At 42.9% G+C, this 483509-nt stretch overlaps 1 protein-coding gene across 1 annotated transcript; it reads right to left on the minus strand.

Moving 5' to 3' along the window:
- Window positions 1-119690: 119690 nt before the first annotated feature.
- DDX10 (DEAD-box helicase 10) lies at window positions 119691-453743 on the minus strand. The gene is made up of 18 exons (XM_045018285.1): window positions 453532-453743; window positions 448064-448124; window positions 447722-447852; window positions 441314-441472; window positions 440695-440815; window positions 432482-432671; window positions 429414-429540; window positions 428028-428190; window positions 426289-426373; window positions 405762-405863; window positions 403863-403950; window positions 390494-390582; window positions 357669-358113; window positions 249309-249422; window positions 241311-241472; window positions 215562-215618; window positions 145701-145828; window positions 119691-120325 (listed from the first exon to the last, which is right to left on the minus strand). Exons 1-18 carry the CDS (start codon window positions 453733-453735, stop codon window positions 120139-120141), a joined length of 2613 nt encoding a protein of 870 aa, XP_044874220.1. The 5' UTR covers window positions 453736-453743; the 3' UTR covers window positions 119691-120138.
- Between the last annotated feature and the right edge of the window lie 29766 nt (window positions 453744-483509).

A 483509-nucleotide genomic window follows, 5' to 3' on the forward strand; every position in this document is an offset into this window, starting at 1 on the left:
GGATAGATATGTCTTGTTCCTAAAATGCTTTACATTCTTTTGAAAGAGCACTCATTTTTCCTCACAATATAAATGCACAGACAGAAAGACATTTCTTATTTCTCATCTGTTTCAGTGAATCCAGCAAGCCTTCACCAGCCATTTTGTAACTGGAAACATTTCTGTGATTTCCCACTTTCCCCTTCATAGATGAATTTTAATAAATCTTTTCCCTTTGTTCAGTAATTCATCCTGATTGCTCCCCATTTTATTGCAGTTATGCCTTTGTTTTCATTTTCTTGTTCCCTCCATTCTTCTTATCTGTAGATTCTTATTTTACTTGCAGAAAGTTATAACTACTGCACGTATATTTAGAATACATGGGGGTGTATGTAGATACAGATATTAATAGATATGAGCACTGCACCATTCTTATCACTGTTCCAATATTATAACATTTATATTCCAGTATGCCATGCTACATTGTCCTACCATCACTAACTTCAAGTGGCGATTTTCACACAGTTCATTTAAACCTGAAATATAAATGTCCACTATTTCCATGTTATCGGGTGACATCTGTAGGCTCACAAATGTGATACAAAAGACTATGTGATCAAACAACCTCAAACTAATGTGATTGAAGTTCAGGTGAAAAGAAGAGAAGCAAGTAAAATATCATACAAAAGCTTTTTTTATCATATTTGCACAATGGACAGAGGCTTTAGCAAAACAGCCTAGGGAAAAAAGTTAAAAGCACATACTGCTAAGCAGAGAGAATTCATGTTCATTTTCATTGTGCGGTATTTGTCTTGATCAGATCATCTTATTGCCAAGGAAAAACAACCTACTCATCCATACTGTGCGTTTTTATAAAGCTTTAGCCTAGTAAATCACAAAATTTTAATGCTTTGTTCAGTGGAATTATTAGTGCCTGTAAAACAAGTCTGTGTCTTGTTTTTTTAAAAACTTCATTTTGCTTTTAAAAAATGATACACACTGAGGATAAAGGGGAACTGACATTCCCTGTGTGATGTTGTGCAGTCTATATGGTTTTATAAAAATGATAAGTGAATATAATGTAACTGGAATATGCTTCATGCAAAAGGTCTCTTGTAAGATATTATGACAAAGCTTATAATCTACTGAGTGTGATCATCCTATTTGTATAAATGTACCACTCTTGAAGCTGAAACTAAAAATATGAAATATAACTCTGAGGGCCTATTGTAATTATGCAAAGTGTGGGCCATTAATGGTGATTTGGAATCTTGATGACTCCCATTAACCAGGACCATTGTCTGCAGATGGGTGTGTTTTACCTGTAAGTCTTCCTGTATAACTGTGTGCTGGCAAATAGGCAATGAAGTCTTGCAGTGACATGTGATCACGTCACTTGAACTGGTGCTTTTCCAGTAAGGGGGGGGTGGAAACCCAGAGGGACAAAGGATTCCCGCCTTATGCAAAAGATATATAAAGGGGTGGAACAAAAGAAAGGAGGGAGAGGAGCCATCATGAAGAATCCCCTAGCTACCACCTAAGCTGGGACAAGAGCTGTACCAGGGGAAAGAATTGTGCCCAGACCTGGAAGGTGTCCAGTCTGAGAAAAAACTTACTAAAACATCTCTGAGGGTGAGATTATCTGTATTCAGTTTAGTTAAACATAGATTTGCGCATTTTATTTTATTTTGCTTGGTGATTTACTTTGTTCTGTCTGTTACTACTTGGAACCACTTAAATCCTACTTTCTGTATTTAATAAAATCATTTTACTTATTAATTAACTCAGAGTATGTATTAATACTTGGGGGCGCAAACAACTGTGCATATCTCGCTATCAGTGTTATAGAGGGCGAACAATTTGAGTTTATCCTGTATAAGCTTTATACAGGGTATAACGGATTTATTTGGGTTTATACCCCACTGGGAGTTGGTCATCTGAGTGTTAAAGACAGGAACACTTCTGTTAGCTGCTTTCAGGTAAACCTGCAGCTTTGGGGCAAGTAATTCAGACCCTGGGTCTGTGATGGAGCAGACAGGAGTGTCTAGCTCAGTAAGACAGGGTGCTAGAGTCCTGAGCTGGCAGGAAAAACTGGAGCAGAGGTAGTCTTGGCACATCAGTTGGCAGCTTCCAGGGAAGTTTCTGTGATCCAACCCGTCACACTCTGTTACAAATATTTAAAAAATATAGTGGTACAAACTTACATAAACCAGAATTTAGCATAATTTAAACAAAGGGAATAAATCCCTCTTCCCACTTCATTATAGATCAAATTCCCTACGCCAGATTCTGTGTTCCACTCTGGTCTTTTTACTCTGCTTCAGTGGTATGAAGGGGCTTTAGAGAAGGCAGAACCAGATCCTGGGGAACACCACCAATATCAGGGGTTTCCCAGGTGATGCAGAGCTGACAAAAGGAGTTCTATTCCACGTACCATTCAGGTTGCTTTAAAGTGTTGCTGTGCAGCAAAGGGGACTAAATTACTTACAACACATTGGATCTGCTGCAAGTACTACAGCAAGGCAAGTTAGGGAAGGGAGTTTGGTCAGAACAAAATGCACTCTAGCTATTCTTGACTGATAGAACAGCCCCTCAAGCCAAGCATAGATTAGAGCAGCCTTGAGACTGCTCTCACTCTACCCCAAGAACCAAATAGGTCCCCAGAATATGGAGAGACAAAAAAGCCACTTTTGCCCCCAAATTCCATTCCTGTACTGAGCAGAGCTCAGGAAGCATGGATAATCTAATCTCTTTAAATGAGGGAATCAGATTTTGCGAAGTACAATCTTGCATTTACCTCAAGAAGCAAATTCCCATTTACTACTCTGATTAAAATGAGGGTCCCTCTTTATTCTTAAGGAGCCAGTCGCTACATAAAACAGGTTGCAATTTCCCCCAGATTGCAAGTTGCATGTATTTTCTCTCTTAAAATATAAAAACTGGTACACAAAATGGATCAATTTTTCTCCTAAAAATGACAGATTATTGTATTAGATTTGCACCACAAATCTGCCTTATGGCATAATGCACAACAACATTTAATTTTTCATCCAACCAGCAGTTTTGGTCATGTAAAGAAAAGGAAGTGTACTATGACTTCCTCCACCTGTGTTGGCAGAACCACATCAGCTTGTGTGTCAAGGATTCATGTGGTATATGTAGGTATGAGACAGCAGAGCCTAGTGGCTAGAGCATTGGATAGGATTCAAGGTTCAATTCCAGGCTCTATCACTGGCCTGCTAGGTGATTGTGGGCAAGCCACTTCCTTCCTGTTGCCTCAGTTTCCCCATCTCTAAAATGGAGATAACAATACTGACCTCCTCTCTAAAACACTTTAAACTCTAAAGATGAAAAGTGCTATACAAGAGCTAGGTATTTTTATTATGTTTTTAATATCTGCATACTTCACCGTTAAATTTCTAAGATTTCAGGCCGGGTGAAGAGATGGCAGCCATTTTGTTCTTAGAGTTATTGCAGCTTGTCACACAGATGACAAATCTCTCATGAAGACTTGGGTAGGGGAAGGAGTTCGGTTGCTGTTTTTCTTAATCTAAAAAATAAATGTTATTTTAGACTGAGAGCATGTCTTGTTCCTAATGTACAGAAAATACAACTTCTCAGACACAAAGTCAGCCTGCTAAACCCAAACTGTAGAACACTTTATGATGGCACCCAGATAAAATCATTATTCCTGAGTAATATGCAATGCAGCTTACAGCTCGGCATATGACCTCCTCATAAATACACATAATTGACATCAGTGTTCCAAGAACCATTCTAATAGATGAATGAGACAGGAAGAATCACTGATGACATTGGTTGCACTGCATGTGTCTAGCTAGAATACTGTGCCTGTGCAAAGCCATTATTAGCACATAATCCCAATATGACTCATGAAACAATGAGCCTTCAGCTGTAACCAGAATCTTATTAATAACACATCGTTAGAAGACTGGTAGCAGCTCACCAAGGAAACAGCAGCTGGACATTGCGAGCAAGCACCATAGCAAGGAAGACAACATAAAATTGATCTTTGGGGTAAATCAAGAGGCTCCATTGACAACAATGTGAAAAACCAGCAAAACACTAGAGATTTGGTTTCCAGGAAAAGCAGATCTCACATGCGTAAAAAAAAACCTTCACCTTTTCACGCAAAGAAAAACTGTTTGACTCCAAAATGTCCATGAAATTCTCTGCAAAAAAAAAAAGCAATATTTTTCCCTGAGGCAAATCCTCTCAAAAATTTCAGCTTTACAAAGGAAAAAAGTGTTGCTTTGAGCAGATCTTGTTCAGGTGTTTACACTGCCTGGAGGTGCCCCCTACAGTGTGCATCAGGGGTAGTCTACCAGGTGTTTATAGATTCATGCATCACCCTCAAAAAGAGAAGTGACTGAAGAAGATGACAAGATTCAGAAGCAGAAAGAGAGGCATTAATCATCAGAACGGGGGGAGGTGGAGAGCACTGTTTTCAGAAATGGTTTCTTTTGTGTAAGCATTTCTTCAGTAAGAGCAGTAATAATTCCATTCTCCATTCTTACCACTGAAGCTGTTTATTCTCCACTATGATGCGTTGGATATGCCAGGAATACTACAGCAAAGCAAATTTATATAAACCATACTGGTTTTCATCTTCTAAGTATCGCTCCTCCCCCAAGGTATGGATTAAGCTTTCTCCTGTCTCTGTCTGGAACCTGCTAACACCAATATTTGGAGCGCCTTCTTCACTCTCCTCGCATGTGTTGGGACCAGAGCTCTTTTCTGGCACCTGATGCCTCCACCCAACGCAATGACTCAGTGTGGCATATACACAGTGGTGCTGTCTCTTGGCAAAATCTATACAACTACTGGCTGCCAAGAAGCATGTAGTCCAGTACGCAGGGGACAATAAATAAAACAAACCCTAGCCAAGGAATACAAACCAAAAATAATAGCAAATAATACAAAGGGGACTTTACTGGGAACAAGAAAATAGGATCTGGGGAAGGAAAGGATTCTGGTTAACTAATACTGTAATGAACATTAATACATAAACCAATTCCCCACCTCCTGACATTAACAACTCCTCCAAACCCCAGCTCCTTCCCTGGCATGCGCCCGAGGCAGATGGTATGCTGAGGCTGAATGTTTTGGGACGGAGCGTTGCAGCACTGTGGCATTGGCCAGATTAAACAAATGTCCCTTACTTTATCCTCCCCTCCCCCACCCCGGGTGGGGGGTTCTCTCCTGACTCCAACCAGGGGTGCTGCTCTCAGGTCTGGAACCTAGCTGGGTCTCAGCTAGATCTTAGTAGCTGGATCCAGGTTAGATCTTTCTGTGTCAGTGCTGGATGCTGGTCTCTGCAGTGCTGGAACTGACTGAGCCATGCAACTAGAAGAACTCCCTGTGGGAGGAGTGGGAGTTTAGCAAGAATTCCATGAGCTCCAAACTGAAACTCAGCTGCCTGTCCTTTTTGTAAAGTCAGGCTGCCCTCTCGCTGAGGGTTGTGCAGAAAGGGGTTTCTAGTTCCTTCTGTCCCACCCCTGACTCCAAGCATGCTGAGAAATGATGTCAGAGGGCTCAGGTAGCCATCTTAGTTGTTGTCCTTTTGGGGCCCCCTGGAGTCTCGGTCTGTGGCTCCAGGAGCAGGCAAACTCCAAGTGTGGGTAACATAAGTGCATTACAAACACTTACTATTAAGGACCTCATCCTGCTTCCACTGAAGTGAATGAAAGTTTTGTAATGGACTTCAGTGGGAGCAGGATTAAGCCCCTAATCGTCATAACACCCCTCTGAGGTAGATATTACTGTTCCCATTTAACAGAACGGAAAACTGAAGGAGACAGGGTAAGGACCAGATCCTCAGCTTGTGTAAAATGGTGTAGTTCTATTGAAGCCAACAGCACAATAGCAATTGATACCAACCGAGGATCTGGCACTAAGCCTCTTGCCAAGGGCAACAGATGTCAGAACTGGATTAGAACTCAAAGGTCCCTAATTAAGAACACAAGACTACATCCTTCTCTTCAGGACATGTGAAAACAAGCAATGCAAGTTACTCCTGGAGCAGAGTGTGCTGGAATCCAAAAATTACTATTTTCATGGCTGGAACACTTCTAGCACTTCCATTTCTCTGACTTATCACTGGGCTCATACTATTCAGTCTTGCTTTGAAATCACTGGGTGATTGATAGGTTTGAATGAGCAACTTGCAACTAGTTGGCAGGAGCCGTAGCATCTTCACAGACCTCCCTACTTGCAGCCTGCACATCAAATTCTTGAATGCGATTCTGAATTGCTTTCCAAAGTAACTTTCTAAGTTACAGTAGCTTTTTACATACGCAGCCAGATTTCACCTCCATAGCCCTCAAAATATTTTAAGAATAAAGCTTAGCATGTGGCCTAATCACATGTAGTCTGTTTTCTTGTTCCTAAAAATACATGCATTCATGACCAAATATACAGTATCAGCTGCATATGCTTGCTCACCATCAAATTTCAAATCAACCAGTTGCCTTTTGAAATATATGGGAGAGATCTTTAAATTGATGACAGCCCAGCTGTAATATTGCAAACATTTCATGCATAAAACAAAACTGGTAAAGCTTTTGTTTCCACCAGCACAGATTCTATTTTTTCATTTGGCTTTGGGTTTTTTGGCCATCAGTGAAAACCATGTGCGTACTCTACAATCACAATATGCTAATGCCATTATATAAACAGATGGAAACCCTCACACTGAATCATGTACTCACCTCCAACTCAAAAATCACACAGAAACTGAAAGGATCCAGACAAAGGCAAGAATTGGAGGCATGGAAAGACTTCAGGACTGCCATATGAGGAGAAAGTAAAAATATTAGGACATCTGGTGAATACTTATGTTGAAAGCACCTGCAGCAGAATGGCACCTGCAAAGACACACAGGTAACCATTTAGGCTTTATAACATAGGTCAAAACTAACACCTTAAACACCTGGAAACTAATAGGAAGCAAATGCAGATCCTGAAGCACTGGTGTCATGTTCCTGGTGAGATATGCTACCTGCTAATTGGGCTGCTGCATTCTGTGCCATCTTTAGTTTACAGGTGTACCTCATGTAAGATGACAGACTTGAATTACACTAGAAATGTTTACAGTCAAAATAAATGGCTGTAAATTCTAGATGGGATAAAAGTCTGCCTGCACACTTCTCCTATATGATCATCCAACAGCAAGGGATGGTCCAGCAATACCCCCAGATTGTGAACTCTAGTAAAAGATGGCAGGCCCACACCCCTCAATTAAAGACTCAGATATAATCCATGCCACATCTTTCTGCCGATTCTCCAAACCTAACTCCAGCTACCTCTCATCCATGTCCTAATATTTACCAAACACTGGGTAAAGCTTAGGTGAGACAGAGAAAGAGAGCTGTGTTGTCATCAGCATGCTAAAAATACTGTAACCCAGGCCTGCTCACTAACCTTTCCAATGTACTGGTTGAACAGAGGAAACAAAATGGAACCTAAAAACCCCCACAAGAGAAATCATTCAGTGCAGAAGAGCAATTGCCCCAATCTACCCTCTGGGTTCCCTCTGAAAGAAAAGAACAAAGCCACTGAAGGATGACCCCCATCTACTTCTGCTAGCATTCACAGGTGAATTAACTGCATATTATAATTAGCAGTATTGAAGGCAGCAAATTGAAGAAAGGGCACCTCACCTTCATCTGTTGCCAGAAAGAGACTAAAGTTACCAGTTTAGACTTTGTCCTCCTCTCCCCAGGTCTGTGTGGAGGTTGAAAAAGGTCAAGATGGTCTGAGGCAGCCAGATATTCAGAGTTGCCTCAGCTCAGTCTTCACAATGAACTCATCCAAAAATGGAAGACTAGACACTGGACAACAACAGGACAGACCGTCAGCAGCAATGTTTGTCTGAGCCATAATCAGAAACCAGAAGCTAGCAACTTGTCATTCTTAATGGAGGCATTAACAATCTGGACCAACAATAGACCCAGTCCTGCCCTACTGGCCTTCAACAGCCAAAAAACACACAAATACGAAGCAGAGCTGTGGCACAAAGAATTTGCAACACTACTATCACCTCGGTGAGTGGCATCAGCCTGCACTCATGGAGAGGACTTAGCATTTCTTCCCTCAAGATATATCCCTGCATCCAGAGAAGGAAACAGTTCAATCTGAATCTGCTCAATCAGATCCACAAAGGACCATGAAATTTCCTCACAATAGGAAGAACTTGTATCAGCCGCTGAATGAAGACAGCTTGGATTGACCACATAAAACAAATCTGAGTGAGACCCAGCAGCACTATGTAGAGGCAGAAAAACTGTTCTTTGCCTCCTGAGCAACAGCACCATAAGATTTAAAACAAAACAACAAAAAATCCTTTATGATACAATCTGATTTGGCTTGAGACTTCAGGCACTACAGCTCTACCCATTTTCCCTCCTGCTTCACTTGTTTCAAGTCAAGGTGGCCTGTGAGGATGAAGACTGAGAAAAGGATACCTAGGTGCCACTTCATCATTAGTTGAAGACAAAAGACTATATTAATACTGTTCTACCAAGCCATCCATTGATTGGTCTCTTGAAGGTCCTTTCATGGATTGAGAACTGGTTAAAGGACAGGGAACAAAGGGTAGGAATTAATGGTAAATTCTCAGAATGGAGAGGGGTAACTAGTGGTGTTCCCCAAGGGTCAGTCCTAGGACCAATCCTATTCAATTTATTCATAAATGATCTGGAGAAAGGGGTAAACAGTGAGGTGGCAAAGTTTGCAGATGATACTAAACTACTCAAGATAGTTAAGACCAAAGCAGATTGTGAAGAACTTCAAAAAGATCTCACAAAACTAAGTGATTGGGCAACAAAATGGCAAATGAAATTTAATGTGGATAAATGTAAAGTAATGCACATTGGAAAAAATAACCCCAACTATACATACAACATGATGGGGGCTAATTTAGCTACAACGAGTCAGGAAAAAGATCTTGGAGTTATCGTGGATAGTTCTCTGAAGATGTCCACGCAGTGTGCAGAGGCGGTCAAAAAAGCAAACAGGATGTTAGGAATCATTAAAAAGGGGATAGAGAATAAGACTGAGAATATATTATTGCCCTTATATAAATCCATGGTACGCCCACATCTCGAATACTGTGTACAGATGTGGTCTCCTCACCTCAAAAAAGATATTCTAGCACTAGAAAAGGTTCAGAAAAGAGCAACTAAGATGATTAGGGGTTTAGAGAGGGTCCCATATGAGGAAAGATTAAAGAGGCTAGGACTCTTCAGTTTGGAAAAGAGAAGACTAAGGGGGGACATGATAGAGGTATATAAAATCATGAGTGATGTTGAGAAAGTGGATAAGGAAAAGTTATTTACTTATTCCCATAATACAAGAACTAGGGGTCACCAAATGAAATTAATAGGCAGCAGATTTAAAACAAATAAAAGGAAGTTCTTCTTCACGCAGCGCACAGTCAACTTGTGGAACTCCTTACCTGAGGAGGTTGTGAAGGCTAGGACTATAACAATGTTTAAAAGGGGACTGGATAAATTCATGGTGGCTAAGTCCATAAATGGCTATTAGCCAGGATGGGTAAAAATGGTGTCCCTAGCCTCTGTTCGTCAGAGGATGGAGATGGATGGCAGGAGAGAGATCACTCGATCATTGCCTGTTAGGTTCACTCCCTCAGGGGCACCTGGCATTGGCCACTGTCGGTAGACAGATACTGGGCTAGATAGACCTTTGGTCTGACCCGGTACGGCCTTTCTTATGTTCTTTCTTATGTTCTTATGAAGGAACAATGTTCCCCCACAGAACCCTCTGAAACTTCTGAGATATCACCGAGAAATGATGGCAACCATCAGAACAATTCCTATTTCCCTAGGTAATGGGAATGGAGACCAAAATATAAATTACAGTGCAGTTTGAATAAAATAAAAATGGACCAAACTCCCTTGAGCTAACCTCAGATAGAAAGGTTTGCCAAAGTACTGTTTAAAAACAAGGCTATTTTCAAGTTATTTCTGACAGATCTGAAACCAAGAGGAACTGGCAATCTGATATGGCAGCTTTTGATTCCAAGTCCAGATCTGCAGCATGATTTTCAGTTGCCTTTGTGCTCCCAGACATTTGAAGGGAAGCTGACCTTTGAATGAGATTAGTAGCCCTCAGTGTTGCATTACCTTTAATTTTGAAATCAGTTTTTGCACCAATCTAAAACCCATGCTTCTTCATGAGCACCTCCTGCTATTGCATTTCCATACCCACTTCTGAAATCTGTTTTGAAGTGAAGTTGTTAAAATGTTAAATCAAAAGTTTCCTGGAAGTTCTACAGCCCAACTGCTTCATCATGTCATCAAGTTGTCTGATCAGCAGAGATGGCCAAACTGCAATTCACAGATCAAAATCCAGTAAAAAGGTGTGGCCTATGGAGAACACAGATTCCACGCAGTCATCCAAAGGCTACATCTCCCTTTAAAACACACAGGCTGAAATATGGTCCATAAATTAGCTATGGCTCTTGGGCTCCTGACAAGCTGCCAGTGCCGCTATTGGTCAGGTGAAGCATGGGAATTGATGTGAATCTTGGACATCCAGTGACAACCTAGATTCTAAGCTAATGCATATTTGGGACAAGCCATTATACAGCTTAGCTGAAAAGAAAAATATTAGGCCCTCACTGAAAACCAGATACCACAACTGAGTTGAACATAACACACACGATGTTCCCACACAGTTGCTGTGAAGTTCAGTTATACTGTGAAGCTAGTTATAAACATTTGAACAGGACTTTGTGAAAGTGAAGGTTTAAGTTTGTTGGCTGGCTGGTTTCTAAGGCAGATGACACACGACAGATTCTAGCAGCATAGCTACAGTAAGTATGCTGGCATAACCTTGTAGAGTAGATGCAGCCTGCACTGAGAGAAGTGTTTCTGTCTGTGTTGGAACACCACCTAAGCAAGCGATGGTAACTGGGTCGACAGAAGCTACTTTGCCCAGAGGTGTGGATTTTTTTTTTTACACTTCTGAGCTATGTAGTTATGTCGACCTAAATTTTGAGCATAGACCTGGCCTAAGATGGAAGTTGGTATCTTTTATGCATCTCTACCTCTCTGGAAATTATCTTAGTCCATTGATTCAAATGGTGATAGTCACTTCAGTTATTTCAGTAATTACTTTGAAGTTAGCTTCCAACATTTGCAGCCATTTGCTGCTGTCCTTTGCTTCTGGCCTCATTAATGCTTTTCCCAGTTCTTTTTGTTCTCCAGTGCCAATTTGTCACCACACAGTTATGTCATGATTTGTCTGCTCCAGAATCTACTTTTACTCCTATCGTGTTTGTTATTATTTCACATAATAAAAAATCCTCTCTGTTTTTCCACCTTGCATCCAATGAGGTTGTTATGGATAACAGATTCTACAATGCAGACAGAATTTCATTTAACTGCTTTTTTTCCTATTCTGCCATGCAGAGACGTAACTGTCTTTTAAGTCTCTCGTTATTCTTCCTGTCTATGGATGGGAAAGATTCTGTTTGATCCTGAGATTGCTGTAGTGACTAATTTATTATCTGCCCATTTGGGTGCAAATTATCCTCATAATAATTTTTGGCACTTATCAGTTGGTGGTAATGTTAATTGTTCTCTTGTTGTGCCGATATATTTGAAAGCATGGTATCCACAAGAAATGATGGAAAATACGTCATCTGTAGCAATAAAAATGCAGTTTGGGATATGGAAGTGGTTCAAGCCTATAACAGCAGCATGGCCTAGCAATCAGAGCCTGGAACTAAGAGTCAGAAGGTCTGAGTTATATTCCTAGCTCTGATATGACTGAGTGGACAAGTTACTTAACCTTTTTGTGCCTTGATTACCCCCATGTGTTAAGCAAGAACAATACAGCCTATTCATCTTTATATAGCTCTTTGAGGTCTATGGCTGAAAAGCATTATATAAATGATAAGTATTATTATTATTCTAAAGCATTCACTAGCATTTCAGCATTTAGCATCAAGTGATGTTTTGTTCCAGAGCTATGTGACCTGGCAAACTACATGGCTGCAGATCCACGGACAAATGCTGATCCTCAGATACTCGAGGAAGCAAGAATGGCTATCCATAAGTTACAGAATGGACGTGCCGCTGGACCTGATGGTACTCCATCCTCACTGCTCAAAGGTGCCTTGGAACCAGTAATCACTGGCCTCCATCGACTGTTCTTAAAAGTATGGGCATCAGGCTAAGAACCAGCAGAATGGAAAGATGGCATTATAGCTTCCCTGTGCAAGGCAAAGGATCTCGCACTGACTTTGGCCATGATAGGCCAACCTCATCATCTGTTCTTACATTCTGTTTTGGAGGATGCAGCGATTCCTTTAAAGACATCATCAGGTAGTCAATGATGGACACCTTCCTTACCCTCCGATTCCTGGCTGAGCCCCACCAATAATTTAATCACCTGTTTCATGTGGCATTTATCAACATCAAAGCAGCGTTTGATTTGGTTGACAGGTCAGTGCTTTGGCTCGCACTGAAAGTAGGATCTTAAGAATCACCCTGCAGATATTGATCTTTGTCAATTTCCTTCATGCATTTTTTCCCTTTGAATCAGGACATCTATATATATGACTATAAGAACCTTCAGAAATGGGTTAAAAATAAACTGGAATCATTTAGAGATATTATGTTAACAAATCTTAACAAAATCTCACGTTACTGGCACCTTTCAAAAATTTTAAACATTCTTTCCATTATTTGATCATTGAGATTACAGTATGGGAATTGATTCATTGTACAAAAATAATTATAAATCCCATTAAAGCAAATGGAAATAGACTAAAAATGCTGGAAGCAGTTACTGCTGTTCCCAGTTGAAAGAATGTAATTTGATTAAAATGGCTAGATCACCAAAGCGCTTGGCCTGTCCAGATAAGGAATTACATTTTTACTTTTTGGCAGCACAACCACAACTTTTAATGAAAGATGCGATTGCAGGATAGTGCTGATTGGAGGGAGGCAATACATGGTGTCTGATTACAGCAAAGAGTACATAAAAACAATACAGAAATTATGAAATGTTGGGCCAGATACTTGGCCCTGGTTAAGTCACCTTTGTACCTCTCCAGTAGCTCAAAAAGGACATCAGGCAGCTGAGGATGCCCCCATGCTGGGCAGTCTTCTGCGGACATGAGATTTTTACACCACCCATTCCCCTTCTTGGCACAAGGCGGTAGAGAAGGGTGCATGTTGAGAATGGAGCTGGCGTCCTCTCCCATGCAAAGCCACACACGAGTAGCTGCATTCTGGCTCTTTAATAGCAATAGCCAGGCTGTTCACAAGCCACAGCTTGATGCTTGGCAGAACTTGCTTACCAGGCCTGAATCTTTGGGGGTACAGATGTCTGGAGCTCAATCTATTCCGACAGTCCTGAGTCCCTGTGGCTGCTCTAACTTGTGCCGGGAGCCAATTTGGCCTCTGGCTGACCCCAGGATTGGGGGTGGAGTATAGAGCACTTAGGGTCACCTTTGCCTCCCTCTCTCCTCATCTGTGAGCTCAGCACAGCCAAAGATGTGGCCAGAATCTCCAAATAGCATTTACATTTGTAAACAACTAGCGAGAGCGTGGAATCAAAATACTTACTGCCATCTGGTACAAAAAGCATTCCACCAGTTTGGTGGCACTTGTGATGGCACCGTCTTTTTGTAGCAGATGCCCATCCTTTGGCCAAAGGCATCTGCTGCCTTGGGGCAATTTCAGACCACAGAGTCCTCTATGATTATTGCATAGCATCAGTGGCTCATCCTGCTTTTATTAGCTGTGGGCCGCACTCACTCCTCAGTGCAGATTTAGCACAGTCATCCATCCCTGAGTCACTTCCAGGTTGGAATCCTTCAGTATTCTCTACCAGGCGAATACATTGGCTGAAGACAACTCAAAATCTTTGTTATTATCATTGTTACTGAAGTATCGCCTGAAAGCCCCAGTCTGGATCCTGGTCTATTGTACTGAGTGCTGTACAAACACAAGGCATGGCCCCCTGCCCTGATGAGTTTGCTGCTGCAGAATGTCTAAGTGCAGTGGATCTATGTAGGTACATAACAGAAGTGCAATTCAGACTCCTGATGTTGATCTACAAAGACCTGGACATAATTTGGCTCCTTCACTTGTGGTGCCAGCCATAATCCGGAGCTGGAAGAGGAATGTTTGAAAAAGGACAAATCAAAAGCACTAGCCAAACTTTTCTGAATCTCAAAATAAGTTTGCATTGAGTCCTGTGCACAGACTTGCAGCGGTGGGTGGATGAGGGGTTAGTTTTTCTTTCATTCTGGCTAGTGCGTACCCATAATTCACAATGCCAAACAACACAGAGTGCTATGTACTTTCCTTCAGACTCCCTGATGTTAGTTTTTCACTAAATAGACATGGGCACTTCTTGCAGCAACGGACTATCCAGATGTGTGGCTGAAAGCTGCATGCTTGTGCCAGAGAGAAAAAGAGGATTAATATATTATAAAACCCCTCACTTTGATCAGAAAAAATATGAGAATGATCAAAGTAAAATAGGGAAGAATTAAATGGAGAGGCCACAGAAATGTTAATTGCACCATCGACTAACACTTCCAACTGCAATTTACATATTCATAATGCAAGAGTCTAACATCTTAAAAGTAACCCCTATAACCCTGCCAAGGACCTACTGTCAATCATGCCCCACATCCAAGGACATAAAAGGCAGCAATGTAACGCAGCTTAGAAAAACCCTCAGCTGTGTTCCATCCAGTATTCACTTGCAGACATGTGTAGCACTGTTCATTGTCATGAATATGCTCTGTTATGGGTTTTTTTGATTGAGGGAAGACATGGTTTAGGAAATAACACACCACTATTATATTGGATAATTACAAGCATTCTGCACTACACCAGGTGGCAGATAGGAGACAATTTAGCTAAGTCTTGTTTTACTGTTTGCTTCTCTCAGGGAAAACTGGCAGAAAATCCATCAGTGCAGTGGTGCAAGGCAGCCACAACTTCCATTACACTCAGACAACAAAGCAGGCTAGTGCAGCAACAGTAGCTGGAGAGAAGGTGGTACGAGGACATTCAGCACATCCCTGCTGTAATCTCCATTGGTGGAGCTCCTCTGGAACTCCTGGCAGACACTAAAGTTGTCATCTCCCCCACAGAACCCCATGGGGAAGCAGTAGCAACACTACCTACCCTCCCCACTTCCACCCCATCACACACAGGGGTGAATCTGGCCTTGCTAGTAAAGTGAGGTGCAGCAATTTGCACCATCTTGGGCCAGTTCCACTAGTGCAAAAATCCAGTAGAATCCAATGGAGACCTGTTATATTCCTACTGATTTTTAAAACTAAGCTATAGAATTCCATCCCGGGGATCTGATTCTCCATTCACTTCAGTAGGGTGGTTTCAAAATGCTACAGAAGGGATATCACTCTCTAGTACAGTCTGGAGTTTTTTAGAATTATGTCCATAGAACCCAGTTACAGTTCTATACAGTCCAACTGCTTTTGCCCTATTAAATCCCATAACACTTTCTTTCATAAAGGAGAAGGGTGAGAATCTGGCCCAGTGGCCTTGACTGAGGTAGGGAGGAGGTAGAGAAAAAAAGAATACCCATTGTTCAAAGCACCAACAAAGCACGAGGACATTCAGCACATCCCTGCTGTAATTTAAGTAATTAAAACAAGTGATTAAGCAAAGAACCAGTCCCTCTTCCACTGTGCCTGGAGCCTTTATAAAACTAAACTTTATTAGTTCATCTCATACACAGTGCAAAACTCTAAATTAGCGCTACTCTGGGCTGGTGGCTGACGGCGGAGTAAATTTGCATAGGCACAGTGACATATTCAAATATGCTATTAGATGACAAAGATAATATCACAAAAGTATTATTAACTTATGGGATCATATTAAAGACATTTGCTAATTTTGTGGAAGGGCATGAACGTGTTAACGTCAGTGCTTTCTATAAAAAATTCATTCTGCAGTATTGTAGCTTTGCCTCTAAAGCCTATTATAGATATAGCCCTTTGGGCAGAGGTTGGAAAACTGCCATTTAACTGCCAGTGCTATAAATTAAAGGGACTGCTTCAATCAGGTGTCATCCATTGGAGTTTACAGACCCAGCGGAATGGGTAGGAAATGCTGACATATGTGACAAGATGCCCAATGACTTTGCCTACACCCTGAGCCTAATTAATTCCGCTGAACTCTTAAGTGTATTTTCATTTGCATTAAATTTAAATTAAGCTGAGCTATGAATGCTGAGCTTGGCAAAGCCTGGAAAAGAAAAGCATGCTGGAAAAAGAGTGAGTCTTTTATCTGAGCTATTGCTTAGTATGTTAAGGGGGAAATGTAAACCTAATAGCTTACAGGTATTACAATTGTAATACAATTCTCAAGTGTAAAGAATTTTGTTACAGCACAAAGCAGAGAATCACGATCACCCAGTCCAACACACAAAAGTCCAAACCTAATTGGCAGAAGAAGTAAAAGATATCAGTTCCCCATAGAAGCCAGAACAAATTCTAGAATGGCAGCATTGACTCATACAGCTGTACAGCACAAGAAATAATGGTAAGCTGAAGATATTTAGTAGCACCCATCAATTCATCCACATCAGAGAAACCAATACACATTCCTAGCCAGTTGCAGATTTAAAAAAAAAAGTTGCCTGCTACTATGCTTGTTTCTTCCTTTTAAAAAACAAAACAAATCTCTGACTGAAGCCCAGGTCTTTAAGACAAATGAAAGATCACAATCTAACCATTCTAACCAAGTTTTTGTATTTTATAGACCACCACAAATCAGAGCAAAGAGTTAATAAAAATAGTGTGCCTACTGTAGGTGTCACTTTTACCTTTCTTTCTTGGGTTAGGAATCTTTTTGCTCTAAGAACTTTTCCTACAGATAGAAATCAAGGTTTGCCAGTGGTCTGTGCTGACATTTGATGCAGGCACATGATTTCAAGGGCATTTGTTTCATTACTAAGTCATGTGATATGACAGCATCTAATTATGTAACCACAATTGTCTAACATTCAGTTACTTCCACTCTTTAATTATGTATTACTGTTGTTAGTAGTCTAGTTCTCTTGGGAAGCAGTGTTCTAGCAGAGCTGAAAGTTCCATCAAAATAGGTTAGTTTGTGCTACAAGTATGTGTCATCAGTAAGAGATGTTTGAGTTAATTTGCCATTTCTTTCCTGTAAAAATTATTTGTTTTTGAGCCTTTTAGTTGACAATTAGCTTCTTCATCATGATTTTATGTTGCTAAGTGCATAACTTCTGGGCAGGATTCAAATACAAGGTTTAAGAGCTTCCTTCCATTCACCATTCAAGTTCATCCAGCCTATTTTTAATTAATGGGAAATAGCCAGTCATCACAAAATATAAAAAAATCTGAACCATTCTGATGTACAGTGACAAATGATAAGGAAAGACCTGACACTCTACTTGCCTGGCAGAATGCTGAATATATTTTCTACAGGCTTTCTGGGAAATAAGATGCAAAAATCGAAGTTGAGCACACACAGACACAGGAGTAAAAGCTATAATACATTTTAAATAAACCACAATAAAAAACAGACCTCAATAATTCATTAAACATATGTAAGTGCAAGGTCCAGTGGGCTTCACCAGCAACTGAATGCAAGAGAGCTCCCCAGGGTGATAATATGAGGCATGGTGGGATAGTTTTCTTGTTCCTCCTAGGGAATGGGTTTTGCCTTCACTAAAAAGGAAGTTCAAGCCCATAGCTTCAGTGAGCAGGAACATGAGGCGTGATTACAAAAAAGCAAGCTCATTTCTGGCAATACCTCACAGAATGGGTGCTTTCTGGGAAAACACACAGACAGGAAAAGCACACTGAGTCTCAGAATCACAGGGGAAGCTGTAACAGCCACCTTCCCTGGCTCTGTATGTCTCTGGCTGGGCTAGAGACAGAATAGGCAGACTTACAAAAACACACTCAAGGGAGTTTTAGATAATACAGATTGACAATTAGAGCCAGGTACTCAGCTTGGCCTATCCAATGGGTAGAAGGTGTCCTAAGCCACCTTTTCACTTCCTTAAGCCTCAGGCCACCCGCGACCAGAACGGCCTCCAGCATAATTTAGTCTTCTGAAGGGCCTGAATGACCTTCCCCTGACATCTAGTGATGAACTGGGTGAAAAGACTTCAGGAGCAGACCATATTTGCATAGATATACCTACGCTGCCTAGGTGTTCAGCAGCCAGAGCTGCTTTGTCAAAGAGATCAATTTTGGCTAGTTTGGGGTTACAATTTGCTTTTGTGTTTGAATGCAGGAGTACTGAAATGTTGTTATCCTTATCGTATGACTGTGCTTAGCCTGGCCTAATTCAGGGGGTCACCCTAATCTGAACCTCACTTGCTAAGCAAGTGCCAAACCCACTGAAAGGGATAGATGTTCCTACCTCTGCTTTAAGAGCTGTGGATGCCATCTGATTTTCCCTTCTCTGATATCTAAAGACAGAGCTGACTAGACTCAACTGAGAGCCTTGTTTGTGTTCAGTGGTTACTAGAGCTAAAATCACTAATGAGCATCTCTAGGGCCTAAGCCTTAGACCTTGTAGGGAGACAGCTGCAAGTGGAAGCCAGTGCAGAGACTGCACTAGCAGTGAGGTTCCCCACTCTCCAGTGGCATCACTAAAAACTGAAATCACTAGGAACTGGGTCAAGTGGCAGAACCTCAGCACATGGCATTGCAGAAATGGCAGCAAGCAACAGCAGTGATATGGCCAGAGGCAGCAGAGAAACCAACAGCACAGTGAGCTAGTTGCAGATGTGGTGGCACCAGGTAGAGGTATTGCTCGTCCCTACCCACCTTTTCAGGGGTGGGAGGTGAATGTGCCTCTGAACTCTGGGTCTTCGCTGACCAAAGAAATGTGTGTCATGGATTAATTTACCCTCCTCACTGTGAGTGAAGTGCAGTGGAGGGAAAGGGGAGTGCATTCTTAAAGAGATTTTGTCAGACATATACACTGCAAGGTGTGAAAGAAAAGCAAAGAACACTGCTCAACGTACTGTGGAGTTGGCGTTTGCTTCTGGTTTCATGCTTTTGAAGCATTGTTGTGGTGTTTAATTAATGTTGGATTCTCTTTTAATAAAAGCTTTGTTACACACAGACTCAGAGCTTGCAAGAGGGGAAATATTGCCTCTTAGAGGCACCAGGGGTGGTGCTCAATTTTCCCAGATTACTGGGTGGGGGTTCAAGCTGGTTCTGTTTTGTATTGTTAAGAGGAGCCCCTAGATATTGAACCCAGTCCTTATTGCTGCCAACACCACCTGGCAGAAGGGTTCCACTTCTTTAAGGGCTAGTCTAAATCATGCTGGAGTCATTGGTCCCATAGAAACCACACAGATCAATCAGAATGCTGCATCCTGTGGCCTTTCTGGCATGCCCTGATATGCCATAGGGGAGGGAAGTACACCTCTACCCCGATATAATGCTGTCCTCAGGAGCCAAAAAATCTTACCACATTATATCAAACTTGCTTTGAGCCGCCGGAGCACACAGCCTCACCCCCCCGGAGCGCTGCTTTACCGCGTTATATCCTAATTTGTGTTATATCGGGGTAGAGATGTAGGTGCTATAAATCCAGCTAAGCCAGACTTATATTTGCTGAGGATTCTGGGGGATCCACATCAGCCCCTCCAAGGAGCAAAGAGAGCAGTGCAAAGAGACCTTAGTAGATCTGGGGTAATACTTAGGGTGACCAGACGTCCCGTTTTTAACAGGTCGGTCCCATATTTAAGCCGTCCTGCAGGTGTCCCGACTTTTTCTTAACAGGCAAATTGCCCCGCATTTTCTACCTCCCCCACCATTAGTACTGGTGGGTCCTGCTGCTCGCTGGATCCTTGCTCACCAGCCACCGGCCCACCAGCAGTTAGTGGGGGGAGCCAGTGGCTGACAACAGGGGTGGGTGTGCAAGGCTGGTGGCAGAGCGAAGCTGCAGCAGGTGGGGCCGGGCTGCTCCCCTTGCCGGTCTGTCAGTGCAGCCCCTGCTGTGTGCTGGCTGTCAGCCAGCAGGGCCCCGCCCCGTTTCCAGCCGGTGCTGGCTGTGAGCTTCAGTGGTTGGTGAGTGCAGACAGGTGCCCCCTCCAACCCTGCTGCTCCTCCATATCCCCCCCACCCCGACGGGGCACGTCCCACTCCCAGCGCTGTACAGAGAACCAGTCCCTGGTCAGAGTGCCCAGCTCACCAGCAGCCTGGCCGGCAGGCTCCTTCCTTCCCCCACTAGAATCATAGAATCTCAGGGTTGGAAGGGACCTCAGGAGGTCATCTAGTCCAACCCCCTGCTCAAAGCAGGACCAAACCCAACTAAATCATCCCAGCCAGGGCTTTGTCAAGCCTGACCTTAAAAACCTCTAAGGAAGGAGATTCCACCACCTCCCTAGGTAACCCATTCCAGTTCTTCACCACCCTACTAGTGAAAAAGTTTTTCCTGCCTCTGGCTGGGCCAGCACCCTGGGAAAGCCCAAGACCCTCTGGCCCGGAGCGCTGGCCAGGAGGAGCCAAGCCCTGAGTGTGCTAAAGCCTTGGAGTGGGGAGGGGGAACAGATTTCCAGCCTCTTCCCACCCAGAACCTGCAGGCTCCACAGCAGCCTCCCGGGCAGGGGTTTAACACCCTCTTCACCCCTCCCCCCCTCTGTCCTGCCCCCCAGGGAGCCCAGGTCTGCTCTATCCTCTAGGCACCCTCCGCTGCTGAGCCACCTCTCTGGCTGGGCTTCATGGCCACTAAAGCCCCTGCAGTCAGGCTCCCTGGGCCCTGGTACACAATGCGTCCTTAGAGCTTAACGCCACCCTGCCCGTGCTGTAGCCAGGGGACAGGAGGTGGCTGGGTTATGTCGGTGGTTAGCAGCAGCCTGGAGGTGTTAGCTGCCTTTCGACACTGTGTGGGCAGAAAAGGACAAGCTGCTTCCAGCCATAAGTGGGGGAAGGGGACGGAGCTCCACAAAGACATGGACCAGGTCATCCTTTCCTCCCCTCCTCCTTCCCTGTGACTGGAAGCAGCTCCCATCCGTTCCCTCCCGCACAGTGCCAAAAGGCTGCTGCTGGCCACGTTCTGGTGTAAATCCTGGCAGAATTCAGAGGGGGTGGGGGATGTGTTCTCCCCCCCCCACACACACACACACGTTGCCTTGGGAAAGCATGGTGCCAAGTATAGGGAGAGGAGGGTCCATCCTGGCATGGAGGGCAGAAAGCGCTGGGCAGGGAGGGTCGGTCGGTCAATCCTCCGTGTGAGAGAGGGATATATGTGTGTGTGTGTGTGTGTGTGTGACCTCTCTCCATGTGAGGAGGGGGTAGAGGTGTGTGTCTCACCCATCCCTGTATGAATCCTAAAGCCTTAAAGATAAGAAGATAAATCAAAAGAATCCATACTTGGTTTTTTAAGTCCCTGCTATGCCACAAATATGCAGTATTTCTTTTTAACGGGGGCTCCGTCAACTTGATGTTAATTTGAATGTTTGTACTGCATAATTGTGATTGATTTCTGTTGAGCTCACTTGAATACAACTAATTTCACCAGCTGTCCCATATTCAGCATAGGAAAATATGGTCATCCTAATAATACTGCAAAACAGCATTCACCAGCATTGGCTTGAATTCAATCACATTCATGCTCTCTTTAAAAAAAACTATTTGAAAACATTTATACACACAGTTTTTGCTTAGATGCAGAATGGCTGTTTTTCTTTCTTATGGGCAAGGGTAAATACACAGTCAAGACTATTTATTATTCCTTATTTGCTATTCACCACGCCCTTGTTTAAAATGTTTCAGTCAGCCCATTGAGGTGGCAGAAACTTTGTGGCTTAGCTGAGCAATCACACAGTTTGAATAACCAATATCTGAAATTCACCTACTACCCTATTTGGAGAAATAGATTCCTCCAAACTATTCAGTAACTATTACGAAAGATAAATACATTTGCAGAAATCAGGATACACTCAAGAATGATTTGCAAACAGAAATGAGTAAATCCATCAGGTAAATATTTGCAATAAATAATTCAACTGGCTCTAGGATTTGGCTAAACAATAGAACATGCTACTAAGCAACTATCATGAGAGGAAAAGAACTTTAAAAAGCTCTATTTTTCAAGAATAAGTGGGATTAAGATGAAGTAAAGAAGGAGATACGGGTAGTTGAAAAGCCTTTGTTACTTGCTGAAAGCTATTTAATGAACCTGTAACAATGATTTGCAATTCTATAGCATGTTTCACAAAATAGCCATTCCAAAGAATTTCAATGAGATGCTTCTCTACGCTGACCAAATATGAAAAATGATGAAGGGCTCAGTAGCATTGTATCAATCAAAAAGGAAGGGATTCAGCTGGCAGAAACAGGCTTCATTTCTGATTGAGAGAAACAACTGAGTTGGAACCTGTATTGACATTTTTACTGTGTTTAGCTAGACTGTATAACAGAAACTACATGATTGAGTAAGCCATAGGCCATCTGCCAACTTTCCTCGCTTTTCCTCTGGCCCATAAAAAGCAACCACCTTAACAAAGCTCAAAATATGGAGTAGAATTAGAAAGGTTTTTACAGCTAAGGACACAAAAACATCACCGCACTAGAGTACTCTTTTGGGACTTTCTTTTTTTCCTGAAGAAAAAGCTATAAGAAACCCAACTTCATGGTAGGAAGGATGGTCCAGTGGTTAGGTTGCCGGGCCTGGGAGTTGGGATACTTGATTTTAAGTCCCTGCTATGCCACAGATGTCCTCTGCGATCTTGAGTGAATCTCACAGTCTCACCATGCCATAGTTTCCCATCTGTAAACTGAGGGATAACTGGGGCATTGTGGGTTTAGATCAGGGGTTCTCAAACTTCATTGCACTGCGACCCCCTTCTGACAACAAAAATTACTACACGAGCCCAGGAGGGGGAACCGAAGCCTGAGCCCACCTGAGTCCTGCCGCCATGAAGAGGGAGGGGGGAAAAGTCCAAACCCCACCACCTTGTGGAGGGGGAACCAAAGTCAAAGCCCAAGGGGTTCAGCACCAGGCAGGGGCCTGTAACCTGAGTCCCGACACCCAGAGTTGAAGCCCTCAGGCTTCAGCTTTGGCCCTGGGCCCCAGCAAGTCTAAGCCAGCCCTGGCAACCCCATTAAAATGGGGCTGTGACCCACTTTGGGGTGCCGACCCACAGTTTGAGAACCGCTGGTTTAGATACATTAAAGACTATGAGATGCTCAGATACTAGAATAACGGGGGCCATCTATGTACAAGAGATAGATCTACAAATTAACAATTTTCACTATGCTGCCCACTGTGGCGACTTAGAACTTTCTGGTGACAGAAGAGAAAGCATGTAGCTCCTTCGGTTCCAAAAGCATAGGCACTACCAGTGAAGCCTCAGAAGTAGCTCCATGATTTGTTAGCTGTATAGGCCCATTGACACCCAGTTCTTATTCTGTCCATTAGAAAGCTTGTAGTATGTTTCATACTAAACTACTGGCACAATATCATTTGTACTGAAGATTCTCAGGGTTGGAATCATATACAGAATTATAATCCGACATGTCTCAAGTGTACCTCATTTTGCAGGACGTCACTCATTTTAGTCCCAAGCTTACCTACATTCCACCCAAATTAGGTGTTCCCTTTATTTTTATTGCTGAAAATTATTTACATCATAAATAAAGATTTGTGAAATTCAGGTTATAGAAAGAGTTAGTTATGCTAAAGGAATCATTTCCACAGGATTTTAAGTTGAATAATTTTGTGTGTCTTTTTGTTGAGTCTTTGTCATACATTAACTTCCACATTTGGGTCTTGCCAGGCAGAGAGGTTATAACATGACTGACAAGTTAGCACTTAAATTGGCCCACCAGCTTATGTAATGTATATCAGTGGTTCCAGTGGTGAGCTGGAGCCGGTTCCCACAGGTTCTCAAGAACCGGTTGCTAAAATTAGACCTCTGTGGAGAACGGGTTGTTAAAGGGCCAGGAGGTGAGCAAAGAACTCCAGTCCGCAGGCCGAATCATCCTGTTGCTCCCAGGATTCCCAGCTGGGGAGTCTGAGGCTCCCCGGGCCCCTCCCCTGCTTCCCCCCAGCTGCAGGGGCCCCCAGCCCCACGAGTATGTCTCCCCCCGCTCCCTCCCCCCTTAAATCAGAACTTTTTATAGGGAACCAGTTGTTAAGATTTTGGCAGCTCATCACTGAGTGGTTCTCAAACAGGGGTATGCATACCCCTGGGGTATGCAGAGGCCTTCCAGGGGGTACATCAGCTCATCTAGATATTTGTCTAGTTTTACAACAGGCTACATAAAAAGCACTAACGAAGTCAGTACAAACTAAAATTTAGGTTGGCTATTAGGAAAAACTTTTTCACTAGGAGAGTGGTGAAGCACTGGAATGGGTTACCTAGGGAGGTGGTGGAATCTCCTTCCTTAGAGATTTTTAAGGTCAGGCTTGACAAAGCCCTGGCTGGGATGATTTAGTTGGGGATTGGTCTTGCTTTGAGCAGGACTAGATGACCTCCTGAGGTCCCTTCCCACCCCAATATTCTATGATTCTATGGTACACATCTGTGAGTTCAGAGTAAGTGAAGTGTTAAACCTTCCAAGTTACACTTTTCCTTTTCTTTAATGTAAGAGCCAGCTTGCAAGGATTCACAGGCCCTGAAGATGAATAAGGTTTGGATTAAAATAAGATCATTTTCCTATGGTTGGATCTTACTGTGATTCCATACTAAGATTAGGCCAGCTGATTTGTCAGGGAGAGAAGTAGGATGAATGGCTGTATCGCAAACTGTTATGTGACTTTCCCCATGTGCCTTTTCACAATTAACATAATTAGAACTCTAAATGCACTTGCAAACAGAAGCCTCAAAATATTCACAGCTATTAGAGAGAGAAAGTGTGCATTATATATATAAAGCATTGACAAACAGTTTGCTAAATGAACCAAATTCATGTGACTCACCGCCAGTTTGAGAATACAGATTGAAGTCAAACCAACACCAAATGTTCAGATGTATAAAGAATGGAACAAAAAAAATACTGAAAATATTATAATGCCATTATATAAATAGACAGGACACCTGGAATACTCCTAGTGTTTAGCTCTGGTCAACCCATCTCAAAAGAAATATGGCAGAAAAAGAAGGGTTATGAACATTATTAAGTAAAAAAAAAATTCAATTTCCTTCCCCAAAATAATGATTTTTTTAAAAACTAGTAAATCACTAGGTGAATGTACAGAGTATATGCAGGTAGGTAAAACTTTAGTTCAATCAGCTTATAATATAAAAAAGAATATGATGCCACTTTTACAATTTCCAATACTGCTCTACTTGTACTTTTTTCACATGGTAGCATATTAGAAAAACGTTTTCACATATCCACAGGAAACGTTTATGATGTGAATTTTCTGTAGAGGTGCCATGATAGCCTGGAGAATGAGCTGCCAATGCTGGGAAGTACTGTTTGCTGTGGTAGTGCCAGGGCATGGCAGGAATGATTTGCATCACGTTGTTTCAGCATGTAGTGAGTGATGCACAGTAATAAGACATGACGCTGAATAAATTGATGAAATGAGATACAACAGAAAGTGCGGGACCACGTCCAACAGCGGAGACCTTGGAGTTGTTAATTTAAATCCTTAATTTAATCTTAATTCAATGTGATGACAATAGTGCAACAGACCTTAATCCATTGTCAGTCACTGAGCTACATTCTGGGACAGGAAGACCTCACAAGGTAAAGCACAACCATTTTAAAAGTGTTCCATGAATGACATGCTGTAGATTCTTACATTAACTTTCTTTTATTATTATTTGTATTACAGGAGTCCTAACCAAGCAGGGCCCCATTGTAGTAGGCACAGTAAAAACACAAAGGAAGAGAGAGTCCCTGCTCTGAAAAGCATAGAATCTAAATACACAAGGGCAGGGAGAAAGGAAGCATGATCGTCATCATTTTGCAGGTTCACAAAGCTATTAAGTGATTTGTACAGGGTCACACAAAGTATGGAAGAGCTGGGAATTAACTCAGACTTTCTAAACTACCAGTCGAATAACTACAAGAGACTCCTTCAACTATACATCCCCTTCATTTTTCTTCTCGGCCATCCAAACACTATCCAGACCCTGCCTACGCACTACAGTGTACCATTGCATAATTCCATAGTTACTCCCTTTTAATGAACGTTATTTTAGAGATGAACCTGAATCCAAATACTTTGCAGTCCTGCTCACTGTAATCAAACAAATAACCCCCCATGCTGATGGGAACACTGAACAACTGTGATGTGATGACTCCAGCAAGTGACTGGTAAAGGAGAATAACATCAGACAACACCAGCCAGCTGGCAGATCTAAGGCTGCCATAGTCTCAGAATTTCTCCCTCCCTTCATGACACTAATGTAAGAAACAGGCCACAGGCCACCCTATTTAAAATGGTGAATGGCTAAGACTAAGAAAATTGCAGGCTGCAATTTTGTTGCAGAAACTACAACTTTCAACATACACCACAATTTCTTTGCAATACCACTCACTCCGTAATGATGGAGGGGCAGCTGGGCCACATATGAGTGAGTGACATTGTGGCCTGGCACCTGTGGTTGGGGCAGAGGCTGAGGAGGAGGAGGATGGGCCTAAGGACTTGTATGAGTCAGGCCAACCTCCCTGGGGGGCTCACCATAGGCAGCAGGTAGCCCCCTGAAATCTGAGACACCCCACTGCCTGCATGAACAGTGCTGCTAAGCAAGCAAATCTCTGCCTCCGGCAACACCACCCAGCTTGGTGCCAGCCCCCCAGTCTCGGGTTTCTAGGGGTCTTTCAGTTGGGCTGAACTCTAGGGCACAGGAACTTGCCTCCCTCCACTCCACCATGGGGAATGGAGCAATATCCATCCCTGTTGGAGGGTAAAGGACCCTGCTGCCAATTCAACATCTAGTCAGTTACGAAAGAGTTTAGGTCCTGCCCCATACCCTCAGCCACCCATACACACCTGCACACTACCTTTTATGGTACTGTAACTGACCGCACCAAAACCACAACTTGCATAAACAGCAGCTGCTACTGCTGAACCAGAAGAAAAAAATCACAACTTTCTTACAGGTCTATCAATGCATAGTAAAATACCTGCCTGATATGAGTATGCATGGGATAACCACAATATCTGCCCACAGTGGAGATGTACCCCGCAGTCTTTCAAAAGTCATTCAACCCATCTCTAATTTAATTAATTCTGGAGGAAAGAAGGCACCCTAGGATGGTTGCTGATATAGACCAATATCCAAGTGCAAAGGGTGAGATCCAAAGCTTGGTGAGGTTAGGGAAGAGCCAGACCATCTACTGCTATTTCACAAATACTGACGGCAAAGGCGGGATCCAATGAGGCAGTCCAGGGGGACTATACTGGGTGCTATACTCTTCTATTCATTTTCAAGAGTATCGTTTATACTCCACAGCCCAGGTAATGTGCACTGCAGATGGCAGCTTGTGTGTCGGCTTGGAATCTGGTGCATTTCCACTCAACGCTAGCCAGCACACCATGAGGCTGCACAACCTTCCAGCCAATGTGGGAGCAGGTGTGATGATTTGGGACAATTTATGAAAGCTGTGTGAGCTTATGAACGCTTTGTATCTTTACCAAGCTGCAAACTCCAGTTTGGGCGTGGCGCCTTTTGCCTTCTCTGTGATCTCTTTGCCTCCATGTTGAACTGAAATTCCAAAGGCTGGTGGCAAAACAACAACAAACGAGGGTGGTTGACTTAAAATTCTCAACCACTGAAAAGTAAGAGCTCCAACCACTAGATTGGCTCCCAACCAGCTGAAGTGGTTTAACAGAGGAGAGGTTGCTTTGGTAATGAAGTCACTTGACATAGGGTTGTGCTGGCAAGTGTATCACCCGACAAAGGAGGGTAAATTCTATAAAGAGGGAAGAGCTGATCTTTCTGGGGACTTTGTTATTTTTGTCTCTAGCTCAAAAGGAGAGAAAAGCAACCCAGCATGCAGCAGCCTCGTGAGGTGGGGGAGTCTTGCTGGCTTTTCTGAGCCCAGAGGGCCCCAAGGTCTCTCAAGGGAGGGGTGACCTTGTGAGGGCATTGAAGTTATGATGATTATTGTTTTCTGTATGATTAGTGCTCTTTGTAAGTGAAAAAGCAAATGTGTTAGACCTATGCAAAATGTCTGTGTGTTATGTACTTCACAGCTGCTACGAACCACCCAAGAGAGTTCAGTTGTAAACCTGAAGCTTCACACCTTTGGGGTGGAGTTCTAGGAGAGGATAGGCTTAAGTTCAGGGGAGGCTGAAGGGCCTTCCTTGTCCACAGAGGGGCTGGGCAGCGGGTTCCAGCTCTCAAGCGGGAGTGCTAGTCTGCAGGTCTTCACTCCAAATTGGGCCTAAGGATCCCAAGGTTCGCCTGGACTTCACTCTGATGCCAGAGACTTCAAACACCTGGGGATACAGGGACACAGGGATTTGTATTCCCCTCACAGCAGTCTTGCTGTGTTGGCAGAGGGAAGAAATGGGTGTCCAATGTTTTTCTCCTCAGCTATTGCATCTTTACGGCACGGGGCAGGGTCTGTCCCACAGTTAACAGTGCCACATCAATATTTTGAACAACAAGATTTGGAAATGACTTTTAAAAATACTGAGTGTGGTGTCATGCTGCTAACCATTTCTTTTTGGTCAATCTAAGGTGTGTAGTGGAACCGGGTTTGTGCTACAATGCATGTTGCAGACTAAGGATTAAAACTGAACACTACCCAACCAAGAATTGGATCAAAATGAAGAAATTAATTTAACCAAAATCTGGGGATACAGTGGTTGGTTTCGCCCATTAGGATGTTAATGGCCAGCCACAAAGTTCATATCTGGATCCCAACTCTTCATAAATTTTGAGTTGTTTGGGTTGGAGGCTTTGCCTTAGCCCTCACTCATCTCAGTTTGCATCTTGCATTGTGCTTGATGCAACTCAGTTGACTCCGATGGACTTGAACCTGCTTTTGCCCTGTCTGAATTTCATCCTTTGTGCTTACATCTTTTAAACGTTTGTAGACTACTGCCATGTGGCCCCTATCCCTTCACTGTCACTTAGCTAAGCTAGTGTATTATCTTTTAATCTTTTCTTGTTAGTCAAACCATTTTTGTTGCTCTTTTCTGAATTTCCTCCAAGATGTCCATATCTTTCTGTTAAAGCAGTACCTCTTTTCTGATCATTTCCCCTTAGATCTATTAGCTTGGATTTTTTTCAAGTTGTATCTCATTGTTTTTTTCTGCCCATATTTTCATATCTTTAGACCTTTTTGTATTATTCAGCTGTTCTCCATGTTTTGTAATTATCTGCAACTTTCATTAACATATCTTTCCTCCCTCTTCTAGACCATTAATGGATACGTTCAATGAAACTGGAGCTAATACAAATTCCCTCAAACCCACAGGAAGCTTCTCCACAATTTAATCCATTGCATTTTAGGATAGTACTTTTGTTTATGATGCTTCAGACGGTTTTCAATCCTCTTCATATCCATGATGATTTGAATCAATTTTGAGCGCAAACATTTGCAAACAGATGATTTAGTAAAATCCAAATATACTGCGTTATTTTCTCATCTACTAATTGTTTTGTTTTTTTTAAAAAATTCTAAATCAAGTTTGTCTGGCAAGATCTGTTCTTTGTAAACCCCTCCTGATAAATGTTCACAATTCTATTTTTGTCTATAGGTTGAATTTGGCCTCAAGTGGGAGATTAATTAATTAGTATAATAGAAGAATACAATAATTTAGGAAGAATATAAGGAAAAACGTCTTGACAGTTCTGTCCTTTTCTATTCAGGTTGTTATACTGAGCCCGTCATCTGAGCACAATAATAGTGAGATCTGTTAGCTTGTGATCAAATCATGAGATCAAAAGGTCACCAACCTCATTGACTTTCATGTGAGGCAATAGCTTTGCAAATAAGCAGCAGAGTACATGCAATAAGATGTATTCTGTCATTGCAAAGATGGTTTAAAAGAAAAAAACTGCATGAGCAGGAACCACAGAAGGTGATGAAGCAAATGGAAAGAGGAAACAGAGAAAAAACTAGAGATAGACAAACTGAGTGCATCAAAGGGAGCTGCCACTGTAGCATTTTGGAATATGAGCAGACAGATATTGCATAATTGGGTAAATTCAAGATCGCTTGAAAGGTGATCACTTGAATACACTATATTATATCAATTCTACACATGTTATGCACACTTCAAAGAGCAAAACATGGTTTCAATTTTAGGATGTCTTCAGGTGTGACAGATCCATGTACAATTCCATGACCCTCAGAAAAGTTTATAGGATTTTTTTTCACAATTGTGCATTAAAATTGCAACAATATTTTAGATGTCTCTAACAGACAGCCTGAATCAGAACATTTTAACTGACCCTCCTATTTCCAAAAAGATTAGGTGGTCCTGATCAAATGAAACCCAGATCCAAATCACTCCAGAGGGTTTATTTTGGTTTTGCAAAGCTAGTTTGCAAAACGAAGCCTTTGTCCCATTTCTGATTTCTATAATAGACATCAGTATGACACAGCCCATAGCCCAAATACCTTATCCAGTTTACACCTTCTTTTAACACATAAATAGAGCCCTACCAAATTCACGGCCATGAAAAATACCTCATGGACTGCAAAATCTGGTCTCCCCCCATGAAATCTGTTTTTTTGTGTGCTTTAACCTATTTCACAGGGGAAGCCAGCATTTCTCAAATTGGGGATCCTGACCCAAAAGGGAGCTGCAGGGGGTTTGCAAGGTTATTTTAGGGGGGTTGCGATATTGCCACCCATACTTCTGCTCTGCCTTCAGAGATGGGTGGTCAGAAAGCAGCGGCTGTTGGCTGGGTGCCCAGCTCTGAAGGCAGCACTGCCAGCAGCAGTGCAGAAGTAAAGGTGGCAATACCATGCCATGCCACCCTTACTTCTGGGCTGCTGCCTTCAGAGCTGGGCAGTTAGAGAGTGGTGGCTGCTGGCCGAGGGCCCAGCTCTGAAGGCAGCAACATAGAAGTAAGGATGGCAATACCATACCCATGCCATCCTTACTTCTGCGCTGTTGCTAACAGCAGCTCTGTCTTCAGAGCTGGGCTCCCAGCCACTCCTCCACAGCCCCCCCCCCATATAATAACCTTGCAACACCCACCCACACAACTCCTTTTTGGGTCAGGACTCATACAATTACACCATGAAATTTCAGATTTAAATAGCTGAAATCATGAAATTTACTATTTTTAAAATCCTATGACCGAGAAATGGACTGTGAATTTGGTAGGGCCATACACAGAAGACTCAATATTCAAGGATGAATTGGAAGGTTGCAATACATAAGATACCAATCAACACATGCAGCATAAGCTGTCATTCTCATGTACCTTCACAACAACAAAAGTTTAAGCAATGTCAGATATTTTCCTTTTCTTAGTTAGCTGTTCCACATGAATAGGATATTTCAACTTCTCAATAAATATAACTAAGGAAAAGAACAGAACCTGGGACGACCTGAAACATCTGCTGTGTTCTAATCCACCGAGACACTCTCTCTGCATGAAAGTCAGCAGCCTAATTGAAGAAAAAAAAATCTGGTTCTATTCACTGGACAAACTTTACGTGTCTTTCACCTGCTGTCTGTGTTACTCAAGAAGCTTAATACACTAAAACTTCCTTAGTGTGCCAATCTGTGTTTCCATGTCTAGAAAAGCACTTGCATCAAACTATGCAACACTATAGTTGTTGGATCTTGTACTGGAGAGAAAATGGAAAAATATCTAAACATTAACATCTGCAAAGCACCAGAAGAATAGAAGTGGAGTGACCTCACCTTGCTTCACCTGCAATTTGCTGATATAGAGGAATGTAATATAGTAAAGATACAGATTGCTAAACACTACTCTGGTGCAGAGTTCACTCAGTATCTGGACTAGCATAATGCCATTTCCCTAGGGAAAATCTCCATTTGCATACTTCACACCTTCAGAACACAGGCACAGCTTCAATGTAATGATTCAGAGGCAATTAGAGTCCAACAGAGAAATACCAATGCATTAGTTTTGCATAGGCAGCAATACAGGCTCAGTTTAAATGCAGTTTGAGCACCTGTACATTGCATGCAAAGTGCGAGCAGCACTGAATTCCCAGTTTGATTTGGATAAGTACCCAGAAGCTCCGCTGGATCTGTGAACTATCTAGACAAGAGAATACAAAATTGAGATTCAGGTTTGCCAGCTAGATTTTTCAATACTTTCTGCTTTCAGTTGAGCCAGAAATAACATTTCCCACAAAAACATCATTATTTCAGCAGTTCCACTTCTGATTGCACACAAACACACAAAAATGAAAACCACTGGGGGAAAAATATATCCAAATAACTTCTAACCTGTAAAAAGATCCAGTTTGATTTTGGAGACAGAGGTTTGGATGCGCTCTTATTTTATCTTAACAAGTTTAATTCCCCCCTTGCTTTATTCTGCAAAACTTCAGGTCATTTTGAAAGGAAATATTGTACATAGTTTATTTTTATTTTTCATTGTTTTGATGAAGATAAGAGATTCTTGAATTCAAAAATACTATCCTCCCAGGAATTAGAGAGCAAAGAAGCCATAGTTTGAGGGGAGGATTTGGTTTTCAGTTTTCTCCAATCCGAATAGCCTTTTATTTCTTTTTAATAGTGATCTCCATTAAATAATTGCTACTCATGATAGACTCTGGTTTTGTTTCTCTCTCTCTAAAGTCCAGGGTTGTGTGCTCTCCTCAGCCTCATTGTCATTTCAGTTGGTAAGCTCTGCAGACATGGTATCTCATTAGAATCTTATTTTCAATCAACAGCATGTGCATATGTCTTTTGAACAGTTGGATATCAATCATGCAAGTTAGGCTACTATAGTTTTTTAAATGTTTTATTCCCTCCCTCCATGTGGCATAAACTTTGGACTACAGAAATAACATGTGGAGAGATTTTTGTTTTGCATTTTGGTAGGGTAGATAATAGAAAGGATGGTCCTGTGGTGAAGGCTGGGACTCTGGGTTCAATTCCCAGTTCCACTACAGACTGTCCTGTGTGACCTTAGACAAGTCATTTGGGCCTGGATCCACTGAAAATTAGGAGCCTAAATACATTTGAGGATCAGGTTCTCAGTTCTCCATCTATAAAGTTGCGGCAGTAGAACTTTGCTACCTCACATGGGTGGTTTTGGGAGGGGAAAAATACACTAAAGATTGTGAGGTGCTCAGATACTATAGTAGGGGCCATGTAGGTGTCTTTGATAGATTAATAGTTGCTAATGTGCTATAAGTTTTATTTGACATATTTGTTGGGAAAGGCTTGCTAAATGAATATATTAAAAGCAAAAAAGAGCCGGGGGTTGGGTGATCTGAAGCAGGCAGCATTCCCCTACTAATTATCTTGTTTGAAGGAAGTTCACTTTGGGCCTTATCCAGTATACACTGAAGTCAATGTGAGCCCTTCCATGGACTAGAATGGCCATTGGATGAGGCCTTTCTGAACAGTCTTCTGATTTAAAAAAATAAAAATGAACAGCCTGGGCAGCTCATTTCTCAATTAATTCCTCCTCCTTTTGTTATTTTCACACCACACAAAAGGTAAAGGTTCTTTCACAGACAAATATTACTGTGTTAATTAGCTCCTATTTGAAGAGACGTAAATTGCTCTATAAATGCCAGGTATTCTTGTTATTATTCACAGGGGCAGCTCTGTTTTTTGCCGCCCCAAGCACGGCAGTCAGGGAGCCTTCGGCGGCGTTTCTGCGGGTGATCTGCCGGTCCCGCGCCTTCAGCGTACTCACCACTGAATTGTTGTTGAAGCCGCGGGACCAGTGGGTCTCCCACAGAAACGCTGCCAAAGGCTGCCTGACTGCCACCCTCACAGCGACAGGCATGCCGCCCCCCACAGCTAACCGCCCCAGGCACACGCCTGCTGCACTGGAGCCACCCCTGATTATTCACTATGTAAAAGTCACTACATTTTCAAAGCAATAAGCAGGGTTTGGGGTTTTAGCCAGACAAGTATCACTGACTGTAATGGAAGTTGCATTGCTAAACCCCACTGCAATAGTTTGAAAAATTACCTTAAAAACAGGGCCAGATTCTGCCACATTTACTCACATTAAATAGCACTTTACTCCATGAAGCCAGTGGGACCAATTGCAGAGTAAGGTACTCATAAGTAAGTGCTGAAGAATATGGGCCAGAGCTAATTTAATGTTTCATATTTTGTTCAGCCAGTTAGAAAGAACCCAAAGGATTGATTGCTACCATGTTGATAAATGATGCTCAGTGTCTATGAGTTATCAAGATGGTACTGAAAAATTAGTCATAAAAAGGCTGTTTCTTGTGTAAGTGAAGCCGAACAACTGTGTGCCACTTGCAGAGAAGCTGGAAATGAAAATATGATGCTTAAAGAGTGGGTGAAAGCAAGAAAAATTCTTTGCAAGCAAGATAAAGGTTAACTGACTATACTCTATAAATTGCTGTCAGCTCAGTCTGAAGGGATCAAGGTTGAGTCCTCACTTCAAGAGACAACAATGCCACGGAGCTTGACTCCATTTTGTTAAAGGATTCCTCAACAATTCCCTCTCTCTAATCAAGCATCACCACAAACAGCAAGCTTTAACCTAGAGCCACCCCAGCTTGAATACAAATCTCTACAAGCAAACCCCAAATGCCACATGATCCTGCTTATCTAATTTTTCCTACAGAAGATTTCATTATAAAGTTTTCTTAACAAAAGAAGCACATGAAATACTAAGCAGGCAAAAATATAGCACAAAAAGGTCTGCTCTTCCCCTTGACACCCATTTGTAGGATTGGGACAGTTAAATGTGAACTTTGATAGATAACCATCCCAAGTATCCTATGCAGATTTTACCCTTGGAGCAGAAAAGCTTTGAAATCAATATAAGTCTTGCTGCTATACTACCCTGCTATTTTTGTTGCATATGATAAGCTGAGCAGTTTGCACATACTTAGAATGGGAGACCTCTAATGAAAAACATAGTAGCTGCAAGAAAAGTGTTCGTGATTCAATAAGTGGCACTTTTCCCTCTAAGTCAATACTGAACTGGAACAAGTATTAACATTGTGCTAGTGGAGATGCCATCTTTCAAACAAAACACAAAACTGAGGTCCTGAGCAGTTGTCATTGTTAAGGATACCCTCAGACTTTCTGAAAGATGTCCTGATCAGCTTTCAGCTTTGGTAATTATATTCTGCCTAAGTAAAAGTTTTCTTTTGTGGTATCTAACGGGTCATGTAGTATTGCTGTGTGTATTTTTAAACAGCAGTCATGCTAAACGCAACAGGTGGCTGCATTTCAGTGATGGGAAATGGTATTCCTGTGGACTCTATACATTTGAATCGGGCTTTGTTATCCTTCTGGATGAAAAGTGCTAAGCATGTAAATATGCATCAACACCACCTGATTCATAAAGTCTATAAGTAAATCTGTATTGGAATGAGAGTTCTTCTAAGGACTGAACACATAATCACAAGGAAACCCCACTCATACACGTGTTAAAAGCTCTTCATGAATTTCTTTCTAGGGCAGGCATCTCTCTACAGTCACAGAAACAAACATGAAGAAAATAGCAAATGCCAATCAGAGATGCAGCACATCCTAATCAGCAAGCCCACTCTCTATACAACAGGAGCCGCCAGGTCACACAAAACCAGATGTCACTGCTAGAGAAGTAAAAATTCATGCCTACATCTGACTCTCACAGTTAACAAGCCAGCTGCCAAATTGGATCCCAGCAGTTGGCTCGGATGCAGCATAACAAAAAAGCAGCAATGAAATGGGAGCACATCAATTCTCAAATTAAGAATCTCCATAATCTCCTATCAATTGTGTAATATCATTGTTAGTACTTCAATTGCCAATGTGCTTGGGAACTCCTGAAGCTGTGTCCAAAGGATCTTAATCTGTATATTTTATCTTGATACAATATTGAACAGTTGTAATATACAGGAGAAGATAGACAAGCCATTTAAACTCTGCCTAATGAGGTTAAGCAAATTAGTTGGATCCATATCTAAGAACATAAGAACAGCCATACTGGGTCAGACCAAAGGTCCATCTAGCCCAGTATCCTGCCTTCCAACAGTGGCCAATGCCAAGTGCCCCAGAGGGAATGAACAGAACAGGTAATCATCAAGTGATCCATCCCCTGTTGCCCATTCCCAGCTTTTGGCAAACAGAGGCTAGGGATACCATCCCTGCCCATCCTGGCTAATAGCCATTGATGGACCTATCTAGCAAAAGTGAGATTGTATCCAATAGATCTATGAATTTTTAGTGGCTTGGAGAAATGTGTATTTGGAAAGCCCAGTAAAGCAGTGCTCAGTGTCCCAGGAACTCGTTATATTTTTCTATTATAGGTAAAGCTCCATTTTATGAAATCTTGAGGGATACCCAAAACTTTCATGAAATCAGGGGCTGTACAATAGCCCATCAGAAGGCTGGGGGAATAGAAAGGCACTTCACAATAAACAATTTTGGAAACTCTGGGTTAGTAAAAAATCAGGATTAATCTATAGTAACAGGTGTTATTTTTTTACTGCAGTAGAACCCAAAATGTGTAAGGTGCCAATCAAACCCATAGGAAGAGACGTGCCCTGCCCTGAAGACTTTACAATCATCTTCTTTTCATAGAACTTTTGAATTATTAGACAGTTATGATGTCGGAATCTAGAACTGGTACAGGAGGCAGCTGCTCTCCTGATGAGTGGAACATCAGGGATGGTTCTCGGGGTACTCAGAACTGTGAGCCACCTTGTTACACACTTGCCTCCACTATGAGAGAGTCTTTCTGGTGCTTAACTGCATGTCAGCTCCCTGACACCACCAGCCTATTAGCCACCCAAGCAGTCTCCTCTGGACTATGCCAGCCCTTCCTTTGCCGTACAGAATAACAAAAGGTACAGCCCAGTTCCTGAGCCCATTTAAAGAGTCCCCCTGTAGTGTTCAGCCCTTATTCACTCAACACTTAGAAATACCAAGTCTGCTGTTCCCAAATGAACAATGTGCATAGCAGTTAGAATGATGCAACTCAGGATCAGCACCTTGCTTAATATCACGGCACTGAGATATATTTATTGTGAAAACAACAATACATTTACCATCAAAAACTAAAGATTCAGGGGATAGTGAGTACAGATATTGGAAACAAATGGTTACATATAAAACAAAATGATAACCGTTTTCTAGAGCTTAACTAAGAACATCTTGTTTAAAGAAGCTTATCTCACCCAAAATTTTCTGCAGGGTCTTCAACCAAAGCTGGCTGAGATCCAGTTTTCATGAATATAAACACACTGCCCATTTACTTCCTAGGTGCAGAATAAGGAGGTATTTTCTTTGACTTCTACTTATTTTCCCAAAGTTCATGGTCTGTCTCAGAGACAATAAAACTGCCCATGGCTTGTCATCTTCCTGTGTGCTGCTTTCCTGTTGGCATGATATCTCTTCAATAACTTCGCATGTAAATGGATATCCATTGTGTTAGCTTACAATGCTTAATTTACATCTGTCTGAGAGAAAGATGAATAAACATTTCTTGTCTGACAGAAAATCTGTTGGGTTTTTTTCATCTCTACTATGATACAGAATCTAAGAACATATTTTTAATGTGAATACATGGCTCCTCACATAGTATCTGTACATACATTTCACAGTGATATTATTGACCGTTGTGACCTTGGCTTTCATTTAAGATCTCCCATGACATTCTTTGGTGAACCAGAATGTACACACTAGAATTAGGATATTCTTGTAACCCCTATCCTAAAGGGTTCTGAGGTCACAGCATCTTTTTGCGAGCACATGACACTGGTGCTCCATGAACCTCACCAGTTGCCTATTTGTTCCATGATAGAATTCAATCTATAGAGCCTTTTATAGTCTTGAATCTGCACCCCAAAAACCTCTCCTCATATTATAGGCCACAGCTGTATTCAGTGGAGATGCTCCAGCTAGAGGACCCTTCATGTGGTAGAGAGAGCTGCTGGCAGGCAGAGCAAGGTCCCCTCAGTTTTGCAACTTTCCCCTCAGTCTGAAAGGAGTGAGATCTACTCCCTGACTGGGGCCACAGGAGAACCAATTATTTCTTATGTAAGAAGAGCAAAAATATCAAAAACATTTTAGTTCTGACCTCCATTTCTGTGGTTACTATTTTGTGCCTGAACTTTTGAACCCACAGGATTAAATTCACCCCTGTGCTAAGGGCTATGCACCTTGTAAGCCCAGTCAGGCCCTCAAAATACTCCAAGAGTGGCACAAAAGTGTTACATAGGTATTGTTCTGGCTCTCTGCAGTTGAGTGAATTGCCCCCACAATGAATAGTTGTTAGACAAGAGGTCAGTCTGGCACCCAGAGATCTGCTGGATGAGACTTCAGTCATGCCCCTTCTGCTGTCATCCAGAAGTGGTGTTTAAGCTTGAAAACTTGTCTCTCTCACTAACAGAAGTTGCTCCAATAAAAGATATCACCTCACCCACCTGGTCTTTCTAATATTCTGGGACTAACACCTACAGCAATACTGCACTAACTTCAATGGACATTGGAGCTGGCCAAAACTCCAAACTCTCATGCAGTTAAAGACAATTTAGCTAGAAAATACTCTTCTGAGTAACATGCTGTAGCACCTTATTGGTTCCCTAGTTATCGAGATGAGAAGTGGAATATGCTCTGAAACCTGAGAAATAGCCTTAAGATAGGGACTTGGGTGAGAAGGGCCAATAACTACTGACTGAATCCACATGTGGCCTTCTTTTACTGAGAGTCCATATTGACATGAATTTTTCATGCTTCATGATCATCAGGATGAATACGTGGTCTGCATGTCACAAGAAGATATTGTGGCAAAGTACCTTCTCAGTCTCCCCAGCCTCTGCTGTTTTTAGCCCTGGGGAGACAGGCTTGGATAATTGCAGTCCTCCTTAGGACTCAGGGGAAGTCTGTTCCCTGTCTTCCCACCAGCCTTATTTAAAGTAATTTTTTCCTGCCTTGTGGGAGAGCATACTGCCGCTCCTCCTGGGGAGGCTTGCTGCTCCAACAGTCCTGACACCCAGGCTCCTTCTCTCTCTCTGCTTCCCCACCTCCTTCCTCCCAGGAAGGGGTTTAAAAAGGTCTCAGGCAGCCCCAAGTTGGAATCACCTGGTCCTAATTACCTTCAGGTAGCTCCCCCTCAGCTGATTCTAATTTGCTACCTTGGTAACCCTTTCTCAGCTGAACCTGATTGACCTGTAGTTGTCTCTCGGTTGGTAAGGAGGAGGGCCTTTTAACCCTCTGGGACTGACTCCTACCCCCCCCCTTGCAACTGTCTGTCCTGAGTTTATCACAATATACATGCGTTTTTTTAGCAAATCAGATCAGAGCCCTAAAGCAACAACAATACCGTAATGGATATTGTATGGTAAGAACAGCTCTATCTGCAGTATTTTCATGGTCTTCATTTGTGCTTTTTCTTAACATGCTCCAGTGTAATTGCTAAGATTGGATATATTTCAGTTCCTTTAATATCGTGTACTATAGCTGGATAGTCATCTCCAATTATTTGGTGAATGCTGACTGGTGTATAAATTATTTAAGGTGTAAATCATACTCTTTCAGTGCACAAATTTTGGCCTCTCTCAATGTGCCAGTGCACTTGATATTCCCCTGACAAGAATTCAGGATGTTTGTATTCTGTGATACTTGACATTTTTCATCTGCTACTCCTTTAGTATTACTAGGTGATCTAGCATGTAACATTGGAGCAACCATTTCTGAATGACTTGTTGCCCAAACCAAACTAAAAGTGCTGAGAGCTCTCTGAAGCAAGCAATGAGTAAGTTGATAATGTGAAGCATGTCACTGGTGAAGAACTATACACGTTAGGTATTAAGAGTCAACCATGTGGAACCTAATGTGTGTTTTGCTTATGAAATTGCCTGTGATGTATCTGCCAACCAGGGACTACAACTCCTGTCAGCCCACTCCCCACTGTACTTCCGTTTCCTTTGGCCAGGCAAGAGCAGGGTCCTGAACCAGGAAGTGGCCAGGCTCTTTTTCAAGGAAATAGCCACATGGCAAGCAGAGAGATGCAGAGAAGCTGGCCACACGAATGAATCCCCAGGAACTGTACACAGAACCAGTTGTGAAACAGGCTGCAACGTTACAGCTGGGTTCAGATCTGTGTGCGACTTACAGGGGAGCAGCAGTGGCTGGGCAGGGAACCAGTGCAGAGGGGCCTCAACAGAGACACTCATTGAGCCTGGCCTGGAAACCAGCAAGCTCCTATTTGCTTGAATAGGGACTGGTCTGGAGAAGGCACCCCAGGTGCTAGGCCTGAAAAGCCCTGACTCTCAAGTAGGCTGACCCAGGGACCCAAAACCTTACCACAATAGCTCACTTTGAACTGTCACTACTTAAGCCTCTGTACTTAGAGTGGAACAATTGCAATCTTTCCCTTTCCTGCCAGTCCTAGTATAATACCCGTTCACTTAACCATGTGTCTGAGTGGTTATGGGGACCTACCAGGGCTGGCACCTACAAGAATGAAGGTGCTTGTTGGATGGACATTAAAAGGAGCTGTATGAGGGTTAAATACCTGCAAGCGGCATGGGGACTATTTAAAAACACAATAGAGGCTCAGACTAAATATATACCCCAAACCATAAAAAAAAAGAGAAGCATAAGAATGCTACTATGCTAACCAGCAGAGTAATGGAGCTGTTAGAGGCAAAAAGGCATCTTTTAAAATTTGCAAGTCAAAACCTAGTGAGGATAGCAGGAAGGTGCACAAACTCTGGCAGGTTAAGTGTACAAGTGTAACAAGGCAGGCCAAGAAAGAATTTGAGAAGCAGCTTGCTAAAGAACAAAAACTAACAGTAAAATGTTTTTTAAAGTACATGAGAAGCAGGAAGCCTGCTAAACAGACGGTGGGGGCATTAGATGACAAAGTGCTAAAGGAGCACTTAAGGAAGACAAGGCCATTGAAGAGACGCTAAACGAATTCTTTGCATTCGTCTTCATTGCAGAGGATATGGGGGAGAAGCCTGAAGTCTGAGCAATATAGCTTTGTGGGATACACTATGGCCTGGGGCCCCAGGCAAGTGCCATGCTTGCTACCTCTTAACGCCGGCCCTGGCTTTTATATGCAGAAAACCAGTTGTTGTGGCACAGGTGGGCCATGGAGTTTTTATAGCATGTTGGGGGAGGGAAGGGATCAGAAAAGGTTGAGAACCCCTGCCCTAGCTAACAACCTTTCAAATTAAATGGGAAAGGTCTGGTGTTTTCAGTGATGGGTTCTTGACTGAAATTTGCATCTCCCTCACCTCTCTGGATCTGAAAGGGTCTGAATTATTGACTTCCAATCTTCATCTATTTTCCCATGCTTTCCTGGGTGGGTGCATGGGGAATGGAGTGGGAGCGAATGGGGTGAGGATTAGGATAAAATATGTTGACTCTGGTGTCTTTGGAAGGTTTTAATATGAACACTGGTCCTACTAATATTTGATCTGGAATATATTTTGGGGATTTTTTTATACATGAACCTAGACTTTCAGATAAGTGCTGTGGGATATCCAGGTGGTGGAAAGCTGGTGTTATGGCCTCAGGAGGAGCCTTTGGGAAAGAGACTTGATGTATAAAAAGCCATGGGGTGATGGTGGTAGGGTAAGATAACTGGAAGATGATTGTTCATCACTCTGTTGATTTTTTAAATGCTATTTTCAAATACATTTTTAAGTACAACAACGCAAAATATCTCTATGTTTCTAGCACATAGTATACTGAGTTGCTCACAACACACGAAAAACTGTACTCATGTTCATTGCAACCCTGATATTGCCATGAAGAAAAGAAGGCCATGCAACACCACCAACATAATCAGGATTTTTGTATGCTTAGTCATAATTAAACAAACTACAAAATATCCTGTCTGTTTTAGGAAACAGCTTGGAAACCCTGAACAAAGAAGTAATCTTGACAGATAGTCTCATTGGTAGAGTGGGTGAATAGGAAACATCACATGACAAATGGAGACAGAGGTGGGAAATCAAGAACACTTAGCTGTGCAATAATTTAGAAGTGACCCTCATTTAGAAGGCTTAGAAAATGTTGCCAGAATTTACCTTCTGGGGAATCCTGGAGATGTTAAGTAGTCTGATCTTGTGGTCTGGTTTAAAATAAAATTCCTAAACAATTGAGGCTGGACCCAAAAGAAAATTCTATGTAGGCAGATAACTGTTTCTGGATCCCTAATCTGAAGGAAACAGGGACAGCTAGATAATAATTCAACAGGAATAACAATCCTCTAAAATGCAAGAGATAAGGAACATCTGCTAGCAGAGGCCTGGGTGAAAAAAGACCTTTCCATGGATGGACATAAGATATTAATATTCCCATATCTGTGTCCCACTACACAATGGAGGAACAATGAGCTAACCAAGAGCAAATGAGGCTTTGCAGATGAAAACGTCTCTGCAGCAGTACTTTATTCTGTGAAATTTAAAGCCATATTTCAAAATAAGACTTGTTTCCTAGAACACCATTTCATGATCCCATTTGCTGAGAAATATCAGAAAAACACAAGCCCAGGAGATTGTAGCAGCATAGGTCTCTGAGGACAAAGGGCATTGATTTTGAATGTTCTGCTGTTCCATTTATTGTGAGCTAATTCATTTTTCTATGTGATTTTAATTTTGCCTGGGATAATTTGTGTACCCATTCTGTTAAACTAGTCAACTCAACAGACAGATCTCAGAGAACCACTAATTTCCTTTTTAAAAAGGACTAAAGAGTACCCTCATTGCTTTGATGATGTGCATTTCTGAGTAAGTACAATATTTACTTTACTGTATGAGGAAATGATGGTTACCTTTATTTAAAGGAAGAAAACAAGCTGGACCGTATACATTACAGCGCTAACCTTTTTCCTTGTATACTCTTCCATCTTATAGTAACAACCATTGTATGAACAGCTGTATTTCAAAAGCACAGTGGCCAGTCTATTGGAAACATATGGGACATAATTTATGACCATATGACTTATGCACCTCTTACCACTGAACCCAATGGAATTACAACAGCTATAAACTACAGCAACTTACCAATGAGGTCCATGAGGCAGTTCTATTCCCTTCCATATTCACTGTATTCCTGGGTTGGGTTTCCCTTTTTGCTGGCTTACAGTCTATAGTAAAACTATTGTTGGATATATAAATACAGCAGAGAAAGACTCAAACCAAAACCTCAAATCCAAACTTTTCAGCAGTTCACACTGAAATCCAACACTGTGTCTCTGAAATACAATAAGGGCCTGATCCAAAAGACAAATTCCCATTGACTACAATGAGAGCAGAAGCAATATTCTGCTTTTTTGTTATCTTACATTAATTAAAATGCCATTTTTCATCCACAATGTTTCAGTGGGAAACTTTTGACCAACTTTATCAGGGTGTAAGAGGATTATATTTTCAGAAGTGCTGAGCACTCAAACTTCCCATTAAAGTCAATAAGAGTTCTGGTTCTAAGTCCCACTTGGAAATCAGGCCTTTAACATTTTAGGATACACTTTGTCCATTTTAGAAATTAATAAAGCAAAAAGCAATGGTCCTGGTTTCTTTTTTTCAGGAAGGACCCCACGCACAGTCCCTTGTCAACCAAGCAGTCTGTAAGCCTTAAACAGCTATCTACACTTTATAATTAATTAATGAGGTGACGGGCCAGCTGATTGACAGTTGTCTATGCTCAAGAGGCACTGAGTACATGCCTACAATATAAACAGGAACAATCCACCAGATAATTTCTATTAACTTTTAGTGAAAGTAATTTGATATAAAAAACCCCAGGAAACAAGAAGTGGGTAAAAATGCTGTAGAGGCAGCATGCTCAGCCCATAGCAGGGCAGTAGATTGTTACCCAGAGAGGTCACTGCTAGGCTGCACAGAGGAGCAGCCCCGACTATTTCTGCTAGAAGTGCAATCCAGTTTCCCTTGTCAGCACAAGGAGAGTTCAGTGCATATGATATGAGACGTCACGGGTGAATGTGCAGGTTGCACGGGAGGAGGTGAGGGACAGAAAGTGGGAAACAGACATTCAAAGCTCCTACAGACACGTGGAGAGCCCTCCCTGGAAAACAACAGCTAGGATTTTGTTTTAAAATTCAATCCACGGAAAATTAATGTACAACTATGCTTTACTCCAAAATACCACCACCTTTGCCATCTCTTGCAAATAACGCGATCATGGCCAAAGCTCTAGGCAGTCTTGTGAAAAGCTTCAGCATTTACACAATTTTTTCCGGGGGGGGGGGGGGGGAGGAAACAGGAAGGGGCAAAAAGATACACTCTGCCAGAGAATATTTCTGTGCCCTTCACCACCCTCATTGTAAGTCAAGGTTTCAAATCATCTTTTAATGATTTCAGAGCAAAAAAAAAAACCAGTGAGCTTACACAAGATCATCTGAGACAGAGCTGAGAATAGAGCCCACTCCTGGAGTATAATAGGCCCAAATCTTAGCCATTTTGCCACATACACTTTCATAAGAAATGTGTCAGTTTAAGTACTTGTGTAACCCACCCTAACACACTGTGGCCCTGTGTCAATCTATAGCCATTAGACCACATATAGAGGTTTATTGCTGTGCATGCCAAGAGACCTGGTTCTTCAGCTCAAGTAACAAATGCTCATGCTTTTATACCCAGATGCCCTGGGTTCAGTCTTCACAGATGTCCTAAAGAGCAGCTGTCTGTAACCACTAGATCATAAAACTGCCCTCTCTCAAAAAAAAACAAAACAAAAAAAAAACAACCCAGTATAACCCCTTTGCAAAGCGAGTATTGCACTCCCTGTGTGGACTGGCCCACATAGAGGTTAACAGCAGCATACTTTCCTCACCAGTCACTGACAGCCATGGGGGAGAGTGAAAAAATGGTGTACAACTATCTTTGCATGAACTGTAACAGGGTTTTTCATACGTTTTCCTATTGCAAACCACATCTTGATAGAGAGAATGACTCATGAACAACTGCCTTTCCATTTACAGTTTGTGGGAGATGACCTTGCTTCCCATTCCTGATGGCAAAACATCCCTACAACAGTACAGCAATCACTTATGTGGACAAGTAACATTAGGAATGGGGATTTTGTTTTAAATTAAATGTAGCTGCTGGAAACAAATAGGAGAAGCAGCACCATATGGCCTGCTAGCTCTCTACAGATCACCAGTAAGAGCTCCATACACGTCAGACACAGGAACCTTTTGTTGACCTTCACAACAGAGTCAACAAAGATCAACAGAGCTATGGAAAAACAGATTCATTTTCATGTAAGTAAACTGATATTTTCAGGAGTATTCATAATTTCAAGATTTCCACCATCTAACAGGGGTTTTATGATGAAAACAAAGACATTCTCTACTCTGGACAAAAATCTGGGATTTTTATGACTTTTCCTGAGGTATCCATTCCTTGCAAATGTAAAAATGGCTTCTCATGTTAAAAAAAAATCACTTTATAATCAGTGCTAAGAATTTTGAGCACAACTCTAGTCAGCAACAGACACAATGGCTCTGTCCTGTAGTGCTTAGCAGGTGACTGCAGGATAGAGTCCAATAACCGTTCCCTACTTTTGGTACTGGGTCTTCAGAACTAACAGAATACCTACTGCCTTAAAATAAAAATTAATAGAAGCAATAAAATAAATGGAATAAGAAGGCATCATTGCTAAAGTCAGAGAAGACAGTCTACAAGTTGCATAAGCAGCATGGTAGCCATTGAGACACCAGGCAAGCTGCACATTTGCATAGATCCAAGCAACCTGAACAAAGCCCTAAAAAAAGCTCAGTGCCAAATATCTACAACTGAAGAAATATTACCTGACTTGGCAAAAGCAAAAATATTCTCAGTACTTGATGCCAAAGATGGATATTGGCACATGCTACTCAGTAAGGAAACCAGCTACCTCACCACATTTTGGACACAAGCAGGTAGATCATGATGGTTGAGAATGCCATTTGGAATTAATCACGGAGCAGAAGCATCCCAAAGCTGCCAAGATACGCTAACAAGACTTGAGGGATCAATGCCATAACTAATGACATTCTGGTTTACAGACACAGAGGTGGCATGCCAGAAGCTGTAGTAGATCATGACCACAACTTCATCTGTCTGCTAGAATGGAAATAAATCTAAAAACTGAATACAGGACACTACATGAGACATTTGCTGGCTTTCCAAGGCTACAACCGGATGAGAAAGAGGTAAAAGCAATACAGCTGATGCCCACACTTAATGATATTAAATCAGTTCGGAGACTATTAGGATTGTAAAGTATCTGACAAAAAATGTCTAAGTCTCTCAGAGATGTGTGAATCCCTGAGACGACTACTGAACAAAGACACAGTATGGATAAGATCACCTCAACATGATGCAACCATCACATGTGTCAAGAAGCTGCCAATCAACTATCCCATCCTGAAATACTACGATGTGAATGAAAGGGCAACCATACAGAGCAAAAACTCTCATCCAGGTTGTCCTCATCTTATGTCTCGATTATTGCAACATCCTTTTTTCCTGGCCTTGATAAATGCACACGTGCCCTGCTCGTAGCCATTCAGAATTCGTTTCCAATAATCATTCTCCTAGTTCGTTGCTCTGACTATGTCACCCCATCTTCATATCCCTCCATTAGCTCCCCTGTCTCTATCATATCAAACATAAGCTTCTTGACTTTGCTTTCAAACTTTTTCATTGCTTATCCCCACCCTAATTATCATCTCCCATTCACTATTGGGAAGTCAACTCTCATCTCTATTTGGCCTCCATAATCTGCTTGTTAAATTTTCAAACACCATCATGCTTTGTCCCTGCTGCTTCTCATGCTTGGGAGGAGCTCGCCATAAATATCTGCAAAACCACTTCTTAGTCCTCTTTCAAATCTCTCCTCAAAACTCTCCCTTGCCATGATGCCTACAAATAACGTAACAGTTTGGATGATAATGCACTGAGATCACTGCCTAACATGCTGATTGATATTGTCTCATATTTTTCTGGTACTCCCCCCACCCATCTGTCTGTATACATCTGTTGTCTCTTATACTCTCTGGGAAAGGGACAGTCTTTTTGTTCTGCGCTTTCATAGCGCCTACCACAATGGGATCCTGGTCCATGAGTAGAGCTCTTTGGCACTATAGTAATACAAATAAATATATACACAACAATGTGAGGCCAGTGGAACAGGGCTTGGAGCATCACATCTACAAAAGAGACAGCCAGCAGCTTTCGTATCAAGATCACTATCACCAGCGGAACAAAGATATGCCCAAATTGACAAGGAACATCTCATATGTGACCACATATGAAAAGTTCATCCAGTATGTTCAAGGATGGGAAACCATTTGAGTAGACCACAAACCACCGGACAGCATTTCTAAAAAATCTTCTGCAAAGAGGCTCCCAAATGTCCTCAGTGCATACTACTGAAACTGCAACGCTACATCTTAAATATCCGCTATGTGAAAGGGACTGATATGTACATAGCTCTTACTCAGAACAGCACTGGAGCATGAAAATAAGACAACTGAACATGAATATGAGATCCTCAACCAAATAGAAATCATTAACCAAACGAGTGCCACTTTCAAGGCAGGGCTGGAAAGAATCCAAAAATAAGATACACAAAACAACGATTTACAAGTGCTCACAACCATTAGTGTCCAGCTATCAGGAGATAAGTCCCAATTGCTCCTGAAGAACTCTGGAATTATCAAGACAAGCTAGTGTACAAGATAGCATCATATATAAAGGCAGTCAAAATATAATAATCAGATCACTGAGAGCAGAAACTTTTTCAGGACTAGATCGGTGCATTGTGGAATAGAACCCTACATCTGGAAAGCCAGAGATACCTTTTACTGGCCAAACATGACCAAGGATATCAGAGATCTAGTGAGCAGTTGTGATAACACATGGGGAAATGCAGCCCCAGCAGCAAAAAGAGACAATGAAAATACACAGCATTTCCAACAAATCTTGGAGCAAAACAGGAAGTTTTCATGAAAAACCATACTGACTATCTCATTACTGTAGATTACTATTAATCTAATTTTCAGACACTACCGCTGTGACCATCATAGACAAAGCAATGAAGCATTTCAGCAGACATGGCATTGCAAACTGTGCTGTTTCAGACAATGGGCCCCATTTACTTGCAATGAGTTTGTGCTATTTACTCAAGAATGGGAATTCGCTCATATCACATCATCACCATAACACAGTCAGTCAAATGGCAAAGCGAATCAGCAATTTAAATTACACTAAGATTCTATTGAAAAAAGCTGCAAAAAAAGAAAAACAAAAACCAACCCAACAACAAAGAAAATGTATGGCAAACCATCCTTGAATAGAGAAATGTCCACAGAGGGTATGAATAGGAGCCTAGGACAATTCTTGATGTGAAGATGCACACATGCATTGGTGCATATAGACCCAGAATTACTACTACTGGCAGTGGTGGAAGGAGTAACAGCTGAAAAAGAAGACACACACATTCACAAAGACCAAAGCCTACTATGACCAACAACCTAAAGACTTCCCAGTAATACTGTTTCCTCAGGACAAATCATGTATTTAAAGAAAGCAACATATTTCAACAGATAAAAACCTCTGTTTTTATTAATATAAAGCAGAGGATGAGCAAACATTTCACCAAAACCACAAATACATATACCTACTACAAATAAGTTTAAAAAAAATGGATGTGGATGATGATCACTGAGACTTGATCAGCAGGACACAGAAGAATTACAGACTGACAAGTGACTGACAGCTATTGGAACAGATTCCTAAATCCCCACACCACCAGAAGAACTGAGTACCAGGCAGTCTCCTATCACCATAAGAAAGACTTGCACTTGCTCCAACATCAAAACTGCTCACAAAGTATACATAAGACTTTGTACAATTCTAAGGCATGAAAAACAACTATCCCAAACACAAACCCAAACACTCTTGCTCCATCCCCTTCCCCAAGGCTCTGCCCTGTCCTGCCTCTTCTTCGAGGCCCTGCCCATTCCGTCCCCACCCCACCCCCCGTCACTCACTCTCCCCCACCCTCACTCACTTTCACTGGACTGGGGCAGGGGGTTGGGGTGCGGACTCGGGGCTGGGGCCGAGGGGTTCAAAGTGTAGGAGGGGGCTCCAAGCTGAGCCTGCAGCAAGGGGTTAAGGTGCAGGAGGGGGTTCAAGCTCTGGGAGGGAGTTTGGGTGCAGAAGGGGGCACAGGGCTGGGGCAGGGGATTGGGATGTAGAAGGAGGTCAGGGGTGCAGGCGCTGGGAGGAAGTTTGGGTGCAGGAGAGAGCTCTGGGCTGCGGTAGGGGGCTGGGGTGCAGGAGGGAGTGCAGGGTCTGGGAGGGAGTTCCGGGCTGGGTTTGGGGTGCAGGAGCGGGTTTGGAGTGTGGGCTCCAGCCAGGAGGCACATACGTCGGGTGGCTCCCAGGCAGTGGCGCAGTAGGGCTAAGGCAGGTTCCCTGCCTGCCCTGACCCCGCACTGCTCCCAGCAGCAGCCACCATGTCTGGCCCCTGGGGGCGGGGCAGGGGGCTCTACGCTGTGCCCACAAACGCCACCCCCGCAACTTCCATTGACCTCAGTTCCTGGCCAATGGGAGCTGCTGAGTCAGCGCTAGGGGCGCAGGCAGCTTGCAGAGATCACCTGGCCACCCCCAGGGGCCACAGAGACGTGCCAGCCACTTCTGAGTGCAACACGGGGCTAGGGCAGGCAGTATGCTTGCCTTACAACTCTGCTGCACTGCTGGACTTTTAGTGCCTAAAATCTCTCGGTTTGGCTTCAGTAGCCTCCAGGAGATAGGGTCTGATTCCAGGAGACTCCTGGTGAAACCAGGAGGGTTGGCAACCCTAAACCTAAAGTACATACTCAGGGAAGCTAACTAGGTATGTATCCAGGGCCATACATACTTGGACACAGCTACACTGCAATTTTTAGTACACTAGCCTGATTAGAATAAGCACAGATATATCTACCCAAGCTGGGAATTGTACCTCCAGTTCCTGTGTAGATATGCCCACGGTAACCACAAACTCATACGTATTACTAGCTTTGCTACTGTAATGCAAGGAGAAAGCCTCCTAGCTTTTGAACATAAACAAACTGTGCAAATCTGTTGACTTCAAGGGGACCCACAGTCATTCATACAATAATCTACTTAATGTATAAAACCCAGGTAACAGAATCATAAATTAACACAGTTGGCTGTCTGGCTAACCACAGGACAGTGCACACATTGAAACCTGCAGGGTGCTGTCCTGTCTGAAAGTCTATTTGTTTACTTTTATCTACTGGCCTTTTTACAGGACTCCTCTTAGCACTAGACATTAGCACACCATGAGTCTATTGCACAGATATACAGTTTTACAGAGCTGAGCAGAATAGAGAAGATTGTATTTGTCCATGTAAGCGTCCAGTGTGGGGGCTCGGCCCTCTCGGGTGCGGCTGGGAGCCAGGCCGCCTCACTACAGGAGGCTAGCAAGCAGTTCGGTCCCCAGAGTCCAAGCCCTAGGTCAGGGCGGGGCAGTGAATAGTAGCACACGGGCTCAGGCCTCAGGCAGGGCTGAGCAGCACAAACAGTCTCTTAGCCCAAGCCCTAGGTCAGGGCGGGGCAACAAACAGTAATTCGCAGGCTCAGGTCCTCCGGCAGGAGCTGAGCAACCACGGGTAAGTCCAGGCTTCTATGCCTGAGTGCTGGGGTGAGGGGGAGACTGCCACCCGTGAGTGGGGTGGCAGGGGGGACACAGGCCCACCCACTCCACTGTGTCCCAGTCCGGGGCCCTAACAGCGGCAGTTAGTCTGCAGCTGTGTCGGTGGGGTCCTGACCGCAACACACCAACATTGGCTCAAAGTCTGCTGTAGCCAGACTGGGGTCGGCTACCCCCGGGCTACTTCCCATCTCCCCCTCCATGGGTACCTGCTCATCTCTGGCGTCCTCCGCCGTGTCCCATACCATGGGCTCCTCGTGGTGTTGAGTGCTGGGTAGGTCAGGCTGCTCCTCAAGATGCGGGGCGAGGGAATGCTCAGGCAGCTCCTCAGGGTACCGGGCTCGGGGAAGGCTCAGCCAGTCCTCCTCAGGGTACCGGGCTCAGGGAAGGCTCGGCCAGTCCTCCTCAGGGTACCGGGCTCGGGGAAGGCTCGGCCCCCTCCCACACCCTGAACCCCTCATCCCCAGCCCCAGCCCAGAGCTCGCATCCCCAGCCCAGAGCCCATATCCCCTCCTGCACCCCAACCCCCTGCCTCAACCAGCAGCCCCCTCCTGCACTCCGAATCCCTCTGCCCCACACCCCCAGGCTGGAGCCCCCTCCTGCACCCCAAGCCGCTCATCCCCAGCCCCACCCCAGAGCCCCCTCCCATACCCTGAACTCCTCATTTCTAGCCCCATCCCAGAGCCCACACCCCCAGTTAGAGCCCTCACCTCCCCCCACACCCCAACCCTCTGCCCCAGTCCAGTGAAAGTGAGTGAGGGTTGGGGAGAGTGAGCCACCGAGGAAAGGGGAATGTAGTGAGCAGGAGTGGAGCCCCGGGGCAGGGGCAGGGCCTCAGGGAAGGGGCAGAGCTTGGCTTTGTGCAACTAGGAAGTTGGCAATCCTAGTCTCACCATGTTATGATAAATAGCATCCCTACATGGGGCACTCTAATATTGTAGTGTATAGAAACAGAGAACTCTACTTTCTGGAAGTGCTTGATGAAAGAACAGCATATGTGATGGAAGAAATAAAGCTTGAATGTTGCACTGTTTTAGTGTAACCCATGTGCCTAATAGGGAGATATCTCTTTAAGAGACTTATGGGGCGGGGATAGGAGTGAGTTATGTCTGGGTTATTGATGCTAGGCAGATTTAGCACTCCACATCCATCTGCAGAAACTTCTGGAATTGGGTGTGGAAGTTTTGGATCTGCTCCAGTAGGGCAAGTGGGATCAGACTCCATGAGGGCAAGAAGTCAAGGCAGCTGCTTTACTGAAGGCCATGTGATCTCTGTGAACTGAGAGAAGCTGAGCTCAGGAGCAGAAAGCAGACTGTTGTCCCTTAACTCTGAAGCATCTTGCAGTAGCTTAGCGATATTGTTAACTGTCCAACAGGGAAGTATGGGCAAAGTTAATAACAGAAAGGGGAAATTGGGAGGGTAAAATAATTTATTCTGTTTAAATGTATGCTTTGAATGTTGCTTGGTTTTAGCCAAGCTGTTCTAGTTAAATTGTCTCAACTAGTCTGAGTCACCAACTTTTCTTTAAAATGTGATAATGGGGAAAGAGTCATCTATCTTTGGTGGTCTCCATTTTTTGTTTTCTTGTAGCAGTTTTTTTGGTTTTTTTTAATCTATACACTTAACTGAGTGATTGGTTAATGAGTTAGCTGACTGGCTAGCAGTGATTTCAGCAGAGGAAGAGTTGATTCCAACTGAAGATTCCTACAAGCAAGTGAAGGGAAAATGTTGTTTTAGACTCAGCAGACTGTATAGATTTGGTGATCAAAGACTCTAACTGAGACTTGGGTGAACTCAAGCTAAGCTTTTGGGAACTTGGAGTTTCTTCTCACTGTGTTTCTGTGGGGACTGACCTGTTCACATTTTAATTTGTTTTCTTTATTTATGTTTATGTATAACTGAAAATAATGTATGTGGCTTACAAAATAGCCATGTTATGTTGTAAAAATTAAATTGTTATTTGTTTCTTTAGATCTTATAAAGTTACTTACTTAAATTCATTTCTTTAATTCCTTTTGGGACTTGAATGTGGGAAGATTGACTCTGTGCAATCCCTGCTGAAAATCCTTAGAGACTGAATTCTGAGTCCCCAGCTACTTTTCTATGGGAGCTGGGCGGTTTTTAGGCACTGGAAAAGGGCAATGAAGTGAACTCTAGCAGCCTACCCAAAGGTTACATTGGCGCTCTCTCTCTCTCTCTCTCTCTCTCTCTCTCTCTCTCTGTATGCCTGAACAGGGAACATGATGTTAGAAGTCAGTTGGCTCCTGCACATATGTGAAATCAGAAACTAGTATTGGAGGGGGAAGAAACAACCACCAAAGAGAAAGCAATAATCATGGCAGCATACCAGATTCTTGTTCCAAGTTGATGGACATGAAAGGGGATGTGTTCAGCAACTGGACATTCTTTAGATCACAATGGAAAAACTACAGAATTGCTACAGGACTGGATAAAAAGGAAAACAAAATAAGAGCAACTATTAGCTGCAATAGACAAAGGCTCCAACAGCATCTGGATATGTCCACAGCAGGCCAGGATGAGCTATGTAAAATCCTAGGAAGAGCTCCCAAAGCATCGTCAACCAACAAAAAATGTCATTTATGAAAGTCATAGTATCTCTTAAACAATTGTAATCAAGTAACTGCACCAGTAACTGCACACTGCACCATAGTAACTCTAACTCAGGAACCAATCCCTGCAACAAACCTCGATGCCAACTCTGCCCACATATCTACACCAGCGACACCATCACAGGACCTAACCAGATCAGCCACACCATCACCGGTTCATTCACCTGCACATCCACCATAATATATGCCATCATATGCCAGCAATGCCCCTCTGCTATGTACATTGGCCAAACTGGACAGTCTCTACGGAAAAGGATAAATGGACACAAATCAGATATTAGGAATGGCAATATCCAAAAACCTGTAGGAGAACACTTCAACCTCCCTGGCCACACCATAGCAGATCTTAAGGTGGCCATCCTGCAGCAAAAAAACTTCAGGACCAGACTTCAAAGAGAAACTGCAGTTCATCTGCAAATTTGACACCATCAGCTCAGGATTAAACAAAGACTGTGAATGGCTTGCCAACTACAAAACCAGTTTCTCCTCCCTTGGTTTTCATACCTCAGCTGCTAGAAGAGGGCCTCATCCTCCCTGATTGAACTAACCTTGTTATCTCTAGCCTGCTTCTTGCTTGCTTATATATACACCTGCTCCTGGAGATTTCCACTACTTGCATCCGACGAAGTGGGTATTCACCCACGAAAGCTCATGCTCCAAAACGTCTGTTAGTCTATAAGGTGCCACAAGACTCTTTTCTGCTTTTACAGATCCAGACTAACACGGCTACCCCTCTGATACGTAATAAAGACTCTGGAGAAACAATAGATCGGGATATTGCCAAACTGCAAAATGGTGACTCCTGTGATTATCAAATCTTAAAAGATGAACTAATGCATGATAAATTAGTAATAGAGATGAAAGATACAGGCATTCAAATAAGAATGCTGAGAGAGCCCATGCTAACTCTTCCAAGAGCTATAGACATGTGCAAAGTTAGTGAACAAGCTCACATCCAAATACAGACCATAAGTGGAACAGGCCAGGAAATAAGTCATCAAGTTGCACAGGGAAAGCATGAAAATACAAGGAAAAATATACCAAAATGTGTGCAAAAGCAAAGTGAAAATACAAAGTAGAGGATGTAAAAAAATGCAAAGGAAGACCTCTGAGTTCCGTGAAGAAAACATGATAATGGAAAATACCCCGAAGAGGGAGTCATATATAATAATAGCGTCAAGAGAAATTATAGCAGAACTTGCAGGCAAGAAAAACATGCACCACATCCAGAAAGGAAGCACTGATTCAGAGGGTGAGATTTGCATGTACATGACATTAATGCATAGTGCAAAATGGCAAAAATAAATGATTTCCAAAACTCAGACTAGCACCAGATGCAAAGACAAGACAGCAAAACACAAACAGGAAACTGAATGCCACATAGAAAGTGGGACAAGGTGGGTGAGGTAATATCTTTTATTGGACCAACTTCTGGTTTCCCAGACCTGGAAAAGAGCTCTGTGTAAGCTCGAAAGCTTGTCTTTCTCACCAACAGAAGTTGGTCTAGTAAAAGATATTACCTCACCCACCTTGTCTCTCTAATATCCTTGGATCAACACAGCGACAAGAACACTGTATAAATAGATAGTGGGGCATCAGTCAATGTGCTAGGTTACAATGGCTTCAGCAGTAACATGCAAAGGAAGAAAACAAAATTTCAAGCCAAAATATTCAGTTGTATGAGCATCATACCACTAGGACAATGTAAATTATAAACTGAATACCAAGGGAAAGCATACAAGCCGAAATTTCTGGTAGTACAAACAATAGAAGCCGTTGCTGTCCAAGTCATGGTACACATGATGCTACTAGTATCTTAAATGTTTGGAGTACCACAGCACTAAGCAGCTGTAACAATTACGCTAGTTATTAGAATGCAGTATCATTGGAATGCCTGCCAGGAAAGTTGGCTTAAGTTTGTTTGTTTAAGTTATCATGCTTACTTGTTGAAAATACATTCAATCATGCAATTAAAACCAAGGGAGGAAATCATTCAGGCAGCAAGCAAAAAAACCCCATTATTTCTCGATTCAGCTGTGCCAGCCATTTTAATTAGAGGATTAATGCTCCATCACCCAGTTTGCAATCCTTGTACCCATGTTCAAACCCCAACCAAATTTCAATTCATTGTTCATATGGTTGCAAGACACAAACAGCAATTTTTTTTACTAAAATCCAAATAAATTACATCTACCCAGTTGACAAAGGCCCCAATCCTGCAGCATCTTATGCACCTGCTTCATTTTCCAAATGAGTGGTTTCACTACATCAGTGGGGCTACTCAGAGTGCATAAAGTTAAACGTGTGCAAGATTGCAACCTGACTTTGCAGTTCTGTCAAAAAGGCAATCACAGATTTGTCTGACTTAAAGAGATGCTATATATTTTCTTGCGTTTCATCTCTGTTTAAAGATTTTTCTCTCCATTCCTTTACTTGAAATAGAAATTAGACTTTCGCACATTCATTACCAGGCTCATTTTCTTACTTGTGCATATCTCCAATCTTCTCGTTCCTATCTAGGGATGTGTTCCAAAGTCTATTGAAGCCTTTTGATTGACTTCAATGAGCATTGGATAAGGCCTTCTCAGAAATAATTGTCAGTGGCCTCATAAGTTCATTAGCCTTAACACACTGAGATGCACATCAAACAGGCAACTGATTTATGTTGAGGTTTTCCAAGTATTCCCTTATCTGCCCTTTCCCAATTGTTAGTTTCACAAGGTTTTTATTACTTCCTAATTATGCACACTTTTTATTTTTCTTCCCAAAGACAGAGTTTTAAAGAAGAAAATGAGTACCTCAGCCACCTGTGACTCAATATTCATTTCATCCCCCTCATCAGTTACTAATGAGACTTCTTTCTCGCTGGTATTTTTTTTTCTTGCATTAACTCCTGCTTTTTTGTGTCTGTGACAATTTGGGGAATTTGTCTATGAACAACTTATGAATTCTGGTTAATTTAATGAAATTGCTACATCAATGAATGCCTCAATGTGTAGTGAGTCAATCATGGACCGACAAGATTCTTGTCACATAGCATCCATCCTGTCTGGAAGAAGCTACTGAACAAACAGAAGTCATTAACCTTAACAACTGTGCTCTAGATGAACAATAGGTATTCTAAGAAGAGTGCTAGAACTGAAAGAAAACCTAATTCGACCAAGTTTATCTGCCGGGAGTGGAGAGTGGAAAATCCTGAAACAAGAGAACAAAGGGACAGATGACAGAACCAGGGTTTAAAAAGATAACTGAAGTCTGTGGTATAGAACAGGAACAAAGATACTGTCTTAACATAATAACAGCCATACTGGGTAAGACCAATGATCCATCTAGCTCAGTATCCTGTCTCCCAACAGTGGCCAATGCCAGGTGCTTCAGAGCGCATGAACAGAACAGGCAATCATCAACTAATCACCATCCCCTGTTGTCCACTCTCAGCTTCTGGCACTTAGAGGCTAGGGATATGCAGAGCATGAGGTTGCATCCCTGACCATCTTGGGAATAGGTCCATCAATGGCTATCTTTCATGGCCTTATCTAGTTCTTTTTTTGAACCCCATTATAGTTTTGGCCTTCACATCATCCCCGGCAACAAGTTCCATAGGATGACTGTGCATTGTAAAGTACTTTCTTTTGTTTGTTTTAAACCCACTGCCTATTCATTTTGTTGGGTGACTCCTGGTCTTGTGTTATGTGATTGAGAAAATAATACTTCCTTATTCACTTTCACCACATCAGTCATGATTTTATAGACCTTTGTCATATCCTTTCTTAGTCATCTTTTTTCCAAGCTGAAAAGTCCCAGTCTTTTTAATTTCTCTTCAGACGGAAGCTGTTCCACACCCTTAATCATTGTTGTTGCCCTTCTCTGTATCTTGTCCAATTCTAATATACCTTTTTTGAGATGGGGCAACCAGAACTGCATGAAGTATTCAAGATGTGGGCATATCATGGATGTATATAGTGGCATTATGCTATTTTCTGTCTTATGATTTATCCCTTTCCTAATGGTTCCTAACACTTGTTAGTTTGGGTTTTTTTTAAACTGTGGCTGCACGTTGAGTGGATGTTTTCAGAGAACTATCCACAATGACTCTATGATCTCTTTCTTGAGCGGTAACAGCTAATTTAGACCCCATCATTTTGTTCGTATAGTTGGGATTATGTTTTCCAATGTGTATTACTTTCAGGGGCGGCTCTAGGAATTGCACCGCCCCAAGCAGGGCGGCATGCCGCGGGGGGCGCTCTGGCGGTCGCCGGTCCCGCAGCTCCGGTGGACCTCCTGCAGACGTGCCTGCGGATGCTCCACCGAAGCCGCGGGACCAGCGGACCCTCCGCAGGCATGTCTGCAGGAGGTCCACCAGAGCCGCCTGCCGCCCTCCTGCGGCGCGCCGCCCCAAGCACGCGCTTGGCGCGCTGGGGTCTGGAGCCGGCCCTGATTACTTTGCATTCTGGCTTCTGGAGGGAGAAGGGATTTTTTAACTTTGGAATTAGACAAGGTCAAAGGAAGCTGACTGGAGGCAAAAGAGCGTAGAGTCCATGTACCAGAGGAAAAACCATGAGATGAGAGATCCAGCAGAAGGGACTTGGAATGCTGAAAACACACTAACCCAAATTCTGCAGACCACTCCAGAGTGGTGAGGAAAGTGAGGCAGGGAACAGTGTATGAGTGTTTTATTGTTTTGTCTAGTTGTGTGTATTTCTTGTGCATTCTCCAGTAAAGAGTGATTGGGATTGGAACCCTTTGCAAAGCCTGTGTCTGTTTCAACTATTATGTCTCCCTGGAGAGGTAAACTAAACTAGAGTGCCCACAGTTGGAACTCTGGGAAAAGATGTGCTTAAGCTACTAAGGAGTCTGGGGAAGCCAGCACTAGTTTCAGGGCCTAAGAAGTTGGACAGCTGTGTCTCAACTCTCAGAAGGGAGTGGTGCTACACAAGGATCTGCACCTTGAGACTGTGACTTAAAATCCAGAGCCAGAGGCAGTGCCTGGACTCTGTTTAGACTCAGGAAGCTTAGTGCACACAGGTCCAGCATATGGTGACCCAAACTCAGCAGTCTGATGAGTGTCCAAAAGTGGGAGCTTGACTACGGCTGTGACCAGCCCTTATAAGTAGTCTGCATGTTCTCCTTTGGTTGACTCCCACCTTTTCTATATAGGTTTTTGGAGATCTTTGAGCAGCCCCATTTTTTCCAGAGTTCTTCTGCACCATAATGCAGAATTTCCCAGGTTTCTTCCAAACTGTTGGAGTTGAGTATTTCTTCTTAGCACATGTCACTCAGCACTCACTAATTTTATTTACTTCTCCAAACCTGAAATTCTTGCAGTGTTGTGTTCTGAGAGTTGATTTCTTGGTATGGCAAATCTGGGTAGCATGTGGCCACTGGTCTCTAGCATTCTTTTTTCTGCACTCTACTAAGCTGATGACTCAAAAATAGCTCTCCTTGTGTTCTATGCAGCTTTAGGAACTGTGGTGACTGTGCATGATGGCTACATCTTTAAGGTCTGTAATATTCAGAACTGGCACCATTCAAAAGGCTTGAGAGTTGGTTGGAGACAGAAGGTTTATCTACACTTACCATGCTGCACCGATGCAGCTGCGCTGCTGCAGCACTTCGTGACGATGCTACCTGCGCCAACAGGAGTGCTTTTCCCATAGGTGTAGTTACTCCACCTTCAAAACAGTCGATAGCAATGTTGACAGGCGAAGCCCTCCCATCGACATAGCACTGTCTACACCGGGCGTTAGGTCCATATAAATGCATTGCTCAGGGGTGTGGATTTTCCATGCCCCTGAGCAACGTAGTTATATCGAGTGTGAGGGGGCAAGGGCAGATGACTATAGGAAAGTAGTGAGAAATAGGTATGTTAGTCCCAGGCTAAACAAATCCCTGTTACCAAGGTAACTAAATGCCAGTTGCTCCAGGTTAATCAAGACACCTGGGGCCAATTAAGATCCTTCTAGAAAGCAGTGGAGACAGCTAAGTTGATTGGGACACCTGAAGCCAGTCAAGGGCTGGCTGGAACTAGTTAAAAGCCTTTCAGTTAGAGATGTGTGTCAGGAGCTGTAGGAGGAAGCCGCGCTGCTGGAGAAACTGGGCAGGACAAACCCTATCAGGCACAAGGAAGGAAGGAGGCCCTGAGGTAAAGGTGAAGTACATGTTGAGGAAGTGGCCCAGGGAATTGTACTCATCCTGTTTCAAAAAGTCAGCTAGTAATAGCTGCTACTATTAGGGTGCCTGGGCAGGAGCCCAGAGTAGAGGGCAGGGCAGGGTGGGACTGGGCTCCCCCCCCCACACTCGCCCCGATTAATCCCAGAGACTGTGAGCCAACAGAGACTTTGCGAGGGAGGGTTGCTTCTTCCCGCCTCCCTTGCTGGCTTATGATGAAAATGGCTCAGTAGGCTGTGACCCTTGCCTCTAGAGTGAGAAGGGCTACGTGGAGGGTCACAGTGAGCCTCTGAGGCTAGCGTAATCTGCCTGGAAGTGCAGGACTCACTGAGACAAGGTCGGAGCTTTGCCACACAAGGTAAGTTGCTCGTGTAGACCAACTCTGATAATGAAATGGGACTTAATATAGCTTGTCAGCAATGTCACTGTGCTAACTTGACTACTTTGTTAGTCATTTTCTTTTTGTTGTTGTTCTAATCCAGATAAAGTCACTGTATAGTTACAGTACAAGGTAAGATTGACTGACTGGATATTGAGAGAGAAGGAAGTCACTAGCAACAATTATAACAGTGGCCAAGGCACCTTTGATGGCTGCACCTGGGACCCTCCCCTGTGTCCAACCCCTTCTCACAGACTGCCATAGGCACCAACTCTGTGAGTGCTCTGGGGCTGGAGCACCCACAGGGAAAAATTAGTGGGTGCTCTGCACCCACTGGCTGCCAAGCTCTTCCCCATCTTCCTCTGAGCGCACTGCGTCCCCGCTCCTCCACCTACCTCCCAGCGCTTCCCGCTCGGCTGCTGCCAAACAGCTCCAGGAGTAGGGGAAGGCGTGGGAACATGACATGCTCAGGGGAGGAGGCGGTGAAGAAGTGGGGCCAGAGATTTGGGGAAGGAGTTGGAATATTGGCAGGAAGGGGGTGGAGTTGGGGCGGGGACTTTGGAGAAAGGGTTGGAATGGAGGCGGGGAAGGGGTGGGAAGAGGCAGGGCAGGGGCGGGGCCTCATGGACGGGGTGGAGTCAGGGCGGGGCTGGGGGCAAATGGGTGGTCGAGCACCCACGGCAAAGAGGGGAAGTCGGTGCCTATGCAGACTGCACCAATAGTAGAGGCAGGGAACCTTCCCCAGGCATCTGAACAGAAACATGTCCCCTCACTGCAGCCTGAGCAGTGACCATGATTCTCCACCACGATCCCAACAGCACTTGTAGCAGCTGATTCCCCTCTTCCACTCCAGCTGTCTAGAAAGTGGCAGTGGTGGTCTTCCCCTCCCTGCCACCTGAATTCAGCAACTCAGAGCCAGCAGCCCCAGGTGCTTACCTGAATGCTTGGGTGGATCCACAGGGGCCTTTTGTGAAGCAGACAGTCTCATCATGCTGCAGCCAAGCCACTGGCCTTCAGGATGTACGTGAAGATCTCCTTATCATCATCATCATCATCATCATGTGACCTCAGAGCTGGGAGCCATAGGCAGGGACCTATTGTGCCTAGTGGCCAACCTGGCCCTGAACATGTGCAAATTATCTAAATTGTAGGTGAATAACAAAAAGCCCAGTTAAAAACAGGCTGAAATTTGGCCCATTATTGTTTGTGTGATCACTCTACTTTTTAAACAGGTTAAAAAATTAATAGGAATCTATTTTATTGGCTAAAAGTCCAATATATCCCCTCTGTCCTTGATTCAAAAAAAAAAAGAAAAAGAAAGATAGCAGTCGCAATGGATACATGAGAATTGCTTTCCTTCCTATACCTATCTGATATGCAGATCCAGACAATGCTTTTCAGAGAATAGTGGTCCATCATTTTATAAATCGAAGCACTAGAATAACCCCAAATAACCCTCAGTCTAAGAATGAAGTGTAATTTCTTGGCAAATACAGCCCCTGTTAATTCAGTTTAATTTCTGTGAAAAATTGCAATCAGGTTTCCAAGATTCATCACCAGCTGAGATGGCACTTCAAGGTTTATAAATGATTTATTCAAAGCAGATAACCTCTCTTTTAGTTTCTTTGGATCTTTTGTCAGCATTTAACACCACTGACCACAGAATTCCCCTCAATCACAATGTGCATCATGGGACAGAAGTGTCTTGGTATGATTCCTCCCTGATACCTATTAACCTCAAGATGCAGTCAGCCCATACTGCAGTGTCAATTGGTTTTCCAGTTTAAGACCTTTATTCTTTAGTGTTTTTTGGCCTTTATGTCTTGCATTACCCTTGTATTTAAAATGCACAAATGCAAGAAGCCTGGGAAACAAGCAGGGAGAACTGGAAGTCCTGGCACAGTCAAGGAATTATGATGTGATTGGCAGGGGCGGCTCTACGAATTCCGCCGCCCCAAGCAGGGCGGCGCGCTGCGCCGCTCGCACTGCCAGGCGCCAGTCTCGTGCCTCCACGGGACCTCCCACAGACGTGCCGCTGGTCCCGCGCCTATGGTGGAGCTTCCGCAGGCATGCCTGAGGGAGGTCCACACGAGCCACGGGACCAGCGCACCCGCCGCAGTCATGCCTGCGGGAGGTCCGGTCGTCCCGCGGCTCCGTTGGACCTCCCGCAGGCATGACTGCGGAAGGTCCGCCGGACCCGCCTGCCGCCCTCCAGTTAAAATGCCGCCCCACGCGTGCACTTGGCACGCTGGGGTCTAGAGCTGGCCCTGGTGATTGGAATAACAGAGACTTGGTGGGATAATTCACATGACTGGAGTAGTGTCATGGATGGATATAAACTGTTCAGGAAAGACAGGCAGGGCAGAAAAGATGCGGGAGTTGCATTGTATGTCAGACAGCCTGCTCAGAGCTCCAGTATGAAACTGCAGAAAAACCTGAGAGTCTCTGGATTAAGTTTAGACGTGTGAGCAACAAGGGTGATGTCCTAGTGGGAGTCTGCTATAGATCACCAGACCAGGGTGTGACGAACTGGGACTGGTTTTAATGTTTCCTCTGAATACTGTGCCTGAGCTCTGGCCGACCCTCTGTCACCTAGCAACTAATGGCCAGGCCCTTCCCCCCTGCAAGGGGATGCTAAAGGTGTTGAAGACAGAGAGATCAGGTGACCTCCTGGCCCAGGAAAGAGACAAAGCCCAGAGAGTAGGGGCTGGAGGGGATTTGGTAGTTTTTTTGGAAGCTGGCTGGGAAATGGAGGGGAGCCCCGAGGAGGCTTGGGCCTCCCAGTGGGGCGGTGGCCTCCCTGGGGCCCCAGATGGACCTAACTAAGGGGGGTCTTGTTGTCTGTACTGGCAAGACCTGTTTTGGACTGTGTTCCTGTCATCTAAATAAACCTCTGTTTTACCGGCTGGCTGAGAGTCACGTCTGACTGCAAGGTGGGGGTGCAGGACCCTCTGGCTTCCCCAGGACCCCACCTGGGTGGACTCGCTGTGGGAAGCGCATGGAGGGGCACATGCTAGATGCTCCAAGGAGAGACCCAGGAGGTGAAGACGTGTGAGCTTCTTGCCCTAAAGATAGTCTGCTCCAAGGGAGAGGAGGCTCCCCAAAGTCCTGACTGGCTTTGTGAGGAGCAGTTCCAGAGCATGGCCCGGGGACTCCGTGACACAGGGGGATGAGGTGGACAAGGCTTACTTCACTCAACTAACAGAAGTTACTAGATCACAGGCCCTGGTTCTCATGAGGGACTTCAATCACCCCGATATCTGCTGGGAGAGCAATGCAGCAATGCACAGACAATCCAGGAAGTTTTTGGAAACTGCAGGGGACAATTTCCTTGTGCAAGTGCTGAAGGAACCAACTAGGGGCAGAGCTCTTCTTGACCTGCTGCTCACAAACCGGGAAGAATTAGTAGGGAAAACAAAAGTGGATGGGAACCTAGGAGGCAGTGACCATGAGATGGTCGAATTCGGGATCCTGACACAAGAAAGAAAGGAGAGCAGCAGAATACAGATCCTGGACTTCAGAAAAGCAGACTTTGACTCCCTCAGGGAATTGATGGGCAGGATCCCCTGGGAGAATAACATAAGGGGGAAAGGAGTCCAGGAGAGCTGGCTATATTTTAAAGAATCCTTATTGAGATTGCAGGAACAAACCATCCCGATGTGTAGAAAAAATAGTAAATATGGCAGGTGACCAGCTTGGCTTAACAGTGAAATCCTTGCTGATCTTAAACACAAAAAAGAAGCTTACAAGAAGTGGAAGATTGGACAAATGACCAGGGAGGAGTATAAGAATATTGCTCAGGCATGCAGGAGCGAAATCAGGAAGGCCAAATCACACTTGGAGTTGCAGCTAGCAAGGGATGTTAAGAGTAACAAGAAGGGTTTCTACAGGTGAAAAAGCTAATATACTCTATGCTTTTTTGCCTCTGTCTTCATTAACAAGGTCATCTCCCAGACTACTGCACTGGGCAGCACAGTATGGGGAAGAGGTGACCAGCCCTCTGTGGAGAAAGAAGTGGTTCAGGACTATTTAGAAAAGCTGGATGAGCACAAGTCTATGGAGCCTGATGCACTGCATCTGAGGGTGCTAAAGGCTTGGCGAATGTGATTGCAGAGCCGTTGGCCATTATCTTTGAAAACTCATGGCGATCGGGGGAGGTCCCGGATGACTGGAAAAAGGCTAATGTAGTGCCCATCTTTTAAAAAAAGGGAAGAAGGAGGATCTGGTGAACTACAGGCCAGTCAGCCTCACCTCAGTCCCTGGAAAAATCATGGAGCAGGTCCTCAAAGAATCAATTTTGAAGCACTGTGAGGAGAGGAAAGTGTTCAGGAACAGTCAGCATGGATTCACCAAGAGCAAGTCATGCCTGACTAACCTAATTGCCTTCTATGATAAGATAACTGGCTCTGTGGATGAGGGGAAAGCAGTGGATGTGTTATTCCTTGACTTTAGCAAAGCTTTTGATACGGTGTCCCACAGTATTCTTGCCAGCAAGTTAAAGTATGGGATGGATGAATGGACTATAAGGTGGATAGAAAGCTGGCTAGATTGTCAAGCTCAATGGGTAGTGATCAATGGCTCCATGTCTAGTTGGCAGCTGGTATGAAGCCAAGGGTCGGTCCTGGGGCTGGTTTTGTTCAATATCTTCATTAATGATCTGGAGGATGGCATGGATTTCACCCTCAGCAAGTTTGCAAATGACACTTAACTGGGAGGAGTGGTAGATATGCTGGAGGGTAGAGATAGGATACAGAGGAACCTAGACAAATTAGAGAATTGGGCCAAAAGAAACCTGATGAGGTTCAACAAGGACAAGTGCAGAGTCCTGCACTTAGGACGGAAGAATCCCATGCACTGGTACAGACTAGGGACCGAGTGGCTAGGCAGCAGTTCTACAGAAAAGGATGAGAAGATGGATATGAGTCAACAGTGTGCCCATGTTGCCAAGAAGGCCAACAGCATTTTGGTCTGTATAAGTAGGGGCATTGCCAGCAGATTGAGGGACGTGATCATTCCCCTCTATTCAACATTGGTAAGGCCTCATCTGGAGTACTGTGTCCAGTTTTGGACCCCACACTACAAGAAGGATGTAGAAGAATTGGAAAAAGTCCAGCAGAGGGCAACAAAAATGATTAGGGGCTGGGGCACATGATTTATGAGGAGAGGCTGAGGGAACTGGGATTATTTAGTCTGCAGAAGAGAAGAATGAGGGGGGATTTGATAGCTGCTTTCAACTACCTGAAAGGGGGTTCCAAAGAGGATGGATCTAGACTGTTCTCAGTGATACCTGATGACAGAACAAGGAGTAATGGTCTCAAGTTGCAGTGGAGGAGGTTTAGGTTGGATAGCAGGAAAAACTTTTTCACTAGGAAGCACTGGAATGGGTTACCTAGGGATTGTGGTGGAATCTCCTTCCTTAGAGGTTTTTAAGGTCAGGCTTGACAAAGCCCTGGCAGGGATTATTTAGTTGGGGATCAGTCCTGCTTTGAGCACGGGATTGGACTAGATGACCTCCTGAGGTCCCTTCCAATCCTGATACTCTATGACTCTATGACACATCCCAGGTAAGCAGATGTTAAGGAAACTCCTTGAGATTGGCTAGGCATAAGAAACTATGTGTTATATGGTATTATATTTTTTGAGCACAGAAGGCCTGTAATATGGTATGACAGACACAGGAATGCCTTTAATTCCCAGCCTGTCACATGACACAACATTAACATAAAGGTCACCTGGCGCCAGCACCAGCTGTTAGTGTTTTTGTTTATTTTGTTTTTAAATCAAATGACAACATGACCTGCCAATTCTGGATGCCTTCTCCGTAGACTATGGATTTAAGGACTTTCCCTGTTGGTCTGCTGAGAAACCTTTAGCCAGCAGGAAAATTGCCATCTTAGTCCCCTTTCCGATTTCCCTACCTCCTGGGGAAGAGCAGCCAATCTAAGCCTCTGTATCTGCTGAAGGACAGCCTTGTCCCTCCAGCTGCTCCATGCAATGTGCTCTCTCATTCCTCTTCTGAAAACCTGGGAGCACTGCTGTATGGAGAGAACACCTGCTCCTACCAATGCTGCAGCTCCTCCCCTCACTCTCAGGGCTGCCCCACCCACAGGCCAGAGAGTGGGGAGACATTGTTCCCTGAAGTACACTCTCCTAAGCCTGGGTGGGGGTAGGCGCATAAAGTGATTGCCAGCAGTGCACCTCCCCACCAGGCCAGGTACTGACTAGGCTTCTGCTGCTGCTCCCTCCCTACAGCCACAGGCATGGGAAAGAGTGGAGATCTACACTGCACTGACACGCCCAGGTTCACTGGTAAGGTGGGGAGGTCAGAATGAATATGGTTTTGGGAGGCAGAACTATGTTGCAAATTAAACTGGATGGGTGGGCGGGGTGCTCTATAAAGAAATAAATCCAGTGGCAGGAGTTTCAGTGAAATGTGCTTTTGAGGAAGGGTATTCTCTGAAGAATGGAATTGGGAGTTTTAGGGTGAAACTTTGTTTTGGATTAAGAAGGATGAAAAGTGTTTTGGAAGAGGGAAGGGATATGAAGAGAATGAGATGCTGGGATGATCTCTCTCCTCTCTGTAAGTCTACACAGCTCTTTAACAGTTTATACAAATCTACAACTTACTGGTGTTTGTTCTGAGGATTTTGGCAGGTACCAAAACATATAATCAATCAATGACCACCCTAGACAGCTGTATGTTTGTGATCATTGATAGATGATATGTGGAGTGATGACCACAAAAATAGAGATGGATGCCTTAAGTTTTTCGAAGAAAGATAATCCAGGCCCTTGTAGGAAAGTAAAGCTGCCTCCATCAGTGTGTCATCTGAGTGCAGGAGGCAATAGAAAACCAATACTTACCCACTAACACAGCCTCTCACTGGTGCAGGGATAGACAATTTACAACTCCCCGCTGCAGCTTGGGTGAATTGAGCCCACGCTACATAGGATGGTGTGTGCCATGGAAAACGAACTTTAATATAAATAAAGGCTGTGGCAAGAATTGTTAAGTACATGCCTATATGTAACATGTGGCAGGACGTGACAAGGTTTGGGAAGAAGAAGTTTGCAGTTGTAAAAGTGGTTTGGTGTCCTTCCTTCAAAAGGCAGCTCAGACATGTACTTCTGACAAATGTTAAGCAAGGTTTATTTTCACAATTTTTTTGCACTATCAAAACTTACTGCTGATAAAATAAAACTTTTTGTAGAATATAACCATCGTTTTACAGCCTGTAAGTGTAATCTGAGCTAATTCTTCAAATGCTGAGTTGACTCTACACTCTTTTTTCAAGTTCATGCAAACGATGGGGGTATTGGGACAATAAATCCACTAATGTGTTTTTTTTTCTACTCAGATGCCATGGAGGTAAATATAGAAAAGCCTATAAATAAATTTAACAAAATCAGCAGCCTTGGTCACTCTCCTCCTCATCCAGAACATCTGCTTTTTGGGTTGGCCTGTGCTGGTCCTCTGAGGCCCTCTCAGCATGCAGAGCTGGGAGGGTGCCCATAAAGTCCATGAGACGGCGCTTTCTCAGGGGCCAGTCTGAGACTACGGAATGAACTCCCACAGGAACACAGGACCATCCTAAAATTCACCATCTTCCACTTCAGGTGCAAGTTGCATTTCTTTGACCTTGCCTTCTCTAACATAAACCCAGAGCAGCAAGCACAATAAAACAAACCCCCAAGCAAAACCCTGCCACAACAAAAGACTACACAGTACACACAATTCTCCCCTCAATGGAGAGGATGTGAGCCAGACCAAACCACATGTGACAGAGGTTAGTCACTATGCTTAATAACGCAGCCCCTCATCTTCCCATTGGAATAAAATTACCAGTTTATTTATGAATGTCTTATTTCTCTTTGGGAAATTCTTACTAAGTGGCTCTTATCAGCAATAAAACATATTCTTTAAATTATTAATGATGTTTCTGTCATTTTATTGAAATAAATAAGACACTTAGGACTTTAAATGATCTGTCAGTATTCAGCGTGAGCCCAAGAGATTGTGCAAGGAGTTTGATAATCATGGGCAAATTAATCAGATTTTCTTTTCTTAATTTATAAATTGGGGTTGAGAGAACCTAATGGCTTCAGCTGAAATATGTTAATTAAGTACTTGGAGTTTTCAGATTGTGGTGGGGGAGGGTTTCCTATATTCCAGCAGAGAGAGTGCTTTCCTCATGTGGGCTGAGGATTCTTTGCAAGAGAGGCCCAATTCAACACCCACTGAAGTTAGTGGGAGTTTTTCCTTTGACCTCAGTCAGCAGTGGATCAGGCCCTAGGTTCTTATATTAGATCTAGATACTGCAGTTGGGCCTCCCTGCTGTTGTTCTCTTCTTCCAGGTAGCTTGCCAGCAGTATGCTGATGGGAAAATGTGATTTCTTTTCACTTCCCCCTCTCCTTTCTTTGTCACATCTATTTCCACTGTAAATCTCTGTTGGTAAAATGTTCAATGCAGTAACCAGGCAGGAATTTAAGCACATGACTTCAGTTGATGTTATTAAAGCTAGGAGCTACAGAAAGCTGACGATATAAAGCTTATAAGTAATCAGAGATACTTAGCAGGATAAGGTGAGAGTAGAGTAGGATCTTGATAAATTGGAGAAATGGACTGAAATCAATAACTCAAGCCTTATTAGGGCAAATATAAACTTATTTACTTTAAGAAACGTTTCCTGCCGAAAGACTAATAGTTTTAAGGTATCTTCAGAAATTTCCGGGCAAGCCCACTAAAAGTGCTCTCTCACTAGGGTGATGTCGAGAGAGAGAAAGAAACAGCTGAATAATCTGATCAGGGTTTTTATAAATTATCCTTGAAAAAAAAAATCCCTAAAAGACTTCCCTGAACATCAGGATGTCGGCCATTTGCCTCTCTGGTTTTCGTTCTTCTTTATCTAGCCCCAAAGTGCCATCAAATAGAATTACTGTTGATTTTATAAGGATCATAATCAAGAATCACAAGGAGGATTGACAGGAAACTCTAACCTGCAGTAGCACCAGCACCATTAACATGTGAGTGACAAAGCAGAGGGGGAGAGACCACTCAGGAGCAGAAAATAGAGTGCCTAATCACTGCATGGGGAGGGGAAGGGGCAAGGCTGCTGCCCCTTCTCCTTGCCCCTAGAAATCGAACAAGGTGTTTGGCTCCATGTATCTCAAAAACCCATGGAGGTCTTGTGCTGGTCCATATGTTCATATTTGCACAGCTCATGCGGAGCTGCTCCTCCACCTGTGCAACATACACACACACTTTGGAGGGGATTCGTTCAAACAGGCCCTGGTTCCACTGCACCTCCGGAGATCCAGTCTCTGATCTCATGATCCCATACTACATCTCAAATAAAACAATTATTTTTTCTTCCAAACTTAAGCAAACAGGGCGCATCTTGTACCACTGTGCGCTATTCTGCCTGTGCAAGACAGACCAGGACAATCATTTATCTCCAAGATGTGCAGGGAATAAGCTAGGGCTTGAGAGGCCCTGTAAAATGGACACCTTATAAAGCTGTAAAATATATATACTGTATGATATATTATTATTGTTGTCAGTAGCTACTGGTGTGGTGCTCTGCTCTTGTTCGATGATGATAACAGTCGGCTGCGTGTGTGTTCCCTCTGTGTGCTGTCCCAGCTCTGCACAGATAGCTGACACAGCAAACTCCAAGAGAACCCCCAAAGACTACAGACTCTAGTAAGGTACGAAGGAACCCGAGCCAGGTTTATTGTCAAATGAAGCACAGTAATAATTTCCTATAGACTCTACAGGACATACTACGAATATGTGCCCCCTGGCAATGGACACAGCTCAATCAGTGGTGGGACTTTCCACTGCCTCCTAGGCTGGCCAAAGATGCACACTCCGGGACCTACTTTTATACAGTTAAAGGACGGATTACTCATCCCTCCTGACGTATTGAGGTACAGCCCCTTGGCTCATTAGGGTGCTGTCTCCCCTTTGATCATGTTGTTCCAGACAAACAGATCTATCCATCATGCTGTCCTGTCTTTAAGATGCACCTGCCTGTTCCTTGTTATGTCTATGGAGTGTCCTGATGTCATCTTGGCACAAGTTCCTCTTCTCGCTACTTCTGTGAGTGAGGCCTGCCTCTGGCTCACAGGCCAGCTTTTGCTTAGCAATGCCTGGAAGTACTTTGGTTCAGGGTTCAGGCTTCAGGCCTCAGACTAGGCCTCTGACACAAGAGTTTATGTTTCAGGGCCTCATCTTACTACAATTATAGAATTGAATGCACATATTCAGTTCTATCAAGGATGTCCTCCAAGGAAAAATCAACAAAGTAATATGCATCAACCTCTTCAACTCAACAGTACTGCCAGCAATGTTGTACAGCAGCGAAACACGGGCACTGATGAAGATAGAGGAGCAACAACTGTCTGTCATGGAGATGGTGGTAGGAAGAAGAATTCTGGGGATTTCAATCCACAACTGAGTCCCCAATGAAGTCATCAGACAGCAGAGTGGAGTGCAGGATGTCGTTGTTGAAAGCAGGTACAGTAAAATGCAATGGGCTAGGCATATAGCTTGGCTCACTAACAATCGACGTACTACAGCTGTCCCCGAGTGGTACTCACGGGAACTGAAAGGACCACTTGACCGACCTCCAAAGAGATGGGAAGATTTTATTGTGAAAAGGCCTGGCCACAAATGGAGAAGGAAGGCCAGGATAAGAGAAAAATGGAAGATGTGTTTTGATCAGCACAATCTATATGAGGGCTGAAGGACCAATTGATCAAGATGATATTATTACAGAAAAGTGCTCACATCATTAAAAACTATATTGTGATCCATACAAATAATGGGAGGGAAGAGTTAAGGTGGTGGATGCAATCTTATCAAGTAACATTCTGAGTGCTCAAACAGCTACTTTAACATGCATAGCCTTATGATAGTGCCGTAGTGTTTTTTTAAAGAAAATAATATTCCATAGTCTTAAACTGTTTGCAACAAGACTGCCCTGTCCACTCAAGGTGCACATCCAACAAGGCAGGGACTCCTGTGGAGGGTTTCACTTTAGTCACTGTTCACTTGGCTCACTGAAGCAAGGGCTAGTGACCCTACCTAAATAATATACAGAGATTCCACAGCCAGAAGGGACCACTGTGATCATCTAGTCTGACCTCCTGTCTAACACGGGCCATAGAACCTTCCCCAAAATCATTCCTAGGGCATATCTTTCAATCTTGGTTTAAAAACTTGTCAGTGATGGCGAATCCACCACAACCTTTGCTAAGTTGTTCCAATGTTTAATTACTCTCATTGGTTAAATGTTTACACCTGCAGTGACCGGAAGAACCAGGGATCCTTGCCATCTGGCACTGGTTGCTCCGTGACTGAAACCCTGTGTCTCTCTACTGTTTCCTTGTCCTCCCCTCCCTCTCTCTCATTTGTCTGTTCCAGCCTACTCTCAGTATTATCCAAATGCTGGATTTTGAATTCTCTGGGGCAGAGACTATCTTTGGGTTAGTTGTTTGTAAAGCATAATGGGGCCCTTGTCAGGGACCGTTAGTGAAGCCACAGTAGAAACAATACCCTTTTTCACTAATCCCCTCTCTTGCCCAGTACATTTAACATGCAGCAAAATTAGCCATGCACACAGCCTGTCTACAGTTCTCCAAACCTTACAAATATTAAAACTACCTCAGTCCTTGTTTAAATGTACCATACATGTTACAGTGTGAATTTCACACATTTATAAATCACAGACAGCTTTCACCAAAGCATTTCCCAGTGAGGGCCACTACCCTGCCAAATCACATTTTGTGGCTCTAGAGCCATTTCAAGATGAGGTTGCAAGATTATTATTTTTTAAATAAAGGGGAAAGTATTTTAATGCTCCTCATTCTCAAAAAATGGCTAAACCATTTTTCCTTCCTCCCCCCGCCAAAAAAAAAGATCTTTGAGCAGAGACCAGACCTAGAAACTTTCAACAAAAACATTGTGAAAATTATGAGCTACTGAAAACAGGAGGTTAGAGTAGAAACATTTAAGTGATCTTAACCATAGGTTTGCAAGCAGTCCACCTATAATGCTTGCTTTTAATGGACTTAGAAGTAATATTACGTGTGTGTGTGTGTGTGTGTGTGTGTGTGTGTGTGTGTGCGCGCGCGCGCGCGCACATACACGTGGCTGTTTAAAAAAAATTTCTAGACAACATCATCACCTTTGGGCCATATAAAATGGAAAGATCATATATTCCAGTGGCAGTGACACTGAATTAATCACACTTTAACACAAATGACCTTGTTTCCTCAGGGGATCTGACAGTTAGGTCTTAAGAAGTTATTGAAAAGACCACAGATAAAAATTGGAAACATTAAAAACTGTGGGAGAACATTAATTTAAATTATGATAATATGACCTATTAAAGAAAGGAAGGAAAATCTCCCAATTGGCCAGGTCAAAATAAATTTTATTCCACAAGTGAAAGTTATACACCAGTTTTAAAGAAGTAGAAATAAATATGAACATTTAATTCTCTGTCTATTTAAAAGGAGATACCTAGAGGATATTCTTTGCTTTCACAGTCAACGGATGCTAGGGTAGATTTCCCTAGGCTTACCATATCCCTGCAATGAGGCTTTTGTATTAATTCCTACAATGCACATGGAAGGGCAGGTGTCTGGTGGACTGGGAATTGGAAGCAGAAGGTACTCAGCATAATATAAGCTTAAGAGGGATTCTTCAGTGATATTAATCCCTATAACAGAAGGTGAAGGAGGCAAATGGTTGTTACAAGAGTTCCGCTACTATAATAAATGCAACAAAGGGTGCAGGTCGGTAGCAGAACTCTGATGGGAGCCTGCAAATATGAGAGACAATTACATTTCAGCAGAGTTCAACTGTGGGTTTATTGTGCAAAATTTTGATCTGTGTAATAACAGTACTCTTATGACCCATATCCGTTTATATTTTCAATATCAATTCCCACTCTGTGTCAAATACTTTCCTAAAGGCCCATGTGCTTGCTGCATTGATGTTGACAAACCTGGCACATTTTGCCAGCAAGACCTTTGTTCCAGAGCATCCCATCTTTATAAAGGCATTGATCTCTTTGTAATGCTGGTGTGCATGTTTTGACGGGCAGTGTCAAGGAAATTTAACTATTATTCCCTGGCTCTAAAAATTCAGTAACTTCATAGCTGGGGGATTCTCTTTTCCTCCTCCTATACATTTTTCTGTGGCTTCACATATTTTTACTAATGTACTAGTTCCCATGCCTTAGCTTTCAGCTTCAAGAGCTTTCTTTGGCTTCCTCCCCTCCGAGCATATAGGAATTTCACAAGTAAATCACTGATAAAGGGAATACCGTGATAAGATAGAATCAATATTACCCATCACAACACTCCATCACTAGAGACACAAATACAGTAAGAGCTGCCAGAAGCGACCACTCCTGGGAGCTAGCAACAGTGGTTGCTTGTAAGACGTGGTCTCTCTTCAAAGGTATGATATTGCCACCCTTACTTCTGCGCTGCTGCTGACTGCGGCACTGCCTTCAGATCTGGGTGCCTGGCCAGTAGCTGCTGCTCTTCACTCTGCCTTTAGAGCTGGCAGTCAGATAGTGGTGGCTGCCCAGGCACCCAGTTCTGAGAGGGAGTAAGAAAATGTGGTCACAGGTCACAGATGACAAGTCATCATTCTTCATAGTTAAATTATAAGGAGGAAAGTTCTGTGGCCTCTGCAAGTAGTCACTTGTAACAGGTGGTCTCACTTCAGAGGTGGTTGCTAAAACAGCTTTTACTGTATTAATTATCCATCTCCACTCAAAAGTCTAGTTTGAGGATATTAGAATGTAACAGTTAAGGGCCAGTTAGCTTGCTTATAGCTTATAGCTATAAATATTTTGCTTATAGCTTTATATACATACATACATATAAAACAAAAGGAATTACAGCCTCTGGATACTACATTGCCCTATTTTCAATTTCTTGCAACTTTCTGAATCTTACCATATGTTATATTATTTAAGAAATAGCATGTGATTGCATAATTAAAGAGTATTGTAATACAAATACACAGGGATGATGAATTAAGGTTACATGTGAACTATATATTAAAATATGTTAAGATTATTAGAGCTGTTGAAATTTTCCAAATCTGACTTTTCAGTGAAATTTTGTGTTGAACATTTTGGATTTTCCCCTCAGTTTTTTACCAATACTACTAATACGATACAAATCAATAAATAAATGAAGTAGAGCCATGCTCTTTGGGTTGATAGGCCAAGTGGCAAATAGATAAGGACAAAAGTCAGAAGGGAAACAAGTTTTATGTCCATAGCATTAATATTACCCAGCATGTGCTATAAGCCAGCCAGCACCCACTAGACAATTAGAGGAATTTATTAATTGATACATAAAAATAGGAAGCCATTAAATAGGCCATGACTCTGGGCTGCGGAACAGGAAGAGTTAAGAAAAGAATTATGTTTGTATGATTCTCCGTGAGTATTGGTTTTGAAGAATGTTAGCAGTATCATTGTGGTATCCATCTGGCTGCTGTAGTTAAGGCTGTATTCAGCATTTCCATTATAAATCCTATTTTCAAGGGTTTATAACTTAGCCATAGTATAAATTCAATCTAGTCTGAAACTCAACATGCAAAGTCTTATCACAGGAAACAAAAGATCGTTTAAAGAAAAATCCTTTTGGTCGTTTCCAGCTAAAGGAGTGAAAAATAATAAAGTCATTTGAGGGGTTGATGCTCCTGTGCCCTCCTGTAAATTAAAAATGGTGACTATTTAAATGGAAGATTTCACAGGTCATTAGTCAAGAATGTGGAATATATCTATGGGTTATTGGCATTTAAAAACTGAGCTATTTCATTTGAAAAAGCTACTACAAGGTACGAGCCGCAACTTTTGCAAAGTTTCAGTATAAGTTTTGACATGCACATGGGCGGCAGGTTTGTATAATTTTTGGTGGTGCCCAAGTGGATCTGTCTCATCCATAGGATGAACTGGGGCAACCGCCCCAGGCCCCGTGCTTTGGGGGGCCCTGCACTTCAGGGGGTCGTGGGGTCCAAGGTGGCCTAGGGGGTTAGCGGGGTGCCTGACGCCAACAGCAGCGAGCAACCCTGGTGCCGACAGCAGTGAGCAACCCTGCTTGCCCCCACTCCACCTCTTCCCTGAAGCCCTCACCCCTGAGCAATGCCAGGAGCCGGTGAGGTGAAGCGGCGTGGGCTGGGGCCAGGTCACTCGCTGCTGCCAGAGCCAGACCCCCTGCTAACTCCCCAAGCCGCCCTGGACCCCGTGACCGCCTGAAGCACAAGTCAGAGATAGGCATCACCATGCTGTGCGACAACACGTGACAAAATTACCGGATTTAGTGACAGACATTGCGGGGTGGAGAGGGTATTATGTCATTCAATCATTCAACCCATAAAATAGCACACATTTTGCCATACTGAAAAAAATCCCAGTAACCTAGATAATAATAATAATAAATTCAACTCATAATTAATGAAAAATGTGTGTATACTGTATATGAGATTATATGAGAAAGGAAAATGAGCTTGTTTTGGGATTTTACAAGGCACTTATATCATTTAAACACATTTAGTACCTTGAGTAATGATAACACTTCTTGCAAATCACATAAATAGGGAACCCATGGTCCCCTTTCCTCACCCCATTGCAAAGGCACAGGGGTTATTGCTGGCTGCCCTAGGGCTGCAGAAAACCTTACAGGCAAAACATATGGAAAGAAGAGGATCAATGTATACAGAAGTCTGAAGGGAACTCCCATAGTGCATTAACACTTTAAAAAAATCAAAATTAAATACATTACAGAGATAAGAACCAGTAATGACAGCCTTTACTTCATGAGAAGCTCCAGAGAAAGAAGACCCAGAGGGAGTAATGGTAGGGGCAATCCTAGGGAGACCAAAGGGGTTGGTAGAGGGAGCAGACAGAGAGCAAGGGTAAAGGCAGAGTCACTGCAGGGTTGACCCAGTCTTCTTCCTCTCCCCTGTGGATAGAAACACTGATCACTATCACTATAGGAGGGAACAATAGAGTGGAATGCCCGGAGAATGTCTGACTTGAGGACAATTTCCTGAAGGGACCCTTACCCTTGCAGAGCTTTTCTGGCTCCAACATTTACATTTCTACACAGGGTGGTTTGGCCCACAGCAATAAAAATGTGCTCATCTTCCATGTGCTTTTGGACCAATGGAAAAAAAACAGGTACAATTCAAGTGACTTTTAAAATTGCCTCTGAAACTGAGTTAACAAAATAAATGAGTTTATGAACAAGCAGAAAATATACTTCACGAGTGAAAAACTATAAAGAGTTCTTTGCAAAGAAATTGTAAGTTTTCTTACAGGAAAAGCCACAAACTGTCTGGAAAGGAAGAGTAGATTGAATTACCTGCCTCAGTGAAATTAAATACCCAGAGAATTGCTGGGCCTGTGATGTTGATGACCGGGGCTTGCTCACCTGTGGCTCCCCCTCCCCATGCTGTGGAGGCACAGCCCAGGCAGGTCTGCACCTGAAAGCAGGCGGCTGCCTCAGGTGCAGCTCCCATTGGCCAACGTGGCCAATAGTCTGGGAGCCTCCCAGCCAATGGGCTGGGTGGGGGGATGGGGATGGAAAGGCAAAGGGGGAGATTGTAGGGAGCTCTGGAGCAGGGGAGGCAGTGGGGGAGGGGAGTTGTCTGGCACAAAGGGGGGGCTCTCTGGAGAGGGGTGCCAGGGGCACAGCGGCTGGTGGGGGTTTCTCAGGCGGGCAGAGGGTTGTGTGGGTCTCTATGGGGCAGGGTGGGAGTGATGGATGGAGCCAGCTGCAGCCCAGGTCTGCTCTGTGGGGGAGGGGGTGTTGCTATAGCCCTCCCCCCCTCCGCCCACGGAAAACCCTCTGTACTGTGTATTTTATGCCAGCCACAGGGCGCCCATCGCTGCTCCTTTCCCCCCGAGGTGAGAGCGCCCCATGTTGATGACCCATGGCACGGGGCCCCCCAAAGCATAGGGCCTGGGGCCCAAACATTGGTGGAGGTGGGCCCACCTTCATGAATATTGATGGAGCATGAGCACCACAGGCCCATATAACTTGCCGCCTATGGACATGCATGTAGAGGTCCAAACGTCAGCCTTGGGATGAGATGGCCCAGCACCCATTGACTTCAGTGAGAGCTATGCTGGCTCACTAAAAGGCTGCATTTGGTCCCAAGTACATTCAGTAAGGCTGTCCTCCGGGCACTATATAAGACCTTGAATGAGCCATTACTATGCCAGGCCAGCAATCCTTGTTTCCAAAAATCACTTGAGAGCATTTGTTTGCTAAACCACAAACGCTCCAAAAGTCCTTTTAATATTCCATGTTTTTAAAAAGGTGTATGAATAGGGTCCTTTGGAAGGAGCTGCAAAGGATACTGGCTGGAGTTAACACCAGAATGCCTCCAAAAGAACTGAAAATGATCTAAGGAAATGCTCCGCATAAGTTCAGCAGCTTCTCTCTCTCTCTCTCACCAACAGAAGTTGGTCCAACAAAAGATGTTACCTCCCCCACCTTCTCTCTCCAAGAGAGCTGTCACTCCCTGTTCACCCTGTGTACTGCCACCCAGCACCACAGTGTTTGTTCAGAGGATCAATCATTCAAATTTCAGCTAGTTCCTAAGTGCTGCATTCTCAGTTTCCTAAACGCTTTGTCCTGGGAGGTGCCACGGCCCTTCGATTCCCATGGACCTCAGAGGGGAGGAGCGATTGAGGTACTCAGCAGATCACTGGGTTAGGCCCTATGCTTCTGTGTACCTTCTGCATGAGGGGCATGTGCAAAGGTGGGGGGGAGCAGTAATAATTGTTGGAGGCACAGAACTCCTCTAGCCCAGGGGCCAAAGAGTGGGGGAAGGAAGAGTGAGCCCCTGCTGGGCCCAGGTGGGGGATGGAAGGGTGAGCCCCTGCTGGGCCCGGGTGGGGGATGGAAGGGTGAGCCCCTGCTGGGCCCGGGTGGGGGATGGAAGGGTGAGCCCCTGCTGGGCTGAGGGGGGAGGATGGAAGAGCGAGCTCCTGCTGGGCCAGGGGCGGGGGGGGGGGGTGGAGGTGGAAGAATGAGCCTCTGCCAGTGGCAGGGGCGGGGGAGGGAGAAAGGAAGAACAAGCTCCTGCTGGGCCGGGGTGGGGGATGGAAGGGTGAGCCCCTGCTGGGCTGAGGGGGGAGGATGGAAGAGCAAGCTCCTGCTGGGCCGGGGGGTGGGGGCAGGGGAGGTGGAAGAATGAGCTTCTGCCAGTGGCAGGGGCAGGGTGGGGGGAGAAGAACGAGCTCCTGCTGGGCCGGGGGGCAATGAAAGAGCGAGCACCTGCCAGGAGGGTTGGGGGAGGGAAGACTGGGGCTGGGATGGGGGGAGCACAGTCAAAAGGGGTCAAAGTTAAATTTCTGCACATGCCCCTGTTCTGCATACGGACTTATAGAAGATACTTAGTTAAAAATACTTTGTTAATAGTTGCAAAGTGCCTTGAAGATGTAAAATGCTGCGTGGAGAGGGAGTATTATTCAGTGGCTAAGCACAGAACTAGGATTAGGGAAACGTCTGCGACTGACTCTGTGACCTTAAGTAAGTCACTTAGCTCTATCAGTCTTTGCATCTGTAAAATGAGGATAGAAGAGGTGGAGAGGGACGGCTTAGTTCGTTCACATTGATAAAGATCCGTGGGCAGAAGGTGCTATGAGTATTATCATCACAGTTGCCGGGAAATGAGACGGGGTGACAGAAATATCTTCAAGCCTGGAGAAAAGGTTTGTTTCAGCTAAGGGGTTGTTATTGTAGACCGACCAGTTTGCCCATCCCTAGTCACAACTTTCATGTTACTTGGAGTGTTTGGGAAGGTTAATAATGTTTTAATGAGGGAGGTTTAAATTTAATTGGAAACTTCTAACTGAATGTTTCTAAATAGAGGGAACTAATTGCATCTATGAAAATTTGCTGGAACTGTCAGGCATCCATCTGGATCGGCGTATTTCCCTGAAGCTGGTGAGTTAATAAGCTTCCTAATTTCCTTGAAGGGGATTTTGTTTCATTAACTTTTCCTTGCCCTTTTCTGTTTAGTCGTCGTCAAAGGAATTTGATATGAATATACCATAGTACTGACTTCACTGTCTCTGAATATGCTGGAGTACAGAGATCTGGTTTGTAGGCTCCTGAGCCCACAAATATGAAACCTTTATATAATGAATTTTATCCTCATATTTACAGAGCTCTCCCAAGCTATTTATTTTCCTTTTAAATGAAAAATATTCTGGCTAATGAGCAAGGCCATTCAAATCTGACCTGCTAAGTGCTGAATACTGGAGCTAAGGGGAATTGCAGGCAATCTGCACCTTGAGGAAGGCATTTAGCATCTCACAGGAAGGGCAGGGTTGAGAGCCAAGGGGTTTTCAGCACCTCACAGGATGTGACCCTTGGAGCCAGATTCTGGTACATGTATTCACATTTGATAGAACCTGACACTTCAAACAGCCTCACTGAAGTCAAAACACTATTCTCTTAACTGAATTCTTCAGAACCATGTGTGGAATATAATGCTATTCAACATGCGTAAGGGTATCAGAATCTAGTCCTTAACTATGCAAAAGAATGAGAATTTGAATTTAATGTTTGCTTATTAAAAACAAAAAACACCCCACTCCCTTTAAAACACCATGAATTTGCTCTTCTTGAAACTCAAACATTTCAGTCACCATAGCTGACGCACTGTAAAATTCTTCTAATCTGACTTTCTTTTAATTCAACAAAGGAAATCAGTGTTTTTGAAAGGCCAAAAAATGTGTTTTGTGATCTTCTGCTGAGGCAATTAAAGCAAAACAAACACATTGGGTCCCCACTGTTATGCACAAAACTGGACCTCATCTCCTCGTCAGGGCTACCGTAAAATAAATCAAACAATGAATATCAAGTAAGTTAAAGCCAGTGGTTCTGTTAGATAGAACACAGACATGGTAAATATATCTATATTTGAAATGCAATGACAAAAATTCCTTCCCAAATGGTAAACAGAACATAAAAATGAAAGTTTTTGCACTTCCACTCCAATTGCAGAATCTGCCAGTGCTTAACAAAATGCATAACTATGCTCATGTGACAGGTTTCAGAGAGCTAGCCATGTTAGTCTGTATCAGCAAAAATAACAAGGAGTCCTTGTGGCACCTTAGAGACTAACACATTTATTTGGGCATAAGCTTTGGTGGGCTAAAACCCCCTTCATCAGATGCACAGAGTGAAAAATACTCATGTGAGCAGTCCCATCGATTTCAATCATGGCTACTCATGTGAGCATAGTTGGGCATGCGCTTAAGTGCCTTGCTGGATTGGTGCCATGGTACAGAAATGCTTCGGACTAATTTTGGTTGTTGGGTTTAGTGTGCAGGTGCTGGGTGGTTGTTGGTGGCCTGTGATATACAGGTTAGACTAGGTGATCTGGTGGTCCCTTCTGGCCTGAAACTCTGAGGAAACTGTGTATAAACTTGGAATTGTAAAAGACAAACAAAAATAAAGTTAAAGAAAACCATTATTAATTTTCAATCTGCCAGTATTACAAACAAGAGAGAGTAAAATATAGTTAAAGACTGCTTTTAAAACAGAAAGTGTTCTTTTAAACCATGAGACATAAATCTATTAGTATTTACTAACCACCCCCCGAGTGAGGTTTGGAAAGGAAAGCCTTACCGTGCACTAGAGGGGGGGTTAATGAACTGCCAGGTGACTCAGGATGTAAGTCTATTATGGATTTTAATGATCAAGAAGTTTGGCTCTAAAGGACTCTGCAGTAACAGTCTAACAAGTGGATCAGCATGTGCACTACCTTACATAGAGGTGACATGGCACAAATTAAAAGGGAAGGGGGTGAAATAGCTCACATAAAGAGCCTCATTAGTCCATTTTTTTTATTAACCCCTCCTCATTCCTATCCCTTCTAAAACCCCATTTCTTCCATGTTACCCACAGGAAGCCAGTTATCCTGTGTAAAAAATTATAAATTGAATGGAACCATCTAATTAGGCATGTACCAAAATGGAGTAACTGCAGATTCTTATCACTGCAACCCTTGTCCTTCCTCCCTGTATTGTTTATTGCTCTCACCCTTTGCATCATGTCTAAAATTAGATTGTGAACTCCCCAGGGCAGGGACCAGGTCAGATCTTTGTATTCACTCCGCAGAGCGACTAGTAAATTTTTGGCGCTGTATAAATAATAGGCAGGGAGCCTGAGCTGGCAATCTGTACTTAAGTAAAATTCCAATTAACTTTCGTGGGACTCTTGCCACAGTAAGGGCTGCAGAATCAGGCCCATAATATACAATGAAACCCAGGTCTGGATTCACTAGTGATCACAGAGGAAGGTGTGAATTATACCCAACCTACCCTGGGGGCATTCATTCCATTTCATACGATCAAGTAAATCTGTGGTGGCAGAGCTCTGAATTACTTTAGTGTCTGTGCCACGTCTGGACTCTTAATAATAAAACAATATTTCATTGAACATGATAGATTATTATTTCTAATGCAGCCTGAGTAGATTTGTTCTAAATGTGGACAGCCAGGATGGTTGCTGATTTACCAAAATCAGGATTTTTTGCCATCGAATAAACTTAAGTAATTAACATCAGTTGGTGAAAGAGACAAACTTTCGAGCTATCCAGACTTCATCAGAAGAAGAGCTCTGTGTAGCTTGAAACCTGTGTCTCTCATAACAGAAGTTGGGCCAATAAAAGATATTACCTCACCTACCTTGTGTTTCTGATATTCTGGGATCAACAGGGCTAGACCACCACTGCAGACAATAAGTAATTAACACTCACTAATCCTTCTGTGAATTATAGAAATTATTTACAATTGGACTTACAAGTATATGAAATCATGGTTGCAAGGAGGAATTCCAAATACCAAATAAACTTACAGAGCTGAAGATGCCTATTGAGCATTTCAGTGTAATGATTGTTCCTTATTAGGAAATTACACTTACTGGGTGAATCTTCAAGAATTTGCTTCACAGATCCTCTTCCCACCCCTTATCCAAAGGTTGGATGTTTATCCAAAGTTTATCTGGAACATACAAATATTCTGAGTTTGTCTTCCTATATCCCACTTCAAGCCGATTCTTCTCTCCTCCCACCTGAATCCTTCTCCTTTCCCCTTGACCTGATCCCAGAACCAGCTCTGATCAGTTACTTCCCCTCTGGACCCAGTTGCATCCATTTTGTTTCTCTTCATTCCCCATGATCTGTTTACCCAGTTTATATGCGATCTGACAGTTTCTCATCTGCACGTGTGATAAGTATACTCTCCACCCCATTATCCAAGTCATTGAAAATGTTGAATAATATGGCACCCAGGATAGACCCCTGTTAGATCCCACTATATATGTCCTCCCAATTTGACAGTGAACCATTGATAACTATTCTTTGAGTATGGTCTTTCAACCAGTCATACACCCACCTTACAGTAATATCATCTAGGACAGGGATTCCCAAACTTGGTTCACGGCTTGTTCAGGGTAAGCCCTCAGCAGGGCGCCACTTCCTGCAGCTCCCATTGGCCGGGAACGGCAAACCGTGGCCACTGGGAGCTGCGAGTGGCTGTTCCTGTAGATGCTCAGGTAAACCAAGTGTCTCGTGTCTCGCCAGAGATTTACCCTGAACAAGCCACGAACCAAGTTTGGGAACCCCTTCTAGGACACGTCCCTGGTTTGCTTATGAGAATGTTATGTTGCTTGTGAGACGATGATATTGTTCTGTTAATATTCTGAACTGCTATGTTGATGTTTATAGGATGTAGCTCCCCTTTTCTTTTACAAAACCATTTTGGTTGTGTTTGCCCAACAAAATGTTGTGCTAAAGGGCTAATAGCTTCAGTTACTATCCCCTCAGCAAACAGCTAGGAATATTAAGTCTGTATTTTATTGGTGGTATTGTCTAATGGCCTATTTTTCAGTGAAGTTTATTTATTCTGCCAGTAGTATCCTGAGGCCCCAGTCATTATCAGGGCACTGTACATACAGTAAATAAAAAGACAGTCCCTGCCTCCGAAGAGTGTATAATCTAATTTGAGAAGACAAACAGACAGACAATATACAAGCAGAACATTCTGCAAGTCCTGTTAATTACATTTCTTAAAAAAAATTAACTACCTCTCATTCCCCTGGTGCCATCATCCTGCAGCCTGTTCCACCATAGCTGATCAAATTTCAGATGTTGCTCTGATCCCGCAAACACTTATATATATGCTTAACCTTGCACACCCGAGTAAATAAATCCTTCATCTATGAAGTCAATGAGATTACTCAAGTGCACAAAGTTAAGTCTATGTGTAAACGTTTCAGGATCAGGCCTTAGGTCTAAATCACTCCTCATCTGGGCAGAATGCCCTGTGATGTCAATGAGAGTCTTGCCTGAGAGAGGAGGATGTGGAAGTAAGGACCAGAAGGCTCAGTCCAATCTAGGTGCAATCTAACACTGGATAATTTGTACAAAGTAGAAAATTTGCAAAAATAAACTTAGCATAATTAGGTCAAGAAGAAACTTTCTTAAAAGGTGGGATGATGATGGCTTGGAACACCCTGATAAGAGTTTCTGATAACTAGAGCTATATTTTGTTCATGGCAATGGTATTTTAAAGTTACAATTTGAAAAGGACAGAAGTCGTGGCAATGTAAAGGTACCTGGTACCCTGAATTCCCTTTGTTTCCTGCATCTAATCCCATTTCCACCGATCCCTCCTCCATGGCACTGTGCATGAGTTCAGACTGCAGTCTCGTTCTTAAATTCCACCCAGCCACCAGGCTCTCACATACATCAGTGTGTTATCTATCTCCTTGTATGAGGACAGAGAGAACCTCCACCTCTAATTAATCGGCCTGTATTTCCCTGAAATAAATTAACCAAAAAGTGACTTCTGTAGTTTTCTTAAACAAATTAAGATTATATAATCAAACTAGGCTACATAGAGAAAATGGTCAATAAAGGGTTGTAGGGGAGTAGGAGAGAGAGATTATGGACTTCATCTGATCTTGTTTATTCTTGCCTTAAACTCGTGTAGCTTCAGTGGACTTAATCCTGATTTATACCAGCATGAGAGAGATCAGAGCCATGTTGCAGTTTGACATATCTATATCCAAGCTCCAAACTTGGCATTCCCGCCTGTTAGTTCTATAATATATAGAAAGGTTACTGGGTTAAATACCACTAATATAATCAACCATAGAGAGAAATTTTAAGGGAAAAGAATCAAAGGAGTTTTCAGTGTAATTTGGAATCAACCACTAAGAATGATTGTAGTGGATTATATTCCATAGCTAGGCTGGTGTGCTAAAACCACTGCCTGTCATGTTGATCAATACTGTCTCATTGTTTCTTTGCTCACACACATATACCCCATGTCACAGTGTTCACTCACTCACTGAGTGCCTGCTCCTGGCTACTCTGGGAATTAGTTCCTTCCAGATCCAATGCCCCCGCTTCTGTCACTCACTCAAGCACCCTGCTGCCTCTCAGTCTCCAACTCAAGGTGCTCTCTCTTTATGTTAGTCTTTAAGGTGCCACAAGTACTCCTGTTTTTTTTTCTCTTTATGGCTTGTCCCTTCACCAGGTCACTATAATCCTCCCCTTCTGGGATAGCAAAATCCTACCAGACATCTGTCCCCAGCAGTCTTCTGCTTCACTGCCCGGTCTGTGCCACGTCCCCAGGGACTGGTAGGGGAACCAGGGCTCACTCTCTACTCCAGGTTTCTAGTTTCTAGTCCAGGGACCATATGTCTAACAACTGCCATCTGCTTTCTCCAAGACCCTCTTGCTCTTTCCCTGGACTCCTTCCTACGTCTTCTGGCTCCCCCGCTCCAGGTTTACTAGTCCAAACTCTCTCCTCCCATGGAGTAACTGCAGACTACTTAACTCCATAGGACTACACACACCTTCCTTCTCCCAGGCAGTGACTGTAGACTACTTTCCTGCAGCCCCTTTCTGCTGCCAACTTCCTGCCTTTATACCAGTCCTTGCCTGTTTCTTCTCAGTTGGACTCCATCTTCAATCAGCCTCTCAAGCCCTGGCTTTTCCTCGGGTGCAGCTTATCTGGATAATTAACCTAATTTAACCTGTTCTGCCTTGCGTGGGGTGGACAACCCATCACAGCCTGTCGGTCTGTGTAGAGCCATCTGTTGTCTTTTGTCTTCTTCTTAGATAGTAAGCTCCTAGGGAGAAAGGACCATCTTTTTGTTCTGTGTTTTGTACAGTGCCTAGCACGGTGGGGTCCTGGTCCATGAATGAGACTCCAAGGTGCGATAGTAACACAAATAACCATAGAAAGATTATCAGAAAAGTCCATAAGAAAAGAGTTAATACACTGTGTAACTGGCAAATTATAAGACTTAAGACTGCTAGGATAGAAAGATGAAAAGTAAGACAACAGAAGCTGAAATAAATAATAATAACAAGATATGAAAGAGAATATGACAATACTGATAATAAATTAGATTTCCACCCTGGGAATAGCATCAGTAAAGTAAGTTTTCAGTGAACTACAGCCAAGACTTCCAAGGAACGGTGAACCGCAGCCACTGGGAGTTGTGGGGGGCCGTGCCTGTGGATGGTCAATGGAAACAAAATGTCTCGCGGCCTGCCAGCGGATTGCTCTGATGGGCCACATGCCGACGTTTGCCCACCCCTGCTCTGGGAAGTGGTAGTGATGAATCAGTAAATTTTAATACTGAATCATGGATGGTCCGTGGCTGAAGCACTGGATTTAGGTTCATTTCCTAGATCTGGCACAGACTTTCTGTGTGACCTTTGATAGTCACCTAATCTTTCTGTGTCCCAGTTCCCTGTCTGAAAAATAGGGTAATATCAGCTCATATATAAACACATCTCCTCAGTAGATTTCATAGCTCTGTACAAAGGATCAGCATCATTATCCCCATTTTAAAGATAGGGAAACAGAAGCACAGAAAGGGAAAGTGACTTGTCTAAGGTCACCCAGCTGCCCAACGGTAGAGCCAGGAATAGAACCCAGTTCTCCTTTGTCCGACTCCAGTGCTCTAGCCAGTAGAGCATGCGGCATCCTTCTTCCCACTCTCTGTCTTGCCTATGTAGATTGCAAGCTCTTTGGGGCAGGAATTATTTCTTCCTATGTCTTGGCCTAGGACTCAATGAACCTCTAATTTTAGTGCAGGCCTCTAGGCACTAACCTAATGCAAATAATAATGATAGTATCGTTAATGAAGGGAGTGGGCCAGACTTAACTCAGCCAAACAAAGAATAACAATAGCACCATGAAGGAACAGAATATTTTAGAAGTGAATGGCCCTGAGTGGTAAGTGCTGCATATTCAGCCTCAGGTGCTGACTGTTGAGTAACTCTCTCTTGCAGATGCATGGAACTGCATTGACCAGAGAAGCCCAGTACAGTTAATTTGACTGATAGACCTGAGCTGCTTCCTTTCTACATCTATCATTGTAGATAACGGATTGGCATAAACAATTAAAAATGAGAACTAATTAAAGTTTTGGTGAGAAAAGGATTGATTCAATTCTATTTATTATTTTGCTATAAATTTTTCCATTCCCTTCTCATTCAATATAGATAGAAACAGTTCTCTGTAAAACCTGTGGCTAATCACAGTAATTTATGTTCTGTATCAGCTTTCAATAAATATTTAACATTTAAAATGTAGAACATTCATTTGGTCAGTGACCATAGTACGGATTAAATTTATATTGCATTATAAGCAGATACAAGTAAGTGATTCTTGATGTTACAAAGGATCATTTCTATGCTACCATTCAAAGAGTATAGCATAAACTATAGATTACCTTCAGTAATACACTCTTTCCAACAGCATCTGTGTTCCTACTCAATTTTTTAGTTTTAGTTTAGACAAATGTTTCTTTAGAAAAAATACAGGATAATTAATTTATTTGGCATGAAAATGCAATTTAATGGGGAATGCTGAATAAATATCTATTACTCTTATTCAAATACAACATTAGATGCTGTCAATTTATTTTAAGATCCAAATTAGAACCAGTGTCCTAAAATAGTTAGACAATTGTCAGGCTGTTGAACACAAATTAACTCTCTCTACAACAATCTCGGTGTTCCTAATGCACCACAATATCTTAAATATCTACTTTTGTTGTTGTTCCACCATTATTTGTTGAGAAAATTCTAAAACAACCACAACTACTAATGCTTAAGTAGGACCTATTGTATTTTCTGCTCCTTTGACTGGCCCTTTAGCAGTAGCTAACTTTATTTCCAGCAGAAGCCTCAGTGACTATCTGCAAGTAAACCAAAAGGCCTTGTTAATTTCAAACTCCATTATAAGTACAGGAAGTAAATCAGAATTTCCGCCCCTCCTCCCCCCCAAAAAGGAGGCATATTTTATTTGCTAATTCTACAATAGTTGAACAAAATGTAATGTATATATTTTAAAGCAATTGACAAAGTCCCTTTAAGAGCAACAACAGTTTCATTTTTAGATATTTTTTCACATACTGACAGAAAATAATAAAGGTTTCCCTGTTATAAAGCCTTTCAGCTGATGCTCTCATAGTGAAATAGGGGATACTTTGGAATATATAGCTTGAATCTGGCAAGGATATTTTTAATTTGCATTGGAGAAATGGCACATCCAGCAGCTCAAGGCCCTGAACATTGACTACACCACAATGTTGGCTCGGTACAGCCTCAGGGGGAAGAATGCCATCTGTTAAATCAACAACCTAACTTCCTACAGCAACAAGATGTTCTTTGGAGGTCTCCAATCCCAACTGTGCTCAGCTTGGAACTTCTGAAAGGATCCCCTCAGAAGATGCTGTGGCTACAGGCGATGTAAAAGTCCTCTGGACTTCTAAGCAGGTGACAGATGAATTAATAACTCCATTATATAATGTGCTCTTTATTATAAACACCTGTGGGGTATCAGATGGATATTCTATATTATAAACACCTGTGGGGCATCAGATGGATATTCTATAACAGTACATAATGCTGAACAAGGTTTAGAAAAGGAAGTAATGAAATGACAAATACCTGTAGCTAACTGAAACAAAAATAAAGGGTAATTTCTGAAGGTACAGTAGTTATCCAGATTAGAATCTAGCTACATCCTTCAGCTAACACCAGTGCTCTTTTAGGAACTGCAGAAGGTTCTTTGATGACTATAAGTGCTTAGGTCCCAATTCTACATTTCAGCCAGTACCACAGTGGCCATAGCACTTGTCTTGGGTATCAGAGCAGTACTGAAGCACCAACACCACATTGTGAAATACCGAGGTTTTCACTGGAGGTTTCTGTGATGTTTTGAGGAGCACTCAGACCAGTAAGGTGCCTGCCCTTTAATCTTGGCTGTGCAGCATTGGTTCAGATCCCTGACACTCATAGCCTGTCCACAAGCACAAGGTCTCACCCTGGCTTTCACCAGTCTAGTTACCCCTTGCTGGGTAACCAAGAGCCCTTCCAGTCCCGAGTCTCCACAAATCCATCCATCCAAGTTCTTAATTACTTGGACTTTTGCCCTCTGGTTCATCACCCCCAAAGGTGTGAAAACAGCCTCACTGTTATCAGTTCACTTTGGCACACACCTTCCACACAGTTTGCACAACAGAAACCTGCCCAGGGTAAAAATAAACAAAAAGTTTTATATACAAGAAAAACCACAGATTTAAAGATGAAATAATCAGGGAAAGCAAATGTACACAAGTTACACTGAAAATAAGCATTAAGGCACAACTTCAGGTATTACACTTCTATATTAGATAAAATGCCTTTTCTAATACAAATTACCTATTGCCTTTGAAGTAAAGCTCTGCCTCTGGCTTTTGAAGCCTGCTTGCCTAGGTCAGTCCCACCCCCTCGTGAGTCACACTGGGGAAGGCCAATCAAAGGAACAATCAAGGGAACAAGGTCAGGCACTCAGTCCCAACTGCCACAGCAGCTGTAACTGAAACTGAATGCTTCTACCCAGATCCTGGTGTGGTTTTGCAGAGACTGTGATTTGCAATTCCCACTTGCTGACATCTAGGCTGGAAATGGCACATCCAATGTGAAAGGTGCCTGCTGGCGAAATCTCTCAGGCAGCAGGTGGGGGAGCTACAGGAGGAGGTGGCTAGGTTGAGGAGCATCTGAATCCATGAACAATTCCTGGACAGTGTCCATGTGGAGACAGCTGCGTTAGTTGTCCCAGTACACAGGACTGCTGACACACCACTGGTGAACGAGGAGATGGCTCAGGGTGGACACTGGCAGCTGGTTACTTCTGGCAGCAGACAGTGCACCACCCCTGCCCCGAACCCTCCTGCCGTGATAATAGGTAACCATTATGCTCTTCTTGATACAGGAGAGAAGGAATCACCCCCTTCAGCAGAGTAGGAGAAGTCTCGTACCCCTAAGGCTGGGAGGTCTGGTGCCACCACTGCAGGGGGAGGGATAGCTCAGTGGTTTGAGCATTGACTTGCTAAACCCAGGGTTGTGAGTTCAATCCTTGAGGGGGCCACTTAGGGATCTGGGGCAAAAATTGGTCCTGCTAGTGAAGGCAGGGGGCTGGACTTGATGACCTTTCAAGGTCCCTTCCAGTTCTAGGAGATTGGTATATCTCCAATTATTACCTTTAATAGGAAACGTAGGGTAGTGGTGTCGAAGACTCTCATATGAGGGGGACGGCGGCGCCCATCTGTTGCCCTGACATTTCATCTCAGGAGGTATGCTGCCTGATGGGGGCTGGTATCTGAGACATTACGGTGGCATTGTCAAGGATTATCCAGCCCTCTGACTACTACCCCATGCTACTCTCCATGTGGGCACAAATGATACTGCGAGGTGTGACACTGAGTGGATCAGGAGTGACTACAGGGCTCTGGGAGTACGGGTGAAGGAGTTTGGAGCACAGGTGGTATTCTCTTTGATTCTTCCTGTCAAAGGTAGGGGTCCGGGCAGAGACAGGTGCATTGTGGAGGTGAATGCCTGGCTGCGAAGATAGTGTCACCAGGAGGGCTTTGGCTTCCTCGACCATGGGATGCTATTCCAGGAAGGACTGCTAGGCAGAGATGGCATTCACCTTTCGAGGCAGGGAAAGACCCTATTTGGACACAGACTAGGATGACCAGGTGTCCTGATTTTATAGGGACAGTCCCGATTTTTGGGTCTTTTTCTTACATAGGCTCCAATTACCCCCCACCCCCTGTCCTGATTTTTCACATTTGCTGTCTGGTCACCCTAACACAGACTGAGGAGGGCTTTAAACTAGGTTCAACGGGGACAGGTAAGCAAAGCCCACAGGTAAGTTGGGAACATGGAGACCTGGGAGATGGATCGGAAATAGGAGGGAGTGTGGGCTATAATGACAGAGAGAAAGGAGGGCCAGGGCAAAACTGGGTGGCAAGATCAAATCAGTATCTTAGATACCTATATACAAATGCAAGAAGTATGGGTAATAAGCAGGAAGAACTGGAAGTGCTAATAAATAAATACAACTATGACATTGTTGGCATCACCGAAACTTGGTGGGATAATACACATGATTGGGATGTGGGTGTGGATGGGTACAGCTTGCTCAGGAAGGATAGACAGGGGAAAAAGGGAGGAGGTGTTGCCTTATATATTAACAATATACACACTTGGACTGAGGTGGAGATGGACATAGGAGACCGAAGTGTTGAGAGTCTCTGAGTTAGGCTAAAATGGGTAAAAAACAAGGCTGATGTCATGCTAGGAGTCTACTATAGGCCACCTAACCAGGTGGAAGAGGTGGATGAGGCTTTTTTTAAACAACTAACAAAATCATCCACAGCCCAAGATTTGGTGGTGATGGGGGACTTCAACTATCCAGATATATGTTGGGAAAATAACACAGTGGGGCACAGACCATCCCATAAGTTCTTGGACTGCATTGCAGACAACTTTTTATTTCAGAAGGTTGAAAAAGCTACTGGGGGGAAGCTGTTCTAGATTTGATTTTAACAAATAGGGAGGAACTCATTGAGAATTTGAAAGTGGAAGGCAGCTTGGGTGAAAGTGATCATGAAATCATAAAGATCACAATTCTAAGGAAGGGTAGAAGGGAGTACAGCAAAATAGAGACAATGGATTTCAGGAAGGTGGATTTTGGTAAGCTCAGAGAGCTGATAGGTAAGGTCCCATGTGAATCAAGACTGAGGGGAAAAACAACTGAGGAGAGTTGGCAGTTTTTCAAAGGGACCCAAAAGCAAGCTATTCTGCTGGGTAGGAAAGATAGAAAATGTGGCAAAAGACCACCTTGGCTTAACCACGAGATCTTGCATGATCTAAAAAATAAAAAAGAGTCATATAAAAAATGGAAACCAGAACAGATTACAAAGTATGAATATAAGCAAACAACACAGGAATGCAGGGGCAAGATTAGAAAGGCAAAGGCACAAAATGAGCTCAAACTAGCTACAGGAATAAAGGGAAACAGGAAGATTTTTTATCAATACATTAGAAGCAAGAGGAAAACCAAGGACAGGGTAGGCCCACTGCTCAGTGAGGCGGGAGAAACAGTAACAAGAAACTTGGAAATGGCAGAGATGCTTAATGACTTCTTTGTTTCGGTCTTCACCGAGAAGTCTGAAGGAATGCCTAACATAGTGAATGCTAATGGGAAAGGGGTAGGTTTAGAAGAGAAAATAAAAAAAGAACAAGTTAAAAATCACTTAGAAAAGTTAGATGCCTGCAAGTCACCAGGGCCTGATGAAATGCATCCTAGAATACTCAAGGAGCTAATAGAGGAGGTATCTGAGCCTCTAGCTCAGGGGTCGGCAACCTTTCAGAAGTGGTGTGCCAAGTCTTCATTTATTCACTCTAATTTAAGGTTTCGTGTGCCAGTAATACATTTTAATGTTTTTAGAAGGTCTTTCTGTAAGTCTATAATATATAATTAAACTATTGTTGTATATAAAGTAAATAAGGTTTTTAAAATGTTTAAGAAGCTTCATTTAAAATTAAATTAAAATGCACAGCCCCCCTGGACCAGTGGCCAGGACTTGAGCAGTGTGAGTGCCCCTGAAAATCAGCTCGCGTGCCGCCTTCGGCACGTGTGCCATAGGTTGCCTACCCCTGCTCTAGCTATTATCTTTGGAAAATCATGGGAGACAGGAGAGAGTCCAGAAGACTGGAAAAGGGTAAATATAGTGCCCATCTATAAAAAGGGAAATAAAGACAACCCAGGAAACTACAGACCAGTTAGTTTAACTTCTGTCAGGGAAGATAACGGAACAAGTAACTAAGGAAATCATCTGCAAACACTTGGAAGGTGGTAAGGTGATAGGGAACAGCCAGCATGGATTTGTAAAGAACAAATCATGTCAAATCAATCTGATAGCTTTCTTTGATAGGATAACAAGTCTTGTGGATAAGGGAAAAGCGGTGGATGTGGTATACCTAGACTTTAGTAAAGCATTTGATACGGTCTCGCATGATATTCTTATCAATAAACTAGGCAAATACAACTTAGATGGGGCTACTATAAGGTGGGTGCATAGCTGGCTGGATAACCGTACTCAGAGAGTAGTTATTAATGGTTCCCAATCCTGCTGGAAAGGTATAACAAGTGGAATGGATTGCCTAGGGAGGTTGTGGAATCTCCATCTCTGGAGATATTTAAGAGTAGGTTAGATAAATGTCTATCCGGGATGGTCTAGACAGTATTGGTCCTGCCATGAGGGCAGGGGACTGGACTCGATGACCTCTCAAGGTCCTTCCAGCCCAGGGGTCGGCAACCGGTGGCTCGTGGCTCGCCAGGGTAAGCACCCTGGCGGGCCGGCCCGGTTTGTTTATCTGCCGCATCGGCAAGTTCGGCCGATCGCGGCTCCCACTGGCCGCGGTTCGCGGTCCCAGGCCAATGCGGGAGGCAGGAAGCGGCGCGAGCCGAGGGATGTTCTGGCCGCGGCTTCCTGCCTCCCGCATTGGCCTGGGACTGCGAACCGCGGCCAGTGGGAGCCGCGATCGGCCGAACTTGCCGACGCGGCAGATAAACAGGGCCGGCCCGCCAGGGTACTTACCCTGGCGAGCCGCGAGCCACTGGTTGCCGACCCCTGTTCCAGCCCTAGAATCTATGAATCTATGAATAAGAGTTTCCCAGCACACCCCTAACCGTAGGGGGATCCAGCATTTTACAGACAACTTTTAGCCTCCAGACTGGCCCTCAGTCTCTGCATGAAAACTTCAGTTTGAAGCCTCCTTTTTAAAAGGCTTTTTCCCCCACTTTCCCCTCCTCCTCCCAGCATGGCAACTCGTGGTTATCCCGAGTGGGAGAAATTCCCAGTTGTCTCAGTGTCTTTCCATTACCTTTAATTTTCCACCGCTGCCCTTTCCTGGGCTGGACACTGAAGACAGATACATGCAGCTGATTTTGTGTAAGCGAGCTTGAGAGGTACCCCTCCCTGACGGACTGCTCCCTGCTCTGCTTGAATGGAGCTGAAGTTTATGAGCACAGTTTTCTATATACATAAATTCATAAACAGGTCTTTATACATAACTCACAAACACTATCAAATTCAGAACATTACAAGCTTTCATAAAAGACCTTACTCAGTATATTTCTATAATACAATGACAGTGTACAATCAGTTGATTTAACTGTGTATTTGGGAGGGGAGTGTTAAACCTTCTGTACTCCCTTTGGGATATTTGGGCCCTGATTATCACAGTCTCCTATACAAGTACAGATCTGGCCCAATCCCGCTTTTTCTTATGATATTGTGCAAGATCACTGCTCAAGGTGGCATAACTGAAAAGGTAGTAAATAAAACAGTTTCCCAAGCCCTCCAAACATCCCTTATAAGACTGATTGTTACAGACTCACCAAACCATTAGAAAAACAAGTGTATTTACAAATCTGATAAGCAAAGCTGGTTGTCCAAACTCTCTAATCATCATCAGACTTCACAGCAATTCAGAATCCAAAATACAGAACATGTAATTGAATACATCATTAAAATGTCTTAAGTATAGATAACTAGAATTATTGAGGTCTATATCTTATGACTTTAATCCAAGAGAAAGGTAGCATAAAGCTTTATCAGCTATTAGAAATATTCTCACTCTTTCATGCTAAGAAGTTTGTCACTCTCTCCTGCTCTGTAAATTGTTTGAGATCTAATCTTGTCATCATTTAATTCACTCCAGGTGTCACGAACAACAAAATATTAAAATTCCATCAGGTGTGCCATAGAAATGCAGCTTGAAAATTAAAGTTTTATCAAATACTCTTTCTGTACGACTTATTTCACCTGTTGTGAGGTGGTGAATTTAAGGATTCTAAGGTTTAATGTTTCTAATAGCCATTTCAATTCTATGATATCCCATTAGCTGGTGTATGAAGCAAGTTTGTAAAGCCTGAAGCTTCTCCATGACCTGTAGCTCACCTGAAATCAATCACACCAGAAAAACGTGTTTATTCAGTCATTCTCTGCTTGCTGTCGTCATTCATTACAGGTGGACTTCTATAAATGTATTTTCTTTACACCAAAATCTATTTTATATAGTTCATCCATAACAATACTCATCTGAATTCTTAAACTCAATAGTTTGGCAAACAGATTTACAGCTATTGGAGATGGGCACAATGTAAGGTGAAGCTTTCTTAAAGGAACAGCCCCCAGAATCCAGTTACCAAACACCAGTGAGTAGGGAAGGTCGTGGTTTGTCACAAAACGTTTACAGTCATTCCGATAGGAGATGAAGATACACATTGGAGCTTCAAGAATCCCTACAGCAATTCCAAAAGTGGGGAAGTGAGTGATCCAGTTACACCAAATGCATCAAGGGCAGGATTCTGAAACAGCGAGATCAAATAAATTCACGGGGATGGAGACAGACATCAGCTATATCTAAAGTTTACTGAAATAAAGAAAGAAGTTAGAGAGAAGCAGCAGAAAAGACAATGTTGTGCGTGGAGAGCCTGCTGTATCAGGAGATTCAAAAGAGACAACATTCCTAAAGGGACAGCAGCAGTCCCAGGACCCGTTTTAAATCCCAAAGTAACCTATATTTCACACAAATTTGTTGTCCCCTTTACTTTTATTTATTAAAAATTATTCACATCAGAAATACAGAATAATGGAAAGAGTTTGCTACACTAAAAGGAATGACTCCCACAGCATTTTAAGTTTCCTTGCATGAATGATTTGTCTCCCTGATTTGGGACTGGGTCACACGTTTCATCTCCCCATTGGGGTCCTGGCAGATCAGAAGGTCTGACTGGGAGAAATCACAGAAATCGTAAATACATGGAATTACAAGACATGCTCCAAAAAATGCAGGATGAATGATATTCCAGTAGGCCTCAAGGTGGAAAAGTACATGACCTGCATACCTGGAAGAGAGATGGTTTTGAAGGTTGACTTTGACTGTATTGTTTGTGAGAACTGCAATTAGCTGGCTCATATTGCAGTTTTGTGTAGCTACCTATATAGGACAAGAACTTGATGCACAAGAAGAACTTCAAGTCCCAGCCCTGTGCTGCTGCTGAGGTAGAAATTCTTGGTGTAGAAATTCGGAAACACAGATAAGAGAAGTCGGCTTGCAAAAAGAGCTGAGAATCATCATTCCTGCAGTCAGTAATTTAAGCCTGAGAAGCAATCTGCTTTGGGCTTCCAGAACCATACTCATGAACTTAAAACAAATCAAAACTATAAACTACATGATATCATTGATCAGTTGTTATGGGACCATGCTTGGGATAAAACAGGTAGCCATTGGCACATGGGAAAGAAGATGCTAGCAACATCATGAAGACTTATTGGAATGAATATCCTGGAAGAAAAAGCAGCTCAATTTCATGTAAAAAATTATTAGATAACTGAACTTGCCAAGCAGAATTCTCAAGAAGAGATTTTGTTTTTTTAGAGGTGGGCAGAATGGAAAACACTTTTCACAAACATTTTTGTGAATTCTCTTCTGCCCCCGCCTCTCCGCCGCCACCCCCATTTCTTTCCAAATTTTGTTTTGGATGAAATTTTCGAAGTGGCTCTACTGATTTCACAAGTAGCCTAGCAAGGATGAGAACATATCCAAGAGATGGGAAAGACCAAGAAGCGTCTGGAAGCTGAGAAGTTGAGATCTCTCTTTGGCCTGAAATTCTCCAGGCCCAGGTGGAATCCAACAAGATCAAGGAGGCTAGAGAGAAAGCCAAAAAAGGAAGGGATAAAGAGATACAGTTAAGCCAAGCTAGCAGGATGGCAGATGAGCCTCAGAAACTACTCAAGACTTTGCAGCATTATGTTCAAAACCTCTCGGTCCAGATGGATGATATTATCAGGGCCCATAGGATACAGAGGATAACACCACCACATTGGAGAGCCAGAACTACCTACCGTAGGCCAAAAGAACTAAGGTCAGCAAGCGGAGAGACTGTTTTTTTCCTGTGTGAGGGTTCAGCTGCTTCACTCTCAGAACACCAGCTCAAGCCACCAGGCAAAACTGAAGCAGAGGTCTCGCAATTGCAGACTATAGTGAACAGAGCGGTATAGGTGTGTACAATGCTAGGGGAAAAGCAAATGCACAAGGCCAGGACAATAAAATGAATAGAGCCCTAAAGAAAGAGGAGAGAGAATTGGCAAGGATGTTTCAGGAAAGTGTGGCCAGCCAGGTGGAAGCAGCTGTGGGAAAGGCAGAGAGCCAATGGTTGGAGGAACTGACAAAGCTTTGCAGAGTACAAAGCTAATCTGAAGGCAAAACGAGAGAAATGGGAACAGAAATCAATTACAGAAAATCAGATAGAGCTGGTACCTGCCACAGACGAAAGAAAGTGAAAAACAGATCACAGCCTTTAAGAGTAATAAAAAAGATCATCTTCAGTCTGTGGATGGGAAGTTAAAACCAGATGCTATAAGAGCATGAAAGAGCAAGAGCTGCCTTTTTGTTTTGTTATTTGTATGAGGAGAACTACGTGGTGTGGATAAAGCCTATGTGGGATTTTCAAAGAAACACTTTAATCTTATCAGTATGAATGAATTTCTTCTACAAGAAACTTATGCAGAAAGATGAAGATGCAGGCAGTTCTTTGCCAGAGGCATCAAGAGCTCTGGAGAAACAATATTTATTAACTTTTGATTTTTAAAAATGCATCCATCACAACATCTCTCAGGGCAGACGCATAAAAGACTGAACACAACACACGATGAGTCCACTGATTAGTCTAAATCTAGCAACTCAGTCCCACCACTGTTTAATGCTGCTGGAATGACTCAGCAGGAAAAACCCCAGTACCTAGGAAATCAGCAAGGCCTTTTTCTCATGGAACATTGTTTGTGACAAGCATGCCACATTATTTTTATTTGTGTTATAGTAGCACCCAGGGGCCCATCCTGAGACCGGGCACCCATTGTGCTGGACACTGTGCAATATGGACCAAGCTCTTCAGGGCAAAGACTAAACAGACAAGAGACCCAAAAGGTGTATACCTCCATTTTATAGATGGGGAACTGAGAGATGTTGTGACTTGCCCAACGTCACACAGGTCATTTATGGCTGAGCTGGGAAATGAACCCAGGTTTCCTGAGTCATATTCCATATTCCTTAACCCCCACAAGTCCAAATAAATGATTTCCGTGTATTGTCTGGAATATGCTGTAGTACATGCCATACGTGTTTAGTAGAAAGTAACTGGATACTACATTCTCTAGTGGAGAAATAGTCTGTGATCTTGTAATTAGAGACTGTTTCATTGCACACTCATGGGGGACAGAATTAAGATTGCACGTTAAGATTTCCTGACTTGTCTGTGCTTAACTGTGCAACTTTAATATTCTCTACACAGATTTATATATAAAATATACACCTTACACCAATACAGCCTGTATCTGTTGGTGGAGGATGAGGCATGGGTGAATAATCAGAATGTCACAATGGTTCTCCATTTGCGTGTGTGAAGTAATTTTATGATGCTAGGTTTTCCCTTTTTAATCAAGGAAGCCAGGGTTGCTTGGCAGTTTCCTCAAGATGTCTCTGTTTTTAGTCAAGTTTGAATCACTGTTAGGCCACACCATATGACTTGCAGTTTTGGAACACTTATAAACAATATTGTACCGTCAAGGAATCCTACTGTCCTATAATTAGATTATGGAATATATCAATTAATGTGTTAACATATCATCCAGTGATGAAAGCTTCCATCCCATCAACTTGCACAGGATCAATAGGATGGTATGATGTGACGTACTGACCAATTTATTTTATTGCCAGAAGGCTCAATACAGCAATTTTAATGGCACTACTCATTAGGTAAACTTTATCAGTTCTACAAAAACACACCCTGTATAAATTCAGCTAATAGTTTCCATATTACAAGCTATCTTGGTGCAGATTTTTGTCACTGCAGAGAAACAACAATAAGGCCAACTCGTGGGAGTGCTGCTAATAGAGAATGAAGAGAAGAAATTCTTTAATTGACTGAACCCCAATGCAAGGAGCCTGGGTAACAAACAAGCGGAATTGAAATTGCTTATTTATGAGCATAAATTTGGTCTAGTTGGTATTACTGAAATCTGGTGGGATGATTCACATGTTTGGAATGTTAAAACCACTGGTTATAATCTATTTAGGAAGGATCAAGTGGGCCAAAGGGGTGGGGAACTGGCACTCTGTGAAAAGTGGCATTACCTATTTCCGAGTCACTGATAACTTAGAAGAAAATGACCTTGAATGCTTACGTATCAATGCCCAACAGATTAAAGCACAAGACGGGGTATTAGTTGGTCTTGGCTAAAGACTGGCAAATCCCATTAGGGAACAGGATGGGTGATTCCTTTCACACCTATCTATAATGTGTAGGAAAAGAAGCTCTGTGAGGATGAGGGACTGTGATGTGAGGGACATAGATTGGAGGTCCCATGCTCCCAGTGCCAAAATGTCCTTGGAATGTGTAAATATTCTAGGTAATAATTTCCTAACACAAAAAGTGGTGTCTCCAATACAGGGGAAGTCTATATAGCTAAAGAGGAATGATCACAGAACTAAAAATTAATGGTAGCTTAGGTACAAGAGATTGTGACTTGATCACATTTATATTGTGCCAACAGAATAAAGTCAGACCAGTAATATATATACTTGGTGCTTTTAAAAGGCCAGTTTCACAAAGCTGAAAACAATTATTAGCCAAATCAGCTGGGAGGAAGAATTTAATCAGAAAAATGTAATGATCATTGGGAATCATTTAAGAACATCTTATTAGGTGCCCAAAAAGCCACAATCAAGGGAAGAAGGCCGTAGTGGTTAAAAAAACTGACCCAGTGAAGGCAGCAATACATTTAAAAAAAAATGGAAGAAAGGGGAATTTGAATCAGAAGCTAGGAATTGTAGTAAATAAGTAAAGGACATAAAGGGACACAAGGAGAAATCTATGGCTAGCAGGCTTAAGGACAAGAAGGAGGAGGTTTTTTAAGTCTATTAAGAACAAAAAGATCCTAACAGTGGTATCTGTCCTTTACTTGATGGAAATGGTAAAAACATCAATAATAATGCAGAAAAGGCAGAAGCATCCAATAAATATTTTTGTTCTGTATTTGCGGGAAAAAACAAATGATGTAGTCATATCATATGATAACACTTTTCATTCCACCAGTACCTCAGGAGGAGTATTAAACAGCAGTTACTAAAGTTAAACATTTTTAAACCAGCAGGTCAGGATAACTTGCATCCAAGAGTTTTAAAAGAGTAAAATAATGGACGATACAGGACCTGATTAATAGAGAAGTAAAGGAAGATAATATAATTAATGCCAACTACATGGATTATGGAAAATAGCTCCTGTCAAACTAACTTCATTTTTTTATTTTATTTTATTTTATTTATTTTTGAGATTACAACTTTGGTTGACAAAGGTAATAATGTTGATTTAATATACTTGGACTTCTGCAAGGCATTTGACAGGGTACAGCATGATATTTTGATTAAAGAACTAGCAAGACATAAAATTAACATGGCACATATTCAATGGATTAAAACTTGGCTAAAAGATAGGTCTCAAAATGTAATTATAAACAGGGTAACATCATTGACTGGACGTGTTTCTAATGGGGTCCCTCAAGGATCAGTTCTTGGCCCTACACTATTCAACATTTTTATTTAATTACCTGGAAAAAACAAAATCATCACTGATAAAGTTTGCGGACGACACAAATATTGGGGACGTGGTAAGTAATAAAAAGGACAAGTCACTGATACAGAGCAATCTGAATTGCTTGGTAAACTGGGTTCAGGCAAACAACGGGTGTTTTAAGATGGCTAAATGTAAATGTTTTCATCTAGGAACAAAGAATGTAGGCCATACTTACAGGATGGGGGACTCTATCCTGGAAGCAGTGACTCTGAAAAATATTTGGGGGTCAAGGCGGATAAGGAGCTGAACACAAGTGCCCAGGTGACGCTGTGGCCCAAATTGCTTATGCAATCCTGGGAGGCATAAACATGGGAATCCTGAGTAGAAGTACAGAGGTTATTTTACTCTGTATTTGGCACAGGTGCAACCACTGCTAGAATAGTGTGTCCAGTTCTGGTGTCCACAGTTCAAGATAGTTGTTAATAAATTACAGGGGGTTCAGAGAAGAGCCACAAGAATGATTAAAGGATTAGAAAACCTGCCTTATAGTGATAGACACAAGGAGCTCAATCTACTTAGCTTCACAAAAAGGTGGTTAGGGGGTGATTTGATTACAGTCTTTAAGTACCTACATGGGGCACAAGTATCTAATAATGGACTCTTCAATCTAGCAGAGAAAGAGACAACATGATCCTTTGGCTAGAAGTTGAAGCTAGAGAAATTCAGATTGGAAATAAGACATAATTTTTTAACAGTGAGATAATTAACTATTGGAACAACTTACCAAGGGTTGTGGTAGATTCACTCTCACTGACAATTTTTAAATCAAAATAGTGTGTTTTTCTAAAAGTTATGCTCTAGGAATTATTTTGGGGAAGTCTATGACCCATGTTAGACAGGAGGTCAGACTAGATGATCATAATGATCTCTTCTGACCTTGGAATCTATGAATATTCAATCTATGAATCAGGTAATCATAGTTCTGGGCTTTATTCTAAGTATTACAAGTACACATGCTTTTATTCCCTCTAGGGAGGGATTCTCTCCCTAGAAATATTTAAACTCGTAATACTGAGGGAGCTGAGTATTTGATGTCAGAATAAAAGAAAGACCATCCCCCTCCTCCAGACTTCCCTCTAACTGTATATTTTCCATAATCTGGAATAGTACCAGTTTTGTGGTGCAATTGTATTAGAGGTGTATGTTACATTATTTATTATTAATTATTATTATTATTATTATATTTGTATTACCCTTGCACCAAGGCACTGCATCTGAGGTGTAGCAGACATGCTTTCAAAGTTGAAACCAACTAGACCCCAGAATTATTGGTCAAACTGATATAATTACCGTGTGAAAACATCTCACATAATACGCCTCTAAGGGGAAAATTCTGGAATAAAGTCTGATCAGCCCTGAAAATGGATAGTGAGTCAGCCCTGCTGAACTGGCAAGGGAACAAAATGCTGCAAGAAAGTCTTTGCTGTATCAGAGACTCATCAACTGGAATTAAATACTTGCTAAGCCAGAAGTAAAGCCTAGCAGACAACAGTGGCTTTCTAATGACATCAGTGGGAGCTTATTTGCATTATTGCTTGTGATAAATGGTCATTAGTAAAGAGTGTGAGTATATACCCTGAAGAGGACCAGCAGCTTGCTTGCTAGGCAGTAATGCAGAAGTTCATTCTCCCAAACCAGCAGTTTTTCTAAGAATCAGAGGGGTAATACTGAGGTACTGGGGGGAAAATATGCCACTCATCATTGATAAGGGGGACTGGAAGCGCCTGCTCCACCAGTGATGCCAGTTTTAATTGCCTATTCATCATCCATCTAAGCAACAGAGTTTCCATGCTGCTCACCTTTATGCAGGGTCAAATCCACAGCTGGTATAAATTCCCAGAGCTCCATTGATCTTAATGGACCAAACTTTCAGCAACTGAGCTTCTGGCCTAGCTATGCATGAAATTCCCAGTCCACCGAGCCACCAGCTTGTCTTCATTCAGATTCCTCCAACCGACCCATTCCTTCTGTGATGGCCTCCAGAAGATGGACAACAATATCCACTGCAGTGGGCGTCCAAGTGTGTCCTGTCTATTCTACACCTATCTGGTTTGTACAGGAAGGTCCTAGAGACAGAGTTTGCCCGTATTTATGTCTTGTGCAGAGCTAAGTACAGGTCACCAGTGTTAAATAATAAAATAATGAGCACTAACAGCTCCGGGGATAGATAATGGGCTCTTCACATATAGGGTCAGTGGTTCAAACTGCCTACGTGAAATGAGTCACTGGTCTCACTCCAGATCAGTGATTCTCAGCCTGCAGCTCAATCAGCACAAGTGCAGCCCATGTGACATCCTCAGGGCCATACAGGTAATATGTATATTGTATGGATGCGGCTCACATAAACACATAGCTGCATATGTGGCCTACAGTGGTAAATAGGTTGAGAACCACTGCTCCAGATAGTTGTGTTCACATGTCACCAGGCAAACCTGTGGGTAGTTTCAGAAGGAAAACCAAACATTGAGTGAGCATGGGAACCAAATTACACTCCAATACCTGGGTAAAAATAGTTCCTGAACAGGCCTGGAGTACTGGGTATGCCCAGAACAGGCTCACGCCTGTACTTCTTTTTGTAGTTGGAGAGGCTTTCGGGTTCCTTGGGTGTAAATTGGTCATCTTTCATTAAATTTTCTTATTTAAATATTTAACAATATGAAGTGGCATGTTAACCCTTTGATAACTTTGGATAACTAACTGTTAATTGGAATTGCACATGTATTGAGTGAACAGATATAGAAAATGCATCTAAATAATATAAGCTGAACTGATTAATAAAGGGTCACAGTTGGGGGTAAATCAGTTTAATTCTCATATGTATAATTGTGGTCAAATTGTCCCATAAACCCATAAGTAATTATTTCCCCTCTAAAGCACCAATATCTATCCATCAAGTTTAGAGACTAGATTATTTAATCCCCTGATCAAAGTATTGAAAAAGAGATCCGTGAGCTTTCTAATAATTTATGGATTTGTTTATTTTGTGCTTGATTCTCGCTAAAATCTTCCAAAGGTGTAACACACTTCAGTAGTTCAGCAAACAAACAGACTTAAGTCCTAAAGGATCAATTTACAGAGAACATCCGTTTTTCCAACAGAGCTCCTGTATCAGCTGTCTGTTATCGTCTTGCTGGTGAACATATTAAAATGGAAAAAGTTATATAAGCAGAATCAGCTTTTGCTAAAGTAGATCATTCCTTATGAGCCATGGGTAGGGTGACCAGACAGCAAATGTGAAAAATCGGGACAGAGGGTGGGGGGGGGGGGGTAATAGGAGCTCATATAAGAAAAAGACCAAAAAATCGGGCCTGTCCCTATAAAATCGGGACATCTGGTCACCCTAGCCGTGGGGGAATAGTTCCCAAGTGAGCTAAAACAAACCAACCAACCTCTCAGTCCAATACTGCACATCATTCTCTGAGGCACCAAGCTTCACCTCCCAAAAGGTTGTAAAAGTGCTTAGGCCCCATGTTATTTGATGCCTTAGAAAATGTGTGTTGGTATTACATAGTGCCCAAAGGCCCATCATCCCAAGTGCTGTCCAGAAGGAGAGTAGCACACAGCCCCTACTCCAAAGAGCTTTCATTCGTTACAAAAATGATGACATGAGGAACAAGACACACTATACAAGCACAATGGTTGAGGGTGATGCTAGGCTGTCAGTTCCAGCTTTTTATATATATTTTCCTAGCCCTTTCGGGTTCGTAAATAATCAATACTTGTCTTCAGGGGGCTGGGTTTGTGCAGTATTTCTAATCTTCTCTACTGTCTTTTTTCAATAGCACCTAAGTGTCTTAGGAGCCTAAGCCCCATTTTCCACAGTGACTTAGATGCTTAGAAGCCTAAGGAGTTGTATACATAGTGGAACTGGGGGTGTTATTTCCAGCTTGGGTACACATACCGAGTGCACTAAAAACAGTGTAGCTACAGTGATGTAAGCGGCTGGAGGGGCTACCCGCCTCATCTGAGACCCCAGGTACATATTTGGGTGGCTAGCCCTTCCCGCAGCTACACCTCGTTTTTAGCACACTAGCTTGAGCAAAGCTTGTGTCGGTATGTCCTTCTGTGCTGAAAATCACACCTCCAGTTCCAGTGTAGAGACACCCTCAGCCTCAGGGAAAGTTAATGGGAGTTAGATACTTCTGAAAATTGTACCCCTCGTGTCCCTCTCCCACCCCACATTTCACTCTCTCTCTCTCTCTTTTTTCACTCCTTGCTTTCTATCTTTATACACCAGAACTAGTCCCAATCTCAAGGCTCATAGATGACCTGGACACCCAGTCTTCAGCCAGTTTTTGGCTGGGAGACCTCCTACACTGGATATCCCACTCACATTTACGTCTTTATGCCTCCCTCTCCCCCAATCCCGGTAATCTCAATAAATTAGCCAGTTTCTTTAGACACACACACACATTCTGACTTTGATTCACTCTCATTTTCTCAGGTGAGGAACAAATTTCACCTGCCCCATTCCAGCAGGGGCAGCAGTGTCTCGAAACTATAAGGTCCCAGTGGAAGAGCAAGGCAGTGTTTAATTTGGTGTCATTCCCCTACCAAGAGGACAGCTTTATTGGCCTGTTGAAGAGCCATAGAAGCGCAGGGTATGAGCTGACTGGTGCATCTCCAAACACCCCAGTTACTCCCCTTCCCAGGCAAGCACAATACATTTTTACAGCGGTGTTGGCTGTTCATCTCCTTCTCAAAGGTTACAGGTGGCTTGCTCTGCTGCAGCCCTGCACCTGGGCAGACATACAGCTGCAGGGAGCCCTGTGCCCTCTCCTGGCAAATGCCAGAGCTGATTCAAGCCCTCAGCGGTCTGTTTGCAGTTGAGGAATTACCTACAAAAGTGTCTTGTGATCTTCAGCTGTTTCTCTCATTTCATTTTATACCAAACACTGTGAGGCATTTTCTGTGACACAGAGTACAGCCAAGTGTAAGAGGGGGGAAAATCTCCACCTATGAACACAGACTCTGTACATGTCATTTTTCATCTCTTATGAGATGAGAGATCTTGGAGTCATGTGGATAGTTCTCTGAAAACATCCACTCAATGTGCAACGACAATCAAAAAAGCTAACAGAATGCTGGGAATCATTAAGAAAGGGATGGATAATAGGACAGAAAATATCATAAATATCTATATAAATCCATGGTACACCCACATCTTGAATACTGTGGTCACCCCATCTCAAAAAAGATATATTGGAATTGGAAAAGGTTCAGAAAAGGACAACAAAAATTATTAGGGGTATGGAACGGCTTCTGTATGAGAAGAGAATAATAAGTCTGGGTCTTTTCAGCTTGAAAAAGAGACGACTAAGGGAAGATATGATTGAGGTCTATAAAATCATGACTGGTGTAGAGAAAGTCGATAAGGAAGTGTTGTTTACTACTTCTAATAAACACAAGAACTAGGGGTCACCAAATGAAATTAATAGGCAGCAGGTTAAAAACAAATAAGAAGTATTTCTTCACACAATGCACAGTCAGCCTGTGGAACTCCTTGTCAGAGGATGTTGTGAAGGCGAAGACCATAACAGGATTAAAAAAATAATTGGATAAATTCATGGAGGATAGGTCCATCAATGGCTATTAGCCAGGATGGGCAGGAATGGTGTCCCAGGAATGGTTACCAGAAGCTGCGAATGGGCGACAGGGGATGGATCACTTGATGATTACCTGTTCTGTTCATTCTCTCTGAAGCACCTGGCATCGGCCACTGTCAGAAGACAGGATGCTGGGCTAGATGGACCTTTAGTATGACCCAGTAGGGCCATTCTTATGGGAAATTATTTATTTTTCTGGCCAGCTTGGTTAGGAAGATGTTAACTCTGGACTCAAATAGAGTTCAGTTGCTCCTGAATTTGTTTAGATGAACATAAAAATGGCCATACTGGGTCAGACCAATGGTCCATCTAGTCCAGTGTCCAGCAAAATTGTAGGTGGGGGGACCCTACGTTTTATTGAATCAAGAAAAAATTGCTCATCAAGGGGTCCTGAATAAACATGTGCCCTTTCCCAGTGAAATAAAGCCAGAGAGGAGTACAGTGCAGTTAATCCAACATCAGGGGATTTTGAAGCAGGAACCATCATCAAAATCTGGTTTGAATTCTTTTCCATGCAGGTTACCTCTGGCACATGCATCACTACGCCGCACTGTAAGAACCAATTGCAATGAAGTGACTACACTGAAATTTTCCCATGTCTTACATCCACAAACTGTATAATTTCATTGGGTATAATCTTGACTTGGATGGTAGCTAGCTCCTCCCTCGCTATACGTATCAGCATGCAAAACAAATATTTGATATGAGTCAGAAATGCGATGCTGTTTCAAAAAAAGCAAATGCAATTTTAGGTTGCATTAACAGAGGCATAGCCATGCAAGTCATGGGAAGTGATAGTACTGTTCTACTTGGCACTGGTTAGGTCACAGCTGGAGTACTGTGTCCAGTTTTGGTCGCCAATGTATAGAAAGGGTGTGGAGAAACAGAAAAGGATCCAGAGGTGAGCGACAAAGATGAGCAAAGGGATGGAATGCAAGCGATATGAGCAAAGGCTGAAGAAACGGGGTACATTTAGTTCGGAAAAGAGAAAACTGAGGGGAGGGCAGGACATGATAGCAGTCTTCAAATACTTCAAAGGCTGCCATAAAAAAAAGACAGAGAAAAGTTGTTTTCTCTTGTCACAGAGGGCAGGACAAGAAACAATGGGTTCAAACTACAGCATAGCAGCTTTAGATTAAATCTCAGGAAAAAACTTCCCAACTGTAAGAACAGACAGTCTAGGGAGGTTGTGGAAGCGCCTTCACTGGAGGTTTTAAAAAAGGAGGCTGGATCGCCACCTGTTTTGGATGGTTTAAACACAACAAATCCTGTGTCTTGGCAGAGGGTTAGACAACATGATCCTTGTGGTCCCTTCCAACCCTACGATTCTCTGATAACAGAGAAGGTTATAATACAGTCCAATGGCCGGAAGTTGAAACTAGACAACTGGAAATAAAATGTACATTTTTAATGGGGAGAGGAATTAACCATTGGAACAATTTACCAAGCATACATTTTTGAATCCAGATTGGCTGTTTCTCTAAAATATATGTCCTAGGATTTATTTTGGGGAAGTTCTATGGCCTGTGTTATACAGAAGGTCAGACTAGATGATCACAGTGGTCCTCTCTCACTTTGGAATCTCTGAATCAACCTTGTCCTTACCAGCAAGATGAGTACATAGGTAAACAAGCACTCCTATGGGCTTAATATAACCATTGTTGTCCCTTCCTCCTACCATCCAAGGCCTTATCTACACTAGACTTCTATGGGAAATCTCCACGGATGTTTTACCATCATGTTGTCTAGATCTGCTCTGAGCAGGTTTAGGCAACATGGTGGTAAAAACGCAAGTTCCTTGTCTGCTATTACCAATAGACTGCCACCAACAATGGTGAAACAAAGGCAGCTTTCCCAAACAAGGCTAGTGTAGGGACAGCTCACTTGTAATGCTGTGCCTAAACATAGGGCCCTAAATTCAGTGGAGCCACTCGCATCAATAAGTGCTACCCGGGATGAGTAAAGATTGCACATTTGGGCTCATACATTGCAAAGTATTTGAATCTTGGGCTGAGGGTGGCATTTCCAAAACACACTGAGGCTTGGCCTAACTTGGCTCCAATTGGAATCAATGGAAATCTTACCAGTGACTTCAATGGATGCAGAGTTAGCTTTCAAAGATCCAACTCTGTATTTTTGATGTCCTTGAAAGTGCTTAGCACTCTTTAGGCACTACTGTGAGTAGGAAAATCAAAATGATAATATTGCAACCAGAGAGCTGCAGCCACTTCAAAGGCAGGTACTTGTTGACTCGACTATTTTCCACTGTTGGACAGGGGCAGTACTACCCATTTTTAACCCCTCTGGTGCGCATCAGTAGAAGTTAACTAGAGCAGAAGTTGCTAACAACAGAAACACGGACTTTACCTTTGGAGGAGAAGGAAGGGGCAGTGTTGTGATGTGCTGTTGCTGGGCCGCTATATTTCAATGCCTGGATTCTATTCTCAGCTGTATCACTCAGTGATCTTGGGTGAGTTTCCCTGCCTGTCAAATGGGTGCAATATTTATTCCTCATCAGGAGCATAGAAAACAAGCAATATAAGCTCCTCAGCTGCACATTTTTATTATCCACAGCTGAATCCCAGCTTGAAAAAAAAGCAGCTGGAATACCTGTTTTTAATTGAAATGAGCTGTACCAGACAGATTTTCATTAACGTTCATACATAACACTAAAATTGCTCTTTACATCTTAATTGCCCATTAAACTAATAAAGATCATGGTTTTCTTAATGATATGGTAGTTCAATAGATTTCCAGTAAAACACAGTTTTTTCCCTCCATCCAAGTACAGCTGATAAATTTCCATTTCCATGCATTGCAGTTACTGTTACACAACACATACTTCTGATCATTTAAAAATCCGTTTTGTATATGCTTGTCCAATAAGCACAGCATTTGCAGTGTTTGCTCTTTAGTGTAGGGACTGTTGTCTTCCTCTGTATTTGGAAAGTATCTATCTTACTGAGAGTAATGGAAATGTACAGATAATGTGGTTAATTCTTTCCACAGAGAGAAGCAAAGAATACACCATAAACTGTAGCATTATCAGGGAATAACTTATTTTATAGCATCCACAGGTGTGCTGTGTACTTCCCAGAAGCCTCTGCCCCAAACGACCTCATGATCCACATTTCAAATGATCTGGTGAGTAATGGTTACAATGAGTAGAACACATTGAGATGCCACAAGGAAGGACAAAAGTCACTGCAATATGTATCCCAGAGTTACTCAGTGGAAGTGCGTGCACCATCATGGTAGCTATGCAAAGTTTTAGTATTTCATATATTTATATGAAGGAAGAGAGAGATATAAAATGGGAATATTGTCACCATTGCAGGAGTAGAGAACTTTCAGTGAAGAGAGTGGGACAGTTCACTAGATCAGTCAAGGACAGGCGTTACATGTTGGGCACTCTGTAAAAAAAGCACGAAGAGAGAAATGGATGAATATGATGTCAAGGCAATGCACACAGACAGAGAGGAAGGGGTGACAACGGAAATGAATAGGGTGGAAAAACATGGAGGAGTGAAGTTGAGGCCCTTGATGGCAAGGGCAAGAATTTTAAATGGGGTATGGCAGAGGAGGAAGAAGGTGACTTGAACTGAGGCATGTTAGTTTCTCTAGTGAAAAGCTCAGAATTTGTGACTTCCAGTTGTCTTTATCTCCTGTGGAGATCCCAGTTGCCAGTAGCTAGTGTAGCCATATGTATTAGCTGCAGGCAGGATGGGTCACTGATATCACCTCCGTGCAGTGCTGGGAAGATGTGCTCACCATCTCCACTTCACTTTGAAAAACCACTTCTTGTAATGTCTTTCAGCTTGACTGGTAGAAAGAAAACTTTAGCTGCAAAGCTGACGGTTAGGCATGAAGTAATGACTGCTGACTGCTACCCACAGAGGCAGTTACTTGTGGGGGACATACTGTAATGCAGTTTCCTTGAATATTCAATGCAAAAATAGAATCTGAGTGGGATTTTTAAAGGCTATTTTAAATATTTATAACACTATGCAGATAGTTCTATTATGATCATTTGAGATCCTTATCCTAGCAGCAAGCACTCCCTATAGTGTGATGCAAAAGCCTATTGTTGAAACTAGAGTGACCAGATGTCCCAGTTTTATAGGGACATTCCTGATATTTGGGGCTTTTTCTTATATAGTTTCCAATTACCCCTCACCCCCCATCCTGATTTTTCACACTTTCTATCTGGTCACCCCAGTTGAAACACACAATCTTACAACTCAGCCTGGCTCAGCCAATCAATCATGTCAAATAAACAGAAAAGATTCCATCAGATATCTAAAGAAACCAAGTTATTTCCCTTGCACTGACAATTCTGGCAGCACTAGCTGTTATCTTTGGACCCAAACATGGGGAACCTATGGATGTGCCTCCCACAAGTCCAACCCTTCCCTCCACAGGAAGGAAACAGAACAGGTTGGGGATTGCTTTGTAGGGTGAAGTCTGGTTGCAGAGCTATTCTCTCCAGGCCCCTGTGGTAGCCAGGAAGAGCTACAGGGATCTATTCCCAAATGTCCTGGCTAACGGGATGCTGGCTGCCCTGATGAGGCTCGTTTAGCCTGGCAATTGGTAACTGGTCACTTTAGTGAATTACTTAGTTGTCTATCTACTGTCTGATGAGTTCCTGGATAAAGTCTGCAAACTACTTGTGTCTAACATACTTGCCAAACCACCCGTACAATCTGAAGTGCTGCTTGCATCCGAAGAAGTGGGTATTCACCCACGAAAGCTCATGCTGCAAAACGTCTGTTAGTCTATAAGGTGCCACAGGATTCTTTGCTGCTTCTACAGAACCAGACTAACACGGCTCCCCCTCTGATACTTGAAGTGCTGATGTCTGTGCAAGCAATGAAAAAACAACACATCTCTTGGTCCTGATGCCATTCCAGCTGAAGTTTTCAAACATGAAGAAAATGTTTTCATTGAAAAGCTTTCTGAATTCTTCTCACATATCCAGCTTCAAGCTATCATACTGCATCAATGGAAAGATGCCAACATCATTACAGTCTATAAATGCAAAGGCTCAAAAAGTGACTGTGGTAATTATTGCACCATCTCCTTTCTCTCCATGGCTGGTAAGATTCTTGGAAGGATCCTCTTGAACTGGCTCCAGGTCCAAATTATCAACGAAGTTCTGAGTCACAGTGCATCTTTCACGCTCAGTAACTGAGAAGATGAGGAGAGAGAATGAACCACACGTGACAGATATTGGTCACATCACTTAACGCATTACGTTGAGCTCTCTGATACTATGAGGGTGATATAAGGAATAGAATAAACTAGCAGTTCTCAAACTTGATTGTGCCGCAACTCCCTTCTGAAAACAAAAATTACTATGTGACCTGCAAGGGGGGGGGGGCAGAGCCCAAGCCCCCACCCCAGCCCCACTGCCCTGGGCTAAGCCCTCAAGCTTCAACTTAAGCCCCAGGCTGCAGTGAGTCTCATGCTGGTCCTGTGATCCCATTAAAATGGGGGCAGGACTCACTTTGGGATCCCAATCCATAGTTTGAGAACCACTGGAATGAACCTAACAGAAGCAGATTCCTTTTATATTTACAGTCCTTGGTGTAGTGGTTGTTTCAATTATTCTTCATCACTTTATATAGTACAATCACTAGGCAACACAGCGTGAACAGCATGATCTAATTCAGCCTCCTCTTCCTTTGCTGTTTAAAATGTATCTCTTATGTTCATGAACATGATACCACCTGGTGTTTTTATAAAGCTCAGATAAATTTTAATGAACTGAGTGTCTCTCTCGTTCTCTTTCCCCTGCCTCCAATCACATAGTTGTTGGTCTTCTCCTTAGTTTTCATGTGCATAGAACATGAGCCACACTTTGCCTCTAAGTTAGAGATGGGGCCTTTCAAAACTATGGATCTGAATACCCCTGAGCTAGCTTTGGGGCAAGGATTTACCTTGTGGTTGTTTGCATTTGTCTTTTTAATTGGCTGAACCAAATGCCCATGAATGTTAGGATGCAGCCGCTGGTTTCCAGGCTCACACTTGTTGGCTTGTTGCAAACACAAAGCCATAATTAGTTAGTGTTGTATTTTGACAATGTTGGATTCAATCATCTTTTCCTATGGACATGGGAAATGTTAGCTGCAGCATCCCCATTTCCTCTGCTAGTGAGTCATAGCCAAAGAACAATAAATATAGGTTTAAAAGAGCAAGTCCATGTCGAACCACTGTTTAGACTGTTATATTTCTGTTAATTAACATAGGCTTGGTTTGTAGAGTAACTGAATGATGCAGATACCTGCTGAACATTCAGGTGTCCCCCCCCCCCAAATTCCTAATTTTTAGCATAAATGATTTTTTTTGTCCAAAAACCTTGTACCAGAAGTTCACTATTTGCTGCTCATGTGTTTAAAAAGTTTCAGTCATCCAATCAGGGTGCAGAAACAATACCACATTAAAGTACATGACTGATAAATAAGAGAATAATCAAAGCAAACAGTTAATATAGCCAAGCTAGCCCTGCACACTAGTCAATGAATACAGAAACGATGCATTAAAAGAAAAGAAGAATTGATTTGATAGTGACCAGGGGAGCAAATTAGCCATGTGTACTATTGGAATGAACAGTAATTCAAGCAGGTCTACGTGTAACATTCTCCCTTTGCCCTACAATCTTTTCTGATTAACCTCAGGCCAAATGTGAATTTTTTTTGGACAGGAAGAATGATCCAGTGGCTAGGATGCCAGCCAGGGACTTTGGAACTCCAGGTTCACGTCCATGCTCTTGCCACAGACTACCTGTGGCAGGTCACTTAGCCTCTATGTGCCTCAGTTCCTCTTCTGTAAACTGAGACTAATATCTCCCAGTCTTCACATATGTTATAAAGAAGATGGCAGTCAATTGTTCCCCGTGTCCACTGAAGGTAAGACAAGAAGTAATGGGCTTAATCTGCAGCAGTGGAAATTTAGGTTAGATATTAGAGAAAAAAAACGTTCTAACTATAAGGGTAGTTAAGCTCTCAAATAGGCTTCCAAGGGAGGTTGTGGAATTGGATCATGGGAGGTTTTTCAGAATAGGTTAGACAGACACCTGTCAGGGATGGTCTAGGTTTCACTGGTCCTGTCTCAGCGCAGAGGCTGGACATGAAGACTTCTCAAGGTCCTATCCAGCCCAACATTTGTGATTCTATTTCAGAATAGTCAAGTGCAGTTGCAAAGGGAGGTTGCTCCTTTTACAGGGATGTACATATAAATCTAAATAAATAATATTGTTAAACCATTAGGCTACCTCCTTATATGGTAGGTTATAAGGCAGATTTTTCCACTCTAAAATAGATAAAGTACAGTAGCCACAGTGACAGCTTAGGGCTCACAAATCTTCCATTTACTTAGCAGCAACTGAGGACCTCTCTGACGCAGCGTTCACTTGAACAGCCAGCTTTGGCTTTGTTTTAATTATTTTAATTGAATCCAACATTAAATAGGTGCATACAAGACTATTTAATTTGAGGGCAGCAGTTTGCTTTCTTTGCCAGTAACTACTTGGCTGCACCACTGTTGTCAAGGTGAGACTCTCCTGAGAGCAGCCGCCTCTCCTGCACGGTTGTCATTTTGTTCTGTGCTCAGGGAGGCGTGACACGCCGCGGCATGACCCTGAGAGACAGCAGATGTTTGTATTCACCCTTGCGATTACCAAATCTAACAGTGCTTGTTAGAGTGTGACAAGCTGGGACGAGCTCACTAGCTCACTCTGACCAATGAGATGTCCAAGGTTTCCTCCAAAACACCACTTTTATAGCACATCACTGCAGGATGTTTTTAGGACTCAGGCTTCTTCCATAGCTGCACTGCATTCTGCAGCTGGCATGCAGTGATATTTAGAAATGTTACAAGTAATGGTCGTTTAATTCCCCCCAGAGATACAGGATTTCTGAAACAAAGTCTGAGCTACGTTCTCATGTTACACTTCTTTGTCTTCAAAAACCAATGCTGCCAATTATACCTCAACTTAAAAGGTAAATGCTGGATGTTCACAACATTCATGAGAGAATTTCATTAGCACACTCTTTACTTTCTTTTCTGGATCACTAAGGAAGATATTTTAAAAGATCCTGATGTCATAGGATGTAGCTAGACACGGTGCTAGTGACTGTAACCTTTCACCTGTGGCCAGTCAGCCAATTTTCACTCCATGCAGCGCTATCCATTTCCAAGTAGACGTGGATTTATTTGAGTGTGCAATATTTTGAGGGACGGTATGAAATAATTCCAATAGTACATTAACTGATTTCCCTTCATCCACTAACTTTGCAATGCTAGTCAAAAAAGCAATCAAGTTGGTCAGGCAAGGTCTGCTCCTTATGCACCCATGCAGCCTATTCCTCATGGCTCCCTTACCCCTTAGGTTAGAAGGTTTAAGGATTTTACTTCTCTCAATACTTAATTGGGAAAGAAGTTACTCCACTCCACTCTGTCTCTAGCTGCAACACAGTCAAGATTGTAAGATCCATGCTCAGACTCAAGACAACTGTAATATCTATCCACCTGTTGGCAGCCCTTGTATTATCAGGATGGGGAATCGAGCTAAAGTCCATTAGCAAAGCATTCAGTGCCATTGAGTATGTTTCCTGTAAGAAATACACCTTCTTAATGCTCTGGGAAATAATTCAGATATTAATAAGCCTCTTGTAAGAACTGTAATCTTAAAGTTCTCCTTTAAAAAAAATATTTCTGCATTAAGGTCTGGGAACATCTCTAATTAAATATTGTATTCAAGACATTAACATAAAAAAATCACCCTGTTCAGCAAGATTTGTAAGATATTTGTGTTGACTTTTAAGCTAATGTTGTAAAGCTCTTGAACTATTCTCATTGGCATCCGAACATTTTCAGCCATATGCCAATCACACAATTAATATAAGAATTTTTATAATGTGGAATAAAAACCAAGTAGCATTTCAGTACAAGCATATAAAATTGCTGGGAAAGATTAAATGATTGTGGCTATTAAAATATACCAAGTTGGCAGCACTCCTAGATTCTATAACAAAGTGCAATGTAATTGATATATAGTAGACTTATGAAAAATGAACTGAGTAGCCATTTCACCTTAGACGTATATACAGTTTTAACGTAAACAAGAAGCCCAAAATTGGTTCCAGCTCTGGCTTTACATACATTTACTTACACAGACTTTTAAAATCAAGATCAGAGGAACACACTGCATATATAAAGGAAGGGAAGCCTGAATTCGTTTTGTAACATTTGAAGGCCATGTAAAGTAATACGTTTCTTGCTGTAGAACTCAGAATATTTGATTAGGAAAATACTGCTCATTTGGCATCCTTCAGCTGAATACCAGACTGAAATCTAACCAAGGCTATTTCTGAACTTGAAAGGATTTCAAATGTTGTTCAGCAAAACTAATTCAGTTTAATTAAATGTATCTGTATTTTATAGACAAAACAAAGCTAAGATGCTGTGCAAAGCTTATGAGATGGCACCCATCCAAAAGATTCCACTCCTGGGTAAATGTGATATCAGATAGCCTAGTGTAATGTAAGTGATCATTTTAGAAGAGTAAATCTGATGAATAGCCTCTTTGCTGAAGACAGATTATAGGCAATGCAGTAGGTATGCATGGAATTCAGCAACTTTTCTATAGCCACACTCTAATTTAATCCTGGCAATATATTCAGTCACTCAGCCGGATAAGAATTTGTTTTCTGCATTAAGCTTTTTTAATTGCATGTTCTGAACATCCAGCATTTACCTTTAAAGTTTGGCAAGAGCCTTACTTTTTTAAAAAATATATTCATTTGGGCAAGTCAAAGCTTTGTGTGAAAGCAAGTTCTGTAATTTACTAGACTGAATATATTCAAACTGGCCTGACATTTTATTAGCGTTTCTACAAGAAAAACTAAAACACTCCTTCTGAGAGCAATTAATTCACCTAATTCACTGAATTGAGATGAGTCTCAAACACCAATGAGGACAGATAAATAATACAAGGAGATCTAGAGAGAGCAGAAGTGTGGGCAGAAAGATGACAGGTTTTTCTATTAAAATTTGCTGTCAATTTGAATTTTAGTTCCCTTGAAAGTGAAAAACCCTAAGGACCAGCTAGATCAAGAAATGTGCAGTCCAGTTGTGGTTCAAGGTTCAACTAAGCTCTGCCTAGCACCCCTACTGTAGCAATCATGAGAAGTAAACATCTATCATGCCAAACTTAGCGATGCAGACAAATAACCACGAGGAATTTACGTTTTTCTCTTGTGCCTTATACCAAATTTCATCACGATTTCAGGAATATGGGAAACTACAGAGTCACTTGCCCTATATTAAGATGTTGCACTGGTTTTGGTATTCAGAATTCAATGTGCTGTGCCACGGTACTTTTTTTTTTTTTTGCCTTCTGCCCTAGGCAGACACGTGTCCTTATGAGTCTGAGCCCTGTGGGAGGACACAGTATTACCAATACCCGAGTAGAGCTGTGCCATTCGGCCACTTGCCTGGGAACATACTTGCTGTTGCTCCAAAAAAGGAGCAAAGCCGCCCATTCCCCTGAGTGCATGCTGCAGCCCACAGCTGTGCAGGATGGCCTAGGCAGATTGACCACACTTTCTAAGGGCCATGGAGCTCTGTTAGGAGCAGGAATCACTTCAAGGCTAGTGCAGGGGCAGGGCAGAGAGGAAGGAGTGTTGTGGTTAAGGCACTGAGCTGAGACTTAGAAGACCCAGGTTCAATTCCTGCTTGTCAAAGTCTTCTCCTGTAACCTTCAGTGAGTCCCTTAACTGCTGTGTACCTCAGTTCCCCATCTGTAAAATGAGGATTTAAATTTCTTCAACAACACAGTGAAGACAAATTCATTAATGTTTGGGAGGTGCTCACATACTAGCGTGCCATAGGCCATATCAGCAGCTATGAAAGGTGGAGGACATCTGCCCTCCCAAGTAGCACAAGGCATGCTTTCCTCCAGGTATCGTCATTGAAGCTGGAGGTGTTTGACAACTTTCAGCATGAGGAACAGTGTTTCTTTCTGCCGTAATTGATTTTTAAATCCACATTCCACTGAACCATTTAAATGGTGTGTGTGTGTGTGTGTGTGTGTGTGTGTGTATTATATATATATATAAACAAACAAGTGAGGAACACTGAGGGCTGATGGCCTAGTGGGTTAGGTAAACTCACCTTTTCTATAGACACAGCCAAGGGAGTATGCTGTCCCAGGTGAGAAGTGAAAAATGAATGTTTTAGTTTCCTCCTAGTCTCCATTTATGCACATGCAAGCCAAAGAACCACCACAGTTTGGGTCATTTGCAATTTCCAAGAAAGGTAGAGCACTGCAAAAGTCCAGTGGCTGTTGATCAGGATGCAGCGTTTACAGGCAAGCATGCATACAGTATGCCAGAGACCAGCACTATTGGTTCCTCATCCGTCACCACAATCTTCATGTACAAATTTAGTATGGTGTTTAGCAAGGTATAACTTCAAAAACAAATGCTGGAAAATAAAGCTAAAAATACTCTACTCCTCCATGTTATGTTTCGTCATAACAGAAAGAGGCTCGGTTCTGCTCTCAGATATTCAGATGGCCATTGCCCTACAGTTTGCATCTTTGTAGTAATTTTACAAGGCAATAACATGCACTGGCTTATCTGGGATGAGTAAGTAAGCCCCAAGATACATAGTTTCAAATGATAAAGCGGTCTGGCAGAATTAGATTTTAATGTTATTTTATGCATAGATTCCAAGGCCAGGAGAGACCATCATTTAGTGATCATCTAGTCTGACTTCCTGTATAGCAAAGGCCATAGGACTTCCCCAAAATAATTTCTAACACTTATCTTTTAGAGAAGCATCCAAGCTTTATTTAAAAATGGTCAGTGATGGAGGATTCACCACAGCTCTTGATAAATTGTTCCAATGATTAACTATTCTCACCTTTAAGAATTTATGTCTCATTTTCAGTCTGAATTTGTCTAGCTTCAACATCCAGTTTTTTTTATAGGATCTACTTATCATAAATACATGTTGATTGGCATTAATTATATTACCCTCCTTTAATTCTTTATTAACCCAGACCCATATCGGGCACTCTATTATCTTGCTTGGGATTGAAGTCAGGCTGACAGCCCTGTATTACCCAGGTTATCCTGTTTACCCTTTCTAAAAATTGGCACATTAGCTCTCTTCAAGTCTTCTGGAACTTTCCCAATGCTCTAAGACTTATTGAAAATCAATATTAACAATCCAGAGAGCTCTTCAGCCAGCTCTTTTAAAATTCTTGGATGTAAGTTATCTGTACCTGCTTATTTAAAAGTATTTAACTCTAGTAACTGCTGTTTAACATCCTTCCTGAGATACTAGTGGAATGGAATCACCACGAGGAGACTAAATTATCTATGGTCTCATTTTTTTCCAAATACAGAACAAAAATATTTATTGAACACTTCTGCCTTTTCTGCATTATTACTGATAATTCTATCATTACAATTGTCCCTTGGTTGTGGGATTGTGGCTTGGTGGGCCTCTAGTAACGTGTCTTTAAATGGTTTCCAATTGTCATTCACAGTTTTCTGATTAAATTCTTCCTCTCATCTGATTTGGCTTTGTTAAACCAGTCTTTGTAAACACCAAGTACAGTATGTATATATACTGGTCTGGACTTTATTTGGTTTGCACATTATAAATGTGATCAAGTCATGATCATTTGTACCTAAACTACCATGAACGTTCAATTCTGTATTCAGTTTCTCTTTATTTGTTAAGACGAGGTCTAATGAAGAACTCCCCTGTGGTGGCTGCAACACTTTTTGAGATAGAATTTCTAAACATTATAGAAGACAGTTTTCTAAGGATGTTTTAATACTGGCAGCACAAGACCTCTAGCATGTGTCACTCAAACTGAAGTCTCCCCATGATCACACAGCTTTATTCCCTATACATTATAGACAGGTGCATAACTGTGATTTTGTGGTCTGTAGCAGAGATCAACTCATACACCAACTTGTGCTTTATACCTGTGTGGACATTCAGCCATAAACATTCAAGATCATTCTCTTCCAAGTTACCAGTGACTTGGAAACAGGCAATGCCATTTTTGACACACAGTGACCCTTTTGCTCACTTGATCCTTCCTAAATCAACTTTAACATTCGAAACATGGGACTCATCCCACCAGATTTCAGTAATACCAACTAAATGAAATTTATGTTTGCAAATGAGCAATTCCACTTCCTCTTGTTTGTTACCCAGGCTCCTAATATTGGTGTATAGGCAATTTAAGAATTTCTTCTCATGTTCTTTGATTCCTTGATTAATTTTGTTCTCAACATCTTAACTTTGTTCTGAGTGCTCATATCTTCCCTTTTTATCCTTCCCCTTTGCTATTAGTTTAACACCCTCCTGACTAATCTAGCCAGCCTGTCCCCGAGGAGATTTGTTCCTCTTCTACTGAGGTGGAAGCCATCCAAACTATACATCCCCTTTTCCCATAGAAGGTGGATCAATGTTCCACAAAATCAAAACCCTCTACTCTACACCCCATACCTAGCCAGCTGTTCACTTCTAGAATTTTCTGCCTTCTGTCCTTCCTTCTTTCGTGGACCTGGAAGGATCTCAGAGAAGACCGCTTGTACATTCTACGGGTAAACTTGGATCTACCATCTGTGAGACATCCCAGACTCCATGTCATTAATTCAGATATGAACCACCACAGGCGGACCCTGGCCCATCAACTTCAGAAGCCTACCCAATCTTAGAATAACATCTCATGTCTTAGGAAGACAGTACATTGTCCCCTTGTCTGTCTGGCCCTGGCAGAATTTTCTCTTTTTTTCTTTTTTTTGATTGTAAGTATAATGGAAATGCGAACTGGCTGGAAAGGTTTAATTGTTTTCATGGGGAAGCTAAAGAGATATACATATTATTTATTTCAAAAACATCAGGAGCTTTTAAATAAATCTGTATTACATACAGTAAAAACAAATCTGCATTTCATTTAATAAGTCATATCTACTGTTCACCATTTGAGCTTGGAAAAAGATTTATTCTTTAATAGTTTTAATCCACTTTCTTTATATTCTGAGATTACAAACCTGCCAAAAATCAAGAAAAATTCAGACTGGAGCACACTAAGCTTTTGTTATGAAGCAAGCTTACATTTTACAAAAAAGATACAACAAATACTTCAAACCTGGAGCTTTTCAATTATAAATGTGCTACTGACAAAATGTCATCAGAGGATTTAGATTGGAAAATTGTCTTGGAAATCTTTATAATCCCAAACCAACCATCCTGAATATATGCCATGGAAAAGAATAACCTACTATCTGATCTGAGGCAAGTCCATTGTTCATGAAACTCATTTATCAATGTCTGCAGATACCCATCTGCCCTAATGCCAGATTGATTTTGTGCACACTTCTGACATAAGAGCAAAGATGACCTAGAAGAAAAAAACCGGGGGAAAATAATTATCTCTGACTGTTGAGCAGATGTAGTACAAGCTCTTCATCCTCTGCCAGAGAAAGCCCTGTATCTAATGGCACAAAAGAGTCCTCGTCGCTAAGTTTAGCCTTTTTCCTTCTCAGTGGCGATTCTTCTGCTGCATTATTGCTGCTCTTGCTTCTTTTCCTTGTTCCGATCTTCTCCTCAAGCTCACTGCAGAAACAAATCAATTACTCTTTTTAACAACTGTGGTAATCAATATTATCATGCAATCAAACAATTCATTTTAAACAAGGCAAATTTATGGCCAGATAAGAGGCAAACATAAAATTACTATTCAGAAGAGGATAGCAATGGAATTAAATTAACTGAATGTCTAAATTAGAATCCCTTTCACATAGAAGTGAATGTTTTGTTGTTTATTTAGTAGTTAATTGGTTAAAATATATCAAGAAATCAATACTGGCTTTATACAATACTTGTTGCATTCTGTAGTGCTAGAAAACTTGGAAAAGTTGATTTAGTGATATGTCAGTTGACCTAGACAACAGTCACAATGTTAGAATTGTCATCCAGAGCAGAATCCAAACTTTCTCAACATTCCAGAGTGTGGCTACAGGGGTGATTTGGGCCCATCTCATTTGTGGCCCATTTGATGTTTTTAAAACATTTCCCCTAGAAGTAAATCATTGGAAACTACTACATAGGTCTTTGCCATGAGAGGAATAGAGATATTCAGCAACAGGATTTTTCAGCCACTTTAAATGTGAGTTATAATGGCATTTTCTGGGCAGGATTTTATACTAATGGGGCTCAGAAACTGTGTTCTTTATAACAACTGAGAACAATTATTTATACTCAGAGCAATCAGGAGGAAAGTGCAGCACCGTCTCCAGAGAAGTGGGGGCAACAGCAACACATTTAATATTAGGGTTGGAAATAATGATTAAAAAACCACAGAAAATATGGAGAAGATGAACTTGAAAATAAAATGGCTTTGTGCAGCTCGCATAGTTTTTCCTCCAAGGATCATCTATGTCTTCAAACAACCACAGTCTACTTCAGAGATTTGCATGCACAATATTACATTAAGTACCTCCAAAATGTAAGCACATTTCAGCTCAATACAAGAAACACAAACATCTCTCTTGTGTTTCACGTTTTCCCAAATGCTCCTGACAAAAGCACAGCTTTTATTGTGAACCATTGGGTACGATACTCCTTACTTTTTTCCTAATCCTCTCTGAGCTAATGAAAGTCAGCACATGGGGTTTCTACGTGATGCACCAAGAACAAATGCATGAGTCTAAAATAGTCTCAGGGAAGCCATTGGGTTCTAACAGGTCAATATGCCACACACCATTTCAAAATGCCAGTAAATATAGATGGCCCTATTGCTTTAAAACACTTGCTATCCAACCCATCAACATGCATACATGTAACTGGATTTGTTTCTAAATTATTGTTAAAATTAGAGTTGGTTGAAATGCTGCTGAAACTTTTATTTTTAAGAAAAATTGTTTTCATGAAATACTTTCATTTTGGTAGAAATGTTCCAGTTTTTCAATGAAATACCAAAACCAGAAAATAACTGGCTTTGGAAAATGATTTTCTGTTACAACGTTTGGCTTTTAAAACTAAAACATGATTTTTTTAAAAACTAAAATGGTTTTTTATAAAATACATTTAATGGGAAATTTTCCAAATTAAAAAAAAAATTAAAGTCTTGAAACAACAATTGGCATTTTTTGGCCAGCTCAGTTAAAATACCCAATAATATTAAATGCAAACTGTACATTAACTCGGTGGTGACAAAGCAAGAACCGCACCAGGAAACTCAAGGTAAGGATGACACACGCCTTACTTCTTTCCCCTCCCTCACACAGTTGAGCATTGCTATTGCAGCTCACGAAGTATATAATTATTGCATGCAGCGCCCCGTGCAATGTCCAGTCACTTTGAGAACTATTAAGATCCGAATGTTTGCGTTAACTGAGATTTCTTTCCTCTGCTGCTACTAATGTATGACATAAATTCCAAATATTAAAGACAAGTTCAAGAAGGAAAGTAATAAACATGTATACAGCCTTTCCAGCAAGATTTAAAGCTGCAAAACCCAAGCCTTACCTAATTTTTCTGCTTTTTATGTATCCACGTTGACTTCAAATGGTTCCCTTACAACTGTACTTCAGAAAAACTATTTCACGCTGTGCATAATTTCCTTACTAAACCCCAAGTTTAGATGCTCACCCTCCTCTCCCAACCTTTAAAAAGCCCCAGCTCCTTCTAGAAGAGTCCTGGACCCCGGGGAAATGGTCTTGCCTGTCCATCCTTCCCTTCTTCTCTGCCAAACCGGGAGTCAGCATCAGGGACTCCAGGACCCAGCTGCTTGACTCCCAAACACATGGGTAGTCACCAGTGACATCAGCAACTTCAGCAAAGGCTTTTTAAAAGCCTCAGCTCCCGTTGTACTAGGGCCACATGGAGCTATATAAACAAAGGTAGACCTGGTCCATTCCCCAAAGAGTTTATAATCTAAGATTCATGCTGGTAGATGGATATTGTTAGCTGCAACCAGGAGATAGTAGAGTTAGTGTCCCTGCGACATGGGTAACTAGGGTGTGGGACAGCAAGAGTCCTACAGAGAAACCCAAGGAACAGACAAGCTTGCGGAGAAAGCTTAGGCAGAAGAGTTTTATGCTTGCTGACATTATGTGAGCCCAACCCCAGGACTAGGGTGACCAGACGTCCCGATTTTATCGGGACTGTCCCGATATTTGCTTGTTTGTCCCGCGTACCGACCAATGTTAGGTCGGGACACTGGACAAACAAGCAAAGGCTCCGGAGCCCGAAGGGCTCGCGCCCTCCCCTGCCCCGACTCCGCCCCCTCCTTTCCCAAATCCTCGCCCCCATCCCCGCTCCCTCACTGCCCCATTGTCTCCCTCCCCAAATCCCTGCCTCTTTCCAAGCATGCCATGCCCAGGAGACTCAGGGGAGTGCGGGGCCGGGGTGAGTGTGAGTCTGGCCTGGCCCCGAGCAGGCAGGACTCGGGCGCGGTACCTGGAGGGAGAGTAGGGGGGCGGCCCGTGGGGGTAGGTGGCGGCTGTTCTCCCCACCTGGGCAGGGGACTCGGGAGCAGCCGCTGCTGCAGCTCCCACTGCTGCGGGGGGAGGAAGTGGCCAAGCACGTGGCGCTCGGCGGCTGCGGCTTTGGTGCCCGGGCCCGAACCCCCCGAGCCCGGGCCTGCTGCGGGGCAGCGCGCACACTGCGCTCAGCCCCTGGCCAGTCGCGTCTGGGCTGGCTGCCCAGCTGGTGCAATCCCGTGGCGGAGGCATCGGCAGCCCAGTCCCGTTCGTTCCCCTGCAGGACCCGAGCGGGATGCGGGGGGCTGGGGCCTGCTGCCCCCACTCCGAGGCCGCCCGCAGGATTGCACCAGCTGGGCAGCCAGCCCAGACGCGAGTGGCCAGGGGCTGGGTATGCGCAGCGTGCGCGCTGGGTCCCCGCAGCAGGCCCGGGCTCGGGGGGTTCGTGGGCGCCAGAGCCGCAGCTGCCGAGCTTGGCCAGCGGCCGCTTCCTCCCCCCGCGGCAGTGGGAGCTGCAGCAGCGGCTGCTCCCGAGTCCTGCTGCCCAGGTGGGGAGAACAGCCGCTGCCTGGCCCCGCAGGCCACCCCGTACTCTCCCTCCAGATACCGCGCCTGAGTCCTGCCTGCTCGGGGCCAGGCTGGACTCACACTCACCCCGGCCCCGTGCTCCCCTGAGTCTCCCGGGCCTCCCTCCAGCGCTTGCGGAGGGAGGAGGAATCGGGGGGTGGGGGATTTTTTTTTTCTCTGCTGCCATATTTTCCCCCTCTGCCCCCCCCCCCGCGTCCCGATATTTGACCTGGGTGATCTGGTCACCCTACCCAGGACAGGTGTAGACCTGGAGCACATATAATATTGACTGCTGTGTTCAGAGGCGGGTAGAGCTCATCCAACTTACACCTCTCTTTACTCTTCCTTTTACTTATCTGCAGCCCACCACATTTTGCCAGACTTCCTCCAGTTTTCATCTCCCTGCTCTGTCCAAACTATCCCATCCTCAGCTCCTCTACTGCCTGCCTTGCTACCATAATATTAGTGCTGTACACCTCCTCCCAACAAAATCAAGTGAACACATTTCACTCAGTTTCTAAATTATTATGAATCATGTAAAGAGGGAAAGTCTTATGCACTTACTGAGACCAGCCAGAGGAGCACATAACCTATCTGGGTTACCACACACTCTGTAACTCTTGTCTTCCTTTCTCCGGTCCCTGTTTTTCTTCACACTTCTATCTTATCTAAATTAAGATAAAAGCTCTGGGGGGCAGGACCACATCTTTTCTATGTTCTGTGAACCATCCATCACACTTGGGCCCTAGGTAAGAGCTTGTCTATACAGTCAGTGTGTGGCAAGCCAGGTGCAAATCTGCAGTGCTCTAGCCTGCTGTGTGCTAACTGGACCCTGCTACTGTGCACTAAAAGTCCCATAGTGCACTTGGATGTACGGCTGTTTGAAACCGCAGTACGTCAACGCATACTATGCAATGTTTAGTGCATGGTAGCAAGGTCCACACAGCCAGTAAGTGTGTGGTAGGCTAGAGGGCTGTACATTTACATACTGACCCGCCACACACTAAGACTCTGGGTGGAAAAACTCCAAGTTACATGTCAAAAACCAACCAACCCAACCCTATGTGTTAAAGCAACATTAAGATGCAAGATCAAGCAATCAAAAGTTAGGAAATACCAGAATTAAGGTTGTCCAGGCAATCGTAATTCAGCCCCCTTGTGTGTATGTATTACAATACAGTCTTTAATAGCTTGATTGCATACCACTTTTTCCAGCCAGTCCACAACTTACTCCCTCAGCTCCTATTCCGAGTCTCCTTGCCCAGCAAGTCCCGTCTCACCTACCCCAACTCCCAGTCTTGTTCTCCTCCCCCCGACACCAGCCTCTCCGGCTTCTCATATGTCCATCCAAGGCTCCTGGCCCCAATCTACTCCCAAGACTCCGTAGGTCTAGCTCTTGTCCCTGCAACATTTGAATCCGTCAGTTTTCTCCTCCTCACTACACGGGACAGGACACACAATATATTTTCCCCTATCTTTGTTCTCAGAAACACCTGAATTGTTTTGGCTGAAAATTTCCAATATACTTCAGCCTGAGGAACACAGGCGAACTGGCTAAAAGTTGTCCAAGTTATAAGCAGTTGAGAATGGGGTCTTATAATGGGAAACGTCAGGCAACCTGATCATGCAATGTTCCCAGCATAGTGGTCACTGCAGAAAGAAGACTCTTAGAAAACATTGTTAACCATCTGGGAAAATGAACAAGTCAAAGATTTTTGTGTACACTTAGTTGACATTTTGCCATTATTCAGTTTTAGTGCAGTTTGGCACGAACACTGTACTGTAGATCACATACGCTATTTTAAAGGTTATTTAGGGAATTAAGTGTTTCCTAGTGATGCAGCAATTCCAAGGGTTGCTTCATTAGAAACAATGTTTACTTTAAATAACTCCCAATAATCAGTGCACACGTGTGCCAACACTGCGCAAAAATATGAGGCTCGGTTGCATTTTAGACTCTTTGGATAAGGAATTTCCAAATCAGACATATGTGGATTGGCAGTAACAAAATTTGGACTCAGATTTTCAGCCCAATCTTAACTTTTTGGGAAGTGCAACAAATTGCAGGCACATTAAAATGCCTACATTATAAACCTTCCAGAAACAGGGTTTACAATTAAAATGACAGCTCAAAATATGACTACAGTGGCACAGACAAACACCACCAGAACACAGGTCCCGCTGGAAAAAGATCAGCATTACAATATGTTCTTCCTTTTTCTAACTTAGTATAAAGAGAATGACAAAGTTTCTATCTTGCTGCCTGTCTTGCCTTCGTTGTGTGGAGATTGCAGGTGTGTGATCCATACGTCTGCCTACCTGTTCTGTTCTTGTAAAAAGGACAAGAATAGACACTGCAGATGTCAACCTCTGCCTACTCATTAAAATGAAAAAAGGAGACGGGGGGTGGGAAGGGAGAGAAACACATGACACAAACACGTGTATCCATATGCTATGCGATCAAAGAACCTTACATTTCTTCTGCCTGCCCAATAGAGAATGAGAGGAGTTAAACAATATTGCAGCTTTCACGTTAGATTTTTTTTTTTCAGAATTACAACATTTAAAAAAAATGTTTAGATCTATTGTGATTTTGGGGTCTGTCAACCTTGCAGGTGTCCCTTTAAGCTGTTTGCTATTGATACTTAGTTCATAACTTCTTGGGGGCAAGGGTCTTGTCCTATTTCTCCATGCAGCCCTTAGTATACTTTGGGTGCTATACAAACACTAAACAACATACGTTGACAGTATATGTACTTATTCTAATGTCAATTGCAAAAGTTTTCCAAGGAACCTATTGTACGGTTAGCAGAGTTTATGGGAATTCATTTAAAAAAAGAGTAAGACTAAAAGCCTAATTAAATAAAAACAATCTTAGCTGCTTTGTCTATTATTTTCAGCACTTGAATAGGCTTTGAAACCTCAGCTGCATTCATAATTGACTGATAGTGCATCTAGGATGCTAGTTCAAAACAATCAGTAATTAAAACAAAGAAGAAATAATACAATGTAAGAAGCAGCTGGCTTATAATAAATACAAAAAAACCGCCACCTCAGACTGGAGATGGAGACACCATCGGAGTGGGGGTCCTGCAAGGATCAGTTCTGGATGCAGTTCTATTCAATATCTTAATCAATGATTTAGATAATGGCATAGAGAGTACATTTATAAAGTTTGCAGACGATACCAAGCTGGGAGGGGTTGCAGGGGCTTTGGAAGATCGGATTAAAATTCAAAATGATCTGGACAAACTGGAGAAATGGTCTGAAGTAAATAGAATGAAATTCAATAAGGACAAATGCAAAGTACTCCACTTAGGAAGGAGCAATCAGTTGTACACATACAAAATGGGAAATGACTGCCTAGGAAGGAGTACTACAGAAAGGGACCTGTGGGTCATAGTGGACCACAAACTAAATATGAGTCAACAGTGTAACACTGTTGCAAAAATATCAAACATCATTCTGGGATGTATTAGCAGGAGCGTTGTAAGCAAGACACGAGAAGTAATTCTTCTGCTCTACTCCGTGCTGATTAGGCCTCAACTGGAGTACTGTGTCCAGTTCTGGGCGCCACATTTCAGGAAGGATGTGGACAAATTGGAGAGAGTCCAGAGAAGAGCAATAAAAATGATTAAAGGTCTAAAAGAACATGACCTGTGAGGGAAGGTTGAAAAAAATGGGGTTTATTTAGTCTGGAAAAGAGAAGACTAAGAAGGGACATGATAACAGTTTTCAAGTATGTAAAGGTTGTTACAAGGAGGAGGGAGAAAAATTGTTTTTCTTAACCTCTGAGGACAGGACAAGAAGCAATGGGCTTAAATTGCAGCAAGGGAGGTTTAAGGTTGGTCATTAGGGAAAACTTCCTAACTGTCAGGGTGGTTAAGCACTGGAATAAATTGCCAGGGAGGTTGTGGAATCTCCATCCTTGGGGATTTTTAAGAGCAGGTTAGACAAACACCTGATTCTATGATTAGACCTAGATCTTGTTACCTAGAAAACTTAACTGTATAACACATTTTAAACGGAACTGTAAGTTTTCCAGTCTCTGTATAATCCAAAACACCAAAACAAGGCTTTTCACCAAAAGCTTTGTGAGAAGGTTATTCTTGAGTCAAACTGTTTCTTATAGTTACTGAAGAGGCATGTTGCTAAGTTAATGGAACATGTTGCAAAAAAAAAAAAAAAAAGTACGTGCATTTCAACAGCCAATATGTTCAGCTATTAACTCCAGTCATGATAGAGCAGAAGTGGGCAAACTACGGTCCGTGGACCACATCTGCTTGTCCCCGGCCCCTCCCCAGCTGTCCCCCTCCCCTGCAGCCATGCTGCCGCGCGGGCAGTGCTCTGGGCAGCAGGTTTGCGCTCTCCTGCTGAGCAGCGCGGCAGAGTGTCTGGCTCCGGCCGGGCAGCGCGGCTGCCAGAGATGCTGCTCTGAGCAGCATGGTAAGTGGGCAGGGGCCGGGGGATGGGATAAGGGGCGGAGGGTCCCGGGGGGCAGTCAGGGGACGGGGGGGATTGGATAGGCGTGAGGTCCTGGGGAGCCTGTCAAGGGGTGGGGGTGTGGATAGGAGTCAGAGCAGTCAGAGGACTGGGAGCAGGGGGGTTGGATGGGTGGGGGGGCAGTCAGGGGACGGGAAGTGGGACAGGTTGGATGGGGCCAGGCTGTTTGGGGAGGCACAGCCTTCCCTACCCAGCCCTCCATACAGTTTTGCAACCCCAATGTGGCCCTCGGGCCAAAAAGTTTGCCCACCCCTGTGATAGAGAGTAGGTGTGGTGAAAGGTAGATGAACAAGGAGGGAATCTAACATGGGAAGCAACTTGGGATGGGTCATGAAGAAGCATAGAGATGCTTCTGAGAGAAATGGATGCAGAGAACCTCAAAACAGGTATTTTTAGTGCAGGAATATTGAAAATCATGGAACGAAGTAAGGTGATCTATTCAGTAAATGGCACGACTCATAAGGAAGAACACTCAGGCCAATATCCCTTTATAACATTTGGAGAGTGGCACGTACAGCTGGATTGCAGTCTTCCTTTGTGCTATCCGGTACAGTTTAGCTCTTTACTGCTGCAGCAGCCTGAATTATCCACACAGATTCATGTAGCCTGATGGCCTAATTTACTCTGAGTGGCTATATCTGCATGGGCAGCAAGGTAGTAACAGCAGATTTCAGCGACATGCACAATAATTCCTGTGGGCCCCCATTTATACCCATGTTAACCCAAACACAACAAAACGGGTGTTTTCATTTTATATATCACTTTTGCTGCACATGCATAATCACACATCTTATAAATACATCTTTGATAAATACTAGCACAGGAGACTGGAATCCAAGAAGGTGGGATTCTAATTCTGATGGTAATTCACTGTGCAATCTTGGGCAAGTAACGTTCTGCATCTCAGTTTAACCACCTATAAAATGGAGGAAACTGCTACTTACTTTCCAAAGATGTTATGGGGGGATAGCTACAAGAAATGACTTGATTTTTTTGATTGCTAGCAATGAACTTCTTCAGGCTTCTAAGCATGTCTTGTCAACTCAAAGTCTGTATTCTTTAGATTGTAACGGCTTTGAGGAGGGACTATTTGAAATAGGGGCAGCTCTATGTTTTTTGCCGCCCCAAGCACGGCAGTCAGGCAGTCTTTGACGGTGTTTCTGCAGGTGATCTGCCGGTCCCGCGCCTTCGGCACCTGCCGCCAAATTTTCGCCGAAGCCGCGGGACCGTCGGACCTCCTGCAGGCATGTTGCTGAAGGCTGTCTGACTGCTGCCCTCACAGCGACCGGCACACTGTCCCCCCCACGGCTTGCCGCCCCAGGCACGCGCTTGCTGCGCTGGTGCCTGGAGCTGCCCCTGGTTTGAAATAAAAGCCCATGTGCAGCTTCAAGCACATTGTCATTACTTAAATAATAATGTTTATATGATGCTTTGAGAGCCTCAGATAGAAGCCTCTATTGTACGTATTTACATTTGCTATAATATTTCTTGCCCATGTAAACACAATGCAGCCAACAAGTTGCTGTGTAATTCCAGCATGTTTGACAGTTCAACTTTCCTAAAGAAACTTTCAGTTAATAATGAATGAATCTGCACATAAAAAATAATTCAGAATATTTAAGAATAATGTATCCCTTAAGTATTGGCATTTTGCTAATCAAACACTTTGTGCCACAAACTTTCTTCCATATAATAAATTTTAATTTACAAGGTGATGGCAACAATTCTAATGAAGATTAATTACTGCAGTCCCTTCCATACAGCCCAGTGCAGCTTCTTTCCAACTTACTGTCAGAATGCTACAGCATATAGCAATGATAATGAAAATATATTGTGTTGTGTTATTCTCTTTACTGGCCATTACACTGATGTAAATCAAAACTGTTCTAAAACTAGATTTACAAAAATAACTGAAGAAAAAGAGAAGATTCATCTACTTGTATTTCATTATAAATGTAATGGCACTGAAACCAAAAGGATGCGTCCGTTCTAAAGTAGAATTACTATAGTCTGGAAGAAGAAAAAAATAAAATGGAGAACACAGAACAAAACAAGCTGTTAAATGTTTCTCTCTATTATACTGGAAGTATTAAAGAGGATTTGATGGTGGAGATAACTCTGGGCAGCCCACTGTGCTCTAACCTCTACGCTGACTGTGCCCGCAATCTCTCCCTTCTTAATACCTGAACCAATTCACTTTTTGTATTTCTTAGGTTACTTGTTCTGCTTGTTGCCTTAGGTGCTGCTGTTCGTTTAGTTTATTAAGTACTTTATGTGCAATTAAATTCACTCTAAGTTTCCTAACGACCCAGCCTTTTTGTGTTTCTCCTTTTGTATTTAGTAGTTCATTCAAATAGCCTTGGTAGGGTGGTTATATCCCCAAAGTACTTGCTTTAATTTAAAAAAATAAATCTCCAAGGCCCCCAGAGGCTTCCATACTTTGCATGAACAACTTACTCAGACATTCTATATTTAATTCTTCTTTTCTTGCATTACTAAGTTTCCCCTCACTTTATGCATTATTCAAAAATTTTACAATTTTATCCACTATTGGCCTTACATGGAGGCAGGGTTTAGTGGCCATGAGAGTACTGAAATGGGAATCAGAAGATCTGGGTTCTACACCCAATAGTTTCCTTTTGTAAGTCACAACCTCCATTCCAGTTTCCCTATCTGTTAAATGGGGAGAATGAGTGTTGCAAGTATTCATTCATTCATGTTTGTAAAGAAATTCTAGTTCCTCAGAAGGAAGGTACTATACAATGAATTTTAAGTCTTACAGTATTAGCAGCATTATTTTCAAAGACCTATGAAAATAAAACTTGAAATAAGTATTTGCAATGAAAGTTGATAGGACACTACATACTGCCTGTGCTTCCAATCTATTTATATCACTGTGAATTATATTACCCTTTCTTGGGTATTGGCTGTTTTTCCTACCCCGTTTGGTATGAACTACAAATGTCAACAACTTACTGCCCAGTGTGTTTAAAATTTTTCCATAAAATGGATCCATCCTACCTCTGACATTCAAACACATTTACTCCTTATCTGCTTAGTCTGACACCAGGCTTCAAATCTTGGTCTCCTCTCCATATTTTTAAACCGTGCAGTGCCATCTGTTTCAGATGCTCCTTGTATCTCCCGTTGAGACACCAAGTCAGTTAATATTTTAATCTTACTATAAAACCATATGTCCTTCTTTCACTTACAGTTGATTCAGGTATTGTGTGGCTCTCTTGTTTAGGTACACTTTCAATTTCACATGCTTAAGGCCAGAAGGACCCATTATGATCATCTAGTCTGACCTCCTTGATAACAAAGGCCATAGAATTTCACTAAGATTCCTTCATCAAGCCCATATCTTTGGGTTGAGCTAGAGTTTATCTTTTAGAAATTCATCAATCTTGATTTAATGATTTCAACTAATGGAAAATCCACCTTGTTTCTAGCTAGAAAGAGATTGTTCCAATGATTAACTACCTTCTTGATTAAACAAAACAAATCCACCCCTTATTTCTAGTCTGAATTTATCTTGCTTCAGATTACAACCACTGGATCTTTTTGTGCCTTTGTCTGCTAAATTAGATAGCTTTCTACTAACAAAAATCTTCTCCCCGAGTAGCTATTTCTAAATCATAATTAAGTCACCTCTTAACCTTCTCTAGGGGCTTGTCTACACTACAGGACTATTTCGAATCTACTTAAAAAATGTGTCGTCATTGAATCAATCCCGCCCTCCCTGTCTTCCTTGAAAGCGCCGGCGGGAAATCTGTTCGCGCCCTTCTCTGGTCGGTTACAGCGTGGACGCCACAGCACTGCGAGCATGGAGCCCGCTGCGATCATCGCTGCACTTATGGCCGTTGTCAACTCCTCGCACATTATCGTCCACCTCTTCCACAGTCAGATGCTGAGAAACCGGGCGAGGAGGCTCCGGCAGCACGGTGAGGAGAGTGGCGCAGACCTCTCACAAAGCAGGGTACGCCGGGCAGTGGAGATCATGGTGGCAATGGGTCAAGTTCATGGTGTGGAACGGCGATTCTGGGCCCGGGAAACAAGCACAGACTGGTGGGACCGCATAGTGCTGCAGGTCTGGGATGACACAGAGTGGCTGCGAAACTTCAGGATGCGTAAGGGCACTTTCCTTGAACTGTGTGACTTGCTGTCCTACCGGCTGAGCAAGTGCAGAATGGTGGTGGAGTGTGCTTTCGGACGTCTCAAGGGGAGATGGCGGACCTTACTGACTCGCTCGGACATCAGCGAAAAGAATATCCCGTAGTTATTGCTGCTTGCTGTGTGCTCCACAATCTCTGTGAGAGCAAGGGCGAGACCTTTTTGGCCGCTTGGGAGGTTGAGGCAAATCGCCTGGCTGCTGTTTACGATCAGCCAGACACCCGTGCTGAGAGAATATCCCAGCGGGAAGCGATATGCATCAGGGAGGCTTTGAAAGCGAGTTTCCTCGCAGAGCAGGGTAACCTGTGACTGTCCACTTGATTTTAAGAGAGCCTGATCATAAACCAAGTTTTCCCCACTTCCCAAGGACGTTTTAAAACTAAGGACATGTTTTAGTAATTAATAATAAATCTTTCGTTGACTTTGCATTTCTGTTTATTCGTTGAAACATGGAAGCATTCTGTGCTGGTTAAGGTGTGCACTGATGGGTGGGTTTGCAGGAAGGGGCGAGGGGTGCTGTCCTTGGATAGGGGTTACCATGACGGCTGTGGGTTTGGGCGTTGGAAGGGGGGAGGGGTGTGGGGGAAGGGTGAGTATCTGCCCCTGGATGAGGTCTCTTTTTGGGGCTCGTGGCACCGGGGAGGATCGTGACTACGGTCCAAATGCATGTGAAGGGAAGCCTGCCTTTACATTCGGGGATGTCAGGCACCAGGACCCTGCACAAGCATACACATCAAGGAAAGACCCGGGGCAGCATACACCACACAGACTGTCCCTGGTGCCTAGTGACTGCAGTCTGTGTGTGCCCTGCAGTTGACCCTGCAGCCAAGTCTGTAGCATGGCACTGTGGGCTATGCAGTGACATTACAATTCCCCCCCCCCCCCCCACAGAACAACAGACAGTCTTCTGACACCAGAAACGTGACGGAAACAGTCAGTAACACCAAACCGCTTTTAATAATGTAATACACAGTGGGGGGTTTGAACTTGGAGTTGGGACTGGTTGATGCTGTAAAGAAAGAGCTTGTACAAATTTACAGCGCGACAGTTGTCTCTAACATTATCGGTGTGCTGCGGTGCAGGGACAGTTCTCACGGCCCCTACCGCCCCTCCGTCTTGTCACTTTGGGTGAGGGGGGGACAGGACTTCTTGGCGTTGGAGGGCGGTTGCAGATGCACTGCAGGGGGGCTCTCTCCTCCTGACTGCGGTCTTGCAGAACATCTACAAGGCGCCGGAGCGTCTCCGTTTGCTCCCTCATTAGACCAAGCAGCGTTTGAGTCGCCTGCTGGTCTTCCTGCCGCCACCTATCCTCCCGTTCCAGGTGTGTGCGATGCTGCTGACACAGGCTCTCCCTCGACTGTCTCTGCTCTGCCGCCTCCGCTCTGGAGCTGGCCATCAGTTCCTGGAACATGTCGTCCCTTGTCTTTTTCTTTCGGCGTCTAATCCGAGCCAGCCTCTGCGAGGGGGATGGCGGGGCAGTCCGGGAAGGAGCCGAAGCTGTGTGATGTGAAAAAGTAGGTGATTTCCTTGAACACATACATGTTTGCCAACAGTAAACACAGTCTAGTCAGTTTCAGTTAACAAGACCAAAGAGGGAACCAAGTCTCAGGAGATCTCAGAACTAGTCCGAGATTTCGGAATACGCTCTCATTGGCGGCGCCATTGCACTGGAGAGCGCACAAGCGAGGAAAGATAGCTGCATCCCTCTTGCACAAAGTCCTGGTAAGCCTTACAGTACATACTGCTTATCAGTTACTGGTTAGCTGTGCTCTCCTGCTAAAGGCAATGTGCAAAGCAGAAAGGATAAGCCTTTAGCAGCCCCTCCCGCCAGCGCACGGGAACGATCAATGCATGCTTGTTCTCTGTGGACTCTCGCACGTGGCTGTTAGGCGAGGGTCATTGTTATGCAACCTAATTGTAAACCATTAACAATAGTAACACTACACTAATTGCCCTACTTAGATGCAGTATTTGCAGACCGAGATCACCCTGAGGCGGGTCACTCGTGCCCAGAAAGACCGCATGTTACGGGACGCACTGCACAGACCAGGACCATATGCAGCAATGCTAGTAGAGGCGATGGTTCCACTCTATATTCGGATGTCCTGGCGTGGAAGAGTCTGCTTCCACGGAGCGCCCAACAAGCGACCTCTTCCGACGAACCTCATGCGGAGGCTTTGCGAGGAACTGAATGACACCTTCGTAGAAATGTCGCTAGAGGACTATTTTTCTATCCCCATTTGTGTGGACCTTCTCTTTATATAGTTTAATATATATTATAGTTTAATATTTAGAATGTTTTAATTTGTAAATATTTAGAATTTCTTAAAGTCCATTTGTGTGGACCTTCTCTTCATATAATTTAATATATATTATAGTTTAATATTTAGAATTTTGTAAATACTGTTTCTATTTTTTCTATAACAATGTTATAAAAAATAAATGTTTATACGTGTGTTGCACTTACCGCCTGATCCTTCCCCTGATTCCGAGTCCTGGTTAACGGGCGGGGAGGGTTGGTAGGGGATCTCTGTGAGGGTGATGAAGAGATCCTGGCTGTCAGGGAAAGCGGGAGTGGGTTCCATGTCGCCTGCGCCGTCCTCTAAAGACCCTTCCTCATCTTCCCCATCGGCGAACAGGGAGGGGGAACTGTCCCGGTACACTATTCCGTCCTCGGAGTCCACCGTCACTGGTGGGGCACTGGTGGCAGACCCACCTAGAATGGCATGCAGTGCCTCGTAGAAGCGGCATGTCTGGGGCTGGGCTCCGGAGCGTCCGTTTGCCGCTCTGACTTTTTGATACCCTTGTCTTAGGTCCTTCACTTTCACGCGGCACTGCATCGCATCCCGGCTGTATCCTTTGTCTTTCATGGCTTTAGAGACCTTCTCGAAGGTCTTCGCGTTCCGCTTGTTGGAGCGCAGCTCCGAGAGCACAGACTCCTCGCCCCACACAGCGATCAGATCCTGGACTTCCCGGTCAGTCCATGCTGGGGACCTCTTTCTAGTCTGGGATTGCCCGGACTCCTCTGCTGGAGAGCTCTGCATCGTTGCAGGTGCTGCGGAGCTCGCCCCGATGTGCAACCAGAACGTCAGATTCAAACCGCCCAGACAGGAAAATGAATTCAAATTTTCGCGGGTCATTTCCTGTGTGGCTGGCCAGAGAATCCAAGCTCGGACTGCTGTCCAGAGCGTCAACAGAGTGGTGCACTGTGGGATAGCTCCCGGAGCTGCTAAGTTCGATTAGCATCCACACCAAGCCTAATTCGAGCTAGCAAGTGCGAATTTAGCGTTACTCCACCTGCCGGGGTGGAGTACCAAATTCGAACTAAAGAGCCCTCTAGTTCGAATTAAATGGCTTCCTGGTGTGGACGGTTGAGCGGTTAGTTCGAATTAACGCTGATAAATTCGAATTAAAGTCCTAGTGTAGACCAGGCCTAGGATAGACTTAATGCACTGATAATTAGTCTCTCACTAGAAGGCATGTTTTCCAGACCTTACATCAGCGTTGTACCTCTTTTTTGAATCCCTTCCAATTTTTCAACTTCTTTTTTAAAGGAACGGACTTAGTATTTGAATATTGGCCTTACTAATGCAGCGGTAATAGCATCTCAATAAAGGGATGTTCCAAAGTAAATTCACTACAAGTAAGTCACTTACTTGGGCCCTGAGTCATGACTTCCTATGACCCCTCCCCCTTGAGCTGGTTGGGAAGTTTTCAACAAAACAGTTTTGTGCTAGAAAATGCTGATTTGTCAAAACTGGAACTTTTTGCGGGGAAATAGTCAGTTCAGTTAAACTTTCAACAGAAAGATTTTTTCAGGTCCAGGATGGCATTTCTGGGTCATTACCAGATAGAGAAAGAGACCCATCTGAGAATAGCAAGTAGCTTGTTAGTGGGGGCACCTAGGATGTGGGAGACTCAGGTTCAATGCCCCATTGTGACTTATTTGGAGCAGGGATTTGAATCCAGGTCTCCCGCATCCTATTATTGATTATACAAAGAAGAACAGTTCCAACAGGAAAGACTCCAGGTGATTCACTTTAGAATAGTTAATAGCCAGGTGGTTATGGCACTCACCTGGGATGTGTGAAACTGATTTTAAAGAGCTTTTCTGACCATAGTCATACTAAGTTCTTTCCTCCAGAATATCACAGAAACATCTCTTAGACGGAACAACATGGCTTGAAGGCAAGTTAGACCATAAGAAAAGATATTGCAGACTAATCAAGAACAGTACAAAACCTAGTGGGGTCAACAGAATCGCTCACAGCATCCTGATTTAATGTGTTAAAGGAGGAGGAAGAAATGGCAACTTCACTTGTCATTGACATAGCAAACAGAGCTATACATAACAGCAGCACTAAATGGTGACCTCTATGAGCACAGCTGTCAGCTCATGGCAGACCACAGGACTGACTACAGTAAAAATGACACAGCTAATGATTTTACAGCAAATATAATTTATTCATCCCATTTCCCCCTCTCCCAATTCCGAGATCTATTCCATTTTGACCTACCTAGGAGCTAACAAAGATGAATAGTCCTACATATTAAAGATTAACAGAATGTAACAACAAGTCCAATCACAACTTTGTTCTAGCTCACATTTTTATTGAAAAAGATTGAGGGATTAAAAATATTAGAAATTCAATTTAACTGCACAATGAATATTTAGGATATCCAGCTGCTTCTTTTCTGCCCTATTCAACCAACTGCAAATTTTTCACTTCATTAACAATTCACATTAAGATAGCCTTAAACCAAACATGATGAATGTTGCTAGATATACAAAAATTAATCGTATATTACATGCTTGAAGTAATTAATTACTAATTTGGTAGAAGTGTAGTTAGAAGGATATTTTATTCAAAAGCAAATTATCTAGTATATTGTACAACTCCCCCTCTCGCGTCCCGGTGAAAGAAATGTTGGGGAAAGAAAAGATTAATACCTTTCTTGACTTCAAAACCATGGACAGATGATCCATCTTTGAAGACAGTTGTAGGAAGAAGCCTTATGCTTTGAATATTAGCCATTTCAGCTGGATAGTTTTCCTTTAAAGCTAGCAGGAGTTGCTGCAGCCTAAGGTATTTCTATTTTATTCTAGCACTTGGGGCATAAATCTCAGAATTTCAAAAGAATAATGGCAAAATGCAGTTGCATTTTCTAATTTCAAAGTCAGGTTCTTACCATGAACAACTGCCTGGTTATATATGGTTTTAGATAAAATCATTAGACAAATGTTCCAGGCACCAGAAGTGACTCACCATGTAATTAAATCAACTTTCCCAGGTGATGTATTGAGCATTTGTGTTGCCATAATGGACCCTCCTTTGCCCTTCCCCTTTGTTACTGACACCAAGGTTTCTTCCCTGCTCTCTTTCTCTAATCACTTACCCAGGGAACCCTCTTTCCCCAGTCCTCATGACTTCCTTTACTCCTTTCCTGCCATGTTACTTCTCACAAGACAAGCATCGACTCTCCACATCCTCAAAATCCTTGATCCCACCAGCCTCTTCAGCTACCACCTGTGTCCCTCCTGCCTTTACCTCTAAGCTTATTGTACAGTCCAACTACAGATGCTTCCCTGAGTTCCTCTTTTCAAACTCCACCCTTGATTTGGCCCTTCAATCCGGCTTCTCCCTTCTCCACTTCACTGAAACTGCCCTCATCAATTCCTCTCAATGACCTCCTCAGAACCAAGTCTCAGGCCCCCAACTCCACTCTTGATGGGTTAGTTGCTTTAATACTGTCCATTCAGAGACTCCTTGAAATCTTGTTCTTCCTTGGATTGTATGGCTCTGGCTTCCCCAGGTTCTACTCCTACCTATCAGCATCTACCTATCAGCATCTCCTTAGTGGGTCATCCCTGCCCTCTTCTTCCCTCCTATTCTTTATGGAATACCACAGGGCTTCACCCACGGCTCATTTCTTTCTTTCTCTTACGCATACACTGGGTGATTTTTGCCACTCACCTGGCTTCAATTCCCATCTTTACACCACTGACTCTTAAATCTATCTGTTCACTCCTGACCTCTCTCTCTCACTCTAATCCTTAACCTTGGCTTCTCTCTCTGATCTCTCTTTCTGGATGTCTCACAACCAGCTAAAACTTAAACATGGCCAAAACTGAATTCTCTCATAGGAACATAAGAACAGCCACACTGGGTCAGACAAATGGTCCATCCAGCCCAGTATCTTGTCCTCCCTATAGTGACCAATGCCAGGTGATTCAGAAGGAATGAACAGAACAGGCAATGATCCTCTGTCATCCAGTCCCAGCTTCTCGCAGTCAAAGATTTAGGGACACCCAGAGCCTGGGGTTGTGTCCCTCACCATCTTTGCTAAGAGCCATTGATGGACCTATTCTCCACAAACTTATCTAATTCTTTTTTGAACTCTGTTATATTTTTTACCTTCACAACATTCACTAGCAACGAGTTCCACAGGTTGACTGCACGTTGTGTGGAGAAGTCTTCCCTCCCAAGCCTTTCTGACTCCCCTCTTTCTCTGTCATTGACAGCATGATCACCCCAATATCCAGACCCCATGACACGTGTGTGTGTGCAGGGGGAATCTGACTTTTTTCACAGGCTCTTGCCTCCTCTCCTTCCCCCCTCCCCCTCACCATCATGGCAGTGTCCAAATGCTGCTGCTTCTTTCTCAGGAGTGGCCCTAAGATCATCTTTAGCTATACTATTTAACCCTGTAGCATTGGTTTGTCTTTGTTAACACCTATTCAGCCTAAACAACTGAGGGAAACTTTGGAGAATATTATATTATTTATTTATATTTCCTAAAGACTCAGCATTCCTGCCTTTGCAGTTATTGCTGAGGAAGCTTGCACTCCACTTCTCTAAACGTCTGGTAAACACAAAGACAAGACGACTTTCATGATATTTCTACAGTGAAAGGAAAAAAGAATCTGGCCTTATTCATAAAATCATAAAGAAGCAAAAAAATGGATACAAACTTTTTTTAACCCCTTTGGCGAGTACTTTTAATACCATCTCACTATAAAGTCTGTGAAAAGTCTGGCTAACAAAAGGGTCTTACACTGTGCTCTGAAGCATGCCAGATTCTGATTCTGATGGAGTCCCATGACAGCAGGTTCCTGAGGCATGGTTGCTCCACTGAGAATGTCCTGCTGCTAGCCACAGAAAGTTTAAACCCCAGAACTGACAGCAAAACACAGCCCAGCAGATCATAATTCCCATGGCACAGAACTGACAACATGACAAGTTCACACAGAAAACCTTTTACTCAAGTTAGCAAAACTGAGCTAGTCAACTTTGCAATAATAAAAATAAAGCTAAAACTCCCTCAATTTTAACAGTCAGTGGGGTTTTCATGGCAAAAATAAACGTGAATATTAGGAACCGGCAATTTTTTTCAGTTCATGATGTGCTTTTGCACATTAAAGCTACAGTAACAACAGAATTTATATTGTTCAAATTCCTCTGGAAGGGACACGGTTACAGGAACTGAATAATTGTAAGAATTTAAATTTGACTTGCTAATAAACTTTCAAACATATAATTTGCATTAATCATCTTTTTATTACTTGGTAAGAATTTCAAATATGTATTAGCTTAGATAGGAAAGGAACATAAAAAGGCATGTGATGCCCAGCTACAAATCAAACTTACTTGAAATGTGACTTTTACAGACTAATCAACTTTCAAGCATGACTAGATTCCAAAAATCAGATTAAATGCATTTTTCAAAATTACTGAACTTTTGCAATGTAAAGTTATAAAAAAACAATTTTCACTACTTTAAAACAATCTATGAATAAACTGGCCCCCAACCAATTTACATTTTTAATTTATTTATGTATTTAAACTTCGGCGAGGTACACAATGAAGTTAGTTAACAATTAAAAAAATATTTTTCCAGTATGGAAAATGCTCTTTATCACGCTACATTATTTTAAAGTTCTTTGCAGTGTTGTTGTAGCCATGTTGGTTCCGGGATATGAGAGAGACAAGGTGAGTGAGGTAATATCTTTTATCCAATGATTATTGCCTCACCTACGTTGTCCCTCGCATTATTTTAAAGTCATACAGTTATAACTTCGGCAATATATTTACATTACATTTTGAGAATGAAAAATAATTGCTTGTGATAAAATTAGTTTAACACATGGTACTCTGTCGGCTGTCAACCTTAATGCATAGCACAAAGAATTCAAATGTTAAAATATATGTTGGACTTGTTAGCGCATCCATATATTGATTCTATTTTCTACATATCAGCGCCAATGGTTGCCTCTTTAGCCCAACTTCTATTTATGATTCATTGCTTTGTAAGACTTGTGACATACCACAGGTACTCCACATTTCAAGAAACATTCATTGACAAATCAATTCTGTCTATATAGGGTGAACAAAAACTGCAATATGCAAAAATAAAAAGGGCTAAACTATACCCATGTGGACAATTTATCATCTATGATCCTGTTGGTGAAAGGAACACTGCCATCTTGAATTTAGCTAATTAAAAAAAAAATTAAAAGTTTTAATCATCATGTGACCCCATCTCAATTTCTGTGGTCTTAAAATTAAGTTTCCCTGTTTTAAACTTTTTTTCCATCTTGCTGTGTAAAAAGAACCACACAAGGCCAAATGACCAAGGCCCCAATCCAGCAAAGACTCATCCATGTGCTTAATTTTAAATACAAGTGCTCATGTTGAACTTGGTGGGCCAGATCATCAGCTGTTGATTCCAATGGATCTATGCTGATTTATGCCAGCTGAGGATCCGGCTCATCGGATCTACTCTATTTGCAAGCTTATATACAACAACTCTTCACTTAAAGTCGTCCTGGTTCACGTTGTTTCGTTGCTGATCAATTAGGGAACATGCTTGTTTAAAGTTGTGCAATGCTCCCTTATAACGTCGTTTGGCAGCCGCCTGCTTTGTCCACTGCTTGCAAGATTCTCTGGAAGAGTAGCCCCTCCTTATGGGGATTAGAACCAGGGGGGCTGGCATCAGCTCCCCTAAATTCCCTATAAGGAATGTGGCTCGGCAGCTGCCCAGCAGCACTTCAGGTGGCCCTCCCCACACTGCCTTGCTGCTCCTGCCCTGCCCTCTGCCTTGGAGCTCCTCCCCGGAGCTTCCTGCTTGCTGGAGGGGGAGGGGGAGGAGGGGTGCTGATATCAGGATGTCCCCTTGCTCCTGCCCCACTCTCCACAAAGCAGAGGAGGGGGACAGGGCTCAGGGACAGAATGGAGGGAGCTTGCTGGAAGCTGTTGCTTCCTGTCTGAACTGGCTGATCTGTTTAAAAGGGCAACCTACTTGAAGTGGGGTCAGCGTACTTAAAGGGGTAATGCATGTCTCTCACTTATGCATGCACCCCCCAGCACTTTGGAAAGTCAGCACCTGTGCAGCCGTGCATCTGCTGTCAGGAGGAGGGAGTGGTGAGCTCCAGCTGGATAGCACGGGCTCATCATCTTCATGTTCAGTTTTTGCAGGGAAGTGTTTGCAGCTACTGCCCTACATCTATTGTGTTTCCTCCCTCCTGCCTCAGTCCATGCTGCCTTGTAGAGTGTGAGCGTATTAACCCTTGAGGGCTCAACCGAGTGCTAGTTCATCATTTAGCAGCAAGGCATTCCCTGGGAAATATTCCACCTTCTGACTTCACCGCCTTCACAATCATTCATTGCCATGTACAATATTAAACTGTTTGTTTAAAATTGTTTAAAACTTATACTGTATATGTATATAATGGCAAAAAATATTCCCTGAAACCTAACCCGCTCATTTACATTAATTCTTATGGGGAAATTGGATTAGTTTAACATCGTTTCACATAAAGTTGCATTTTTCAGGAACATAACTACAACGTTAAGGGAGGAGTTGCTGTATTTGCAGGACTGCGGACTAGCTGACTAGGGAGAAGCACTGTCAGGTACACAAAGTAAAGAAAACATTAAAGAGAGCTTTTTTCTCTGTTGTTTTATCTCTTTTACGGACATTTTAGTGCTCCAGAGTGAAGACTGATTTTTAAATTGACTGTGTCAAAATCCTCTAAAAATATTCTTATACAATAGATCAAGACTTTGCCAAGTCAGCCTTTACTAGCTAAAAGATAACACAAAATTTTAACTAGTGAAATACAACAGAAAATTGTTAAACACATACTAAGTATTGCTTAAACAAGAAAGCCATATATGAATCCAAGTTGAAATGTATCCTTAAGCCTATTGCCTTTCCCCTACAGTAAGTATGCAAAAAACAAAACAAAAACCAACCAACCATCAATCCATTCATCCGTGGTCATTAGGAGATCCCTGTGGTAACTAGACATTTAAGAGGATCTTAAGAAAAAGAGTTTCATCACACTTAGCTGCTTCAGCTCTAAGCAATCAACCTCTAGTAGATGCATTCGTCCACTATAGCTGGATGTCTGAGTCTCTACTAATACATTAAAGGCAGCTTGCTAATCATTTTAACAAAACTCCTCCAATATGTGCTAAGCGCTCCCAGGGGCGGCTCCAGACCCCAGCACGCCAAGCGCATGCTTGGGGCGGCATGCTGCGGGGGGTGCGCTGCCGGTCGCCGGGAGGGCGGCAGGGGGCTCCGGTGGACCTCCTGCAGGAGTGCCTGCGGAGGGTCCGTTGGTCCCGCGCAGCTTCGGTGGAGCCACGGGACCAGCGGACCCTCCGCAGGCACGCTTGCAGGAGGTCCACCGGAGTTGCGGGACTGGCGACCAGCAGAGCACCCCCCGCGGCATGACGCCGTGCTTGGGGCGGCGAAATGTCTAGAGCCGCCCCTGAGCGCTCCCACAGTCAGGTCAAGAGGAGGAGACAGACTATTATTAGTATAAAATCACTCCCCTATCCCTACCATGGGCTGACCCAAGCTATCGCCGAAGCTCAGCACATACTAGAGCAGGGGTGGGCAAACTTTTTGGCCCGAGGGCCACATCTGGGAATAGAAATTGTATGGCAGGCCATGAACGCTCACAAAAGTGAGGCTGTGATGTGGGAGGGGGTGAGGGCTCTGGTTGGGGATGTGGGAGTTCAGTGTGTGGGAGGGGGCTCCGGGCTGGGAATGCGGGCTCTGGGGTGGGGCTGGCGATGAGAGCTTTGGGGTATAGGAGGATGCTCTGGGCTAGGACCAAGGGGCTTAGAGGGCGTGAAGAGGATCAAGGGTGCGGGAAGCGGGTTGGCGTGCGGGGAGAGGCTCGGGGGTGCAGGCTCCAGGCAGCGTTTATCTCAAGTTGCTCCCGGAAGCAGCAGCATGGCCCCCCTCCGGCTCCTACACACAGGCGGCTCTGCACGCTGCCCCATCCACAGGCACCGCCCCTGCAGCTCCCATTGGCTGTGGTTCCCAGCCAATGGGAGCTGTGGGGGCAGCACTTGGGGCAGGGGCAGCGTGCAGAGCGGAGCCCCTTGGCTGCCCCTATGCGTAAGGACTGAAGATGGGCCATGCCGCTGCTTCCAGGAGCCGCGTGGAGCGGCCCCCGACCCTGCTCCCTGGCTGGAGCGCCGGAATGGGGCAAGCTCCAGATCCCGCTCCCCAGCGGAAGCTCAAGGACCAGATTAAAACAGCTGGCGGGCCATAGTTTGCCCACCCCTGTACTAGATGAATTTATTTAAATGGTTAGTTATTTGTTGTGCGTCTCCTTTTATGATTTCTGCTAATTCTCAGAAGGCTAGATTGAGTCTCCACATTCAGCCCTGAGTAGGAGGTGGCAAGGTGCTGCATCAGGCCAGAGGGTAAAACCAGGAAGAAACTGATTCAGAGTCAATGGGAAGAAGTAATTTACTGCATCTCAGAAAAGGATGCAAGCTTCCTTTCCCTCCCACTGATGCCTGGCCAGTTCTATAGGCCAGCATATTGGTGGGGAAAGTCATGCTACTGGCTTGTTTGTAGTAATCCAGAGTCAGGATCTGGGTAGCCCTAACCACTACCTCTCTTCTCTCCCTACCTTGAAGCCACATTAGGATTAGCAACAATCTAGCCTAGGTAATTTTAACTGATTGAGACCTGAAGGCAAAAGATACTTATACAACTGACAACTACAAGTTCCTGCTGAGTCAAAGGGGGCAAAATAAACATCTACCTTCCAGTCTAATGCACCAAGTGCCACTGTCATGATTTCAGGATGCATCAGAGCCTATAACAAAGGACCTCCTCTGTTTACCAAAGAGAAACAGGGTATGAAATCCTGACCCCACTGAAGTCAATGATAAAACCCACAATGAATTAAATGGGGCCAGGATTTCAGCCAGGATCTTTTGGCAATCCTACAATATGTGTACTGAAGAAATGCAGTAGGCTAACATAACACACTGTGGGTCCTCACCCCTTTCCAACCTGCACCATTATCTCTCAGAATAAAAAGTATATTTTAAAAATACTTCAGGGAACTACACCGCTAGCTCGATATAACACCACCCGATAAACACAAATTTGGATATAACGCGGTAAAGCAGTGCTCTGCGTGGGCGGGGCTGCACACTCTGGTGGATCAAAGTAAATTCAATATAACACGGTTTCACCTATAACGTGGTAAGATTTTTTGGCTCCCAAGGACAGCGTTATATCGAGGTAGAGGTGTATTTTGAATTTACTATATTTTTTAACCCAGAGTTAATTCCATAGCACATGTTTCTGGTCAGATTCAACTTCATTTGTATTGCTAACTATTCCAAATGACACTGAATCTCTCTGTTCCTCACATGCTTCATCTCAAACACATTTATTAAATATATTCCCAATATACTTTATGACTTTAATATGACTTCGTTTTCTTTTCAAATAAAATTTGTGATGTGATTGTACAGAAATTTATTTCTGCGCTTCACAATGAACTCCGGGGAATTAGTCAAACATTTTTTTGTTTGAATATTCTCCTTGAGATCCCTTTGACGCTGACTCATAATCCTAAATCTAACATGGCTAAATAAATGAGGTTGCTTAGGCTAAACGCATAAGAGCTAATTTGTGTTCAGCATCTGCTCAGCCAAAAAAACTAAAAGGGGAATTCTTGGGAGCACTCAAAAACCCTTTAAAATATGTTCCTGTTGCAACATCTAAACAAAGCAGCATTCAAAAGTAGAAACATCTCCAAATGAATGTGAGAAATGACCTTTGGCAAAACAAGAAATATATACAGCACCTCTGCTGTATTTCTTTTGATGAAAGCTGAGCTAAGGCATTTTACAGATACACTCTAATATCTTTGCATCTTTTTTTCTGGAAAGAGAAGGAAAAATGGGAAAAAATGTGCTTCAAGTTAGAAAACATACCCATCGCTGTCTTCAGTATCCAGATCAGCCTCTTGGTCAGAGCCTTTGTATTTATCAGGATCTGGAAGGGTGCTTGGATCAAATTCCTCTTCACTTCCACTGTAATCCAGAAAGGCCTCCTCTGCTTCCTGAAGGAGAATGAAGAGTTACAGACTCAAACAGACAACTCCAGATTTTCAGCTCTCCCAGTACTAAAAGTGCTCTAAGGAAACACCACCACCTTCAAATTCATGCATCAAGACTACTGCCCTTGCAGTCAGGGAGAACTGATTCTTTTCATTCTCCATCAGTGGTGTTCTCTCACTGCTAGTAAGGATCAATGTTGAACAAAGAAGATATTCAATAATAAAACCAGAGAATTTATGTTCAAATGTTGCATTTTCAAATAATTTGGTTTAAATCTACCAAATCCAGAAAAGGTTTTGGCAGCAACTTAAAAACACCCATCTGAGAGCAGATGTGTGACGAGAGTTTTAAAACTACTGAATGTATTTCTGAGAGAGTGTAAAAAGACATGGGGATGTGCACAGCTTAATCGGTTTTGTAGCATGTGTTTTACAAAACAGACTGATTTAAAACTCAGTCAGGTTTCCTTGCAGCTATAAGCCATGACATGCCAAAGAGTGAATGCAACTTAAGGATGCATTAACTTTTCAAGGGAGTTCTGATAGCCACAGTGGATGATAAGTGTTCTCCAACCTATCCTCTCCTCTCCCTGCCCACACTAAGCCCACATCCTTCCCTTGCACGTACTCAACACCTCTCAGAATCCTCTGCTGAGTCTGGGAAAGTTTGGCAGAGTCTGATGGGTTCCTTAGAAGTGCTGAATCCATCCAAGGGTCTTGTGGAATATACTTGGACCTACTGCCATCATAAATTTTACTAGTCTATCTGCTTACAGGCATGGGGTGAGAAGGCAAACTGAGGGAAGATGTGGCTCTACATGCATGCAAATCAAACCAAACAGAGCTTGTAGACACCTCTAGGTTATTTTAAGCAATATGAATCCTGGATTCATTCATTCTTATACTGAAAAGAGAACATGAAATACAAGTATAGATAAACAAAGACATTGCCATATTTTCTTTATGCACCTAAATAGCACTTGTATGAGAAGAATTCCCACAATAATATTCTTTTTAAAGTTGCCTTTGACTTTACAGTAATTTATCATAAAAATGTACATGCTTAACATTTAATGATCCTTTTATTTCTATTTTCCCCTTTTCATCCATCTCCAATAACTGTATTAGGTATGTGCACCCCTCACCAGAGCAAAAATCCCTTTGTGCTTTTCCCAGAAAAATTTTCTTGAAGATCTTTGGATGCACAAAGACAGCAAGGAAATAGCAAGGAGAGTGTGAATTAGTCACCACTGCAGGAATCTCCTTAATGTTCCCCACAATGAAGCTCCCACAGTGTACTGAAAAGGTCATGGAGAGTGAGCAAGCGGAAATGAAAAAGCAGGTTTCCTGTTAGAAGCAGCATGCTCAACATTAGTGCATTGTATTCTAGAGTAATTCAAAATACCAATAAGGGAAACTGTATGGTTGGAGTGTGGTGCATATAAACCACTAAAAGCAACGTGAGGCTCAGGCTGGGTCAACGCTAAAAAGTTAGGTTGACCCAGCTATGTCACTCAGGGATGTGAAAAATCCACACCCTGGAGTGACACAATTAAGCTACCATCAGTGTAAGAGAGTGCTATGTCGACGGAAGAATTACCTACGCCAGTAGAGGAACCCCTCCTATCGACGCAGGTAATATCTCCCCTGAAACACTATAAAGGAGCAGCTGCAGTGTTGCCACTATGCTGCTGTAGTGTTTCAAGCGTAGACAAGCCCTCAGCAGCACTGCAAACTACCTAAGGAAAAATAACCAACTGAATAGTATATATGATTGCCATGGAAATGTGATTGGGACGTGGAGGCTTACTCCAGCCTGCCCGCCCGGCGCTCCTGGGAAAGCCCCCGTATCTTGACCCCACTCCCTGGCAGGCGCGCCAGGAGGGTGGAGCAGGTCGGGGCACGGGCGCCCATTTTCCCCGGGCCCCCCAATTGGCCAGGGCCCCTGGGCATGGGCCCCGTTGGCCCAGGGGCTAATCCGCCACTCCTTTCAGTTAAACATAACAAACTCAATAGTAGTACAACAAAAAGATCGTTTGGAGGTTACCTTTTTGATGAGTTTCCATGTCTAAAAGGCATTCTAGATTAGATTACAGTGCATTTACATTTTTTAAAAACATCCCTCCCATTCTATCTGTTCTTGGATACAACTGCTGTATAACACAGGTGGTCAGTTGCGGCATGGAATAAGAGGTTTTGTAATAAACGCATATGTATAAGTGTATCACAGAACAGTATGTTCTAAAGGTTTTATTGGCACTCATTTGTGATGATCTGTATAACTCACTCTCTCTCAAGTCATGTAGATATTCTAATTTTATGCAATAAAACATTGATATCACATCTTGCTATCACGTATTGTTTCATTATTTGTGTACACACCTACAAGGGAGACCCATGCATGGTATGTAGATCTAAGTTTGTGCTTTATGTTCTCATTACAGATTCATTTTCTAGACTAGGTGTCTCAAACTCAAATGACCACATGAAGTCTAGTGCATTGGCCTGAGGGCCACATCACTGACACCCCCACCCTCACTGCCCCCAGCCCTGCCCCACTCCACCCCTTCCATGAGGCCCTGCCCCTGCCCCTTTCCACCCCCTTCCCCAAAGTCCCCACCCCAATGTTGCCCCTTCCCTGCCACCAGGGGGTGCAGGAGGGGTGCAGGGTGTGGCAGGGGCTCAGGGCAGGGAGTTGAGGTGCAGGAGGTGTGCAGGGTGCGGCAGGGGGATCAGGGCAGGGAGTTGGGGTGAGGGATTTGGCAGGGGGTCGGGTGCAAGAGGGGTGAGGGGTGCGGCAGTGGGTCAGGGTGCAGCAGGTGTCTCAGGGCAGGGAGTGCAGGAGGAGTGTGGGGTGTGGCGGGGGCTCAGAGCAGGGAGTTGGGGTGGAGGAAGGGTGTGGGGTGCGAGCTCCGGCCTGGCGCCGCTTACCTAGAGTGGCTCCAGGGTGGCAGCGGCGTGCATCAGGGCCACGGCAGGCTCCTGGCCCCGCGACGTGCTGCTCCGCTCCAGGAAGCAGCGGGAACCACGGCCCCTGGAGGAGCGGGGGTGGGCACAGGGCTCCGCTGCTGCTCCTCCAGGTACCTCCTACGAAGCTCCCATTGGCTGCGGTTCCCTGTTCCTGGCCAATGGGAGCTGCGGGGGGCGGTACCTTGAAGCGAGGCAATGCAGAAGCCCTCTGCCTCCTTCCCCCTCCCCTCCAGCCCAAAGGGACATGCTGCCAGCCGCTTAAGGGAGCGGCGCGGGGCTTGCGGCATCATGGGGGGCAATCCCGCGGGCCGCTGTAGTTTCCTACTCCTGGTCTGGAGGTAGGCAGAGGGGTTGGGGGGCGCAGGGAGCTTGGTGGGCCGCACAGAAGAGCCCTGCGGGCCGCGTGTTTGAGACCCCTGTTCTAGACTGAAACTTGCAAAGAACTACTCAAGATAATATTCAAACTGAATGACAACTAAAGAAATAAATGTCAAAAATGCCATATTTGTTTAGTCAGAATTCATAAAGTAATATTTGATATTAAGAGTATCACCTGTTGTATATGTATTAAATATTAATAAATGCTTATATTATTATACATCTTCCACAGATTAATAATAAAAAATCCTTTTTCACTCCTGCTTCATAAGTTTCAGTCATACAGACAGGAAGCAGAAACTACGTGACTGAATTTTCACATAATCCACTGTGAGTAACAAATACTGAGCAGTTGAAGCAAACAAGTCAAGCAACCCATAGAATGAACATGTGTCAAAGTAAATTCAGCTAATCTATACAAGTATTCAGCAAATACTTACAAATCAAAAGATACATTCACAGAATTAGGAGTGGTTCCTTCTAAACTAATCAGAAAATGGATTAAGTTCAGAACAGATGGATATTTTGACCAGCTCTAATTTAAAAAGAACAAAGTAACTTTCAAGGTTCCATTAGCACAAATGAGAATAAAGTTTTATCATAGAAAGAAGGAAAAGTTAGAGGTCTAGACCAGTGGTCCCCAACCTTTTTGTGGCCAGTAGCACATTCATGTTTTCAGAAGAGTGTGGCGGGCGCCAACAATTTTTCAAGGCTTATTTTGTATTTGTACATTAAATAATATGAAAAACATCATATTTAATATTACATAATATATGAATCCAGAGAGAAGCTGGAGAGAAGCCCTGAGGACAGAGAACACCGGAGCTCGCAGCACTCGGTCCCCGGCAGGCGCGGGACCACAGCTTCTCTCCCGTGCTGGGCACTAGGCGGGCACACATAAATGCCCCGGCGGGCGCATGGCGCCCATGGGCACCACGTTGCTGGTCTAGACTATTGAGGGTAATGGGACCTAACAGATCCTGCGTTGCTAAACTCATTCTGTCAAGGGGAGGAACAAATTATCATGTTTAACTCTGGCCCATGGACTGGGTCTATTAATTTAGATAAAAAAAGCAAGCTACCCTCAACCACAGAGAGCGTCCACTGATGTCAGTGAGAATTATTTGTACAAAGCCTTAAGGACAGAATATGCCCCTGGCTCTGCAAACACTTATGCATAGGAGTAGTCCCATTGAGTTAAATGGGACTGATCTTAGAGCAAACATAGTTTGCTGACTCGGGCCCTATAAATTTAGGTATGATCTTGTAAAGCATTTAAGCACATTTAAACATGTGAATAGTTCCCTTAAGTCACTAATCCGCTTTCTACCCTTTGTTCATTTGGTTATTTGCAAATACAGTTACCCAATTTGCATTGCAATTATTTACCTATATGCATAAATTAGTTGCAGGATTGAAAACTTGTTATTTGAAAATCGTACCCCTACAATGTCATCATTAAACTTCAGAATTAATGTGCCACTGAGATGAATGGTATAGGTCACATCTTCTAGAGCTGTTGAGGTAGGCTAAGACAGAATGATATCAGCTCACTTTAAGAAGGTATCTTTGTAACCATGTGGACTAGCAACTACATTATTTTTGTAATCAAAAGCCTGTGCCCTGGAGAATGCAAACATGTGATGGGGTTAGATAGATACCTCAAGCAGGCTAGTGTTCACATCCAGGTCAGGAGTTTGATAGCCCTGTTCTAGAAGATACATAGAGGCTGAAAATCTATTAAAGAAATGATGTTCATTGAATGGCACTTCATCACCATATCTGACAAATAAGCTCAAAGTCAAATGTTTACTTGAATAAGGACAACCTTTGTCCTCTGTTATATACTAGCTAAAGCATTTTTAACAAAGTGAGATAAAAAGGGAGGGCAGAAAACATACCATGAAAATGTGTGTACACATAGAAAATGTTTTATGAATTAACTTTAGTTCTTATCTGATTACATTAAATTATCTTGACTTGCAATTTGTATGTACAAACACTTAAGCCATTTACGGATTCCTGGAGGGGAAATTATTTCTGTACTGTCAATTCTATCTATAGTAATTTATATAATGCACAATGGTTCAGTTTTTCTGTTTGACTAAGGAAACTGAATACAAAAGTATTGTGTTTTGTTTAAGAATTCTTGGTCTGAGTTTGCTAACAGTTATTCTCATGAAATATTCATGTGACTATATTAAAACACTGAATACATCTTGAGATCTGTCACCTTTAGCATTCATTAATGATGTACTTGCCTCTGGTAGCAACTGATGAGGAATGCTTGTGATTTTAATACTAATACACCTCTACTTCGATATAACGCTGTCCTCAGGAGCCAAAAAATCTTACCGTGTTATAGATGAAACCACATTATATCAAACTTGCTTTGATCCGCTGGAGTGCGCAGCCGCCCCCCCTCCCCGAGCACTGCTTTACTGCGTTATATCCAAATTCATGTTATATCGGGTCACGTTATATCGGGGTAGAGCTGTATAAATATAAATTATAAATACTGGTAGTAGATTACCTGATGCAAGTGCCTAATTTTATGCAAACACCTTAAATATGCTTAAACATGCAGTTGAATGTCGTTAGCATACTGTTGGCAGAGGAGCCCATGTTGTCTCATTATCTTTCCGAGTGGTTTCATGTAAACATTGAAGAGAATTATTTCAGCATTTCCATATTTATCGCAGCATTCTTTGTGATATCTTTGTGTCAAGCCTGGTTATTGCACTGCTGATGTAACACTATTACCTACACTCCCATATACCCTTTTACCATGTAACAGAGACAAATGAATTTATGTTGACAACTATTCCTGTCATGGGCATATTTCAGAACTACAGAACATACAGAAGTTGTAAGAAGTACTATATTTCAGTTTCTACTTTTCAGAATTAAATAGGTTGCTCACTCTCCAATCTATCTCAGTAGCAAATACACCTTTATATCTACAGATTATACCTCCAGGAAGCACTTAATTTACCTTGTTAGTTCCACAATGTTTGAGTCAATAGGAGAAAGAATAAATGTGGGGTGTGTGTGTGTGAGTGTGAGAGAGAGACACAGACAGACAGACATGGGGTGTGCATGCTGCTCACTGGGACTGCGAGGGTTAACTCTTCACTGTGGGCTGAGGAAGCCACGCCCCCATGGCTGTAATGGCATGCTCAAAGTGCAACACCAGTATAAAAGGGAGCAGCTTGGCTCAGTCTGGGTGGACCACCATAGGGGAAGGCGGTGTGCCGCTGGCTCCTGCTGAAGGACCGCAGGCTCTTCCCGACGCGGAGGCCAGCCAGCTGACAGCAACCCTCAATCCTCAGGCACTGGATGCGACTGAGGGAGAAGGAACCGGGGGAACTAGGAAGCCATGAGATGTGGAGAAACGGTTAGGAAGTAACCCAGGGAGTCTTTGCAGGGAGTTGATTGGACAACTGGAGGCTAGCTCGGCGTGTTTTGGCCAGATCACTGCTGAGCTGGTGGCAGGCAACCCTACCACCAACAGGATCCGGCTCCCGCTATCCTGGCCACCGCCCACCCTGAGGTGGTAGCCCATCCTGACAGTGATTGACTCTGGCCACTAAGCCGCCCAGCCCTGAGCCTGGGGGCAGTGATTGACCCTGGCTGCTAGGCTGCCCAGCCCCGGCTGGGAATGTGCAGGCACGACTGCAGGCCTGACCCACAACAGTGTGTATATATTATATATATATAAATTTTGATATATTAAATCCCATTTGTAGAAAGCTTTCATGTACAAGCACCTCTCAGAATGAATCAATAGAATTACACAAGTGCTATATACTTGCGTTCTAGAAGAGCCTGAAGGGTCAGGGCATCTTAGTTTGAAACAATTAGTTTAGTACAGTCTACAGTGTTTCAAAGATTCTAGTGCAAAAGTTTCTCCCCGGCCCCCACCCAAGAATTTGAAAAAAGGAGAGAATTACCAGGATCATTTGGTTACTGGAGACAGGATGGTTTAAATTTTTAATTCCCTGGTGTTCTGGGTAGTGGTTGCATAGAATGAAACTGCTGAAGTTTAGTTATTATAGAGAGGTTTTTTGTGTGTGTTAGTAAGTTTTGTCGAGGGCACCTAGGGAGACTGGACAGACCTCAAAAGAAAAAAAAAATAGCACACACATTTAGGGAGGGATTGATTTCCAAAAGTGCTCACAGCACTGGCCTAACTCTGCTCCCACTGAGGTCAATGGCAAATCACCCATCGACTTCAGTGAAGGCAGAGTTAGACAGACAATGAAGACAGCTTTTGGAAAATCGCACCCATAGATTTCTCTCAGTTGTATTCGTATTTACATTTGTCAATAACTATATTTTAATCAATCCTCAGCAATGAGATGGAGTCCAAACAATTCTAACCTGAAATCATTCTGATGCTAGGTTGTCTGGAGTTATATGTTGCTCATAACAACAAAGACCCTACGCCACAAAAGAAAAGCCTCGTTTCCTGTATTTCATAAGAAATGGGTGTAAGGCAGCCAGGGATAGGTAAACGTATGGACAAGGAAGAATCTCTCCTCTCCCCCTAAATATCTAAAAGGCTATTTAAAAAACCTAAGCATTTTTTATTTATATTCTCCATATATATTCCTTAAAACGTGTCTTTCTAGTCCTCTGCCCCTCTCTCTTTTCACTTTCAGGTTCACAGCAGTCACGGCTGTCAGCCCATGTACAGAAAGTAATTCTCAAAAGTAGTCTCTGAGTTTAAACATTTCAACACACCAGTCTTCTTCAGGGAACTCAACATATGCTCACTGGGACATTCTAGACACAAAGAGTTTTCTTTGTATAACTTTGTGGAACTTCTGAATGACTTTTTTACATTATGTGACAATTACATTCTTAGAAAAAGATAAGGCAGGAGACTTTATATTTTTCTTGTTACAATACTCAAAGACATAGATATGGTTATATGCTGTAGAATGAGGGTGAAGAGGGCGAGTAATCCTTGTTTATTAACTAGGTGAATTTCTCCAGAGTCAAAACTTGCCCATCCTAAAGCAATAGATTAAAGATGATGGAACACAGAAAAAGAAAATCAGACTGGAAACAATTTGAAAATTATGAGATTCTGGGAACAGAGTCAGTTCTGGTCTTATTTTGTTCTTGGTACAACTGATAAGACATCAACACATTAAAAACAGAAGAGCATTTGGTAACTGTTGAATGCAGTGAAAAATGTCTTGCCCATAATGTTGAGATTTTCCTCAGCATTGGTTATGTCATGACACACATGTATTCTAAATATTAGGCCTGTGTGTTATACAAAGTACCTATTTAGAATGGGATATTTACAGAAAACAAGAATAGGAATTCCATTAATTTCCCACTGTGAAATGTAGTTGAAATGCTGTAGGTAGAACACGTGTAAAAATAACAGAAAACCACCAAATTAAGAACTGCTTCTTGTGCTTCTCTAGTTCTTGTGCTGGTGTTTGCTGTGATAGCAAGAAACAGTCTGCCTAGTTTTACTCAGAACCCACTCAACAGTTGCAATATGCTCTTAAGTCTCAATCCTGCAAACATGTACACATGAGTAAGCAGGGCTATTGACTTTAATGGGAGCACTCATGTAAATGAAGTTGCTTGTGTGCATGTTTGCAGAATTATTATTATTATTATTTGTATTACTGCAGCACCAAGGAGCCATAGTCATGGACCAGGACCCCATTGTGCTAGTGCTGTACACGGAACAAAGAGATGGGTCCCTGACCCAAAATGCTTATAATTTAAGCTTAAGAAAAGAGACAACAGATGGACACAGACAGACTAACGGAGAAGTACAAGGAAACAATGAGAATATTGGTCAGCCTGATAGGAGTTTTAAGGTGGATAACAAAGTAACTTTGCCGATGCTTTTGAGGAGTTCCTCACAAAGATATGGGGCAGCATGGCAGAAAGCACAAAGATGTTTGTTTGAAAATTTAACGAGTGGGCAAAGGAAGCTGACATCACTGGTGATCAGAGGTGGAAGCCAACCTCTGAGCAGCAAATGAGAGAGAATAGGTAGGGCAAGGATAGGTCATAAAGCACCTTGAAAGTGAAGACAAGAAGCTTATTTTTGATGCATTAGAGAAAAGGGAGACAAAGAGGGGTGATATGGTCAAAGTGACAGGCTAAGAAAATGATCTTTTCAGATGCATTCTGAGTGACAACAGGTGGGACAAGACTGTGTTTGTTAAGGCCAGAAAGAAGGATTTTGCAGCAATCAAGACATAAGATGAAGAGAGCCTGTACAAGAGTTTTAGATGTGTGGAAGGATAGGGAAGGCTTATCTTAGATGTTATACAGAAAGACTCTGCAAGACTTAAGATATCGTGAGGACCCAGAAGGAGGTCCAAGTTGAAGATGATGTCCAGGTCATTGACCTGAGTGACAGGCAGGATGGTGTTGCTGTTCACTGTGATCAGGAAAGGCAGGGTGTGTGTGAGTGTGCATCTTAAAGCGCTCTGTTTTAACCCCGTTGAGTTTAAGTGGATGGCTACACAGTCACAAGGAGATGTCATGAGGCAGGCTGAGATTTTAGAAGGAGGCAGGTCTGGAGTAGAGCAGAAGATCTTTGACACGTCAGCATACAAATGGCAGTTGAATTTGTGTTTGCAGATGAGATTACCCAGAGCTAAGGGGTAGAGGGAGAAGAGAAGGGGACCAAGGACTGAGCCCTGTGGAGCCCTCACAGAACACTGGAGGAGAACAAGAAGGATCCGCCAAAGGGTACCCTGAAAGAGCAATTAGAGAGGTATAAAGGGCGCCAGCAGAGGATGGAGTCATGGAAGCCAAGGGAGGACAATATTTCAAGAAGAAGAGCAGAGTTGACTGTGTTGAAGGTGGTTGACAGGACCATGAGAATGAGGATGGAGTACTGGTTATGAGCTTTGGCTGGGGAGAGGTCACTAGAGACTTTGGTGAGAGCAGTTTTCTTGAGTACAAGGGGTGGAAGCCAGATTGAAGAGGTTCTAGGATGGAATTAGAGGAGAGGAATGCCAGACAGTGATTGTAAACAGTGTGTTCAATGAGCTTAGAGAAAAAAGGGGAGAAGAGAGACAGGGTGGTAGATGGGAAAAAGGAAGGTTTTTTTAAGATGGGAGCTACTAAAGCATGCTTGTATAAGAGCCAGAGCAGAGTGAGAAGTTAAGGAGAAGAGTAAGGGAGGGGAGGGAATGAGACGGGAGTGAAGGCGGGCCTGGAATGAGATGGGGTCACTGGGGCAAGTGGAGAGGTTAGAGGAGGAGAACAGATGAAAAACTTCTGCATCTGTGATGTGGGATGAGGATCAAGTTATAGGAGAGGAAGAGGGGAGGGAAGATCACATAATATTTTGTCAATTTTCTCTTGGAAGAAATTGGCAAGATCCTGTGCTGAGAAGTGGAGGCAGAATGAGGTGAGGATTTGAGGAGAGAGTCAAAGGTGGTAAAAATGCAGGTGAGATTGCAAAGATGAGATACAATTAAGTTGGAGAAATAAAGTTGTTTAGCTAGGAAGACGGTGGAACTGAAAGAGGAGAGAATGATTCTGTAGTGGAGGACATCAGCCTGGTCATAGGATATCTGCCAGAGATTCTCCAGAGTGCAAAAGCAAGAGTTGAGGAAGTGGATGTTGGGGAGATGAGGTGGAGATGGGAGTTGACAGGATGGCCCTTGTTGTATGAGAGAGGGGCAAAAGAGTCAAGGATGGAGGAGAGTGAAACATGGACAGAATCAACCATCATATTAATGGAAGAGAGGACAGAGAAGAGAGGTCTGAGAGCAGACAAAAAGACATGAACACATTGATGGACTGGAAGTCAAGGAAAGGCTGAGACACGGGGCACTGGGACTGGAGGTGGGGAGGGGGATATGTTCTATAAATGTGGTACTTTCTTAACTGGATCAGGAAAGCTCTTATCAGCTTGTGTGGTATAAGACCAAAGTGTTTTGAAACTTAGGATGGCAAAAGAAATCAAAGCTCAGGCATTTTTGTGTCAAAAGCATAATAATTTTTTTATGTAAAGGACCTTTTCTGTTCATATCAGGATGACTGATTAAGGATGTCAAACCCTAGTTTTCCATATGTCACTATTCGATTACTGCCAAAATATTCCAAATACATTTCCAATCATGGAATAAGGAATCAGTTTTCATTATTTCAAATACAAATGGTATATAAATGTTACAGTAGAGATCCCTGACCTGGTCGGAATGTGTAATTAATGTAACTGATTTTAATTATAGAGTCTGCATTTTCTCCTTTAAATTTGCAACAAATCAGACAAAAACCATACTGTAGGTACTGTGGCCATCTCTACAAATCAGTGTCATCTATGAAATCTGAATTTTCAACCAACCATGCTGTTTCCCAGTTGCTCACTCATTTGTTTATGACAGCAACATCTGAAAAATCCTTAGACTGTATAAATAATGTATCATAGTCTTAAATAACAGGATGCAATGCACTGTGTGATTGATTACCTTTGGTACCTATCCTTCATGAAAGTAGGGAAACAAAGCTTTTCTGAACTCCTAGAAAATTACATTTTGGTAAAACCACCAAAGAGCAATTAAGTATGCTTGAGACGGTTAACACTGCATATTCAATTACTATCCCTTTAACTTTCAGTTGCTTCACAAATGAAACGTTATCCTGAATTAATTGACTGGAAAAAGTACAGGTATCCCAGGCAGACACATGATTTTTCATATCCCCCTCCCACAATCATTTTCAGAATGGGCAGACAAAAACTTCCATGGAAGCAGGAGGGGAGGTGGGTAAATATTTATTCAAATTATTTTTAAAAAATCACCAAACTGGATTTAAAAGCTGTCAAGTTCCAACCTTTTTGAAATGAGGGCACCAGTGTGGATTATGATTTTTGTATCATAAAACTCTCCATTTGGAACTACAAGACCACAAGCTGATTTCACATACGAGCAGAAATGGTAACGACTTTTGGTAGTTATTGTAAAGGGAAGAGACCGCGCCTATCTCAATGTTTGTACAGTGCCTTGCAAAATGGAACTCTGACCCTGGTTGGGCCTTTTGGTCTTGAGATAATATCAGTAACTAATAACTTTTACCCTAACATTTATTATTTAACCTTTGTATTGTAATAGTGCCTAAGAGCCAGAGTCGTGGACCAGAATTAGGTTACTTGTGTGGCCTTATATTTATTTTTTGCTTTACTTTCTGCATCTGCTAACACCTCATGTATAGTCACTTTCACTGTTCTCACTGTACTACATTGTAGTTTGTATATATATTGTACATGCAGCCAGGGACAGCAACTTTTCTAAAACAGAAAAAGGGTTTTGCAAAACCACAGAAATTACCAGAGACTCACAATAGGTACAGCGCCTAAAATTACTTAACTTATTAGATTTTATGTTGACCACATCCTTTTAAAACTTTGCAAGCACAGATTGCAAGTGTTCAAATCTTAGATCACTGAAAACAAAAGGTTGGCATGAAAGCACTTTTGACATCATATTGTTAATGTTAGTCTTTAAGGTGCCACAAGTACTCCTGTTCTTTTTGCGGATACAGACTAACACGGCTGCTACTCTGAAACCTGTCATATTGTTAATGGTCTCTTTTATTTCATTTTTTTTTCAGTTATGCCAAGACTGAGTGACTAAGCCACTGAACACTGAACCTCTTTAAAAAAAAAAATAGTAAGAGCTTCAAATGTTTGGAAATAATAAGCCAGATGCAATGAATATTTAAAGAATATTTTTTGTACCTGCCCTTAAAAAATGAATATAGTGCATTAAGGAATTTTAAATTGTGAAGAGAAAACGCCAATTTTTAAAAGCCATTAACCTTTTTGGTGAAGACTGATGCAAAATAGGCATTAAACAACTCAGCCTTCTTAATGTCATCAGTTTTTAGCTCTCCTTGCTCTCTAAGTAGAGGACCTACACTTTTCTTCCTTTTTCTCTTATTCCTAATGTATTTAAAGAACCTGTTCTTATCTCTTGCAGCTGTAACTCATTTTGTGCTTTACCTTCTCTGATTTTCTCCCTATGTACTTGTTATTCTTTTGTATTCATCCTTTGCAATTTGTCCATGTTTTCACTTTTTATAGGATTCCTTTTTGATTTTCAGCTCATTAAAAAAGCTCCTGCTGCAGCCATATTGGCCTTTTACTATTCTTCCAAACTTTCCTTCGCACCAGGATAGTTTGTAGATGTGCCTTTAATATGGTCTCCTTTAGAAACTGCCAGGTCTCTTGAAAGCCTTTACCCTTAGATTTTCTTCCCGGCAGACCTTACCTATCAGTTCTCTGTAAAGTCTGCTGTTTTGAAGTCCATTGTCCTTTGCTGCTCTCATGCCTTCCTTTCTTTAGAATCATAAAATCTATCATTTCACGATCACTTTTACCTAAATTGCCTTCCATTTTCAGATATGCAACTTTTTAGACAGAATCCAGTAAAAAATGGCTGCTTTCCTAGTTACTTCCTCCACTTTCTGAAACAAAAAGTTGCCCCCAACAAATTCTAAGAATTTATTGGTAATTTTGTGTTTTGCCATATTACTTTTCCAACAGACATTTGGGGAGTTAAGGTTCCCCATTACGACCAGGTCTTGTGTGTTCTGGATATTTCTATTATTTATTCTAGAAATACCTCACCCACCTCCTCCTCTTGATTTGGTGGTCTTTATCAGATCCATACCATGACATCACCCCTATTTTTCCCCTTTTATCTTTATTCAGAGGCTTTCAACTGGTTTTCCTCTTACCTCCTTCAGGATCTCAGATCAAGTGTATATATTCCTGATGTACAGTGCAACACCTCCTCCTTTTTTATCCTGCCTGTTCTTCCTGAACAACCTATACCCCAATACCAATAATCCAGTCATAAGATTTAACCCACCAGTCTCCATGATGTCAATTAAGTCATAATTAAGCTTATGTACTAATAGTTCCAGTTTTTCCTGTTCATTCCCTATATTTCTTAGAGGTGTAGAATCTAAGATGTTGAGCAGATTCCTCCCCTGTTAAAGTTGCCATTTTTATGTTTACCTGTGGGATTTTGTCACGTGACTCCTCTCAACTGACTTTAAAGCTCTTCCTTACTAGGCTGGCAAGTCAGTGTAAGAAGATGCTCTTCTCCATCTCTTCCCAGCAGTCATCCTTCACAGAAAAGCATTCCCTGGTCAAGAAAGCTCCCACATCAACACCATCTGGACAGCCATGCATTTATCTCCAGGATGCACATGACCCAACCTGAGTCCTTACCCGCAACTAGGAGGATGGACAAGATCGCCACCTTCACTCTCACTCACTTTAAAGGCATTAATGAATAGCTTGTACCTCTTGCCCAGGAGAAAATGGCATGGAATTTCCAACACAAGAAATGTTTTTCCTCTAACTATTGCAGACCTCATATTGACACTACTGAAAGGGTCTCAAGCAAGGAAAGAACACTTGGATAATTGTTCACTGGCAGCTGACAGTACCTGCTGTTAAATAGTAAAGGCAGCCTGATTAAGCACCCAAAATTTTTAGTTATGGGAGTTCTATTAGGATCACATGCTAGGACCTTTGGAGAGAACTACCCTTCCCTTTTGCCAAGGATTTTTTTTAAGCACATACCTCATAACCTGTCGAAAGTGAAATTCCTTTAAATCTCTCTCTCGCTATATATACAAGTTCTAATTCATTTCCTTTCAGATCCAGATCAGACATGGTGTATGAATGTAGCTTTGCTGGCTAACCATTATTTTGCTCTAAAGTGGAAGCTAGATATAACTCTCTCTTTTGGAACAAGGGGCTTATTAAAAGACCAAAAAGCTATTATCCTGCTGGAAAGAAAATCACTTAGTATTCAGGCCAGCAAGCTGACAACTTTTGGTTTATCTGAAAACCTTTATTGAATTATGTGAAAGCCAGACAACTGGAATGGAGCGTTGCTAATATTTCACTCTCTAAATATCTTTAAATTGTATGTTGAGCTACCCTTTTCTAATATCAGTCTTAATCTGAGCTACCAGAATATGTTGACAAAATTCTGATTTCACATATCTATTCCCTACTGTTGGTGCAAATTGCTAGGGAGGCAAAGAGTAAGTGCTGGAATAATACCGTTACTTAGAAATTCCATACTAATACTATCTTATATGTTTGTGTTGTGCAAACAAAAGTTTGAATTCTGTTTGAGAGAGAGAAGATATATAGCACTTCTTACAAGTGTCAGAGAACCTTAGATTTCCTGCAGAAAGTAGCCTGAGAAATGACTCACTTTTCAAAATGCTTCTTGGCCATGTCACATTTATGATCTGCTTGCAAGCTGCGTGTGTGTTGATGTGGTACTCTCTGTCAAAAACTAGGACAAAACAAATGGAAGTAAAGTGCTCTAAAAATGTGTGCTGACAAGCTGCAAATTACTTTCAAAGAATTGCTGGGAGAAGAAATTTAAACATTAAAAAGGCTATTTTGTACCTGGGGGGAAACCATGTTGTTCAAGTTAAATTATTGTTTTAATGCAGCCTGTGAACTGAAATGCATTTACCAAGAGCCCCTAAGATCCAAAGCATCCAGGTATTCACATCTTATACACTATTGTGATAATCTTTGTATAAAATATGCCTTGTGAAATGTGATTTAAAAACTAATAACTTGCTGGTTAACAATATCATGGTACGTAGCTATGTTATATGTAAAATTGTGAATTGCCTCTGTATGATGGTATTAGAACATGTTCAAGACAAGATGGCCTTGCCTAGGTAAAGGTGTCAAACAGATCTATCCTAAACAAAGCAATGTGGGTTTACCTCAATAAACAGGACCACCAAGACAGCAGGAGAGGAGATGGCAGGAAACAGAACCATTGGGATTTTAGCAAACACCAGTGGGGGGAAAATTGCACAGAGTTTCTTTCATCACCACACTCCATGTCTCCATGTCACATTCCTCACATTACCACCCTATACCGGAAACCCACTGACCGCTATACTTACTTACATGCCTCCAGCTTCCATCCCGGACACACCACACGATCCATTGTCTACAGCCAAGCTCTAAGATACAACCGTATTTGCTCCAATCCCTCAGACAGAGATAAACACCTACAAGATCTCTATCAAGCATTCTTAAAACTACAATACCCACCTGCTGAAGTGAAAAAACAGATTGACAGAGCCAGAAGAGTACCCAGATGCCACCTATTACAGGACAGGCCTAAAAAAGAAAATAACAGAACGCCACTAGCCATCACCTACAGCCCCCAACTAAAACCTCTCCAGCGCATCATCAAAGATTTACAACCTATCCTTAAAGATGATCCCTCACTCTCACAGATCTTGGGAGACAGGCCAGTCCTCGCTTATAGACAGCCTCCCAACCTGAAGCAAATACTCACCAGCAACCGCACACCATACAATATAAACACTAACCCAGGAACCTATCCTTGCAACAAAGCCCGATGCCAGCTCTGTCCACATATCCATTCAAGTGACACCATCATAGGACCTAATCACATCAGACACGCCATCAGGGGCTCGTACACCTGCACATCTACCAACGTGATATATGCCATCATGTGCCAGCAATGCCCCTCTGCCATGTACATTGGCCAAACCGGACAGTCTTTACGCAAAAGAATAAATGGACACAAATCTGACATCAGGAATCATAACATTCAAAAACCAGTGGGAGAACACTTCAACCTCTCTAACCTACTCAGTGACAGACTTGAAGGTGGCAATTTTGCAACAAAAAAACTTCAAAAACAGACTCCAAAGAGAAACTGCGGAATTCGAATTAATATGCAAATTAGATACAATTAACACCGGCCTAAACAGAGACTGGGAATGGTTGGGTCATTACACTAATTGAATCTATTTCCCTATGTTAAGTTCTCCTCACACCTTCTATGGGCCATCTTACTTATCACTTCAAAAAGTTTTTTTTTCCCTCCTACTGATGATAGCTCATCTCAATTGATTAGACTTTTCCTGTTGTTATGCATACTTCCACCTTTTCATGTTCTCTGTATGTATAAATATCTCCTGTCTGTGTGTTCCATTCTATGCATCCGAAGAAGTGAGCTGCAGCTCACGAAAGCTCATGCTAAAATAAATTTGTTAGTCTTTAAGGTGCCACAAGTACTCCTGTTCTTTTTGCGGATACAGACTAACACGGCTACTTCTCTGAAACAAAGCACTGAGAGGGATTCAGGGTTATACAGGGTAATAGGTGAGAACCCCTCACTGGTCTAGACTGCACTTCAAAGTGTGACACCCACCACTAATAGTACCAAATGCAAACTAACTCCATTATGCAAATGTAAATTATAACATTTTCCAGTCTAGAAATTTTTGGCGAGAACAAGAAACAGGTTAGCTTATATTAGAAGTCTGCAATTTTATTCTTTTAAAGATAATCACTTTGTCAAACTTGTTCTTCCTTACTTTTCTTTATCCTCCCCACTTTTCCAATTGATTCCAATCCGTTGAGTGCCTTTAACATGGTTTGCTAAAGAATGTTTATTTGGAAATGTAGCTTCCAAATGACATACCATGGGGTTTTGGAAATAATGAGAAGTGAATTGAAATAAATCTCCTGCATGCTAAACAAGGCCACTGAATATAAAAGAGACAACAGGCGCTTGGCCAACCTCATCCCTGGCATAACTTCATGGACATCAATGAATAAGGCTCACTGAGTTTAGATAGAACAAAGACAAACTGGAATGAATGAGATTTTCCAAATTAAGTGCTCCCACTAGAGATTGGCTTATTTAATTTACAGATTTTATTTTTCTTTCCTATTTAATGTGCTTAGGTGGCATGGGAAGAGGCTTTATGTTATATATGCTGTAATAAATCACAAGAGGTTTCTTCTGATTAGTCTCCGTCTACTGAAAAAAAACAAAGCAAAATAAACATTTCAATATAAACAGAAAAAGGAAAATTCTACAGATGGGCCAGATGAATTTTTCAGAGGAAAAATTACGGGTCAGTGTGTCGCTCCCATACAGAATATAGTTGAGAGCAATGAAGTTTGGATCTCTCCAAGATTGACAACATGCTGATTATTTATTAATTCTTTGTAATTGGATTATAATCTCTTCAAGGTGGGGACAGAATTTTCCTATGTGTATGTGCAAAGTCCCTGCATATTTTGTATGCTACCACAATATAAAAAATAACGACATTGTAATTTAGAAAGAAATACACATTTCAGTTCATGAATGTCTGAATAATGATAAATTGGCCTACTAAAACTCCTAATCTTCAGAAGAACCAATGAAGATATTGGAAAATATCACTTTACAATTACATTTAGGTGGATGTTAGAAAAAAGAGAAACAGAACTCATTTCAATAATACCAACTGAAACCTCAAATACCACTTGACTAAACATGAAAGAGACCTAAAGTTCATTACTTTTATGATTCTTCATAAACAAAGTATGAAATAATATTACTGGACTCCAGGATGCTTGTTAAAGGTTGGATTCGTAACACATGGAAGATAGAAGGCCTTAGCACATAAGTTGCAGGTGTTCCTGACCTTCTCAGAACAAAGGCCTATTGAGAACAACAATCTCTCTCACATACTCTACAGAGTTGTTAACTGCATTACATCTGGAACATGGTATATATTGTTCTCTCATAAACCTTAAACTTTTAATGTTAATCTCTTAGAGCTTGTATATTCTAGGAGCATTGCAAGAGATGCTATTACCAATCAGCAGTAAAAAAAGGGGTTGTAGCAGCTACTCTGGTGGCAGAAAGAGTTATCATGGGGAAATGGAAGCCTGATGTTCCTTCCTCCTCAAGAGACTGACTGGTTGAATTTTCCAGCACAACATTAATGGAAAAAGTGAACATCTAATAGAAACATTTGGAAAAAATATAAGATTTGGTTAAATATGAAAAATTGAATATTGCAGTAGTTCAATGAATAGTGCACTCCATTGGCCCCTGCATAATTAAATTGCTACTAATAATTCACTTACCTACCTATCTAATCATATTAATTCATGTTGCCCTACACAGTTTCATGTTTGCCTCTTTCTTGGTTTTAATTATTCTATTTATTAGTCCTTTTAACTCATTTCTATTGAGGCTCTATTAATAATATTAATAAGGAGCAGTGAAATAATGTATTTTGTCATGTACGATTCATTCTGAAATCATTTATCTTGGTGCACCTATCTAGATTTATAGTTAGTATAACTGAGTTCAAAAAAAGAATTAGATGAATTAATTCATGGAGGACAGGTCCACCAATGGCTATTAGCCAAGATGATCAAAGATGCAATCCCATGCCGCAGGTGTCCCTAAACCTCCAGCTGCTAGGAGCTTGGACTTTACAACAGGGGATGGATCACTCAAAATTGCCCTATTCTGTTCATTCCCTCTGAAACATCTGGCACTGGCCACTATCTGAGATAGGATACTAGGCTAGAGGGACCACTGGTTTAACCCTGTATGACCATTCTTATGTTATGTTCTTATATTGTTTTATGCAAACATGATACAGAAAAAAGATGGAGTATTCTTTTCTTCATTTCCAACATTTGATACTGAAGGCTGTAAAACTGGTGCAGTCAAAAACTCCATGTATTCATAGGCAAGAGGTCCAGTATTAAATTTACTATCCATACCACTTAAATCATGTACCCTTCTTCAATAGTGTTGCCTATTCATGTTTAACTACATCATTCTATACAAGATGTCCACCAAATTAATTGCCTGTAAAATATTTTAGCCAGTCTAAAGTTATCCAGAATGAAACTGTGAGGGCCCCATCTCACCCAATGGAGAAGGATCTGTACTGCAATCATTTAAATTCACTCATTAGATGAGACTTCATCAACTGGGTTCAACATATAAGATTCTGCTTCAATCACTAAATGAACTGACAGCTTTCCATCAGCAATCAACATTCACAAGACAAAAATTGTAACAGATTTTGTACACATGGCTAGGCTCTAGAGGAAACAATGTTTGCTTCAAACAGATGTTCCAAATTGAAAAGCAGCCTCCAATATTCACTTTCTGAGGTGAAGCTAATCCTAATTCTATGCATGTAAATACTACTAGCTTGTTAGAAGAGCAATACCTTATTGCAATGTCCCAGGACAATGTAGTCATTTCTGTATTTTAAAACAGGTACATTAACACTTGGATATTAGGTATGAAGGACCAAATTCATCCTTTGAGTAAATCCTTTTACCTCAAGTGAACTAAATCAAGGATCAATTTGTCCCAGTGTAAAACTACTGAAGAACTTAATATGGCAGCTAATGTGTTTCTGAAGGAAAAATATCATTCACTAATAAGCACAACCAGCTTACTCTGTACAGCTGCACAAGTTTTACAATAGCAGAAAGTTGCTGTTCTTAAAAATATCCAAGTTCTCTATCTTTTCATAATCCTTTTCAGCCTGACAGATTGTAGAACACTTTACCATCTGTGTATCCCCGGCACAGAAATTCAGTCACCTCTGGGGTGGAACAAACCACAAACGCTTTACAGCACAGAAGCAGAAAGGAAGTAAATGACTTATTGAAACTCCTGTGGAAATTTCAATAGACAGCTAGAGCACAGTACACAATGCATTACTGTGGCTCACTGTTAAAGAGCTCCTTCAAAACCTCCCTGAGCCAAATGCACACTGAGCTCTTCTAATAGCCCTTGGGTCTGGCTGCTCAAACTCAGCAGACAGCAGCTCCACCTCTGCCCTCCACCCCAGTAGATATTTGCTTCACAGATATTATGCATGACGCAGCAGGCAGCTATAACCATTGGAATACTTTTCTCACTGAGATCCAATCTTTTGAGTAAACAACACCAGCGTACTTTCAATCTACCCAGAAGCAAAGTAAATGGTCACTCTGCACCTGCTGAGCCAATAGCTGCATCCTTCCTTGTCACTACTGAGCTTCATGAGCCAGAAGACGAGGGATAGGCTGGGGCCCCCCCGGATCGCTGTTGGCATTTCAACATCACCAATGGTAATCTCCTGGTCAGGGAAAAAAGTTTCCGCTTGTAGCTTTCTAAAAAGTCCTGGGTTCTTAAAGCTGCGAATGTCATGTACCTTCCCTGACCAGCCCACACTGATATTGTCGAAGAGCTCCCAATGATCCACCAACACTTGCATAACTATAGAAAAAGTAGCTCTTTTTGTTGATGTCTCTCTGTAGCAAAGTGCTCTGAGGCCAAAATAGGAATATGCTTGCCATCTGTTGTTCCATTGCAGTTCAGGAACCCCATTTTTGCAAAACCATTTGCTATGTTCTGCACATTGCCAAGAGCCACAGTCCTGCATAGCAGGAGGCAATTAATGAGCCTGCACACTTGCATGACAACAGCTCCCGCAGTGGATTTTCCAAGCCTGCATTACAATGCAATCCCACCAGTCAGTGCTTGTTTCTCAGGCCTAGAAGTGGTGCTCCACCATCTACAGCTGCTCTATGAATGCCACCAACAACTTTTAGTTGGTTCTCACTATGTCCTATGGCAATTTTTCCTCTAAGAAATTGCCATGTTCCCTGCTGTTTTGATTATTCTTGAAGTTCTGCTAATACCATTGGCTCATGTATCCTGTGCTTGCAATACTTATGACAACAGCGCAGAGCTGTGCAGGCTCCATTTTTCTGTCAAAAATGGTGGATGGTGAGGAGGGCCATGCAGGTTTTTCGGATTTTGAAAAAAAGTAAATAAATTATGGGATATAGATGACATTATAGGATGGAGACAATTGTATAATGGGAAGTTGACTCCTTGCTTACGGTCACCACTGTGTGATTCATTTTGGGCCCATCATGCATTGCCAAAACTTCCCATCTGGGAATACTGTGGCAGGTTGCACACTGGAATCTACCCACAGTGCACTACACTCTGTATCTATATAACCGCTCTTGATGATTACGTGCAGCACAATCACAAGAAGCCACGTATGCATGCACACAAGTGATATACTGACTGCAGTAGCTTAATGGGAATGTAACTCACAATGACCAAAGTTTGTAGTGTAGACATAGCCGTAGTTAGACAACTCAAGAACACACATTCTTTATCTAGTGAAGATCGCATGCCTGTAGCCCCCAGATATGATCCTTTGAGATTTCTTAATGTCTTGCCTAGACCAGAGGCTTGTCTACAATTAAAACACTACAGTGGCACAGGATTTAGATGTGTAACAGATCGGATTACCTTGCTCGACCTAATTAACACTTTCTAAAACTAGTTAAAGCAAAAAACAATTGCACTTTGGCATGTATTAAACTGATCCAATTAAAGCCCAGGGGAAAGCCTAAAGTACAATTGCTTTGTCTTGACTAGAGTTTTCAAAGGTGTTGCTCTAACTTCATAGCTTTAAATCCTAGGCTACAGAACACCTAAATACTGACCAGACTCAGCCCCACTTAGCTTTTTATATTAAATAAGTATTAAACAAATCCTAAACCACAGGGTTGGAGCACCCACAGGGAAAAAAAATAGTGAGTGCTGAGCACTCACCGGACAGCCCCCACTATTAGCTCCCCCTACACTCATGGATCAGCACCTCCTGCCCACTGTGAACAGCTGCTTTACGGCATGCAGGAGGCTGGGGAGGAGGGGGAGGAGCGAGGACGCAGTGCACTCGGGGATGGAGTGGAACTGGGCAGGAAGAGGTGGGGCGAAGGTGGAGTGGGGGCGGGAAGAGGCAGGGAATGGGTGTGGCCTTGGGGAAAAGGGAGTGGGGGCAGGGCCTGGGGCAAAGCCAGGGGTCAAGCACCCCCCGGCACTTCGAAAAGTCGGTGCCTGTGTCCTAAACAGATATTTAAATTAGTATAAAAATCCGCAAATATTCATGGTCAGTTCTAAACGTACTAAAATAACATCTTTAGAATCCAACACTGTCTCAGTTCTTTCACCATAAGACTGCGAGCTCTTCAAGGATTTATCTTACTATACATGCAGGCCTGGTTAATGCTACCATAACACACACACACAACAATAATAATAATCTTGACTATGTTAAGCAAAAGTATCAACCTGGTTTTAAAAAAAAATCAATATATTGTCTTTAGGATAAGTTTGAGTTCTTTCTAAATGGATAGGGCTCTTAAGTTCACAATGCTAAACGATTTTCTCATTTATGTTTTCTTACTGAAAAATAGAAAACAAACCATCACCTTGATCACTAGCCTTGGTTGAGCTATTGAAATAACCCTAGAGAAAGAGCTTTGAGGCTGCAACTTTTTCACTGACAGCATATTTTAACAGCATGGCTTCTAAAGGGGTTGAACACTTCAAGTAGAGAGTGTCAATCTCTTGCACACTATTAAAAAAAAGTGGCTAAAAGATTAGGATGCTAATTTCACATCTTGTGGGATATTTAATTCTGTTATTCTTGTTTCCTCACACCAAATGTCTTCAATGCCGCGTACTTGTACTCATGATCAGGAATCATGCCATATTAAGAGACCTTTTCAAAAGAATCAAACACATTAAAAGTCTAAAATGTAGTTTACTTTGAAATAAGCCCTTTAAAGAAGAGTTAAAGAGAAAAAATAATAGCTTCTACGTGTCAGAGTATCATGTTTTGGGAAGTGCTGTTTAAGACAAAACTGAAGTTCTGAACATATTAGTCTTTAATTTAAAAATACCAGGGTAATTCAGAAGAATAGAGGTGTAAAGCCTAATGTGTGCTTGCCAAATTATTATCCCTGCAATAAATTCTGCCTAACTACCCTCACATTTCTTACTTAATATAGTAGTTTTCACTACATCCTAAAGATATTGCATAGCTTTACTCTCCACTACTGGACGGTAGCCATGTTTCTAGCCCAGAGGCATATGCAGCCATCAGTTTATATGTCAGTACATTCATAGGGTATGTCTACACTACAGGATTATTCCGATTTTACAGAAACCGGTTTTTGGAAACAGATTGTATAAAGTAAAGTGCACGCGGCCACACTAAGCACATTAATTCGGTGGTGTGTGTCCATGTACTAAGGCTAGCGTCGATTTCTGGAGCGTTGCACTGTGGGTAGCTATTCCGTAGCTATCCCATAGTTCCCGCAGTCTCCCCCACCCATTGGAATTCTGGGTTGAGATCACAAAGCATGATGGGGCAAAAACAGTGTCGCAAGTGATTCTGGGTAAATATCATCAGTCAATCCTCCCTCCGTGAAAGCAACGGCAGACAATCATTTCGCGCCCTTTTCCCTGGATTGCCCTGGCAGACACCATAGCACGGCAACCATGGAGCCCGTTTAGACTTTTTTCACTGTCACCCTATGTCTACTGGATGCTGCTGACAGACGCGGTACTGCAGTGCTACATAGCAGCATCCCCTTGCCTTTGCAAGTTAGCAGAGACGGTTACCAGTCATATTGTACCATCTGCTGCTGTCATGGGTGCTCCTGGCTGGCCTCGGTGAGGTCGTCCGGGGACGCATGGACAAAAATGGGAATGACTCCCCAGGTCATTCCCTTCTTTAAGTTTTGTCTAATGGAGAGTCGGTCCTGCCTAGAATATCAGGTAAGTCTACTAAAGAACCAGAGTGGCAAATGGCCGCTCCTGGTCAGAGCCCCAGACATCCCGCAGAAATGATGAGCTGCATGCCAGTCTAGGGGGTGCCCCTGCAACAACCCCACCTGTTGCTTCCCTCCTCCCACACCGCTCCTGGGCTACCGTGGCAGTTATCCCCCCATTTGTGTGATGAAGTAATAAAGAATGCATGAATAAGAAACAACACTGACTTTATTGTCTCTGCAAGTAGAGATAAAGGGTGTGGGGAAGGCAGCCTCCAGCTGCTATGATGTTCCAGGCAGGACTGAATCTCCATTAGACAAAGCTTAATGAAGGGAATGACCAGGAGTCATTCCCATTTTTGCCCAGGCACCCCCAGCCGACCTCTTCGAGGCCAGCCAGGAGCACTCACAGGATGATGATGACGGATACCAGTCATATTGCCCCGGGAATGGGAATGCTGCTGTGTAGCGCTGCAGCACCGCATCTGCCAGTAGCATCCAGTAGACATACGGTGACATTGAAAAAGGGTGAGAAATTATTTTTTTTCCCTTTTCTTTCCCCGGGGGGAGGACGGAGGGCGACGACATATACCCTGAACCGCCCGCGACAATGTTTTTGACCCTTCGGGCTTTGGGAGCTCAGCCAAGACTGCAAATGGTTTTTGGAGAATGCAGGAACTGTGGGATAGCTCCTAGTCCTCAGTCCCCCCCTCCCTTCCTCCGTGAGTGTCCATTTGATTCTTTGGCTTTCTGTTACTCTTGTCTCAGCTCCTTAAGTTTCACGCAGCACTGTGTTGAGTCCCTATTGTGGCCTCTGTCTATCATAGCCTTGGAAATTTTTTCAAATGCTTTAGCATTTCGTCTTTTGGAATGGAGTTCTGATAGAACAGATTCATCTCCCCATACAGAGATCAGCTTCAGTATCTCCCGTATGGTCCATGCTGGAGCTCTTTTTTGATTCTGGGACTGCATGGCCACCTGTGCTGATCGGCACTCCAAGCTGGGCAAACAGGAAATGAAATTCAAAAGTTCACGGGGCTTTTCCTGTCTACCTGGCCAGTGCATCCGAATTCAGATTGCTGTCCAGAGCGGTCAGAATGGTGCACTGTGGGATAGCGCCTGGAGGCCAATACCGTCGAATTGCGGCCACACTAACCCTAATCAGAAATGGCAATACCGATTTCAGTGTACTCCCCTCGTCTGGGAGGAGTACAGATATCGATATTAAGAGCCCTTTATATTGATATAAAGGGCTTCGTTGTGTGGACGGGTGCAGGGTTAATGTGATTTAACGCTGCTAAATTTGATATAAACTCGTAGTGTAGACCAGGCCATAGACTCAGATTCTAAGGCCAGAAGGGAATGCTGTGGTCATATAGTCTAACCTCTTGTCAGGGACGGCTCCAGCGTTTTTGCCGCCCAAGCGGGGGGAGAGGGAGGGTTTGAGCCGCAATCAGCAGCACTTCAGCAGCGGCTCTACCGCTGTCACTTCATTGTTCTTTGGTGGCAATTCGGCAGCAGGTCCCTCCGTCTAAGAGGGACTCAGGGACCCACCACCGAATTGCCGCCGAACAGCCAGATGTGCCGCCCCTTTCCATGAGCCGCCCCAGGCACCTGCTTGCTGTGCTCTTGTATAGCACAGGCAACAGAACTTCCCCAAAATAAATCCTAGAGCAGAGCTTTTAGAAAAACATACAATCATAATTTAAAAATATTCAGTGATGAAGAATCCATCACAACCATTGGTAAATTGTTCTAATGATTAATTACTCTCAGCTATTAAAAATTTATGCCTTGTTTCCAGTCTGAATTTATCAAGCTTTAACTTCCAGCCATTGTATCATGTCTTACCTTTCACTGCTGGACTGAAGAGCCCATTATTAAATATTTGTTCCCCATGGCGGTACTTTCAGGCTGTAATCAAGTCACCCCATAATCTTCTCTTTGTTAAGCTAAATAGATTGAGCTCCTTGAGTCCATCACTAGAAGACATGGCTTCTAATTCTTTAACCATTCTTGTGGCTCTTCTCTGAATTCCCTGCAATTTATTAACATCCTTCTTGAACTGAGAATACCAAAACTGGATACAGTATTTCACAGAGGTCGCACCAGTGCCAAATACAAAGATAAAAGAACTTCTCTACTCCTACTCGAGATTCCTGTTTCTGCATCCTAGAATTACATAAATTCTTTTGGCCACAGTGACATATCGGGAGCTCAAGTTCAACTGATTATCCATCATGACCCCCAAATCTTTTTCAGAGTCACTGCCTCCCAGGACAGTGTCCCCGATCCTGTAGGCATGGCTTACTTTCTTCATTCCCATATGTAATAAATTTAGCCATATTAAAACACATTGTTTGCTTACACCTAGTTTACCAAGTGCAGTTTACATTACATTTATGAAGTATTTTGGAATCTTTCAGGAAGAAACAATCTATACAGTAAAACTAAGTTTATAAACTCCACATCTATAGGGCAGATAAGATAAAAACAGTTCACAGGCAAACAATTCTTTCAATGCAGTTATTATACAACTGCCATATAAAAAAAATTATTCAGAAATGTTCAAGATGACAGTCAAATATCTGGAGGCTATAGCAATCTCCAACCATATACATTTGCAAAAAACTGTTTTATCCTCAATTGTCTCTATTTAAATAAGTGCTATTCTCGTAAAGCAGATCCTTTTGTATTCTTTTTTTACTGTTGCCAGTTGGCTAAATAGTTCACAAAGACTGACAAAGCAATTCTTTTTGCATAATTCAGGTTTATGATGCCAAGAAGAAATCCAGGGCTGGCTCCAGGCACCAGTGAAGGAAGCAGGTGCCTGGGCGGTCAATGGAAAGGGGTGGCACGTCTGGGTCTTCGGTGGCAATTCAGCAGCAGGTCCCTTAGTCCCTCTCGGAGGGAAGGACCCGCCGCCCAATTGCTGCCCGAAGAATGAAGCGGCGCGGTAGAGCTGCCGCCGAAGTGCCGCCAATTGTGGCTCCCCCTGCATCCCCCAGCTTGGGGTGGCAAAAAAGCTGGAGCCAGCCCTGAAGAAATCACCCATCTATATATAAAATCCTTTAGGGATAAATGGTTTTACGGTCTTTTCCTGTCTGATACTACCCAGATTTTGGGTATTAAAAGTAGTATGGCTCTTGTGATTTGATAGAAAAAATGTGTTAAAGAAACAGGATTCAAAGAGAAGGAGGGACAGATTAAAACTAGTTTCTGAGCATGTTTCCGGCAAATTGAGATTATAGAAAACAGAAAAAATGACTAAGTCAAAACATAGTGATTTTAATTTAAACTTGATAGCACCTGAACAGTCAATAATATCACAATTATAGCAATAACAGTGACAGTAGCACTCAGGCCAGAACTGCAACATTATAGGTCTAGATCAGGTGTTTCAACTCAGAATATACTACAGCATTTCACCAATTGCCTAGCACTTCTTATCTGTCATCATCACTGTGATCTGGTTCACTAAACCTACTCCCAACATCAGCTGTTTAATGACAGATTTAGCCAGTGGCTGACAGGAAAAAATTAGTTTTCCTAAGAAAAATATACTTCTACTGAAATACTTCTATTGAAGAGACCAATATTACAAAGCAGGCTTTTATCCTCTTTAAAAATGAGATGTCTTGAATAGGGAATCTGAACCAGTCTGGAAAAGTCAAATAACATCGAAGTACAAGAGGGTAGGAAAAGATGCCTCGGAAAGGACATCTGCCCCACTGTGGGTCAAGTATTTTAGACTACTTTTCTAAATGCGGTTTTAGAGACAGTCCACTACATCGATGTGGGCAGCCAAAAACCATGACACATATTGCTGAGGACATCAAAATGACAACTTCCGGGAGGTCTTCGTGCCTTGAACATCACTGATAAGAACGCTGCAGCTTGGCTTGACTGGATTGCGCACGCCAAATAAATTAAATGCAGTTCTAGGGAAGAGGGGTAAATTTAAATTTTGGATGCCAAGTAAAATTAATTAAAAACTTACTAAAAGTATTTAGTTTAGAAAACCAAGAAATGGTAGGCCAGCCTAGGAGCCGGAGCAGGGCTATGCTGCGGCTTCAGGGAGCTGCATGGAGCAGCCCCCGACCTTGCTCCCTGGTTGGCGCACTGGAGCGGGGCCATGCCACGGCTTCCAGGAGCCGCGTGGTGCGGCCCCCAACCCTGCTCCCCAGCTGGAGTGCCGAAGGAGGGCAAGCCCCAGACTGTGCTCCCCAGCAGGATCTCGCTGGCCGGCTTAAAATGGCTCATGGGTGGCCGCAGTTTGTCCAGTCACGTGGCATAACCACTTGGTGATTAATAGGAGAAACTTAAATATTGTAAATTACAATGGCATTTTAATATCCAAATAAAATCATTATAAGAGTTTTTAAATCTAATCTCCGTGCAGTATTTCAGTTAACTTGCATTCACCAATCCATGCTGAAAATTTGGGGAGGTTTTCCTTGGGTTCTAATTGACTTCAAAGCCAGAAGGGACCATCATGATCATCTAGTCTGACCTCCTGCACATTGCAGGTAACAGAACCTCACCCACTCACTCCTGTAAAAGACCCATAACCTCTGACTAAGCTGCTGAAGTCCTCAAATCAGGATTTACAGACTTCAGGTTACTTTCCTTCCAAGTCTTCTCTGTTCTTCTTAGCTGTCTACAGTAGCTTGTTTGTAGGGATGGGCAGGGTGAGTTGTGGACTGCTTGCTATTTAAGCAAAGTAGCAGAGTGTGTGTGTGAGAGAGAAATGTTTACTTCAGAGTTTTCTGCTTCCTGTTTCCATTTTTTTGGCCTTATGTAGATTCAAAGTTGGTTGCTGTCACTCCTTCATTGGCTCAGGTGACACCTTCAGCTCCTGAAAATGCAGATTGCCTAATAAATATGCACTCTTCTAATTGCCTTTGTTTTTCTTGTGGTCAGAAAGCATCAGAACTTTTAAAAGTCATCTTAACTCTTTCCTTTTAGTCACTCACTTTCTGAGATATTTCTTCAATTTTATTAGAGTTTGACAGGAAATGAAATTCTGTTTTCAAAAAAGTTCAAACAGCCCTATTTTTTTTATATAAAAGTTTTCAGTTTTCAAAACAGCCTTTTAAAGTTAAATAATTCTTAGAGACAGTCTTTTGTTTAGTTATTAAAGAAGTTGTTGATATTACATGACAATTTTTGGAAAGACAGTTCTTCTTGTATTCCTGAGTTGGATAAGCCTGTTGCTTGAGGACTGCCAGTAATTAATTAATTCCCAACTAATATAAATATTCTATATCAAATGGCTTCTTACATTAGTAAGACGTTTAGCAAGGTCATTAGACTTTATGCTGGTACACGGAACATTTTACCATTTACATAGCAATGATATTAGGAGCTTTACATTTAGCTAACATATTTGCAAGTATGCATTTCATAAAGGTATTTGCAATTTCACCAATAAATAAACAAAAGGTTTAAACCATTTGCAATGACATGTTTTTCCTAGAGATTTTGAAAGCTATTATAAAACTCACTGAAGTAGAAATTTTTTTATGAGTTTACTTAGGATATGTCTACACTGTGAAGTTGTTGACAAAACTTTTGTCTTTCATGGGTACTTAAAAAAGCCCCCCTTGCGAAAGACAAAAGTTTTGCCCAAGAAAGTGGTAGTGTGAACATAGCACCTACTGACAAAGCTAATGCTGCTCGCGGGGCTGGAAGTATTTAGTTGGTAAAAGTGCCGACAAAGTACCGACAAAGAGCGTTTGCACATGCTGATTTCTAGCGAAGATGAAAAAGTCCACTTTACACCTAGATTGATTGTTTGGATAACATGACTTTTCACAATCAGGTTTTCTCCTAAAACATGAATGTTTTATGTGGTTTGTTTCCCTGAGATAAGGATTATATTTGTATTAAACTGGTATCTTATACAAAGGAATATGTTCTGGTCTAGATAAGACATTCATAGGGATACTAAACATGGTTTTATGGCTAAGAAAGGCTCTTTTCCTGATATTTAGCTTGTCCTTGGGGACAGAAAGCAGAAACTTCCTGCAATTTCTTTAATCAGCTGTAACATTTTATAATGTAACTAAAGCTTACACAGAAATTGTTACATTTTCAAACAACCTGGCTATAAGACACTTATATCCACAGGCACTAACTCCGTGGGTGCTCTAGGGTTTGAACACCCACGGAAAAAAAAAACGCAGCCCCCCCCATCATCACTTCCCCCTCCCTCCCAGCGCCTCCCTCCTGCTGCAGCTCAGCTGTTCCACGGCATGCAGGAGGCACAGTGGGGAAGAGTGGAGGAGCCGGGGGGCGGTGCACTCTGGGGAGGGGGGTGGAATGGGGCGGGAAGAGGCAGGGATGGAGTGGAGTGGGAAGAGGTGGGGTGGGGCCTTGGGGGAAGGGGTGGCATAGGGGCGGAGATGGGGGAAAACCCCTTGGCATATTAGATAGTTGGCACCTATGCTTGTAGCTATGTCTTAATATGCAATAATGGCGTAAACAAGTTTTTAACAATCTAATATAAAAGTAAGTTATAATTTTACTATCATTTGTGCAGCAGCATTGAGGTCTCTCTGCTACACTATCAAAAATCCCATGGCAATGAACTGATCAATCCACTTTGGTGGAGTGAAAGTGGGGGATGCAAACAAAGATTATAGATTTTTGATTGTAGTGTTGTGTTGTTTTAGTTGTGCTGGTCCGAGGATAATGAGAGACACAAGGTGGGTGAGATAATATCTTTTTTGGACCAACTTCTGTTGGTAGAAGGGACCAGTTTTTGAACTTCATAGAGCTGTTCTTCAGGTCTGGAGAAGGAAACCAGAGTGTCCAACTTAAATACAAGGAGGGACAGATGTTGTAGGAGACCACTTAAAATAAGGTGGGCAATTAACACCTCTGCAGTCGTAGGACAACAGAGGGTTAGTAGGCAGCAGGGTGTATTACACGTTGTCGTAAGGGCCATAAAACCAGTACATCTGTTAAATCCATGGATTTTAGTGTCCAGCAGAGTTATAAATTTAAGTTCCCAGGCTTGTCTTTTGAAGATGCTGTGGAGGTTTCCTTAGAGGATGAGGGACTGAGCAGTCTGGTCAGACATGGAGCAATCGCTATGTGAAAAGTTTTTACCCAAGTGTTCACACCTTCTGTGAAGCTCAAAAGCTAGTCCCTTCATCTGATAGACATTAGTCTAATAAAAGATATTACCTCACTCACCTTGTCTTTTTAAAGATTATGCAGGTAGTCACGATTTTTGGTTTTAACTTTTTATCTTGAATGACCAGACTTTATAAAATGATGACTGAACCAGCTACAATTCTGTCAAATGCAGCTTGCTGGGAAAGCAATCAAGGTTACATCAATCACTTGAACAAGGAAGCTGCTGTCACTACTATGCATCAGTTTACTTAATTACATTGCAAAACCATGTTCACTAATCAGATCATTTTAATTCAATTCTGAGACAATTATTAGTACTGAGCTCTTCTGTGACATCTGCGCAGCCTAGAAGAATTTATGGTAATACCAGAAAAGCTTGGGTGTGAAAACAAACTTCTGCTCTCCAAGATGAAATATAGTATTTGTGCAAAATTAAAATGCATTCTCAGCCCTGTAGATTTTAAAGTACACTTTGATATGTTTTAAAACAAAAGTACTTTTGTAAAATTGGCATCTTAATTTCACACAGATTCAGGAATGAATGTCCCTCTTTGAAAGATGCATTTAAATGTCTCAGCAAAAATGGAGATAAACACACAAATAAAATTAAGCAGCATACATTCATTAGCCTTAAAGACAGCACCCTCAGAGGCATTCCTCAAGAGTATCAGATATCAAGTATTAGATGCATCAAGAATATAAAATCTACTCTTACCTTATCAGAGCCTTATAATTTATTCCTGAGCTTTATAACCTATTCCTAAACCTTTACTACTCATGAGGATAGTCTATACACATCTTAGTAGTACCATTTTCAGACCACAGCCACTGCCCAACAGCATGCTAGGAAAAGCAGGGAGTGTGGGCTGGTAGAGCATAGCTCAGTGACACTGTCCTCAAAGCCCCTGATTGGAGGAGATGTCTGGCTTCTCCAATTGGGTCAGACTTGCTATTGCTAAGCCAGGAGGCAGAACAGGAAGTTTTCTGAGCAACTGGGTGAATCCTTGGCTGGCTACTACATTGGACTCTGCCTTCTTGCCAGACTCCTGAGCCCTGCCTTCTTCCTAATTCCTGACACCCTGTCCTGTCCCTGCCTTACTGTCTTGTTCCAGAGCCCCGCTTCTACACCTTACCCTCTGGCTCCGAAACCTTGGCTTGATTCCTGACTCTGGCACCAACTCTTGGATCCCGTTCCTGGCACATGAATCCTGCTCCAACCACTAGACATGACCACCACTGCTCTGACCATTAGGTATAACCACATACATCCTGGTCCACGACAGTTTGCTCAGATCAACACCCCCTCCAACTAGCCCAGCCAGGCATAGACCTAGTGGAGATCCCCCTACCCTGAAAAACGCCAGCACTCCATCAGTGGGTGATCCACCTCCAGACAGACAACCAAGCCACGCAGATGTGGATTGCATGCTGATCGCCAAGAATCAGGCACTACATTTGATTAACAAGTCCATCAACTCTGTGCAGAGAAAAATGCCACATCACCCCCCGCCCCGAGCCAGGACCTGTCATCACCTTCCTGGAGCATTTCACTGGGAAATCATGAGCAGGAAGCCATAAGAGAGATAAAAGAGTTGCAGGAGGAGGTGGCTCATCTGCATAGCATCTGGGAGCAAGAGAACTTTAGCAACAGGATGCACACGGAGACATCTGGAATGGAGGATGCTAGCTAACTTCAGCAACACCAGATGAGGAAGGAGAACTGGATGAGCAAGCATTTCCAATAGGTTATTAATAGAAAGCAGAAAGCCTGCAAGGAATGGAAGGTGGGAAGCATCAGCAAGAAAAGCTACCTCTTGGATGTCAGAAGGTGTACGGAAAAATGAAAACTTACAAAAGCCAAGCAGAGTTGGACCTTGAAAAGGGAATTAAAACCAATAGTAAAAGGTTCTATAGCACTAAAAAGAAAAAGGAAACAAGGAAAGAAGTGGGACCACTAAGCACTGAGGATGGGCTGCAGGTTAAAGATAATCTAGGCACAGTCAACATCTAAATGAATACTTTACCTCAGTTTTCAGTAAGGGTAATGAGGAGGGAGTAGTGGCAGGGTGACTAATGGAAATGAGGACATGGAAGTGGAAATTACCGCATCTGAAGTGGATGGCAAACTCAAACAGATTGGATGGCCCAGATAATCTCTATTCAGGAATATTAAATGAGCCGACACATGAAATTGCAAGGCCAACGGCAAAGATTTTTAATGAATCCATACATTTTGGCGTTGTACCCTATGACTGGAGAATTGCTAATATAATACCTATTTTTAAGAAAGGGAAAAAACGTGATCTGGGAAACTACAGGCCCGTTAGTTTGATATCAACTGTATGCAAAGTCCTGGAACAAATTTTGAAAGAGAAAGTTATGGACATAGAAGGAAAGTGGTAATTGGGAGAAAATAGAATATGGTTTTACAAAGGGTAGATGGTGCCAGACCAACTTGATGTCTTTCTTTGAGAAGATACCTGGATTTTAGTAAGATATTTGATACAGTTCCACATGGGAAATTATTAGTTAAATTGGAGAAGATGGGAATTAATATGAGAACTGAAAGGTGGATAAGGAACTGGTTAAAGGAGAGACTACGAGTCATACTGAAAGGTGAACTGGCAGGCTGGAGGGAGGTTAGAGTGCAGTTCCTCAGGGATCGGTCTTGGGACCAATCTTATTTAGCACTGTCATTCATGACCTTGGCACAAAAAATGGGACTGTGCTAATAAAATTTGCGGATGACAAAGTCTGGAGGTATTTCCAATATGGAGGAGAACCAGATCATCATACAAGAAGATCTGGATGGCCTTGTAAACTGGAGTAATGGAAATGGGATGAAATGTAATAGTGCAAGGTCATACACTTAGGGACTAAAAATACAATAATTTTTGCTATAAACTGGAGACACACTGATTTAAACTAGAGTAAAATGGTGGATTCTCTGAAACCTGAAGACTTTAAACCATGATTTTGAGGACTTCAGTAACTCAGCCAGAGGTTATGGATCTATTACAGGAGGCGATGGGTGACGTTATGTGGCCTGCAATGTGCAGGAGGTCAGACTAGATGATCACGATGGCCCCTTCTGGCCTTAAAATCTAAGAGAACTGGCTGCACTGCAAGAAGACTGGTTGCTGGCCATCTTGGGCGATAGACAGTGCTCCTCCCTGCAGGCGTCCCCCTCGCCACAAGGCGAAGAACTGGCATGCTGTACTGGCAGCAGGAGATGAAGAGCAGACTCCAAGGGCTGAGGAGGAGGAGCCATTTGCCCCCATGGCTGTACCCGAGACAAGGAGATGTAACGTGCTGATGGTTAGGGACTCCCTTCTGAGGGGAATGGAGGTATCCATCTGCTGACCTGACATGGTGGCCTGCCAGGTGTGCTACCTGCCTAGCCTGTGTCTGAGAGATTATGGAAAGGCTGCCGAGGCTTATCTGTCCCCTATGGCCACTATTCCATGCTGCAAATCCATGTGGACACTGATGATACTGCCAGATCTGACCCTAAGCAGATCAGCAGTGACCATAATAAGGCTCTTGGAACTAGGGGTCCGGGGTGCAGGTTGTGTTCTTGTCCATCCTCCCAGTTGAGAGTAAGGGCCCAGCCAGGGACACACATACCCTGGAGATGTCTACAGTAAACTTCCTTGACTACGGGATTTTGTTCCAGGAAGAATGTCTGCTGGAAAGAGAGAGAGTTCATCTGACCAAGAAGGGGAAGCACATCTTTGTGCACTGACTCACCAAGGGTTTTTAAGTCAGTTCAAAGTGGGGCAGGTGACAAAAGCCCACAGGTAAGTATAAAAAAGGTGACAAACATAGGGTTAGATGTTGTGGGACACATGAAAAATTACAACAGTGTCATGGAAGAAAACAAGAGGGAAAGCAGTGGGGCATCTGCTCAACATCTTAGCTGTCCATACAGAAATGCAATAGGGAATAAAGAACTGAAAGTATTAGTACATAAGCTAAATTATGACTTAACTCGCATCACAGACTTGGTGGGATAAATCCCATTATTGGAATAGTGGTACAGAGGGGTAACAGCTTGCTACAGCTTGAAGACAGGCAGTGTAAAGAGGGAGATTATATGCACTTGCTCTGATTTCCAGAAGGGAAGTGGGAGGCAGACCAGATCACCGACAATAAGAACAACTCACATTTTCCATAGATCAGATGGTGTGGCTTTTGACCAAACATCTGCAGACAAACAGGCCATCTTGTAAACTGGATTACCGGTTCCTGGGCCCCTACTGAATTTGCTGACAAATCAACTTGGTTACCTTAGAACTCTTCCTGCCTCAATCCATCTGGATCCACCCGGCGTCTCACATATCACTTCTAAAGCTCCAAACATAAGACCTGTCTCCTCATCACTTTCAACTGCCCTCCCCCACCAATATGTATTCAAGGGCACAATGAATATGTTGTCCATGAGATCCTTGATGCCAGAATGAAACAGGATAAACTAAGGTATTTGACTGATTGGGAGAGTTATGGTACCAAAGAATGCTCCTGGCATCCCACAGAAAATGTCCATGCACCTGACCTGGTAAAAACCTTCCATGAGAACCATCCTGGAAAATCCAGCCTACTGATGCCTGGCGAGTGCTCTAAGGGAGGGGGTGTGTGATGGGAGGGATTGTGGGTTTCAAACCTGGGTCTGTGGATCCGACCTGTCCTTAAACCACAGCTACTACCTGACAGCTTGCTGGGACCAGCAGAAAGTGTGGACTTGTGGACCCTAGCTCACCAGAGGAACTGCCCATGAAGCTCCTGATTGGAAGAGATGTCCAATCTCCCCAACTGGCTCAGACGCACTATTTAAGCCAAGAGACAGCACAGGAAGTTGTTCGAGCAACTAGCTGAATCCTTGGCTGGCTGATAAATTGGACCCTGGCTTCTTGCCTGACTCCTTAGCCCTGCCTTGTTCCTGATTCTTGCTTCTCTGTCTTGTTCTCCTGCTCTCTTGCCTTCCTGCCTTATTCCAGATTCCTGCTGCTATAGGCCATCCCTAGGTACTGATTCTGGCTCCAACCTGGGCTTGGTTCTTAACTCTAACTCTGACCCTTCGCTTGACTCCTAACACTATCCCGGGCTCTGACCCCTGGCTCCAGTTCCTGGTGCCAACCACTAGGCATGACCACCATTACTCTGGCAAATGGGTCTGACCACCTATGTCCAGGTCCATGACAATAGAGTCTTGTTATATCTTTGTATGCTAGATTGAAGAGTCCTCTATCATAAAATTTGTGTTCCCCAAGTCAGTACTTCTAGACTGCGATCAAGTCACCCCTTAACCCAGGGGTCGGCAACCTCTGGCACGCAGCTCGCCAGGGTAAGCACCCTGGGGGGCCGGGCCAGTTTGTTTACCTGCCACATTGGCAGGTTCGGCCGATCGCAGCTCCCACTGGCCGTGGTTCGCCATCCCAGGCCAATGGGGGCGGCGGGAAGCCGTGGCCAGCACAGCCCTCCAAAGAACTGCACTGCAGACACTGGCAGAATACCAGATGAAAGATTATAGCCAATCATCCCCTCTCCCCTCTTTCAACTGTCCCCTTGAAACTCCCTTCTATCGTCTCATCCTCCACTGCTGATTTCTCAAGACTATCTACTTTAGTTCCTGTGACACATCTCTAGAGCTTTGTGCTGTAACCCTCCAAATGAGACCAAACTCCTCAGGGCAAGGACCTGGACTCGTGTCATAAATATGTTGATATGCAAAAATTTCTACCACAAGTCAGAGAAATTAAATTGGTTTGTAGATATGCTGCTAACAAATTCTTTTTGAAAACTGAGGGGGAGTGCACTGTATCTGTTATTTGAATGCCATTTGTATACTTAACAGATTGTTTAAATTTCATAGTCTACCCATCAGGGTAATCTGATTGCGGGTTGCGAGACATTTTGCTGACATTGGCTGTCCACAGACACGGCCCCCCGCAGCTCCCAGTGGCCGCAGTTCACCGTTCCCAGCCAATGGGAGCCGCGGGAATTGGCGGGCCACAGGGAACATTTCTCAGTTTCCTGAAGTTCCCATATATCCTACATTTTGAATTTTATATGTTTTCCCCATCTGAATAAATGTGCTTGCTTAGAAAGAGCTGTGTGGAGTACTGGTAAATCACACCCGTCACAGCCCTTGGAGAGAAAGCAATTCACCTGGCCTTTAGGCAGCCTGGCTTGCTGCAGATATCACAGTTTATGGCAGGAGAATCATACACAGTGTACGACCTCCTGCAGAACACAGGCCATACAATTTCACCAAGTGATTCCTGCATCAAGTCCATAACTTCTAGTTGAGCTGGATTACAGTCTTACAGCAAGTATCAGTCATTGGTACTTAATATTAATTTACCATCTGACTTGCTATACACAGACCCTGTTTTGCTATGTACCTTCCATTGAGTCACACAATGGTATGAAACCAGTAGTTTGAAATATTTTTATGCTAGCTGCTACTGTGAATGATGTAACTGACACATTAAAAATAAATTCTGATACATATTCTGGCTGCACTAATCTTTTAAATTCTCTTTTGTATTCATACCAAGAAAGCTTTTTAAAGTTTAATTCACTCAAAGCGACTGACAGTCAAATGCAATCAGTAATTTGCTAAAATATAAACAATTTTAATTGAAGATTGTTTTTGAGGGGAGATGCTTAATAAATTACAGTAGGAATTGTCTTTCAAATACATATCAGGAAAAATACAATACAGCACATTTTGTTGAGCACCTGGGAAACTATATTTCTCATGCATTTGTAATAATCAATTATGAGTATGTCAGTCCCATTAAAGCAGAGGCAATTAATCTAATTGGTCTTTTACCACTGTTTGAGTCAAGCAAACAAATATCTATGGCTTTGCATACATTGAGAGAATTTGTAAGCATTTTTCTGCCCCAGTGTAGCACCACCAATGCTACCAACTCTGAAACATGACCTGAAGACAGGGAACAAGCATATTAAACAGTGATTAAAAATAATTTGCACGATCAACATGGTGCACCATCAAGATGGACCATCAACAAAAAGGCTACATCTAGACTGTATAGCTCTTGTTGTGGCCTTTAGAGTATGTGTAGCTATATGCTGCAGTGAAAAAGGCTCTGGAAGATGAAGGCAGCAGGGTAAGACTTGACAGTGGGGAGCTTTCGGAACCTTTTCCCACTGCCTTCCCTGACAGAGCCTTTCTCCACTGCCCAAGTCTTTCCCTGCAGCAAGGAAGCAGCGGGACATTATACTGCTCAACACAGTTGTGTAGACAGGGAGGCATGACTTGGGTGAGTAGAGAGCCACGTAGTAGGGTATATACCCACAGGATTCAGCAGTGTCTTTACTTGCCTAAGCAGTGCCTCATGGCCTATATTGATATTTATACCCACGTTAGGGGGGCTGCAGTGTATGTACTATACATGCTGCCAAAAGGAGTGTGCAGTGTAGACATACCTATAGAGAAGGGAGTTAGCAGAAACCAACTCACCAGAAGGTGATTTCTTGCAATGCAAAAGAGTGCCTTCCACATGCTGTCTCCAATATTCCAATTTTTGTATGCTTGAATATTAAATGACAATTTCATCATGAAATAATTTTGAAGTTCATGAAATATATTTTATTTATGTGAGAGCCAAAGAGTGCAGATGGCATTTCCATTGCTGATGTCCCTCAGTAGTCTACTGAAGGCTGAATCAGTCCATCCTCCAGGTATCCTGACCATACCACTCAGTTCTGGAGATATGACCATCCTCTGCAGGCTCTAGTGAAAAGAAAATTTATGTTTTTTTCAGCATCACAACACCCCCACCCATTCCCAGGGTGGATTTTCCATCCTGGGGCCTTACATCAGGGTGTGACCTGGATTCTGACTGTGTAGTGTTCAGTATAAGTTCAGGTTCTGTGGTGAGATTGCTCAGTCATTTCCCTCTAATTTTTGTCTCTTAACTGTAGCTGTGTTTTAGCTTTACATCTGTCAATTCAGACCTTATTCAAGTTTCTTATTTTACCTGGGAAAATACCACTATTTTAAGAAAGAAAATTCCATGTGTAGTGTCAAAATGATAAACATGAGATCTGGAGAAGCAGGTAGGTGTAGTATAGTTATTTGTTTAATACCAGATTTAGCTCCTGCCTGTGACATTTAAAGGTAGTTTAAGTGGTCTTAAAATTTCACTCCAAACTTTCAGATGGTTAAAAGTACAAGGATAACAGACCAAGTGGGGCTCAGAGAAGGTGAATCTTAAGTGGGAAACACGATAAAGTTACTGACTAATGAGAAAATAAATCAGTGGTACAGTTCAGGAATTAGCACAGGAAAGTGAAAGCGTTAGACTAAGTGGTCATTTCTGAAACTCTACAGATACAGTATAGAGAATGCCCAGGAGGAAAAAGGAGGGTAAGAGAAACAAATGGTTAAAGAGGTGGTCAACAGAGAAGGGATTCAAATTAAGTATTAGTATTAATAATAAATAATAATGAAGCATTAGTTATTTTGGAGAGAAGGAGTTTGAATCAGACAGAAAATCCCAACTTCAACAGATTGGGGGAATGATCTGTGTCTAGTACCGATATGTAAACCAGATAGTGAACTGAGAGACAATTTACCTGAGAAGGAAATGATTAAGATAATTACAAAAGGAGCAAATAGTTAAAAAAAAATGGAGGAAGAATGGGAAACAAAATAATCTGAAATAATCACATACTAACACTAAAACTACCGGAAATAAGCAAAATTAGGTAAAGGATGATATTTCAAGAAACAAGACAGGATGTCTGTAATATATAAGGATATAATCTTTTCTAGAGAGGAAAAAGTAAAAAATGGGATAACATTACACTGTACATTAAAACATGTACAAAGTGAAATACAGACTGACTCTGAGGGAAAGGATAAAAGTAAATGTTTATGGTTTATGGCCAGACCCATATAAATCAGAGGGTAAATTCCATTGGTCACTTGCTAAAGAGTACAATGAAAAATTGAATAAAACCTACTCAACCATATAATACCAATATTACTACTCCAGGATTCAGGAGTCATGGGGATTTTAATTATCTAGCATGGTAAGACACACATATAAGAAAGATTTTAAAGAGTCCTGAATAATTTTTTATTAAGAGCTGCAAAAGCAGCTAGAAAAGATGTTACTATTGGTCACAGCCTAAAAGCAATGACCATGGAGAAGAATGATTTTGGTCAAATGATCACAAAAGGATGACTTTTTCAATAGTAAGAATAGAAGACAAAGATGAAGAGACAGGAAAAGAATGGAAAACACCACAAGAAACAGTCATAGAAAACAACTGAACATTGGAAAAAATATGCAAAAAGCTCCATGTGACTACAGTGATGGTACTCAAGGATCAGAAAAGACATGAACCAAAAAAAGGAGGAAGACATTATGTAAGAGTGTTTGTTTCTTGTATAATTAAGAAGTAGGGCTGTCAATTAATTGCAGTTAAAATTTACTCAAAAAGTAATCACGATTAAAAAAATTAATTAATCTCACTGTTAAATAATTCCACTGTTTTAATTCCACTGTTAAATAATAGAATATCAATTAAAATTTATTAAATATTTTGGATGTTCTTCTACATTTTCAAATGTATTGATTTCAATTACAACACAGAATACAAAGTATATAGTGCTCACTTTATATTATTTTTTATTACAAATATTTGCACTGAAAAAACGATAAAAGAAATAGTATTTTTCAATTCACCTCATACAAGTACTGTAGCGCAATATCTTTATTGTGAAAGTGCAGCTTACAAATGTAGATTTTTTATGACACAACTGCACTCAAAAACAAAACAATGTAAAACTTTACAGCTTAGAAGTCCATTCAGTCCTACTTCTTGTTCAGCCAGTCGCTCAGACAATCAAGTTTGTTTACATTTATGGGAGAAAATACTGCCCACTTATTTACAATTTCACCTGAAAGTGAGAACAGGCATTTGCATGGCACTTTTGTAGCCGGCATTTCAAGATATTTACATTGCAGATATGCTAAAGATTCATATGCCCCTTCATGCTTCGGCCACCATTCCAGAGGACATGCTTCCATGCTGTTGACGCTCATTAAAAAAAAATGCATTAATTAAAGTTGTGAGTGAACTCTTTGGGGGATAATTGTATGTCTCTTGTTCTGTTTTATCTGCATTCTGTCATATATTTCATGTTATAGCAGTCTCGGATGATGACCCCACACCTGTTGTTCATTTTAAGAACATTTTCACTTCAGATTTGGCAAAACACAAAGAAGGTACCAATGTGAGACTAAAGATAGCTACAGCACTTGATCCAAGGTTTAAGAATCTGAAGTGCCTTCCAATATCTGAGAGGGACGAGGTGTGCAGCATGCTTTCAGAAGTCTTAAAAGAGCAACACCCCAATGCAGAAACTACAGAACCCAAACCGTGGATGGATGCATGTCCTCTGAAATGGTGGTTGAAGCATGAAGGGAAATATGAATCTTTAGCACAGGGGTTCTCAAACTGGGGGTCAGTAACCCTCAGGGGGTCACGAGGTTATTACATGGGGGGACGCGAGCTGTCAGCCTCCACCCCAAACCCCACCTGCCTCCAGCATTTACAATGGTGTTAAATATATTTTAAAAGTGTTTTTAATTTATAAGAGGGGTCACACTCAGAGGCTTGCTATGTGAAAGGGGTCACCAGCACAAAAGTTTGAGAACCACTGCTTTTGTGCATCTGCATCTGCACACAAATATCTTGATACACCAGCCACAAGAGTGCCATGTTCTCACTTTCAGGTGACATTGTAAGCAAGAAGCAGGCAGCATTATCTCCTGCAAATGTAAACAAACTTGTTTATCTGAGCGATTGGCTGAACAAGAAGTCAGAGTGAGTGCACTTGTCGGCTCTAAGGCTTTACATTGTTTTATTTTTAATGCAGTTATTTTTTGTACATAATTCAACTTTCATGAAAAAGAGATTGCACTACCGTACTTGTATTAGGTGAATTGAAAAATACTATTTCTTTTGTTTTTTTACAGTGCAAATATTTGTAATAAAAAATAAATATAAAGTGAGCACTGTACAGTTTATATTCTGTGTTGTAATTTAAATCAATATATTTGAAAATGTAGAAAACATCCAAAAATATTTAAATGGTATTCTATTATTGTTTAACAGTGTGATTAATTGCCCAATTTTCAATCACGTAATTAATCGTGATTAATTTTTTAATTAATTAATCTATTAATTAATTAATCTATTAATTAATTAATCTATTAAGAAGAAAAAAATTCAAGTACAGTATTAGGAAAGGATTCATGGATTAGGCAAACAAAGCAGTCTGTTTAGGAATGCAATTGAGGCATCATCATTATAAGGTTTCCATTGGATTAAGTTCTTCAAAAATTAAGACAAAGGAACTCCTGGACCTAAGTGGGAATAGGGTGCACAGGACAAAATAGCTCAATAAAGCTTTTTTGAGCCACTATGTTTTCTACCTCAATAACTTCTCAGTGTAGTAAGTTATAGAATAGAGGTGCACAATTCTGTTGTTCAGGCACCAGTAAGATTTCTGGGGTCTCATAGAAGTATCTTGTTTAGGTAAGTGCACCTCTTCCTTCTAGCAGCCTCACCAAGGCCCCACATTTGTGTGTGTGTTTGAAAATTCACTTGAAACACATATACAACAAAGCAGGGAAGGTTGGAATTCTTGTCCTCTTGTCCCCGGCTGCTGGGAGGGAATGAGCCTCCATCCTCCCTCTTCTCACCATAGCAGTGGAAGCATCTTCCTTTTTGTGTCTTCACTACTCTCAATTTCCTCTCTTGCCCCTGAACCTGAGTGTGTGAATGCCAATCTTGCCAAGCTGCACTCATGTCCATTTTACACTACTCTTCCTGAGGAATGGAAGAGGGATCTCTGCAAGGAAGTTCAGCTGACCCAGCAGTACTTGTCTCCACTACCAATTATGTCACTCGGGGGTGTGAAAAAAGCACATCTCTGAATGACATAAGTTTTGCCAGCCTAAGTGATAGTGTGCACAGTGCTATGTTGGCAGGAAAGCTTCTCCTGCTGACATAGGCTCGTTGAGGGTGATATAATTATGTTGATGGGAGAGCTCTCTCCTGTTGGCATAGAGTGGCTATATGAAAGATCCTACAGTGGCTCAGCTGCATCGGTACAACTTGAAAATGCTTTAATAAATGTAAATAGTGCAAAAACCAGTAATATCTACACAAGTACAGTGGTACTATTTGTTTCCGGTAGTGCCCATTATGTGCTATGCACTTTCCAGACAGACGAGAGGAAACGGCCCTACTCCAGAGATCTCGCAATAAAGATAAACAGACATACACATAGACAGAGGCTAAAGCAACTGGAAAATTCTCTTTTTTTAAAAAACTCCATATATATCACAAGTTAGTCTGCATACTGGCAACACAGTATTGGCTTCAAATTGAAATAGGTCAGTTGGTTCATTATGGAAAAGTTTTTCCAAATCCTAGTTGTATATATTCATCTTTTGGCTTCTGCACTTCTCTGGTTCCTATGCAGAAAGTTGTGTTGAACTAAATTGCAGCAGCCCAATCTCCTTAAATACATGGCACATACAATAGTTGCAAACCATCTCTAAAGACTTTTTTGTTGTGCCTCGCGAGGAAGCTCCAAAGCTTCATTGTGTTAAAGTTATTGCAAATGTACTATGCCACGAAGTACTTAGTAACGCAATTTTTATTTTGCTAACATTCACGGTTCCTATCATTATGGCATTCAAGCATGGCAATTAAATACTTTTATATCATGCCCTGAACACTGTTTGACTTAGTCTCTGATGGAGTGAACAAGAGTGAGTGTTAGTTCTTAAACTCAGAATTCATTCCAACGGGCCCATATCTTCTTATGATTCTAGAAGGCGACCTCCAGTTTTAATCACAGAGCTTTCATAATCCCTTTATTGTTGTAACATTCCTCTTCCTACCATTCTTTACTTCTGGGACAACAGCTATGTAAGTAGCTTGAGCTACTGTAAGAAGTTGCATTGCTCAGGAATAAATTGCAAACAACTATTGAAGTAAAATTCTTAGATCGTTGCAGCAGGCAGAGCCCAGAGAATCTCTGAAGGCAGGAAATTAAACGAGTAGATCCATTACCTAAAGACTACTCTTAGCATTCACTAAGTTAAAGGGGTCAGAGTGAATGGTGAAACATTCTAGATACCCGGTTTGTCCTGGCAAAAAAAACTGATTATTGGTGAATAGAAGCACTCAAAGAAAAACTGTACTAAAAGTTCTTTCCGAGATGTCTAGTCAGGTGCACGTTTTCAGCTCTGCCAAGGGAGCAGAGTTAAAATGCTGAAATTGTACCACATGGATTGAAGAGGAAGGCCAACGCCTGGGATAAATAGCACTGAAACAGAAAAAACACATCCTTGATGAAAAGAAAGGGAACAGCAATCAAAGTAGATCTGCTGAAAGAAAGTTACAAACTATATGATTAACACATAATCCTTAGAAATTATCTGAAGTTTAAAAAAAAAAAGAATTGGCAGCATTCCATCTGTTCAACACTGAAAAAAACTGAAGGGATGTGAAATAACTGAGTGTTAGGTATTATGCCACCTAAGGTTTAATAAAACAGAGAATTTAACTGAAATTCTAAAGCAAATGGCAATTTAATCAAAATACAAAAAGTTTGTGGCTCACAACATTTTAGCTGACTAAAGTATCTTGGAAAGCATGCAAGATACCACAATACTGTATCTCCATGCCCTGAGCTCAGTCTGGTGCCTAAACTGTGGTAGCAAGTGAAAAGCATTAGAATCATAAAATCATAGAAGATAAGGGTTGGAAAAAGACCTCAGAAGGTCATTTAGTCGAACCCCTGCTCAAAACAGGACCAACCCCAACTAAATCATCCCAGCCAGAGCTTTATCAAGTCGGGCCTTAAAAACCTCTAAGGATGGAGATTCCACCACCTCCCTGGGTAACCCATTCCAGTGCTTCACCAGCCTCCTAGTGAAATAGTTTTGCCTAATATCCAACCTAGACCTCCCCCACTGCAACTTGAGACCATTGCTCCTTGTTCTGTCATCTGCCAGCACTGAGAACAGCTTAACTCTATCCTCTTCAGAACTCCCCTTCAGATAGTTGAAGGCTGCTATCAAATCCCCTCTCACTTTTCTCTTCTGCAGACTAAATAAGCCCAGTTCCCTCAGCCTCTCCTCATAAATCATGTGCCCCAGCCCCCTAATCATTTTTGTTGCCCTCCACTCGAACCTCTCCAATTTGTCCACATCCTTTCTGTAGTGGGGGGGGGGTCCAAAACTGGATGCAATACTCCAAATGTGGCCTCCCCAATACCAAATAGAGGGGAATAATCACTTCCCTCGATCTGCTGGCAATGCTCCTACTAATGCAGCCCAATATGCTGTTAGCCTTCTTGGCAGCAAGGGCACACTGCTGACTCATATCCAGCATTTCGTCCACTGTAATTCCCAGGTCCTTTTCTGCAGAACTGCCGCTTAGCCAGTCAGTCCCCAGCCTGTAACAGTGCATGATATTCTTCCGTCATAAGTGCAGGACTCTGCACTTGTCCTTGTTGAACCTCATCAGATTTCTTTTGGCCCAGTCCTCCAATTTGTCTCAGTCACTCTGGATCCTACCTCTCCCTCCAGCTTAGTGTCATCCGTGAACTTTCTGAGGGTGCAATCCATCCTATCATCCAGATCACTGATGTGACAACATACACAGAGTTCTTTCCTACAGTGCAGTTTGCACAGAAAACTTGTATAAAGCTTTGCTCACATGCGTACCTATATTTTGAGAAAATGCAGCACCCTCACTGGGGACTCTCACTCTGAATCTTGTGCAGCCACACTATCACCAGACAACCTAACTGAACTGGTCCTAAAACTGTTAAGCCGTTTGCTGTTTCCCCATTGGAGTAAGTTACATCTGGTCAAATGGGCATTATAATTACCAATTTTAGCAGCCCACAAAGAGGAAACGAGGCTTAGGAGAAAAAGCAATGGGAATATTTGGGTTTCAAGAATATCATAGATTGGGATTAGTGTGACCTAGACCCATCAGCAAAAAGAAGCATGAGATTTAGAACAGTTTTAGCACTATGCCCAAATCCTGGGAATTGGGACTAGCTGGCTGGTTCTGGTGATCTCTGCAGAAAAGAAGGGGGAGCCTACAATAGCCTCTTTACCCCTTTCACTTCCACTCTGTGCTGGATAACTGCCCGTGGATCCACCCAGCAGGAGATACATTAGCCCCAACCAATGCCCCGCATGCTGCCAATGCCTCCCGCTGGGTGGTGTGCCACCATGGAGCTGGAAATCACTTTCCAAACCAGTTTCCTAGGCTGGTATTTCTTCCTGTGTCTTCTAAGCTGCAAACTCTTTTGGGGAAGGGACCATAAACCCCTATGTGTTTGTGCCTATCACGTATTGACGATATCTTAATATGAAATAAATAACAAACTTCACTTTATTTGACCAAAATAAAGGTTCCATCACAGGGATTGTGAGTGAGAAATAAAGTGCATCTTTGATAGGAAAATTCACTTACCGGTGAATAATGTGATTAATCCAAGTACTCCTATGTTAAACATAACATCAATAGTGTAACAATGATTTAACAGGTCAGATTAGAAAACTAGAACACTACATCAAAAGGGGTTTACAATTTGTGCTATCAGAAGTGTTTTGCTATGTAAGCTAAAGGCACCTGGCAAGAAAGAGAGTTTCTTAAGCTTTGTGCAATTCATGTGAGTTACCTACTAACTTAAACACAGATATGATGACTCAAGTACTTATTTTAGAATATGAAATTTGATTTGCTGGGATATTACAGTGATGGGCACCTTAAAAATGTAAATAAGCATTTGACATCCATTTTATAGTACACAAACATACTACTGAGGAAAACAGGCTGGTTGAGATAGTCATTTAAAATTAAACCTAATGTTTTTATGGATTTTCAGCTCAAATACAAGCTTAATGGTAAATCAATTATGTAAACGTAAGTTGATTCTGGCTGTAATTAATGAATCAATCTTTCTTGATATATTTTGCTGACCCAACATTATACGAGGATTCACAGAATCTTGCAAAGTGTCTTATAGGAATACATAAAAGTATAACCACAGCAAGAACTACACATTCTGATAGAGATTAAACATGCTGTATTCCAGAAACTAAAACCAATTTCGTGTATAGTGCTCATTACATTTCAAAACAGACAACTGTAAAATTGTAGGATTCATCTGTACTAACATTAATTTGAAAAACTGTCTCCAATTTAGATATGTTCTAATGTGCTGTTCCAAGTAAACAGTAAGTTAAAGTACGAAAATGTGGAACACTTTATAATTCTGCTACACAACCACTTGCATAGTCGTAAGAGAAAAATCAAATAGCAAATAATTGTGTTCAAAAGAGAACATTTTTCTTTTAATGCTACATAAAAATGCCTTCCTCAATGGCATAAAGTTTACAAATCTTTCCTTTAGTGGTGAATTCTACTTTGAACTGCTATCTTACAGGTTTTCATGGCACTATTATCTATTCAGAAATATTTCTCTCAGATCAAAACTAAAACTGATGACCGTGGGGGGAAAGGTGGTAGACTGGGTAAATACATTCCATCTCTGAAGATCAGGGGTTACACATCTGCCCTTAAAACATGAATACAAATTAATTTGATGGTGTCAAATTATTCTGAGTGGCCACTGGACCACATCCCAAAAGCACCACCAAATGCAGCATAGTTCAAAAGCTCTGCTCAGTAGAGGCCCGGAACTGGAACAACAGAGATGCTGTAGAACTACAGTGCACTGCAAAGCAGTTCAAACAGCAAGCTACAGGATGTCATGAGAATAGAACACTTGAATTAATATGGATGAACTTTAGTTTGGCATTACAGTATGGGAAAATAATGAAAAATCACAAGGCAAGGTATAAAAGCAATATAGTTTCAAATCCAGATGCTAGCACAAAGAGGAAAAGAGGAGAAGATAGAGCATTGACAAAAATCATAAAGAGAAAGGGAAGAGTCTGGAACAGGACAGCATCACATGGAAGAACAGAAAATATAAAGAAGATGGCTAGATGAGATAAGATATCAAGGAAATGGAAACCCATTAATAATGGAATTAGTGTCCAGGCAGTTTCCACAAAGTAAGCAAAATTATTTCCATGGCTCAGGGAATTTGAGAGAACCATGTAATAGGAAGGTGATGGGTAGTATACAACAAATGATTGTAAGAACCATCTTGTAAAGTCATAGTTGGTATACAATTAGTATAAATACTAAATAATATAAATGAAGCAAATTATGATATTCAGCTGCTACAATATAGCAAAGAGCTTGAAACAAACACAGAATTTTCCAAAAAATAACAGCTATGGAAGTTATGCTAGCAAGACTAGAAGACCAAGCTGATAAACTCTGACTGTTAAAAGTGTTCGATGTGCACTGCTAATATATTTACAAAACAATCATTTATAAAGCTCACAGTAGTAATCCTTTCTTTCAATATAAGTGTGATGGGTTCCCCCCCCGGGGTGCCACTTGGAACTGGAACTGCCACTTAACCAGGCCTGACCCACCAGCCTTGTCTCCCTTTCACACTGTTGTGATGTAATAAGTTGACAAGCTCTCCAAGCTTGCTCTTTCACTAGCATACACACAGATAGGGACACACCCAGCTGCAGCTTCTCTCACACATGCTGAGATCAGCTCTGCATAGGAAGGCTCAGTTAAGGAACCTCCCAGGTGCTAAAGTACACACAACCCCCACCTCCCCAGTGTAAACCCAAAATGATACCATCTTGCACTGCACAGAGAACTGTACAGCACAAGCTCATAAAATTCACCCCCTCCCTCAATGTGGAGAGAGATATACAACAGCTTTCTGCCACAAGTTATAATTTCCATACACTTGTTTTAAACAAAACCAAAAACAAGTTTATTAACTACAAAAGATAGATTTTAAGTGATTATAAGTGATAGCAAACTGATCAAAACAGATTACATTAGTAAATAAACAAAACTGCAAACTGAGCTTAACACACTAGATAGGTAGGATATGAATTAGCAAATTCTCACCCTGAGTGTAAACAAGCTGGCAGATTCTTAAGGCACAAGCTGCCTTGGCTTTCCCAGGTTTTCATATATAGGCTAAAAATCCCTCTAGCTTGGGACCATCACTTCCCACAGTTGAGTCCTGGCCCTTAGATGTTTCCAGGTGTGTTGCTGTAGGGAGAGTGAGGTACCATCATGATGTCATTGTCCCCTTTTTATATCTTCTTCCCACCTGCTGGAAAGCTCTTTTGCTCTGACCTGGGTCAAACAGTTCCCATTGTACAGTGCTATCTCTGAGAGGTTTCTGTTGTACACAGTTCCTGGGGTAAATCCTTATTGCTCAAACCACTGAGCTATCCCTCCCCCCTCACTGAGCCTTTCCTCAATAAGCCCCCATGTTTCTGTGCCTGAAACATGCACTGAAACCCCAATGTTTCTGTGCCTTTCCTCAATAAGCCATTAACATTGTTTGGCCTTTTTACTGTTGTACCTGAAAGGCTGCATGTGGGTGTTTTCAACCTCACTACATGTTTCAGTAACACATACATTACCAAACTTTATAAATTTCACATACAATCCAACAGGATATTACTATCTAGCAGATCTAGACTTTTAGAATGATACCTCCCAAGGCATACTTTGTACAAAACATATCCTAATTACATGACAGTGGTGAATGCTGGGGTGTTAGGATGTCACAATCAGGATGAAGAATAGGGCCCTAAATGTCATGTTTAAAGCATTTTTAAAGCTTTAAGGAATCTTTCTTCACATATTTTCAATTGCACATAGCACACAATTGTAGAAAAACTGATGGTGACTAACTTCATCGCCTGTTAGAGTCAGGTAATATCTACATCAATATTGTTCCCCACACAGTGAAGCATGAACTTGATTTCTGAATGAAATATGTAGAGTGCGGGGATTTCTCTCCTCCCAGAAGCCAATAAAAATGTCTCCCTCTTTTGGGACTTTTCTTGAAGAAAAACGCAAGCAAATTCAGAAGACAACACTCTTCCATCAATCGGCTCCTTGATTCTGACATTTCAATGAATGATCTGGGATCAATCCTATATTAGTACATATATCAGTTATATGCATGGTACACATGGGAGCCAGTGGGACGGGGGAAAAGGTCTGACAAGGAGCCAAGGTGCCAGAGGCGGGGAACTGGGATTGGTTGTGCAAAGGGACTGAGACAAGGAGCCAAGTTGGTGGTAAAGACACCAGACAAGGAGTCCTGGGAATCACTATGGATGCAGGCAGAGAGTTAAGCCAAGGAGCTTGGGAGTAGGCGGGCTGACTGGTGGAGAAGACAGGGCACAAGGAACCAGGGAAAGCAAGAGACTAAGACTTGCAGGAGGGGTCTGAGATGAGAAAGCTGAGGAGTGGAGATAGGCGGTGAGAGGAATGGGTCTGGGATGAGGAACAAAGGTTGGACAACACATGGGACAGATTGGAGGAGACAGGACAGAAGGGGTTAAACTTGGGGACAATGGGCAGAAGAGTTTGCGCAAATTAGAGAATACTTCAGAGTCTGGAACGGAAGCTAACGTTTCCAAGTCTCCCCATTCCTCTGCTGTCAGCAAATATCTGTAAAACCCACTGGCTAAGGCCTGGTCTACACTATGAGTTTATACTGAATTTAGCAGCGTTAAACCGATTTAACCCTGCACCCATCCACACAACGAAGCCCTTTATATTGATATAAAGGGCTCTTAAAACCAATTTCTGTACTCCTCCCCAACGAGGGGAGTAGCGCTGAAATCAGTATTGTAATGTCGGATTAGGGTTAGTGTGGCCGCAATTAGACGGTATTGGCCTCTGGGCGCTATCCCACAGTACACCATTGTGACCGCTCTGGAAAGCGATCTGAACTCGGATGCACTGGCCAGGTAGACAGGAAAAGCCCCGCGAACTTTTGAATTTCATTTCCTGTTTGCCCAGCGTGGAGCGCTGATCAGCACAGGTGGCCATGCAGTCCCAAATCCAAAAAGAGCTCCAGCATAGACCGTACGGGAGATACTGGATCTGATTGCTGTATGGGGAGACAAATCTGTTCTATCACAGCTCCGTTCCAGAAGACGAAATGCCAAAGCATTTGAAAAAATCTCCAGGCTATGATAGACAGAGGCCACAGCAGGGACTCAACACAGTGCTGTGTGACAAGTGTAACGGAAAGCCAAAGAATCAAATGGACGCTCATGGAGGGAGGGAGGGGGGACTGAGGACTCCAGCTATCCCACAGTTCCTGCAGTCTCCAAAAAGCATTTGCATTCTTGGCTGAGCTCCCAATGCCTGAAGGGTCAAAAACATTTTCCCGGGTGTTTCAGGGTGTATGTTGTCAATTTACCCCCTCTCCCCCCCCCTCAAAGAAAAGGGAAAAAAATCGTTTCTCGCCTCTTTTGAATGTCACCGTATGTCTACTGGATGCTGCTGGTAGACGGGGTGCTGCAGCGCTAAACAGCAGCATCCTCTCCCCTCCCCTCCCCGGTGGCAGACGGTACGGTACAATATGACTGATAGCCGTCCTCGTCATCATCCTGTGAGTGCTCCTGGCTGGCCTCGGTGAGGTCGGCCGGGGGCGCCTGGGCAAAAATGGGAATGCCTTCTGGTCATTCCCTTCTTTAAGCTTTGTGTCCTGGAGATTCAGTCCTGGCAGATGGTGTAATAGGGCTGGTAACCGTCCTCATCATAGCAGCTGGAGGCTGAGCTCCTCTCCCCACCCCTTTCATGTCTATTGGAGATTCTGGACTATCATAGCAGCTGGAGGCTGTGCTCCTCTCCCCACCCCTTTCATGTCTATTGGAGATTCTGGACTATCATAGCAGCGGGAGGCTGTGCTCCTCTCCCCCCCACCCTTTAATGAGTAATGGAGATGTCCTGCCTGGAACATCATAGCAGCTGGAGGTTGCCTCCCCCTCATTTTATCTCACTAAAAAGTCAGTGTTTCTTATTCCTGCATTCTTTATTACTTCATCACACAAATGGGGGGATAACTGCCACGGCAGCCCAGAAGGGGTGTGGGAAGAGGAAAGCAACGGGTGGGGTTGTTGCAGGGGCACCCCCTAGAATGGCATGCAGCTCATCATTTCTGCGGGATATCTGGGGCTCTGACCTGGAGAAGCTATGCTCTCTGGTTCTCTAGTAAACTTGCCCCATATTCTAGGCAGGACTGACTCTATTTTTAGACAAAACATAAAGAAGGGAATGACCTGGGAAGTCATTCCCATTTTTGTTCATGCGCCCCCAGCCGACCTCACCGAGGCAAGCCAGGAGCACCCATGACAGCAGCAGACGGTACAATATGACTGGTAACCGTCATCGCCAATTTCCAAAGCAGCAGACGGTGCAATAGGGCTGGTAACCGTCTCTGCTACCTTGCAAAGGCAAATGAATGCTGCTGTGTAGCACTGCAGGACCGCGTCTGTCAGCAGCATCCAGTACACATACGGTGACAGTGAAAAAAGGCTAAACTGGCTCCATGGTTACCATGCTATGGCATCTGCCAGGGCAATCCAGAGAAAAAGGGCGCGAAATGATTGTCTGTCGTTGCTTTCACGGAGGAAGGATTGAGTGACGACATTTACCCAGAATCACCTGCGACACTGTTTTTGCTCCATCATGCATTGTTATCTCAACCCAGAATTCCAATGGGCAGGGGAGACTGCGGGAACTATGGGATAGCTACCCAGAGTGCAACGCTCCGGAAATCGACGCTAGTCTCGGTACATGGACGCACACCGCCGAATTAATGTGCTTAGTGTGGCCGCGTGCACTCGACTTTATACAATCTGTTTTAAAAAACCGGTTTCTGTACAATCGGAATAATCCCGTAGTGCAGACATACCCTAAGTGTTCCATCCCCCTCTAGTGGTGGTATATGTAGAGGAGAGCCGCCTACTACTGCTCTCAGTGCCTCCATTAGCTCAAGTGGCAGAGATCTGCATTGGGGATCTAAAGGTTCCAGGCCTGGGTGTCAATATGATGTCACATGATGACATATTTTTTTTCAGTTTGCTTTATTAAAAACCTAGAAAACTGCACACAAAAAACTGTGTCATTCAGGCTACAAAGTCAAGTACTCAAAAGTTAGAAAATACCAGAATTAAGGCTGTTTGTGAAAGCTTAATTCAGTCCCCTTCTGCGTATGCATTATGACACACACTTTAATTACTTGATCATAAGTTATTTTTTCCACAGGACCTCTTTTGAGTACTTGACTTTGCAACAGTAATGATGTTCCTTTTAATGACATTGTGTGTATATAATAGGATAAATCACCTACTGCAGTCCCCCTGGAACACTGGGGTGTCTTAGGCAGACTGCCGTTTATCCAGTAGGGCTAGGCTTACACACCCCAATAAAACACATATATACATACATATATGTACTGGAAGGGAAGTCCAGGGTGTTTGTCCTTTTTACCAGAGTCTGCAGAGAAGCTCATACTGGAAAAACTTTATCCCTCTGCAGTTTCTAATGCTAGCTTCCAGAGTCTGCCCCATCCCCTTTTCTCTCACCGTTCTCCACTGCTCTTGCTGTTAGTTTGCACAGGCAAGAAGGCAGTTAACCAGAGCTAATAGCAGCCTGAGTTTAGCTCCTTGTGAAGAATCAAAAATCGGGATGAAGAAACTACATCCACTATACAGGAGGGTGGATTCCTTCCCTCCCACCTCCAGGTGGGGGGAAAGAGGAAGTGAGAGAGGAGGAAATTTCATTGAAGGCCAAAAAAGAGGCAGAGGGAGATTGAACAGGGAGGAAGATGGCAAAGGGATGAGGACAGTGCCAGGAAGAAGTAGGCCTTATGGCTAGGGCTAATACCACCAAATGGAGACAGCAAGTCATTGCACTGCAACTAGACACCAGTGTAGACAGACTCATGCTGGAGCCTAAGTGCAAGTGTCCACTGAGGTGGGAGGGTCCCAAAGCTCGGGCTCCATCCTGAGCTGGAATGTCTACACCACAATTAAACTGCCCCACAGCCTGAACTCCACGAGCTTGAGTCAGCTGGCACAGGCCAGCCAGTGTCTAATTACAGTGTAGATATACCCTAATCTTCCTCCACAAGATATATGACGGGTGAGATGTACGTGGTTGTTTTGGGGACGGTCAGGAGCACATCTTTTTATATGCTAGTCACTTAACTTTTGGGGTTCTCTTATCAATAATTTTGTTTTGCTGCTTTAATATGAGGTCTTTACAAGGTTGCATCATTGTGACTGATGCGCCACCAAATGCGATATACTGGATAAAGGAGGAAGGAGTTAATGGATTTTCGTGCTGGTAGGAGAGCAGATATTTGAAAACATCTCTGAACAACAGTTTTGAGGGCCTGATTAAGATTTTTTAAAAAGACACTTTAAAATTCAACTGAATGCACACATATCTCTGTGGCAGCTGGGATCTTGATGACTACATGACCCTGGATTATTTTGAAAACCGCCACTGGAAAAGTTTCCAAATGTTGGCGGCTATGATATTATCAACCAGCATGGAGATAATAGTATTCTGATTGCTGATTGTAAAGGATCAGCTTTCATAGCTAGTAATAAGTGCGATTGCAGAGGATCTTGACAGTAGGCTACCGAGTAATGCAAGCTACATATTCCAAAAACATTAACAGAAGATGAAGAAGTTGAGCAACTAAAGGAGTCTGATTTAAAACTTGCACTGTTTCCTTAGTGGATGAAGAATGGGACAGTACCAAAAACATCTAAAAGATTACCATACCTCATCTGGCAATTATTTATTCTTACGCAGCACCTTTGAGGTGCATTCATGAGATTTGTACACAGATAAGACAGGAACCTGATGGAAGTTCTTATGATCTAAATACATTCAATACAGATGTGGGAAGCCAGGCGATGGGTTGCTGAAAGGAATACCAGAGGTGAGTTCAAGCAGCAAAATTAAGAGCCTGACAGGGGTTTTGATTGAGTCCCTCTTCGAAGAACAACTACTGTATATACATAACATTGTATTATCTGTATTACAATAGAGCACAGAGAGACAAATTAGGATTTAAGCTTCATTGTGTTGGGTCTGTACAAATGCATATTACCCATAACATGAGAATATACTGCTATTCTAATTAGACTGGGACAGTAACTCATATTCTGGTCACATAGAAAGAGTTCAAAACTTCATATAGAAGAGTTTTGTGTAAAAGCTGCTGTAGACACTAGACAATTAGATCTAGATTCGGATTTCAAACATGCTCAACATTTGGGGTGCTCAAGTCTGAGGTTTCCAGTTCAGGCCCTACTCTAATTTATAATACTGAGGAAGATTTACAAGGAGTGTGGTTCATTTAGCACAAAAAAAAAATCAGTCACAAGCAACGCTTTCACCTGCTGGTAGAAATGTATGTGGTGTTTGCTTCCTGAATGCAATAGGAAGGGAAAGTATTACAGCTTTAAAAACTTGTGCTATTAAGGTAGAGGAATTTCAAATGCAGGTGGCTGAACAATATTAATGAGTCAGTGAACCATATAACACTGATCCTCTCAAACAGCAAATCACTATGAATAATTTTCTAAAGAACCACACATTTAACACCGTCATATGCTAAGCCAGCACACTGATATTATAAAATTCAAAAGTGGATTAAAGTAAATAAAAAAAAATGTAACTGACTTGAAATCATAAGATGTCTTTTTCTATAGTATTTCAAGTTCGAGAGTGAATACAGTACAAATGTAAGTGATGAACTAATAGTACTACCTTGAGCCTGGTACTGGTCAGAGACATACACTGCCCATTTCCTTGCACCAAGTCAAAGACCATTCCTTCTCTCTCAAGTCCTGGGCCTGTCTTAAGCAGAGCACCAACCAGGCTAAATTGTGCCTAAATGGACAGTGAACAAATGCATACTAGATAGAACTTACTGAGGTTCTTGCTAGTTTCCAGAAGCAAGATTCCTCAGAAAATTCGGCAAGCAAAATGCACATCTCATTTGTACACAGCTGCAGTGACTGCACATGTAAACAGCTAATTATGGTTAAACTAGCCATATCCAACTTAAAAAAAGTTTCAGAAATGAAAGTATCACATTAGACCACTGCCTAAACTAGCACCGTACAAATCTATTAAATAAAATAAACTTTGTACTGTCATTAATAATAAAATCACTATTCAAGTTGAGGCAAAAACAGCCAAAAGGTGGAAATATAAAATAAAGGCCAACACTCCATCCTTGACTAATTTATGGCTACAGAGAGATGCTGCATACTTAGCATGAAAATCAGCCAATGTTGAGAAGTAACTCAAACTAAACATGGTGGACATCTTTGCTTCTGACTGTATGTGTTTGCATTTAATTTAATAATAAGCAGTGCACTGAGAGTTCCCTTTAGTTTCTTGCACATATATTGATACGTTATATAGTCAAGTACAGATTCGCAGACTCCAAGGCCAAAAGGGACCACTGTGATAATTTAGTGGGACCTGTATAGCATAGGTTAACCTCTGGGAGCCAACTAGCAGAACACACGGGGTTGTATAGGGTTCCCAGGGATCTCCTAGGTCATACATATGCGTAATGGTTCAGAAGGTGGCATGTAAGGCCTCTACTGAGAGCAAATAGTCCACTGGTCATCATTGCAAAATGTATGGATGGATAATATTTAAGAAGTTATGTATCTATACTGCAAATTATGCTCTTATGGTCTTGGAATTAAAGCAGGTCATCAGTAAGTGACATCTTTTCTCACTGTCTGGTCATAAGTTATTGTATATAGTCCGCTTAACAACGGAGGCCTATTTGCATACTGAACCAGGAGCTAGTTGAAAGGTTGTGACATCTGCAAGAGAGAAAACCCAAAGGAAAAAATAAAACAGTGGCGGGGGAGGAGGCCCTGTTTGTAAATGAAGACAAAAGGGTGTGACTTTTATATTATGGGAGGCAAAGGAACACACTGAGTCCTTCACCCACTAGGCAAGCTGTCAGTGTGTGTCTGTCTCATGAAAGGAGGATCACAGTCAATCCTGGCTGCAAAATGGTGCAAGGATTTTGGGTGAGCCATACTCTACTGGACTTCAGAGTAACTAGTTAATTAAGTCAGGGCTCTAGCACGTAAGTTACAAATATATTTTATATGTATTCATTTATTTCCAATACTTCTACTTGCCATGACTTGAATATCTGTGCTTTGTTAAATAAACTTTTCTTGATTTCATTATAAAGAGATCTAAGTGCTGTGTATTAACCACAACAGTGACCTGAGGTGAAACCGGTAAGTAGGAGTCTACTGTTTCTTTGGAAGCAGTAACTGTGAATAATGTGCATTTCCAGGGGACCAGGGTCTGGAGAATCCAGGAAGAAGTAGGTTAGAGCGTGCCTATTCTGTAGAGAAACAGGGAGGCCTGGGTAGGCCCAGAGGGGTGTGCTTGTGTTGCTGTAGAGGTGAGGAGCTGAACCAGCAGGCCCAAACTAGGCTTCCGTGTGCTAAGGGCAGGTGGTAGCGACCCCAGGTCACAACAGGCCGTAGAACCTCTATAACACAGGCTACAGAACTTCCCCTGCATGTGGTACACATTGTCAGATCCTGCAGAGAGGGGGAGAGAGTAACTGCTGCTGGATTGCGACTCCCTCTACTGTGCAGGTGGGCAGAAAATGAGAAGTGCCTTGACCAGAGGTGAATGAAAGATAAAAGACTTACCTTACCGGAAAGGGCGGGGCCTCGTATGGAAGGGGTAGGGCCTCAGGCAGAAGGGGTGGAGCTTCGGGCAGAAAGGGAGTGGCTGGGCTCAGCCTCCCCCAGCCACCCCTACCGCGCTGCACTGGCTGGGGCTCCAGTGGCGATTTAAAGGGCCTGGGGTTCCGGCTGCTGTTGCGGTAGCAGCGGCTCGGAGCCCCGGGCCCTTTTAAATCACCGGGCCCAGGGAAGCTGCCCCTTTTGCCCTCCTTTCTTGGTGGCCCTGAAGGTAGGGACCCTACCAGCAGGGCCGCCAATAGCGGTGGGAGGGGGGGTCGGAGGGGGAAAAAGGGCAGCAGCACTTTAATATCAGCTGCGTATGGGCCTGTACCGGCAGCCACTTCTTACAGGTACGCTGTACTGGCCCACTTTCACCTCTGGCCTTGACTCTACTCCAGCTGGCATGAAGGGGGAAGTAGGCTGCTTTGGGAAAAGGGCTGGTTCAACTTATTACCCCCAGGAGCAGAGAAAGCAGAACCCAAATGGTGACTGAGTCACTATTTGCTTCCTGTCCCTCTTGAGACTACTCAGCTACTCATTGCCACTTACTCAGGCTGGATTGAAAGGTGCCAACCCAACCCTTAATTAAAAGAACAGGAGATTTTAACCATACATTCCAAATATTAACAAAACCCACAATATTCAAAAGGAACACAGAACATGTGCATATGTTGGCACATATTTATTTTGTTTCACAGTCTCATAATTTTTGATAACCTAAAGTTTTAATTTAAAAATATTGAGGCTTTGCTTAATGCCAAAATATTATCATTCTGGAATAAATGCAAACATCTCAATTTGTTCTGTAATGTGTTGAAAGCTCCACAGCTGAGCAGTGAAGTCTAGGATGGCGCCAACATGCTACTCAATCCACCAAACCTGAAAAAATCATTTAAAAACGAACATCGAAAGAAGGATGAATATGAAACCTACATAAGACTTATGTAATTGGTGAGATGTTATGCATTCAAACCCAGTCATTTTTGTACATAATTTTATACACCATTAAACAAACAAGCCAAAAGTATCGGGATTAAAATGGTAATGGAACTGCTATGAGATTTCTGTTGCAAAGATTTAAAGAAATTTCCATCCAAATGAAGTTGTTGTTTTTTTATTTACATAAACTGAAAGAAATTTTGAAACAAGGCCTGCTTTAAGAATGTCAGATAAACCAGAGGTCCACTGAGAGGTTTTTACCATGTTGCACACTACAACTGTAGGAAAGGAGAAAGTAGTTTCTTCATGGTAATTTTTCGCTTTCCCTTGCCCATTAACAAATAGAACACTTGCTGTTTCTCCTCTACTTGCAAATACATATTGGGTCTTCATCAGAAGCTTCCCAAAAAACTGCAATCCAGGCAACTGAAACAAAGGAAAACAGCAGCTGGAGGACAAAGCAGATGCTTTTCTACCCTGGATTTGAAAGTAGAAAGTACTAAGACATTAGATGAAAATCTGCAAACCACAAGTACGTAATGTGAAACATTACAATTGTTGGAAAGCTTGAAGAACTTAATAGAACAAAGGACGTGTATCTACCTATGTCAGCTATTTGCTTATCAGCTTGCTTGGCTCCCCAAGTGTATGCAGCTGCTTTCCCATGAATATCTCCAGGGCATTTAGTACAAAGGGTCAACAGATGTATCTTGTTTCCCCCTCAGAATGATAAATGTATCCTGTGTACCCTATTATCCCCTAAAGATGCATTTACAGGTTCTATAGGTCAGCAAAATGACATAGAAGGATGTAGGCTACGTTGTTTGTTACTGGTTATAAAAGGGGCCTGTTCGGCCTTGTAAGGTGTCTCTCTCTTCTGGCACTAGCCGATGAGAGCACCCGCTCAGCTGACCGATCAATAAAGGGAGTGGTACTCGTCTTCCTGTACTCCGTGCCTCCTTGGTGCAATTAGGTAAGCTCCTGGGGGAAATGAGCCCTTTTGGCTAACACAATCTACATTCACAGAATAGACCTATCATGAAGATAACTGTGTTAAATCAGTTTCGATCTGTGATACTAATACTGCCACCTGAGATCATTCACACTAAAAATCTTTCTCTTCACTGTAAACATGTGAAGGCTTCTTATGATTCAAATCAGCACGGAGAGTGAAACAAGTTAGTTTATATCCAGTTAACATTTTTCTGGTTGTCTGGCACTAGTACAATGCTGCCAGGTTTGAGTAGAAAATGTGGTTGGAGGTAAGGTGAGTGATTTTTAAAATGATCAAGCGAGCCACACAGTCCAAGCTGAATGAAACACAAAAAGAAAATTGTATACATGCCCTATATACGACTATGCTGGCACTTAATCAATGAGTGTAATAAATATTTTAAAACTAAACACAGTAATATATTGACAAACAGTGATAAGAACTAGATTTGTAAATTCTTCCTGAGGCAGAGTAACCAAGAAATACTTTTTACTTAGATTGTAAGTTCGATGGGGCAGGGACAGTCTTTTTTTGCCCTGGCACAGTGGGGTTCTGGTTCATGACTAGGGCTTCTAGGCACTATGGTAATACAAATAAACAACCATAGATATTTTTATCTTGATAGTGCCCCACTTACTAAACAACTGATATCACAGAAAATGACAAAGCAGAGAATATAAGGAATTGCACATCAACTTGAAAACCTGAACTGCCCATAAAGGGTAACATTTGGGTGGTTGAGCCTCAGCTTTAGGCCTTGTCTACATTAAGAAAATTTGTACCAGAGTAAAATCAATTTAGGTACAGTGGTTGAAGCCCCTGACAGACCCATTGCACCAGCACAAAGAATTAAGCTACACTGGTGTAAACCCCACTTTGTACTAATGCTGCACATCTACATGTGCATGTGCATTTTAAGAACCTATAATTAGGCTTAAATCAATGTAGCACCAATTAATTGTATGTAGACAAGGGGCAACATTTGCAAAATTGCTTAAATTTCTTGAGTCTACAGCTATGTCTACATTACAAAGCCTATGCAAGTATAGCCATTTAAATCCCAATGAAAGTCAAAGTGGCTTAGGCTCTCAAGCACCTAAATCACTTCTTGAAAATTTTACTCCAGGCCTAACAGTGATGATTATTTTTCTTTTGACACCTGATTATTAATAGATATTTCTAAGTATTGCCTATAGCTAGTTATGAATACCAAGTTAGCAATGTTCTCTCACTTTGTTAACTCCACAGTCATATTGCAAAAATGCCGTAATACTAGCTGCAGCTGAGATTAGTAGAGTTATATAAACATATGCAAAGCAAAGCAACAAATCGATTTTGAGTACAGCATGTTTTGAATCTACACCACTGTGCTCTTAACAATTCTAGCAAGCCTATCACAATCTGGTTAGCCTCAGAAATACTAACAAAATAAAATTGACAGACAGTTGAGAGAATTAAGTCCTTTAAAATAGATATTCTTTCACTACAGGAAAAAATATCAGGAATATTGATTCTCATGAGTAAACTGTGGGAGCTAAATGTCACGTAATAAATTAGGAGTTAATTTTGTCATTGACTTTATAACAAAGAGCACTGACAAAAATATTATGTAACCAAATTCTAAAACCAAGATGTTTTTTTAAAAATAGAACTATAAAAATAAGGCTCTTGAATCAATACTGGAACACCTAGCTAAATGATTTACTGTTCAAAAGATTTTAATCTAATTCATTGGGAGCTGCTGTATGCTTTGAAAATCAGGTCATTTATTTAGGAATCGAAATAAGGATTTAGAAGCCTGATGTGAGGTACTCATTTTTATAGTCTAGGTTTAAAGTTCTTTGGCAATCAATCTTGTGTAATGTATATTTTGATACCTCCTAAACCAGCATTCGCAGTCTAGATTCTAAAGCGATTTATCAAGACTTCTGACTAAAAATGCTACTATAGAAATACATTGCAACTTCAATGCTGGTCAGTTTACTGGTCCCTGAACTGCCACAAAAATTATTGAAGACACCTGTCTCCTTAAGGAAAGTGTGGATTTTCCTTAAATAAAGGTACTGAGCCATGAGAATGACATTTATTTTCTGACTTTCAGAAGATACATTTTTCAAGCTTTTGAAAAACAAGACTTCTGAAAACAAGGAAACAAAGTGTGTAATTGAAATATGAAGGGGAAGTCCCCAAAGCGCCTATAAAATGTCTTTAAAAAAAAAAAGCTGGACCAAATCTTGCAGTGAAATATACTGGATTGACTGTTAATTCACAAAACAGGTACACATTACACAAGAGTGAAAGTTTATCTTTACTGATCCAGTGAGCATCCTCCTTGTTCTGGACTTTTAGGGAGCTTGAGGATAGGTCAGTCTCTATGTCTGTTCAAACCTAAACCTCTGCTGAGCCTGCAAAGGGTGCCACATTTGGGTTGGTTGATCACCAACTCATTTCACACTGAAAAATGACCATTGATTAATGACTTTTGATTAATAATGACAAGTGTTAATTTTGGACTCGTGGAAATGGTTTATATTCAATACCCTACACTGTTTAGGTGATTACATTGGAAAAAATTGTGTGTCTACCTCTGATTAAAAAAAAATCAATCCACATGACTTCTTTGTGGCAAGATCCTATCAGTTTACTATGTGCTCAGAGATTTAGGTACAGTAGCTTTAACTTGATCATACACATTTGTAGTGTCAAAGAAGTTGTGGTCTATTATTAGAAGCAATTTTAGTATCATATTAATTGGAACCACCTGGAAGAATTTACTTGTAAGTGAACCAAATTAATACTACTTCATTGCTTGCTCTTATTTTATTTTGTGTACACACACACACACACACACACACACACACCATAAACCCTGTCCCCATCCAAAGGGAGAATGCACAAGAAACTACATGAGAGCTAATTTCTTGTCACCCCCTGTGGCTGTTCCAGGGGAAAGCTGCAATCTGGCCCTCATTTACTAACCATTATTGAGTATACAAAATAAAATAAGAGCATTAAGAGTATTAATTTGGTTCATTTATGAGTAAATTCTTCTGTTGTCTCTTATGCGGATAGATTCCAAATTAAATCACAGTCATGAGTGAGACACGCGCGCACACACACACACACACGCATGCGAGAAGTACAAGGGTCTGACTCCAAAACCCTGCCAATACTCCACTATGTGCGGGGATCTCGAATTCCTCCTTCATTTACACTTTTCCTCCACACTCTCCATTCTAATACCACATATCTAGCAGCTGCAAGGGATCTTCAGAGCCTCTACCCTCACCTTACACAGGTGCTCATGAGACAGGCTTCCTGCAAAGAGGTGGGACCTCCAGGCTCAGAGAGTGTTTTTGCTCCAGCCCTGCGCCCCCAGGCATGGGTTCCAGTGGCTATGGAATTTTCAGCACATCTTAAGAATAAGATTCCACCCCAAAGGAGTCCCTGCATACGGGGACGGGGATGGGCCCTGGCAAGTAAGACCCCTCTCCCTTTCCCTGCATTTGAATTTTGCAATTTGGCATGAAGGGCTCTGAGGCACATCAGACTGATCATGTCAGATCATTTGGGGAGGAGAGGTAGAAGGAAAGGTGCAGAAGGAGAAAAGGCAGGGCTCCCTGTGTTCCTTTTGTTAAAATCCCAGCAGAATATGGCTTATAAGGCAGAGGAAGTAGCAGTACAAGGTAGAGGATTCTAGTGCACCCTGTAGTGAAGTGCCCTATCCAGATGTCTATGTCTAAATCTGCCACTTTTCCTTCTCCATTAAATATCTGTCGCCTGACCATTTGGATGCATTTTGTCCATGTTCTCCCACCAAGACCCTTGCCAACATTCAAAGAGAATGCAGCAAAATTCTGTTCTCCATTGCTCTCTGAGATAATCTTGGAAGGAGATCCAAAAGCCTAATACACTTATAGGTGTGGAACTCCTCTGTTGGCAGGGAGGAAAAAAGGTGGTGGAAAAAGCAGGTTCATATTTATTATCTTGATGCTGATGCCAATCTGTATATAACACTTTGAAATTATTCAACAAGAATTCATTCCTGTGAAAGAGTGTCTACGATGAGTGAAAGCTTGGATTTCACTCATATATTAAAAGGAGATGGCCAGACCACAATTTAGTGTTCTTCCTGGATAACATTCCACTCCCTTTGGCTTAGTCCAATGACTTGACCTTGTCACTCAGACTTACCTAAAGGGGGGAAACCCCCTGTTTGTTAGTGCACAGGGACACCAGCTTGAGCACCTGGCTTTTCAGAAGATTCTCTATTTCTTGGGCATGAATTGAAATAACTTGTTCTTGATGTGATGGACACTATCCTTTTCCAGGCTTTTCTGATTTGCTTTGAACTCCAGCACCACTCAGAGCCCATCAAAAGTGTGTCCTGTTGTATTGCAAGTTATCCACATTGATAAATACTGGTGTTTTGCAAGTTACCCAAGAAAGCCATCTTGCTCGGACTCTATGCAACATACGTACACACAAAATTAGCTTTTTGTAGGGCTGAAGTCATTTAAGAATGTGACCATAAGATAATAATGGATGAAAGATAATTGATGTAATGACCCGAAGAGGAAAGTAAATCCAAGAAATATAAAACCTCAAAGTATCAGCCTCGGTACACTTTTAGTCTTATTCGGTCTGCAGGGCACACACAGAATTGATGGCTGAGCATAAACAGAAGTTACTAACACCATCCTCAATCAAACCCTCAACACTTGTCAGACATTTTAATTAAGCAAAGAGTATGACAATCTCAATACAACGTGCCGAGAACATGAACATAGTGAGATCACTGCCTAATGCTTAGCAAGACTGCTCTCAGAATGACTGAGCATCAATAAGTTTCAGTAGCACGAGCCAAAAAATATGTACTGAATGGCAGCTGAGTTCTGTGGTTCCGTTTTAATAGCTAATACAAGCCCTGCAAATGGTCATTGTCACTATGGGGGGGTTACAAGGGTGTCTGCGGCCACCTGACTCTGAAGTCCTATTCTGGCTCAGCAACCCCCCTGCTCCCTAGTGCTGCTTGCAGCTAATGCCTAGCCTCTTTCTGGAGAATGATTATGCCTTCTTAAAGGACCAGTCTTCATTATCTGTATTATGGCAAGAAAATCGTATCTGGAGTTCTATAGAGCTATTCTCTGTACAAACACACAATAAGACAGTCCAGACCGCAAAGAACCAACAATCTAAATAATCGAGAAGTGACACGAGTTTCCTGAAATCACATACTAGGTCAGGGACTGAGGCAGGATATAAAACTATCTGGACTCCTGGTCAAGTCTTCTCTCCCTGAGACCCCATGGAAAATTCTCAAAGGTTCAGGTTTTCAAAACTATTTCATATTTCAACAATCGTTCTTAAAACCACTTTCTTGCAGCACTAGAAACCTGGCATTGTGCTAAGCCATGAGAACTAGAATGCTTAACTCACTAAACAGAGTAAGCAGCAGAAGAGAAATTTCCAAGATGGTTTCATTGCAGCTAACCCAGCTGTTCCTTGGGATCTTTAATAACCACAAATCATCAGGACCTTGATTTTAGGTCTCATCTGAAGTTTAAAAGACTTTTTTTTTTTAAAAAGGGTCAAGTGATAGACTATCAAAATTTAGTGTCTTCGTTTTTGCTTCTAGTAATGTGCAACATATATATTAATGGTAATTAACAGCAGTATATTTATGTTTATAATAAATTTACTAACATCTCAGTACTTTCCACTTTTTTGTCTTCTTTGATTACGTACACAGAGTGTACTGTCAACCAGTCAAAAGACAAAGCAGCTGCCCATTTATTTCTGGTGTAGTGAATAAAAGTATGACAGGTACTGTGATGTTATCAGTACTAAGTGCTGCTAAAACACTTTCCTCAAATTAAAACAGAGCAATTATAAATTAATCTATTAGATTTATCTAAACTAATTTTTAAGAGTGAATTTCACAACTGAATTACATGCATGCTGGTGAGAAAAAAAAAGGTGAAGACGCCAATTACTCTTCCACATAATGGACTCATAGTTGTGAAGTGTTACAAAAGCCTAGTTCGGGTCTTTCATTTGATCCTGGCAGCTAGTGCACTTAAAGCCGATTAAAGGTCACATGTACTGAATTTTTCTAAAATAGCTTTAATCCACAGGCAAGACAATAGGTGGACAATGAACATCAGTGACTGGATCCCCAGATCACAAGCGACCGCTGGGCAGACCCAAAACGCGCTGGGCTGATCCCATCACAAAACTCTTTGGCCAGAAATGGAAAGAACTCACAACAAAATGGAATGGTGTGGCGTCGACTTGCGTTTGTGGAGGGACAGACGAGGACAAGCCGGACAAAGGTGAGGTTTAAGAAATGAGGAATCTTCCTGATAAACTAGTTTCTTTTGTGTGTGTGCATTTATGCATTCATTATAGGTGGAGCTGGTAGCACTGCCTATGGTAAGGTTGCTCAACAAAATACAGCTGTTGGGTTGCCTTAGTAAAAAGTTTGAGAATCACTGGCCCACAAAGCATATTGTAAAATGTAGAGTCCATAGTATGTAAGAGCGAGAACTCCTGATCTAAGCAGCACATGTTTTTTTAAACTGCAGTTCCTTTTTCAACAGTGTATGTCTATTTTTTTTCCTAGCATTTTAAATCTGAGAATCCACACGGGGTTGCTTGAGCCTGACCTTGTGTGAACTGTGAAAAGCTTCAGATGCTGTCATTTCATCTGTGAAATTTTCTGGACTAGGGGACATTCTAAATTAATTCCTCAGGATCCAGACAGCCTGGACTTGCCATCTTTATACATTATCTGCTACTTCCTATCACTTTCCAGACCGAGAGTACAGGCTCCAAGTTGTCAGCCTATCCCACTGGAAGCATTTTCTCTTCAAAAGGTCAATGCCAAGATATTCAGTGAGAGCCACTGAAGCGACATGACTCCACTGCACAGAGCACTAACAAAAAACATCCTTTGTGTACTTAAAACCAAAACTTTAGCTTATGCAACAGAGCTATGTCAGCCTTAGAAGCTACTGCACAGATGGTGGTTGCAACAGACTTATGAAGAAGAAACGCTGTTGACAGAAAATAAAAAAATAGCAGCTCACTCAAACAGTCACACCTCAGAAGCAGCAGTGGACTTTCCAAGGCCGGAGGGGGTGAGGGGAAGAGATTCAGTCTGAGACTAGTTTCAACACAGGCTTCCCTCTACCTAAAACCTCTTAGACATATAGGCAGACTAGAATCTTTCATAGCTAACACAGGTTTCCATTCAAATACAAACTGCAGCTAGTGGGTTGCCTTGGTATAAAGTTTGGGAATCACTAGTCCACAAGACACATTGTAAAAGGTGGTGTCCATTGTACGTAAGTGCAAGAACACCTATAAAAGTTCTGGGTATTCAAATTTACTACTTTCACTAAAATGGAGAAATCCAGGATCAGAACAACTTGCAATGTTTAAAACTTAGGAATGGATTTTAAGACTCCCTATGCATCCACGCACACACAGAGCAAAGGACATGAGAAACAGGACTGGTGAAAATGCAGCATAACACTGAAGATATAAACACAATACAGATCTGAGAGAGGAATGATACCACCTTACACTTTTATCCTGTAAGGTCTTCAGAGCAGGGACTGATATTTAATCAATACTATACAGTGCCATAAGTATCTATAGCACTACATGAATAACTCAAAGTGGGTGGAAACTCTCTTTAACCGCATATCAGTTTTCCCTGAATTGATTTTAATAAAATAAGGAGAGAACACTTTGAAGAACCAGAGAAAGGGAAATATCCACATAAACGGATCCCTTTGTACTTGCAGAGGCTGCATTTTTCATCTTTTGAAATATCATGGATTTGCTTTTTATCCCTTAAGAAGGTGTAGAATTAAAAAAGCAATACAGTATTCATAAATGTTAAATACTTTGATTAGGATCAATACTTTATTTCTGTATTTACATTTTGCTAATTGTTGATTCTGTAAAGTAATTTCCCTACCAGCCTTCCACATTCACACTTAAAAATATACATATTTATATTTTAAATTGTATGCAAAAAAAGTCTACTCTCTGATTTAGAAGTCCATGATGCCGAGAGCTCTCCTTTCAAGCTGTCTTTGAAGATGGAGCGATACTTAATACTCAGCATAACCAGGCTTTTCATATTATACTGTAGAGTAATTACTTCCCACTTCAGCACTACAACATGAGTTATCATCTCAGACTTGTACTCCATGTGCCATAGCCAGCTTGGAAAAATCTGACAGAGACCATTATGGGTTTACTCAAGGGAGTCTGATCTGTGATAACTGCCAAGAACAAATCATGACTATTCAGGCATAGCATAATGAGATACAGTATGAGAAATGACATACATTATTGGGCCTGTATAGTATTCTGGAAAATCATTGTAACTGAATTTCCTCAGATTAGCACAAGTCGAACCATACACAATATTAAATATGCCAATACAAGATTGTAACTGCACATATACTATATGCTCATAAATACTTCAGAGGGTCTTCATGCAATAAATTTCTATTTAAACAGAGAAAATTCTTCCTGAATTTTGTAACATGAAGGCTAAATGAAACCTCACTGCAAATCTTACAGGTTGCCGTGCTACATGCAGAGCCATAGGCATATACAAGCATACAGTAATCAGATGAGATCACTTTACATCTTAAAAACTGCAACTGGCTTGATATACAGCATAAAGTGAATGCCTCTCCCAAAGAATGCTCTGGGCATAGAATAAAACTGCAGAGAGAGAAAACCAAAAGAGGAGAAAATAAAAACAAGTAACTTTGCATCATCAATGGGCAACAATTTCCTCCACTTAGTGCTGTACCACAGCTAGCTGTCACACCAAAACAAAGCAAGAGTATGGGGATGAAAATGACAAGCAAACAGAAAAAATCCTTTAAAATGCTACTGTATTAGAAAAACCCTGTAAAAAATAGTCAGGTAAAACAACTGTTTAATGAGAGAAAGAAGAGCAGTCTTTAAATTACAGTTCCAGAACTATAATCATTGGTCTATCAAAACAATAAAAAGCCTTACCCTCTCACTTGTCCCGCTGGCTTTTCTTCTCTCAGCCTTTTCTCTCAGCCTTTTCTCCTATGAGAAACAACAAGATGCATTATAATTTTGAAGTCATACTCCCATTTTATCTTCAAAAAGTAAAGTAATTTTAAAAGTTGAACTACCCTGTTTAACCCATTCCTACTGTGTGTGTCAGTAAAATAAAAACAATGAATACATATCTGACTGAGGCACTATTCATTCATCTTTGTCCTGCCAGGGAAGGTTAAACATAGTGCAGATTAAAACCATAATCCTCTCTACAAGACAACATGAATCTTTTAAGGCAGTTGTTCGCAGAGGTCTTCCGGGGGTACATCAACTCCTCCAGATATTTGCCTAGGTTTACAAGTTACATAAAAAGCACTAGCCAAATCAGTACAAACTAAAATTTCATATAACTTGTTTATACTGCTCTGTATACAGTACACTGAATGTAAGTACGATATTTACATTCCATGGTAAAAATGAGAAAGTAAGCAATTGTTCAGTAATAGTGTGCTGTGACAAGTTTGTTTTTTATGTCTGATTTTGTAAGCAAGTACTTTTCAAGTGAGTTGAAACTTGGGGGTACACAAGACAAATCAGACTCCTGAAAAGGGTACAGTAGCCTGGAAAAGCTGAGAGCCACTGTTTTAAGGAATGATGCAATTAAGCATTCTGATAGTATTTTTAACAGGTTATTGCATTTAAAATGCTAACATGGCATTGTCAAGTTCCATGTTTATGGTTTCTCATTGACCTCACATGAAACCTCAGTTTACAAGTAACATGATCATAGAATATCAGGGTTGGAAGGGACCTCAGGAGGTCATCTAGTCCAACCTCCTGCTCAAAGCAGGAACAATCCCCAGACAGATTTTTGCCCCAGATCCCTAAATGGCCCCCTCAAGGATTGAACCCACAACCCTGGATTTAGCAGGCCAATGCTCTAACCACTGAGCTATCCCTCCCCCCATAAAGCAAACTGCCTTCTTGCCAAGCCAATAGAAATTATAGTTTTCGCAACAGTGAGCGTTTGTATCATCTACAAACTTTCCATGATTTTTTTTCTTCCATGTGATTAATAAAAACATTAAACAACCTAGGATCAAGAACCAGTCCCTGCGGGACCCCACTGGCACACATCTATTTGTTGGTGATTCCCCATTAACAATTAAATTTTGCGACCTACTAGTTAGCCAACTTTTAATCCATTTGATGTGTGCCATGTTCATTTTATATCTTTCTAGTTTGGTACTCAAAACATCATGTGGTAACAAGTCAAACCCCTTACCAAAGTCTAAGTAAATTATATCAAGATCATTACCTTTATCAACCAAAATTTCTAATCTCATTTAAAAAAAAAATCATGTTAGTTTGACAGGATCTATTTTCCATAAACCCATACTGATTTGCATTAATTATATCACCCTCCTTTAATTCTTTATTAATTGAGTTGCGAATCAGCTGCTCTATTATCTTGCCCAGGATCCATGTCAGACTGACAGGCCTATAATTACTGGGGTCATCCTGTTTTACCTTTAATCACAGAAATCCATCATGTATTCTTTTTTGTGTCGTGCATTTTACAGAAAGAAAATGAGAACTGTTTAAGAATTTTAAGAAGTGGGACTATTTCTTGAAGTCTTAGAGGGATTTTAAATTTGTTAGTAATAATTTTCTTTTATGGAGACTGGGATAGTAGGATTCAGGGTAACTGGGGAACTCAGTTTTACCACTGGCGGGAAACAGAAGTAAAGGCAATTGTTACAGAGGTTCATTCCATTCACAGATGAGCAAGAGAATCAGGAGAAGGAGCTTTATGCAAGGTGTGTGGCAGGTGTGGGTGAGGGTCTGGGGCTTATGCAAATAGCTAATTCAGGGAGCAGTTTTCAAATGGGATACTGATGCCAGCACTGAGAATTATATCATGACAGTAGGGACCATGATTCAATACACCCTAGTAATTGGTATATACAGCGGTATTTATGATAAAGTCTTGGCTTCTTTCAAATTTTTTGCAATATGAAATACAACAGAAAATGTTTCCTCCTTCAAATATAAGCTTTCTAAAATTTTAAATTTTGCAGTCATCTGAATAACTTATCCATTAAAAAAAATCAACCAACTTAATTTATTACATGCAGAAAGGAAGAAACCACTGGACAAACCCACATAAGTGAATTCTAAAACTAATCCAGAGCAAACAGAGCAGATTTTCTACCTTTCTCCCTTCCCCATCAGTTCTGCAGCAGTATATGCTATTTCTTGCTTTTCCAGCAACCCAACTCTGTAGCTCTTTTCAATATCAGTATTTTTCACACACAGAACTTGCTACTAAGCATGTATTAAATTGTCCACCCTTTCCAGTCCAATTTCTAAACTATTTTGTTATGCATTCCTGGCTCTGGATCAGTGTCACTTTCTCAGTTCTATGATAAAACTACCTGCTCCCTTTAAAATGTTATCTTGAAAAGAAGGTGGAAGAGACTAGAGTGATATTAACAGGGAGCTGGGAAAGTGAGATGGCTGATATCCCACAGGGCAGGCCAGAAGAGATTTGAAAATGAGTAGCATAGACTTTTCAAGAGAAGAAAATTCTACTGTATATGGAAGAGACAGTGGCTCAACACTGGCCCCTGAATCAGGTTGAGATGAAAGCAGAAGCTCATATTCAAGGGAGCTACAGCAGTATACTGCAAAGAAAGGGCTGAGAAAGCACAGGGTTGAGAAAATGCATTAGAGAGAAGGACAGATGACAGCATAATATATAGGATAGTTTATAAAAACAATGGAGAGAAAAAAGGACAGTAACAATAGTAGGAGTGGAATTAGAACTGAGGGAGCAGAAGATAAAAGCAATAGCATGCAAAACTAGAGGGGAAGCTTTGTATGAAGAAAATTGCTGCCATCAGCATCTTAAGTATTGGAAATCATAGAATATCAGGGTTGGAAGGGACCTCATCCAGTCCAACACCCTGCTCAAAGCAGGACCAATCCCCAGACACATTTTTACCCCAGTTCCCTAAATGGCCCCCTCAAGGACTGAAATCACAACCCTGGGTTTAACAGGCCAATGCTCAACCCACTGAGCTATGCCTCCCCAGTAAATTGTACTTTGTGAGAAAAAGCAAGGAATCAGTTCCTCTTTGACAGATGAGGAAAATAGATGGACAAGATTATTTATTTAGGCCTCAGTTCAGGAAAGCATCCTTATTCAGGACAGTGCTTAAGCACACGCTTAACTTTAAGCAGCTGCATAAATTCCATGGAAGTCAACTAGGCTGTCCTGAGTAGCAATGTAATGCTTTTCTGAATCAGGGCCGTATCTGAGATTGAGGGCCCATTCTTCTTGGCACAGAGCAAGAAACAGTCCCTTCGGCAAAGAGCTACTCTAACTGATAAGACAATGGGTTGGGGAAAGTAAACAATACCCGTATTATACAACAGTGAAGACAGACAGAAATGAAATAACTTGTCTACGGTGACAAAGGAACTCTATGGCAGGAGCCAGCAAATGGAATCCAGATTTTCTAAATCCTAGTGTGGTGTTTTAACCCACAAGACTTCCCTTCCTTGCATTTAAATTACATTCTGCTAGAAAGGAAGAATAGAAGGATGGGAATACACGTGGACAATATATTGTAAGATAGCTGAAAAAGGCAACCAAGCAAATGGAGATGTAGTGAATGATAATCAAATTTATTCCACGTCAGTTAATTCTCATTTTATAGATAAGCCTGTATCTGTAGAGATTCATGAATCACTAAAGTCTCTGACACTTTAATTTTTACAATTTTCTACAAGCAGCAGAAGAGTCTGGATTTTCTTGGAGTTTGCATTTTCATAATACATAATAAGAATGCAAGGTTCTATCATGCTATAAATCATTACTTGGAAGAATAGCATATAATTCAGCAATGAAAATAAAATTTATTAGTAGCAGGAAAACAGAAGATTATGTTTCAAGGTACAAATACTTCATTACATATGCTCCTGGCCTACCAGCTGACTTCTTATCTGACACAGCTCTACAGTTCCCTAATATTGCAAATTTCCAACTGAAAAGGCATACACAAAGGCAGATCCTGTTATTGAGTATGGCATTCATTTTTTATTGCCAATATCTGTATATCATAACTTCATAACACAGCAGCATGAGATTGTCAGTTAAAGCTGCAGAGCATCACAATTTGAGTCAAAAACTTTCTCCCCAACAGTGGTTGTAGAAATCACGTCTCTTTGGCATCTCCATTCGTATCCAAGTGCTTGCCCCTTATAGGGTAAACTTTTCTTCCAGATGAGGGGCTTATACAAACACTAAGGGCATGCCTACACTTGCCATTTAAAGCACAAGTAGTCCCTTTTTTGCACAAAAACCATGGGAGCATCTACACTTGCCAATGACTTTTTGCAGAGAAACTCAGAAGTTTCACCGCAAACAGAAAACCACCTCCCCGAGAGGTGTACAGTTCTTACCAGTGATACTTTTGCAGTGATGTGCAAGTGAAGACACGTTCTTCCAGTTTACACAGCTTTTAGCCTCTGGAAGATATCCCACAGTGCCTAGGTGACCACTCTGGCCAGCAGCTCTGCTGCTCTGACGCCAGGTAAACAGATGTCAACCCCTCCCCCTTTAAAGCCCCACGGGGGAACTTTGAAATTCCCCTTCCTGTTTTCTTGGCAAGTGCTCACTTATCTGGTAAAGTGACAATGGCTGTTCCACAGAGCAAATGATCCCCTGCTTGGAGCAATGCTGAGCTACTAGACCCAATCAGTGTTTAGGGAGAGGAAGCTGTGCAAGGAGGCAGGATGCCCCACGATCACCCCTCCCCCCTTCTCACAAGACCTATCCTCAAAATGAAGAGAGCTGCACTGTGGGATAGCTGCCTTCAGTGCGCTGCTCTCATTGGCGATGGAAGTGCTGCAAATGTGAACATGATCTGATGCCTGTGGAAGTAAGTGAGAACACAAACCAGCGTTTTTCTTTTACTGGTTATCACCAGTGAAACTGACAGCACAAAAACTCTGCAAGTGTAGACACAGCCTAAGTTTCCAGCAAGCAGGGGTGCAAATCGACCCTGAACTAGCTTGCCTCACATTAAGTGTCTGTGTCCTGCTGACAAATACTACAAGTTCCTAGTGCACAAGTTCCTAGTGTACTCCTGTTTCAAAGTGGCATAGTTCAAGCGCACTGTGGAACTTTTAGCGTGTGGCAGCAGGGTCCACAGTGCAGGGTCCCAGCAGGCCCTGAGCCACCTTTGTTTAGAAAATCCTGAGGCGTGTTGGTTTCCTTTTCAGACTGTCATCACAGAATGAATCATAGGCTTAACTGGAAAGCAAAGCAAGACCCTGCTCTTTTCTTCCCAGCCAGCGCTTCCAGTCCCTGCATTCCTGAAGTAAGAAATTCAGCCCTAAACCAAGAGTGGCCAACATGGGGCCTATGTACTGGAGCAGCCTGCATGGAACTTAGTGGAAGGAGCATAGTTTGCAGAAGAGAAGAATTTGGAGACGGCAAGAGGAAGTCAGAGTGACAATCAGGGTCCAGACACCCCCTAAGGGAGAACAGGAGGGCCTGAACTACAAAGAGTAAGCACTTGAATCAACTGGTTGTATACAATGTTATTGTGTATAAATATATATCAAGTAAGGCCTTTTATGAAAACCTGTAATGTTCTGAACTTGATGGTCATTAGGATATACATATATAGGTTATAACTATGAATATATGCATATTATATATATGTACATATATATGCATAGAACACAGTAATAGTAATTAGGACTATGTCTACATTTAAAATGCACTTCAGTGTAGACACTACTTATGATGAGGGGTAGGGTTATCTTACTGGTATAGGTAATCTACCTCCCAGAGAGACAGTAGCTAGGTTGACAGAAGAATTCTTCTATTGACCTAGTACTGGTCTACACAAGGGGTTAGGTTGCTACAGCTACGTCTCTCAGGGTATAGATCTTCCACACCCCTAAGAGATGTAGCTATATCAAAATAAATCCCCCGCTGCAGGGATGGGAAGGGTTCTCCTGTCGCTGTAGGTAATCCACCTCCCCGAGAGGCAGGAGCTGGACTGATGACTGAATTCTTCCATTGACCTAGCGCTGTCTACACTGGGGGTTAGGTTGGCTTAATTATGTCTCTGAGGGGTGTGGTTTTTTTCACCCCCCTAAAAGACAACTATGCCAATGTAACTTTTCAGTGTATATCACCCCTAAACTACAACTACAGCCATGTGGAGAAGCAATCAGACAGGGAGGGGCATTTCCTGGGTAGTTGTGTACACATAACTAACTCCAAGCACCCAGAGAAAGACAGTGGTGGACTATGAACAGTAATGGAAAGACACTGAAAAGAAACCCCCAGTCTTGGAAAATTAAGCAAGGAGGGAGTTTCCCCTGCTCTGTGGTCTGGTCTACACAACAAAGTCAAGTCGATGTAAGCCACCTTGTGACAACATAGTTGTGCAAGTGTCTACACTTACATTAGTGAGAGACAACTTTAAGTGCGCTGTTATGCTGATATCGTAACATCAGCTCCACAAGAGGCATTGAGCCACAGTTGATGTACGCAGTTTGATGCTGCTCAAGCGTAGACAGTTTTGATCCCAACAAACAGTTCAGATGACACCCAGTATATGGTGTGCCAGTATGAATGGGAAGTGGCATATGAATTTTGCAGTGGCTGTTTTTTAAAAGGTTGAAATGCAAGCAATGCATTCTGAGGAGAGATCTGAAAGGGATAATAGAAGTTGCTAGGTGCACAAAAAGAGGAAAACTGTGCCAAGTGTCAGGGGCAGCATGGAAGAAGGCACACAAGGAAAAACGTGAGAAGGAAACACGTGGAGCAAAGGAAGCAAGAGGGGAAGCAGGAGGAAATAAGAGCCAATGTGGGCTGCAAAGTTCTGTGTAGCTCCATGAAAGCGATGAGGAGAAAGTTAAACTTGATGCAGATGGTGAGGGGGAAGGTGGTGAACAGATTTAAAGAGGAATATTTTAGCTACTGCATTTTGGATAAACTGAGTTGAAAGGCCAGAGAGGGAGAAGTGGTAATCAAGGCAGGAGGAGACCAAGGCACAGGGAAAGATTACAACTGTTAGGTCATCTTCTTATAAAGAGATGTCAAGAGGAAGAATTGATAGGATTTAGTAACAACCTGTATTAGGGGGAGAGAAGTCAACACTAACGCTGGGTGACAGGGAAGAAAGTGGAATCATTAAAATCAATGGAGAAGGCAGGGTTCACTCTGCTGGGTTGAGTTATAATTGGCAGTGGGACACAAAGACAGGTGTCAGAGGTGCAATATTGTAAGGGAGAAGTTACAGAATAATAAGTGATGGGTTTAAAAACCATTTGTAGGAGATATCGGAGTGGTAGAGAGCAACTAAATACTTGTGACAGACAGCCTCAATTTCCTCCTAGGGAAAAAAACCTGGCAAGATCCTGAGTAGAGTGGGAAGAAGTGGGAGGGCCACATTGTCAAAGATAGAGAAAAGCCGCTGGGAATCAAAGATACAAAAGTCAGGAAAGGATGAGAAACCGAACTTCTTTAGCAAAGAAGATGGATGAACTGATGGAAAAGATGAAAAAATTGCAGAAAACTGTTTGAGTTTTCTACCAAGGTGCTTAGCAACACAGGAGCAAATGAGACATCAGCTACGGTTGGAGACTAGCAGAAAAGACAAAATGGTGGGCGAGGAAGCAAAAATAATAATAAATAATAAATAAAAATAATAATGAAAAGGAGAGCAAATAATGAAGGAGAGCAAAGAGACTCTGAAATCAACAGAAGGGAGGGATGTCAGTGAGGGAAGAAAAGTATTGAAAAGTGCAGAGATGTTGATGGATTTGTGGTAGAGAGAAAACTATATTTTTAAAAAGGACAAGAATATGCAATTTTGGCAAGCATTAAACTGCACATATGAGCCAATGAATGCCTAGATGCAGTAGGACTGCAATTTCAAATGGAGTTTTATCTGATTAAAGACTGCACAACCAAGCCCTCCAAAAATCCAAAAGGAGACAGGGTACTCTCTCTGGACTCTGTCCTCTCTAATTTTATTATTTATTTTATACTTTTGTTCATGTTTTTTGAACAAAATTACAGTAATCACACTTGTTCAAAATAAAATTTAATCTCCCATCTGCTCTCTAAAATACAAACAGTATCTTAAATCTTTCTAGCCTTTGTTGCGTGTTCTGGATTCAATGCACGTCATTTGCAGGACTAAACTTGTCTCGTAACTGACACCAAAGACATTTTGAAGTTTTTCAGTTTATTTGCATTTTTATATTGTCTTTACCTTGGCCCTAGCAGCCTTAAAAAGAGGAAATTCGTCCATACTTCCCAAATACCACTGTGTATTTTTTATTTAGGCGATTGCTATACAAGTAATTCTTCCAAAACATTCCGCACAATATTGGTCTCATTTTAATCATCCCATAGTTTTTTCATATTGTACCCAAGCTGGAGGCATAGCAACAAATTGCATCTTACTGCAAGTCTTCCAAAAAAACCAGCAGCATCCATTCTTCCACAGTTAACATTGGTTCAGTACTTTACGGTGAATGATGTTTTCCAAGAGAGTTATTACTAGCAACTCTGCTCTGTACTGTTATATAACATGATTGGTTCTTTATTGGCTTGACCCCCCACTAAGAAGTCATCTAGTACAGGCTATCTTAGCCAATTCCAGTTACCATAGGCATATGGTAATTTTAACTAATATACAAAGGTAATGTTATTTTATCCTCTAAACCTTTTATTATCCTTTGAACCTCATCTTCATCCCACAATATTTATTTTTCCCCAATGATTAATCTCATGCTTCTGCAATATGAGGAAAATATGTTTAATCATTCAGTACAATTTTTGAAGAGCAGCTCTGAAATTGTAATACAGTACTCCCCTTAGTCAGTGTTATGTTTCCCTGGTGATCATGCTCTATATTTTCATTCTTAGACTATCTTCTACCGAGGTAATAAATACTTTAAATAAATCACAAATACAAATTAACACCAGCACCATTTGTTTAGATTTTGCCTTTTGTATACGTTTTCTGCTAAATATTGCACAGAGTAGAAAGACCAACCGAGTATATATTTATCACACAAGATTACCAAGAGCAAAGTATGGTCTTGGGCATAAAGATAAATCTATTCAGTTATTCACTGAGAGTTATTAGTGGAAATGAACCTACCACCACTACCACTGTAAGAAAACTGGCATAAAGTGGTTCACTGTCCTCATCACTTCAGTGGTAATATGTATATGTGCTCAAATATGCATAAATGCTTTCTATATATGTTTTGCAAATAGTGTCTAGAAAAATAAACTCATTTTTCAACACAATTCCCATCCTTTTCTTTGTATTAGCTTTGAAATAGAAAGTGGGAGGAGGTGAGGAGGGACTTAAAATTGTCCTAATGAGACACTGGATTTGTAGGATTTCAACATCAGTTGATATGGGACCTAAATGTGATACAAAAAGTGAGTTTCATGGTCAAAGTTATTATACAAAGATGACTTTTTTTAATACACATTTTATTTTTCACCTCCCTTCCAATAACTAAAGCTTTGCATTATATATGTGCTGCTAAATACATTTTTTATAAACCTTCAACTGAGTCATTTGTTTGATAAATTTCATTTCATTTTATTCACTGGCTTTTAATAGTCAATCCCTATGAATTACCCAGAGTTCCTAAACTATTTGTCTCTGCAGCACATACCTAAACCAACAGGAAGTCTGAATACCCAATATATTTTAGAAGCATTGGGATACCTACAAATAGGCTTGTAGATTTTGTAGCCAGCTGGTTAATATGGATGGTTGGTTATGGCCTGATCCCACATGAGTAAGTCAATAGGAGATTTTTTTAAATTGACTTCAGTCCACTCAGGACTAAACTCTTAGTTATTAAGGCTCACAGTCAGAAATGGACTTAACCACCTGTCTAACTTTTAAGCACATCAATAGGTCACATAGAAGTCAATGCTTGAAGATTAGGCACATTGTTAAGTATCTTCCAGAATTGGGGACTACCTGATTTAAAATCTGTTTTCTCCCCACTCCAATCAATGAAACAGTAAATACTTAGGACTTATAAAGCCCCTTTATATTTTCAAAGCTCTACAGAAACATTAAACAATTTGGTCATCATCCCTGTTAATTATGCAAAGTATCATTGCCCCAGTTTTACAGATGTGGAAATTTGGGCACAGAATGTAAGTGACCTGCCTAGGAGCACACAGCACGTCAGTGTCAAAGCCAGTATTAGTATTCAGAAATTCATGGCTTCCAGGATGGTGCTATAGCCACTATGAAATACAGGCGTATGCGGACAGGAACGACTATAAGCAGTTCTATGAAGCCCTTAACACACTCTATGGTCCACAGTCTTCTGGGAGCTTTCCCCTCCTGAACTCTGATGGCACTGTGCTCCTTACAGAGAAGATGCAGATTCTCCAGAGATGGGCTGAACATTTTGAAGCAGCTCTCAACTGCCCCTCAGTCATCAGTGATGAGGCCATTGACCAGATGCCCCAGGTTGCAGTCAATGACTCCATGGATGCTTCACCAGAAGAGGACGAAGTGAAGAAAGCCATCAACCAGCTGTCAAGTGGCAAAGCCCCAGGGTCAGACGCCATACCAGCAGAGGTGTACAAAGTCGGTGGACCCATGCTGCTACGGAAACTCACTGAGCTGTTTCAGTCCTTCAGGAAGCAGGGATCCATTCCACAGGAATTTAGAGACGCGTCCATCGTGCACCTCTATAAGAGGAAGGGCAATCGACAGGTATGCGACAACACCATGGAATCTCGCTGCTCTCTACAGCGGGGAAAATTCTTGCACGGGTTCTGTTGAACCGATTGATCACTCACCTGGAGCAGGACTTACTGCCAGAATCACAGTGCGGCTTCCGCAAGGGATGTGAGACTATTGACATGATCTTCGCTGCGCGTCAGCTACAGGAGAAATGTCAAGAGCAGAATCGTGAACTCTGCACAACTTTTGTGGACCTCACAAAACCGTTCGACTCTGTCAGTCGCCAGGGCCTGTGGAGGATCATGTCAAAATTCGGCTGTCCAGACAGATTCATACGAATGGTACGTCAATTTCATCACGGTATGATGGCTCGTGTCCTGGATGATGGTGAAACATCTGAGGCCTTCCCAGTCACCAACGGCATCAAGCAAGGGTGTGTTTTAGCACCCACTTTGTTCAGCATGATATTCTCTGCCACTCTGACTGATGCCTTTCAACACTGCACTGAAGAAGGAGTAGGCCTGAAGTACAGAACTGATGGGAAACTATTCAATCTGAGGCGACTGCGTGCCATCACCAAGGTGAAGGAAACTGTACTTCGAGACTTTCTCTTTGCCGATGATTGTGCTCTGAATGCTAGTACAGAACCAGAAATGCAAGCCAGTATGGACAAGTTTTCATCTGCATGCAACAACTTCGGTCTCACTATTAACATCAAGAAGACTGAGGTTATGCACCAGCCAGTTCCCCACGCTCCGTACTCAGAACCGTCCATCACTGTAAATGGACAGAGACTTCAGGCAGTGGACCACTTCACATACCTGGGCAGTACTCTTTCCTGAGCAGTGTCAATCGATGATGAAGTAAACTGCAGAATTGCTAAAGCCAGCTCTGCATTTGGCCGATTGCGCTCCAATGTCTGGGAACGTCGAAGGATCAGCCTACCAACGAAGCTGAAGGTCTACCGAGCAGTGGTGCTTCCAACTCTGCTGTACGCCTACGAGACGTGGACTGTCTATCGGAGTCATGCATGAAGGCTCAATCACTTCCACATTTCCTGTCTGCGAAAGCTTCTAAAAATCAGATGGCCGGACAAAGTGCCCGATACTGAAGTCCTTATCAGAGCCAGTCTGCCGTCAGTTCACACACTGCTGATGAGAGCCCAGATCAGATGGGCCAGACATGTCGTGAGAATGTCAGATGAGAGCATTCCTAAATAGCTCTTCTACGGAGAACTCACCCAGGGAAAGTGCTCCCATGGAGGACAAAAGAAGCGGTTCAAGGACACGCTGAAGACCTCTCTGAAGTCCCTCGAGATCAACACCGCCACATGGGAAATCCTCGCACTGAACCGGCCAGCATGGCGCAGCCTCATTCACACAGGCAGTAATACCCCTGAGGCAAGGCGTACTGCTGAGGCTGAAAGAAAGCATGAGCTGCGCAAGTCCAGAGCTGCCCGCACATCATCGACAGTACCATCACATGTCTGTCCGACGTGTGACAGGACGTTCCACGCCCAAATCAGACTGATCAGTCATCTTCGGACGCACAGAGCCCGGTCATCGAACAAATGAATTGTTGAGGTCTTCATCGACAACGATGGACAAACATCATAGCCACTGGACTATGCTACCTCCAGTAATTAGGTCTATGCATGGTTCTCTGTTTATCTAACCTAGACAAATACAGAACTATGCATAAACATGTAGATTTGGATTTCATATTTAATGTTCCTTATCGTTTTTCCAACAGTCCCTAAGACAACATAGTCCCCCAAAAGCCCAGCTTTGGACTTTAGGCAAAAACAGGGCAGAGTCAATTGATGTGGGAGAAGAGGAGTATTCCCTAGATTATAGTAAATTTTTAAACACAAAAACTTCACTCCGAGACAATTCAAGTTACATCAGGATACAGTCACCATTTCAGAACCTGAAAATCCTGGAAATAAGTCATGGCAAAAATCTCCTGTGTTCCTGGCCACTTTCATATCACAACACTGTCAATAACAAACTCCAAGACTCCATAATGCTTTTACTTCCCAAAGCAGCTGATATAAAAAAGCAATACATATCCCAACTTCATCAAACTTTGCAAAATCTTAACAGCGACCTCAGACACATCTGCATTAACAGATCAGCGTATCTGACTGACTGCACAATTATTCTGCTTTAACTTTGCTGAGGTTATCATTGAGGTTTTCCGCCAGACAGAGTTTGATGAAGTTAGGGTACATACTGCTTTTCAGCAGGGAAGTGAAAGCTCTATGTAGGTGCTGGAGTGTGTGATGAACAGTTCTGAAGGCAATGTTACATCCATGCTTTTCAGGTTTGGAGTTGGGGGGAGGGGGTCCTGAGGCAAACTAATCTGCGACTCAACAAATTTTCCGTGCTTATTTCCCAGCTTTACACAGGGTTGAAGTACCTTGGTGTAGGACCCTAGGATTGGGGAGGGAGGGAGAAGATAAAAAATGACTAAGGCTAAGATTTTGTCATGGATATCTTTAGTAAAAGTCACAGACAAGTCGTGGGCAATAAAGAAAAATTCACAGAAGCCCATGACCTGTCCCTGATTTTTAGTAAAAATATCCATGATAAAATGGGAAGGGACTGGGCAGCTGTGGGATGGCTGGGAGCTCTGGAGCCCCCCATGGGGGCTCAGAGCTCCAGGGTCCCCCTGGCCGAGCGGCAGAGGGGAGCTGTAGGGTTCCCCTGCCCCCTCCCCAGCAGCCAGGAGCTGCGGGAATCCCCCTGCCGCTGGCACAGTGGGGAGCTGCAGGGGTCCCCCCGCTACCCACGGCGGTGGTCGGGGAGCTGCCAGGGTCCTCCCGATGCCCATGGCAACTGAGGTACCTCACAGCTCCCTGCCCCCTGTGGAGGGAAGCGGGGGGACCCTGCAGCTCCCAGCTGCCAGGGCTGAAGTCATAGAGGTCTTTGGAAGTCACGGATTCCGTGACTTCCGTGACAAAACTCGAGCCTTATAAATGACTAAAGTGTGAAACTCCTGTTTTTCAGTGTATGCTTCTACAGTTGTAATTCTTAAATTACAAATGTGAGCTACGAATGTTTGCCCAAAGTGTGAATCAAATAAATTAGTTTTTAAAAACAAACTTTCAAAATCACATCTCCTCATAAGAGTCACTAGCAGAGTTTGAACTCTGCGTTTTCATATCCATGTCCCTAGAGATATAGGAATAATTGCTAGCCTCTACTTAGTTCAGTCACCAGAGAAATAACTAACACACCCTTTCCCAGAGGATGCGTTTGCTAAATAGCAGTAGCATACAGGTACAGTCAGAGGTCCTGGGTTCTACCCCTGGCTCTAGAAAAAGAATGTGGTTTAGTGGTTAGAGAAAACAACAAACATTAAATCTGAAAGAAAGTATAACTTTATGTAGCCTCTCTGCTAACATATGCATAAAATAAGTTGGCAGCTCATACTTGACCTGCCTCCTAGAACTGGGGTTCGTGGCCTTGTTCAGTAATAAGAATGGTGAGGCTCCTGAGAATATAAACCACAGTCAGTAAAAGTGAGTCTTAAACACTCAGGCCCTACTTTACATTTTGCTGCAGTTTTCACTTAAATTTCATTACTTTCCATTTGGAGGAGTGAAAAAAATAAGGATACTAAAATAATTTACAAGAAATTGAATAGTTCCATAATATACAACAAATAAGTACTCAAATGAAATATTTCCACCTCAAATTTTCACCATCAATAAGTAAACATAATTCAAAAGTTATTTCCAAAAAGGAACGATGGTAAAAGAAACCTTTAACAAATTGTAAGAGATGTCATTGACTCTCAGTTGGCAGCTATTTAAATATTTCTTTTTTGTCAAAACTATTCAGTACTCATTCCAGTTCTTCTCATTTTATAAAATAATTAGGTGTGTTGCACAAAACAAAAATCACCCAGCCTTCAATCATTTAGGTTATAATAAACAATGTTTTTCCTTAACAAAAAAATCAATTTATGTTTTAGTGTGTTGTGTTCATTTCTTCGCCCTCATTTCTTTATTTTAAAAATGGTTCTTCAAAATGACTCAGATGAAGTAATTTTAAAAATGCAAATACATGCCAGATTAATACCACTTACTCTCCTATGCATTATAGAAGTGAAGGCATACTGATGAGCAAGTGCTGGAGGAACCAACTAGGGACCATGTTCCTCTTGACCTGCTGCTCACAAACAGGGAAGAATTGGTAGGGGAAGTAGAAGTGGGTGGCAACCTGGGCAGCAGTGACTGTGAGATGGTTGAGTTCAGGAGCCTGACAAAAGGAAGAAAGGAGAGCAGCAGAATATGGACCCTGGACTTCAGAAAAGCAGATTTTGACTCCCTCATGGAACTGATGGGGCAGGATCCACTGGGGGGCTAATATGAGGGGGAAAGGAATCCAAGAGAGCTGGCTGTATTTTAAAGTATCCTTATTGAGGGTGCAGGAACAAACCATCCTGATGTGCAGAAACAACAAAAAATATGGCAGGCAATCAGCTTGGCTTAACAGAGAAATCTTCGGTGAGCTTAAACACAAAAAGGAAGCTTACAAGAAGTGGAAACTTGGACAGATGCTACGAAGGAGTATAAAAATATCGCTCAAGCATGCAGGGGTGTAATCAGGAAGGCCAAAGCACAATTGGAGTGGTAGCTAGCAAGGGATGTGAAGGGTAACAAGAAGGGTTTCTTCAGGTATGTTAGCAACAAAAAGGTCAGGGAAAGTGTGGAACCCTTATTGAATGGGGGAGGCAACCTAGTGACAGATGATGTGGAAAAAGCTGAAGGACTCAGTGCTTTTTTCGCCTTGGTCTTCACAGACTAGGTCAGCTCCTAGACTGCTGCACTGGACAGCACAGTATGAGGAGGAGGTGAGCAGCCCTCAGTGGTGAATGAACAGGTTAAGGCTATTTAGAAAAGCTGGACATGAAAAAGACCATGGGGACGGATCTAATGCACCTGAGGGTGCTGAGGGAGTTGGCTGATGTGATTGCAGAGCCATTGGCCATTATCTTTGAAAACTTGTAGCGATCGGGGGAGGTCGCGGACAATTGGAAAAAGGCAAATGTAGTGCCCATCTTTAAAAAGGGGAAGAAGAAGAATCTGGGGAAGTACAAACCAGTCAGCCTCACTTCAGTCCCTGAAAAATCATGGAGCAGGTCCTGAAGGAAACCATTTTGAAGCACTTGGAGGAGAAGAAAGAGATCAGGAACAGTCAACATAAATTCACCAAGGGCAAGTCATGATTGACCAACCTGATTGCCTTCTATGATGAGGTAACTGGCTCTATGGATATGGGGAAGTGGACGTGATATAGCTTGACTTCAGCAAAGCTTTTGATACAGTCTCCCACAGTATTCTTGCCAGCAAGTTAAAAAAGTATGGATTGGATGAATGGACTATAAGGTGGATAGAAAGCTGGCTAGATTGTCAGGCTCAACGGGTAGTGATCAATGGCTCCAAGCCTAGTTGGCAGCCAGTATCAAGTGGAGTGTCCCAGGATCTGTCCTGGGGCTGGTTTTCTTCAACATCTTCATTAATGATCTGGATGATGGGATGGATTGCATCCTCGGCAAGTTTGCGGATGACACTAAGGGCAGGTCTACACTAAGGGCGGGGGTCGAATTAGGGTACGCAAATTCAGCTACGTGAATAGCTAGATCAGACGCGATAGTTCGAACTCCGAAAAGTCGAACTCTCCGTGTCGAACCGGCAGATAAGTGTAGACGTACCCTAAGCTGGAGGGAAAGGTAGATATGCTGGAGAGTAGGGATAGGGTCCAAAGTGACCTAGACAAATTGGAGGATTGGGCTAAAAAAAAAATCTGATGAGGTTCAACAAGGACAAGTGCAGAGTCCTGCACTTAGGACAGAAGAATCCCATGCACTGCTACAGGCTGGGAACCGACTGGCTGAGCGGCAGTTCTGCAGAAAAGGACCTGAGGATTACTATGGACAAAAAGCTGGGTATGAGTCAACAGTGTGCCCTTGCTGCCAAGAAGGCTAACAGTAGTAGGAGCATTGCCAGCTGATTAAGGGAAGTGATTATTCCCCTCTATTCGGCACTGGTGAGGTCACATCTGGAGTCCTGTGTCCAGTTTTGGACCCCCCACTACGGAAAGGATGTGGACAAATTGGAGAGAGTCCAGTGGAGGGCAATGAAAATGATTAGGGGGCTGGGGCACACGGCTTATGAGGAGAGGTTGAGGGAACTGGGCTTATTTAGTCTGCAGAAGAGAGGAATGACGAGGGATTTGATAGCAGCCTTCAACTACCTGAAGTGCAGCTCCAAAGATGAGCTAGGCTGTTCTCAGTGATGACAGAACAAGCAATGGTCTGAAGTTGCAGCGGGGGAGGTCTAGGTTGGATATTAGGAAAAACTATTTCACTAGGAGGGTGGTGAAGCACTGGAATGGATTACCTATGGAGGTGGTGGAATCTCCATCCTTAGAGGTTTTAAGGCCTGGCTTGACAAAGCCCTGGCTGGGAGATTTAGTTGGGGTTGGTCCTGCTTTGAGCAGGGGGTTGGACTAGATGACCTCCTGAGGTCTCTTCCAACCCTAATCTTCTATGATTCTATGAAGAACTGATTGATAAAGTATTTCCATCATTGGATTCTGATAATAGAAGTACAAAAACTTCACTCTCAAAGTTTATGAATTTGTCAGTAAACCAGCTGATTGTTTTATAACTTTCCAACCAGCTCTTTCTATTCAGTCATTATGCTGTCCCCTTGAAATATTATAGCTCAGATTCCTTTAAAAGCAAACCTTGTTTCATCTACAGCATGGATGAGAGATGAATCCAGCCAGTCTTTGCAGCTACTCTCATATCTCCCACTCTTTGGAAAGCTTCTTACATGGTTTTTCATTGAGCTCAGATTACTGTTTATGGGGCTACAGGGGTCGATTTTCAAATTAAGCACCTAACCCCCACTGACTTTCAATGGGAGTTGAACACCAACATTTGGAGCTTTTGAAAACCTATCCCATAGTGTTTTGTTCAAATATAAACATTTATCATATCACAGCATTAATGTATCATCATCAGTGGTTAATTTTATATATAGTCAACTTTGTGAAAATCAATGCTCTTTAAACAATACTTTTTAAATGCTTTGAAAATGAAGTTTTATGTCAGTATTTTATAATACAATTTGAATATTGTATTGGGGGAGGGCTAGCTCAGTGTGGGGGAGGGCTAGCTCAATTGTTTGAGCATTGGCCTGCTAAACCCAGGGTTGTGAGTTCAATCGTTAAGGAGGCCATTTAGGGATCTGGGGCAAAAAATCTGTCAGGAGCAGGGCCAACTCCAGACACCAAGCTACCAAGCATGTGCTTGGGGCAGCACCTTGGGACGGGGCAGTGCTCAGGGTTTATTTTTGGTTTTTTTGGTTTGGCGGGCAGCACTGGGGGGGAGGGGACAGGACTTGGGCAGCGCGACGCGACACTCGGGGGGGCGGGGACTTGGGCAGCATGACGCTCGGGGGGCAGGGGGCTTAGGCGGCACAGCACTCGGGGGGCAGGGACTTGGGTGGCGCGGTGCTCGGGAGGGGTGGGGGGCTTAGGCGGTGTGACGCGATGCTTGGGGGGGCAGGGACTTGAGCAGCACGGTGCGGTGCTCGGGAGGGGTGGGGGGCTTAGGCGGCACAGCGCTCGGGGGGGCGGGGACTTGGGCGTCGTGACGCGACGCTCAGAGGGATGGGGACTTGGGCAGCACGGTGCGGAGCTTGGGAAGGGTGGGAGGCTTAGGCGGCATGGCGCTTGGGGGGGCGGGGACTTGGGCAGCATGGTGTAGTGCTCGGGAGGGGTGGGAGGCTTAGGCGGCACGGCGCTTGGGGAGGCGGGGACTTGGGCGGCGCAACGCGATGCTCGGGTGGGGGCAGGGACTTGGGCAGTGCGACGCTCGGGGAGGGGTTCGGCGGGGCAGCGCTCGCAGGGGCGGGGCGGCGCTCTTTTTGTTTGCTTGGGGTGGCATAAATGTTAGAGCCGGCCCTGGTCAGGGGATTGGTCCTGCTTTGAGCAGGGGGTTGGACTAGATGACCTCCTGAGGTCCCTTCCAACCCTGATATTCTATGATTCACTCCACAATTACAATAAATTCTGTACACAATAGCTTATCACAAAGGTATATTAATCACATGATGTTAAGGGGCTAATGTGTTCCAAGAGCTCAAGTGAAGAAATCCAAACTCTTCTCATTGGGGTGTGAAGTTCATTTCACAAGCAACACTCAGCATTCTTAACTGCCACGCTCTCAAATCTTCTACTTTGTTCTATGACAAATGAAGGTCCAGAAACAGTTTGCAAATGTGTGGTCTGCAATTTAAGGTTTTTAAATGCCAAAGAGGAACCTAAGTGCAGGCATTAAAGTTTTCAAATTACAGCCAGAATGAAGCACGTTATAAAGGTATTACTTTAATAATTCATGTAAAATTTTGGATGACCCCAATGACAGCTATGCAAAAAATTAGCACTTTTCTCTTAGCTAAAATGTAACATTGCACATTGGCCTCATAGGCCTGGTCTACACAAGTCACCTTGCACCGGCTATTTGTGCATGTGTCTACACTCAAATTTGTCTCTAGTTGACTTAAGCGCCCTAAATGGTGTGGAACCATTGTCAACGTATTGAGGTCAATGCACTGCATGTGCAGACTCCATGTGATCTGTGTTGACCCGAACAGTCCTCCATCAGCTGTACCACAATGCCCCACTGCCTGCCATTTTGGTCACAATTTTAAATTCTGCTGCTCACAGGCCAAAGAGACCAGAAGCCACCCCTATCTTTAAAACCCCTTGTGTGTTTTTTAAATGCTTTTCTCAGACTCCATACCTTGGCAAGCACACCTAGCAGCTCACTCATGTTGTGTGCAACTGCCCAGTCAGCCATGCGACTAGGCACTAGATGCGCTCCAGCCTGGAGTAGACAGGAGAAATTAAACCTCATGGGCCTGTGGGGAGAGGAGGCTGTACAAGCACAGCTATGGACCAGCCATAGAAATGTGGACATCTACAAGCAGACTGCACAGGGGATGCAGGCAAAGGGCTATGACAGAGATCAGCAGCAGTGCCATATGAAAGTGCAGGAACTTCACCAGGAAGGCCAACAATAGATCTGGTGCTGCCCTGCAGACCTCCTGCTGTTATAATGAGTTGCATGCCATACGTAGCACAGATTCCAGCAGCACCACCCAGGCCACAGTGAATACTTCAGAGGAGACAAAGACAGAGACCCTTGCTGTAAACAGCAAGGAGGAGGAAGGAGTAGACAGGGTGGGGGATTCCAGCCAGGCTGCGAGCCAGAACATGTTTGAGACTCCACCACAGTCTAGCCAGTCTCACCAGATGAGTGCAGATGAGCCCGACGAAGGGGAAGGGAACTCTGATTAGTGTGTGCATATATTTCTCTTTACAATGTTTAAAGATGACACCCGGCCGGTCCTCAAGTTAATAAGGCACAGTTATTGACTTTTCATTGTTTTACTCATACAAGATGAGATAGAGATACAAAGGCAAAATTGGCATCTGCTTTTCATTCCCTCGTTGGGTTAGGCTGGGGGAGGGAGGGGCAGAGCATTCAGAGCCCTTTGTTTATGCGCATAGGGATGTCCCTTGTATCCTTCCTGACAAATTGCAATTAAACTTTCATGGAGACACTCTGCAATCCTCTCACAAAGGTTTGTATGGAGGGCTGCCTTGTTTCTTCCTGTGCAATAGGGCACTTTCTCATGTCACTTTGAATGAGTTCAGCTGGCACCACTGCAGTAAACAGGCTAGCAGCATATGGACCCGGGCAGCTTTGGGATGCCAGCAGCAGCTGTGTTCTCTGTACCTTTGTGATCTTCAGGAATGAGATATCTAAAACCACCATAGTAGAAAATAGTGCCAATATTCAGTGCCATTTCCCTATATTCGTACCCATGGAATACAGACCAAAATTATATCACTTCATGCAACAGAACAGCCGTCTGTTCCTCGCCCATGGTGGGCCATACTCATTCACCATGGCTGAGGCTGGAGAGCAGTGCTGTGCAAAGGGGCTCCCAAGCATCAGCGTCAATAAGCATGTCTTATTAAAAGTGTTTATCAGAATAAGGGAAGGGAGTTGGAAATGTATCTTTCCCTTTCTGTTGTTACTGTAAATCCAAAGGCACATATGTCTGTTTTTATCAGCAGCTTCTGATGTGGCAGCCTTGAGGTGTCGCCTCCATATTAGCAGAATGCCTGACATTGATAAAGAGGAGTAAGAAGTGGACTTGCTCAGCCAGATCCAGCAAGCCAGCGCTGCATCGGACTGTGAACAAAGGGCTTGGAGGGCCAATATGACTGACAGCATAGAGAAGGAAAGAGGAAAAGAAAAAGATCCAAGAGTAAGAGTCCCAGCAGGACAAGGAGATGTACCAGACATAATGGATCTTCCCAGGCCACAAACTCAAATGCTGCAGACCCTGCTTGATCTACAGGTCCAAAAATCCCAAATTTTCCACTCTTTGCAGTCCTCTCAGAATTCCATGGTCACTGCTCCCTACACCCCCGAACACAACATGTGGCATCATAGGCTGCATCATTATCCCTACAACGCCATGCTGGGGGACAGCAAGAGAAACCACAGTTGCTGTTCATGTAGCCACAACAGATTGCATTGGTGCAAATGGACAGAAATGTTTACTCCCTTTCCAATTTTAAAGTTCCACTCTCTTAATTTATGCAAAAAAATCGTATGTAGAATTTTATTTTTTCCCATTCAAAGTTCTATTTATTCATTTATAACAAATATTGCAGAACACATAGCTGTAGTGAAAAGCACAGTACTTGTAGACATACAGCAACCATAATTTAATTCACAGGTTCAGGAAAATACCCAGTCATTTGTATACTGCTTGCTGATGGTTTGTACACTCTAACAGAGAACACTCCTGTGGCTGACCGTTAAAGTACTCCTTCAAAGTCTCCCTCACCTGCATAGCTCCAAATTATCTCTTGTAATAGCTCGTGTCTGGCTGTTCAAATTCAGCAGAAAGCTGCTCCATTTCAGCCCTCCATTCTAGCACCAGCTTTTTCTCTTTTGCCTGACAGATATTATGCAGCTATAACCATTAGGATATTTTGCTCACCAAGATCCAATCTGGTGAGTACACACCACCAGCATCCCTTTCAATTTCACAAAAGCACGCTCCATAATTTGTCTGCACCTGCTGAGCTGGTAGTTGAAGCTTTCCTTGATGCTGTCAAAGTGGCCAGAGTATAGTTTCATGAGCTGAGGAGCAACGGTTTCGCTGGGTCACCTGAATCACTACTGGCATTTCAATATCACCAATGGTAATCCGCCAGTCAGGAAAGAATGTTCCTGTTTGCAGCTTTCTGCACAGTCCTGTGTTCTTAAAGATGCGAGTGTCATGCATCTTCCTGACCAGCCCAAACTGAATTAAGTGACGCATCCCCAGTGATCCAACAACACTTGCATAACCCTGGAAAAGTTGCCGTTTCTGTTGATGTACTCTGTAGCAAAGTGGTGTCCAAATAGGTTTAGGAGTACCATAGAATCATAGAAGATTAGGGTTGGAAGAGACCTCAGGAGGTCATCTAGTCTAATCCCCTGCTCAAAGCAGGACCAACCCCAACTAAATCATCCCAGCCAGGGCTTTGTCAAGCTGGGCCTTAAAAACCTCTAAGGATGGAAATTCCACCACCTCCCTAGGTAACCCATTCCAGTGCTTCACCACCCTCCTAGTGAAATAGTTTTTCCTAATATCCAACCTAGACCTCCCACACTGCAACTTCAGACCACTGCTCCTTGTTCTGTCATCTGCCACCACTAAGAACAGCCTAGCTCCATCCACTTTGGAACCCCCTTCAGGTAGTTGAAGGTTGCAATCAAATCCCCCCTCACTCTTCTCTTTTGCAGACTAAATAAACCCAGTTCCCTCAGCCTCTCCTCACAAGTCATGGGGCCAGCCCCCTAATCATTTTCATTGCCCTCTGCTGGACTCGCTCCAATTTGTCCACATCCTTTCTGTAGGACGCAATACTCCAGATGTGGCCTGGAGGGAAATAATCACTTCTCTCTTCTGCTGGAAATGCTCCTACTAATGCAGCCCAATATGCTGCTAGCCTTTTTGGCAACAAGGGCACACTGTTGACTCATATCCAGCTTCTCATCCACTGTAATCCCCAAGTCCTTTTCTGCAAAACTGCCGCTTAGCCAGTCGGTCCCCAGCCTGTAGCAGTGCATAGGATATTTCCGTCCTAAGCGCAAGACTCTGCACTTGTCCTTGTTGAACCTCATCAGATTTCTTTAGCCCAATCCTCTAATTTGTCTAGGTCACTCTGGACCCTATCCCTATCCTCCAGCATATCTACCTCTCCCCCCAGCTTAGTGTCATCCACAAACTTGCCGAGGATGCAATCCATTCCATCATCCAGATCATTATGAAGATTTTCAACAAAACCGGCCCCAGGACAGACCCCTGGGGCACTCTGCTTGTTGCTGGATGCCAACTAGGCTTGGAGCCATTGATCACTACCCATTGAGCCCGACGATCTAGCCAGTTTTCTATCCACCTTATAGTCCATTCATCCAATCCATATGTTTTTAACTTGCTGGCAAGAATACTGTGGGAAACTGTATCAAAAGCTTTGCTAAAGTCAAGATATATCACATCCACCACTTTCCCCATATCCACAGAGCCAGTTACCTCATCATAGAAGGCAATCAGGTTGGTCAATCATGACTTGCCCTTGGTGAACTTATGTTGACTGTTCCTGATCTTCTTCCTCTCCTCCAAATGCTTCAAAATGGATTCCTTGAAGACCTGCTCCATGATTTTTCTGGGGACGGAGGTGAGGCTGACTGGTCTGTAGTTCCCCGTATTCTCCTTCGTCCCCCTTTTAAAGATGGGCACTATATTTGCCTTTTTCCAATAATCCGGGACCTCCCCCAGTCACTATGAGTTTTCAAAGATAATTGTGAATGGCCGTCTATTGCCCCATCTCAGGTCAGGAGCCCCACTGCAGAAAATCCATCCGCTATGTCCTGCATATTGCGGAGAGTCACAGCCCTGCATAGCAGGAGATGATTAAGGGCCCTATACACTTGCATGACAATGACCTGCACTATACATTTTCCAGCTCCAAACTGATTTTCCACTGACTCAGAGCAATCCAGCGTTGCAAGCTTCCAATGCAGCTCTCTGTAATGGGTCGGACTTACCCCTGCGGCGCCTCCTGCTGGTGACTCCGGGAATTAGCTCTGTTCCAGCTCTGGAGCGCCCTCTGCAGGCCGGTGATCCACTGTCCTCTGGCCCCCATGTCCCTCCCTGGACCCGGTGCCCTTTTACATGGGGTGCTGCCCCTGGCAGTAACCCTTTTCTCTCAGGGTCTCCCCTCCTCGGGGAACCCCCACCCTCTATCCCCACCTTGCCTCAGTGTATGGCTACTGCCAGTCATTGTCTAGCCCCACGTCCTGGGGCAGACTGCAGTATCAGCCTATTCATCATTGGCAAGGAGGGTTTGGACCTGCTGCTTTGGCCTACCCCTGGGCTGCCCTCTGCAGCCCCCAGTACCTGTTAGCCCAATGCTAGGCCGCAGCCTGGGGCTTTCCAGACTGGAGCTCTCCAGCTCCTCAGCCTTTCCCCAGCCCTGCTTCACCCTCAGGTACTTTGTCTCAGCTCCCTGCAGCCAGGCCCTTCTCCTTCTACAGGCAGAGGGAGACTGTCTGGGCTTCTGGCTTCCAGCCTTTTTTAGGGGCCAGCTGTGGCCTGATTGGGGTGTGGCCCAGCTGCAGCCACTTCCCCAATCAGCCCAGCTTAAAGGCTGCTTTCTCCAGCCACAGCCCCTTCCCAGGGCTGTTTTTAACCCCTTCAGCGCCAGAGCAGGGGTCCACCCTGCTACACTCTCATTCTATTGTTCCTGATCTGGGGCAAGCTCAGATCCAGGAACATGGTATTTTGCACCCGAAAGCTCTGCAGCCGCTGCTTGTTACCCCAACCCTGCGTTATGATACAAGCACTGACTGGTGGGATTGCTTCTCGAGTCCAGATCAAGTCATTTCTCTCTCACAATACATTGTGAAATTTTCCCAAAAGGCATTGTGCCACATGATGGTCCATGGCACACTGAGATACATACTCCTGATGCACTGCATTTTGCATCAACACAAGCACTCCGACACAACATAAAGAATGGCCATGCTGGGTTAGACCAAAGATCCATCTAGCCCAGCATCCTGTCTTCTGACAGTGGCCAGTGCCAGGTGCCCCAGAGAGAATGAACAGAACAGGAAATCATCAAGTGATCCATCCCCTGTTGCTCATTCCCAGCTTCTGGCAAACAGAGGCCAGGGACACTATTCCTGCCCATCCTGGCTAATAGCCATTGATGGACCTATCCTCCATGAATTTATCTTGTTCTTTTTTGAAGCACAAGCACTATGCACGTGCCCAAGCAATATACAAACTTTACTTGCCCCAATCAAAGTCTGTAGTATAGATATGGCCACAGTATTCTGAAGATACTTCAGAAGTGCTATGGATTGGTGTCTCTAAGAGCTGGGCATTTATTAAAAAGTGTATGCCAGGCAACCTCCCTCTCCTTTTAAAAAACTCCTCCTTAAAATTCATTTCCTACACTAACCCCTGCCAGTAAACATGCTGTCACTGGATTTTTGTCATTGGCCTTTTACTTTTAAAAATCATCAAAAGTTAGAATCAACCTCTGGCATCTTCTTGTGCTTTGTATTACCAATCTATTTAGACTATAAATATCTTTACAGAATATTAAAGTAGGCATTTTCCTTTTTTTTTTCCTATGTCTTATGCAATGTTGAGAACACTTCTGGAATTTAATAATTATGTTAAATTTATTTTTCAGTATATTGCACAACATTTATATATTTTCCTCAATAAGTCACTCAAACATTTAACAGCATTTGTTTCTATTTCAATGACTGGTGAAGGACTTGACTGACTTACCCTATGTTTTTCTTTAATTTTCTTCCTGTATGCTTCTTTGTCAAATTTATCCTCTTCCTGTAATCTTTCCTTTGCTTTATCTAGGTTGATGCCACCAGAATCATCTTCCTTCTCTTCGCTGTCCACATTGGATTTTTGTGCTGGTGGCCACTGCTGAACTAACTGGATATATGAGACAATAAAAATGTTTAGAGCCATTTTACTGCAGCCAATGCTAAAATGTATTTCATTACTAATCAAGTAAGTAGCCAATATACTAATTATTTTCACTAGACTAAACAAAAAAGCAAAAAAGCTGTTTGCAGAGGATTATATATTAAGAACATAAGAATGGTCATTCATGCTGGGTCAGACCAATGGTCCATGGGGCCCAGTATCCTGTCTTTCAACAGCAACCAGTGCCCGATGCTTCAGAGGGAATGAGCACATCAGTGCAATTATTGAGTGATCATTCCTGTCATCCACTCCCACCTTCTGGTAGCCAGAGGTTTAGGGACACCCAGAGCACGTGGTTGCATCCATGACCATCTTGGTTAATAGCCACTGATGAACTATCTTTTTTGACCCCAGTTATACCTTTGATCTTCACAACACCTCCTAGCAACGAGTTCCACAGGCTGACTGTATACTGTCTGAAGTAGTACTTCCTTATGTTTGTTTTAAACCTGTTACCTATTAATTTCATTGGGACACCCCTGGTTCTTGTGTTATGTGATGAGGTAAACGGTATATTTATAAACAACAAACAACAATAGGCATTTTATCATTTTATAGGATTTACATTAATTAAAAATGAATAGGTCTTCAAAATAAATTGTCCATTAGACCATGCTTTTAATGCTTTCCTTTGAAATCTATTTGTAAATCTGCTTTTTATTCTCTAAGACGACAAATATGTTATACATATTTTTAGTCATTTTGTTAGGAAAAAATTGTTTTCAGGAAAATATTTTAGATGGCTAATATGATTAAATGGAAATTACATTACACCGATTTTAAGAAACAGTATTTTTCACGTTTCTCAGGCTTCTCTTCATAAGGTCCTCACTCCCTTTGCTCTGCAAGCAATCTCAATCCCCTGAAAAGTCCACATGTATGTGTACTAAACTGACCTTCAGATTTACAATTATGTTTGAATATGCAGTAACGGCTTGAATGTAGTTCTCATCTTTGGAACAATTTATGTGGGATCTGAAAGCTAAGTCTGACTCTCCACATGCAACGTCTTCTGTTGATCTCCCTCTGTGAACGATGCAGGGAGACCAAACCCAGTGGTGTCTCCTCGTTGTGAGAAACAAGATGTTAATGTTCTTTGGCCATGACAGATCTCCTGCCATTTCTTTCACTTTAATGTGAAACTATGAGATGCTCAAATATTAATTGGGACAAAGATAGGAGACAGGCCCAGGTGAAATAAAAAACTGTTACCTACCTTTCATAACTGATGTTCTTCAAGATGTGTTGCTCATATCCATTCCATTCTAGGTGCGTGAGGGCCCACGTGCACAGTCGGAGATTTTTGCATTAGTGGTATCCATACGGTTGGTTGTGACGCCCTCTGGAGTGCCGCGCTCATGTGTTGGTATATTAGGCACCGCCAGTCCTAAACCCTGTCAGTTCCTTCTTGCGAAGAACTCCGACAGAGGGGCAGGAGGGCAGGTAATGGAATGGACACGAGCAACACATCTCAAAGAACACGGTTATAAAAGGAATGCAACGATTTTTCTTCTTCGAGTGCTTGCTCATGTCGATTCCATTCTCGGTGACTCACAAGCAGCATTCCTGGATGTAGGCTCAGAGTTCATGGTCATGCAGGTTGCAACACCGCTCTATCAAAGCCAGCATCATCTCAGGCTTGCTGGGTAAGCGCATAGCGAGATGTGAACATGTGAATGGATGACCAGGTAGCGGCCCTGCAGGTATCTTCAATTGGCACTTGAGATAGGAAGGCCACAGAAGAGACTTGCACCCTAGTCGAGTGGGCGGTTACAATCGCCAGAAGAGGCACTTTTGCCTGATCATAGCAAAAATGGATGCAGGCAGTGATCCACAATGAAATACTCTGGGTGGACACTGGACGACCTTTCATCCTGTCTGCCACCATGATGAACAGCTGCATTGACTTACGGAACGGCTTGGTCCTTTCGATGTAAAAGGCTAGCATTGTCCTGATTCCTAGAGAGTGAGATCTATGCTCCTCCTCAGACCTATGAGGCTTTGGGAAGAAGACAGGCAAGAATATGTCCTGGACCATGTGAAATTGTGAAACAACCTTGGGCAGGAAAGCTGGGTGCGGTTGCAGCTGGACCTTGTCCTTGAAAAACACCGTACAGGGCGGCTCCAAGGTAAGCACCCTAATCTCAGACGTTATTGCCACCAGGAATGACACCTTCCAGGAGAGTAGAAGAGGGGAACAGGAAGCCAATGGCTCTAACGGGGCCCCCATGAGCCGTCCCAGCACTAGATTCAGGTCTCAAGGAAGGACGGGGTCCTGGACATGAGAATAGAGTCACTCCAGACCCTTTAAGAACCAGACCGTCCTGTTGTGAGCGAAGACCGACCTGCCCTGGACTGGAAGGTGAAAGGCTGATATAGCAGCCAAGTGGACCTTAATTGATGAAAGGAACAAGCTCTGGTGCTTAAGATGTAGAAGGTAGTCAATGATCGACTGCAGTAAGACCTGTTCAGGCCTAATACCCTGGTCTGATGCCCAGCACGTTTACCGTTTCCATTTGGCCAGGTAGGTTTCCCCGGTAGAGGGCTCCTGCTGCCCAACAGGACCTGCTGGACATGGGCCGAATATTCCTGCTCTTCTGCATTTAAGCATGCAGCAGCCAAGCCATCAGGTGCAGTGCTGCTAGGTTTAGGTGCAGAAGACTGCCATGGTTCTGGGACAGCAGATCTGGCCAGAGAAGTAGCTGCAGTGGGGCTGCCACCGAGAGGCCTAGCAATGTGCCGAACCAATGCTGGCATGGCCAAGCTGGAGCTAATAAGATTACTTTCGCCTTGTCCTATTTGATCTTCATGAGGACTCTGTGGATTATTGGCACTGGCAGGAAAGCGTACATCAGAGTCCCCAACCATGGATATAAGAAGGTGCCCGACAGAGAGCCTAATCGAGCAGAATATGTGGCATTTCCTGTTTTGATGAGTGGCAAATAAGTACAACCTGGGGACTTCCTCACCTTTGGAAGATCACGCTGATCACCTCAGGATGGAGTGACCATTCGTGGTGCAACAAGAAGGTTCTGCTGAGGCAATCTGCCAATACATTCCTGGTCCCCAGGAGGTGCACAGCCACAAGATGAATGGCAGGCTGCACACAGAAGTCCCAGAGCCAGAAAGCTTCCTGGCAAAGGGCCGATGACCTGGCTCCACCTTGCTTGTTGATATAAAACATCGCAGCGGTGTTGTCCGTCAGGACTTGTACCACCTTGCCCTTCAAGTGGGACTGGAAAGCCTAGCTGGAAAAATAAACCACTCTGAGCTCCCTGACATTTATGTGGAGGGAGTGACCATCCCGCAACCAGCGGCCTTGCGTGCCAAGCTCGCCCAAGTGCGCTCCCCAGCCCAGGTCTGAGGCATCGGAAACCAGGGACAGCGATGGGGATGGGGCTGTGAAGGGAACCCCCTCCAACACTGATTCAGGGTCCAACCATCATTCCAGTGACACCCAGGTGTGGTCTGGCACCTTGACTACCAGGTCTGGATCATGCCTATTGGGGGTGTAGACCAAGATGAGCCACGCTTGCAGTGGCCGGAGATGGAGCCAGGAATGACAGCCCATGTAAGTACAAGCTGCCATGTGGCCTAAGAACCTAGGCAGGTGTGGGTGGTACTGAGCAGGTGGCCCCTTATATGGGAGATCAAGCCCAACAGAGCTTGGAAACGGGCCTCCGGAAGGAAGGCTCTGACCCATGTAGGGTCGAGAACCACCCCATAAACTCTCTCCGTTGCACTGGTATGAGGGACGATTTCTTTTTGTTTACTAATAGGCCATGGTCATGACAGGTAGAACACACCTCTGCACTTGATCCCGCGATCTGCCCTTGATGAGCCAATCATTGAGATAAAGATAGACCTGGTCCCCTTGATGTCTCAGGTAAGCAGCTACCAAAGACATGCATTTAGTGACTATCCGCACGGCCGATGAGAGACTGAAGGGCATCACTGTGAATGGGAAATGACGCTGGCCCACCATAAAAATGGAGAAACCGCCTGTGTCCTTGGAAGATGAAAATATGAAAATAAGGGTTTTTTAGGTCGACAGTGGCATACCACTCTCCCGGATCCAGGGAGGTAATGATGGAGGCCAAGGAGACCACATAGAACGTCAACTTTTTTAGATATTTGTTGAGTCGCCACAGGTACAGAATAGGTCTTAGGCCCCCTTTTACTTCCAGGATTAGAAAATAGCAGGAATAGAATCCTTTTCCCTTCATTTCCTAAGGGACCTCCTCCAGTGCCCCCAACTGCAAGAGGTTGTTTGTGAGAAGGGTCCATGAAGAGGGACAGGGAAGGGGAGGGCGTGACCAAGAATTGCAGGGTGTAGCCCAGAGATACAATTTCTAGCACCCAATGGTCCAAGGTGACCAGCGACCAGGTGTAACGGTAGGGACAAAGACCGTTGAGGAAAGAATGAGGCAGACCAAGGGAGTTGACTGGGGCATTGCTATTAAACGCACCCTCAAAACGAGCACTTCTGGCCCCGATGTTTTGCCGGGCTGAGTTGCGCAGGTGAGCGGGAGGAGGAAGGGCAGCAACAACTAAAACTCATATCTCTACCACATCTCCTTGCAGACCCTTGTCAAGGTTGCCAAGGCCTTGGCTGCAGGGGTGGCTGGAACTGCTTCCTCACCGACTGAGGTGTATGCAGACCCAGCAAATGGAGGGTGGCCCATGTGTCCTTTGGTTCATGTAGTCTTGCATCTGTCTGCTGTACAAAGAGTCCAACACCATCAAATCAGAGGTCCTGTATTGAGGACTGCATCTCCTGGGACAGGCATGCAATCTGAAGCCAAGAACTGTGCCTCATGACCACTGTTGAAGGATCACCCTGGCTGCCGAATCAGCTGTGTCCCACACCATTTGGAGGGAACACTGTGCCGCTGTAGTACCCTCCTCAACAAGGGCCCCTTGTTAGCTGGGTGTACAAGTATTCAAACCCCTTGGCTGGGACAAATACTTCTTTTCTTCCCTCTTGGAGATGGGTGAAATTGAGGATGGGGTTTGCCAGACGGCTTTGGAAAACTTTAATCATAGAATCAAAGAAGATTAGGGTTGGAAGAGACCTCAGGAGGTCATCTACTCCAACTCCCTGCTCAAAGCAGGACCAACCCCAACTAAATCATCCCAGCCAGGGCTTTATCAAGTCGGGCCTTAAAAACCTCTAAGGATGGAGATTCCACCACCTCCCTGGGTAACCCATTCCAGTGCTTCACCACGCTCCTAGTGAAATAACTCCAAAAACTGTTCTCTGTTGTGCTGCTGTTTAAACTATAATCCCCGTGCTCATTTTTAGTCTCTGTCCTCGTTGCTTTATGGTTCACTACACTGGACCACATGAAACACTTATCTGCCCACCAGCTAAATTTGAATGCTTTGTTCCTTCTCATACTTACAAGTACCAGTTTGGCCCAAAATAAATGAATCCTTTTCTCAAAGTTTCGTATCCAAGATTGTGTTTTTAAAACACACAACCAGGTCTAATTACCTCTGTGAATTATGAACTGACTTACTAAAGAACTGTAATTCATCGGCCAGAATTTAAGTCAGCTTTATGTCCAATTAGGCATATATATGAATTGGCCAGTTAAATGCACAACTGACCATTTGTGTATGCAATTACACCCAATTTACACACGCAATGGTGGTAACTGCATGCACAACTGTCTGGAAATTAAGGCTTGTATCTTTAAAGCCATGATTAATCTTTTCCAGTAGCCTTCCCCTGTGAGACTTCCTTAAGAGTTATTATAATAGCATTTCTATTTCATATTCTATACACAGTGCAGCTGCAGTCATGATCATCCTTCACATAAATTCATGAACAAGTCTTAATACATTGTCCTAATTATACAAACTGACAGACCAGCATCTATGATTCAGAATGCAAGAGAAATATTTTAAAGCACTTGCTAAAAAATTAAAGCAGAGAATTTCTATCATCTACTACACAAACTACACTACACCCCTCTAAGCGTTCACTTTTTGTTCCAAAACAGCATTAAAAATAACAGCATGTTAAATTATTTAAAAAGGCATTTAGATTTCAGCTTAATTTAAACAATTTTCGTATTTTCCCTCTGAAAACCCCTTACAAACACACACAATTTATCGCTACTAAAATGTGTATATGGATGGAATCACATGATCTTTTGGTTCACTACAGTATCTTGGAAATCCACGTGAATGCACTGAGCCTAATTTTCTACTGGTGTAACTCCACTAACCAGGCATTTTGTACATTATGTACCATAGCTATATAAAGGGCCTAGTTTAAATGTGTTTCTTGTTGAAGTATATACTTTAAAATTATTGAGGGAATTTTTCCATGTCTGAAATTAGTTATCGTTTTGAACAGACTCCTTCTATTAGTGAGGCCATCCTTAAAAGCTTTCAAATTTTGATAACTAAGTAACATTACCACAGTATCCCAATGTTCAGCATGCCTTGGGAATGTTATTTAGTTACAAAACGCAACTGAGAAATTTTTAAAGTGATCACTATATTTAGTTTACCTCCCATTAACTGATGAAATTGCTCTAATGCCAAAGCTCCCTTTTATCTCAACACAGAAAACAGAAAAACAAAGCAAACTTCTGATGTTTGGGAAATCATCTGTTAGAGAGATTTAATATTTAAGCAGCACTGAGGTTTGCTTGTTCGTGTTACACCGAAACAGAACTGGAGTGGTTAGCAATACACAGTAGTTCACATCTATATAAAAATCAATACATTTTTCCAAATGGTGTTAGGCTAGCCAATTAAATTACTAGAGTTCAATGCACAGCTACCTTCCCCCTATTTGGTATATAAACTTGGCACCTTCTTTACTCAGATGACATATGAAAGCTACAAATACTGGACATCTGAGAGAAAAATAAGGACACATCTTTTAATTCCACTGCCATACAAGGGATTGGTAGAACTTTTTTCAAGTGATAGCACTGGGATTTGACAGATCTTCCTTAAAAAACACCCGAGACTTTCCCTTCTGCAGTTGGGAAGGCCAGATTTCCAAAAGAGACCAAGAGCCTGCATTTAAACATCAGACTGTATGAAAAGTATTCAGTATACATCTGCTCCTATTGTTCTCAGTATAATTGGATTTAAATGGGAGCTCAGCTGTTTTGCAAATCTAGCTCCAATTATAAGCACAAAGTTCTTTTGAAAATCTGGGCCAAACTGAATAACTAGGGGCTTTTGGTTTTTTGAGGTTTATTAATTTCATTTTCAGGAGTTTGTTTTGTTTTTGTTTTTTTAAAGCAATTTGACTTTTATGTGGATGTCCAAAAATATGGGCTTTGGGGGCTCTCTTTGTATTATATTATATTACGCACATTACTCACAACAGTAGTATATACTGTAAAAGGAGTAATCTCTTTGTAATGTACCCTAGTGAGCTTTAACGTAGTACTGTTTCAAACAGCACTATGTTAAAACACATTAGGGAACCTTTAGTGCACACCAGCAGGGTCTCCATGGACCAATTAATGTACAACATGTTAGTGTACTTCAGAATTCACACCCCTGTTTTGAGCATTACTGCTCCATCTAGACAAGTCCTCAGAAACAAGTAACCATTTCCAATGTTTTTTCCAGTGGTTTGTTGGATAAACACAATTTTTTAAATTGAGGGTGTTTTATTAGTGTTTCCCAGTTAAAACCTAAAATCAGAAGCCCTGTGTATGACTCAGTTTGAACTATATTTGTTTTCACAGAAAATACAAATTCGGCTACCACCACTGTTTGCAGTGTATTTTGAACTCATCTTACCTCCCCATCTTCAGTAAAGACAATTTTTGTGTTGACTTTAAATTTCCTCTTCAATACTTTTTTGGCTTCTTTGGTTTTAGTTGTTTTCTTCTTCAATTTTGAATTCGAAGTATTCTGTATTTTAAAAAAGCAGATGGGAGAGAACATGGTTACTTTTTGTCAGAAAAGAATACACTAGGATTTAAACTTTAACTTCTGTTTATAGTATTAAGTAAAAAGCTATTTGTCAAAACATACACACTGCCCATATATGGCAACAGCCAAAGCACTCTAGATACAGACTGAGATATCATTGGCTAAAGCCATTGCCTTCCCTCGTCAGCATGACTAGCCAAACAATGGTTGGGCTGACTTGGAGCGCCTCAGTAGCGACTACTTCTCTCTCATGACAGGAAAGCAGCAAACAACAATGGTTGCTTCTACAGCTACCACCTTACATGGACTGCTACCATGACCTTGGTGTTACACTCAACTCCACCTACTTCTGGAGCATTCACCATGGGTCTGCTTGTGCGCACTTTGCAGGAGTTCAGGTACCTGAAGGGATGAGTAGACCCCATGGTGCTGGATGCCACCCATGGTGCAGCTCCTCCCAATCATGTGTGACAGGTGGCTATTGAGGAATGTCTTGCTCCACAACCCTTCCCTCCTGCACTCCATCCACAGTATGTAAGAAGTGGATGAACATATGTATGGGAGTGTTCAGATGAGAGAAAGAGTGTGGAGATTTACTGTTAAACAGCATTTATGTTTGCAGTTCCAACCCCTGCAGCATCTAGTTTCCATGTTAGATTCATCCCATTTAACAGAGAGCTTTCCAAGTGCAACAGAAACTATAACAGTGCACTCCGAGTGCAACAGTGAAATGATAACTAGGACGTTCAAAACAGTAAAATCCATTCACACCTCCCTACATGTTCTCCCATGACTACCATGGAATGAGCAGAGCTATCCAAAAAAAGTAACAATACAGTCAGCACAAACCCTGACCATTTATTTAATGCTATACCCATGTTTTCTGTTTGTTGTGCTTGAGATTTGTGAACTGATAGAACAACTACATTGCAAAAGTTGTTGGAAGAAAGGGAAGCCATAGATTTTGACAACAGGTAGGGAATAGCTGGGGCTTTCAGAATCTGGAGTAGTCTAAGCCCATGAAATAAGTACATTATCCCATGTTTCTGCTAAAATGATCAACAGTGAAATAGTTAATGTTGACTATTAAGATTGCCGTTTCAATTTCACAGGTAATCTGCTCCCATCCAGTGGCAAGGATTACATGGCCATAGAATCAACATAAGATGTGAGGTCCAGACCTCAGTAATTTGAGGGTGTTTTTAAATACAGAAGACATATTATTCAGGTACTAAGTGACATAGAATACACTCTTCCAGCAGATATCATCAGCTACAATTGCCAGCAGAGCAGGCATCTTATGGCAAAATGGATCACAAAGACACACTAGGAAGTATACATACATATCACTCATCATCCCTGAAAAACCAGTAACCTGAACAAAACCACTATTCAACCCAACAGGGATTTTCTGCGAACTGGTATCAATATTTGACAAGAGTGAGAAAAGGGGTCGCACAAATCTGAAGGAAACAATGGTTAGGAGAACCTGAAATTTTCAGTTATGTAATATTCTGCACTTACTGTACTACATTAAATATAAAGGGAAATGCAAAAATTCACCGGAGAAAGTAAATCTTCCTCATGGTCAGTACACTAATGCACTGAAAATAATGCACCGTAAAATAAAAAATGACAACCTTAGCAAAAGTGGGGAGAAAATGGCTTATGACACACTAATGTGCTATATTATCAGATGGTAACCACATCTATTATGACAACTAGTAACTGCAGCGGCACTTCTCTAATGAGAGAAGTATTGAAAAACTGTGCTGTCACCTACTTTTGTTGTGTTATGTAGCGATTACTAACTGGCCTTATACTCCTTTCCCTAACAGCTCAGCAAAGTGTGTCCTTCCCTCAATCTCATCACTTGCCCTGCAAATGCAGTGTGTTTGAGGCTCTGCTCAAGCATTATTCTACATAGGTGCTGAAACTAGGGATGCTGGGGGAGCTGTCATGCCTCCTGGCTTCAAGTGATTTCCATCATACACAGGGTTTACAGTTTGGTTCAACGGCTCTCAGCACCCAGACTATACAAATTGTTCTAGCAACCCTGTAATTCTATTTATCTTTATATTAAAGGGGAAGCCATAGGCTGGATCTCAAGCATCAGCCTATTTACATTCCACCACAAGACTATTTGGAGAAGCAAGAGGATTTGTCCTCACAGATTGTCAAATGTGCCTGTTACCTAGGGCATTTCTGGGCTCTCTCTTCTAGTTATCCCTCAGGGGTAGTTTGCTGTTCTGTATTCTGTCAGTAGGCAGAAATCGCCATCCTCTTCTCTTCCGGTTTGTGGCAATTATAAGCAAACACGAAAGCACTTTTGAATTTGTAATTCACACTAACAATCAAAGCCACAAAGTTAGCCAATGTATTTTTGTTAAACTAACCTGAAAAGCATTAAAGTGTTAGTTTGCTGCAGAAGATTTCCTACTTTATCCACCTTTTCTTGATGCAGCAAAGAAAACCACATAAGCAATATAACAATAAGAATTCTCTGGATGAGCTACTTAAAGATGTTTCTTCTTCAAGCTGCTAAAACAAATTTCTCTAAAACACTATTTTTACTTTAACATTTTATATAGTAATTTTACTATTTTTCTGCTTTCCATATTAAACTGTTACTTTTATTTGCCAATTATTTTTACATGTATTTTGCAATGTGATTGAACATATTTCAGAATAGATGCATCAGTTATTTGATTTTGTAAAATTAAATTTTTTAATCTGTGAGGTGTGTTTTAGCTCCTGATTGCTTAGATCAGGGGAAAAAATGTTTTCTCTAGCCCACAATCACAAGCTTCACTGCTAGAACATAGCTTCCAATGGGTCTTTTCAGCATGCATGGTGGTGCAATCCTTTTTTCATTTGCCCGACAGACTATAAGAAGTGAGGGTACATTTATATGGTATGCAGAGTCCTACAGAGGTATGGCAAGAAAAAAAAATGAAGGCTACATTTCTTATACCGTGCAGAGCTGGAAAATTTGGCATAGTTTCCATAAGTAACTCTTGCAACGTTATTGTGGTAAATGTAGTCCTAGTGAAAGATGCCAGATTAACAAACCCTAGAGACTGACATCCTATTTATCCACAAAACAGATAAGCATGAGCTTCCTCACACTACTTTTATTCGTATACCCTGCTCATCATTATGGTGTGAGGCAGACAGAACATTTCAGGGGTAGAGGGTAGCTAGCTCTCTATAGCCCAATTCAATCCTTAGTCTCTGCATGGTGCCAGTTAATACTACCTGTAATGTGGGAATTGAACTATAGCCAATTTATTTTACCCAAACCTTCAAAGACTATAATGGATAGAACATTGGACAGACTCAGAAGACCGGGGTTCTAGCCTTAACTCTGCCACTGCTGTGCTGAGTGACCATGGGCAAGTCACTTCATCTCTGTGCCTCGGTTTTCCCATTTGTAAAATGAGGATGAACCTGTCTTTCTTTGCAAAGTGCTCTGAGCTATTCTGATAAGTATTGCTATTTACTCCTGGGGGAATTCTGCACCACTGAACACGCACAAAATTCATGTCTGGTGCACAATTCCACTCCCCCCAACCCTCAGAAAATACATTCTGCATGAGAAGTGCTGTAGTTCTGCTTTTCGCTCACCAGAGCCCGCTTTGGCCCCAGATTAGCTGACTGACCAGCAGTAACAGCTAGCAGCCGACTGCATTCATTACAGCAGCTTGCCCGTGGAGACAGGTTAGGAGGCAGAGTAGGGTACACAGGGCTGCTAAGGGGTCACAGACTGGGGCTCTGAAGGGTTAGTGGGGGGAGAACAGACGGGGCCCTGGGCTCAGGAGCTAGTGGGGTGGCAGCACTGAGCCAGGGCTGAATGGGAGGGGGCTCCAGGGCCACATGTGATGGGGGGATTCAAGGAGACACAGGCAGATGTGCCTGACTGAATGGGAGAGGCTCGGGGTCAGCCAGAGTCTGCATGGGAGAGGCTCCCCAACAACATAACAATCCCTCCTCCCCTCCCCAAAAGAAACTGTTCCATATTTCTCCCACCCAGACCCAACAACCATACATGTTCAGTCCCAGCGTCCTTTCCTCTCTCTCTGCTCCTCCATTATCCCTGACTCCCCCAAGCCTTTGCACTGCTTCTGAGGGGTGCAGGAAATATGTTTCTGTATTGTAGTTTAAATGAATTACTCAAAGTTCTGTATTAATATGCCTAGTAAGAAATCAATTTGTCAAAAAAAAAAAAATCCTGATTTTGGGGGGGGGGGGCGGTGTCTGTATTGTTAGACATACTTGCTAACAAGTATTTTTTTTTTTAATTACCAAAATAATTGAAACTGGAGTGATTACATTGTGTTATTTTGACAAATAAAATATGCAGAATTTTGCAGAATTTTAAAATATTGTGTGCAGAACTTTTAATTTTTTGGTGTGGAATTCCCCCAAGAGTAATTATTGCACTTACTCTAGCTTCAAACTGATAGCCCACAAGCAAGAGGCTTATCCATTACCAGTGAGCTGAGCCATTAAGTTCATTCCCACCCCTTAGGTATGTTTATTTTTAAGTACAAGTGCATATTTATATATGCCATGATAGCATATTAAAAGCTATATTTGCAATAATATAATTGCACGTTTCTCTATGTATCTTTTTAAAAGAACAGGTAGTATTGAGTCAAACGTTCATTAAAACACATTATAGACAAGAAAGGAAATGTAACTTTAGAGAAAATAATGGTACAGCATCTCTACAATTATTGTAAATAGGGTTATGTAGTTGCTGTACTACAAACTAGAACTTCCTGCAACACTACAGGACCCAGCTACAAGTTTTGGGTTTGGGTCGGAAAATAACACAATCGTCTTGGGCTTAGGTCAGGTAGCCTCTGATGAACCTCTACTGCCTATGGAGGTCATCGCAGTGGTGGCAGTGGCTGTGCGCCCCACTCCTACTGCCACTTCGCTGCCCTGTGCACGCTGCAGAGCGTGTATGCCAAGCAGTTGCAGTGCCTCACTCTGCAGCACATATAGTACAGCAAAGGGTGGTGTCCAGCAAGAAGGGCACACAGCAAAGCACTCAAACCTCTCTGGCTCAGGTCAGGGGGGCTTGTGTTGGGCTTAAAAATTAGGCCTGGGCAAACCCTCTACTATAAACTCTGAAAACACTGCATATCAGAACGTAGCCAAGTAACGTCAGCCAATAACACAGAAAGACAAGAGAAAAAAATAAATCAAGTAGTAAAGGGATCCCATGGGTGAACTAAACCAATAAGTCTTCAAACAAGAACAGACTATGTCAGCAGTGAGTATGAGCACACGCTTTGAAATTGTTATTACATTATGAAATGAAGGAAAAACGGTAAAGAAAAAATGTGCAAAAATCTTATCTAACTGGAAGACTGCATGGTTTGTAATATTGACAAAAGAAAATGGGAAGCAACTAGCACCATCTTTTTATGAAAAAAGATACACTGTTATTCAGTAATCTAAAGATATAACATGGTCCATGGAATGAGTTAGGAACAACTATGTTCTAAGTCCAGTCACTAATATGAAAATCTTCAGGATTAAGTGCATCAAATTTGGCACCCAAAATTACAACCAGCTCCTATTTTCAGACGTGCTTAGTATACCTAAGACTGCAATTTACCTTAAAGAAGGGGGCAGGTACTCAGCACCTTTGAAAATGTAGGCCCCTAAAACCTCCCAGTCAAAGTCTTCACATGTATGAGGTGGGGATAATTGTTAAATGACCATACAGGTGTGTGGTGAGAATTAGCATCCTTAAAATACTACAGAGTTACTAAGTATTGGAAGGTAGATTCAGATTGGAATTTCTTTACCAAAATTCTATAAAATGCAGACAGTTACAGATCTAGATTATTTATCGGCAGCCTACATTTTCTCTTTTTTCTTGCACATGTACATGCCAGATGGTTTTTGCTGGATTATTAAATAGTTTCAAATTAAAATTAGCTTTTAGAAGCACAAAAAGTAGGAAATTAAGGAATCTTATTATATAATCATGAAGTTAAACTATGCTGTAGATATTCAAGGTCTTTAGTTTTCTCATGAGAAAAATCTAGTTCTTAACTTTGAGAGATCTGTTGGAAAGATATATTGGAATTGGAAAAGGTTCAGAGAGGGGCAACAAAAATGATTAGGGGTATGGAACAGCTTCCATATGAGGACAGATTAATAAGATTGGGGCTTTTCAGCTTGGAAAAGAGACAACTAAGGGGGGATATGATAGAGGTCTATAAAGTTCTGGCTGCTGTGGAGAAATTAAATACAGAAGTGTTATATATTCCTTCTTATAACACAAGAACTAGGGGTCACCAAATGAAATTAATAAACAGCAGATTTAGAACAAACAAAAGGAAGTATTTCTTCACACAACAGAGTCTACCTGTGGAAATCTTTGCCAAAAGCATGTTGTGAAGGCCAAGACTATAACAGGGTTCAAAAAAGAAACTAGATAAATTCATGGAGGATAGGTCCATCAATGGCTATTAGTCAGAATAGGCTGGGATGGTGTCCCTAGCCTCTGTTTGCCAGAAGCTGGTAATGGATGACAGGGGATGGATCACTTGATGATTACCAGTTCTGTTCATTCCCTCTGGGGCACCTGGCATTGGCCACTGTTGGAAGACAGGATACTGGGCTAGATGGACCTTTGGTCTGACCCAGTATGGCCATTCTTATGTTTTTTCTACACCAAACCACAGACAAAGGAAGAGATTTCTGAACAAAGATTTCTCTAGGCTTTTAGACATCAAATTTAATCGCCCTTAAAAATACAAATTTTACTGAGAAAATATTCTATAAGCAAGATCTCAGAATTTCCACTCATTTTAAACCATCTATTGTTACATCCCAAAGACATTCATTTAAAAAACACCACCGCAATAACTACTGATTGTGTAGAACCTCCTTGGCTACATTACTACAGATGCTCTGTATTGGCTCTGCCACAGACGTTCCCACAGCAATATGATTATCAATGGAGGATACTGTAGAAATGAGGGAACCAGTATTTTTTACTGTTTAATGGTCAAAACACAAATTCCAGTTGCTTGTTCACATTTCAATAAAATCTTAGAGCGCCATGACCAGACTCAATGAACACTTCCCAATGTATCTCCTTGGGTACATACTTATATGACCTCATTAGTTTAGTGTCAAGACCACCTACTGTCCCTTCCTGTACCTTTGCTTCAGATTTGGAGTTTTGATTGCTACAAAACTGCCAAGTGTGGGTGCTGAAAAATCAATTTTCATCTTTCGTTCCAACTCACTTAATAACAAGTCATTAGGTAAGGCAAGGTTTACAGCCTGTTAATCTGTAAAAATGAGCATAGTGTCTTCACCACAACAGCTGTCCAATGCCAGGGCTAAATTGTCATGATGGAGTAATCACTTCTATGTCATGTTAAGTATAGAATGTGTTATTGCTTTCCTACAGTCTTGGGATTTCTCCTCCATATTCCTGGGAAGAAAGGTCATGAACTCTCATTTTTCAGAAGCCACATAACATTATTATTTCATATTATTTTTACCCAGCATTCAACGGCAACTGCTGCTGAAAAACTTAAAATGGATTTGGTATTCAATTGCACACACTTGTTTTTATATTTCTCCAAGATGCTACCCAGTAGGAGTTAAGATATCCCCATGCTGAATATCACACTGCAGTTTAACTCTTCTGTCTAAGTTGTATATAGTTCTCACAACTCTTTCCCTCCTAGAAACTGCCACAGTCTCTCCAAAGAAAGTCTTCAAACCACAGGAAGAAGGACAGGGTGTCTTCATCTTTGTGCCATGTACAGCGTCCGCACATTGTTGGTACTAAACTAATCGACATTATAGTGTCCTGGCTCTCAGGAGAGACTTCCAGCAGAGGTCTTTGAGAGTCCATATCCTTCAGCTACTTGGCTGTGCCTTCTCTATGAAGCCCGGAACAGTCTAATTCCCACTCAGTCTCCATGGAACTGCGAGAGCCAAACCATTTCCCTCCTCCCTTATTCTGTGCTGGAGAAGGAAGAATATGGCTGAGTTCCCACCCCTTTTCTACGGATTCCCATAGACAAAACCAGCAGTGAGATGCAGCTTGCCTACTCCTCACATCTCTGTCTAGAACTCACAGCGAGAAGCAACGCAACCAGACTTCAAAGCCCACACCTCATTGTGAGTACAAGCAAAGGAGAGCTGGGGTAGCCAATACTCTCTGCTCCTCTCCCAACGACTCTGTGAAAGGCAGACCAGATGCCTGGTGGTGAGCGGCTTGCAGCAGCCATCATGTCTCATCTGTCTTGCCTCCACTTCTGCACTTCTCAACTTTTCTGTACTCCCCTCCCCCCACCCCCCCATTTGGTAATAGAAATCTGGTCCCAATACCAAGCTGGATCCATAGTCCTAGGGTCCTCTCCTGGCTACTCTGCCCTGTCTGACATAAGGCATGGCCTGAATTTGTTCTGTAGAGGAAGTGGAAGCAGGGTTTGGAAAATGCTCCAAACTTTAGTCCCCAGACTTTAAAAAGAAAACAAAACCAAAGGTCTTGGTTGCCGCCTTTATTTCCATTTTCAGGCTACATGCTTTTTAAAACAACTTAAAAAACAAGACTGAAATCTGTAGGTGCTAACCTAGAAACTTGCTAGGTATCAGTGCTCCGTAAGGTAGGCAGCAGTGATTAGCCTTTACCTGAACATTTGTGAAGATAAGGATCCAGCCAGATTTTGTATTCAAAAGACAAACAGTAGTGTTCATGTACCGCTCTATTTGCTACAGTACAAACTTTGAAAAGCGTCAGTCAAACATTAAGGCTGACATGATCCTGAATTTTGCAAATGATTGCCTTTCTAAGCTAGTATCATGGAAAACTCCAACAGAGATGCTGATATGGCACAATCAAGGGTATTTCAATAATTCTACACCCAGCACATATAAATCCTAAGGAACTTAACTTGCAACCAAAATAGTCAATATGTGCATTGTTTATTTTGTTTTCAAATCTATTATAAAAAGGCTAGATCTGATAGCGATCAATGTTTCACTATAAAGAAACTTATTCTTATAAGAAGAAACAATATACTTTGTGCACCTTTCTAAAATATTACAACAATCACCATCACCTAATACTGTACATGAAATTTCTGAGAGGTAACAGCTTTTCATTACTTCTGGGTCTATACTAAATATTGACAATCACTTGGTATGCAAAGAGCTAGAGATCAGCAGTTGACCAAATTATTCCCGAGATTTAGATTACCTGTTAGAACACAGAAATCCATGGGAACACCGGTATATGGGAGAACCCTGGACTGGGAGACCAATTCTGTTTTAGTAACTACTTGCTTTGATTGGGTTTTTGTTTATTTGAGGGAATATATATATAGACACACACACACACACACACACACACACACACACACACCATGAAAAATGGGGGTTGCCCTACCAACTCTAATGAGTAATCAATTAAGGTGGGCTATTATCAGTGGGAGAAAAAAAAACTTTTGTAGTCATAATCAGGATGGCCCATTTCAAACAGTTGACAAGAGGGTCTGAGTAACAATAGAGGGATAAATTAGCATGGGGAAATAGTTTTTCATTTGTGTAATGACCCATCCACTCCCAGTCTTTATTCAAGCCTAATTTAATGGTGTCCAGTTTGCAAATTAATTCCACTTCTGCAGTTTCTCATTGGAGTCTGTTTTTCAAGTTTTTTTGTTGAAGAAGAACTATGACTTTTAGGTCTGTAATTGAGTGTCCAGGGAGGTTGAAGCATTCTCTGACTGTTTTTTGAATGTTATGATTCTTGACATCTGATTTGAATCCATTTGTTCTTTTGCGTAGAGACTGTCTGGTTTGGCCAATGTACATGGCAGAGGGGCACTGTTGCCACATGATGGCATATATCACATTGGATTGGTAGATGTGCGGGTGAATGAGCCCTTGATGGTGTGACTGATGTGATTAGGTCCTAGGATGGTGTACCTTGAATAGATATGTGGACAGACTTGGCAAAGGGCTTTGTTGCAAGGATGGGTTCCTGGGTTAGTGTTTTTGTTAATAATATATGGAGATATACCTATCTCATAGAACTGGAAGGGACTCTGAAAGGTCATCGAGTCCAGCCCCCTGCCTTCACTAGGAGGACCAAGTACTGATTTTGCCCCAGATCCCTAGGTGACCCCCTCAAGGATGGGGCTCACAACCCTGGGTTTAGCAAACCAATGCTCAAACCACTAAGCTATTCCTCCCCCCCAGGGGTGTGTGGTTGCTGGTGGGAATTTTAAACACATTTCCATTAATCCTCTGGGATACAGGAATAATTTTCAAGCTCCTCTCAGTGAAAGTTGCAATCCATAGTTTCTGGAAGCAACTAAATATTTAACCTGGAATTACCTCAAATTTATGTAACCACAGTATAAATATTATAGTATTAAGTCACTTATACAAATAAACAATTCTCATGTATCAGCAAATTCAATGTATGTTATCTTACCAGAAAGTATTTATGAAAACTAGTATGACTGAAATGTCTCTAATAGGGTAAAATCAACAAGGACTAAGCAAGCATATTTTTAAATCTGTCATTAAAAGAGCTAATGTGGATGAAATCACCAGATTAATTTTTGCAGACTGTAACTTACAGTCCTGATAACATCTGTTACACTTCAAGATCTGTGTCCCTGCTGGGCACTGAAGCGAGGAACCTTAGATTCAACTGCAGTCTATCAATCATTTAAGCTAAAAAAAGAAGCTCCATGAGCTGTCAGTATTAGCAGCACTGATATCCCTTCTGATGCCCCAAGCCACTAGCAGGCAGGAGCAAGACTTCCTACAGAATTTTCTTAAGGTAGAGTTCTGAGTAGCAAACTATATTACAAATTTCCAGTAAAAAACTAAGTCAATGTGGAGACGTCATTGAAAGTGAATAACTTAGGATAACACATTACAGGGATGTTGTAATTATTTAAAAAACAAGTATTATGAACCCAGGAAATCAAACCTAAAAATAGGTTACACTAGAAGGTTAAACTTGAAATTCATACATGAAAAGGTATGGAAATACAGAGTCTGGGTCACTTAAACAACCTTAACTCTGCCCTGAAGTGATATATAATAACTGTACAATTATGATTAATACTACTGAATGCAGCTCCAGATTAGATTTAACTGATTTTTAAAGACATTAATTTCCCCATTCATAATACTGTATCACCACAGGGTAATGTATCATTAAAACATGTAATCATTAATACATGTATGGAGAAGTCAAACAGCCACACATTCTCCAAGCATGAGACTATTTCTACTACACCTCAGGCAAAAATGGTTTAGCCCAAGATTATTCCATTGTCCCTACTGCACAGCTTCCATTTTACTAAGCAAGAGAAGAGTGTCATTACGGTTCTACTCTCAATGATTTCCACCCAAAACAAGACAAAACAGAAATGAAGGCACAAATATTTCCTATGTGCTTTAACCAAATTACACAGCCAATCAAATTTTGCCATTAGAATCCAACTTTTAATCTGTCACTTTCAATAAAGGCCTCTTCCATATGGAATCGTGCAGCTGGAACAATTTGGAGAGAAAGTCCGATTTGTGCTTTGGGGGTGGGGGGAAACAGTGGGGTCATGTTACAAATCCTAAGCAATGACAATGTTGATTTCATTTCTTAACATTTTACGAGTGGACCAAGATCTTCCATCCCTGATCTTTCATTATCTTCTAAAATGCATAAGGGGCACAAGAAAACATAAGTTGAAAAGGGGTGGAAAACTGCCTTGTCTTATTAAAAAAAAGTCTTTAAAGTAGACCATTATTCTGCAATTTGTTACAGTTTCTAATTTTCCAGTCTCCAGAAGTACCAGAATTATTCTCTCTCTCTCTCTCTCTCTCTGTGGCCAGACTGAATATTTTGAAGTAACAGAGTAAAGTAAATGAAAAATATCGAGAGTGATGTAATCATCGGACTCCATGGCAGATCTTATTTATCATTTAGTAAACTGAACAAAAAGACTTTTTTTTACAAAAAGGAAACAAAGACCTCTCAGCTTTTTCTATTTTACTGTATTTTCTAGACACTTTCTTTTTGTGCATCAGTTTTATGGTTAATTTTTAAATGACAAGCTACTACACAGCATGAGAAATGCATTCTAAATAAATGCTGGAGAGAAATCTTACATCTGGTGGTGAGGGGAAGGGGAAAACAAATCACAAAAGCCAATTAACTTTGTTGTAGAGCTGGAAATATTTTGTCCTTTCCTTCCTCAAAAAGCAGCTAGAAGTGACAGAATGTGCTAGTAGAAAGACAGGGTCGATGTTTTTTAAAATCTTATATTCACTAAATTACATGTGGTCACAAAGCAGAAGCAAAGATTGCAGTCAAGAATCCCTTCCCCAACATCTCTTCTACAGATAGTAATGCATTTGCCCAAGCCCTCTCTCTTCCTTTCTTGTGTACGCTGAAAACAAAAGTAATGTCCATAGGATTATCGTTGTGATAATATTAACAGATAGGTTTGCCAACCCTCCAGGATTGCCCTGGAATCTCCAGGAATTAAACATTAATCTTTCATCAAAGATTGTGTCGTGATGAAACCTCCAGGAATACATCCAACCAAAATTGGCAACCCTACTAACAGACCAGGATTGCAGTCGGGGTTTGTTTGTTTTTTGTTTTTTTTAAAACAAACACTCATCCTTTGCAAAATCCCTGTAATAATAATTACTTATTTATTACTGGAGCAGTCTAAATCTCTCAGCAGCACAGTGGTGTGGTTTTCAGTATGTTAGATTGGTGCTTTTCGAGGAGGTGAGGGTGAGGAGGCCCATTCTTCATTGCAAGACAAACAGACGAATGGCATGCATTACCTACCATGTAGCACACCAACACTTGAATTTACACCATATTCCAGAATAAACTAGAGAGATAGAATCTCACTACGATTAAAATTGGACAGAGTAGTCTTCAGACAGAGCAAAGGTGATTGTAATATGGCTGGGCGTTGTTTGTTTTAATATGACTATGTGTATTAACTCCTATCTTAACGTATCCAATAAGGACTTTAGCAGGGTATTTGAGAAGATGACTCAGTCCATCATCTTACTTAAACATCAAAGCAACAAACATAGAAGCAACAAAAAAATATCAAGAGACCCTCAACTACTGTGAGAAGCTCTCTGGCATGAACAAGCGTCAGACCGAATGTGCATGTACTCTCTTGATCTCAACCTGGGGACAATGTGCACATTGCTACTGCCAGAGGGTCCTACCATCTGAAATATGTGAAACAGAGAGAGAGAGAGAGAATGTTTACCAATCCCAGTATATTATGATTAGACAGAATACTAGGGGATCCAGCATCCATTTGGCCTGACAAAAGCCAACATGACTGAATCGGTCTATTGCAATTTTGTTTTTGTCCAATCAATAAAGACTCAGAGATATGCTGCCTTTGGAGAAGAGCTGATGGCAGCTGCTACAACCTTCTTCCTGTGGTGATGTGATATGCTACTGAAACTCTATGGCAAAACAGTAATGCTTTCTTGTATATGGTTCCAATGTCAACTCCATACAGAAATTTTTACTGAGAACATCCTTCTGGCTCAAGCTTACAAGAGAGGGCATTTCTGAGTGATACATATTCTTTGCTTTGTATGGGTCTTATTGCCCTAGACATACAGATTTTGTTTAAATGGTATTAAAAGTTTGATACTGAGTAAATCCATACTTACAAAGTTATTAAACTTGGATAGCAACCACTTCAGTTACAATTGCAATATAGTTTACATTTTAACAGTTTTCATATGCTTACTGAAATATTTAGCTTTGGGACTGGAGTTTTCCATGCATGGTTTCTTTCCATAGTTGACTTTCTATAATGTTTAAGCAACATCCGGTCAGAAATTTGAGTAATGAGTATGTTTAATAAAAAACAACATATTGTCATATAAAGTCCTCAACACCTTCCCCTCCCCCAACAAAAAACAAAAAATAATTGAAAGTTTTCAAATGTCTCAGAGTTAAGCACAGTAAGTGGACATCTGCTATGATTATTTCCCTTAATAAAGCCCGACCCCTATAGTGATTACAAATTTCTCAGTGACAAAAGCAGCATACACCAAATTATTTATTTCACAATTTTAGGGGCTCAGAATTTTCAGAATACTGTAGAACGAAAGAATTGCAAAGCTAATTTTAAAATATTTTTCTGTTGCCAGGATACAGTGATCAAAGTACCACAAGTTAACGTGCTATTGCTCTATTAACTTCCTTTTTGTAAAAACAAAACAAAGCAAAACAACTGTCTGCAACCAAACATACTCCTGAGTGCATTCTACACCAAAAACTTAACAATTCTGTGCCAAAAAATTAAAAATTCTGCGCACCAATACTTTAAAATTCTGCAGGTTTTATTTGTCAATAAATAAATGCAGAGGCTCCAGAATGGCAGTGGGGAGCACAGGCCACCGGCTGTACGAAGGTGGGAGAACACTCTGCAGCCTCCCTGGGACACGGACTCAGTGGTGAGACTGCACCCGACCCTGACACAGCATTAAGGTCTGGACCTGCCCCAGAACACCCTGGGGCTCTGCCTCTCTATGCCAGGAGCACCAGGTGTGGGGCAGGCAGGCACAACCAGGCAGGATCCAAGTATGGAAGGACTTAGTGTGGGGGAATCCAGGTGTGGGGTGAAAGGATTCTGTGTGGGACAATCTGGGTGAATGCAAAAGTGTCGCAAAATTCCCCCAGGAGTACAGAAAGGTGTGAACTCCTTCCTCACTTAATTCATCTGAAAAGGGTACAGCTTAAACACTAACTGGGAACACTTAAATGCTCACATTAACAACAATGTGCACCCTTTCTCTCCCTTCTCCCCCATTAAAATAAAAGAAAACACGTGTAAAAACAAAATTCAGCAGGAAGAGTTCAATCGTACAAAGTTCTGAGAAAAGTATCCAGGCCTCTTCCTCACACTGTGATCTTCACAGGCGGACCAAGGCACCAGAGAGTAGCCTCAGTAAACAAATCACAATGCAGGATCAGGAATAGCTTTGTTGAATTTGGCCAGAGTCAAAAATACAAGATATAGCAGGGGTCAGCAACCTTTCAGAAGTGGTGTACCGAGTCTTCATTTATTCACTCTAATTTAAGATTGCGCGTGCCGGTAATACATTTTAATGTTTGTAGAAGCTCTCTTTCCATAAGTCTATAATATATAACTAAACTATTGTTGTATTGAAAGTAAATAAGGTTTTTTAAATGTGTAAGAAGCTTCATTTAAAATTAAATTAAAATGCAGAGCCCCCTGGACCGGTGGCCAGGACCCAGGCAGTGTGAGTGCCACTGAAAATCAGCTTGTGTGCCGCCTTCGGCACTCGTGCCATAGGTTGCCTACCCCTGAGCCAGAGCATGATTGGGGGAAAGGTGGAGAAGAGAAGTGGGCAGGGAGAAGCATAACTGGTTAGCTGCTTTAGAACCTTTAATTCCCCCCCCATCCCCCACTGAGACTTTAAGGAAAGGTATGTAGTTCAAGACAGATTGTACCAAGGCCTCCCTGAAGATATCCGACTTATCTCCCCCCGCACCCAAACATACACACACACACGACTTTCCAGCAAGTACAGAACTAGAGCATATGCATGTCAATTTTTCACCTTATTCCTCCTTCAAATGAAGTAAGATACTATATATCACCCTGCTCCTCTCTGCTTTCCTACACGCGGTGCTTTACATCCTTTGGATTTCCAATTCCACATCCCGCACCCCAACCTTGCAGGACCTATCTCATAAATTCTATAGCTTGCATTGCTAGCAACATACTCTGCATGCTCTTGGCGCTCCCACAACAAGTACACACCCTGTATTATAGAGGCATGGTAGCAGGGTAGGGAGTCGGGAATTCTAATCCTAGTTCTACCACTGAGACTCTGCTTCAGTTTTCCCCAGTCTTCAGAGGTGCAGAGGATCAGTGTTTTAAAAAATACCCTGAACTTGATAAGCAGTATATAAAAGATAATTATTATTTACCCATTAATTAATAAATTTGACCACCAAGATTGGCCAGCAGCAAGCTCCATTATTTCTTTGCTCTCAAAGTTCTCTCTATCGTGGTAATAATGATGCTCCTCTTCTACTATATCACAGCAAAGGAACAACACAGTTATCACTCAGGCAAGACACTGACAAACATTGACTCCTTTCCTTTCCCCCCTACGACTGGAGGGATAGTAACAGGCCACTTCGCCGTGAATGGTCCCTTGAAATATGTTAACTACGTATGGAAAACATTCTGTTTTACCTTGTATTTAGCTGCAACGCTGAGTACATTTCCCAGACCTGAAGAAGAGCTCTATGTACGCACAAAAGCTTCTCTCTCTCACCAACAGAAGAGTTGTTTTTCCTCACCCACCTGGTCTTGAAAAAGTCAGATATCTGTTGGCTGTTTGCTGTGGACCAATCATGTCTTTTACTTTGTACCTTATAAAATAACTATGTTTTAGGAATCTATATTAAGAACTATCCCATATATTTTAAAGGAAAGAGCAATTATTGCAACGAACCCAGTGGGTTTGCCTCATGCATGCTAAAAACTTAAGTAAATGGAAACATATGAACTTTTAATCAGTTTGCGGTATATGGAAATTTCCTATATTTTCGAATCAAAACAGTCTTTTGTTTTAACTTCTTACATTTTAATAAGCCCACAAAGTATAGCTAATGCATTCCTAACTCTGATGCCTGACAAGTTAACAATCGAAGACAAATCCTCGCACTATGATCTGAACCTCTTCTTCATGCTCTGTAAATTACCATGGCATAAAGAACGCAATCAAAATGTAAAACACCTTGTATAAATCCTAGCTGTTACAATTACCTTCAGCACCAAAAAGTCACAGTTTGAGAAAATCTTCAATTTCCACAGCACTCAAAATATCTTCCATATCTTATTAATGTTACACCCATCTCTGCTTCCTTGCTAAAATTTTCACAGTGCACATGGTAACATTTAACCACTACAGGTAAGTGATTTCATATATAAAATGTGTCTGGTTACATTTTTACTAACGTAAGACAATAGCAGCCTTGGACAACAATCATTCAGCAATATGCACTATAACATTACTTCATAAAAGCAATTAACATTAGGCATTACAAATAGGTTTAAACTTAAAGAGGGCAATTAAATGTATTTTAGTGGTTAATACAAAGACCCCAATCTCAGTGTGAGTTGTAATCTCAGCTCTCTCACTGTATCTCTCTCTAGTAGGGGAAGTTAACTTAATCCTGGTATCTCAGTTTTTCCATCTGGAAAATGTGAATATTACACTTATCTACATCAGTAAAGCACTTTGAGATCTTTGGCTGAAAGACAATATTAAAATGCAACGTGCTATTATTTCAGAGCAGATTTGATCAATGAGTCAAAAGCTTTGCTATTAGTCTTTCACATACATCATTAAATCAGAAGGATTATCTGTTTATTATATTTGTTCTATCACCATAAATATAATTTCATTTTTGATATAACATGTTGCACCCATTTTTTCTATTACCATATTCTTCTTTTCCAAATTCCAACTGCCCTATTTTCAGATGCATCAAGGACTGCATGTATTTGACAGAAAAATACAAGCTATATGGGGTATAATAGATGAGTAAATTTAGTAGTTGTTTTTTGTTAAAAATGTGTGAACTGCCAGAAATTCACTTCAAGCTTCGTTGCTAACTAGAACAATTTATACCCAGTATCTAGAACTGAAAATCCTTCTGAAGATTAAGAATCTGAAGCTCTACAAACCAGTGACAGTTGAAACATACCAGTCCATCCAGCAAAGGATATTTTGAAGCCAGGAAACCTGAGAAATCTAATCCTGGTCAAACATTACTTCTGACATTCAACCCAGATATGCTTTGCCTCTATCTTTTGGCTCACAGCAACTAAGCCATACTGTTTGCCAAAGTATAAAATGCAAGAGATTGTGTTCTCTCTTTCAGCATGAAACATTTTTCCAGACATCAATGGCAGAAAAGATCTGAGTAATCTATTCTAAATGCTACTGCAGGTCTTCAGCATTGTACTTCCATCTTTGTAATTCAGAGAATAGGATTCACCACTCAAGAGATCTCCTAATTTAAGCAGTTGTGTGTTAGATGGGTCTCAAAGTACATCTATACATCAAACACACACCTGCGGCTGGCCCAGGTCAGCTGACTCGAGCTCAGGCTGCAGGGCTGTAAAACTGCTGTATAAAACTAATGGTACCTGAGCCTGAACAGCTACACAGAAATTTTTAGCCCCACAAGCCAGAGTCAGCTGACCCGAGCCAGCCATGGCTCTTTTATTCCAGTGTAGACAGACCAGACATATCCTTAGATCAAATAACTAGACACAGATAAGGAGAGCAAAGGAGCAAATACATGCATATTTTGGAGTCTCTTCTCATATTTAAAGGCCTGATGTTCAGACTGACTTATTATGAAAACTACTTCTCTGTAAGTGCCCTCAATCTACTTTTTAACATATTACTCTTGTAACCTCCTTCGTTAAAACAAAAAAGGCTAGAAATCATGGAGAGATAGCAAACCAGATGTCCATGTGTGGTATGGATTTCTCAACATGTGTGTTCAAGTCTCCATATCTTGTTCTACAAAGTTTAAACAAATGCATTTTCTCCTTAGTTAAATAATTGTGTTCTTGTAAGCTGCAATCCTAAAAAAGAGAAATTGAGAAGCAGTCAAAATGTTTGTGCTTCCTTTCAGAATATTATTTATAAAAAAAACAAAACCTATCAATTATATGGAAGGTGGAATCTCTTGAGACAGCAAGGCTAATTTAAATCCTTCTGCTCCCAAGTGAATATATGCTATTTGTGATAATGTAGTCAGATAAGAAGTTGTAACAAACAAAATTGTCTGTAACAGCAGCAAATCTGACTTCTCACCCACAAATGATGGCATTTCAAATCATAGAAGTATTACTTTGAGACAGTGCTTAGAGTTATTTAATACATTGTCCAAAAATATAAAAAAATACAGTAGACAATTTTTCACTCCTCTTGAGAACTACAGAGGCAATATAGTTCTACCTAAGGCAAGTAGAGTTTTAAAAATCATTGCTGGCAAAAGGCTACCTTTAATTTCAGCCTCCTGAGCAGCACTCTTACATACCTGTTCTAACTTAGATAGGAAATACAGCTTACACTGCAACAAAAATTAGTTAGCTAACTTGTCTTTAAATGAAAAAAGCTGCACAAGGTAAAAGTGGTCAATATTCAGGGCACTGTAACTAGAGAAGTTCACTCCACAATGCACAAGCAAGCTCCTTTTTCAAGGGCATAGTTACAAGACATTTTCTATTCATTTAACAGTCCCCAGGGGATAAATGGGATAATATATTACCTTATTTATCTACTTTGCAATTTAGAACATCAATGGGCTTCAATATTTAGAATAGCCTGTCATAACAAGCTCAGGGAAAATTAATGAGGCAGCTGCACACCATTAATGCAAAGTGATCAATATTTTATCTAGGGAAAAATTGGAATGTACACTATCAGAACTACTTAAATCACAGAGCTAAAGATACAAATAAGTAAATACCTTCCTCTTAAGATGTTCTATATCAACCTTGAGATTTTTTTTTTAAAATCTTAAGTGTACATGCAAAATAAATGGCAAACTACAGAGTAAATCTGATCAATTACAAAGCCATCAAATTAATCATTTTAGCAGTTCCAATCATATTTCAATATATAACCTGGTGATTTTACTTCCTGATCTGATTAAACACTCACAGTAAGGTCATCAGCTCCTTACACAAGAAAATGGACTTGAAGAAATAACCAAGCATTCACAAAGAAAAATTAATAATTCATCCAGTAAATGTCATTGTAATAAATCAGAGGAAATGTTTATTTTTCTCAAATAAGGTGACCAATGCATGGAACCGGGTGGCTGCCAAAAAGCATTTTGAGAGTATACACTCTCACGGAAGTATTCACTCTCGTGTTCTCATGGAATGCTCATTTTGTGCACTTTAATGTTCATACTGCAAATGGCATATTTTATACACAGTGGCACAGATTTCCCTCAAACTCCATTCCAGAGCCCGGGTACAGAGGTAACTAAATTGTCCAGACTTGGACCTTACTGTATCCATCACAGTTAGGAACAGGCATGCTCACATTACTACTTCATGTGAACGTGACAAGGAAAAAAATCCAAAAAGCTAAATATGAATTCAGTACCAAACCAGGGAATCTTACAGTAGCCTTGTTTTACTAGGAATGATGCTTCACGAACAGACTCCCCTCCCCCCCCCCCCCAAAAGGTTAAAATTTTCTAAAAATTATTTAATTTGGAAGTGGAATACTTTTCAAAGCAGAACTCCACATTCATTGTTTGGAAAATTTGTGACCAGCAAACCTTCAATTTGCAATATGCTAAGGCTGGAATTTTGGTAGCCAGGATTGGATTTTCAAAAGCACCTGACATAATTTAAGAACACAGCTCCCAGTTGAAGATTAGTGGGATTCATGCTCCTAAATCACCTGGGGATTTATTTTCAAAAGAAAATAATTCCTACTGAATTTCACAGGGATTTGGGCACCGAATCCCATCCTAAAATAATGTGTTTACTCAAGGGAATAGAGAAGGAACAAAGGAAACAAAATCAAGCAACTATTGACTTACTTCTGTTTAGTCTATGAGGTAGGATCAGGGAAAGAACAAGTCCAAAATTACTTAGACAAGTTAGATGTCTTCAATTCACCAGGGCCTGATGAAATGCATCCTAGAATACTCAAGGAGCTGACAGAGGAGATATCTGAGCCATTAGCAATTATCTTTGAAAAGTCACAGAAGATGGAAGACATTACAGAAGACTGGAAAAGGGCAAATATAGTGCCCATCTATAAAAAGGGAAATAAGGAAAACCCAGGGAATTACAGACCAGTCACCTTAACTTCTGCACCCGGAAAGATAATGGCACAAATAATTAAGCAATCAATTTGAAAACACCTAGAAGATAATAAGGTGATAAATAATAATCAGTATGGATTTGTCAAAAACAAATCGTGTCAAACCAACCTGATAGCTTTCTTTGACAGGTAACAAGCCTTGTGGATAGAGGGGAAGTGGTAGATGTGGTATATCTTGACTTTAGTAAGGCTTTTGATACTGTCTCGCATGACCTTCTCATAAACAAACTAGGGAAATACAACCTAGATGGAGATACTATAAGGTGGGTGCATAAGTGATTGTAAAATCATTCCCAGAATTATCAGTGGTTCACAGTCATGCTGGATGAGCATAACGAGTGGGGTCCCGCAGGGATCAGTTCTGGGTCCGGTTCTGTTGAATATCTTCATCTATGATTTAGACAGTGGCATAGGCCTGGTCTACACTACGAGTTTATACCGAATTTAGCAGCGTTAAACCGAATTAACCCTGCACCCGTCCACACAACGAAGCCCTTTATATCGATATAAAGGGCTCTTAATACCGATATCTGTAATCCTCCCTGACGAGGGGAGTAGCGCTGAAATCGGTATTGCCATATCAGATTAGGGTTAGTGTGGCCGCAATTTGATGGTATTGGCCTCCGGGCGCTATCCCACAGTGCACCATTGTGACCACTCTGGACAGCAATCTGAACTCGGATGCACTGGCCAGGTAGACAGAAAAAGCCCCGTGAAATTTTGAATTTCATTTCCTGTTTGCCCAGCCTGGCGCGCCGATCAGCACAAGTGACCATGCGGTCCCAGAATCAAAAAAGAGCTCCAGCATGGACCGTACGGGAGATACTGAAGCTGATCTCTGTATGGGGAGATGAATCTGTTCTATCAGAACTCCGTTCCAAAAGACGAAATGCCAAAGCATTTGAAAAAATCTCCAAAACAGACAGAGGCCACAGCAGAGACTCAACACTGACAAGCGTAATGGAAAGCCAAAGAATCAAATGGACACTCACGGAGGGAGGGAGGGGGGACTGAGGACTCTAGCTATCCCACAGTTCCCGCACTCTCCGAAAACCATTTGCATTCTTGGCTGAGTTCCCAATGCCTGAAGGGTCAAAAACATTGTCACGGGCGGTTCAGGGTATATGTCGTCAGCCTCCTCCGTGAAAGAAAAGGGAAAAAAACATTTCTCGCCTTTTTTCAATGTCACCATATGTCTACTGGATGCTGCTGGCAGATGTGGTGCTGCAGCACTAAACAGCAGCATCCCCTCCCCTTCCCTTCCTGATGGCAGACGGTGCAATAGGACTGGTATCTGTTATCATCCCGTGAGTGCTCCTGGCTGGCCTCAGTGAGGTCGGCCGGGGGCGCCTGGGCAAAAATGGGAATGACTCCTGGTTGTTCCCTTCTTTAAGCTTTGTCTCCTGGAGATTCAGTCCTGCCTGGAATATCATAGCAGCGAAATGATTGTCTGCCGTTGCTTTCACGGAGGGAGGATTGACTGACGACATTTACCCAGAATCACCCGTGACACTGTTTTTGCCCCATCATGCATTGTGATCTCAACCCAGAATTCCAATGGGCGAGGGAGACTGCGGGAACTATGGGATAGCTACCGACAGTGCAACACTCCGGAAATCGACACTAGCCTCGGTACATGGACGCACACCATCAAATTAATGTGCTTAGTGTGGCTGCGTGCACTCGACTTTATACAAACGGTTTCCAAATACCGGTTTCTGTAAAATCAGAATAATCCCATAGTGTAGACATACCCATAGAGAGTACACTTATAAAGTTTGCGCACGATACCAAGTTGGGAGAGGTTGCAAGTGTTTTGGAAGATAGGATTAAAATTCAAAAAGATCTGGACAAACTGGAGAAATGGTATGAAGTAAATAGGATGAAATTCAATAAGGACAAATGCAAAGTACTCCACTTAGGAAGGACCAATCAGCTGCACACATACAAAATGGGAAATGACTGCCTAAGAAGGATTACTGTGGAAATGGATCTGGGGGTCATAGTGGATCACAAGCTAAATACGAGTCAACAGTGTAATGCTGTTGCAAAAAAGCAAACATCATTTTGGGATGTATTAGCAGGAGTATTATAAGCAAGACAAGAGAAGTAATTCTTCTGCTCTATTCCGCGCTGAATACTCAACTGGAGTATTACGTCAAGTTCTGGGTGCCATATTTCAGGAAAGATGTGGACAAATTGGAGAAAGTCCAGAGAAGAACAAAAATGATTAAAGGTCTAGAAAATATGACCTATGAGGGAAGATTGAAAAAAATTGGGTTTGTTTGGTCTGGAGAAGAGAAGACTGAGAGGGGACATGATAACAGTTTTCAAGTACATAAAAGGTTGTTACAAGGAGGAGAAAGAAAAATTGTTCTTCTTAACCTCTGAGAATAGGACAAGAAGCAATGGTCTTAAATTGCAGCAAGGGCAGTTTAGGCTGGACATTAGGAAAAACTTCGTAACTGTCAGAGTGTTTAAGCACTGGAATAAATTGCCTAGGGAGGTGGTGGAATCTCCATCATTGGGGATTTTTAAGAGCAGGTTGGACAAACACCTGTCAGGGATGGTCTAGATCGGGGTAGGCAACCTATGGCATGGGTGCCGAAGGCGGCACGCAAGCTGATTTTCAGTGTCACTCACACTGCCCGGGTCCTAGCCACCAGTCTGGGGGGCTCTGCATTTTAATTTAATTTAAATGAAGCTTCTTAAACATTTTTAAAACCTTATTTACTTTACATAAAACAATAGTTTAGTTATATATTATAGACTTATAGAAAGAGACCTTCTAAAAACATTACAATGTATTACTGGCACACAAAACCTTAAATTAGAGTGAATAAATGAAGACTCGGCATAGCACTTCTGAAAGGTTGCCAACCCCTGGTCTAGATAATACCTAGTCCTGCCTTGAGTGCAGGAGGACTGGACCAGGTGACCTCTTGAGGTCCCTTCCAGTTCTATGATTCTATGCTAACACAGGTAAATTTAGAAAAATTTGCCTACTCTCCAATTTCAGATTACCTGACTCAACAGAATTTATCATCATCATTATAGTCGGCCTTTGGGGCATACTGTGACTCTATAAAAGCTATAAACAATATTCTTACTGCAATAATTTCAACTGAAAGATACTGGTGTGAACTTTATTGACATGCAACTGACAACCCAGTAATCACAGAGTTATCCATGAGGTATTGAGGTAAAGCAACCAACGAAGCCACTTTATTCCAGGACATTACCATGAGATTTCATAACCGATCTTCTTTAGCTATAAGCATTTCCTCAGCAAGTTTTAACAACCTTACAGTAATTTGCTTTTTAAGCAGTCTAGATCTTCCATGCTAAGAAACAACTAGCAGGTATCCTTAGGCACATTCTTCTTGGTGTTCTGGAGCATTCTATACAAGATGTATTTTTATATGCAAGTTATGGGGTGATTTACAGTTGCAATATATGAACATTAAACAATCTACGGTGGAGGTCATGTTATAGTGCAGTATTCTTCTGACTGAGCAAGTACATGATAGGTGGTCTACAGACAGCTGAAGGATCACATAGTGGTAGTTACTCCTTTGTGTTTGAATCTGGTTCTACAAACATTTTCTTCAAGAAGAAGAACCTGGAAGACTCTAAAATCAATGGGACAAGGGATCTAGTCTACCTGTCTCCTCTAGGGGGGGTCACTGCTGCATACAAAATTGCCAGACCCCTTTTTAAAGAACCCTTTTCCATAGTTTGTTTCAGTGTTGTAGCTGTGTTGCTCTCAGGATAGTAGAGAGATAAGGTCGGTGCGACAAGATTTCAAGATACACAGAGTTCCTCTTAAAGAGCAGCTCAGTGTAACTCGAAAGTTTGTCTTTCACCAGTAGAATTTGGTCCAATAAAATAAATTACCTCACCCATCCTATTCTCCTTCCTAGAGGCATTTTATTCTCTTTTATATAGCATCTGCTTCTCTAACCAGAGCAAATGCCCATTTTGCTGGGCTGGAACATCTGTCCTTTTTTATTTGTCACAATTAAATAGGATTAGCCATTCAAGCTTGCTTTCTTTTTCTGACTGACTCCTTACTATTTTTTCCCAGGAAAGGATCACTTCCTGGTGCACTCTTACTAAGCCATCTGGGGCCTGCCTTCATAATCCAATAAGTATATCTTATGCCTTTGTTTTTATAGTGTTTCTGCTGACAAATTTTATTCCAAATTTGCTTTTTTAAATTTCCTGATGTGACATCAGTAATATAGTAATATAGATGCATCACTGTTTAGATATAGTTAATTAATGTATTAAGGTTTTCAAAGATTGTTAATGTGAATTGCAATTTAACACTGATTGTCTCATGGATCACATCCTCACAAATGGATCTCCTCCCTTCTCAGTCATAATCATATAACATTGCTACAGAAACTATAGCAATTTTCTTCCATGGAAAAAATAACTGTAGGAACTAGCAAGAATATCTAGAAGTCTCTTAAAACAATTCAGCAGCTGGAAACAAAGAGAGCCAGCATCATGCAACCAACCAGCTCTCTGTGGTTCAACAGTGGTGTATGTACTACAATTTGAGAACTCATTCCACTTTTCTGAGCAGTGCAAAAACCTGCAGCTGGTAACAACCGTATTAGAAACTAAATGTAGCATGCTGCTGTAAAAGAACTGGACCCTAAGCCATCACATTATCCAGGATGGGACCAGGAACAGCCTTAGCCATTTTGCCAGCCAGGGAAGAAAATATCCCAACCCCCACTATCTCCCCTCCAAATCAGCCAATCATCAAGGGAACAAGGGCAGAGAAAAGACAAGGACATATGACTTTTCAAGGTGCAATCCAGACCAGTGTGGGGCTGTGTCACCCCTGCTTGGCAACCTTGGGTGCCTTATGACTTGCTTCTGCAGCTCCGATCTGGGCTGCTCTCAAATAGTCTGCCACATGTGCATCGCTGCAGCCTGCCAGTCACCCTCCAGTCACACTCTGGCTTCCACCAGCCTTGGGAACCACATGCAGGGTGACCCCAACGTACTCTCAAGTCCCAGATTTCCCCCCTCATGTGTATCCCCAAAATGTGTATTCTATATTTCACCGTCCAGCCTGGACAGTTCCGATAAGAAAGGTCCATTGTCCCTGTGAGGGAACAATATACAACAACTTGCCACCGTAAATGGAGTTACCCACACAGTTCATAACTAACTGGATTAATTTCGATTAAAGGAAAAAAAATTATTTAACTACAGAGATAAATTTTAAGTGATTACAAGCAATAAGGCATTAAAGTCGGAAATGGTTACAAGAGAAATAAGGATGAAACACTTTCTAACTTGAACTAGACTTCGTTTAACATGAAGTCCTTACCACGGGTTCCCAGTATCATTTTAAGTTTCAGGTCAGGATCTGCATCCAGAATCCATAGGCTGTTTCTTTTATCATCTTAGGTGGAAAGAGAGATGGACAAGGAGAGGCAACCTGTGGTGTTTTGCCCCTCACTTATATAGTTCAGTGACCCTTTGAAATGCATTTCCCTGAGAGAAACCTCTAGATAAAAGTTCTTTGCGGCTGACAGCAAGGAGACAGAATGGCCACTTGATAGCTGATGGCCCAACAGCTTTGATGACACCTTGCCTTTTGACTTTGAAAAACAGGTTTACCCATTTCCCAGACTCGTCTAGTAAACACACTTCAGTCATAATTTCAGCTTATGTTCATAACTTCACATATAATGTCGCTACATATGTTTTACCATGAAATTATAGACCAGTCAGTTACTATTTTTCAAATGATACCTTACAAGACATATTTTGTACAAAGATTATTACAGTAGCATGTAGAGTGTGAATACAAGAGAGCATTCTGTCACAGCACAGCAGTCTGGCACCCGCTGGAAGAGGGTGCCCAGCGTGACTGCTCCACTTGCCTATCGCTAGAACCAGCCCTGGCTGGGATATTGGGAGAAGTCCTGTCTACCCCTATGGCAAACAGCATATATTTTTTTTTGCTTTGATACTACTTTAGTTAGAGCTGCTCAAATGCACCTCCCACCAACATAATCATTAGAAACCAGGGAAGTCACCAGTTAAGACAGCCTTCACTTATGTATCTTAAAACCAAGCCACAGATTTATCCAAATGAACACTCAAACTCTTCATTCACAACAAACCTCGTTTGCATTGATAACCGCACCTGAATCACATTTAATCACACCCACTTAACTCTGACCTTACCTAGGTAAAAGTATATTCTTTATGGACAGGCATAATAGTTAAGTGTTATTTCTACAAGGGAAGTGTGAGATTTATGGTAAGGTGATATATTTCAGTGTGGTATACAGGAATTTTGTAGATATAAAGCCATAAGGGACCACAATGACCGTCTATTCACACCTCCTGTGTAACACAGGCCAATACACCTGCCTTCATTCATTCCTGTTTTTACTAAATCATATCTTTTAGAAAAACAACTAATACTGACTTAAAAATTACCTGTAATGGAGAATCCCCTTCAATACTTGGTAAGTTGTTAGCACTCACTGTTACAAATTTGCAGAGAAAAGTAACTTGCAGAACTTGACAGTTCTGGGAAATAATTGCTTAAATTTAAACGTGACCTATGCCTGAGATACTATGGGAATGAATACAAGTTCAATGTTAGGAGTTTTCAGCGACTGACTTTCAAAGAGGAGAAACTAAAAAACTTTTCCAGACATTTAGTAAACTGCTATTTTTTAAAATGTTTCCTCCATCGCAGTTAGTAAATATTGGACCAAAAAAAGTAGAGAATTCATCTAACCCGTGAATAGTTAGAGAGTTGAAGAAAGAAGCTAAATATAATCAAAATGTGAAACTAAGGAACTTTTGTCCTGGTTTAAGTGCTAATTCAATAGCAATTTGACAGAATTTAAGGTATTTACTGAGAATACATAATCTACTGATGAGAAAGGGAAGTATGCATACTGGGTGCTGAGGTACAACTGAGATATAAAGTACACCTAGATGGAGACAACTGTCAAGGCTGATTTCCCCACTCTGGCACTTCGAGTGCAGAAGGTGGGGGCCCGCAAGGATTTTAAAAATTAATACTGGCCACTCCAGGCTGGTATTAAACTCCCAAGGTCACAGATTCTCTCTGACCTTGAATGGGTAGATGCTGCCGCCACCCAAATGGAAACCCCTCCCCACTTTTGAGAACCCAGGAAGGAACACTTGGGAATGCTTCCTGAGCCATTTCACCCCTCTTCCTGGGAAGGGCTGACAAAAAAACAAAGGAAATCAGCTGTTGTCACCAGCTAATTAAACAACATATGCACAAACCTCTGAGGGACACAAAAATCCAATCCTGTTCTTAAAAAAGGGTAAATGTTTTTAAACCCAAAACCAAAAGAAATACATTTGGAACTTAGGCTTTTTGCTAGATCTTAAAAGAAACAATTGCAAAAATTAAGTATCAAGATTGCTCTCTTGAGGTTCAGCTTAAAGGTTACAAGCAAAACAAAAGCATCTGGGGTTCGCACAGAGGAGTCCACAAGCCAATAAGGAATAAAAGAAATAACCCTAACCACGTCTTCCTAGACATTCCCTGATCACTTACATATTTGGGGTTTCAGATAGTAGGGTTGAGTATGATTTGATGTTTTTTCATACCTGGTTTTAAAGGTGCTTACAGCATTGCTGCTCTGTGTCTTCACTCTCCAGAGAACCACCACCACCAAAGAGAAGTTTTTTCCCCCAATTTTAAGAAGTTCTAGTCCTCCCATTGGCTCTTTTGGTCAGGTGCCCACTCTCTTTCTTTTACCTAGCCAGGAAGAATTTTTAACCCTTTACAGGTAAAGCAAGCACAGAACAGTCACCAAGAGAGACTTTATCACTAACTGGCTGGCTGGGTGTTCACAAAAGGGAGCTCCCCCTCCACCTCCCGTCATTTATCACAACAACAAACAAGGGCATGTGAATGTAGAGCTTTAAAATATAAACTGATATGGGCTACTCTGTATTCTTATCCTAACCTAGCCATGAGAGTTGTCAAGCAGCACTCTCCAATAGCCATACATCCAATAAAATATGCTCTGCAGTCGGAGGCACAGTTTCATCATCCTGGACATGGAACCTGTACTTCTGTTGTACAGTCAAAAGTCTTTTTGTTTTAAGGGATGTGCTCTTTGGACATTATTTATGATAAGGGTTCTGTGTTTCTTCCACATTAAACACAAATAGGATTACTTTTAGGTCAATTATTTCACGTTCCTCTTGGTTTGACAAGATTATATTATACAGTACTTTCATAGTATCTTATAAATAGTATTTTAAAGAGACCTACATCGTGAATAACTGAGCAGGAAAACAAATATTACACAATCCTATACATAGAACTATTGCTAACTTAGGCTAACTCAGCAAAAAAAAAATCATACAGGTAGAAGACTGAACATTAAACATTGGAATTTCTCAGTCATGACAAACATTGCCATTCTTACAATTTCAGTGTGCTAGCCAAAGACTAAACAGGATTTTAATGGCAAATATAGCCCTATTTCTGATTAATGTGGAGAATTATTGAGTAATATGTTCCAATCCAAATGATACTTCAAAATTCCTTTGGCCTGAAAACAGATAATTCACTTAAATACAGGGCTTATAAATTTCTTTTTGGATCAAAAGTTCGCTATTGCAGTTAAATGTTCCAAAATGAAACCAACTTGCCACAGATAATTTTCTATTAATGTTAATTTCATTTTTATTAGATTTGAAGTCTAATTACAACTTTTTGCAGCACTTCCTCAAGTTACTGACAGCCATTTTCTCAGAAAGCACAAAACTTTTTGACTTCCAACAGTAAGATGTATATAATTATCAAATGATCTACAAATATTCTTTACTACATACCAAAGTTTTTAACAGGTTTCCCTATCAAATGTGAAGAGTTATTCACTTGAAATTAAAGAACCATTAAGTTAATCAATTGTGTCCCTCTCCCGCCGCTTTTTTCCTCTCAGACAAACTTTCAAGCAGCATATCCAGTTCCATTTCTGACAATCTGACCTTAAAATTATATTAATCATCTCCACAACAGGCAATTAGGATGTGACACTAAGGCTAATAGCAATTTAACTTTCAAAATCTTATGGAAAATTCTTATTGAGAGAACAATATGGTATAAAATGCAGGAGCCAATTAATGTTTAACTATACTAAGGTTCTCAAAAATGTATGCAATTTCTGTTACTTAGCTGAAGAACACATCTAAGACTTTATGAATTGTGTTGGACTATCCTATCAGAACTCCCACTCCGCCTCCCCACCCCCCTCTCTCTCTCTCTCTTTACACACACACACACACACACACACACACACTTGAAGCAAAGCAATATGATTACTATTAGAAATTTAACATGAACTTTCTAAATTTAACCTAATAACCTGGAGTTTCACACAACAGACAAAAATGATCCAATCTAGGACAATAGTATTTTTACTTACTTTATATTTGCTGAGGATGCCTTTGTTAGTTGTAACTAAGCCAATCAACACAGCTCCTATGTAATAGCAATCAATTTTAGCCACCCCTAAAGATAATAATGCGGTATTGGAAAGAAACTCTTCATCTCAAGACTAGAATTTATATCCTCATCAATTCACCAACACCTGCTTCCCAAATTTAATTATTTTAGTCAAGCCTTTTCACACATGTAAAACATTATAGATTCACACCCACAAACTGGACACATCTGACAATTCAGGACTGATTCCTAGCATTTTACCAACTAACAGTTCCCAGCTGTATTCTGAAACATGCACATATATAGCTATAGCCTAAGACAACATATGACAATCAAAAGGAGTACTTGTGGCACCTTAGAGACTAACAAATTTATTTCAGTATAAGCTTTCATGGGCTACAGCTCACTTCTTCGGATGCATAGAATGGAACACACAGACAGAAGATATTTATACATACAGAGAACATGAAAAGGTAGAAATGTTCCATTTTATGCATCCGAAGAAGTGAGCTGTAGCCCACGAAAGCTTATGCTGAAATAAATCTGTTAGTCTCTAAGGTGCCACAAGTATTCCTGTTCTTTTTGCGGATACAGACTAACACGGCTGCTACTCTGAAATATGACAATCACTCACTATAGTATAAACCAGCCAGTATTACATCATCCCAGTTGATAATATCGAGGAAGCTGGTGTGATGTAAGAGGAAGTTACTTACCTTCATAACTGGAGGTTCTTTGAGATGTGTGGTCTCTATCTGCATTTGGATATGCCTATGCTCCATATGACTATGGATATGCCTATGCTCCATGCGCCCAAAGCCAGAAAGTCTTGAAAGCAAGGTCTGTTAGTCTGTGGATGCATCCTCATGCCTCCAACCGAGAAGATAAAGAGTGGGACAGGCTGATCGTCTCTTCAGCTCCTTCTGTACCACGAATCCAAGGATGATCCGAAGCAGAGGGGAAGGAGGGCAGGTAATGGAATAGAGGTAGGGACAATGCATCTCGAAGAATCTCCAGTTACAAAGGTAAGTAACTTTCATTCTTCTTTGAATGCTGGTCCCTATGTGTATTCTAGGATGGGGTAGCTAATTATCTAATTATAAAACTTTTAGCTAAAACTCCTGGATAAAATTCTAAAAACTATTTACAAATATATACATATGTATTTACAGATCAATAGATAAAAGACGACAAAGCTCTGTACACTGGAGGTTCCAACCTGGACCATGATATGGAAAGAAGGAACTGGAGAGGCAGTCAGTCCACCACCCCTCTCTTTATCTCCTCGACTGGAGGCATAAGGAGAGCGAGGTCGTATGCACAGACTAATGGACACTGCTTTCAAGATTATCCGGCTCCAGGCATATGAAACACATGCATACCCACAGTGGAATACACATAGGGACCAGCACTCGAGAAGAACTGCTGTTTATCACACTGAAGAGATACGGTGAGGGAGGCAGTATCTTTTATTGGACCAACTTCTGTTGGTGAGAGAGAAGCTTTCGAGCTACACAGAGCTCTTTTCCTGACTGGGGGCAAACTAAGGGGGAGGGGGGTGTCAGTCAGGAGCAGCAGAGACCTGTCAAAAGACGCGCAGTGATATGTGATGCATTTATTTTTGTCCCACTGTTTCCTTCCTGTCAATCAGTGTGGTGATTTCACCAAGTGCTCCCCACCCACTACTTCAATATTTATCAGGACCTGTACTTTTCAAAGAAAAGCTCTAATTTACTGTGCCATGGGGTGAGCTTTCTGGTTTGGAATTGAATAACTCTTCCCAAAAAACTCTGCATAGCAACACATCTTCCTTCTAAGATCACCTTCTTCTTTACAGTTAACAAGTTCTCAACAGATTTGTCCTGGATGCTGTTACATAAGTATGGCCCTACGAAATTCACACTCCATTTTGGTCAATTTCACAGTCCTAGGATTTTAAAAATCATAAATGTCATGATTTCAGCTATTTAAATCTGAAATTTCAGAGTGTTGTAATTGCTGGGGTCCTGACCCAAAACGGAGTTTGGGGGTGGAGGGGGTCACAAGGTTATTGTAGGGAGGGTTGCAGTACTGCTACCCTTACTTCTGCACTGCTGTTGATGGGAGTGTGCTGCCTTCTGAGCTGGGGAGCTGGAGAGCGGTGGCTGCTGGCTGGGAGCCCAGCTCTGAAGGCTGCACCATGACCAGCAGCAGTACAGAAGTAAGGGTGGCATACTATGGTATTGCCGCCCTTACTTCTGTGCTGCTGCTGGCAGGGCGCTGCCTTCAGAGCTGGATGTCCAGCCAACAGTCACTGCTCTCTGGCCACCCAGCTCTGAAGTCACGACAGAAGTAAGAGGGGCAATACCGCGACCCCCACTGCAACTCCCTTTTAGGTCAGGATCCCCAGTTTGAGAAACGCTGGTCTCCCCCGTGAAATCTGTATAGTACAGGGTAAAAGCACACACACACACACACACAAAACAGATTTCACCGGAGGTTTACATATAATCTGTTGCCTTATGACTAAATCAGGATTTAACCTCAAAAATCCATTAACTGTATTATTTAATGAAGGTGGTAATGGGGAAGGTTATTTACTTTAACTCCCTGTTTTTCTTTCAAGCTACATACGCCAAGCAACTGATTTTTTTAATTCTAATTGCACATCTGAAATCCCACTTCACTCCATCTTTTAACTAAATGATTTTTAAGTAATACTTCAAAAACAAAAAACCCACAAACTGTTGCATACTGCTTATCCCATTATCTCCAGGGACACATCTCCTAAATAGATTTAAAGGAATTTAAATAAATTTTTCTACCTTTAAGAAATTGCAGTGTTCATGAAGGCAGAACTGCATATTCTGAACATAAAAGTTATACAATACATTAAATGAGAGGCATACAGGACAAAAAATAATCTGAAGCTCAAAGAAATAAAGCTGCCAAATACAAATCTAGTTAAGCAACTGTTCTTTTAAACAGGCTGCTTCTGAAATTCCTCTGTTTTCAGCAAATATGAATTTACTCAAAATATTTTGTGTTCCCAAAGATTATTTTAAGTTTCAAATGTCTGTCTCTCTTAAACGAGCTTTTAAAGTATCATTGTTTCCTATTCAACATAAGTCATCCTGCTGCACTCTTTTTACTACAGTACCGCCATTTGAAGTTAGGATGGATTTGGAGCAACTCTATAATAATTTATGAATATGGTACATTAACCAGGTTACTGAGATGTTAAGGGCTGTACGTAAAAAATAAACAGGAAGGGAAAAGAATGGCTGAAGATAAGCTCATCCTCAACACACACTTAGTTTTAAAGGACAATTCCTACTGAGCCTAAGGGCTTGGCTACACTTACAAGTTGCAGCGCTGGGAGTTACAGCGCTGGTCATGCAGCTGTGTAGGGCCAGCGCTGGAGTGTGGCCACACTGACAGCTACCAGCGCTGCAGTGTGGCCACACTTGCAGCACTTTCCAGCGCTGTATTGAGAGGTGCATTGTGGGCAGCTATCCCACAGAGCACCTCGTCCCGTTTTGGCGCCGTTTTGGCGCTGAGTATTGTGGGAAGGGGAAGGAAGTGTGTGGGTCATTCCGCTTCCTGTGTGCCAACGCCCCGTGGTGCATCGCTTCACATCCCAGCATTCTGTCTTTCTGGCAACGTTTGGCGCCATTGTGAGCGTTTTACTCTCTGTGTGTGAATCGCGATTTAAATGGACTGCTGAGGACTGTGCTGATGAGTGTCGCCAGCACAACACGTTTGGCAGTCGAGCTATTCCTTCAGCTCCAAAGTGACAGCGAGGAGTCTGACGATGATATCGATATCGATTCTCCTGCCGCGTGTGACAGTAAAGTGCTTGTGGCATTCACGTGCTCAGCACCGTTGAACGCCGCTTTTGGGCTCGGGAAACAAGCACTGAGTGGTGGGATCACATCGTCATGGAAGTCTGGGATGACGAGCAGTGGCTGCAGAACTTTCGTATGAGAAAACATCAGAGTACGTTAATCGAATCCAGGCGCTTGTGGATCACCGCGGGCGTTTCATTGACATTTACACAGGCTGGCCTGGAAAGGTGCATGATGCACGCATCTTTCGGAACAGTGGCCTGTTCAGGAAGATGCAGGCAGGGACTTTTTTCCCAGACAGGAAGATCACAGTAGGGGACGTCGAAATGCCCATTGTGATCCTTGGAGACCCCGCTTACCCGTTACTGCCTTGGCTCATGAAACCCTATACAGGGAAGCTTGACAGGAGCAAGGACCGGTTCAACTACAGGCTGAGCCGGTGCCGAATGACTGTGGAGTGTGCTTTTGGCCGTTTAAAGGCACGCTGGCGTTGCTTGTATGGGAAGCTAGACTTGGGGGAAAGCAGCATCCCCGCGGTTATATCCGCTTGCTGTACCCTCCATAATATTTGTGAAGGGAAGGGTGAAACATTCAGTGAGGCATGGACCACCGAGGTTCAAGTCCTGGAGGCTGAATATGCACAGCCAGAGAGCAGAGCTAATAGAGAGGCCCAGCACAGGGCTTCAAGGATTAGGGATGCCTTGAGGGAAGAATTTGAGGCTGAAAGCCAACAGTAATGTTTGCTGACTTGCATGGGAGTGAATTGCACTGTTTACACTGTTATTCTATTATCCCTAAAATGATTTGCAGTGCCTCTTTCTTTACTGGGCTAAGGTATCTTTCACTATCTGCTATAATAAAGACTGTTTTCAGAATTGTTTTATTGTAAAGAAAAAAAATTCGCGCTGGAAAGCCTCCACCACCGCTGCAACTTGTAAGTGTAGCCAAGCCCTAAGGGACTGGTTTGGACCAGAAGGGCTAAAGCCCAAGAACACAGACAAACAAAAGAACTGGGGCAGTCTTAAAAGGGCCTCTCTTTAACGAAGAGGAGGGACAGTTATTTGAGGGGAAACAGATAGTAACCAGCTAGGGGTGCTGGAACAACTTAGTCCTGTCTAGGTGACCATCAGGGGATGACAAGCCATTTGATAACAAAGACAGGCATGTAAAGTGACTGTTTAAAAATACTTTTTAAAAAAAAGCTTGATGCCTGCTGCTAATATAAACAATACTTTAAGTTTTAAGAAGGGTGACTGAAAACCACTGGTCAGCATGGTCTGACCTGTTGGGTAATAATAGTTGATACACAGGATATTGTAGCCCAGGGTCTGAGCTAAGCATGAGAGAATTATATGAAGAGATTAAAACCACCTCTCCACCCCCATTCTACAACTGTTCTATTTTCGAATGCTCTGTATAACATGCACTACACAGTTAGGTTACAAAGATAGTGAAAACAAGCAAAACTGGAACAGAATTGTCCCAAAAAGCAAATGTTATTCACCACAAAGCGGTCACTGTTCACATTCCTAATTTGATACCCACAGTGCTAGTACATTACAGTATTCAACACCACTTCAGAATCCATAAAAATTGAGTAGCCTTACCCATGGTCAAGAAATCACAATGGATCTAATATATAATAGGTAAAGTGCTGAGTTCCCAATTCTGGTCATATAATACAAAAATTATGCAGTCCACTAAGGAGGGACAGAGGAACACAGAGACCATTATCATTATAATATCACACCCATGGTCCATGGTATCTGGCTGTTATAACCACACAGGCTATTTAATCTCAGACAACACATCCCCAACATCCACAGCAGAGTACTATTGTGTTGGAGGCATCAGAAAGATGAGGCAAAATATATAGTATTAAAGATTTTGCTGGTATAAATTTGAGATGATGACATTATTGGTAAGTGTAGACACAAGTGAGTCATACAGATCATCCCCGAAAATACCAGTAAAGCCTATGTTGTATAAAATCTGTTTTAAATTTTTTCCATGTTAAAAATGACTTTAGAAAGGTTTAGAGATTCTAAATGTTTTACTGGCGCTTATGACAAACAGCTATACATTGAACAGGTACGTTATCAATGTCAACCTATCCCGATGTTTGATATAAAATGAAGGAAAGAGAACTTGCAAGCTTTTTCTGTATCGCACAGCTCCATAAGAAAGGGGGAAGGAATGAGTTCATGTGTGTCAAAATAACGGATTAGAGACAACAGACTGGGAGACCAACATTACACACTGTCAGAGTAAAAGAACAAAGAATAGCTTTCCATGTAGAGCAGTCCTGGCCAAGAGAAAGGAAAGGCTTTTGGGGAGATAAGAAGATGCTGCTCATTGTGTCTATCACAGGATGCTCAAAAATGATTCCTGCTAAAATCACAACTATTAATAAAATTTTGGAATGTTCACTAGGATTTTTAAGAGCCACCTCACAGACATCACACATAGGCAGCTTCCCAGTTCTGCCCATGAGGCTGCGCTCTTTTCTCAAAGCATGTATGCAGCAGAAAGAAAAGGTGACCTATTCTGTTGGATACCCTTCTCCAATATATCACACACTTGTAATTTCCATTTGTTCTGATGGAATTTATTTTGTGCATGTAATTATGCAAAGCTAAACACGAAAGTTTTAAAGCCAGTGAGAGTGACTGGTAAGTTTTTAATCTTACCTACAGAAAAGAAAGCTACAAATATACGATTTCAGTGACTGCAGAAATAGCATGCAAATAGGTAGAGCATTGTTAAGAGCTTTTTTAAGAAAAAGGAGAGAATATGAAGAGCGTAAAAGAAGGGGAAAGGAAAATACATACCTAGGGATGCTAAAACCAAAAATAAAATAGTTTTTAAATACATCAGTGGTCTGAAATTGAAAGCAGTAAAGTAAGAAACTATTGGTTGTTGAGGAAATTGTGGAACAACAACATTGTTTTCCTTTGTTATTGGATACAGGATTTTAATAACAGCCTGAAATGTTTTTGTGGGTGTGTAATAATAAACCATAGCAGCCAGATATCACTGAAACCCTAGGAAGTATTGTGTGGCTCAAATGAAGTTTGACAACAGATTTATACCCACATAGAGGATTAAAGGCAACTTGGCTCACCTTCACACATAGCCCTATTGAAGTGACTACTGAACTATTTGAACAAGATTATTCAAAAATGATTAAATCTGCAGATATTAAAAGAGATGATGCGGTTAAGATAGAGAGATGTAGCTGCTCTAAAAGATAAATAAAAGGTTAATGGGACTTAGATAGAACCTGAAATGCGTTATGCCTGAGTGTAAAGTGATGCACTTGAATGGAAATAATGCCTATGATATGGTAAATATACTTTAAAGGGTCTGAATTAGATAATACTGCAAAAAGAAAAGATCTTTTGCTAAATTCAGCTTTTAAACTCACATTTCAGTGTGCGGAAGCAGTCATGTTTAATAACATGTTGGCATTTACTAAAGTTCATAGAAACTTATTCTATAGGGTTCTTGTTAGATTACTCTTGAAATAGCATTCAGTTTTGGTGATCTTATCTGAAGATCATATCAAGTTGGAAACGGTACAAAAAAAAATTAAAAGGAGAGGTTCAGTCTCATGAAACTGGAGTTATTTGGTCTGACAGAAAATATGAAAACGTGATGTGATTGTAATATCTAAAGTAGCTAAATGTTACATGGGTTGAGCTATACTTTTTTAAGACAGGCTACTACCTAGACTAGAGCATTCAGGGATATAGTGTCAGTTGATCTTACAAAAAATATGTAAGAAGAACTTAAGGAACTGTGGATAGATGAAACAAAATTGCAGTTGAGTATGGAATCAAGTAATGCCCATACTTAAAAAAAAAAAAAAATAGGTGACTATATGAAATTTAATAAAGCATGATAGGGCTAATGTAGACTGTTCTGAGGATAAAGGAGGAGTTTTTCACTTATCCCTTTACTCAAGGCTGGATGTGGAATTTTTGCCTACACTTTTTACCTTCCTCAGGCACAAGACATGTTTACAAAATGATCTAGTGATGCACAATTATTCCATATTACTATGTCTTGAGAAGAAATATAAAGGAACACTGTCAGGTTAATCAGATTAAAAGAGCCTATTAAAACTAATTAAAAATCTAATTTACCTTTTAACATTGTGCTGTTAAAGCTTGTTTCACTCTATCTAGATGGAAACACTAAACCAGTCAATCTCTAGTCATCTTTGCTCTTGGTCTCTCCTGCATTGGCAAAGAGAGGGAAATGCTTGCCTTTTAAAATATAAATTTCATGAACACATGTTTAGAGTTACGGAAAACTCTAATCCAAAATTTACTTTTAAGGAATAGCCCTGACAGAGTCATTTTAAAATACGGCCTTAAGAAAAAACACATTTTGAAAATATCTGACTAAATTCCACACCTGGCTGAAATTAGTGCTACGGAAAAAGAAAATAAAAAACTTCATTCAAGGTTGTAAAGCTGGATTTCAATGATCCATAAGTAGCTTGGAAGGATTAGAATTTTATCAGTAAATATCAGTAAACGTTGATTTCACCATACACACAAATACTAATGAAAAAATATTTCCATCAATAACAACACAAATTTAAAGAGAGGCAAAGAAAGAAAAATAATGCTTGAGAACTTAGACCTTGATTTATGGATATTTACTTGGTATATTTTAACGTGTCATTTATAATTTGTGTTTTAACTGTTATAATCGTTTTTAGGTTTTAACTTCTTGAATCTCAACAGCCATTGTAATTGTCTGACATACTAACCCCCTGTAATTTCCTACAATTGTGAAAATTTAAGTCAATAAAAATGGAGAAAATGTTTAAAAATAAACATAGATATAATCTATACAAATTATATTTAAAAAAAATATATCAAATTCTGCGACCCTAACAATAAGGCAACTGCTAAGAATCCCTAAGGGCTTGGCTACACTTGCAGCTGTAGAGCGCTTTGTGTTAAACCTGCCTTTGGAGAGCGCACTAGGGAAAGCGCTCCAGTCTGTCCACACTGACAGCTGCAAGTGCACTGGTGTGGCCAGACTTGCGGCATTTGCAGCGGCATTGGGAGCGGTGGATTATGGCAGCTATCCCAGCATTCAAAATGGCTGCAACGTGTTTTTCAAATGAGGGAGGTGGGGTAGAGTGTGTTGTTTGTATGTGGGGGGAGTGAAAGGGTGGTTTTTTGGAGTGCTGAGAGTGCGTCAGCACGCTATCTTGTAAATTCAGATCCACCTAGCCCCCCTGCCTCTCACTCACTCAGAAAATGTTTGCTTTGCCCTGTTGCAGATAAGCAGCCACTGTCTGAAACGGAGCTCTGAAAAGTCACTTCCGCATTCCTCAGCCAATTTCACAACAAAGAGAAGAGAGGCCACTTGACTTAAGGGGATTATGGGACGTTTCCGGAGGTCAGTCAGAACGCTGTAACGTAACTCCTCGTTCACACTGGCCCTGGGGCGTCTCAGCCAGTACACAACAGCCGTTATCCTTCTCGTGGAGGTGGAGTACCAGGAGCGCTCTAGCCAGGGAGTCAGAGTGCTCTACGTGCCTTGCCAGTGAGGACTGGGAGTAAGATAGAGTGCTCTGGGAGGCTTTATTGCGGTATAAAGTGCCAGTGTAGCCAAGCCCTAAATCCCAACTAGACCCCAGGAAGGAGTTAAAATACTAAGACAAAGTATAGGGTTGTTGGGTTTTTTTAAAAAGGAAAGTATTAGTGATGAATATCCTGTTCCATAAGATTCGAGGTAGCCCTGGAAAGTGGAAATAGTGTTTACATCCATCTTTACTGGCAGAAGAGTTAGAAATACAGAGAGTTGATAAACTCAGTAAAGTAGGAGTGTAGATATAGACTATACTACCATCATCTTTGCTTTCAACCAGTACTATGGCAAAATGTGATTTATTGTAGGAAAAAGCATTTGTAGCAATATTAAGTCCAGACTGTACTATTTTATAGGATGCGTCTGGTAACTAATACTGCTTAAAATTTTGTCTCCCTGCCAAAAAACAGAGATTAAATCAATCTTTACTTCTCTCTAAAATGATTTACCTATTTTATCTGTAATCATAAAGTAAGAGAACAGTTAAGAGAAATATTCTGTTTATCTTCCCTGTACAATTTACAATAGATTTTAGAGTTCTAAACAGAAGCAGATTTTAAAGAATGCTCCTAATTCTAATGTGATGTGATAGACCTTTGGCTTCTGACAGTTAAAGAAGAATGTTCTGGTCCATCCATATCATACATCAGTGACTCTATAATTAAGGGTACAGGATTAAACCCCGTGGGCCAGAGGCCTCACAAATACAAAAGTGTTAGCATACGCATTCTACCTGTCTGGAAACTGATTGCTTAGCTTTCACTATCCCTTTTAATATGCCAGGTTTGCAGTAGATCCCGCTTGGTTTACACCACTGGATAGGGTTAATTATAAGTTTAGAAAGCCATGTATACATCTGGGTAGGGACCATTCTCAAAACCACACTGCAGGCCCAAACTGTGTTCACCATGTGAGACAGCAACTTATAAATGCCCCAGACCAAACATTGTTCTGGATGCTAGAGAGATCCCCAAAGATATGTGGTCAGGGCCGAGTGGTGTTCTGAAGCTTCCTGGAACGAACTCTCTCTCTGTTGATCTCATCAGTGCTTTATAACATGTTTGAAAAGCCTATGATTCTGCATATAATCTATGGAAGTACATTTTAAATTGGCTACCTGGTAAGAGCTAGGATCATTCAAATTTTACATCTGAAACTTTCTATTAACATGCAAATTAGGAAACTAATGATAAAATCCTATCTCCTAATTTTCTTATTTTTAAAATTTATTTGGATTACAGTAACAAGAATGAGGGTTCCTTTTCACTAGGAATGTTACTTCACAGACATGCAGTAAAAAGACAGTCCTTGTCCAAAATGGAGCACTGTCCAATTTCTCTCAGGAAAGGATAAGGTGACGAAGTGGTCTCCTGGATCCAGCAATGAAAGAATGGTAGCTAATGACATCATTCTCAAGTGTTGTGGCAGAACACAGTTATTCAAGTTCCTGTGGTCAAGAATGGGTCTCCAATCTCCGTCTCTCTTGAGAACTAGAAAATAGTTGGAATATAATCCATTCCCAATAAATTCTGTTGGAACTAGCTCTACTGTCCCCAGAAGGAGTAGGGGTAGGACCTCTTGCCTTAAAAGGTTTTCATGAGAGGGGTCCCTGAAGAGGGAATGGGAGTGGAACTGAGATTGAGGAGTAGAGTGGAAGTGAACAGAGTAACCCACTCTGACAACTTCCAGTATCCACTTGTCTGAGGTACGGAGTTCCCAGGCAGGTAAACAGTGAACATAAGAACATAAGAAAGGCCGTACCGGGTCAGACCAAAGGTCCATCTAGCCCAGTATCTGTCTACCGACAGTGGCCAATGCCAGGTGCCCCTGAGGGAGTGAACCTAACAGGCAATGATCAAGTGATCTCTCTCCTGCCATCCATCTCCATCCTCTGACGAACAGAGGCTAGGGACACCATTCTTACCCATCCTGGCTAATAGCCATTTATGGACTTGCCACCATGAATTTATCCAGTCCCCTTTTAAACATTGTTATAGTCCTAGCCTTCACAACCTCCTCAGGTAAGGAGTTCCACAAGTTGACTGTGCGCTGCGTGAAGAAGAACTTCCTTTTATTTGTTTTAAACCTGCTGCCTATTAATTTCATTTGGTGACCCCTAGTTCTTGTTTTATGGGAATAAGTAAATAACTTTTCCTTATCCACTTTCTCAACATCACTCATGATTTTATATACCTCTATCATGTCCCCCCTTAGTCTTCTCTTTTCCAAACTGAAGAGTCCTAGCCTCTTTAATCTTTCCTCATATGGGACCCTCTCTAAACCCCTAATCATTTTAGTTGCTCTTTTCTGAACCTTTTCTAGTGCTAGAATATCTTTTTTGAGGTGAGGAGACCACATCTGTACACAGTATTCAAGATGTGGGCGTACCATGGATTTATATAAGGGCAATAATATATTCTCAGTCTTATTCTCTATCCCCTTTTTAATTATTCCTAACATCCTGTTTGCTTTTTTGACCGCCTCTGCACACTGCGTGGACATCTTCAGAGAACTATCCACGATAACTCCAAGATCTTTTTCCTGACTCGTTGTAGCTAAATTAGCCCCCATCATGTTGTATGTATAGTTGGGGTTATTTTTTCCAATGTGCATTACTTTACATTTATCCACATTAAATTTCATTTGCCATTTTGTTGCCCAATCACTTAGTTTTGTGAGATCTTTTTGAAGTTCTTCACAATCTGCTTTGGTCTTAACTATCTTGAGTAGTTTAGTTTCATCTGCAAACTTTGCCACCTCACTGTTTACCCCTTTCTCCAGATCATTTATGAATAAATTGAATAGGATTGGTCCTAGGACTGACCCTTGGGGAACACCACTAGTTACCCCTCTCCATTCTGAGAATTTACCATTAATTCCTACCCTTTGTTCCCTGTCCTTTAACCAGTTCTCAAGCCATGAAAGGACCTTCCCTTTTATCCCATGACAGCTTAATTTACGTAAGAGCCTTTGGTGAGGGACCTTGTCAAAGGCTTTCTGGAAATCTAAGTACACTATGTCCACCGGATCCCCCTTGTCCACATGTTTGTTGACCCCTTCAAAGAACTCTAATAGATTAGTAAGACACGATTTCCCTTTACAGAAACCATGTTGACTATTGCTCAAGAGCTTATGTTTTTCTATGTGTCTGACAATTTATTCTTTACTATTGTTTCAACTAATTTGCCCGGTACCGACGTTAGACTTACCGGTCTGTAATTGCCGGGATCACCCCAAGAGCCCTTTTTAAATATTGGCGTTACATTAGCTAACTTCCAGTCATTGGGTACCGAAGCCGATTTAAAGGACAGGTTACAAACCTTAGTTAATAGTTCCGCAACTTCACATTTGAGTTCTTTCAGAACTCTTGGGTGAATGCCATCTGGTCCCGGTGACTTGTTAATGTTGAGTTTATCAATTAATTCTAAAACCTCCTCTAGTGACACTTCAATCTGTGACAGTTCCTCAGATTTGTCACCTACAAAAGCCAGCTCAGGTTTGGGAATCTCCCCAACATCCTCAGCCGTGAAGACTGAAGCAAAGAATCCATTTAGTTTCTCCGCAATGACTTTATCATCTTTAAGCGCTCCTTTTGAATTTTGATCATCAAGGGGCCCCACTGGTTGTTTAGCAGGCTTCCTGCTTCTGATGTACTTTAAAAACATTTTGTTATTACCTCTGGAGTTTTTGGCTAGCCGTTCTTCAAACTCCTCTTTGGCTTTTCTTATTACACTCTTGCACTTAAGTTGGCAGTGTTTGTGCTCCTTTCTATTTGCCTCACTAGGATTTGACTTCCACTTTTTAAAGGAAGTCTTTATCTCTCACTGCTTCTTTTACATGGTTGGTAAGCCACGGTGGCTCTTTTTTAGTTCTTTTACTGTTTTTCTTAATTTGGGGTATACATTGAAGTTGGGCCTCTATTATGGTGTCTTTAAAAAGGGCCCACGCAACTTGCAGTGATTTCACTTTAGTCACTGTACCTTTTAACTTTTGTCTAACTAACCCCCTCATTTTTGTATTGTTCCCCCTTTTGAAATTAAAGGCCACAGTGTTGGGCAGTTGAGATGTTCTTCCCACCACAGGGATGTTGAATGCTATTGTATTATGGTCACTATTTCCAAGCGGTCCTGCTATAGTTACCTCTTGGACCAGCTCCTGCGCTCCACTCAGGATTAAATCTAGAGTCGCCTCTCCCCTTGTGGGTTCCCGTACCAGCTGCTCCATGAAGCAGTCATTTAAAGTATCGAGAAATTTTATCTCTGCATTTTGTCCTGAAGTGAAATGTTCCCAGTCAATATGGGGATAATTGAAATCCCCCACTATTATTGGGTTCTTAATTTTGATAGCCTCTCTAATTTCCCAGTGGGAAAGTTGATCTCCAAAAGGGGAAAAAATTGCACAATGGGGAATCCAGTGAACTGAGCTGATCGATGCCCTAAGCCAAGGTGTCAAAACGGTCTCTTAGAAGGAGGGACTGATTGAGAAGAAAGGGTGGGTGGTCCTTGCTTCTGCCACTTGCTCCTTCTACTGAAAGCCTTCTGAGGCTTAGGGAAGGTGGGCTGCTGATGGTTCTGGAATGGCCTGGATCTTTGGTCAGACTGAGTCCTACTAAAATCATCTTTTGTTTCAGGAACATGTATTCCAAAAGTAAATAGCTAAAAACAAAAATAAAGACTTTCATGAGGTGAAAGAAGGGTGGGAAACTGAAACAGCTAACAGCAAAGACTCCATCTTGAGCCGCCGGGAGCTGAGAAGGACCTGAGTGGTAGGAGGCTCTCTTCTGCCTATATCTCCTTGTTTGGAGCTTGAGGCATTGTTCTGAGCAGGAATGGGCCCACAAGCACTACTTTGCAGTCTCCAATCAAGAGGGCATGGGCAAATCCTAGGGTGAAGAATCCAGAGGGACATATACTCAAAGAACAACAAATGCTTTTCAGCCTTATGTGACATAATTACAATACTGATCTGAAGTGGTCTAAGATTATCATTGATTTGACCATGCAAAAGATGATACTGTGAACAGAAGCAAACTCAATTCTTCAAGAAGTCTTATTTGTTAAGATTGGAGCATCAAAAACTTTGTGGAGCTGGCCATTTATGATCTCATAGATTGTGATAGTAAATCTGTATCAAGCGATTTTCCTCATATAGAATATTAACTGCCACTAAGGTACAAAACTGAGAAAATCTAGGTATTACATATGCTGCTAGCCTAGAGAACTACCGCAGCCCATATGGTCGTAACAGCTTTATGTACATACATACATATGTTTAATTGCCCAATCTAACTATCTCATGCATCAGCAGGAAGATTTAATATGCTGCCTTAGATGGAGCAGTCATCTGATGGAACTTATGTTCTATATATAAAAAAAACTTAGTCAAACAGTTTTAAATAGAATTCTGAGGTCAGAAACATCTCAAAACATCATCATAGAATTAGTGCATTCTAATCCAGAATTTGGAATTAGTAGCATATATAGACATGCTATTAAAACATTTTACCATAGAAATTTGGTGTCCAGGAAATATGTATGACAAAAAAAGATTCTAGTATATACCAAGTTACATCTCAGTAGAGTTACGGCACTGCCCTTTTGCGCCTGACATGGAATACTATAGCTCTAACCACTGAATACTGCCTCTGTTTCAAATCATCACTCTAAAAAGTCTTGGGAATTATTTGAAGACATTCGTTGTTAGATGTTACGGAAGCACCCCTCAATGATGTTATCTAAAGAATAGATTAAGCTTTAGTTAACGTGTTCCTCTGAGAAATCAGACACCTTTATGTGGACAATTGTGAAATCATGCATTAAGGGGCCCAGTGAAGGTGAATAACTTTATATCTCGGTAGTTTTAGGAAATTTATCAAAAGGTAAATGAAACTTTTCTGAAACAACTCTCAAATATATCCCTACTATCAGTATTAAATGAAGAGACTTGGTCTGATTTTCGCAAAACAAGCTTCCAACCTCTCTGATACACCCTCACCATATTAGACTAACATTTATACTCTATTTAGAATCAAACCAGCATGGCACCTTACACCTTTTTTATGTTGCATGCATGAATAAGTCTGATTTTATGAGGGAAAAAGTTACTTAAGAATAAAAATTCATATAGGGCAATTCAGCCAAAACCACAACATATACCTACAGTATTACAGATCGACAGTTAATTCTCTGCCCCCGCTTTGTCAAGTGATGGGGGGAAACCACTTCTCACCAGAAGTTTCTATCCAGGATTAAAACAGCTTATACTGCCAGCTGTCCTGCTACTCCAGTGCCAGCTTCTGATCACATTCTACGTGACTGACGTAGTCCATGACACTATATCAAATCAGTAGATAGTATTAAAGATTCAATTGGCCTACTGTACGTTTAATAGGAACAAAACAAGTTGTGTCCATGTGCTGACAAAAGGGAGGGAATTTTTAAGATGGCATTAATAACGACTTCTATGGGCACGTCTTCACTGGCAATGTTAAAGCGCTGCCGTGACTTGTGTAGTCACGGCACAGTGCTGGGAGAGAGAGCTCCCAGTGTGCTAAAAAAACACCTCCACGAGGGACACGGCTCCCAACACTGCACTATCTATATTGGCACGTTACAGCGCCGTAAAGTACCAGTGTATACAAGCCCTTAGAGGAAGACACTATGCAGGTGCTAGCGAATGCTCCATAAGATCAAGTAGTCTCTGCTACAGAACTTATAAACACACCGAAAAAAGTCTCAGCCAGCTCACGAAGACACTTTTCTTCCAGCTGTGACAACAAATCCTGCTAAACTAATCCATAATTACTTGGATCATCATGAAATCCACTATTATGTACAGGAATTAGATCCACTGAGCCCACTAATAGCAATAAAATTGGATCAGAGGATTTTGCAGAAACAATGACAATACACTAGAGATCAGTGGCGGATTTAGAGTTAGTGGGGCCCTGTGCACAGCTTCATTTTCATGCTATCCCCCCACCCCACCCCTCAGGACCCAGCCAAGAAAAAGAACATTCTCTCTTATCTTCGGCCCCCTCCTTCTCCTCCCTCCCCCCCACCCCGTTTTTCATTCTTTTTTCCTTCATTCTCCTCCTATATTATGGAAGTAAATGAAAATAAATGAAGTGCCTTGATTGAGGCAGGGGGTTGGGGTGCACGAGGGGGTGCAGGGGTCAGGCTCTGGGAGGGAGTTTAGGTGCTGGGTTCAAGGGGTTGGGGTGTGGGAGAGGATGGGGTTGTGGGCTCTGAGCTGGGGCACGGGGTTGGGGTGTGGGAGGGGATGAGGGGTGCGGGCTCTGAGCTGGGGGGGGGGCATACAGGGGTCCTGACACAAAAATCCCATAGCATATTTTGCAAGAGTTTAGGGTTTCACCCACAGTGTCTTGATCAAATTCAAATTTGCATACTTATCTTCTGTCTATTTAAAATGCTTCCATATTTTCAGCTGGACATGGTATTCTAGCCTTTATTTTAAAAATATTTTTAAAAAGTCAGTCTGCTAGCAAAAAAGCATGCTATAATACAGAAGAAACAATTTAGTAGTGACCTCTGGAATTTCTCCATCAGCATAATCAGTAACTCACTAACATATGCACTAAAATGCACTCTCGGTAGGATTTTTAAACTTTATGATCTGTATGAAGGAAATACATATCCATGGAGAGATTTAAACATTTGCATGATGCAGTCAGTAAAAATGCTTAGCTTTATTTAAAACTGAAGGCACTAGGCTTTGCCATTACAGATAATGAATCCAATTTCAATTCTCTTATCTGTGAGCAGTCATTGAATTCTCTATAGAAGTTTTTGGACTAGAAACCTTTTTTAAAAATCAACAAAGCCAACAAAGTATTTTGCTTTTCTGTAAATATAGTGAGTCAATCTTAATTTTATTTACGTTGAACTTTGCACCAAATCTTGACTAACAAATACAGTGCTTGCACAGGTTTTTACACACACACACACACACACACACACACGCGCGCTAAGCTATCCCATCTTAAGCCAAATAACACAGTAGTAAGAAAAATGAGATAAAAATCAGGGTTTGCTTTTTTAAATGGTTAGGGGAAAAAAAACTCCAAACTGAAAAGTAAAAATATTTTTATATTTAAAATCAGAAAGGCTCACATCTGCTGTCAAAATAGAAAAATATCCTGAAAACTGATTTTGATGGCAGCCATTGATATTTATGGTAGATAAGGTAAATCACTATTTGTCTCATGAAATGTAGTAAGTATTCTAACTAGATATTTTTTTAAGCTAAGGTTTTTAATCTTTCATTTTACAGTAAAATTCATAACCAATTTGTTGTTAAAAATGAGATGTGTCAATATTTACCAGTAATGAATGGCAAGCCTCCACATAAATTAAAGAAAGCAGAGTTTTATATTTCAAACAATCAACCTAGTTATGTTAAAATGGATAGAAGATATACAGTAATGTATTCTAAATAGATTATTTCTGCGGCTTGTTAAATGCAGTTATGATCATTTTAAATAGCTAAGTGACAGCTCTATTATTTCTCACGTTTCATAACAAAATGGCTATAGGTTCTATGCTGCAGGTGAATACTGCAGTCAGAGAGGCCATTCCATCATTACACATTTCTTAACAAGGGTCTGGAGAATTCCACACAAATATTGCTTTATACATGACATTAGACTTCTGAAATGAGACAAAAGCTCAGGTTGGAACAAATTGCTGTTTCAATCAAGGATATATTGAGTTAGGGTGACCAGACAGCAAGTGTGAAAAATCGGGACAGGGGTTGGGGGTAACAGGGGTTATAGGAGCCTATATAAGAAAAAGATCCAAAAATCAAGACTGTCCCTATAAAAATCGAGACATCTGGTAACCCTAAATTGACTACAGGTAGCTGTGTGAACTCTGGAAGCATGATCAGTCCTGATATGGTTGTGTGGAGTAGCTCTACAGATACTTCCAAACTTCCAAAAACAGAATCGCAGCACTTAAAGTAATTTTCACCTTCAAAGGACCTTACAAACACTAACTGACACTCACACCACCACTGTAAGGTAGAGAAGTGTTAGCACAACTGTACACGAGGTAAACAGAGGCACGGAAATGAAGGGTATGACTGCACTACAAGCACTACAGCACCACAGCTGCAGCAGCACCACTGTAACACTATAGTGTAGTCACTTGCTACAGTGACGGAAGAGGTTTTTGCCGTCACTGTATAAATCCATTCCCCATGAGAGAATTATTCCATCGACCTAGCAGTGACACCAGGGCTTAGATCTGCTTTACATCTATCAGAGGTGTGAAATTTTCACACCCCTGAGCGATGTAGCTAGATCCACCTAAGTCTCTTCTGTTCATGAGGTCTATTACTAACCTATTACACAAGTGTGTTATCACAGAATATCTAGTCCAACTCCTGGCTCAAAACAGGACCAACTCCCAACCAAATCATCCCAGCCAGAGCTTTGTCAAGCCTGACCTTAAAAATCTCTAAGGAAGGAGATTCTACCACCTTCCTAGGTAACCCTTCCAGTGCTTCACCACCCTCCCAGTGAAAAAGTTTTTCCCAATATCCAGCCTAAATCTCCCGCACTGCAACTTGAGACCATTACTCCTTGTTCTGTCATCTGCTACCACTGAGAACAGTCTAGATCCGTCCTCTTTGGAACCTCCTTTCAGGTAGTTGAAAGCAGCTATCAAATCCCCCCTCTTGCTTCTCTTCTGCAGACTAAACAATCCCAGTTCCCTCAGCCTCTCCTCATAAGTCATGTGCTCCAGCCCCCTCCGCTGGACTCTTTCTAATTTTTCCACATCCTTCTTGTAGTGTGGGGCCCAAAACTGGACATAGTACTCCAGATGAGGCCTCACCAATGTTGAATAGAGGGGAATTATCACATCCCTCGATCTGCTGGCAGTGCCCCTACTTATACAGCCCAAAATGCCGTTAGCCTTCTTGGCAACAAGGGCATACTTTTGACTCATATCCAGCTTCTTGTCCACTGTAACCCCTAGGTCCTTTTCTGCAGAACTGTTACCTAGCCACTCGGTCCCTAGTCTGTAGCAGTACATGAGATTCTTCTGTCCTAAGTGCAGGACTCTGCACTTGTCCTTGTTGAACCTCAGATTTCTTTTGGCCCAATCCTCTAATTTGTCTAGGTCCCTCTGTATCCTATTCCTACCCTCCAGCGTATCTACCACTCCTCCCAGTTTAGTGTCATCTGCAAACTTGCTAAGGGTGCAAGCAACACCATCCTCCAGATCATTAATGAAGATATTGAACAAAACCGGCCACAGGACCGACCTTTGCGGCACTCCACTTGATACCGGCTGTCAACTAGACATGGAGCCACTGATCACTACTCGTTGAGCCCAACAATCTAGCCAGCTTTCTATCCACCTTACAGTCCATTTATCCAGCCCATACTTCTTTAACTTGCCAGCAAGTATAAAAAGCCAAGAAACAACACATCCACTGCTTTCCCCTCATCCACAGAGTCAGTTATCTCATCATAGAAGGCAATTAGGTTAGTCAGGCATGACTTGCCCTTGGTGAATCCATGCTGACTGTTCCTGATTACTTTCCTCTCCTCTAAGTGCTTCAGAATTGATTCCTTGAGGACCTGCTCCATGATTTTTTCAGGGACTGAGGTGAGGCTGACTGGCCTGCAGTTCCCCGGATCCTCCTCCTTCCCTTTTTAAAGATGGGCACTACAGTAGCCTTTTTCCAGTCATCCGAGACCTCCCCCGATCACCATGAGTTTTCAAAGATAATGGCCAATGGCTCTGCAATCACATCTGCCATCTCCTTTAACTCATGCTTAATTGATCAGCGTGAAATTATTATTTTTTGTTTGTATTGTGGTAATACCTAGAAATTTCAGTCAGGCTGGCTAGGTGCTGTACACACACAGCATAAAAAGACAACCCAGGTCTGACAGATCTTGCAATCTAAGGCTATGTCTACACTGGCAATTGAATAACAAAACTTTTGCCTTTCAGAAGAGTTAACCTCCCCCTCCCCAAGAAAAAAAATGTTGCCATGACAAGTGCCAGTGTGAACAGCGCATTGTCGGCTGCAGCACTCTCCGGCCAACAACGTAAACACTGCTCATTGGGGATGGAAGTCTTTTGTCGGCAGGAGAGCCGACAAACAGCGACTATACTGCATGACTTTTAGCGGCATGGCTGTAGCGACATAGCTATATTGCTAAAAGCTGGGTAGTGTAGACAGCCTAAGTCTGGCAAAATGTGAACAGACAGATAAAGATGGGAGATGTTTTCAAATTCTTTGGTAAAAGCTGTAAATGCAAACTGGCTTATAAGCTACCAAAAATGTACACAGTTTCACACCGAAACCAAAGCAGTCTCACTCAGCAAGTTGCAATCCTGTTTACTACACTAAACAAGGAAAATAGTCACTTCAATCAAAGCAGCTTATTTACGGGAATGGGATTGAAAACTGCATCATTGTCAAATAAACTTGAGTTTTATTGTTTATGACTTGTTAATTCTGGGTACAATTACACTAAAATTTTCAAACCAGAAATCATTAACAAATTTGATACGTCTGTTATAACAACTATGGAAGTAGTTCATAAAATTTGAGCTACAAATAGTAGTTCAGAAAGAAAGAAAATGCAAGTCATTCACATATAAAATCTGTAACCCACTAACCACCACCTTTTGTCCTATGACTGCAGAGGTGTTAATAGGCCACTCTACTTTGAAAGGTCCCTTACAATATGTGCTTGCTACTTACACTAAATAATCTGCTCCACCTTGCTTTTAGCTGTGATGCTCAAGTATATATCCCAGACCTCATGAAGAGCTCTGCATCGCTCGAAAGCTTGTCTCCCTCACCAACAAAAGTTGGTCCAATAAAAGCTATTACCTTATTCTTCTTTTCTCACTAGTCTATAAAGTTAGTTATGTGCACTTATGGAATAACTCTTGCCCCTGAACTATTCCAATGGCTGTGCTCTAATTTTCACTCACTGTTCTTTCTACTTGCACACTATATTTGACAGAACTATGCCATAATTTTAATTCATCAAAATGCAGCCTGATATTGCTCTTAGCCAAAATATTAATCAAATTGCAAATTAAGTTCTGTATTTTTAAACATCTAATAAAATTTTCATAGTAAATTTTAAAATTAAAAAAATACTCTATAGTCTTTGTGCTTTTGCTTCTAGCGTTTCATTATATTTTTCCATTATATTCTAGATTTGTAAAGTTTATTTATTGAAATGGACACTTCCAGCTTTTGAGGTACATGTATGTTTAATTGAACATGGATGTACTACTTTGATTCTGATAACTATTAGATGTGAACATTAAAAATCAGTTTGTAGCATACTGGTATTGAGATGATTCAGAAAGATATTAAAACCACTTAAGTATTAAACAACCCTCAGCCTCTGAAAAATGAAGGAGAATTTTATCCATGCTGGTTTTAACATATTTGACAATAGTACAGTATTTAGCAGCAATCGCTCCTGACTTTAAGACATCTGCAAAAATGGTGTAGTCAACATGACTGAACAGCTTCTCCTCCCTGCATGGAAAGTTCATGAATATGAATAATAAAGAGAGTGTGTTTTTCAAGTGACTCATAGGTAAATTGACCTTATTCTCAACATTAAAAGTCAAGGACACCTGTTGTAAAAAAAGTCATTCAAAAAGTCAAAAAGTACACATTTAAAAAGTGCTTGTATCATTACTGTTAGCTTCTGACTCAGGCCTAGTTTAACTGGCATTTAAAATTTAAAACAGATACCTGTAGTTAAGCCAGTGCAAATTTGTGTGTAGATACCTATTTCAGTTTGAGGGTGGCTTATTTTGGTTCAGGTGTTTTGTTTTAATAGAAGCAAACTAAATCGCAATAAGCCACTCTCACACCAGAATAAGTGTCTACACACAAATTTGCACCAGTTTAACTAAATCAGTTTAAATCAAAAATCTGTAGTTAAAGCAATGCAAGGCTGTGTGAGGACAAAGCCTCAGGGGGACACGCGTATTTCTGGGAAATCCAGGGTCGGGTCTGGTTTGGTTCCCCCCGGCCCAAGGTAATGATGTTCTGAATGAGTTTATCACAAAACACTGAACACACGTTAACTTCCACTCTAAGCACACAGCAGCTGTGACAGTGTGTAAATTCATTTTACTTCTTTCACACCAAAGAGGCTTCATCACTCTGAACACACATTCCACTAGACTGTTTACTCAAGGAAAAGAAAGCAAATTTTACTTACTATACCAATATATCTTGAACTAATATCTTATGATATTAAAAAAAAGACTGATGAAGGAAATAAAAACCTCTCTTCTCTTCCCTCCCCACCCACAAACATCATAAACTAGGCATAAGAAATTCTTTCACCTCTCTGTTTCCCATAACTTTTATGAATAGAATGACTATTTTTACAGACAATGCTACAAAATCTGCATGTATTTTAAAAATACATTTCTATTGAATGCCAAAGGAAGACCAAGTTAGAAGACACTAGCGTATGTACCACAGCGCATAGTCAAAATAGACACCAACTTTGCAAGGCATCTAAGGACAGAGGAAATATTTAACAAATCACTGGCAAACGCTTAGTGCTGTCAGAAAACCCTCCTCTCTTCCCCCTTCAGGAAATTAAATCTTCTTCATTCAGAGCAAAGCCTTTCAATTTAGGTGCGGGGAGAGGGAGGGAAGGGCTGCTCTTTCCTAAAAGCAAGAAATGTTGGACATTATTTGCATATTGGAGAAACCCAGGAACAAGCCATGCTATCCATCCATTCCAACCTTTCTCAATAATCTAATTTGTAAATGAATCAGCTGTCACAACACTGTAAACAGCATTTGAAATTTCTACACCCCTCTTGAGAATATCATTTAATAAGCTTAAGTACCTTTTATTTACTGCCCTAACCTAATCAAAACAGAACAAGTTGTCAATAACCGCAATATTCTGCAACAATACACTGAGCCTTCTCATTAAAGCGGTTAAGTGGAACACTTGGATTATGTTCTTTCAACAAATAATAAAAATGTCTCAGCTAATAATAAAAATGGGCACAGCTAAGACAAGTATACTCATGGAAGCCTCAGTAAACTTTAAGAATTACAAATTCGGTTAGTTGCTAAAGATCTGCCCAGGCAAAGCTTTTTAAATTTTCTGAAATATTCAAAGTACCTCTTAAGATACAGAGAAACAAAATAAATAATTACTCATTCCTGCCAACGTCAAGAGATAAAAATCAAGAATTGGACCGCCCCAAAAATGAGATTGGCCCAAAAATTATAATTTTTTTTAAAATGTCACGTTGTGGTTTTTAGGTCAGTCTCCTTGACTTTTGAACTCTCCCTGCCCACTCACTGTGTGAATGTGACAATTAGTTTTGTCCACTCTCCCACGTACTGGATAAGGTGACTTTGGCCACGGCTGCAGGAGCTCTCACCCCTACATCTGCCCAGCAATTAATCCTGCCTCCCAATCCTGCTCAGTTTGGTCCCATAGCCCCCATCACCACCACCTCATCAGTTCAGCCTCCTACCCCAGCAACTCCCACCACCCTCAGCTCACCCTCGCAGCACTTACCCCATCTGCTCAGAACCCACCATCAATACAGTCCTTCACCCCGCACTGCAGCCCCTGGGCCATATTCAGTCCTCCAAACCTAACCTCTGCTCCTAAGGGTTCTTCACCCTCACCAGACCTGGGGGGAGGGAGCTGCAGCAGGGTCCTCTTTCCCACTTCCCAGGCTGGCAGAGGATCTGCCGCGCCCGGGGTGCCTGACAGGACTTAAGTAAAATTAAGCCTCACTTTTAGAGCTCTCAGATGTCAGGATATTTGAGAGATCTTGAATGAAGCTTAATTTTACACTGAAATAGTGGCTCTCATGGTCAACTCACAAGAGTTGGCATGTGTGCTACTACAAATTGGCTGCCACCCTTAGATAGAGAGGACTATTTCCATTGAGGAAAAAGGACAATGTCTGCAACAAATTCCATTCTTCACAGAGCCATTTCCTATTCCTTTTCTTGATCCCAAGTACAATACAGAGAAGTACTTTCACTTCAAAGTCTTTTCTGCCAGCGATAGTGTAGTATCTTCTACAATACCCATTTTGGACTTGGGTAAGTGGTTTCATTCTCTTTCACCAACAATTACTGAAGAGCCAGGTTAAAGACAGCCCAGTGCTTAAAATATTTCCACACGCGCACACACTATATAGATAGGTACTCTCAGAAAGGGGAAACAGGTAGACAAATGCAACCTTATTCATTCCTGCTACTTTGCAGCAAAAATTCTCTGTATTCCAGAGATATAAGTGCCAACAATAGGTAACATTGTGCCCAGGTCAGGCGTGACGTTAACAGCTCTTCAGTTTGTTCAACAGGGAAGAAAGACTGTTTGCCTAGCGCTCAACTACACATTCTGTACTTGAAAAAATTACATACCACTTTTAAATACATACCCCTTTTTCACTGCAGCCAGCCTACCAAAAAAAAATAAAAAAAAATTGGCTCCTCAAAGAGCAGTTTACAGGACCCAGCAAGGTTCCTATAGCTTTAATATTAACTCTGATTATCTCCCAAATTGGCACAAGCTGACATCAGGTGCTGGCAGTTTATATCTGAGAGGCCCTATCAGCATTTAAGTTAATATTCATATCACACTGGTTAGATAATTTAAGAAAGTGAACTGGCATAACATTTGCCGAAAGCAACGCTTTATTTTCATTTAACAACACAACCTGCCATACTTTAAGTAGCGTCACAAACAGAACTATCGTGGTTTAATATAATATTTTCATAACATCTCCCATAACAAGCTATTCTTAGTTACCATATTTTGTTTTTATAAAGCTAACTGGAGAATCACAACTTTAATATCATGTAATTGTATTCCAGAGACTTGCATGCATATTGCGATTGCCTAAGAGGGCCAATGCCATTTCAAACTGTGGCCCTTAATTCTTCTCACACTACTGAACTTTTCCGACAGGGAGCCCTAAATAGCTTCATGGCTACAAAGACAAGGAAGATGATGACTAGGAATAGATTTGCATGGGAAAAGGTTTACAAGTTAGAGGAGAGTGGTCACAATGACTGTGTTCCATTTCTATACTTTCTTATAGTACTCGGTGGGTTATGCAGTCTGTATCAGAGAACACTACATTCTCCCATGTAACACACATAGCTAGGAAGTAGTGCTTTAGAATCTCATTCACTGCTGGCAGAAAGCCAGATGACATTTTCCCCTTGTTCTGGGGTTTGCAAGGCACTAACAAATATCATTTAGGTTGCAATCTTGCACTATTGGTATCAATTGGAGCTTAGTCAGGAATACTTGGAGTAGAATCAGGATTTTAGTGAGCACCTAGCACTAAATGTTCACTTAATCAGGGACATGTATTGGCGCTCATGCGGTTTTTGTTTTGGTAGGGAAGGAACATATTTAAATACTAGGCCTGTCAAGCAATTAAAAAAATTGATCGTGATTAATCGCACTGTTAAACAATAACAATACCATTTATTTAAATATTTTGGATGTTTTCTACATTTTCAAATATATTGATTTCGATTACAACAAAGAATACGAAGTGTACAGTGCTCACTTTATTATTTATTTTTGATTAAAATATTTGTGCTCTAAAAAACAAAAGAAATAATATTTTTCAATTCACCTAATACAAGTACTGTAATGCAATTTCTATCATGAAAGTTGAACTGGCAAAAGTGGAATTATGTACAAAAAATAACTGCATTCAAAAATACAACAATGTAAAACTTTAGAGCTTACAAATCCACTCAGGCTTACTTCTTGTTCAGCCAGTCACTCAGACAAACAAGTCTGTTTACATTTGCAGGAGATAATGCTGCCCGCTTGTTTGCGTCACTTGAAAGTGAGAACAAATGTTACCATGGCACTGTAGCCGCCGTTGCCAGATGCACTAAAGATTCATATGTCCTTTCATCTTCAACCACCATTCCAGAGGACATGCATCTATGCTGATGACGGCTTGTGCTCGATAATGATCCAAAGCAGTGCAGACTGACGCATGTTCACTTTCATCATCTGAGTCAGATGCCACAAGCAGAAATTTGATTTTCTTTTTTGATGGTTCAGGTTCTGTAGTTTCCACACTGGAGTGTTGCTCTTTTAAGACTTCTGAAAGCATGTGGTCCCTCTCAGATTTTAGAAGGCACTTCAGATTCTTAAACCTTCGGTCGAGTGTTGTAGCTATCTTTAAAAATCTCACATTCATACCTTCTTTGCATTTTGTCAAATCTGCAGTGAAAGTGTTCTTAAAACAAACATCTGCTGGATCATCACCCGAGACTGCTATAAAAAGAAATATATGGCAGAATGCGGGTAAAACAGAGCAGGAGATATACTATTCTCCCTCAAGTAATTCAGTCAAAATTTAATTAACACTTTTTTTTTTTTTTTAACAAGCATCATCAACATGGAAGCATGTCCCCTGGAATGGTGGCCGAAGCATGAAGGGGCATACAAATGATTAGCATATCTGGCATGTAAATACCTTGCAATGCCAGCTACAAAAGTGCCTGTTCTCACTTTCAGATGACATTGTGAATAAGAAGCCAGCAGCATTATCTTCTGTAAATGTAAACAAACCTGTTTGTCTTAGCAATTGGCTGAATAAGAAGTAGGACTGAGTGGACTTGTAGGCTCTAAAGTTTTACATTGTTTTGGTTTTGAGTGCAGCTATGTAAAAAAAAAATCTACATTTATAAGTTGCACTTTCACGATAAAGAGATTGCATTATGATACTTATATGAGGAGTACTGAAAAACACTATTTCTTTTATCATTTTTACAGTGCAAATATCTGTAATAAAAATAATATAAAGTGAGCAGCATACACATTGAATTCTGCATTGTAACTGAAATCAATATATTTTAAAATGTAGAAATACATCAAAAATAGTTAATAAATTTCAATTGGTATTCTATTATTTCACAGTGTGACTAAAACTGCAATTAATCATGATTAATTTTTTTTAGTTAATTGTGTGAGTTAACTGTGATTAATCGACAGCCCTATTAAATACTTGTTTTAAAATAATTTTTTTTCCCCCGAGATGCCACATATTCCCAGGAGAACTGCAAAGATTAAGGTTAGTTGTCACTAGCTTATTTTGTTGTTTCCCACTTAGTGTCTGCATCTTTACAGTAGCACCGCAACACTCAAGATGCAGTTCGGGTCTTGGAGTATTACACAACATATTTTATCCGGCAGCTTCTCAAACAAGCCCTTCATTACCACTGATATGGAGTGGCCTAAAAAGTAGTAGGTAGGCTCTTTGCAATCTCCCCTCCCCCATATGCACTGAAGGTTTCAAAGCAGGAGTCATTTTGAATGGAAGACATATAATCAATCTTGAGCTTTATGTACTAATTTTCTGGACTCTAAAATGTTATTTAATTTTGATATGTATTCTTAGTTTTACTGAAAACAGATACTTCAATAAATATATTCAAAGAAAAAGTGATGTACCGTCATAGGACACAGTTAGGGTTTAAGCATACAATATTTAACACACTGGATTACTTTACACATGGTAAATACCACTCACTTCATGCCTAACTTTACACAAGAGACTAGTCCTGCCATACATCAGAATTTGCAGGATTAGAGCCTGAAGTGACAAATAGTGACAAAAAGATCAACATATGGCATGTCACTGTCAGAGGCAGATCGGGTGTTTTGGGGCCCTAGGCTAAATTCTCTCTAAGCTGTGCAGCCAGCTATCAAAGGTCATGCAGGCAGGGAGAGGCACTCCTCCCCCAGCCCGACCCAGCCCCACTGGAGCTGCTGCAGCCAGGGAGACATACTCCTCTCCCAGCCCAGCCCCGCCCCACTGGAACTGCCGCGGCTGGGGAAAGGCACCTCTCCCCCGACCCCGAGCTGCTGTTGCAAGAGACGGCTGCGGGGAGTCCTTTCTCCCTGCCACAGCCCCGGGGCAGCCTGCACCCCAAGCCCCTCAAGAGCTGACTATTACTAATAATGTACAAAAATGGAAGGCTCTTATACCACACCCATTGTCATGGTATCAAAGCATCTTCTAGTAATAACTAGCACCTGTCATGAGTGGTTCTCTCTTTCTCCCTCAAAAGGAAGAATGCAAGATTTTTTTTTTTATTTTAATTTTATGCCTCCTGTAATGTGTGTTATTACTGAAGGCCAGGTTGAATGGCAACTTGTAGGCTGAATGGCATTTTGAGGTTTGATATAGGTCTTGGTTCCCAAGAGATTTTGTTCCACAGGTTTGGACTGGCCTGGAGAAAGCTCTGTCTTCTCTATAAACGAGCTTCTCTATAAACATAGTTCCAATGTACCTGAGGAACAGAGCTGTCAATCACAAGTCAGCATAGTAACATGTTCATGGTAATCCACAACGCAGGGTTATGCTCCCATGTTCTGTACTAACTGGAGTTTCCTATGAACCAAATGCTTCAAATGCAGTATACTGCATTGATATTGTCCAGCTGGGAGATGACGATGTCCTGTCATCTACTAGAAGGGGCTAGTTTTCTAGCCAATGATAATGACATTACTCCATTATTTGTGATTTGTGAATGCTACTCTGAGAGTTTAGCACTCACACAAAAAGAATTACAGAAGCAACCCAGGTGCGTGGACTGAGTGGAACCACATTTGGGAGTGTAGCTTCAAAGGGGATCATGTGGCAATTGCAGCCCCTCAATGTTCTCTGTTAAACAAGTTTGACTTCAGCTTTAACCAGCTGCTCTTTTCTTTTGTTTCTTGTACCACTAGAAAAAGGAATCTGAGGATTGCCCATAAATCTTTTCCCATCCTGATGCTTCTGAAGGCTTTAACATCAACTACCAATTGTTTGAGTGAACAGAAACAGGGACACCTTTCCTGAGAAAGAAATAGGTGAACTGCTAATCTTGGCAGGATGGTGGAAGGAAGGGAAAAGCCAGCAAATTAACATGAGCAGGGCAATAGCAAATCTGGTCTTCTCCTAAGGCAGCAATGGACAGAAAAGTGACATTACTCTCCACATTTACTTCATCATTCTTATTATAAGACAATTTTTTTTTCTTTTTCCACTTACGCTCAAGAGGTTTGAATTTTTTAACCATGATTTTATCCAGTTAAATCTGTCCTTTCTTACTTTCATCAACAGCTCCAAACTGTTTAATTGCAGTGTGAATGTCTGGGCTCAGGTTGCAGCCTGGCTCTAGGACCCTGCAAGGTGGGAGAGTCCCAAAGCTCGGGCAATAGCCTGAACCCTAACATCTACACCATAATTAAAGAGCCCTTTAGCCCGAGCCCTGCAAACCCAAGTCAGCTCGCACAGGCCAGCCGTGCGTGTCTAAACTGCAGTGCAGGCGTACTCTGGGTTTCAGTTATTTTTGAGTTTCCTTGACTGCAATTCTTTCAATATCACAATTTTCCCAAAGAAACAGATTGTTTGCTGAAGAGGTGAGAAATTCCACAGCTTAAATTATTCGTAGTTTTCATTACAAAGCTGCAAAACATTTTTTTTAATGCAGTTCCTTGATGATTGCTGAGAACTGTAATTTAATACACTACTACAGTAGACTGAACAAACCAGAAGAAAAGACTATGGGAGACACCACTCGCTACTAACACACTGAAAATAAAGGGAAAAGTAGCATCCAGAGAGAAGTGATGAGAGCGGATGCCTCTCCCTACATTATGTTACTATGGGAGTCGGTGGTATATGATTTTTCTCAACACAGTACATGAAAGACTAGCAAGAGTGTTTTGCTTTAGGAGACCAACAAACTGGCTTCTTTTTGGTCAACTAACTACACAAATCTTAAGCTTCTGTTCACAGGGAAATACTTGGGTGAAAATATAAGTTAAGTCATTGATGAAAACCTATTTGCACTTTATCAAATACCTGGTTTGTGCTCTAATGTAATGCTGTGGCATTCGGTGATAGTCCATTTAAAAAAAAAAAAATTCACGAGAGCTTTATGTACCTTATAGTCTATAAAAATTAAGTAAAATACACTTCCGGATTAATTAAATCTATCTTTCTATACCATTTACAAAAGCATAATGCCTCATATAAGATCTAAGCAGTAAAAGTGTGATGCTTTATGAGTTCAAGGCATTTAGCATATTAACTAAAGCCAATTAAATTTGTTTATTAAAGTGAAAATAATATTTAAACATATGGTATTTTTGCAGCTAAACTAAGACTAAATTCTAGAATGTGTGTAACTGATACAAAAAAGCAAAACTATGATAGTATAAAAAAAGGCAACTGCAGACAGTCGCCTAATTTAATTATATTTGAATGACACTATATTAAACTGTCACATACAAGTATTATTTATTTATATGACCATAGCACCTAGCACCCCTGCGACAGACCAGCATTCCATTGTGCTACATACTGTACAAATAGAACATTATGTCATCCAGATAAGATTAAAAAGTAAACCAACTACCTCCGTACCTCTCAATTTCTGAATCAGCATTTACCCCTTCTTGTATTTCTTTTAAATTTGGTATTTTGAAGGATATGGTTAAATTCTTTTGAAAGTTTGCTTAGAAGATGTAAAATAGAATTGCAAATGTAATCCACCACTGGCTACACACATTAGTGCAGAAGTAAGTTTATACCTTCTAAACTCAGCAATTCATCAATTTAATGGAAAACCATCAAATTTCACAAGCTTGAAAATGAAGTATGCACATTTGCATGTCAAAATAGTTATTAAAATATTTCATTTCTTTCCATGTTTTGAGTGAAAGTATACACATGCTCTTGTGGGGCAACACACAGACATGACAATACATTCTGTCTAAAATAAATGTCACCTTGTCATCCACTTAAAAGCAACAATGCTAACATGAAAATGCAAATAAAAATAATTTCTGGAACTCCCTGACACTTGAACTCTTTCATCAAAGTATTTTTCCTATTCTAAAGTCATGTTCAAGCACTTCTACTTAATGGAATTAATGTAAATGAAAAAAATATCAGAATTAGTTCAATATAGCTGAATAATAAATGGTTAGAAACCTTATGCTGGCATGTTTCACAGCTAAGAAAAATACCATTTCTAAAAGATTTATAACAGTAGTAATAGTTAGCTTCCTTTAGGCTTTGTCTATACATTTAAAGGTGTGTTGGTAAGAAGGTCAAAGTGGGTGAGGTAATATATTATGTTTAAGGATACGATTTAGTCACAGAGGTCACGGATTCTGTGACTGTAATGAACTTCCATGACTTCGTCGGCTGGAGCTGTGAGCTGCCACGACTGCGGCTGGACACCGCCCCGCTCCAGGTGGTGGGGCTCGGGCTGCCAGTTCCCCCTGGCAGTCAGCCCCCACCCAGCCCGTTATTTTTAGTAAAAGTCATGGACAGGTCATGGGTTTCTTTGAATTTTGTTTATTGCCCACAACCTGTTAATGACTTTTACTAAAAATAACCGTGGCAAAATCATAAGCTTACTTATGTTGGACCAACTTCTGTAAGTGAGACAGACAAGTTTTCAAGCTTATACTGTGCACTTCTTCAGGTCTGGGAAATGTACTCAGAGTGTAATAGCTAAATACAAGATGGAACAGATTGTTTAGCGTACGTAAACACATATCTCATGAGGCCATCGAAGATGAAGTGGCCCGTTAACACCTCTCTAGTCATAGGGGGAAAGTAATGGAAGAAAAAAGGAAGCTTGGAGCGTGGGGCGGTATAAGGAGGTTAGATTGTTGTAATAAGTAAGGCTCCATGTCTGCCATGGAGGTCGTGGATTCTGTGACCTCTGTGACTTCTGCAGCGGTGGGTGTAGCACCCCACAGTCAGCTGCATCGGCACTGCTGCCACACCGGCCACTGTTCGGGCAGTCCCGGGCAGGTGACCAGTCCTGGCAGCAGCAGCAGCTGTAGCTCGGCAGCAGATCGGGGGTGGCCAGAGCAGCAGGGGATGGGCGGCCCCAAAGCCAGCTGCACTGGTGCTGCTGGCCCCAGGGACTGCCTGAGCAGCAGTTCCGCTGGGAACCACCATTGCTCAGTGGCTCCCAGCAGCTGGTGTCACTGGCCCACTGCCCCTCCGCCCCCAAAGCAGTGCCCTCCTCCTTCCCCCCACCCCCAGCTAAGATTTAGTCAGTCTATAGTACAAGTCATGGACAGATCATGGGCCATGAATTTTTGTTTATTGCCCGTGACCTGTCTATGACTTTTACTAAAAATACCTGTGACTAAATCGCAGGCTTAGTAATAAGCCATAAATCCAGTGTGTCTATTCAGTCCATGATTTTTAGTGCCCAGCAATGTTATGAATTTAAGCTCCCAGTTTCTTCTTTTGAAGGTGTTGTGCAGATTTACTTAGAGGATGAGGACTGATAGGTCAGATAGAGAGTGGTCATTTTGTGAAAAGAATTCACCCTCAGATGATACGGTGTTTTTGTCTTATTTTCCTGTCTGAGTTAACTTGAGAGCATAGTGGTTGTCTCATTTCACCCATATAGTTGCTATTGGGGTATTTGGTGCACAGATAAGGTTGTAAAAAGAACAGGAGTACTTGTGGCACCTTAGAGACTAACAAATTTATTTGAGCATAAAGCTTTCATGGGCTAAAACCCACTTCACTGGATGCATAGACTGGAACATCTGCATCCGATGAAGTGGGCTGTAGCCCATGAAAGCTTATGCTCAAATAAATTCGTTAGTCTCTAAGGTGCCACAAGTACTCCTGTTCTTTTTGCAGATACAGACTAACACGGCTGCCACTCTGAAACATTACATGTTGTGATAGGCATATGTAAGATCCATGAATCTTAAAGTTATGTTGGTGGTGGGGGGTGTTGATCATCATAGCAGTGGAGATACATCTATAGGTTTTGCATCTATTGTTCTGTCAGGGTCCGGTGCTGCTTTGAGTTGGTGGGACCTGGTCTGTGGGGAGCTTGCTTCTGATAATGAACTTACACAGATTGGGGGGTTGTTTAAAGGCCAGAAAAGGGAGTTCCAGAAAGATTTCTTTCAGGATGAGGTCCCCATGCAGTATGGGTTGTAACTGTTTAATAATATCCCATACAGGTTCCAGTGTGAAGTGATGGCTGTCAACTAGGGGTGTGCAGTTGAAGGGAGTTTTATTTCAATACTGAAGCAGGTTCTCTCAGGGTATATGGGTGGCCCATTCCAGGATGTGATCTACTCTTCTGGTGGAGTGTCCTTGTTTGCTGAAGGCAGTTTTAAGTGTGTTAAGGTGTGTGACCTGGACTTTCTCCTTGAAACATATTCTGTGATATCTGAGTGCCTGACAGTAGATAACAGATTTCTTAGTGTGTTTGGGGTGGTTACTGGATCTTCGAAGGGAGGTGTGGTGATCTGTGGGTTTCTTGTATATAGTTGTCTGCATGTTTCCATTGTTGAAGCTTATTGTGGCATCCAGAAAGTTGATGGAGGTGTGGAAGTATTCAAGAGAGAGTTTAAAGGATGGGTGGTGGTTGCTGAAGTTGTGGTAGGTATCTATAAGAGATAGATCATCTGTCCAGAGGATGAAGATATCATCGATGTATCTCAGGTATATCATTGGTTTTGTGGTGCATTTGTCCAGAAATTCTTCCTCAAGATGGCCCTTGGAGAGTTTGGCATACTGGGGAGCCATCCTAGTACCCATGGTGGTACCCATGGTTTGGACAAAGTGTTTGTTGTTGAATGTAAAATAGTTATGGGTGAAGATGAAATGGATGAGTTTGGTGATGTGTTTGGGGTGGATAAGAATGTGTTAGTTAACACATGATAGCGCACACATTCTTAAAGCCTAGTAGAGACAAGACAGCGTATACTTTAACGAGTGTTAAAGTGGTTGAGTTAAAGCTTAAACTAGTGAAGTCTTTACAGCAGTTATTCCAGACTGGCTATGTCACTTTGCCTTTCTTCCTCAGTTGCTTCATCATAAAAAAAAAGAAAGAGAGATACAAAAGTAACCTACCAAAGAGGTATAGTAAACAAGAATTAGTGTTGTGAAATGCTGTGCTTTCTTCCCCCATATAATGTTTGTTAGAATCAGAACAAGCACCCCTTGAAAAGGGATTATAAACACATCTCATAGTGACACAGAAAACTCCAGCTGATCAAACACGCTGGTTTCACATTCAGCCAGTTTTCTGACAGGGACTAAAATCTTGCCATTAAAAAGAGACTAAGTTGCTAAAAATCAGGCAGTCGTGGTCCTGGGAACAAACGCCGAGCATCTGGGGAGAAGAAATCTCTGACCAAAGCATAAATGATAGGCAGTTAACATGAAGTCTGCTTCCTGTTCCCTTCTCTTCAAATACCTTTGCATTGGTCCACTCACCCTATTTGTTTTATTACTTAAACTATGTATTCTGTTCACTGCTGTTAATTGTTCCATTAATGTTTCTAGACATTTGTAGCAAAGTAAATATGGTTATTTAAACACTTATTGATGCAGAGAATCCTTAATATTCTGTATTTTTGTCCTAATAAAACAATGGCTTTGCTTCCTGGGTTACTGAATTAAATGAAATAGATCCCTTCCTCAAACTCCACTAATTACATTTCTAAATTAAAAACTGCAGTTGAAAATGTTGTTTTAAATTGTTTTACTGAAGGTTGATATAACCTGAATAATTCTTGAATATAGAGGCTACTACAGATTATGTATGTGGCCTTTTTTTGTTCAAGAGGAAATAAATTCAGCAAGCACAGTAGTTTTTCTAGTATCTGATTGAAAATTCAAACCTACATCAACTTACTTAGCTGTGACAGCCAAGATTTAATTGTTTGCTTGCATAAAATAGTTTTCCATATTTACATCTTGTGGCTTATATGGTCAAACCTGTGTGTCTATTTGACTCTAGATCACATATATGAAAACCTTCTACATGTTTGTAATGGCAACTATAATATATTCTACTGAGTCTAATTTTAATGAAAGGCTTGTATGTTTTATAAATGAGTCTGGTTCCATAATACAATCTAACTAATTCACATGCTCTGGAGATCACACAAAAAAGGCTCTTCTCCTCACTTCTCAGCAAAGATTAAATAGCTGAACGTGGCAGTGATTTCTTACATCAGACTTCATCACTTTTACAAAACATACTACAGAGTAACCTGGCAATTCTGCGGGACATTCCTTTGATAAAATTCTGAGCAACTAGAAACATGAAATATTTTATCAGACGCATGTAATGGAAATTTCCAGAGGCAGTTATAAATATGTAGGCAAGAATCAGTCTCGAGATAACAAGGTTAGTTCAATCAGGGAGGGTGAGGCCCTCTTCTAGCAGTTGAGGTGTGAACACCAAGGGAGGAGAAACTGCTTTTGTAGTTGGCTAGCCATTCACAGTCTTTGTTTAATCCTATCTAGATATTAGGAATATATAAAACCTGTATGAGAACACTTCAACCTCCCTGGCCACACAATAGCAGATGTAAAGGTAGCCATCTTACAGCAAAAAAACTTCAGGACCAGACTTCAAAGAGAAACTGCTGAGCTTCCTTTCATTTGCAAATTTGACACCATCAGATCAGGGAAAGAACAAACCCTGATAGTCATCACCTTCCAGTGGGACCAGTACAAATAACTGAAGAGGTCTTAGGGTACGTCCACAATACCCGCCAAATCAATCCCCGAACGCGCTCCCATCGACTCCAGAACTCCACCAGGGCGAGAGGCAGAAGCGGAGTCAATGGGGGAGCCGCAGCCATCGATCCCGCGCAGTGAGGATGAGAGGTAAGTCGAAATAAGATACGTTGACTTCAGCTACACTATTCCCATAGCTGAAGTTGCATATCTTACATCGACACCCCTCCCCCCCAGTGTAGACCAGCCCTTAGTGGCCCCGAGGCACTAAGACTGGAAGCTCTGGATCCCTAGCTCTCCAAAAGTGACTATTTAGGGCAGAGCAGAGATTTTACCGGATGACAGCTTGTGGAATCTGCCCCAAGTTAGGAAAAATTTCCTCTCTTAGGTGGGGTGGGGGGTGTGTGTCAAAGTCATCTCTTCCTGTTTTATTGTTCAAGGCTGCTGCCAGCACTACCACAAACTTGGGGAGCACTGCTAGGCTTAATAGGAAGATGCAATACAGCTAGTACTGGCCCAGAAACCAAAGAAATCAACGCAAAAAGAAAGGTGGGCACCAGCAGGGAGCAGAGAAATTTATCCATTTTAACCACCTGGGCCACAGTGATTTAATCTGAAAGCTTCATACCTTGTACAAGAAGTACAAGTCCCTTAAAATCAGGAACAAAATTGAAACATTTTGCTTTAACATACCATAGAAGAGAGTATGTGCACCAAAGCATCTCTCAATCTAGTACCAGCACAGCGTTTACAAAATGATCCTATATCCTGAGTCTCTTTACACTCGATAATAGATAATAGATATGCAGGATAATAGATATGAAACCGATAATATGCAGGATAATAGATATGCAGGATAATAGAATGAAACCGATTCTGGGACGATCTTGATGCAAACTCAATGGAATAGCCCTATTAGGAGTATCCATTGATCTCTGGTCCAGGGGCGAATCTTCTTCCTAGCTGCATAGAAGCAGCAGCATGCCTTGGAATTCCTCTGTGTACTAATTCTACAATGTACTTATAGCGCTTAATTCATTTATAACTATAACCCTAAGCATGACGTTTCTCCCACTTTCATTTATTTGTTTGGATGCCTCTGGGCCATACAGCATATATCCAGAATAAAATCATCATTAAGGCTAATAGCTTTCAGGTTTATGCAGTACAACCTTCAATCAATGGGCTGATATTTGATTTTGTTATTAAAATGAAAGGAGCACAGGTGCTCATCATAATGTATGACTAAGCTGTGGAAGTAATACCAAGTAATAAAGATGTCACATCAAGCAATATGCATTATTTTGATAAAACCTTCTACATGCTCAATTTTATTTTAGGAGACATACAGGGATACTTCCGTCTAACAGTTTTGTTTGGGATTTTCCTTCAAAACATTTTTTGTTTCTTTTTTACGTATACTGCCCATCTTGGGGAGGCGGTGTTCAAAGAAGAGCAATAAGAATGAAGAGAGACATTGAAAATGTTAGGACTGTTTACCTTAGAGAGGAGGCAAATGAGGGTTGTGATAATATAGAAAATAGTGACTGCAATAAATGGTAGATCAGGAACTTCAGTTCTGTCTTATAACACAACAATGGGTCAATCGATTAAATTAAAAGGTGGCAAATTCAAAACTGATTAAAGGAAATACTTTTCATGCGACCCATAATTAGACCATGGAAATGACTACTAAAGGAAGTCCCTGAGATCAAGACCTTGGCAAGACTCAAAAAATGGGATTTGACATTTTATATAGATAACAAGAATATCCAGTTATAATTAATACAAACAAAACATCTGGAAGGGATATTAAACCTGCTGCTTCACAGCAGAAGCCCAAGTATCAAAGATCAGGAAAAGCTTAATTCTCTAACTATCCCACACCTGCCTACTTCAGGATTCTTCCATCTTCCTCTGAAGCATCTGGTGCTGGCCACTCTTGGAAACAACACACTGAACTAGAGAGTTCTGATCTGATGCAGTATGGCACTTCGTATGTTCCTATCTAGGTACTTATATGGCCTCTATCACTGAAGTATTTGAGCACTTTATCATCACAAAACCCATAGCACAGAGTTATATTGTCCGCTTTTTTACAGACGGACAACTAAGGCACACAAGTTCAATACAGCAAGCCATTTAACAGCGTGCCTAATTTTAAATATATGAGTAGTGCCATTGGAGTCAATGTTTGAAGTTCAACACATGCTTAAGTATATTGCTGAAGTGGGGCCAGACAGAGTAAGTGACTTGCCCGCGGTCACACAGGAAAATCTGTGCGTCAGATCCCTTTCTCCTGTCTACTACGTTACCATAAAACTATCCTTCCTCTCCAGGGCCAGCTCCAGGGGTTTTGCCACCCCAAGCGGCGGGGAAAAAAAAAAAAGCCGCGAACAGGCGGAAGCTCCACCATGCCACTTTCTTCTTCGGCGGCAATTCCTTCCCTCCGAGAGGGACTGAGGGACCCGCCGCCGAAGAACCCGACGTGCCGCCCCTTCCCCTTGGCCGCTCCAAGCACCTGCTTGCTGAGCTGGTGCCTGGAGCTGGCCCTGTTCCTCTCTGTCAAGGTTTATCTAGTATATATGTAGCCACCATCACCATAGCAACTGAGCACCTCCAAGGTATTTTAAAATGGAAGAACAATTTAACACTTTCAAGAACTGTGAAATTGATCTATTTTAAAAAAAAAAAAAGATTCATTTTGCCAGCACTTAACCATACAGCCCACTTGGTAATGGTATTCCTTACCATGGCTACATGTATGATCACTATTATTTTCAGCCATTCTGTGCTGAACCTGGAAGGAAAAAAGAAAAAGAAAAAAAAAAAAAGATTTCCATGGACTTGACTTTTTTTTTTTTAAATCTGCAGTCATTATAGAAACTTATTTCTTTTCTGTTGTCTAGGACTCTTCAAACACACCTAAAGCAGTCAGTGGTTAAATGTGCGTCTAGGAGAGCTGTTAGGTTACACTTTCATACACAGCTGGGACTTCTAGCACTTTTAAATTTGAATCTCAAAAGGGAATTGTTCATCCTTAAGCCATATATCAAAATAGTCAATTTCTGATCATTGGTCCAGGACCAGTTCTTAGAAAGTTTACCAGCCCTGTAAGCATTTTTACTGGTCCATCCCAGTATTTATAGATGTGGTATTGTGAGTTTTCAGACCTTAAAACTGCTTCACTCATTACCAACTTGCTTTTTGCAAGCTACTATTTCAAATGGCAAATATTCGAGGTTTTATGCTCTTGGAAATTTGCAAAAGCTTTCTGATTGTATAAAGCTTAGGCTCCTCACTCTAGTGGTTCAAGATAACATCATTATTCAGAATATATTGATTTCAAAATTCTACTGGACTTGGTCTAGCAGTACTTTCTTTGGAATATGTCAAACTAAAAAAAACTAAAAAAAGCTTACCCATTTGTCTACTGACCCTTCTGTATGGGGGTCAGTTTCCTGTCTCGAATTCTCTAAAGGCAGCTAGAGCTGCCAGTAAATAATGGTTAAAGGACACCTGCTACTGCCCGCTCAGAAGGATGTATTCAAAAAGCTAAAATTACTAACATATATTAATAATCATAACTGACATTAAATTAAATTATATACTAAGTCAGCCCTACATAGAGGGCTAGCTCATTCAGACTTTTGACAATCTAACGACCCACACTCTCGAAAGAACATATGTCTAGCTCGAGGGGGGAAAAAATGATGGTCCGTTGGCTGGGATATAGTCAGCAAAAAACAAAAAAAAATCCAAGTGTGAAAGTTAAGGGTAGGCTAAGGCAATAGAGAACATTAATATAGAGGTATGTACACCTCTACCTCGATATAACGCTGTCCTTGGGAGCCAAAAAATCTTACCGCATTATAGGTGAAACCGTGTTATATTGAACTTGCTTTGATCCAGCGGAGCACGCAGCCGCACCCCCCCGAGCGCTACTTTACCACGTTATATCCAAATTCATGTTACATCGGGTCACATTATATTGGGGTAGAGGTGTACTTTATGGGGTAACCATCACCTACTGTATCTTCCTGTCAAAACATGCACCAAGAGAGGTACTGTTTCCTTGAGGCCTTTTCTACTGTTGCTTCTCAGCCTTCTAAAGCAATGTTTCCTCCAACCAACAAAACAGGAAAAATCTGGTCAGACTCCTTTGGCATTGATACTTCTGGTCTGAGTGGCAAGAATCATCACGAAAGTAGCAGATCAGGCCCCCTCCTATCACTCCCTGTCATTTATAGTAGATTCTATGTGGAGGTAGGCTTGCTAAGTTCAGGAGTATAAAGATGGTGCTACTCAGGAAACCTGATGCTGGCTACAAAATGATTAGGGTCAACACTGCTTCAAATATCTTGGTTCAGAAAGCCTAAAACATCCTAAAATCTGTAAGAGAATCTAACCATACACTGCAACACGAAAGGCTAATTAGCCCAGTAAGTCAGTAAATTAACCTGAGAAGAAAAAACAGGGTGAATTCCAATTAATCTCTGATCTACTTGCTGACCTTCTCCTTATGGCAACTATAAATTTAAACTATTACTCCACAATCCTATTAAAGTAGAAAAAGAAGAATGCAATTTTATCAGATGGAGTTTGACAGTCAGATGCCTCAGGTCTCATGGCACAAGCACTGAAGTTCTACTTTGTATTGTAGTCATTTTAGACTGAACATGCAAGTACAGTAGCTCCATATTTCAGTGGAATCTCATGAAGTACAATTGGGAAAGGAAGATTGAGAGGCAGCCATAAATTTCTCACATTAATAGATTTCAGCTCCAGGGTTAGGATTTCTCTCTTTTAAAGACCAATGGCCAAGGACCATATCTAATAATACCAGTGGTAAGCTGGAGCCGGTTCGCAGGAATTGGTTGTTAAATTTAGAAGCCCTTTTAGAACCGGTTGTCCTGCGCGGGACAACCAGTTCTAAAAGGGCTTCTAAATTTAACAACCAGTAAGTTGAAGTGACCCAGGAGCGTAGCTGGGGCGGGGGGAGCAGCTGCTCCCCCAGAGCACATTATCCAAAAGTGGCGCCTTAGGCACCGACCCCGTAGGTGCTCCAGCTCCCCACCCTGCCCCCAGCTCACCTCCACTCCGCCTCTGCCTCCTCCCCTGAATGTTCTGCCCCGCTTCTCCCCCTCCCCCCCCCCCGCTTCCCGCGAATCAGCTGTTCACATGGAAAGCCTGGGACGGCGGCGTCGCGCTCAGGCCCAGGGAGGTGGAGACGGAGTGGAGGTGAGCTGGGGTGGACGGGCCCCCACGCAGCAGCAGGTAACTGGGGGGGAGGCAGGGGAACCGCTCCCCACCCCAGCTCACCTCCACTCCACTTCCCTGGGCCTGAGCTCGAAGCCGCCGCACCGCTTCTCCTCCCTCCCAGGCTTCCCGTGCGAATAGCTGATTCGCGACAATTTGCTTTAAAATCAGATTATTATCCACCCTGCAGAGTGGTCAAAGACACTACTTGGGCCAGACCTACATTAGAAACTTTTGCCAATATAATGTCAGCTAAAGGTTTGGTTTTTTTCTGTATTTCTATTCTGGCAAAAACTCTAGTGTAGAGTTTGTTATATTGGCATATAAATGGTTTTGCTGGTATGGCATATTTTGTTTAGAGATCAAATGGTCATCTTTGTTGATATATACTACATCTACAGTAGGAGATTTTATCAGTAATAGGTAAACCAGCAAACATTTCCTAAGGTAGTCCCGGGCCTTAGTGAAATTGTGTGTACCAGCATCAGAACAGCATTTAAGTTGTAACAATTAAGAATATTTTGATAAGGCGAGATTGTGCATTTTCTGAAGAGAGGACTAACCAAAGAAGGAAGAGCTTTATGACTATGGCTTAACAGGGGATCAAAAGCTTTGTTTAATCTGCATGAGAATTTTATACCAATAATTTCACTAGCTGCACTAAGTAGTATATGCTACAGGGTTTTGTTTGTTTGTTTTAAATGAGTATAGGAACAAACCTAGTGGTAATAAGGAGCTAAAAATAGTCAGCTGATCCAAGGACACAGAATCCTGTAAGATTTATCAAGTCAATTAAATAGAGATTAGGTGTAGTAGGATACATTAACTTTATTTACTTATATTAAAAATTCTACACAAAGCGCTATTGTCTCAGTAGTTAGCATTTTACAACAACAAGGACAACTTGCATATTTTCCAGCCACCTGCAGAGTGCCACTAAGTGCAGACAAAAACTGAATGTAAAATAAAAAGATATTCGCATCTCTTTTACATCTACTTTCTTGAACAAAAATCAATCCGATCCAGAGGGGGTTTGCCTGGTACTACAGATGCCTTGTCAAGGCGGTAATCTCAAGACAAGATGGAAATTGTGCTGAGAGTCATGTCAAAGAACAGGCCAGGATTGTCAAAGGCCATCTGTTGGAAATATACAGTATATCTGACCTCTGAGTCATTAAGTCACCGACTTAAACTAAAATCAATATAAGCAAGGGTTAAACCAGTTTTAAGTGTATTTACAATATGTTTGCACTGATTTAACTAGATGCATTTTTTTTAAATGATTTGGTTAAATTGGTGCTCTTTTCTAGTACAGTAGAACCTCGGAGTTATGAGCTGACCAGTCAACCACACAGCTAATTTGGAACCGGAAGTACACAGTCAGGCATCAGAGACCAAAAAAAAAAAAAGCAAATACTGTACAGCATAGTACTGTGTTAAATATAAACTACTAAAAATAAAGGGAAGGTTTAAAAAAAGAATTGACCATGTAAGGAAACTGTTTGTGTTTGTTTCATTTAAATTAAGATGGCTAAAAGCAACCTTTTTCAAAACAGTATTAAGTCAATGTTCAGTTGTAAACTTTTGAAAGAAAACCATAACTTTTTGTTCAGAGTTATGAACAATCTCCATTCCTAAGGTGTTCAGAACTTTGAAGTTCTATCTACTGTATAAACAAACCCACAGTCATCTAAAAACCATTTAGGAAAAAAATACTTGTGAAGGAATGTAAACATTTCTGGAAAGTCATAGGATAGATTTTCATTTTAATGGACACGAGCTCTTGTTTCATTAAAAGATGTTCAATACAAAAGATAGATAGTATCTGCAACACAAAAAATAGACGAGGACAGGTTTTTTTTAAAATGTCATTCTGATTAATCTAGATCAAGACGTTCAAAAAACAGGTGCCTACACTTTAGTTTAGCTTCCTAAATCCACATTTAAGTCCTGAATAAGTGGCTGGCTTTCAAAAGCAAGGGGCACCTGATGGCTCATTTGCTTCACTGGAAGCTGTTAATTGCTTAGTCCTTTTGAAAGCCAGATGATTTGTTTTAAAGTGCTTAAATTTAGGAATTTAGGGCTTGGCTACACTGGACAGTTGCAGCGTTGGTGGTGGATTTACAGCGCTGCAACTTACTCACCGTCCACACTTGCAAGGCACATACAGCGCTGCATCTCCCTGGCTGCAGCGCTGGCTGTACTCCTGCTCTGCCTCGGGTATAACTATTGCAGCGCTGGTGATGCAGCGCTGCTCCGCCAGTGTGGCCACCAAAAGCGCTGTAATTGGCCTCCAGAGGGCTTGGCTACACTTGAGAGTTGCAGCGCTGGTGGAGGCTTTCCAGCGCTGCAACTTAGTAACTGTCCACACCTGCAAGGCACATCCAGCGCTGCAACTCCCTGGCTGCAGCGCTGGCTGAACACCTGGTCTGCTTGGGGTGTAGCAAGTGCAGCGCTGGTGATGCAGCGCTGCTTGTCAGGTGTGGCCACACACCAGCGCTGTTATTGGCCTCCAGGGTATTAGGAGATATCCCAGAATGCTTTTAACTAAATTACTCTCTTTGTTTTGTTATGCAGCCTCTCTTTGTTTTGTTGTGAACACGGGGCTCCGTGGCTCCAGGAGCTGCTTATCTAAAAAACAAACACAGCTCCTGTTTGCTGTGATCAATCTGTAACTCAGTGAACAATCAAATGAGATAAACCCTGTGAATGAGGCAGGCAGGGGAATGAGTGAGTGTTTGCTTGATGAGAGAAACAGCGGGGGCAGGGCAGAGAAAGGGAGTCCCTTGGAGCAGCTGCTTATCTGGTCTGCAGGCTGTTTGCAGTTAAGCGTAAGGGGTCGGGAAAATTTTCTGATTTTGCAAGGCGGGGAGCTAATACACAGTGTTGGCTCCAAAAATCCACTCTCTCTCTCTCTCCCCCGTTCCCTGTCACACTATACCCCACCCCACTCTTTTGAAAAGCACGTTGCTGCCACTTGAACGCTGGGATAGCTGCCCATAATGCATCACTCCCAACAGTGCTGCAAATGCTGCAAATGTGGCCACACTGCAGCGCTGGTAGCTGTGAGTGTGGCCACACACCAGCGCTTTCCCTACACAGCTGTACGACCAGCGCTGTAACTCCCAGCGCTGCAACTCTCAAGTGTAGCCAAGCCCAGAGGTATTCGGAGGTAACCCAGAATGCCTGTTCAGCCACTCTGCTCATCAGTTCGCACTCTACTGCCCTGGCCTCAGGTGACCCTCCCTTTAAATGCCCCGGGAATTTAAAAAATCCCCTTCCTGTTTGCTCAGCCAGGTGTGGAGTGCAATCAGTGAATCTTTCCAGGTGACCATGCCTCCACGCGCCAAACGAGCCCCAGCATGGAGCAATGGCGAGTTGCTGGACCTCATCAGTGTTTGGGGGCAGGAAGCTGTGCAGTCACAGCTGCGCTCCAGCCGTAGGAATTACGATACCTATGGGCAGATATCAAGGGCCATGCTGGAAAGAGGCCATGACCGGGACGCGGTGCAGTGCAGGGTTAGAGTAAAGGAGCTGTGGAGTGCCTATTGCAAAGCCCGCGAGGGAAACCGCCGCTCCAGCGCTGCCCCCACGACCTGCCGTTTTTACAAGGAGCTGGACGCAATACTTGGGGGTGACCCCACTGCCAATCCGACGAGCACGATGGACACTTCAGAGCGGGGGGCGGAGGGGGGGGAGGAAACCGAGAGTGAGGGTACTGGGGTGGGGGAGACACCCCAGAGTCCCAGGAGGCATGCAGCCAGGAGCTCTTCTCAAGCCAGGAGGAAGGTAGCCAGTCGCAGCAGCCGGTACTTGGTGAAGGACAAGCAGAGGAGGGGGTTACCAGTAAGCGGCTTTTATTTTCAGGATGGAAATGTTTCGGGAGAGGAGGGGGGGTTAGGGCTGCATGCATGCATGCCTAGATGTGGCATAGCCCATTGATGTGGTCTATCACGTCACGGTAATCGGCCTCGGTAATCTCTTCAAAAGTTTCAGCCAGAGCGTGGGCAATGCGCTTGCGCAAGTTTATAGGGAGAGCCACTGTGGTCCTTGTCCCAGTCAGGCTAACGCGTTCGCGCCACTGTGCCGCGAGGGGTGGGGGGACCATTGCTGCACACAGGCAAGCTGCACAGGGGCCAGGGCGGAATCCGCATTGCTGTAGAAGACCCTCCCGCTCTTCCCAGGTGACCCGCAGCAGCGAGATATCTTCCAGGATTAACTCCTGTGGAAAATGTTGGGAGAGTGTTCAGTGCAGATGCCCCCTGTAGCTGTTTGCTGTCCCCAACGCACAGAAACCCCTGCACAGCCCTGAAGCAATCAGTCCCCCTTACTCACCATTTCGTGGCTCCTGTGGGTTATGTGCGCTCTGTTTGGTATGGGAAAAGTATGCTAAAGTGAAAACTGTAAACTCCTTTACTGTATGGGAATAACTGTCTGGGTGAGATTATAAACAATGCTGCCTCTGTTAACTGTTGCCATTTTTGCCTTTCGAAAAGTGTCCTTGACTACTGATGCCCGTATCATCGACTGCTCAGAGGCTACAAAACCTCAGGAAGAAGCCGCGAAAAAGCAAAGAAGACATGCTGAAAGCAGTTATGGATCAGTCTGCCAGAGAGAGTAAAAAAAACTGCAGGACTGGAGGGAAAGGGAAAGCAGGATCCGCCAGAGAAATGCAGCAGGTAAGAAGAAAAGCACAAAGCAGCTGATAAGCATCCTGGCGCGCCAAGCGGACTCTATCCAGTCACTCGTAGCCATGCAGACAGAGCACTACCGTGCCGCCCCACCCCGTCCCAAAGCTCTTTCCCTTCTGCCCCAATGTCAGCTCAAAACCCCCTTCCCCAGCATTCAGGTTCTTACCACCACCAGCTGCCCCCAACACCTGTACGTTCACCAACCAGCCCTGAGAACTACGACCCTTACCCTACCCTCTGCACTCAACCCCCATCACCATGCAGTATTTTTATCCTGAAGTGCAGCACTCATTGCACAGCACTCCAGACAGGACATATTCAAACCTGTGACTGTACAGTTCACCACCCCACCCCCCTGCCTTTTTAGGTTCCCAAAACGTTGTGTGTCTGTCAAGAAAGTTATTTTCTTTTCAATAAATGAATTCTTGGCTTTGAAAACAGTCTTTATTATTGCAGAAATGGAAAGATACCGTAGCCCAGGAAAGAAACAGGCACTGCAAATCAGCTTAGGAAAAACAGATTCCTACTAACATTGTAACCACTGCACTTCACTCCCGTGCAAGGCAACAAACATTACTGTTGGCTTTCAGCCTCAAATTCCTCCCTCAAGGCATCCCTAATCCTTGTAGCCCTGTGCTGGGCCTCTCTATTAGCCCTGCTCTCTGGCTGTGCAAATTCAGCCTCCAGGCGTTGAACCTCGGAGGTCCATGCCTGACTGAATGTTTCACCCTTCCCTTCACAAATATTATGGAGGGTACAGCACACGGATATAACCGCAGGGACGCTGCTTTCCCCCAAGTCTAGCTTCCCATACAGAGATCACCAGCACCCTTTTAAACGGCCAAAAGCACACTCCACAGTCATTCGGCACCGGCTCAGCCTGTAGTTGAACCGGTCCTTGCTCCTGTCAAGCTTCCCTGTATACGGTTTCATGAGCCAAGGCATTAACGGGTAAGCGGGGTCTCCAAGGATCACAATGGGCATTTCGACGTCCCCTACTGTGATCTTCCGGTCTGGGAAAAAAGTCTCGGCCTGCATCTTCCTGAACAGGCCACTGTTCCGAAAGATGCGTGCATCATGCACCTTTCCAAGCCAGCCTGTGTTAATGTCAATGAAATGCCCACGGTGATCCACAAGCGCCTGGAGAACCATAGAGAAATACCCCTTCCGATTAACGTACTCGGATGCTAGGTGGGGGGCGGGTGCCAGAATAGGAATATGCGTCCCATCTATCGCCCCTCCACAGTTAGGGAAACCCATTTGTGCAAAGTCATCCACAATGTCCTGCACGTTCCCCAGAGTCACGGTTCTTCTTAGCAGGATGCGATTAATGGCCCTGCAAACTTGCATCAACACGATTCCAACAGTCGACTTTCCCACTCCAAACTGGTTCCCGACCGATCAGTAGCTGTCTGGAGTTGCCAGCTTCCAGACTGCAATAGCCACCCGCTTCTCCACTGGCAGGGCAGCTCTCATTCTCGTGTCCTTGCGCAGCAGGGTGGGGGCGAGCTCAGCACACAGTCCCATGAAAGTGGCTTTTCTCATCCGAAAGTTCTGCAGCCACTGCTCGTCATCCCAGACTTCCATGACGATGTGATCCCACCACTCAGTGCTTGTTTCCCGAGCCCAAAATCGGCGTTCCACAGTGCTGAGCATTTCCGTGAATGCCACAAGCAATTTAGTGTCATACGTGTCAGGCGACTCAATATCATCACTGTCGGACTCCTCACTGTCACTTTGGAGCTGAAGGAATAGCTCAACTGCCAAACGTGATGTTCTGGCGAGACTCATCAGCATATTCCTCAGCAGCTTGGGCTCCATTTCCCACAGAAATCGCGCTGCACAGAAACCGTTGGGAGAGTCACAATGGCGCCAAACGTGGACGGAAAAACAGTGACTGCTGGGATGTGAAGCGATGCATCATGGGGCGTTGGGACAGGAAGCGGAATGACCCGCACCCTTCCGTCCCCTTCCCACAACCCACGGCGCCAAAATGGGATGAGGTGCTCTGTGGGATAGCTGCCCATAATGCACCACTCCCAACAGCGCTGCAAATGCTGCAAATGTGGCCACACTGCAGCGCTGGTAGCTGTCAGTGTGGCCACACTCCAGCGCTTTCCCTATACAGCTGTACGAAGACAGCTGTAACTCCCAGCGCTGCACATCTGCAAGTATAGCCAAGCCCTTAGGAGCTTAACTTTAGGCACCTATTTTTGTAACTCTTTGCCTTTAGCTATCTTCTTTGTATTGTACATCTAAATTACCAAACACCATTGGAATAGGAAATTTCTGGTGCAAGTTAAAAAAGATATACTTTTCTCATTTCACTTTTTGTGAAAAAAAATCTAGATACATGTGTATATTTCATCCTGAGAAAGCATTTTAAGTTAGTCTTACACATCAAGGAAAATATTTTGAAGGTATAGTTAGCTGAGTAAACTGAATCTACTAGATTTGCCTACCTTTACTACTCCTGCATATCATCTCAACTGAAAATTACAGCTGACAGAATGCCTTACTGCAACCCAAAACTTGTATATCATCATTTACAAATTTTCACTCTATAGCAGTGATTCTCAAACTGTGGGTCGCAAACCCGTTTTAAATGTGGTTGTCAGAGCTGGCATTAGAGTTGCTGGGGGCTGGGGCCAAAGCCGAAACCCAAAGGCTTCAGCCCTGGGTGGTGAGGCTCAGGTTACAGGCCCCCCTGCCTGTGGCAGAAGCCCTTGGGCTTCAGTTTTGGCCCCACCAGGCTTTGGAATTGCCCCCCGCCGTCCAGGGCAGCAGGGCTCAAGTGGCCTCAGGCTTCAGACCCCACCTCCTGGGATCCTGTAGTAATTTTTGTTGTCAGAAGTGGGTCAAAGTGCAATAAAGTTTGAGAAGCCCTGCTCTATCATTATACTGAACACCAGTACAAAAGCTACAGATAGTACTTCAAATCCTGCCCTCTTGATGCAGTATGTTAGGATTAAAAAGTTTGAGCTTCAATGCTCTCCACAGGAAAACTATACTCTGCATGAGTCATAATCCCCCACTATTATCCAGCCTATTTTGCTCTGCCACCTCGCAATCTTTTGCATACACTATATCAGTAATGACAAGTTTCAGAGTAGCAGCCATGTTAGTCTGTATCCGCAAAAAGAACAGGAGTACTTGTGGCACCTTAGAGACTAACAGATTTAGTTCAGCATAAGCTTTCATGGGCTACAGCTCACTTCTTCGGATGCATAGAATGGAACACACAGACAGGAGATTATACATACAGAGAACATGAAAAGGTGGAAGTATGCATACCAACAGGAAGAGTCTAATCAATTCAGATGAGCTATCATCAGCAGGAGAAAAAAAACTTTTGAAGTGATAATTGAGATGACCCATAGAAGGTGTGAGGAGAACTTAACATAGGGAAATAGATTCAATTAGTGTAATGACTCAACCATTCCCAGTCTCTGTTTAAACCTAAGTTAATTGTATCTAATTTGCATATAAATTCGAGTTCAGCAGTCTCTCTTTGGAGTCTGTTTTTGAAGTTTTTTTGTTGCAAAATTGCCACCTTCAAGTCTGTCACTGAGTGGTTAGAGAGGCTGAAGTGTTCTCCTACTGGTTTTTGAATGTTATGATTCCTGATGTCAGATTTGTGTCCATTTATTCTTTTGCGTAGAGACTGTCCGGTTTGGCCAATGTACATGGCAGAGGGGCATTGCTGGCACATGATGGCATATATCACATTGGCAGATGTGCAAGTGAACGAACCCCTGATGGCGTGGCTGATGTGATTAGGTCCTATGATCGTGTCACTTGAATAGATATGTGGACAGAGCTAGCATCGGGCTTTGTTGCAAGGATAGGTTCCTGGGTTAGTGTTTATGTTGTATGGTGTGCGGTTGCTGGTGAGTATTTGCTTCAGGTTGGGAGGCTGTCTGTAAGCGAGGACTGGCCTGTCTTCCAAGATCTGTGAGAGTGAGGGAATGTCTTGTATGCACTGTATGTTTCAAATCCTGAATTCTTCATCCAATACTATCTTTTATCTAGCTAAATATTAAGTAAAATAAATTTTAGGAATTACAATAAAGTAGAAGCTCAGCAAAAACATTTACTTGCTAAATATATCAAAAGGTCAAAGGAGAAAATGGTGCCTGTGCTAGTTATGCATTAAAATACTAATTTAGCAGTATTCATAATTAAAGATAAATGTATGGATAATTACCCAATTTTAATAAATAGATGAGCACCTTAGTGGAAGGCATCAAGTTACATCTTTGTTCTTGCCTTTTACAGGTTTCTATGGCAACCCTAACAAATATGAGCAAACATTCACAGCCCTCTAAACACAGTCCTAAGCAAGAGAACTTGACAGACTCCAGTGCCTCTCCTTGTGACATAAATCTTCCAAAATTTTGGCAGAAGCAAGTAATGCTGCAGTCAGAATTTATCTGCCATGTCTACCCGAATGAATGATTTGTAGCACCCTGAAAACCTTTCCAAATTATGGGACAGAAACTGCTTTAATTCAAACAATTTCTCACAACTAATATTAATATTCTTATCCAATTATTTGCATTTTTTGTCTAATATCTAGCAAGCACAAGAAAGTGAACTTGCCTTACGATACTCTATGTGAGTCACTAATATGATTTACCAATTTGCTAAAAAGTCATTCTTTTGATGCACTTAACTAAGATTTTGAGGAACATGCAATTCTTGATTAACATCAGAAAAACTTCTCACTAAGTCTCATTTTAAGTTGCAAGGTCAAACACTGAATAGTTAGGAAATGCCAGAACAGAGGTTGCCTGTGCAATCTTAATTCAGTGCCCTTTTGCATATGCAGTATGACAGTCCTTAATTACACAATCACATACATTACCCCCATCCCCCCAATGCCTGCCTCATCTGACTCTCACCCTTCCAGATTCCCAATTCCAGTCCCCCCTACCAAGTCCCTTTGCCCAGTCATTCCCAGTTCATGCATGCCTCAGTCTCCTTGCCCAGCCAGTCCCAAGTCTGATCTGACCTGTCTCTCCTCCAACCCTGGCCTCCAGTTGCCACCCCGTCACTGGCTTCCAGTCCTAGTCAAACGCACAGTCTCAGCTTCACCCCCACTCCCAGTCACAATATTTTTGCCAAGCCAGTCCCAGGTCTCCCCTTACACCCTGGCTCCTCATCAGATCTGTCTTGTACCACCACCACCATTTACCATCTAGCTCTCTCACCAGGCTCCAGTCCCAGTTTCCTCCTCCCACTACACCCTCAGGTCTGTTTTTTGTCCCCTCTGAATTAGAATCAGTCAGTTTCGTCTTCTACACCACCTGTGCACAAGCAGGGAGTTAGTGAAAGCACATGTGGAACTCTTTGCCAGAGGATGTTATAAAGGCCAAGACTATAACAGGGTTCAGAAAAGAACTAGATAAATTCATGGAGGATATGTCCATCAGTGGTGTCCTTAGCCTCTGTTTGCCAGAACCGGGTAATGGCTGAAATGAGATGGATCACTTGATGATTACCTGTTCTGTTCATTCCCTCTGAAGCACCTGGCATTGGCCACTGTCGGAAGACAGGATACTGGGCAAGATGGGCCCATTGGTCTGACCCAGTATGGCCATTCTTATGTTCTTAGGAGAGACAGGCTCCCTGCTTTTAATCCTGGTACCTGGCCCAAGCCCAACCTGCAGCAATCCAAAACTGCAATGTCATGGAAAATCCTGCTTAGTCACATGGGAACATGCCTGGTGTGGATGGAATCTTGAGATACTTCAGCTGCTAAAACTGAAGACATCTCTACTGACCATATGTAAATTACAATTTTTCAAAGGTTTATAATTTGGGTGGATTTTCACAGGTATGACAAATGATATGTCCCTGATACATAAGCCACACCTCTCAAATTTCACATCCCTGTTCCAAAATATGCAGGCACCAGAGCTTCTAAAAGAAAAGGTTGGAATTTTTTAACACTAACAAAACAACTATTTTGGCTGAAATCTTACCCAACCCTCCCCTCCTCCTCAAAAAAAAAAAGAAGAGCCTGAGGCAAACCACCAGCTTGGAAAATTTCAGCCCAAATGGTTAGTTTGGCAAAGTTATAAGCACCCGACGGCAGGCTATAATAGAAAGTGTCAGGAAACTTTAATAGATGATGCTAGCAGCTTTGCCTATAATAAGACCAGGGATTAACATTGGAGTACAGGTACCCAAATGCACTGCAACAAATTCAGCTGAGTAATGGAAACCTGTTTTAATTTTTATGTCTTCAATCTGATAATCAAAATCTGTATATTGAAGCTATTTTCCCTTGCAGAGGAGTGGCTGGATGGTGGAATGCATTTGAGAACATAGGGCTATTGTAATAGGGTCCCCTGGGTGCATCCTGGGCTGTGGGACTGCTGAGCCCTCCAAACCCACCAGCCTGGGCTGCCTCTCACCCTGTGGTGCTGATGTCAAGCTACAAGCCTCTAAGAGGCACTGCACTTACACAGATACCCACAGGAAGGGACACGCCCAACTCAGTTACATGAATGATTTCCCAGCCACTCATGAACCATCAAGAGAGAGACTCCAGCTAACTCCTCTCAGTTCCCCAGCCTTGAACTCCAGAAATATACCGGCTTGCAATGCTCGAGATTATTAAATGCATTAATAAGTTTGCCACTTCTTTATAGGAAAGTGGACATGCACCAGCCTTTGTAACCTGAGCTGAGATTCCCCAAGCACTTCAACCAAAACATACTGTTAAAGATAAAACATTAAAATAAGTTTATTAACTACAGAAAGATAGATTTTAAGTGATTATAAGTGGTAGGCATAAAGGTCAGAGGTAGTTACCTTAAGAAAACAAAAGATAAGCATGCATTCCAAATCCTGAACTTTTAGTCTAAGCAAGAGTTGAATCAAACAATGTCTCACCCTGACATATGTTACAAGCAGGTTACAGCTCTTCAATACACAGGCTGGGACTATCTTCCAGCCTGGGCCCAAACTTCGCAGTTCAAAATCTATTGCAGTTTTCATTGTTCTGTTTTTTGATATCTGTGCACTGCTTTAAAAAAAAAATAGCCTTCCCTCAGAGAATGGGTGAAACTGCTTTCCCCTAGGAGGCAGTCACTCTTTAGCCTAACTTTTGTGTGGTAAAAGTATCATTAACCTTAAGTTTTCCACAATGTCCTCCACCTGGGTGTACATGTTGCATATGCTGTCCACAGTGGTGGATACACATACATGGGCTTTCCATGTTGCAGCAGTTTCATGATAACTTTAGAATAACTTTGCAGTATCAACCAGAATTCATAAATTGCACACACATGGCCCAACCAGTTAAATTCATGAGATGGTAAGCACAGCAAACCCACCAGGTCTCAACTGTTTTGCAGGAAGGAGTTGTTTTAAAAAAAAAATAAAAAAAATACTGAAATAAATAATTCTTGCCCAGATCATCAGCTTCCTTCATGACTAAAAGGCCAAGCATTCCTCATTTAGCATGCTTCTTCTTATCCATTCTCCAAGCAATGAAAATAGAAAATGGAAAATAGAAAATGGAAATCCATCAACCTCATGAAGAAACTTGCACAAATACAGACGGATATCATCTTCCTTTCCAAATGTAAACGGATGGACATCATACCTAATGGACTAAAGGTAAAAAATCCACTGCTATCTACATACTACACAGACCACAGTGAGAGATTATGCCATACTCTATCAAAGAAACTGAGGAACCACCTGATCAGCATCCTATACAGCAAACAGGAAAACATCAAAAAAGAGCTCTCCAACCTGGAGACTCTCATCAATAACCAAACTTCCATACAAACGGACTTCACTACAATAAGACAGGAGATCTACATTACTCACTTCTCCTCTCTACAAAGGAAAAAGGACTGTAAGCTGTCTAAACTCCTACCTGCTACGTGGGGCCACAACCGTGGTACCCCTAACCCACCCAGCAATATCATCAATCTATCCAACCACACACACAGCCCAGAAGAAACGTCTGTCCTATCTCGGGGACTCTCTTTCTGCCCTGCCACCCCCACAAACATGATACAGTTCTGCGGCGATCTGGAAGCCTACTTTCGCCGTCTCCGACTCAAAGAATACTTTCAGGACAACACTGAACAGCGCACTGATACACAGTTACCCTCCCACCAACAGCACAAAAAGAAGACATCACTGATTTCCTGAGGAAACTACAATGCATTGGTGACCTTCCAGAAAACACCATCCTGGCCACCATGGATGTAGAGGCTCTCTACACAAACATCCCACACGCTGATGGAATACAAGCTGTCAGAAACAGTATCCCTGATGATGCCATAGCACAACTGGTTGCTGAGCTCTGTGCCTTTATCCTCACACACAACTATTTCAAATTTGATGACAATATATATCTCCAGATCAGTGGCACCGCTATGGGCACACGCATGGCCCCACAATATGCCAATATTTTTATGGCTGACCTGGAACAATGCTTCCTCAGCTCCCGTCCACTCACGCCCCTTCTCTACCTACGCTACATTGATGACATCTTCATCATCTGGACCCATGGGAAGGAGACTCTGGAAAAATTCCACCACGATTTCAACAGCTTCCACCCCACCATCAACCTCAGCCTGGACCAATCTACACGGGAGGTCCACTTCCTAGACACTACGGTGCAAATAATTGATGGTCACATTAACACCACCCTATACCGAAAACCTACCGACTGCTATGCCTACCTTCATGCCTCCAGCTTCCATCCCAGGCACACCACAAGATCCATTGTCTACAGCCAAGCACTGAGGTACAACCGCATCTGCTCTAACCCCACAGACAGAGACCAACACCTACAAAATCTCCACCAAGCATTCTCAAAATTACAGTACCCACACGAGGAAATAAGGAAACAGATCAACAGAGCCAGACGTGTACCCAGAAGCCTCCTACTGCAAGACAAACCCAAGAAAGAAACCAACAGGACTCCACTGGCCATCACATACAGTTCCCAGCTAAAACCCCTCCAGCGCATCATCAGGGATCTACAACCCATCCAGGACAATGATCCCACACTCTCACAGGCCTTGGGTGGCAGGCCAGTCCTCGCCCACAGACAACCTGCCAACCTGAAGCATATTCTCACCAGTAACTGCACACCGCACCATAGTAACTCTAACTCAGGAACCAATCCATGCAACAAACCTCGATGCCAACTCTGCCCACATATCTACACCAGCGACACCATCACAGGACCTAACCAGATCAGCCACACCATCACCGGTTCATTCACCTGCACGTCCACCAATGTTATATATGCCATCATATGCCAGCAATGCCCCTCTGCTATGTACATCGGCCAAACTGGACAGTCTCTAAGGAAAAGGATAAATGGACACAAATCAGATATTAGGAATGGCAATATACAAAAACCTGTAGGAGAGCACTTCAACCTCCCTGGCCACTCAATAGCAGATCTTAAGGTGGCCATCCTCCTGCAGCAAAAAAACTTCAGGACCAGACTTCAAAGAGAAACTGCTGAGCTCCAGTTCATCTGCAAATTTGACACCATCAGCTCAGGATTAAACAAAGACTGTGAATGGCTTGCCAATTACAGAACCAGTTTCTCCTCTCTTGGTTTTCACTCAACTGCTAGAACAGGGCCTCATCCTCCCTGATTGAACTAACCTCGTTATCTCTAGCTTGCTTCTTGCTTGCATATATAAACCTGCCCCTGGAAATTTCCACTACTTGCATCCGAAGAAGTGGGTATTCACCCACGAAAGCTCATGCTGCAAAACGTCTGTTAGTCTATAAGGTGCCACAGGATTCTTTGCTGCTTCAATGAAAATAGTAACTTTCAATAGTAAAAACTACCAAGACTTGTGTTTCATTTTCCAAATCACACGTTACCAACATTCTCATGCTACAATTTCAATTGTTTCTTCACCATCTAAATTTAACACCTCTCTCATCACTGATGATTTATTTCTTAATCTCCTCTCAGCATACCCTGTAAATAACCCACTAATGGCTTTGCTTTTTTTTTGACTGCTAATCGCTGTTCTGTATTAAAAACTGAACATCTTACAAAAAAGATACTTCTGACACAAAGGCTCTTTAACAAGTATCCAAAAAACAGAATTAAGTATGAAGATGCTACTTTCCTCATCATAAAAGAAGGCTAGCTGTAATATAAAAATGACAGGTTTTTTATAAGATTGATTTGTTTTGATGACCCACTAAATAATTTACTTGTATGCAAAAGAATAAAATCTTCCATGAAAAGTTACAGAAGTTAAAAATTTAAAGCATAAATGACTAACACTGAGTCTTTTTTAACAGAGCTGCAACAGCAATGCTGGAAAGTTGAAATATAACATTTCACTTGAATTTGAACAATGCAGGGCCTGAAACCCAAGAGAAAAATTACCTGCTGATTTAGCATGTAACTTTTTAAAAAGGCTTCCCTTGTTAAGCTAATTACAATACACACCCCAACAGGGAGCAGCAATTTGACTCAAGTTCCATCAGTCAAAATATTCAACCATCAACTCCCACACCCTATTCCCCATACTTAAAGAGCTGTGGAATGTCTGCCAAAGAATTACTTCCTACATTTGATCTTAACATTTAGTACTAAATTAAAGTTTCACTAATCTAAATGCGGTCTTCACTTACATTTTTACTTTACCCTGAGTATTTAATAATATCTCTCTTGAAGCTCACCAGAGTATCTACTACTTATTTTGTATTCTTCTCCTCTCCCCAGCCCAACTCACTTTCCACTCTCCTGTCTCCCACCATTTCATTAGCTCCCTCATCTCCCCCATCTAGTGTAATACTAGGGTGATTAACCATTGGTACAAAATACCAAGGGAAGTTGTGGATTCTCCATTTCTTGATATCTTCAGATCAAGACTGGATGCCTCCCTGAAATATATGCTTTAGTCAAACAGGTCCAACACAGAGGTAACGGTGTGAAATTCTATGGCCTATGTTATTCAAAATGTCCAAACTAGATGATCTCGTGATCCCGTCTGGCCTTAAAATGCATGTATTTATTAATCTACTTTGGTACGAGGGGACGACAGAAATAAACTTAACATAGTAAAGACTCTCATTTCAGCTAATCCTATGAATAGAGGTGCACAGGAGCACTACTATGGGAAGGAAGAGTATGAAAAAAAAAACCAGCAAAACTTACATTATTAGCCTGGCCAATCAAGCAACTATTTTTCATCAAGATGGCCAGCTTAAGTAGTATGTATAGTAACTAATAGTTATTTCAACACTCATACTTTGATACTGAACAAGGAACTGTAACACGTGCATTTAAATTTGGCACAAAAGATCTCCCAAGAGTCACTATCAATTATCGTGAAATAGGATATTATATTAAAGGAGCCAGAAGTCTTCCGCTGTCAGTAGCTGGGCTCACCAAGGGTCAGGATGAGAAGACATCTCATGAACTGTATATTCTTTTCTATACACAGCTAACCTAACTGCCCTGGTCTCACTTTGTTACACCCCTGTCCCGCCCCTCTTCTCATGCCACCTATGTTGTCAGCCTCAATACCCCATTCATCCATTTCTCTCAACTGTGTCTCTAGGCTTCCTTCCAAGATGCCCTATTCTTGGAGCACTCTTCCTGACCTGGTCTGCAAGCCCACTGACCTATCGTAGTGAAAGCATCCCCTCAAAGCCCACTTCCTGAAGCCTGAAATTAGTTTAGACATTTATTCCATTAACAGAAATATTCTGAACTCCCTCTCACTGAGTTATCACAATATATTATTGATGTCGCTTCGGAGTTTCTTTTGCAACCCATTCTCCGCTTCCTTATTAGCACCTTATTATCTCCTGTGTAGTAATAGCTTTAAAACTCCTCAGGGCAAATACTGGGTCCTCTGTTTTGGGAGAGGCCTAGCAAACTTTTCTGCACCAGGATAAATTAATAAATTAGAACAAGATACATTTCTCAGACAATCTTCATGAGACCCCTACTCTAGATTAGAGTAACTTGCTATCTACATAATTATAAAACTTGGCTTTTATCATTCTAGCAGCACATGCAGGGCTGAAATCGCATGCAAAAAAGTGAAAGGAAGTGTGATAAAAGGAAGTAATCATGCGGAATTATACTCTCTTCCTGGGAGCACTCCGTCCCACACATTATTCAATTAGAAGTCCAATTAAGATCCAAACTTAAAACCATAAAAGCAGGACATTCAGAATAGGCTGATTCTATACCTTGCAAAGTATTCGTTCACTAACCTGGACTAGTAAACTTTCATGACACTATTACAAGGCTGCACTCTATCCTTACCTAATTCCACATTAAGTACTGCAGGGTCTCAGAACAGGCTCATAGTGATTCATCCTAAACAGAGGTAATGTTCAAGATGAGTTCAAGTTCGCACAGAATTTCCAGAAAATATTACACTTGCATGGGCAAACTGGGTAACCCACACTTAAGCAAGTATTTTGCAAATGCAAATCAACACACCCCAAACTCTGGGGATATAATAGAAACCAGCTGAAAACCTGGCCACTAAGTTTGCAAGTATTTCAGCAAATTACTACATTTTAGTTTTCATTTTATCTCTATACAAATAAACCATGACTATCATTGAATCATAGAAACATAGAACTTAAGATCAGAAGGGACCATTATGATCATCTAGTCTGACCTCCCACAAGATGCAGGCCACAAAAGCTGACCCACCCACTCCTGAAATAATTCTCTCCCTTGACTCAGCTGTTGAAGTCCCCAAATCCTGATTTAAAGACTTCAAGTAGCAGATAATCCTCCAGCAAGTGACCCCTGCCCCATGCTGCGGAGGAAGGCGAAAAACTACATCCATATTAATCTATCAGGTTTAAGACAACTGTGAAGAGCCATTTTAGGATTAACAGCTTTCTCCCTATCACCCTTTGTTACAAAGAAATGTGCTGGTGATGTTAGCATTTGTGACTTAACATAGAGTACTGCACTGCATTACTGATTTGTAAAGAATCCAATCTGAGAATATTTCCTGAGAGTACAGTCTAATAAAAAGTCATAATACTGTGTCTATCGTAAAAGACTGGTTACTAAAACTAGATAATACTTCTTCTCAAAAGGTGTGAAATTAATACATTATTTTTTCTCCACCAATGAAAAATTTTGTTACAATAGGGGCTGAAATACGCATGCCCTTATTCTATGCTGCACTCAACTCTCCTACCATAAGCCTGATAGAACGCCAGCTTTGCAGTGGAAGCTTTCTGACTGGAGCAGTTACAATTCTTCTTTCACAGATAAGAAAATGCTGGTGAAAACAAAATTTCAATAAGTATCAATTTTACTCAGTACGTGAGAGATTATGGGAATGAGGAAAGCTGTTATATTCTCCCATCCACAGCTTCCTAAAAGAAACCAAGTACAGTCTTGTTTGTTCCTTTTAGGTCAAGGAGACCATCACAAACATTAACTTTTCAAATATTTATTTTAAACAGATGTACATCCTTCTTATAGCCTTTTGCTGGTCACATCAATCCACCTCAATAGCTCTTGTACTTTGTCTCCAAGTGTTCTTGTCAAGTATGTCTTCCAAGTTGACTCCAACCTTCTTCGTGTTCTCCATCAGAGTCTCAAGCTACTTTTTTTTTAAGTCTTCTGTGACTACTAGCTCTTGTACTCTCTGGTCAACATAGCCCATGTTTCATCATATCATGTGACCCAGCCATCTCAGTCTATACTCCCTCAGCTTTTCCATGATGGGGACTACTTGTCTCATGGCTCATACCGTTTCATTGCATAGTCTGTCAGCTCTCATCTTTGCTCAGGTGGATGCTGGGTTTCTCGTTTTGGCAGCATGGAAAAGAAGTTCTCATCCTCTGTGACATAACTCCTTGGGGGAGAATTGTATGTCCCCTGCTCTGTGTTTTACCTGCACTGCCATATATTTCATATTATAGCCATCTCGGATGATGACCCAGCACATGTTGTTCATTTTAAGAACACTTTTGACAAAACACAAAGAAGGTACCAATAGGAGATTTCTAAAGATAGCTACAGCACTTGACCCAAGATTTAAGAATCTGAAGTGCCTTCCAAAATCTGAGAGGGACGAGGTGTGGAGCGTGCTTTCAGAAGTCTAAAAAGAGCAAAAATCCAATACGGAAACTACAGAACTCGAACCATCAAAAAAGAAAATCAACCTTCTGCTGGTGGCATCTGACTCAGATGATGAAAATGAACATGCGTCGGTCTGCACTGCTTTGGATGGTTATCGAGCAGAACCCGTCATCAGCATGGACACATGTCCACTGGAATGGTGGTTGAAGCATGAAGGGACATATGAATCTTTAGCACATCTGGCACATAAATTTCTTGCAACGCTGTCTACAACGGTGCCATCAGAATGCCTGTTCTCACTTTCAGGTGACACTGTAAACAAGAAGCGGACAGCCTTATCTCCTGCAAATGTAAACAAACTTGTCTGTCGGAGCGATTGGCTGAACAAGAAGGAGGACTGAGTGGACTTGTAGTCTCTAAAACTTTTACATAGTTTTATTTTTGAATGCAGTTTTTTTTTGGTACATAATTCTACATTTCTAATTCAACTTTCATAACAAAGATTGCACTACGGTACTTGTATTGGGTGAACTGAAAAATACTATTTCTTTTGTTTTTTACAGTGCAAATACTTGTAATCAAAAATAATATAAAGTGAGCACTATACAGTTTGCATTCTGTGTTGTAATTGAAACCAATATATTTGAAAATGTAGAAAACATCCAAAAATATTTAAATAAATGGTATTCTATTATTAACAGTGTGATTAATCGTGATTAATTTTTTTAATTGCTTGACAGCCCTAGAATTTTTATTCCCTTCCCTCAGAGCTCAAGCTGATGGGATGAGTCCACATGCACACCTCCACTTCATGGGTGCAGGGAGGTGGGAGGGGGGGAAGGGGAAAGGGGAAAGTCTTTGTTCTTTGATGTTTCACAATTGCACATTTGGTTTCAGTGGGCCTTCTTGGTAGGCAGGACCTAACACCTTCTGTAGGAAGCCACTCATTTTACATTAATTAATGCTCCTTTCCTGTTTGATGACTTACACAATTGCAGAGGTTTACAATGCAAACACTCAATATAACCTTATAACATGGGGGTACAGAGGTTATAAGTGAGATTACTACATGTAGTATCCTACAAGCATTTCATAAAGTCTAAACAATAAACACATTATTATAAACTTAACATCTATTTTAACAATGCTGATACACAGGGGAGCCAGACTAGTTTCCAGCTATGCATTGGTCAGTGAGACCTAGGGACCTTGGCATAAGCTGGCACCTGGTCTGCCAGTGTCAGGAGGGGGATATTGATGACAGTTGTACTGGCTTCCTCAATTTCATCTCCTCTCCCAGCTGTTCAGTTTCTTTTTCCCTGAATTTCTCTGCTCTTGCTTCTCTGCCTTCTGGTCACCTTCTTCCCCCAACAGATACTTCCCTTCCTGGATTTGCTGCCAAGTCACCTAGCAACTTTCTCCCCAGACACACCATCTAGATGCCTCATTCTCTTTTGGGTGCATTCCCTTCATGCTGGTGGCTACTGTTTCTTCTCTATAAACAGCTGCACAGTACAAACAGGTCTGATGGATTTTTGTTCCCAGTTACTTTTACACTCTAAAGCTTGGCTATGAAGAACATGGACACAGAATCACATGGCAACAAGAAGAGCCAACTCCATGAGACCAATCAGTTTTTCAGGGAACAATAACATATTCCATCGCCAGACAGCAGTCCACAATCTGAAACTGCTGCCCTATACACATACAAATAAATGCCACTTCCCCATGAAATTCTACTGTTACTGGCATCGTAATGAATTATCAAGGACTGACTTTGGTGAACATCTGTTGAATCAACCACTAAAACATGGATTTCTCTTCTTAACTCTAAAATGATGAGAGTTTAAAATTACACATCACAGATGTTAATCCATAAACCTGCCTGAACAATCCTGTTTTAAAATGTTTAGGCACAGTTTGCTAAGTGATGATTACTAAAATGGCAAGTCTCTGCACCACAGAAGAGACAGCACATAAATGTTTTTGTAGAGTAAGGCGACGTCTACACTAGACGCCTTACAGCGGCATAGCTGCAGGGGTGCAGCAGCGCTGCTGTAAAATCTCTCCAGTAGCTGCTCTATGCTGACGGGAGAGGCCTGTTGACATAATCAAACCACCCTTAATAAGCGGCGATAGTTATGTCAGCAGGAGAAGCTCTCCTGCTGACATAGCGCTGTGCACACTACCACTTATGCTGGTGAAACTTAATTCACCCAGGGAGGTGCTTTTTTCACACCCCTGATTGACGTAAGTTTTGCCGACATAAGTGGGAGTGCAGACATGGCCTAATTCTCCTTGTTCCCCACTGTATTTGGTAGACTTTTAACACATAACTGTTAGCTGCTTTCTGATGCCACTATTTCAAGAGACAGCATTTTGATTTAAATTAGCAGTACATAATGCCAAGTAACATTTCACAATTTCAGCAGTTGGCATTAGGGAAGTTGCTCATTTATAAGCTATACTATAACTATAAGCATTTCTAAACATTTGTCAACATAACATTCAGGCACCAGCCAATTATCACTCCACTTTCTGATGTAGAAGCACCAACTACATAAAAGGCAGGTAGACTAAAATGTTAGGGGGAAAAGCAAGGCAATTCTGATTTAATCCCTGATTCAGAATACTTGACTCCTTAACGCACTCTTGTACACCCAAATACTGCAGTAAGTTGGAGAAGTGCAATATGAAATGAGTATGCAGAACTGTTCCAGAAGTACTATTGTAGGTTTTAAGCAAACTAATTTAACAAATGATTTTACAAAAACAATTTGAATGGAACGATGTCCTCATTTTTGAGACACGTGACAACATGGCTTAGCGGTCTCTGAGCTATAAAATCATGATCTGAAGTTTACCTTATTAGGAATTACCAAATGCTGAGAAATCCGTGCTAGGTTAAGTCCTAACAGTCAATGCCATTCTACCAAAAATCGCCATGTTGTGTCACAGTTGTTTGCCACAGTCAGGATCAAGACCTACACTAAAAACACAACACAGAACCCACGTTTTTCCTTTACAACCTAGCAATAAAACTATGCAATAAGACAAAGATGGCAGAGAACTATTCACTAACTCAGTAGGTTTTGGGGAGTGGAGGAGATCTTAGAGGTTGTTTCAAATGGGCTATTAAACAGAGGCCATTTTCTAAGTGAAAAAGGTGCATGACAGAGTTCAGGATAATCACAGGATCCTAGCCCATATGAATGAAGGCAGACAAAGTGCTAGTGTATTGAGAATAGGGATGGGAGGTGAAATCCTCAGTTCTCATTCCAGCTCCCCTACTGACCACTTGCATGACCTTGGGCAAATCATTTAACCTCACAGTCCTTACCTGTAAAAAGATATGGTATATGAAGATAAGCGTTTTTACAGCATTTTACATTTTCAAAATTCTGTGCAGTATTATGTTGTAACGCTGGTAAACCAGGTGCCAGTTCTTTAGACCTCAGCTGGGCACTGACAAATTCATTGCTGGAAACCAGTCTCTTTCACCTGTGTGTTAGTATGGTTAAGATAGATATTGGACTTACAACAATCTGTTTAGTATTTAGACTTTATGAAATGCTTCTGAATTGCTGCATGCATTAATCTCACTTATAATTTCTTTATCACATGCTATCAGCTAATATTAAATATTTTGCTTTATAACTAAAAAATGTTTGCCCTGAAACTGTCAGTGTTTCAGAAGGGATCGTCTCTTGCCCATCAAAAAGGGCTATGAAAACTAAATGGTCTAGTGTGGGACATCAAAATACAAAGACATTCCTAATTGCGCTTCCACATGCTTGAATTCTGAAGAAGGAAATAAAGATAACGAATAAGAAAAGTGTTCATCTCTTGGGCTGTTTGGACTCTCTCAGAGCTGGAGCTACAAAACAGAAGCCAAGATCCCCGCGTTAGCCCTAAAAGACATTCAGTGCTGACAGATTGCTACAGCTCTGTCACCTTTCGGAACCCCAGTCCGCCACTCATTTGTGTATATAAACCTGCCTGCTTTAACCTGTAAATAACTCGTTTCTTTTTCCTAGTTATTAGATCCTTAGTTAATTTACTATAGGATTGGCTACACGCATTGTCTGTAATGTGAGATCTGAAGTACAAATTGACCTAGGAGATAGGTGATCTCTTGAGACTGGAAGCAACCTGAATCTTTTGTGATCTTTCGTGGATAGCAACCATCTATCGCTAAGGCCAGCAGAAGCAGAAGCTCCTAAATGCCTTATTGTCCAATGACTGAGTATTGGAATCCACCCAATATGAAACAGACATGATACTCCAAATCATATTTAATGCCAAGTGTTTTAGACTGTACTATTTAAATGGGTGTTAGTGCCATAAATGTCAAGACAACCTGGACACGATCTGCTGTCCTTATTACTAACATTTCTGATTGAAATTTCAATCATTTAGATTCAATTAAAAGTCACTTCAGCTTTCACTGTTGCCATAACTGACCTGGTTCTCAAACACCCCTTGGGACAAGGTGCGGGGCAACTGCAGCTGAGCCAGCACTCTGATCACTGCTACTCCAATTAGTTGCCCTGGAGCACACCTGACTATGGGAACTGCACCCAGTTAATAGATCAGGATGGGCTGGAGGGAATTAAAGGCTAATTAATTCATTAGCCCAGATCACACAAAAGATACAGGAACAAAGTGCAGAGAGAGAGAGAGAGAGAGAGAGAAGCAGGGTTGTAGAGTCAGAACCACAAGAGATCTCTCCTCTCCATGGCTCAGGAGCTGAGGGCTCCAAGGTACTATTGATATGATGTTGCATAGTCTGTAAAGAGCAAAAGAACACTCTAAATAGAATGCAGGTGTTTTACCAGAAGGTGGTCTCTCAGCTGTTTGCGGACTATGAAGTAGGCAGGAGATGAGTTGGCCTGCCACACACACCTACTGAAAAGTCTACTCCAGCCTATTTTCTAATCCTAAAACTAATACAGCTCAATTGTGTGTATCACAGTGAAGTGCCGCTGCTCTTTTCCATCTGTCCTTGAGATAGAGTTTAGTCATTTCCAACTGAAGTGTTCAGGTTCTTTCTGCTGCTTGCAAACCACTAGCTGTAAATCAGGGGTCTCAAACATGCGGCCCACGGGCCGCATGCGGCCCGCGGAGCTCTTCCCTGCGGCCCGCGGAGCTCCCCAGGGCCGCCCAGAGGGGGGGGCAAAGGGGGCAATTTGCCCCGGGCCCCGGGCTCCGCAGGGGCCCCCAAGAGAAAAGCGGAGGCTCCCGCCTCCGCCCCTCTCCTGGAGCCTTCCCCCCCCCCCACCCCCCCTACCCGAGCGTGTCTCCGTCCGAGCGCCTGAGCCCCGCCCCGATCCGAGCCGCGTGGGGAGGGGGCGGGGCTGGGAGCTCTGGGCTGAGCGCTGCGCTCGGCGTGGAGCTCCCAGCCCCGCCCCCTCACCACGCGGCTCTGAGCGGGACGAAGCTCAGCCCTCGCCGGAGACGCGCTCGGGTAAGGGGGGGGGGGGAAGCGGGAGCCGCCGGGGCCGGGCCGGGGCCTGGGTGGGAAGCGGGACCCGCCGGGGCCGGGCCGGGGGAGGGAAGCGGGACCCGCCGGGGCCGGGCCGGGGGGGGGGGAAGGGAAGCAGGACCCGCCGGGGCCAGGCCGGGGGGGGAGGGGGAAGGGAAGCGGGACCCGCCGGGGCCGGGCCGGGGGGGGAGGGGGAAGGGAAGCGGGACCCGCCGGGGCCGGGCCGGGGGGTGGGGGAGGGAAGCGGGACCCGCCGGGGCCGGGGTGGGAAGCGGGACCGGCCGGGGTGGGGAAAAGAGGGACCCGCCGCCGCCGAAGCGCAGCCCGGTCTTCGGCGGTGGGGGGCCCCTTCTGTTCCGGGACCCGCCGCCTAAGTGCCCCGCCGCCAAGCCACCAAACAGCTGTTGATGGCGCTTAGCACTTTCCAGGAGGGAGGGGGGAGGAGCGGGGAGCCGCGCGCTTAGGGGAGGAGGTGGAGAAGAGACAGGGCAGGGGCGGGGCCTCATGGAAGGGGTGGATTGGGGGTGGGGCCAGGGGCAGCAAGGGGGCGTGTCAGTGATGCGGCCCTCGGGCCAATGCACTAGTCCTCATGCGGCCCTCGGGGTCATTTGAGTTTGAGACCCCTGCTGTAAATGAACTAAACTAACATACTGTAAGTCAGACTTAAGCAAATCAAAGAGGTTAAAAACCAACAAGCTAATAAAAATATGTTGCCACCTAAATCATGAGGATGCAAGACTGTACTCGAGACAAACTTTCCGCTTCAGCAATATCTGCATTCTCAAAAGGAAAATATTTGGATCATTGTATATGCAAGTCAGAACTCAACACAAGGAAAATTCTCCTTTAAATATGCTAATACAAGATGGATTCTTACTTACAGTCCCAATCTACTGATTATATATAACAGGGCACACAAGAGGAGCTGCAAACCTCAAAGATCCCACCATTCATGAAAGTTGGGTTGTAATTTAAACTTTTAGAATTTTGCTTAGAAGCAAGATCTTGCATACCAGAATTACATACAAGACAATACACTGCACCTTTACTAATAAGAATGCTCAAACTACAGAGATCAAATATCTATCATAAACAGGCAGATTTCAAAATGAAGGCACCAAATGTCACTGTTAATCTTAGATAAGTAATCATAATAAAATTTTAGAATGATTACTTGTTTAGGACAACCATTTTATGCATTAAACACAGCTTAGTAAGAGATGTAGAGGAGCCATTTGAAACGTAAAAAAAATACCAAAACCAATCATCAGTAACTCAGGCATGTTGCTCTTCCTGCCTCTGCACAACTTCCCATTTACCTGAGCTCCACAGGAGGCACTACATAGATGATTAGCTCTTCTTGTTGACTATCTATATAAACTTGTAAACCGCCAACACTGTACTATGTGCAGAAGTCCTTAAATAACGCACTGGAACAGGAGACAGAAAACATTGGGGACTGCATTCAAAAGATGATGCACCTTTACCTAGCAGAGTGCAACAGGGCCTAGTGCCATTAAAAACATCCTTTTATCCCCCACTCCCACCCCTGAACTGGTTTCAAAACCTTTGCAGAATTCTTACTAGGTTAGAGTATGACAGGAACACTCTTATTTTAAAATAATACTGGCAAGAAGATGGACAGCCCCGATAAGCCCAACGTCTAAGGGTGCCCCGAAAAACAAATACAAAACATAACATTGAAGCATGTCTCTAGTCTAGATAGAACATTGTTTACTAAGCGCTTTCAAGTATGGAAGCATCCTCTGACAAATGTTTTTTGAAATGACATCCAATTGTGTTAAATTGGATGTCACAAGCTTTCCTGAAAGCAAATGTTGCTTGAACTAAAGTTATTGGAGCTGCATACAAAGAGGTTTTCTTTATACACTCGTTTTCATTTAATTTTCAGAATACACATGCGGTTTGCTGTCGAGGCTGAAGAAGCTTGTGACTTTTGTTGACAGGTCTTGTTTTCACTTGCTTTAAATAAAATTATTTTCCAATTATGTTGCAGGTTCTTGAAGCACTTTGTTTCGCTTGTATCCAACCCTATACCAGCTCACTTCACTTTTACAGCACCCAGTGGATTGTGTTGCATATCACAACTCAAAATAAACAGGAACTCTCTATTTCTAACCTATATGGGAAAGAGCTGAGGCAGCAAGGATAATAATTTATGGTATACATTTGTCACGGTGTTAAATTTCAGTTAAGGTGTACATGAAAATAAATATTTCTGTGCTCAGTTTGCTACAAGGTTAACATTGCAATGTGTCTTTAAGGAAGAGAAAGCAAAAACATGCTCGCTTTAAAGATACTGGGCAGTGTTAGAACAGCTTTGCTCTGCTATGTATGAACATCTGGGCTGCACCATAGCCACAGAAAGGGGCAAGAGAAGGCTTCACAGGTGTCGAAACACAATCCTGCTGCTATCCAAGCACACCCACATGGTGGACATTTTCTGCCCTTTCATCCAAGGAACAGCTCCTGGAGGAGCCAAATGCCTCTGATTGGTATGACAGCCAAAGAACTGAAGAGGTATCTAGAAACAACCAACAAAGATGCTTGAGTTGGTACGAGAAAATATCTGAATGCAATGATTGATCAAAGTCTGACTGAGAGTAGAGCAACAGAAGGAAACCCCTTTGGGTCCAGACAGTAGAAGTAATCATATTTAGTCAAAGTTATGACAATTGCTTCTGATCCATCTGCACTGTAGCATGCTTCCTTTTTGCCTATGTGCAGAGAAGAAAGTATTAGAGAACTGTGTTTCAAGGTTGGTACCTATTAAGGCTAAAACATGGCTCCTTAATATGTTTTCTATGGCAAATCAATGTTGAAACAAGCAGTTACTGGTGTCTTTTGGAGTCAATTCCCAACAAGATTAGTTGCAAGAAGGCTCATCCCTATCTGTCATTTTCTGTGCTTTTGTAAAATTAAGCCTGCAGATGTTCAAGTCACAATATTCCAGTGTAGAATGTTTATTGTATCTCTAGGGGGTGGGGAAATTTTAGTGTATGTCTGTCCTTGAATTACAAACCAAGCTAACTAGTTGAGACAGGATCACATGGTCTGTGTTTTCCATATTGTCCTCCTAGAGGATCGACAATGTGTGATCCCATATCCTAAAATGTAAAATCCATAGCACAGGTCAAGCCAGACAATGTATCACATTTATTACTAGACGACCCTATCAATGAAGGATAAGCAAAGAAGAAAATAAAACTACTTCAGGCTCTATCCTCGTTCTCAACTACATGGTCCTGCAGTGTAAATAATAATAATAATAATAGGAGATATACCTATCTGCTAGAACTGGAAGGGACCTTGAAAGGTCATTGAGTCCAGCCTCCTGCCTTCACTAGCAGGACCAAGTACTGATTTTTGCCCCAGATCCCTAAGTGCCCCCCTCAAGGATTGAACTCACAACCCTAGGTTTAGCAGGCCAATGCTCGAACCACTGAGCTGTCCCACCCCCCAGTGCTTTTAAAAAAACTAGAACTCCTGCATTTGCAAGCACAACAGCTGATTTCACAAAATCAGAATATAAAAAGAAAGTATCTAGATGTTTTTAAAAACATGAATCTTGCTAAATATTGTTCCACACATTTTAAACAAGTAACTTCCATTATGTTATAGCCAACAATTAGATAATACTGATTATATATTTGATAGTCACTGGATATAGGCTAATTCTGACCTAATTCTGATGAAGAAACATTACTCTCCTAAATCAAAACCCTATAGAATACAACATAGGTTTAAAATCCTGATGTATTTAACTAAAATTAACAAATAAAACAGATCATAACCATGACTTTTTTTTTTTAATGAGCTCAGAAACTTATATCAAACTCTAATACCTACTACAGGCCTGCCACCTTATCCAAGGTCTCATTTTTTACATGGCAGTACAGAGAAACCTTAGTCCTTGTTTTTATTTGTCACAAATATAGGAAGGCAGAGTGTGTACAAGAGAGAGACAATGAGAATACAGGGAAAGAGTGAAATAGCTACTGAAGCTGTGCTATTAATAGAACTAACATATTTGAGCTATCCTGCTTCAGGATGTACCCTAACCTTCAATATCAGATTACATAACAGATATTCAATGACAAAGAAAATAAATCCTAGGAAAGTCACGTACCTCTCCTACTCCACCTTCAGTTTAACTGGGACACGAAATTTCAAAGCAATCCCATTCCCACTGTTTCAAAGCCAGCTCTATAACCTACTAATAATGCCCTAAACTGGAGACTCAAGGCCAATAGCAATTCCTAGTCTATGTCTAGAACACCCAGTAAAATATAAGTAATTTACTTTATAAGCCATTAGCATCAATTTGCTAAGAAAATTAGCAATCAAATCTCTAATACAAATCACTTCTGAAAGATAGCAATGGCAGGGGCTTAAAGGAAAAGCACCTAGAGATAGAGATACATTACAGAACTTTGAGGTATTATCAGCATATTAGGGATTTGTTGTTTTGTTAAAATAATTTTCCTATTGCAGTGTGGCCTCTATTAATCTTATGCACATAACAGGAACACCAATATTAACTGTTTAGAATTTGCTGTTTTTAGTATATTGCTGCTTGAGATAGAATCATTTATGCCTAAAGCTATGAATAGGTCACGGATTCTGTGATTTTACGTGATGTCCATGACTTCAGCCCCAGGCAGTGGGGCTCCCATGATTTATTGCTTATTGCCTGCATCCTGCCCGTCACTTGTACTAAAAAGCCCTGCGACAAAATCTTAGCTTTACTTATGCCTCATTTACCTTTTTAGCACCACAAATTTCAACTACATCTAAAAAAAGGAAAATGAGGTGCTTAGCAGCACTTACACAGGCCAATTTTTATGCTATTTGATATTTAAAATGCACCACGACCCACATTAGCATTTCACTGTTACAAAGTGTGTACCAGTTTTTATTCTATTCTTCTCATGAAAACCCAAACATGCCTCCATGCACCCTTAGGGCAAGAGCAAATGGGACAAATGCCCAGGTTTGTTTTGTTTTGTTGGGGCGGGGGGGAAATCACAACGTCCGGGGCAGAGCGGGACTTATGGTCACCCTAATGCTCATATGCTATTTTTCTCCACTAACTCCTGCCTCTTTCCATGCACCTGCTTGATAGTGCTCATTTAATGAACAGCTATTCAGTATTTGTTTTCTTCTCATTGTTCAATGAGTGCCACCGGGCCTTATTTACTGCACACTATTCCAACTCTGCTCTGAAGACAGAATTGTTCATTTTCTTATGATACGTATCACTATCGTATGAATGCTTCACAAACGTTAATTTATTTTCACAACACGCTTGTGAGATGAGGGGGCATTATCCCCATTTTACAGATGGGGAACTGAGGCGCAGAGATTTAGGTCCACAGTATCCACAAACTTTTGATGCCAAATGTATGGCACACAAGACCTGATTTTCAGAATATTTAGCATAAAGGTATGTTTACTCTACTAGCACAGACACTTACTACAGCAACAGAAGAGGTTTTTCCATTGCTGCAGTAAATCCACCTAGGCTGAGGAAGTGGGGGTTAGATCAACCTAATTAGTGCCCAGAGCACAACATTCTTCACAGACCTGAGTGGTGTAGTTAGGTCAACCTACGTTTTAGGTATAGACCAGACTTTATATAGCACTTTATATATTCCAATCACAGCTCCCGTGACTTCAGTTGCCCCTGAGTGCACTCAGCACTTCTGCAAATGAAACTCTAGGGTAGCAATTTGAGTGCCCAGAAAATGAGGAACACACTATTGACCACTTAGGAAAGGTTTCATTTAAATGAATTGCCCAGCATCACATAGGAACTCCATGGCACAGGCAGGGATAAAATCCAGCTCTCCAACGCAGCATTTAACTGCCTTAATCATGACACCACCCTTCCTCTTCCTGAAACCCCCCGTCTCATTTACTACACACTTTCCAATTTCTGCAACAAACCAGGTGGAGTTCCTAGAGACAACAGTCTGATTCGTCCCCAGTGCAGGTATGTCCTCTGCACTGAATGAGGCAGGTGCCTTGTATTAAAAACAGTAGGTAAAAAAACTGTAATTAAAGAATTACTGAATATCAGTCAGGAGACACTACTTTGCTGTCTTCAGATAATTAACCGAAACAAAGTTTATAATGTTTATGAAGAAAGACTCAGACCAACAATATCTCACCTCTCTACTGTAACGGGAAGGTTTAAGAAGAGATAATTTAACAGCATGAGTTTGGTGGAAGAAGAATTCATGTGGGATTGGTGCTCCAATTTCCTGTGTAATGCTGACAGTTTGTCAATTTAAAATTCCTATCATGCAATATGAGAAATTTTATAGTCCCTATTCCAACAATACTTATAACTCAAATGTAACTTATCAAAATTGTAGATATTTTCATTTTTTAGTGTAATGGTATACAAATTAGGGTATTGTTTAAATCTGTTCATAATCTTAAAAATAATTATATACATGCTTCCAAAATCCCTAGAGTTCTGCTATTTTAAGGTAAGGAACTTCACGTAACACTTAACCAGAAAGCAAGCAAGGCAAAAATTCTGACAAATTACTGTAATCATCACTAATGTATAATTTTAATATCTATTAAATGGACATACAAAAAGCAAATCAAAGATGCATTGTGCTTGAATCCTTCCATACAATTCTATAGTACACATTTCTAAATTAAAGAACAAAATAAATCTTCAGTAAGAGACTCTTTCTTCTACTGAAGAATATAAGAAACCATTACATTAAAATGTTATGCCCTAGACTTACAATTTTCCATGATAACCCACTTTAAACAGCATACTACTATATACACCATTCAACACTGAAGTGAGAAAAATGTTCTTTGTGCCTCTACTTTAACAGAGACACGCTAGGAAATATTTCAGTGGAAAACAATTTTAATCAAACAGTAAAAATCTTAAAGTTAAGAAATTTTATGCTTTAATTTTTAAGCTTACAATGGTTCATATGCACAGCTATCAATTACAAACTTGCGTACACACCGTGCTCTTGCTGAACAGCTAGAAACAGCATATCAAGCCACACGGTGTCATCCTTCACGGTACATCATTCATCTTAATGCCTCCATTGATCAAAATTCTACCTTGATGTTTCAAGATATCTAACCTTCAACCTGCCTGGACTTACGATAAAACAGAAGTTAGCTTCCTTGTAGCTGCCTACTGGACACTTGGATCTCACCAAACACAGACATTTATCAGAGGGACAGGAAAACTGTTTCACCACACAATCATCATTAGCTGGGAGTTTCACGCATGAGTCTTTTCACTGATGGTCTCTGACCTGGAGTATACTGTAGGTACATCTTCCTTTAAGCTCAGTAACCTTCCAGATACAATGAAGTGTTGTTGTTGGTTTGGTTTTTGGTTTTTTTGTATGTTTGTTGTTGGGGGGGGCAGAGGGGTTGCCACAGAAACTTTTACCTCCAGAATGTTCAATTCAGATTAATTGAAACCAAACTACCAATATGCTAAAGGATGCTCTGTTTCGAAGAATGGTAATATTTGTTTATGTAGTTTACTTACACAGAACGATTCTCAGAGTACATACATTCAAGGATGCCCACTGGCCTTGGTACCTCGTCCAACTATGTCACAATACTCAATGTGTTATACAGAAAGGAAATATTTGCTTAAAAATGCAAATGCCACACAGAGCAATAAATTGCTGATAAGCACATGCACAAGCAAAATTTGAGTACTTGTGCTTGCAATTATGTTCACAAACAGCTTCCTAGCTCAGATGATAGTAGGACAGGCCTTCAGTGTTTCATCTACTCCAGGTCTAGAAATATTTCCTTAACACACCTACTCATTTGAGAAAAATACATACTGGGCTAGCAATAAAGAAAAATTTGCCCTTGCTCCTATTTGTATGCAGAAACCAAAATACTTCAGACGTTACACACAGAGAATATTCAGCTAACATTCTGCACTTGCAACAATACTCTATAGAAAATTTTCAGGTTAGAAACATTCACCACAAAATCAATTTATTTAGACTGATGTCACAGTTTATCTTGGAAAAAAAAAAGTCTGAAGTGTGAAAGCTGACATGAATGAAGCCCTGCTTGAGGAAGAGGGTAACCTGACTGTTTTTCAAAGAGTCATTGTGATTTAACATATCTAAGTCTGTTTGAAAATTGTTGACAGTGCCCTCTGACAGAGGCAGGATATACCATCAGATCAATCTGATCCAATATGGGACTGAGCCTGACATAATAAAAGGAAACAAATCTCATTTACAGAGGGCTTTTTGTTGGAGTTCAAATATAAACATGCTACTGTGAATCTCTAGTCAGCAGCAAGCTAAGAAGGCCATTTTAAACAATACCAACGAACAGTCTTTAAATATTTTAAAACATCTTTGTAGTTGCTGTGTGATTTATCCCAAGAAATCTGCATAAATAAAAATATATATATATCTATAAAAGGTTACCCAAAAAAACATTGAAGCAAAGCTCACTTGGGAATTCCAGCGACCCCTCATGCAAATACTGTATTCCTTTCAAAACAGTTATATAAGGGGTGAGGGGAGCAAAGCCTATAAGGAGCAAGAAAAGGCTGCCAGGATGTATCCAGTTAAACTCAGACGGCTAAAAGCTGGGACTGGATAACAGAGGATGAATCACTCAATAAATTGCCCTGTTTTGTTCACTCCCTCTCTGAAGCATCTGGCACCAGCCATTGTTGGAAGTCAGGATATTGGGCTAGATGACCCATTGGTCTGACCCAGTATGGCTGTTACGTTCAGTTCTTTGCATATCTTGTAGCAAATTAAATTTTAAGAGATTTAACAACAAGATCATGTAAGTGTCAAGGGTTTTTTTACTCAACTTCACAATCTACTTTTGTACCAGCTATGGTCATGCTCAAGTATACATTTTTCACTGCATTTGGCTAAGAGCTATTTGGAAAGATTTGTCTGAAACTCTTTAATTGCTGGATTATCTTAATTTCATAATGCTACAGTTTCTATAGTCAACAACTAAGAAAATGTGCATGTAATTTCATATTAAAATAGAAAATGGAATCAAGAGTAAATGATGCCAAAATTATTTGTTACACAAATTCTAATACATTTAGGTAAGAGGAAACCAAATAATTATTGAAGACAAACACATATAAAGGGACTAATATTTTGTGACACGTGTTCACTTTACACACGTTCTGACTTCTTTTTCCTGGGGGACTTTGAAAGACTGAGATAGTGACTTCACATTAAGTATATTATTATTTAATTTATATTACCACAGAGCTTATGAGTCGAGGACCAGGACTCCAATGTGCTTGTTGCGAACAAATACATAACAAGATGACTGTCTTGGCCCAAAGAATTTACAATCTAAGGCTAACTCTTATCATGCTTGAAGCGCTACATCAAGACATTATCTTTCAACCAACAACCAAGTAGCACTCCCTTCACAAAAGTGTAAAATCTGAGTCACCTGAGAGAGGATATGTTATGAAGGAATTGCTTTAACCTCTTAGGATCCTACAATCACTCTTTAAGAGGCATTTTCTGCCCATTTTTCCCCCATCTCACCTTCTAGTTATTTATGTTACCCATATGCAATACTCACAGGACAATGAACATAAGATTTTATAAGTTCTCATCACAGAAGGCAACATTTTAAACTATAAACTTCAGACTAAATGTGCTAAAACAGCTGTTTAGCAAATACAAAACTCAGAATTTGATAACAAATGTTTGAGGAGCAAGCCATAAGGCATATTCCCAGGTTTCATGTATGAGTGCCTATAACTGGTGTGGGTCTTTTGGACACTAATGTGAAAGATTTAAACATTAATTTTTTTGCAAGTAGATAAAACCAAGATATCAACTGTGCTGGAAAGAAAATAACCTCTGCCTTGCTTGAGCTTACATAAACTGACTTATGAATCTTTAAAACAGGACAGTATCAAAAGGTTATTTGCGGAGATTCCATTCTTAAAAATGGAAGCACCTCTTTTTGTCATTTGTCAAATATAACATCCAAAACCACCTCCAACTAAAATACTAATATTTATATAGTCTTCTGTTTAAGCCTGAAAAATTATGCTGGAAACAATTTGGAAAACTGGTTAATATAAGCAGAGCTCTCACACCAACTACAGATAAATGTTTGGGTTTTTTAAACGGCAATTCCTTTCCAGGGGTACTGGAATAATTTTCTATACTTGGGGTGCTGAGAGCCACTGAATCAAGCTGTAAACCTTGTATATAATGGAAACCACTTCAAGCTAGGGAGTGCAGCAGCACCGGCAGCACTCCCAACACCCCTAGTTCCAGCATCTACGTTCCTTTCTGCCTGAAGCTGAAATTTTAATTATTGTTTCTGGTTTTTTACATGTCAATATGCTCTCTCCTCACATTGCATTTACACTAGAATTCTAAATATTTTGGTAGATACCAAATAAGCAGAAAACTAAATAAAGTAGGCAGGAAAATCCTACTGATGGAGGGGATTGCCCAGAGACAGGCAGTGGGGCCTGGGAGCAGCACACTGACAAGAAGCTGAATAGTATAGTCTTCCCCCAACCTCATTTCATTATTCCCCATTAACATCTCCCAGGTATATAAATATCTCCAACTCCTTTTTCCTAACAACCCTGAAGGAGGTGGGGCTGGGAAGGGAACATTACACTCAAGCCTACAAGCTGAGTAACTCCAGTCTCCACTCTGCCTGAGCCTTTTAGTGGGGAAACAAAGCTGGTCATAGGAGTACACTACTCTGCCCGATACACAGATATCCAAGCCATGGGCAGCCGGTGAACCGGCTGTTGGGGATGGCTGGCAGCTGGTCCCTCCCCTTCTACCCGAGGCCCCATCTCTCGCCTCCCTTTAGTCCCCTCTCCCGCAGGATCCCAGAGCACTCCTCCCCCACAACCTTAGTCCTGGGCCACCCGAGTGCCCCAAACCCCAGAGCTCTGGGCATGTCCCCAATCCCAGCTCCAGATCTCTGGACAGATCCCAGATCCCAAACCTCAGCCCTGAAGCTCCAGAAGGCATGGCTGCAGCACCGCCAGCCCCGGGCAGAAAAAAGATACCCATAAAAGTTAGATGCTGGAGTACAAACCTGGTACTGTACAACTGCCCAGGATTTCCAAGCAATGTGACCTGTCACTTCTTAAATAGCCTGTTTTCCAAGTAATATTCTCACAAAAAAATGTGCAACAATTTTCAGCATCTTTTTTTAAAAAAATGTAATTCACAGGCTGACTGGACAGTGTAAATTTAAAACAAATGCTTTCCACGGTACGTGAAGATAAAGATTCAATGAAAGACAGACACTTAAAAATAACTAATTTTGCTTAATAGAAGAAACTCTTTATAAATATATCTAAGTAAAAAACACTACCCCACCAAGTCGCCGTGAAATGTACTGTCATTTAAATTTAGCTTTTTGTAGTAAAGAAACAAATGGATCACTAGGTGAAAAGATACATTATCAAGTGTAACTTTTTCTACACAAGCATTTTTCATAAATATCTTGACTATACTTAATAGAACACCATACCTGAAAAATGCTACATGTGTCAGAATATCAAGAAAGGGGGACACTGAGGTGTCAAGCCATATACACTTGCCACAGAAATGAAAGATCTAGATGAACACTTTTAATAAACCTTTATAAGTGTTTTGCAAGAAGTGTTCTCTTTGTTATTGGATTAACTCCCAATAGCAAAGGTCTCATTAAAAGTAAAATTCATGGTGTGAAGGATACATTATTGTGAAGAACATTTGTAATGATCTGTATTATGAAGTGGTGCATAATGAATTACAATGAGGTTTCCAGCTCCATAAACTCTAAAACCTCATCAATTTAGTTAAAGTTATGACTGTGTCTGCTGCTACTTTTAGGAAAGTACAAGAAAATTGGTAAGCGTAAAGACTTAAAACTGTTAAATTTCTCAGATATCTAAGTTATGAATAATATAACATAGGCCATCAATGAGGCGGGATACTGTTCATTTTATATATGAACAGTAATAAAAATCATGTAATTTCAATTAAGGCTAATTCCGTCCTCTGATACAGGTGGGCAACTCATTTGATATCAAATGAGCATTGTGTAGGGGCAGAACTTTGTTCTTACTCTATTCTCTTACGTAGGATGCATTAACTTAAAATGAAATTCATGAGATTCACCCCAAAATGCACTTACCAATACTGCAAGATCTTTAGCTTCCAAGCCAAAAACGTTCTGCCGTTTCACTGTCAGCAAATCAAGATCTCTAAAGTCGTCATCGTCATCCTCAAGGAAATTAATGGATTCTGCTTTTGGAACCTTGTTTATTGAAGGAACTTCTTCCTCTTCAGATAATTCCTCTGACTCATCGCCCACTTTGTCAATGACTTTGCTGGGGAGTTCTTTTTCCTCTGGTTCTTCTTTTCTCCCCTCTCCTTTCATTCTTTGAACAGTAGATATCTTTTCTTTAAAATGAATTCCTCTTTCCTCCACCTCTTCATTGCTTACTAAGGAGCATGCATCTTCACACTGCCCTGTCCCCTCTGGGTGGCTTTTTCCTTCCAATGACTCATTCACAGACAATTGTTTCTGGGCTTTCTGAAGAAATCTAACCCGAGGTACCACTGCCAGGCCAAGGGAGCTAAAGCATGGGATTAAAAATAATAAAAAATTAATCTGAAACTGAAAATCATTCTACTAAGTTAGAAATTATCAGCAGGGGTCTGCGTTTAATTTTGATAATGTTTTTTGTTTAATGTATTTTGACTGTGGAGTACGTACAAACTAGAATCTCTTGATTTTTTTTTAATTTACACACACACATACACACACACACACACACACAGCAATGGAGAGTCAAACTGTTGGAAAAATGCAAGCCAACAAATACAGGGGAAAACAACTGGAAACCTAAGGAGCTCTTTAGAAGGGCAGTGCTGAGAAAACAGTACTCCCAAAAGAAACCCAGAGAGAGAGCAAATGGCAAATTAAATTACATTTACAATATAATATGATGGCATAAATGACAATGCAATTTAGTACTGCAGAGGGAAAAGATTCATGTCACACACCAAGGAAACAATGGTATTCATCATTGTTGAGGATCTACCTAAAATACTGTGCACAGTTCTATGTATCTTGGTACCAAAAAGACATGGAAGAAATTCAGAGAAGAGTAACAAAAATTATTAAGGCTAAAACTACACTAGAGACTTTACACACGTCCATACATGTGGTTGTGCCTTAATCCACCTATTGTGTGCATCTAAACCCCAGAAGCACGTATCCGAAGGCAAGTAGAGGACGAGTAACCTAGCATGTCAAAGGGGTGTAGGGAAATATGCGCTTTAGGCTATGATACAATATGTGCCAGTGTGTAGTGGGAAAAGGCATACCAACCTGAGTTTTAAGAGTCCACCCCATCCCCATTCCCACAATACAGTGAAGCCTTTCCTGCCTGACACTTACTTACACAATATTAAACTTTTCTATGAGAAAAATGCCTATAGTTGCCACAAGGAAATTATTTGATCACTAACTGTAACTTGGAAGATTTCTGGTTAAATAATCAGAGCCTATTACCAGAAACAGGTTAAAACCCGTAAAGGAAATGGAAAAGGTTAACAACAGAAATAGAGTATTCTAAGGCCCATGGCCAAATTTAAAACGAATAAAGAATTTTTATGCAGATTTTAATTTCTTTATAATCATTTCTAGTAACAGCTTTCTCGTGGTGAGAGCAGAACTTGCCAAATGCAAGATTCTCAGGAGCTGAATTAACCAAGGCAGTAGTTTTACTAGTTATTTCTGCTTTTTAAAGTAAAACCAAGTTTCCATTCCCCCAAGAAGGCCCCATTCTACATGGCTAATGAAGCATCTCTAACTTTAAGTTGCCCCATATTTTTTAAACTCAACCTGGACATGGTTCCTCTGATCTTCTATCCACCAGCACCCGCACTTATCTGTTCTACTCCTACAACCTAGGGCAATTCTGACCCTTCCGTACACAATCTGGAGTAGAATGCAGAGAAAGAGAAGTTACTTACCTCACTGTAAAAGATGGTTACTCAACTTTGTAACTGTTATTCTTCGAGATGTGTTGTTCATATCCATTCCAATTAGGTGTGCGCGCGCCGCATGCATGATCGTCGGAAGATTTTTACCCTAGCAACACTCGGTGGGTCGGCTGAGGTGCCCCCTGGAGTGGCACCCTTATGTCGCTGGATATATGCCCCTGCCGACCCAGCGCCCCCTCAGTTCTTTCTTGCCGGCTACTCCGACAGAGGGGAAGCAGGGCGGGTTTGGAATGGATATGAGCAACACATCTCGAAGAACAAAGGTGAGTAACTGTCTTTTCTTCTTCGAGTGCTTGCTCATATCGATTCCAATTAGGTGACTCCCAAGCCTTACTTAGGCGGTGCGGTCGGAGAGAAATGTCACGGAGTGAAGGACCACTGAACCAAATGCAGCATCACCCCTGGACTGCTGCACTATCGCATAGTGGGAGGCGAAGGTATGTACTGATGACCAAGTTGCTGCCCTACAGATCTCCTACAGGGAGCGCCCCTGGAGAGAGCAGAACACCTGGCACTTCCGATTCTTGCATGAGGTGAAGAGGTCAACGTGGGGAAATCCCCACTTCCACAAAACAGAACGGATAACATCTGGACGAATCGACCACTCGTGAACCAGAAAGGATCTGCTGAGGTGTTCTGCCAAGGTGTTCTGGACTCCTGGGAGAAACAACGCCACCAGGTGGATCAAGTGCGCTAGGAAGAATTCCCACAATTTGATGGCCTCCCGATAGAGGGGGGACGATCGCACTCCCCCTTGCTTGTTGATGTAAAACATGGCCATTGTGTTGTCCGTGAGGACTGCGACACAACGGCCCCGAAGGTGCTCGTGGAAAACCTGACACGCCAGGCAAACTGCTCTCAGTTCCCGTACACTGATGTGTAGGGTTCTCTCTCAAGAGGACCAAAGGCCTTGTGTACGAAGGTTCTTGAGGTGAGCGCCACAGCCCAGAGATGACACATCCATGGTCAGGACCAGGGAGGGCTGTGGTGCATGGAATGGCACTCCCCTGCATACTAAGCCGGGGTTCAGCCACCAAGCCAGGGAGGAGACGACCTCCGGTGAGCACTGTGTCCAAATCGTGCCGGCCTGGATGGTAGACTGATGCAAGCAAGGCCTGGAGTGGACAGAGGCATAGTCAGGCATGTTTGGTCACGAAGGTGCGTGATGCCATGTGGCCCAGAAAACCGAGACACGTGCGAAGTCGGGAAGTTCTGGAGCCTGAGGATAATGGCCACCATGGCCTGGAAGTGGGCTTGTGGAAGGCACGCACGGGCGAGATTTGAATCCAGGACTGCTCTGATGAAATCTATTCTTTGGGTCAGCTGCAAAGTGGACTTTTTGGCATTGAGCAGCAGGCCCAGCTGTCTGAACAGGCTCATGGTGAACCAAACATGAGATTGTACCTGGAGCTCAGAACAACCCCGAATGAGCCAGTCGTCGAGGTACGGAAACACTTGTATCCAATGTCAACAGAGGAAGGCAGCTACAACGGCTATGCAATTCGTAAAGACCCTTTGTGCTGTGGACAGGCCGAAGGGAAGTACAGTAAATTGGAAGTGCTGTTGGTTGACCACAAAGCAGAGGAAACACCTGGGTGGCAGGTAAATTGCTATGTGGAAGTGCGCATCCTTCATGTCGAGGGCGGCGTACCAGTCTCCAGGATCCAAGGAAGGAATAATGGTTCCCAGGGAAACCATACGGAACTTCAACTTTACCATGAATTTGTTGAGTCCACGCAGGTCCAGAATGGGCCATAGCCCCCCCTTTGCCTTGGGGATTAGGAAGTAACGGGAGTAAAACCCCCTGCCCCTTAGTTCTCTTGGAACCTCTTCTATCACTCCAAGAGCCAGGAGTGACTGGACCTCCTGCAGAAGGAGTTGCTCATGAGAAAGGTCCCTAAAGAAGGACGGGGAGGGAGGGTGGGAAGGGGGGAAATGAAACAAATTGCAGATGGTATCCACTTTCCACCGTGCGTAGGACCTAGCGGTCTGTTATGTGGGACCACGCAGGGAGGAAATAGGAGAGGCGGTTGGAGAAAGGTGGGAAAGGATCCTGTGAGGAGACTGGTGTTCCACCCTCGGGCGCACCTTCAAAAGTTTTGCTTGGGCCCCGCCAACGGTTGGGGCGGGGGGCTGATTCTGGCCCATCTGAGGGTAAGACCTCTCCTACCACCCCAGCCACATCTTCTGGAGAAGTCCTGTCTGGGCCAAGGGTTAGGGTAGGTGCGTTGCAGTTGGGGCTGGAAGGGCTTCCGCTGTGTCACTGGGGTATGCATGTCCAGTGAGCGCATGATGGCCCGGTTATCCTTTAGACTCTGAAGCCTAGAGACAGTCTTGTCTGAGAATAACCCCTGGCCATCGAAGGGCAGGTCCTGAATCGTTTGCTGCAGCGCCGGCGGAAGACCGGACACCTGCAGCCACAAGATGCAGCACATAGCTACGCCTGAAGCTACAGTCCTTGCCGCTGAGTCTGCTGCATCTATCGAAGCCTGCAAGGAGGTCCTGGCTACTTTCTTGCCCTCCTCTAGCAAGGTCCCAAACTCCTCCCTGCACTCCTGAGGAACCAGTTCCTTGAATTTCCCCATGGAGTTCCAGGCGCTGTAGTTATAACGGCTCAGGAGAGCCTGTTGGTTAGCCACCCAAAGTTGTAGAATGCCAGTGGAGTATACTTTGCGGCCGAATAAATCCAGGTGCAACGATGCTGGTTCTGGCGAGACCCAACTGAGAGTGCCAATTCAGGACAAATTGCTTAAAACAGGGCAGTTACAGCCCAAGTCTGGGGTTTTTTCACCTCTAAGGCAAACCAAACCAGCCAGACCAAGAGGACTTTGGTTTCACCCCACTGGCTAACCACAAGTCACACAAGCAATTCCCTTAGACACTCCAGTTTCCCAGTATCACCACCAGTGCCATTTGTCATGGGGATGAACGGTCATGAAAACCAACACCCCAGTAAAAGAAAAAAAGGTTCTCTCAATTCCAAAGAACCAAGCCCCAGACCCAGGTCAATATACAAATCAGATCTTACCCACAAATCACACTGCTGACAATCCTTTAGAATCTAAAATCTAAAGGTTTATTCATAAAAGGAAAAAGATATAGATGGGAGCTAGAATTGGTTAAATGGAATCAATTACATACAGTAATGGCAAAGTTCTTGGTTCAGGCTTTTAGCAGTGATAGAATAAACTGCAGGTTCAAATCCAGTCTCTGGAGTACAGTACATCCACAGCTGGGATGGGTCATTCAGTCCTTAGTGTAGAGCTTCCTTGTAGCAAAGTCCCTCCAGAGGTAAGAAGCAGGATTGAAGACAAGATGGAGATGAGGCATCAGCCTTTTTTAGTCTTTTCCAAGTGTAAGAACACCTCTTTGTTCTTACTGTGGAAAATTACAGCAAAATGGAGTCTGGAGTCAAGTTCCTGCATACTTTGCTGAGTTACAAGGCGTATCTGCCTTCTCTCAATGGGTCAATTGTATAGCTGATGATCCTTAATGGGCCATCAAGCAGGCTAGGCAGAGCTAACAGCAACTTGTCTGGGATGTTACCCAGAAGCATAGCATAAGTTTGAAATACAGACAGTATATAGCCAATATTCATAACTTCAACTACAAAAATGACACATGCATACAGACAGCATAATCATAACCAGCAACCTATAACCTGGTCTTAGACACCTCATTTGACCCCCTTTATACAAGACTTGGTGCCACTACAGGACTTTGGTTGCCACCATGTTCTATATGGTCCCAGGCGGAGTATTTCCTCTCAACCCCCTTCGCAGTGGGAGGGAAAGACGCCGGCGACTTCCAGATAGTATTAGCATTAGCCTGGATGGTCCAGATGAACGGCAAGGCTATGCGCGTGGGGGGCATCAGCAGACAAGATGTCCACCACCAGATCCTCTAGCTCCACCACCTACTCCACCTGGAGGTTCATGTTTTGTGCCACCCAACGCAGCAAGTCTTGGTGTGCACAGAGGTCTATAGGTGGTGGTCCAGAGGAGGTTGTGCCTGCAACTGCCTCATCAGGCGACGAAGAGGACGACAGCTCTGGGACTAATGGTTCCTGGGGTAAGTCTTGCTGGGGCAGGTCCGGCTGTCCCAGGTTCTCCATATTAGGAGCATGTGCCTGAGATAGTTGCAGGGCAGCAGACTCCACGTCCTCTGGTGGGGGGTGGCTACCCGTGGCCTCTGGGACTCGGGGTTCAGAATGAGCAGAACGAGAAGCCCTGGAGGGGACGCCTTGGGCCTGATGGTATGCCCAAGGGGTCCAGAAGGACCACTGCAGTGGTCCCTGAGCAGGATTCTGTCCCTCATCCTGCCATTGACCGTCTCCGTCCACATCCTGGTTATGGGCAGGTAGCCACTCTCCGCCTGGGATGACCTCGAGTTAGGGCAGGAAGGCCAAGGTGGGGCCGACCGGTTATGCTGTGTTGCACTATCCCGCATCGATGGACCACATTGTAAGGACGGAGATCGGCTCCGAGACCTGGATTGGTACCGCGACCTGACCTGGACCAACGATCATAGCAGTACCGGAAGGGAGATCTGGACACCGATGAAGATCTCCAGGCAGAATGGCACCGGGACCTACTCCGCAGAGATCAGTGCCGGGAGCTTGACCGGTACCGACCATACCGGGAAGGAGATCTTCTCAACGTGGAACGGTGCCATGAGTACGACTGGCGCTGAGATGATGATCTGTGCCAGGATTGCGAGCGGTGCCATGCACGGGACCAACGTCTAGAGCAGGACCGCGATCTGGAGTGGTGCCGAGACATCCCAGTCTGCAACGGAGGACTCATGATAGCGGGATTCCCCATCAATGGGACAGACCGCACCGGTGGTGCCAGAGGATGTAACGGCCCGGACTCAGTGAGGGTGATTAAATCGCAGGCCATAGAGAAGGTCTCCGGGGTAGACGGCAGACTGAGCTCGACTGCGGTGCACACCGGGGAGCTCATATGCACCAGACTCAACGGCACTTGCGGCACCAGAATCAACGGTGCCAGAGTTGGAGCCTTTGCAGGGCTGTCCGGTACAGGACGTTGCTCCAAGAGGGACACCGGCGGTGCCTGTGACTGGACAAAAGCAGCAGGTTGCTTGTGCTGCTTCTTAGACCACGGAGATAGCGAGTGGCACCAGGCCAGTCGCGGTGCCGGAGACATCCAGTGCCGGGAGTCTTTGCCGGTGCCAGATCTTTCTGGTGCCGGAGGTGCACTTCAGGCCGACGGTGCCGGGTCTCTGCTCGGGCTCGAGGCACCGGGCTAAGTGTCGCTTCCATGAGGATCTGCCTCAAACAAAAGCCCTGCTCCTTTTTTGTCCGCGGCTTGAATGCCTTACAGATGCAGCACTTATCTGTTTGATGGGATTCCCCCAGGCACTTCAGGCAGGAGTCGTGGGAGTCTCCCGTAGGCATGGGCTTAAGACAGGCCGAGCAAGGCTTGAAATCCGGAGACCCAGGCATGAGCCCCGGTACCGGGAAGGAGGGAGGGGAGAAACCCCCTTTCCTCCAACAACTATATACACTATCTACACAATTTACTATTAACTACAACCAGAAACTACTAACAACTATACTACAAAACGAACTAGAGAAAAACAAGTAAAGAGCTAGGGAAGTGGAGATCAGCTATGCCACGCTCCACAGTTCCAACGACCGTCACGGGCGGTAAGAAGGAACTGAGGGGGCGCTGGGTCGGCAGGGGCATATATCCGGCGCCATAAGAGCACCACTCCAGGGGGCGCCTCAGCCAACCCACCAAGTGTTGCTAGGGTAAAAATATTCTGACCATCGTGCATGTGGTGCACGCACACCTAATTGGAATTGATATGAGCAAGCACTCGAAGAAGAACTGGAATTCTTAGAGATGTGTGGTCCCTATCTGTATGCCATTGCAGGTATGTAAGTGCTCCACACGCCTGAGACCAGAGAATTTTTGCAAGCAGTTGGTCCACACCTGAGTCCAAGGGTGGGTGACATGCGCTGATTGCCACCAGGTAAACCCATATTGAACTAAGGGAAAGACCCACCTTGAGACTAAGGTTACATCTACACTACTGCGGGATCGACGCTGCGGTGATCAATGTACCACGGGTCAATTTAGCGGGTCTAGTGAAGACCTGGGAATGAGAGGAGTAAGCTAAGTCGACAGGAGAGCGTCTCCCGAGCTCAGTGTAGACACCACAGTAAATCAGCCTAAGCTATGTTGACTCCAACTACATTATTCATGTAGTTGGCGTTGCGTAACTTAAGTTGACTTACCACAGTAGGTAGATATAGCCTACGAAGATATTCCCGTTATTTTAGACTATCTGCTGTCTCTGGAGATATATTATTTTGTTGGGCCCAGAGACAGAACTGTTTCCACTTGGCTAGGTAACATTTTCCAGAAGTCTTTTTAAATATAAATAAATATATGGAGATATACCTATCTCATAGAACTGGAAGAGACCTTGAAAGGTCATCAAGTCCAGCCCCCTGCCTTCACTAGCAGGACCAAGCACTGATTTTGCCACAGAACCCTAAGTGGCCCCCTCAAGCACTGAACTCACAACCCTGGATTTAGCAGGCCAATGCTCAAACCACTGAGCTATCCCTCCTGCCTTTCTATTATTAAGAATGGTTTGCACAGCTTCAGAGCATGACGGTTCTAGACTTGATGCCCATCCAAATACCAAGCAGTGAGATGAAGCACCTCCAGGTTAGGATGCCTGAGTATGCCATATTCCTGGGTCAACAGGTGCAGTAATGGCCAAATGCTGACAGATGGATGGGATGACATTTGTAGGAGGCTTGGAAACCAGACAGTCTGGGCCATTTGGGAGTGATGAAGATGACTTGTTCCGTGTCCTGTCGAATCCTCAGTAGAAACCAAGGTAGTAGCAGGATGGGAGGGGAGGCACAGCTCAAGGCAGTAAGAAAGTATTGCCTCTGGAATGCTTCCTTTGAGCTACCCTGGAGTAGTATATTTTACATTTCCTCTTTGCCTGAGAGGCAAACAGGTTCCAATCGGGGGTTCCCCACTGAGTTAAAATGCTGTGCACCATGAATCATGCCACTCCCACTCCTGACAGATGGCAAAATGTCTGCTGCGACTGTCTGCCAATAAATTTTGGGTTCCTGGAGGGTACACTGTCAATAGGGTGATGTGGTTCTTGATACACCAGTGCCATAAAGTGACAGCTTCTATACACAGATTTTGTAGAATATGGTCATTAAATTTTGACATATCTACTGGTTTGGAGACAAGAATCAGGCCGAAGAGAAAAGGTTACAGCTGAGGCCAGGAGGTGGTAAGAAAGAACTGGGGAGGCTGTTGGTCAGCCCTGCCCCTTATACCTTCAGTGTTTGGCATAGGCCCAGGCGTGGACCTACAGACACTGCCTGCAAAAATTCTCTGGTCTAAGATGCATGAAGCACATATGCACCCATAGTGGAATACATATACAGACAAGCACTAGAAGAAAAATTGCTGTTTCAATGTCTTGCATCATCCATCAAACTCTCTCCACTTTTCCGTTTGAATCATTTTAAATTTCTCCTTAAAGCTTTCCTGAGCACCTTACCAATATAGAACCACAAGAAAAAGAGTTTTATCATTTAAGACACTTCTGTATATAAAGTATGTTATGATGGGTCACCATCATAAACCCTTCACAACAGTATTGCCTAGCTTTGGGGCTCAGGAACCCAACCAATCAACATGCACATTCATGCCCGTAGTGCACACAGAGGACAAACCAGCCAAAAAACACAATTACAAAAGTGTTCAGAAGTGAGAGTTTAATTTTCCAAGTGTATTGTAAGCTGGCGCGTCGGGGCTCAACCCTCCTGCTGGGCCGGAGGGGAGCCACACCGACTCGCTCCTTGTCCCCTCTACGTGGGAAGTCCAGACCCTCTGGAGCAGGGGGGCTGGATAACGGCAATCAGTCTCAATATAAGTCCAGTCCCTCTGGAGCAGGGGGGCTGGATAACGGCAATCAGTCTCAATGTGAGTCCAGGTCCCGACCCTCAGGCAGGGGCCGCACAAGGCACACAGTCACTAAGTATACGCCCCGGCCCTCAGTTAGGGCGGGCAACCGGACAGCAGTCCTTGGGCTCAGACCTCTGGAGCAGGGGCTGAGCAACAGCAAAGTCAATATTGGCTCAGGCCTCTGGATCAGGGGCTGAGCAACAGCAGAGTCAATATAGGCTCAGGCCTCTGGAGCATGTGCCGAGCAACAGCAGAGTCAATATAGGCTCAGGCCTCTGGAGCAGGGGCCGAGCAACAGCAGAGTCAATATAGGCTCAGGCCTCTGGAGCAGGGGCCGAGCAACAGCAGAGTCAATATAGGCTCAGGCCTCTGGAGCAGGGGCTGAGCAACAGCAGAGTCAATATAGGCTCAGGCCTCTGGAGCAGGGGCTGAGCAACAGCAGAGTCAATATAGGCTCAGGCCTCTGGAGCAGGGGCTGAGCAACAGCAGAGTCAATATAGGCTCAGGCCTCTGGAGCAGGGGCTGAGCAACAGCAGAGTCAATATAGGCTCAGGCCTCTGGAGCAGGGGCTGAGCAACAGCAAAGTCAATATAGGCTCAGGCCTCTGGAGCAGGGGCTGAGCAACAGCAGAGTCAATATAGGCTCAGGCCTCTGGAGCAGGGGCTGAGCAACAGCAGAGTCAATATAGGCTCAGATGCCTGAGCGCTGAGGTGAGGGGGAAACTGCCACCCGCGAGTGGGGTGGCAGGGGGAACACAGGCCCTCCCACTCCACTGTGTTCCAGCCCGGGGCCCTATTAGCGGCTCTCACAGCCGCTGGTCAGTGGGGTCCTGACCGCAACACACTGACATGGGGACCTCAGTGTCCGTAGCCTGACAGGGGTCGGCTATCCCCGGGCTACACTCCATATCCCCCTCGGGGCCTACCTGCACACTTGGATCAGGTTCGGGCCAGTCAAAGGTCCTCGGCTCCTCCGGGTCCGGGCTTGGGGGGAGGTCGGGTAGTGCCTCCGGAAAGTCCGGCCAGGCTTGCTCCGGCGGTTCTTCCGGGAAGCAGGGCCGGGAAAGCCCCGGCGGCTCCTCTTCGGGGGGGGCGCAGGGGCGGTCCGGCGGGTGGTCCCAGTACCTGTCACGGGGCGGCTCGGGCGGCTCCTCCTCCTCGTAGTGGGCGCGGGGAAGCGGAGGCCAGTCTGGGCAGCTGCCTTGGTTCCTAGAAGGCTCCCGGTCAGGAGCTCCCGCCGGCACGTCTGCTCCCGGCAGCTGCTGGCTCCTGACTGAGCTCTGGCGTCTTCCTTTTATACTTCCTGTCCCGCCCCTTGACTTCCGGGGGGCGGGGACAGGAAGTGGTGTCTCAGCCCACTTGGGCGTCTGGCAAGGAGCTCCCTCTGCTGGGCCGGAGGGGAGCCACACCGACTCGCTACACACTCCCCCCCTCAAGTCTGGCTCCCGCCGAACGGGGCCAGACCCTTCCATTCCCCCAATACGGGACATAAAGTCGGCGTTCGCATGGTCCTTGCCAGCCCGGTGCAGAATAGTGAACGCATACGGCTGCAAGGCCAAGTACCACCTCATGATGCGGGCATTCTTGTCTTTCATCCGCGTTAGCCAGGTGAGAGGGGCATGGTCCGTGACCAGAGTAAACGGCGCCCCCAAGAGGTAGAAACGGAGGGCTTCACAGGCCCACTTTATGGCCAGCGCCTCCTTTTCCACCACCGCGTAATTTCGCTCACGGGGGAACAGCTTACGACTTAAGTACAGCACGGGGTGGTCCTGCCCCTCCACCTCCTGGGACAGGACGGCCCCCAGTCCTACCTCGGAGGCGTCGGTCTGTAGGATGAACCGTCGATCGAAGTCCGGGCTATACAGGACCGGTTCCCGACAGAGGCAGTCCTGGAGGCGTCGGAAGGCTGACTTGCATTCTGGGGTCCATTTCAGTTGCCGGGGGCTGTCCTTTGTTAGCAGACCGGTGAGGGGTGCTGCTATGGAGGCAAACTGTGGGACAAACCTCCTGTAATATCCGACCAGGCCTAAGAACTGCCGGACCTGCCGTTTGGTGGTCGGGGTCGGGCATTCCATTAGGGCCTGGACCTTCCCCACCAGGGGTTTTACCTGCCCCCTGCCAACAGTGTACCCCAGGTATGTAGTCTCCTGCCAGGCGATCCGGCACTTCTTGGGGTTAGCCGTCAACCCTGCCTGTCTTAGGGACCTCAGGACGGCCGCGACCCGGGGTAGATGGTCTTCCCACCGACGACTATAGACGACCACATCGTCCAGATACGCGGCCGCATAGTCGTGATGTGTTCGAAGTAGGTGGTCCATCAGCCTCTGGAAGGTCGCTGGGGCCCCGTGAAGACCGAAGGGCATCCGGGTGAACTGGTACAGTCCCGTCGGGGTGGCAAAGGCGGTCTTCTCTTTAGAGGTCTCCTCAAGGGGGATTTGCCAATACCCCTTGCTGAGGTCCAGGGTGGTAATAAAGCGGGCTTCTCCCAATCGGTCCAATAGCTCGTCCACTCGGGGCATCGGGTAGGCATCGAAACGGGAGATGGCATTCACCCCCCGGAAGTCGATGCAGAACCGACGGGTGCCATCGGGCTTGGGCACCAGGACTATGGGACTACGCCACTCGCTGAGGGAGGGCTCGATGACCCCCAGGGCCAGCATCGCTCGTACCTCTTCCTCGACCGCTTCCCGCATCCTGTAGGGCAGCGGCCGGGTTGTCTCTCGGACCACCTTTCCGGGCTCCGTTTGGATTGAATGGCAGACCAGCGTAGTGTACCCCGGGACGGCGGTAAAGGTCTTTTGGAAGGCCCGCAGGAGACACTTGGCTTGTTTGAGCTGGTCCTCGGAAAGTGACTCCCCAAGCAGGGGGGTCGGGGGGTCGTCTGGTTCGGGCACTCGGGGGCCCAGTTCCGGCTCGGGCGGGTACGGGTTGATTAAGAGGCCCTCCCGGTCAGACCACGGTTTTAGTAGATTTACGTGGTACCGTTGAGTCGCGTTGCGTCTATCGGGTCGGCGTACCTCGTAATTGACCGCTCCCACCCTCCGGACGACCTCATATGGTCCCTGCCAGCGAGCCAATAACTTGGACTCGCTGGACGGGAGGAGGAGTAGGACTCGGTCCCCCGGTTTAAACTCCCTGTCTCGAGCCCCTTGGTTATAGGCTCGCTCTTGTTTCTCTTGGGCCTTCTTTAAATTCTCCCGTGCGAGGGTCCCGGCTTGGGACAAGTACCCCTGTAACTGTAGGACATATTCCAGGAGGCCCTGGGCCGGGGAGGCCGACTGCTCCCAGGTCTCCCGCATCAGGTCTAGGAGGCCCCGCGGCCGGCGTCCATACAGGAGTTCAAATGGGGAGAACCTCGTCGAAGACTGGGGGACTTCGCGGATGGCCAACAGCAGGGCTGGTAGGAACTGGTCCCAGTAGCGGAGCTCCTCTGGTGGGAACTTTCGCATCATCCCCTTGAGGGTGCGATTGAAACGCTCCACCAGTCCGTCCGTTTGCGGATGGTATACTGACGTGCGGAGCTGTTTTATCCCCAAGATGGCGCACACTTGTCTCAACAACCTAGAGGTGAAATTGGTTCCCTGATCCGTCAAAATCTCCCGGGGGAGTCCAACTCGTGCGAATATTTTTACCAGCTCTTTGGAAATAGCCCGGGCGGTCGTACTTCGTAGCGGGACGGCCTCCGGGAACCGGGTGGCGTAGTCGACAAGGACCAAAACGTACCGGAACCCGGCCGTGCTTTTCGGCAGGGGCCCCACAAGGTCCATGGCAACCCGCTCAAAGGGTGTCTCCATGAGTGGCATAGGGACCAGGGGTGCTCGAGGCACTCCTGGTGGAGCGGCGAGTTGGCATTGTGGGCATGAGCTACAGTACTTCTGGACGTCGGGATAGATCCCTGGCCAGAAGAAACGCCCCAGGATCCTTGCCAACGTCTTTTCCTGCCCCAGATGCCCGGCGGCCGGCACATCGTGGGCCAACTTCAGTACGGCCCGCCGGTGACACTGGGGGACTAATAGCTGAACCTGTGGTTCGCGAGTGCGGGAATCTCGGTCTATCCGATAGAGTCGGTCGCGGCGTAGCTCGAAGTGTGGCCATTGGGCTGCCCGTTGGGGGTCCAGGATGGCCCCATCCACCGCCGCGAGCTGCTCGTAACAGTGGCCGAGCGTAGGGTCGGCTCGCTGGTCGCGGCAGAAATCGGTGTAGAGGTGGGGGTCCCGGGCGGGTCCCGTTGGCCTCTCCGCGTCGTCTGTAGCTGCGGGCTCTCCCTCAACGGCGTCCCCGTTGGACTCGGGTAGGGGCTCCCGGGGTTCCGCTTCTAGGGTCGGTGTAGCTCGAAGCACTTCCTCGAAGGCGGGCCAGTCCCGACCGAGGACAACGGGATACGCCAAGTGGGGAGCAAGGCCAACGGTTAAGCTCCGGGTGACCCCCGCGACCGTTAGGGAGACTCGGGCGCTGGGATACGGCCGAACATCGCCGTGAATACACTGCAAGTGTATCGGTTGCAGACTGGGGTCTGCTCGGGGTCCCAAGCCCTGGCGGACTAGTGTCTGGCCACAGCCAGAGTCGATCAGGGCCTCGACGCTCCGGCCCCCAACAACCGCGTTGACTGTGAGTTTGGGATGCAGGGCCGGCCGGGCCCGGTTGTGTCCCGCCCAAACCTGTCCGTAGCTACAGTCCATGTTGGGGCAATCCCTCTGGAGGTGCCCCAACTTCCCGCACCCAAAGCACGGACCGAGCTCAGGCCGGTGACTCCGAACGGCCCTTTGGCTTGGACTCCGGGGCGGGCTTCGCCGGGCCCCCGGGGCTCCAGGACTGGGGCCGGCCGGTCTTGTTCGGGGTCCGGCTTCCTGCCACCGGGTTCGAGACTCCGGGAGCGAGGCGAGCGTGCGGCCAGGAGGTCGCACGGTGCTCGCGGGGCTCCCCCTTTTCTCTGGGCGGGCGGCCTCGGGCTTAGTGCTGGGCCGCGGAAGGGTTGGCCCCGTCGCCGTCTCGGCGGCAAGGAAGTCTTCCATAAGTGACACCGACACCGCGAGCGTCGCCGGGCGATGGCGGAGCACCCAGGCCCTTCCTCGGGAGGGCAGGATGCTAACAAACTGTTCTAAAATGACTTGTTCGGTTACTTGTTCCGCGGTCCGGTGTTCGGGGAGGAGCCAGCGGCGGCCGGCCTCCTTTAACATCTGTGCCACCGCCCGCGGCCGGGCGCAGGATGGGTACGTCTGGCCTCGGAATCGTTGCCGGAACGTCTCGGGGCTGATGTCCAGTGCATCTAGGATAGCCGCTTTTACCTGGTCATAGTCGCGCGCGTCCTCCGTCGCTAAGTCCCGGTATGCCGTCTGGGCCGCCCCGGTCAGATATGGGGCCAGCAGTGTGGCCCAATGCTCCCGGGCCCACCCTGCGACTAGGGCCACGCGCTCAAAAGTGACCAGAAAGGCTTCGGGGTCATCATCCGGGCCCATCTTAGTCAAGCGGAGGGGAGCCGCCATCCGGGGGTTCCCTGCCCCCTCGCCAACTGGTCCTCCCGTGGGGCGAGGGGGGTTAACCAGGAGCTGTTGGAGCTGGGTCCCCAGCTGTTGTAGCAGCTGCTGCTGCTGCTCCATCTGGGCCGCGTGTAGCTCCTGGGTGAGCCGGAGGTGGGCGGCATCCCGCTGCTGTTGTTGCTCAAGCTGTGCGGCCTGCTGGTGCTGTTGCTGCTGCATCTGCGCAGCCTGCTGCCGCTCTTGGCCGTCCACAAGGCGCTGAAGTAGGCGCTCCATATCCATGCTTGGTCCTCGGGGGGGGGGAGGTAACCCTCTCCCCTCTGCTTTGTTACCCTTGCTCACAGGGTAGGAGTTCGTCAGTGGTCCTCAGAGAAGGCACCAGTGTAAGCTGGCGCGTCGGGGCTCAACCCTCCTGCTGGGCCGGAGGGGAGCCACACCGACTCGCTCCTTGTCCCCTCTACGTGGGAAGTCCAGACCCTCTGGAGCAGGGGGGCTGGATAACGGCAATCAGTCTCAATATAAGTCCAGTCCCTCTGGAGCAGGGGGGCTGGATAACGGCAATCAGTCTCAATGTGAGTCCAGGTCCCGACCCTCAGGCAGGGGCCGCACAAGGCACACAGTCACTAAGTATACGCCCCGGCCCTCAGTTAGGGCGGGCAACCGGACAGCAGTCCTTGGGCTCAGACCTCTGGAGCAGGGGCTGAGCAACAGCAAAGTCAATATTGGCTCAGGCCTCTGGATCAGGGGCCGAGCAACAGCAAAGGCAATATAGGCTCAGGCCTCTGGAGCAGGGGCCGAGCAACAGCAGAGTCAATATAGGCTCAGGCCTCTGGAGCAGGGGCCGAGCAACAGCAGAGTCAATATAGGCTCAGGCCTCTGGAGCAGGGGCTGAGCAACAGCAGAGTCAATATAGGCTCAGGCCTCTGGAGCAGGGGCTGAGCAACAGCAGAGTCAATATAGGCTCAGGCCTCTGGAGCAGGGGCTGAGCAACAGCAGAGTCAATATAGGCTCAGGCCTCTGGAGCAGGGGCCTGAGCAACAGCAGAGTCAATATAGGCTCAGGCCTCTGGAGCAGGGGCTGAGCAACAGCAGAGTCAATATAGGCTCAGGCCTCTGGAGCAGGGGCTGAGCAACAGCAGAGTCAATATAGGCTCAGGCCTCTGGAGCAGGGGCTGAGCAACAGCAGCAGAGTCAATATAGGCTCAGATGCCTGAGCGCTGAGGTGAGGGGGAAACTGCCACCCGCGAGTGGGGTGGCAGGGGGAACACAGGCCCTCCCACTCCACTGTGTTCCAGCCCGGGGCCCTATTAGCAGCTCTCACAGCCGCTGGTCAGTGGGGTCCTGACCGCAACACACTGACATGGGGACCTCAGTGTCCGTAGCCTGACAGGGGTCGGCTATCCCCGGGCTACACTCCATATCCCCCTCGGGGCCTACCTGCACACTTGGATCAGGTTCGGGCCAGTCAAAGGTCCTCGGCTCCTCCGGGTCCGGGCTTGGGGGGAGGTCGGGTAGTGCCTCCGGAAAGTCCGGCCAGGCTTGCTCCGGCGGTTTTTCCGGGAAGCAGGGCCGGGAAAGCCCCGGCGGCTCCTCTTCGGGGGGGGCGCAGGGGCGGTCCGGCGGGTGGTCCCAGTACCTGTCACGGGGCAGCTCGGGCGGCTCCTCCTCCTCGTAGTGGGCGCGGGGAAGCGGAGGCCAGTCTGGGCAGCTGCCTTGGTTCCTAGAAGGCTCCCGGTCAGGAGCTCCCGCCGGCACGTCTGCTCCCGGCGGCTGCTGGCTCCTGACTGAGCTCTGGCGTCTTCCTTTTATACTTCCTGTCCCGCCCCTTGACTTCCGGGGGGCGGGGACAGGAAGTGGTGTCTCAGCCCACTTGGGCGTCTGGCAAGGAGCTCCCTCTGCTGGGCCGGAGGGGAGCCACACCGACTCGCTACATGTATATACAGTATGTACTAAAAGTCCCTTATCTTTCCCCCCACAAAAATACAGTCCAACCAAAACTTCCCTTCTGTCAAACTATGACATTTACTGAATGCCACTTCCCTTTTGGTTACTAGGCCATTCAGTGCCTATTGGCGAAGTAAATACATTTAGCATTTTTTTTCCTTTGTGGGTCATTAACAACACCTGAATTTCCCCACAAACTCTGAAAATGCCTGCCAGTTTGTAGGACCATTAAATATTTTATACTGCCTGATCTTCTGTATTCTCAAGCTCAGTACATTCAAGATTTTATATTACATATATACACACATTCTTCCAGGAGCAATCAGCAGCAATGGGGTTTGAGCGGGACATTTCAAAGAAAAAGGGAAAGAATGATAATTTGAGGGAAGTTTCCATTTAGTACCTTGTGCACATTCACCAAAGACCCATTAGTAAAAGGATTTATATGCAACATACTTCCGATATTAAAGGAAACAATTGTCTATCTTAAAATAATTTTAGCATTTGACTATTAATTGACTTGCAAACAAAAGTGAACTCTACAAATTAGTTTATTGGCTAAGTGGAACAGAAATGGTGAAATGAAGCAGATTTAACACAACGGCAGTAGTCCCTAGTGGCCTAAATCAGGATTAGGGCCCCATTATAATAGGCACTATACAACATAAATGAAAACCTGATTTCTGCCTCAAAGAGCTTACAAACTTCTGAGTGAATAAAAGTCAGCCAATCAGTTGCAAATGCTAAACAAATGCTAATTTTGCAGAGTACTTTTCCTATTTTCCTAACAACATCTTTGCCACACAAGTGTGATTTCAACTTTAGGTAAAGTCCTGAGAGTGCTAACTTGCTCTACTGCTATATATTGTACCATATAAGTAATCAATTTACATGTTTGCAGTTTTGCCAAATATCATGATTTCATCACGAGTCTCATTATACACCTCTTCCTCGATATAACGCAACCCGATATAACATGAATTTGGATATAATGCAGTAAAGCAGTGCTCCAGGGGAGCGTGGCTGCACACTCCGGTGGATCAATGCAAGTACAATATAACGCGGTTTCACCTATAACGCGGTAAGATTTTTTGGCTCCCGAGGACAGAGTTATATCGAGGTAGAGATGTATCTGGTGTTTTTTTTAAGGCCCCAAGATGCTAGAATCCAGGATTGAAAAATCTAAACTTTCATTTTAAGAAAATGAAGTTTCCAACCCTCACAGCTATAGAGAAAAGACTGAAAATGAGGAGTGCATCCTGCTCAGAAAGTAGAACTATTTTTTTTTAATCTCAATATTTTGGGGCTGTGTCATGATTTTTGAGGTTGACAATACCATTTTTGTAATTCAACAAGAAATATTATGTACGTGGTTTCTGATCTGGGGCCAGGACCTAGTGTCACTGTCACCTTCAAGTGATAAAATTGGTTGCCAATTCAAGCACTGGTAATTTTTTGTAGGGCATTTAACAACTCTACTGAAGTTAGATGCTAGTTATTTGGATCCACATGACTTTTGAATTATTAGAATAACCAAACCCCTCCACTCAGACTCTCTTCTAAGCTGCAGATTATCCCCCTCTATATCTCAACTTCACAAACTCGACAAGTTAAAATTATTGAAATGACTATTTACAAGTAGCTTATTTTTTAGCCAAAAGGAGGCTTTTACTTATGCCTTGGTACAAACATTTACACAAACGCTTAACTGTGAATAGTGCCATTCAAACTAGTATTTGCAAAGCTGGGCCTTAGTTCTTACCTTAGTACTCAAATCTCTAAACAAAACATGAGATAACCACACAACTATGTGGAGGTGCCTTTAATCAGTGAAACAAATAGAAGGCATTTAGCCCTTTACTTTCACACTGGATTCATTCAGTACACAAGTTTTAGAGTTAGTCCTGGAACTTTAAATGTAAACTTCCTGTTCATGTATTTTATTTAACCAACTCTTGATTACACAAGTGACTGCAGCTTTTAATTATTTATATTACTAAATCTTCCCAATTAATTAACACGACAGATATCCACACAGGCCATGTCCTTCCAAAATACCCTGCACTGACTTGAAGAATGGTTTTTGTCTTTATAAAAATTTTACATCAGACAATTCTCTCTCAGAAATGCCATATTAACAAAAAGGGCTTTCAATTCTTTTCCTTTGCTGCAATTTGTTGCAAAATCTGAAGTTTATAATAATCTCAGTGCAGTAGCAGGACTACTGGTTTAAAAGTTAAAACTAATTGAAGAAAAATGAGTCTTCTGATGGAGTTGTCCAGTTGGCAGTTAATGGTCCTTTGACACGTACAGCTATATATGCATATCAGATACTCAAATCAGGACTATACATCCTTCCCTGGTTCCCCAAGCTCCCACACCTTGCACCTGTTTAACTAAATCAATTTAGAAAGTGATTTAAACCAGTGAAACGTGTATGTATAGACAAGACCTCAATCAGAATCTCCAAATCTCATCAGTCTACAAGTGGCCACTTTACAGTAATACTCATATTTCCCTCTTAGATAATCTCACAGGCTTTGTCTTCACTGTGTTAGGAGATAACTATCCCTTGTTCTTGACCTAATCATATTCAGTGTCTATCAATGATCTGAAATAAAATATAAAGTCATTGCTGGTAACATTTACAAATGACAAAAATCGGTGGAGTGGGAAACAATGACAAGCCAGTTATTCAAAATTATCTGGGTTGCTTCCTAATTAGGCTCATCAGAACACCATGTGTTTTAATACAGCCAAATTCAAAATCATAAAGCTAGGGATGAGTGTAGGTCACACTTACCGGATGGGAGATTGCATTCTGGCAAAAAGCGACTCTGACAAGGTTTTAAGGTTCTTGGCTGATAACCAGGTGAATATGTGCTGCCAATGCAGTCCTGCGGCTAAGACAGCTAATGCAAGTCTTGGACATAAGCAGTATAATAGCAAGTAAGAGTATTAACTCTGTATAGAACATTGATGAGACCATTACTGGAATATTGTGTCCAGTTGTAAGTGTTAGGATATAGATATTCAGGTCTGTCTGCAAAGGCCTATACTTTAAGAACTTAGGTGTATTCTTATCACTTAGCTAGTATAGAGGTATAAAAGAAAATCAAAATCACTGACTGTCTGTGTAATGGCCTTCTCTTACTGTGACAATTTGAGGCCTGGTTCTTCAGCTAAGCAGCAGAGGTCAGCCATAAACTGGGAAATGTATGGTCACATCCTCACATTCCAAACTAGTCACACTGAAATAAGGCAATCTGGGGCTGTTAGGAAGGTGATCCGATCTATCACCTCTAGAGAAAGGAAAGAGCCTAGAACATATAAAAGGAAATTTAGTTTGATAGTTTTCTGTCTGGTAAGAACTCACTTAATAGACACAGCTGGAAAACCCTTATGTCTGTATAGATGTAGTTGTAAAATCCTCACTTATGTATTGTTTTGTATGTTTATTTGCATGGTCTCTGTCTGGTTCTGTAATTGTTTGTCTGCTGTATAATTAATTTTGTTGGGTGTAAACCAATTAAGGTGGTGGGATATAATTGGTTAAATAACCATGTTACAATATGTTAGGATTGGTTAGTTAAATTTCAGTAAAATGATTGGTTAAGGTATAGCTAAGCAGAACTCAAGTTTTACTATATAGTCTGCAGTCAATCAGGAAGTAAGGGTGGGGAAATGGGAACAGGGACTGGGGCTGGGGCTGGGGGAATTGGGATCATGTTTTGCTAAAGGGGGGAATGGGAACAGGGACACAGGCAAGGCTCTGTGGTGTCAGAGCTGGGAAGGGGGACACTAAGGAAGGAAATTGGAATCATGCTTGCTGGAAGTTCACCCCAATAAACATCGAATTGTTTGCACCTTTGGACTTCGGGTATTGTTGCTCTCTGTTCATGCAAGAAGAACCAGGGAAGTGAGAGGGTGAAGGAATAAGCCCCCTAACAGTAAGGTCCACACATTAACTACTGGAAAGGGTGCCGAAAACAGTGGAAAGTCTGTCTTACAGTGAATGACTTAGAAAGCGCAGTCTATTTAGTTTACCAAAGACAAGGTTAAGACACAACCTACCTCACAGTCTACAAGTACTTACACAGAGAAACATTTCTGACAGAGGGTTCCTCAATCTAGTCAAAGACAAAACAAGAGCCAACAGCTGGAAGCTGAAGTACATAAATTCAGGCACAGTTTTTTAAAATGAGGGTAATTATCCACTGGAACAACTCACACCTAGGGATGTGGTAGATTCTTCATCATTTGACATCTTTAAATCAAGACTGGAAATCTTCCTAAAATATCCTCTTGCTCAGCTGCAAGATATGAGCTTGATGCAGAAATTACTAGGCGAAATTCCATCGCCTCCTTTATGCAGGTGGTCATTATGCTTGAGGACAGTTTTCAAACCTGTGACTCACCTCTTCACATCTAATCAGGCACTCTGGCTTGCATTGTTGCTCATCCCAGCAACAGCAGTCTCCAAAACACTTCCCATCATGCTGTCACTCCTCAAAAAGCTCATGTCTGTCTCACTTACAGTCCTTTACTTTACAATTTCTCCCACGCTGGGAACAATCTGGAACACTGTCACCCCGGATGCTCAAAGTCTCCCTAAGCCTTTCTCCCAGGGTTTCTTCAGGTTTTGTTTGTTTTTTAATCTCAGGAGGCAGGTAAGCATAAAGGCTGGTAATGTATATCATACAACAATCTTGTAAGAAACAACATCTGAATCCATTCTTCAAGTTGTTAACACGAGAAGTTCAATAAATAAGCTAAATAACAGGATCAATAAAGGACAACCTCATCTCATGTTCTGATGTCAGGAAAACAGGGATGACTTTTTTGGGAGGGTGACTTAAGTGGAAAGTATAAGACTTTCAACCAGTTTCTAAAGGCAATGCTAAAACTGAAATTGAATTTCTCTGGTATTACATGCATGAAATCACATTTGACACAGTCACAAAGTTTTCTCAGCATCTAAAGATAACTGGGACAGCAAAACACCATCTATGCTTTGAACTGAACTGAGGAATGTCCTTAACTACCATCCTGAGATAACTAGTTCATTTCATAACCAGGTGCCAATTATTTTTAGGTGAGATTAGGAAAGAAGGCTCTTCAGGAGTAACATTTGGGGGATTAAAAGCATGATGCAAGCTTTGTTTTCTATCCAAGTAAGCACCAGCATACAGCTTTTCTGAGCATTTCAAATAAAACCTAACAGAAACGAATAGCCTAGCTGCCTTAAGATTTAACATTTTGTGCTTACTGGAGTATTTGGAATTCATCTTAATGTGAAGATCCTGGGCTATGTGTGCTTCCATTGAAAGAGCAAGTTTAATAAACCACGATTTGGATTGAGTCAGAAGCTGGGCATAGTTCTCCCACTCCTCTCAAAAGAAAAATGACCTTCCTCATGGATAGCAGTCTGGAGCCAGCCTAGCCTTCATAACAGAAACTGTTCTTGCACCAGATAATTTTGTTGCAGACCTACCAAGCCAGGAAGGTTTACTTTTGTATTCACCTTTAGTTTATGTGAAGTTACAGTGACATTGCTGCTTCCTCTGTACCTAGCAGATTTCTCTCTTCCAGCTCTGGATGGTGAGCTAGTGGTAAATCACTGGGTGGCCATGGCTGCAGGAGTGCTAATATGTAACAATATTTCTGGATACAAGTTACCTTTATTCCAATGCTAAACTACTATATATAAACAATGTACCAAGAAGCAGATATAACCTTTCAGAGAAGCTGACCTACAAAAAGAAAAAGGCAACACCTTTGTACATTACACTGGAATCTGTAACTGCAAAACAGAGGCAGAGGAACATTTAAAAATCTTGCAAAAATGAAACTTCCAGAAGAGAAGATACTATTTGCTGATCCTGCATAAAACCTTCCCCATATAAGATTCCCCATAAAGCCTTTCCCCTTTGTATATTATTTGGCCCATGCAAACAGCTACATAAAAATGTTCTGAAAGGCAAGAGAAGCAAACAATCTGAAACTGGAAGAAATCAAATCATCAGCACCAGTGACACACATCTGAGTTAACCCACTATCCAGATGGCTCTGATTAATAACCAAACTGAACCGTGAAATTGTTTTAGCTGCATTATCTATTTGATTGATCATTATCAAAGTAGTATCTTATTCACAATGAGCAATTGTGTCTATTCGGCTAAGAAGTTTTCTTAGCATCCTTAGGAAAATTATTTGCCCTGTCTACATTCCAGGTAGGAAATTGTTGAGCTCAAATAGCTTCTAACTCTTTACAACTAGCAGTGGACTAAGGCTTGTAATTACTATATCATAATTGAGTTTTCCTGAATCTAAAATCAGACCTGTGCCTCTTTCAGCAATAATAATCCCTATATGGTTTGGGACTCATGCATTTTTTAGTGTATTTCTCTGTTTGCAGTATATCCCTGGAGCGCTCAAGTTTGCTGTCTCTAGATTGCCCTTCTCTAGAATTTTCTTTCCCCCTTGGTCCAACCGGACCTGAGCAGGATGATGGATAGGGTATGTTGCAAGGCCTGTTCAACTAGTGTTTTGCCTGGAAGGTAGAGATGAGAGCAAGTGAATGTGGGCTTTTTGCTTAGGAAATTTCCGAAGTAACAGTGTTATTTCAAAAGGTATGCATTTTTATATTATTGCAGTTACCTAGATAAACACATTGTGATTTATAAAATAAATGCTTCAGTGCCTCCTCAAATGAGCCTATGAAGCAAGTAGAAACTGCCTGGATCCAGTACATTCTCTTCAGTGGTTTCCAAAAACTAACCCATATGCCAGAACTTCTACTTCAGGAAGTTGGTAGGCTGCAACTTTAGGTCATTTATGTAGGGCAGAGGTTCCCAAACTTTTTATTTGCTGTGCCCACCGTGTGGAAATCCACATCCCATCTGTGCCTCCCTTTCATCAAGCAGAAATAGCACCTTTGTGGATGCCAGGAGTCCGGAAGCCCACCTCCCAGCCAGGGCACACCCACGCAGGTGGCCCCAGCAAGAGAGACAGCCAGGCCACGCCTCCCCATTTCCTCATCCATGGGAACCCCAGTCATCATCACCATCAGGCTCCTCCAGCTGCAGCACACCCACCAGTACGTGCATTCAAGAGCCTGTGTGGACAGGGAGGAACTACCTCCCAACATAGCATACATGCACCAGCCTCCAAGAAGGCGAGCAAACTGGAATGCTCCTCCCCCCCCGCCACACACACACTTCCCATGCAGGGAGAAAGCCTGCTCCCCCAGCTCCTTGCCCCTCCCTTCTCCCTGCTTCTCCAGCCCAGCAGCAGTGGCAGGAACTGGAACAGGAGAACAAGCCAGCAAGAGAACTCTCACCATCTAGTCAAGTCCTCACATTCCCCCGACCACCCTGTTGTACCTCCCCACCCCCTACCCAGAGGGCACACCCTCCAGTTTGAAAACCAGTGATTTAGGGTGTAATACTAAGCCTCTCTCCTACACTAGTACCTGGCAGCTGTGCTGGTGCTCATTTCCCATTCCTCACGAAGCTACTCCAAACTCCAGTGTCCACTGCTAGTTCAAATACTTACAGCCAACTGAAGTGATGGGAACTGACTGCGTTTAGTTAAGGTCTGGTAAATGGATGTACCTGTGCAAACGGGTTGGGACTATGTTTTCTAAAGAGCAACCTATCCACTGATGGTCTCAAATGTAAGGAGAACCTTCCAACTTCTGTTTGCTGGAGCTATGAATGAAAAGCGTAGGTGACCAAGGAGCTGCAGACCTTTACCTGAGAGCCCTGGACTCTGTGGCCTGGACAGATAGAAGGTTGCATCTAGAAATGTTCCCAGAACTACATTAGGAAGTTTCTCAGAAGGTAGATTAGTGACTGCAATGTGACGCCAAAAAAAGAGGCACATAATCAAATGTGGTTTTCCATCAACTCTTATGTAGATGATTATCTCTATGTTTGGTCCTATGCCCAGTAATTAAGAACTGCAGAATTCTACAGCTGACACAAATTAATCCCTGTATTGAGAATGCACAGCTGTGAAGAAATGAAAGAGGAGCTGATCCAGATACAGGCATGGTAATATTTACATCACTAAAGACATTTAGGCTGTGGCTACACTTAGCACTTCAAAGCGCTGCTGCGGTAGCACTGCCGCGGCAGCGCTTTGAAGCGCTAAGTGTAGTCAAAGCACCAGCGCTGGGAGAGAGCTCTCCCAGCGCTGTCAGTACTCCACCTCCCTGTGGGGAATAACGGACAGCGCTGGGAGCCGCGCTCCCAGCGCTGGGGCTTTGACCACACTGGCGCTTTGCAGCGCCGCAATTTGCAGCACTGGAGAGGGTGTGTTTTCACACCCTGCTGCAGCACTGCAAATTTGTAAGTGTAGCCAAGCCCTTACTGCCTCACTGATAACAGAGAAATCTAATGCACCAACACTGGTGAAAACCACATTGTGCCAAACAATCAGGGTCAACATTAACACTTGTTATGCTGCGAATGGCACAGAAGTGCTTGCAGGAGCACTGTTCATCAGCAACATGCTGCCAGAATACTAACATGGGATTCCCTCAAAATTTTCTTTGTCAGTTAGCAATAAAGGTGCCCACTGGTAGTGAGCTGGGTGGTCAGTTGGGGATATGAGTCATCTTTGTTTCATGGAGGTGGACAGACCTCCAATAGCTCGTATGAGAGGCCGGGTCAAGGTACAGCTCATGCAAAGAGGAGAAGAGAGCTCCAGGTTACCTCCAGCTCTTCAGGTCAGTCTGCCACTGGGTGGGCAGGCAGATAACTGTGGAGAAAGAGGTAGCATGCAGCAGCTACAGGACTAGTGCAGTGGGAGTTTGGCTTCACCTCCTCTCTTCCTTCTGCACATGCACTGCTGGAGTTGCCAGTGAGGGGCTGGGCAGAGCGGACTACATGCTACATTCCCCACTAGATCTTCCTGGCCATGATGGGGAACGTACAATGGAAAAACTCCCTTTGCAGCAGCTGCCGTAGCATTGGCAAGCATACCCACAGTGCGGCAGATGCCTGCTCAGTCCCAAAGGGCTGAAAATTTTAACAAACAGTGACAGCCTAAGCATTTCTGAGTAGGCCTAAGACTATTTTTGCTGCCCCTCCCATTCCGCAGTGTAATCAAGACCTTTCCACCATCACACAAAGACACCCAGGGCCAGCTTAAGCATTTTAGAGAGAATCAAACGCCCAAACTTAACTGCCTCATTTAACAAAGATGTATATGTGAAGAGGGATCTTTAGATTTCCTCTCTCACACACACCAACTCTAGCCTCCGCCTGTTGAAGTGGAGTCCAAAAAGTTTCTCCTCTTCACTCTGCCAGTTGTTTATACATCAGTCCAAATTTTCAAAAATGTCTTTGCAAGGAAGAGTGAAAGACGTGTTTAAACAAAAGCTGAGATTCTCATTCATTAAACTGAGGATATGTCTACATAATGACTGGGAGATGTCTCTACTCAAGACAGCAGGTTAAAAATAGCAATTTGACCAGAGTGGCACAAGGGGCAGCATGGGCTAGTGACCTATATCTAATCCCACCCAACCCCCTGTGAACGTACTTAGGTGGCTAGCTTGAGCCGCCGCTCACGTAGCCGCAGCCACACTACAATCTTTAACACGCTAGCTTGGACGGAGTTAGAGCATACATGTCTACCCAATCTGGGAATCACACCTCCCAGCTACTTTGTAGACACACTCGTAAAGGCTGGCTTTGTCAACAGGAGGCTTGTGTGAGACTCCCTCCAGCTAATGACTACTGGTAGCAATGTGTTATAAGTCAATACCACAACAGAGGATAGTAATATACCAGCTCTCAAGATGATAAATCTCTAGAATATTTTGGAAAAAATAAAACCACTCTGCAGAGGAACCATTAAGAAGATGGAGAGAATGCCAGTTCATTATGATTACACAGTAGTGAGCAAAGAAATAATGGCCAATAAGCTCACATTCAAACTGCTTAATTCCCACACGTTTGAATCTGTATACTACCGTATTGTCCCGAGTATAGGCCGCACTTTTTTCCCCTAATTTAAGTCTTTAAATTAGGGGTGCGGCCTATAATCAGGAACTTGAGGGGAAAAAAAAAAACTTCAAATCCCAGCTGCGGCCGGGACTCAGAGGGCTCGGGGCTGCCCGCCGCGGCGGGGAGCCCAGAGCCCTTCAAATCCCAGCCGCGGCGGGGACTGAGAGGGCTCTGGGCTGCCCGCCGCGGCGGGGAGCCCAGAGCCATTTAAATCCCAGCCGCGGCGGGGACTCAGAGGGCTCTGGGCTGCCCGCCACGGCGGGGAGCCCAGAGCCCTTCAAATCCCAGCCGCGGCGGGGACTCAGAGGGCTCTGGGCTGCCCGCCGCGGCAGGGAGCCCAGAGCCTTTCAAATCCCAGCCGCGGCGGGGACTCAGAGGGCTCTGGGCTGCCCGCCACGGCGGGGAGCCCAGAGCCCTTCAAATCCCAGCCGCGGCGGGGACGCGGAGGGCTCTGGGCTGCCCGCCGCGGCGGGGAGCCCAGAGCCTTTCAAATCCCAGCCGCGGCGGGGACTCAGAGGGCTCTGGGCTGCCCGCCGCGGCGGGGAGCCCGGAGCCTTTTAAATCCCAGAGCGGCAAAGCAGGGGATAAAAAACAGTGCGGCTAGAGCAGGGGGATGGGCGGGGGCACGAAAAACTGCGCGGATGAAACTGCAAAGTCGGGGGAGAAACAACAACAAAAAAACTTGGTGCAGCGGGAGCAGTAAGGCGGTGGCGGGGAATAAAAACGGTGCAGCTGAAGTGGGAAAGCAGGTGTAAAAAAAAAAAACCGGTAAAGCAGGGGGGAGAAAAGAAAAAAAACACGGCTGGAGCGGCAAAGGAGGGGAAGAGGGGGAAAACAGCATGGCTGGCAAAGCAGGGGAAAAAACAAAACAAAAAACCCTACAGGGCGGCCAGACCCAGGGTGCAGGGGGACTCCCTGTGCTACAGAGTGGACGCCTGGTCTAGTTGGGGGGAGGGAGAGGGAGGCGGCCAGGGGGAGCAGGGGGGGAGAGAGAGAAGGGGGGCGGCCAGCACTTCAGCGGGGAGCTCACCCCACGGCCCCAATTGCCGTGCTGTCTTCCGGGAGGGCTCCGCGCTGCGCCGGTCGTCAGGGAGGGAAGGACACGGGCTGCCCTGTGGAATTTGCTGCAGGGCGCTCCCCTCCTCCGCACCCTATAGGGCAGCCAGAGCAGCAAACAAAACCAAAAAAAAAAGCAGTCGTTCTACTAATGTGTATATTTTCTTTGTTAAAAAAAGTTAAAAATTTATTTTTTTAAAAATAGCACCAAACTTTAAGGGTGCGGCTTATAATCAGGAGCAGCCTATACTCGGAACAATACGGTATTTGCAGAATATCTGTCAAGCAGGCAACAGGTCCTTCCAGAAAAAGAGAATACTTTTATAGAAATATTTGCAGAAGTTGAAGACAAAAGAAGAGTGCCTATTCCAACTTTGCTTTGAATTTGTATGTATGCACTCACACACAATATGTGAGTAGTGTTGAGACCTATGTGTAGAGCTCTTCAGAATACTGAATTTTGCAGGACATTATGCATTTCAGACAAATACAGCTGCCAGGTTCATTATACCATCCAGTCAGGTGCACTCAGTTGGTAGCCAGAAGACTATGAGTTTAAGTCTCACATCTATTGATTTCTGTTGTATTGTCATACACTTCGCAGTCCTTATTGAACAAGACTAAGAACATACCCTAAAAACCAGGCAAATATATTTTCCCAGTTTTACAAATAAATTACAGACGTTGCACAAGGTCAAAACTGGAAGAGTTGGGAATAGGGATTTATGTTCTAGTACAGCTGATCCAAATATTATCCACTCAGCCGCACTGCCTGTGAATAATGCCAAACCTATGAATTTGGGTATCCTACCTTTGATGCAACTCTAATCCCCAAGACTGCACTCCTCTCCCAAAAGTAAGCCACTCATAGCACAAAAATGGGTTGCCAATCCCAGGAGATTACACAAGTCTTTATATAGTCCCTCACCTTTCTTGCCCACTTTGATCAGCAATGAACTACCAATGCTGACATTTAAATCATCCAGTTCTGGGCCTCATGCTTTGAGAGAGATGTGGACAAATTGGAGAAAGCCCAGAGGATAGCTACAAAAATAAGAAATGGTTTAGAAAACCTGACCTATGAGGAAAGGTTAAAAAACTAGGCATATTTATTTTTGAGAAAAGAAGACTGAGAGGGGCCTGGTGACAGACTTCAAATATGTTAAGAACTGTTATAGAGAGTACAGTAATCACCTGTTCTCCAAGTCCACTGGAGGCAGGGGAAGAAGTAATTGGCTCAATCTGCAGTAAGGGAGATTTAGGTTAGATATTAGGAAAAACTTTCTAACTATAAGGATAGTTAAGCACTGGAATTGACTTCCAATTAAGGTTGTGGAATCCCCATCACTGGAAGTTTTTAAGAACAGGTTGGACAAACACTTGTCAGGGATGGTCTAAGTGTATTTTGTCCTACCTCTGTGCAAGGGACTGGACGGGATGGCTTCTCAAGGTCCCTTCCGGCACTACATTTCTAATATCATTGGCATATGAGTAAATAACCCAGTGAAACAAATGGGGAAGCTGACACCTCTCCAAGTTTGTTTCAGCATATCTGCAAAAGTAAGCATGCATCAGTTAACTTGGAATGTGAGTCAAGCACATCTACACAACCATTACGGCTAACGACCTACTTTTCTTCTTTTAAATCAGAAGAGATTCTGGAGAACAAAAGGGCAGCATCCAAAGAAAGTGCATCAAGTCAGAGACTTGGTTCAACATGGCCCAATATGAGCCTGAGCTTTAGCGTAAATACAATGAGGTCTTGACGAGTATTAAACTCTGATAGCGATGACACCGATAACTTCATAGTAAAATGAACAACATTTCAAACACCCTATTCTAGAGTGTCATAGTCCCTTTTGTCACACCCACAGGCATTATGGCTCACCAACTAGAGTGAAACTCATTTAAAAGACATTTACCTTCAAGGAACAATGCCTCCATTACACTCAAAATCTAAGCTACAATACATCATCTTCACACTTAATATATTACACCCTCTTTTTCAGGCAACAGACTCATAAAAAAAGACAGTCACAATAGGAGCTCATCGATTCCAAGGCCAGAAGAAACCACCGTGATTATCTAGCCTCCTGTATAACAAGGACATAGAACTTCCCTTATAGCATATCTTTAAGAAAAACTTCCAATCTTGATTTAAAATTGTCAGTAACGAAGAATCCACCATAATTCTCGGTAAATTGTGCCAATGGTTAATTACTCTTACTGTTAAAAATATATGCCTTATTTCCAATCTGAATTTGTCTTCCTTCAACTTCCAGCCACTGGATTGTGTTATACCTTTTTCCTGCTAGATTGAAGAGATGACTATTAAATATTTCTTCCTGCCATAGGTACTTATAGACTGTAATCAAGCCACGCTTAAAACTTCTCTTTGTTAAACTAAATAGATTAAGCTCCTGTTGGGCTTCCCACACGACCTCTTCCATTTGGTTCCTAAGAACTCAGTTTGCCTCCAGTCTCATCATTCAGATTCCTTTATCTGGCTTACAGCAAAGCTATGTTAAGTTGATCAGACTCAACCATAAGGGTTGAGTATAGGGCCTAACACATATCTAAAGTTATATAGAAAACCTTTTCCTTTATAGAAATTTACACATCACATTGCATTTACTATGCATTGTATCACATGTTCTGGGATTGACTTAGTTACTTTGTAAGAACCGACCCTTGCACAGCATGTTATGTCCACTCACCATCCATGTATGACTTCTTTACATCATCTTACATTCCAGGCTTATCTTGTCCATTGTAAATGGTTCCTTAGATGTTCCCCCTTATCTTAGCTAGTACAGATATCGTCTTTTAGCTTACTGGCCCACTTACCTATCAGTTACACAGACATTTTGCTTCCAGTCTGCTGATCCATTTACCTCCCTTATTTCTGTCTCCCAAGAAATGAGGTCTTACTCATGTCTGATTACTCATGTTAAGCTAGGCCTACAGCTCCTTGAATCTATCATTGTAAGACATGTTTTCTAATCAATCTCATGACTCTTCTCTGAACCCTCTCCAATTTATCAACATCTTTCTTAAATTGTGGGCACCAGAACCGGACGTAGTATTTCAGCAGCAGTCACACCAGTGCCAAATGCAGAGGTGGGGGAAAAAAAAAAAAAAAAAAACCTCTCTACTCCTACAAGATTCCCCGGCTTATGTATCCAAGGATCTCATCAGCCCTTTTGGCCACAGCATTGCACTAAGAGCTCATGCTCAGCTGATTATTCACCATGATCCCCAAATCTTTTTCAGAGTCACTGCTTCCCAAGATAGAGTCTCCCATCCTGTAACTATGGCTTACATTCTTTATTCGTAGATATATTCATTTACATTAAGATGTATTAAAAACACATATTGTTTGCTTGCACCAATTTTACCAAGCGATCCTCATCACTTTGTATCTGTGACCTATTCTCTTCATTATTTAAATTTTCCCCCAATTTGTATGTCATCTGCAAACTTTATCAACGATGATTTTGTGCTTTCTTCCAAGTCATTGATAAAAAATGTTAAATAGCTCAGATCCAAGAATAGATCCCTGCAGGAGCTCACTAGAAACACCCCCACTTGATGGTGATTCCCCATTTGCAATTACAGTTTTTAACCATTTAATGTGTGCCATGTTAATTTTATATCTTTCTAGTTTGTTTGTTTTTTAAATCAAAATGTCATGTGGTACCAAGTCATATGCCTTACAGAAGTAGATTACATCAACACTATTACCTTTATCAACCAAAACTTGTAATCTAATCAAATAAAGGTATCAGGTTAGTTTGACAGGATCTATTTCTCATAAACACATGTTGATTGGCATTAATTATATTACCGTCTTTTTATTCTTTATGAAATTGAGTCCCATATTGGCACTCCATTATCCTCCCCAGGAATGATGTCACACTGACAGGCCTACAATTATCCAGGTCATCCCATTTATCTTTTTTAAATACTGGCAAACCATTAGCTTTCTTCTAGTCTTCTGGTACTTCCCCCTGTTTCAAGGCTTACTGAAAAGTCAACCATAATGGTCCAGTGAGCTCCTCAGCCAGCTCATTTAAAACTCTTGTGTGGAAGTTATCTGGACCTGCTGATTTAGAAATGTCTAACTTTAATAGCCTCTATTTAACATCTTTCTGAGATACTCTAGGCTCAAGGGTGTCATTGACAGAGGGAAAAAATCCCACTACTTCTTGCTTTTGTATCATGTATTACAATTTTTGTCTTTACTGCAGTAAGTTACTATCTTTGTGGAACAATGTACAATTTTCATAACATTTTCCCTACAGTGTGGGTCTACAAAAATGTTCAAAAACTACATTAGTAGGAAAATGTTACAAGACATCAAAATTAGAATTTTGAACATGGTAAAATGACTATTTAACACAAAGTTGAAGATATCAGGGAAAAAAGGTAAGCATTTCACTTTCAACACTGTACTTACTACAGACAGTACTTACTGGGCATATTCTGCTAGAGGTAACTTAAAGACATCAAAAACTTCTTTGTTCTTCATTAGGTAGACTGAACGCAAGTAGGATACAAAACACTGAAAGGAGAAGAAAAGTGTTTTAAAACAGAAAAGACAAATGCTCTCATTCAATTAATTGTATATTAACATTACACCATATGGCTAACCAGAAAAAAAGTGGAGAATTCTAATACTGGTTTTGTCTAAGAACTTATTTATCCACATAGTTTCAACAAAAGAACCTCTATTATAAGCTGATCTAGTTCTAATATTTCAGTATTTCATTCAGAGCAGCCTAATTGGCTTATTATGCTAATGGTGTATAGTGTTAGCTTTGCTAGTCACAAAATACTCTTGTGAGGGGAGCTAGGAAGAGGAGACTATTGCATGTATTACTCAAGAGCTGGGAGGGAAATAAAAATGAAGTTATTGGACTAGACTATCTCAGTTAAACCAATGTAAAGATCTCCAGCAGTGGCACAGTATGTAGCACAGTAACTTGGATTTTTTTTTCCTCATCTTTCCTACCATCTCAAACTTTTAGTCTGTCCACTTATTTCATATTGGTTCCTGCCCCCTATCTTATCAAGTACACTTCTCTCACTTGCCAAAATCATCTCTCCTTTACTTCTTAAAATTTAAGCTCTCTGCTCCATCCTTGGAAACCATCTTTAACAACTAGTAGAATTTGTTTTATGGGAGGTTTTTTCCTCCCTGCTGTTATCATAGAATCATAGGGTTGGAAGGGACCTCAGAAGGTCATCTAGTCCAACCCCCTGCTCAAAGCAGGACCAATCCCCAGATTTTTACCCCAGTTCTCCAAATGGCCCCCTCAAGGATTGAACTCACAACCCTGGGTTTAGCAGGCAATGCTCAAACCACTGAGCTATCCCCTCCCCCATCCTTAGCTGCAGATTCTGCTTACAGCTTTGTTCTATCCAGACCGCAAACAAAAACTAGAAAAATCACTGCTATAACACTGGGCAGCCTGCACTGGCAAAGCAGAACACTGATAACTCATGTGTATCACAGAGTAAATCATTGTTTATTCCAGTGTAACCATTCTTTAATTTTATTTTGGGGCATCACTTGAAATATTACATGACTGTCTCTTCTCTGTTGATTCATTCATGGAATTCTGAGGTGGCCTTCTGTTGTCTGAGATACAATAAAGCAGACGACATTTTTTTTCCCCCAATTTAAAAAAAACAAACTTTAAATCTATTCATCAATAACTCAAAACTCAGTATATACACTTTGACAAATGGACTTAATTTCATCTCCACAGAAATGTTGAAGGTAATATGGTAATTTCTCTCATGTTTTGCAGTATTAGTAGAATTTAATCTTTTGGTTTTGCTTGTACATGTACAAGGATTCAACGTAGCAAAGGAAAGGCTGAGCTGATCTTCATTAAATCGTAGTTTGTAACATGAACAAAAAAAAAATCTGAGTATCACTCTAGATCGGGGTGGGCCTGCTGCCACGACTAACATTTCTGTCTGGCCTCCTCTGCCCCCTCGTGATCTCTGAGTTAGGGCTGCCAGAAGTCCCGCGCTCAGACCCGCTGCCTCCCTCCCCCAAGTGGCGCGCTGAGATATGCCAGCAGCAGCCGGCTGCAGCTGCTTCCTGGAGCAGCATGGGGCCATGGCATGCAGGCAGCCTGCCTGAGCACTGCTGTGCCGCCAGCCAGGAGCCACCTGTGGTAAGCACCTCCCGGCCAGAGCCTGTACTTCACACCCCCTCCTGCACCCCAACCCCCTGCTCCAGGTCAGAACTCCCTCCTGCACCCAAACTCCCTCCCAGACCCCGCATCCCCTCCATTAATATAGTAGAAATGTGCAGCCCGTGACAACTTACCAAAATTTGTGGAGTGGCCCCACTGCGAAAATTATTGCCCACCCCTGTTCTAGATCTTCCTATTTAAGTGCAGTGGTCCAATAATCCTGTAACCTATTCTTTGATTTTGAGTCCCATTCAGTACACATTTTCCTGAGTCTCAGGCCTTGCTCATTCACTATGTGGACACAGTACACATAATCTATTAGGAACATAAATTGCAAATTCTTATATCAGCATACACTGGTGGCAGAAGAGTAGCTAAGTAATTGCCACCCAGAGTCTCTACAATATGAAAATGCTTGGTGTAGTTACTACTTTGTATTTAACTATTAGTAAGGCTAAGATTTTGTCACGGATATTTTTAGTAAAAGCCATGGACAGGTCACAGGCAATAAACAAAAATTCAAAGAAGCCCTTGACCTGTCCATGACTTTTAATAAAAATATCCCTGACAAAATGAGAGGAAGGAGGGTCCAGCACCCATCGCTTCTGGGGCTCTGGAGTCACCCCTGCTGCCCACAGGGGCTGGACAGCTTCTGGGAGCTCTGGGGGACCCCCACCCCCTGCAGCGACTAGGAGATCCGGGGTCCCCCTGCTGCCCAGTAGCTGGGAGGTGCAGGGGGGGTGGGATGCAAGTCTGCCACTGAAAGCTTGGGGCTGAAATGGAAAATGTCACGGAGATCTCTGGAAGTCATGGATTCTGTGACTTCCGTGATATAATTGTAGCCTTAACTTTTTTTGTTTTTTGTTTTTTTTTTTAAAGGGGGGAGGGATAGCTCAGTGGTGTGAGCATTGGCCTGCTAAACCCAGGGTTGTGAGTTCAATCCTTGAGGGGGCCATTTAGGGATCTGGGGCAAAAAATCAGTACTTGGTCCTGCTAGTGAAGGCAGGAGGCTGGACTCAATGACCTTTCAAGGTCCCTTCCAGTTCTAGGAGATACATATAGCTCCATTTATTTATTTTATTAGTGTGTAAATCACATGCAGTTCTAGCAGCATTATTTCTTAACATTTTGTTAAAGATTATGAGAGGGAAGAGCAGATTCCCTAACTCTTTCACCCTTAACGGCAGAACATTTCTCCACATTGGCCTGTGTGAAGTGTGTTTTCATCTGCTTGGTAAAAGTCAAATGTAAAGGGGAAAAAAGGGACTTGTGCCCATTTCTTCATGATTCATAGACTTTAGGGCCAGAAGGGACCATCATGATCATCCAGTCTAGTCTCCTGCACATCTCACCAACCCACTCCTGTAGTAGGCCCATAACCTCTGGCTGAGTTACTGAAGTCCTCAACTCTTTATTTCAAGACTTCAAGTTAGAGTAAATAGTGGATTCACTCTAGTTCAAACCAGCAAGGGAGCTGTGCCCCATTCTGCAGCGGAATATGAAAAACACCCACTGTCTCTGCCAATCTGAATGGTGGGAAAATTCCTTTTGGACCCCCAACATGGTGATCAGTCAGATCCTGAGGATGTGAGCAAGACCCACCAGCCAGACACCTGGGAAAGAATTCTCTGTAGTAACTCAGAGCCCTCCCCATGTAGTGTCCCATTTCCAGCTGTTGGAGATGTTCCTAATAGCAGTTGCAGATGGAGCACATGCCATTGTAAGCAATCAAATCACACCACCTGCTCCACAATGTATAAAACTCAATCCTGATGCCAGTTAGGTTTTTTTCACCCACACTGCCACCCTTGGAAGGCTTCATTACTTTGATGGTTACAAAACCTCCATCTAATTTCAAGGTTAAACATGTGAATGGCCAGTTTATGTCCATTTGTTTTTGTGTCAACATTGGCCCTTACCTTAAATAACTCTTCTCCCTCACTGGTATTTATCCCTCTGATATATTTATTAGAAAGCAAATCATATCTCCCCTCAGTCTTCATTTGGTTAGGCTACACAAACCAAGCTTTTTGAGTCTCCTTTCATACGGCAGGATCTCCATTCTCCTGACCATCTTAGTAGCCCTTCTCTGCGCCTGTTCCAGTTTGAATTCATCTTTCTTAAATATGGGAGACCAGAATGCCACTCAATATTCCATATGACATCTCATCAGTGCCTTGTATAATGGTAACAATACTTCCATATCTCCACTGAAAATACCCAACCTGATGCATCCTAGGGTTGCATTAGCCTTTTTCATGGCCGCATCACACTGGCAGCTAATCCTGTGATCAGTCAATACACTCAGGTCTTTCTCCTTCTCTGTCACTTCCAACTCCTCAGTTTATAGCAAAAATTCTTGTTAGTTCCCAAGTGCACAACTTTGTACTATTAAATTTCATCTCATTTCCATTACTCCAGTTTTCAAGGTCATCCATATCTTCTTATATGAAATTCTGGTCCTCCCAATTTTCACAATACCTCCCCCAACTTTGTGTCATCCACAAATTATATTAGCACTCACACTTTTTGTGTCAAGATCATTAATGAAAATGTTAAATATGATTGGTCTGCGATTGATCCTTGTGGAACGCCACCAGTAACCTCTTTCCAGCCCGTGTTCATCTTTCAGCATGAACCTTTGCAGTCTCCCCTTAAACTAGTTCCTTAATTTAATTCTTATATTAATATTCTTAAATTGGAGAACATCAGGTTTAATATAAGTAATAATTTCCCATGCAGAACTGTATCAAATGCATTATTAAAATCCAGGTAGACTAGATCTACTGCATTTCCTTTGTCTAGAAAAATCGGTTATTTTCTCAAAGAAAGTGATGGGGTTGCTCTGGCACAATATAAAACTTCTGTAAAACCATGTTGTATTTTATCCCAATTACTGTTTACCTCCATGTCTTTAACTACTTTTTTTTCAAAATCTGTTCTAAGAACATCCATAGAACTGAGGTCTGGGGGTCTATAGCAGACCCCATGCACTATCCCAGGGGAGCCTCTGTTATCTTTCTTCCCCAAAGTGATTTTGACCCAAACAGATTCCAGTTTATCCATTGCATCACTTCTAATTTTACAGTATATCTCATCTTTAACATACAATGCTACTCCTCCACCTTTACCTTTCTTTTCTGAACACCACATACCCTTCTATACCTGTATTCCAATCATCATTACTATTCCACCATGTTTTCACTATCCTTGTAACAACTGGTTTCACTTCCTGCACCAGTAGTTCTAATTCCTCCATTTTGTTACCCAGGCTCCTTGCACTTTTGTATAGACATCTTAGCTGTTTCTGCTTGTCTTCACCCAGAAGCCCCACCCGATTAGGTACAAACTTTTTACTACCAGTATGTATCACCTGACAGTGACTGTCATTCTCTTTCCTCTTGTTGTCCATTCTCCTACACTCTATTGTTCCTTTCTCCATTTACTTGATTTTCCTCCCACTCAATATTAGAATCAGGTGTGGAGATTACATGAGCTCCCGCCACCATCTCCCCCAAATTCCTAGTTTAAAGCACTTTTAATCAATCAGTTGTGCCAACCTCCATCCCAGAAGTCTATTTACTTCCCTAATCTAGGTGGAGTCCATACCATGAGAACAGTCCTCTGTGAATGTCTGCTAGTGGTCAAATATTCCAGAGCCTTTCTTATAACACCACTGCCGGAGCCACCTGTTGATCATCATAATCTTGTCTTGCCTTTGCTCTCCTCCAGACAGGTAGACTTCCACAGGAGATCACCTTAGCCTCCATTTCTTTAAGCATCTTCCCCAGCCTGGCGTAGTCTTCCTTGATGCACTTCATCAAGAATCTAGCAGTATCATTTGCTCCCACATGAAGGCTGGTTAGTGGACTCTTTCCTACTCCCATTAGGATCTTCTTCAGACTCTGGTATCTTAGCTCCCATCGGACAGCACACCCTTCTGTTCTCCGGATCAGCTCTGGTGACAGAGCTTTCTGTTCTTCTTAGTAGGAAGTCCCCAGTCACATAGACCTGACTCTTCCTGGTACTGGTACAATTATTCAACCTTCCCCCTTCTGTTCTTTCTGGTTGCAAGGTTTCTTTGTCTTTTGTTCTCACTTGCAACCTTCTGTGAGTCATCCTCTGTCCTCCTGGAGCTCCAAACTTTAGCTACTGACATTGTCTCTTACCTAATTCTTGTAGGACTGGCCATTCTTCTCTTCTTCCTTGCTCTCCCATGTTATGTTACTGCCTGTGTCTCCCCTTCATTTGCCAGCTCAGTGAACCGGTTCCTCAGCTCTCTCCCCATTCACAAACTGGTCTTTTCCTCTGCCTTGTTCTCATAGTCACTTGCTTCCACTGGCCACTTTCTTCATCCAACAGTCTACACTCACAGTTCTCTAGTCCAGCATGCATCTGCAAGTCTTGAGCCTCGTCTCTCCTTCCCTCCATCACCTGCTCAAATCCCCTTCGAAACCTCACCACAGTTTCTGTCTGCATCTCCAAACCTCTGATCGTCTCTTCTCTTCCATCAAATCTATCAGGCAGCACTTCAAACAAAGCAACTTTCAGGTACCCTCTTCAGGATAATGTACATCACCACAGCTTCCACAACCAGTCATCTTCACTGTAGCTTCTTAGGTCACTACCACTGCTGCCAGCATAGCTGTCATAGCCTTCCCTCCTAAGCTCCTGTCAAGAAAGAAAGAAACAAAAAACCACACAAACCAAACACACACACACCCCAAACTCCCCTTACAAACTCCCACTCAAACTCCGTTTTCACCTATGTTTGCTGGCTCCTATGCCACTGGCTGGCCGGTTGGCTGCCTTTTTAGGTCTGCTGATTAGGGAAGCTCTCAATCAAGGTTCAGCTGTGATCAAAGGCTCTGTTTCTCTCACAACACACTGCCCACCATCGAACTTCATAAACTAAAACAAACCAGCAAGCAAACAAACTCACTCATTGCTAAGGAACACAGGTTTGTCTCCCTTTCCAACAGATCTCCATTCAGACTCCATTCAGTTCTGTTTGCTGGCTCTTGTGCTACTGCTCTACAAAAGGAGGCCTGGATGGTTTTGATTTACAACAAAACCTGCCCTAGAAGTCTCTAGGGGCTACCAGAAAACCAGAACAAATAAACAGAAACCAAACTGAGACAAGAAATGATTTTTATTCTGACTGTTTAAAACCAACACACGGGAGAAATCATTTGTGTTAATGATTCAATATTTCTGGCCTTTCAGTTAGAGGATAAGAATGTTTTCCATACCCTTGTGAACCCCAAGTGATCATCCAACAAAACCAATCAATCAGTCCTGATCCCTACTGGGGCCTCCTACAACATAAAATACATCATTATTTTCTAAGGGGAAATGACGAAGCAAGAGAAATTTTTACATCTGAAAGCAGCAAAAACTCAAACCCATGTTTTCCCTTGGCAGGTCACTTTAACATGCTAATTTTTGTTATTGGTAGTACTTGTAGGTATGCCTAGAGTCAAAGTAGCACAACACTTCCTATTATAGGGCTCCATTTTCAATCACTCATTTATTTTCCCAAACTATACATTTTTCAGGCTGAGATTTCCCATGGCAGGTCTCTGCGACCTTCTAGTATTTTTTAATTTTCAGCAAAAACAGAACTGTTGCTAAGAATAAAGTATGGGGAAAATACATTGTTTTGCCCATATTAAAATATTATAACCATTTCACTGACAAGCTCGAGCACCTCTAGGCTTTGGAGCAGGGATTTGAAATTTGGCAGTGTTTTTTCCCTGCTGAAAGGGATGTGCCTTTTGGCATCCCCATAAACATCCATCCAAATCTGGCCAAGCTATGAGCCTCCAAAATCATTGTTCACATGATCAGTAGACTGCTGTTAGAGTTTGGCAGCTAAATTCTCTAAGGAGTCCAACGATACTCTGCATGCTATGTCCCAGAATAGCAGGGACCGAGGAGGATTCTCCCTACAATTGCTCCTCTCAGTTGCCAGGATCCATTGTGATGCCAGGCACAGGAAACAAGAGCAGGGAGACTCGTGTGTTCTCCATGTGCCCGTTCTGCTGGCACTCAGGTAGCAGGAAGAGAAGCAGAACGCATCTTGACTAGAATGCACAGGGGTGATGAGCAGAGGTAAGCACCCTGATGGGCCGGGCCAGTTTGTTTATCTGCCACATTGGCAGGTTCGGCCGATTGCGGCTCCCACTGGCCACGCCTCCCCCACTGGCACCACCTCCCCCATTGGCCTAGGACAGCGAACCATGGCCACTGGGAGCCGCGATCTGCCGAACCTGCCGACGCGGCAGATAAACAAACTGGCCCAGCCCGCCAGGGTGCTTACCCTGGCAAGCCGTGTGCCAGAGGTTGCCAACCCCTGTGCTAGGAGATAGTGATAGAAGGGGACAAAGCAAGAGACTCTCTAACCACTAGAGAACCTAGGATTCCCAAGCCTCAATATTCCTCTTTCTAGCAAACAGTTGTGAAATCTAGTAGCAAAGTGTGTGTCTTCTCCTCCTACTATTGATGATAACCTATTACTGCTACCAGTTATTCCTTAAGTTCACGCAGTACATGTTCTTCTTATGATCCATGTAAGGGTCAATATGTTTCCACATAACAGAATTTTTGTATTTCAGTTTGCTTTTTGGCAGAATTTTGAGGACATATGCTCAACTTAATGGCATTTCTCTCTTTGGATGCAACATGTTAACCTCTGAACGCCACATCCAATCAATGGGTATGGAAAAGAATAAGGGGGACGGTATAAGGGGGAAGAAAGAGGACCTGGTGTGATCTGAGGAACAGAGCCCCTGGCATGCCGAGGGACACACACAGACTCTGGTATAGGAAAATATGGGGGACTCCACTATGAGAGGGGGGGAGAGGGCCTGAGGGACATCACCCTTGTTATGAGGGTGAGGTTGAACAGCCTGCAGCAAGGCCCTGAAGTAAAGGGAGATGAGAGGGTGGCACACAGGGAGTTCCTGGGGGCAAACAGAGGAATGCAAGCAGCCCCTGGAGTGGACAATGCACTACAGAAGCAACCAAGTGTGAGTGAAGCTGCTAGGTGTACTAACCAAATGCCCTAGGCCCAATTTGTCCCCCTTTCTCCCTTCTGGTTTTCAGACCTTCACCAAATCAATAGGGTTCTTACCTCTGATAGATAGAACATTCTCTGAAATTCTGGACTGAATTCAGCATTCAAAAGTTATTGCATTACAGCCAAACATAGAAATGTCACCAGGCTGTGTGCAAGGCTACAAAGGCTTGGCCAATTAAAATCACAGTAACTCCTAGAGGACCCAACTGAGATAATTTGCTATGGAACTAGGCACTGCAGATACACATAGTAAGAGACAGTACCTGCCCCAAGGGTAAACAGACAAGTGACAAAAAGGGTGGGAGAGAAGTGTCATCCCCATTTTAGCAGATGAGGCACAGAAAGATTTAAGTGACTTCCCCAAGCTATTACATGAAATATGTAGCAAGGCCATAAATTGAACTCAGATCTGATTTCGGTGCCTTAAGCACAAACCCATCATCCCTCTGAAGGATGTGTTTTCAACACACACACAAACTGCTGTCACCATTTTAAAATTAAAAGTGATTCCTCTTAGGTTTTGAAGCCCATCTGCACCCACATTGGACAGCCAAAAGGGGAAAAAATATGTCAGCCTGAACCTTTAATTAGCTGGTCCTGCTGTTTTAGCAGGAACGAGTGGATAATACTGGCTGACATTTCCACTTTTTTGGTATTGCTTTCAGTCATAAAAATATTATTGGATGAATTCAAAGTTTGCACCATTATGGAGGATTACCACCACATGTCAATGCTGGATTATATTACTATTTCTATTATAGTAGCACCTACCCTCCCCAAATCAGGATTGGGGTTCTATTGCGCCAAAATAAAATTAGCCACAATTTTGATTTAGTGATATCTTTCTCACATTGTAGTTTTCAATACACAAAATACACATACACAACAATGTGCTTTTTTATTTGTCTGCTACAGCAAAAATTGGAGCAATAAAACTTGACTGAATATGAAGTATACTATTATAACTTCATGCCAGTCTTTCCAAGAACTGATGAGGAAGTGACGGATATATACCAGTTCAACATTTAAGCCTTCCCTATCAAACTAGAGGAAGCAGTGAATGTATCTGCCTTATATTTTCCTTCAAGAATCATTAACTCACCCCTTTTGGGAGGAGCCCTCATGTACCACTCTCCAAAATTAACCTTCCATTTTCAGCAAGAAGCTGCAGAGCTGGTGTGATTTTTGAAAATTCCGTTCCTTGCCCTTCATGCCCACTCATCTCCTTCCAAATGAACCATCAACTCCTTCAGCTTGGAGGCCATGACCATCACTAATACTATGAATACTATGAGTACCACACCAAACTGACACCCACCCACCTAACTCCCCCCCCGCCCCACCTGCATGATTCATTCTGGCATACAGGCAGATAATTTAATTGTTGCAAGTTTCAACAATCCGCCTGATCAAAAAAAGACAGGCCAGACAGACATGCAACACATGCCCTTGATAAAATCAGCATTCTGGGTATGATTCTGAGGTTAAGATCAGCTGTGATACAGTCATTGCTTTAAAGAGCAGGAACAACTAGGCTTATACACACACACATATCCTTTACACAGATGAATGTGTGTACAGAGTCTGTATACAAAATTCTTAACTTACATCTTTTTTCCATAAGTTAAGAATTTTGTATACTGACTCCATACACATATTCATCTATAAGAGAGTATACTTTGATTTTACATTTGTATTAAACACTATTATAAAAAACTGTAATAGAAATTGGATTTTAAGGGTAGCTTTAACATTAGATTCATCAGCCTGAAAGAAAAACCCTTGTTTGACCTTGGTCCACTGCTATTCTGAAATGTTAATACTGTTTCAACTCACCTCATTTAAATTTATCACCCTTTTTTTAAAAAAAACCACATCTTAAAGAGCCAATGCAGAAGAAGCAATTGAAAGGGAAATGGTTTATTAGTTTTGTCAACCTAAGCCAAAGAACATTCGTTTGTTACTGCTCTCACCCCTTCCTAGCCAGCTGTTCCATCATGTCCTATGTAAATTTATCTAACCATAAAACAGAGTTACAGTTGCAGATGATCATGATATGCCACCAGGTATTTTGGTCTAAAGAATGCTTTGCCAAGGAGGAAACAAGGGGAAACTTGCACTGCCATTCTCATGTTACAACTGAATGTCTTAGGATTTCAGTCCAGAGCCATCAATCTGGCACCTTTCATAAACAAAATTACTTTTAAAAATAAACATTCAATAGTCAGCAATGGTCATTTTAACTAACTAAAGGCCTGACCTCATTGTTGTTACTCAAGCAAAACTCTCACTAACGTCCTCAACTGGACAGGGCAGAGAGAGATAGATCAGAGGAGGAGGAGAGAAACCTGAAGAGCACAGACTGGGACCAAAACAAAGAGCCGGAGTGGGGGAGAGACAGGATTGGTACAGGAACACACTAGAGGGAACAGAGCAGAAAGGGTCACACTTGGAGTGGGGGGAGGGTTAAGAGTCTGTGCCCACTAGAGGACACTCCCTTCCCCAGCCCAGAATCAAACACAAGATTCCTGAGTCTCACCATTCCTCTAATGTACACAAACACCTTTGAAACCCATTGACAAAGTGTCTCATCCCCCTCTAATGGCTTGTACATAGAGGATTACAAGCTATTACTACTATGAATTACTCTGTTAGCTCAAGTGGCAGAGGTCTGCACGGTGTAACTGAAGTTCCAACCCTGCTGATGATCTAAAGTAGGTGTCAATATGATGCCACATGACGGAATTTGTTTTTCTTTTTTGTGGTAGTGGCAGGGCCAGAATCCAGTTCCCCAGGAAAGCATTCAATTGCCTCTGCCATGACACCATACTTTCTCTTCCTGCAGTCCCCTGCCTCATTCATCACACACCTTCCAACTTCTGCAACAAATGAGGCAGGAGTCCTGCAGACAGCAGCCTCCTTCACTACACAACCTGATTCATCCCCACAGTATGTCCATTCTATGGAAAAAATAATATGTGATCATGAAATAAAAGACTATCATAACTCATACATACAAAGGGGCAAAATTAAGGTTGCATGGGCACTCTTAATTCTGGCATTTCCTAACTTTGAGTTCTTGACTTTGCAATCTTAACAACATTTAACGGGTTTGGGGTTTGTTTGCTTGTTTGTTTTTGGTGTTCATGTGTAACAAAGCAAGACAAAGATTTTTGGGGGTTCTATGCTCCATCAGAGTTTCTGAGGAAGTGGATGGAGGGGGGCAATTAGGATGTGGGGTAAGTAGAAGGGTGGTAAGACAAATTACTCCCTCCAACAGCCCTATCCTGACTATTATGTTCCTGTCCCAATCCTTGCCTATATATCCAAATTAATACTTTTCCCCCAACTCACTAAGAACTCACTTGGAGCTGCGGAGTCGGCGCTCAAGGCGGGGGCAGCGCAAGGAGACCCCCTCCCCAGGGGTTGCAGGAACGTGCCGGCCGCTTCCAGCAGCAACGTGGAGCAAGGGTGGGAAAGGAAGCATGACTTAGCCCCACTGAGCTGCTGGCGGTGGCCTGGAGCCCTGGGCCCTTTTAAATCACCAAGGCCCTGGGGCAATTGTCCCACCACCACCACCGGCAGGCCTGGCTGCAGCCCAGAAATTCCCAGAGCCACAGCCCAGAAATCCCATCTGAGCATGGCTGAAGCGCACGGTCCTACCCAGAATGAAGTGCAGGAAGCCAGGCCTGTCTCCTAAGGAATCCAATGGTCCTAAGGGAGACCTAGGTTCAACTCCCATTTCCATCACAAACAATCTGTGCAACCCTGGACAAGTCACAGTCTCTCTGTGCCTCAGTTCCCAACCTGTAAAATGGTAGTGATAATATTTCTCTGCCTCAGAAAGAAGAGAGGATAAGTACATAAAAACAGCAAGATGCTCAAATCCTATAGTGATAGGGGTCCCTTAAATACTTAAGACAGATGGACTAAAGGGGTCAAAGGCACAGTCCTCCTTACAACCATGACATATGGATTTTCCATCACTGAAGGGATGGATTACCCTGTACATCCAGGAGGTGCGACAATGAAAACCTTGATTAAAAATGTGGGCATTTGAGGTATAAAGTTACTTATGTATTTTTCAAAATTATACTGATTTGAAGACTAAGTTTTCTGGGCAAATTATTTAAGCTCAGCAGTCATATTTGCCAGTTTCAGCAAAGTCTTTTTTTTTTTAAACTTTGATAACCAATTAGTATTTTTAACATGCTCTGTATCAGCTCCCGAAAGAAAAGCCATAGCAAAAAGAACTAGAAATATGTCTATGGTCCTTCAATCAAAAGAATTGTCAGCTAATTAAAGAAGAATGTGTGTAATCCCATCTCCACTGTGGAAAAGAGGATGACAAAGAGAAGATTAAGATACTTGTCACAACTCCTAAAACAAGATCATCATTTCCCAGTGGTATCTAATTTTTTAGATTTAAAAATGATCATATTTAGCAGTTCCAAGTACATTTGCCTTAGCAACAGTTGGCAAGGCGGTTAATGTAACAGTAGTTCTATTTAACAAACATGCCTTCACAGGGCTGTGTTATAGACAACTTACCCTTTGAGCCCTCTCCTTTAACTCTTTATCTTGAGCTAAAAAAGCCTGCATCTTTTTTTGGATATCTACAAGCTTTTCAGGGTTGATTCTAATAAAAAAAGAAAATTATTTTACCTTTAGAAAATGTATTAAGAAGCTCACATTAAGTTCCCAGGAGTACTTTTTCATTCCATCTGTATTACTTTAAAATGCATAAAGCTATTGCTACTGTGAACAAGGTTTCACTAAAATCATGAAGACCAATCTCCTTAAATGAATAATGCAGACAAGGCAAACAGAAACTCGGACCCTTGATCCAGAGAACAGATTGTTGACAGGAAAAAGTTTTTTTTTAAAAAAAGGTAAAGCCAAAGTTAACATTAAAATACTTCTTCAGTTTATAAAACGTAGATAATGAACTCAGAACCAGAGCAGGAAATGTAATGTATTGTACTAATATTTCATTCCAAGATAGCACCCTTCACGAGAAGATCTCATCGCATTTTTCAAAGCTTAAATAAGACCCAATGCCCCTGAGAGGTACCAGTAAAGTTTCTCTCTATTACAGGGGTCGGCAACCTTTCAGAAGTGGTGTGCCGAGTCTTCATTTATTCACTCTAATTTAAGGTTTTGCATGCAAGTAATACATTTTAATGTTTTTAGAAGGTCTCTTTCTAGAAGCCTATAATATATAACTAAACTACTGTTGTATGTAAAGTAAATAAGGTTTTTAAAATGTTTAAAAAGCTTCATTTAAAATTAAATTAAAATGCAGAGCCCCCCCGGACTGATGGCCAGGACCCGGGCAGTGTGAGTGCCACTGAAAATCAGCTTGCGTGCCACCTTTGACATGCATGCCATAGGTTGCCTACCCCTGCTCTATTATATCCATTTTATAGATGGGCAAAACTAAAGAATATTGAGATTATGTGACATAAAAGTATCCCAAGATCTAGACTTAATGAGATACACCACAACTGCTTCGTTACAGCAGTCTCCATTATACCTAGTGAAGAGTGTGTCAGCCACCTAACGAACTGCTTTACTTTTCTGTTTTCATTCAAGCTATTAATAGTTTGATCATTTAGTCTTTGCATTGCTTTTCCATCTACCTCTATTCCCCACCTCCTAGTCCCAGGCATTTGTACCTCCCAGGCTTCTGAATAGCACAGTTAGATATGCTTCAAGTAGTAGAGGAAAACGGTCTTTTGACAAACTTCACTATTTCACTCAAGAGGTTCCAGATCCAGATGGCATTACTGTATGCCATCTGTTTATGCAGTACTGTACAATAAATTATAGGCCCTGCTCCGAGGACCTTGCTATCAAGAATCAGACATTCTCCGTATAGTGATTATGTCTGTCTGGGCAACAAAGCTTTAATAAAAATCCTGTGCAAGAAATTATATATACTAACCTCTTCTCTGGTAAAGTATTGTTGCAATCAGTAATTGTGCTTTTCTTATGAGAATAAAGATCATATTAATTTACAAGGACTTCTGAGCTTTATTGAGTCACCATTTTAAGTTCCACACTTTGTCAGAACTGGGTAGCAGAAAGCTGCAGTGTAGCCAAAAGCTATTTCCAGATTATACATACACCAACTCACTGTAATTTTAGATAAAGGCTGCATAGCTGGGTGGTAAGCTCCAAGCAGGCATAAATACTAATTTGGTTTGTACTTGTAAAGGTATAAAACAGATGTTGTTATAAGGAAAATGAGGGAAATGTATGTTGGTGCACTGAATCATTCACAGAAATCAAATTAAAAACATGGAAAATGCAAGCTTTTTTTTAATCCAACTGCAAGTAAAACATGCAGTTTAATGGTGTCTTAATAAAGCAAGACTGTCACAGAATCATCATATACTACTTCTGTCAAAGAGGACTAAAATCACTCAGTAAGCTTTGGTAACTTACTTGATTTCATTGACAGGTACTTTTCTCTGCGACAGTTGGTGAACCATGCCTTTTTCTTCAGAGGGAAGCAGTACTAACAAAGCTTCACCACCTTCTTTGTACCTGATGAAAAGATGAAAAGGAAAAGCAAGGATCTTTGATTAAAGGGTTTTAAAAAACAAAAAATTCAAAAGGAATCGCATATAGCAAGTTTAACAAACCTTGATCCTCACAACATCCCAAAGTAGCAGGCAATTATCCTCATTTTGCAATGGGAAAACATGGGAAGACAGGAGACATGATTGTAAAACTAGGGACAGAACCCATGGAAGCCTGGCTTCCAGACACAGATTTAGGTCATTAGGCCATACCTCTCTGAAAACCACAGAAATCCCTCATGTGCAAACGTACAGTGTTATAGGATCCAGTTATTTGTTTCAGCTTTTAGTCACTGATCGTTCATAACATTAATTCGCAACTGCTTGAAAGGCCTGAAGGACTGGAAACCTACTAGTCTCCATGTGGAAGATGTGCTGAGCTTACCAGGTGTCGCCCATGTGTAGACCGTTGGCTGTTTTATATATATTTTTTCTCTGTACTACTTTTGTCCTAAGTAAAAGTACTGTGCTTTGTGAACGATGGCTAGTCACTGGTAAACACTGTCAAAGCCCCTGGGAGACAGCAGAATTGCGGGCCCTGGATTAAAGTCAGACCTGCTGGGAATTAGCACAGTGAGTTGCAAGGGAACTGCAAGAAACCTAAATCTCTGGTCTGAAGAGAAAAGGATGCAGGTCCCAGCCCACAGACAGGTGATGATGAAGGCTTGAGACTTAAAGGGGACTCCTTGAAGGAGCAGAGATGCAGTTAACCCCGGAGTTGTGACATATCATCATGATGGGATCGCACTTACGTGTGCTCCAAATGTATCTCATTCTTACTGAAAGACTAGTAGGTGGGAAAGGACTAACACCCCTTGCTCTAGCTTGTTTCCAAATACGAGTTTTAATTTGCTCCCTCAAAAAAAAAAAAACTATTTAGACAATTCATCAAGGCATAATTGAAAGAAAAGCCTGAAAACAGTAATGAACTGAAAGATATTAGATGCCAAACAATAAAAGCAGAGATTGATTGTCAGTACGAAAACTGGGTCTAGGCTTCTCTCTTCAGTATATTTAATAGGTGTTTGGGATGCAGTCAATTTGGTAATTACCCAGATTTATGTTTGGCAGAAAGCTCAGAACTCCTACACTTCATTCTTAATGTCTCCTACTTGTTGGCTTCCTCCTTGGAGTAAGCCTATGTTGCTTCCTATATTATAACTAATTAGAGGGATGGGGGTAGATAGTTATTTCTTTCTCCATCACTGTAGTAAATAAACAGTGTGCTTACAAATCCCACTAAAAGAGATATAGTGATCAACTAGCACCTGTATTTTCCAAATCTACCTTCACTGAAACAAACATTAAATATATTTAATTCAACTAAAACAAACAAGTTTAGCAACTGAACATAGTAGCTACAGTGCAACAAGGGTGCAGATTACTGGGGAAATCCCTGTATAAGATTCCCCATTAATACACATCAGTCCAATTAGACTGTCACAGGCTGGCTGGTCTTTTAATTCAAGCCAGGCTCAGCCTTGTCTGCCACCTGCCAGCTGCCCCTGGCAGATGCTGATATGGCAACTTAAGATAGTGACCTCAGCCATGAGAGGATCAGGAAAAGACCACTTAAACAGAGCTCATCTCAGAGTGAGGAAACCCCAGAGCCAGGGCCGCCGAGAGCAGGTTCGGGCCCCGATGAAAAAAAATTTTCGGGCCCCCCAGCAAGGGAGGACCAGCTAAACAGGGCCGACGAAGCCAGGGAAGCCGGGCCCCAGTCCCCAGTCCCCCTTCCAGACCGCCGGGCCCCAGTAATTTGTACCGGCTTCTCCCCCCGGGTCAGCCCTGCCCAGATAGAGGAGCCAGAGGAGTTCTCTCTCTGGGAAGAACCTGAAAAAGCCAGACTGGAAAAGACCCACAGGGAGCAAGGTAGGCTCATGTAGAGGAAGCCCTGAAATAGGCCCCACAAGCAGCAATGTCTGGGGAAGGGAAGCAGTGTAAGAAGCAGGGGAGGAATGCCGCAGGAGCAGGTTAGGCTCCTGTGTGGGAAGCCCTGAGGTAAGGCCTACAGGGATGAGCGAGATGTTCAAGGAAGCCTGCCAGGAGGAAGTAACATAGAAGGTATGGAGCGCTTCAGTGTAGCCCAAGAGGGACAGAAGAATTGTTTGTTTGGACTCTTAACTGGACTTTTTGTTATCCCAGAAGGGGGCTGAACTTTCATGTGAGATGGCCGGAGGGCCAGGCCATGGAAGATGCAGAGTTAAGCCATCGCAGAGCCAAGGAAGTGGCCACTAGATAGCTCCAGAGACAAGGACCCCTTCCAACACCACCTGTAGGCACAAAGGACCGCTATGGTGGTAAGAACAACCCATTACAGATTTATTTCAGAAATGTATTGAAGTGGGACAGAATCCCATGAATGCTAGTAAATAGGGTGTAGTAAGAGGAGGCCATGAGATATAAACCTTGGTATCAGAGGCCCAATATGAGGCCTAAGGCCTGAACTAAAGTAATGGTCAAGACTTTGCTAACATAAAGCAAAGTTAAGCTGTGAGCCAGAGGCAGGCCCTGCTCACAGAAGCTGGCAAGAAAAGGGCTGATGCTGCAAAAAGAGACACCTAAAAGGTACTGGACACCAGATATCAGAACATTTGCATACTTGTACACTGCACACAGATAACAAGGAACAGGCTGACCCATCCCAATGACAGGGCCAAAAGGGTAATATGATGGATAGAGTTGTTTTGTTCAAACCAATATATACAAGGTGAGAAGCGGCACCTTACTACGTAGAGGGGTTGTACCTTGCTACGTAGAAGGGTTGCACCTCAATACGTCAGGAGTGATGTGTAACTTGTTTGTACCTGTGTATAAGAATGCATCCCTGGGGCAGTGTCTTTGTCCAGCCGAGGGGGGCAGTGGAAAGTCCCGCCACTGACTGAGCTGAGTCCATTGCCAGAGGACACATACTCGTAGTATGTCCTGTAGAGTAAAATCTAGAGGGAACTATCATTGTGCTTTGTTTGACAATAAACCTGGCCAAAGTGCCTTTGTACCTTACTAGACTCTGTGGTCACTGGGGGTTCTCTCGGGATCTGCTGTGTCAGGTATCTTCGAAGAGCTGGGACAGCACACAGAAGGAACACATGCACGCAACCGAGTGATATCAACACTGAACAGAGCAGAGCACCACACCGGTAGCATCTGACAACATAGGGGTCAACAAGGAAAAATAGTGGGTGATGGCCAAATAAGATGGAAAACAAAGCCATTGTATGAAGCAGCACTAGAGGAGTGGAGCTACTCACAGTGATGTCTTTAAGTAATTAGCTACCGTAAGCCAACAAGTAAATTGCTGCCACCAGCAGCAGCCCATTTATTCCTGTCCTTTTCAAAATTTTACTTTATTATAATATTTCTTAACTGACATGTGTATCAAAACATTTATCACCTATGTAACATGTTATCACCTGTCCTGTGTTTTCTTCTTTATTCCTCTTTGCCTTATTTTTCTTCTCCTTCTTTACTGGAGTGTTTCTTCATCTATAGTTGAGTAGCTGATTTGATCTTTTTTTTTTTTATACTGTGCACTAGTTTTTCCTCTACCTCTAGCTCACTCTTACCATTTCTTCTGTTCCTACATCTATGCCTCCTTTCCCCTTCATCATCTTCATATATACTTTTCTTCCTCTCTCCCATCAATTCCTCATTCCGCCTCTCACCCCATCACATTCTCTACTGGGTCTCTCCTCAAACATATTCACTCTCCTCTATGAATTCTTTTCCCAGTATCTCTCCCTTTCAAAGACCCCTCTCCTCAGATTCATTCTCTGGTATACCTTGGCCCCCTATTCTCCAAAGAGCCCAAAAGAGGATGAGAAATTAAGGAAAGAAGGTATATGGGGTGAGGGAACTCCAAAGAAAAAGGGAGGATGTGATCTGATTGTCTTTCCAATGAAAAAATGTATAGGAAAAGAAGACTGGAACATTTCTCAGAAGAAAGCACATACAGTATTTCATTTAGTAAAAGCAGCATCCCAAAATAGTTTACAAACTTTAATACCCAAAAGCAAACAGTATTATAAGCAACACAAGTAGCAATGACTATAGTTAAGGTTGGCCAATGCTTTCCACTATAACATGCTGAGTTCAGTTGCTTATAATTTTGTCAACCTTTATTTGCTTGTACAGATTTTCTATGCTGGGTATCTGCCTCAGGCTGAAAATTTGGGGAAAGTTTCAGCAAAAATGGATCAGAATGAGATGTGGGGAAAACAGGTTGTTTTGCCCATTTTAAATTCTTACAACAGGTTCATTGAGATGCTCTGGAATACAGACTAAGTTTTCAAGTGGCAGCTCTTTGTAAGGGATGGGCCATTTACCATTTCTGTGAAAATTCATCCAAATTTAGACCCTCTGGAAATGTGTTTGCACATGCTCAGTAGAGACTTAGAGTTTGGCAGCTAAGTTATCAGAAGATTCAGCCTGTAGTGCATATAATCCAGCCAAGAACTGTAGGGGCTAAGAATTTTCCATGCAAATACTCCAAGCAGCCACAGGATGCTGCAGCATTGGGTACAGGAACTGAACTGAACTGGGAGACATTCTGGTGCTCTGAATGCACCCAAGCAGAAGGAGGTAGAATCAACCGGACTGGAATGCAGAAGTGTGAGGAACAGAAGGTGGTGGAAAGGGACTGGCAGCTGAGGTAGGGGAGGAGGCCACTGGAGTAGGAGTAGCAAACAAGATGTCCCAGGAAACTATAGGCTAGTTAGTCTCACACTGATCCCAGACAAAAATCACAGAAAGATCAACTTGGGACTCAAAGGATAGTAGCATAATTAATGCCAATCAACATGCTTATGGAAAACTGATCTTGTCAGACAAGCTTGATATCCTTTTTTGTTGCGATTACAAGTTTGTTTTGACAAAAGTAACTGTCGGAATAATATATTTAGATTTCTGCAATGCATCTGACTTCATCCCAATTTGCTTTCAGATAACAAAATTAGCACTATGCAAAATCAATGCAGGCCATATCAAATTAATTAAAATTTGTTAACTGATAGATCTCAAAACAGTTTTTAAATTAGGAACGCCCAATGGTTGGCATTTCTAGAGGGGTTCTGGAATCTGTTCTTGGCTCAAGACTTATTCAATATCTGTATCAATGATCTGGAAGAAAAATGAAAAATCATTTCTGGTAAAGGTTGCGGATGGCAAAATGATGGGGGCAGGTCATTTATAGAGACTCACCAAAATTGCTTGGTAAAGTGGGACCATTTGAACAACAAGCATTTTAACAGCCAAATACAAGGTCATACATCTATGAACAAAGAATGTAGGTCACTCTTACAAGATAACAGGCTGTATCGTAGAAAGCAGGGATACTGAAAAGGACATGGTTAATTTCAAAGTCATGGCTCAAGTTCAGCTATTTATCCATCAACTGAACATGCACTCCCAATGCAATGTTCTAGCTAAGAGGGAGAACATGCTCCTTGGCTGTATAATCAAGTAGGAGCAGCACTGGTGAGAACATTACTAGAAAACTGTGTCCAGTTCTCCCATCCTGACTTCAAAATATGTATAACAAAAATTGGAAAGGACACAGAAAAAGAGCTATATGAATTATTTCATATCGGGAAAATATGCTTTATAGTGACAGACTACAAAGGTCAATCTAGTAAATTTATCCAAGAGAAGATTAAAAGGGGATTTGATCACAGTCTACAAGTACCTATATGGGGAAGAGATTTCTGATTGTAGATGGCTCTTTAATCTAGGGGACAAAGATATAAGAAAGTTCCAAGAACTACCTTAATTCTGGCATTTCCTAACTTTTGAGTTCTTGACTTTGCAAGAGTAACATTTTAATGCAGTTTTTTGTGTATAATAATGTTTAAGCTACAAATAACAGCAGTGCCAAACACGATGTATAGTGAATAAGTTGCCTTTCCAGAAACTAGAAATATACAGAAGGTGAAAAGCACACTGTGGAAATTTTATTAAAATCAAGTGTTAAAACTTGGTCTCCATACATTATGATTATTTCAAAGTTTAAATTAAATCTTATAGAGCCTTTAGGCAGGCAAATAGTATTAAAGCTAAGAAAAGAATCACATTAAGTTAGGCCAAGAATATGAAGGTCTTCAAGTGAAATTTCTTTTTTGTTTGTTTGTGTTTTGTTTACTTGCTATTACTAGGAAGAAAAGCAATATTAAAAATACTTCTCAGCATGAGGGACTTGAGACATTCAAAGGGATTGAAAGAGATCTGATGACTATTGCTAGGTTCTAATCATTCACTTAAGCAATTCCCCTGCTTCTTTACACCTAATTAAGTTTAAGTACATACAAAATATTTCTATTGGTCTTTGAAAAGCCTGGATGGACTGTCTTATATTGCAGGCTGGCATTAAACTAGCCCAAAAACTGTGAAATAACTGAAAAACAGACAGGCAGGCACTGCTGCTGTGCCTCCTCATTGCAAAACATGAAAACAAAAGAGTCAAAGGTTTGCGTAAACTGAAAACTAAATGATTTGAAACACCATCTGGAAGATTTTGCATCTGTTTAGATTTTTCATGGTGGTTTAGCTGCTGAGAAGACAAGCCAACAGTAAAGGAGCTTTATTTAGACAAATATAGACTTGCTTCTCAAGAAGAGATTAGCTATTTTCTCCTCAAACAACAACAAACATGTTAATGGAAGACTACTGGTCTGCACCATCACTAGGCTTAAAAGGTCCCCTGCAAATTCAAAAAATGGAGCTTGTGCTTTTTTTGTTTTTTTATCATGTATAACGGTGGCCTGAAAGTTTCTCCTTCAGGAAAAGTTTTTTCTGCTTGTTTTTTATGCTAGAAATGTGTGTATTCTAAACCTCAGAAGACACTGGAAAATAGCTAACTGCAGAAATGACATCTCTAGAGATTAAAAATTGTCCCAGTTGAGAAAAGAAAGGGTATTTGGTCAGTGTTTAAAACTCTGTTTTCCCATTAATCCCTATTTAACTCCAACACTTAATCAACACTTGGGGGGGAGGGGAGGGAGAACTTATCTGTAGATCTTCAGCTACTGGTACAAACAATCCCAATACCTATCCTTCTGAAGTCCTCCAGCAAAGCCAGGGGAAAGCATTCCTGACATTAAGGTAGATAAATAAGAAAATAAAAATACATCATGAAGCAGTAAAAAAAAAAGTCAACCCCGATTTTTAAAAAGCCTCCCCCAGGTCACCACTAGTACTTCTCTAAAGAAAAGAAACAGCATCCTCTTCTGAAAGGGGTCCCTTCCAGTTCTATGAGATAGGTATGTCTCCATATATTTATGTAGTCTGCTACTTCCAGTCTGTACACCCTTACCAAAACCAGACAGTTGTTTTGGATCACCAGACCAAATATTAGTGTTTTACCAATGGAGGTATTTGTTCAGCAAAACAGCTGCTTTGTACATAGAATTTTCAACTAAAACCTAGGGCATTCTTAATAAATAAAATCAATGTACTTGATCTGTGTACCAACTGGTAAATAACCTCAAAATGATGTAAACATAAGCATCATCTGAAGAGCCCAGAGTAGGTCTCACTTTAGTTTTGTGATTTTATGATAGTTTCCTCGTACACAACAAGATACTATTAACCTTTATTTTAAAAAAAGGAATTGCTTCTGGCTGCAGCAAGTCTTCAAAAATCAGATCCATGTAACTTTTGTATACATTTGTCTTAGTTACTCATTCTGGATGAGATGAGTCTGCATGCCTGAATATCTACTCGTCATCAACCGAGTCTCAAAACTAACAGCCAGAGAAGCAAGGTGACAGAGAACTTCACTAATTCTGTACTATTCTATGATAACTGGAAACATGATGGAGAAAGAAGCTGCCTCTGAACAGAGAGAGAGAGAGAATGAGTGTGTTTGGTGCTCATGAAAGAGGATGTCCTCTATGCACCAACAGAACCTTGTCGAGAAGCAGTTCTGTTTTCCTACACCATGAGCCTGAGGAACCACACCTCTGAGTGAGAGAGGATAATTTATTGCCCATGGCACACTCAGTCTTTAACTTTTCTGCTATGACCATCAAGGGGTGGCAGTTAGTGCCAAATGTAGAGCCACTGTCTGTGATAGGGACCCCTGTTCACTGAGAACTGGATTGAGATCAAACTCCTTTCACCAGATAGTAATACCATGATCAATACCAACCTGAGCTAGAGTTGTACCAGTAACTAGAGGTAAAAGTTTTATATACCTCTTAGTGCCCCAAGCCATACAGTACCACTTCCTATTCTTAAAGCTCACCTATCGCTACAACTACCACTATTGCCAGCTGAAACATGGTTAAATCTAGCTGTGTTCTAGCCATATTTTGAAACCATTCTACAGCCCTACTCAGCCCATCACTGTAGCATAGTTCAGTTACATAGTTTATAAAAGAATTCTAGTTTTCCTCTGCAGCTAAGGACACTCGCAGGTTTAAACTAGTGTAAATGGTGGATTTTCTATAACTGGAAGTTTTTAAATCATGATGTGAGGACTTCAGTAACTCATCCAGAGGTTAGAAGTCTATTACAGTGGATAGTGGAGTGGGTGGGTGAGGTTCTGTGGCCTACAATGGGCAGGCGGTCAAACTCGATCATGATGGTCCCTTCTGGCCTTAAAGCCTCTGAGTCTGTGTTTTAACCATGTTGATGAAATATGATTAGCAGTTAAAACAGATAAAAATAGAAGGGGAAGCTCACAGATTTTTGGTGGCTATTATCACAAGTAACATTCTGTGGTGATGAGGACATCAACTTGTAGCAATAAAGCACAGAAAGGGGAAGAGAATTGTAAAGGTATCTAGTGTGGGTATACAGACCTTGTATAAAAAGTGTAAATGGGTTCTATCTTGATGAGCTTTAAAATAAACTTTACTCTATCAAGATTTAGATTTTAAAAGACAAGTTGTCTGAGCGATAGCCAAGTTCCAAAATGGGAATGTTACTGTAATTATTTGCAAGAAGAATAAGATCCTTGTCTGTTTTTACATTAGCAGTGGAGATGATAAAATGTATCAATCTTCCTAGGAAGCCTCACCATTCAGGTCAACAAGCCATCGGAGGGAAGGCAAACAGAAACCCTAGGACTGATCACCTTGGGTAGAGAAAATCATGACATCGTACAGGCCACTCTAGCCTTTGACTATCCCTGCACCTGAAGAAGGCCCAATAGTAAGAAGCACTGTGCCAGCAGAACAGCACTGCGGCTCCTTGTTACTCTGTGAGATCCCTATTTGGTATGGAGAAAAAAAATCTATTTAATGTTATCAAACCAAAGGGAGTTTACTGCTTCAGAGATCTTGCCAAATTGGGACAGATTGATGGATAAACCACAATTTCTGCAGTAAGAAAGTTGGTAGCAGTGCTGTATGATCACAGCAAGAAAGAAAAGGAGACCCGCAGAGACCTGAATTGCTTGTGCCTCAATCTAGCCATCAAAAAGGACAAGTCACAGGGCAAACTCCCAAGAGCATGTCAAAAGAGCATCTTGGCAAACAAAGATTTGGATGTCTTCGCACATAGGTAGACCAGTTATCTGAACAGCATTGCAACATGGATGGAAAAATGTGAATGATCAACTACTTCCCATATTCTCCAAAGGCCCAATGGCATGTGAGCTTGCACAAGACCTTCTCTGTGCTTGCACTGGTAGGGTTCACTGCACAATCAACTGCATCTGTAGTCAGAACAATCCTCCCTGCACAGAACTGCCAATACAATGAAGACTGTGGTAACCCATGCACTCAGAGATCATGTTGAACAAGATTATGATAATGATGTTGACTAGAAGTGTCACCAGAGTTACTACATTTCAATACCCTCTGCACAAATTTATTATTAAATTTTGTTTTACCCTTTACATTATCATTGTGATGCTTTCAGGGCATAAATAAATCCAATTTTATATCTTGAAATATACACAGTCATTAAACTAAGTGGGCATTTTAACTAGTTGATGGTGTCATTGCTTACCCTTGTTTCTATGATCGACATCATACCTCATCTTAATGTAGACATAATAAGCTTTCAAATGATGCAAAATGTGTTTCTGTAGAGAAGGTATATTAAGTCGACCAAATTGGTGGTGTCCGCTGCTTACCTAAACTAAATAGATAATTGTTAAGTCTGTCATGCAGCTGCCAGCACTCATAGAGGAAAGTTTCTGCCTCACCAGTTGAGATTGAGAAGATGAGGGGGCTTTTCCAATGGGTCTATACACCCTGCACCCTGTGTTTTAAAGTACATCGAGATATGGTCCACGCATTTTTTGTTCTAACTCTAGTCCAACTCTGATGGTCTCCACATGATGCTCACGATCTCTTCTCCTTTGTTGTTTGGTTCTTGTATCATTCCAAAGACTTTTATTGGCAAACACTTGTCAAGTTGTAGCTTTCTGGCAGAGGGCATGTATTTTTTATTTTTTTTAAGACCATATCACATCCTCTTCCCTCTCTTCCAGGTATAGAAGTATTCTTGTATCAACATCCCTGTTATGAGAATCATCCAAACAGGTTTCATTTCTGCCACTAGATCATAATCCCCCTTCACCTAGTTATACAGCAAAGTCTTCTTTCTTATGAACAGCCACACTTTAGTGAGGAGAAAAAAATGGGCAAGAGTATGCTACAGCTTACACCAACCTTATCAATAAATTGAATATAAAGGTCACTGGGTCCTCCAGCCTAGCTAGTAAGCAATCTATTTCCCACAGCAGCTGTGTCCATTCTACTGTACTGAAACATATGCTTATTTATTCTTTATTATAGTTTTCCAGGGTGGCATTGTGTCAGTGGGTAATTATGACCATAGCCAAGTTTATATTTTAGTGTGTTAGAACATCATTAGAAAAATATTCTAATGGAAAACATAGTTCAAGTTGATGCAACTGCAGGACAACGTCAGAACTGTAGGTAGGCTTCAGTATGTAATTGTAAAGAGATTTAAATAATATGAATTGTGAGTTAAATATGCAGTGGTGAGGGGCGTTTCTTGTGACCTCCGCTGGCAGTTGTTTTTTGTTTTGTTTTTTCAGTTAGGACAATGAATCGAAGACTGCAATGTAATATGAACTAAACACTACAGTAGATCAATAAAAGTTCTTCAAACAGGATTCTAACCTAATAAATAGTTAATTATGCAAGGAGCTGCCAGCTTGACAATTTGACTATGCAGGTTATTCAGATTCCCAAGAAACACATTCCATCTCTGAATTGAAGGCAACATTATTTTTCACATTGGGGGAAAAAAACACTTTCCTGAGTTATCCAAACCTCAAGTGTTTAGTCACACTTACTTAGGCAGAAAATGTTACAACAGGGAGGGGCTTAACTACACAGCTTCCCAGTGACCATGATCCAGAGGGATATATTTCCTGACTGTCTGAAACTATTATCCAATCATTTTTTCCTAAAAACAATTATGCTGTGAAGTATATCCAGCAGCTCCAAACTTTTTAATTAATGGGACTAAATTGATTACCGTTATCATATTGTCTTGTCCAATAGAGAATGGACAGTGGTGATTTTGGATGATTTTTAATGTAAGATACATTTTCAGGATACAAGTGAGAGTGAACAAAACCAAGGCAGAATATATATAGTTAGGTTAGTTTGATATATAGTACACATATCCACAAAAGGGCCTGTTGGCTTTCTCCAGAGCCATCGACATCAACACCAAATCTCTCTCTGAGACGCATCCAAAACCCACTGATGCCAACAGAAAGACTCCCAATGACTTCATGGGGCACTGGATCAGGTCCCATATAAGTATTTTACATTATATGCACACGCAACATGAGGCTCCAGACTTACCCCTGCAACTATTAGAATCCCTACAGAATGAGTTATTCTACTCTGTCCTCCATTTCACATTTAATGCCTTAAAAACAACTCTTGGTGCAGAAAAGCCAGACTTAGGTGAGGGTTTTACAGGCTTTTTTGGTAAAGGAGGTAGGGGAGAAGTGGATTTATTTAAACTCAGCTAGTAGCAATAGTGTGCTAAGCACTAAACACAGAAATGTGTCCACGCACTGAATAAACTGGAAAACATAAAGCAGTCTTTTTCCCCCACTATTTTTTAAAATGAAATCAAAGTTCCTGTAAAACAGTCCTTTTCTTACCATCCTACTTATCAGTTAAGTAACCTTTGTATGGGATTTCTTTCACTCACATGTCCTCTACATGCCACACAATGTGTAAAATTAAATTTTTTGAAAGAAAAACGCATACAGTAAAACTTCAAAAATGAAAATTAGCTTCTGCTGTCCCCTAGTGGCATTGCATTTTGTTTCACAAATGTGATCAAAAGATTTTCTAAAATCAAATCTAGGTTCCATGGACATACATGGCATACATCAAAAGAAATTAACAGCCAGAGGGGTTAATTTAATGAAGAATGCCTCCACAAATATTTCACACACTATTTGCTTAGACTGTTTGAATTAAAACCCACAGGAAACACAGGACTCTTCAGATCATAAAATCCATATATTTCTTATGAAAACCCTTTTGTCACATTATAAAGGATATTTCCACAGTATTTTTCATTATTTTAAAAATCACTTATTGATTTGTCCAGACTTTAAAGGCATATCTACAAAATGTAATGAGCCAAAACATCTTCTAGTAACATTAGATACAAAGAGGCGCTCCCCGTCCACTGAAATAATAAAACTGCTTTCAAGTTAATCAGACAGGAAAAAAAAAAAAAGATATACCAATCTCACTATAAAGTAAAAGCATTCTTTCATATCTCCTGATTTTTTTTTTATTATTTATTTTAGTTGTGGAAAGTGGTTTTATTTTACTATGGCTCAAAGATTCAGCGAGTTTTTTCTTCTTGACTTAAATATATTTATTTTTCTATAACAAAATAATTTGATTTCAAAAGTAAATAGTACCCTGAAAGACAGTTTTAATTACAGCTGGCACACAGGTTCCTAATTAGCTGAGATATTTAATTTAGCTTTCATTCCTTGCAATTATGCACTCTCATGGCCCATGAAACTTTCTAATTATCTCTAATCTCATTAATGATTACTATTAAACTGCAGTTTAATTTTTATTAAGTTTCTAGAGACAACGTAGGCTTCTCACATATTAACACCATCCTCTGAATACAGCCGAAGTCTACTACTCAACAGTTAGAGTTGGTTAAAAAAAAAAGTTTACAAATCAGTCGTATTTGAAATTCAAATTGCACAGCGTGTATCTGAAGTTAAAGTATGTTCACAATTTATTTTCTACATTTTTTTTCCCAGTTTATTCCCAATATGTATGTTTCTCTAGGCTGTTATTTCTGGCTCAGTAAACATATCTTTTATAGGAGCCATGAGAAAAAAAGGTTACCTCCCTTCTCGTAACTGTTGTTCTTTGAGATGTGTTGTTCATGTCCATTCCAAGTAGGCATGCATGTGCCGCGTGCACAGTCAGAAGGTTCTTCCCCTAGGAGTACCCATTGGGTCAGCTGTGGAGCCCCCTGGAGTCATGCCTTCATGGGGGTGTATATAGGTACGGTTATGTTTATGTCATGGAGGTCATGGAAGTCACGGAATCCTTGACTTCCAGAAACCTCAGTGATGTTCTCGGCTTCAGCCCCAGGGGCTGCGGGACTGGAGCTGGCAGCCAGCAGGGCCCTGGCAGGGTTTCGGCAACAGCAGCGACAGGCAACAGGGGGCCCTCTGCAAGGTTCCAGCAACAGGTGACAGACTCCTGAGAGGGCTCTCCTCAGGGTTCCATCGAGGGGTGACAGCCTCACACGGGGGAAGGGGGACACCTTGGGCAAACAGCTGGGGGTGTCCTATTTTCTCTCTGGGAAATACGGTCACTCTGCAGCTTCCAGCTGCCACGAGCAGAGGGGGAAATCCCACAGCTCCCAGCCACCACAGTGGCAGTGGAAACCATGGAGCCACAGCAGCAAAAGTCACAGACAGGTCACAGCTTACATGAATTTTTGTTTATTGCCCATGACCTATCCATGACTTTTACTAAAAGTAACCATGACACAAACTTAGCCTTACATATAGGTCCCTGCTGACCCACTGCCTCTTCATTTCCTTTGTGTGGAAACTCCGACAGAGGGGAAGGCGGGTGGGTCTTGGAATGGACATGCGCAACACATCTCGAAAAACAACAGTTACGAAAGGCAGAAGGAGACCCAGCTTGTCAAAGGTGGATCTTATCATACTGACACGTTGCTCCGCTTGTGCCTTGGAGCGGCCCCTGACCAACCAGTCGTCAAGGTACGGGAAGACCTGTACCTGCCTTCTTCTCAGGAAGGCAGCTACGATTGCCATGCACCTGGTAAAAACTCGAGAGGGTGCTGACAAGCTAAAAGGGAGGACCGTAAACTCGTAATGGTTGTGGTTCACTATGAACCTGAGAAAGCGTCTGTGGGCTGGAATTAAAGATATGTGGAAGTATGCATACTTTATGTCGAGGGCAGCGTACCAGTCTCCCGGATCCAGGAATGGGAGGATGGCAGCCAAAGAGACCACGCGGAACCTCAGCTTCTTCATGAATCTGTTGAAGCCTCGCAGGTCGAGGATGGGTCTGAGACCCCTTTGGCTTTGGGGATTAGGAAATATCGGGAGTAGAATCCCTTGCCCCCTAGCTCCTGAGGAACCTCCTCCACTGCTCCTGTGGTGAGGAGCAATTGAACCTCCTGCATGAGGAGCAGAATTGGAGAGAATATCCCACTTCTACAGTGCTAAGGAACTAGAGATCTTAGAGTATCTGGGTCCAGGTACGATAGATGTGGGACAAACTATTTAGAAAACAAGGTGAAGGATCCAGTGAGTGGACTGGTGCATTGCCCCCGGGCATGCCTTCAAAAGGCTTGCTTAGAGCCTGAGGACTGCCTGGCTGATCCCTGGCCTTGATTGGGTGGTGTATGGGCAAGCTTACACCTACCATTCCTGCCCCGCTTCCTGGAGAAGTCCTGCCTAGGCTAGGGAGGGTAGAAATACAGAGGGGATTGGGGCTTAAAATGTTTCCACTGGGTGGCAGGGGTGTGCAGTTTTCAAATTGCCTGCAAATCCTTTAGGCTATGGAGCTTGGAATTTGTCTGCTCCAAAAACAATCCCATGACTTGCTGTCAAAGGGCAAATTATGAACTGTTTGTTGGACCTCTGGGGGAAGGCCCGACACCTGGAGCCATGAGCTCCTCCTCATGGCTATGGCGGAGGACATGGTTCGCGGGGCCAAGTCTGCCATGTCCAGTGAGGCCTGTAAATAAGTCCACGCCACTGCCTTGCCGTCCTCGACAATGGCTACAAATTCTGCTCTAGAGTCTGACAGGATCATCTCCTTAAATTTCATCATGGAGTCCCCATGAATTAAAATTTTATCTGCTGAGGATTGCTTGCTAGTTAACAGTACGAAGCTGGAGCCCCCCAGTGGAGAACACCTTCCTGCCAAAGAGGTCCAGCTTCTTTGAGTATTTAGCTTTTGGAGTTGGGCCCTGCTGCCCCTGTCTCTCTCATTCACTGCCGCTACGACCAGCAAACCCAGCTGTGGATGAGTGAATAAGTATTCGTACCTCCTAGAGGGGACAAAATATTTTCTCTCTCCCCTCTTAGCTATAGGGGGAATGGAGGCAGGAGTCTGCCACAAGGCCTTTGTAGTGGCTTGAATAGTTTAAAGGAGTGGTAATGCCACCCTGGAGGGCCCCTCAGGGTCCACCATGGAGTCCTCAGACTCGACCAACTCCTTGGCCTGTAGCCCCATGTTATAAGCCACTCTGTGCAACAGCTCCTGGGGCACTTTATCATTAATGGGGGGCAGCCCAGAGGATGAAGACCCCGCCACCACCTCATCCAGCGAGGATGATGATGTCACCCAAGACAGTACCAGGCCCTCCTGTCCCTCCAGCTCCCTGGAAGCATCCTGCTCAGTGCTGTGCGGCTCAGCGCCAGTAGCAGCCTCAGAGACAGTGATGGAGCAGGGACTCAGATGGGGCTCTGCGCATGGTCTGAAGCCTTGAGGTGGGGGACGGTCCTGGGTGATAAAGGGGCGCATCCTTCTGAGATTACGGACTGGGAGCTCCTGGAGTAAGTGCCCTGAGCCTGGTGGTATGCCCATGGGGTTCAAAAAGGCCACTGCATGGGCCCCTGCCACGGCACCATCCTGCCTCCTGCCTATTGCAATGCTGCTCTGACTGTGCCTGGAGTAGTAGGACTCTGCACCCAAGTCCAATGACTGGGACCCTGAGCACGGAGACCACAGCGATGCCAAGCTCTCATCATGGGTGAGCGCCCTCTATTTGTCTTCTTGTGCTGCTTAGGCGGCACTGGTGAGTGCAAGCGGTGCTGTGTGGCCGCTGCGGGCTTTGGTGCCAGGGAGTGACCATGCTAAGGGTCTCTATGCCTAGAGTCCTTTCTCAGTGCCGTAACTTCTCTAACAGAGGCCAGAGCACTCCGCATGGAGGTGCTTGGTGCTGAGTCCTGCTTGTCCGGAGCTGGCTGGGGACGGAGGGCTGCCTCCATAAGGAGCTGTTTGAGCCTGAAGTCCCTTCCTTTCTTTGTTCTCGGGCGGAACCCTTTGAAGATCTTGCAGTGATCTGTTTGATGCGCCTCCCCCAGACACTTTAGCAGGAGTCGTTGGGGTGGCCCCATGCCTCCAAGTGGGGAGGGAATTGGGGTTGGGGGGAACCCCCCACTTCTATCTAACTAACTACTGAAAACTAACACTAACTATTTACAGGTTAACAGAGAGGTGGGCAAACTACCGCCCAGGGGCCACATCCAGCCCGCGGGACTCTCCTGCCCGGCCCCTGAGCTCCTGGCTTGGGAGGCTAGCCCCCCGGCCCTTCCCCTGCTGTTCCCCCTCCCCTGCAGCCTCAGCTCACTGTGCCACCGGCACAATTCTCTGGGCAGCGGGGCTGTGAGCCCTTGCTGGGCAGTGCAGTGCAGTGCAGTGCCGCGCCGCACCCTGACCAGGTGCTCTGTGCTGCATGGTGGCGTGGCGGGCTCCAGCCAGGTGGCACAGCTGCCTGTCCTGGTGCTCTGGGCGGCGCAGCTGTAGCGCTGCCAGCCACCGGTGCTCCAGGCAGCACAGTAAGAGGGCGGGGGGGGTGTTGGATAGAGAGCAGGGGAATTCAGGGTGGTGGTCAGGGGGCAGGGGTGTGGATAGGGGTCGGGGCAGTCAGAGGGCGGAGAACAGGGGTGTTGAATGGGGGCAGGGGTCCCGGGGGGCAGTCAGGAAGGAGAGGAGGAGTTGGTTGGGGCAGCCAGGGGCAGTGAGTCCAGGGGCAGTCAGGAGCCACCAAGGAATGAGAAGTGGGCGGGGGGCAGAGACCAGGCCACACCTGGCTGTTTGGGGAGGTACAGCCTCCCCTAACCAGCCCTCCATACAATTTCAGAAACGCGACGTGGCCCTCAGGCCAAAAAGTTTGCCCGCCCCTGGGTTAACAGAAAGTCTAATCAGTAGGGGAAACACTTTCGGAGGGAAGAAAAGACAGTTCCAACAACCATCACTGGCAGTAAAAAGGAACTGAAGAGGTGGCGGGTTGGCAGGGACCTATATACACCACCATGAAGGTGCAGTTCGGGGGACTCCACAGCTGACCCGACGGGTACCGCTAGGGGAAAAGCCTTCCAACCACTGTGCATACAGCGCACACCTACTTGGAATCGACATGCACTCGAAGAAGAACTTGGCAGACTCCCCCACAATGAAAACCTAATGCAGGGCAGCTTTACCATTAATCTGTGAATTAGATTAGGAGTCAGCAAGCACCTGTAAACAGGGCTGTAGCCATGGGTGGGCCTGAGTGGGCTACGGCCCACTCACTTAGCATACAGGCCCACTGGATGCTGGAGCCCCCCAAATCCACAGGTTGGGACTCCCAACACCGGGTCAGTGTACATCAGCATCTCTCTCCTGTGCACCACATGCTGCTGCCCTGGTCTCCAGCCCCACCCACACAAGGCACACCTCCCGCCTGAGAGAGGGTGAGTCGTCCCTGTGTGCCCCAGGCAGCCTCATCTTCAGGTGCCTGCTGAGCAGTAAAGGCCGGCTGGAGATGGTGGGGAGAGGCAGGCCCCCCCACTCCACCCCCAGTCATTGCCCACTCACCCAGTTTTCCTGTCCTAGCTACATCACTGCCTGTAAAGCTTTTCCTACAGAAGGAAACTGCTCTCTTCAAATCATCACTCTGCCAGCAAAAATATCTGAAGACTGGTTCTTATCATCCTTCCCTTGAAACCTCAGCAAAGCCTTAAATACAGGAAATGAAAAAATTCATCTAGAAGGAGAGCCCAACAAAGGTATGCTGAAGTAAAGGGGTAGTCAGTCTGTAGAGCAGAAGGAACAGCCTCTCAACAAAGAAACAGGCCCTCTATCCCCAATATTCAGCCAAGCTCTATTCACACTACCACTACCCCACCATAGGAAAAGTCTCATTTAAAAGAGGATCTCTGAAAAGGCCCCCTTTGTACACTGGAAAGTTATCTCAGCAGTATCAGAATTAAATCCCATTTCCTTTACCCTTTTTAATAGTCATGTTAATAACATTTACACTTGTACAGCTGTTTTAGTCTCCAGAGTGCTTTAGAAGCATTCCCAATAGCACCTGGGAGAGACATATCATCCCATCTTACAAGTGGGGAAAAATCGGGGACACAGAGCCTGACATGTTTCAGGCAAGTCACTTAATACTGAGAAAACTCTCAGGAGTCCTGCTAGAAGCTGCAGTTACACAATAATGCTGAATTTACTACATTTACTTTTCCATGACAATACTGTGATGCCACAAACACAGGATAATGACACCACAGCAGGCTCAAGTTCAAGGAGAGGAAGAACTGGGTTACAGCCATGCATATATTTTATTCCCATGCAGAGAGCCAACAACCACCAAATCCAACATGCAAATACAAGCTTTTGCAGCACTGAGTTCCAAATTTACGTACACCCAGAGACAACAGTAGCAAGGGCACGTCTAAATTTAAGTAACATTTAATAGGTTTTCAAAAAATGCAAATGGTTCAGTTCATAACCAGCATTTCCAAAAGTAAGTAAAAACCCATCACCGCTTCTAGAAGGGGAAAAAAGATGCAAACTAGTAAGTATCAGAGGGGTAGCCGTGTTAGTCTGGTTCTGTAAAAGCAGCAAAGAATTCTGTGGCACCTTATAGACTAACAGACGTTTTGCAGAATGAGCTTTCGTGGGTGAATACCCACTTCTTCGGATGCAAGTCTTGCATCCGAAGAAGTGGGTATTCACCCACGAAAGCTCATGCTGCAAAACGTCTGTTAGTCTATAAGGTGCCACAGAATTCTTTGCTGCTTTTGCAAACTAGTAAGACAGTCTTTAGGTTTTTCATAGTGGGGAAAAAAATATCACAGATACAGTGATTTTATCATTTGTCCATGATATGTCTTTGTATCTGTGATTTTAATAAACTTACCTTTCAGTAACGGCTCTTGCCTTGCGGAGCTAGGCCTGGCTCCCCGCTCCCCATCATGATGGAGGGGCTGCTAGGCCAAACCTGAGCATTGCTGCAACCCCATGCACCAGGTTACAGCACCCAGAAAGGGAAGCCAGGCAGGACAGGAGCTGCCGCTGCAGGGTGAGTGTCAGGCAGGCTTGTTCTCCATCCCCACCACCACCTCCTCACTTGGGGCCCCTCCTCCTTGTTTTTCATGGCATTATTATTATTATTTTTTTTTAATATAAAAAATCAAACCCATGTCTTTACTAAATTAAGCATGTCTGGTCTATGATTTTTGATAAAAAATGCTATGACATCTTCAGCACTAGTTATCATCTGAGATGTAATGTCCCCTCTGAAGTTTATATATTTCTGAAGTTTTTATCTAATGAGTTTTCACACAAGTAGGTATCACTCACGTGATTCTTTCAAGAAATTGCTTTAGGGAACAAATAATTAATGTAAGTTGTTCCTATCCCTAAGAGTATGATTATATTAAATGTTGAAAAATTAAAGATTTTTAGAAAACAACCTACTTAACGATATCAGAATTTTCCAAATAAAAACAAGGAACACTGCATCATCCTTTTCAAATGAATGTTATGCCATTGGAAGAAAATGGATTACCAGCACTAAAGATTAAAGTCTTATTTATCTATAGAACAGGTACAGCACAAATGAGCTTCCACTCTGCTTGGCAGGACCACTTCTAAGGACGAGAGGACAATTCAGTTTCTTAACTATTTAAACTATGCGTATTTGTGCTAACTTTTATAACTTTTTTTTTTATATCTATGAAGAATTGATAAAGACAAACTCACTTCACATAATCTGCCAAACAGCCTTCAGGTGGTAATGGCTTTTAGTCCCTTCTGACCTGTACCTAGCTGATCAGGTTATTAGTTTTCATCCTATTATCAACACACACAGCTATCAAGTTGCAAACACTCAAATGCAAATCATAATTAAACACGTACCTGGCTGTTCTTCCCGCTCTATGAATGTATGTATTTGCATCCTCTGGGCAATCAAACTGAATGACCCAGTTCACTGCAGGGAAATCTGTGGAGAAAGAGATTAAAGTTTTAACACATTGCAATATTTTATTTTGCAGTACTAACCCGAGAGAGCTATCATTCAGATCAATTTATAGACACTGCCTGTCAGCAATCTCTCTGAATTGAAAATTAATTGCATGTATCAGCATAGCATAAACAGCTATCCCTTTTGTCAAAGTGAACTTAAATTAATGGTGTCTTCATTTCCTAAGTAATGACAGTGCATTGAATGGAACATAATTTCACACCTGAGAAGGACAGACAGATGCTCTGTGTCTTACAGATAATAAAATGCCCTGGCATTAAATGATTAAGTAAGTGATTTGACCCACTTTTTATGTAGAATATCAATTTACTACACAATCAGAGCTTGAAATTAGCTGTGGTCAGCTGCTACTACCCTATCTGTCCAAGTATTAAAACATCATTATCTATTTCAATGACAGCAAGGAGGAGGTTGCTAGGTAAGACTGAACAGTCCACGTTGAGAGGCAATCATAATTAAAAGGAAGAAAGTTTCAAACTTAATGGGCATTCCAGGCTAACAGAAGCAAAACTCTGTTGCACTGTGTAGAATCAATATTTACTATTTGATTATGACTATGGTCATAGGATAGGCAACAATTATCCACACAACTGTTTCTAAACAGACGCAGCCAAATACATTTCCTTAGGAGTGAGAACCAAACAGTATGGAAAGTAGAGATTGAGTCCTATATGCTCTGTCTCCTTCTAATTTAGAGTATTTCCCTCTTCTAATCTGTTGGAGACAAGATGATATTTTGGGCCAGTGAAATTTTGCTGCTGAAATGTTTGAACCCAACTTCCAATGCCAGACAAGTGCAAGTGAGTTCTTGAAAGCACTTTGATCAATTACACCTAATCACTTTTAAGTTATTAAGTATGAAAAAAAAAATATTGTAAGATACAAAATCGCCATGAGAAAACAAAGGAAGAGCTAATACACTTTCCTTCTAACAAAAACCAGTCAAAGAAAAGCAAGACCTACACAAAACTATTTCCAGCAATAGGAATTTTCTTGTTCTTGCCTCAGCTATTGTTTTCTCTCTTTAGAAGCAACGAAGGAAAGTTGATTTTTTCCCCACATTGACACATTTCAATTCAGAGGCAGGCATTACAAAAATCCTTCCAACTTCCTCTCATCAGCTACTGGTTGGCTGCTCACTTTATCTACTTTTTAGACTAACCCATGGGATGCAAGCAGCAGCAGAGTATTTAAAGCCTTTGAAAAATTCTTATCTATTTCCTGAACACAAGTTACTGAGTGCTGGAACAGCTGGACAGTCTATGGATTAGAGAGCCATACAGCTTCAATTCAACACATAAGTAATAAACAGAATTACAAGATTGTAAAACATCTGTTTCGAGCAAAGACAAATAGAAATAAACTAAGTACAGATTACTAAAGTGAGGCCCCATTAAAGATAAAGATTGCATTGAAGAGAAAGTATTTTAATTATTTTGCTTTTTGGATATAATGATTAGCTTTTAGATGAGGAGGCAACAAACTAAATATAAACTTATCGTGTTTTTAAAATGCTTCTTAAAGCCTGGATTCTTATAGGATGCACTGCTAAGGTATGAACAGGCTTGGAACACCACTCTATGGATATACTATTGCACTGAAGGTTACCTACCCAGCCCTCGAGCTGCAACATCTGTAGCAAAAAGCACTGCTGATTTCTTGCGAACAAAGTCGTTGTAGACCTCCATTCTTTTCATCTGTGGCTGTTTGCCATGGAGAGCCAGTAGAGGTATGCCAGGGCGGAGCCTACAGAACACTCTGAACAAATACTGAACCTGTTGGTCAACAAGTCAAAGAAGAAGTGAATGTGATAGTTCACTGTGATGGTGGTAGTTATCTACTAAGAAGTAAACATATTCTTAGTATTTAAAGCAAAATAGCTTTTCTCCACCCCAGAGATGGGATGGGACCTGATTATGTGAGTGGAGAGAGGTTATCACCCCTCCCCCCAAATACTGAGACAGGAAGCTAGTTGTGTAAGATGCCATACTCCGCAGAACAGGAAGCAATGCCTAGTGAGTGTGTGCCAGGTACTGCAGAGTGCTGGAGGGTGAGCAGGAGAGATATGGTGTTGCACCTTGGCGAGTCAGAAGCGAATGGGCTAAACTAGATCTCACCAGTAGTGCCGCTCTCACAGGCACTTCAGTGCACATGTACAGATACCAGGATTGCAATCAGGGTAAATCCACTACAGCCTAATTTTAATATTTCCACCTAGTGCACTTTCACCAAGACATCTGTTACCTGTTTATTATGGTGCACACGAATGTGTGATTTTTTTTTTTTTAAGTGCCAAGAATTTTGTTTTAACTAGTAGTTAAGGAAACTATATACATTCCCTTACTCAATAATAGAAACAGTATTTCTATAAAAAAAAATTATCTATATCTTCTCTCCACATTGAAGTCAGCAATATGGCAACATGGATATTCAAACCTTCCTGTATCAGTGAGATAGCAGAAATGGATTTTTACAACCCCTTTAAAAGATTTGAAAAACAAATACATCCATGAAGCCTTTCAAATAACGTAATCTGTAAGGCTGCTATTTAAGCAGTCAGAAATTATTAAATATCTATGGCATCATGGTGCAAACACTTAAACACCAGTACGTCAATGGACTGCTTGCGAGAGTAAAATTACTTTCAGAAGTAAGTGTTTGCAGGATCAAGTCATATGACCATAAAGAAAGTCTTTCCATACTCTCAACTGCCCCCTCTTCCTTGATACCACACAATTATTCATATCTCCAGCTTTTAAAAAGTCACCCCTTTACACACTATGCAAATAAAGTACAAAATGTCCCACACCAGTTAAAAATACAACCAGCTCTTACTGAAAACTTTCACCATCTATTTTTTAAAACACATGTCAATTTTTGCACTCTCATTTTACCACTGAAGTCCCTCTTGCAGATTTCAAAGTCATTAGTTTCACTCCCTCATACCCAATTATATCCAAAAAGAGTATCTATTAGAAGAGATAAATATGAGCTGTACCTCTTTACAACTTGCATAAAACACAATGCTCTTCTTATTCAGGTGACTTCTCAGGAAGGAATACAACATGTTTATTTTTTGCTGCAGCCCACAAACAATATAATTCTGGTTCAAAGTTGCTGGGGTACTGAAAACCAAAGGTCAAGTTAGACACTTCTCATATCATTTACCAGAAGAGCCACACACAGAGTTCCTACAGACCTGCCACTCCGTTTTCATCAGCGAGGAGTTAAATTTAAAAAGTTTCACTGCCTCCATATTAATTATGCTGAGAATTTCTTCCCTATTTTCAGAAGCATGCCTGGAAGCGCCAATGAAAGGTTCATGCTTTTTGAAGACTTATGAATTTTCTTATTAATAGTGTCACAATTTTTTAAGTGACTTTTTAGATCCAGTTGACTATTAAGCCAAAAAATGCCTGTGTCTAAATAGTGACATTCAAACTGTCTTGACCTAAAATACAAATCCTTTTTTTTTTAAGTCCTATTAAAGCATCATTTGTGCTTAAGGCAACGTCAAAGCAGAGTCTAAATGTACAAGAAAATGCATTTTTAACTGACTGCACTAGTTACCTGACATGCAGAGTCTCTCTGTAAAAGTCTAAATTGTCATCTTAAATCACTTTCACGTTCTTTAAACAACAAAAGAGAATAGCCCATGAAAGATCAGTTCTTAACATATATCAGGGTAGAGGTGTAACGCTGTCATCGGGAGCCAAAAAAATCTTACCGTGTTATAGGTGAAACCACGTTATATCAAACATGCTTGGATCAGCCAGAGCGCGCAGCCCCGTCCCCGCCCCGGAGCGCTACTTTACCGCGTTATATCCGAATTAGTGTTATGTTGGGTCGAGGTGTACTTTAAAATGCTGCTTTGATGCTCTCTACCTCCCACCCCAGCTAACTTGAAGGTGCCATTTGTGAGGATGAAACTGCAATACTCTGCTCTGATTTTTATTCAGCTAGTAGTGCTCTAAGTTATGCTACAGTAGTTGCCATTTTGTAAATCTCTTGCAGGAAATTGTTTTTCTCTAACTGATGAAATACCATGTGCCAAGGTCATAATTCTAAAACAAAACAAATATTTTCCTTTTTTTTTTTTTTTGCTTCATCTTGTCGTCTAATTGCGTCTACTCAAATATTTCTAAAGCTCTCATGAGGCAGCTTTATAATAAAGACATTCCCTTCTCAACAGGGAAATGCAATTGAGTGTACTAATAGCTACACTAGCCCTCAAGCTAAGGTAGCTATATATTTAGCTAGGTCTTTTTATCTTTTTACACCAAGCAAAAAGAGGATTAACAATGTAAATTGTGTTTCTAACGTTTCCAATTATTCAGGATCCATTTTTTTAGGTAATACTATCACAAGTGTATGCAAACAATGGATTGAGAAGTTGGTTAGAGTATTGGAGCAGTGAGCTCAGTCAGAACTTTGGCAGAGTGGAGAACAGAACCCATGTGTGATCTTAGAAAAGTCATTACTTCAGTATGCTTTGTTCTCTCCTCCATCCGTACGTTAAGTAGGCAAGTACTTTTATATCACACGGGAGCAGATAGATTTAATCATTCAAGCTGGTCAGAATTTTTTTGTTGGAACAGTTACCATGGGAAAATGCCATTTCAACTAAACCAGATTTTTTTCAAAACATTCTATTAATTTTGCTGCAAAAAAAGTTTTTCTTCTTGGAAATTTTCAAAATTTCATTTCAGAACAAAGTTTTAGTTTCAAAATTAATTTGAAAGGTTATTTCATTTGTATTTTTACATTATTTCATGATGGCAGTGGTAATATTGCTTATGTCATATGTCAAGTCTCGTCATAGGATGCACTACTACTATTATAGACAGGTCATTATGACAAAACAGTCAAAAGTCTATTTTTTTTTTCTTTTTTTAAAACATTAAGGGCAGCTGGCTACATAGAGATTGAAACATTTTCTCTTATTTTCTAAATAAAAGTCTCCCATTTTTGTTCTAATATAACAGTTTGGCACTAACATTATTAACACAAAAATAAGCAACACTCAGAGTACTAATTCTAAGAGCAGCAATTTTCAATAATCTTGTTTTAGTCTGGAATCATTTTTCTAGGATATTGAAAAATAGCTGGTCCTCTAATTTGTATAGCGAGTGCTTATCTTATTGTCTAGATCCAGGTGTCAAACTGTTTCATAACAACACAGACAAGAGACTAATCTAGAAAAGTATCAGAGGGGTAGCCGTGTTAGTCTGGATCTATAAAAGCAGCAAAGAGTCTTGTGGCACCTTATAGACTAACAGACGTTTTGGAGCATGAGCTTTCGTGGGTGAATACCCACTTGCATCCGACGAAGTGGGTATTCACCCACAAAAGCTCATGCTCCAAAACGTCTGTTAGTCTATAAAGTGCCACAAGACTCTTTGCTGCTTAATCTAGAAAACAAGATGTTCCAATCTGTACTGAGTACCAGCCGCCCTTAATGTTTTTGCAAACATAATATAAAAATGAAAAAATAATTTTAAAAATGAAGATTGTTTTAGAATTTCCATTTCATGGAAAATTTGAAAATATTTGTTTTCATTCCAATTCAGAACAAAACCAAATTCTGAAATTTCATAATTTCCCATGAAACAGAAATTCTGAATTTCTAACACTGCATTAAACATTTATGTTTGTAAAGTCATTTGAAATCCTCAGAGAAAACAGCCTACAGAAGTGCAAGGTTTTATTGTATTAAATAGTATTATCTCCACTTGGGTTTGCTCAGCTTTCCCCCACCCTCCTGACTATAAATGCCACTGAAGACAACATGAACCCTTTTGTATCTAGTTATATCTAAAAAGTCAGATCAAAGGCACCTTGGTGAAAATTATAAGTGAACCATGACTGCCAATGTAATACACTTCAGCAGCTTACTTTCAAAATAAAACATCAAGAACCAGTGTTTGAGTGGAGCAGGAGGGGTTTAACATGGAAATATGACAACATCCCACTTCCCAGAGCTGCTGGGAAAAAAGTTGAGAAAAGTGCAGCTATCATCACTTTCTTTCTCCAGCACAAACACCAAGACAAATCACCACCACTTACCTGAATTTTGCTTTTTCATGAACCCAAACATATTCTGGATCTTTTAAACTCAGTCGTGCAAGATCCTTCACTGATTTGGTTTGTGTCGCTGAAAAAAGCAATGTCTGGCGTTTCTTAGGAAGGTTTTCTATAATCGCATTCATAGTATCAGCGAAGCCCATGTCCAAGATTCTATCAGCTTCATCAAGAACTAGAATGAGGAAACAGGTTTAGAAGAACTAGATTTTTAAATTCTTTTCAATTCTAACCTTGAGATAAAAAAATCTCAATTTGAAGTGTCTGTACCTGCAAAACTATGTTAACAGTAACAAAAGACACTTAGACCAGGAATTACATAAACTACATCTTTCACTCATTTTTCTTTACATTACGTCATTCAATGTAGAAATGCTACTATAAAAGTCCTCAACTTCTCCCATAATCCATGAACTACAGCTCTCAATTTCATATGCAGAAGATCAGGGTTTCAAGCAACTAATCCACCAGTTTACATGTGGATTGCTTCTCAACAAAGGAGGACCCGTTACTGAAATAAAGAAAACTGGACATAAGGTGAAATTGAGGTTGAGTATCCAGGGAAATCAATTCACCCCTGCCTCTAGCTGCCATAAACACATACAGAGTTGGGGGTCCAAAGACTAAGGCAAGGGTCAATGCTAATTGCAGTTTTGCGACGGTCAGTCTCTTATTTGTCCAGTATGAACCGTATTTACTATAGTGAGCTTAATATTGGGTATTTTGTGAGTTATGTTACAGGTCAAGTAACTGACTGCAAAAAGGAGCTCTCTCTGCTAGCAGGGTAACGAATTCTCCCGTCACCAACAGCTTCCAAAAGCAATCAAGAAAATAATGAAACTAAGTTCCCCAAGCCAGTGCTGCAGATCACATGTTAAGCCTTAGAAGCAGGCAAACCTTCTAGTAAACTGAAATCAGGTGAATCCAGGTAAATGCTACAGTAGAAAAAGAAACAAGAGGCCAACAAAAAAAATATGAGAGAAATTAATCTGGGTTGAATCTTGAAGAAATAAGGTTTCTGGAGACTGACTAAAAGAGCATACCCAACTTAAACTGAATTGGGTGGGCCATTAGTCATCACTTCAGGTGACCAGGATAGCTACACCCAGAAAGGAAAGGAAGAAGGGGCAGACACATTTCTGGGATGGATCAAAGCTAGAAGTACAAGTCTGAAAACTACGTCAAGAACAGAACAGTGCTGCAGGGGAGCTGGCTGAGGTCAGTGTTGACCAAGGAATACCTAGAAGATACCATGGGGTGCCAGGCTTGCTTTTAGATTCTGTGCTAGCCCTGCTACCCGTGATTACTACTGAGGTCAAGCAGCTATGCTAGAGGGAGCTGGGCTCAATAGCTACCTAGGGTGGGTAAGAAAAAAGGCTCTCTGTACACAGCTGAAAATCCCTTGCATTTCATCTGGGCTCTGTTGACTAAGAAGTAGCCAAGGAGCAGCAGCACAGGAGCTAGCCAACAGAGCTGTAAACAGGAGAGTCTGAGTGGGAGTTTGGGGGTGGGTGGTAGTGCTCTGGTTTTGTTTTGCTGTTTGGGGGTTTGTTTTGTTTTGTTTTCCTTGACAGGACTTTAGGCAGGAAGGCTATGACAGATAGAGGCAGCAATGGTAGTAACCCGAAGAATGGAAGAAAGAATGAAGATGCCTGGATGTGGAAACTGCGACATGTACGTGATCCTGTAACGGGTACCTGAAAAGAGTTTCGTTTGTAATGAAGTGCCCACCTGATAGAGCTGATGGAAGGGAAGATCTGAGATTTGGAGATGCAGCTGGAAACTCCGTTAGAGTTCCAAAGGGGATTCAAGCAGATGATGGAGAGAAGGAGAGGGGGGCTGAAGGGAAAAGTCAAGATTCATAGAAGTAAGCTGGACTAAAGAACTCTGAGGGGAAACTGCTGGGTGAGGAAAGTGACCAGTGGAAGCAGGTGACTACAAGGCAAACGAAAAGAAAAGCTGATGAAGGAACTCAGGAACAGGTTTACTGAAGTTGGAAAATGAAGAAGGGGCACAGCAGGCTGTAACTGAAGGAGGGAGGGTGGGGAAGAATAGAAGAGTAGCTAGTGTAAGAAGAGGGGAAGAGCCAATGGAGATGCCCAGAGTTCACAGCCCCAGGAGGATTCAGTATGCCTCACAGAAGATTGCAAAGGAGAATAGAAGACAAGAGCACTTGCAGCCAGAAAGAAGGCCAGAGAATCACAACTAATCAGCAGGAAAAGGCAGTTCTATGTGATTGGTGATTTCTTACTAAGGAGAACAGATAGGCCTGTCACCAGAGCTGATCCGGAGAATAGAAGGGTGTGCCATCTGCCAGGAGCTGAGATACCAGATGAAGATCAGAGAGTGAAGAGGATCCTAATGGGAGTAGGAAAGAATCTTATTTGTTCCCATGTGAAGGACAATGACACAGCTAGATTCTCACTAACATATCAAAGAAGACTGTGCCAGGCTGGGGAAGACACTTAAGGAAATGGAGGCTCAGGTGATCTTCAGTGGGATCCCTAGAGGAGGAGAACAAAGGTGAGACAAGATGATGATGATCAACAGATGGCTCAGGCAGTGGTGCTATAAGGGGGGCTTTGAAATGTTTGACCACTGGAAGGCATTCATGGACAGAGGACTGTGTTCATGGGATAGACTCCACCTAAATAGGGAAGGAAATAGATGTCTGGAATGGAGATTGGCATAACTGATTAAATGAGCTTTAAACTAGAATCTCGGGGGAGATGCTCATGTAACCTACACGCCTGATTCTAACATTGAGCGGGAGTAAAATCAAGAAAGAAAGGATACAGCAATGGAGAAAGGAACAGCAGTGGGTAGGAGAATGGACTTTAAGAGAAAAGATAGCTTCATTAGTATTGGCACTAACACATCAGGCGATAACGGTAGTAGAATGACTGTACCCAAATTGGGTGAGGAATCTGGGTGAAGCCAAGTGGCACAACTAAGAGGTTTGTACATCAGTGCAAGAAGCCTGGGTAACAAAATGGAGGAACCAGATCCACTGATGCAGGAAGTGAAACCAGATATTATAGGGATAATAGAAACATGGTGGAATAGTAGTTATGACTGGAGCATTGGTATTGAAGGCTATGTGCTGTTGAGGAAAGAAAGAAATAAAGGCAAAGGTGGTACAGTAGCGTTGTATATTAATGATGAAGTAGACTGTACAAAAAAAAAAAAGAGAAGTGATGGAATGGCTAACACAGTCTGTTTGGGTCAAAATCACTTTGGGGAAGAAAGCTACTAGAGATTCCCTGGGGATAGTGTTTGGTCTGCTACAGACACCTAGAATCTGATTTGGATATGGCTAGAGACCTCTCTAATGTTTTTAATGCAATAAATACTACTGGGAACTATGTGATTATGGGAGACTTTAATTTCCCAGTTATAGACTGGAAGACAACTGCTACTAATTATAGTAGGGCCCAGATTTTCCTGGGTGTGAGATCTGACAGATTTCTTCAGCGAATAGTCACTGAACAAACAACAGGTGATGTCATTTTAGATTTGGAATTGGTTAGTAGTGAGGACCTCAAAGAAGAGCTGGTTGTAGGGGACAACCTTGGTTCGAGTGATCATGAGCTAATTCAGTATAAAACTAAATGGAAGGATAAACAAAAATAGATCTGCAGCTAGGGTCCTTGATTTGAAAAGGGAAAACTTTAAAAAATTGAGAATTAGTTAGGGAAGTGGACTGAACTGAAGAACTCAAGAATCTGAACATGGAGGAGACTTGGAAGTCAAAGTTGCAGAAACTAGCCGAAGCCTGCATTCCTAGCAAGGGGGAAAAATTCACAGGGAAGGGTTTCAGACCAAATATCTCAAAGAAGGTGATTAAAAGAAAGCAGAGATCCTACAAGCAATGGAAGATGGGATGGATCATCAAGGAAAGCTACCTCTTGGAGGTCAGAAAGTGCAGGGATAAAGTGAGAACTGCTAAAATCCAAGCAGAGTTGGACCTTGCAAAGGGAATTAAAACCAATAGTAAAATGTTCTATAGCACTAAAAAGAAAAAGAAAACAAGGAAAGAAGTGGGACCGCTAAGCACTGAGGATAAGGTGGAGATTAAAAAATAATCTAGGCATGGTCCAACACCTAAACAAATCATTAGCCCTATTAAAAACTGAGGCAAAGTAAGAGTCATGGGATAGTGGCAGGGAGGCTAATTGCAACAAGGATATGGAGGCAGAAATTATGACATCTGAGGTGGAAGCCAAACTCAGACAGCTTACTGAGGCTAAACTGGGAGGCCCAGATAATCTCCACCTGAGCATATTAAAATGAACTGGTACATGACACTGCAAACCCAATAGCAAGGATTTTTAATGAATCTGTAAACTCGCGGGTTGTACCTTATCTATGACTGCAGAATTGCTAATACAGTTCCTATTTTTAAGGGGGGAGGGGTGGAGGGGGAGAGTGATCCAGGAAACCACAGGCCTGTTAGTTTGACCTCAATTGTATTGTAGGTCTTGGAACAAATTCTGAAAGAGAAAGTAGTTAAGGTAAACAGTAATTGGAATAAAATACAACATCGTTTTACAAAAGGTAGATCACGCCAGACCAACCTGATCTCCTTCTTTGAGAAGATGAATGATTTTTTAGACAAGGGAAATACAGTAGATCTAATCCTCCTGGATTTCAGTAAGGCATTTGATACAGTTCCACGTGGGAAATTATTAGTTAAATTGGAGAAGATGGGAATTAATATAAGAATTGAAAGGTTGATAAGGAACTGGTTAAAGGGGAGACAACAACAGATGGCCAGAAAGGATTAAACAGCTCACAGGCTAATTGACCCAGATTCAATCTTTAGAGCAGTTCCCATTGGTCAGGAACAGCGAACTGCAGCCACTGGGAGCTGTGGGCAGCTGTGCCTATGGACGGTCAGTGTAAACAAACTGTCCCGCAGTCTGCCAGCATTCTCTACTTTTCTAACATATCTCTAAAGCTATCTGTAAATAGCAGTTTGGGCCATTCTATGTTAGATAAGCTAGAACTTTGAAATGCAAACCTGTCTTGTTAGAGAATTAGAGGTAATACTAACAGTATGTGTTTACTTATATCTTGTTAGATGTTAGCCATGTAAACAGACAGTTTCTGTCTATTACTATAGTTATTGATTCAGAAATCAAAAGGAAATATTAACATTTAGATAAATCTTGGGTGAAAAAATATCATGTTTATGTGTCTCTTTAAAGTTTATGATAAACTGCTTAATGGATAAGTTACCTTATCTTAATCCATGTAGTATTTACTGGTGATGTTTAGGAAACAGAAGGTTATTCAAAACCTATTGTTCTTCCAAGAACTCTGTGCTGCCCAGAAACTATATAAAAATTCTTGGGATCTGATCCTTTCATCTCATATCTGCTTGATGCTTTATGCAAGAGAAGCTTGAGTCGTAAGATTGAAATCTCCAGTCCCTCCTGGATCACCCTGGATATGAATGTTGGACTATAACATATGGACTAATTCTGAAAGAACTCCTTGCAACTACAAATCTCACCATCTCTACTATGAAACTGATCTCAGAACTGTACTCATGTCTGTATGTATACTGATCTTTTAACCAATACACACTTTTCTTTTTAATAAATTTTCAGTAATCCTCATCACATTTGACTGGGGTGTCTGGGTGGAAGCCCAAGGCTGGACTGCTATAAGGGAACTGTGCTTTGGCTTCTGGGTAACCAGTAAGGTATTGCAGAAGCTGTTTTGTGCTGGCTGGGTAAATCTAAGTACTGGAATATCCACCAGCTTTGGGGATTGTGACCTCGGTCACAGTGGCATAGTCTGGCTTGGATACACATTACCACGGGTTAATTGGGTTTTTGGATCAGAACCCCAGGCTTATAAAAAATTAATTTTGATATTGGAGCATTTAAAGGGTAAAAATCAGTTACAATGAGTCACCCACGGTCATATGAAGATCTTGACTGAAAAAGCCTTGAAGAATTGTGCTCAGAGAGGGGGCTGTCTTTTAAGAAAAAGGCCCCAGAGAAAGAACCAAAAAATCTGTTAATGGCCAGTGATCAGAGAGCCAGATCTCCGTCACCTGCCCCAGATCCACTCCCTGCAGAAGCAATTAGAATGCAATTGGAAGTGAGCAAGCAAAAATTAGAGCATGAACAGAAGCTGACAGATCTTTGATTATAAGGAAAAGGAAAAAATAGCTGATATGGAAAAAGAAACCCATTTAAGGCATATGGATCAGCTGGCTGCTGAGGAGAAGGCTCACCAGATGCAACAGCAATCTGCCAGACTTCAGATCGAAGTCTAGGAAGAGCAGAAAACGCTCCAACAGCCTGGAAACCCATCCCCTCATGACAACAAAAGCTGGGGAAGAATTTGTCCAATTTACAAAGATACTGAAGACAGAAAAATTTCTAGCTATCTTTGAATGTCTATGTGAAATTCACCATATCCCTGAGGTACAGCGTATGCCTGTCCTGCTGACCAGATTGACTGGGAAAGCTAGGCAAGTGTTCAATGAAATAGGAATGGATGAAGCTTTGAATTATGTAAAATATAAAAGATACTGTGTTAAAACATTTCAAGACTACCTCTGAAACGTATGGATTAAAGTTTAGAAATTTTAAAATGTCTAAAAATATTTCTTATGTGGAATGTGCTCATAAACAGTTAGGTTTTGTCAGGAAGTGGATTAATGGTGAGAAAGCTTTGGGGATTGTCTGCCCCACTCTTTGCAGTTTGCCCTAACTGAGTAACTTCAGTGTGGCCCCCCTGGCACCCTGGTCAAAAACTGGTTAAAGGGAGACTACGAACAGGTCATATTAAAAAGTGAACTCTCAGGCTGGAAAGAGGTTACTGGTGGTCAGTCTTAGGACCAATCTTATTTAACACTGTCATTCATGACCTTCGCACAAGAAGTGAATGACACAAAGTTGGGAGGTATCTCCAATACAGAGGAGGTCAGGAATATCATACAAGAAGATCAGGCTGACATTGAAAACTGAAGTAAAAGACATGGATGCAATTTAATATTGCAAAAGACAAGGTCATGAACTTAGGGACTAACAACAAGAATTTTTGTTATAAACTGGGGAGTTATCACTTGAAAGGAACAGAGGAGGAGAAAGACTTGGGTGTATTGATCACAGGATGCCTATGAGCTGCTAATATGATGTGGTCATGAAAAAGGCTAATGCAGTCCTAGAATGCATCAAGCGAGTTATTTCCAGTAGAGATATGGAAGCGTTAATACATTGGGAATACCGTGTGCAATTCTGATCTCCCATGTTTAAGAAATCTTAACTCAAACTGGAACAGATGCAGGGAAGGGTTACTAGGATGATCTAAGGAATAGAAAACCTACCTTATAAGAGAAGGCTCAAAGAGCTTGGCTTGTTTAGCCTAACCAAAAGAAGACTGAGGGGAGATATGATTGGTTTCTATAAATACATCAGAGGGATAAATACCAGAGGAGAGGAGTTATTTAATTTTAACACTAATGTTGACAAGAACAAAGAGATATAAACTGGCCATCAAAATAAGCTTAGGTTTGAAATTAGATGAAGGTTTCTATCAGAGGAGTGAAGCTCTGGAACTGCCTTTCAAGGCAGTGGGGACAAAAAAAACCCTAACTGGCTTCAAGACTGAGCTTGATAAGCTTATGGAGAGGATGGTATGATGAGGCCACCTACAATGGCACATAGCCAATCTGCAACTGCTAGTAGCGAATATCTTCAATGGCCAGTAATGGAACACTAGTTGGAGGGGGGTGGGGGGGCTCTGAGTTACTACAGAGAATTCTTTCCCAGGTGTCTGGCTGGTGGGTCTTGCCCACATGCTCAGGATCTAACTGACTGCCATATTTCAGTTTGGGAAGGAATTTTCCCCTAGGTCATATTGGCAGACACCCTGGGGGGTTTTTTGCCTCTCTCTGCAGCATGGGGAAGGGATCACTTATAGGGTTAAACTAGTGTAAACGGTGGATTCTCTGTAACTTGAAGTCTTTAAATTTGAGGACTTCTATAACCTTTGGATGAGTTACTGATCTATTAGAGTGGGTGGGTAAGGTTCTGTGGCCTGCAATATGCAGGAGGTCAGACTAGACGATCATGATGGTCCCTTCTGACCTTAAAGTCTATGAGTCTAAGTACATCATGACAGTGGAACACATAAGGAAGTTTTTTATTTATAGCTTTCAAACATTTTTAACTTACTCAACATTTGGAGATCAGATGCATGGAAGTATGAAGTTTCATCCATATGCTGTAGAAGCCGACCCGGTGTGCAAATAAGCATATTTACATGGTGGATTTTGTTGGCCTCTTTTTTCAGATCCTGAAATTAAATTAAAACAGTTTAGTTCAGATTACACACCTCTAAGATGACCCACCACCAAGCATACTCAAGCCATCTTAAACTGGCAATTACTAGCACCCACCCTATTTTCACTATTCTCCCCTAACTCCAGAGATTTGAGTGCCATCTCTGCAGCAAACCCAGATCTCTGATTTGAATAGAAAGTGTTTCAGAAAAACTTTTTAAAGTGAAAGGTAGTCCTGAAAGGTTTGGAAAGGGAGTGCTGTTCAGTCACCTTGCCTGGAAAGATGGAAGGCACAAGACTGAAGCTTCAAAAAACATAAGCAATAGAGCAGAGAAAAAATACTGGGAAACAGTGATGCAGAAGTTCCCAGTAATTCCTCTTCTACCATGACACAGGGGCTCCCAATAACTGCTAATATATCTGCTATCTCCCTGACAATTGTTCCTCTAAAGATAAAATTTGGTCTTTTGTACTTCCCATACAAAAAATTGAAAGTTTAAAGGAGAACAAACCTTTCCACCAATGATAAGGCCAGCTGAAAAGTCATGATTCTTCCCCACTTTACGCAGAACCTCAAAGGTCTGGTATGCCAGTTCCCTCGTAGGCGATATTATCAGAACTCCTAACCCATCTATCGATGTCCACTGCTGGCGATATAACTTTTCCAAAGCCTGAAAATTTACAGCTGTTTCATTTCAAAACCTATAATTTTTACTATATAATATGTAACCAAGGTAAGAAATAATTAAAAAGGCAGATAACACAAACTCAGCGCTTATTTATATCAATATACATGTTACACTTGGGAGGGCTACAGTTTAATTATACAGTCAAACATAAGAACATAAGAAAGGCCGTACCGGGTCAGACCAAAGGTCCATCTAGCCCAGTATCTGTCTACCGACAGTGGCCAATGCCAGGTGCCCCAGAGGGAGTGAACCTAACAGGCAATGATCAAGTGATCTCTCTCCTGTCATCCATCTCCATCCTCTGACGAACAGAGGCTAGGGACACCATTCTTACCCATCCTGGCTAATAGCCATTTATGGACTTAGCCACCATGAATTTATCCAGTCCCGTTTTAAACATTGTTATAGTCCTAGCCTTCACAACCTCCTCAGGTAAGGAGTTCCACAAGTTGACTGTGCGCTGCGTGAAGAACTTCCTTTTATTTGTTTTAAACCTGCTGCCTATTAATTTCATTTGGTGACCCCTAGTTCTTGTATTATGGGAATAAGTAAATAACTTTTCCTTATCCACTTTCTCAACATCACTCATGATTTTATATACCTCTATCATGTCCCCCCTTAGTCTTCTCTTTTCCAAGCTGAAGAGTCCTAGCCTCTTTAATCTTTCCTCGTATGGGACCCTCTCTAACCCCCTAATCATTTTAGTTGCCCTTTTCTGAACCTTTTCTAGTGCTAGAATATCTTTTTTCAGGTGAGGAGACCACATCTGTACACAGTATTCGAGATGTGGGCGTACCATGGATTTATATAAGGGCAATAATATATTCTCAGTCTTATTCTCTATCCCCTTTTTAATGATTCCTAACATCCTGTTTGCTTTTTTGACCGCCTCTGCACACTGCGTGGACATCTTCAGAGAACTATCCACGATGACGCCAAGATCTTTTTCCTGACTCATTGTAGCTAAATTAGCCCCCATCATGTTGTATGTATAGTTGGGGTTATTTTTTCCAATGTGCATTACTTTACATTTATCCACATTAAATTTCATTTGCCATTTTGTTGCCCAATCACTTAGTTTTGTGAGATCTTTTTGAAGTTCTTCACAGTCTGCTTTGGTCTTAACTATCTTGAGAAGTTTAGTATCATCTGCAAACTTTGCCACCTCACTGTTTACCCCTTTCTCCAGATCATTTATGAATAAATTGAATAGGATTGGTCCGAGGACTGACCCTTGGGGAACACCACTAGTTACTCCTCTCCATTCTGAGAATTTACCATTAATTCCTACCCTTTGTTCCCTGTCCTTTAACCAGTTCTCAATCCATGAAAGGACCTTCCCTTTTATACCATGACAGCTTAATTTACGTAAGAGCCTTTGGTGAGGGACCTTGTCAAAGGCTTTCTGGAAATCTAAGTACACTACGTCCACCGGATCACCCTTGTCCACATGTTTGTTGACCCCTTCAAAGAACTCTAATAGATTAGTAAGACACGATTTCCCTTTACAGAAACCATGTTGACTATTGCTCAAGAGTTTATGTTTTTCTATGTGTCTGACAATTTTATTCGTTACTATTGTTTCAACTTATTTGCCCGGTACCGACGTTAGACTTACCGGTCTGTAATTGCCGGGATCACTCCTAGAGCCCTTTTTAAATATTGGCGTTACATTAGCTATCTTCCAGTCATTGGGTACCGAAGCCGATTTAAAGGACAGGTTACAAACCTTAGTTAATAGTTCCGCAACTTCACATTTGAGTTCTTTCAGAACTCTTGGGTGAATGCCATCTGGTCCCGGTGACTTGTTAATGTTGAGTTTATCAATTAATTCCAAAACTTCCTCTAGTGACACTTCAATCTGTGACAGTTCCTCAGATTTGTCACCTACAAAAGCCAGCTCAGGTTTGGGAATCTCCCTAACATCCTCAGCCGTGAAGACTGAAGCAAAGAAACCATTTAGTTTCTCCGCAATGACTTTATCGTCTTTAAGCGCTCCTTTTGTATTTCGATCATCAAGGGGCCCCACTGGTTGTTTAGCAGGCTTCCTGCTTCTGATGTACTTAAAAAACATTTTGTTATTACCTTTGGAGTTTTGGGCTAGCCGTTCTTCAAACTCCTCTTTGGCTTTTCTTATTACACTCTTGCACTTAAGTGTGTTTGTGCTCCTTTCTATTTGCCTCACTAGGATTTGACTTCCACTTTTTAAAGGAAGTCTTTTTATCTCTCACTGCTTCTTTTACATGGTTGTTAAGCCACGGTGGCTCTTTTTTAGTTCTTTTACTGTTTTTCTTAATTTGGGGTATACATTGAAGTTGGGCCTCTATTATGGTGTCTTTAAAAAGGGGCCATGCAACTTGCAGGGATTTCACTTTAGTCACTGTACCTTTTAACTTTTGTTTAACTAACCCCCTCATTTTTGTATAGTTCCCCCTTTTGAAATTAAATGCCACAGTGTTGGGCAGTTGAGGTGTTCTTCCCACCACAGGGATGTTGAATGCTATTGTATTATGGTCACTATTTCCAAGCGGTCCTGCTATAGTTACCTCTTGGACCAGCTCCTGCGCTCCACTCAGGATTAAATCTAGAGTCGCCTCTCCCCTTGTGGGTTCCCGTACCAGCTGCTCCATGAAGCAGTCATTTAAAGTATCGAGAAATTTTATCTCCGCATTTCGTCCTGAAGTGAAATGTTCCCAGTCAATATAGGGATAATTGAAATCCCCCACTATTATTGGGTTCTTAATTTTGATAGCCTCTCTAATTTCCCTAAGCATTTCATCATCACTATTACTGTCCTGGTCAGGTGGTCGATAATAGATCCCTAATGTTATATTTTTACTAGAGCATGAAATTTCTATCCATAGAGACTCTATGGAACATGTGGATTCGCTTAAGATTTTTACTTCATTTGAATCTACACTTTCTTTCACATATAGTGCCACTCCTCCCCCTGCACGACCTGTTCTGTCCTTCCGATATATTTTGTACCCCGGAATGATTGTGTCCCATTGGTTGCTCTCAGTCCACCAGGTTTCTGTGATGCCTATTATATCTATATCCTCCTTTATCACAAGGCACAAACCTCGCAATAACGTGCCTCGCCATAACGCGAAATCGCATATAACGCGATCATAGGTTGCCTCCCCTTTAAGGCATAATACAGTACTGTACCAGTGGTCCCTAACACCATGGCAGGGGAGAGAAGCTGCAGCTCCCCACCTGCCGGGAACAGAGAACTCTGAGGCTGCGAGCGCCGATGCTCTCTGTCCCCAGCAGGCGTGGGGCCGCAGCTTCTCTCCGGCTTCTCTGGGGCTGTAGGCGCCGGTGCTCTCTATCCCCGGCAGGCGCGGGGCCGCGGCTTCTCTCCGGCTTCAAGAGGAGCCGCAGCTCCCCACCTGCCGGGGACAGAGAACTCCAGGGCTGCGGGCGCCAGTGCTCTCTGTCCCCAGCAGGCGTGGGGCCGCAGCTTCTCTGGGGCTTCTCTGGGGCTGCAGGCGCCGGTGCTCTCTGTCCCCGGCAGGCGCGGGGTCGCGGCTTCTCTCCGGCTTCAAGAGGAGCCAGGGCTCCCCACCTGCCGGGGACAGAGAACTCCGGGGCTGCAGACGCCGGTGCTCTCTGTCCCCGGCAGCTGCGGGGAGCCATGGGCAGGACTGCACTGGGAGACAGTTTGTAGATTAAAACAATTTCAATGTGTAATGAATCCAACACTTAACACCATCCAATCAAGTCTGTATAGTCAATATGAGAATGGGATTCAGATACAGAGCTGTGCAATACTAACCCTTCTGCTCCTAAAATTGTGGGTACCAGAAATAAGGAGAACAAGTGGAATAAAATTATTCAGCTGTAATATTTCTGGGTTACTCCTGGGGGAACTCTGCATCACTGTGCATGTGCAGAATTTATGTCACCCGCAGATTTCTTTGTTTCCCCGCAGATAACTGATTTTCTGATGGGGAAGCAAAGGGAAACCACAAAAGCGGTCATATGACCTTCCCCAACAGTATGTTTCAGTCGCCCAAGGCAGCCAGCAGAGAGGTAAATCACTGTGAGGTGGGAGCAGGACTGGGGAAGACATGGCTGGTGGCTCCTATCCTACACTGGGCTCAGCTGCTAGTCCCAGCTGGGCTGAGGAGGACAGGACTTCCTCTTCTCCTGCCTAGCATTTGGGGGTGGGTCTGACCTGTCCCCAGATTTCTCCCCCAGCTGTAGGAAGCTCTGCAAACTTCCCCTCCCCCCTGTGCTTCCTGCACCCATCATTCCTCAGCTGCAGGGGGAGAGATCACTGTACAAGGTGCTGCTCCCCCATCCGTCCAACACTTGTGCATCCAGACTCCCTCATACCCAGACCCTCCTGCCGAGCTGCACCTGAACCATCCCAACGAGCCACCTGCACCTGGATCCCCACCCTACCGAGCCCCAACCAGCTGCACCTGGATCCCAACCTCACTGAGCCCCACCCCTCCAGCATCTGGACATCCCCCCCTAGTCAGACCTCCCCCTGCTGAGCTCTATCCCCTCTCCCCCCCCAAACACTCAGACCCCCATGCAGAGTCCCATTACCTTTGCACCCAGAACACCCCAACAAGCCCCATGTGCATCCAGATTCCCCGGATCCCCCACTGAGCCACCAGCACCCAGATTGCCCCACATAGAACTTTCTCACCCCAGACCTAGATTCTCCCCACACTAAGTCCCTCCACACTTGGATCCTGCCTTGCTGAGCCTGCCTGACCACAGCTGGCATGGAGGGGCAGGGATCTGGGGTGTTTCTGGGGCAGATCCGATCCTTGCACTGTGTCAGGGTTGGGTACAGCCTCACCAGTGAGTCCGTGTCCCCCAGGGAGGGGAGGGCAGAGGAGCTGCACAGTAATCTCCCACCTCTGTGTAGCCAGTAGCCTGTGCTCCCCAATGCCACAGTAATCTCCCCAATTTGCAGAATTTTAAAATATTGCGAATTTTTCATTTTTTGGCACAGAATTTTTACTTTTTGGTGCAGAATGCTCTCAGGAGTACTGGGCTCACACCTACAAGGCAGTACCACTGCTGAAACAGAGCATTCCAACTAAAGGTACTGATACAAGTCCACTTCTGCTGTTACAGATTCACACACTGTCAAATCGTTGTGTTCAGCTATACAACAAAAAGATTTCACCAGGACTGATGTAATATCCCTACTGATGGTGCTTTCCACAGCCACAAAGGAGATCAAAACTTGTTTTCTAGCCTCCTTCTATATGACACATAGTCCCAGTTATCACTAGGCCCCCTTCTCTACAAATCCCTTTAAATGCATGGACATAAAAATGCATACAATTGTTTCAAGAGCTGTATATCTCAATTAGAGATATAAATTAATTAAGCAACCTCATTTTCCTTCTTTGCTACAGTATGCAGAAGATTGTTCTCACCCCTCTCCAAAACTTATACATTTATTTCCTAATCGGCATGAATGAGATCTAGCATAAAGCACATTCTAGTTTCTGAGAGGTTGCCTAAATACCCATTTCTGTTCTCACTGTTTTGTCATTGACTTTAATGGAAGTGGATTGGGCCCTAAACTAATAATCTACATTGAATGCTAATCGCTAGTCTCTCATTTAAAACCAAATTAAATCCCGGCCCCCCTCAATCTGATCACCATTTGAGTGGTTCCTCAATTTAGATGCCAACTTGAAAAAAATCTTTTCTATAATACTAAAGAAAATAAATGCAAAGCCTGACTTTCCAGGTGAACCAATAGTAACTTTCATCCTCTAACATATTTTTGAGAGCCAATTTTTCAGTCTAATTTACAAACCATATTCATGAACTCTAGCCTAACCTACAATGAGAAATGTATTACATATTTAGTGAAGATTAGTTATAAACAGGTTCCTTGATCAACTTTACACTTATTCCATACAGACATTCAGTTTTAAATAATTTTAGCAGTCAACTATATCGGTAAAGGACTATTAAGAAAAAAAATTTTTACATCAGTCTTAATAAAAATGTCAGAACAAGGCATCAAAGTGTCAACACATTTCTAGAGACAAATATATACCCAGACCATCTTACCTATTGCTGTCTGAGGTTTTGTAAGTTAGTCTGTCATAGCTTTATGTGAACAAATATTACAGTCAAATTATAAGTCTCCTCCTGGCTCCGATTAACCAAAGTATGCTGTTTAATGTCCAATACCTCCATTTTACATAGTTCAAGCTTCCAATTAGAAGGTAAATTACTTACTGGGATAATAAAAGCCAAGGTTTTGCCTGATCCAGTCTTTGCAGCTCCAAGTACATCTTTACCTTGCAAAGACAAACCTATGGTCTGCCTCTGTATCTCAGTTACCATGCGATACTGTGCTTCTTGCAAACCTAGTATTTGGGAGAGGGGGGAGGGAAAAAATTCTTACTTTTTGCCTTGGATAATGATATATTTTCCCATAAGGAAAAATACTGCAGCTGGCAATATTATCTTGGAACTTTGATATTTAAAAACAAAAACTTCTTAAACTGCCAATGAATAAGACTGGTTAAAACTGGTCTTTTATTCAAATACTTTCCTAAGAACTGTTGGTGTACTTACCTTTCAATGTTTTCTTTGACAACGGGAAATCTGAAAATCTTTTAATTTCATTTGGGTTTATCTGAAACAAAAGGATTTAATCAATGCTAGAATATAAGAATACCGTGGAATTTAAATCACATCGTTGTAGTTTGCTGGTAACATTGGCAGAATTTTTAGTGGGTTAATTCTAGGAGTACCTGGCAATCAACCTCAACCAGCTAACTGGAGGGAAAAGGTCTACACATAGGCATAGTTTGACTTCTACATTTGGGGGGGCCACTTCGGTCAGGCCAATAAGACTGTGCATGGGGGGGGTCAAATTCCACAACTGTCAAGGCTTGCAGTTTAAGGGGGCAACCCCCCTCCCCACAAACAACACCCAAGCATCTACATTAGGTTTATCTAAGCCTGACAATTTTTCCTAATCTAGAATACTGTGTACAGATGTGGTCTCCTCACCTCAAAAAAGATATTCTAGCACTAGAAAAGGTTCAGAAAAGAGCAACTAAAATGATTAGGGGTTTAGAGAGGGTCCCATATGAGGAAAGATTAAAGAGGCTAGGACTCTTCAGTTTGGAAAAGAGAAGACTAAGGGGGGACATGATAGAGGTATATAAAATCATGAGTGATGTTGAGAAAGTGGATAAGGAAAAGTTATTTACTTATTCCCATAATACAAGAACTAGGGGTCACCAAATGAAATTAATAGGCAGCAGGTTTAAAACAAATAAAAGGAAGTTCTTCTTCACGCAGCGCACAGTCAACTTGTGGAACTCCTTACCTGAGGAGGTTGTGAAGGCTAGGACTATAACAATGTTTAAAAGGGGACTGGATAAATTCATGGTGGCTAAGTCCATAAATGGCTATTAGCCAGGATGGGTAAGAATGGTGTCCCTAGCCTCTGTTCGTCAGAGGATGGAGATGGATGGCAGGAGAGAGATCACTTGATCATTGCCTGTTAGGTTCACTCCCTCAGGGGCACCTGGCATTGGCCACTGTCGGTAGACAGATACTGGGCTAGATGGACCTCTGGTCTGACCCGGTACGGCCTTTCTTATGTTCTTATGTTCTTACCAATTTAAGAAATAGGGTATAACAAACTGAGATTAAATGTCACTGTAAGTTAAATCCACAGGGGCAGTTGAATAAAATCCTCTCCGCCCTCCCTAAACGGTAGCCCTGGCCAAGGCTCCCACGGTTCCCCACAGCTGTTTATGTCAGCCCCACACCTCTGCAGGGCAGGTGCAGCAACGGGGACACGGATCACGCACTGGCTGTACGGAGGTGGGAGATCACCCTGAAGCCCCCCGCCTCCTCTGAGACATGGACTCAGAGGTGAGGCTGCACCTGATCCTGACACAGTGCCAGGGCTGGGCCACCCCAGAAACACCCAGGGGCTCTGCCCCTTTGCACTGAGGGAGAGGGACATAGTCTCTCATGCACACCCAGTCCTGGCCCTTGATCCAGGTGTGGGTGGGCAGGCTCAGCCTGGCAGGATCCAAGTGTGGAGGGGCTTAGTGTGGGGGATCCAAGTGTGCAGTGAGAGGGTCCTGTGTGGGGCAATCTGGGTGCAGGAGGCTCGGTGGGAGTTCCAGGTGCATGTATGGGGGGAATCTGGATGCACAGGGTCTCATTGGGGAGGTGGGGGTTCCAGGTGCAGGGGGTTGGGGCTAGTCAGGGCAGGGGTATGGATGGAAGGAGCTCAGCAGGGATCCAGATGCAGGGGGGTGGCGCTCGATGGGAGTAGGTCTGCAGGGGTTGAGGTTTGGAGGGGTGGAGGTTAGGGGGCAGGGGGCACCCGGTGAGATGTGAGGATTGGCAGTGGGTGGGTCTGGATGCATGGGAGTTGGGCACATAGAGCAGCAGCTCTCAGTACAATGAACCCTCCCCCTGCAGCTGAGGCGCAATGGGGGACAGGAAGTGGGGGGGGAGCAGAGCTTCCTGCTGCCGGGGGAGGTTTCTGGGGGTGGATCTGACCCGGCCCTGGCCACTCCTTGCAGGGGAAAAAGAAGTCCTGTCCTCCCCCAGCCCAGACTAGCAGCTGAGCCCTGCCCTCTCCCCGTAGTAATTTACCTTTCTGCCAGTTGCTTGGGGCTGACAGCCACAAAACGATACACCCATACTGCTGGGGAGAGGAAGCTGCTCTTGCAGCTTCCCTTTGCTTCCCCATCAGAAGACATATTTCTGCAGGGAAGCAAAGAAATCTGCGGAGGACACGAATTCTGTGAGCATGCAGTAGCACAGAATTCCCCCAGGAGTAGTCTTGATATTCAGAACTCTCCAGTAATTAACCCTAGCTATTAAAGAGGTAACTTCTCCCTCCGTAACCCTGGCCTACCATGACAGATATGCTTCACCAGAAAAATTAATAAGGCAGACTTGTGAAAGTCCTGTCTTCATAACTTGCAAGAGCTGAACTTACACTACGGAACTAGGGCTTGTCTACACTATTGCTTATGTCGATGTAACGTACGTTGCTCAGGGTGTGAAAAACCCACCCCCAAGCGATGTAAGTTATACTGACTTAGTGCCGTGTCTACATGGCACTATGTTGACGGGAGATGCACTCCCACCAACATAGCTTCTGCCTCTCGCTGAGGTGGAGTAATTACGTTGACAGGAGAGTGCTCTCCCGTCGACACAGCGCAGTAGTGAAGACAAGCCCTTACTCCCTACCAGATATGACTGACCACTGAAATAACCACTTTTAGAGGAGACTTACATTTATTTCTGAAAGGCCTTGATTTATTACAATAATTCCTTCACACACATACCCCCTCCCACAATCAAGATATTGCTCTTGCAGGCTGCAAACAAGGAGGAATTGTTAAATAGCTGGCAGGTGATCAGGTACTACATGATGGGGGACTGGCAAACAGAGACAAAGTTCTGAATTCAGTTGTCCTGTCTTACATCATTTTAATTCTAAGATTTTCCCATTTACGTACAATGAACTGAGACAACCTTCTTCACAAGGGCAGAAATCTAGACTTCCAATTTTTAATGCTGCTTTGAACCTACCACTTCCCCAACCCACTCCCTTTGGAATTTCAACAGTAATTCCAATCAGCATTCTAACAGGACTGTGGTTACAGCTTTAATTTCAAAGAAGTTAGTACCTCTTCATATTAAACCACACAAACTTGCAAAAATAGAATGAGAGTCACAGAACTCCAAAAAACACAGACTTTTACCATTTGAGCCGAAGGAAGATCTGTGTTAGTTGTCAGCTATACAACAGCCCTTTTCTTTCTAAAACGCAACCAGCTAAGGTGCCCAAATTGTGCTACCATTAAAGTCAGTGGGGGAAAAAAACCTGGTGTTAAAATCAGAGCAGGATTGGGCCCAAATATAACCACACAAAAAAACCTTGCTTAGCTACAACTTTTTTTCCCCCTCCGTATGTAGCCAGCACACAACAGTAATTGAAATACAATTCTATATAAAGTCTGAAGGTATAGTAACAGGTCATTTTTAAGCTAGAGTGAGACAAAGAAACGGAGGTAGTTTTAATTATGGCGAGTAACTTAAGCAATTTTATTTAACAATCTTCAGGCCAAATGACTTTTCCAAGATAAAGTTACAGAAGTTCTAATATGAAGTCATACAATGGAAGCTTGCTGAATCCTTATCTATGGAGAGGTTACTGCCTCTCCATAATAACTAGGGCCCTACCAATTTCACGGCCATGAAAAAGGTGTCACAAACTGTGAAATAAGCCCTTGTCTGTGAAATCCGATCTCCCTATGCTGCTAGGAGTGTCGGGCTCCTGCCAGGGCTTGGGACTTCCACCTCCATGGGAGCCGGGTCTCAGGTCTTCCACCTCCATGGTTCCTGCTGGGGCTCAGGCTGCACATTTTTTCCAGGAACCCCAAATTGGCCAGGGCTCCTGGACACAATTAATCCGCCACTGGCTGGGACTAGCAGCTAGGAGCCCCTGGCTGAGGTGCTCCCAGCATCACGGGGGAGATCAGACTTATCTCCACCTCCGAGAGCCTCCTCCAGCCACAAGAAGATCCGCAGCTGCTGCCCAGCCTGGGAGCTTCCTGCAGCCCAGGGAGGTATCCGGAGGTGGGTCTGATCTCCCCGAGAGGGGACAATGCAGGAGAAGAGCAAGTCCTGTCTCTCCCTAGCCAGCTGAGGCTAGCAGCTAGGGGCCACTGGCTGGGGCGCTCCCAGCATCACATGGGAAATCAGACTCATCTCCACCTCCGGGAGCCTCCTCCAGCTGCAAGAAGATCCACAGCTGCTGCCTTCAAAGCCCAACTCTGAAGGCAGCACAGAAGTGAGGGTGTCAATCCTGCAATGCCCCTAGAGCAGCCTTGCAAATCCCACCCCCAACCCCTTTTGGGTTGGGACCCCCACCATTACAACACCCTGAAATTTCAGGTGTAAACATCCAAAAATGTGAAATTGACTTATTTTCAAATCCTATGGCCGTGAAATTGACCAGAATGGACTGTGAATTTGGTAGGGCCCTAATAACAACAGAACGTTTATCACTGCTGTACTCAGTGTCATAGTGTGCTCTGTCACAAACATGACAAAACCCAATAGAAGAATACACCACCAATTACAGCTTTTGCTCACAAGAGTGAAGCGTACACTAATCGAGGAAAGCATACAGTCATGTCCACACAATCTCAAATAGACAGACTACTCCGCGCTTCACCCCTCGTGTAGTGAAGGTTGACTGACATGTTCTATCCACGGGGTGGCTGCAATTCAGCAAAGGATGAAATACCACCAGCCCTGCAACCACAGGACAGTGCCCCTTTCCCCCCGCGCTGGGTGCCCTGCAACCACCGGACAGTGCCCCTTCCCCGCCCCCGCTGGGTGCCCTGCAACCACCGGACAGTGCCCCCCCCGCTGGGTGCTCTGCAACCACCGGACAGTGCCCCTTTCCCCCCCCCTCCCCCGCTGGGTGCCCTGCAACCACCGGACAGTGCCCCTTTCCCCTCCCCCCCCCGCTGGGTGCCCTGCAACCACCGGACAGTGCCCCCCGCTGGGTGCCCTGCAACCACCGGACAGTGCCCCTTCCCCCCCCCCCCCGCTGGGTGCCCTGCAACCACCGGACAGTCCCCGCCCCCCCGTCCCCGCCCCCCCCGCTGGGTGCCCTGCAACCACCGGACATTGCCCCTTTCCCCCCCCCCCGCTGGGTGCCCTGCAACCACCGGACAGTGCCCCTTTCCCCCCCCCCCCCGCTGGATGCCCTGCAACCACCGGACAGTGCCCCTTCCCCCCCCCCGCTGGGTGCCCTGCAACCACCGGACAGTGCCCCCCCGCTGGGTGCCCTGCAACCACCGGACAGTGCCCCTTCCCCACTGGGTGCCCCTCACCCCAGGGCAGCCCCAGTCGACGACGGGCAATGCCCCACTCCGGGGGTCCTGGCTCCCTCCCCACGTTCTGTCCCGCTCACTCCCCCGGGGACAGCGTGGCCCGGCCACCCCTCACTCTCCCGATGGCAGCGCCGCCCGGCCCCTCACCTCCGGGTAGCGCTTTTCCAGCCAGGCGATCCCCTCGCGCTCCACCACCCCCGCCGGCCGCTTCCGCTCCTTCCTCTGCAGCCGCAGCTTGTTCTTGCGCCTGGTGTAGTTCTTCTTCCAGCGCTCGAAGTTGCGCACCGGGTCCGGGTCCGGGTCCGGGACCCCGCCGCCCGCGTGGCGCCCCCTGCCTCCCCTGCCTTCCATGCCTCGCTCGCCCGCCTGCAGCCTCCCGGAGTCCCGGCCTGGGACCAACACGCGCCGCCGCCTCTGCTGCTGCCGGGACAGTCGCAGGGAGAGCGCGTCACGCAGCCCCGCCCCCGAGGCTGCGCGGCCTCCGCCCACAGGCCGGCGCGGGGACTAAGGCCCAGCCCTGGCTGGGGGGCGCGGAGACCCGTGTGGGTCCCGCTCAGTGCGGCCGGGCTCCCTGAGGCGCGAGGCTCCGGGGTGCCTTGCTCCTTGCCTGGCAGCCAGCCTGCGCTCAGCCCAGGGCTGCCAACTCTCTAGTCACACAACACCGACCAGCCTAGACCCACCCCCCGGTCACTGCGTTCTCCCTCCTTCGGTGGCTCCCTCTCCCTTAGTGCCCACCCTCTCTTACTGGGCAGGGGCAGGGAGATGGGGTGCGGGAGGGGCTGAGGGGTTCACGGTGCAGGAGGGGGCTTCAGGCTGGTACAGTGGGTTAGGGTGTGGCAGGGGGTGAGGGCTCTGGCTGGGGGGGCTGGCTTGGAGGGGGCAGGGATGAGGGGCTTGGGGTGCAGGTGGGGGCTCCAGGCTGGGAGGGTGGGGCTGAGGGATTTGGATTGAGGGAGGGCGTTGCAGGTTGAGGCAGTGGGTTGGGGTGGAGGAAGGGGTGAGGGCTCTGGGGTGGGTCTGGGGATGAGGGGTTCAGTGTGTGGGAGGGGACAGGGAGTTGGGGTGCAGGCTCTGGGATGGGGCCAGGAATGAGCGGTGCTGACTGGAGCCACCAGCATCCATTTTCTACTGGGTGTTCCGGTCGAAAACCGGACACCTGGTCACCGTAGCTCAGTCCCGTGTGAGTCACCGCTCCCTAGGGTTGCCAATTTTCTGATTGCACAAGACCAAACACACTTGCCCTGAGACCCCCACCCCTTCTCAGAGTCCTCGACCGCTGCTCACTCCATCCCCAGTCCCTCCCTTGCTCACTCCCCACTCTCACTCACATTGCTCGCTCTTTTGCCCCCCCATACACCTAATCATTTTTATTGCCCTTTTCTGAACCTTTTCCAATTCCAATATATCTTTTTTGAGATGGGGAGACCACATCGGCACACAGTATTCAAGATGTGGGCGTACCATGGATTTATATAGAGGCAATATGATATTTTCTGTCTTACTATCTATCCTTTTCTTAATGATTCCCAGCATTCTTTTTTGACTGCAGTGGCACATTGAGTGGATGTTTTCAGAGAACTATCCACAGTGACTCCAAGATCTCCTTCTTGAGTGGTAACAGCTAATTTAGACCCCATCATTTTATACCAGGGGTTCTCAAACTGGGGGTTGAGACCCCTCAGGGGGTCACGAGGTGGTTATATGGGGGTTTGCACGCTGTTAGCTGTTAGGGGGCTTATTCCTTCACCCTCTCACTTCCCTGGTCCTTCTCGCATGAACAGAGAGCAACAATACCCGAAGTCCAAAGGTGCAAACAATTCAATATTTATTCGGGTAAACTTCCAGCAAGTATGATTCCAGTTTCCTTCCTTAGTGTCCCCCTTCCCAGCTCTGACACCACAGAGCCTTGCCTGTGTCCCTGTTCCTGTTCCCATCCCCTGTTCCCATTCCCCCTTTAGCAAAACATGATCCCAATTTCCCCCATCCCCAGTCCCTGTTCCCATTCCCCACCCCTTTCTGATTGACTGCAGACTATATAGTAAAACCTGAGTTTTGCTTAGCTATTCCTTAACCAATCATTTTACTGAAATTTAACTAACCAATCCTAACATATTGTAACATGGTTATTTAACCAATTATATTCCACCACCTTCATTGGTTTACACCCAACAAAATTAATTATACAGCAGACAGAAACAATTACAGAACCAGACAGAGACCATGCAAATAAACATACAAAACAATACAGAAGTGAGGATTTCACAACTACATCTATTCAGACATAAGGCTTTTCCAGCTGTGTCTATTGATAAGTGAGTTCTTGCCAGACAGGATGCTATCAAACCAAGTTTCCTTTTACATCTTCTAGGCTCTACCCTTTCTCTGGAGGTGACAGGAATATCAGGACAGGATTGTATTCCTAACAGCCCAATAGCACCTTATTTCAATGTGACTAGTTTGGAATGTGAGGATGTGACCATACACTTCCCAGCTTATGGCTGCCTAACTACATCTTAGCTGACGGCCTTAGCCTGTCACAGTAAGAGAAGGCCATTCCACAGACAGTGATTTTGTACCTCTATAACTAGCTAAGTGATAAGAATACACCTAAATTCTTAAAGTATAGGTCTTTGCAGACAGGCCTGAATATCTATATCCTAACATCAGCCTCCACTCCAAAGCCTACTTTGCCTCCAGCATTTATAATGGTGTTAAATGTATAAAAAAGTGTTTTTAATTTATAAGGGGCTTCGTACTCAGAGGCTTGCTCTGTGAAAGGGGTCACCAGTACAAAAGTTTGAAAACTACTGTTTTATAGGTATAGTTGGGATTATGTTTTCCAATGTGCATTACTTTACATTTATCAACACTGAATTTCACCTGCCATTTTGTTGCCCAATCACTGTTTTGTGAGCTCCCTTTGTAAGTATTTGCAGTCTGCTTTGGACTTAACTATCTTGAGTAATTTTGTATTATCTGCAAATTTTGCCTCCTCACTGTTTACCCCTTTTTCCAGATCATTGATGAGAATGTTGAACAACACTGGTCCCAGTACAGATCCCTTGGGGACACTACTATTTACCTCTCTCCATCTGAAAACTGACCATTTATTCCTATCCTTCATTTCCTATTTTTTTAACCAGTTACTGATCCATGAGAGGACCTTGCCTCTTATCCCATGACTGCTTAGTTTGCTTAACAACCTTTAGTGAGGGACCTTGTCAAAGGCCTTCTGAAAGTCCAAGTACCCTATATCCACTGGATCACCCTTGTCCCTCAAAGAATTCTAACAGAATTACAGATTTAGTGAGGCATGATTTTCCTTGACACAAGCCATGTTGACTTTTCCCCAACAAATTGTGCTCATCTATGTGTCTGATAATTCTGTTCTTTTCCATAGTTTCAACCAATTTGTCTGGTATTGAAGTTAAGCTCACCAGTTTATAACTGCCAGTATCGTCCCAGAGCCTTTTTTTAAAATTGGTGTCAGATTAGCTCTCCTCCAGTCATCTGGTACAGAAGCTGGTTTAAATGATGTTACATATCACAGTTAGTAGTTCTGCAATTTCATATTTGAGTTCCTTCAGAACTCTTGGGTGAATCCCATCTGACACTAGTGACTTATTACTGTTAATTTATCAAAAAGAACAGGAGTACTTGTGGCACCTTAGAGACTAACAAATTTATTTGAGCATAAGCTTTCGTAGGCTACAGCCCACTGCCCACGAAAGCTTATGCTCAAATAAATTTGTTAGTCTCTAAGGTGCCACAAGTACTTCTGTTCTTTTTGCGGATACAGACTAACACAGCTGCAACTCTGAAACCTGTTAATTTATCAGTTTGTTCCAAAATCTCCTCTATTGACACCTCAATCTAGGACAGTTCCTCAGATTTGTCACCTAAAAAGAATGGCTCAGGTGTGGGATTCTTCCTCACAGCCTCTGCTGTAAAGAGTGATGTAAAGAATTAATTTAGCTTCTCCACAATGGCCTTATATCTTCCTTGAGTGCTCCTTTAGCACATTGATCATTCAGTGGCCCCAACTGGTTGTTTAGCAGGCTTCCTGCTTCTGATGTACTTAAAAAAAAATTCCCTTAGGAAAAAAGGCTCAAAACAATTGTCTGCCGTTGCTTTCACGGGGGGGCGGGGGCTGACGACATGTACCCAGAACCACCCGTGACAACGTTTTTGACCCATCAGGCACTGGGATCTCAATCCAAAATTCCAATGGGCAGCGAAGACTGCGGGAACTATGGGATAGCTGCCACAATGCAATGCTCTGGAAGTTAACGCTAGCCTCGGTACTGTGGATGCACTCCGCCGAGTTAATAGTCTTAATGGTGTTAAGTGGAGACACACACAATCGACTGTATAAAATCAATTTCTAAAAAATCGACTTCTATAAATTCGACCTAATTTCATAGTGTAGTCATACCTTTAGTTTTTGAGTCTTTGGCCTGGTCTACATTACAGGGTTAGGTCGAATTTAGCCACGCTAGGTTGATTTAAAAATGAATGCGTCCTCACAACCAACCTCGTTCTGTTGATCTAAAGGGCTCTTAAAATCGACTTCTGTACTCCTCCCCAGCGAGATGAGTCATGCTAAAATCGACTTTGCTGGGTTGAATTTGGGGTAGTGCAGACACAAATTGACGGTATTGGCCTCCGGGAGCTATCCCAGAATGCTCCATTGTGATCACTCTGGACAGCACTTTGAACTCCAATGCGCTAGCCAGGTACACAGGAAAAACCCCAGGAACTTTTGAATTTCATTTCCTGTTCGGTCAGCATGGCAAACTCCGCAGGACAGGTGACCATGCAGTCCCCCCAAAATCATAGCGTATAGAATGTTTCTGTGCTCCCCCTATCATCTCTGTCCCTGAGGTTATCGCAGATTAGAAGGCAAAAAAACCGCACTCACGATTATATGATTTCCAAGCCCATGCAGTCCTCCCGCACTGATAGGGCACAGCTTAATGCATGGAGGCATTCAGTGGCAGAGACCAGGAAAGAACTGAGTGAGTGTGAAGAGCGGAGGCAGGACGTGATGCTGAGGCTAATGGGGGAGCAAACGGACATGATGAAGCGTCTGTTGGAGCTGCAGGAAAACCAGCAAGAGCACAGACCCCCGCTGCATCCAGTGGCATAGCCAGGTTCTAAGTGTAGGGGGAGCAAACATAAAAAAGGCGGCCCCCCTTGGCTCCTCCTCTGGCCACGCCCCCTTTTGGATCTTCCTCTGGTCTCACCCCCCCACCCTGACTCCGCCCCCTCATTCCCCCATTGGATCTCTCCCCAAATCCCCGTCCCCAGCCCAGCACCCTCACTGCCCCATTGGATACCAAGCCAGGCCTGGGAAGGAGACGCCCCTGTGCAGCAGCCTGGGCCCATGGGCCATGGCTGGCTGGGGCCGGGAGCGCTGCAGTGCAGTGCAGAGGCTGCTCCAGCCCTGCAGCCCGCGGGGCAGCACGGTGGGTCCGGGAGCAGCGTGGAGTGGGCAGGGCCTGGGTGGGCAACGCGGTCCGGGAGCGTGGGCCGCCTGCCAGAAACACGCAGTGGAGAGGAGCTGCGGGGGAGAGACTTGTCCCAGGCGGGGCGGCCAGCGGACAGGGGCGAGGAGCCGGTCAGGGTCCCCCGAACCGATAAACTTCCTTGGCGCTGCCGGGGAGCCCCGTGCCTCTCCCGCTCGGCTGCGCTCCAGAGGCTCCTTCCCAGTGGGGCGGCAGCCGCCTGTCCGGGAAGGACCCCCTGGAGCACAGCCGAGCGGGAGAGGCGCGGGGCTCCCCGCCACCGGCGGGATGCGCCACATGTGCCCGGGGCGGGCAGCACGTGCAGCCAGGACGCTGTGTGCGATCCCGCGGCGCGGCCGGGGCCTGCTAATGGTGGCTGGGGCGATGTTGGGGCCACGCTGAGCATGGGGCACGATGGCCGAGGAGCCAGCCCCCTCGCCCCCCTCCCCATGGCTCCTCCGGCCGTGCTGTCCCCAGCGCCAGCCTGCAGGCACCACTTTTGGAAAATGTGTGGAGGGAAAGTGGCTGCTTCCCCTCCACCCCGCTAGCTATGCTACTGGCTGCATCCACTGTATAACCACCTACCCTCCTCCCCATGTTCCATAGCCTCCTCACCCAGACACTCAAGAATGCGTGCGGGGAGGCTCCGGGCACCCAACCACTCCACTCCAGAGTGTTGGTGTCTCTAGGCCTAAGTAAACCAAAGTTGTGACTTTGGGCCTGAGTGAACCAAAGTTCTTCCATGCTGTGAACTTTAACCAGCCTAAGATGCTAATAAACAGCAAGCAAAATGTGTAACTGTCAGCTTTCTTAGCTTGCAGCTGTAGGACAGCTTAAAACAGCAAAAAGCGGCAGTAAGACGGGGGGGAGAAGGGGGAGGAAAATCTGCATGCGTCTGTGCTGTGAAGGCCATAGATAAATATGCGAATGAGAACAGTTCTAACAAGCTACATTATAGTGTTAAGTGTAACTGTTGCAAGGGGGAGGGAAAAAGGGGGAAAAACAAGGTGGGTATAAATGCTGGGACCCCGCCTGCGTGCGGATGTGCAGGATTTGAGAATGCTTTTTCTCCCTGGCACCTTTTTTGAGCTCAAATAAACTTGGTTTGCTTCTCCACCCTGGTGTGTTAATTAGTGCGACGCACACCGGGCAACGAACCCCCACTGTTGCTCCTCCTCGGGCCCTTTGGGCCGGCAACAAGAGGATGGCCCAAGCAACAGAAAGTTGTCATTCAAACAGTTTGATTTTTAGTGTGGCTACAATAAGCAATGTGGCCTTGTCCTTCCTTCCTCCCCTACCCCACCCAGGCTACCTTGTCCGTTATCTCTTCTTTTTTTTTTAATTAATAAAGAAAGAATGCATGGTTTCAAAACAATTGTTACTTTATTTCGAAGGGGGGAGGGTGGTTATCTTACAGGGAATTAAAATCAACAAAGGGGGCGGGTTTGCATAAGGGAAAAACACACAACTGTCATACCGAAGCCTGGCCTGTCATGAAACTGGTTTTCAAAGCCGCTGATGCGCAGAGCACCTTGCTGTGCTCTTCTAATTGCCCTGGTGTCTGGCTGCTCAAAATCAGATGCCAGGCAATTTGCCTCAACCTCCCACCCCGCCATAAACATCTCCCCCTTACTCTCACAGATATTATGGAGCACACAGCAAGCAGCAATAACAATGGGAATGTTGGTTGTGCTGAGGTCTGACCAACAGCGCCAGCAAGCTTTTAAACATCCAAAGACACATTCTACCACCATTCTTCACTTGCTCAGCCTATAGTTGAACTGCTCCTTACTACTGTCCAGGCTTCATGAACGGCTCCCCCAAGCTCGTCGCTGGGGAGCAGGAGAACAGAGTTGCAGGGGAAGTGATGGAGCTGTACACCATGTCCTGGAGATTACTAGGAGCTGGGCAGAGAAGACGTTCCCAGAACCCCCGGCCAAGCTACATGTCCGACGAGGACGGTTACCAGTCCTACTGCACCGTCTGCTGCCAGCAGCACCCAAAAGGACCAGTATGGATCCCCTGAGCTCATCACTGGGGAACAGGAGAGCAGAGTTGCAGCAGAAGCGATGGATGACGACGGTTAGCAGTCTTACTGCACCGTCTGCTGCAAAGGCAAGGAGCTGCTGCTGTGTAGCAATGCCAGCTGCTGCAGGTGCTTCTGTGTCAAATGCTTGGAGGTCCGGGTAGGGCAAGGTACCTCAGCCAAGGCAAAAGAGCAAGAGCCCCGGATCTGTTACATGTGTCAACCACAGAAGTGCTATGGAGTGTTACAGCGCTGACCAGACTGGAATGTACAGCTGCAAGACTTCTTCACCAGTGACAAAGGACAGGAATATGATGCACCTAAAATCTAAAAAGGCCCACACATTTCCCAGAGTCACTACCTTTGATAACAGAACATCAATGATTGCATTGGCTACTTGAATCACAGCAGCCCCCACAGTAGACTTGCCCACAACAGCAGTGGTGACAGTGAGCTGAGCAGGTTCCATGCTTACAGTGGTATGGCATCTGCACAGGTAACCCAGGGAAAAGCGCGAAACGATTGTCTGCTGTTGCTTTCAAGGAGGGAGAGGCGACTGACGACATGTACCCAAAATCACCCACGACAATATTTTTGCCCCATCAGGCATTGGGAGCTCAACCCAGAATTCCAATGAGCAGCAGAGACTGCGGGAACTGTGGAATAGCTACCTACTGAGCACCGCTCTGTAAGTCGATGCTAACTATGGTAGTGAGGACACACTCTGCCAACTTAATGCACTCAGTGTGGACATACACAATCGACTGCATATAATTTATTTCCAAAAAATCGACTTCTATAAAAATCAACCTAATTTCATAGTGTAGACATACTCTTTGTCTAGTTGCTCTTCACATTCTTTTTTAGCCTGCCTAATTATACTTTTACATGTGACTTGCCAGAGTTTATGCTCCTTTCTATTTTCCTCAGTAGGATTTAATGTCCAATTTTTAAAGGATGCTTTTTTGCCTCTAACCACTTTTTTATTTTATTGTTTAGCCACAGTGACACTTTTTTTGGTACTCTTACTGTTGTTTTTTTTATTTCGTGTGTACATTTGGTTTGAGCCTCTACTGTGGCTTTTTTTAAAAGTTTCCATGCAGTTTGCAGACATTTCAATTTTGTAACTGTACCTTTTAATTTCTGTTTATTTTGTTATATGTAAAGTTGTGAACAGAAGCTGAAGTTATGACTAAAATGTGTGTTACCAGACAAGTCTGGGGAGTGGGTAAACCAATTTATTGAAGACAAAGGACAAGTTAACATCTCTAGCCAGGTGTCATCAAACTGTTGGATGTTGACCCATTACAGGGGCAGTGGACCTCTAATATTTCAAGTGTTCAGGAGAGGGCTGTACAGCACAAAACACACATTTTTGGGTGAAATTTGGGATTAAGAATATGTTGGAGCCAACCAGGTTTGCCAGGTGTGTGGTTTTCAATCAGAACACCTAGTCGAAAAGGGACCCTGGCGGCTCCAGTCAGCACCATTGACAGGGCTGTTAAAAGTCCGGTTGGCACGGGGCTGGCAGGCTCCCTACCTGGCTCTGAAAGGCTCCCAGAAGCAGCCAGCATATCCCTCTGGCTCTTAGGCACAGGGACAGCCAGGGGGGCTATGTGCACTGCCCCTGCCCGAGTGCCAGCTCCACAGCTCCCATTGGCTGGGAACCACGGCCAATGGGAGCTGTGGGGGGTGGTGCCTACAGCCTATCCGTGCCTCTGCCTAGGAGCCGAGGGACATGTTGCTGCTTTTGGGGAGCTGCCTGAGGTAAGCACCACCTGGAGCTGACACCTTGCACCTTTTCCTGTGCACCAACCCACCACCCCAACCCTGAGCCCCCTTCCACACCCAACTCCCTCCTGGACCCTGCACCCCGAACCTCGTCCTGCACCCAGCCCCCTTGCCCCAGCTCAGAACACCCTCCTCCACCCCAAACCCCTCATCCCCAGCCCCACCCCAGAGCTTGCACTTCCAGCCAGAGCCCTCACTCCCCCATGCCCCAAACATTTGCCCCAGCCCAGAGCCCCCTCCTGCATCCCAAACCCTTCATCTCTGGCCCCACCCCAGAGCCTGCATCCCCAGCCGGAGCCCTCACCCCCTCCCACACCCTTACCCCCTCAGTGAATGAGAGAGTGAGGATGGGGGAGAGTGAGAAACAGAGGGAGGAGCAATGGGGTGAGGGGGGCGCAGGGCATCGGAGAAGCGTTGGGGCGGGGCATCGGGGAAAGGGCGGGGCAGGAGGCAGGGCAAGTGTGTTTGGTTTTGTGCTATTGTGATTAGAAAGTTGGCAACCCTAGAGCCACCCTGCAAGTAGTAACCAAGGCTGATGCCAGAGTCTGACTGGAAGGTGACTGGCAGGCTGCAGCTATAGATCATTAATGATCTGGAGGATGGCATGGGCTGCACTCTCAGCAAGTTTGCAGATTACACTAAACTGGGAGGAGTGGTAGATACGCTGGAGGGTAGGGATAGGATACAGAGGAACCTAGACAAATTAGAGGACTGGGCCAAAAGAAACCTGATGAGGTTCAACAAGAACAAGTGCAGAGTCCTGCACTTAGGACGGAAGAATCCCATTCACTGTTTAGGTTGGATATTAGGAAAAACTTTTTCACTAGGAGGGTGTGAAGCACTGGAATGGGTTACCTAGGGAGGTGGTGGAATCTCCTTCCTTAGAGGTTTTTAAAGTCAGGCTTGACAAAGCCCTGTCTGGGATGATTTAGTTGGGAATTGGTCCTGCTTTGAGCAGGGGGTTGGACTAGATGACCTCCTGAGGTCCCTTCCAACCCTGATATTCTATGATTCATACGCTCAGGATGTTGCCTGCATGCTGGAGGGCTGTCTGTGAGCAGCCCAGGTGGAAGCTACAGCACGACAGGTGGATGACACAACCCCTCACTAGTTTGGATTGCACCCTGGGATGTCATACCATCAAAATACTTTCTTCTGCCCACCAGCATACCCTTGTCTTGCTTGAGCTCAGTTCCAACCAGCTCTTTTTCAAACATGAGGTGATCTCATCCTAGCACTGGGCCATCTTAGTAGTAGTGGTATGGTCAGTTGCAATGCAGGATAAGTAGATCTGTGAGTCATCTGCATAATACTGTCAATTGAGTCCATGTCTTCTGATCAGTTCACCTAATAGCTGCATGCAGAGGTTGAATAGAACCAGGGAGAGAATTGATCCTTGCAAGACTCCACAATCTAGAGATCTAGTGGTGGAGGTGCAGTTTCCCATCACTGTGCATTGTATACTCCTGTAAAAACTAGAGAAGAGTAGGGAAACAACAGACAATGTGTTCCAAACCAGAGACTGAGTGAGTGAGTGTGTATATGTGTGTGAAATTAGGGGAACGATGGTGGAGCTTTCCTCATACATAGGAATAGAAGAATAATGGGTAAAACATCTTGAATCCCCAGAAGGCTCAGGTTATCATCATAGACCCCTTACGAAATTTGCAGCAGCTCAGACTCCACCACACTGAGACATAAATAGTAAATGAGACACTATGGGGAGGGTCACTATGAACAAATGGCTCAATGCATTGTCTGAACCATCGCTGCGTGCTAGGAGTGAGGAGAAATAATCTATATAATTTTGCAGAATTTAAGATTACTTATTTTTTAAAATTCAATTTTTAGTCTCTGTAGTAGTTTAAATAACCTTTTAGTTGTGAATCCATGCAGTATTGTCTAGCCAAGTCAGCAGACAGACAGCTCCATTGCTTCTGATGGAAGCTCATAGCTGTCCAATATAGCAGCAGAGTGAAATTGAAATGTTTCTTTCACAGGTGCTATTTAGAACCCCATGAGCAACAGCGACTGCCAAGAATCAGGTCAATTTTAGTCTGCCGTGACTACTTGGGAAATCTATAGGCAGCAGCAGAGACAGGCAGTGAAGCTACTCAGTGGGGAGAGGAGGATCCAAAAGTAACAATGACCATTAGAGAAGCTCTTCTTGGGTGGAAGAGAAAGATCCTTCTCTGTTCAAGCAGCCAGAGGAGACCCAAAGTGGACCAGGACACATATTACCTAGGGGCCAATGTTAAAGACTGAGCCTGTGAGCAGTGATCAGGAACAGCACCTTAATAGGAGTCCTTTGTTGCCCCTTTTTAACCTGAGCAGCTAGTCAAAGTTCAGGGCCATGGAGAAGTTCCAGCTGGAAGTAGAAACTGATGGAGTCTGGTATTTTTTTATGCAATCTTGCTTATTTACAAGGAATGTACAAAGTCCTGCTTCTCTAATTTCAGGAGGAACCAAAAGGAGTTTACAACCCCACGCCTCTTTAGCCAATAAGACCCCAAAGCTCTCTCTCTCTAGCTTTTCCCAGGATCACACTGAACTCACAGGCTACTACTTGGCTATCTTGCTTTTTACCCTTTGCCTCTCTCTCCATTCTTGTCTATTCTCAGTTTCTCTGTAATCTCTCACACACCTGGTCACAATACACAATGGAAACTCCCCCGCCCCTTGAACTGGTGCTAGTTTCTGGGCAGATGTATTAGGCCTTCTTTAGATGTGGCCCTTAAAGTGTTTCTTACAGTTATCTTAAGCGAAGGGCATATTCACACATCAGTTTGAACAAGTTTTTAACTCAACCCATAACAAGAGTTCAGCCAGCTCATAACATCTCCCTACCCTCCACACTCGGAGTTTGGGGTGGTAGGAAGGTGAGGCAGGCTGACTTTGCTCTTGAACTCAGTGGCGCTCATCTTATCTTTCTGGCTAGTAAATTCCATTCTGTGGCTAATGGGTATCTGGTAATTTTTTCCTAAAAGGTGACTTGCAAATGGAAAAATAAAAAGGGCTGATCTCCTTTTTTTCTGTTTATAATGCATGAAGTCCTGAAATGTTTGGTCAAAAAATTCTGATTGTTTATGAGTTTATTTTATTTTCTTCAGCTTTTTTTTACAACAGTAAGTCAGAGGCAGATCAGGGATTTGTGGGGCCCTGGGCCAGAGCAAGTGGAGGGCCCCTTCCTCACCCCTTCCACCTGCATTCCCTTCCCCCACAACGCTCCTGCCGGGGAAATGGGGTTGGGGCATGGGAGCTTGCCCCACACCACCACTCCGCCCGGCACTCCTGGCAGGGAGTGAGGTCAGAGTGTGGGGGCCTCCATTTTTCCAGGGCCCCCCGATTGGCCGGGGCCCCTGAGCACAGGCTCTGTTGACCCAGTGGCTAATCCACCACTGATCTTGGCTACCCTGAAAGATGCAACAATGACTGAAGAGCTGGTGAAATTATGACATGTCAAGAGGCTGAAAGTTGAGCAGTTGAGAGGAGAAGATGGTTTAATCAGACTTATCAAAACTGTTTGTTTATTTTTGTGAGCTCCTTTTAGGCTCCATTAATCAATGTCTGGTAAGTTATGCCTGAGACTTTCAGTATGTATGCCTGAAGGGGAAGGAATGCTGATATTTTATTTACAGTTCACCTTTAAAGGCATCCTGGATATCTGGCATTCAACATCAGCAGGACTAAACATCAGATACCACCTGGCCATTCATCTGGAAAATGGCACAGAACATGACAATGCAGAATGTCCAAACTATGCCCAAATGAGAAATGACAGTTATCTTGGCAACCTTCCAGGAAGCATCTAATTTGCACAAAACATAAGAAGGCCACAATCACTCTTCTCTGTGATACAGAGGCGCATATAGAGACTACATGTCCTAGTACACATCTTCTGCTTTTTGTATGTAAAGAGATGACCTCATTTGAGTTTGTCCAACAGTCTCAGCAGAGTCTCACATGCTGGAACCTGTAATCTTCATTGGCTGTACCTTTGTATTAAACACAAGGGCCAAGATTCTTTTTTAAATAGGTGCCTGAAGTTAGACGCCTAAATCCATATTTAGGTACCTAAACAAATGGCCAGATTTTCAAAAGCACTGAATGTCCAGCGGCTCCCATTGACTGTTTTTGAAAACTTTGGCTAAAAGTAGTAAGCAAAATAAGACTTGGCACTGATACACCACTTTTCATGTGTAGTTCTCGGAGGCCTCAATTCAGCATGGTACTGAAGTATGTGTGTAACTTTAAACATGTGAGTAATCCATAGACTTGAATGGGACTGTTCATGTGCTTAAATTTACGCATAGGCTTAAGTACCTTACAAGGTGGATAAGAATCATTCCCTATTTTACAGCTAGCAAAACTAGGGACCCAAGAAGTTAAGTGCCCAAGATCATATATCAATCACTTAGCAGAATCCGTTTCTCTGGAAACCCAGTCACCAACCCTCTCAGCTGAATGACAAAGGCTGCATTGTTGCACTCTTTACTTTGTTTAACCCTGAAATAATATAAGCTTTTAGCACAAAAGCATTTAGTTAGGTGTTTTATGTATATATAAATCTGAACCACTAGAGGCCGTAACAGACCTGGATAAATTAGGATCATAGTAGTTAAAGATAGAATAAAGCCTTTAGACCAGCAAGTCTACTCATGCATGCAAGTCAAAGTCCCCTGGCAGAGGATATAGCTTCAATTCAGGAAAGCCCATAAGGATGGGTTTAACATTATGCAAGTGTGTAAGTGCTCTTCTGAATCGGGTCCTAAATCAGATATGAAGCTAATTGACAATTTGAACTAAAGTAGTTTACCTCAATTCCCACAGCTTCCATGGGAAGCTGCATTCACAAGTTTGAGGGCAGAATTTGTCCCTGTGGTAACAGCTGTTTCTGGGAAAGCCTACACACGTTAGATCAGGATCCTAGTCTAAATTCAGTGCATCTGACACTTAGTTTTACACAAGATCTTGAACAAGATCATTTGCTTGTGGACCGGTATCAGTATGTTTCCTGCAGTCAATAATTATAACAGAACTTTTCAAGCCAATTTAATACCTGATGTAACACCATGGTACACCAGAGATAAAGTCAGCCTCCTGTCTTGTTAATTAAACTCTGGAAGATTTCTCAAGTAGAAGCTCTTGTTAAGACTGAAATGAAAATTATATAATCACTAAATCATGCATTTGTGTAAAATTGTGTAAAAGCTATGTGTCCTTTGACAGCAAGAATGATCACAAACGCCTAAGGAGATGAAAAAAAATTTGGGTCAGATCTCCAGGTGGTGTAAATCAGTGTAGCCTTCTTGACTTCAGTGCACTTATGCTGATATATACCTACTGTATTAGATCATCCAGTCTACCCACCTTCTAGTGTAGTGAATAATCCTCCGAGAGAAGATATTAAACTGATTTACACCCAATCTTATCCCAAAGGCCATGATAAATGTGTTACAGCAGTGCTTATTTGGCTATGGCTCCCTACTGAAGTATTACATCAGCTCCACAGTAAACAAAGGATATCCATCTGTATGCTAGCACCTCAGAATACAATTTTGCTTATCTGTGTAGCTAAGGCCAGGTCTACACTAAGTAGTTAGGTTGACCCAGCGCCATTGCTATGGGGTGTGAAAAATTCACATCCCTTAGAGATTTAGCTAAGCCAGGAGTTGGCAACCTTTCAGAAGTGGTGTGGTGAGTCTTCATTTATTCACTCTAATTTAAGGTTTTGCATGTCAGTAATACATTTTAATGTTTTTAGAAGGTCTCTTTGTAGAAGTCTATAATATATAATTAAACTATTGTTGTATGTAAAGTAAATAAGGTTTTTAAAATGTTTAAGAAGCTTCATTTAAAATTATATTAAAATGCAGAGCCCCCCGGACTGGTGGCCAGGACCCGGGCAGTGTGAGTGTCACTGAAAATCAGCTCGCGTGCCGCCTTCGGCACGCATGCCATAGGTTGCCTACCCCTGAGCTAAGCCAACCTTATCAAGAGGAAAGAACATTTATGTCCATTTTAGCTACACATACAGCGTCCCTGGCTTTCACAGGTCAGTGTATGGGAAGCTGTGGTTGTCCTTAATGTCCCCCAGAGTGGAGTGGTAGGGATGTGGCCCCTGCTGCCACATGGAATGCTGCGGGGGGGAGGGTCCTAGGGAGGTGCTAAAATGGAGTTCTCCATGGACTATAAAGGCAGATGAGCCCATGATTGCTGAATCTGTAGGTCCACAACAGTCTGCAGTTTCTGTATTTGCTGCTGGAGATGCCCCCATTATGTCCTGGTGCATCTGTCTCTTCTTTTTCTGCTGGGACTCATGGGTATTTCTTAGGGTGACCAGATGTCCCGATTTTATAGAGACAGTCCTGATATTTGGGGCTTTTTCTTATATAGATGTCTATTACCCCCCACCCCCTGTCCTGATTTTTCACACTTGCTGTCTGGTCACCCTAGTCTTTCTCCTCTACACTGTTTCCTTCTCCAGGCTGTCTGCAATGTTCACAGCACAGGCCCTGTGCTCACGGTTTGTTGCAGCACTGGCTTGCAGGATCTCATTCAACAAATCATCCCAAGCCCTCTTCTTTCTCATCTGGCTCAGGTGTTCTGCAGATAAAACACACAACACACACATTGTCAGTATAGTCACAACAGACAGAAAAATTTAAGATTGTGAACTCCCTTCCCTTGCTCCCTTAAAGTTTTACACAACATATATTTATTGACACTTCTGCTTCGGAGTGTTTGTGCACAGGGCCACTCACAGGACCAACTGGTGAGTTTGGCCTGCCAGAGGTGAGGGAAATGAAGAGGGAATTGCTCAGTTGCATGAAACTCGAGCATAGGGCAATGGCACTGAATACTGGCACCATTTTCCACAGGCAGTGGTGATTTTAGCTGAGGGTAACAAAGACATAGAGAGCACTGCTGCTTCTAGCTTCCCTAAGCCCCCTAGGCCCGTATGCTGCTAGCCTGTGTACTGCAATGGTACCTGCCAAAGTCATCCCTGACTGGTATGGGAAATTGTCCTACCAAGGAGGAAGAAATAAGGCTGCCATCCCTGGAAAACTTTGGGGAAGGTTTGGAGTGAACATGCATGAAAGTTTCATTGAGACCTTTCAGGAGGATTCAAGGCACATCCCTGTGTATATAAACAAACTGCTCTGCATGGGCCCACCCCTCCTCCCCATCTAACTGCACATGGGAATGAAAAGCAGAGGACAATGGTACCTCTTCTAGTGTGAATAATGCAAAGTTGATAGCTCTGTCCTGCTAAGTTGAGGGCGACATTGTAATGGGAAACAAATGTACACACTTGCCCAAGGATCCTTCCCTGGCATTGGACTTGTCTGTGCTCAGTTGCCAGGACTCACAGACTGCTGTGGAGCCTTGAACAGATCCTCACTCGTAGCATAGCTGGACACCGCATATCCCCCAACCACCTTCCTCCTCGTCCTCGCCATTCAGGCCAGGGTCCCCTGGCTTGGGTTCCTTGGAGGTGTCCATGGTGGTGGGAGGTGGGGATCTCTGCCAAGCATGGCATGCAGCTCTTTGTAAAAGCAGCAGGTCTGCAGCTTGGCACCAGATTGACTGTTGGCCTCCCTGCCCTTCTGATATGCCTGAGGCAGTTCCTTCGCTTTCATGTGGCACTGTGGCTGGTCCCAGTCACACCCCTTCTCCTACATCCCCAGTGCAATCTGCTCATAGATCTCGACATTCCTGTGGCTGGTCTGTAGCTGTGCTTGCACAGCCTCTTATCCCCCAGGCCCAGGAGATCCAATATCTCCTGTCTACTCTAAGTCAGAGCGTGTAGGCAGCTGGGCAATTGCACACAACAATGGAGAGCTGCTAGGTGTGCTCACCAAGCTGGACAATCAGGAAAAGGCATTTCAAAAATTCACAGGGCTTTAAAGGGGAGTGGGGGCTCCCAATCTATGTTATCCCTGGGCAGTAGAGTTCACAATTGAGACCGAAGCAGTTGGTGTTGAGCATTGTGGGACAGCTACTGGAGTCGACATAGGTAATGCAATGTCTACATTCCTGCTGTGTTAACCTCTGTCTGTTGTCCACAGCTCAATGCCGCTTGAGGAGGTGGTGTTACTGTCAGTGTAACGGGGCACTTACAGTGGTGGGAGACAAATATAAGTGTGGATACATGCACAAGTAGCTCGACACAAGATGGCTTACCTTGACCTAACTTTGTAGTGTAGAACAGGCCTAAAGAACATAGGAAGAAATGTTCTGTCTTCTATGCTGCCTTTTCATATGTGTGATGCCAAGTGGCCTAACTGTGAGAACTTTTGTTTTGGATACCAGTGTTAGACAACTAAGGCCTGATTTTTAGAAGTCCTGAGCACCTCCAACTTCATTTGAAGTCAATGGAAACCCAGCACCTCTTGAAAATCAGGCCTGAATTGTTTAATAGTCAGCTCCCAAAAACTGAAAAACCTCAAATTAAAAGCAATTTTTGAAATCTGAACCTAAACATCTCCATCAAGACTCCCATCAGATTAGTGCCCCTGTACTTCACTTCATTCAGCATTGCTTTAAATCCTCTTCGCATCTGCAGTCCTCTTCAGAAAACGTTTTTGATCTACATCCTGATTCAAAACCAACTGCAGTCAACTGGAATCTTTCCATTGACATCAATGTTCAGTTTTTGGATCAGGCCCCTAATCTATTTTTATTCTGTAATCTAAAGTATTAGGGTTCCCCTAGTACCTTTAATTCAGATTACAACTGTACATGTTTGATAATTGTCCAAATCAAACAGAAGCCCTGCAGAACTCCACAGAGACCACATTTACTCTAGGACGTGTAGCCCTCAGATTTTATTTACAAAGGAACTCCTGCTCTTCTGGGGTATTAGCCTTCAGACAGGAAACAAATATGGCTAACCAACATTTTTTCTACTTTAAGGGCCTCTCACATATACCAGTGTAAATGAGGAGAAACTCCTCCGAAGTCAATGGGCCAGATTAGGGTCTTATTTCCACTGGTGTAAATCCATTAAAGTCAATAGAAGTACACTGGTGTCAATCAGGAGTAACTGAAAGAATTTGAATCATACTTGTGTAACAGTGATAATTTTCTTCCCAACACCTGCCCTCCTGCCATTCTCTGTCACTGTTGACAACACCACCATCCCCCCATCACTCAAGCCCACAACCTGGGAGTCATCTTTTATTCATCCCTTTCTCTTGCACCCGAGATTTGGGTCATGTTCCAATCCAGTGCTGTTGCTTCTTAATAATTCTAACCTTTACCTTCTTTTCCTTCTATCCCCACTGCCAAAACTCTCATCCAAGCCCTCATCATCTGCCATCTGAATTACGTGTTATAAATTATGTGGTGAGACAAAGAAAAGCAGCAGAAAGGCCACAGAGACAGCAGGCTACACAACGATGTTAGTGTAGAGAAGGTCCACAGACCCAAGAGCCTTCCATGATAGCATATGTACATTTTAAACAGTTGGCGGACTACTGTTATGTTTTTAAACAGCAATAGAGCTTGCTTTCCCATCCCCCCCCCCCCCCCCAGTGCTTACTTTGTGCCAGGGCTGAGACCCGGCCATTCTAGACTTGGCAGTTCATAGCACCAACACCTCTGGGTTTGCTGCATCAGCTATGCATGTAAAAAAATTGCTTCGGCCCCGGCACCTCTTTCATTACAAATTAAGCACTGTTCCCCCCTAGATACCCACAAGTCTCCCTCTGAGCACAAGCCCATCCAGCAGTCCTTTGAGAATTGACACTTACATCTAAAAGAGCAAAATGCAAAGGGAATGAATGGTGATATATTTTTTTCTCATTTGAAATAGCTAACAACTGTATGTGTCACTTTTCTTCAGACTAGGGTTGCCAGGTGTCCGGTTTTCAACCGGAACGCCCGATCGAAAAGGGACAGTGGCAGCTCCAGTTGGCACTGCTGACTGGACCATTAAAAGTTCAGTTGGTGGCGCAGCGGGGGCCCAGGGTTAAGGCAGGCTCCCTGTCTGCCCTAGCTCCGTGCGGCTCCTGGCAGGGCTGGTGCAAGGATGTTTCACGCCCTAGGTGAAACTTCCACCTTGCGCCCTCCCCCGCCCCGTGCCCCCGCCCTGAGGCGCCCCCCACTGCGGCAGCTCCCCACCCCCACCCTCCACCCTGAGGCACCCCCCCCGCCCCAGCTCACCCCAATCAGTTTAGGCGCTGCAAGCCAGGAAGGCGGGAGAAGTGAAGCGGCCACGGTGTGCTCGGGGAGGATGCGGGGCAGGGGTGAGCTGGGGCGGGGAGTTCCCCTGCGTGCTGCCCCCCCATTACTTGCTGCAGGTGGCCCTCCCCGCGCTCCCCTGCCCCAGCTCCCTCCGCCTAAATGCCGTCGGCGACCGGGGCGGCTGAAGATCCAGCCGCCGTGGTTGCAGCAGAAGAAAATGCTGACCCCCAAATCCTAGCGCCATAGGTGACCTAAATGGTTGCCTAAATGGTTGCACCGGCCCTGGCTCCCAGAAGCAGCAGTCAGGTCCTAGCAGCCCCTAGGCATATGGGTGGCCAGAGAGGCTCTGCGCACAGCCATCGCATCTGCAGGCACGACCCCTGCAGCTCCCACTGGTCACAGTTCCTGGCCAATGGGAACTGCGGGGGTGGCGCCTGCAGGCATGAGTGCGGTGCGCAGAGACTCCCTGGCCACCCATACATCTAAGAGCTGAAGGGACCTGGTGGCCACTTCCTGGGAGCTGCAGTAAACGCCGCCTGGACCGCAAACCACCTTCCACACCACAAACCCCTGCCCCAGCCCAGAGTCCACTACCATACCCAAACTCCTTCCCGGAGCCCACACCTCCCCCTAACACCCTGCTCCAGCCCTGACCCCACTTCTGCACCCTAAACCCCTCATCCCCAGCCTTATCCCAGAGTCTGCACCCCCAGCCAGAGTCCTCACCCTCCTACACCCCAACTCCCTGCCCCAGCCTGGAGCCCTCATTTCTGCCCTCACCTGGAGTCCGCACCCCCAGCCCAGAGCCTGCAACCCCAGTTGGAGCCCTCACCCGCCCCTACACCCCAACCCCTTGCCCCAGCCCGGTGAAAGTGAGAGGGGGTGGGGAAGAGTGAGCAACAGAGGGAGGGGGATGGAGCGAACAGGGCCAGGTCCTTGGAAAAGGGGCGGGGCAGGGGCAGGGCCTCAAGTTAGGGCAAGGGTGTTTGGTTTTGTGCCATTAGAAAACTGGCAACCCTACTTCGGACCAGTCTGCATTACTCACTTCAGAATTCCATTATGCACAGTGGTAAGGGAGTATCTCCCAACCATCCCTTCTGCCAGGTGTGTGTATTTTATGAGGATGTCAGATTGTTTTACCAACAATCAAATCTCTCAATAACTCTGTGAAGCCAGGCAGTATTATTATTCTCATTTCACAAGTTAAATGAAGCATGTAGCAATTAAGTTACCTAACCAAGACAGAGCCAGAAATAGAAACCAGGAATCCTTCCTCCCAGTACATTCTTCTGAAAACAAAATAAATGCAAATCAGTTCCCCTTGTACTGCTAGGACACTGGCTGAAATCCTGGCCCCATTAAAGTTAATGTGAGTTTTGCCATTGACTTAATTGGAGTCTGGATTTCACCCTTCATGTTTTTCCTGCTACAGCTGTTCACATCACAAACACCTAAACCCCTGGAAGGAATGCAGCTCCATGTATCAAATGCATATTGTAAGAACCACCAGGGCAGAGGAATGCAGTACTGTAAGGAATGCAGCACCTTGTAAGGTGGTGCTGTGGGTTTTAGCAACATAAGGCAAAATAAACCAGAAATATGAACTCAAATCTCATCAGATTAAAAAACAAGATCTTTCCTCCCCACGACCCTTCTGTCCCAGACACACCTTTCCCCATCTTTTGCTTCCCTTTGCATCAGTCCAGGGGGTTCCAGCACAGGAGGAAGTGGAGTTGGGCGGCAGAATTGACATAGGAGGTGCAGAGATTCCCTTTACAGAGGGAGATTTCCAGTGCAAATCTACAGCCTTTTCAGTTCACTTTGCCCCACATAAGCAAAGCAAAGTGAACTTGATGGACTGGAGAATCCAGCCCAATAATGTTAATCTTACAGGAAAGAAAAATGAAACCAGTTTTCTTAAGTCTCCTTTCAAAAACAAAACAGACCAAACCCACTGATTCATCTGCCTGAGTCTCATCCTGGATAGTTCTTACTTTGCATTTGAGTTCTAACCGCTCCACCCCTATCCCTGAAGTAAAATTAATAAGAAACTTCCTGTTTGTGGATGCCTTTCATGATGAATCCAATTACTGCAGTTTTTGAAATTATCCAGGAAGGGGCTGAATGGGAAACAAACGCCACAGGGAATATTAACTGTATCGGGGACAGGCAGATTGCTCAGAAGTTGAGCTGTACCCAAAAGAGTTCAACTGAACCATGTTTATAGCCAAGAATAGATAATGCCTTTGGCCTTAGTCACTGTATATTGTAGGTCCACAAAAGGTCCTTGCATGGAAGACAATCAGACTCCAGGTGGCACCCCAACAATTTTCTGGGCCAGCATTAGTGATAATAGTCTGCTTGGCTATCTAAGAATTTGAACACCCTCTTAGTCCCTTTTAAGCCCTTTTACTGTCAGACCTTGTCCAGAGTCTAGATCATATTAATGAGAACCATGTTTAAAACCAGCTCTTGCTACAAAGGTACTGTTAGTGTTCTAAACCCTGGGGTAGACAGAGCCAAATTATATTTTTTAAGGTGTCATAGCATATGCGCTATCTGCATTTATCACACCGATCAGTAAAACTACTGGGCGATGGAGTCTGGAATAATCTGGCAGTGTATTTACCTAAAGAGTTCAGATGGATGGTTCTAGGTGGAGTCCATGGCCAATTTTTTGCTTGTCAACATGACGATACATAACAGTTAAACACACACCACAGAGTCTTGGAAAAGTTAAACCCTGAGCTGCACGAGAGGCTGATGGAGCAGGAGCTCACTGATAGTGCTTCTATGACCCTCTGATCATAAAACCTGCTAGGGAGGGTGTCACATTCTGGGGTGCAATCCAGCTCAGTGAGAGGTTATGTCACCTCCTGTCCCATAACGCCAGATGCCTTACAATTCTTTGCTGCTGTATCTCCCAACCTGGGCCACTCACAGCCAGCCAGCAGCAGGCAAGTCACACCCTGAGCATCTGTGTATAGTTACAGCCCTTGCCCAGAACCTCTAACCCTGCAGCCTGTCAGCAACAAACTAGTCACACTGTGGCTTCCAGTGACCTTGTTTACTACTTGCAGGGTGGCTCCACACACTCCTAATCCCAAATTTTCCCCAGAATGTGTGTTCCATGCTATCCAGCCGTCTCCTGGACAGTCCAGATATTAGCGGTCCACGGCTACCATAAGGAGTCAATATCCAACAGTTTGCTACTTTAGATGGAGTTACATACAGTTCAGTTTAAACACAGCACTGGATTAGTTTTGATTAAAAAATAGAACAAGTTTATTTAACTACACAGAGGGAGATTTTAATGCTATGTCTACACTACGGACCTTATAGTGGCACAGCTGTACTGCTACAACTTTGCTGCTGTAAGGTCTACCGTGTAGCTGATCTTTGCCAGCAGGAGAGAGCTGGTCTGCCCGCACAATTAAACCATTCCCAATGAGCTGCATTATCTGTGTCAACAGGAGGGCCTCTTCTGCCAACAGAGTGCTGTCCACACCAGCACTTTTGCCGGTGATATGTATGTCGGTCATGGGTGTGGTTTTTTTCACACTCCTGACCGACAAATGTTTTTTCTACATAAGTGATAGTGTAGACAAAGCCTAAAGTGAGAACGAGTATTAGGTATTAAACCACAAATGATTACCTGAGAAATAAAGATAAAATTCTGTCTAGTAACTAAAACTTACCAGGCTGGACTTGGTTCGAGGTAAAATCCTTACCACATGTTCTCAGCAACATTGTCACCTTTGTCCGGCTTGTCTTTGTCCATCCCTTCATGAACACAAGTCAACACCACACCATTCCATTTTGTTGCAAGCACATTCATTCCATTTCTGGCCAAAGAGTTTTGTCTTGGGATCGGTCCAGTACATTTTCGGTCTGCCCAGTGGTCTGCATTTAGAAACTTTCTCCTATAGGAGGTGACATTTGAAATTTTTCAGTACACACAAGTTGATATATTTTCCCCATTTAAAAATGACGTCTGTCATAGTTCCCAGGTGAGCTGTAGCTCTGACCCTCCTGGTCTCTTTGAGTACAACCCCCTCAGGTCTCTAACCATCACCTGGCTCCAGGTAGAATCTTGTGATTCTCCCACTTTCAGGCTGGGCCCTGGGCTGCAGTCCTTTGTACTAATTGCGATTAATTACCTCAGCAGCCGTGACTTAGGGCCAGACCCTGAAGGTCTGTTCCCTCCGAGAGCAATGCCATGTCAGTGGTTAGTACAGTGACCAGACAGCCTCCTTAGAGTAACATTTATTTAGAATAAACACATTTCAGAGAAAACATATCTTAAAACAATAAAAAAAGACTGTACACATACCTAGTTTTTTCCCCCGAGGCATACTGTGCCCTGGATCTGAGACGGCCCCGTCTCCCTAGACAGCTGCTGACAGTGAGTCCCATCTCTTTCCCCCCTGAGAAGCACTTTTTAAACTCCTTAATTATGTGTTTGTTTGTTGTTTTAATCTCCAAGTTCCCAGCCTGGCAAAACAATCTTGCATCTTCCTCGGAGCCAGGATCCTTGCCCCCATTGTCTTTCAATTGTGTGTTGGGGTGTCCTTATCTAGATTTACTGTGTTGCTTTCCTGTTTGCTCTTCCCACAGTCACCTGTTAAGTTAGAGCAATATAGTCATAAAGTAACTTACCTCACTGACCAGGCTACTTACAATATTCATATTATTATTATTATATATCAATATTCATAGATCAATACATACCAGCTCCACAACTGTCACAATGACATTACTCAAATATATAACCGGATGATATATATATATATATCATATATAGCTGGGCTGAGGGATATAAATCTCCCCCAAAGAGTCCACATTTAATGCTAATATAGTATCAAACTCTTGCCTCCAATATTCTAGAAAATAGCATTAGTGGGATTGATTCTGATCTCAGATTGTACACACTAAAGTAATTCCTTTTTTTTCAGAGGAGTCACTCTTGAACTATGTGTGTAACAGCAGAATCAGAGTTTATATATTATGCAAATTATGTGCTATTCTTCACAATGGAAAAACCGCATGGCAAAGTTCCCAGGATATGCTACAATTGTGTGAATACATCTACTTGACCATACAAAACTTTCTCTGTTGATCATTACAATCATTTCTGTGGTTTCCATTATTGCTTATGAAAACTCAGTGTGGATTAAACACTCCTGCTTGTTTATACTGTACACAGACATCATGAGAGTCAGTGTAATCTATTCTATAGGATTAATTAAACAAGGAGATAATTTGCAGGAAAACTACTAATATAATTAATGCAGTCAAAAGAGGAGTATGAAAAAGTGAGGAATGTTCCCCCCACAATGTTGGACAGGAAATGATGCATTTTGGAATTGGAGGGGCAACACCAGAGAGACTGAAAGATGTTAAGGGAATGTACCATAGACCCCAGAACCACCCTTCCCTTCTATAAGCCACAATGGCCTTTCAGTAACACCGTTAAACACATGGAAATCAATATGAGAAAACCTTCCAGCTATGATCAGCTCATCACAGTGAGTCACTGCTTAAATCATGAATCTGTATACAATAGCATTGCCTCTGCCCTCCAACCTGGATACTGAGTCTTTCCTCCAGCCCTAAAGCACCCACGGAAACAAATTAGTGGATGTTTAGCACCCACTGGCAGCCAGCTCCTTCCTCCCCACAGCACCTCCCATCCACCGGTGGCCCCACCAATCAACTCCTCCCCATCCCTCCCAGCGCTTCTCGCCTTTCAGCTGTTTCGTGGCAGTGCAGGAGGCTCTTAGAGGAAGGGGGAGGAGTGGGGATGGGGGGTGCTCAGGGGAGGGTGCGGAACTGGGTGGGAAGAGGTGGAGAAGAGGCGGAGTGGGGAAAGGCAGGGCAGGGGTGAGGGCTTGGGAGAAGGGGTCATGTGTGGGCAGGGTCTGCGGTGGAGTGAGGGGTTGAATACCTCCCCAGGCCCGGAGGAATCTGGTGCCTATGCTGTTTTCCTTCCCTATGTGTAACAGCGATGACACACCCCTAATCCCAATATAAGAGCTAGAACTAGGAGTTCTGGGGGTGTCTGTGGTAGCATCCCCTGGCTGTAAGTGGTTTCTATCATACACAGGGTTTACAGTTTTCTTCAGCAGTTTTCAGCATCCTCACTATAAAAATTGTTCCAGCACCCCAAGGTTCTGAGTGCTTCTCCTGCCATAACTGACAATGTCAGATCTTCTGGGACACATTAGCAGAGTTTTAGGTGAACAGGCATTTGATGGAAAGTAAATTTATAGAATCATAGAAGATTAGGGTTGGAAGAGACCTCAGGAGGTCATCTAGTCCAACCCCCTGCTCAAAGCAGGACCAACACCAACTAAATCATCCCAGTCAGGGCTTTGTCAAGCTGGGCCTTAAAAACCTCTAAGGTTTGAGATTCCACCACCTTCCTAGGTAACCCATTCCAGTGCTTCACTACCCTCCTAGTGAAATATTTTTACCTAATATCCAACCTAGACCTCCCCCACTGCAACTTGAGACCTTTGCTCCTTGTTCTGTCATCTGTCACCACTGAGAACAGCCTAGCTCCATCCTCTTTGGAACCCCCCCTCAGGGCTGGCTCCAGGCACCAGCCGACCAAGCACGTGCTTGGGGCGGCACCTTGTAAGGGGCAGGCAATCTTGGGATGGCGGGGGGTGCTCGGGTTTGGTTTTTTTTTGGTTTGGCGGGGCGGCGCTCGAGGTTTGGGTTTTTTTTGGTTTGGCGGGGCAGGGTTCGGGGGTGTTTCGGCGGCATGGCGCTCAGGGGGGTGTTACGGCAGTGCGGCGCAGCGCTCAGGGGGGTTATGGCAGCACGGCGCTGTGGAGGGTGTTACAGTGCCGTGCCATGGCGCTGGGGGGAGTGTTACAGGGGTGCGGTGCTCAGGTGGGGTGTTATGGCAGGGCGGCACTCTTTTTTTTTTGCATGGGGTGGCAAACAAGTTAGAGCCGGCCCTGCCCCCCTTCAGGTGGTTGAAGGCTGCTATCAAATCCCCCCCTCACTCTTCTCTTCTGCAGACTGAATATGCCCAGTTCCCTCAGCCTCTCCTCATAAGTCATGTGCCGCAGCCCCTTAATCATTTTCATTGCCCTCCACTGGACTCTCTCCAATTTGTTCACATCCTTTCTGTAGTGGAGGGTCCAAAACTGGACGCAATATTCCAGATGAATTGTTCTTGAAGACTGAATAAAATTGTATTTTAAGGCGTGAGGACAGTAGGGTTTGGTTCACTTATCTGTATTTTAAATATGTATGCGTCAGACCAAGTTAAGGGCAAAAACACATAAAATGCCTTTGACTTCAGCGCCACAATTGGCTACAGAGCGCTGAGCTTTTATAGAGTTTTGAAAGACTTATGTTATTGTTTCCCGTACTTTTCATTATTTGTATTACATTAATTTTATACTTTTATTACATTTCTAGACAGGTTACATCATAAGCTCACATTTAAAGCTATTGGGCTTGATTCTGCTCTCATTTAATTCAATAGGTGATTAGGCGGAGCAGGAATTGGGCTTTTTCCTCACCTTCTCAGTAGAACCCACATTTTACAAATGAAAAAAGGAGCTAAAAATGTATAATTTTAACCAACAGCTTCCCTACTCTTTGTTCTTCCAGTACTGTATTCTCAACATCAAATATTTACATTAAATGGAAAAAGATGAATGTTTTGCCTTTTGAATGTAGCACACTATGGGAAGTTCGACAGGTATGTGACTTTAGATTTGTATATTGCTAATAGGTGATTTTAATGAGACCAGTTTTCAACCATTTAAAATGTTTCTATTGTTTTAGAAACTAAAAGCACTACTAGAAACACCTGAACTAATATATTGTAAGGAGAAATATATGAACTCATTAGTAAATATATTAAGTGTGTGTATATATTTTATCAACCTAAAATTAGACTCTTAAGTCAATATCAGGGCACCTAAATATATGTGTAATTTTCAAAAGTCTTAAGGTGCTATTCAAGATGTCAGAATCTGGTGCTGGTGTATTAAGCTCTAGCCAATCTGCTACTTATTTCTTCCCAACTGGAAGCTGAAATTGCTCTCTCTCTCTTTATAACTTTTCAGTTCCTTTGAGTCTTGGTATATCCTCTGGGAAGGTTGTACTGAGTCAGCTGGTTCAGTGATTTTCTTTATAACTTTTAGATTTTCTGTGCATGTTAGTTCCTTTAGAACACAGTCTCTGAATGCAAATGGAACTTTCCTGGCTTGAGTAAAATCTGCATTTACCTCAAGGCTTGGACGGATATGATGTGTGTCTTTAATACAACCAGTTTAACCATTGTTTTCTTCTAGATAATGAGACCTCCATTATATGTTTGATAAGTCTTAATTCCCATAAGATTTATGGACTTTCCTCCTCCCCTGAAAAAATGCTGAGCAACTGAGCTCCTATTGAAACCAATGGTAGCTGTGAGTATCTCTGAAAATCAAAATATTGATCTCTCATAGAGAATGAGCTTCCACATACCCAAAATCAGGTGATCTCACAATGCATGAAATTTACCTGTGTGCAGACAGCCCCTACAAGGCTCATGCACTACATAAGTCTAATTTAACCCCCATTTTGAAGGTTTAAGTAGAAGGTGCTCCATAAATCTCAGGGTGGCCCTCTTCATGGGCTGAAATTTCACTCAGTGCTTTTACACATGTATTCCATAATTGATAGCCCCCACAAAAACTATACCACATTCAGGATGCAGCCTTGGCCAGTCCTTTATTATTATGCATTTATGTTACACATCAAGTAATGTATCATTATTTGTCTAGATTTTAGTCAGTCCCCGCATGAGTGCGCATGACTCCCACAGTCTTGTGTCCTTGCACAAGGGCTGCTCATAGTCCTTATGGGGAACATAATCCCTGCTCCCTTTGATCTCTTCTATAGGTATTAGGTGCTTGAAAGTGGGCGGAGAGGGACAAAGTAAGGGCAGGGCCATGACCCTATGCACATACTGCACAAGCCACCAGAGCTGGCATCATTTGCTAACGTATATTGATATTACTTCATTGTATCCCTCTCTCCCCACCCTTCATACGTCATTTGCCTTTTTAGATTGTAAACTCTTCAGGACAGAGACTATTTCCTTAATATTTGATTGTACAGCACCTACCACAATGGGGCCTCATGGTGCTACTGTGATATAATAATAATGGGTAGGATGGGACTGTTTTTCCAGGGTGCACTGCCTGAGGCCCTTCAAGAAGAACACTGGCTGATTCAGTTAACGGCTAGCTTAATTTATGGTTGCTTTGTATCACCAGACTGGCACAACGAAGCCAGAGCATTTTGGTAAACCTGGCCCTATATTTTCTTCTGATATTTCAGATTCTGTTCTTGTTACATTTAGTTTGTTCTTATGAAATGGTCCTTCCTTTATATAAGAAATAAATCCAGGATAATTTAGATTATGGAAGAGTGTTTATAGCAGGACTATGTCTTCTGGTTTCTCTGTAGACTGTGAGGTATGAAAACTCAGATGGACCTCTCATTTTCGAAGGAGATGTTCCTGACTACCTTTCTACTTTGTTTGGGGCTGAAGATCAAGAGCACTACAATATGATTGGACATTTATAAAGGTAGCTGGGTCTTGATACTCACATCTTTTGGGAGGAGTGCCCAGAGAGATGGTAAGGAGCAGAAGAGCATTAGACACCAAAGATGATAGATTTTCCTAGGAAAATCTGTCTCCACACATATCTTTCCATATTGTAAGGACCTGTAGACAGCTGAAACTCCAGAGCACCAAGTTAGGTGGTACCAGCTGGTCCTCGAGTGTAAATGAGCAGAAGTCCTGTCATGTTTAAACCACTTACCATGTAAGAACTATAATAGCCAACCTGTATTCTGGCTTTTGTGTCGTTTTCTGTGAACTAGGCCTTATTCTCCCACTTGCTGTGGAGATCGTGATCAGTGCTAGTTGGAAATATTAGTATTATAGGTGGGGAATTATCTGTTTTCCATGGTTATAATTTTTAATTAAGATGGAAATGTTCACAGGCACCGAGGAAATTTGGGTGCCCAATGCCCATTCAAATTAATGGAAACTGGCCAACCAAATCTCTGCATAGTTCTGAAAACCCCATTCTAAGTGCCTGTATTACTCCTGGGGGAATTCTGCACCAAAATATTAACAATTCTGCACACAATATTTTAAAATCCTGCAAAATTCTGCATCGTTTGTCAAAATAACAATGTAATCATGCTGCTTTCCAGGGTGGATAAAAATCAATGCTTTTTTTTAATTTAAATTGGATTTTTTTGATAAAATTATTTTTGAAGAATAAATCTATCTAAAGATAGTTTTTATTAAGATACATTATAGCTCAAAGATATCTCATCATGGAATAGGGATTATAAATTCTAATTCTATAGTATGAGACAATATATTCATGTAATTGTAGGCACCCTTTACTAGAGGGGCCTCTGAACTTTATTAGGAGTGTTGCAGAGGAAACACCTGTGTGCTGCAATCTAGCCTTAGGCCTGGTCTACACTAGGACTTTAATTCGAATTTATCAGCGTTAATTCGAACTAACCGCTCAACCGTCCACACCAGGAAGCCATTTAATTCGAACTAGAGG

This window comes from Mauremys mutica, chromosome 1 (assembly GCF_020497125.1).
Source record: "Mauremys mutica isolate MM-2020 ecotype Southern chromosome 1, ASM2049712v1, whole genome shotgun sequence".
Taxonomy (NCBI): Eukaryota; Metazoa; Chordata; order Testudines; family Geoemydidae; genus Mauremys; species Mauremys mutica.

Bases quoted from the DNA above. Each gene is read 5' to 3' on its own strand.
- DDX10 (XM_045018285.1), bottom strand. From the start codon at position 453,735: ATGGAAGGCAGGGGAGGCAGGGGGCGCCACGCGGGCGGCGGGGTCCCG. The intron at 448,125-453,531 runs GTGAGGGGCCGG...CTTTTGTTTCAG, and splicing joins TGGAAAAGCGCTACCCGGAG to ATAAACCCAAATGAAATTAA. The intron at 429,541-432,481 runs GTAAGTGGTGGT...TTTGGTTTTCAG, and splicing joins CATGAAAAAGCAAAATTCAG to TACCCCAGCAACTTTGAACC.